At 45.7% G+C, this 576,716-nt stretch overlaps 10 protein-coding genes, 1 long non-coding RNA gene, 1 other non-coding gene and 2 pseudogenes across 24 annotated transcripts; 6 read left to right on the top strand and 8 right to left on the bottom strand.

Annotated features, from left to right (window-relative positions):
• Positions 1–83,342: 83,342 nt before the first annotated feature.
• GSG1 (germ cell associated 1) lies at positions 83,343–88,735 on the top strand. Its single transcript, XM_062195503.1, has 5 exons — positions 83,343–83,664; positions 84,889–85,059; positions 85,608–85,760; positions 86,379–86,490; positions 88,393–88,735. Exons 1-5 carry the CDS (start codon positions 83,346–83,348, stop codon positions 88,733–88,735), a joined length of 1,098 nt encoding a protein of 365 aa, XP_062051487.1. The 5' UTR covers positions 83,343–83,345.
• Positions 88,736–89,573: 838 nt separating this feature from the next.
• Positions 89,574–131,049, bottom strand: FAM234B (family with sequence similarity 234 member B). The gene is made up of 13 exons (XM_062194855.1): positions 130,967–131,049; positions 119,981–120,379; positions 118,656–118,754; positions 113,907–114,095; positions 111,944–112,074; positions 106,677–106,824; positions 106,144–106,285; positions 104,659–104,802; positions 104,412–104,493; positions 100,785–100,940; positions 94,860–94,977; positions 92,930–93,150; positions 89,574–91,989 (listed from the first exon to the last, which is right to left on the bottom strand). Exons 1-13 carry the CDS (start codon positions 131,001–131,003, stop codon positions 91,984–91,986), a joined length of 1,872 nt encoding a protein of 623 aa, XP_062050839.1. The 5' UTR covers positions 131,004–131,049; the 3' UTR covers positions 89,574–91,983.
• A 66,475-nt stretch (positions 131,050–197,524) lies between these two features.
• Positions 197,525–225,852, top strand: HEBP1 (heme binding protein 1). Its single transcript, XM_062194854.1, has 4 exons — positions 197,525–197,707; positions 207,555–207,693; positions 209,880–210,060; positions 225,390–225,852. Exons 1-4 carry the CDS (start codon positions 197,630–197,632, stop codon positions 225,559–225,561), a joined length of 570 nt encoding a protein of 189 aa, XP_062050838.1. The 5' UTR covers positions 197,525–197,629; the 3' UTR covers positions 225,562–225,852.
• A 15,695-nt stretch (positions 225,853–241,547) lies between these two features.
• On the top strand, positions 241,548–259,316 carry GPRC5D (G protein-coupled receptor class C group 5 member D). 3 transcript variants are annotated; one of them, XM_062195501.1, is made up of 5 exons: positions 241,548–241,559; positions 247,044–247,187; positions 249,305–250,242; positions 257,790–257,857; positions 258,917–259,316. In XM_062195501.1, exons 3-5 carry the CDS (start codon positions 249,348–249,350, stop codon positions 258,986–258,988), a joined length of 1,035 nt encoding a protein of 344 aa, XP_062051485.1. In that variant the 5' UTR covers positions 241,548–241,559; positions 247,044–247,187; positions 249,305–249,347; the 3' UTR covers positions 258,989–259,316. The 3 variants fall into 3 exon arrangements, with proteins under 3 accessions (XP_062051485.1, XP_062051484.1, XP_062051486.1); XM_062195500.1 differs by lacking the exon at positions 241,548–241,559 and having other exon boundaries at positions 245,960–247,187; XM_062195502.1 differs by lacking the exons at positions 241,548–241,559; positions 257,790–257,857 and having other exon boundaries at positions 245,960–247,187; positions 258,917–259,000.
• Positions 259,317–281,749: 22,433 nt separating this feature from the next.
• GPRC5A (G protein-coupled receptor class C group 5 member A) lies at positions 281,750–347,265 on the bottom strand. 4 transcript variants are annotated; one of them, XM_062194849.1, is made up of 6 exons: positions 346,927–347,265; positions 346,427–346,618; positions 336,020–336,101; positions 285,234–286,162; positions 282,845–282,903; positions 281,750–282,658 (listed from the first exon to the last, which is right to left on the bottom strand). In XM_062194849.1, the coding sequence occupies exons 4-6, from the start codon at positions 286,153–286,155 to the stop codon at positions 282,566–282,568; spliced, it is 1,074 nt and encodes a 357-aa protein (XP_062050833.1). In that variant the 5' UTR covers positions 286,156–286,162; positions 336,020–336,101; positions 346,427–346,618; positions 346,927–347,265; the 3' UTR covers positions 281,750–282,565. The 4 variants fall into 4 exon arrangements, with proteins under 4 accessions (XP_062050833.1, XP_062050835.1, XP_062050832.1 ...); XM_062194851.1 differs by lacking the exon at positions 346,927–347,265 and having other exon boundaries at positions 346,427–346,651; XM_062194848.1 differs by lacking the exons at positions 336,020–336,101; positions 346,427–346,618; positions 346,927–347,265 and adding an exon at positions 296,386–296,469.
• On the bottom strand, positions 308,260–310,243 carry LOC133762498 (antizyme inhibitor 1-like; annotated as a pseudogene).
• A 2,209-nt stretch (positions 347,266–349,474) lies between the features above and the next one.
• Positions 349,475–449,940, bottom strand: DDX47 (DEAD-box helicase 47). Of its 3 annotated transcripts, none has more exons than XM_062194846.1 (14): positions 449,863–449,940; positions 378,576–378,838; positions 365,121–365,308; positions 364,441–364,534; positions 357,477–357,665; positions 357,166–357,237; positions 356,843–356,961; positions 355,245–355,316; positions 354,997–355,113; positions 354,330–354,476; positions 353,371–353,508; positions 352,369–352,439; positions 351,692–351,821; positions 349,475–350,045 (listed from the first exon to the last, which is right to left on the bottom strand). In XM_062194846.1, the coding sequence occupies exons 3-14, from the start codon at positions 365,205–365,207 to the stop codon at positions 349,914–349,916; spliced, it is 1,368 nt and encodes a 455-aa protein (XP_062050830.1). In that variant the 5' UTR covers positions 365,208–365,308; positions 378,576–378,838; positions 449,863–449,940; the 3' UTR covers positions 349,475–349,913. The 3 variants fall into 3 exon arrangements, with proteins under 3 accessions (XP_062050830.1, XP_062050829.1, XP_062050831.1); XM_062194845.1 differs by lacking the exon at positions 449,863–449,940 and adding an exon at positions 434,475–434,561; XM_062194847.1 differs by lacking the exons at positions 378,576–378,838; positions 449,863–449,940 and having other exon boundaries at positions 365,121–365,339.
• On the bottom strand, positions 383,577–387,702 carry APOLD1 (apolipoprotein L domain containing 1). Its single transcript, XM_062194853.1, has one exon. It carries the CDS (start codon positions 387,689–387,691, stop codon positions 386,951–386,953), a length of 741 nt encoding a protein of 246 aa, XP_062050837.1. The 5' UTR covers positions 387,692–387,702; the 3' UTR covers positions 383,577–386,950.
• Positions 387,785–406,496, top strand: LOC133761899 (uncharacterized). Its single transcript, XR_009866232.1, has 4 exons — positions 387,785–387,860; positions 388,389–388,486; positions 390,715–390,755; positions 406,226–406,496. It is a non-coding gene; the product is annotated as an uncharacterized LOC133761899 (long non-coding RNA).
• On the top strand, positions 442,698–442,799 carry LOC133762638 (U6 spliceosomal RNA). Its single transcript, XR_009866310.1, has one exon. It is a non-coding gene; the product is annotated as a U6 spliceosomal RNA (small nuclear RNA).
• A 3,521-nt stretch (positions 449,941–453,461) lies between the features above and the next one.
• Positions 453,462–458,644, bottom strand: CDKN1B (cyclin dependent kinase inhibitor 1B). Its single transcript, XM_062194844.1, has 3 exons — positions 457,584–458,644; positions 456,908–457,037; positions 453,462–454,813 (listed from the first exon to the last, which is right to left on the bottom strand). The coding sequence occupies exons 1-2, from the start codon at positions 458,056–458,058 to the stop codon at positions 456,916–456,918; spliced, it is 597 nt and encodes a 198-aa protein (XP_062050828.1). The 5' UTR covers positions 458,059–458,644; the 3' UTR covers positions 453,462–454,813; positions 456,908–456,915.
• A 29,340-nt stretch (positions 458,645–487,984) lies between these two features.
• On the top strand, positions 487,985–526,531 carry GPR19 (G protein-coupled receptor 19). 6 transcript variants are annotated; one of them, XM_062195496.1, is made up of 6 exons: positions 487,989–488,148; positions 488,885–488,937; positions 495,265–495,421; positions 496,408–496,514; positions 523,466–523,597; positions 525,198–526,531. In XM_062195496.1, exons 5-6 carry the CDS (start codon positions 523,530–523,532, stop codon positions 526,465–526,467), a joined length of 1,338 nt encoding a protein of 445 aa, XP_062051480.1. In that variant the 5' UTR covers positions 487,989–488,148; positions 488,885–488,937; positions 495,265–495,421; positions 496,408–496,514; positions 523,466–523,529; the 3' UTR covers positions 526,468–526,531. The 6 variants fall into 6 exon arrangements, 5 of the variants coding, with proteins under 5 accessions (XP_062051480.1, XP_062051478.1, XP_062051479.1 ...); XM_062195494.1 differs by having other exon boundaries at positions 487,989–488,385; XM_062195495.1 differs by lacking the exon at positions 496,408–496,514 and having other exon boundaries at positions 487,989–488,385.
• Positions 506,827–512,387, bottom strand: LOC133762191 (rRNA N6-adenosine-methyltransferase METTL5-like; annotated as a pseudogene).
• A 16,504-nt stretch (positions 526,532–543,035) lies between the features above and the next one.
• On the bottom strand, positions 543,036–570,711 carry CREBL2 (cAMP responsive element binding protein like 2). Its single transcript, XM_062194843.1, has 4 exons — positions 570,420–570,711; positions 550,876–551,073; positions 549,087–549,231; positions 543,036–546,060 (listed from the first exon to the last, which is right to left on the bottom strand). The coding sequence occupies exons 1-4, from the start codon at positions 570,432–570,434 to the stop codon at positions 546,056–546,058; spliced, it is 363 nt and encodes a 120-aa protein (XP_062050827.1). The 5' UTR covers positions 570,435–570,711; the 3' UTR covers positions 543,036–546,055.
• Between the last annotated feature and the right edge of the window lie 6,005 nt (positions 570,712–576,716).

Here is a 576,716-nt window from a genome sequence, read left to right as displayed (position 1 = left end):
AAAAGGATATAACAAAGGTCAGAGGTGCTGCATATTACCCACATTTTTATAATAGCAAAAAAAGAAAAATATGCAAGTATCAAGAAATTATGCTGTAAATTATAGACTAGAGTTCACAAATAAGAAAGATTGTTAGGTAGTCATTTCTTTAAGATGATGTCTGTAAAGAATTCTTAAGATGTTAAAAAAGTAGCTGTGGTATAGTGTTAAGTGGTAATACAGGGTGGAAACATGGAATACAGTGTTTCCCCAGGGTGCTTGAGTTCCAGCATGTATTCATTATCTGTGTCTCCATAGTTGCAAGATCTCAGGAAGCAGCAGGGGGAGCTTGAAGAGTCCCACACATCACATGCAAAGCCACCAGCAAATGGAGATCTGGAGAAGTCAGTTCAGTGTAAAAAAAAAAAAAAAAAAAAAAAAAAAAAAAAAAAAAAAAAAAAATGAAGCAAATATCAACAAGGATGATGGGAAAACAGACTATTCCAATGGAATGATCTATTAAAATATAGGAGGAACAGGCATTCAGTCTAATACTTTAGATGTCTGCATGCCTAATAGTCAAGAGCCAGGAGCTTCATCTGGTCTCCCAGGAGATGGAATTAAAAGATGAGTTCTAGGGGCCGGTGCAGTGGCGCAGAGGGTTAAAGCCCTGGCCTGAAGCGCCGACATCCCATATGGGCGCTGGTTCTAGTCCTGACTGCTCCACTTCTGATCCAGCTCTCTGCTGTGGCCTGGGAAAGCAGTAGAAGATGGCCCAAATCCTTGGGCCCCTGCACCCACGTGGGAGACCCAGAAGAAGCTCCTGGCTCCTGGCTTTGGATCTGCGCAGCTCTGGCTATTGCAGTCAATTGGGAGTGAACCAGCAGATGGAAGACCTCTCTCTCTCTGCCTCTCCTCTCTCTGTGTAACTCTGACTTTCAAGTAGGTAGATAAATCTTTTTAAAAAAATCCTCCCCAGGGGAGGCTTTAAGCAATTAGAATCCACTTGGTTGATGTTCATTCTTCTTCTCCTATAGGCCTCCTCCTTTCCATCATTCACAGTCACACATTTTATAGTTTGTACCTGAATGGTCACTTTTAACTAGTTTGCCACGATTAAATTCTCAAATCCTGGGGCTGGGTGTTGTGGCAAAGCAGGTAAAACTTCTGCCTGTGGTGCCGGCATCCTTTATGGGCACTAGTTCAAGTCCCTGCTGCTCCTCTTCAGATCCATCTCTCTGCTATGGCCTGGGAAAGCAGTGGAAGATGGCCCAAGTCCTTGGGCCCCTGCCCCCACTTGAGAGACTCAGAAGAAGCTCCTGGCTCCTGGCTTCAGATCGGCCTAGCTCCGGCCCTTGCAGCCATTTAGGGAGTGAACTACAAGATGGAAGACCTTTCTCTCTATCTCTCCACATCGCAAATATATAAATAAATAAATAAATCTTTAAAAATTCTCAAATCCTCACTCCCAGAACATGGGCATCACATTATGCATGTGTGGTCACTCTAGTGGTTTGACTTCTGTACCTCTATTCCTTCGAGGACTATGTCCCCTAAAAGGGCCTGGGAATTAATTTTGCATCACTTCAGTGCTGTCTCCTCCCAAAGCAGATAAAAGCAGAAATGCTTGGGATCTGCGGTTGCATTCTGTATTGGAGAACTTTGGGTCTATTGTTCAGAGCAAGGTAAGGACCATGGCGAAGAGAGTCTCTGTGTACTCCTCTCATTTCCTTGAGGCTGAGAATAGAATTCTCAGCATATAATATGACCTAATTAATTTTAAGAGATTTCTTGATTATTTATTTGAAAGGCAGAGTTACAGAGGACAGAGACAGACAGAGAGCGAGCATGAGATCTTCCATCTGCTGGTTCACTTGCCAAATGGCAGCAACCACTGGAGTTGGGCCGATCTGAAGCTAGGAGCCAGGAGTTTCTTCCATGTCTCCCACACAGGTGCAGGAGCCGATGCACTTGGTCCATCCTCCGCTGCTTTCCCAGCATCAGCAGTGGAGCACCTGGGTCTAGAACTGGCACTCATATGGGATGCTGGTGCCACAGGCAGCAGCTTTATGCTAAATCCCAGCACCAGCCCCATGATCTAATTAATTTAAAGTCTTCCCTGGAAGTTAGGCAACTGTTACTCAATGCTATATGAAACTATCTTCTCAGAAAGCAGGAGGTTCATTTAAATAACACAAAAGTACTTCAAAAAGCTTGTGGAAAAATGAAATGAAAAGATAAGTTTATTTTTGGTGCAAAAAAAAAGTTGTGAAATCCATGCATAGTGTTTCCATAATACGCATTTTCATGAATTTTTGAAGACCCTTTGTATGTATGCATTTTGCAATTGTTTTAAATCAAAATAAAATTATGTTTTAGGGCCGGCGCCGTGGCTCAATAGGCTAATCCTCTGCGTTGCAGCGCCAGCACACTGGGTTCTAGTCCTGGTCGGGGCACCAGATTCTGTCCCGGTTGCCCCTCTTCCAGGCCAGCTCTCTGCTATGGCCTGGAAGTGTAGTGGAGGATGGCCCAAGTGCTTGGGCCCTGCACCCGTATGGGAGACCAGGATAAGCATCTGGCTCCTGCCTTTGGATCAACGTGGCACGCCAGTGGCAGCGGCCATTGGAGAGTGAACCAACGGCAAAAGAAGACCTTTCTCTCTGTCTCTCTGTCTCTCTCTCTCACTATCCACTCTGCCTGTCAAAAAAAAAAAAATTATGTTTTAATTCTGTTGGATTGAAAGGAACAAGGAAGACAGGCAAGGGGAGGAGATTCTCAGTGAGCAACTACTTGAATGCTCACAGCTCACAGAAGTGGCCCAGCCACAACCTCAGGAGCTGAAAGCTAATTCCCTGAACATCTGCTTAGAAGCCCTCCCGGGCCACCCACAGAAACCCAGGGGCTGTGTTGCTTCCTCTCTCCTCTCCCCCTCCTTCTCCCAAGGGTGGGAGTGGAGCATGATGAACAATAGCTTTTTAATGCAGGAAGTGGAAAAACAAAATAGAGCAAACACTAGATCTGGGGTGGAACATATTAATTGGTCACTTATACTTGATAGGCATTTTGGGTTAAAGTGGCAAAACCTATAGATCTAATGAGATTATTTGGGAAAGGTGCATTATTTGTTTATATCCTACCCTTCCTTGCATATGGTTTGAGGAGCTAGGAAGGCATGCTGACCCTGAAAACAATAGCATTCTGTATAAACATTGCAGAGGCATAGAGAGAGGCAAGGAAGAAAAGCAGAGCAAAAGAGCTGGGAGGAAGGAGAGGAGAGGGAGGGATTTCAGCAAAGTGCATCTCATCTGGAGAAGTGGTTTCCTGGACGGGAGAAACAAAATACTGGCTACAATTCAATTACATTCAAGAAGTCATTTATTGTCTATTCTGTGATATTTTGTGCTAGGTGCTAAGGAGGGCCATGAACACAAGAGTGATTAGATCTCTACTGAAGGCATAACTGTATCCTCCCTCTGACCAGTACATGCCACAGAGGATGGTCCAGTCTTCACCTGTCAATCCACACCAGGATGGGGCCTAACCCAACCCAGGTGCCCTCTGGAGGAGCCTCAGAAAGTGGGAATGGTTTCAGACCTGACCTTAATTCTGAGTTGTCCCAAGGTCATCCTGCAGGGGTCTCTGGCTACTCCCAGGATTCATGCTGTCTTCCATTCACTTCTAAAGGGGCCAGATTGTAATTCCTGGGAATGACTCAAACCAGAAGAGAGTGCCCTGGGAGAAAGCCCTGCACCACGTGCACAAACATCTTCTGATTACCTGTACCAGGTCTCTTCCCCAAGAGAGAAAAGGGATCCTGCAGGTGAAGGGAAACCCCAGTGTCTGGGCTGAAAAAAAGGGACAGAGTCAAGAGGAAGCCCAGAGAGTCCCAGGTGGAGAGCCAGTTATGAGCTGTGTACCACTAGACAAATTGTTCAAGCTGTCACGTGCCCATTTCCTCAGTCTGAAATGCAATAGCCTGCATCAGCGCAGGCACTGTGGCCCGGAGGGTTAAGCCACCACTAGGGATGCCTGCATCCCGTATGGGAGTGCTGTAGGAGTCCAGCATCTCCTGCTCCCAATCCAGTTCCCTGCTAATGCACCTGGGAAAGCATCGGAAGATGACCCAAGTAGTTGGGCCCCTGCCACACGTGTGGGAGGCTAGATGGAGTTCCTGGATCTTGGCTTCAGCCTGGCCTAGCCCTGGATATTGTTGGCATTTGGAGAGTTAACTAGAGGATAGAAGATACCTCTCTGTACCCCTTCCACTCTGCCTTTCAAATAAATAAGCAAATAAATCTTTTGGAAAACCAGTTTATATCACAGGGACCCACTGATGATTAAATAACATCCCTGAACATTCTGAAAAAATCTAACACAGATGTTGATCAACCTTCATAAGTTTAAGAATGCCTGGGCATAGAAAGCTAAGAGAGGCTGGCACTGTGGAGTAGCAGCTAAAGCCATTGCCTGCAGTGCTGGCATCCCATATGGGCCCTGGTTCGAGTCCCAGCTGCTCCACTTCCAATCCAGCTCTCTGCTGTGGCCTGGGAAACCAGAAGATGGCCCAAGTCCTTGGGCCCCTGCACCCACATGAGAGACCCAAAAGAAGCTCCTGGCTCCTGGCTTTAGATTAGCCCAGCTCCAGGCATTGCAGCCATTTGGGAAGTGAACCTGCAGATGGAAGATCTCTCTCTCTCTCTCTCTCTCTCTCTCTCTCTCTGCCTCTGCCTCTGCCTCACTGTAACTCTGCCTTTCAAATAGATAAATAAATCTTAAAAAGAGAAAGCCAAAAAGTGTCCTACATGAAGGACCTCTGTGGGTTAAGCTGCAGTGGAAAGAAGTGGTCATCAAAGAAGAATATACTTTTCTCTGAAGGGAGGAAAGAACTTCCACTTTGCTTATGGCCTTGTCTAAATACTGAAGGAGTTGGTGAATTCAAAAGGCTCACAGGGGCCAGCACTGTGGTGTAGTGGGTAAAGCCACCACCTGCAGTGCCAGCATCCCATATGGGTGCCAGTTCGAGTCCTGGTTGCTCCACTTCCAATCCAGCTCTTTGCTATGGCCTGGGAAAGCAGTAGAAAATGACCCAAGCCCTTGGGCCCCTGCACCCACATGGGAGACCCAAAGGAAGCTCCTGGATCCTGGTTTGGATCAGCACAGCTCTGGCTGTTGCAGCCAATTGGGAGTGAACCAGGGGATGGAAGACCTCTCTCTCTCTCTCTCTGCCTCTCCTTCTTGACACGCAGCGCATGTCAAGAGCCTCAGGTGATCACTGACGTCATATATGAGTGCTAATCATAAAATTAGCAACAGGAGTCACTGTGCACTAACTCCCCATGCAGGACCTCTGTCCTCAGAGTTGTATTAGCAGAGGCAACAGTAAAACTTGTTCTCAAAGATTTACTTCATTTTAGTGTATTAAGTGGAGGATATTCTTATGTCTCATAAGTTTTAGACAAGCCTAAGTGCCCAACTCCATTGCTCGTCCCATTAGATGCTTCTTCAATTAATGATAAAACTTGTTCTCAAAAGAAAAAAAGTATATTATCGCAATAATTAAAAGAAAAATAAGAAAGGAAGCAGGAGGAAGGGTGGGAGCAAGTGAGGGAGGGAGGATGGAGTGGGAAGCATCATTGTGTTTTAAAACTGTATGTAAGGGGCTGGTGCTGTGGCGTAGCAGGTAGAGCCGCCACCTGCAGTGCCAGAATCCCATGTGGGTGCCAGTTCGAATCCCGGTTCCCTGCTCAAGTGCCTGGGAAAGCAGTGGGAATGGCCCAAGTCCTTGGGCCCCTGCGCCTGAGTGGGAGACCCAGAAGAAGCTCCTGGCTCCTGGCTTCGGATGGGTGCAGCTTTGGCCACTGCAGCCATCTGGGGACTGAACCAGCAGATGGAAAACCTCTCTCTCTGCCTCTGCCTCTCTGTAACTCTGCCTTTCAAATAAAGAAATACATCTTTTTCAAAAAAAACTGTATGTAAGAGATTCATGAAATTTGTTCCATTTTTATAAATTTTAAAATGTAATAAAAAATGCCTGGGTAGGTGAAAGAATATTTGTCTCAGACAGCTGAGGGAGTGAACTTGGAGTAAACGAGGGAGACACTAGATTTTTCTGAAGACAGCCCCTCACAGAGGAAAGGCAAGACTCAAAACATTGCAAGAAAGCATACAGGCTGATTAAAAAATCTGAGTGGCCAGACTCTGCCCTTAACTCGAGAAGCTGTGGTTCCGGTCTTATCATTGTTCTGAATGTAAATTACATGCACTGCCTTGAAAGACTCTTAAGCAAGGGACCCCAGGACACAGCCTGAAGTCCACAGCTGTCCTGGGCTCCGCGGGCTGGGAGTGTCATATTGCTGAAACCATAAACAAGGGTGGGAGGGGTGGCTGTCAGGGCAGGGCGCTGGCTACTCCTAGACATCTGGCTGCAGTCCTGCCACACCCTCAGCTCCATCCTGTCTGAGACCGCACCCCCGGGCTGGCCGGAAGCTGGGCCAGATCCCACACAAATTGGGGTGCAAAGTGCCTTTCTCTGGACAGTCCCTTAGGGAAATGCTGTGTTTCTTCTTGAGTCCCAGTCTCCAGCTTCTTTCCCTCCATCTTTGCTAATTTTGCCATACGCTTTGTTGCCTCTTTTCAGTTCTTGAGATAAAGCTGTGAGCAGATAGATAAGGTGCTGAGCTGTCAGCAGGGATGCAGAATTGAACAGAAGTGGTCCCTTGGGTCTTCTGGTAAGTCCTACCGCTGCCAGATTTTCCCTATGTGTGTTCCCTCCTGTCACCTAAATGCCAGTAAGGACATGGAGTCTCAAAAACAGACCTTGATTTTGGAGGTAGTTACAGAATTCGCACACTGTAATAATCCGGAGTTCCTATGCAGTAGACGTGAAAAAGCAAACTGCGGGTAGCCTTGGGCGACCAATCCAGGCTGTACTCACCAGTTTTCCATTACTATAACAGAATGCCTGTGGCTGGGTACTTTATAAAGAGATTTATTTAGCTCATGGTTTTGGAGACTGAAAGTCTTAGATCAGGTGGCCCCATGGATTTGGCCTCTAGTGAGGCCCCTACTGACCAATGGCAACGTGGCAGGAGTGTGTGCAAGATAGAGAGAGCCGTCACATGGCAAGACAGGAAGGGAGAAAGCTCAGGGAGGGGCTGGCCTTGCTCTTTTATGACCTCTGACAAGAACCGATCAGGATTCCAAAAGAACTTCCATGGGCAGTGTCCTCAGTGACCTAATGACCTTACGCGATGCCCCATCTGTTAAAGGTTCTACCCCTTTGCAGCGCAGCCACACTGGGCACCAAGCTTCCAACCCACAAACCTTGGAAGACTCAAACCCTATCCACACCACAGCCCAGGTTGATAATAAAATGACTAATATTTAACATTTATATAGCAGGTTAAAGTTTATAAAATGTTCTATACTCATCACCTCATTTGATAATGAAAGCTGCCTCATGAGGCAGGCATTGTGGTAGCCAGCACGCGAGTAGTTCTGAACAATTCTCACCTGTTGGAATTAGTAATATTCTGTAGCCACCCTCACATTTTTTAAAGATTTATTTACTTTATTATTTGAAAGGCCGAATGACAGAGAGAAACAGAAAGAGAGAGAGAGAGAGATGCATCTGCTGGTTCACTTCCCAAATGCCCCAATAGCTAGGACTGGACCAGGAGGAAGCGAGGGTCTAGAATTTCATCTGGATCTCCCACGTGGGTGGCAGAAGACCAAATACTAGGGCCATCTTCCACTGCCTTCCCAGGTGCATTAGCAGGGAGTTGGATGAGAAGTGAAGTAACTAGGACTCAAATGGTCACTCCAATATGGGGTGCTGGTGGGCTGGTCTGCTGCACCACAACACCCACCCCAGCCACTCCCGCATTGAATAGAGCTGATCTGTACAGCCGACACTATTGCAGAAATGCTGGAACAAGGCCTCCCAGGTTAGGTAATAACAGATATTTCAGCTTTTGCCTCTTACTCTCTTGGGTCACTCTCTTTGGAGCTGCTATCTTAAGAGAATGTCAGGACCCAGTGAAGAATTCCACATATGAGCAACCGAGGCTTCCCAAGGATAGGCAAGAGCACCCTTCAGTCCTGATCATGGCTTCAGATAACTGCGGGCACTCCCAACATCTATTCTTAGTAACAGCTTCTTGAAATATAATTCACATATAACACACCCACTTAAAAGGTACAACTCAGTGATGCTTAGTTTATTCAAGATATGTGCAACTGTCACCATGAATTCAGAATACTTTCTTCACCTCTAAAAGAAACCCTGGGGGCGAGTGTTTGGTGCAGTGGTTAAAACCCTCTTGGGACACCTGCATCCCACATCCTAGTGCCTGGGCTCAAGGCCAGGCTCTGCTTCTGATTCTGGTTTCCTACTAACACACACCCTGGGAGGCAGCAGGTAATGGCTTAAGTGCTTGGTTCCCTGACATCCATGTTCGTTCTGGGCTCTTGGCTTTGACCTGGTCCAGCCCCAACTGTTGTGGGCATTTGGGGAGTGAACCAGCAGATGGGAGAACTTTCTCTCTCTCTCTCTCTCTCTCTCTCTCTCTCTCTCTCTGCTGCCTCAGCCCTAAGTAACTACCAAAGTATTTTCTTTTTGTATAGATTTGCTTCTTGCAGACATTTCATAAAAATTGAATCTTAGAGTATGGGACACTTTGTGACTGATGTCTAACGTTTAGCATAATTTTTCCAATTCATCCATGTGCCAACATGTGCAAGAACTTCACTTCATGGATGAATGGCGATCCACTGTATATACACATTTTTGCTCATCCCTTCATCAGTTCATGAATATCTGGTTTGTTTCCAACTTTGAGCTATTATGAATAAAGGCTCTGTAAACATTTTATAAACTTTCTGTGTGAATATACGTTTTGACTTTCATTGGCTATATATCGGTAGAACTGTGGGATCTTAGGATAACTCCATGCTTAAACACTTAAGGAACTTCCATACTGTTTTCCAAAGTACCACTTTATATCCCTACCAGGACTATATGAGGGTTCCGACACTGTCACATACTCACCAACACTTGTTATATCTGACTTTTTGCTTCTAGCTACCAGTGTATGTGAAATAGCATCTCACTGTGATTTTTATTTGCTCCATCTGATAACTAACTATGTCAAATACCTTTTCCTGTATTATTGGTCATTTCTATATCTTTTTTGGAGAAATGTCTATTCAAATCCTTTGCCTATTTTTAATTGAATTATTTATTTTTAACTTTTTAATCATATTCTTTAAATTTTTGAGATACAAGTCTCATTAAATACATAATTTCCAATTTTCTTTCATTCCATAGATTGTATTTTCCCTTTTTAAATTCTATCCTTTGATGTACAAAACATTTTAGTTTTAATGAAGAAGTTTCTTTTGTCAATTTTTTTTTTCTTTTCTGTCTCATACTTTTTGGTGTCATATATAAATGAACCATTGCCAAATCCAGGGCCATGAAAATTTATCCCTATTTTCTTCTAATAATTTCAAACTTTTAACTCTTACATTTAGGTCTTTGATTCATTTTGAATTAATTTTTACATATAGTGTAAGGTAAGGGTCCAACTTTGTTCTATTTTTATAAGATTTATTTTATTCACTTGAAATGCAGAGTTACAGAGAAAGAGAGAATGAGAATCTTCCATCCTCTGTTTCACTCCCCAAATAGCCATAAGGGCTGAGGTGGGCCAGGCTGAAGACAGGAGCCAGGAACTCCTTCTGGTCTCCCATATGGGTAGCAGGGGCCCAAGTCCTTGGGTCATCTTCCACTGCTTTCCCAGGGAACTGGCTCAGAAGTGGAGCAGCTAGGATCCAAACCAGTGCTCCTATGCCACAGGCAGTGGCTTAACCTACTGCATCACAATGCCAGCCCCCAAACTTCACTCTTTTGCAGGTAGATATCCAGTTGTTCCAGCATCACTTGTTGAATGGACTCTTCTTCATTCAGTGTGTTGGCACCTTTGTTGAAAATTAATTGCTGGGGTTGGTGTTGTAGTGTAGCAGGTTAAGCTGCTGTCTGCGACATCGGCATCCCCTACGAGCACTTCGAGTCTCGGTGCTCCACTTCTGACCCAGCTCCCTGTTAATGTGCCTGGGAAAGCAGTGGAAGATGGCCCAATTGCTTGAATCCCTATATTTATGTGGAAGAAGTTCCTGGCTCCTGGCTTTGTCCCGGCCCCACCCTGGCTGTGTTGGCCATTTAGGGAGTGAACTAGCAGATAGAAGATCTCTCTCCTCTCTCACTTTTCCTCTTTCTCTCTGTAACACTGCCTTTCAAATAAATAAATAAATCTTTTTTAAAAATCACTTGATCATAGACACAAGGGTGTATTTCTGGATTCTGAATTATATTCCATTTATCTTTATGTCTACCACACTGTTTGGATTACTGTTGCTTTTCACTAAGTTTTGAACTCAAAAAATGAGTCTTCAAACTCAATTCTTTTTCCCAAGATTGTGTTGGATATTCTAGCCCTTTGAAATTCCATATGAATTTTAGAGTCAGCTTATCAATGTCTACAAAGAAGCCAACTGGGATTCTAATAGGAATATCATTGAATCTTTTGATCAGTTTAGAAAGTACTGTCGTCTTCACAACACTAAGTCTTTTGATCCTTGAATATAGGATGATTTTATTTTAGACTTCATTCTCTCAAAAATATTTTGTAGTTTTTAAAATATAAGTTTGGTAATTCTTTTGTGAATTTATATCTAAGTGTTTTTATTCTTTTTAGAATTAATTTCTTAATTTTATTTTTGGATTGTTCATTACAAGTATAGAGAAATACTTGTACAATGCATTTTTGTATATTAATTTTGTGCTCTACAACTCTTTTGAACTCATTTATTAATTCTAGTAGTTTTTTGGTGGATTCCTTGAGATTTTCTATATACAGGATCACATAACCTGTGATTAGAGATGATTTTATTTCTTCCTTTCTGATCTGAATGTCTGCCTTTCTCTTGCCTCATAACCCTGGCTAGATTTTCGAATATAATGCTGAATAAAAATGGCAATAGCAACATAATTTCTTTTTTCTGATATTCGGGAAAAAGTATCCAGTCTCTCACCATTAATATGATGGTGCTGTAGGCTTTTGTAAATACCCTTTGCCAGATTTGGAAGTACCCTTCCATCCCTGGTTTTTTGAGTTTTTAAATCATAAACATGTATTGGATTTCTCAAACACTTTTTCTGCATCTACTAAGTTGATGGAAAACATGTTGGTGTTTATTCTATTGATATCTCATATTACAATAATTGACCCACCAACAATCTTGGCCATGACCTCATGTGAGATTCTGAGCCAGAACCACGCAGCTAATCTGCTCTTACATTCCTGACCCACAGAAAACATAGGAAATCATGAATACTTAGTGTTTTTTAAGCTGCTGTGTTTTAGCATAACTTATTATGCAGCAATTGATAACTAATACAGTAAAGTTTTCATTGTTTCACAGATGAGATACTGAGGTTTGGAGTGCTTACCTGCCTCATAAGTCCACCCTAGGCTGGAGAGTCAATAGTGGAAGTGATTGGACCATGTCTTTGATATACTTAATGACTCAGCACATTTTTGTCTCTCCGGTTGGCAGGCCCACCTCCTATGGTGAGGCAAGTCGTTCACTGCACAGGTGCAAGTGTCAAGAGGGCAAATAGAGATTGATATCTGGCCTGTGATTTTCCGGCCAACCTGTGCTCCCTGGCTCAAGACTGCATCTGCTCAGAGGAAATGGCTCTTTTTCAAATGTCACCAAAGGCACAGTCTCAATGAAGAGTCAAATGCCCAGGGGCCGGCGCTGTGGCACAGCCGGTTAACACCCTGGCCTGAAGCGCCTGCATCCCATATGGGCGCCAGTTGGAGACCCAGCTGCTCCACTTCCTGTCCAGCTCTCTGCTATGGCCAGGGAAAGCAGTAGAAGATGGCCCAAGTCCTTGGGCCCCTGCACCCACGTGGGAGACCGGGAAGAAGCTCCTGGCTCCTGGCTTCGGATCGGCATAGCTCCGGCTGTTGCAGCCATCTGGGGAGTGAACCATCGGATGGAAGACCCCCCCCCCACCCCGCCTCTCCTCTCTGTATAACTCTTTCAAATAAATAAATAAATCTTTTTTATTTTTTGACAGGCAGAGTTAGACAGTGAGAGAGACAGAGAGAAAGGTCTTCTTTCTGTTGGTTCACCCCCCAGATGGCCACTACGGCCGGTGGGCTACACCGATCCCAAGCCGGAAGCCAGGTGCTTCTCCTGGTCTCCCATGCGGGTGCAGGGCCCAAGCACTTGGGCCATCCTTCACTGCCTTCCCAGGCCACAGCAGAGAGCTGCACTGGAAGAGGAGCAACTGAGACAGGATCCAGCGCCCCAACCGGGACTAGAACCCGGGGTGCCGGCACCGCAGGAGGAGGATTAGCCTAGTGAGCTGCGGCACTGGCGTAAATAAATCTTAAAAAAAAAAAAAAAAAAAGAGTCAAATGCCAGAAAACTGACATACCCCCCATGTCAGTACCTTTACAAGTGTGCACAAAGGCACTGCATAAAGCATGTTAGTTTGCTCTGATAAAATAATGTAAGTAGAGTGGTATGTGTTTATCCCAGCAGTTAGGATGCCTGTGTCCCACATTGGAGTATCTGGGTTTGATCCTGGCTCAAGCTCCTGACTCCAGTTTCCTGCAAATGCAGTCCCTAGAAGACAGCAGGTAATGCCTCAAGTTCCTGCTACCCATGTGGGAGACCTGGATTAAGCTCCCAGCTTCTGGCTTCAGCCTGGTCTTGCCCCAGCTGACAGGAGCTTTCCCTGTCTACCTGTCTCCATGTGTGTGTCTGCTTCTCAAATAAATAAATAAAAATATTTTTAAACAACAATTAAAGTTTCCTATGAGGGTACTTTAAACATTTTATGAAAAAATATAATTAAAAGACAAGTTTGGGGCAGGCATTTAGTGTAGTAGACAAGATACTGCTTGGGAAACTTGCATTGCATATTGGAATGGCTGGGTTTGAATCCTACCTCCACTTCTCATTCTAGATCCCCACTAATGCACACCCTGAGAGGCAGCAGGTGATTGTCCAAGTACTTGGGTCCCTGTCACCATGTGGGAGACCTGTATTGTGTTCCCAGCTCCTGGCTTCAAGTTGGCCCAGCTCTAGCTATTGCAGGCATTTGAGGAGTAAACCAGTGAATGAAAGATATCTCTGTGTATGTCCCTTTGACTTCCAAATGATTTAAAAAAAAAGTTTTTAAAAATAAAAGACCCCAGAGGCACAGGCAGTTAAAGCCAACATTAACAAATGGGATTACATCAAATTGAGAAGTTTCTGTACAGCAAAAGAAACAGTCAGGAAAGTGAAGAGGCAACCAACAGAATGGGAGAAATTAATTGCAAACTATGCAACTGATAAAGGATTAATAACCAGAATATACAAAAAGATCAAGAAATTCCACAAAAACAAAACAGACAACCAAGTTAAGAGATGGGCCAAGGACTTAAACAGGCATTTTTCGAAAAAGGAAATCCAAATGGCCAATAAACACATGAAAATTGTTCAGGATCACCAGCCGTCAGGGAAATGCAAATCAAAACCACTATGAGGTTTCACTTTACCCCAGTTAGAATGGCTTTCATACAGAAATCAACAAACAACAAATGCTGGCAAGGATGTGGGGGAAAAGGTATCCAAATCCACTGTTTGTAGGAATATAAATCGGTAAAGCCACTATGGAAGACAGTATGGAGATACCTCAAAGCTCTGAATATAGACCTACCATATGACCCAGCCATTGGGAATTTACCCAAGGGAAATAATATCAGCAAATCAAAGAATTATCTGCACCTCCATGTTTATTGCACCTCAATTCACAATAACTAAGACTTGGAATCAACCTAAATGCCCTTCAACTGAAGACTGGATAAAGAAATCATGGGATATGTATACAATGGAATACTACACAGTAGTATTTAAAATGAAATCTGGTCATTTACAGCAAAATGGATGAATCTGGAAAACATCATACTTAATGAAAAAAGCCAGTCCCAAAGGTTCTCCCTGATCTGTGAGAACTAATAGAGCACCTAAAACAAAATCTGTAGAAGTGAAATTGACACTTCAATAAGGGATGACTTGATCTGCCCTTGTCTTGATTGTTGAGGAACAGTTTCATTTTTTTTTGTTTTTTCATTTTTTTTCTTCATACTATTTGTTAAACTCTTTCCTTAACATAACATAGAGTTAACCATATGTGTATAAAGTCAATTGAAAATAGATCTCAGTAAAAAATAACAGTGGGAATAAGAGAGGGAGGAAGAAGCTTGTAACTGTAAAACTGTATATTTATGCATAATTCCTATGGACTTATTTCTAAGGGTACAGTTTAAAAACTTGTCATGGGACTCCCAATCCCATTAAGCTTGGTGGTAAAAATGCCATCTTAATTGTTAAAGTGATCATATTAAGTGTTAACGTGAACATATAGATAGGATTAAGTGTTCAAGTGATCATATAAATAGGATCAAGTGCTTGGTAATAATAATAGATAGAATTAAAAAGGAGAGAATGTTCCAACATGGGAAGCAGTCTACACAGTGTAAGTCTACACTTATAGAATGACAATCACTTTATATAACACTCTGACCTCAGAATCAGCCGTTAAGGCTTCCTGGTTTGGTTGAAAAGCCCGTGAGAACATTTCAGGCATGGAAAGCCAAGACACTGTAGCAAAAAAAAAATGTTCTACATGAATGATCTCTCTGAGTGAGACCCCAGTGGAAAGAAATGGCCATCAAACAATGTACTTTTCTCTAAAGGGAGGAGAAAACATCCACTTTGCTTATGGCCTTGTCCAAATACTGACAGAGTTTGTGGACTCAAAAGGCTTCCATAGCTTAGACAGCTCACGTAATGAACCTCAGGTGGTCACTGACATCGTACATAAGAATATTAATTGTTAAATTAACAACAGAAGTCACTGTGCACTAACACGACACATAGGACCTCTGTCTTCAATGAGCTGTTTTATGAGCATTAACTACAAAACTAGTTCTCAGTTTTTGCATGTGTGTGTGTGTGCAAATTGTTGAAATCTGTACTTAGTTTAGAGTAGGGCTTCTATGTACAAAGTTAATAGAAAATGAATCTTAATGGACATTAGGACTAGCAAGGGGAGAGGGAAGAGAAAGAGGGGTGGGAGTGTGGGTGGGACGGCAAGTGTGGTGGCAAGAATAACTATATTCCTAAAGTTGTACTTATTAAATTTGTATCCCTTGAAAAATAAATTGAAAATAAAAATAAAATAAAAAATAAAATATGTGAAACAAAGACTACATGCTCAGTTCTCTGCTCACTGCTGAGCTGCCCACCTGGCCAGCCAGCTGTATTCTCTCCATTCAACCATGTAACTTGCTTTCTACTAGTCCGAGTGACTGTGCACTCTCTATCTGTGCCTCCCATTCTGATGATGCTCTATCCCCAATAAAACTTTGTTACTTTGCTCTCTGTCTCATACCTGAATTATGAAGACAAGAACTCCACAACTTCTCTATGGTGACATATTTCTGGCAACCACGAAGGGATCCATGAAGAAATCCATGAAGGAATTAATGAAGGAATCAGGAAGGAATTAAAAGAAAACTCCATCCAGAAGAGAGGTTGACTGTTCTGCAGGACTCTCCACTATGATGTACGATGTGTTCCCCAGAGCTTACAAAGGGATGACTGACCTTTTCTGTAATAATGCCTAGCCACAGTATAGAGGACCAAATAGCATTTGCTATCCAGAAAATGAGAGCTTAAAATATGAAATGATTTTGCAGCTAGATTGATTTTCCTGTGTACATGGTAAATGGGCAGAACTCCCATTTTAAATCAAATTTCGGAGGACATAGGAGGTTGTACTGATGACCTCAAAATATAGAAACAAATCACCACATTTGATCTTACCTGAAAGGTCATAGTTTTAACTCACAGGGAAATACTCAGTGTCAGAATTTGCCCATGACCATAGCTTTCTAGCTCACCCTGATGATATTAAAAGAAATCTTCAAAAATTGGTGTTGGGTTTATTAGGTAGGAAGTCAGAAATTGAGCCTATGTGTGTATGAGAAAGGCCTGAAGACCAGCACCCACTACAGAAGCTCCAGAAGCCCAGCATCTGCACTTCAAAGTCCTGCCCAGACCCTGATAACCTCCCAGGTGGTCCCAGCCCTGCCCCCAAGGAAAGCTCCCAGGAAAACTCTCTCCTCAGGATCAAAGGGGTTACCCGACCTGATAACATGGGGCAATAAAACCTTATCAGACATGCCCTAAGGGGAGCCTCCTACTCTGCCTGGGTGCCAGCAAATCTGGGGAGGAATTTGCTAATTTTCACCCAACAAACTCTTCCACCAGGACTCTCCATCCTTTGTCCTGGAGGAGAGGAGTAGGTGGGTAAACAAACTCCCTTAAAAACCTAGGGAGTCCAGGCCTGCGCGTGGCTTAACAGGCTAATCCTCCGCCTTGCGGCGCCGGCACACCGGGTTCTAGTCCTTGGGCCCTGCACCCGCATGGAAGACCAGGAGAAGCACCTGGCTCCTGGCTTTGGATCAGCGAGATGCGCTGGCCGCAGCGGCCATTGGAGGGTGAACCAACGGCAAAAAGGAAGACCTTTCTCTCTGTCTCTCTCTCACTATCCACTCCGCCTGTCAAAAAAAAAAAAAAAAAAAAAAAAAAAAAAAAAAAACCTAGGGAGCCCAAACTGAGGGCTTGTTCAGCCCTCTGCCTCTCTGCTGAGCCGCCCGCCTGGCCTGCCCAGGTGTACTCTCTTCACTCAACCATGTAACCTCGCTCTCCCCCAGTCTGAGTGACTGGGTGTTCTCTCTCTGTCCCTTCCATCCTGACGGATGCTCTAGCCCCAATAAAGCCTTATCACTCCGCTCTCTGTCTCACGCCTGAATTCTTTCTTGCATGAAGACAAGAACCCCAGGGCTTCTACGGCCTTCCCTCCAGTAACAGGTTGAGCACCCCTGACTGACATCATAGAGGCTGCCTCCATGGTCTATTTTATTAGAGACCAGGACAAAGAAGAGCAAGCAGGCCAAAAGGAGCAATGTAAGGACAGGCAGCAGGCCACTTAATGGCTGCTTTACATGGTGATCTGCTGTCAAGAAGACCCAACAAGGCCAGTCCACCCCAAATGGCACTGATTTCCGTTATGAGGAGCCATGGCATTGCTCAAGAAGCTATCATGACAGAAACCAGCTTCTGTCAGCCCTGCCAAGAGCAAAGCCACTGGAGACTGAACTGCTATTGCTATTGAGGGGATGGCCTAGGGTCAGTGAAACATAAGTTGCCTATTTGTGCTAGCCTCCTATTCAGCTTTCCTCCTAGTCCAGCCATGTAATGGGAGCCAACAGGGTGCTTCCCTTAAAGAGATTCACAACTCTTATAATTCTCTTCCAGCACCCATGGATAGGTCTGGGCCTCACACATACCTGGCCAGGCCTTAAAGCCTGTCCAAATATGATTAAACGTAAAAAAAGCCTTTCCTGTAATTCCTAAAAACAGGGCTTAGAGTAACAGCTAATTTAGATAGTCCTGCACCTATTTGGACAGGTCTTCACTTGAGGCCTTAAAGAACTTATCTCTTGAGGGGGGTGTAAAATAATCCAAAATGTAGATGGTTAATGTAAATGGCTTATTAGTCTTTTTCCTTTCCCAGCCTGAGACTCTAGTCTTGTGCGTTAGCTTAACTTCCTAGCAAAGTGTAGCTACTAGGCATCCAAAGCGGAGGAAAAAAGCATAGCTAGTGCACTAGAAAGTTAATTATTTAACCCTTATCCTCACCCCTGGGGAGAGAAAGCCAGCCCCAAAGAACATATGGGCCATGCAGCAAATCCCTACTTCTGCAAATTTCAGGCAGTCAGAGCATTTCCCTAACAGGTTACAGATTCCTAGATACTGGGAAGTAACAAAGACCCTAAATCAGGCTCTCAACAAGGAGCCAAAGCAGAGCCTCCTCCTTTGGGAAAAAGAAACAAACAAAGCACAACTTTCATCCACTGAAAAGCTGCCATGACTAGGGCTCTCACAAAGGGACTTAGCAGTCCTTCAAAACAGGCAGGCCCTAGACCTGCTAACTGCTGCCCAAGAAAGTGCCATCCAGTCACAACCTATTGCCAGGCAGTTTCAAATCCATCCAATCACAGCCTGTTGCCAGGCAGTTTCCAAAGCCAGGTGGGTTTCAAAGCCATTCCTGAGTAACTGACACTCGCTTGCCAGTGGCCACCTTGGAATGGCCTTCTCATTCCACCACACTCCTGCAGGTGGTGCCTGGCAGGGATGCCATCTTCTTGGAGCGAGGGGGAGGAACCTGCAGCAGCCCCTGCTTCTGGTGATATTGCCTGAGGGAGAACCTCAAAGTCCCCACTGACTTTTGAGTCCAGCCTGAAGTACTCACGGTGGGCATAGTGCCCACCTAACCACATGAAGGGAGAATACATTGCTTTCCTCCACTCCCTCCACCGAGGCACCTCCCTGTGATTAGCAGGGAGGAAGTGCCATCTTGTTTGGTTGTTTGATAGCATCCCATAAATCCTGAACATTATTTTCAATCTTTATAACTGGAAGGCAAGTAGAGCCCAGTGTGGCCTGTATGTGACTGGGGGATTTTATAAATCCACAGTCCCCATATGACTTTGGGTCTGACCTGGAGGGTTAGCAGGTGGTGAGGTGCCCACTTAGGTCTGTGAAGCAAGGGCACATTGCTCCCCTGCCCTCAGTCTATAAAGGCTCCAGACTCAATATGCCAAGGCACAGCACCAACCGAAATCTGCTGGGCAGGGAGCTGGCTCCAGGAATGCCAGGCTCTCTCTGTACACAGGGAGGGTCATAGGGCCAAGAGTGTATCCCCAGCTCCCTGTGACTGAGGGAATCCTGTGACTGTGTGATAGGTCATGGGGTGTGGCTGGGTCTTTGGACAACCATTGGGTCTGTCTCCATAGACGGAGTTTCCTGAATGCTGGGGTGGGTCACCACAAAGGACTCCACACTCATAATGAAGAGTGCATAAATCCTTTGTGGAGTTCATGCACTTTCATGGGTAGGGTGTGTAGGCATGATGGGCTCACCCTGGGCAGTTAGTTCACCTTGGCAGAGAGGGGCTGAGGCTGCGAACACACCAGCTGACGAGATCATACCCTCCCCACTGCTGATGGTAGAGGAGCTCTACCACACCCAACCTGGGTGTCACTCTGGACTCTTGCCCCAACCTCAAGCGCTGGCCTGAGCTCCTGGCCTCACCCAGCACACACCTTTGATATCTGCTGCAGGAGCAGATATTCCACTAAGCCAGAGAGGCAGATTTTAAAGATAAAAGCCCTCAAAGGAGAAAACCAGCAAGTGTTTCCACAGATACCTAAAAATAAACATAGAAATAAAAGAAATATGAACAAGGAAGACAAAATGACTCCCCAAAAGGGACAGAGCAACAGTTCAATTAGAATTTGAACATGAAGACATTGATGAAATGCCTGAAAAGGAACTCAAAAGAATGATCATAAGATTACTCAAAAACACAGACAAGCAAATATATAAGTAAAGAAATCCATAGGGGCTGGTGCCATGGCTCACTTGGTTGGTCCTCTGCCTGTGGCACCAGCATCCCATATGAGCACCGGGTTCTAGTCCTGGTTGCTCCTCTTCTGGTCCAGCTCTCAGCTGTGGCCTGGGAAGGCAGTGGAGGATGGCCCAAATGCTTGGGCACCTGCACCCACGTGGGAGACCTGGAGGAAGCTCCTGGCTCCTGGCTTTGGATTGGCGCAGTGCACCAGCCATAGCAGCCATTTGGGGGGTGAACCAATGGAGGGAGGATCTTTCTTTCTGTCTCTCTCACTGTCTAACTCTAGCTGTCAAAAAAAATTTTTTTTTAAAAGAAATCCATAAATAACACAAATGAGGAATTCTGCTGGAACATGGAGATACTGAAAAATCAAACTGAAATATTACAGAATAATAATTTAATATGACAAGTAAAAATACAGTGGAAAGTCTTAACAGATTCAGTGAAGCAGAAAAAAAATGTACAAGCTAGAAGACAGATCTTCAGAAATGTTTCAGACAAAAAAAAGAAGAAAAAATCAGAAAGATTGAAAATAATGTTCAAGATTTATGGGATGCCATCAAACAACCAAACATACGTGTATTAGGAAAGAGAATGGATTAAAAGACTTATTCAATGAAATAACAGCAGAATACTTGCCTAATTTGTAGAAACATAAGGACATCCAAGTACAGGAAGTACATAGAACTCCTAATAGACATGACCAGAAAAGATCCTCACCACGACACATTCTGGCCATATTTTCAAAAGTAAAACATAAAGAAAATATTCTAAAATGTGCTCAAGAAAAACGCCAAATTACTTTCAAACTATCTCCAATTAGACAGCTGATTTCTAGAAACCCTATACGCTAGGAGAGAATGGAGAGACATTGTTCAAGTCCTAACAGAAAAAAAACTGTCAACTCAGAATACTGTACCCTACAATGCTCTCATCTATAAATAAAGGTGAAATAAAAACCTTTCAATTGAATTTGTCACCATTCATCCAAGCTTACAAACGACACTTAAGGATGTGCTACACACGGAAACAGAGAAAGATAATCAGCTTCATGAGAGAATGCAAAGGCAGAAAACCTCCTGGTAAAAGTACGAAGGACAGGCTGGCACTGTGGTGTAGTGGATAAGGCTGCTGCTGCAAGTGCCAGCTTTCTATATGGGCATCGGTTCAAATACCAGCTACTCTGCTCCCAATCCAGCTCCCTTGGATACAAATGGTCTAAAATCTCCAATTAAAAGACATAGACTGACTTAATGGATTTAAAAAAAAATCTATTGGCTGCCTATAAGAAACACACCTCAGGGCCAGTGATGTGGTAGAGTAGGTTAAGCCTCTACCTGCAGTGCTGGCATCCCATATGGGTACCAGTTCAAGTTCCAGCTGCTCCACTTCCAATCCAGATCCCAGCTAATGGCCTGGGAAAGCAGTGGAAGATAGGCCAAGTGCTTGGGCTTCTGCACCCATATGGGAGACCTGGAAAAAGTTCCTGGCTCCTCGCTTCGATTGGCCCAGCTCCGGCTGATTGCGAAGCAACGTGTTACAGACGCGTGGGGAGTGAATCAGTGGGTAGAAGACCTCTCTGTGTGTCTCTCCCTCTCTCTGTCTGTAACTATGCCTCTTAAATAATTTAATTAATTAAAAAAAAACACACCTCACCCACAAGATACACACAGACTGAAAGTGAAAAGATGAAAAAGCTATTCCAAGCTAATAGAAAGCAAAAATGAGCAGGAGTAGCCATCCTAATATCAGACAAAATATAAAAAGATGGCCAGCACCGTGGCTCACTATGCTAATCCTCCACATGAGGTGCCAGAACCCCGGTTCTAGTCCTAGTCAGGGCGCCGGATTCTGTCCCGGTAGCCCCTCTTCCAGTCCAGCTCTCAGCTGTGGCCCGGGAAGGCAATGGAGGATGGCTCAAGTGCTTGGGCCCTGCACCCGCATGAAAGACCAGGAGGAAGCACCTGGGTCCTGGCTTCGGATCAGCACAGCACGCTGGCCGTAGCAGCCATTGAGGGGGTGGACCAATAGAAGGAAGACTTTTTTCTCTGTCTCTCTCTCTCACTGTCTAACTCCGCTTGTCAAAAAAAAAAAATATATCTATATCTATCTATATATATATATATATATATATAAAGCTATTAAAAGATGCAAAGAATGGCATTATGCAACAATTAAGGGATTAATTCAACAGGAAGATGTGACTGTAGTATACGTATATGTATCCAACGCTAGAGCACCTGGCTATTTAAAACAAATGTAAATGGATCTAAAAGAAGACATAGACTCCAATACAATAATATTAGGGCACTTCAACAACCCACTTTCTTCAATGGAAAGAACAACTAGACAAAATAAATCAACAAAGAAACAACAGAGCTAATCTACACTACTGACCAAATGGATTTAATATGATATCTATACAAAATTTCATCTGACAGCTGCAGAATATATAGTCCTTTCATCAGCACATGGAGCTTTCTCTAGGATAGACATATGCTAGGCCATTAAACCAATCTCAATAAATTTAAAAAAAAAACTGAAACTGTACCATGTATTTTTTTAACACAATGGAATGAACCTGGAAATTAAAAACTTAAGAAACTCTAGAAAATATACAAATATATGGAGACTAAACAACATGAATGAACAGTGGTCACAGAAGAAATCAAAAGCTAAACCAAGAAATTCCTAGAAACAAATACAGGTAACAACACAACATATCAAAACTTATGGGATACAGTAGTGTTAAGAGGAAAGTTTATAGCAATTAGTGATTACATCAAGAAATTGGAAAGGAATCAAATAAAGGATCTAACAATGCATCTCAAGGATCCAGAAAAATAAGAACAAACCAAACCCAAAATTAATAGAAAAAATAATAAAAATTACAGAATAAACAAAATTGAAACAAAAAAAAATCAGTGAAATGAAGAGCTATTCTTTGAAAAAAAGCAAGCAAACTTGATACACTATTGGCCCAACTAACCAAAAAAGGGGGAGAAGACCAAAATTAATAAAATCAGAAAAGGTGGTAATACAACAGATACTACAGACATAAAAAAAATCATCAGGAATTACTACAAACAGTTACATGCCACCAAATGGGAAAATCTGGAAGAAACAGATAGATTTCTGACACATACAGTCCACCAAAATTGAATCATGAAGACATAGGAAGCCTAAATAGATGGATAACTAAGACAGAGATTGAATCAGTAATAAAGACCCTCCCAACAAAGAAAATCCCAGGACTGGGTGGCTTTACTGCTGAATTCTTTTTTTTTTTATTAAACTTTTATTTAATGAATATAAATTTCCAAAGTACAGCTTATGGATTACAATGGCTTCCCCCCTCCCATAACTTCCCTCCCACCCGCAACCCTCCCCTTTCCCGCTCCCTCTCCCCTTCCATTCACATCAAGATTTGTTTTCAATTCTCTTTATATACAGAAGATCAGTTTGGTATATCTTAAGTAAAGATTTCAACAGTTTGCCCCCACATAGCAACACAAAGTGAAAAAATACTGTTGGAGTACTAGTTATAGCATTAAATAACAGTGTACAGCACATTAAAGACAGAGATCCTACATGATATTTTTTAAAAATTAATTTTCTATGCCATTTCCAATTTAACACCAGGTTTTTTTTTCCATTTCCAATTATCTTTATATACAGATCGATTCTGTATATAATTAGTAAAGATTTCATCAGTTTGCACCCACGCAGAAACACAAAGTGTAAAAATACTGTTTCAGTACTAGTTATAGCATCACTTCACATTAGACAACACATTAAGGACAGATCCCACATGAGATGTAAGTACACAGTGACTCCTGTTGCTGACTTAACAATTTGACACTCTTGTTTATGGCGTCAGTAATCTCCCTAGGCTCTAGTCAAACTATACATTTGATAAAAGTTTAATATCCAGGCTATATAAGTAGCTCAAGAAATTCAACAACAACAAAACAAACCAGTTAAGAAATAGGCTAAGGGGTCCAGTGCTGTGGCATAGAGGATAAAGCCACCTCCTGCAGTGCCAGCATCCTGTATTGGTACCAGTTCAAGTCCCAGCCACACCACTTCCCATCCAGCTCCCTGCTAATGCACCTGGGAAAACAGCAGAGGATGGCTCAAGTGCTTGGGCCCCTGGACCCATGTGGGAGCCCGAAAGAAGCTCCTGGCTCCTGGTTTCAGATTGGCCCAGCTCTGGCCATTGCACCCATTTGGGGAATGAACCAGAAGATGAAAGCTATCTTTCTCTGTCTCTTCCTCTCTCTCTCTGTAACAACACCTTTCAAAATAAATAAATAAATAAATCTTTAAAAAAAAAGAAATTGGCTAAGCTTATGAACAGACATTTTTCAAAGGATGAAACACAAATGGCCAACAGACACATGAAAAGATGCTCAAGATCACTAGCCATCAGGGAAATGCAAATACAAACCACAATGGGGCTTCGCCTCACCCCACTTAAGATGACTATCATCCAGCAATCAAAAAATAACCAACGCTAGTGAGGATGTGAGGGGAAAGGTACCCTAAAACACAGTAGATGGGAATGTAAACTGGCATGGAAGATTCCTAAGAAATCTGAAAACAGATCTACCATATGATCTAGCCATTCCACTCCTAGGAATTTATTCAAAGGAAATGAAATCAGCATATGAAAGAGTCATCTGTACCCCTATGTTTATAGCAGCTCAACTCACAATAGCTAAAATATGGAATCAACCCAGATGTCCATCAACTGGTAACTGGATAAAGAAACTGTAGTATATATACAAGATGAAATACCACTCAGCTGTAAAAAAGAATGAAATCCTGTCTTTTACAACAAAATGGATACAACTAGAGACCACTATGCTTTGTGAAATAAGCCAGTCCCAAAAAGACAAATATTACGTTTTCCCTGATTTATAATAATATACAGAGTACAAACAAGTATATTGACATTTTCAGTTTTGATTATTATTTATAGCCCTTGTCTATACTCTTGAGGGACAGAGGTTTTTCTACTTACTACTTGTTGAATTCTTTATTTAGTATAGGGTTAAGCTTGTGATTATAAAGTAAATTGGAAATATATCATTGTAAAATTTTTAAAAATAAGAAAGGAATGAGGAGAGGGGGTAGGAGCAAGGGAAGGAGGGGAAGGTAGGATTGGAAGTATCATTATGTCCTTAAAACTGTATATATAAAATATATGAAATCTGTTCCCTTTATACAATTTTTAAATTTTTTTAAAAAGAAAATGCACACTATGAAAAGATTATGCATTAAAAAAATGACTGCATGGATGAACATCAAGAACCCCCAGTACCATTTAAAAACATTCTACTAAGTGACCTCCTGGACTGAAGGGCAGCCCTACGGACCAGTGTCCATGGATATAGCCAGACAATCCACTGAAGTCCACATCTTGGGTCTCACAGGCTGGTTCCATTTCTGACTCTGAGATGGAAGAAAAGATCTGATATAGTAAGGACCGTGCATGTGTATGTACACAGCTGCTTGATGTAGGAAAGAAACTGTACCCATGGCTCTCTTTATAGCCCCTGCATGGAAGGCCCAACAGACCAGGGCAGAGTCTCGTGAATTAAAAGTACAAGGTCAGGCATTTGGCTCACTTCTGATACATGCATCCCAAGTCATAGTGGCTGGGTTGAGTCTGGGCTCCACTTTCCATCTATCTTCCTACTAATGTGCACCCCTTGAAGGAGATGGGTCAAGTACTTGGGTTCCTGCCACCTACATGGGAGACTCAGTTGCTGACTTCAGTCTGACCCATTCCCTGCTGTTGTGGCCATTTGGAGAGGGGACCAGTGGATGGAACAACTCTTTCTGTCTCTTTTTCCATCTCTGTCCCTCTTCCTTTCAAATAAATAAAATAAGTAAATAAGTAAAAGTGTTAAAGGGAAAAACAAATAAGTAAGCTGTGGCTGAGAAAGCCAAGGCCATGCTTCCCAAGCCTTCTTTCCACATGCTCCCATGCGTGAAGAACGAGGGCACACACACAATGTCTCTGAGCAGCTGCCCAGGGGCTGGAGCAAGAGACTCAGACAACCTGCAGGTGAAGAGAAGTCCCCCACAACCTGCAGGTGAAGAGAAGTCCGTGTCTGGGAGAAAGAGCACTGAGGAGAAACAGCCTTTAGGGAAACTTGGCTTCAGCATCAGGAATGTTAGCTGCTTATTGCTATGGTTTGACCAGGTAATCTCAGAAGGTGGCAGAGTCTGAGTTCACATCAGAACAACATGGACAAAGAACTGACAGGCCACCCACAACCTGATCTGACAACCTGCAGGTGAAGAGAAGTCCGTGTCTGGGAGAAAGAGCACTGAGGAGAAACAGCCTTTAGGGAAACTTGGCTTCAGCATCAGGAATGTTAGCTGCTTATTGCTATGGTTTGACCAGGTAATCTCAGAAGGTGGCAGAGTCTGAGTTCACATCAGAACAACATGGACAAAGAACTGACAGGCCACCCACAACCTGATCTGAACCTAAAATGTCTGCAAAATTGAGCAACAAAGTTGAAAGAAACAGCCTTTTCCTTGCAGGCTTCCGGTGCCAAGACCCCTTCTGACCCAGTTGTAACTGAGTAAATACAGAAGCCAAGAATTTTTGGAACTCTACCCTGGGTGTGCTGCAAGCTGAGGTGAGAAATATGTGAGTTGACAAAAGTGGGGTGTGGGCCTACTTGCTTTAGGGACTTTCCTATCCTACAGAATGTTGGCTAGTGTTCAAAGTCAGGCCAGCTTCAGGATCCTCAGAAAGACCAAAACTTTTTCATTTGCCATGTATCATATGAAGAATATCGGTAGACAGCTCTCCTTTTAAGACAGAAAAGCTTCCAAAATTCCATGTACCAGAAATCTTGGATCCAAAGATGGAATTTGAAATCACGTCAAAGAAACAGATACACAGTACTGGTTCTGATGGTACTCTGGGTAGTCTCAAGGGATGCTTTGGAGGGCCAGGAAAGGCCAGTGTGCAGCAGCAAAATCCGACAGCCCCCTGCAGCCAAAGTAGTTCAGCTTTCCTTCCTCATAAACTGGGGGCTGGCGCAGATACAACTTACAGGGGAAAAACTCAGACAAGCTAAGGTCAATGAAATAGATGAGGGTATAGCAATAGGCAAGTAGGTAAATAGGTAGAGGACAGGTACAGGACTATATTAATATACTTCAAAAACTTCATAGGAAAATGGAATTATAAAGTAATACTGGCGGTGGTATTACAGCACAATGGGGTAAGCTGCTGCTGGGGATGCCTGCATCCCTTATAAGAGTGCCTGGCTGGAGTCCTAGCTACTCTGCTTCCAATCCAGCTCCCTGCTAATGCACCTGGTAAGCAGCAGATGGATGGCTTAAGTACTGGAGTCGCTGCCACCCATGTGGAAGCCTTGGATGGAGTTCCTGGCTCCTGGCTTCAGCCTGGCCCAGCCCTGGATGCTGCAAGTATTTGGGGAGTGAATCAGCAGATGGTAGATCTCATTATTTTTAAAAAAAGGAGCTTCAGAGAGAGAGAGAGAGTGAGTGAGCGAGCTTCCATCACTGGTTCACTCCCAAATGGCCACAACGGCCAGAGCTAAGCAATTCCTAAGCCAGAAGACAGGAGATTCTTCTCGGTCTCCACATGAGGAAAGGGGCCTAAGGACTTGGCCATCCTCTGCTCCTTTCCCAGGCACATTAACAGGGAGCCGGACCAGAAATAGAGCAGCTGGAACCCAAACCAGCACCCATATGGGATGCTGGTGCTGCAGGCTGAGGCCTTAACCCACTGCGCCACAGCACCAGTCTCAAAAATAATAAAGGATAATGTTGGGGCAGGCATTCTGTGTAGTGGATAAGACACTGCTTAGGATACTGCATCCCATGGGAGTGCTTGGTTTCTAATCCCTGGATCTGCTCCCAATTCCTGCTCCCTGATAATGTACAACCAATGGAGATAGTAGGTGGTGGCTCAAGTAGTTGGGGTCCCCATCACCTATGTGGGAGCCCCAGATTGAATTCTGAGCTCCTGACTTTGTCCTGGCTTAGACCTGCTGCTGTGGACATCTGGAGAGTAGACCAGCAGATAGGAGATTTCTCTCCACCCTCAACCCCCAGCCTCTCTCAAATAAATAATTTTTGCAAGACAAATTTATTTTAGTGCAAAAAAGTTTGAAATCTATGTATATTTTTTCATAATTTACACTTCTATGAACTTTTGAAGGCACACACCCCCCCCCCCATAAGACATGAAAAACCCCGGTGGGATAGAAAGAGTGCTGTGATGGGAGTTGGGACCAGCAGCTTCTAGTCTAGGCTTCCTGGGTCCTGGTGTGATTATAACATGTGCATCTCTTTGTTTTGCTTTTTCATATGATAAATGCACTAAATGCACTAAAGACATTCAACTCCAATGCTATTTGGTTCTCTGGCTGCAAAGAAGCTCTAGAAGAAACTTCCAGTGACCTTCAATGAGCCTGGGAACTTTTCCTGATCTCCTCCTCCTCAGAAAACAGGATTTTATGGAGAGACAAATCCTGGAGCTAAGCCATCTAATGCTAGGGAAGACTCCTGCATGAGCAGAGAGAGCCATTCAGAGGGGAAGTCTGCACGTGGTGCTCCAACGAGGACTAAACTGTGCACTGGGTCATCATACTAATGCCAACAGCAATAATCATACAAACATATTAGTACCGAGCACTCCCAGTGGGTCGGACAGAGACCCAGCACTTGATCATTTTTGACTCAGTTTCCCCAACAGTCCTCCAACAACACTGGAACTATAGTCATCTTCACTTGACAGACAAGGAAACTAAGACTCCAGGATCACTGCTGCTAATAGCAGAGGGAGACTTCAACACCAGGCAGTCTGTGGTCATGCTGTGAAAAATGGACAACGGGGGCTGACACTGATGCCGGCACCGGTTCGAGTCCCGGCAGCTCTGCTCTCTTCCAGATCTCTGCTAATGTGCCTGAGAAAGCAGAAGAAGATGGCCCCAAGTATCAGCCCCTGCCACCCACATGGTAGACTTGGATGGAGTTTTTAGCTCTTGGCTTCAGCCTGGACCAGTCCCGGATGTTGGGGCCATTTGGAAAGTGAAGCAGCCAGATGAAACGTGTGTGTGTGTGTGTGTGTGTGACTTGCCTCTCAGATAAATAAGTAAATCCTTTTTAAAAAATGGAGATGAAGTGGTAAACGTTTGGCCTACCCTGGTTAAGATAACAGTGTCACATATCAGAGGACCTGCATTCCATACCCGCCTCCAGCTCCTGTTTCCTGCTAATGAGGATCCTAGAAAGCAGCAAGTGATGACTCAAGTAAATGAGTTCCTGCCACCCACGTGTATGGAACTCAGGTGCTTTGGAGCCCTAGATTGAGTTCCCAGCTCTTGGCTTCAGTCCTGGCCCAGCCCCAGTTGTTGCTGGCATGTGGGGAGGGACCCAGCAGATGGGAGCTCTCCATCTGTCTGTCTGTCCATCTGCCTCTCATATAAAGATTTCTTTAATGGAGACCAAGAGGAAGACCCTGCTGGTATTTGAAAGCTCATGAGAACAGGGAGGAGAAGCTAGAAAACCAGTGAAAGGCATTATCCAGCCTACAGCAGCTCCTCCTTCCAAACAGGAATTTAAAAGAATGCCTCAGGGATATTCAGAGCAGGCTGGCCAGACACACTGAGTTATTAAGGAGCAGTGAGTGACTCCCAGGGACAGAGGAGGGACAGACTGAAAAATAGCTCTCCAAAGAAATGGTGAAATCAGACCACTGGGCGCTGGCAGGCGCAGGGGAAGACAAACAGGCAGGTCCCTGCAGACAGGGGGAGGGAGGCGTGTTGGCAAGGGGAACAGCCTGAAGCTCGTGCCAAGGGTCCAAGAGTCTGTCTGCATAGCTTAATGGTTCTGGGCCCATTTCAATGGATCTTGTGCACTGCCCAATTCCTGATGTAAATCTAGAAAGGTCAGTTCTAGGTCAAGTGAGCCGAGAGCAGGCTCTGCCACCACCTGTAGAGGTGGAGAAGGGAAGGGACATGTGCTAACCCTGAGATGTGCTTCTCCCAGAACATCTCACTCAATCTCTCACACTCCTCTTCCCCACTGCCCCACAGCCTCTCCTTCTAGTCCAGGATCTCCAGAACCCAAGCCTTCCCTTCCACCTCTGCCTCTGAAACACTTTCACTTCTTCCCTGCCTACGTAGTCATAGTCACCTGCCCAGGGTCTGCAAAGCCTGGGGGGACAGACAGAAAGGGTGATGCGGGGTCAGCGGAGGGCTGTGACTACCCAGGAGCAGATGGGTGGACGCATGCCAGGGACTACACTGATACATGGGACAGCGCAGGGTGGGGCAGGGTGAGGGGAACAGAGGAAGGAAGTAAGGGAAGAGGGAGAAGGGAGGGAAGGAAGAAAAAAGGGAGGGAGGGAAAGGAGCAAGGGGGAGGGAGGGAAGGAGGAAGGGAGCCAGGGTACTCTGACAGTTGTAGCTGATCCGAGACCACACTCAGGACCTGCAGAAACCACAGAACACTGCTTATAAAACAAGTCAGACACATTCTCTTGAAGACCCCCCGTGGCTGCCGTGTCACGTTTTGCGTTCCCAGTCTCGGGTGTTTCAAAAACCTCCACTAAGTGGTCCTAATAATTCTGCCACTTTATTTGCCTCGGCTCCCAAGGAGCATCCTCTATGAAGCTGTCTTCTCTGATCTCTCTCACTGCCTTTCGTTACAAGGATGTGTGTATCGGGCTCTCCCTGGAAGTCAAGCACGAACTTGTAAAGGCTGCTGCGCCAAACGGCCCATTCGCCTCTCCAGGTCCCTTGCCCCCTTCTTTCTGTGGTACCTCTGGCTTCCAGTGGGTATGGCCAGGGCAAGAATGCGGGTGGGAAGAGACAGAGTCCCTAAAGTTGTGACAATCCCCACCCCCTACTGTCTCCCCAGGGCTGGAGCAGCAGGCAGTGGTGGTGTTCTTCTACCAAATGCCATGGCTCCTGCCCAGGGGCCCCTCCCTGGCAGCCACAGCTGTCCCCATGTCTGGCGGCCCTCTGGCTTCTCAAGTGCTGCACAGCCCTGCCTGGTCCTCTCAGCCCTGGCCCCCGCTTTGTATACCTCCCAGCAGGTCCTCAGTCACTGTGCATTCGTCCACTCAGTGCCGAGCTGACAAGGTTCATAGTGGAATGAACCCCATGTCACCCCTCCCTCCTTCCTGCAGGGCCCTGGAACCCACACCCTGGCCCTGCACGGGCACCTCCTAGCCAGTCTTTTCTCTTCGCGTGGATTTTAATGACAGCAATGAATGTGTCTCTGTGTCTCAATCACTCTTACAAGGTAAATATGACTTCCAGGAGTAGCACTGTCTTATCTCACTCATTATGGAAGTGAATACGCTTATCAACCCACTGGGGACAGTGGGTAGATAGAACATTTTGAGGGACTACAACTTACTCGGTATTTTTTGAGCGTTATCTCTTATGTGACTCCCTAACGACAGCACTGCACAAGTTGCTTCAGTTTCGGATACAGCGTGGGCAACGTTGGTCATGGCAGCACTAAGGAAGGCCTGAACAGTGGTGACCAGCTGGGTGTGAGGACAGGAGAGCAAGGGAAGGGGACCGTATCCCGAGACAGGGACAGACAGTGAAAAGAAAGCAGAGTCAATTGCATATTTGTACAGGGCTGGCCTGTCCCCACCCTTTTCCTTCCTCCTCCTCTCTGCCTCCCATTGCTTCTCCATGGGACCTGCTACTTTCCCTTCCTCTTTTCCTGTTCCCCGGCTGTTTCCTCAGTCACCACTCCCACATGTACTGTCTCAGTTAGAGGAAATTCAGGCTCACTGTTGCAGAGAAAGATGCCAGATGCCTCCTAGGGTCTAGGAATAACAAGGGAATCTGAGAAAGTAATTCTGTGATAGCCCTGGCATTCCTGCCTGGAATAAGTGCGGGTTTTGTGGGTGAAGCTCCAACAGGCAGGGCGAGTTCATGTGCACATTCCCAGGAAATCTAGAGAGCTAGTATGGTAGGAAATTAAGAGGATCCGTGAACATTTCAATAAGAACTAGTGAGACTCCAGTCACAGGCCTTGTGGGAGTGGGGACAGATGACTCTGGAGGGGCCCCTACCATTATTCCGTGATTGTCTGAGGTGCAGGTCTCTTTGTTACCAGGGGTCTGGAAGACGCAAGGGTGGGTTGATTCTTAATCACAGCTACAGGACTCTTGCTCTTAGATTTGTTTGCTTGTTTTAAAGATTTATTTTTATTTATTTGCAAAGCAAAACTACAGAGAAGAAGAGACAGAAAGAGATCTTCCATCTGCTGGTTCACTCCCCAAATGGCCACAACAACCACAGCTGGACCAGGCTGAAGCCAGGAGCCAGGAGCATCTCCTGGCTCTCCCACATGGGTACAGGGGCCCAAGCACTTGGGCCATCTTTTGCTGCTTTCCCAGGCCATTGGCAGGGAGCTGGATCAGAAATGGAGCAGCTGGGACTTGAACCAGTACCCGAATGGGATGCTGGTGCTCCAGGCCGGGGCTTACCCACCACACCACAGTGCTGGTTCCCGCTCTTAGGATTTATAGCAAAGGCTGCTGACTGTCTATTGCTTTATCTATTTTGATTCTGCCATCCAAAGAAATATTTCCCAACCCCCACTAAGTTCTGGCCAATGTACTATAATCAGAAGTGATATATGGCAGCTTCCAGGAAATGTGAGTACAAGACACTTCTTGGAGGCCATTTTCTCCCCACTCTATTGTCTCTTTCTTCTTTCAGCTGCTGAGAATACAGATGTGATGGCTGGACCTTGAGCTATGAGATGAAAGCCACATGAAGAGTATAACTAAGTATAGAGTCTGGCTCTCTGACCATCTGCCTGATTGCACTAGCCCTAGACTGTCTTCCTCTAGAAGTCTGAAATGTAAAAGGAAAATAAATTTCTCTTTTGCTTCAAACAAATATTTTTATGTCTTTGTTACATGCACCCTGATTTGATTTTCTATCTAGTCTTTAGGCATAATAGATCAAGTTATCTTGAAAAAATTCTGGCCAGAAATTCTATTTACTTCCTTCATTTCTCCAGAGGTGTTTAAAAATGGAACCCACTTTCCCTTTCTCCATAGGGAAGTGAAGGCAGTATTTCCATGGTCCCTGACTGACAAAGCATAGTGGAAATCACCTGGGTTCTCATCCAGGCTAAATCCTGGTCTGTGGGTTCCCTGAGAACAGCTATGCCAAGGTCTAACTCTTAGAGGGAAATATAAGACCCGCCTACATTTAGAGCCAACTTAGAGATTAGTAGGGATTCAATGTCTTCAAGATGACTTGGTGATCCTTAGATGAAAAGAGGCTTAGGAAGAAGAAACACATCCTTGTCCTCAGCTAGAAAACAACCCTCTGAGTCAGCGCCAGCCCAACCTGATGGAGACAGAATGGTGTTGCCAGCCTGTTAGGGAGTAATGAGCAGGGGAAGGAAGTGGGACCAGGAAGAAGAGGGAGGGTAGGGTACGGGGGCTGCCAGGGAGTGGACACGGTGGCCCCCTGCCCCCTCTTTTCTCTACACACACCAGCCATGTGGTACATTTGGATCCCTTCTTTGTCTCCATTACTATCATCCCTGCCCTGAACATAAACCCTACACCCTTTCTTGACTAAGCCACATTCTTCCATAGCAACAGGCCTCTGTTAAAGCTGTTCCCTGTGTTTAGAACACTTTTACTTGCATAGGTTTGAATGACACCTCTTCAGTAGAGGCTTCCTAGAATTTAGAACAAATATTAGGACATTTCTCTTCTGTGCTTCCAAAGAATTGTATGTATTCAAACACACTTCCACGTTTAGGGATAGCCAAGCTGCATCCTGTGCTCAGGTAACATGCATGAACTGAACTGCAGGCACTCAGTAAACAGAAAGAGAGAGGAAAGAAAAAAAGAAATGACACCTTCTTTAAATTTCCTATCCCCTAACAAAAAAATGTATTATCCCTATTTTAAGAATGTTAAGGGAATTCCTAGCAGGAGGTGACTTGGAGTTGATTTACGAGATTTTTTTTTGAGGTGATTTTCTGGGCCATCTATCCTTTCAGGTTCCATACTGACACTGGTTCAGTCTCTGAATAAAACATGGCTGCTTTGCATAGTGTCCAGTGATGACTTCTCCAGTGGTCCCTTCTTCCAAGCTGTGAGATTCTGCAAGGCAGGAACTTACTGTGTTATTCATTTGGGGACCTTCTGAGCCTAGCACAGTGCCTGGGACACAGGTGGTACTCAACAAATATCTCTTGCAAGAAAAGTTGTGGGGCCGCACCATGGTGTAGCGAGTAAAGCCGCCTCCTGCAGTGCCGGCATCCCATATGGGAACCAGTTTGAGACCCGGCTGCTCCACTTCTGATCCAGCTCTCTCTGCTATGACCTAGGAAAGCGGTAGAAAATGGCCCAAGTCCTTGGGCCCCTGCACCCATGTGGGAGACCTGGAAGAAGCTCCTGGCTCCTGGCTTCAGATTGGCTCAGCTCTGGCTGCTGCATCCATTTGGGGAATGAACCAGTGGATGGAATACCTCTCTCTCTCTCTCTCTCTCTCTCTCTCTCTCTGTGTGTGTGTGTGTGTGTGTGTGTGAAACTCTGACTTTCAAATATATATAAAAAAAATCTTTAAAAAAAAAAAGTTGAGTGATTCTAGTGTTTCCCACAGGCCACCCTTTGGCTAGGAATTAGGGGACACTGTCTACCCAACTCAGCATTTCCAAGCTGTCACTCAGTCCCTTCTTTGGAAGTGCTGAAACATGAGTTATTCACCTTCCAAAGCAGCCTGGGCTGCTGGAATAGGTGCCACTATTAGAAAACAGGGAAGGTCCAGAGTCCCCTTTATGGCACCCACAGCAGCAAGGAGCTACTTCCGCTGCCACCACCAGTGGTGAATCATTAACGGAGCCAGAAGCCTTCACTGTGGTTAATCACACTGGCTTTCTGTAATCCAGCCTTGGGAAATGACTAGGTATTGAGGGCCCATGCCATCCTCAATCCCACACCTGAGAAGTCAATCTGCTCTTCAGCTTCAGTGATCTGGAAATCTGCCTCTCAATCCTCAGAATGGCTATGAACCTGGAAGTCACAACGGCATGAAAGAGGAAAGTACTTCTGGGTGGTGAACCAATGCTTGATCACCCATAACGGTGGACCCAGGAGTGATGAGGACCTGGAAGGGGTAAGCTGGTGGTGACTCAGCTATGCCCAGAAGAGATGGAACTCCAGAGGCTCGAGACACGCAGGATGTGTGTGTGTGTGTGTGTGTGTGAGAGAGAGAGAGAGGAGCAGCAAGGCCCCTTAGTGTTTGATTACCATTTCTTTCTCCTTCACATCCCCGCCTTCCACTCCATTTTATTAGGCAATTAAGCCTTCTTGCTTTTTATTCCTCCATAAGTCAAGGAGAGTTTCTCGTACATACACCCTGGGCCAGGCACTGCCCTGATCATTGTGGAAAAGCTCACAGTCTCAGAGGGAGACCTAAAAAGGATCATAACATATAGCACAGAAAAAGCATATATGGGAGACCCTTACCCTCAATCTGGAACTGAAATTGACAAAATAACAACCAAAGTATATGAGTGTTTACTGTGTGCCAGATACTGCTCCCCATACTTTACATACATTAACTTATTCAATTCTTATACAACGTTATTAGCTAGGTAAGCTTATCATCCTCACTTTATAAGAACAAAAAACAGTACCTGAGGCCCAGAGAGGGTCCACAACTTATCCAACGTCACACCTAGTACATGGCAAAGCCAGGGTTTGAACACAGGGTGACTTCAGAGCCTGAGCTCCTAACAACTATCCAGCTCTTCCCTCCAGAGATTGGGGGTGGGGGGGGACTGTGTGACACTGGGGCTGGGACCCAAAGGATGGCTATCACAGGCAGAAGAGAAGTAAGTTGGCAATGGTCTTGGGGAGTAGGGAGGGGTGATTCTGGGGAGGTAACCAGGAGCCAGGTCAGGAAAGGCTAAGAAATTTAGCCTTTAACCTGAAAAGATGAGAAGCCCTTGAAGGGTCAGGTCTGCATGTCAGAAAGGTCACTCTGGCTACACTGGGGACAAGGAGTTAGGGAGATTCAAACTGGACATGAGGAGATCAGAGAGAAGAGGACTTCCCTAGTCACTGACAGTCACTGAACTCTGCAATGGCACTGGGAAGGAAAGTAGCTGGTAAGGCTTATGATGATAGGACTGGAGGATGGGTCAGATGTGAGCAGGTGAGGGAGAGGAAGTCACCTAAGGGGACACCTGGATTTCCGGCTTGGGTGACAAATGGAAGGTAGAAGCAATCACCAACAAAAATCCCTGTGAAGGCCGGCGCCGCGGCTCACTAGGCTAATCCTCCGCCTTGCGGCGCCGGCACACCGGGTTCTAGTCCCGGTCGGGGCACCGGTCCTGTCCCGGATGCCCCTCTTCCAGGCCAGCTCTCTGCTGTGGCCAGGGAGTGCAGTGGAGGATGGCCCAAGTATTTGGGCCCTGCACCCCATGGGAGACCAGGAGAAGCACCTGGCTCCTGCCATCGGATCAGCGCGGTGCGCCGGCCGCAGCGCGCCAACCGCGGCGGCCATTGGAGGGTGAACCAACGGCAAAGGAAGACCTTTCTCTCTGTCTCTCTCTCACTGTCCACTTTGCCTGTCAAAAAATTATAAAAAAAAAAATCCCTGTGGAGGAGCGGGTGTCCCACACAGGCATCCCATCACTGGGATGAGAAAAGGAGAAGGTAGAACCTTCCACCCCCATCCCAACACAATCCTCCACCACAGTCGGGTGCACACGTTCTGCCCCTAGCCTCTCTGGAGATTCCTGTTGAGACTCACGAGTATCAAAGATCACTCTAAGAAGATGGGACAGATGTGGCAAAGGAGGGGCGACAGACGAAAACCTCAGCGTAGAGCCTAGCTGGCCTTCGCCGTACAAGGCCTCTGGGGCCTTACCCCTGCGTGTTCTACACTGTTGCCCAGTTACAAGAAATCATGGAGGGGAGGGCATTTGGTGCAGCAGTTGAGATGACACTTGAGGTGACAGCAGCCCATATTAGAGTGCCTGGCTTCAAGCCCCAGCTCTGCTTCCAATTTCAGCTTCCTGCCAATGTACACTCTAAGAGGCAATAGTGATGATGTGAGAATTTGGGTCCCTGCCCCCCACAATATGGGATCTCTCTCTCTCCCCCTACCCCCACCTCAAATAAATAAATAAAAGCAAAAAGAAATAGGGCTAGGGTGGATCTGTACCCTCCTCAGCCTAAGGAATTTATAAAATACATTCCAGGGATCAGTTAGACCCTAAGGGTTCAAGGTTAAAAAAAAATAAAAAAGCCTCTGTCGACCCAGTAATAGAGGTTGGCTCCTGCAAAAACTACGGTGCAATGCATTAATTATAAGAATACAAACCAATAGGAAGGCTCAACATCAAAGGGCCTAAATGGAGCAAGAAGGCGACAAGAAGGGTCAATTGTGTAACTTCTCATACAGGGGAAATCCATGTTTCTTATAGCAATCTACAGAGAAGTTCATGTGGTCAGGGGAGCATTGTGGGAAATGGAGAGGTGAACTAGATAGAAATGGCAAGAACCATTCAGCAAGAAAAGCATGGCATGGAAACTTACTCTTGGAGTTGGGGTCTTAGAAGAGAAAAAGGCAGGGGAGTCTTTAAGATCCAAAGACCCGGGGTCAGCGCTGTGGCACAGTGGTTAAAGCCCCAGCCTGCAACACTGGCATACCATACAGTTACCAATTCAAGTCCCGACTGCTCCACTTTTGATCCAGCTCCCTGCTAATGCACGTGGGAAAGCAGAAGATGATGGCCCAAGTGCTTGTGCCCCTGCACCCACGTGCAGACCTGGGAGAAGCTCCTGGCTCCTGGCTTCAGCCTAGCCCAGCCCCTGTCATTATGGACATTTGGGGAGTGAACCAGCAGATGGAAGCCCTCTCTCCCTGTCTCTACCCCTCTCTGTAACTCTGCCCTTCAAATAAATAAAATGAATCTTTAAAAAAAGCTCCAGGACCCTGGGGAGTAAGAGGTGGAAGATCTAAATAACACAAAACTTTACAGAGGGTCCGGACACATAAACAGAAGGATGAAAAAACACCTGGCCCTGGGCGTCTTGTAACTACAGGTGGGAAAAGGAACATTGGCCTTAGGTGATATGAAAAGAAGTGGCATTGTGGGTGGCAGAAAGAGGAAGCAGAGGTCACTGGCCAAAAACTAGGTTAACCAGAACAGAGAACTAGAAGTGAGAAGAGGCAAGGAGGTGGGTAGTCATAGAAAGGAGGACTGAGCAGAAGACAGGTAAAGAGGAGGTGGGCATTTACCACCTGAAGTCACGCAGTTGACAGTGACAATGAAGTCATGAAGGAAAAGGCAGTAGGAGGTGGGGGGGTGGAGGGGAGATGCTTGCTCTTGCAGTATATCCAGAGAAAAGCGGCATGCTTCTACGTAACATCTGCATGGGTGGTCTCTCCAGTGACAGATGGGTGGGCCCGGAAACCCTGCCAGGCACTGCCCTTCACGGGTCATCTAGTCCCATGGGATTCAGGGGGCTGACTGTCATGAGAAGGAGCCCGCACCAGAAAGTAATCAGAAAACAGCTTCCTTCATCGAGAATAGAAGTCAGCAAATTCCTATCCTCGCTCCCCCTGCCACCATCTTCCCACCTGTGCCATTTCTTATAAAAATAACAACAATAAGTTGCATGGGAACACAGCCACACCCACTGGTTTACATTGGTGCCTGTGGCTGTGGTGGCGCTACTCACCAGCAGTGAGGTTGTGACAGACAATGCCTGTCCTGCAAAGCCTAAAATACTTGATTCCAGCATTTTACATAAACCATTGGCCAGTCTCTGATCTAGAAGGCCCCATTCTAAAAAGCCCAACAGAACCTAAAAGTGTGCTTGGTGACATCATTGGTTTACATTCTGCTGCAAGCACCTGACATGCTCACAGACTGGGCACAGTTGGCGGCCTGCTCTCCATGGCCAACTTTGAGTAGCCCTGTCCACACACAGTGCAGGGGGCAAGGACAGCTGCGTCCACCCGTGGGCGCACAGGTCGGGTCTCTCAGGAGGCAGAGCTACCATTCTCCCCGCCCAGAATAGAGTCTCACAGCCCTACAGGTGCCCAGAACAGACTGGTATCCTGGAAGCCATGTTTGAAAAATATTCAGAAGCCAGGAACAGAGGCCCTGCCTGGAGGTTATTTCCATGAGAAAAGCACTTATGTTTGTCTTCATTATAATTAGATTGCAAACTCCTCCAGGTGAAACTTGTCTAACCATAAACCTCTGAGTGCATACTTCATCAGTAAGGGTAAATAAAGTAATAACAGGAAACCATCAGATATTTTGCTAGTAAAATAAGTCAATATTTATTTTCATTCTTTGGGACTTTTGGGGAAGTGGTGGATAATAATTATATGGGGGTAACTGGCAGTTTCTCCAGATCTTACCACTGGATTAATTTCCTTGCATCTGACTGTATGAGATGTTCAAGGTAAGTGGGTGTGTGAGTAATTTCTTGGGAATGGTGTATGTGTGTGTTTGTGGATTTTTATTAGCTTTTTTAAAAAAATGTTTTTATTTATGTATTTGACAGGCAGAGAAATAAGAGTGGGGAAGAGTGGGGGTGGTTAGAAATCCCCTGTGGTGATTCACTCCCCAAATGCCTGCAACAGCCCTTGAATGGGGCCAGGCTGGGAATGGGTGGCAAGAACCCAATTATTTGAGCCATCACTGCTATTTCCCAGGGTCTATACTAGCAGGAAGTTGGAGTCAGGAGCTGGAGCCAGACATTGAGCCCAAGTACTCCAGCATGGGATTCAGGAATCCTAACCAGCATCTTAACTGTTAGGCCAAGCCACCTCTGCAAGTTTGTTTTAAATCAGGAATAGTAAGAAGTCTCAGAAACATACCGTACATTGTAAGAGAATAGCAAAGAACTTCCCTTGGTCCATCCAACCATCCATCCATCCATACAACATTGCTGAGCTCCTGCCTCTGCCAGGAGCTGTGCTAGACAGCAAGGGCACAGTGATGAGCAAATTACACTGCAAGGGCTGCGGTCAGAGGCAGTGGAGAGGAGGTCCCCATGGATTGGCTCTGCTCCTGATTCTGGCTCCACACCAGCTAGCCGTTCAACCCAACCACCTTTGGCCTGTGGGCACCCAGTGTTCCGTGACATGGAGATGACCCTGCCAGAGTGTGGTCACATTCCAAGCAGATCCCTCAGCTGGGTCACACTCATCTCACCATCCTGACATCTCTGCTGTCCTTGACTCACTCCCCAGCCAGTCCGCAGCAGGGTGTGGTCCCCTAGGGGAGCGCTCCCACAGCCACACCTCCCCCTGCCTTTCCAGAAAGGCCCCTCTTCCAGCAGCCAGCCCTTCCAGTCGGGCAGAAATTTCCTGTTCTGGTAATCAACAGGCACTTTGTTTTTGTTTTATTTTAAATGCACAATACATCCTCAGGCAGCTCCACCCTCTGTTCTAATTCCATTAAATCTATTCCTTTTGGACATTTTTTTTTCATGCAGCAGAGAGGAGGACTGGGAGGGTGGAGAGAGAAGCTGATAAAACCAGGGCCGTCCACAAAAAGGTGAAAAGAAAACTGAGGGTTCCCAGCACCCATGTTCTGAGTCTTCGCTTTCCCCTCCCTGAAATGTGTCGCCTCCAATCATCAAACATTCTTGAGCCTGCGCCCAGGCTCCTCCCAAGGAGAACTCTGCAGTAATTGAGCTGAAATATATCATGTCACAGGAGTTGGCAATAATTAAAGGATAAGGCAGACATCTGTGTCTTCAGACAATAACACATATGCATACCGCTCTTAATTTAAAACTAATAACAATGTCATGCTAATATAATTAATGCCTCATTCAAGATGTCTTCTGGGGAATGAGCTGTTCTACATAATTGATTCTCCCAGATTCCTGGAGCTTACAATTTTAAGAATCGAGTCATTTAACATTTTTGTTATGGAAATCTTTCTGCATATATTGTATCATTCTCTATTCTTCTAAGTGGAATGCACCCAATACAACTGATTGTACTTCATAAAGCTGGGACTATCTCTGTCATTGTATAGCCAGTGTCTGATGGAGTATTCAGGCTCCAATGTATGTTTATAGAACAATAATTATGACCTTTAATATTGACCTGTGATGAAGAAAAATAATAAACTCTTCAGCTTTGAAATTATGGACAGTTGTTTGCCTTTACATAAATTGCTATGGTTTTTGCATTCTTTCTTTTAATACACAAATCCTAATTTCTTTTTGTTTGCTTGTTTTCTTAATTTATTTGAAAGGTAGACAGAGACAAAGAGATCTTGCATCCCCTGGTTCACTCCCCCAAATGTCCACAACAGCCAGGAATTCAATCCTTGCCTCCCATGTGGGTGGCAGGGACCCAACTGCCTTCCAGGGTCTGCATTAGCAGGAAGCTGGATCAAAAGCAGAAGAGCTGGGAATCAAGCCAGGTTCTTTGATATGGGATGTGAGCATCCCAAGTGGCATCTTAACCACTGCACCAAACAACAACCCCAGTTTTTGCATTCTTATTTGTGCTGTTTTAATTCTCCTGTCTCTTCCACCATCTTAACACTGTGAGCTTCTTGCTTCTGTTTCTAAAAGCTCCCCTGACCCATAAACACACTGATTCTAATTTGCTGGAGATCAGAATTAAACTTAGATCATGCCTGAAATAAAAGCAAATAGTGTCTAAGAGAGGCAGAATACTTCCGTGAATTTTTGAAGCTCATGTTGGCCACCCGAAAGCCTTTTTTGCTTTCTTCTGGTTTCTCAGCTGTGGCTCAGATGGCTATGCCTGCTATATGAATAACCCCCAGATGAGTCAAGTATTGCCATGAAAGCTACAATAAAAAATCATAATAAGTGCATTTCCATTGGTTAGAACATCCCACCACACGTCATCAAGGAAAAGATCACACCTGCTAATAGAGCTTCACTACCCGGTTCATTGGGCTCCTCCACACTGTGAGCCCGAGGTAACAAGGAGTCCCACTCCAGACAAAAGGGAGACCCTGATACATCTGATGGCCACAACATTCCTCAAAACCTAGGGGTAAGTCTTTCATGGGAGAGGCCAAACCTTCCATTCACTGTAGTGCCTGGGGTCTAACAGTCTTTCCCTCTTTGAGTCCACGCATCTCCAAACCTGTCACACAATCAATCCTGCAGGACTGAGCTTCCCAGAGTTCCCATGGAGGAGTGAGAATCTCTCCTTTATGCCAAAAGGCTCTCTAAAAACAGGAAAAGTCAGTGGATGAAAGTCCTGATTTTGATTTACCAAGAAATAATTTAACCTTCCGTAGTATCTTCTGTCAGTCACAAAGAGTCCAATGAAGACAGCAATGAATGAGTCCCAACAGGGAGGGAGGAAACAGGAAATGAGGTGGGTTTAGCATGTGAGCCGCTCGCTCCCACCCTTGGTGTGGCCTCCAGTGCCATCAAAGTTCCAAAGCAAACCGGTTATACCATGAGGTTCCTTCCCCTGCTAGGTCTGGTTGAGGGCCAGAGAGCTCTCTGTTGGCTGGAGTAAGTCAGGGCAGGGCCAGGAGACAGGATTCTCAAGCCTTGCCTGTGAGTCAGCAGCTGCCTCGCCAGGTGACCTCCAGCAGGCTGTCTGGGCCCCATCTGTAAAACGACAGATCATAAACCTCTGCCCAGGGCACAGCGTGAGATGTTGGTAATTAGTCTTTGGAAAAGCTTGTGTCTTCAGATGAAAGCATTTATAAGTTCTGAGCTCTGTTCTTAGATGAGGTCTTTGTGCAGTTGGATTTGATTGACATGGCAATGGGGCTTCTATAATTTCCTTTAGGAGAACTAATTCTATAATCCCAAGAGTGTTGTGGCAAATAGCTGCACTTATAAACCTCTGACATTTCTCTAGAAGCTTACATCTCATAGATGATTAAGCTCGACTCCTTCAATTCCAAGAAAAATTCTTTGAAAACTTTTGACTCTGAAAATATTTGATATAACAGATTTTTCTAAATCAAAATGTGAATTGAATATAGTCATAAATATCACTAGATTTAACTTTGAATATTTTAGAAAGCATCATATTTTTCAAAGTGAATGCTACCTTCTTTTTTTTATAAATTTTATAAATTTTATTTATTTATTTATTTGAAAGGCAGAGTTATAGAGAGAGAGAGACAGAGGCAGAGAAAGAGAGAGAGAGGTTTTCCATCCACTGGTTCACTTCCCAAATGGCCACAATGGCCAGAGCTGCACCAATCCAAAGCCAGGAGCCAGGGGGTTCCTCCAGGTCTCTCAGTGGGTGCAGGGGCCCAAGGACTTGGACCATCTTCTACTGACTTCCCAGGCCATAGTAGAGAGCTGGATTGGAAGTGGAGCAGCTGGGACTAAAACTAGCGCCCATATAGGATGTTGGCACTACAGGCGGCAGCTTTACCTGCCATGCCACAGCGCAGGCCCCAATGAATGTTACATTCTAACATTACCATTTTAATAGCTTTATTGGGGATATAATTGATAAATAATAAAACAAAGTTTAAGTTGTACAATTTCAGAATTTCTGATGTGTATAGCCATCCATGCAACAACCATCATCAGAATCAAGGCACAAGCAGATCCATCACCTCCCCAAAAGGGCTTTAGACCTCATTGTCTCCCCTTGTTCTACAGTTTACATTTTCTAGAACTTCATATTAACAGAATTACGAAGCTCAGGCTCTTTTTGTCTGGTGTCCTTCACTCAGCATAATTATTTCAAGATTCACAACATTATTGGGTACATGATAGTTTATCACTTTTGAGAGGCAGAAAGACATGGAGAGAGAGAGAAAGAGAGAGAATGCAAGACCGCTCCCATTACTGGTTCGCTCCTTAAATTGCCATAACAGCTGGGGGTAGGCTTGAGGCTGGCCCAAGCCATAAACCCAGAACCTGATCCAGGTTTTCCTTGTGGGTGACAGAAACCCAATTACTTGAGCCATCAAAGGTCTTCATTAGCAGGAGATAGAATCTGGAACCAGAGCCAGGCACTCCAATACTGAACATGGGTATTTTTAATTAGCACTTTAGCACCTAGGTCAAATGCTCATCCATAGTTCATTACTTTTTATTGCTGAAGAGTAGTATTCCATTGTGTAGATTGACCACAGTGGTTTATTTATTTATTGATGGGCATATAGATTCTTTCCACTTTGGTGCTATTACAAATAAAGCCACTGTAAGCCACAGTGTACAAGTCTTGCATGGATATATCTTTTCACTTATCTTGGGTAAGTACCCAAATGAATACATACTGTGTTGTAGAAAGGCATGGCACATGCAAATTCCTACATACATTTCTTTTCATGTCTGTGTGTGTTCCTCATGGAACCAAAACACATTTTCTTCTTTCCTTCTATTTTGACAATAATGGGAAGAATTTGCTTTTGTGTTGCACAATACAACTTGCAAAATTATTTTGCATATATTATCTTAAAATATCTTTACAAGTAATCTCTTCTCTCCTTTCTTTGATTTACCCCAATTGTCTCCCTAAACAATACTAACATTTCTCGGCCGGCGCCGTGGCTCAACAGGCTAATCCTCCGCCTTGCGGCGCCGGCACACCGGGTTCTAGTCCCGGTCGGGGCACCGATCCTGTCCCGGTTGCCCCTCTTCCAGGCCAGCTCTCTGCTGCGGCCAGGGAGTGCAGTGGAGGATAGCCCAAGTGTTTGGGCTCTGCACCCCATGGGAGACCAGGAGAAGCACCTGGCTCCTGCCATCGGAACAGCGCGGTGCGCCGGCCGCAGCGCGCTACCGCGGCGGCCATTGGAGGGTGAACCAACGGCAAAAGGAAGACCTTTCTCTCTGTCTCTCTCTCACTGTCCACTCTGCCTGTCAAAAAAAAAAAAAAAAACTAACATTTCTGAATCTCAATGAGGCATTCCAGATGTGTTCTCAGAAAAACATACATATCCAAGTTTCTCTGCTCCCTTGTTTCTCAAAGGGCAACAGGTACCCCAGGATATATCCTTTACCAAAGGCCACACTGCCCCAACCTAGAAGTGAATTAGCAAAGTGTAAACCAGATCCTCCATTTGCCTGCTCCTAGCTTCTCTCTCTCTCTCTCTCTCTCTCTCCTCCCCTTCTTTTGCCCTCTCCCTTTCCCTCTTTCTCTCATTTCACACAAATTTCATACCTTGACTATAACTGTCTCACAGATAAGTCTCCACTTATTTTAAGACAGAAACTAGGGGTGGTTTTTGTGTTTGGCTCAGCAATCAAGACACCTGCATCCCATGTGGGAGTGCCTAGATTCAAGTCCCAACTCTACTTCCCACCCAGCTTCCTGCTCATGCACACCCTGGGAGGCAGCAGATGATGGTTCAAGTACTTGGGTCCCTGCCACCCACGAAGGAGACCCAGATGGAGCTCTGGCCTCCCACATGGGAGACACTGATTGAGTTCCCAGCTCTTGGTTTTAGCTTGGCACAACCCTGGTTGTTGTGGGTATTTGGGGAGTGAACCATCACATAGAAGATATTCATTCTCTCTCTCTCTCTCTCTCTCTCTCTCTCTCTCTCTCTCTCTTTCTCTCCCCCTTTCAAATAAAAGAAATTTTTTAAAAATACAGACACTGGGGCCGACTCCATGGCACAGCAGGTCAAAGCCCCGGCCTGCAGCGCCAGCATCCCATATGGGCGCCAGTTCAAGTCCCAGTTGCTCCACTTCCAAGCTCCCTGCTAATGCACCTGGGAAAGCAATGGAAGATAGCCCAAGTCCTTGGGCTCCTTGCACCCATGAGGGAGACACAGAAGAAGCTCCTGGCTCCTGGCTTCAGATCGGCTCTGCTCCAGCCATTGCAGCCCCTGGGGAGTGAACTGGCAGATGGAAGACCTCTCTTTCTCTACCTCTCTTTGTAACTTTGTCTTTCAAATAAATAAAATAAATTTTAAAAAAATACAGAAACTGCTTCTTATATAATTCCTCAGCTCTGAATCATTTTACCATGCTATTTAAGTTAAAAAATAATATCAGGTGGGCAGGACACTGCTAAAGATAAAACATGCATTTTTTACTGTTTCCTGTCAGAAATAATCTCATTCAATTATTGTGAAAAAATTTTAGTGGTGCCTTTAGAATCTTCACTCTAAAAGTCTGCTTCTTTCCATCCTTCCTCCTGCTTTCTCCCTGTTTTTTTTTTTTTCTTTACTTTTCTCCAATTGCCTGTGAGTTCGAGAGAAATCTGTCAGTCTACCACAGATAATTCCAAAAAAGAGAGTTTTAGGCTTTGGAACAACTGACTTCCCACTGAAAAAGTTAGGTTTTATCACTTCCTACACAAAAATATAATTCCATATGGATTTTTAAAATTAAAAATAGAGAGGCGGGCACTGTGGTACAGCAGGGTAAGCTGTGCGTGGGACACCCACATCTACAGGGGAGTACCTGTTCAAGTCTCGGTTACCCCGCTTCTGATTCAGCTTCCTGCTGATGCATACTGGAAGGCAGCAGATGGTAGCTCAAGGACTTGGAGCCCTGCCACTCATGTGGGAGATCCAGATGGAGGCTGGCCCAAACCCCGCTGTTGTAGGCATTTAGGGAGTAAACCAGAGGATGGGAGATCAATTGCTCCCTCTTTCTTGCTCTCTCTCCCTCTTGCTTGCTCTCTCATTCTCTCTCTGTCACTCTTTCAAACAGATGATAATAAACATAAATATTTGAAAAAAATTAAAACTAGAACTATCAAAGCACTGAAAAAATGAACTTTAAAATAGTATTGCGGTTAAGAGAAAACTCCCTAAGGAAGATGTAAACCCTAAAATCTATTAAAAATTATTTCTAAAACAAAGATTATTAACAGATTAGCTATATATATTGTTCAATTTTGCATGTGAAAGATATCAAACAAATTTAGAAGGTAATTTTAAATCTTTTTTAATTCATTTATTTGACAGGCAGAGTTACAGAGAGGGAGTGACAGAGAGAAAGAGACAGAGAGAGAGAGATCTTCTATCTGCTGGTTGCTCCCCAAATGGCCACAACAGCCAGGGCTGAGCCATGATGAAGCCAGGATGCTAGACTCCACCCAGATCTCCCATGTAAGTGTCAGTAGACCAAGTGCTTGGACCATCTTCCTCTGCTTTCCCAGGAGCATTAATAGGGAGCTGGACTGGAAGCAGAGCAACTAGAACTCAAACTGGTGTTCATATGTTATCACTGCATGTGCAGTTTTATCTGCTGTGCCATAATACCAGCCCCAATTTATCTCTTTAATTTGGAGAAAATACTATATATATATATATATATATATATATATATATATACACATATACACATATACACATATATAGTATTATATATGATTAGATTACTTCTCCATCTATAAAAAGCTCCCTACATTGAATTGTACCTTAATATTTGTGCACTTTACCAAATGTAAATCTTACCTCAAAAATTCAAGGACTGTAAACAAATGCTGAATTGTTCTTGATAAGCATCATACATTTTTAATGTTTAGTACTAGTATCTGCCACTTACTTTGAAATGCATAAAAATAAGGTAAATAGATAAATAAAGGGATGGGCAGGTAAAAAGATATGTAATAAAGCCAATACAGCAAAAGGTTAATTCTAGATTCTGGATGGTATATTCATGAATGTCTACTATAAAATTCTTTCAACTTTTCTATCATGCTTGAGAATATTCATAACAAAACTATGGGGAAAGATTCCCCCTAAAATTAATAAGATAGTAAGTACAACTTCAAAGAACAGTAAACAAAGAATGTTAACAGACAACGTGGAATAAAGAAAAATAGCAGAGGCCAGCGCCATGGCTCACTTGGTTAATCCTCTGCCTGCAGCGCCGGCATCCCATATGGGCACTGGTTCTAGTCCCGGTTCCTCCTCTTCCAGTCCAGCTCTCTGTTGTGGCCTGGGAAGGCAGTGGAGGATGGCCCAAGTGCTTGCACTCCTGCACCCGCATGGGAGACCAGGAAGAAGCACCTGGCTCCTGGCTTCAAGTCGGCACAGTTCCGGCCGTTGTGGCCATCTGGGGAGTGAACCAGTGGATGGAAGACCTCTCTCTGTCTCTGTCCCTCACTGTCTATAACTCTACCTGTCAAATAAATAAAAAAAAAGAAAGAAAAAAGAAAAATAGCAGATCAAAAGGAAAGAATGATGCTGGGGACAGTGCTAAGGCACAGCAGGTTAAAGCCCTGGCCTGAAGAGCCAGCATCCCATATGGGTGCCGGTTCTAGTCCCGACTGCTCCCTTCTGATCCAGCTCTCTGCTATGGCCTGGGAAAGCAGTACAAGATGGCCCAAGTCCTTGGGCCCCTGCACCCATGTGGGAGACCTAGAAGAAGCTCCTGGCTCCTAGCTTCGGGTCGGCACAGCTCCGGCGTTGCAGCCATCTGGGGAGTGAACCAGTGGATGGAAGACCTCTCTCTGTCTCTACCTCTCTGTAGCTCTTTCAAATAAATAAAATAAATCTTTAAAAAGAAAGAAAGAGGCCGGCGCCGTGGCTCAACAGGCTAATCCTCCGCCTTGCGGCGCCGGCACACCGGGTTCTAGTCCCGGTCGGGGCACCGATCCTGTCCCGGTTGCCCCTCTTCCAGGCCAGCTCTCTGCTGTGGCCAGGGAGTGCAGTGGAGGATAGCCCAAGTGTTTGGGCTCTGCACCCCATGGGAGACCAGGAGAAGCACCTGGCTCCTGCCATCGGAACAGCGCGGTGCGCCGGCCGCAGCGCGCTACCGCGGCGGCCATTGGAGGGTGAACCAACGGCAAAAAGGAAGACCTTTCTCTCTGTCTCTCTCTCTCTCACTGTCCACTCTGCCTGTCAAAAAATAAAAAAAAATAAAAAATAAAAAAAAAATAAAAAAAATAAAAAAAAAGAAAGAAAGAATGGTGCTTAACTTTACTTAGACTCAGCAAAATTACAGAAAGCTTAGATCATTCACAAATACAAGATGGAAAAAATAAAATGTGTTGGACACATTTGGGTTATAAATCAGCAGACAAGAGATCTCTATATGTCTATCTCTCTCCTCTTGGCTTCTCAAACAAATAAATAATGATTGTCACAGGATGTGGGCATTGTGGCATAGCAGTGAAACTGCCATTTGTCACTCTTGATCCCATATCAGAGTTAGGTTTCAGTCCCAGTTACTCTGCCTCCAATCCAGTGTCCTACTCACACACCCTGAAAGACAGCAGGTGATGGCTCAGGTACTTGAGTGCCTGCCACATGGGAGATGTGGATGGAGTCCCAGGCTCCTGGCTTTGGCCTGGCCCAGTCCTAGCTGTTGTGTGCATTTGAGGGGGGCAGCAGGCAGAAGAAACAGCTTTCCTTCTCTGTCACTCTGCCATCCAAATAAATAATAAACATCTGTAAAAGAACATTACAGAATGAAATATATAAAAGAATCATTTACAGAAAAATAAGATTATAAGTGCTGGCAAATGTAGAGGAAAAAAATGTCCCAAACCACACATCCTTAAATTCATCTAAGGAGAGAATGATACTGAGAAGAGAAAGAGAGGAGGCTGAAGGAAGTTTTACATCGCTACTCTGGTAGTGGGTGTTTGGCCAGTGATTAAGAGTCCCCACTTGGGACACCTGTGTCAGATATTGGATTGCCTTATTTGACTCCTGGGTCAATTTTAGGTCTCAGCTTCCTGTTAATGTGCACCCTGGGAGGCAACAGGCGGTGGCTTCCAGTAGTTGTGTCCCTGCCACCCACATGGGAAACCCTGATTGTATCCCAAGCTCCTAGCTTTGGTCTAGCACGGTACCAGCTAGACTCCACCAGCAGATGAGAATCTCTGTGTGTGTGTGTGTGTCTCTCTCTCTTTCTGTATTTCTGCTCTACAAATAAAATGAAAATAAACAAGACAAATAAAATTCCCTTATATATAGACTTCTATATTATTTGGATATCTTACCACAAGCATGCAATACCTTGCTCATTTTCTAAATTACCTTACTAACCCCAAGATGTAATAATGACTATTATCTAGCTATCCCTAAAACATCCCGTGCAAACTTCAAAATTCAGTCAATAGTTCACATATTTTTCCTGCCTAACATCAAAAGCCTGAAGTCTTACAGACAAAACATCTGGTGATCTTTTGTGGGATTTTCTTTACTTTTCATCTGAATGTCTCCACATTCATGTCTACAAGTCAAACAGTCACAAGCCCACAAATCATGTGAAAGTCCTTTCTTCTCCCAACTTCATTCCCCTAGGGCTTAGCCAACTCTGGATGCAGTGTCTGGTCTCAATAGAAGCCCTATTGAGCAAGAAGTGTCCTTAAATATAATGAAACATATTCTGAGCTAAATGCCAGAGAGTAGACGGGGTTAGGGAGGAGCGAATTCTACAAAAACACTGCAAGCCTATGGAAAAAGAGCTGAAGATAAGAAGAAGGGGGGAAAAAAAAAAAAAAAAAAAAAACAGAAAGAAGGTCGAGGTGGAGGAGGAGAGAGCAACGGGAAGTTTCGGCTTCATTTTGCAATTCTGACCCATGAAAGAATTCGGGAGGAATTTTGCCATCGAGGCACACACGTGTCAGTTCACTTACAGCTCCAGTCAGTAAACAAGAGTCTTTGTGGAGGTAGACAGAATGGTAAATCGTTCCTTCAGAGTGAATATTCTAGGTAAATGGCATGCAGAAAGGGGAAGAGGAGCAGGAAGAGTAGAGACAGGACACACTCTAGAAGATGATACGCAGGCAATGAAAATGACTCTGGCCACAAGACCCTCAGAGCATTTTATGAATATTCTTGCCCCGCCTACGGTGCCACTCAGCCTCTTTCTCACTTGTTGCTTCTCCAGTGGGGATAGATAGCTTGCATCTGGGATATGCCCAAAATACCCGCGTCCAAGCAAGGGTCGATAAGACCAGAATGTAAGTAAATACCTGTGTCCAAGTAAGGGTGGATAAGACCAAGTTATGTACCCAAGTGGGGGTCTGGGTCTGGTAGGAGAACAGTTCCAGTTTACACAAAGGAGAAGGGGCTGGACTGGTGACGGTCCAGTGATGAGTACAGTGTGTTTCCCACTACCTCTGATGAAGGAAAACCTCATTCGGTGCTTCTGAGGGAAGCAGGGGTGTCCTACTCAAGTATGTCCTTCTTCTACACCTTCAGTTCACTCAACACTCAGATTCCAGGTACCCAACTAATGCCTAATTAATACCTAATTAATTAATGCTTCACCCTGAAAATGCAAAAATGAATGGCATTCCCCTCCCAAAAATCCCATAGTCTAGTGGGTAAATTTAAAATATATGAGTGGGGGCTGGCACTTTTCTCTCCCTCCAGAGAAAAGCACAAAGGATATATTTTTAAAGATCATAATTAGGCTGGCGCCGCGGCTCACTAGGCTAATCCTCCGCCTAGCGGTGCCGGCACACCGGGTTCTAGTCCCGGTCGGGGCACCAGATTCTGTCCCGGTTGCCCCTCTTCCAGGCCAGCTCTCTGCTGTGGCCAGGGAGTGCAGTGGAGGATGGCCCAAGTGCTTGGGCCCTGCACCCCATGGGAGACCAGGAGAAGCACCTGGCTCCTGCCTTCGGATCAGCGTGGTGCGCCGGCCACGGCGGCCATTGGAGGGTGAACCAATGGCAAAGGAAGACCTTTCTCTCTCTCTCTCACTGTCCACTCTGCCTATCCAAAAAAAAAAAAAATCATAATTATACTGCATGAGTTGACGAGGTGACCAAGATCGGGGAAAGACAGATGATGAGCTTAAGCCCTGAGCCCGGATGCTGCTCTACTGACCATTCCTGTGGTGACCCTCATGTCCCTGTGTGGCAGCGATGTCCAAGGCACAGAGGTGGAAACCCCACCACACCGTTAAGAGTTCAGAGAGTGACCTGTTGCTGGAACACGGGTATTGAGGCAGGAGCAAGGAGATAGCCAGGTCGAGCAGAAGCACAATTACTCCCAAAGAAATTTGGGCTTTATCTTGTAGATAAACAGGGTACGGTTGGATAGTCTTAAGGAAGGCAATACAGGAGATCAGATCTACATTTCTGAGGAATTAGGGTTAGAGACAGCATGGAGGTTGCAGCTGTTCTCCAAGAGAGGAATGAGGCTGATCTGGACCAAGATGAAGGGATAAGATGGGTGGGAAGGAGGTTGAGCTGGGAAAATTCAGTGACTTCAATGAATGTTTAGGATTCAGGGGTGAGGAACCCCCAGCCTCCAGGCTTATAAGGCACCAAAATCATTTAGTCTGCCCCTGCCAAGGCAACCATAGGCATGACTGACTTGAAATTCAATAAATCTATGGTGGGCTAATTTTTAAGCTGATAATTTTGTATGGTGGGTGAATGACGTTATAAATATCCAAACGTCCCTTGGCAGAAAAAGGTTTTCTGGTTGGATGATAGAGGGAAGGGAGGAGAGAGGGAAGTCTAGGGTGGAGTTTGGGTTTCTGGCTTTAGTAAATAAGAATGCTGGAGACTGAAAGGAAGGCACCAGGCAGTGAGATAAGAAGGAGGATAGTGTGAAAAGCAGGTGAGCTCTGTGTCCATAATTGCTGGAAGGCCATGGGTTTCACGGACCATTGATAGTCAACATAGGCAACATCCAGGAAGCCTTGCCATTCTGCTGAGCCTTCTGCCTGTATTATCTCCATTATCTCATCGAAGCCTTTTAACAGCCTTAGGAACTGGTTACTATTGTTGTGGTTAGCTTTGTTTTACAGGTGAAGAAACTGAAGCTTCCAAACTTGCCCAAGTCACACAGATATGAGGAGAGATCGAAACCTTTGCTTCACTGCCTGCAAAGCCCACAGCCACTGAATCAACACACTGCACTCATCACTGGACCGTCACCAGTCCAGCCCCTTCTCCTTTGTGTAAACTGGAAACCCATGCCCTTGTTCTCCTAGCAGACCCAGACCCCCACATGGGTACATAACTTGGTGAGACAGTCCACTCACCCCTCAGCTGGGGATGCTTGGCCGGGGGAAGCCTGCACAGCTGCTCCCAAGCCTCATTTCATAAGCATGGGTATGCACAGTTGTCACTCTGAAGCAGCACTGGGCAGATCTAAAGTCACCCCTAGTCCAGGAAGGGATTCAGCTGCTGCAGGGGGTCATGTTCCACATTGCTTAAATGATACTTCCCAAAGGGATGCTCCTTATCCACAGGCTGTTGCCTCCCTTCCCTCAATGGTGAGCCCTTCCCTGGAACTAAACAAGCCACCAAGGCAAGGTGGGGTTTTCATTAGGACAACAAAATAGGATAAGACTAGCATAAAAACCGAGCCAAGAGGAAATAAAAGATGGATGTATGTTTGGCACATTTGTCACAAAGACCTTTGGGGCTCTGAAATTTGCTTTCGTCAGCATTGTGGATCAGTGGCAATTGCTACGGTTAATTAATGACTGTGACTTTTAAGATAGCATCTTCCAAATGCCAGTCCTTGGACCAGGTAGGTCCCTGATGAAGTGTCACTGTAAGATAAAATGAGGAAAATATGGGCAATGCTTGTGTGTAGGTAGTTATCATAGATATTACATAAATATGTACCTTCAGAATAATTTTTCTAATGGCCTTTCTTAAGAGCTCGTCTGTTCCCTGAGATCGTTATCTTCCCATCTTGGGAGTATTTTGTTTTCCAACCCAATGAGCAACTCCAAAATTGTAGAACAACTATCATAGTTAGTAAACTGTATTCAGTTATTTAACCAACATTCGATCTCTTTGCCAGACTTTGGAGGTGCCCCAGTGAATAAGACCAACCCAGTGAACTGTGAACTGCTACTCCTCCAGAGGTTACCTAACACGAAAAACGGGCAATGATGATGTTATCAGGAGCACAAGGAATTTGGTGAGGGAGAAACGCTGGGCGTGATGGGAACTCATCTCAGGCAATCTCTCCTTGCTAGAAGCATCTGGGAAGGCTGCCCTGAGAAAATGACACGGTGGGACCTAAAGAATGAGCAGGAACCAGCTCTAAGTCACAACAAAGAATGAGGCACCTTGGAGGGACTGAAGGAGGTGCTGAGGCTGCTGGTAGGCTGGCCACATGCTAGGAACACTTGACTGGTTTACATGGAAGTAGGCCATGGCTAAGACAGAAAAGTGTCCTCACCATGGGGTACATCAGAATCAAACTGTGTCTGGGGCTCCAGAGCACGTGGTTGACTGTTGGCAGCCATCACCTACTAATAAATGTCTCAACATACGAGTGAGCGCTGCTTGGTAAGGCACAAGTGCTTCACGGCTAGCAGTCTGTCACTTGTGGCCAGGGTGGACAAACAGGTCACTTTGCTGTCCACCCTGTGCATCCTTGCTTATCATGTCTAAAATAGGTTAGGTGAAATGTGCTCTATGTTCTTTTCTGGGGTTAGCATCCCATAAAGATAAATATTTAAGAGCTATCCTTCACTGAGCTTTTAAAGTGAGAAGTTGCTGTCCTAAGAGGTTGTATCTGCATTATCAATAATCCCCGTAACAGCCCCAGGAGATAGGTATTACACAACTTTCTAGATGAGAAAATCGGGGACAGAGAGGAAAGCTTCAAGGTCACACACCTCATATGTAGCACATTGAGCATTCAAATCCAGTTCTATGTGATTCCAAAGCTGATGTACTGGGGCCATTTCTGTGGCATAGTAGTTTAAGCCTCTGCCTGCAGTGCCAGCATCCCACATGGGTGGCAGTTCATGTCCCAGCTGCTCCTCTTCTGATCCAGCTCCCTGCTGATGGCCTGGGAAAGCAGTGGAAGATGGCCCAGGGGCTTGGGCCCCCTGAACCCTCATGGAAGACCTGGGGGAGTGAACCAGTAGATGGAAGACCTCTGTCTCTCTTTTTGCCTCTGCTTCTCTCTGTGTGTGTAACTCTGACTTTTAAATAAATAAATAAATATTTTAAAAAAGAAAGAAAGTTCTGTTGTTTATAAACCACACAGTCTCTGGTATTTTGCTATAGCTGCCTGAATGCACCAAGATAATGACCGAGTAACAGAACACATTGCACAGGTGAGACAAGCAGAGGGGAGGAGACATTATACCCCAAGAAACTGAGATTCAACTGAGCCTCCTCATATGGGGCATCCCTATAAAGTGATCATACTCTTTTCTCTTTGGGACCAACATCCAATCTCGGACCCCATTCTTGTGATGTTTCCTATCTCATTCCTTCAGGAAGAAGTGCTTGCTTTGGTCCTGGACCCAGTACCATAGTTCTAAGAATTCAGCTACCTTACCACAAGTTGTTCTTGGCCAGCATTATACCTGTATTTTATGTATTTGATGCCAGATGTACCACTGTACTTGGTCCACTGGTCACACTTGCAGGAGCTCCTGGATGCTGCCCTGCCCATCCAGACCTTTATCCTATCACTCCCTTTACTGTTCCGTAGGCTCAGTTGCTAACGTGCCTGGGAAAGCAGCAGAAGATAACCTAAGTGCTTGGGCCCCTGTACCCACGTGGGCGACCTGGATGGAGTTCCTGATTCCTGGCTTCAGCCTGGTCCAGCCCTGGCCATTGTGGCCATTTGGATAGTGAACCAGTAAATGTACACTCTCTGTAGCTCTGCCACTCAAATAAAATAAGTAAACCTAAAAAAGAAAAAGAAACAGGAGTTTTGCAGGCTTACTGCCCAGTCCAGAAGGCATACTATCCATTATAAAAGAGTTGCTTTCCCTAAGTTAAAGCTTCCTCTCCGGTAATGAGAGGTATACAGGTGTCATCTGGACCACTTTCGCTATTCGCTTACTAAATTCCACTGCTTCTTTCTATCATTTATCTCAGGGGAGTTACAAAAAGAGCTCACTGGGGTTGGGTGTTATGGTGCAATGGGTCCAGCCACTTTTGGAAAGTCCACATCCCATACTGGAGTGCCTGATCCAAGTCCCTGCTGTTCCACACTTCTGATACAACCTCTTGCTAATGTAACTGGGAGGCAGTGGATGATGGCCCAAGTATCTGAGTGTCTTTACCAATGTGGGAGATCCAGGTGCAGTTCCTCACTCCCAGCTTTAGCTTGGCGTAGCCTCGGCTGTTGCAGGCCTTTGGGGAGTAAACCAGCAGGTGGAAGGTTTCTGTATGTCTCTCCCTCTCTCTCAGTCACTCTGCCTTTCAAATAAATAAATCTTTTCAAAAAATTTGTCCCCACTCCTTCTAAAAAACTAAAAAGATCATACTATAAATGCTAATGTACTATATTATAAATAATTATTATTACTAACACAAACCTTCATGATCTAGGAGGCCCAGTTCATCATTTTATCTCTGTGATGACCAGAGAATGGTCCCATATCTATACAAATGGCCAAAATTGTGTAAGTTTACTTCTTTGTTATTTTAGCTCCATGACTTGATTATCTGCATATAAGGAAGAGCAGGGATCACATTTTCCACCTCTTCTAGACCAGGCATCTATTCTGAGCTTTACGGTAGAAGCAAGTCAACACTAGTAAACTCACCGAGTCTCACGAGCCACCATGCTATCTATTTCCAGGGGAAGCTTAAGAAAAGTTAATAGGAAGAGTGTTAATAGTTTTTCATCAGCTTTACTGTCTGCAATAGAGGTTTTTAAGCCTGGAGAGAGGATAGGTTGATAAAAACTGTTTGTGGAATGGAAAGCCAACTGAACTTATCTGACGCTGAACAGATAATTAGCAGCTAATGTGTTCATAGGATATTTGCATCAAGTGTATTATTAAGCACAAACTTAAGTACTTAGATATGCAAAGTAAATTGCAATAATTCATATTAGTTCTTTCTAGCGACCCATCATGTGGAACAGGCCATCTGCTCACCCACAGGAAACAGTCAGGGTCAAACCTCGGAAGCCACATCATCACTCTGTTCCTGGGATCCCTAAGCCACAAAGCGTGTCATCTATTCCAAAAAGACGTTAATGGAATTAAGGTCTAAGCTATTATGGTTAGTAAGCAATAATTCTTATGAGCAAAAGCAAAACTAAAGCAACAGGAACCAAAATTAAGGGGATACTACAAATGGTTACGGTATTGCCCACCTTATACATATTTGGAGTAGATAGGCAGTATATTTCCTCCAAGATACTTGTCCTGCAAGGTGGGAAGAGGTGCCTCAGGCATGGCCTCCAGTTCTAACTGTAGCTATAATGAATACATCTTCCTATTCCTTTTGACATCCTAACCATACATCTGCAAAGGTGAAGAGAATACATCTTCCATTCCTTTTCACATTCTAATGAACAAAAGCTAAATGCTGACCCTGGGACTAATCAGAACGTCTGCTCAAGTAAACAGATGAATGATGCTTGTTTAGAAATCCAGGGACTGAGTGCTACAAAGGCAGATCTCAGATCAGGAAGGAATTGGCTACCACCAAGTCTAGTTTTAATTGACACCACTGCCTGGTCAAGAATTTAGTCACCGGCTGCAAACAGTGAAGCCTTACACCAAAGGAACTCCCAGCTAATCAAGATGATTATTGGAAATGACCCTGGGAACTTGCCTGGCAATCAATCAACTGAACCCATTATCTTCCCTAACCACCACCACCACCACCCCACCCCCCACCCCCCCCCCACCCCCCACCCCCACCCCCCACCCCCCCCACCCCCCGCCACCTTCCCTTTCTCCTTTTAAGTCTTCTTGCTAACTTGCAAATTGGGAAAAGCCCTTTTGAGGCTCAAAAGATCTGCTTTTCCCCCAACAATGCTAGCCTCTTGAATAAACCTGTTTCCTGGCATCAATTCTTGTCTGGTGATTTGGCTGTCCAGCAGTGAGTAGCCCATGCCTAGTTTTAGCTGCAACCTAAGAGCTATGATCCTCAGACACATAGTTAACTAAGAACTGAAAATGTTTTCTCAGGGGGTTATGTGAAAGACACTAAATTATTTCCACAGAGTCACCACTATAGATCTAAAGTGCTATCGTCATTAAAAGAGACAGCTTACAAAGTGCCCAAATGCAGACGTATATCAACATGAGAGCCTGAACATTTTGGCATTGCTATCAACTGTGAGCAGAAAGAATAGAGGAGGTCCTCCAGAGAGTACCCCCGTCCTTTTGTTACGGCTAAAATGGCAGCAAAGGCAACCTCAATTCTCATCTCGCATAAAAGACGACTTTCCATGCAGACAAGGCAGTGAGCAAAACAAGATTTATTTAAGTCAGAAATCTCCTGAAGCAGCAGCCAAAAGTGGGGCTCCAAGAGAGGCAGCCCCAAGAAACTGTGATGGTCAAGTTTGGTTTTTTTTTAAGATTTATTTACTTATTTGAAAGTCAGAGTTACATAGGGAGAGAAGGAGGCAGAGAGAGAGAGAAAGAGGTCTTCCATCTGATGGTTCACTCCCCAGTTGGCCGCATTGGCCGGAACTGCACCAATCCAAAGCCAGGAGCCAGGAGCTTCTTCCCAGTCTCCCACATGGGTACAGGAATCCAAAGACTTGGATTTTCTTTTTTATTTATTTATTTATTTATTTTTTTTTTTGACAGGCAGAGTGGACAGTGAGAGAGAGAGAGACAGAGAGAAAGGTCTTCCTTTTTCCATTGGTTCACCCTCCAGAGACCGCTGCGGCCAGCGCGCTGCAGCCGGCACACGGTGCTGATCCGAAGCCTGGAGCCAGGTGCTTCTCCTGGTCTCCCATGGGGTGCAGGGCCCAAGGACTTGGGCCATCCTCCACTGCACTCCCGGGCCACAGCAGAGAGCTGGCCTGGAAGAGGAGCAACCGGGACAGAATCTGGCGCAGACCTGGGGTATCTTGTACTGCTTTCCAGGCCATAGCAGAGAGCTAGATCAGAAGTGGAGCAGCCAGGTCTCGAACCGGTGCCCATATGGGATGCTGGCGCTTCAGGCCAGGGTGTTAACCTGCTGCACCACAGCACCGGGCCCCCCTCTCCCGTGGTCAAGTTTTTAAGTACAATATTTTTTTAGGGAAAAAAAAAAAAACAGAACAGAAGCTAACAATTCATCAGAGGGTGGGGCCAGATTTGTAATCCTGTCTATCTTGCTCAGGATAAAATAAAAAGCCATTATTAAAATGTGATTGGTAACTTCTCCTTTGCAATGAAAAACCAAAACTCAGAAGAGCAGAGTCACTACTTCCTTGCTATTATTATAAAACTGGAAACACGGAGGAATGGGATTTGGCACTTTTATCTTGCTAACTGTAGCTTTTGGGGAGAAGCAAACATTTTGCACCCTTTTAAAAAGACTTCCCCATTCCTGGCCGGCGCCGTGGCTCAACAGGCTAATCCTCCGCCTTGCGGCGCCGGCACACCGGGTTCTAGTCCTGGTCGGGGCACCGATCCTGTCCCGGTTGCCCCTCTTCCAGGCCAGCTCTCTGCTGTGGCCAGGGAGTGCAGTGGAGGATGGTCCAAGTGCTTGGGCCCTGCACCCCCCATGGGAGACCAGGAGAAGCACCTGGCTCCTGCCATCGGAACAGCGCGGTGCACCGGCCGCAGCGCGCTACCGCGGCGGCCATTAGAGGGTGAACCAACGGCAAAGGAAGACCTTTCTCTCTGTCTCTCTCTCTCTCTCACTGTCCACTCTGCCTGTCAAAAAAAAAAAAAAAAAAAAAAAAAAAGACTTCCCCATTCCTTGTTCTGAAACCTAACTGCCTTTTAGTCCATCTATCTCCCAACACCTTTATCTATGATGTGATCTAAACTATATGTTTTGTCCATTGTGATTGGTATCCATTTATATTTTTCAAAAGAACTAGGGATCTCAGGAACATTGTGAAATGGATAGGATTAATGTGTCTAACTCATTATAAGCATCTGCTGAGTGTTAACACCCTTCTCTCTTCCATTTACTTAAAAAAAAGCAGAAATTAGGGTTAAGACTATGCAACCAAACCCAAGACAGTAGTTCCAGTGAGAGACCGTGGTCAGTTTCAATGATCACTAACTCCATCCCTAACGGCCTAGTGTAGAGAAGGCGAGAGTAATATCCACTTGGGCAGAAGCCAAGGGGAAACTCCCATGGCATCTGTTGCCACGGGAGATGCAAACAGACTTCTTTAAAAATGCCAGTACTGTGAAAAGATCTGCCTGGATTAGTAGACCCTAGTCATTCTGATAAATTCAGTTTATCTCTAGGCAGATGCATGCCCTATTGACACTGATCAATAATGCATAATAGGAAAATGAAATACTGCCACTACTTTTTCTCACCAGAGCATGAGGGACCTGCAGCGCAATGGAGTGCTAGTGAATGAGACTCAGATTTAGCCTTCACTCATTCAAGTTTGTGCCAGTGACAGCCCCCAAATGACGCTCTATTAGGTCACTCCAATGCAAGCAGCAAGGCCAACTGCGCTGCCCAGAACTGGGTCTAGAACAGATCTTTTGCGCATTCCTGTTTGATGAATATTGCAGAGTTAATGAAAAATCAGAAACAATGGACTGATCCTTTCACAAGCCAACACTGTACTGTTGCGCCATTTACACATGAGAAGTGAAACTAATATTGGCCAAGTCAAAAGTCTCACTATAAATTAAGTGCAATTATACCTGACATCAGATATCAGAAACATCAAATATAAATAGCTTTGAGATCATAAAATGAGAGGCCTAGTTCCCTCTGCTGTTTGTAATGATAATTTGCAGGCAGTCAGCATCACCATCCTTTTCTTGGGTGCTGTGCTTTCTTTTAGCTTTGCACATCCAAAGAGACAGAGATGGAGGCACTCAGGCCAAGCTTTTGCCACTTGTTTGCCAGGGGGAAGGAAAATAGAAAGGTAGCTCTGGGTTAAGCTCTTCAGATCACTGATATTTAAAGATTACCTGGAATAAGCTCACCTCTTAAATCCACTTGAATGTTTCCGATAACAAGCCTGTTCTGTAACTGGGCTGTATCAGGGCGACCTGCCATACCTGCCATACAAATGCTAATACTTTAATGAATGTTTTCACTTCTTTTATTTAAGGACCTTGGAATCCTTCAAGATGAAAGGCCCCAGGAGGCTGAAAGGGATTAATGACCAGCCCAGGTGTTATTATCCTCCCACAGGGACACCTGCAACCTATAGGGCAGCAGGTGAGTTTTCAGCCAGAAACACTCGGGTGATGTGCAGTTTTGCTGCTCCAGAAAATCTCATGAGGGGTGACCAATGGCGCCAAGAGAAAAGGAGACCTTAATAAACAGTAACAATCACAATAGTGACCGCCTGGGCGAGGCTGACCATCTTGCCTGCTCTCAGTACTTTCCGTTTCAATCCTGACAACAGCATTTTGCACTTCCCAAATGAGGAAACAGAGACACCCAGAGATTAAGTAACTTGCTCAGATTTAAACATTTTATACAAGAGGACTTAAGGAAGTTTGTGGAGGAAGCAGGCGTTTGATCTAACAGGATGCCTACATCGCGTATCAGCGTGCATGGATTCAATCCCAACTTCTGATTCCAGCTTCCTGTCAATACAGACCCAGGGAGCAGCAATGATGGCTCAGATCTGAGTCTGCCACATGCACAAGAGACCTAAATTGATTTTTCGGCTCCGGGCTTCCACCCCTTGGGCCACTGGAGATATTTGGAGTAAACTAGCAGATGGGAGCAAGAGAGCTCTCTCGTTCTCTCTCTCTCTTTCTCTGCCACTCCAATAAACAAAAACATTTTTAAACTCCAGAAAATGGAATTAAAGATGTTTATTTTGCATAAAAAATTTGAAATCCATGGATACAAGAAGTTTTGTGTTTACATGAAAAAATTCATGGAAAATGTGTGCCAAGAAAAACTATGCATGAATTTCAACTGTTTTTGAACCACTAAAATAAAATTATTTTTAAATTTCATTTTTCTAAGAACTTTCCAAAGTATCCTCATAAAATCTAATAGACAGGATTTGAATATACCTAATCTGATTCTGTAAATTAAGTACTCGATATAGAAAAAGAGACAAAGGGGCCGGCGCCGTGGCTTAATAGGCTAATCCTCCGCCTTGCAGCGCCGGCACACCAGGTTCTAGTCCCGGTTGGGGCGCCGGATTCTATCCCGGTTGCCCCTCTTCCAGGCCAGCTCTCTGCTATGGCCCGGGAAGGCAGTGGAGGATGGCCCAAGTGCTTGGGCCCTGCACCCGCATGGGAGACCAGGAGAAGCACCTGGCTCCTGGCTTCGGATCAGTGCAGTGCACTGGCCGCAGCATGCCGGCTGCAGCAGCCATTGTGGGGTGAACCAAAGGTAAAGGAAGACCTTTCTCTCTGTCTCTCTCTCTTTCTCACTGTCCACTCTGCCTGTCAAAAAAAAAAAAAAAAAAAAAGAAGAAGAAGAAGAAGAGAGACAAAGGGATGGGGCACTGGTGTAGACATAAAGACCCTGCTTGGGACACCCACATTCCATGTCAGAATGCCTGGGTTTGAGTCCTACCTCTGCTCCCCGTTGCAGCTTCCTGCTATGCACAGCCTGGGAGGGAGCTGGTGACGGCTCAGCTAGTTGGGTCCCTACCACCCATGTGGGAGACACAGAATAAGTTCTGAGCGCCAGGCTTCAGTCCAGCCCAGCCCCAGTTGTGGCAGTCCTTTGGGGAATGAACCAACAGATGAGACAGATGAGAGAGATCTCTCTGTCTCTCTGCCTTTCAGGTAATATAAATAAATAAATATTTTTAAAAAGAGACAAAGATTTCATCCTGTTTCATTTCATGAAGGATTTGACCAACTCAGGTATGAACACAGCCCCCCCCCCCCCCCCCAATCTGGCTGCCCTTGCTTCCTCTCCTCCCTGTGTAGCTCAGGTCCTGTCACTGATGAACTCCAAGTGCATCACTGTGCCCAAGAAAGCATGCGAAAGAAGCTCCAGAAAATAAGGGGAGGGTCTACGGAGCATCCCTGGCCCTTGAGTCTGTCCAAGCTGCTGCTGTGTCAGATCAGGTGGAGTCACACACACACACACACACACAGGGCTCATTCAGAACAATGGCCAGGTCAGTGAGAGTCCAGGAAACTGCACTAACAAGGCTTACAGAGGAGAAGCAGACTTATAAGACAAGAGACCATCCTCCATCACCTGATCTGTTCTCTTGGGAAAAAGGACTGAGGCTCTCCTTGCCTGGTCATTCCAAGGGGGAAAGCTCACACCAAGGCAAAGAAGCTAACCTCAGTGAATGCACAGAGCTGCACAAACACAGTGGACTCTCATCTCCACAAACGTACACAAGCTAGAAAGCAAGCCAGAAACAATCTTCCAAGAGTCCTGGTGGAGCCTACAAGATCACTCAGGATAGGGAACACAGCTCCTAGCTCCTGTGTAGGCCTTAGCTCTTTGTGTAGGCCTCAAAATAGTTCTGAACATGTAATTTTTAACTGTGCATATACGAGAATTTTTGAGCTATCAATCCTTTTAATGATTTGTAACCACATGCTGCAGACTTTCTATCTACGGTTCCATCTTTCCCATTGTGGTAACTGAACACAGTCCTTCAAAGCTTTGCTCCATTTCCCTCTCCATGGGAGCTCTGTGCCAGCAGCGGAAGCCAGCCCAGTGATGTTGGGCTGAATGAGAAAGGCAGGAAAACACAGCTGGGCTAGGAAGTCCATGGCCTGCAGCAGGCTGAGCTTTCTGAACAGTGTGTTCTTTGAGGCCTAGGGAACTTGAGAAAGGGATCTGAGTTCAAAACAAATGGGAAGCAAGGGTAGGTGTCCCCAGGTAGGAAACAGCGTCCATCCGGGGACGCGGCTTCTTTCACTTTGTAGCGCTGCTCTGTTTTGCTTTGTTGTTGTTTTTAAGAAAATGCAACACATGCCTAGTGGCTAAAATAGTTGCTTTTAATTGCAGTTTATAGGGAGGAGGGAATTAACAGAAGATACTAAGTTGATCTTCTGTATATGAAGGTAATTGAAAATGAAACTCAATGAAGGGCGGGATGGGAGAGGGATTGGGAGAGGGGAGGGCTGCGGGAGGGAGGGAGGTTGTGGGGGGAAAGCCACAACAATACAAAAGTTGCACTTTGTAAATTCACACTTATTAAAGAATTTTTAAAAAGCGGGGGGCAGGGGGAATTGGGAAGAGACTGCAGTAAAACAAAGTCATGTGAGAGAGGTCAATAGAGACCCCACCTTCTGGGTGCCAGGCCTGTGCTACCTCATCTACAGGAGAGGAGCAAGGTTCTTGCAAGTTTTCTCCAGTTCATGCTTCTTTGATTACTGCAAAGAGGAATTTCAGTCCAGTGCCATGTGAGAGGTCAGGGAGCACTTGGTTGGGAGTCCCTTCGTCTACTCAGCCAAGGGACTTGAACTACAGCTCCCCTCCAAGCTTCAGGGTCACACTCCCATGAAGCCTTTCAGAGAGCTGCTCCAAGGCCCTCCAAACTTGGAGTGCATCAAGTCTGTGATTTAAACTCAAAGGAGCTTGGATCACCCTGGAAACACTGTCCTCCGGGTGAAGTAATGAAAAGGAGAGAACAGCAGAAGGGGAGTTTGTCCAGGAGCTTCTTGAAGTGGTTGTAAAAGGAAAAGAGTCAATGAGTAAAGCACCAAGACTGTTCCAAGGGATCAGCTTCCTCTGTCCTCCTCTGTCTGGAGACTGCCAATGGGAGGGGCAAAAGGAAGCTGGATGGCCCACTCTCATCAGCAGATCACTAAACAGAGAGGAGCTGGGTGGGAATGTGACAGCTGATGGCCTCCCTTTCTCCAGGGACCTGATGAGGCATGAACAGGAGACCAAACTGGCATCAGCAACTGCCTTTGTCACTAACAAGCTCAGGGCTAAAGCTCCGTGGGCCAACGTACAAGTGGATCACCCAATACCTTAAGTTAAAGAATCTGGAAGGAGAAATCTGGCAAAATGTGCAATGTACAGGGGAGATATCAGGTTAGAAATATTTATAGAAGATCCAGAAAGCACCAGGGAGCAGAATAGTTGGGGGCTGGACATGGCAATTCTGTTCTGGGGTCCTCAGCACCCCTCTACTCACAGCTAGCTGCTGCTGACACACTGCTCAGAGACCCTAGGTGGCCCTGAGTGAAACAGGGGCCAGTAGTGCAAATAAACGAGCGTCAGAAGAGAGAACATATCAATGCACATCTCTTTTTGATTAAAAAGAGCTAGTAAGTTTGGTCTGTGCTGCTTGGGAGCACTCTACCGAGAGGGCTCATTCCCAAGGGGACTCTGTACAGCCATCCCTCCTGGATGCAATGATTTGAATGTAGCTGACACACAAGGCAACTAATAGAGACCCAGGCCTCAGCTGGGTGACATCATAATAGTACCTGACACAGCTATGAGGCTTAGCTTTTAGGTATGCCAGCTCATCGGAGGCTCATGGCAATGGTGTGCAGTAATAGAACTGATTGTCTATCCCCGTTCTAAATATAATAAAACGGAAGCCCCAAGTGACCTGATGACATATACAAGCTGTGATCCCATAGCCAGGCAGTGTCCGAGAGTGAACCTTGGTGTCTCAGTTAATGAAAGACAGTGTTTCAAAAGAGAACAAAAGGAGGCAGAACCAATCCTCTTTTTACTTGCCAGAATTCACTTTCATTTTAGCCTCTATGAATGAAAGCACCAGGGAGACAGCTGTGAGCATGCTCCTCTGTAAGAGGCTCCAAATTCCTGGTAAAATCCGCCTCTCCCGCAAGCTCCCCATATATGCAACACACCACTCCCCAGAAGCAGGTTGGTGGAACCCTGAGGGGCTTTTATGGCCATGGAGAAACTGTTGTCTTTATTCTCCCTCAAGGAATTTACATTCTTCAAAGGAAGTAGGAGATGTATATCAAGATACACAGAGCATAACATCCTTCACGGAATGCCAGGACATGAGTCTAAATATAGGTGGACGATATCTCAACCAAGGGAAAAGCATTAGGGATTGGTTCTACTTCTTTGGCTGAAACTAATTGCTAGAACAAGCCTATTTGCCTTGCTTGCTGCCATTATTAAATCAAACCATACTTGCACATTTTCACCTGCATGTTTTAATTTCAGAAGCCTAGCATGCACTATTACAGCTAAAATTCCGTACAACTGCTTTTTAACTTTTAAATCCCTTTTATGTAAATTAGCATCATTGATAATAATGACTTCCATTAACTGCTTATTCTGTGCACGGTACTTCTAGAATTGCTATGTTTATTAACTTACCTTACTTCATAAAGTAGCTTTTATTATCTCCACTCTTCAGGTATGGAAACTGAGGACTACATAGATTTTGAATAAACTTGCCCGAAGTCATTTAGCTTATAAGTGTGAAAAAAAGAGGACTTAAACCAAGACCTGTCTAAACCCAAAACTCTTAGAAATTCATGTTTCTTCTTTCTAACTTTATGACATCCTTATGAAATAAATAGGAAAGATTTTATCAGCCCCATCTGAAAAGATGGATTATCTCCCAAAGGTTCAATGACTTACTTAAGAGTTTTGGCACTAGCCCTCCACTCTGCTTTACTTACAACCCATCCCATCATCTTTCTATGACACCAGCAACTAGTTGCATTAAAAGGGAAAACCAGAATATCATACTTAGCCTTGGGCCTGCAGTATGAACAGGAGAGCAATCTATGCATGTTTAATTGCTCTTTGCTATATGGGTAGTGGCATACCCAAATGTTAACAATTCTGCCCTTTACCCAGTAGAGAATGAGATGGTTTGGAATCTTCACAGCCAAGCTGGAAATCGCCTACCTTTGAGAAAAGTCTGACCCTGGTATCTTCTCTAAGCCACATGATGCCAGAAGTAGTCAGATCCTTGTGTCCCTGGAGCACTGATCCGTTTTTAAACAGCAGTTACCTCTGGATGGTATAGCAGATTCTCAACTCCATTGGAGTTCTCAGAATGCATGTCCTATCCACTCTCAGGGTTCCTGACGTGGTGATTCACTTCTCTGGAACCCTGCCATATCTGGATGTGCATATGGAAGCAGAGCAACACATACCTAGGGAGAAAGGAAAGGCTGGCATGAACAAGTTGTATCTTTCAAACCTTTGTTGCTTTATATACAATATCCCTATATGTTTAATTTTTCTATGTTACAAATTAAAAGCAGTAAGACTTGGAGAGCACATGCCTTCCTGAAGGTATATGTATAGAACTACAGCTCTCTGGGGACTCAGGAGCGACTCCTTCATTGTTCGTTCCAATTTCTGGTGGCTGCCAGCATCCCTTGGCCTAAGGCTGCATCACTCCCTGGGCTCCACCACCGCAGTCACCATGCCTTCTCTTCTCCTCTGTGTGCATCAAATCTCCCTCTGCCTCCCTCTTAAATGGATATACATGGCTACATTTAGGGCCCACTCCAATGACCCAGGATAATCACCATCTCAATATCCTTAACCACACCTACAAAAGTTCTTTTTTAGCACATAATGTAACCTTCACAGGTTCCAGGGATTTGGATCTGGTTTGTTGTTTTGTTTTGTTTTGGTGGTGGTGGTGGTAGAGAGATAGTTTCAGCCTAATGCAACCACTTTTTCTGCTAAAGTCTATCTAGCTCTATTGACATTGCCTCCTCCATAACCCAATGGGGAGATCTTGGATATGCTACTGATGAGACTACGCTCCTTGACTTTCAAGAGCTTCACAGAAGCTTCAGGCAGGGCAGGCATGTGGCACAGCAGCTAAGTGTCTGCACGGGATGCTTAGATCATATATTGGAGTGCTTGATTCACATGCCAGCTTCTCAGCTTCCAATCCAGTGTCCTGCCCTAGGAGGAGACACGTAATGGCTCCAGTACTTGGGTCCCTGCCACCCACGTGGTAGAGCCCAACCCCGGCCATTGGGGCTATTTGGGGAATGAACCAGCATATAGAAGACTTTCTCTCTCTCAAATAAATCTTTTTGAGAGAGAGAGAGAGAGAGAGAGAGAAAGTTCATCCTGGTACAAAAAACTGTTTGAAATCCCTGCACAGCTTTTTCAGAAAAAGCACTTTCCATTAACTTTTTAAAGACCCTTGTATATGAAGTCATGAGTTCACATGGATGTTTTTAATTCAAATCTACCCCATATGGCTATTTCTTGCCTTTCTTCATTCCATATTTTGACACTGTTTTCCAAAACGAGAACGCTGACTCACAACAACACTAATACATTTCCTCATTTGCCCGGTCCCACAGCACACCTGAAATAGTTTCCAAACTGCTTCACACATATACCCCAAGATGGAGAAGGTATCTACACTACAGAGTTCAGGAGTGTTCAATTCTCCCACACTCAGCCGCACCCAAGACTGACCATGGATGGTCAAACACTGCATTCCTGCCTCCTTGCATTTATTCTTTCCTTTGCTTTCCCCCTTTAATGCGGTTACAGTACTTGTTCAAATACAATTGAGGTCACTTGTTTCAGTTTGCTTTCAGTTTTAGGTTTTTCTTTCCCTTCCCATCTTGTTTTAATTTTTAAAAAATTTCTGTTTTTGTTGTTGCTGAGGGACAGAGAAATGGAGAGAGTTCCGGTCTGCTGGTCCACACCCCCAAATGCCCCATCAGCTGGGTCTGAGCCAGGGCCAGAGCTAGAAGCCAGGAACTCCCAGGTGGTAGATGAGAACCTAATTACTTGAGCCATCACCACTGCCTCCCAGGGTCTTAATGGACAGGAAGCAGATGGAAATTGATTCCAGGAATTCCAATGACAGATGTAGAAGTCTTTTTAAGATTTATTTATTTATTTGAAAGTCAGAGTTACACAGAGAGAGAAGGAGAGGCAGAGAGAGAGAGAGAGAGAGAAAGAGAGAGTGAGAGAGGGAGAGAGAGAGAGAGGTCTTCCACCCACTGGTTCACTCCCCAAATGGCTGCAATAGCCGGAGCTGTGCCCATCCAAAGTAAGGAGCTTTTTCCAGGTCTCCCACATGGGTGCAGGGGCCCAGGGACTTGGGCCATCTTCTGCTTTCCCAGGCCATAGCAGAGAGCTGGATTAGAAGTGGAGCAGCCGGCACCGCGGCTCACTAGGCTAATCCTCCACCTTGCAGCGCTGGCACACCGGGTTCTAGTCCCGGTTGGGGCACCGGATTCTGTCCCGGTTGCCCCTCTTCCAGTCCAGCTCTCTGCTGTGGCCCGGGAGTGCAGTGGAGGAAGCCCCAAGTGCTTGGGCCCTGCACCAGCATGGGAGACCAGGAGAAGCACCTGGCTCCTGGCTTCAGATCAGAGCGGTGCGCAGGCCGCAGCATGCTGGCCGCAGCGGCCATTGGAGGGTGAACCAATGGTAAAGGAAGACCTTTCTCTCTATCTCTCTCTCTCACTGTCCACTCTGCCTGTCAAAAAAAAAAAGAGAGAGAGAGAGAGAGAGAGAAGTGGAGCAGCCAGAACTTGAACCAGCACCCATATGGGATGCCTGCACTGCAGGCGATGGCTTTACCTGCTACTTCACAGCACCAAACCCTAGGAGTCTTAACTGTTAGTTAAATGTCTGTTCCCTTTAACTTTATATTTGAATATGTAGAACATGCTTCTACAAGTTGAAATGGGAAACTATACTAAAAAAGAAGTCCTTGGAGCAGTCCTACTTCCTTGGAATCACTTCCATTCCCTCCTTCCAATAATTGTTTTCTGGATGATTCTTCCTGTGTTTCTTTTGGCAATGATAAGCATACATCCAGTAAGACACTCACATGACTTGTACATGTGGCATTTCCCCCTCCTTCTTTCACAAAAGTTAAGGTACTCTAAATCCTCTTCTGTACTTTGAATTTTTCAAAGTTAATTTTTTCAGTTAATATTTCCTGGATATCATTCCATTTTAGTTCATAGAAATCGCCCTCATTTGGTTTTGCTTTGTTTTTCATAGCTGCACAGTACCCCACCATGTGTATGTAATGTATTTAATTCAACCTGTCCCCTATGCTTGGACATTTAGGTAGTTTCCATTGTTTTATGACCACAAATATTGTTGTAATGAATAACTCTGTGCAATGTATTTTCATATGGTTGGAGGTGTATCTTCCAAGTAAATTATTTTAAGTAGGTTTCTGGGTCAGAGGGTGAGTACACATGTGGTTGTGCCAGATGTCACCGAATTCTCCTCCCTAGGGATGCACCATGTAGAATTGCCACCAGCAATGTATGAGAGGCCTGCTTCCCCATAGCCTCATTAACAATCAAACTTTTTAATTTTGCCAGTCTGGTGCATGAAAAGTGACAGCTCACCTCAGTTTTAATTTGCCTTACATTTATTATAAGTGAATTTGAATGTCTTTTTCATATATTTAGGACCATTTGTATGTCTATTTTTGTGAATTGTCCATTCTCAAATTTGACCCGTGTATCTACAGAATTTTGACCTTTTTTTCCCACTCTTTTTAACAGTTCTTTATATGAAAGTACTTTAAAATATTTGTGGAAAATAGAATTCAAAGATAAATTTATTTTTTGCTACAAAAATTTTTTGAAGTCCATGTACTTTTCTCATAATAGGCATTTTCCACAAACCTTTTGAAATGTCCTCTTATAGTGGAGATACTAGATTTTTACCTGTGATGTGTATTACAAACATTCTCTTACAATATACAATTTGTTCTTGGTCTTGTTTATGGTGACTTTGTTTTTTCCATACAGAATTATGGGGTGTGTTTTTCTAATGTATCAAATTAATCCATCTTTTCTTATCAAGTATCTGGATTTTTAGTCATCATTAGAAAGTCTTTCTGTACAGCCAGGTTGTAGAGGAATTTGTCCATATTTTCTTCTGGTATTTGCATAATTTTATTTTTTATTTGAAACTTACTCTTTTACAGGACATGGGAAAATACGCACAGTGTATGTTTTTCTAAACTACTATTCAGTTTGTAACAACAACATTTGTTAAAAAACTCATCTTGGCTCTAAGGATTAGATACTACCTCTGTCATAAACAGGAGGCCTGAATGGAGCTGCATTTATTTCTGAACTTTCTGTTCTATTCTGTTAATCTGTTTGTCTAGCCATGCACCATACAGGTTTAGGAGAATGCTTCAATGTCTAATAGGGCTAAGCCCACCTTGGAGCTCTTCCTTTGCCATGTTTTCCTAGTTACTCTTGTGTATTTTATCCCCAAATGAAAAATTTTAGAGCTTTTTATACTTGGAGACAGTGATCTTTATGTATTAACTTATCTGAAAGGCATAGACACAGAGACACAAACATATGGAAAAAACATCCATCCACTAGTGCACTATCCAAGTGCCCACAACCAAGGGAGTACCAAGCTCAAGCCAGCAGCTGTGAACTCAATCTGGATCCCCTGGGTGTAGGTGACAGGAATCCAACTACTCAAACCATCACTGCTGCCTCCCAGAGTCTGCATTGGCATGAAAGCTGAAGTCGGGAGCCAGAGCCAGGCATCAAATCCACAAATGCCATTTGGGACACAGGCGTGCATCTTAACTGGTGTCTTAACCACTAGGCTAAATGCCTATCCCCATTTGAACTTTAATATCAATTCATCTTGGTTTTTTAAAATGTTCATTAGTATTTGAATCAGAGTTATGTTAAATTTTAAATGAGCTTAGGGAGAACCAACATCTTGATCAAGTGGAGTCATGCCAAGAACAAGGCGTGTTATCTTTCTGTTCAAGTTACTGACATTTCCACAGTGGACAATCTCTCCTGGACATTTATTTGGGCATCCTAGGTCATTCAATAAAATAATAAGTATTTATTGAGCAAGTATTATGCCCTTAGCATTACAATAGGCACTGTAGAGTGAAGAAGTAGGCTCTGTCCTCAAGCAGCCTAGAATTCCATGAGAGAAACACTCTAACACAAAGCAAAGCAAACGCAGCACAGCCAGACCAGACATGCAGCTCAGAGGAAAGAGCAAAGAAGCTGTGAGGGCGAGGGTGGGAATAACAAGGTACTGAGACTGGAGTCACGTGCCCTGAAGGATATGTAGGATGTAGATGGAGCAGGCAAGAGGAAAAAGGAACCCCACAAAGCAAAAGCTCAGAGGTGGACTGAGACAGACACAAGTCACAGGGCAGAAGGCCCAAGCTCACCCAGCTGGAGGGCTAGGGAAACCAACAGCCCCCTTCCCTCAAGCCTCAGAGATGTGGGCTTCAGAGTAGGTAGTTCCCAAATCCCAACTGTGTGTCCCTTAAAATTACCTTAAAGAATGTCTACTAAATTCCTAGACATTAGTCCTCAAGAACGGCATGTTCTCTACCTTTTCTGATGTGCTAGTCAATGTGGTAGTTCCTAGCCATTAGGCCATTATGATGTGCATGGTGCAACTGGGGGAATGATTTTATTTAAACCTTTGTAAATGAACTTTTTTTTTTTTAAGCCAGAGAGAAGGGGAGAGGGAGAGAGACAGAGACACCCCATCTGCTGGTTCACTCAGGTCCCCCCTGTGGATGGCAGGAACCTAAATACTTGAGCCAACTCCTGCTGGCTCCAGGGTACACATTAGCAGGGTGCTAGTTGGACAGCACTGCTGGGACTTGAACCCAGGCACTTCAATATGGAAAGTAGGCATCCCAAGTGGTGGCTTAACCACTGTGCCGAGTGCCCAGCCCTCTTTAATTCTTGAGTTTGAATTTTAAAATGGAAGTAGTGTCATGTGTTTTTCCATGGAACCCAGTTCTGCTTGGGAAGGACTACATGATACTTTAGGCATACCGTTGTGTCAGATGACATCATACTGCAGCGCGTGTGTGAGGGCTACTTGGTAAAATGCGGCTACTAGGAGACTATAAACTACAAATGTGGCTAACACTGAGTTTTCCTATCATAGCACTGGTCCAGAGTCTTATAACTCACTGTGGCCTGATCTGCAGCATGCAGCAGCTACCCTAGACCTTCAGAATTTACACTTAACTCCCCAAGCAATTCTCACACACAGCAAGAGAAGCACTGAGTTGGAGGGCCTGGGAAGATACCAGGCCTTAGATGGATACCCAGCCTGCCCCAGGGTGGGTGTGGAGGTGAGAGAGGAGGCGGGGCCATAGCAGGGAGATCCTTGCCTGCCATTGTGACATCACAGAGTGGGCCCCTGGGTCACCCAGGCACACCCAAGCAGGTATCCTGCCTGAGGGACATCCTTTCCATCCTCTCCAGCCCACCACCCACACCACCGCATCCCTCTGCTGGCAAGAGGGGACTTGGCTCATCCTTACATCAACACTTACACCCAGCTGATCAAGACCCAGCAAGAACACAACAGAACCTTGTTTGCCTCAGATCAACAGTGGATGACCAGTCCCTCTCAACTAACTCAAAATGTTTATCTCACCCAGGAGGTAGGTACAGATTCTGAGATCTTTTATGTGTGATACAGGTGATACTAATCCTTCAATGTCATATATTTCACAGACCCACACAACAGGACACTTGGGACCACACAACAGGATTATGCAAAATAGAATGAAAATTTGTTACTCAAGCAGGGCACTTGGGACCACACAACAGGATTATGCAAAATAGAATGAAAATTTGTTACTCAAGCCCGATTTTTAATTGATAAATCTGGCATGCCCATACCTTGGCCTCTTGCTCTTTTGTCTCCCATTAAAACTTCTATTCCTTCTTCCTTTTTCTCTTCCTTCCTAAGGCTGCTGAAAATCCTACAGTTCTTCTTTTTGCCTTTCACCTGTCTGGTTCCAGTGGCCAAAATTCAGTGCTAGGACAAGGACAGAGACGGGGATCAGCCTAGGGAACTGAAAGGGCAAACACTGAGCTCTGTGCCAGAGAATGGGAAGGTCCTTCTGGAAGCCAGCTCAGCTCTATAACTTAGAGAGGACTTCACAACCTCGGACCCAGAGACCCTTCCAGACACACGAAGACGCTCACGGCCAGCAGAGATGGCTCGGCTTGAGCTTGTGTTGGGCCCACATTCAGAAAGGACCAGCCTCCCTTTACACAGGGTGTTCCCAGCTTCCGCCTCGGAGAGCTACTTAACGGTGTTCGTTCTCAGAGCTCCTGCCCTTCTCAGGAGAGCATAAATGAAGTTTACAATTCAGGGAAGCCAGGAAACCCAAACACACAGACAGGAAGGAGAGGGGCAAGGCTGTGTGCTGTGGCGCAGTGGGGAGTTAGAGCAGCCAGGCCAGTCAGGACCTGAGCAAGAGGCACTTCGGGCAACACGGGTGGGCTCTGAAGAGCAGCATCCCCCAGACCCCGCCAGAAGTATAGACCATAACTAAGGCTGCCCTCAGAAGTTGTGCTGCTACAGAAAAAGCCGGTGGTGGCCTAGAGTACATTTTATTGTTTTTATCATCGGTGTTCTGAGTGAGGCAGGGAATATGGGAGAGTCTGTTTGCTGATAGGCACCTGAGAAGTATAAAGTACAGGTACACATAATCCCTTCTCATGGCCTGGCCTGTAACCTGTGACTTTTGTTAAAGGTGACCGGGGCCTTCCCCGTGCTGGGTGGCAGGCTGGGACAGGGTCAGGTGCACAGCCCTGGGAGAGTTCTGAGTGCTGACGCCTGCCCGGCATTGCTAGGTTTGCAGCCTGGGGCAGGTCGAAGGCCCCGGACCTGAACTGTCCCCTGTGGAGTGGCGTGGAGCCGGCGTCTCTCCTTCCGGAGCTGTGTGTGAAGTCTGGCTCCCATTAAGACCACAACCCTTTCCCTCACTGACTCCTGAGGGCACACTGAACCCCTGGGAGGGTCGTGGGTGGAGAAGTGACCACAACTCAGAGGCGCTGAGGGCCCCGGGGGCCTGCAGCCCCACAAAGGAGGCAGCGGCGCGCCCTTCCTTCGTGAGAGGAGCCAGAGGAGAGGAAGGGCATGCCTTGGATTCCACAGCAACCGCCGGCCTGCTCCCGCGCGCCGCCCTCCCCCCTGAGAAGGCCCCGGGTCCCGGTTCTCAGCGGACACGAAGAGGCCCACGGGAGGAGACGCGCCGCCGCCCCGCCACACCCGTTCCGAGGTCCAGAGCGCAGGCGCCGCTGGGGCGGGGCCTGACGCACAATGTAAACCACGCCCCTGCGCGGCGCCCTAGCAACGCGCGCCCGCTGCTAGGCAACCGGGGCGCGTAGTAAACCGAGGGTGGAGAGGGCGGTTGCTCACCGCCGGGACAGGGCGGGGCGCAGACACCGCGAGAGCGCGGCGAGGGCGCGAGCAGGAAAAGGACGACGGAGGGGGCGCTCGCGGAAATGGGGATGGGAAGACCAGACCGCGCCCACCGGCGGCCGCGCCCTCCCGCGGTCCCCGAGAGCCCGCAAGCCCGAGCGCCCCGAGGGTGTCGTTCCCGGCGTGAGCGATTGCCCCACAGGATGTGCGAATGTGGCGGGCCCGGTGATTCAGTGCAGCTGCTGGGGCACGGACGACGGACGGCTTCCCCTCCTGGAAGTGACTGCATTCGCAGAAGCGCTCCAACAATGCAGCAGCAGCGGAAAGGGAAAGGCGCGCGAGAGGCCCCGGGCTGACGCGAGTGCCAGTGTGCCAGCACCCGCACCCACCTTAGAGAGACTGGGGTCGTCTTCCCCGAGCGTCTGGAGTTCTGTGGACCCTTGACACTGATTACAGCTGAGAATAATTCATTATCTCAGAGCTGTGTCCTGTGGCCGTTGTAGACATGGTGGCCACCCAGCAAGAGTATTTTGGTGGCAAACACTCTGCCCTTCCCTCCCGTGTGCTTACCTTCACCCACAGGTGAAGGACTCCAGCGTCTGGCACTGGAGTGATATTTCAGACACATCTAGTGGGGCTCTGATGAGTAGGGAATCACCCAGTCAGAGAAACGACGAAACAGAACGTTTCCAGTCTGGCCTTTGAGTGATCTGTTTGTTCCCTGGTCTCTGTGAACTAAAGAGAATGCTTGCTCATTAAATCATTGCTGTTTTCTGGGATTTGCTCATTGAAAAGCAGGAATGTTTCCACAGGTGGGAGGACATCTATTGGCAGGGAATCGAGTGAAACTCGGGGCATCTGTGTAGAAAGGCGTAGGGTGTGTCTGGATCTACGGACACTGGTAGCTGCTCTGCTCTTGTGCATGTGAGTCGGGAGGAATCCTCTGGTCGCTGTTTGGACACGCTACTTCATTCACATCTTTACCTGGAGGCTCCCTAAGTGAACCCCTGAGGCTTATTTGTGTTGCGAACCTCTTTCATTCATTGGTGAGTATTAAAACAGTGCTAGGTTCTGAGGCTCAACCATGAGGAAAACACAGCTGCTACTCTATCCAGCAACTTAAAGTCACATGAACATCCTAATACACAAGCAAGCCGTGTGATGATTCCCATGAGAGAGGTGCATGCTGGAACAGGAGCAGAGAACTCCCTGACAGAACAGTTACACTGGACTCCAGTCTTTCCTCTAACAGAAAGGAGTTAATAAACATGGATCAGAAATCTGTTTCCAGGGTGAACAGAGGCATCATTGCCAGGGAAGGTCAATGAAACTTAAAGGAAGTGCCAGTGTGGATGATATGGAAAAAAAAAAAAAAAATCTGGGGCTGCTGCTGTGGCGTAGCAAGTAAAGCCACTGCCTGCAGTGCCGTCCGTCATCTCCTGTGGGTGCCTGTTCGAGTCCTAGCTGCTCCACTTCCTGTCCAGCTCTCTGCTATGGCCTGGGAAAGCAGTAGAAGATGGCCCAAGTCCTTGGGCCCTGCACCCACGTGGGAGACTGGAAGAAGCTCCTAGCTCCTGGCTTCAGATTGGGCCAGTTCCTGCCGTTGCGGCCATCTGGGGCATGAACCAGCAGATGGAAGACCTCTCTCTCTGCCTCTGCCTCTGCCTCCCTGTAACTCTGCCTTTCAAGTAATAAATAAACTCAACCAAACACTGGGATCCTTACCCCCAGGCTGTGGCACGGAAGGAATGATGTTGTGCACAACCTGCTGACGCTCAGCATTACCGATCACTCGATCACTCGGATCCCCTCTAATCCACAGCGGACTCACAAAGCAATGCACTGAATTCCCATTTACAAAGGACGGCTGGGCGCCCAAGACCATTGTTTCACTTTGCAACTACCTAATAAATGTGGATTTTTTTCAAACACTCCCAGGAATAGTGACTGAGAACCTCAGTAAATCAGCTCAGTCCCACCTCTAGGCTTCATGATGTCACAAATGGTGAGATGCATACATATCCTTGTGGAAGGCACCCTGAAATGGGAACGCACAAAAGTTAAATAGTGTGTTGAGATGTGGAATCTTTGTGTCTGTACTGAGTCATGAGCTTCGGAGCCTAGCCTAATTATATTTATGTTGCATTGACTAGCAATTACTTTTTCTGAGAGAGGAAAGGGAAGAAAAAAAAAATATTAACATGCCCAAATTACAATGAAAGGAAGTGAGTGGGATGCTGGGCTCTGATTTTTGCGGCCAGGCAGAGAAACCCATGTTTTGTCACAAAGAGGAAATTGGACATTGTGGCACAGAGTCCTTGGAGAGGGGGTAGCACAAGACTAGTCGTGTGTAACAGCCAGGCCAGCACGCACGTAAAACACACACTGCTTCCTTGGGAGGATCCAGGCTTTGTGGAGTCCTAAAATCATATCTTTTTTTAAGAAAAATAAAATTACAAGTAGAAATTAGGTAGCAGGGTCTTGGAAGGGGCCCAACCAAGCGGGCAGCCACAAAGCTGAGGTTTCATCCCACTCGCTCTAAATCTACCTCTGGGCTTCCTCGTGCAACACACGTATGACTCCACCACTCCTATCCCCTTTTCCCTGGAGAAGGCAAACTTCAGGCTATTAAGGCACAAGGGGTGCGGTTTATGAGCACAGGCAATAAAAACCGAAGACACAAGGCTGCCAAACCAGTGACTCAAGCGGGATATGAGAAGTGTTTGCAAGTATTTGAAGGGTGTAAGCACAGAGAAGGAAAAAGGAGTGTTCATGGTTCTGGGGTGGAGAGGGAATGAGGACACCATTCAGGACAGAAATATGCGCGTACAGCTCATCAGGAAGCCTTGGCTGCCTGTATTTTCTGATAGTGTGCTGTTGGATTTCCCATGGGAAGTATTTGAGGATCTCTGGAGTTGCTGCAAAGTGGAACTGGCCACACAAAAATGTGCTACAGGAAGCAATCCTACAAGACGTGCCCCAGGGAGTGGCTGGGTGCCCCCAGAGTTCACTGTGAGCCGTGAATTCCATCGGGCTGACACATGGGTTCCTGCAGGGTGTGCAGGGAGCAGGCCCGAGGAGGAAAAAGAGCAGTCCTACAGGGAGGAGGGGCCACCTCCACCCACATCTCCCTGATGTGGAAGGAAGCAGGAAGAGGCAAGAAGTGTGAGGGGATAGCACCACCCAGCGTTGTCCTGGCACTGTGGAGCCAGGAAGCCCAGAGCCAATTCAACTGTAAAAGTGACCACAGAACTCCTGCTTGTTCTGTCACACCGGACAAAGGGTCATTTGGGTGAGACAGAAAACGTGCCTGGACATCCGTCCATGTTATCCACTTAGCTCATTCACATCAATCTGAGACTATATTGGGTGATAAAAGCAGGATCCAAAGAGACTCAGTTGGCTAGACAGGGACAAACATTGAAGTTAAAGGGAACCTGACTTTGATCCCTTAAACTAACTGCACAAATACAGTAAGGGAGAAACATGACTTTGTGGCTTACCTGGGAGAGATGGGAAAAGGCGGAGCAGGATTTAGAGGGTTTCATTAAAACTAAACCCCAAATCAGTCAAACAGGTGTCATTTTCCATTAATTTCCTGGATGGATATTAAGAGTTTTTTAAAATGACCAATTCCTGGGACTCACCCCAGGACTACTATGGAATCTTAGGGTGGGGCCCAAGAAATGGCATATTCTCCCAACTTCCAGACATCTTTCTGCTGCTTGGTCCTATTTGAGAGTGTCACTTTAAAATGAAGGAGGGGACTTTGGGGGAATTCACAGTTATGACAAATAATCAGAATGGAATTTAGAAAGTGTTAAGAGACAAGTACAGAGTGACAAGGACAAAGAGGAAGGAGCTATCTGTCTCAGAAAAATAGAAACATCCTCAAAGAATGAGTCACATTTCACTCCAGTCTTGATGAGAGGCAAGCAGCTCCCCAGGTAGGAGGAATGCAAGGCACTGGAGACAGAAGGAAAAGCTTCGACCAAGGTGTGGCGGATGAAGTCCACAGAGTGTTTAGGGAATCCCAAGCACTTGCAGAATGCCTCCCAAACTTGTCCTCCAATGGCTGTGTGCAATTTTGAAGACAGAAAGAACAACTTGTTCTTCTAACTGGCGGCAAGATGCTAATCAACTCGTTGACTTGCAGGATTACTTTTTAAAGTAAAAAAAATTCTTTCCTTGCCTAACAGTTGGAAAAGAAATGATATATGGCCATAGCAGTACTGACCCTGGCTGGTATTTATTTATCTCCAACCCTACTCCATCCAAGTCCTCATGCCCATCCCCAACATTCCACTGCTCTCTCGCCTTCAGCATTTGGTGTGGAGGGTGGTACTTTCCATAATCCTTACTAACAACACTAGCCAGAAGGCAGAGACCACCCATGGCCCAAGGAAGTTGTTTCTTATCACTGTGTTCCTGAGGACATTGCAGAGAACAGAGTGCCTTCAAAAGAGAGGTAAAACCCTATTCGACAGCACTTTTATAGAATTGGTGACCCCATAATAATTTCCATGTCTGCCCACAAAATCAAGCCCAATGCATTCCCACCAGTTACCTAGGGAATGGCAGTTAGATAGAAACTAAACCATCAGATAACTTTTGAAAGTCATGTCCCTCTGCAAAGGCAGGTCCCCATTTTTTTCGTGCTTAATTCCAGATCCCCATTGGCAAGCTCTCTGTGTAATCTCCCAGAACAGCTGGCCTGTGATTGCATTGTCAATTATTAAATGCCCATGTCTCCTGCAAGGCAGCATTTAATCATGAGGCAATCTAAAATATATGAGATAGAAGGGGAGGGCTGGGAAGGAGAGGGGGGAGGTGGGCAGGCAGCTTTCATTCTCGCCACATTTAACCAAAGGGACTGGGAGCACAGATGGCATCCTTTGGTCCCTCCAGACAAACCGCAAGACGCTGACCATGGCCAAGGTAACCAACCTCTTCTTCTTCTTGCTCAGCAGATACTTCCCACAGCTATTTTGCATGTGGTTCTTTTAAGAGGTGTGCCTATCCCACCCATTTGTTGTCCTTACTAACATTTATTGATGCTGAATTTTTCTGTTAAAATATGTTAGTGGAAGGATTCCGGATATATTGACACCTATGTACTCCCTGGTGACCTAAGTCCCTTGGGTGTTGGAGAAGCCACTTGGTTCTTTTCCTAGCGAGGCAAGAGTCACCTTTGCATGGTATGTGTCACCTATGCAAAGATGAAGCTTTTCTGATGACTGCTAATTCTTCAGGATCTTTAAGGAAACCATCACAAAGTGAGATTTGTTCTTCCGACTCAAGAGATACGTGGATCCTAGAGAGAAAGGGCATGTTTTGGGGAAAGGAATGAAATATGTAATAATGGGCATGGTACTCTAGGAGTTTAAGATAATTCTTGACAGGGTTTTTAGTGAGATTAGCATCAGTTACCAAGATGGTGATTCTTGAATATGGGTTCCTTTATGCCTGTCCTGGGTGGACACTTATTCTAGAAAGTGCTTCTGTGAGCTTCAGTTTGTGCTCTGTTCCATCTCCCGTTATTTCTCAAGTCTCCACTTCCTTCAGGGAGGTGTCATGGTGGTGCCAAGAAGTGGGACGTACTTTGGTGTGAACTTCATTATTGCTTATTCTGAATAACCCAGAGGATAACTTCTCACTGTGTGTAACCTGAGATTGTGAACAGAGTTCCAGTTTGATGAGATGTGATAGTAAACTGATTTCTAAACCAAAGAAGATTGAAAATTGTTTCTGACAGTGAACCCTATCAGAACATTCAGGATTGCCTAAATCCTTAATTCAGCTGTTCTACAGAATGATTAGAGAGGATGCATTACCTGGAAGTCCATTTCCTATTTGTACAATGGATACAAGAATAATTAGAAAGACTAGCATAGTAACAGATGATGACTATAATAAATATGGTTTTCATAAATAAAACATGAAAAACACACTCTTTTTGAAAGACAGGGCAATACATAACTCCATATCAAGCAATATAACATCTTTCCTTCTCCCAGGTGCTGTGGGTTTTTTTCATCCTTAGCCAAGGTCAGTCTAAGCCTTGCAAGGACTGACTGACAATTCTTGGTGGAGTTAATTTGTTGAGTGCTTTTTAAAAAATCAAATTAGTAGATTGTATAACAAAAGCTATTTTATCGAATGTTTTGTCTGTTGACATATACATATGTATTTATATATATATATATGTGAACCTTATGTATTTCTGATCACCACAAGTAATACATATTTTGTCTGTTGAATGTACTGAGTCCCTGTACATTCCGAAGCACAAACTTACATCTCTAAGATAATATTCTCTGTTAAATGTAAAAGCTGCTAAGCTGAGGGTAATGACAGAGGCAGATTTACAGGCCTGTCCACTTAGCAATGGTTTTATTTACATCTCTTAAGCTAAGCAGATTTAGGGCTGATTAATTCTGAATCGAGGGATCCCCCAGAAATCTCTAGACAATTTACTTTAGAAGCATCAGTCATTATCTAAGCGTGGGCTTCTCTGTGCAGGAAGTATGCTCCCAAACACCAAGTGTGAGGCCTGTCAGATTGCTTTATTATTCCAAATCAAATTCAATTGCTCCAGGCCACCACTAAACAAGCTGATCCACAGATGATCTTCCTCTTCTCTTAGGCTGAAGTTATAAAGAAAACAGGGGTTCTTTCTGTGGCCACACTATGTGTCCCCACTCTGAGTCAGGCACAGTTGCTGCCTTGAGAGCTCGACTCTGGAGACCTCCCTATGTCTCTGTGGTCACAACCAGGCAGCCACTTCCCATCTGAGAGTCTGTAGTGTCAGTGGCAGTTGATGGAAGATGGCCCAGATCTCACCCCCTTTCGAGCCCAAAAGTGCCATCTCCTCTCCAGAGATACAGATACAGACAGAGGGATCTCCTCTCTGCTGGTTCACTCCCCCAGTGGCCACAGCAGATAGGGATAGGCCAGGTCAAGGCTGGGAGTCTGGAACTCCATCCAAGTCTCCCATGTGGATGGCAGGGGCCCAAGTACTTGAGCCATCACCTGCTACTTCCCTGGATGTCCATTAGCAGGAAACGGGTATTGGAACTGGAAGTGGAGGCAGACGTGACAAGTAGTTCTTCACCATTGCACCAAGCACATGCCCACCCCATCTCCAGGGGTTTCAATGGCCCCGCATGCCAGCTGGTTCACCGCCCCCTTAATCCTCCACGTCCTATAGCTTCCATCTGCTCCCCAGGGCATGAGCACTGCCGAACATTTTTTCCTCCTCTGAGGCAGAGAAGAGTTCATGCGGCAACTCACTTTGTTACAGTAACACAGACCTCAGCAAGTTAGTGCTACTGACTTTCAATGAAAACAAAGCCAAAAACAACAACCACAAAGAGCACTTGGAGCACTCCCAATTCTTTTTCTAAGCTCTCTCTGTAACAGCCTCAGTGGCCTACTCACACTGAGCTTATTGTTATCTGATGCTCCCTCAGACCATCCCGAGTTTAATAATCAGTTTAGTATTGAGTGTCCAGTGTGCAAAAAACTGTGCCAGCCACTGTGGAGAAGAAAAAATGAAAAAAACAATGACACATCTGCCTGATGGCACTTGTAAGTCTTAGAAGGGGGGGCTAGGATGTAAGCACAAATAAGTGGGAAGACACCACCATCAAGGAGACAACAACCAAGCCTCAAAGTCCTTCCAAAGCCCACTTCCAGTGCAAGGTGCCGTTTGAGGGATTTTTCCTGAAGCAGGGGGGACTTGAGGTACAATTCAGAGAGCAGGACTGCCATAGATGGAGGCTGGCCACGGCAGCATTGGAGCTGGCCACCAGCACCCCCTTCCTGCTCAGGCCCCGAGGCCCAAGCGCACCAGTTAGGGCTGCAGGCAAATCTGTCACTCTTTCTCAGAATAGGAGCTGTCCCTGGGGTGGTTGTAGCTCTTCCACAAAGGTACACAGGCACATCCTCCTAGGGTTTGCCAGCTGGCGGCCCCATACACACGATTTTCAGTGCTTAAAGCAGCACTAGAAGACTCAGATACATATCCAGTTCTGACTTTGCATGCCTCATTCTAAGAGCGGACTTCAAAAGGTTTGTGGAAAACGGAATGAGAAGGCATGTGTCGGGTGGCACCTGGCACAGTCATTAGGATGCCACTTGGGGTGTCTATATCTCACTTCACAGTGCCTGGCTTCAAGTCCCAGCTCTGCTTCGGATTCCAGCTTCTTGCTAATGTGCACCCTGAGAGGCAGCAGGTGATGGCTCAGGTAGCTGGGTAGAGACCTGGATTGAGTTCTTGAATCCCTGCTTAAGCCCCAGCAGAGGGCCATTGTGGGTATTTGGGGAGTAAATCAGCAATGGGAGTGCTCTCTCTTTTTCTATCTCTGGCTCTCTTTGGCTAACTATCTGTCTTAAATAAATAAGCAAACAAATCAATAGTGCCAAAAACCATTGAAACCCATGCAGAGTTTTCTCATGAACTTTTTTGAAGACCCCCTCATATGCATGGATTTTAATTTTTTTGGACCAAAATAAATTCATGTTTTCATTCCATTTCCACGAACTTTTTAAAGTATTCTCATAAGTTGTCCTATCTGGTGGATCCGTTTCCCCCTACTTCTGTGTCTTGCTGTATATCTTGGCCAGAGTCCAGTCCCCGCCATTATCAGATCTATGCACATCACTGCTCCTTTTCTGTAGAAACCATACAAGGTACAGATCATCTGATGGGGCTGGCTCCAGGCCACTCCCAGAGCAGAGTGCCTGGGAAGCTCTCAGAGGCTGACTGTGCCTGTGGGTGTGGGGATATGGCTCAGGCTGAGGGAGCCACGGGAAGGGGCCCACGTGTGTCTGAGGAGGCTCTGTCTTCAGGCACTCATCTCCCCTCCCCTCCTCTTGTGTCTGTGTTGCAGATGGAACTCCCGCAGGGCTCCTCTGGCCAACGGACACGCCTATCTGCCGTCCTCAGCCTGCTATCACTCAGCCTCTCCACAACATCCCTGCTCAGCAGCTACTGGTTTGTGGGCACACAGAAGGTGCCCAAGCCCGTGTGCGGGAAAGGTCTGGCAACCGAGTGCTTTGACGTGCCGGTGCCCGTGGATGGCGGCGTCCCCAACGCATCATCCCAGGAGGTGGTGCAATACAGCTGGGAGGCTGGGGATGACCGGTTCACCTTCCTTACCTTCCGCAGTGGCATGTGGCTATCCTGTGAGGAAATCATGGAAGAACCAGGTAGCCCCGTCTTCCCAGCTGCCCGGGTATTTTTTAGGGGGGACAAAGGATCTTCCTTTGCAGGCAAGCAAATCAGTTAAGACAGTTTAAGGCTGAGGCAGCAGTGGGAGTATAGTGGCCCCCAACCTAGCACCCGAGTAAGTCCCTTCTCCTTGGGTTTTCCCTTTTAATAAGGTCAAAAGTCCTGTTGTTCACCTCCTCTCTCTTTAGGAGCCTCGCTGGTTTAAAAATAGCACGTTTGTAATAGCATTAACCTTGGGCGTTGCTTCCAGACCTTTCACATTACGAGAATTTCTGTCCTCGTAAGCTGGAATTGCTGTCTAAAACAAAACAGAAAGGGAGGAGTATTGCAGGGGAAGCTCCAGCTCTGTGACCTTCTGTGGATAACTTCATTTTTATGGGCCTTGGTTTTCTCAGTTGGTAGCAGAAAGGATCGCCAGAGATCATCTTTTAAAGTCTCTTCCTCCCCCTCACCTCCAAAAAGGATCTTCTCATTTTAAAAATTATTGTTAGAATTTTAAAAATCTAAAAGTCTGGAGTCCCCCAGAGGGTAACTGAGGGGGCACCCTTGGGAAAGCTGATGACTAACCTTCCCAGGCCCCTTGCCGCCTGGTGGGATCCAGCGCGCAGGCACCGCGGCCAAGTGCATGTGTGTTATCAAGATGCAGTCCTCAGGAGGGCAGATGGGGCTGGGGACACCGTCTGTCTGCTCAGAGCAAAGGCCATCCTGTGGCCTGCAAGAGAGCACCTGGTGGTGAATTTTTCCTAATCCAGAGTCACCTGCAATTTGAGATCTGCTACTTCTGATTTACACTGAGGGAAACAGAGATGGACAGGGAATTAAAACGTACGTGCACTTGCATTTATATTCTTTATTGAGCCACCTAAGCCTGCTCCACCCCAATCCTGGAAACACTTTACTACCCTTTGGTGTGGTGAGCCCTTTCAAACGTGAGCAATACGGACATTCACCCATGGAGGCGCTCGCCAGGTAACATCTTCATAATCAGAAATGGAGGAGAAATTGATCTTGGATGCCTATAGCCTGTGCCTGTCAGCTCTCCATATGTCCCTCCCTGCTTCCAGAAAGAGACATTTATTGTGTACCTGCTCTGTAGGCAGGAGGTGTTTTTCTGGAGACTGCCCTCGATGTGGGGTGAGGAAGGCTTTGGTTCCACCCACCCAAGGCAGCACCTCCACAAAGTTGTACCTTGTATGTTTCAGGGGAGAGGTGCCGAAGTTTCCTTGAACTCACACCACCAACCGAGAGAGGTGAGAAAGGACTACTGGAATTTGCCGCGTTGCAAGGCCCATGTCACTCCGCTCTCCGATTTGGAGGGAAGCGGTTGATGGAGAAGCCCTTCCTCCCCCACCTCCCCCTGGGGCTCGTGGCAAGTATGTGTTTGTTCATTTACCATTGAGTGGGGCCTCTCTGGATCTTACCTGCGCTGTGACCTCCTGCTCTTCTCTTCTTCTGAGTCCCCTGGGGGTGACACCCATGCATCCTCCAGCCGGCTTTCATGCATGTTGCAGGCAAGCAACGCAGGAGTGCAGGGAGAAGTAAAGTTCACATTAAGAATCGCCAACCCCTCCAACCTCTCTTGTTGCCAAGTAACCATGGAAGCAGCTTAGACTTTTCCTTTTCTTTTCCTGTAAAATAAAGGGAGGGAAGTTGAAAAAAGTCAACATGATTGCCCCCAAATGAAATAGGGAACAAGAGAGACAAAGATGGTGACTTAGCAGTTATGTCCCTGAAGGATTTGTGGCACTTCTGCAGTTTCTGCTCTGACCTCCCTAGCCATGTCTACAACCCATCACCACCCCGTTCACCCTCCCTTTGGCAGACACTATCGGGCTCTTGGTTTCTGTGGGACTCCTATGCTCACATTTGTCCAGTATTTCCCGTCAAGGTGAGGTATCCTTCTTTCTCTCGTTTCTTACAGAGATCCTCTGGTTATCACTGGGAGCCCAGATCACCTACATCGGACTTCAATTCATCAGCTTCCTCTTGCTACTAACAGACTTGCTCCTCACTGGGAACCCTGGCCGTGGGCTCAAGCTGAGCGCCTTTGCTGCCATTTCGTCTGTTTTGTCAGGTGAGTGGCTGTCCAGCCATCTCTGAAGTACTGGCTGGAGGGCTTGAGTCTCCATGCATCCTGGAGGAGAGGAAGGAAAAGCCCAAAGTGGTACAGAAACTGCCAGTAGGAGACACATTACAGACATCTTTAGTTTTCAACTGAAATAACAAGTGAAACTGTATATTGGATCATTCCAGGCTATAGTGACTCGCCTCAGAGTTCCTTTATTGGCAGGCTTTCTCAGTATGTAAAATCTGCCATTTGGTTCATTTTCCAGTTGTGTTACATACACAGCTTTTCAAGCCTGTCTCTGCTGGATGAAGTGAGAGGTGTATGTAAGAGGAAGACGAAAGGGTAGGAAGAAGTCAAAGGGAGCCACAGTTCTGGGTGCAGCATTGACTTAAATGCTGTCGCATAGCTCTCAGCCTGAAGTCTGGGGTAAGCTACCGTAGAGATGTGCATTCAAGGAGAAGCCGCCATGGCAGCTCAATCTCCCAGGAAATGCGGTGGTGGGAGAGGAATGGGTGCCCCAACACAGGCTGAATAAAACTGAGGCCCTCACTCCAAAATCAGGCTCACGGGAGATGGCGGTGGCAGCCTTTCTCTAAGGGCTCTGCTTGCCTCTTCCCTCTGTAGGCCTTCTAGGGATGGTAGCCCATATGATGTACTCACAAGTCTTCCAAGCAACTGCCAACCTGGGGCCAGAAGACTGGAGACCACATACTTGGAATTATGGCTGGGCCTTCTAGTAAGTGTTTCTCATTCATTTCCCAAACCTCTTCAGCCCCCGCCCTAGCTGCCCTTCATTAGAGTTCCTCACCCCAGCTAGATGCTTGCTCCTATGTCCTCCTGTCTTTTCTTCATCCCAGAAGCCTATCAACCAGACCGAGGCTTGGATCTCTGGGACATGGCCCTCCCTTTCCTGCATGCTCAGAGGTACAGAGAAGATTCCTCTGGTTGGTTTCATGAGGCTGCTTTGTCCAGTGTTTCTGCTTGCCAGCTGTGGCAACTGTCTGTGAATAATGAGTCTGATTTTGTACTGTTTATGGAAATGGTGTTCTGTACTTTTTTATGATTCAAGGTATTGGAGGGCAGAGAATGGAGAATTAGCTTTGAGATTTGTATTGAGTTCTGTCAATGCCATTGAATTGATCATCAGTTGAATTCTCAGCTATCCATTATAAACTCCCTGAAGCCAAGAGCAACTTCTTGCTCCTATCTCCATTCTTGTTCTACCAAACTGTGATAGAAATAAAACTCCCAGACCGTAGTCATTCTCTAACCCGTCAAAACGAAGAGGCAGTTATTACAGATTTCTCTTAGAGAGGATCAGCAAGCATGACAAAACAAGCACTCAAGCCAAAGAATTCCTTTATTAAAAGCTTCCTGCTTTCTCCCTTGGGGAGCACGCACTGCAAAGCTGCCAGTTTGGACTTGCATTAGCTATCTGGTGTGAATCCTGCGGACAGTAATAGCCCTGAAAAAACACAGTGCAGGGCAGGATGAAAGCCTCAATATGGCCATTGTGAGATCCTAGCCCCTTCCTCCTTCCTCCATGGTATAGAATGTTAATTGATTCAAGAGTCTTTAGCCTACTCTACCAACAATCACATTAGTTTCTTTTTCCAGGCCCACCGTGTCTCACCTTTGTTCATCTTCAAACCATTCTTGGCATTAAAACTGTAGGGCTCAGAAGCATCCCAGCCTGCATTTACTTTGTTTAACAAATACGAACACACAGTCCCCACATGTAGCCTGGCTTTGACCATCACTTGGTCTCATGGAATCCCTCCCTAACCTCACAAAATTTCCTGTTTCCTAAGCTTCCCAGAATCATGGGGCAATTTAGGGCTTTCACTTTCCAAGTTTGCAGGAATGTGTTTGATATAGTTCCCTGGTGTCTTTTTTCCTTTCTTGAATCCACCCAATTTCTCTTAATCTCCAGTTTCTCTTCTATCCATCATGAATTTCCTTAAGCCAAGAACCACATTGTTCTCATAATAAGCAAATTCCATTTGTGCAACCAAAATACCGCCCATTTGTAGTAAATACTTTCCTCAGTGACTCTCAGAGGCCCCAGTTTGGGGAACCTAAGACTTGCTAAGTTCAAAACAAAGGAAGACGCAAGAGAGGAATGGTTCTGACTGGCCATCTGAGGAACCAAAGGGAAATCTTTGGCAGTAGGCATTGGGATGATAGAGGAAGGGAGGAAAAGGGATAAAGAGGGAGGGAGGAGTACATTAGGCTATGTCCCCTAAATATGGCTGAGCTGTAGCCCTGTAGAATCTTAGAGATTTTTACACAAGTAACTGTAGCTTGGGAAATACACACACACACACACACACACAAAATAGGCACACCAGGTATAAAATAGCATGATGCTGACAAGTTACTAATTCAGTGGAAACAAACCCATTTAATTCTCCTTGTCTGGTTTTAGTTCTACATCAGTTGTTGTCTTTCAGAACATTGAGAAATGCCCAAAGATGGGCCCAATTAAGTGCTCTTGCTCACAGCTTACCTGAAACGTGGGAGAAGGCAGAACATGCAGATCCCTAAATCGCTTCAAGGCTCAGCCTAGTCCACCGTAGGAGGCGATCATGGCATCTTTGTTTCTTACTGTCCAATTTTTTTCTTCATTTGTCCCTAGCACGGCCTGGGTCTCCTTCACCTGCTGCATGGCATCAGCTGTCACCACGTTCAACACCTACACCAGGATGGTGCTGGAGTTCAAGTGCCGGCACAGTAAGAGCTTCAAAGAAAACCCGGGGTGCCTACCGCATCACCACCAGTGTTTCCTTCAGCAGCTGTCGTGTGCAGCCCACCCGGGAGGGCCTTTGCCCAGCTACCACCAGTACCCCAATCAGCCCCCCCACTCGGTCTCTGAAGGAGTTGACTTCTATTCAGCGCTACAAAACAAGGGGTTTCAACAAGGGACCAGCCAGGAGCTAAAAGAAGCGACTGGGGCCGCTGTAGAGGAAGAACAGTGTTAGGTATTAAGTGGGTTTGGAGAGCTGGCTGAGCCCTACCTTCCACGTTGTTTCTCATCAACATCTGCTTAAGCCAAAGTTTGTCTCTTGAGCATCATTTTTAGAGGCTAAGAATACCAGGGGCTCTTCAGGTCTAAGGCCAAGGGGGTGCCTGGGTGCCATTGCTCCCATTCCTTCCATAGCTCTGTCTAGGTCTACCCATTTCCAATATCTCATGCACCCCAAATTCCTTTCTTCCCTTTAATGACTGCTTGTGTGCCAGGCTCTGGTCTCTGCAATGGATACAAAGAGGAGTAAAATACAGCTCCTGTCCTTAAGGGTCTTATCAATCCAGCTATTGGTCTGGGAACCAGAGAAATGGAGGTGAGTGAAGCAATAGTCGTTTGTGGCTCCATTTTCCATGATGAACTTGAATTTTTCTGGAAGTCACACACTGGCAATATGAGGTACTGCTGAGTGCTTTGGTGTGTGAGACAGATGTCCTCCATCTGCCTGTCACAGTGTCCTGTGTCCAAAGCGGTACCAATAACTGTTATTAAATAGGATCCTGGAAATCATCTGAAGAGTAGTGTAACGTGAGGTTCTTCCAGCCTTGTCACAGGGTCAGGTTCATTTCCAGAAATGGCTCACGGGGGTTACTCAGATGGGACTGTGGAGGATCACACAGTGGCTTCTCCAGTGAACAAGGCTATGGCCTTGGCTCCTCTCTGGATTCCCTTCCAAGAAACTTATCCTATTATTTCCCCCATTTAGAATGCCAACCACCCACTTGCCCTTTCTCTTTTCCATAAGAAACATGAGCCACCTTTGATGGCTAAGAATGAGAACAGCACCAGGCATATTCTGGAACACGGTTTTTATTTGTTCTGTAACAGTTCACATTTTCAATAGTGCTTCCTGACAATATACCAGCTGGCTCTTCTTTCGTGTGCACAATGAGGGGAGCTCACATTCACATTCACAGGGCTGAGAGGATCCCCATGCCACACATTTCGGGAGTGGTGAGGGGGTTGTCTAGGGCAGAGTGGGGAGGTTTGGGAGGAGAGGAAAGAGGAGAGGCCAGGAGGAGGGGCAGACCCTTGCATCTGCAGAAGTCATCACTATGTCTAAGTCATGCTCACACTGCCTTGGCTGGCACCCCCGCCCACAGCAGGAGAGGGGGAGGGAAGGAGCTCCTGCTAGCCCAGACATCGTCTGGGTAGTGGCTGCCTGTAAGGAGAAGGAAGTTTGGGGACATACTTGACAAGAGACCAGCACCCCCGTGGGTCAGATGAAGCTTCCTCAATCTCCAGCCACCACTCACCCGCTTCCGTGCCAGCTGCAGGAGGAAGAAATCTGAAGCTGGAACCGTGTTTAACAGCAAGGGAGGAGGCAACCTTACCACAGTCAGAATCTATGTTAAGTCTGCAAATTCATGCACCATAAGGAATTCAGTGACATTGCGTTTTTCTAGGTTCTTCTGGGACCACCCTTGCCCAAAACAGTGGCCCCCAACAGGTCCCCAGTAAGCAACCTTGTATTTCACTCCCTTCCAGTACGGCTAGCTTCCCAGCCAGCGGCAACTTGGTCAGGAACCCGGTTAGGCCTAGCTGGCTCAGTCAGGCCACAGGAGTCAACTATGAATTAGTCTTTAGAATTCTACACTAAACCACACTAGATCCTAGGCCCTTAGTATCAAGTAGACTCAAACCCTAAAAAAGATCTGGGAACCATCTCCATACTTGGGTCTCCTTTTAACTGTGCCACAAAATTCAAGCTGGACCTGCACACAACTCCCAAAGCATTGAAGCCAAATTTGCTAATGTGGGTCTGAGGCAGAGATGGCCAGTAACCTTGTTAAGGACCATCTGCAGGCCAGAACAACGTGCCAGCTTGGACCCATCACTACTGACCTCCTGGGATGTCATAATGCCTATTAATCGGCAATTAATAGATATCCCTTTCAATCTGCAGTCCGTCATTTTCTGGAATCCGTTTATTAGCATAAGCTAAAAAGAGAACTCTAAGTAATGAGAGAGCCTGATTTACATTCATGGATGTCTGGTCAGAATGCTTCAAGAAGAAAAGCAGTTCTCCACCAGCCACTGTGGAGTCTTCTGCCATGCGAGCAGTGGCCTACAAGTACAGAGAAGGACCTAATAGAACAAATTTCTATAGAAGAAGGGGGAATAAGCCCTGGAGCTAATTCTAAAGAACCTAACCATTTACAAAGTTATTTACCTATAAATTTCTTCAAAATATAATGCTTCAAAGGGTCTATCAGAAGGGAGGGGAGCATAGAGGAAAATGGTTGCATACTGGACTCAGAAGGAAAAGTCCAGAAACATATCCCTGAATAAAAGAGGAAGCAAAAGCAAGAGGAGGCAAGGAGGACGCCTTCTAGAAAAAGACACTGAGAGAGCAGCAGCAATTCACGGGCCTGCGTGGTTCCTGATGCTGGCCGCCTCTACGCTGAAGACAGCAGGCACACACTCTCTCCTGAGGTTACGGCAGGAAAATGGTCATGACTGGCAGGACCATCAAAGCCACGTGGAACACAGCACGGGGACTTGGTCGGAGAGGGTCACTGAAACTACTTCTCTTGCTCCCTCTGTGGTAGGGAAAAGGTTATTCTTATGGTCACTTCCTAGATAGAGGTGGAAAGCACAAGGAAACAGGATGCACAAGACAAGGAAGAGGTGAAAATGCTGGGGTGGCTAACTCAGTGTTTTGCACCTGCTATCTACAATTGGGAAATAACCAACAGGAAAGTGGGGAGAGGAGAGAACTCATGAGTGACCTTCACAATCAGGCCACTTGCAAGTCTCAAGACAACAGACTACAAATATTTCACAGAGAACAAGGAACTGGATCCCTGAAGTTGAGGACATACCTGGAAAACAATTTTACCATACTCCAAAACAAAACACACACACACACACACACACGCTCCATGCACACAGCATAATGCAGGCTAGTCATAGCCTTCACTGGTTTCCCAGCAAGAATTTATAAATTAAGACATACAAAAAAAAAAAAAAAACTTATAACCCATTTGCAAACTCTGCACAAGGAGTTCCTAGAGGGGCGGGAGGTGGGGGAGGCGCACGGGCGGCAGAGCTCAGGCCCACTGCGATAGGCGCCTCCCCAAGTGCCGCGCGCCAGTCACACAGAGGTGGTGGAGGCGGCTGACGTCTTCTCTCCAGGGCGAGGACGGATTCCACCCTGGCATCCGCTGTGTTCCCCCTTCTGAAACTGCAGACTCCGTCAGACTAGATCTGTGGGGGGAAATGGGGTGTCAGGGACCCTCTGTCTCTCAGGAGAGAGAAAAGTGTCAGCGTGACGGAGGAAACTTGGAAAGGGCAAATGTGCTGCTGTTCTCCCGGGCTTCTGCTTAGCCCAGTGCTTGGTATCTCTCCTCCCTCTAGAAAGGCCCAAAGACATCGTCCTCCGTGATGAGCTCTTAAACTCTGACCTCCCGGGGCAGCGAGGGTCCTGGTGTTTCCATAATCCAGAGATAACTCTTCAATATGTAACTGCTCCCTCATGCTGGGAGTGTCACTGGCTCCAGCCAGACAATTCTAGTTGTGTAGACCCCTCTCAGTCATCGGGACCATAAACACCATGACCCTGTACTTCCAAGTGGTCCCTTACGGGAATGGTATCATTTCTGGCTGAAAACGAGAACCATTTCTTCACTGTCATGGACCACACTCAGCAAAGAATCCTGATGCAAACAAACTGGGAACTGATACCTACATACTCAGGAAAGCAGCCAGGCTGGGCGTTGTGGCACAGCAGTTAAGATGCCACTTGGGACACCTACATTCCCTATCCAAGTGCCTGAGTTAGAGTTCTACCTCTGCTTCTGACCCAGCTTCCTGTTAGCATGTAGCCTGGGAGGCGGGAGATGATGGCTCTAGGACCTGGGTCCCTGACATCAACACGGGAGACCTGGATTGAGTTCCTGGTTCCTGCCTTCAGCCTGGCCTGGTCCAGCTCCAGCTGTTGCAGGCATCTGAGAGTGAACCAGTGGATAGGAGATACTGCGCTCTCTGTGTGTCTGTCTGTCACTGTCTGTTGCTCTGCCTTCCAAATAATTATTTTTCTTTTTTTAAAGAAAGCTCCTCTTTCTCCACTTTCTCAAGAGCAAAGCTGGAGTTAGTAGCGGGTATCCTAAACTCTCAGGAGGGACCAATTATTTTAGTAGATGCTCACCTGGTAGGGAGAATCAACAAACTTTATCCTGGAGAGGAACCTTCGCAGCTCACCACGACCAATTTTGGGAGTAGTCTCCTTTAGCTGGACCACTTGGCCCTCCATCAGTGCCCACCGCAGGCTAAGCTTGCTGACCACCAGGGGCGCTGGGTGCCCTTCAGAGTTCAGCCCTGTCATCCTGGTAACGTAGAAGGCATCCTTCCAGAGGTCGTTAATTCCAACTGGGGAAGGACAAAAATGAGTAGTCAGCAAGGACGGCTAGCTTCTACAGGGCAGAGGTTTGGTTCAGGAACCCATTCGTTCATTTACTCAACACACAATAAATTTATTGAGCACCTAACAAATGCCAGGTCGTGAACCAGATGGTGCAAAGAGAGGCGATGCTAGAAGCCAGCAAAGCAGCAAGTTTTCATTGGCCTTGGCATCTTGGCTTCTCTGAAGCTATTTCCAAGAAAGCTTCAACACAGGAAATGAGAGGATATGCTCACGGTGGCAAGTATCTGCTAAAAAAGTCAGCCCAGCAAGCCTGAGAAATCCTAGATTGTCAGTACTCCCTGGCCATGTAAGCTGCTTACTTACTTAGTACTATTTTGTCTCATCTTTAAAAATAAAATTGCAATAAAAATGGTTTTAAGAGTCTTAATTATCACTATGTAATAATATTCACTAATACTATTTTATACTAGCATTGAAAAGCAAGGGCATTTGGCCTAGCAGTTAAGATGCCCATGTTGCACATCAACGCATCTGGGTTTAATTCCTGGCTCCAACCCTGGAAGGCTCAAGGTCATGGCCCAAGTGACTGGGTTCTTGTCACCAATGTGAAGACCTGCATTGAGTTCCTGGCTCCTAACTTCAGCTCTAGCAGGAGGCCCACTATGGGCATTCAGTGAGTAGAAGTGAACTAGTGGATGAGATCTCTCTCCTTCCTCTCTCTCTCTCCCCCTCCCCACTACTAAAAAAAAAAAAAAGGAAAACTACTCATTCAGATCCAATCACAGGTGTCTGACAACTCCCCATGGGCAGCCCCCAGCACACACACAGCACCCGCATGGTGAACCTGCAAGTTCCAAACCAGCTCTCACTCCTAGGGCACCTCAATACATCGAGAGCTACAGGTGCCAGCTTCCACTCAAGGCAAGTGAGTTCACATGCAGACAGCAAGGCTGCAAGTAGCAAGAGGATGTGGAAAGAAAGAAAGGCAACACAGCCAGTCTGGTCCTCCCCTTTCCTTGTTCCCCAGCGGGAAGAACCAATTCCATGAGGCCTGGACTCTGTGAGACCAGAGGACCCCCGACGAGCTCACGTCCAGGGCTCTGCTTCCTGAAGTGAGAGTCTCCACCATGTGATCCCAATATTGCTTTACAGCATTATTTAGATAATAGAAAGCAGAACTTTTCTAAATGTTAAAGTGGTTTAGTAGCGGCCAGACTATGGGCAATTTTTTTTCCTTTGATTTTTCTCTTGGCTCCAATTTCTATGCAGTGTGTCTGCTCACTATTCAAAAACAAAAATGTCTCCACTAAATCAATGCCCAGATAAAACATATTCTACCTCCAAATCCCTTTTGGAAAATTCCAAATCCCAAGCCTCAGGGATTGGTACTGCCAGCCCCTAGCGCTGAGCCTGGCTCACAGCTGGCGCTCAACAAGTGTGGCATGAGCGGCCACATCATCTCAAAGCCTTTGAAATGTAGATGCCCTTTGCGGGCAGGTTTGGGCAAATTCAGAGCAGAAGGGGCTCATCCTGGAAGCCCGGTGCCACTGTCCACCCTGGCAATGCCCCTGGCATTAGGGACACCAGAGAAATGCTTCTGCTGTCCTTGGACACACCCACGTCCTTCCTGGGGCGGGGCAGCAACATTCTCATATACAACCACACACTTTCTCCTCCCCCGGGGACCCAGACTCCCATCGACACCGGGCCTCACCTTCTGAAGCTGTCACGGTGCCCGTGGCATTGGCCAGATCCAGAAGAATGGAGGGGAAGGCTGGGTGCAGGAGGTAAAGGTGGTAAACGCGGGGTGGCTCAGTTCCTGGCACGATATCCTGGCAACAGGCAGCAAAAATGAAGAGGTCACTGGACATCCCCACAGATAAAAAGAAGAGGGAAGAGGGTGGTAGCTCATTCCTCTTAGAGGCAAAACCAGATCCCAGCAACAAAGATGTGTTTGTTGGAGCTGGCATAGTACCACAGAGCATTAACCTGCCACATGCAATGCCGACATCCCATATGGCCGCTCCACTTCTGATCCAGTTCCCTGTTAATGCACCCAGGAAAGCACAAGAAGATGACCCAACTCCTTGGGCCCCTACTATCCACATGGGAGACCAGGGTGGAGATTCAGCTCCTGGCTTTGGCCTGGTCCAGTTTTAGCCATTGTGGCTATTTGAACCTCTCTCTGTCTCTCCCTCTCTCACTCTCTAACTCTGCCTTTCAAATAAATAAATCAATCTTTTTCTTTTTAAAGAAGGTTGTATTTGAAACTCTTATAAGAGATTTCAAAGCTATTTCAAGAGCTATTTCAAAGAGCTCAAAACACTACTAATTACTAACTTCTTCACACCACCACCTATGGCTAGAAACTGCTTTCTCACAAGACAAAGAGGGGAATCTGATGTAGAGACTGGAACCCTGCCACCTGGCGCCCCAGCCTTCTGCCTGTGGGAGTAGTGGAATACAGGGTCAACTCTTGACAGCAGGTGGGGCTCATGGAGACAAAATCCACTTATTAAACATAGTGAGCCAGGCCGGTGCCGTGGTACAAAGGGTTAAGCTGCTGCCTGCAATCCGGCATCCCATATGAGCACCAGTTCAAGTCTTGGCTGCTCCATTTCTGATCCAGCTCCCTGCTAATCCTCCTGGGAAAGCAGCAGAAAATGTCCTAAGTGCTTCAGCCCCTGCCGCCTACATGGGAGACCAGGACAGAGTCCCAAGCTCCCCAGTGGGGCCACTGGGAAGCAAACAACTGAATGAAAGATTTATTTCTCTTTCTCTGTAATTCTGCCTTCTAAATCAATCTTTAAAAAAAATAAAATAAAATAGTGAGCCAAAAGCATTTTTTTCCATTGGATAGCAAAGCTAATTGCAAGCATTAGGTGCAAAACTACAAACATCTTATTTTGGGACATTCTCAATCCGACTTGCCCCAAATTGTAGAGTTAGAAACGTGCCAAGGGATTCCAATTCAATCCCATCAAGGTGGCATGTACCAATGCCATCTCACTAGTCCAAGTGATCAATTTCTGTTCACAATTGATCATAATGATAGGACTAAGAGTCAAAGGGATCACATAAACAAGACTAGTGGCTGCAAATACTGATAGAATAAAAAAGGGAGAGAAGGATCCAACATGGGAAGCGGGATACACAGCAGACTCATAGAAGGACAGATGTCCTAAACAGCACCCTGGCCTCAGAATCAGCCCTTAAGGCATTTGGATCTAGCTGAAGAGCCCATGAGAGTATTTTAGGCATGGAAAGCCAAGACACTCTGGCAAAAAAAAAAAAACCTATATGAAAGATCTCTGTGAGTGAGATCCCACTGGAAAGAACAGGTCATCGAAGAAGGAGGTACCTTTCTCTGAAGGGAGGAGAGTACTTCCACTCTGACTATGACCTTGTCTAAATAAGATCGGAGTCGGCGAACTCAAAAGGCCTCCGTAGCCTTGGCAACTCATCACAAGAGCCTAGGGAGATTACTGACGCCATAAACAAGAGTGTCAATTTGTTAAGTCAACAACAGGAGTCACTGTGCACTTACTCCTCATGTAGGATCTCTGTCCTAAATGTGCTGTACATTGTGATTTAATACTATAACTAGTACTCAAATAGTACTTTACACTTTGTGTTTCTGTGTGGGTGCAAACTGGGGACTACCTTTGTCAGCGTGACGTCTGTGCAGGCGCACGCACAAGCAGCCACACAGCGGTTAGTGCACACCAATACCTCTGTGCACGTCAGTAAACAGCTACTCCACTGAGCACCTAGGGGCCACCTTGGGCCTTCCCTCATGGAGGAAATGGAAGCTCTGGGGTGAGTGTCACCTCCACTTCCAAATTCTCAACCCCAGAAGAGGAAGTTCGCAACGGGAAGAGAAACGTGGGCAGGAAGCTTGCAATCCTGCTCCTGCCCAAGCCCACACAGAAGGCACCTTTTCTAAGGGACACCCTTAGGATCCCAGGATCTCTGGCTCAGCTAAGATGGCTAACAATAGCCAAACTCCTTCCTGGCTGCCTAACAGATGAGCCTGAAGTTCCCAAGTATGCAAACCACAGCCCGACACCATTTAACCAAAGTCTGCCTTCTCTAGATCTCCATGGCCGTTATGTACCTACTCATCCCACACTTGCAGCATCTCTGATTATCACCCTGAACACACGCCTTTCCGGCTCTATCCAACTGCTGCCAGTCTTATCATGTTCCTCCTGGACTGCCCAACCGTGCTGCCCACCCATGGACATCAACACGCTTCCCTTCCGTAGGGCCCCACTTGAATGCCATCTCTCTCGTGACAATCTCTCTGACTGCCCCGGGCAAAATGAGTAACTGGCTCCTTTGGAGCCTCCTTCTACATTTCTCATCTGCTCTTTGTGGCGTGCCTTTCCTCCGCAGGTACTTACAGAAGCTTACTGGGACAGTCACCTGGTCCAGCCCCCTCCCTGCTATCACACAAGGAAACCAGGAAGTTACAATGTCAGGTAAACTGCCCATGGCCACATGGTAGGCCCGTGGCAGGGTTAGAATTATATCTAGATTTTGGTTCCATCTGATCTTAAAAATGATAGAACAGGGCCCGCGCCGCAGCTCATTAGGCTAATCCTCCGCCTACGGCGCCAGCACCCCAGGTTCTAGTCCCGGTTGGGGCGCCGGATTCTGTTCCGGTTACTCCTCTTCCAGTCCAGCTCTCTGCTGTGGCCCGGGAGTGCAGTGGAGGATGGCCCAAGTGCGTGGGCCCTGCACCCACATGGGAGACCAGGAGGAAGCACCTGGCTCCTGGCTTCGGATCAGCGCAGTGCACCAGCCATAGCGGCCATTTCGGGGATGAACCAACAGAAGGAAGACCTTTCTCTCTGTCTCTCTATCACTGTCTAATTCTGCCGGTACAAAAAAAAAAAAAAAAAAAAGATAGAACAGAACCTTCATGAATGGAAAAAGAACAAGCAGCTCAAAAGGTGAGGGGCCAGCATGTGGTGCAATGGATTAGGTCACTGCCTGAGAAGCCAGGATCCTATGAACACTGATTCAAGTCCTGGCTGCTCCTCTTCCCATCCAGCTCCCTGCTAATGCACCATTTGGAAAGTGAACCAGTGAAAGCAAGCGTGCTCTCCCTCTCTTCCTCTGTAACTCCGCTTTTCCTTTCAAAATTAAAAAAAAAAACCTTAAATCACTTGTTGAGCGTGTGTGTGGTTGATGAATTCAGGGCTCTGCCTTTGGGGCCTGCGCTGTGGCACAGTGAGTAAAGCCACTGCCTGCAACGCTGACATCCCATATATACGCAGGTTCAAGTCCTAGCTGCTCCACTTCTGATCCAGCTCCCTGCTAATGCACCTTCGAAAGCAACAGAAGACGGCCCAAGTCCTTGGGTCCCTGTACCCGCATCGGAGACCCAGAAGAAGCTCTTGGCTCCTGGCTTCAGCCTGGCCCACCCCAGCTGTTGTGGCCATTTGGTGAGTGAACTGGTGGATGGAAGATTTCTCTGTCCCTCTCTGTAACTCTACTTTTCAAATAAATAAAATAAATCTTTGAAAAAGAAAAAAGACTCTGCCTCCATCAGGCTCCCCGCATCATGCGTGGACCATGTGTCTTCTCCAGGGGCCAGGACAGTTTCTCTTGTCCTTAGAGCCCCACAGGGATCACAGGGCCTGGCACACAGAGAGAGCTGAGTGAAGACACTTCTTGCGGAACGAGGGCAGGGTGGGCCTTGCTAAAGCCTCCAGGTACCTGTCCTGGGAGGCCGCCGCCTCACAAGCCCCACTCAAGTATCGCAGCACACCGATGACTCTGGGTTCTGCCTGCTCGGTGTCAGGTCTGCTCTCCCTGGCTTCCTTGCTGACCTCCTAGCTGTAGTCCAGTCAATGTCCCCCTCTACTGCTTTGTCCCCACTCCTGCGCATGCGTCTGCAGTCTGCTTACTCACCCCAAAGCCATGCCTACCCCTCCACAAAACGCCCTCCGGCCACTCCTGGTCGGTCATAATGATTTCTTCTCCTCAACAACCGCAGCACGTAGGAACTGTCTTCCGGGGGCAGGCATTTGGCCCTCTGGTTAAGATGCTGCTTGGGGGACCGGCACCGGGGCTCACTTGGCTAATCCTCCGCCTGCGGCACTGGCATCCCATATGGGCATCGGGTTCTAGTCCCGGCTGCTCCTCTTCCAGTCCAGCTCTCTGCTGTGGCCCGGGAGTGCAGTGGAGGATGGCCCAAGTGCTTGGGCGCCTGCACCCGCATGGGAGACCAGGAGGAAGCACCTGGCTCCTGGCTTTGGATCGGCACAGCACCAGCCGTAGCGGCCGTTTGAGGGGTGAACCAATGGAAGGAAGACCTTTCTCTCTGTCTCTCTCTCTCAGTGTCTAACTCTGCCTGTCAAATAAAAACTAAAAAATTAAATTAAATTAAATTAAAAAAAAAAAAAAAGATGCTACTTTGGATGCCTGCATCCCATGATGGAATGCCTGGGTTCGAGTCCCAGCTCCACTCCCGATTTCGGCTTCCTGCCTAAGTGCACCATAGGGGCAGCAGATGCTGGCTTGAAGATGGGTCCTTGCCCCAACACGGATAAACTGGATTGAGCTTCTGCCTCTCAGCTTCAGTCTGGTCCAGCCTCGGCTGACATAGGCATTTGGGGAGTGAAGCAAAGGATGGGAGATCTCTCTCTGTGTGTCCATCTGTCTCTCTTTTTTTCTCTGCCTCTCAAATAAATATTTTTTTTAAAAAAAGAGGAATTAACTGTAAATTTGGATCTAGTATCTATACAGGATTTTTTTTTAAAGATTTTATTTATTTATTTGAGAGGTAGAGTTACAGATAATGAGAGAGAGAGACAGAGAGAGAGGTATTCCACCCATCTGTTGGTTCAGTCTCCAAATGGCTGCAAAGGCCAGAACCTCGCCAATCCAAAGCCAGGAGCCAGGTGCTTCTTCCAGGTCTCCCACGCGGGTGCGAGGGCCCAAGGACTTGGGCTATCTTCTACTGCCTTCCCAGGCCATAGCAGAGAGCTGGATTGGAAGAGAAGCAGTCGGGACTAGAACCAACGCCCATATGGGATGCTGGCGCCACAGGTGGAGGATTAACCTACTGTGCCATGGCGCCAGCCCCGAGGATCTTTTTTAAAGTCTAATTTATTAATTTGAAGGGCAGAAAGAGAGAGAGATAATCCATCACTGATTCACTCCCCCAATGGCCACAACAGCCAGGGCTGAGACAGGATGAAGCCAGGAACTCAGAACTCCATTCTGGTCTCCTACATGGATGGCGGGGGCCCAGGCACTTGGGCCATCTTGTACATGCTGCTTTCCCAGGCATATTAGCAGACAGCTGGATCAGAAGAGGAGTAGCCAGACTCAAACCAGCGCTCCCATATGAGATGCCAGTGTCAACAAGTGGCAGCTTAACCCACTGGCCCCTGGAGAGGATTTTTTTTTATTCTTCATCCAGCCTCCCACTGCTACAGCCTGTAGTTAGGAGCTGTTGTCAGCATTCACACTTTGGGCCATCAGGCAAAAGTGGCAAGTGTAGCTAGGGAGGAAACGAGACTCCTGCTTTTCTCAAGTGCACGTTGGCCTGTTTTACCCCAACTCTCTGAAGGTCACTGAGCCCCAGTCAGCCCTGCAGACAGGGACCCTCCCAGGGACTCACCGAATTCGGAGCTGCAGCGGACAGCCCTTCTGCCCAGAAGAGGAAGACGGACTTCTGGTCTGCGGTAAGCGCTGAGGTGGCTGGCGTGTCCTTCACGTGGCACGGGGCACTGTAACTCCATGCGATGGAGCTGGAGTTGCCATCCACCACCATCATCTGCCAAACAGGGGGCGAGGAGTGAATACGGCCAGCCCCCAAGAAGCAGCAGGCCAGGGCGCAGTAAACAGGAAGCACACAGACGGTCGCTCACACACATGCTAACAGGTTGAACAGAATGGGTGTCACGGCAGGAACCAGGACCCAAACCTCGGCAGCCCTTGCTGCTGCTGAGAGATGACAGGACTGTATGATGCTCTTGTGGGAGGGGGACGTTACAAATCACCGAGGCCCCCTCTTCTCACAGATGAGGGATGAAGGATCAAGGAGAGGGAGTGAACTGGCTAGCACGTGTGTGACAAGTCTCAGGCAGAGACAGCAGCCATCTGCTCCCATGGGAAACTCAAGGCCAACAGCAGCGCCTCATTCCTGCCCTTCCCCTCCCACAGCTGCAGCAACCTCTTAGGAACAACCGTCCACGATTGTCTTCTGTCCCATGCACTGTTACAAGCTCTGTGGGTCTGCTTTGATGGATACCAGGGCACAGGTAGCTCTGTCCTAGGGGGCACTCAGATCGAAGGGAGATAGATTAAACAAGCAGAGAGGGACTTCACTGCCTGGTGGCATCTTCCACAGGATGACTAAGGGGGTCAAAGTCAACCCCTGGCAGCATTTGCACATGCATCTGCTCTTCCCCCAGTACCTCAGACCCCACAGATCTGGAGCCCCTCACTATGCAAATAGCCAAGCAATTCCCCCCAATCTCCAGCCCAAGGGTCTCGCTCCCTGTCTTCTCTGTGTCCCAGGTCTGCAGGAAGTGAAAGGCTCAGGCCCCTGTGGACAATCACCTAGCCTGGCTTCCAGTGTCCTGAGTCCTGCCCGTCTCAGCTCAAACTCGGACTGCATCACGAAAGGTCTTGGGGCCAACCTGGCTGAGACAAGCTCTTCTGAGCCAGCAGAGGGCAAAGACAGACCAGCAGCAGGTTGAGTGGGGAAAGAAGTCTAGAGACACTGCACTGAGGAAGCCCATCTACCCGCATCCATGAGTTCTTTCATTTTCTGGCACAATAACCCAGGAAGACAGCATTGCTCTCACTTCTGTTTCACAGACACGAAGACAGCAGCTGGGCAAAATTATACACGTTGTCTAAGGTCAACAACAAGTAATGAAGCCAGGATTAAAACCCAGCACTAAAACCCTTAGTGTCTCAGCTCCTAACCAATCTGTGATAAACCCTTCTCCCCTAAATCCCCCTTGGAACACCAGCGAAAATGCTGATCTCTATCCTTTGAATTACAGTCAGACACTGCTAGGAGACTCCCTGGAGAGATGCTTCCATCTCTAGATCTGAACTCTGCCCGTGACCAAATCATCCCATGGCCTCCCATATCTCATCCAAATTTGCAGCCTTGCTTTTAGGGCCCTCGAAAAGCTGGCCTCACTCTTAGCTTTCCGGCAGGAACGCACTCACTCAGGCCCTCCTTAGCTCTCCATCCAGCAAAGCTTTTCTCTTCACCAACATGAAGCAGCTCTTGACACCCTGGCCTGGCTCTCCTGCACTCCACCTGCTCCCATGGTCCCAGCAACAACAAGTGCAAACCTCAGCAGCTTCACCTTCCATGATGCAGTAGAGCCACGTGCTCCAGGTACCACAGGGGACTGTGAACCACACAAGACCAGGGGCCCTCTCTTCATTTATTTGTGTTTCCAGCATCTAGCATAGCACTTGGCACACATTAGAGGGGATGACTGTCTGTTGGGTTTCATTATCTCTCTGAAAGAACAGTGGGCAATGTACATCTATCTATCCACATATACTTACCCTTTTTACAGAGAAGATAAATTAGATCGATTACACAAGAAAAAGGCAAGTTTAAGACACTGTAATCTGGGGCAGGTGTTGTGGTGTACAGATTAAACTACCACTTGGGATGCCTACATTTCATATTGGAGTGCCCTGGGATAGAGTCCCATTCCCATTTTCCATCTAGCTTCCTGTCAATGCACCTGGGAGACAGCAGATAATGGCCTAAGTAGTTAAGTTCCTGCCACCAATATAGGAGACTTGGATAGAGTTCCTCGCTCCAGGCTTTGCCCTGGCCAGCCCTGGCTATTACAGGCATTTGGGCAGTGAATCAGCAGATATATCTCTGTGTGTTTGTGTGTGTGTGTGTTTATGTCTCTTCTCTTTGTCGCTCTGCCTTTCAAATAAACTTTAAGGAAAGAAAAACCTCTTGTATTCTGCTTATAATGTTGAAGGAATGGAAACTGTGTCCAACCCTGATATCCTCACAATATGCAACCTCACATCAAACCAGAAAGATCCATATTCAGTGCCCTAATACAGGCTCTATCATTTCTGCCCCTGAGCCTCGGTCTCTGGGTTCCTTAGCTGGTAAGCTTCTATTCCACACAAATACAATGCAATTTTTTCAAAGATTCATTTATCAGAGAAAGATGGAGAAAGTGAGCTTTTCCATCTGCTGGCTTATTCCCAAAGGGCTACAACAGCCAGGGCTGAACCAGGCTGAAGCCAGGAATTCCATCTGAGTCTCCTATATGGGTGGCAAGCATGTGAGCCATTATCTGTCACTTCCCAGGTGCATTTGCTGGGAGCTCGATGGGAAGCAGAGTAGCCGGGACTCAAACCTACACTCTGATACAGGATAGCAGGGTCACAAGTGGAGGTTTAAGTCACTGCACCACAACACCAGTCCCTCACAATTCAATTTTAAAGGCCTTGCTCATATTTACCTCCTTTTGACAGTCTCCCACAAAAACCCAGTCACCAAGGTAGGGCATTTGGCCTAGCAGTTAAGTCATCCAGGTTCCAGGGTAAGTCATCCAGTTAAGTCATCCAGGTTGGAGAGCCTGGGTTTGACCCCTGGCTCTAAGTCCTGACTCCAGCTTCCTGCTAATGCAGACCCTGGGAGTCAGCAGTGATGGCTCATGTAGTTGGAGTCCTGCCTTCCTATGTGGGAGACCTGGATTGCACTCCAGGCTCCTGGCCTTGGCCTAGCCCAGCCCCAGCCATTATAGGCATTTGGGGAGCTCTGTCTGCTTCATTCATAAATAGACAAATAAAGAAATAAATGACAAATAGAGAAACAGGCAAATAAATAAACAAGTAGGTAGTTAAGCAGCTAAATCAATCAATCAATGGATAAATAAATAGAGTATTTAAAAACCAGCCACCACCGGAAGCCTGCCTCTGAGATCCGAAGTAGTGCATTTACCTGTTTCTGACCCTCCCCACCAAGAGAACCCAGAAGGCTCCTACTATGGCCTCAGTGTGAGCAAGGGACCCAGAAGTAACTCCTGCACGGGAAGGAGGTGTGCCTAAGAAGCTCCACGATTACCTACCTTGGCACTTGACTGTGAGTTTGCATTTTATCTGTTCAGCTAGAGCGGCTGAGTTCTCTGAAGCAAGAGACCATATTTTAAGTTCTTTTTATTTCTCATGTGCATAGGACATGGTTGGAGAAAAAGCATTTACTTCTCGTATGTGTGGATTAAGTCCAGCATTTTACCTTTTTCATCCCAATTCCATCTTGGATCTGCAGAAGGAAGTCTAGCGTCTGATCATCGGTGAAATATCCAGGAGTAGGCTGGCTGCAGGCAAAGGACAAGGAAGCCATCAATAGTGAGCGACACACAGGAAAACAAGGACTCCCCTGCCCCCACCCCCGCCCTTCTCTTGCATAAGCCACATATATCAAGCAAGTGCTGTAGTTCATTTTTCAAAACAGCAGATGTGAGAAGGGACAGCCTGCAAACCTGCGCAGGCCTGGAAGGCTCAGTGTCCAATAGGGCGTCAGGTTTTGGCCACGAAGCAGGACCAGGCCTTGTCTGGTTGTAATCAGGAGGTTGCTGCAGTTGGAGTCCGGTGCCTTCACTAACTGGAGCAGCTCCACGCCATCACTGCACCAAACAGACCCCAGACGTTAGTCTGTGGCTTGCAGAAGACGCCTGAAGCCATTTATTTTGCCTTTTTCTCTAGGCAGACTCATGCTCTGGTGTTCATGTCTCACCATTACCTTAGCAAGACAGATGCCCTGTCATTCCTACTGAATCCTAAGCCCTTAGGAATCAAGGATCCCTGGAAAATTACATGCAAGTTCAATAGGAATTCACATGAGTACTACAGGGTGACATCTCTCACATGGAGGCAGACAGTAACAGAGCAAAGATAATGGCAGGGAAGGCAGATGGACGTGAGGACAGGAGACTTGAAAATTTTTCAGTAAACTTGGGCAGCAGTCCATGACATTACCTTCACTAAATTCTTTCTTTCCCTGTACCACTGGGACCATTCAATTTAATACCTGTCATATTCACTAAGATAAAATTACACTGCCAAAGAAGACATTAGAAAATTATTTGAAACTCCTGATAGAAAAGAACAAAATAATTACTACCCATGCCTGGAATTAAATGGGTAAAATCTACTGCCTAGAACAAATACATGCTTTCAGTTAAGAAATAAATAAAATAAAAAATAAGTTTTCATGCCTGCTATGCTTGCTTGTGTCAAAATAATTCTTCACCTAAGAGAAAAATACAGGGCAGAAGTAGGTCAGGTACTTCAGCATTGCTGAATAAATAAACCACCTACCTAGAGGGTCTCCAGCCTCATCATCCTGCTCCTCTGTGATTCAGAGGCCTCAACAAATATCCCACCTCTAACCTATGTGTGAAGGGACCACTCATCCTGGTCAGCGACACACACTCAGAGATATCAACACACTGTACTACCAAGAGAAAAAATGTCTCTGGGGCAGGCAACTGGCACAGTGGTGCTTAAGATGCCACTTGGGACACCTGTGTCCTACACTGGAGTGCCCAGGTTCAATTCTCAGCTCCAGCTTTCTGCGAAGGTACATCCTGAGAGGCAGCAGGTGATGGCTCAAGTACTTGGGTCCCTTGCACCCTTATGGGTGACCTGGACTGAACTGCAGGTTCCCGACTTTGGCTTGACCCAACCTCAACTGTCATGGGCATTTGAGTAGTGAATTGGTGGATGGGAGAATTCATTCATTTTCTCTCTCTCTCTCTTTCCCTTTCAAATACACAAGAGAGAAATAACAACTGAAATAAAAAGGCATTTCATGCATGTTAACAGGATCAGAGGATGGTACAGGAAAGCCAGCACTGTTTGTCCCAAACCTCTGCCCACATATTCACCAGCCCAACCAAACTGAGAGACTCCAAGGCGTGTGGGTTCACAGATGTCACCTGACCCAGGCAGGGCACCTGCCCTACCTGTAAATGTTGATGAGCTCAGACAGATTGACAGATCTTCGCTTCTCCCACTCTGGCTCTTCTATCTGCAGAGAAGGTGGTGAGCTGTCTCGATTTTGGGCCTGAACAAAAATGTCCCGCAGAGCCACAGCTTGTATATTTCCTAGCACCACAGGAAGAACCAACACTGAGAAGCTGAATTCAACAGAACTACCCCAGGGTGAGGATCTGAGCAAAAGACACTGAGCCTGACACAAGGGTCTAGTAGAGCCCACCCAGGCTGGCCCAGGGCATGGGGCTGGGAAAGTGCCTTGGGAAAGAGGCAAAGTGATTAGGCCAATGCTGGACACAGTCTTCTCTGTAGAGAAGGCAGCGAGGGAAAGCAGAATTAGTAACGGGCAGTGGAGTCGGGAAGAGCAAGAGACCCCGTGCTGGGTGGCAACAAAGGGGCTGGCGTCAGGTGTCAGCAAGTCCTAAGCTGCCCTGTCTCCCAAGGGAGGCCCAACCACACCAGCCAGCAGGGAACAGTAACGAATGTGAGCACTGCTTCTTACCAAAGCCAAACAGGATGTAGACAGCCCCGTTTGCGGTGACGTAAACCTGAGGACCAATCAGATTCCCCACTCCCACGATGTTGTACTTGACTGGCCGGCCCAGTGGACTCCCTGTCCGGCCAGACACCAGCAGGAAGCACAGATCTGGCTGGAGAAGAGAGGGGGGTGGTCCAGTGAGCAGAAGCCATATGATTTCATAACTAAACTTCCCCCAGACAGTGCCATCTCATTAGCTGTTCAGAAATGCCTCCCAGAGCTGAAATGCACAGAGCCGAACCTGCTTCACTTTGCTTACCTGGAAGTCAGAAAGGAAAGCAAAGATCCATTCCCCTCTCAGATGCATACAAAGGGCACCTGGACTGCAACTCAGGTAAGTTCTCTCCAGCACAACTGGTACTCAGGGAACACCTGAGACATGAGCTCGCTTCAGGACGGCTGAACCCCAAGTCCTTCCTCTCACACCCAGAAATCCCCAGCTCAAATCAACGCTGCACAGCTCTCTCATCCTACCAGTAGAAGCCTGCCCTGGCCACTGTCAGCTTCATTCACACACAGAGATCAGCAGACTCTGTGAGCTGCCAAACAGTGAATATTTCAGTCTCTGCCAGCCAGATGGTCTCTGTCATAAACACTGCTCTGCCGTGCTAGGGTAAAGGCAGTCACATACAACACAGAGACAAAGGGCGTGACTGTGTCCAAATAAAACTTTATTTACAAGAACAAGCAAGGGGCCCACTGTGGCCTGCAGGCCATCATTTCCCAACTCCAGCTCTGGAGGATTTTCTTTCGGGGGCAGAATCACCAGTTGGGAAATACGGGACGGTTTCCTTATCTGCAGTGAAGCTTTTTGACAGGGTGTATTATTTTATGCACCCTTATGGACAAGAGAGCAGTGTGGTTTGCAGCGTATGCAGAAAAAAGGTACTTACAGGGTCAATACTAGGCTTACAGGGAGGGTTTTAATGCAATATCATGGCACTCTGCCATCCTCTCTCTTACCAAGACGTGAATGAATAGAATTCAAGTTTGCCATGATGCTGAGAGGCACAGCGAGTATATTGTATGACAAACTCAAAATTGAAAAAGGCCTTAGACTGGAAGATAAGTCACAATCTGTAAAAAGAAACTGGTTTAATTAATTAAAAATCATTTAAAACTGACTGAAAGATGTGGGTGCTTTCTGGAGCTGACACTGTGGCACAGTGGGCTAAGCTGTCACCTGCAATGCCAGAATCCCATATCAGAGCAGCAGTTTGAGTCCTAGCTGCTCTGCTTCCCATCCAGTACCCTGCTAATGCACCTGAGAAACAGCTGATGATGGTCCAAGTGCTTGAGTTCCTGCCACCCTTGTGGGAGACCTGGATGAAGGTTCTGGCTCCTGGCTTTGGAATGTACCAGTCCTGGCCATTGGGGCCATTTGGGCAGTATACCAGCGGGAGGAAGATCTCTTTCTCTCTGTCTCTTCCTCCCTCCCTGTAACTTATGCCATGCAAATAAATAAATCTTTAAAAAACAAGAAAGAGTTGGGTGCTTTAACTGATTATAAACAAAAATTGATTATTAGCCTACTATAATCTTTGGCTGCAAACACAGAAATATAAGGACTCTTCAAAAAGTTCATGGAAAAATGTGTATTATCTTTTAATTCCATTTGTCTGTGAGCTTTATGAAATGGTCTCATATAGAGTCTGCATCAAAAGAAGTAATAGAGCAGATGTTTTGTGCAGCAGTCAAGTTGCATCACAGATTGAGACCTGGATTGAGCTCCTGGTTCCCAGGCATTTAGGGAGCAAACCTGTTTAGGAGGTCTCAGTCAGTGTCAGCCTCAGTGTCTCTCTGTCTCTCTCTGTCTCTCTCTCTCAACACAACAAAATAAACTAAATTTTTGAAGTAACAATTTCCTTAGGTTGATATAACTGGCTAAACCACAAATAAAATATGGTTTTTGATATGGAAATCAGGGCTATTTAGAGAGAAGCAGGCTGAGAGGGACCAGGCCAATGGCACAAGGGCTTTCATAGAGAAAGGGGATTAGTCTCATTCAGAGCAGCTCCATGGGACAGAAGCGGGAACAATGAACAGAACCTCTGAGAAGGCAGCTTTCTCATCAACAGGGCAGGGTTTTCCAGAGCTGGCCCCAGATGAAACGGCCTGCCTCACCAACGAGTGATGTTCCACCAGCCTGGGCACCCAAGGAGAGCATGGGAGCCAATGCATCGGGAAGACCGAGTCACAGGGCACAGCGCAGTGACAGGGATGACCTCATGGCTCTTAGTCCCTTCCTGCTCACGGACTAGACCAGGCCTCCTCATCCCAAACCAGGTGCAGCTCTCCCCAGGCCGCCAGGCTCTACAGCAGACCCAAGAATGCAATGACCCTTGCCATGGACCTAATAGGTTTCCTTCCCTGTAAACAGACAGCCTTCCAAAACTGCAGTTTAAGGAGCTCCCTCTGCTTCTTGGTTCTTGGCATAGAGGTCAGAACAAAGATGAAGCTACCACTTTAAAATTATTGACTTCTTAAGAGTTTTCTATTTTTTTCCTCTCTTTTCTTAAAAACTTTATTTATTTGAAAGGCAGAGTTACAGAGAGAGAGCGAGCAAGCGAGCGAGTGAGTGCACTCTTTCATCCACTGGTTCACTCTCTAAACAACCACAACAGCTGGTGCTGGGCCAGGCCGAAGGCAGGAGGCCCTAGCACTTGTGCCACCTTTCACTGCTTTCCCAAGTGCATTAGCAGAGAGCTGAATGGGAAGAGGAATACCCGGGACAGGAACCAGTGCCCATATGGGATGCTGACATTGCAGGCAGTGGCTTAACCCATTATGCCACAATACCAGTGCCAAGATTTTTCTAGAACTATTACTTTTTGAACAGAAGAGAGACTATTCTACACCTGCACACCACTGTACAAATGGGTAAATTCTATGAGGTAAGCCAGCAATACACTGGGTACAGACAAGAAAAAATAAAGAAAACGAAAGAGGTACCAAGCAGCTGAGAGACCAGAGGCCGATTCCTCTGACAGCAGCCCCCTTATTATGTAGGGTCTGAAGGCCCCACCTTCTCATCAATCACCGCTAGCAAAGAAGCCAGATGGGGTAATGGGACCAAGACTGTCAGAGGTGTTCAGGGCCTATAAGCTTGCTCAATGTCTTGCTATGCCTGTACTGACTACGATTCCACTAAAAGAAAACCCTCCCCCTCAGACACACTTTCCCCTTGGGGACCTTCAGAAAATCAGTTCCTGCTGGGAGGAATCACGGAAATTGGCCCTAAATTCCAATATCTTGATTCACAATGACTGGGATAAAAAAAGTTATGTAACTCCTGAATGCTTGATTTGGGTTCACTTCGAGCTGAAGACAACTAACAGAAAGCTCCCCTAAAATCCAGAGAGTTAGCACATTATCTTTCCTTTCCTCTCATGTCACAAACGTAAGGCATCATCTGGCACTCTCCGGCGATGCCCATCAAAACTGGTGACTGGCAGAGCAGTTTGAGTTTGTGGTGCTTTTGGCAGAAAGCTATAAAATGTGGATAGATTTAATTCTATTCTAAACAACCGTACTTGCAGAATTTATTTATTTAAATATTTATTTATTTGTTTATTTTAAAGATTAAATTTATTTATTTGAAAATCAGGGCAAAGGGGATGGGAGGAGGCAGCAGGAAGAGAGACCTTCCAATCTCTAGTTTACTACCCAACAGCAGCAACAACCAGGTCTGGGTCAAGCTGAAGCCAGGAGTCAGGAACTCCATCAGGCCTCCCGCATGGGTTACAGGGGCCCAAGCACTTGATCCATCATCTGCTGGTCCAGAACCAGAGCAGCTGGGACTTGAACAGGTACTCCAACATGGGATGGTGTCTCAAGCAGCAGCTTAACCTGCTGTGCCACCACACTGGGCCCTGCTTGCAGAATTTGTAACTATTCCATATATGCAGAATGAGAAAACACAACAGTAAACACACGCTCTGCTAAAATTAAGAAACGCTATCAAATGAGACAAAATTATCTGCATCCGTAATCTTCCACAAAGATGAGTCCTCTTTGCCAGGTGTCCAGTTCTTTTGCCCCCAACATTTCTCTGGCAGATTCACACTAAGAAGTCTGCAGAAAAGTCCTAGAGAAACTGACAAAAGCTCTAAAAAAAAAAGCTCCAGGAATAAAAACTTAAAATTGATGTAATTCTGTTTGTAATGTATTACTTCCTGCAATTTGGAGAAAGACACCAATTATCGTTATCTATGCACAGAATAACTGACTCCAGGGCAAGGAAGTTCTAGCAAAGCATGATTCCACACTGTAATCCCACAGCCACTGGACTAGCAGCAAAGCATCTTGCCACTGCCCAGACAAGTGCCACAACCTCCTTTCTTTGATCACTGTTTCATCACTTGACTTAGATTTTTGTTCTCTATCAACTGCCTATCAGTCTGTCCTATAAAATTTCAATATATGTAACACAGTAAAACTAACAATATTTATAACTGGCAAAAAAAAAAAAAAAACAACAGGCACTACACCAGGTCATTTAATATGCTAACACTAATTAACACAACAATCCTACAAGGAGAAAAGATATTCCCATTCTACAGATGGAGAAACAGGAGGTTGGATAGTTCCATGACTTGTCCAAGGCCACAAGGCTTTGAGGTGGTGAAGGGGAGTTTGATGCAATCTGAGATGGCTCCAAAGATCCACTACCCAACAGTCCATGGAATCACAATGAGAATGCTGGGAGAGATGGGTTTATAGAGGTTATTTATGCACTCAATCTCCCACAAAGATGTATTTAAACCTAATCCCTTGGCCAGCGCCATGGTTTAACAGGCTAATCCTCCACCTTGCGGCACCAGCACACAGGGTTCTAGCCCCAGTTTGGGTGCTGGATTCTATCCTGGTTGCCCCTCTTCCAGGCCAGCTCTCTGCTATGGCCCAGGAAGGCAGTAGAGGATGGCCCAAGTGCTTGGGCCCTGCACCCGCATGGGAGACCAGGAGAAGCACCTGGCTCCTGGCTTCGGATCAGCGCGATGATCAGCTGCAGCGGCCATTGGAGGGTGAACCAACGATAAAGGAAGACCTTTCTCTCTGTCTCTCTCACTATCCACTCTGCCTGTCCAAAAAATAAATAAATAAATAAATAAATAAACCTAACCCCTTGAAAAAAGGAAGTTTCAAACAGCATTTACAACAACACTAGGAACAGAGAGAACTAAAATGCAAGCATTCCCTGTAAGAAACACTAGCCACATCCCAGAGTGTACCTGCACTTCCCCGATGGCCAGGACCACAAGATCCCTGACGCCGTCTTCATCCAAGTCCGGCAGCACTGCAACTGGGGCGGCCAAGGTGCCATTAGACAAGGAGCTGGGGTTTAAAGTCCAAATGGCTTTCCCTAGAGAAAGACAAACAGGCTGGTCACCATTACTGCTTCCTGCCTCTGGGAAAGACGGGCCAACACACGCAGGACAGAAAAGAGAAGCCCACAGCCTCCTACTTTCTTTTCCTTTAGTTTTCATCTTACAGAGGAGTAAGGGAGCAGGGATTGTGATCAGAAATCCTTAAGGATTCAGCTAACAAATCCATGTAATAACTTCACATCTGGATCTGTTACACAAGAGGGAGGTGCTGCAGTGGCCCCAAGAGAGAACGGCCACTTTCCGGGGAGAAGGAATTGACCTGACGGAGGTTTTTACAATTATTAAGGGACCGTGCAGGGGCAACCATCAGAGAAATCACAGGAGGTGTTCAAGATGCTCTCAGTTCTAGAGTTCACTGTATTTCCATTTTTTTCACTCAAAAATATCGCACTACCAATTTCCCACTGCTAAGACTGAGAAGAATGTCATAATTTATGCAGCTTCTTGCATGTATGGTCCAAGGTGTTACAAGCATATTATCCTGTGTTTAAGATTCTGTAAAGAGGCTTCATTACATTTCTTTTTTCATTCTTTTTGTCATATAAGAGGGTATTTTAAGTTTAGAGGAAAATGGTTAAAAGCCAAGTTGGGGCATACTTTTGGCATAGTGGTTAACACCTCACCTAGGGGACCCACATGCCTAGTTCAAGTTCTGGCTCCGCTTCCAATTCCAGCTTCCTGCTAATGCACACCCTGGGAGGCAGCAGGTGATGCTCACATAACTGAGCTCCTGGTACCCATGTGGGGGACTCTTGATTTCAGCCTTACCAGCCCTAGCTGATGTAAGCATTTGGGAAGTGAACCAGTAGATAGAAAATCAAGTGTTCAGACTCGTTCTCTCTTTCAAATAAAACAAAAATAACTTTTAAAGTTTATTTTACTGCAAAACACTTTTCAACCCATGCATACATTTTTCATAATACTCATTTTTCCATGATCCTTTTTAAGACTCCTCATGTGCATGGATTTCAAAATTTTTTGCACCAAAATAAATTTGCTTTTTTATTCCATTTTCCAAACTTTCATTGTTGTTGTTAAAGATTTATTTATTTGTAAGGCAGAGTTACAGAGAGACAGAGGGAAAGACAGAGAGATCTTCCATCCACCATTTCACTCCTCAAATGGCTCCAATAGCTGAAGATGGGCTGATCTGAAGCCAGGAACCAGGAGCTTCTTCCGAGTCTCCCACATGGGTGCAGAACCTCAAGCACCTGGGCCATCTTCTGCTGCATTCCCAGGTGCATTAGCAGGGAGCTTGATCATAAGTGGAGCAGCCAGGACTTGAACTGGTGCCTTATGGGATGCTGACGTCACAGGCAATGGCTTTACCCATCATGCCACAGCACTGGTCCTTCCACAAACTTTTTGAAGTACATTCACATCTAAGTGCAACAAGATGCTAAAATGCCAAGTCCATATGCCTCTGCACACCTTGCTTTCTTCACTGACAGATTTTAAGTGGCTGCTGTCCAAGTTTATGCACAAAACTAACCTGCATCAAGTATGAAGAGACAAAGCTCAGTTGTCTTCTGTGAGAGAACAGAGGGGGGGGGCTATTCATAAACCAGAGGCCTCAGGGTAGTTTCTGGTAGGGTAACTCAGGTCAGCCCCGTCTTATCACCAAACAGGTTGAACCGTGGCTCTGTTTACTCAATCTGTCCAACCTTTTCCCTGATTCCCTTAATATCTACCTTCCCAAGCAGTAAATCAGATTTCCTGCCATGTTAGCATGGAAATGTCCCCTCCCCACTGAGCTGTTCTAATCCAAAGTTACGGTTCAGGGTTTTGTGCGGCAAACGCTCCTTACCTGAGGTTGCATTGAATGCACTCAGCATCTTGTGTGTCCCTGTCACAAGGCAGGTGGTCTCAGCCAGGCTTCCAGGCATCAGGTCCAAACACGTGATCTCTCGAGCCTCCTCGGGAAGGGGACTGGACCACAGTGCACTGCCATTCATGCCGGAGAGGCACACCAGATTAGCAGCTGGCCTGGAGACACCTGAGAGGCAAGAAGGAAACAGAGGCAGAGACGGGAGAGGCAGAGATGAGCAGGGGGCCAGGAAGTTGAAAGCGGAAGGCAGAAGGACAGCCCCTCACACAGAATGCTCGCCGCCCTCCTATAAGTCCAGCAACAGTGAGGACCTGCCACCTCTGCCCAACACACTTCTCAGGAAAACAAGATGCTGAGGCCCCCTCGGCACTGCCTCATCCACTTCTGCACTTCGCACCTCTCCTGACACATCTGTGCACCTGTCTGCCCCCCCACACACACCACTCCCACTAAACAGTGACATCCTCAAGGAGAAAGTGTCTCCTTCACTTCTGTATCCTCAGCCCCTTGCAAAGTGCCTAGCTCATGTAACAATCCATCATTTGCTCAATAAAAGAAAGGAGCAAAATCAACAATACGGCAAAGCAGCTATGGGGAACAAATAACCAAGGAGGAAATGTATGCTCAGAAACATGAGACTGATCTAGCACATCAAAAGGTATTGCTGTCTAGAGGTCCATGGAATCCACTGAATTGGCCCCAGTCAGGAAACCTAACCCGCAGGTCCCAGGGTAGCCCCCAGGGACGAGACACTCACCTTTGTGGTCAGTAAGCCTGCATGTCCCTTGGTAAGATATCAGAATAGTATCTTTCCTTCTGCCAGTTTTACTTTCACTTTTAGAACAGGGGCTCCTTGAATCATCTCATACACCTCCCACTTGGAGCAACAACTGATACCAATAAGGAAACATATGCTTTAGAGCTTTATTCTCTTTCTTCCTGGTATCACTAATTAAATCTGGGACCTAAGAACAAGTGACAAACTGTGGCTCACTGTCTGAAGCAGACAGATGTGACAACAGTGGTCACATGTGTTAGCCTCCAGACACCTCAACAAGGCTAAGATTAATAACCTGGGCTGCTCTTCCTTCTTAAGGGTCCTGCTGATTCCATGTCAATTCCTTTCCTAGGTGCTGATGGTGGTCCCTTCCCCATGGGACCACAGCTGGTTGAGGCAGAGACCAGGCTCCACTTGTTTAGCACTCTGTAACACCAGCAAACCCCCAGACAAGGCACATAGCACCTGTCATACCACAGGTATTCAAAATGTGAATGAATCAATAAACAGGTGAACAAATTAAAAACTCAGCCCCTTGGGCTAGCGCTGTGGCACAGTAGGTTAATCCTCCGCCTATGGCGCCAGCATCCTACGTGGGTGCTGGTTCTAGTCCCATCTGCTCCTCTTCCAGTCCAGCTCCCTGCTATGGCCTGGGAAAGCAGTAGAAGATGGCCCCAATGCTTGGGCCCCTGCACCCACATGGGAGACCAGGAAGACGCACCTGGCTCCGGGCTTTGGATTGGTGCAGCTCTGGTGGCAAATTTGGGGAGTGAATCAATGGAAGGAAGACCTTTCTCTCTGTCTCTCCCTCTCACTGTCTGTAACTCTACCTCTCAAATAAGTAAATAAAATCTTAAAAAAAAAAAAATACTCAGTCCCTCTGTGCAGTGACACAGAGCTTAGTAGGTTAAGGGCAGAGCAGTTTGACTTGAGAGTTAAGGTCATGAACTCTGGAGTCAGACTCCTGGATCTGAATCCCAGCTCTACCATTTACCAGCTGTGAGCCTTGGGACAAGTTCCCTGGCCTTGCCATGGTCTACAGAAGGGGATCATAATGTCACTCTACCTCCTAGGAGTGTACTGAGGGATAAATTGATCCACAGATGTCACATGCTTAAAATTGCGCATAGCATACAGACAGCACCACAAGCCAGCTATCATTGTTATGATCTGTGGGCAAATCAGGCTGGTCCACACTGTATCCATCCCATGGCCCTGCCATCATCAGTCTTGATATGCAGTACACCACATAAAATACCAACTGACTACAAAAATCTCTGAGAAACCTGATAGGGGAAATTTTTTTTTGAAAAATTTATTTATTTATTTGAAAGGCAGAGTTACAGAAAAAGCAGAGACAAAGAGAAAGAGAGAGATCTTCCATCCAGTGGTTCACTCCCCAGCTGGCCAAAACAACAAGGGTTGGGCCAGGCCAAAGCTGGTAGTCAGGATTTTCATCCAGATCTCCCACATGGATGCAAGGACTCAAGTACTTGGGCCATCTTCCACTGCTTTCTCGGGCACATTAGCAGGGAGCTGGATCGGAAGTGGAGCACAGACTCAAACCAGCACCAGCCCGCAAGCATCACAGGCAGCGACTTAAACTGCTATGCCACAAAGCTGGCCCTGAAGGAGGAAATTTTATGGCAAAGGTTCACAAGTAGAAAAAATGGAATCAGGGTTCTATAATCTGAAAATCCACCTCTAGGTTGCAGGTTGTCTCTGTGATAGATCCCTGCCCAGGGTGCGTCAATATATCACATCTCCAAAACTTACCTGGATGTTTCTTCCAGGGCCTGACTCAGGGATGGGGAATGTCCAGCCCTTGGGCTCTATAGGCCCATGAAATTACATGGTCTGACCCTACCAAAGCAACTGCAAACAGGGCTCGAAGTTTAATACATTTATAGCAGGGTAATTTTTCAGTTGATAATTTTGCATGGCTGGCAAATGATGTTATAAATATCCAAAAAGCCCTTGGCAGGAAAAAAGTTCCCCACTCTGGCCTTAATGATTAAAGAGTAGTGACTTGGCATCCTTGGCCTCCAGCTAGAGTTCCTGCATCAGCTTACAGAATGCAGCTCCGCTCTGCTTTAGTGGGGCTTCAGGACAAACAGAAAGCCCTGCGTACCCACACTAGAAATGCAACCCTTTGTTCAGTGCATGCATGTAGCAGCTGGGGTCTCCCAAACAGCAGTGGAAGGCTTAATAAGGAGATTCTGTACTAAGATCTGAGCAGCGTGTTGGGGCACCCAAATGACAGAACAGTGCCTGAGAACTGTTACTGCTTGCAGGCCCATAGGGACAAGGAGAGGAAATAACTCTTGCAATACAGAAGAAAATCCTGTAAGCAGACCACCCTGAGATGAGCTACGTGCCGCAGTCACAGATGTTGCCACCCTGCAGGGAGCCCAGCAGGGTCCCCACAATTTCTTGCCCATGCGCCCTACTGGCCTAGATCAGGTGGAAGCCACAGGTCGGTGTCCATGTCCCAAAATACAGAGCAGAGTTAGAAGAGTAAACTGGCCGGCGCCGCGGCTCACTAGGCTAATCCTCCGCCTAGCGGCGCCGGCACACTGGGTTCTAGTCCCGGTCAGGGCACCGATCCTGTCCCGGTTGCCCCTCTTCCAGGCCAGCTCTCTGCTGTGGCCAGGGAGTACAGTGGAGGATGGCCCAAGTCCTTGGGCCCTGCACCCCATGGGAGACTAGGAGAAGCACCTGGCTCCTGCCATCGGATCAGCGCGGTGTGCTGGCCGCAGCGCGCCTACCGCGGCGGCCATTGGAGGGTGAACCAACGGCAAAAGGAAGACCTTTCTCTCTGTCTCTCTCTCTCACTATCCACTCTGCCTGTAAAAAAAAAAAAAAAAGAAGAAGAAGAGTAAACTGAGTAGGAAAAGGAAAACATCCAGCCACGATGTATGTGTGCAAAGCTGTGTGATCCAAGAGCAAGAGGAAGTACAGAGGTAGTGTGCTTTATACTCTAAGAAGTGATGTAAACAGAACTGGGAGAGGACTTGAGAACCCTAAGTTACTGAGGTATGTGGATAAGTCACTCCTCTCTGGCTTTTTCTTCATTGGCCTGGGTGACCACTAATAGTCCCCTCCAGCTGTACCTCTCTCAGATGTCTTGCACTGAACTTTTAAATGCAGGGTTCCCATGCATGGCAGCTGGGTGACTTTCTACTCACAGCAGACTCTCTTTTGCAGTGCTCCTAGGGACAAAACTCCGATGGCTTTCTCTTAGCTCACCGTCCCCTATAGCAGCCTCAAAGACACCTCTGGGCTGGGCCCTGTGGCACAGCAGGTTAAGCCACTGTATGGGATCCCATACTGGAGTGCTGGTTCAAGTCCTGACTACTCAGCTTCCAGGCCAGCTCCCCTGCTACTGCTCTTGGGAAGCAGAAGATGTTGGCTAAAACACTTGAGTCCTTGCTACCCGCTTGGGAGACTCAACTTGAGTTCCTGATTCCTGGCATTGGCTCAGCCTGGCCCCAGCTACTGTGGGCATTTGAGGTGTGAACCAATGGATGAAAGATATCTGTCACTCTACCTTTCCAATAAATAAATCGTTAAAAAAACAACAGGGGCCTGTGCTGTGGCATAGCAGGTAAAGTCGCCATCTGCAGCACTGGCATCCCATATGGGCAACAGTTCAAGTTCTGGCTGCTCCACTTCCAATCCAGCTCCCTGCTATCCCTGCTAATGGCCTAGGAAAGTAGTGGAAGATGGCCCAAGTGTTTGGTCCCCTGCACCCATGTGTGAGACACAGATGAAGCTCCTGGCTCCTGGCTTCAGCCTGGTCCAGCCCTGGCCATTGCAGCCATTTGGGGAGTGAACCAGAGGACAGAAGATCTCTCTCTCTCTCTCTTTCTATAACTCTTTCAAATGAATAAGTAAATCTTTATATAAAAAAAAAACAATAACAACAACCAAAAGAAGATGTCTCTTACCAACTGCACTCCCATTCCTTGATGTCACAAAGGAGAGGAGAACATCACGCAGGCCATCTCCGTTCACATCAGCCAATTCCAAGGGAGACAGGTCCCCACCTGAAACACACAGAATCAAGAAAAAGGTCCTGGGCATGTGCTGCCAGCCAGTTCTCTGCTGCCAAGCTAGAAAGCAGGTGGTGCCTGCAGAGAAATCGGGCAGACTTCCTGGTCCTCACAAGACACATTTGCTTCTCCCTATTCTTCCCACTGAGTATACTGAAAAACCCTGCACATTATACAGAAACCGAACGTAAGAAAGGTGCAGAGAAGACAGACCAGCTAGAGACTTTAAGACCCAAGGCATGACAATTTAATTAGTGCCCCGGGTTTGCTTTTGGCTTTATATATCCCAGGCAGGGGGTTGGAGAAGCCAGCAATGCAGAAATGCCATAAATGCAAATAAAACATTCCCAGGAAAAGCTGGCCTCACTCTTATTATCGGTGTGGTAAAACGTTAAAGAAAAGGAGCAACCCACACCAAATGCAGGATAGCAGAACCCTCTGCTAGGCAGAGTAGGATGTGGTCAGGAGGAACCACAAAGGTCTCAAGAATGTTCTAGAACTTAAGCTGGGTGGGGGATATACCCATACCTTGTTATGAATCTTCACCCAGCATATAAATATTACACACGTAAGTTATGATAGCCTTAGGAGAAACGAAAGACGAAGACAACATCTTTTCCAGAAGTGAACTCAACTGTGATCAGAGATAAAATATTTCCAAATCAAGACCATGCAAGGAGCCTGGGGACAGCCCTCTACAGCAGACAAGTGACAGGGCTGCTCAGCAGGGCTCCCATACAATCCCCAGTCCAGAGCAAGAAGTGTTAACTAAAGCTGTCCAAAGAGAGACAAAAATCATAGAAAAGACGACAACTCGCTTTTACATGAGATGATTTTCAAACCTAAATGAGGTCAGCAGAGGCCCCGGGGACTGGAGACGGGCAGCAGCCCTCAGCCGGGCTGGCCTTGGGCTTTACTCCTCTGTAAATGGCCCTCCTGCAGCTTTGCATTCCAGGAACCAGCAACCCAGTGCCAACCTGATGCAATTCAGTGAAGACAACACAAAAGAGCGATTCCCAAGAGTCTACAGGTGTAAACTCCATTTGGTGGTTTTATTTCCAGTCTTCACCTCCTTCCCACCACTACCCGCCTCCCCGACACACACACCAAGCAGAATGCTGTAGGACACACGTCAGTTTGTAAGACTTGGAGGGAAATTTTTGGCAATCAGACAGACCATGAAGTTTTACAGAACTAGGGTGGAAGATCCTGCAGCTCACCTGCCTGGGAGCCCAAGCGGCGGCTCCAAGTGCTATGCAGATCTCGGGGGGGACAGGGGATCAGGAAAGCACACAGGAGAACCAGGATCATGGAGACCCCCAACGCTAGCAGAAAGACAGACGTGCGCACGTAGGACACAAGCGAGGACGTCGTCTTCTGCTCCAGGCCCCCAAGGGGCTCGGAGGGGAACCCCTCCGCAGTGACTTCTGAAAGGTGTGGTTTTGCGGCCCCTGCAGCCTCCACGTCTGAGTCAGGCTCGGGGGCTTCCCCCAGTGCACTCTTGCCATTTTTGACTCCTCCGTTCTTCTGCTGCAAGTTAAGCACAAGATCGTCCTCGCTCTCGTCGCTGTCCGCCTGTGTGAGGGGATCGTACTCCCCTAGGTCTGGGCTCTTCTTCCCTGAAAGACACCAGGACAGGGGGGTCAGGGAGGCCTAGGAAGAAGTTCTCACCAAGCATGAGGACAGGGCTTGAGTGTGGCCCCCACGGTTCACTGTGGAGAGCTTGGTCTTCACGGTGGAGATGTTGAGAGATTGTAAGGATCCTGGGAAGGGATTAATGTAGGTCTCACGAGACCCTGAGTTAGCTCCCACAAGGGGGTTGCTACACAACAAGGGTGGCGAACCTTTTGTCTGCCAAGAGCCATTTACACATTTATAATACCCTTCACAGTCCACAGAAAATCATCAATCCAAAAATCAGCCTGCTGTGGATGTACTGAATTTTGAGTCCTGCCTGCAGTTGCCTTGGCAGGGTCAAACTAAATGATTTTGCAGGCCATATACAGTTGATGGGCTGGACATTCCTCACCTCTGCACAAAAGAACAAGTCAGGCCCCTCCCCTTTCTGCCTCTGGTCTCACCATGGGATCTTCCCTCTCCCAAGATGTCATGTGCTGTGATGGGATGCAGCCAGGGGGCCTGTACCAGAGGCCAAGTCGATGGGGCCACCCAGTCCTAGGCTTTTAGCCTCCAGAACCATGAGCTAAATAAATCTCTTCTTTTGATCAAGCATCAGCCTTGGCTATTTCATTATAGTATCAAAAAACTAATATAAGGATACATCAAACAATTAGCAGGAAATGAAATGACAAGGGTTTTTTTTTCTTTTTTTGCGGCAAAAACATTTGAAATCCATGCATAACTTTTTCATCATAGGCATTTTCCATGAACTTTTTGAATACCCCTCATACATATGGCAACTGCAAACACCTAGGAGGACACATGGAAAAAAATCAGGCCTGGGCTTGGGTGGCTCTCGTAAAACATACACCAGCAATGGGGTGAGGGAGAGGGCTGGAGGGACAAAGAAAAGCATAGTGCTCCAGAATGACTGCCTCCCTGAGGTTAAGACAGAGAAATCAGCAGACTTCCAGTGGGATCAGCACTGTGGCACAGCAGGTTAACCCCCTACCACAGGAAGTGCCAATCTGAGTCCCAACTAGTCTACTTCCCATCTAGCTCCCTGCTAAAACTCCTGGGAAAGCAATGGCAATGGTCCCTACCACCAAAGTAGGAGACTCAAACGGAGTTCCAGGCTCCTGGCTTCAAACTGGCCCAATCCCAGCTATCTGGGGATGAAAAGATGAAAGATCTCTCTCTCTCTCTCTCAGTGTCCTTTCCTCTCTCTCTCTCTCCTTTTCTCTCTGTTGTTCTTTCAAATAAATAAAAAAGAAAGAAATCTTCAAGAATACTCTCACTTGCTGGCATCTCAGTAATAAACAACACCATGGCCCCTGAATCAACTTCCCATACACCCACCGTGCAGGCTGCCAGACTTCCTTAGGGCTGTGATATGCTAATCCTTCCTGGGAGACTTTCGAGAACAATTCTGCTCTGTGCGCTGCTCCTCGCAGTCCAGTATTTCTGGCTTCCCAAGTGTTTCTATGGAAACAGCTTAGTTAATGCTGCACGTCAGCTGGAGGTGCCTCACGGAAACCTCGCCTCTGCTCCCGCTGTGATGCCAGTGCCCTGCCCCCATAGTGCTGGGGGGAGGGTGGGCAGCGGAGCAGGAGTGCAGCTTGGAGGACCTGTCCTGAGGCTGGTGTGCAAAGCAAGCTCCGCGCTTTACTTTGACTGTACGTTGGTTTGGGGTGGCTGAGAGAGAGAAATCACAGGGAACTTGAGTGCACCCCTCCACCCATTGGCCCTCACTGAATGATTTTACAGCCTTGCTTCATGCTAGAACCAAGAAAGTTTCTGTTTTCTGGAAATTAACTGTACTAACAAACTTTTTTGTATAATCTTTTGCTCAGAAATTGAAAAACAAATAAATAAAACATAACCCAGTTGATTAAAAAAGCAGGGAGAGGGGGAGGGAGGAAGGGGGAGATGGAAAGGGGAGGGAGAAGAGGAGAAAGGGGAGAGAGAAGAGGAGAGAGGAGGGAAGGGAAGAGGGGAGGGGAGAGGGGAGATGGAAAGGGGAGGGGAGAGAGGAGAAAGGGAAGGGAGGAGGAGGGAAGAGAGAGAGAGAAAGAGAAAGAGAGAGAGAGGAAAGGAGGGAGAAAGGAAGCATTTCTAACCCCTGGTTCACTCCCTAATCTAAATGACCATAACAAACCAAGGCTGCAGTCAGGACAAGGTGGAAACAGAATTCACTGTGGAGTCACCACGGTGGGTGGGAGGGACTCAGTTACCTGAGCCATCACCTGCTGCTTCCCGGGATGTGTATTTGCAGAAGCTGGAATCAGGAGCGGAGCTGGGAGCCAAGCCCAGCACTCAGATCTGGGATGCAGGCATCCCAAGCGGTGTCTTAAGTGCTAATATAAACACCGATGCCAAGAAGAATTCCTGGTACGAATCTCTGTCTCTGGGTCACTGCGATGATGTCATTTCATAGATTATATCTGTTTGCTCAACACAGGGAATGAAGTAATAAAACACTGCATGGAGGCCAGAGGTGGGCAAACTCCAGTGTGAAGTTTAGTATTTGGTACATACTAAATCAATTAATGACTGTTTTTTAAAAATGAATATCCAAAGAAGTACTTTTGCAACATTTACTACTTTCCATAAAAAGGAAGATATTTATTTCATTATCAAAGCTAATCATTTTATCTAATAAATATTAAATTTAATTTTTAAAGGAACAAATTATAAGAAAATAAACCTATTATTAGGAACATAATTCAAAACAGTACTTCCAGGGTATGCCATAAGGTCATCAGGTTCAGGACAGTTCCTACAACTCACATTGCTGCTCTACAAATCAAATTATTTTATTACAAATCAATTATTTTATTAATTAGTGCACACCATTCCCTAACCATCCCAGATATTTGTAATAATTTGCAAACATAGCCACAAGTTATTAAAATAACTCCAATATGTTCTAAAGAGGTTGCTTTATTTTCTAAGATTTATTTATTCATTTGAAAGGCAGGGTTATAGAGAGGCAGGGAGAGAGAGAGAGAGAGAGAGAGAGAGAGGAGAGAGAGAGGTTTTCCATTTGCTGGTTCAGTCTCCAGAGAACAGGAGGGAAGGACAATTCTCCCTATTCCAGAAAATACGCTACCAAGCAATTACTGTAATCTCAGTTCTGTTGGCAGTCACAGCACATCACCAATTCAAGCAAAACTCCCAGACATTTAAACACACACTCAGACCATTCTATAATTGTGCAATTGGATTTTTAGTATCAAGTGAAAAATTCAGTATCAACATCTACTTAATTCAATCTCACTAATCAGTTTCCATATTTGCAACAATCACACCAGCCTAAAACAGCATCTTTACCAAGTGGTAGCATTAATAAAATACCCGCTAACAAAAGAATTGAAAGGAAACTCATTTTTATCACATTATATTAGTCAATGATAGTTCACAGGCAAGAAGGAATTGGTTCTATACGCTACAAAAATGTAAAATCTTTTAAAAATCCTTAATAATACTTCATAAACAACCCTTGAGAGGGATGGCAGCTGCTACTGAATTAGTCTTTGTGGAAAAATTACAGGTTTCTAATTGATGATGGCAAAGGAAGGCATTTCTGACATACTCTCTTCCTTCAAATAAAATGGGGGAAAGAAAGAAAACAGCTTCATTTCCAAACAACTACTTATGAACAACTACTCCTGAATGGAACCAGAGGTGCACATTTGGGGCAGTGGTTGAGACAGCAATTAGGATGCTCACATCCCGCACTGGAGTACCTGGACTTGAGTCTCAGATCTGCCCGCAATTCCAGGTTCCTGCTAACGCAAACCCTGGGAGAGAGCAGTGATAGCCTAAATAGTTGGGTCCCTGCCACCCATAGGTGAGACCTGGATTGAACTCCTGAATCCTGGCTTCAACTTGGCCCAACCCCAACCATTACAGGCATTTAGGGAGTGGACCAGCAGACAGGAGCTCCCTTGTTCTCTTTCTCTGTGCCTTTCGAGAAAAAAAAAAAAAAAAAAAAAAAAAACCTACAAAAAAAAAAAAAAAAGATTCCTAAGAATTGAGGAAGCACAGTAAGAGTTGGCAAATATTTCTGCAGATCTTAAGCAATGAGCAGGGTTCAAAGAATTAATGATGATGGACCAGCGCCGCAGCTCAATAGGCTAATCCTCTGCCTACGGCGCCGGCGCACCCGGTTCTAGTCCCGGTTGGGGCGCCGGATTCTGTCCTGGCTGCCCCTCTTCCAGGCCAGCTCTCCCGGGAAGGCAGTGGAGGATGGCCCGAGTGCTTGGGCCCTGTACCCACATGGGAGACCAGGAGAAGCACCTGGCTCCTGGCTTTGGATCAGCGCGGTGCACCAGCTGCAATGCGCCGGTTGCAACGGCCATTGAGGGGTGAACCAACGGAAAAGGAAGACCTTTCTTTCTGTCTCTCTCTCTCACTGTCCACTCTGCCTGTCAAAAAAAAAAAAAAAAGAATTAATGATAATGATGATAACTGAAAACTCACTGAGTGCCTACTATCCTGGGTACTGGTCTAATTATTTCACATGTATTCCTTCATTTAATCCTCACAACCCTACATGGTGGGTATTATCCTCATTTTATCAAGAAGAAATCTAAAAAACAGAGGTAAACTGCTATCTAAGATCACAGCACTAACAAGAAGAAAAGCCAGGATTCAAACCAGGTATTTCACTGCAGAATCCACTTGCTCTCACCAACAAGTTACACTACCTCCCTTGTGACACAGAGCCCAACCAGTCATCTCCCGCTTGGAAAGACAAGGACGGGGGTCCCCGAAGCACCAATAACCCCCTTCAACACCCTGTAGTCAAAAGCGAGGTAAGACTGATTGGGAAACACTGCAAGCTGACATCTTTACAAGAAGGAAAGTTGACAGGACACCAGGTCAGGAAAGTAACTGGGGGCACAATCAGTTCTGAAGAGGCTCTTAAAAAAACACAGAAAGAAAGAGAGAAACAAGCATACTAGACCCATCAAGAAACACAGGTCAGTAACAAACTCAAAGAGGGTTAAGTTTCACATTATAAAATTATTAAGCAACGACAGGCGAGCCAATATAAAGAAGGGAGCAAACAGACAATAACCAAAGAAAGACAAAGTTGACATTGAAAAGGGCCCAGATTCCCTTTCAGAGATCAAGAAACAAAGGTGAATTTGGAGTTCAGGGCAATACATGGATAACTGGCACAACAAACAGAAGCAAACACTCCATCAGCACTCCAAGACCTGTGACAAGGAGGTAGCCTCCGGCTAGCCAGGACAAGGAAGAGCAGTGGGAAAAGGATCTGTTAGCCTAGATTCAGTTCCTGCTCCCTTCTGCCCAGGCATCAGCCAATTGCTAGCTGGAAAACAACAAATTCAAGCATTAATCAGCAAGGAACCGCTACCATTAGTACTCATTCCAGAGATTCTTCAGAGTTCTGCAAATATTCAAGGAAGAAATTATAGTGAAATAAAGCAAACAAAATCAGCCGAAGAACAAATGCTGGGCAATGATACCAAGATGGAAGAAACAGTGAACACTCTACAGAGTTCAAGAAATTAAAAATGGTTTCCGCTGAAATAAGCATTCATGGGATGATATCATCTTTCTAAGAAGAAATGACAATTCAATTGAAAAGGCAAAAAGTAAACAAGCAGGGCAAGGTGAAACAGCAGGAGAAAATAATACAATGAGTTTAGAAAAGAAAGCATGATGGGCCGGCGCTTGGCTCACTTCACTAATCCTCCGCCTGCGGCGCCGGCATCCCATATGGGCACCAGTTCTAGTCCCAGTTGCTCCTCTTCCAGTCCAGCTCTCTGTGCTTGGGCCCTGCACCTGCATGGGAGGCCAGGAGGAAGCACCTGGCTCCTGGCTTCAGATCAGCACAGCGCACCAGCCATGGCGGCCACTTGGGGAGTGAACCAACGGAAGGAAGACCTTTCTCTCTGTCTCTCTCCCTCACTGTCTAACTCTGTCAAATAAATTTTAAAAAAATTTTTTTTAATTTAAAAAAAAAGAAAAAAAAGCATTGTGGGAATCAACAAAAAGAATTAGACATTGCCAAAACACAGAGTCTGAGACACAAAGGATAACCACGTGAAAATTAAGGCAAAAGGAAAACAAAATGGAAGTAACATCAATGAGCACTTAATATCCACTCTTCCAGCCCCTTCCATGTCTTCTCTCAGTAAATCCAAATAACTCTTCAAGATGGACGCACAACCTCCATTTTGGAGATGTGGAAACTGAAGTTTGGAAGTTGAAGCAAGTGAGCCATGGTTAAACAGCAAGTAAGTTCAAACCCTGGCAGTCTGGCTTTATAGTCTATACTGGCTACCTGTGTGGCTCCCATAGAAAAGATCAAGGCTTTAAAAAGACCAGAAAGTGACAGATACTGAGAAAACAGTAAGCCAATATGGGTATAACTGAAGAACAGAAAAGAAAATGAAACCAAAAGCAATATTTCAAAGAGATGTTTTTATAAGTTCCTGCAATAAAGCCCTAAAGCTGCAGAGTAAAGGGTTCACAGAGTCCCCAAACAAATGCACACAAAATTGTCACTTTCGAGACACATCCTGGAATTCAAGGACAAAAAGGAATCCTACAGGGCAGCCAGGCCAAAGGAAACAGTGAAGTCACCAAGGATGGAAACAAAGCACAGGCAAGTTCTCCCCAGGAACACACAATGCTGAAAGACGGGGCAATACCTAACACATCCTCAGAGAAAGAACACATGGCAAAAGTTCCAGAACTCTGACCTGGCCATGTTGGCTTTGAAGCACAAAGGCCAGCGTGAGAGACCTCAGAGCTACCCGTCTCCTGTGTCTTCCTCTGGAAGACCACAGGTGATTCAGGGCCAGTTCTTCACCAAACTTTCAAGAAGGCTAACCACTTATTTTGACACTAACATGTTATATATAATTCAGATCATGTAAAAACAAGCCTCAGCCTGTTATTACAGACTGCCAGTTCTTTTTTTTTTTTTTTTTTTTTTTTTTGAGAGGCATAGAGACAGAGAGAGACAGACGACTGAAAGAAGATCCACTCTCCAAATGCCCACAACAGAGAGGGCTGGGCTAGGGATAAAGCCAGAAGCTGGAACACAACCTAAGTCTCCCTTATGAGTGGCAGGGACCCATCACTGCTGCCTCCCAAGGTCTGCACTGGCAGAAAGCTCCAGTCAGGAACCAGAGCCAGAGGCGGGAATCCAACCCAGGCACTCTCGTGTGGGATGCGGGTATCTCAACTACTACGCTAACCTGCTCCAGGACTGCAGGTTTTGATTAGAGAAACCCTAACTAAACATTTTCTCCCTCTGTATACGCACATAAAGACAACAGGAGAGAAGAAAGCACGAAGAAGCCCTTTGAGTTTCCTTCAGTCCTACTCACGCTGAGGAGCCTGATACCAACTCCACCCTTCAAGCTTAGGACACTCAGCCCTTACTCTTGTTGCTTTCTGCCACGGCCCAGATTTTTTTTTTTAAGATTTATCTATTTATTTGAAAGTTATACTTGGGAGAAGGGAGAGGGAGAGGGAGAGGGGAAAGGGGAGAGGGGAGAGGGGAGGAGGGGAGAGGGGAGAGGCATATGTTATGCCATAGCACCTGCCCCACAACCCAGATTTTTAATGAATGCAAAAGTTTTCAAGAATAAGGGGGAGGGCACTCCCACAATACATCAATATAAATGAGATTTCTACCACCACTGGTTTTCCTCTTGAGTAGACTAGGGGTGTTGGTTAACAGCATTTACAAAGCGATGCAGAGGCAAACATAAATGAGAAAGTGATGCAATTATACCATCCCCAAATGTTTTTCATGGCACGCTACCAAAGGCTATTAATTCTATAATATATGATTTTCTATACATTTATTATACCATACACTTTAGTGCAACTAAAGGTAAGTAATTCATATCATGGCACAGTTTATCTAAGGGCACATAATCACTCTAGGTTACACATAATAAAACAAACCTTAACAATAATATTATGCTTTCATAGCCCCTTCAGTGTTTGACCTTCAAACTTTAAAGCAGGATAACTGTGCCACAGGCTTTACGCATGTCAACACTATGCGCCTGTTACTAATTAACCTCACCTGATGCATGAGAGCCAGCTTTCCATCCTGCACTTGGTGAAAGGATGGGAGCCGCTGAAATACATTCCTAGAAACTGCTCCTTCCTCCTGAGGTTGCCATCATTAGCTCACTCATGACTGCTTCGGGCCTTCTTCAGGTATCACACTCATCAGTGAGCATGGCGCTAATAACAATAGCTAACATTTACTGAGTCATCAACCGTATCAAAGGCTAATAATAAGCCTCTTGCCAGCTCTGTGCTGTGGCCCGGGAGTGCAGTGGAGGATGGCCCAAGTCCTTGGGCCCTGCACCCTATGGGAGACCAGGAGAAGCACCTGGCTCCTGCCTTCGGATCAGCATGGTGCGCCGGCCGCAGTGCGCCAGCCGCGGCGGCCATTGGAGGATGAACCAAAGGCAAAGGAAGACCTTTCTCTCTGTCTCTCTCTCACTGTCCACTCTGCCTGTCAAAAATTAAAAAAAAAAAATTTTAAAAAAAATAAGCCTCTTAAGTACATTCATCCCTTTTACTATTCCGAACAGGTAAATATGTAGATTAGCATGTGCAGAAAGTGACTGTTCCATAGCGACTCTATTATTGCAGATCAGAAAACTAAAGCTTGCTGGGATTAAGGAATTAATTAGCTGAAGGCTGGATCTGAACCTGAGCCCGTCTTCTCTTAGCTGCCATTCTGCTCTGTTTTCCCTTACACACACACACAAATAGTCAGGCTGTTAATCAAGGTAATATGACACAGCAGCCCAAACAGCAGTTCCACAGCCCCAATTATAGGGTACCCAGAGAGAACTGTAAGAAAGCAACTCCTATCTAATATAAAAGCTAAAACTTGTATTTTGAGTAGAAGGGAGAAGGTACAGGAGGGAGACAAAAGTACAATTGAAAAGAAAGCTCAGTTCACATAAAAGGCTACACATACAGCCACAGCATGACATCCCTTCACACCCAGGTCCAAGGGCAAGGCTACAGGAATCCTTTTACCTAGCCCTAGTTACCGACAGTAACAATGCCACAACTCAAGAGTTTCTAAAGCAAGACTTTCTTGTATTCTCATTATCAAAGAATAACAATTGCCTATGCTGAAAAAAAAATTTTTTTAATGATAAAGGATAAGAAGAAAGAAAACTAAGCACATCTAACATTTCATTGCCCCTACACTAAGGCTATCCTCTTCAAAGCAAACCAATCCTGCAAGTATAGGGACATGTCTTCCATTTCATGTCAATGTTACGCACACATTCCAAGATAGATATTATCAACGTTCCTTCCAATGTCCCTGGGAGCCCTTGTGAACAACGAATCTGTCCCAGGTCGTGAAGTCTGGGAACAGGCACTTATGCTCATCATACGCTCACTCAATGTGTCATCATCCCAGGCACCAGGCCTGTTCCAATGCTGCAGACTGTTAGGCCCTAGCACACCGGCACTGTGTAAGGCCCCGGTAACCTCACACTGGATACTGCAACACCCAGCCAGCCCTTTCTAACCATGCCAGCGAAAGCAACTGTTTTTCCCTCTAACAACTTAAGCTACCTGCAAACACGGGGTTATCTCCAATGGTCAACATTTATTGAGGCAGAACAGCAAGTTTTTCGAAAGCCTTCATGTTTACAATTTACACAGGCAGAATGCATACACTTCTATCAAAATAGCAGGTTTCTAACTGTACAGTCCTATTCTGACGGCTCGAGAGAGAAATGAAAGGAAAAATAAATAAATAAAAGCGTGGAGCTGCTGCCCAAAGTACTGAAGCAGCTCTGGAAGTTGTTACCGGCACTAGTGTTTCCTTAAAGAACATTGCACACATTCGTTGCAGCTTACAGGTGCCAAACCATTCCCCATGCTCGGCCTGGACAGCCAGGGGCTGACCAAGTGGTGTCAAAAGCTCGGGATCTACAGACAAAAGACCCCTGAGGTTCAAGGTTTCCAGTACTGCCTGGGTGACCCCGGACAACCTAATTAGCCATTTTCCTAATTTTCCCATTTTCCCCTTCTGTAAACTGGGAAGGGACATACCTGTCCCACCTAGCTCGGGGCTGCGTCACTGCTGTCCCTACGGGGAGAGGCCGTCCCACGGAGGGTCACTAGCTGTCCGGTCGCCCCCTGCTCCCGCCCAGATCCGGGACAGGGCAGAAGCTGCCGCAGTCCTCCGCGGTACCTCGTCCTCGGCGCTCGGGGGAAGGATGCTCCCTTCCCCAACCCTTCGCAGGAGACGCCGGCGACGCGCGCTCTGACGGTCACCGCCGGAGCAGCTGCCGTCGGCTCCCGGTCACCCGCCCCGCGCGCCCCCGGCCGCCCTTCCCCGGGGTCTCCTAGCATTGCCGCGCGCCTGCAACCCCCGATCCGCCGGGGACCCCCCAGCCCGCGGGGACTGCGCCCGCGTCGCCTCCGGGCGCCAGCAGCCGCGCCCAAGCCTCGCACGGCCTTGCCCCGACAGCCTCGCCTCCCCGTCTTCCCAAGCCCGGCGTGGGCAGGGGGGTCGAGGGGCTGCGACGCCTTCTTACCCGGGAGCTTGAGCGCCCTGGACAGCACGGTCGCCATGGTGGAGGCCCCGGTGCGCGTGCGCGCGCCCGCGTCTCGCCGGGAAGTGTAGTTCGCCGCGGGGCTGGGACCTGGAAAGGTGGGAGCCGCCGGGGGCGCCGCGCCTGGGGGAGGCGCCTCGGCCGCCACGCCCGCGCGCACGCCCACGGCCCTCCGCCGCGCCGAGCCCCGCGCGCCTCGTCGGGTCACTGGGACAGGCGACAGCTACGACGTGGGCTTAGCAGTAAGACTGGAACGAGACGGACGTATAAGGCGGCGTGGGCTGTGAAATGCGCGTGGGGTTTGGTATCGGACAGACTGGATCTGAGTCCTCCCTGCATCCTTACTGCCTGGGCCATCTTGGGCCAGGCGCTTGGTGCGTGTAAGCTTCGGCTTCGTTTTAAAAATGGAGACAGTACTGCCTACCTCACAAGCTTGCCGCGCGAGTGTACCGTCTGTTTGCAGCGCGCCGCACACAGTAGGCACCTGGCGAGGGTGTTTGGGTTTCTCAGGCACAGGTTAAAGTTTCCCGGGGCTCCAGTCTCATTTCTCGCCCCAAGCTCTCTCCAGGTCTGCTCAGCACCCCACCCCGCAGCTTCTAGCTTAAAAGGTCCGAGAAGCCAGCACCCTGAGGTTGGCCATTTAATGCAGCTGTGTAGGGCTGTGTTACCGAAGAACCGGCAGGGTCTTAGAGGCCGGGTAGTCTCACCCTCCTTGCTTTTTGGAGGAGAAAACAGATTTAGAAAGCTGGATGACTTCGGGGTCAGACTAGAAGCTCCGGGATACCTTTTCCTTGGAGGTCGCCGCATTCCCTTGGGAAGTTTCAGTTGAGTCTGTGCCTTGGGAGTGCGTGAGACTCAGCAACCTTCGTCACCTCCCTTTTCACCATGGAAAAACATACGCCACCGGCTCTGTTAGAGCAGGGACCCTAAAGCCAGCCCTCCTGAGTTCAGATCCCTATTCCAGTGCTTTCCGGCTGCTAGACCTAGAGCGTATTGCTTGATCGCTCCATGCCTCAATTTCCTCATTTGCAAATGGAAATGATTGCTATACCATAGAGTGGCCCTTGGAACTAAATGTATACATGGAAGGCACTTAGATCAGTGCCTGGCACCTGGAGTTTTATTAGTGCTAGCTCTTCTTTCTATTAATAATGTGTCAATGTTTTAATAATCTAAATGGGGGGAGGGGGCCGGTGCCATGGCGCATTAGGTTAATCCTGCGGCGCCGGCATCCCATGTGGGCACCAGCTACTAGTCCCAGTTGCTCTCTTCCAGTCCAGCTCTCTGCTGTGGCCCGGGAGTGCAGTGGAGGATGGCCCAAGTGCTTGGGCCCTGCACCTGCATGGGAGACCAGGAGGAAACACCTGGCTCCTGGCTTCAGATCGGCGCAGCTCCGGCCGTTGTGGCCATTTGGGGAGTGAACCAGCGGATGGAAGACCTTTCTCTTCTCTCTCTCTCTCTCACTGTCTGTAACTCTACCTGTCAAATAAGTAAATAAAAATCTTTTTAAAAAAAAAAACTAATTTTGGGGGGTTTGTTGTTGTTGTTGTTTGTTTACTATTTAAAAGTCAGAGAGAGGGAGAGACAGAGAGGTCTTCTCCACTAGTTCACTCCCCAAATGGCCACAACAGCCAGCCTTTCCCAGGCTAAAGACAGGAGCAAGGAGCTTCTTCCAGATTGGTCTCCCACATGGGTGACAGGGGCCCAAGCACTTGTGCCATCTTCTGCTGCTTTCCCAGGCCATGAGCAGGGAGCTGGATGGGAAGCAGAGCAGCCAGGACTCCTGTTGGCACCCACATGGGACACCAGCTCTGCAGACAGGGGCTTAACCTGCTTTGCCACAACACCAGTCCCAAAATTTAAATATTTACTTAACAACAAATACTAAATTTAATGATAATGTAATGATTTACTCATTATTTAAGCGTTCCACAATACATCAAATTTCTTCTGTTTGCCTCTTCTCTGCAAGCAAGATGAAACATCTATGTAGGTCACCTAAGAGGAGCAATGTCGCAAGTCACAATGAACCGGTTGTTGCTCGTCTGGTATCAGATTAGTTCATCAGAAGCATTCTTGAGATATCAAGACTGGAAAAAATAACCTTTAAAAGTGAACAGGATGTAGGAAACGCCATTTTCATGGCAGAAGAACAAGAACTTGAGTTTCTCAGAGAAGGTGCAGGTGGACTGGAACAACCAGGTTCACAGGATGGGAGGAAAGGGAAAAATCTGTCCATTTCTCTTAGTGACAAAGTGTATTCCAGGAGAGTCCCTTCTTGTGTCATTCAAGTAAAACAAAAGTGTGTCATTTAAGGTTTGATTAAAAACTGCTTCAACATATATTTTCCCCAAGCAGCTGTGTGCACACTGTGTATGTATACACAGCCAACAGACATGGCACCTCCAGCCCTCAGATTCCTACACCTAATCTATCTGGCATTCCAGTTCTCCCCAGAATCACTCCAACTTTTCTCAAGTGATTTTTTTAAAAACATTTTATTTATTGGGGCTGGCACTGTGGTGTAGTAAGTTAAGCATCCCATATAGGCACTGGTTCAAGTCCCAGCTGCTCCACTTCCAATCCAGCTCCCTGCTAATGGCCTGGGAAAGCAGAAGATGACCCAAGTGCTCGGGCCTCTGCACCTGAGTGGGAGACCCAGAAGAAGCTTCTCTTCTGGCTTTGGATCAGCTCAGCTCTGGCTGTTGTGGCCATTTGGGGAGTGAACCAGTAGATGGAAGACCTCACTCTGTCCCTACCTTTCTCTATCTATAACTATGCCTCCTAAGTAAATAAATCTTTTTTTAAAAAAAGTATAAATGTGAGTTATTACATTTTTTAAATATTTTATTTATTTCTTTGAGAAGCAGAGTTACAGACAGAGGGAGAGACAGAGAGAAAGGTCTTCCATCTGCTGATTCACTCCCTAAATGGCCACAACTGCAGGAGCTGCACCAATCTGAAGCCAGGAGCCAGGAGCTTCTTCCTGGTTTCCCATGCTGTTGCAGGAGCCCACACACTTGGGCCATCTTCTGCTTTCCCAGGCCACAAGCAGAGAGCTGGATCAGAAGAGGAGCAGCAGGGACTAGAACCGTCACCCATAAGGGATGCTGGTGCTGCAAACAGATGCTTAGCCAGAGTGTTGGCCCCTCCCAAAATTTTCAAGGGGAAGTAAATGCCAAGGAATTCCTCCCTCCCTTTCTCCCTGGTCCTTCCTCCATTTTATCTTCCTTGACCCCTCTAGAAATCACTCCCATCCTTCCACATTGCTTTTCCATTTTAAAGTAGGAACTGGAGCTTCAAAACAGTGTTTCTCAAATTTAATGTGTGGGAAGGGCATTGTGGCACAGTGGATTAAGCCAACACTTGGGATGCTCACATCCCAGATAAAAGCATCCATTCAAGTCCAAGCTGTTCCTCCAATCTAGCTTGCTGCTTATCCAACCCGGGAGGATGCAGTTCAACTGCCTGGGTCCCTGCCACCCACATGGTAGACTTGGATAGAGTTTCAGCCTCCTGACTTTGGCCTGGCCCAGCCTTGGCTGTTAGCATTTGGGAAGTAAGCCAACAGATGGAAGATTCTGTCTGTCTCTCTGTCACTCTGGCTTTAAAGTGGATGAAAATAATAAAAATAAATAAATAAACATTTAAAGATGGAAATATAAGCTTACGTGGTGGGTGTTTGGCCTGGTGGTTAAAATGCTGGTGAGGATGCTTGTATCCTACATCAGAGTGCCTGGGTTCAATTCCCACCTCCTACTCGTGACTCCAGTTTCGTGCTGATGCAGACTCTGACAGATGATCTTTCAAGTGCTTGGCCCCTGCCATCAACATGGGAGACCTGGATGGATTTCTGGGCTCCTGGCCCTGATCTGGCTCAGCTCTGACTGTTGTGGGCATTTGGGGGAATAAGCCAGTGGATAGAAGATCAATATTTCTCCCTCTCTCATTTTCCAGTAGATACAAATACTTTAAAAATTAATGTACAGTCATCCCTCATATTCAACCAACTGTGCGTCAAAAAAATTTTTTTAATTCCATCTGTGCATGTACCCATCTTTTCTTGCCATTATTTCCTACACATTACAGTATAACAACTACTTACAATGCATTTACATGGTTTTAGGTCTTACAAGTAATCTGGAGAAGATTTAAAGCTTGTGAGAGGACTGTGCAGGTTATATGCAAGTACTGCACCATTTTATATAAGGGATTTGAGTGCTCTCGGATTTGGATATCTGGTGGTGGGGGGGGGAAGGCAGTCCTGAAACCATTCTCCCATGGATACTGAGGAGCAACTGAATTTTTCTTTCAGTTAGAGAAAAAAATTCAAGTGGCCACCACATGAGTCAGGATCCTTGACTTTCCTATAGTGAACATCTGCGGGCTCCTCTCCAGTGGCCTGGCAGGGTGCGAATGCCTTTGCCTCCCCTCCCCACTCTGAGACCACAGACCATACAAACAGAAGAACCTCCCTAACTTCTGAACCCAGCTGCCACTCTGAACAGTAAAACAAAGGTGGCTGGGGAGGGACAGCGTGCCTATTAAGGCAAAATCACCTCGGAAGCCGAAAGAGCACCTTCTCTTCTCCCTACATGAATCAGTAGTGGGAGTTTTCTTCCCCAACCCGCTCAGGTTCCAATGACTTACACAGAGAACCCAGACCTGCTGGCTCTTGTTACCCCTGTGATTCTCCACATCAGAGAATCAACTCAAAGCTCCAAATCTCTGAGTGTCCTGCACTTGACTAAGGGATGATCCAAACTGGTTATCTAATACCTGCCATTGCCTGAACACCATGTGCACATCTGCTGGTCCCGACCATCCCGGATTTCACCACGCAGCCACATTAGCATGCCAGACCCACCATCCCGGATTTCACCACGCAGCCACATTAGCACGCCAGACCCATACTCCTCTCTGCCTCCTTTCAAAAACTGTTACTGCGCCGGCGCCGCAGCTCACTAGGCTAATCCTCCGCCTGCGGCGCCGGCACACCGGGTTCTAGTCCTGGTCAGGGCTCCGGATTCTGTCCCGGTTGCCCCTCTTCCAGGCCAGCTCTCTGCTGTGGCCAGGGAGTTCAGTGGAGGATGGCCCAAGTGCTTGGGCCCTGCACCCCATGGGAGACCAGGAGAAGCACCTGGCTCCTGCCTTCGAATCAGAGCTGTGCGCCGGCCGCAGCGGCCATTGGAGGGTGAACCAAAGGCAAAGGAAGACCTTTCTCTCTGTCTCTCTCTCTCACTGTCCACTCTGCCTGTAAAAAAAAACAAAAAACAAAAACAAAAACAAAACTGTTACTGCTTCCTCTGCCTCTCATCAGTCAACCCCATGCAGGTCTGTCACACAGCCATGTAGTGTTGTCATGTCGTGAAACATAAAAGCAGTGCAGTGCAGTGGAAACCGGGGAAGGCCTCCTCTCTTCTCTCTCTAGCTTACACTGTGTTAGAAAATGACCAATGCTATGCTGCCTACCCCTCGAGGGCAAATGCAGTCTTTGTTATTAGATAGAGCTTTCCATTTTTACTTAGTGAGTCAATCAGGGCTAGGTAATTGCTGTAACAAACATCTTTGAAATTTTGGTGGTTTTAGAAAATACAAGTTCATGTCTGCTATGACACAGTCAAAGCAGGGATGGGGCAGGCAATGCTAATCCTCCCAGTGTCCTTCCAACCAGCACTGCTGCAACCCCAGAGCCTTGGAGTCCTCCACTGAGCAATTTGAATCACAAATCATTAGAGGCCAGGGCTGCAGTGGGTGTACAATATCTCTGCCGGTGTTTATTTGGTCAGCACTCCAACACAGTATATGTGTGCCAGGAAGGTGTGAGGCCAGAAAGAAAAGGAAATGAGTTAGGGGAACACACAGCCAGTCTCTGCCACACCAGGAGACTGACTCCATAGATGGATTTCTGGAGGCTGTTTTCACATCCAAGAGCAAAGCCCGGACAAGTCTCAACTGGTTGTTGCTGTGGATTCATTCTGAGAGGAGGAGCATGGTGGGGGCAAGAGGCATGGAGTCACCACACAGATCCCAGGAGTCAGGTGAAAGCAGGCCAGAGGCAAGCAGCTCGCAGACTCGTTATTTCAGTTGGTACAGCAGCTTAAATAGTCGAGGCAACCAATCCAGTCAAGGGGCAGTTTATGCCCTAACCAATCACAGCCTGTTGCCAGGCAGGCTCCTTTGCCAGGTGGGTTCCAAAGCCATTCCTTAGTAACTGACGCTCACTTGCCAGCGGCCATCTTGGCATGGCCTTCTCATTCCACCACAACTGGTGGACCCTTCTCAAGCTCAGAGTGGTACCCCCTGCTATGGTGATGTCCAAGAAAGAAGCAGGAAGCAGTAATAACAGTGGGATACAGCAATGCAAAGGAGGGGCCCAGCAAAGAACATTATAGGGTTCAATGCAAATGTCAAGGAGCTGCTAAAATCAATCTTGTACGTGGATTAGAAAGTTTAAGAGGACATGTGGCAGAGAACTTGACTGGCCAAGAGCTGTTTGGCTTGTCATGAAGACAAACAGCTTTATGTTCCCAGAACATCCTTTAATAAACACAAGGGCTCATCCAGCTCAGAGTCATGCAGAATCCCAGTGGACAGAACTTTCTAGAGCCTAGGCTGTAAGTATTTCAGAGCTCTGATATTTCAACAAAAGCTCTTCTTAGCAAATCTCTAGCTGGAACAAATGTTTAAGGATAGTGTAATTAAGGCCAGGCACACCCAGGCTAGTGAACTCTATACTCTTCTGCCCTATCACAGCTCATTCGTTTGTCTACTGAAGCACCTGCTATAATAAAGCAGATGGCAGCAGCCACCGTTTTCAGCACTTACCACCAGAAGGAGAAGACCCTGTTTTGGTCCCGTGATGATCCTGATCCAAAATTTAGCCCTTTCACCAGCTTTCAGCAAAGTCCAACTAGGGGCCAGCATTGTGGTGCAGCAGGTTAAGCCACTGCCTGCAACGCCAGCATCCCATTTGAGTTCAAGTGCAGGCTACTCCACTTCTGACCCCACTCCCTGCTCAATGTGCCTGAGAAAACATCAGGAGATGGCCCAAGTACTCAGGCTCCTGCCACCCATGTGGAAGACACAGATGGAGTTCCAAACTTCTGGTTTTGGCCTGGCCCAGCCCTGGCTATTACAGTCATTTGGGGAACAAACTTGAAGATGGAAACACTTTGTGTGTGTGTGTGGGGGGGTATCTGCTCCTCAAATCAATAGCAATTTTTAAAATAATAATAATCCAGCACACCAAGTATATAGTATGACTTGGGTAACTTTCCTACAAGTCACAGAGCATTTCACCAAAAATACATTTCTGTTCAACACGTGCCTTCCCCATCTCTGCTCCTGGCCTCATCACTATGGCTTCAGATAGGATCCTCTTGGGTCTGTCCTGCTCTTGGGCTTTCTGCTCCTCTTTTCTTTACCACCAGCCCTGTCATGAGGCTGGACTCTCACCTCCATCCTAGCCACCAGAATCTTTTCATGGAGCCTAATGTCTTAATTTCTCTATGTTCTCCACATTATTCCTCCAGGCTTATCCTGCTTAATCCTATGAGGTGAGTAGTAGTACTACAATCTTTTTTTTTTTTTTTTTTCTTTGAAAGGCGGAGAGATAGACAGACTGAGATGGATCTTGCATCTGCTGATTCACTCCCCAAATGCCTGCAATAGATAGGACTGGGCCAGGCTGAAGCCAGGAGCTAGGAATGCAATGCAGGTCTCCTACTTCGGGGGCAGGGGCCTGACTACTTCAGCCATCACCTGCTCTCTCCCAGGGTGCTCAGCAGCAGGAAACTGAAATCAAGAGCAGAGCTGAGCCATGAACCCAGGAACTCTGACATGAGATGTGGGTATCCCAAGAAGCATCTTTTTTTTTTTTTTTTAAGATTTATTTATTTATTTAAAAGTCAGAGTTACAACAGAGACAGAAGTCTTCCATCCACTGGTTAACTCCCCAATTGGCTGCAATGGCCGGAGCTGCGCAGATCCAAAGCCAGGAGCCAGGAGCCTCCTCTGGGTGCCCCCCATAGGTGCAGGGGCCATCTTCCACTGCTTTCTGGGGACATAGCAGAGAGCTGGATTGGAATTGGAGCAGCTGGGACTCGAACTGGCGCCCATATGGGATGCCGGCACTGCAGGCAGTGCTTTACCCTGCTATGCCACAGCACCGGCCCCCCCAAGTGACATCTTAACTGCTCTGCCAGACGCCTGCACCTACTACCCCAAACTTTCAGTGGAAGAAAAAGCAAAATCATTTCAAAGAGTTTGTGGAAAAACAAAATTAAAAGATAAGTTTGGGTACAAAACTATTTTTAAATACATGCATACGTTGTTCTTAATACACAATTTTCTTGAACTTTTTGAAGTCCCCTTGTATAAACTCAAATAGGTAAAGCTATGTGGCAAAAGTTGCGTAGTTCCTAGGTACTTGAAGGAGGATTTGAGTGCAGGTTGCTCTTTCAATCACAAGCAAGGATAGCAAATACACAGCACGTGTTCTGTGTTTTGTTCTTTCTTCATCTGTGGCACATGTCAATCAATACACTTTCTTTCTTTCTTTCTTTCTTTCTTTCTTTCTTTCTTTCTTTTTTTTTTTTTTTGACAGAGTGGACAGTAAGAGAGAGAGACAGAGAGAAAGGTCTTCCTTTTTGCCGTTGGTTCACCCTCCAATGGCCATTGCGCTGCGGCCGGCGCACTGCACTGATCCGAAGCCAGGAGCCAGGTGCTTCTCCTGGTCTCCCATGGGGTGCAGGGCCCAAGGACATGGGCCATCCTCCACTGCACTCCCAGGCCATAGCAGAGAGCTGGCCTAGGAAGAGGGGCAACCAGGACAGAATCCGGCGCCCCAACCAGGACTAGAACCTGGTGTGCCGCTGCCACAGGCAGAGGATTAGCCTATTGAGCCGCGGCACCGGCCAATCAATACACTTTCACAGTGAGCCTAGCTAGGCACACTTCAGAATCTTCAACTCAGCTCTGCAGGGAGCTGGTATCTGTGAATTTGATTCAGTTTTAGAATTGAAAACTGGAGTCCTTGCTTCCCTTGTGCATTGTAACCATATTGAAAATCCCTTTAAGACAGTACCTGGGGGCAGGCATTGGCCCAGCAGTTAAGATGCTGCTTGGAATGCCCCATCCCATACTGCAGTGCCATTGCTGATTCCAGCTTCCTGCCAATGCGCAACCTGGGAGGCAGCAGTGATGGTTTAAGTACTTGGGTCTCTACTGTCCACATCGGAGCCCTGGATTGAGTTCTGGTCTCCTGGCTTTGACCTCACCCAGCCCTGGCTGTTATGAGCATTTGGAAAATGAACCATCATTGTGTTTTCCTGTCTCTATCACTCTCTCTGTCTTTCAAATAAAAGAAGAAGAAGAAAAGAAATTTTTAAAAAAGATATTTCTGGCCGGCGCCAGATATATAATATATATCCTATATTTTGATATAATATATCAAATTTATATATTTGAGTAAATGTCTAGCAGTATCTAAGTATATCATGGCAAATCCTGGCCCTCACTGTGAGGGAAAAGAAACTGGCCTCAAAAGAGGGAATTACTGGGAGAACATAGATGAGGCTGGGGAGCGAGGCAATGGTTCTCTGAAGAAATGGTGGAAGTCGGCCTTGTAAAAGGTGAAGAGCAGCACCTGGGATGGCCCAAGTCAGAAAAGAACTTGAGTCTATGAGGAAACCAGGAGACTGGCTAGCAGCAAAGAGCAGGTGGTGAGAAGCAAGAGGGAGACAGGCACCTTGAAGGCCTTGACATTGAAGGACTTTAACCTGAAAAGTGATCTGCTACAATGGGCTGCTATGCAGAGAATAAACTGGAAGAAAACAAGACTGGAGACAGGAAGAGCAGTTTCAAAAGGAGGTCGTGGTGGATTAAGTTACTCAGGCTTTGTCTCGGATGCAACATATGCACAGATTCTGACTTGTCACCTGCTTTCTCAATCTGACAAGAAAGAAAATACAGCTGCTGTTTACTTTGCTCTTATTGTACAAATGACCAAAGCTTACAGAACTCCGATTTCTTCTCTTGTGAGCCTGGTGGTGGTAAATGAGACAATTACAGACATACCCAGCCTGACGCATTTGGACCACATCAGCGCCAGGCCCCTTGCAGCCTCCACCAGCCCTCATTCTAGGAACTGGACCAAATCACATAGACACTGAGCTCCCTGGATGTCTCCTGCCCTGAGTGATGCCGTGGGCTACGTGGAACCATTACATCACATGGCAGCAGCATATATCATACAGAAAACCATCTCTTTCCCTCAGTATTAGATCTATCATGAGGGGAATGTAAACAGCCATCATCTGAGATATGCTGTATAAAAGTAAATTCTCCCTAAGACACAGTCACATTAAATCCTATCCATTTTTGAAGCACATTGTTATAAGGTGATTTTGTGAATGACCCAAGAATTATTTCTTAAGTATTTTTCATTATTATACTGCCTCTAAGATAATCTAATAAAACCTGATCATCATAGATTCTGTCAGCTTTCTGAGTTTGGCAGCAAGTTTGATCTGCCAGGGTAGGGTTTGATGGGATTAATGCTTGCTATGATGCTTAATGTGTCTCCAGAATGTTATCTGTGGTTGTAAGTGGAGGAATCACAGCAGCAGGGCTCAGAGGATGTATATCTAGAGCCGCAAGCCATGAAGAGGCTGTGAGCCAGATAAATCTACTCTATCTTGACCACCACAAATGTTTTCATTCTTTTTTATTTGCTTCCAAGACCTTGTCCTTAAAGAACAAAAAGCACTGGGAAATTTTTCAAGAAACCTTGTATACAAAGCTACATTTCATTTGTCCGTCCATAAAATCTCAGTCATTTATTTTTCCCCCTTTCTTACCATAAATTTCCTGCTTTTATGTTAGTCTTTGAGATGTGGAATTTCAGTCTTGCATTGGACTAATTGTTTTTCTTTATTTACCCTAGTTGTTATGACTAAAAGTGGACTGCTTAAAAATGAGATTTTGCTTAAATGTATTTCCTAACACAGATCATCTCATTTTGTTTCTTTTTCTGACTTAATCTGAAAAACCTCAGGCAATTTTGCATGGAGCTAATCTTTCCTCTATTTACACAATCTTAAAGACCAGCACTGGCCTTTTTTGTAGAAATGTTTTGTTACATCTTTTTGCATTTTCCCCCTTCATGTTTGTGGGGAAACACTTATTCCTCAATATTCAGATTTCCATGTGGAGAGATTTCCACTGGAGTATCTTGGAGGAAAGGAGTTTTTAACTAGTGAGTTCATAAGAAGGAAGGAGGGCATGGTTAGCATAGCTGCTTTCCCTTTGGAACTTATTCACCCATTCATATTTTCAATTTTTACTCAAAAAGTACTTGAGTGATCTCTACTTTACAAGCCTGAATTTGGAAGCAAGGTAAGAAGATAAATAAACAAAATATTTGTTGTGTCAAATAATGTTATGGTTTGAATAAGACTTGACTGCTCAACTTCATGCAGATGTTTAAACCTGAAAGTCTTATGTTAATGGTTAATGGATTAATTCTAATGGTTGATGGATATTAAGAATGAATACTTGATTTAATTTTGGCTTCTGGAGATAAGAGGTAGTTAGATCACTGGGGGCTTACCCTTGGAAGATAGTACTTGGGCAAAGGTTGATCCTATAGGCAGAATGTGCTCCCTGGGGCTCCCTGCTTCGTGGCTCACCATGCAATTGTTGCTTTACACATGCTTCACCATTGCCAGCCTCCACCAGGTGCCTAACTCATGGGGTTGCTCAGTCCTGGACTGTGAACTTCCAAACTGTGGGCCAAAAGAAACCTCCTTCCTTCCTCAGAAGCTCCTCTCAGATATTTTAGTTGTCACTATAAGAATCCAATACAGTGGCCAGCACTGTGGCATAGCAGGTAAAGCCGCCACCTGCAGTGCCAGTATCCCATATGGGCACCTGTTCAAGTCCTCATTGCTCCACTTCCAATCCAGCTCTCTGCTGTGGCCTGGGAAAGCAGTAGAAGATGGTCCAAATGCTTGGGCCCCTGTACCCACGTGGGAGACCTGGAAGAGGCTCCTGGCTCCTGGCTCCTGGCTTTGGATCAGCCCAGGTCCGGCTGTTGTGGCCAAATGGGGAGGGAACCAGTGGGTGGAAGACCTTTTTCTTTCTGCTTCTGCCTCTCTGTAACTCTGCTTTTCAAATAAATAAATAAATAAATAAATCTTTTTTTTTAAAGAAGTCAATACAAATGCTGATGGAAAAAAATAGAATAAAGAAGGGGAACTGAAGTGTGCAAGTTGTAAGAGGAAGGCAGGATATCCAATTCTAAATAGCTTGGTTTGGAAAACCTAAATAAGTAGCTGACATTTGTAAGCCTGGTGACATTTGCAACCATTGAGATGGTTTCTGGGAAAGATGGTTTGAGGGAGAGAATACTAGAAGATAAGATCAGATATGGCTAGACCATAAACATTATGTAGACTTTGAAGGTGTAAGTAAAGTCCCTGATAGTTTGTTTTACTTTGTGTTAAACAGGAAGCTTTGGAAGTTTCTGAGCAGAGTTGTGTAGATTTGACCCAAATTTTAAATGGATCCCTTGGAATTTTGCTGTTCAATGAACATGTCATGAGGATGGCGATTAGCTCTAGGCTACTGCAATGATCCAGGTGAGAAATGATGACAGCTTAGACTAGGCTGGTGGCCGTGGAAGTGGGGAGGAGGGATAAGGTTCCTAATTTATTTTGAAGGTAAAACCCATGGGATTGGTTGATGAGTGAATGTGGGATGTGAGAGAAAGAGCAATCAAGGATGACCCTGGGGCTTTTCTCCAAGCAGCTAGAAGACTTAAGAACAGGACACTAAGAGAGGAGCAGGATGGGACGAGAAGGTCAGGGGTTTGGCTTTGGATGTGTTTAATCTGAGCTCCCAGTGGGCTTGCAAGAGGAAATGTGGAGTCTCTGTTGGCTCCAAGGATCTGGAGTTCAAGAAGTCGCACGTGGAGATGTGAATTTGGGAGCCATTAGCATATGCTATTTAAAGTCAGGAAACTGGATGAGAGCACTAACATTGTGAGTGTGATGGAAAAGGGGAGAGAAAGAGGAGATGAGGGGAAAGTGAGCCCTGTGACATTTTAACTCACACCTCAAGAAAAAGCAGAAGAACTAGTCAAGGAAATGAGCAGGAGTAACCAGTCCGGTCAGAGGATAACGAGCAGAACTTGTGTCCTAGAAGCCATGGGAAAAAAGTGTTTTAAATATATCAAGAGATCAAGGGAGAAAATCTTAAGGCCAATGCTCCTATCTTCAGAGAACCCACATTTTGTTCCACCCTCTGTTGTGACTGAAGGGGCCTGCATGTCCCAGCTATGCTAGACTAGGTACAGCCTCTCTAACTCAAGAAGTAGCAAGCCCTTTATTGCTACAGATCTGCTGTGGTTTGGTTGTGAATTTTGGTGTCTCCTGAAGGCCTATGTGTGATAGGCTTGGTCCTCAAATTCTTATGTTAATGATACTAAAAGGCTATAAAATTAATCCAGTGTGGTATCTGGAGCTGGGGCCTTAGGAAAATGATCAGATTGCACTGGGGCATTAGGGTAAAGGCTTCATGATGAAAGCCTTGTGGCATTATGTGACACCACATAGAAATACATGCACATGCATGCACTGTTACCATGTGATGCTCTGTACCACTCCAGACTCCACCAGCAAGAGTTCCCTCACCAAATGCCAAATCAGTGGTGCCTGCCCAATCTTGGACTGTGAACCTCCAAAACTGTGAGCTCAATAAAATTTTCCTATTTATACAGTGATTTCATTGTGCTGATGAAAAGCTGACTGTTGCAAGCCTAAGTCATGTCATTCAGCCCAGCTTTCTTTCAGTTGTGAAGCTGCTATCTTATCTCCATCGCCCCATTTCTTTGTTCTGTACCAGTTAACCAAGGCTATGAAGGGAAGATGAGTATTACTGCACTGGGCCCTAAGTCTCCAACAATTACAAATACCCGTTTTGTGCATCTCTGCTTCATAGGTGTGAACATTCATATATGGTAGATTTTCTCAGTGATATTATTTTCTGCACTTCTTGCCCTATCTTAGAGAAATTCTCCCCAAAGCTACTTTCTTCTTCTCTAGTCAGGCTTTACACACCTACCTTGGGAATCTCTGCAGATATCACATTGTGGAACCAGAGAGACCCTAACCAGCCTTGCAGGGATTCTTTCCACTCATGGGAAGCAGATGGGATTAACAGGCATTTCCAATTATAGTTCTTAAGTAAAGCACTGCAAAATTCATATGAGAGCACTTCAGAATGTTGGTGGAAAATAAAATTAAGTCTATTTTGGTGCAAAAAATTCTTGAGATCTATGTGTAGTTTTTCATAATAAAATTTTTGAGGAACCTTTTGAAGATGCACACATAAGGCTCTTCCCAGAAGACAGACCACATATTTGACATAAGGAGCAAAGATTTTTGTACAACCTAGATATTAAAAGCCTCTCTTTGAGGCTGGCATTGTGGCACACCAGGTTAAGCCACCATCTGCCACTCTGGCTTCCCATACGAGGTCAGTTCGAGTCCTGGCTGCCTCACTCCTGACCCAGCTCCCTGCTAATGCACCTGGGAAAGCAGCACAAGATGGCCCATGTACTTGGGCCCCTGTCACTCATACAGGAGACCCAGATGGAGTTCCTGGCTCCTGGCTTCAGAACTGATTGTTCCAGACATTTGGGGAATAAACCAGCAGAAAATTCTCTCTCTCTCTCTCTCTCTCTTTGTGTGTGTGTGTCTGTGTGTGTGTCTGTCTGTCTCTCCTCTCTCTGTAACACTGTCTTTCAAATAAATAATTTTTTAAAAGCCTCACTTTATTGAGAAATTTGTGCTTTATGTGCTTTTGTGTTTCCAATGAGATGGTAATGAACTTGCTCCTCAGTGAAAACAGAAAGCGTGATGGGAGATCTCCAATACTCCATGTATATGCACTGAGCAAAGCAGTAAATGGAGTGAAAAGCAATTTTCCCACACCCAGTTGCAAGGACATGGGTAACCTTTTTCCTCCACATCATGAGCCACAAACTCCAAGCCTGGGCCAAGGACCACCAGGAGCTTTGAGAAACATATCTTCAGGCAGAGGACAGCAGCCACAGGGGCCATTCCTGGGAGTGCATTAATGTGGACAAAGTCATGGGAGATCATCCAATGGCCTTTGTCCTTGGTGTCTGAAACTTCAATCTCAAGAGAAAAAGCATCAAGGTAAAGTCTAGCTGAGAAATGCCTCTTTGCCTGAATTTCAGAAGAGCCTGAAAACAAAACCAAGGAAGATTTCTTAGATGATATCACATGGGATTACTTTTCCATGCAATTAGACATCTCTATTTTTCATTCTCTCTTGTACCTAGGAGTTAAAGACCTCAGATTATTATTTTGTGTTTTGGCCTTGTCAATAGGTTTAGATTTTTAAACAGGATTTTACAGAGGTTTACCTAAAGCTTTTTCCTTATTGCCATTATACTTTATTTTCATGCTAACCCTGCCACTCCAGCCTCAAAAATTTAATATTCTATTATTTTATTCAGGATATTGTGCATGAAGCTACTTTCTCATTCTTGTGGCAAAAAAATTTATTTTAAAATTTTCTTTTCTACTTTAAAGTCATTAACCTCTGTTGTCATTTTTTATTTACATAAAACTACTTTCTCCTTTACTAATAAGGGCTGTAAGACAAGTAGTTCTCTGATAGAGGATTTTCATATAATGTTAACTTGCCCTTTAAAAGCAGAAATTTCTTTATCATTCTTAAATATTTATGATGGCATTCTATTGTTGAGGAAAAATCTGCATGAGTCTTTCCTCTTTTACCTTGAGAAACAAGGACTAGAAATAGTAGATACTGAAAAATTTCATTACCCTTTAAATTTATAGGGAGGGAGAAAGGAGCCCTCCCATACTTCTCCCTCATAAGGGTCAAGGCCAACATTCCCATCAAAAAAAGACTGCTAGGGGAGAGGGATTCTGATCTCTATGACTCACTTTGGGAGAGAATGAGGGGTGAGAGACTGGAGGGCAGGCAAAGGTCGGAAATTCCACAGCTGACTCTGAGGCCTGCAAAGTCCTTTAGTTCAAACAGTGCCATACTTCGGGGTATCATTTTCTGAGCCCCAACAGCTTTATATTACATAATCCTTTCCAAATAAAGTAATTACTTACTTCCAATCTATCTTCACCTACACTAGTACCTGGTATTATAAAACACTAAACTCTAGGTTACAGTTCATCTCTACCAGTTCCTGGTACCGAAAAAAAAAAAAAAAAAAAAAAAAAAAAAAACCTACCTGTTCTGGCAGTGGGTGTTGTGGCATAGTGGGTTAAGTCGCAGCTTGGAGTGCCTGCATCTCCTGTGGGAGTGCCTGGGATCAAGCCCCACCTCTACTTCCTACTCCAGCTTCCTATTAATGTGCCAGGGAGGCAGCAGGTGATGGCTTAAGTACTTGGGTGCCTGCCAATCACATAGGAGACCTAGATGTAGTTCCTAGCTCACTACTTTGGCCTGGTTCAGTCCCAGCTGCTGTGGGCATTTGGGGAGTGAACCAGGAATGGAAGATTTCTCTTTCTCTTTCTCTCTGTCTCTCAAATAAATAAACAACAACAACAACAACAAAAACAACTAACTTTTCAATTTTCATTTAAAAAAGAAGGAAAGAAGGAAAACAGTAGGCAAAGACAGTGTTTAAAATGAATCATAAGGCCGGCGCCGCGGCTCACTAGGCTAATCCTCCGCCTTGCGGCGCCGGCACACCGGGTTCTAGTCCCGGTCGGGGCACTGGATTCTGTCCCGGTTGCCCCTCTTCCAGGCCAGCTCTCTGCTGTGGCCCGGGTGTGCAGTGGAGGATGGCCCAAGTGCTTGGGCCCTGCACCCCATGGGAGACCAGGAGAAGCACCTAGCTCCTGGCTTCAGATCAGCATGGTGCGCCGGCCGCAGCGCACCAGCCGCGGCGGCCATTGGAGGGTGAACCAAAGGCAAAGGAAGACCTTTCTCTCTGTTTCTCTCTCTCACTGTCCACTCTGCCTGTCAAAAAAAAAAAAAAATGAATCATAAAAAGCTTCTCTCACCTTAAACACAATGTCACTTGCTAAGATATTGCTCACCTATCAACTTCAATTTCACTTCTTCTGAGTAAATCCAGAAACATTTCATTCTGATGGGCAGGACAGCCCTCACACCAGGGCTGACAGGGATCCTAGTTCAGGTCTTATGCTTCAGGGCACACCATACTTTGCGGTGTCTTCCTTAAAATTTTCAAAGTTCCCTCTGATACCCGGAGCTTGGTGCAATGCCCTTCGAGTGAAACATGCTCCTTCTGGCTCCCATCTCCCACACACTTGCCCATGAATTTGGCATTTGAAATCAAACAGCTGCAATTGCTGAGGTACTGCTAGACATACTTCCTGGGGTCTCTCCCAGCCCCCATCTCATGCCATCCCAGTCCAGTGGCAGCATTGCTGAAGGGGATTTGTGCATGTGTGGCTGCTTCTTTTAATAACACTGGGTCTTACTGTTGGAGGAGATCGCAGAGGCCTGCAACTCTAATCCCCAGTGAGAAGCAATTGCTTCTGCAATCCCCGGGCCCTTCATCTCTGCTTGGACGTTTATCAGCTCCTGGGAGCTCATGACATGTGGCAGATGTCCACTGTTGTGTAACCTTGCACCTGCCTCCAGTGACCACTCCCCTAATTCTCCTTCTGAAAGCCTAATCCCTGTTCCATATGTCAATGTCAATCCTCAAAACGCCCGAGATACTGATGCAGGGGTCTTAGCAAATTTTGCTTCAAATTATTTTCTCCTGACAATCAAAAATATTTTCCCTTTTCTTTATGCCCCAAGCATATGAAATATTGTCTTCTGATGCAAGAGATTTTCCTTTGAGGCTAATTTCTCTCTCAGCAATCAAACCTCACATACTCTCAAGAGTTGGCTGTGAATTTAATTCCTCCTTCCATTCACAAATATTTTCTCTCACTGATTTTCAGTTTTTAAAGTCCTCAGATGTGTATTCCAACAGCTGAGAACATTTCCATTTCCCCTAGCAGAGCCTAAAAGACCAATACTGGCTGCTTTTAGAGAGGAGACTATACCCAGGGCTAATCTAACCCACCCAGTCACTGGCTCTACTTGTTTCTTTTTCTATGTGGCAAAAAAAATCTGAGGTTTTGTTCTCACGAATGAGGCTCCTTTCTTCTTTACTAGGGTTGATTTTAAATAAGAGTAAGTACCTTTGAGAAAGGATTTTTACATTTTTTTCCTGTCTGTCCTGTATAATCAACTTTTAATTCTTTTTTAACCTTAATGTAAACCCTACATCTCTGGCTGGAACAGCGGCTCACTTGGCTAATCCTCCGCCTGCGGCACCAGCACCCTGGGTTCTGGCGCAGGATTCTGTCCTGGTTGCCCCTCTTCCAGTCCAGCTCTCTGCTGTGACCCGGGAGGGCAGTGGAGGATGGCCCAAGTGCTTGGGCCCTGCACCCACATGGGAGACCAGGAGGAAGCACCTGGCTCCTGGCTTCAGATTGGTGCTGTGCGCCGGTGCAGCAGCCTTTTGCGGGTTGAACCAACAGAAGGAAGACTTTTCTCTCTGTCTCTCTCTCTCACTGTCTATCTCTGCCTGTCAAAAAAATAAATAAAAAACCTACATCTCTGTTCCCTTATCTCTTATTTGAGAAATCATTGAATATACTTTTCTCCAATTCCAATCAGGCAAGAAGTTTATTTGTTTCTGTTCCAAATGTACTCCTATTTACACCTTAGCTTACTGATCTAAGGACAAAATTATACAAACTTGAAAATACAGAAGAGCTACTACTGAGGCCCATGACCAGATACTATTTACTTATTCAGGCATTTTAAATAATGTTTTCATTTTAAAATGAATGAAGAAAGTATGCTTTATTTCAACTTGACCTTTTTATGTGCACTTTTCAATGAGATAACATATCATTTAGTAATAAATGTACCAAATGAACTTCAACTATTTAAACTATGACATAGTATAAAAGTATAGGGACACACCCATTGTAAGTTTCAGAAATATATGAGATATATGTAATGATATCATCTGTGCATATATGTGGGCATGTAAAATGTTACTTTATTTATACGTCTGGAAAGATATATATTAAACAGGTAAGAGTGATTATCTTTAGGAAGTATGTTTTCTTTTATCTCTGAAGGAAGGGTACTGCTATTACAGGGAAACTCAATATTCATTTGTATTGCTGTATTATAGAAAATTATTTTACTTTATTTATATAAAGGGAACAAACCAACAGTATTATGTATATATATATATGTATATATACATATATAGAGAAAATTGAAACTATTTAAAATGTATTTCTTTTCATTGAAAAGTTTGTCTAGTATCTATTTAAATTTTACTAACCTCAAATTATGTCATCTGATTTAATTTTATGATCTAGTGTTCCTGTTTATTTTAGTGTTCATTGTATTTAACAATGATTGCTGAGGGCCAGCATTGTGGCATAGCATGAAGAGCCATCGCCTGCAGTGCTGGCTTCTCATATGGACACTGGTTCATGCCCAGCTGCTCTGCTATGGCAGCAGAGGAAGGCCCAAGTGCTTAGGCCCTTGCATCAGCATGAGAGACCTGGAAGAAGCTCCTGGCTCCTGACTTTGGTCTGGCCCAGCCCTGGACATTGTGGCCATTTGGGGAGTGAACCAGTGGGTGGAAAATCTCTCTCTTTCTCTCTGTCTTCATGTAACTCTGCCTTGCAAATAAATACAATAAATCCTTAACAAAAAAAAGATTGTTAATTTTTGTGCTTAACCTCATTATATTGAAACATCCTCTCTCTACAACCCTGGTGAATCCTGGTGAACCCTTAAAATTAGAACAAAATTATCTGATGAACTTTGATGTTTTTCCCTTCATATACTGTAGGCCTGGGAAATGTAGCTCTTAAGGAAATATTATACATGTTTACCCAAGATAGAGTTTCAGAAGGTTTCAGATTATGGCATTTATCCACATAGAATATTTTTATATTTTCCTGGCAAGTAGTTAGTCCTTTATTTTCCCACCTCGTATGCAGGTCTCAGCATCACTGAATCCCTGTTTCTCTCAACTTGAGACTAACCCGCTTCAAACCCCCTGGGATATTTTCATAGGATATTTGAAAAGTGATGATAACCCAGAGATTCCCCATCCTTTATATATTAAAAATAAATATTCCTTTCCCTTGTTTAATTTTAAAAATACAATAGAACTTCTGGCTCCTTAAACATGAAACTGGCACAGACTGCTGGCTCCTTTCCTAGATTCAAACAAGGAGAAGTCTAGAGGGAAACATGGATTCTGGGAACTGATTACACTAACAGTGAGACAACTCTGTAAGACGCAAACAGTGCATCTGCAGGGGGTGGAGGAAGATGAGTTGGCCACAGCCTCGAGTGGAAGATTGGCCAAATTACATTTTCCTGTTGCCTCTTCCCTACTATGCTTGGAGACAATGACTGCCTTCCTGTGCACCAGGAAAATGGGTGTGATAGTAGTCCAAGGGGTCAGATCAGGTAACCAAAATCTCAGCTACACTTGGAAGTTAATAAAAACAGGGACAAGGGCCAGTGCTGCGATGTAGTAGGCTAAACCTCCCCCCGGCAGTGCTGGAATCCTATATGGGTGCTGGTTTGGGTCCTGGCTGCTCCTCTTCTGAACCAGCTCTCTGCTGATGGCCTGGGAAAGCTATGAAAGATGACTCAAGTGTTTGGACCCCTGCACCCACGTGGGACACCCAGAGGAAGCTCCTGGCTCTTGGCTTTGAATCAGCCCAGCTCCAGCCGTTGTAACCATCTGGGGAGTAAGCCAGTGCATAGAAGACTTCTCTCTCTGCCTTTGCCTCCCTCTGTAACTCGATCTCTCAAATAAATAAATTAATTAAAAAAAATAAAGGCCAGCGCCGCGGCTCACTAGGCTAATCCTCTGCCTTGCGGCGCCGGCACACGGGGTTCTAGTCCTGGTCGGGGCACCGGATTCTGTCCCGGTTGCTCCTCTTCTAGGCCAGCTCTCTGCTGTGGCCAGGGAGTGCAGTGGAGGATGGCCCAAGTGCTTGGGCCCTGCACCCCATGGGAGACCAGGAGAAGCACCTGGCTCCAGCAATTGGATCAGTGGTGCGCCGGCCGCAAGCGCGCCAACCGCGGCGGCCATTGGAGGGTGAACCAACGGCAAAGGAAGACGTTTCTCTCTGTCTCTCTCTCTCACTGTCCACTCTGCCTGTCAAAAAAAAAAACAAAAAACAAAAAACAAACAAACAAAAAAAAGGGATCTTTAAAAAAAATTAAAATAAAAAAAATAAATAAAAACAGGGACAAAGTGGCTAGTAGAGAGCTTTTATTCCTCCACTTTCACCTTTCTCCCCGGCCGTTAACTTTCAAGTTACATGTTCAACATGGACCTTGCCCTTGAGCTCCACACTTGTATATCTGAATTCATAATCCTCCTTGGATGTCTGATAGACGTTTTAAGCAAAACATGTCCAACACTAGACTCCTGATGTTCCCTCCCAAAACTTGTGACTTTTGTGATCTTCTCCCATTGTATTAAATAATTCTGTACTTCTAGTTTCTGACCCAGAGATAATTTTCAAAACTGCTAGTGATGGGGCTGGCACTATGGCACAACACCTTAAGGGACTGAAGGTTAAGTCACTGCTTGCATCACCAGCATCCCATATCAGAGTGCTGGTTTGAGTCATAGCTCCTCCACTTCTGATTCAATTTCCTGCCAATATGTCTGAGAAAGCAGAAGATGATGGCTCAAGTAGTTGGGTCCCTGCCACCCACATGGGAGATACGGATGGAGTTCCTCATTCCTGTTTTCAGCCTGTTCCATCCTTGGTTATTGCCACCACATAGGGAGAGAATCAGTGAATGGAAGATCTCTCTCTCTCTCTTTCTGTCACTCTGCTTGGCCGGCGCCACGGCTCACTAGGCTAATCCTCCGCCTTGCGGCGCCGGCACACCGGGTTCTAGTCCCGGTTGGGGCACCGATCCTGTCCCGGTTGCCCCTCTTCCAGGCCAGCTCTCTGCTGTGGCCAGGGAGTGCAGTGGAGGATGGCCCAAGTTCTTGGGCCCTGCACCCCATGGGAGACCAGGATAAGCACCTGGCTCCTGCCATCGGATCAGCGCGGTGCGCTGGCCGCAGCACGCTACCGCGGCGGCCATTGGAGGGTGAACCAACGGCAAAAGGAAGACCTTTCTCTCTGTCTCTCTCTCTCACTGTCCACTCTGCCTGTCAAAACTAAAAAAATAAAAAAATAAAAAATCTAAAAAAAAAAAAATCTAAAAATAAATATTTTTTAAAAAATGCTGACATTATCTTTGATTGATATCTGGATAAATTAACATAAAGGAGAATTATGACGCTGTAGAAAGATCTCTATGTATTCTATGGAATAAATTCCATGAAGAAAGGTCAACTGAAAAAAGCAAGGTGTAAATCAAAGAATATAGAAAGGGGAGAAATGTGGGAAGAAAGGGAAGGAATGTGGGAAAATATAGATATACATATATGAAAGAATTAAAGTATCATGAAAAATGATCATCTTTAGGAGTGATGGGGCTCAGAAAATGATACCCAAATAAAGGCCTCAGAAGCAAAGTTTCTCTGAACTTCTGTCTTCCTCCTTTTCTTACCCCCATTCTCCTCTGAGGCAGTCATAGAACTAACATTCCCCTTCCCCATTTGGGTAATAGAAACCAGAATGCCCTTTCCTCCAAACCATCCCAAAAACATAAAATATTACTTCAACTTTCCCCTGCCTTTCTATTTAAAAACTGGCCCTACAAACACTCACTAACCTGGGTCATTTGATAGGAGGTCAGAAGCCCCACAAATTCCAATGCCCCTCTACCAAGGAGGAAGAACAGCCGTAACTGAGGGACCAAGAGGAGTCTGAAGAGACAGACCCGCTAGATTTCCCCCTTCAGTCTACTGCATTAGCTCATGTTTTTGTCCAATCCTTGTTCTACACAGCTGTCACCACTTCACTAAACCTAAGCATAAAAAATGAATAGTTCACACTGGGGGCTGGTGCTGTGGTGTAGCGGGTAAAGCCACCTCCTGCAGTGCTGGCATCCCATGTGGGTGCCAGCTTGAGTCCCAGCTACTCCACTTCCAATCCAGCTCTCTGCTATGGCCTGGGAAAGTGGTGGAGGATGGCCCAAGTCCTTGGGCACCTGAACCCACATGGGAGAGCTAGAAGAGGCTCCTGGCTTTGGATGGATACAGCTCCAGCATTGCAGCCTTCTGGGGAGTGAACCAGCAGATGGAAGACACCTCTCTCTCTCTCTCTTCCCCTCCCCCCTGCCTCTGCCTCTCTGTAACTCCGCCTTTCAAATAAATAAATAAATCTTTTAAAAAATAGTTCATATTGAATCTTTGAGTCTTCATGCAGAAGACTCTCATGTCACCAAAAAAAAAAAACTATGATCAAATACATTTGTTATGGATTTCCTACTGCTAATCTGTCTATTGCCAGTTTATATCAGTTAGCTCAAATATCAAACCTTCAGCAGGAAAGCTTGAACTTACAAATGGTTGACATATTTATAAAATAAAAGTAAATTAAGGTGAGAAAATATCAGCCCTAAAAATTGAAGATGGGAGGGTCCCACAGGACCTGTGAAAAGGATGCACAAGCTCCAGGTGCAGCAAGGTCCCGCCTTCCACAAAGCAACCTGAGCAGACGAGGGGGCTGAAGGGTGGGCAGAGCCAGGGGCAACAGTTAGAGCCTCTTTCCTTGAGGCCTATTTAGCAGGGCCCCCTTAGATGATTGTTTCCTTAGAACACGGTGTTCAAGGGATTCCAAGATGGCAGAATAGGGAGGGAGTTTACTTCTGTATTCTAGGGGAGGATAGTTGAAAAAAAAAAAAAGTGGAGAGAGTGTCATCTCAGGGAAGAGATAGGGAGAAAATTGCATAGGAAATTCCATGCAAATTAGAGGGACACTGTTGACCTACGTGTAGAGGGTGGACATGCACAACTCATGACCCCAGCAGCTAAGAGTCTCAGCACCAGCTTTGGAGAGCGAGGTGAGACCAGATTGCAGCAGCCCAAGCTACTGGTGATAAAGCTGCAAAAAGGGCCTGGTATGAGTCCAGCTTGGAGCCCTGTGGGGGACAGTGTACCTGCCAACCTAGAGGGAAAAATGGGGACACATTTCTTTCTCCCCACCACCCAGCACCAGCATCCTATAACTAGCCAAGAAAGGGCAGGCATTTTGGGCATATGTCACAGCTGTGCCAGCTTGTGTCTGTGGGCCCAGCAACCAGCCAAGAGGAGAACCCTGAGTCTGGCTGGGAGAATTGACAGGGGGCTGAGTGCTCATGACTGTGGGAGCCTTATGTGCCAAGACTGTGAAAACACTGTGGCTGCGTGGGAAGGTGCAGGGTGTGGCTGGGTCTTTGGGCAGTAACTGTGGGTGGCTCCACACGCTAGGGGCTTCCTGATTCCCTGGGAGATGAGGGCCATTGCTGCAGGATCCATGTTCATACCGAGGACTGCACAGATCCTTTGTGTGGTTCTTTTGGCAGCACAGATAAATATGGGGCTAGCACCCAGGCATTGGTCTCCTTGGAGGAGAGGATGTGAGCATGAAACCATACCAACAGAGCTGATCAAACATCCCCTCTGATAGAAAAAAAGAGAGAGAGAGAGAGAGAGAGAGAGAGAGATAGATTCATCACACCCAACTTGGGTGTCACCTTGAACACTCCCCTCACCCTGGAGCACTGAGCAGAGCTCCCTGGCCAGACCAAGAACACACCTCTGGGTATTCACTGAAAAGAATAGACACTCCACTAAGCCACAGATGAATAGTTCAAAGATAAAGGCCATCACAGGGGGGAAACAACAATAACAAGTATCTCTAAAAATGCCTAAAAATAAACATAGCAATTCAAGAAACAAGAAAAAGGAAAACAACATGATGCCCCCAAAGGAACACAACAACACTTCAGTACTAGAATGTAAACATGAAAAAAAAGAATGTAAACATGAAGAGATTGAAGAAATGCTAGAAATAGAATTCAAAATATTGATTGTAGAAGTAATCAGAAGTAAATCCACAAATTAAAAAAATCCATTCATGGCATGAAAGAAAATTTTTTCCATGAAATTGAGATTTTTAAAGAGAAATCAAAATGAAATATTGGAAATGAAGAATTCAATAGATCAAATAAAAATACAGTGGAAAGCCTTAAGAACAGACTTGATGAGGCAGAAGAAATAATATCAGAGTTAGAAGACAAATCTCTGGAAATTTTAGTGAGACCAAAAAAAAAGAAGAAATCATAAAACTTAAAAACAGTGTTAGAGATTTATGGGATACTATCAAATGACCCAACATACAGGTATTAGGAGTTCCTGAAGGTGTGGAAACAGAGAATAGATTAGAAGGCCTTTGTAGTGAAATAATTACAGAAAACATGCCTAATTTGGAGAAAGAAAGGGACGTCCAAGTACAGGAAGTACATAGAACTCCTAATAGATATGACCAGAAGAGATCTTCACCACGACACATTGTTGTCAAACTTCCCACAGTAAAACATAAAGAAAAGATTCTAAAATGTGCAGGGGAGAAATGCCAGGTTACTTTCAGAGATCTCCAATTAGACTCACAGCTGACTGTTCATCAGAAACCCTATAGGCTAGGAGAGAATGGTGAGTTTATTCAAAGTCTTTAAAAAAAAAAAAAAAGTCCACCCAGAATACTGAACTCCACAAAGCTCTCATTTAAGAGTGATAGTGAAATAAAGACTTTCCATAACAAACAGAAATTGAAAGAATTTGTCACCACTCATCCAGGCTTACAAAAGATGCTTAAGTATGTGCTGAACACAGAAACACAGAAACATGGTCATCCCTGTGAAAGAAGGTGAAAGCAGAAAATCTCGCAGTAAAAGTACAAAGGAAATCCACAGGAAACAACAGGGATATTCATGGGAAAATGGCAGGGAAAAGTCTTCACTTATCAATAGTCACCTTGAATGTAAATGGCCTCAACTCTCCAGTTAAAAGATACAGACTGGCTGAATGGACTGAAAACCAAAACCCATTTATTTGCAGCCTACAAAAAACACATCTCACCAAAAAGATACACACAGACTGAAATTGAAAACAAAGCCAGAGGCATCACAATACCAAATTTCAAGACATACAACAGGGCAGTTATAATCAAAACAGTCTGATACTGGTACAAAAACAGATGGATAGACAAATGGAACAGAATAGAAATGTCAGAAATCAACCCAAGCATCTACAACCAGCTTTCTTTAACAAAGGTGCTAAATCAATCCCTGGAGCACAGACAGTCCCTTCAACAAACGGAGCTGGGAAAACTGGACCTCCACATGCAGAAGCATGAAGCAAGACCCCTACCTTACACCTTACACAAAAATCCACTCAACATGGATTAAAGATCTAAATCTATGACCCAATACCATCAAATTATTAGAGAACATTGGGGAAACTCTGCAAGTTGGCATAAGCAAGGAGTTATTGGAAAAGACCCCAGAAGCACAGGCGATCAAAGCCAAAATTGATGAATGGGATTATATCAAATTGAGAAGCTTTGAACTGCAAACGAAACACAAAAAAGTGAAGAGGTAACCAACAGAAAGGGAGAAATTATTTGCAAACTATACAATTGATAAAAGATTAAAAACCAGAATATATAAAGAGATCAAGAAACTCAACAATAACAAAACAAACAACCCAGTTAAGAAATGGGCAAAGGACTTAAGTAGGCATTTTCTAAAAGAGGAAATCCAAATGGCCAACAGACACATGAAAAAATGCTCAGAATCACTAGCCATCAGGGAAACACAATCAAAACCACAATGTTTCACCTCACCCCCTGTTAGAATGACTTTCATACAGAAATCAACAAACAACAAATTTTTGTAAGGCTGTGAGGAAAAAGGTACCCTAATCCATTGTTGGTGAGAATGTAAACTGGTACAGCTACTGTGGAAGACAATACAGAGATACCCCAGAAATCTGAATATAGATCTACCATATGACCCAGCCATCCTATTCCTGGGAATTTACCCAAAGGAAATGAAATTATCATATGAAAGAGTTATCTGTACCCCCATGTTTATTACAGCTCAATTCACAATAGCTAAGATATGGAATTAACACAAATGTCCATCAACTGAAGACTGGATAAATAAATTATGTACACCATGGAATACTGTGCAGCGGTTAAAAAAAAAAAGAAAAAAAAATCCTGTGCTTTGTAATGAAATGCATGAACCTGGAAAACATTATACTTAGTGAAATAAGCCAGTCCCAAAATGATAAATACCATATATTTTCCCTGATCTGTAGTAGAGCTCCTAAAAGGTAATCTATAAAAGTGAAAGTGACACTTTAAGATTCGATGACTTTAAACAGCTCCTGTCTCAACTTCTGAGGAAAATTTTTTCCATACTATCTGTTAAACTCTTTACTTAGTATAGAGTTAATCTTCTGTTTATAAAGTTAATTGAAAATAGATCTTAGCAAAAAAATAAGAATGGTAATAGGAGGGAGAGGAGGCAGAAGGATGGGAGAGCGGGTACAGTGGGAAGAATCACTATGTTCCTGAAGTTGTATTTATGGAATGCATGAATTTTGTATACTTTATATAAAAGGTTTCTGGGGTGGGAAAAAAAAAACAAAACACGGTGTTCAGGCTGTGAGTCCTGGCTCAGGCAACCCTCTCTGGTGCATCTCCAGCTGCTTATTTAATAATGTACAGCCAATCGACCATTTACTGCAGATTTAAAAAAAAAATTGAAGACAAAAATATCAAATATATCAAATTGATTACTTAACCAAATAAAATATAACTAATTTGATGACTTCAAAACACAGTGATTTGACTATGCCTTCCTAACAGGATATAATTTAAGGAAAAAAAATAGACTTGGAAAGAAATCTGAATTTGAGATGTAGAGGAGAAAGCAACTCAAAGTCAGACTGTTTTTCCTACTGTACACTGTCAACATAGATCACTTTTGCTGGGTTTCAAGCAATCAGTTCCACTGTGGACACTAGCTGAGCACCCTGTAGTTCAATTCTAGTCAGATACTGCCTACCTGGAGATGGTATTAGAGTCTACATGTTGAGGACTCAATCCTCCAGACTGCACACCCACCCCTTCAGGTGCCAGTTGCAAGCCTGTGCTCCTGATCGATCCTCTGTAAATTGGGGTTCCCACAACCCACTCCTCAGGTTTGATTCATTTGCTCATGCAGCTCTCAAAACTCAGGAAAACACTGATCTTGGTTTACTGATTTATCATAAAGGATGTTACAAAGGATACAGGAGAAGAGGGGATAGGGTGGTGAGAGAAGGGACATGGAACTGCCATGCCCTCTCTGGGTATGACATCCTCCAGGAGCTGCCACGTGTTCAGCTGCCTGGAAGCTCCCCAGAGACTCCATTAAATAGGTGTGATGTCTAACAGACGAGGTACAGAAACCCAGCAAGGCCTGTCTTGGCTGCTTGTTGGCCCCCTTTGGGTAGCATTTCTTCCTCTAGGAAGGGGACAAGACTCCTGCTGAATTGAGGAGGGTCTCATCACCCACCAGGCAAGGTAGGTCAGAGGGAGGTGGGGAAGATTAGAGTTTCTGTCACCCTCCCCAGGGAAGAGACATTCTAATTTCTATGGCCTGTATTTGTATGTGTGTGTATGGCAAGGGAGAGTTATAAAACAGAAACAGTGGATATGAATCAAATGTATACATCACAATACACAGGGGTCATATTGTTAATAATGATATTGTTAGTATGAAACCATTATATATAAAGGATATAGTAAATAAGTAATTTGATGATGATGCTTGAAGCTATTATATATATCTATAAATAATTTTTAAAAAGTAATTATGTTAATGAGTAAAAGTAAGGAAATATAAAATCAAAGTTAGGTAAAGGAAAACTCTAAGATTTTTACTGGAATTAGAAATATGAGTACTAATTTACAGAATGATTCTCTTTTTCCAAAGCAAAAAAATATGTCTAGCTTTGTCCTAGGGAAAGAGCCACAGCAATGACCAACTCAGTAGCAAAGAAGATGCCTGTTGCCAGATTGTGATCTCTAAATGCCATTCCCAACTAAAAGGAAACAGCTCCTCAGCAGAATGGATGATTGTACATGGACAGTAGAAATGAACCTAGAACACCTAGTAATACTAGAAAACAAACATCCTGGGGTCATGTCAAAAGGTGACAACAACAAATGGGAATCCCAGTAGCCAATGATGGGACATTTTCAATTAGAATAATGCTTACAATAGAATGAGACACAAAAAATGTGTTAAAATACACATATTCATAGTGGTACTTATGAAAATGGATCAGTTCTGGAGGTGACAAAAGAATTAAATATTTTTTTATAAAAAATGGAAATGTGAGAGTTTATATCCCATGGGCTATTCTTCGACTAATGTATACAGACGTCAGTGATAAATTCTCTTCTTCCCTTTCAAGCAGACAATTATTATGTGCCCTTTTCAGGACTAGAGGGTCCTGACGAGGATTTCTCTCCAGTTCTCCACAAGGGGATGAACTCAGTGAGGTGCTCTTAGATTATCTTTTCCTCTTTTCTTGCTTCATTCTAGTGTCATTCTTTCTTAAAGGCTCATTTGCTAAAATAACAACCATAATGCAAGCCTTGTCTCAGGCTCAGCATTTTTGAAGAACTTAGGCTAAGGCAACTGATAATAAAAATAATTCTAGCTGGCGCCACAGCTCAATAGGCTAATTCTCCGCCTGCAGCACCAGCATACCAGGTTCTAGTCCCGGTCGGGACACTGGATTCTGTCCAGGTCGCCCTTCTTCCAGGCCAGCTCTCTGCTGTGGCCCGGGAGTGCAGTGGAGGATGGCCCAAGTCCTTAGGCCCTGCACCCGCATGGGAAACCGGGAGAAGCACCTGGCTCCTGGCTTTGGATCAGCACGATGCGCCGGCCACAGCGCACCGGCCGTGGCGGCCATTGGAGGGTGAACCAACGGTAAAGGAAGACCTTTCTGTCTCTCTCTCTCTCTCTCTCACTGTCCACTCTGCCTGTCCAAAAAATAATAATAATTCTATACATTGGAATACTATTAGGCCTTTAAAAAGAACATCTTGTCATTTGTAACAACATATATGCATCAGAAGGTCATTATGTAAAATTAAGAAATCTATTATAGACTATAGTTATTAACAATGTATTGGGGGCCAGCGTGGTGGCACAGGAGATTGATCCTCCACCTGCAGCGCTGGCATCCCATATGGGTGCTGGTTTGAGTCCTGGCTGCTCCTCTTCCCATCCAGCTCTCTGCTATGGCCTGGGATAGCAGTAGAGGGGGGCCCAGGTCCCCCTGGGAGACCAGGAGGAAGCTTCTGGCTCCTGGCTTTGGATTGGCACAGCTCTGGCTATTGTGGCCATTTGGGGAGTGAACCAATGGAAGGAAGACCTTTCTCTATGTTTCTCTCTCTCTCACTGTCTATAACTCTACCTGTCAAATAAATAAATAAAATCTTTAAAAAAAATGTATTGGATACTTGAAAATTGCCAAGAGAGTATAGGCTAAAGGTTCTCACCACAAAAAAAAATGATAAAAATGTGAAGTAATGAACATTTTATTTGGTTCAATTTAGCCATTTCAAAATACATAAATATTTCAAAACATCTTGTTGTACATCATAAGTATATACAATTTTTGCCAATTAAAATTAAATTTAAAAGAATCTCAGAATGAGATTCTGGAACTGGGTCAGATACTGGGCAGACATTACTAAGGACTCCATTATTGGTGTTAAGTAGGAAAGAGATAATTAAAAAAACTATGACAATGCTGACTTTTATTCATGGTTTTAGAAGTATTGAAACAAAAAAATAGATAAATAGATGAGCTGGGTTAAACAGACAACTAAAGAGACATTATGAAAGTAAAAAAGTTTCCAGGGCTATGTTTAAATAGGTTCTTTGTAAAAAAAAAAAATTATTTAGGGGCCCTAGGGGTCATTGTGCCAAAGAGAGCTCAGTTGCCACTTGGAACATACAAATTCCATAGTGGGGTGCTGGTTTAAGTCCCAGTTGCTCTGTTTCCAATCCTGCTTCCTTGCTAATAAAACTGGGAAGCAGAAGATGATTCAAGTACTTGAGTTTCTGCCACCCACGTGGGAGACGCTGATGGAATTCCCGGATCCTGGTTTCAGCCTAACCCAGCCTATGTTGCTGTGGCCATTTGGGGAGTGAACCAGCAGATGCAAGATCTCTCTGTCTCTTTCTCTTCATCACTCTACCTTTCAAATAAGTAAATAAATAAATCTCTAAAATAATTTTTATTGGACATATTTATTGGGTACTGTGCAAGAATTCTTATATGTACTCAATGAGTAAAGTACAAATCAGGTTAGCCAACATGTCCATCTCTTTAAATTTTTTTAAAAATTGTTATTAATTGGCCGGCGCCGTGGCTTAACAAGCTAATCCTCCACCTTGTGGCGCCAGCACACTGGGTTCTAGTCCCAGTTGGGGCATCGGATTCTATCCCGGTTGCCCCTCTTCCAGGCCAGCTCTCTGCTATGGCCCGGGAGTGCAGTGGAGGATGGCCCAAGTCCTTGGGCCCTGCACCCCATGGGAGACCAGGAAAAGTACCTGGCTCCTGGCTTCGGATCAGCGCATTGCGCCAGCCACAGCGGCCATTGGAGGGTGAACCAATGGCAAAAAGGAAGACCTTTCTCTCTGTCTCTCTCTCTCTCACTATCCACTCTGCCTGTCAAAAAAAAAAAATTGTTATTCATATTTAACAATTGCACATATTTATGAGGCACAGGGTGATATCTTAATAAATGTACACAATGTGTACTCATCAAATGAGGGCAGTCGATACCTCTGTCTCTTCATCACTACAGCCCTTGATCTCCCGCCTTCTTCTTGCCCAGACAGCATTTAACAGGATATTATGAAGTGCAGTCACCCCGCTGTGTTGCGGAACACATGTTCTCCCTCGTACGTGTTGATCTAAACATAAAACAGTGATTGCTAGAGGCTGGAAAGAATGGGGAGGAGGGAAAGAAGAAGGCTGGACACCAGGTACCAAATCACAATTAGATAAATAGATTCTTATCGTTTGTAGTCACAGGATAGACCATGCTGAAAAGCAAACCCAGGATGTAGTTACCAGGCCAGCAGCACAAGAATACTAGATGAAGTCAGGGAGTGATCTTTTATTCCAGACCAAGGACCTGATATATAATAGTGGGAATCAGAGACCTAAGAAGATATCTGGGTACATGAGCATGACAACCTTGAATCACTAGACCCTTAATTTAATCCTCCAGGTTGGCAAAAAGCAGTAGACTCCTCCTTGCTAAAAGAGAACCTCCTTTGCTCAATTGAAGATCTAGAAAAGACCTCTTCTGCAGCAGGTGCCCCACAGCATGGTGCTTGTCTTCCCCAAGATCCAGCTCCATCTTCCCTAACTGCCTCCAAATGAATGCCTAGGAACAAGTCACAGTGCAACCCAAGTGGGACATTCCTCCTCTAGAAGCATATTGTACACATGTCCAACAAGTTTAAAGCTGTGGCCTACAGGTGTCAAAAGGAATTGGAAAATGTGTGGGGAGAACCTGAGGGTGTAAGGCTTCAAAGAGCAGAATACAGTTAGGATAGAGAGCAGTTATTGGCATGGGAGCACTCTTTCATGATCTGGGACTTAATGTCTCAATAGTGACACCTGAAGTCAGTCCTAAAATGCTGTTGGGATGGTTCCTTAAGAGTTGGATACGGCCAGCGCCGTGGCTCAACAGGCTAATCCTCCACCTAGCGGCGCCGGCACACCGGGTTCTAGTCCTGGTCAGGGCACCGGATCCTGTCCCGGTTGCCCCTCTTCCAAGCCAGCTCTCTGCTGTGACCCGGGTGTGCAGTGGAGGATGGCCCAAGTCCTTGGGCCCTGCACCCCATGGGAGACCAGGAGAAGCACCTGGCTCCTGCCTTTGGATCAGCACAGTGCGCCGGCCGCAGCGTGCCAGCCGTGGCGGCCATTGGAGGGTGAACCAACGGTAAAGGAAGACCTTTCTCTCTCTCTCTCTCTCTCTGTTCACTCTGCCTGTCCAAAAAATAAATAAATAAATAAATAAAAAAGAGTTGGATACAATGTCAATCTGTCACAAGATAGAGATGCTGGAATTGTCTTAGCATTGTTCAGAAAGGTGCTGGTAGATTCAGGAAAGTATAAACGTCAGAGTCACTTGTGATGTGAGTCAGGGAACCTGCCACCTGATCAGGTTCCCCAGGATGACCCAAGGGCACTCTCATCACAACAGCGAGAAATAACAATGGATAGGCACCAGCATCTTTAAAAGAAGTTCAGCTGTAACTCTCTTCTGTACATCATAGTTAAGAGCAGGAGATTCCACCATGGAATTGGGCTCTCTGTTATCAATGAGAGTGATAAGATCCCAGAATAGCAGAGGCCAGTTGGGATCATGTAATGTAAGAGTCAAGGTACAGACCACGGCCAGAGTGACAGTCAAAGTTCACCTCCTAGGACCTTTGGAATAGCTAATAGGCCGTGGTGTCACCAGAAGCAATGCAGACAGACAACAGATATGAATGTTACTTGCTTTACACAATCACACAAATTGAAAGCTAGTGAACAAAAAGGCAACTGAAAGCAACAATAATACGTAATTATAATCAGATTTAGGCCAGTTCTCAGACCTGCAGCCTACTGACTGAAAAATTCTAACTCCCTTGATGAATAATCTTGCACTGTCATTGTAAATATATACAATAAGCACTCCTTTACGCCTTTGCAAAGGGACCTGCAGTCCTTTTCCAGATACACTAGACAATGAGAATTCCCAGACCTTTTGAAAGCTACTGGACACACAGTCTGAGCTAATACTGGTGTCAAGGCATTTGAAAGTGCCATCATAGTCCCCACGTTAGAGTGGAAGCTTCTGAAATCTAGAAGCTCTATGGAGTCCTGGCCCAAGTCTACCTCACAGTGAGCAAACGTACATCAACTACATAAAGTACCCATGGTTGTCAGGTCCCTGACTGTATACTTGGGATGACTCAACTTAAAAGCTGGAAAAAACCCTCGGATTTGTTCCTTGACCTATTGAGTAAGAAAATCATGGTAGAAATGGCCAAATGAAAGCCTCTATGATCACCTGCTCTCTCAGCTCTAACTGTATATCAGAAGGAAATCAGTATTCTCCCTTATCTGTGGTTTCACTTTCCAAGACATCCGTAACTTGCAGTCAACCGTAGCCCAAAAATACGAAATGGAAAATTCCAGAAATAAATAATTCGTAAGTTGTAAATCGCATGCTGTTCTAAGTAGCATGATGAAATCATGTAAATCACATCCTGCTCCTTCCAGCCTGGGACATGAATCATCCCTTTGTCCAGCAAATCCACACTGTGCGTGGCACTTACCCTTCAGTCATGTAATAGCTGACTCGTTTATCAGATCCTCTTACATGGAACCCAGTATCTGTTCAAGCCCCCTTTGTTTTCTCAATAATGGCCCCAATGCACAGGAGCAGTGATGGTGGCAAATTTAATACGCCAAAGAGAAGCCATAAAGTCCTTTCTGTACGAGAAAAGCTGAAAGTTCTCAATTTAATAAGAAAAAAATCATATGCAGGAATTACAAAGACTCACAGTTATTGTCATTAATCTCTTGCTGTGTCTAATTTATAGATTAAAGTTTATCACAGGTACACACATATGAGAAAACACATCCAAGAGGATTTGGTACTATCTACATTTCAGGCATCCACTGAAGGTCTTGAAACTTATAGAGAGAAATGGGAGGAGGGAGAACCATTCCCCAAATTCAGAAAAGGATCACAGAAATTAGTGTCATCTTCAAAGAATCAGAAGAGACAGAAACATCATATTCCATCATATCCCAGTTTATCTTTCCAGCCCTGAAGATAAAGGACAAAGGAAAAGGATGAACTCTGGCTGCTGGGCTACAACTATAAACTTATAAAAAGTGGTCGTCCCAGTCACAGCTGGGACACTGGATGTGGTCCCCTCACTGCAACAAACACTGCCTCTGTCGCTTTGCACACACTGCTGAACGGGCAAGGGTGTCCTTTTCAATTCCCAGCAATAAAGATGCCCGAAAGTTGTTTGCCTGTTATTGTGAGATGGACAGTAGTGCTCATTCACTGTTTTGCCTTAGGGCTGTGTTAACTATTCTCGCCTCAGGCGTATTTCATCATAAGGCTGTACTTTTCACCTGGCCCAGGACTTTAAAGAAGCCAAAAAAAATATTTCCATCAGAACGGAAGGAGCTACAGGCTTTGATTTCATGCCAACAAGGTAAATCAGCAGATCGGCGATAACATACCTAAATTGTGATAGCAACTGATGCCCTGCCCTGACCTTCAGGGCACTAAAAGTGAGTTCTTCATGTCCAGTCTTCAAGTCTTGCAATTTCTTTTGTGGCCAACCCCACCTGGGAACCACACAAGGAAGGGAATATGGGACAATATGCTAGCTTGGTAAGCTAAAACAGCACAAAATACCATAGCAACTCTCTTGAGTACACTAGAAATGATCCCAGAAAATACTTCTCAAATTTTATTGTGGAAAAGACTCGTCAGTCATTCTGATCGTCTGTTACCATATATTAAATCTCCTCCAAATTAGTGGCATAAAACAAAAATCTTTTATTATATTTAGGACTTCAGTGTGTTAAGAACTCAGGCAGAGTACAGCTCAGGCAGCTTGTCTCTGCTCCACAGTGTCTGGGGAACTCCACTGGAAAGATTAGAACTGATAGCCCAAATGTCTAGAGAAACAGAGTCCTCTTAGCTTGGGCTAATACAACTCAAAGGCTGAACTCAACTGGAATTATCAACCAGGCTTTGTCATGTAGCCTCTCTGTGTGACTTAGGCTCACTCACAACATGGTAGCCTCAAGCGGCAGCCTTTTTACATAACTCAGGGTTGGAAATTCAAGTGTTCCAGCAAACAAGAGAGTAGCTACTTGGCCTCTCCCTCTCTTCCCTAATTCAGAAGTCATGCTGTGTCATTTCTGCCACATTCCATTAGTTTTAAGTGAACAACTAAAGTGAGTTTAGAGTCAAGGTGGAATTAAACTCTACCTCTCAGTTGAAAGAACATCAAAAAATTTGAAACCATTTTTAACACTATCACTGAAGAAGCCTTCAAAATACAGATTTCAGTTTTTGGATCTATATTCCTAGTTTTGAAGTAGATTTGGAGGTACCAAAGTATAATGGATCCATTGTCACCTAAAACATTACTCAAAAATAGCAAGAAGGAAAAATAGAATACAAACATAGTACTCAACAAATTTAGGCAATATGAAAACTTTGAACCCCGAAATAGGCAAAAGGATGCCAATAGCAGGGAAGATTTGGCAGAGATTTGGGAACATTCAGAGAAGGACAAATCACCTGGGGATGTAGATCTCAGAGTTGGCAAAGCCATTTCACCAAGGTTAAGGGCATGAACTAAAGTAAAAAAAAAAAAAAAAAAATCAATAGCACTTGTTTGCATCAGTGGAGAATGGGAGACAAGGGTTGATTTTAAAAAATTAGAAGTAGGTTTAAAAGAAGAATCTCTTGAGCATATCCTCATCTTCCTCCTCCTCATCATAATCTGTCTGTAGGGTAGTACCAAAAGAGAGAATTTGTGAACAGATTTTATCTGGTGGGAGAGGAGGGAACAAAAGCCAAATGAATTACCACATATACTTCACAAATGTTGTTTAAAATTTCCATTGTTTGAAACATGTTCCTGGCCCCTCATTGCCCTCCCATGAATGACTGATCCAATAAAAACTTCATTCAAAACTGAGTAATCACAATTAAGCCAACATAGGCGCTGTACAGAAATGCAGAGAAAAGAACATGAAGAAAAGCAATGAGGGGAGAAAAGGAGAGCCAAAAAAAACAATGATCAGAAAATACTTCTATAGGAAAGATAAAAATTTATACTATTTTGTCATAGATTATAAAAATTTAGGGGGAGATCTGGCTGAGGAGCCCATGAGAGTATTTTAGGCGTAGAAAGCCAAGACACTGTGGCAAAAACAAAACAAACCAAAAAAACAACCTAAATGAAAGATCTCTGCGAGTGAGATCCCAGTAGAAAGAATGGGCCATCAAAGAAGGAGGTACCTTTCTCTGAAGGGAGGAGAGAACTTCCACTTTGACTATGACCTTGTCTAAATAAGATTGGAGTCAGAGAACTCAAAAGGCTTCCATAGCCTTGGCAACTCATGACAAGAGCCTAGGGAGATTACTGACGCCATAAACAAGAGTGTCAATTTGTTAAGTCAACAACAGGAGTCACTGTGCACTTACTCCTCATGTAGGATCTCTGTCCTTAATGTGTTGCACATTGTGATTTAATGCTATAACTAGTACTCAAACAGTATTTTACACTTTGTGTTTCTTTGTGGGTGCAAACTGTTGAAATCTTTACTTAATATATACTAATTGATCTCCTGTATATAAAGAGAATTGAAAATGAATCTTGATATGAATGGAATGGGAGAGGGAACAGGAGATGAAGGGTTGCAGGTGGGAGGGATGTTACGGGAGGGGGGGGAGCCATTGTAATCCATAAACTGTACTTTGGAAATTTATATTTACTAAATAAAAGTGAAAAAAATTAGGGGGAAATTTTCATTATAAAGCAAAAGTAGAAAAGAGATAACGAATGCTCAAGAGAGGAGCAGTCATTGGGCCTAGCAGTTAAGACACCAGTTGGCGTACTCACATCCCATAGCAGAATACCTGAGCTTCAGTTTGGCTCCACTCCCAACTCCAGGTTCCTGCTAATGCACAACCTGGGAGGCAGCAGCTGAAGTGGTTGAGTTCCTGCCACCCACATGAGAGACCTGGATTGTGGTCCCAGCTCCCAGGTCCAGCCTGGCCCCAGCCTGGCCATTGCAGGCATTTACGTGTATGTGTGTCTCAGACTGTCTTGCTGCCTCTCATTACCTCTTAAATAAATAAAAATAACAAATACATTTTAAAAGTATCATTCTCTTTTTAAAAACTCAAAGGAGCAGGGCCAATGTTGTGGCATAGTGGGTAAAGCTGCCTGCGATGCTAACATCCCATAATAGGTACCAGTTCATGCCCCGCTGCTTCTCTTCCAGTCCACTTCCCTGCTAATGGCCCAGGAAAGTAGCAGAAGATGTCTCAAGTGTTTGGGCCCCTCCTAACCTTGTGGAAGACCCAGATGAAGCTCCTAGCTCCTGGCTTCAGCCTGGCCCAGCAATGACTGTTGCTGCCATCTGGGGAATGAGCCAGCAGATGGAAGATCTCTGTTTCTCCCTCTCTATCTCTGTAACTCTGCCTTTCAAAATAAATAAGTAAATCTTTTAAAAAAATTTCAAGAGAGCTCAGAAAGTAGCAAAAATAAACTATCACAGAAATGAAGGCATAAATCATGAGCTACAATTTGGGCACTGGGTGAAGAGGAGCCTGATACCCGTGAATAGAACCCTGGCCTCTAATACCATCAAATGTACCCTCATCTGTCACAAATAAATTGGGAAATTTCTCTGACTCAGATTGTGTATGTATGGATGCATCTCTGCATAAGAATGTTACAAAAGATTCAGGGTACGTGGGAGAACATCCAAGCAGAGGTTGGATTCTTTGTCCACAGTTCAAACACATGTACTCAAAAATTCAGAAAAGTTAGGAATACAAAGATAACAAACATATATGAGAAAATCAAACGAAGAAAACTCTGGTCTTAATATCAGGGTGGAGTTATAAGCAAAAAATACTAACAATATTTTTTAAAAGCACTATGTAATGATAAAGAGTGCAACTCACAGTAAAGATACAACAGTTATGGGTATCTTTGCACCAAAGTGTCAATAACCAAACATGTAGGTGACACAGAGAAGGATGGAAAGTATGAGAACCTTTAAGCTTTTTCCCATCAATGAAAGAGAAAGTCGGCCATTCGTTCCACTACACCTTTACCTCTAAAAGTACCCAGGATGTCTTTAGACTACAACCTAAAGAGAGGACCTGCACTATACTGACACACTATAATGCTGTTGAAGGTTTACTTAGACTAGGCAAAAATGTATATTGGAAACTACTAAAAACTTCTTAAAACAAGTATAATTAACAAAGTAAGCGACTAATCATGGAGAGGGTGAGTGCTTGGTGCAGCAAGTAAGATTTCCTTGGTGGGACCAACACTGTGGTGCAGCGGGTAAAGCCACCACCTGCAATGGGCGCCATCCCATATGGGCGCCAGTTAGAGTCTTGGCTGCTCCAATTCCGATCCAGCACTCTGCTATGGACTGAAAAAGCAGTGGAAGATGGCCCAAGTCCTTGGGCCCCAGCAGCCACATGGGAGACCTGGAGGGAGACCTGGCTCCTGGCTTTGGATCAGCCCAGCTCTGACAGTTGCAGCCATTTGGGGAGTAAGCCAGTGGAAAGAAGACCTGTCTCTCTCTCTGCCTCTGTCTCTCTGTAACTCTACCTTTCAAAAAAAAAAAAAAAAGACTTTCTTGGTGGGGCCAGTACTATGGCATAGCGTGTAAAGCTTCCACCTGCAGTGCCAGCATCCCATTTGGGCACCGGTTCAAGTCCCGGCAGCTCCACTTCCCATCCAGCTCCCTGCTATTGCACCTGGGAAAGCAGCGGAAGTTGGTCCAAGTCTTTGGGTTCCTACACCTGCATGGGAGACCTGGAGAAAGCTCCTGGCTCCTGGCTTCAGATCAGCCCAGTTTCTATTTTGTTGTGGCCATTTGGGAAGTGAACAAGTGGATGGAAGATTCTCTCTCTCTCTTTCTGTGTGTGTGTGCGCACGTGCACGTGCACACTCTGCCTCTCTGTAACTCTGCCTTCAAACAGATAAATCTTAAATAAAAAGAAGAAGAAGAAGAAGAAGTTGGGGGTGACACTGTGGCGTAACAGGTAAAGCCAATGCCTACAGTGCCGGCATCCCATATGGGTGCTCATTTGAGTCCCGGCAGCTCCACTTCTGATCCAGCTCTCTGCTATGGCATGGGAAAGCAGTGGAAGATGGCCCAAGTCCTTGGGCCTCTGCACCCACATGGGAGACCCAGAAGAAGCTCCTGGCTCCTGGCTTACAATCGGCCCAGCTCTGGCCATTGTGGCCATCTTGGGGGTGAACCAGCGGATGGAAAATCTCTCTCTCTCTCTCTCTCTCTCTCTTTCTCTCTCTGCCTCTCTGTAATTCTGTTTTTCAAATAAATAAATAAATATTTTTAAAAAACCTTAAAAAAAGACTTCCTTGGAACGTCCACATCTCATACCAGAGTGCCTGGGTTCAAGTCCTGGCTCCTCCCCTTCCATTCCATCTTCCTGCTAATGCACACCATGGGAGGCAGCAGGTGAAGGCTCAAGTAGTTGGATCAATACCTCCCATAGAGGAGACCTGGTTTGTGTTTCCAGACCTTAGCTTTGGTCTGGGCAGTATCTGCTGTTGAAGGCATTTGAGAAGTAAACCAAAAGATGGCAGATCCCTCTCTATCTGTTTCCAACTCTTTTGTCTCTCTGCCTTTCAAATAATAAATAAGCAAATGTAATCATATCGAGTGCTATGAAAATAAAACCCGAGAAGGCATAAGAAGAAACCTCTGCCAACAAATAGGAAACAATTACAAAAATAGTTGATACTCATCCAAATATCTCAATAAATATGTCAAATAAAAGACAGATTGACATAGTGGATAAGAAAATCAACAATCAATGGTCTATAAGAAACCCACTTTGATTATGAAGGCAACTAGGTTAAAAATAAAAGTATAAAGAAAATTAGAAAAATATAGAACAACGTGCTAAAAATAATCAGAATAACTATTGAGAAGCTACATTAACTTTAGACAACAGATATTACAACTAAGAAAATTTTCAGGGATAGAGGCATACTACATAGTGACAAAAGAGTCAATTCTCCCAGAAGATGTAAGAATCGTAAATGTGCCAAATCCAGGCTGGATGGAGAAACAGACAAATATGCTATTATAATCGGCGACTTTAACAACTTTCTGTTAGTAATCAATAAGGCTATAGTTGACTATCAATCATTGATGTAGCCAACATATAGATTATGCCATCCAATAACTGCAGAATATACATTCTTCTGAAGCTCACACAAGACATTCACAAAGATAAACCACATTCTAGGCCAAATGACACTCTTATAAACTTGAAAAGAAAGGAAAGTATACCAAGAGATTTCTCAGGCTACAGTGGAATTAAACTAGAAATCAATATTACAAAGATAGCTGAAAAATCCCCCAAATTGTTGGAAATTAAGCAGCATACTTCTAAATAACACATGGATCAAATAATTGGTCTCAAGAGAAGTTTTAAAACATTTTTAACTAAATGAAAATGAAACTGTAACTTAACAAAATTTTCAAAATGTAGCAAAACTATAGGGAAATCTATTCATATACTAGAAAAAGAGAGAGCCCTAAGGTCAATAACCTAAGCATCCACTATAGAAAACTAGAGAGAAGGGACTGGCGCTGTGGCACAGTGGAGTAAGCCTCTGTCTACAACGCTGGTCTCCCATATGGGTGCTGGCTCCACTTCCAATGTGAATCCTTGATAATGGCCTGGGAAAAGCCATGGAAGATGTCTGAAGTACTTAAGCCCCTGCACCCATGTCAGGGACCCAGATGAAACCCCTGCTTCCTGGCTTCAGTCAAGAAAATCTATGTCTCTCCCTCTCTCTCTGTAATTCTGACTTTCAAATAAATTGATAAATCTTTTTTTAAAAAAATAAAGTTAGAAGGAAAAAAAGATGATTTAATCCTAAAAGAACAAGACTAAAAGAATAACAATTAGAATAGAAATCGGTGAAGTTGAACATAGGAAAACAATAGGAGGAGTAAAAACAAAACAAAACAAAATGAGTTCTTTGTAAAAATCAGTAAAATTGATAAACCTCTAGCCAAGTTAAGGAAAAAAGAGAAGGCACAAGTTACCAATGTCAGAAATGAAATTGGGATCATCACTACTGATCCCATAGACATTAAAAGGATAACTAAGGAATACTGTGAACAATTCTATACCCACAAAATTGATCATTTAGATGAAACAGATAAATTCCTAAGAAACACAAACTAACTAAACCCACTCTATTAAAGAAATGAACCAATAATTCATAGCCTTCCAAAAAAAGAAATTACAAGGTCCCAATAATTTCACTAGCGAATTTACTAACCTATATTGAAGATAGGTTGTCCTTTATTTTGGAAAGGATATTTTTAACAATACCTATCGGCCGGCGCCGCAGCTCAATAGGCTAATCCTCCGCCTGCAGCACTGGCACCCCAAGTTCTAGTCCCAGTTGGGGTGCCAGATTCTGTCCTGGTTACCCCTCTTCCAGTCCAGCTCTCTGTTGTGGCCTGGGAGTGCAGTGGAGGGTGGCCCAGGTCTTTGGGCCCTGCACCCGCATGGGAGACCAGGAGGAAGCACCTGGCTCCTGGCTTCAGATCAGCACAACACACCGGCCGTAGCAGCCACTTGTGGGGGTGAAGCAGCAGAAAAAGGAAGACCTTTCTCTCTGCCTCTCTCTCTCTCTCTCTCACTAACTCTGCCTTTAAAAAACAAACAAACAAACAAACAAAAACCTATCAATATTTAAAATGTACAACAGGTGGGGAATGATATATCATTACAACATTACTCTTATTATCAGAAGATTGAAAATAATGTGAATACCCATTGATAGGCTGTGTTAAGTAATTATGGCACGTCCATACTTGGGAATCTATAAAGCTGTTCCTTATGTATCAAAATGGCATATTTCCAAAATAAATCACACACGAAGAAGAAAAGCAACATGTGGAAACCATGAGTAGTCAGTTTACTACTTTTGGTGTGGGGAAAAGACTATATGCATGTATTGGCATGTCTGTGCACAGAAATTATCTGAAAAAACATACATGAAATTGATATATAGGCCGGCGCCGTGGCTCATAGGCTAATCTTCCACCTGCAGCACCGGCACCCCGGGCTCTAGTCCTGGTTGGGGCGCTGGATTCTGTCCCAGTTGCTCCTCTTCCAGGCCAGCTCTCTGCTATGGCCTGGGAGGGCAGTGGAGGATGGCCCAAGTGCTTGGGCCCTGCACCCCATGGGAGACCAGGAGAAGCACCTGGCTCCTGGCTTCGGATTGGTGCAGTGCGTCAGCCATGGCAGCCATTTGGGGGGTGAACCAATGGCAGGAAGACCTTTCACTCTCTCTCTCTCTCACTGTCTAACTCTGCCTGTCAAAAAAAAGAAAGAAAAGAAAGAAGGAAAGAAAGAGAGAGAGAGAGAGAAAGAGAGAGAGAGAAACTGATTAACAATGCATACTTCTGAGAATAGGCAGTAAGTGCTGGGAAACAGAGGCTAAAGGAAAAATTTATTTCATATCTGCTATGAACATGATTTGGCTCCCAAACTCATGCAAGATTTAAATCCAGAAATCAATAAACTAATGCTTTAAGAATGTAGATATTTAATCCACTTATGGCGTTTAGGACTTGGGCCCAGTGAGGAGTCCTTAGGTCATTGTTAGCATGCCTTGGACATTAGTCTTTTTTTTTTTTTTTAAAGATTTATTTATTTTACTTGAAAGTCAGATTTTACAGAGAAGGAGAGGCAGAGAGAGAGAGAGAGAGAGGGAGAGAGAGAGAGAGAGAGAGAGGTCTTCCATCCATTGGTTCACTCCCCAATTGGCCGCAACAGCCGGAGCAGTGCCGATTCAAAGCCAGGAACCAGGAGCTTCTTCCAGGTCTGCCACGCGGGTGCAGGGGCCTAAGGGCTTGGGCCATCCTCTACTGCCCTCCCAGGCCAGAGCAGAGAGCTGGATAGGAAGTGGAGCAGCCAGGACCTGAACCGGCGCCCACATGGGATGCCAGCACTGCAGGCGGCAGCTTTACCCACTATGCCACAGTGCCGCACACAGACATTAGTCTTTGTGAGAGGGTTGGTTGCAAAAGCAGAGCTGGGCCCAGCCACTCTCTCTGCTTCCTGGTTTACCATGTGGTCCTTCCTGTGCACAGACTGTACACTGCTGTCCACCGCCCTCACCAGATGCCCAACCAATGGAGCTGCCTGATCTTGGACTTAAACCTCCAAAGCTATGAGCTAAGTAAGTCTTTTATTTTTATAAAGTCAGCTTCTCTCAGATATTTCACTGCAACAAAAAAGGTAACTAACACAATATCCTTCAGTGTGTTTTGAATTTAGCATATGTCATTAAGACTCCCAAAAAATACATCATTTGGATTTGGGGCTAAGGAACCTACATTATTGACAGGCTCTCCAAGTAATAAAGGAGATGCAAGCAGCATAGTGAGAAACACTGATCCACATCACAGGTATACACAAAGCAGGACTGTGAGAGAACTGTCACAAAGAAATGAAGATGAAGAGAGCCAAAGATGGTATCCAGGTTCTTATTCCCATGGAGTAGGAAAATTATAACAATGTCCTAAATAAGATGGGAGGAAAATTTTCCAAAAGAAAAGACAATATGCCCATGTAGGTATAATCAGGGACTAGATCCTCTTATCATTCTAGCTGTAATTTTAAAATAGACTACGTCATCAAAGAATAGATTGCTGACATTACAACTGGATTACGAACATGTCCATAAAGTTCCTCTCTTTTGATTCCTCTTTTTCTCCAAAATTGCTGACTATGATTAATGTCTAAGATTCAGATAAACATATTTTATACAAGTTCCTTCTCTGTACTTTTTCTCATCTCTCACCCCCTTTAAATATACCATCCCTTCTAAAAACTGCACTTGGAGTAGGATGGAATGCAAGACACAAATACACACAGTCACTCCAACAACCTTCCTCCTACAGACTATCCCATCCCATCCCACCCCATCCCCCTTCTTTCAATCAGCAGATACATATTGAGAGCTTATGCTTCTGGCATTATTCCAGGTACTCGGGACAGAGTTGTGATCAAGGTCCCTGCTCTTATGACATGTGTGTTCTAGTGGGAAGAGACAGAGAAAAGACGGGAGGAGGCATAGAAATAAACTGAATAAGTGCTTACAGGTCATGATAAGTGGTCTGGGAGAGAGGGAACACTAAGTTAAGTAGTCAAGGAAGTGCTCTCTGAAAAAGTGATCTGAAACCTGAATGACAAGAGTTACCCAAGTGAATTCCCAGCAGAACAAGGGGTGCCAAAGCTGTGATTCTTAAGAAATGCGAAAACTAGTATGGCTAGAGTATCCTAAAAAAATGAGAGGACACTAACATATCAGGTTACAGAAGTCAGCTTTGTGTGTTAGTGCATCAAAATTTGTCTGTACAACACAGGAAGATAGTAGGTTGCACACACAGGAACTTCATAAAGTTAATGGAAAAATAGAATTAAAACTATGTCCCGGTTGCCCCTCTTCCAGGCCAGCTCTCTGCTGTGGCCAGGGAGTGCAGTGGAGGATGGCCCAAGTGCTTGGGCCCTGCACCCCATGGGAGACCAGGAGAAGCACCTGGCTCCTGCCATCAGAACAGCGCGGTGCGCCGGCCGCAGCGCGCCAGCTGCGGCGCCATTGGAGGGTGAACCAACGGCAAAAGGAAGACCTTTCTCTCTGTCTCTCTCTCTCACTGTCCACTCTGCCTGTCAAAAAAAAAAAAAAAAAAGTATGAGTTTATTTTGGTGCTAAAAATTTGAAATCCATAGTTTTTTCACAACCATATTTCCTGAACCTTTTGAACACCCTTTGTATATCATGTCCCTTTATCCTTTTAATACTTCAGTGTGTATTTCTTAAGAATAAGGATGTCTTACATGACTGTAATTATCAACTTCAGGAAATCTAATATTGACACAATATTTTAATCTACTGCCCCTATTTCAATCTAAACAATTTTCCACTAATGTTATTCATAGTATATTTTTTCTTAGCACTGGATCATCCATTACAATGAACATTTAGTTGTCGTATTTCTTTAGACTCCTTCAACCTGCACTAATTCCTCTGTCTTTTCTTGTCTTCTAAGATATTAATATTTTTTAAAAATACAGATCAGTCATTTTATAGAATTTTCTTTAAGTGTTCCTAATCTGTTTATGGTTAGATTCCAGCTATCTATTTTTTGGCTGGAATGTTTTCTGTCCTTATTGTATCGATCCAGAGGTACATCACTCCTGGTTAGTGATGCTAATTTTGGTCACTTTAATCATTTGGGAAACGTATTGTTTATTTTCTACATGTATTATTACTCTCTAAGGGGAAGTACTTTTGAGAGAGTGTAAATATCTTGCTCCTCACCAAAAAAGTCTTTTAAACACAAACAGATTAATGTAAACCCAGAAAAATAGACAATAACTTCTGTTCTCAGTTTTCTATGTATTTAGATTTTTTAAACCTTTATTTTATTTAAATCAAGATCCAAAAAAGGTTCATAGAACACATTAGGTTGCTCTCTCTCTTAAGTCTCTTTCAAAATTATTTTTTTTAAAGATTTATTTATTTATTTGAAAGTCAGAGTTACACAGAGAGAGAAGGAGAGGCAGAGAGAGACAGAGAGAGAGAGAGAGGGGTCTTCCAACTGCTAGTTCACTCCCAAATTGGCCGCAACGGCTGGAGCTGTGCTGATCCAAAGCTAGGAGCCAGGAGCTTCTTCCAGGTCTCCCATGTGGGTGCAGAGGCCCAAGGACTTGGGCCATCTTCTACTACTTTCCCAGGCCATAGCAGAGCACGGGATTGGAAGTGGAGCAGCCAGGACTTGAACCGGTGCCCATATGGGATGCCGGCACTGCAGGCGGCAGCTTACTCACCACGCCACAGCACTGGCCCTGACCATAAATTCTTAAAACTCTTCCAAGTGTGAAATTGCAGGATCGAGAAGCATCTGGGCTCATTTCACAAGGCCACTCTTTTGTTTCCAGCACCTACAACTTGGAGCTCACAAGTTTTTGTTGAAGTGGATATTATAATGTATTTCACTTTCCTCACCTGGGCACACATGGTCTCCTTATGCGGCAGGGAGTGGCTATGCTGGGATCTCACCACATTTTATGGTCTGGGGGAGGGCAAGAGCCTGGACAGGGCTGCAAAATGGTAGCAAAGCCCTAGCTCCAGCAAGCCCCTGTGGAGCTGCCAGCTGAAGAGGCAAAGGTGACGAGTGGGGACAGTAGACCTTCTAAGTCACACCTGAGGGCTGAGCTCCATAAGACCAAGCGCGAAAGAAACTCACTCTGCAACAACTACTGGGGTGGAGACGAGCTTAAATCCTGGCTGTAAGTTAACTGTCAACTATTTAAACACCACTATCGGGCAGGAACGCTGGAAGAGCACTCACTTCCATGTGCAAACTTTGTGTTGTGTTTTATATTTCTGACTTGGAAGAGGTAGAGTTTTGGGGGTGTTTTTGGTGCACTCATGTTTGGGAAAATTGCTCCTATGGACAAACAAGTTATGAGGATGTGGAGTACAACCCCTGTGGGAAGCTATGGCTGCTGGAAACTAAGGACTCTGGACACCGGCTAAGGGCTCATCTGTGTGTGAGCCAAGTTTGCCTCTGCAGCCCACTTGCTTTAGAAAAACATGGGCCGGCGCGTGGCTTAACAGGCTAATCCTCCGCCTTGCGGCGCCGGCACACCGGGTTCTAGTCCCGGTTGGGGCACCAGATTCTATCCCGGTTGCCCCTCTTCCAGGCCAGCTCTCTGCTATGGCCCGGGAAGGCAGTGGAGGATGGCCCAAGTCCTTGGGCCCTGCACCCACATGGGAGACCAGGAGAAGCACCTGGCTCCTGGCTTTGGATCAGCGAGATGCGCAGTGGCCATTGGAGGGTGAACCAACGGCAAAAAGGAAGACCTTTCTCTCTGTTTCTCCCTCTCTCACTATCCACTCTGTCAAAAAAAAAAAAAAAAAGAAAGAAAGAAAAACATGTTCACATTCTAAGTGTGAATTTAGACCATGCTGTTGTGAAAAAGCTATGGGTTCTTACGTGAGCAGTGGCAACCAATGGCTGGGGACTGAGTCCAAGTGCAGGAGAGACGCACCCTCATCTGACCACCCCCCACTCCGAGGAAGGACCATGAAGATAACTCAAGGATGCTGACCTGTGTATCACACTTTCAAGCTTTCCTCGTGCTTCTGGTTGCTCAGGCCAAACACTGTGGAGCCATCCTTAAGGCTTCACACTCCGGTTCACTAGAAAAATCCCGTTAGTTGTACTTTCAAGTATGTCCAGAGCCCAAACACCACTCACCAACTCCTGCCCTGGTCTGCATTACCCACAGGTCTCACCTGCATTCCCACAGGAACCTGCCAACAGCTCTCCCTGCTTCCGCCCTTACCACCTGCAGTCTGTGCTCAGAAACACAGCAGCAACAGGGGCCCTTTCAACCCTCCAGTGGCTCCCAATCCTACTCAGAAACAACCCAAAGCCCTAATCATGAACAGCCTACTAGGTCCTGAATGGCCCACCTGACACCCATTACAAGTCAGTTTTCTTCCTTCTTAATTTAAGGTTCACTTTCAGGGGTTGGCTTGTGGCATGGTACAGTAAGTTGCAGCTGGCAAGGGTGGCAACCCAGCATCCCATATTGGAATACTAGTTGAAGGTTTGAGTCCTGGCTACTCTGCTTCCAATTGAGCACCCTGTGAATGCATCTGGGAAGGTAGCAGATGATCCAACTACGACGGACCTTGCCACCCATATGGGAGAACAGAATGGAATTCCTGGCTTCTGGTTTTGGCCTGGCTCAACCTTGACTATTGTGGTCATTTGGGAAGTGAACCAACGGATGGAAGATCTTTCTTTCTCTGTTCCTTCTTCTCTCTCTGTCACTGCCTTTCAAATAAATAAATAATATCCGTAAATATTCACTTCTAGTAGTGGATGTTCAGCCTTGCAATTAAGATGCCAGTTAGGATGCCCAGATCCCATATTGGATTGCTAGGATTCAAGTCCCATCTCTGGCTCCTGATTCCAGCTTCCTGTTAATGCGGACCCTGGGAAGCAGCAGATAATGGCCCACGTAATTAGGTTCCTTCCACCCATGTGGCAGACTTGGATTGAGTTGCCACCTCCCGGGTCCAGCCAACCCAGCCCTGGCTGTTGCAGGCATTTGAGTAATGAACCAGTACATGGAAGAGCTAGCTCTCTCTCTCTCTCTCATAAATAAAAATAAATAAATAAATAAATAAGTATTCACTTCTAGAGCATTCACTGCATGCCCGGCGCTGTTCAGAGTGCTTGACAGTTTTCCTCCTCATATGAAGCCTATGAGGCAGATATTATCATTACCCCATTTTACAGCTGAGGACTCTGAGGCACAGAGAGTAAATAAATTGCCCAAGGTCACCCAGTTTGCAAGCAGCGGAACTGGGGTGTGAGCCCAGCAACCTGGCTCTAGAGTTCATGTCTTCGCCGCCTCCTGTCTCAGTCACTTCCAGCCACACTGGCTTCCTTGCCTTCCTCCACATGCCAGGCACTCTGCCATCCCAGGACCTTGACACATGCTCTTCCTGCTGACTTGAAAATTTCTCTCCCAGCAGTCAATCACCTTGATTATGCCCTTATTTTCCCAGGCATCTGCTCAAACAGCTCTGCCCATCTAAAGGGGCACATTTCCACCCCAAAACACACCACCCGACCAGTTACATATTCATTAATGTGTTATGTCCTGCCTTCTCCCCCACAGAAAGGTAAACTCCAGAGAAACAGGGATTTTTGCCCATTTTGTCTCTGCAACAGTTTAGAATCCCAGAGACTACCTTGGAGCAGGGTAAGTAATAAGTGTGTATCAGCTAAGTTTGAGATGAAACAAATCAGGGACCAGTATTACGGCACAACCAGTTAAGCCAACGCCTGCGAAGCCAGTATACCATATAGGTACCAGTTCAAGTCCTGGCTGTTCCACTTCCCATCCAGCTCCCAGCTGGTGTGCCTGGGAAGGCTTCAAAAGATGGCCCAAGTACTTAGGTCATTCCACTCACAGGGGAGACCCAGATAGAGTTCCTGGCTCCTGGCTTTGGCCTGGCCCAGCCCTGGATGTTGCAGGCATTTGAGGGGTGAACCAGCAGATGGCAGATCTCTTTCTCTCTATCCCTCCTTCTCTTTTTCTCTGTCACTCTGATGTTCAGATAAATAAAATCAATATACTTTTAAAATACTAAATAAATCAGACTTTAAGAAATATGGAAATTACACAGTAAAGGAAACAATGAACAGAGAGAAGAGGAATCCTACAGAATGAAAGAAAATATTCACAGACTCTACATCTAAAAAGGGGTTAGTTTTCAGAATATATAAGGAATCCAAATAATGCAAAAGCAAGAAAGCAAATAGCATGATTTGAAAATAGGCAACCTCATCAGAGAAATGCAAACCGCAACCACGACAAGGTATCAGCTCACTCCAGTTGGAAGAGCCGTCACCAAAAAGACAAAATACAGCAAATGCTGGTGAGGAAGTGGAGAAAAGGAAACCCTTATACACTGTCAGTGGGATGCAACACAGTACAACCATGATGGAGAACAGGATGTATGATGCTCCCCACAATGCTAAAAATACATCTACCACGTGGGCCACCTATCCCACTTCTGGGTACATGTCCAGAGAAACTATAATCAGCCTGCAAAAGAGATACCTGTATTCCCACATTCATTGCAGCACTATTCACAACAGCAAAGATATGGATTCAACTTAGGTTTCATCAGTGGATGAATGGATAAAGAAAATGTTATTTATATATGTGTATATATATATGTATATATATATATGGCAGAATATTATCCAAATATTCATTAAAAATGAGTGAAATATTCTAATTTGCAGCAAAATGGATGGAAATGGAGGTCATTATGGTAAATGAAATAAGCCAGGCACAGGAAGACAAATGCTGCCTGTTTCCTCTCACATGTGGAAGTTTAAGGTCAAGAACTTAGAACAGTGATTACTAAAGAGTCAGAAGGGTGAGGGGAAGCTAAAAGGAGGTAGATAACAGGCACCAAAACACAGAGAGAGATAACAAGTTCTAGGGGCAGGGGCTGGCATAGCAGTTGGGCCACCTCTTGGGAGGCCCACATTCCATATCGAAGTGCCTGGGTTCAAGTCCCAGGTCCACTTGTGATTCCAGCTTCCTGTAAATATATACCCTAAGAAGCAGGAGGTGACTGTTAAAGTAGCTGGGTCCTTGTCACCCAAGTTGGAGACCTAAATGGAGTTCCTGGTTGCTGGCTCCTGACTTTGACCTGGCCCAGCCTTGGCTATTGCAGGCATTTGGGAAATGAACCAGTAGATGAAAGATATTCATACTCTCTCTCACTTTCTCTCTCTCTCTCTCTCCCCTTTCTCTCCCCGCATTTTAAATAAAAAAAGTTAACAACTTCCAGTGAGCTACAGCAGAAGGGGGTGACTATGGTTCACAATAATGAATTATTATAAACTGTGTTAAGAACTGGAAGAGAGGAACCAGTGGACTCCACAAAAAGATATGGAAATAGAAATGCTAATTGCCTAATTTGATCTGTTTTCTCTGTGTACATGTGGTGAAATATTATACAGTACCCCACAAAAACGTGCAAGTATTACATGTTAATAAAAAAAAAACCCTTTTTTTAATGGCAGACATTCTGGCCCTGTGGCCCTGTCATAGGGAAGCAGTTCTTTCCCCTGACACCACGGTGCATGGCAGGAGGCTGCCCACCAGGGGGCTCTGCTTCCTCAACCCCAGGCAGCTGCAGAACTGGATGAGTCAGCTCCAGCTCCTGGCTTCCCCGGAGTGGAGGAAGCCTTCTCTACCTTGAGCCCAGACTCCCTGCCTCAGCCCTGGGAGGGGAGACAGAAGTCGTGGAAAATGGGCAGTAGAATGGAAGGCTTGGGTGTAGGTTATTTCTCATCTCCCCATCTCATTGATGATTGTAGAACTTCTGGAGTGAATGTGAAGGACAAGCTCCTGTGCGAGGAAGGCTGGAGAATGAGGCTGCTTTGGTGATCTTTCTTTTAAAAAATTTTTATTTTTAAAGGCAAAGTGACAGAGAGAGAGACACACACAGAGAGATCTTCTTCTTCTTCTTCTTTTTTTTTTTTTTTTTTTTTTTTGACAGGCAGAGTTAGACAGTGAGAGAGAGAGAGAGAGAGAGACAGAGAGAAAGGTTTTCCTTTTCCATTGGTCCACCCCCAAAATGGCCGCTATGGCCAGCGCACTGCGCCGATCCGAAGCCAGGAGCCAAGTGCTTCCTCCTGGTCTCCCATGCAGGTGCAGGGCCCAAGCACTTGGGCCATCCTCCACTGCCTTCCCGGGCCACAGCAGAGAGCTGGACTGGAAGAGGAGCAACCGGGATAGAATCCGGCGCCCCAACCGGGCCTAAACCCGGGGTGCTGGCGCCTCAGGCAGAGGATTAGCCAAGTGAGCCAGGGTGCCGCCAACACAGGAAAATCTTCTATCAGCTGCTTCACTCCCCAAATGGAAACAACAGATAGGTCAGGGCCAGGCTGAAGCCAGGAACTCCAAATGGGTCTCCCACATGGGTGGCAGGGGCTCAGGCACTTGGGCTATCTTCCTCCGGGAGCTGGATCAGAAGCAGAGCAGCCAGTTCTCAAACCAGTGCTCCCATGTGGGATATCAGCATTGCAAGCCCCAGCTTAACCTGCTGTGTCACGACACTGGCTCTGCTTTGGTGAAAGCATTTGGCTCCATGGTTAAGATGCTGCTTGGGAGGCTGGTGCTGTGGCTTAGTGGGTAAAGCCACTGCCTGCAGTGCCAACATCCCATATGGGCGCCAGTTTGAGTCCCAGCTGCACCATTTCCGATCTAGCTCTCTGCTATGGCCTGCGAAAGCAGCGAAAGATGGCAAAAGTCCTTGGGCCCCTGCACCTGCCTGGGAGACCTGGAACAAGCTCCAAGCTCCTGGCTTTGGATCTGCCCAGCTCTGGCCGTTGCAGCCATTTGGGGAGTGAACCAGTGGATGGAAGACCTCTCTCTCTGTCTTTGTCTCTGCTTCTCTGTCACTCTGTCTTTCAAATAAATAAACAAATAAATCTTTATAAAAAGAAAATATGCTGCTTGGAATATCCTGCACCCTCTATCAAAGTACCTGATTCAAGCCCCAGGTCCTCTACTTCCTGTCTACTTCCTACTAATTCACACCTTGGGGCAACAGATGATGGCTCAAGCATGTGGAGCCCTGCTGTCCATGTGGTACACCAGGATATAGTTCCTGGCTCCTGGCTTCAGCCTGGCTATTGTAGGCATTCCAGTGGATGGAAGGTCTCTCTGTCTTTCAAATAAAATGAAAATTAATTAATTTTTATTAGAGTAATTTATTTTCAAATACCACATGATCTTACCTATGTATGGAATCTAAAAAGGTCAAACACACAGAAGCTGAGAGTAGAAAAGGGGTTACCAGAGGCACGGGGTAGAGGAGGAAGATGCTGTGCAAAGGGTGCAGAGCTTCAGCTGGACAGAAGGAAGGTACCTTGAAGAGCTGCTGCACAGTGTGGTGACTCTAGTTAGTACAATATATCGCATATTTTAAAGTTTCTAAGAGAGTAACTTTCAAATGCCTCACCCCCAAAAATGATAAGTAAGGCAAGTGATGGCTATGTTAATTAGCTTGACTTAATTATTCATGTTGTATACTGTATTTGTCTGTATTTTTATCAGCAGAAAAGTTTTATTCCATTTAAGGACAAACAATTCAACCTCATCCAAGGCCTGAACTTTACAGACACAGCCAGCCATGTAAAGCATTAGATATTAAGGAACAAGACATCCGGTGGGGAGGGAGGGATGCTTCGCCACCTGAAGCTTACACCAAACTCAGCCACGTCCACAGCCGAGCTCCGCTAGCGCCTGGTGTGTTGAGGGGAGGAGCAGGACCCAGGGAGGAGAGCCGTGTCTCCCAGATGCCTAAGCATCTGGACCATGTGGGCAGGGGTGGGCTTTCACGCTGATGGGCAGGGGCAACAGCTCAGGCCTCCCAGGGCATTAGGCCGCCTTGCACAGGGCCACGGCGGAGAAGCATACCTCTCCTTGCTCACGCTCAGTGAATTCCCTGCACATCTTGGCAGCATCCTGCAGCAGGGAGTCCTCTGAGCTGGCGCCGTGGTTCACCAGGAAAGGCATTCGCCCATTAAGTTCATAGAGGTGGCCGTCCACGTTGTTAAACAGGATGATAAATTGCTATAACAACACATCTGAGACTAGTTACTTTATAAAGAAAAGAGGTCAATTTTAGCTCAGTTTTGAAAGCTGCAGTTTTTCCCTTTTCTTATTCTGCCTATATTTCAAGTGCAATATCATCGCCTCCAAGGTGCTGATGACAGGTGAAAGATGCCAATGCTTTAAAAAAAAAAAGATTTATTTTATTTATTTGAAAGACAGAGTTACAGAGAGAGGTAGAGACAGAGAGAGAGGTCTTCCATCTGCTGGCTCACTCCCCAGATGGCCGCAACAGCCGGAGCTGAGCTAATCTGAAGCCAGGAGCCAGGAGCCAGGAGCTTCCTCCAGGTTTCCCACGCAGGTGCAGGGGCCCAAGGACTTGGGCCATCCTCCACTGCTATCCCAGGCCATAGCAGAGAGCTGGGTTGGAAGAGGAGCAGCCAGGACTACAACTGGCGCCCCTATAGGATGCTGGCACTTCAGGCCAGGGCTTTCACCCACTGTACCACAGCACCAGCCCTGCCAATGGCTTTCTTAAACTAACCAATTAATTAATTTGAGAGAGAGTGAGCTAGCTCCTATTCACTGGCTCACTTTCCAAATGACTGCAATATCCAGGACCAAAGCCAGAAATGGGCACACAGTCCAGATCCCCCACAAAGGTGGCAGGAACCAAATCACTTGAGTGTGGGATCTACATTAGCAGGAAGCTAGAGTCAGGAGCCTGAGTTGGGAGTTAAGTCCAGCCACTCCGATGTGGAATGCAGACTAAACCCTTGCTCCCCTGATGACTTCTGCATCTATTTCCCCAACTGAAATATCTTCCCTGAGCCCAGTTCTCAGCTTCAGCTTCTAGGGTTCAGAAACTTCACTTAGCAGCACCCAAAGAGGGCCTTTTTCTCTCAAGAAAAACTGTTTAAATTGTTACATATTGAAGTCTCAAAAGATGCGAGGAGCTATTTTCCTTGCACTGATGTTAATGGTGTTTTGTTAGTATAGTCACCAAAGCAGATATATTAAATAAATGACAATTTCTAAAATATGTAAGCAACTTTTTAAAATAATGTATTAAAGCCCACCCTGCAGGGGGGAGACCAAAAGAGAAATGGTTCATCCTGCCTGTGTCAAATATTCTCTTGTTGACTACACTCTACTCAGGCTGTCTGGACTCTTCACCTCTGGGGCTCCCGTGTTCACCTCTGTATTGTCCAATTGTAGCAGAACCCTGCTAAGTCAATGGAGCCAGAATCCCTACCCTCAAGATTTGATCATCTTCTGTAGCTAATTAGTTTCCTCATCATCCGCCATCCCACAGGAAATGTCCTGTCACCCTGGCCTGTCTGCAGCAAGAATCCCATTAAAGCCAGTTTGGTCAGAATCCACCCCCCTTACTCCTTATGCTTCCTCATAGTCATTTTCTACCCAGTGATCCTACCCTGACACTTGGCCTTTAATTCCCACTTTTGGGGGCTGGTGTTGTGGTGTAGTGGGTTAAGCCACTGCTTATGATGCTGGCATCCCATCTCAGAGCATCTGTTCAAGCGGTGACTGATCAATTTCTGATCCAGCTCCCTGCTAACATGCCTGGGAAAGCAGAGGATGATGGCCCAAGTACCTGGGCTCTTGCCACCCATGTGGGAGACCCAGATGGAGTTCTACACTCCTTGTGGCCATTTAGGGGAGTGAGCCAGCAGAGAGAAGATCTCTGTCTCTCCATCTCTCTGTGTCACTCTGCCTTATAAATAAAATAAATAAACATCTTTTTTTAAAAATTCCCATTTTTCCTTCTTGCATTCAGAGTTGAGCCCAGCTCTCTCCCCCACTGATAGAGCTCATTCTGATGATCCTTAAACCTATAATAATAACCCCCCTTGAATAAACCTTCCTTCTTTCCTTGCTAACATCTTTAGTAAACCATCAATGGGGGCCGGCACTGTGGCGTAGCAGGTAAAGCCACCACCTTCAGTGCTGTCATCTCATATGGGCGCCGGTTCAAGTCCCGGCTGCTCCACTTCCTATCCAGTTCTCAGCTATGGCCTGGGAAAGCAGTAGAAGATGAACCAAGCCCTTGGGCCCCTGCACCTGCGTGGAAGACCCAGAGGAAGCTCCTGGTTCCTGGCTTCAGATTGCACATCTCCAGCCATTGCAGCCAACTGAGGAGTGAACCATCAGATGGAAGACCTCTTTCCCTCTCTGCCTCTCCTTGTCTCTCTGCCAAACTCTGGCTTTCAAATAAATAAATAAAATAAATCTTTATAAAAAAAGAGTCATCAATGGCTTTTTTCTTTAATACCTGGCTACTATAAAGTGCAACAATAGAACAACAAGGCTCCATGATTCAATTCTATCTGGGAATAAAGATTGTGTAAAATGGCACATCCTCAGTGTAAGGTGCATCCTGCAGCTTCAACTCAAGGAAATAATAAAAGTAAAAGACAGGGTCAACCAAATGTAACTCTGAAGTTTAATCTGAACCTTTGTTGCTCATCTTACCTCCTCAGAAGGCCAGTCTCAACTCCAAATTCCCATAAAACCCTGCTGATTGAGAGCCTCCACAGATTTAGAGATGGAAGAAGGAATCAGCTCCTAGGTCAGAAGGGAAAATGTCCCTTTCAAGTCCCTTTTCCCACAACCATCTTCCTTCCTTCTCTCAACACTCACCTCAGCAGCTTCTCTTCCCATGCCTACAACTTTGTTGATTGAATTCTACTCTGTCCTACTTTACAGGTAAATATTCCTACACCCAAAACTACACTCTCAGGCTAAATTCTATCTCTGAATGATCCTCCCACAAAGCTCCCTATTCTGAGCTGGTTCTTCTGCTGTGGATATTGTAGGGGTGGAAACCTCTACGCTGAAGGAGTCATGAACAACACCTCTAACAAAAAGACAGGATAACAGAAGATAACAAGCATTTTCTTCATAGTTTTATATGACATAGGAGTCTTCAGAGTGAAGATCCAAAGATACAAGGGAAGCTGTCCAATGTTGTCTATATGTTATATGTTTTGATGAAACAGGACAGTCATCAAGAAATGGGAATGGACACAAAGGGCATGAGTTAATAGAACCAGACTGAGTGGGGAACACCCAGCAAGGTCTGTCTGTCCAGATTCTTCTCAGCCCCTCTCATATAACATTTTTTTTTCCCTTGTGGGTATGGGACAGGGTCTCTGGAATGAAGATCTTAATTTCTTTATTGTTATGTCTTTTTATTAAAAAATACTTATTTATTTATTTGAAGGCAAAGTTACAGAGAGGCAGAGGCAGAGAGAGAGAGGGAGAGGTCTTCCATCCACTCCCCAGATGGCCACAACAGTTGGAGCTGCGCATATCTGAAGCCAGGAGCTTCTTCTGGGTCTCCCACTAGGGTGCAGTGGCCCAAAGAATTGGGCATCTTCCACTGCTTTCCCAGGCCACAGCAGAGAGCTGGATTGGAAGTGGAGCAGCTGGGACTCAAACAGGTACCCATATGGGATGTTAACACTGCAGGCTGTGGCTTTACCCGCTATGCCACAGTGCCAGCCCCTATTGTTAGGTCTTACAGAGTAGTTTTTTGTTTTTTTGTTTTTTGGTTTTTGGTTTTTTTTGACAGGCAGAGTGGACAGTGAGAGAGAGAGAGACAGAGAGAAAGGTCTTCCTTTTGCCGTTGGTTCACCCTCCAATGGCCGCCGCGGCTGGCGCGCTGCGGCCAGCGCACCACGCTGATCCGAAGCCAGGAACCAGGTGCTTCTCCTGGTCTCCCATGGGGTGCAGGGCCCAAGCACTTGGGCCATCCTCCACTGCACTCCCTGGCCACAGCAGAGAGCTGGCCTGGAAGAGGGGCAACCGGGACAGAATCTGGTGCCCCGACCGGGACTAGAACCTGGTGTGCCGGCGCCGCAAGGCGGAGGATTAGCCTAGTGAGCCGCGGCGCAGGCCTACAGAGTAGTATTTTTAATTTTATGGCTGGCTTACAGCAAAGGGGTTCTGGTTTCTATGAACTGTCTCAGAGAAGAGGAATTCCAGTTTCTACTGCTTGACTTGGGAGAAAATGAGGGGTGAAAAACAGGTCAGGAGAAGATCAGGGAGAAACTTAAGACCTTCACTTTGGAGTGTCTTTTTTTTTTTTTTTTTTTTTTTTTTTTTTTGACAGGCAGAGTGGACAGTGAGAGAGAGACAGAGAGAAAGGTTTTCCTTTTGCCGTTGGTTCACCCTCCAATGGCCGCCGCGGCTGGCGCGCTGCGGCCGGCGCACCGCGCTGATCCGATGGCAGGAGCCAGGTGCTTCTCCTGGTCTCCCATGGGGTGCAGGGCCCAAGCACTTGGGCCATCCTCCACTGCACTCCCTGGCCACAGCAGAGAGCTGGCCTGGAAGAGGGGCAACCGGGACAGGATTGGTGCCCCGACCGGGACTAGAACCCGGTGTGCCAGCGCCGCAAGGTGGAGGATTAGCCTACTGAGCCGCGGCGCCGGCCTGGAGTGTCATTTTCTGAGCCCCAGCAATATCAGACTCTCCCTGTCCCCTCATCTCTTGAATTTATCTCTTTCCCTGGGTATCATTCTTGGGAAAACAATGCCAAGTAGTTGCAAGTTCTTTTAACTGTAAAACCCCTACCCTGCCTCCCAGGGAGCTTAGATTAGCTCTGGCTTTACAGTATCTTCATCTGAATTCCACCTCACCATTACTAGTTGCCTGTTCCTAGGTTCTCTATGCCCCAATCTCCTAATCTGAAACTATGGGGAAATAATAATACCTTCTGTCCAAGTTTATTGGGAAGGTTCAATGAGATAAACCAAACAGCATATATGATGCTTGCTGGTTCATATACAGCTCTCAAGAGAGTGAGGGGCCAGTGCTGTGGTGCAGCGGGCTAATGCCCTGGCCTGAAGCGCCAGCATCCCATATGGGCATCGGTTCTAGTCCCGGCTGCTCCACTTCCAATCCATCTCTCTGCTATGGCCTGGGAAAGCAGTAGAAGATGGCCCAAGTCCTTGGGCCCCTGCACCCATGCGGGAGACCCGGAAGAAGCTCCTGGCTCCTGGCTTTGGATCAGCGCAGCTCAGGCCATTGTGGCCATCTGGGGAGTGAACCAGCGGATAGAAGACCTCTCTCTCTCTCTCTCTCTCTCTCTCTCTCTCTCTCTGCCTCTCCTTTCTCTGTGTAACTCTGATTTTCAAGTAAATAAATAAATCTTTAAAAAATAAAATAAAATATACAAGAAATTATATTTTAAAAAAAGAGTGAGATATTATCTCTCATCCACCAAATTCTGCTTAATCATAAGATTATATTCTTAGAAAAAAGTATGAATAATGCATACAATATCTTTTATCTATAGATTATACACATACACACACACATGCATATTATTCCATCTTAATACAGGTTGAATATCCCTTATCCAAATGCTTGGGATCAGAAATATTTTGGATACTGGATTTTTTTTTTATTCTAGAATACTTGCATGTCATAATATTATATCTTAGAGATGGAACCCAAGCATAAACACAAAATTCACTTATATTTCATACATACTTTGTACACATAGCCTATTTTTAGTGAGCTCTTTCTTGTTTTGACTACAACCCATTACATGAGGTCAGGTGGGAGATTTTCCACTTGTAGCATGCCACTGGTGCTCAAAAAATCTCCAGTTTCAGAATATTTCAGATTTGCGATTTTCAGATTAGGGATGTACAATCTACCTAATAAAGTGCAAAGGAAACTTGTCTCACAACATATCAAAATTTTCAGATACAGAAAAATACCTAGCATTTTCCGTTTCAAAATGTTCTTGAAATAGCTGTGTTTAGTTCTCGATGACAGAACAAATTTGACCATTGGGGTGGGGAAAGTCCAGCCCTGAGCAGTGTACACAGTGCTTTTAGGCACCTGAGCTGCTGTAATCCTCACAAGAGCGCTGAGAATCAGCATCGTCCTTAGCATTGCAGATGGAGAAACTGAGTCTTGCAGAGATGCAGAAAAGATATCAGTGGCATAGGACAGAGCCAGACTAGAATCCAGATCTTCTGACCCTACATCTTCTGATTCCCAAAGGCTTCTGCTACTTCACCATGTTAAGGAATGGCCCTCATTTCACAGTAGCTAGTTTAGTCAACAAAATAGATGATTAGATCTAATGTCAACAATAGTTTTGTTACTCATTCAACACTCATTGATTAACTCCTGGATGTGGCTAGTGAGCAAAAGCTAAAGAAAAATAGATCTTTGACCTTGAAGAAATCAAAACAGGCCACCCTGAAATAGGCTTCGTTAGCATAGGTCAAGTTACTCATTCAGAGGAAGTGTGAACATCTGCTGACAGAGGAATGGTCTCAAAAACTGTCCTTCCATAAGCAGGTGGTATCTCTCTACATTGATAAAGTAAACAGCAGGTACAGACAGAACTTTCCCCAGTATTCCCCCTCCTTTTTCGCATTGGAAAGATCTTTTCACAAGACAAAGAGATTGGAGGTCTGATACCTGGCCCAGAGGGAGGACCACAATTGGTCTGATGATGCTACCAGTGAGACTTTATCTGCACAATGAACTTCATTGGCTACCTTTTCTTTCTCTTTTCCAATTTGTGTCACCACCTCCCCCCAGCAACCCCATTCCCCTATTTCTTTCTGTAGCCAAAAATGGTACTTAATAGGGCAAGGGTAGTGGGGCAACAGGTTAAGCCACCACTTGGGATGCCCATATCCTATATGTGTCTAAAATCAAGTCTCACCTCTACTTCTGATACAGCTTCCTGGTAAAGTAGCTGGAAGTGGATGACAGCTCAGGTTCTTGGGTTATTGCCACCCACGTGAGAGACCCTGATGGAGTTTCCGTTTATTGGTTTCTGCCTACCCTAGTCCTGACTATTGCAGCTATCTGGGAAGTAAACCAGTAGATGGAAGCTCGCTCTCTATGTACATCTAACTCTGTCACTTTGTCTTTCAAACAAATTAATGAATGAAACTTTGAAAACAGAAATGCTACTTAAGCTTCAACTATATGGCCCTTTCTTTTGAGTCTTGCATTTTGTGTCTGATTCCTTTGCTTATGTTCATTAATAGATTTATATCCATTATCTTTTTTCTCTGTTAATATGCCTCATGTCTTTTTATTTCACAAACTAAAATTATCAAACCTTCAGAAAGAAAAGAGAAAATTCAAGAATTTTTTGGAAACTCAGTGAGATTCTAAAGGAGACAGATCTTGAGAAAAGGAAGCAATGGGATTCAGGAATGGGCCCAGCTCAGTGTGAGGGTCTGGTCAGGGATCCACTCGGAGTGGGGCTCAGAGTAGGCCTCAGAGTTGGGGCATACATGGTGGTTTCAGAAGAGGCAGCATCCCTCTCAATGGGGCAATGAAAAAAAAAATATGTTCTAGAGCAGGTGTCTGTGGGTGGGGAGAGGCCAAGTTAGAAACTGTGGGATAGGTTCTATTAGTGGTGAGAGGGAATGCCCCTGACCATAGTTGGGCATTGAGGTGGGCTGGGAAGAGCTGAGTGATGTGGTTTGAAGGATGGGGGTTCCACAGAGAAGCAGACCCTATACCTCTCCCCAGCCCATAGTGAGACAGGTAAGTAATCAGGGACAGAGCCAATAGGTCTGGGTGGCAGCTTTACCAATTATGCCACAACACCAGCCCCAAGATTGGCCATTTTAAAGTTACCTTCTTTGTGAGACAGGCACAGGGAGATGGAACAATAGAAGAAAAACTTATTCACTAACTTCAGGTTACTTTAAGTTACCTTTTTTGTGAAAGGATTAAGACCAAGGGAACTTCATTACTTTGCCAATTGACAGTGGCTTGCTTGGGAATTTGGGGTGTTATCTCTCTAATCTTAACTTCTCAGAAGTTTAGATAAACAGCCTAGTTTCACCTGGTGACATGGAACTTAAGCATGAGTTTTGACCTTTAGCATGTTCTGTTCGGACCCAGTGCAGGAGCTTGGTTCAAAACAATGATTTCCTGTAACTTTTATTTAATATGCCTGAAACAAGACTAAGAGGGAATTTTAAACATCCCGATACCCTCTAGGAGAGAAATCTATAAGAAAGGACTCATGTCTGTAAACAGGAAAGATGCTCAGACTTTGAAAAAGCAGCATGACAGGGGCCAGAACTGTGGCTCAGTGGATTAAAGCTGTGACCTGCAGTGCTGGCATCCCATATGGCCACCAGTTCGAGTCCTGGGTAAGCCATTTCCAATCCAGCTCCCTGCTAGTTCACCTGTGAAAGCAGCAGAAGGTGCCCCTGTACCCACGTAGCAGACCTGGGAGAAGTTCTTGGCTCCTGCCTTCAACCTGGCCCAGTTCTGGCACTTGTGGCCACTTGGGGAGTGAACCAGCAGATGGAAGATCTCTCTCTGTTCCTCTACCTCTCTGTAACTCTGCCTTTCAAACAAAATAAATAAATCTTTTTAAAAAATGACAATCTCTCATGAAGGTAGACATTTGGCCTAGTGGTTAAGATGCCACATCAGAGTATCTGGTTCGATTCCTGGCTCTGGTTCCTAAGTAGACCTGGGATGGAAGCAGCAATTGCTCAGGTAGTTGGGCTCCAGCCACCATCTGCATGGAAGGCCTGCATTGAGTTCCTGGCTCCCAGCTTCACCCTCCTCTGCCTCCCTTGCAGGCATCTGAGGAGTTAACCAGCAAATGGGAGCTCTCTGGCTCCCTGGCTTCTCTCTCTCTCTCTCTCTCTCTCTCTCTCTCTCTCTCTCTCTCTCTCCAGTCTTTTATAAATTGTAAGCTAAATTCCATTTCATATTTTAATGTCTCTGGATGCATTTAAAATCAGTTGAAAATCACAGTTTACTTGGTAGCATTTGTTTCCTTTCTTATTAGAACACAGTATGAGTGCCTCCAACAATCAATGGCATATCCATGGCAATGGCAGAGCCCTGAAATAATTAACTGGCAGTTTAATTCACCATAAAAAATATTTGTCAAAAAGCAAATCATGGGGCTGGCGCCGTGGCTCACTAGGCTAATCCTCCGCCTGCGGCACCAGCATCCCATATGGGCGCCAGGTTCTAGTCCCGGTTGCTCCTCTTCCAGTCCAGCTCTCTGCTGTGGCCCAGGAAGGCAGTGGAGGATGGCCCAAATGCTTGGGCCCTGTACCTGCATGGGAGACCAGGAGGAAGCACCTGGCTCCTGGCTTCAGATCGGCGTAACTCCGGCCATAGCGGCCATTTTGGGGGGGTGAACTAACAGAAGGAAGACCTTTCTCTCTGTCTCTCTCACTGTCTAACTCTATCTGTCAAATAAACTAAAAAAAAAAAAGGAAAAAAAAAAAGTAAATATTTTTCATACGGTTAATAAAGTTAGAGTTTGTCACTACAAAACTAAGGTCATCACTGTTATTGATCGCCACTGCCTGGCTCAGGCTCAACTTTCTCTCGAGAGACAGGCAGAGGGGCCAGCATTATACTGTAGCAGGTAAAGCCGCAGCTTGAGACACTGGCATCCCAGGTGGGCACCAGCTTCAGCTCTCTGCTAATGCACCAGGAGAGGCAGCAGAAGATGGTCCAAGTGCTTGGGCCGCTGCACCCATGTGGGAGACCCAGAAGAAGCTCCTGGCTCTTGGCTATGGCTTGGCCCAGCCCTAACCATTGCAGCCATCTGGAGAGTGAACCAGCAGATGGGAGATCTCTATCTCTCTCCCTCTCTCTGTAATTATGCCTTTCAAGTAAATAAAATAGATCTCTAAAAAAAAAAAAAAGATTTTTTAAAGGCACAGCAGGAAGGCCTTGGTGCAGAGCAGCCCCACAAATCAGACTAACAGGTTAACAATGTCAAATGACAGCCAGTTTATTAAACCAATGGATTAAAAGTGCATAAAGAACCACCATACAGGAAAAAACAGTACAGAGGTTCCTCAAAAGACTGAAAGTAGAAGTGCCATATGAGCCATCAATCCCACTACTGGGTATACATCCAAAGGAAGTGAAATCATTATAAGAAAGAAATACCTGCAGTCCCATGTTTATTGCAGCACTACTCACAGGAGCCAAGACATGGAATCAAGCTAGGTGTCCACCAATGCATGAACAAAAAAAGAAAACATGAAATAGAGACAATGGAATATTATTCAGCCATTAAAAAGAAGAATGAAATCCTGTCACTTGCAGAAACATGGATGGAACTAAAGGATATTATGTTTAGTGGAATAAGGCAGTCACAGGAGGACAAATATCGTATGTTTTCACTATATGTAGAAGCTAAAAAAAGCTGATCTCACAGAAGTACAAAGTAAAATAGCGATCACTAGAGACTAGGAAGTGCAGGGGAGAGGGAATTAAGTAGAGGTTAGATAAGGGGTACCAAACTACAGCAAGACAGGAGGAAGAAGATCGCGTGTTCTTCGGCACAATGGGTGACCATAGTTTACAACAATGTATTACATCCTTGATAAAGATCTAGAAGACTGTGAAGGTTCCCAACACTGAGAAATGATAAATGTTTGAAGAGACAGAAATGCTAATTTGATTTGATCATTACACATTATATACCTGTATTGAATTATCCTACTCTTACCCTCTGTGTATAATTATCTATGCATCAACTAAATTTTTAAAATATTTATTTATTTATTTGAAAGGTAGAGTTAGAGAGAGAGAGAGAGAAATTAGAGAGAGACAGATCTTCCATCCACTGGCTCACTCCAAATGGCCACAACAGTCAGGGCTGGGCCAGGCTGAAGAAGCCAGGAGCCTGGCACTTCATCCAGGTCTGCCTCATGGGGGCAGGGGTCCAGGCACTTGGCCCATCTATTGCTGTTTCCCCAGGCACGTTGGATCAGAAGTGGAGCAGCTGGGACTCAGTGGAGCACCCATATGGGGTGCCGGCACTGCAGTATACGGCTTAATCTGCTAAGCACAGCACCAGCCCCCAATTAAAAACATTTGAAAAAAAAATCCACATGGGGGGCAGCATTTGGTGCAGTAGTTAAGACACAGTTTGGGATGCCTACATCCATATTAGGATGTCTGGGTTCAAGCCCCCACTCTGCTTCGGATTCCAACTTTATGCTAATGCACACCCTGGGCAGTAGCAGATGATGGTTCAAGTACTTGTGTCCCTGCCACCCGTGTGGGAGCCCTGATGGAGTTCTGGGCTCCTGGCTTTGGAGTGGCCTGGCTTTGGCTGTTTCAAGCATTTGAAGAGTGAACCAGCAGATGGAAGATGTCTCTCTCTCTATGTATGTCTCTCTCTATCCCTCTACTTTCAAATAAATAAAATCCACCAAAGAATTTTGAAAAGCCATATAGTCAGAACGTAAGAATAAATGAAAAGGACACACAGCGTTCATGGAGAGTGTCTGCAGTGCCTTTTCAGAGAAGTCAAATAAAAAGGGGTGAGTCCAAGGGGCAAGCTGCCCTGGTGCAGGGGTCCACGGTGCACAGAGGTGGAACACACGGAGTTTTTGGGAAGCAGTGCCACATGTAGACGTGGCTTGGATGACAGGGTGCCAAGAATCGGGACACTGACCTCACAGGAAGACACTCTAATCCTGATTCAGTTGCCCCCCACCCCCACCCCTGGCCAAAGTCAATTATTTTGAGGATCAGGTTCCTCCTCTGTAAAGTGGCTATAAAATACCACTTTTTGGTTGCATGAAGAGTACAGACAATATTTGTAAAACATTTGGCAGGGAGCACTCAACTCAACAAATAGGAATACAATTGTTAGGAGGCTATGAATAGGAGTGAATGCCCAAAGCTGCTGCCTGGTGGAACAGTAGGATCTCAGTAAAACGGACTGTAGCAGGCGGGCCTTTGGGCCAGTGTGTGCCAGTGCACACCCTGGGAGGCAACAGGGATGGCTCAAGTGGTCAGGCCCCTGCCACCCACGTGGGAGACCCGGAGAGTCCCAGGCTTGGCCCAGGCCATCCCCCCCTCACACCCGACCCCACTGCTGGCATTTGGGGAGTGAAGCAGCAGACAGGAGATCCCTCACATATATTTAAAACGACCGTAGGAAAGAAAGTGTTCTGCAGGAAACGCGGTTAGAGGACCCTTCCTCGTCTACAGATGAGGTAACCAGGCAGGGTGGGGGCGGTAAAAGACCATACCTCCCTGAGGGACTCCGCGGCCAGCAGCCTCCTCCCTTCGCCCCGCCCACCTGGCGCGGCCCGCTCAGGCCCGCCTCCCCGGGCGTCGACCCCCGCCGCGGCACCGTCCCGCCCTCCCGGTTCGCCAGCGCCCTAGCCGTCCTCCTCGTCCCGCCCACTCGGCTGGGCGAGCCTGTCAGGATCGCCCCGCCCACCGGATTCGCTCCGCCCACCAGGCGCCCCCGCCAGTCAGGCTCTCGCTTGGCGCCCTGCTCACCCCGCCCACCCCACTCGCTCCGCCCTCCCGACGCTCCCCGTTCGCTCCGCCCTCCGGAATCGCCCCGCTGGCCCCAGCCGTGCGCCTCGCTGCTCAGACTGCGCCTTCCCGCCGCCCCCGCGCCCCGCAGCAGCCGGTGCGTCCGGAGCGCCAGGGCGACAGCATGTTGGGCATGATCAGGAACTCCCTGTTCGGGAGCGTAGAGACATGGCCTTGGCAGGTGCTGAGCAAAGGGGACAAGGTAGGCCCGCAGGGCTGCTGGAGCCTGGAGGAGGGTCCGGCCGGAGAGGGCTCTGAGGGACCGCTGTGTGTGTGCTGGTTTTTTCCTGGGCGCGGCCCTTTGCGGCCCAGCTCTTGGAAGGAGGGAAGTTCAAGGTCCGGTGCAGGGGGTTACAGGGCATTGCGGGGAGGAGGGAAGTCAGAGAGAGGAGGTTGATGGGGGGAGGACCCCAGCGTGGCGAGTTGGACACCGCCTGTTGAATGCATGCGTTGGTCCTAACAATCCAGATGTCCTCAACAGTTTCTGTTTGTTGAGAGACTCTTGACTGCAGAAATGACTGACACAGGCCTTGTGGGCCAGAAAGTGCCCCGCTACTGGAGAGCTGAGGACAAGAGCGTAGGTTCAGTACTGCCTGTGGGCGGGGTCGCAGGGCCTGGGGCAGTGACGGGTCTCCAGCTGGGCGTTGGAACAAGAAAGAGCTAGCAGAAAGGCCAGCAAGCGCTGCAGGAGTTGGGTGCCTGGAATCCATGACTGTGTGTCCCCCAGATTTACACCGGTGCCAACATGGCCCCATGGGACTGCCTCCCTGAAAACAACGAGGCTGCCACCAAACTATCCTCTTCTGGCGGGCAGGCCGCGTCCTGCATCAGAGTGTCTGATTTCAGCTTCTGCCTCCTCGTTTCCGCTTACTAATGCAGACCCTGGAAGGCAGCGGGGACGACTCTGCCACCCGCGTGAGTCCCTGATGCTTGGCTTTGGCCGGCATTTGGAGAGTGAACCAGCAGATGGGAGTTCACTCTCCCTTTCTGTCCTCTGCCTCTTAAATAATAATAAAAAATAATAATAATTAATTAAGTTTCCTTTGGTGCAAAACCACTTGAAACCCATGTATATGAGAAGACCTTCAAAATGCTCATGAAATTGTGTATTATGGAAAAACTATGCATGGGTTTCAAACATTTTTCACACCGATACAAACTTACAGTTCCGTTTTCCCATCAACTTTTTGAGGCACTGTGTGTGGAACTCCCAGCACAGCGCCTGATTTATTAACAGACTAGCTGAGGAGTAGGTTCCAGTACCTGGTGCAGTGGTTGTCACACCGAGTCCCCAATGAGACTTGAGACTGCACTCATCAAGCAACCAGAGACCTGTCGCTTCACCTGTCCCTGTCTCCGTGTCCCCCTCTGTATGTGGAATGAGCAGATTACCCCTAATCAAGGGTCCCATGGTCAGGTGCCTACAGTACCCAGGCAATGATGGATATGAGCGAGGCTGAGTGTTTAGGACTCTATGGCATGGTGGGGACTGAGGCAAATCACGGAGAGATTGCCCCATCTTCAAAAGGGCAATTCTGTCAGTTGTTGCCATACAGTGATGTGAGCCAGGGTTGCCAGATTTTTAAGGAAAACTAAAATCTTGTTTATTTGAGAAGCATAAAGAGAAAGAAAGAGTTCCCATCTGCTGGTTCACTTTCTAAATCCCTGCCATGCCTGGGGCTGGGCCAGGGCCGGAGCCAAGACTGGGAATGTCATCCAGGTCTCCCAGATGGTTGGCGGGAACCCCACTGCATGAACTATCACCACTGCCTCCCAGGCTCCGCATCAGCAGGAAGTCAGGAGCTGGATCCAGGAAACAAGCCCAAACGCTCCAGTGTGGGACATGGGGATCTTAACTGGTGGGCCAAACGGCCACTGTTATAAACAAACTGCTTTTTGGGTGCCAGTTATGTGCTGGGCACTCTTCTAAGGCAATGAGGATAAAGAAAGGACAAAACCAACACAAATCCTTGCACTCCTGGAGCTTATGTCTTAATGGCTAATGATCAAGTCAATAGGGAAATTGTGTCCTGTGTCAGACGGTGATCAGTGCTGTGAAGAAAAGCAAACAGGGAAGTGGAGGTTAGGGCTGAGCTTATGGTTCTGGGTAGGGCGACTGTATCAGTTTTAACTGGCTAAAAATGTTTGTAAACACTGATTATGCCTTGGTATGAGCCTGTCTACGGATCTGGCCTGATGAGAGTTCCTGTTGGCGCTAGCATTTCTGAGAATCCACATGCTGGGGCTGACATTATTGCACAGCGGGTGAAGCCACCACCTCCAATGCCAGCATTCCGTAGAGAGTGCTGGTTCAGCTGCTGGCTGCTCTGCTTCTGCTCCAGCTCCCTGCAAATGTGCCTGGGGAAGCAGCGGAAAATGGCCAAGTACATGAGACCCTGCCACCCACATGGGAGACCTAGATGGAGTTTCTGGCTTAGGTCTTTGGCCTGGCCCAGACCGAGCCATTGCAGCCATTTGGGGAATGAATCAGCAGCTGGAAGATCTCTCTCTCTCTCTCTCTCTCTCTCTCTCTCTCTCCCCCTCTCTGTCTCTCTCTGCCTTTCTAATAAATAAAATACATCTTAAACAAAACAAAGACTCCGTGCTGACGTGCTCAGGAAGGGTTCGATCCTGTACTGGCTGGGACTTACCTTGTCTTTGGGGTTGGTGATAGAGGGGCTGGGCTGCTCTGTGGCCTGTGTCCTCAGTTCTTCCTCAGCATTCCTTGCTCTGCTGTCGTGCCCACACGGAGTGAGACAGACCCCTGTCGGCTCTGGTTCCCAGGCTCAGGTGTCAGGCAGTAATGGGAGACAGGAACAAGAGAGAAAACAGTCATTCTCTCTCCTTAATCCACATCAAGTCTCTAACACCAGGAGCTTCTCCTCTGATTTCTGCAATACAGGCTGCCCTAGTCTGGCTTCTGCCAGGTGATCCAGGTGTCTGAGCTCAGGTAACAGGTCATCCTTCCTTTCTCCATCTCTCCTAGGGCGCTAACACCTTAGGTTGCCTCCTTTGGCCCTGTTGGACATCTCATCTCTTCTGTTATCTGTGTACCGATTCCTTGAGTCATGGTGCCTCTGCTCTAAATATGTTCATGATTTCTTATTTTGTGTTAGGCCCTTACTGATAGGGTGTTGCCTGCCTCTGGGATAAATGTAGCTCCTTTACAAGTATCTTCCCTCTTCATTTACTGGGAATATGGGGCTGCATGTGATATTATTAGCAGGCTAAAGCAAACCATTTATCCCAGTTGAAACTCAATTTCTGACACTGTAGAATGGGTATAAAAATCTTTTCCACTTACTTTCAGGATTACTATAAATATTAAATTTTTAAAATATGAAAATGTTTTATAAACTGAGCACTCTACAAATGCGTTAATATCATTATGTGAGAACTCAGCTCCAGTCTTAGTCACTGTAGTCCAGTGTAGTCACTGGCAGCCTCTCTGAAGCTAATCACAAGTGATGATAATAGTTCCTATCTTTGTAGATTGTTTTGAAGTTTTACTGAGATCACCTGTTACAAATGGTTCAACAGAATACCTAACACTTGGTTGGGCACAGTACATGGTAGAATCCCCTTAGTTTTAAAGGAAATTTTGGGTAGGTTACTTAATATCCCAATCACTATGAATCCACAGATTTTTCAACTCTGTGACAAGAATGGCAAAGCCAATGTGACAACTAAATACTTGAAGATATTTGTAAATTTTTTTTAATATACAAAGTCATGTGTTATTTTGAAGAGAGCTTCTTCTTGAAACTATTTCTCCTTCCCTAGAAAGAGTCTGGGCCAGTGGATAGCACACTCTGTGGCCCAGGCAACAGGGATGTTCAAGACTGATTATAGGTGCTGGGCGGGAGGCGCACACAGCCGCAGGCCTTATCAGGTACCTTCTTCACAGCTCAGAGAGGGAGGATAGATGGCTTTCTGTGTCGGATTGGGTGTTCCTGTGGCTGCTCAGAGTAGGACTGGTGTTCGGACTTCCTTATTAGATTTGTGTCCAACCTTGTACACATTGATTAGGACATGATAGCTTAGGTTTGAATCCTGGCTCCACAGCTTGTCCACTGTATCATAGGTGTGTTACTTAAATTTGTTCTCCATTTTCATTTGAAAATGACAATCCAAGCACCAGTTACTTTACAGGGCTATTGGAGAGATTAAATGAGTAAATTCATGTAAAACATTTAAAATAAAACTGGACACAGAGAAAGTACCCTGTTAGGCTAATTGTTATGATTAATATTTTCATAAAATGAGAAGGCAGGCTTCCAGGACAACTATGTATATACACAACATCAGAGGTCAGGAGGAAAACAGACCTTGCAGTGGGCTTGCAAACTGCACAGTCAGAGGCATCCTTGTGAGGCAAGGTAGGTGAAAGCTATGTGGGACTTGGATTATCTAGGGCAGGTTAAAAACTCTCAAATCTGTATCTCTGTGCTTGTTTCCCATTCTACACCTGTGTGTGCAACTACTTCATGGACAGGACAGTTTGGTCATCTCCCAGGAAGCACACAGCCGACAGACTGTCAGTGACCCATGTAATGCCCCCTGAACTGAGAAGGAAGAAGGAACTCCATACAAGAGTAAGAGGGTTTATTAGGGTAGTTTACATATGGGATTCCAGACCAGGTGGACAGCCTGAAGCTGAAGTAAGATTTCTTCCATAAAGGGCACCAGATGAGGCAAGATTTTATACATTTAAAAATAGGGAGCTGGGGTAGAACTTGTGTTACAACAATTCTCAACTGTTCCTTAAGATATAGCCCCTCAGGCTCCTGCCTGGTTTTTCTGACCTCAACAGAAAAGCTTGTGATACCATTTAAACATCATAGCTGGAGAGTGGCACCAGTTAGCCTAGCAGGTAGTCAGCTTCCTAAGAGAGAGAGAGAGCAAGAGCAAGCAAGCATGATGGAGGGGCAAGATGCAAGATGGTATTAGTGTGGTTTGTCATCACACACACAAACACACACCCCTGAGGGCTCCAGAGTTAGCTGACTTTCAGAGTTCATAGAAAGGGGTAATCACTCGGGAGGAAGAGGTGAAAATGACTAGGCTAAGGGATGGTAGACTTTATGACGAGGGCTCTCAGAACCAAGCTGCATTCCTTTCTGAACAGCCTTTCTTTCCTTGCTGTGCACTTTGCCTGGGAGTAGGCTGAGAACTTAGGTCACTTGTCCTATTTCCAAGAGCTCCTTCCTGCTCCAGAGACCCTCCACTCAAGCCTCAGACATACTTGCATATCTTTATTTTTATTAGCTTTTTAGAAATTTATTAACCTATTTATTTTCATTTGTTGGTAAAGCATCAAGACAGAGTTCACTCCCAAACTGCCTACAAATTGTCAGAGCCAAGCCAAACAGGAGCCCAGACCTCAATCCAGGTCTCCCATTGGGTGGCAGGGACCCAGGTATTTGAGAGGTCACCTTCTGCCTCCCAGGATGAACATTAGCAGGAAACTGGAATCAGAATCAGACCTGAGATTCGAACCCAGGCACTTTGATATGTGGTGCACGCATCACAAGTTGCATATTAACACTGTGCTAAATGCCCACCCCATAATAATATGTGTAAATCCCAAACGTAAGTTAAACTAATTTAAAGTGGATGAAACTGGTTTGCTGTGAAGTCACCATCATTGGGCTAATGGCTATAAAATCCAGCTCTCCACCACAGCCTCTGAGTTCTGAGATCTGGCCTTCTCCCTTGCCATGGCCTGCCTGCCTCGCTCTGCTCCAAGTCATATTGTCATGGACTTCTCTTTTACGTTTGGGGAACCCAACAGCTGGAATCCCCTTTCCCAGATCATCAGAGGAATTACTATATCATATCAGTCCGGTGATGTGGTAGGCATCCCTCTGTGTTCCCACACGCCCTGGCAGTCCTCATCCCTTAAACAGTCATCAGATAATAACCTCCTGTTTTCCCGGCTTCTTCCCCACTAGACCGTGCCTTCCTTGATGTCAGAAACCAGAAATCACCTCTTTAACAGAGTATCTGGCACAATGCTCAGCACATAGTAGGTGCTCCGTAGTTGATGCTTGAATAAATAGAAGGAAAGAAGGACCAAAATAAATAGCCAACTGGCCCTTTCTCCAGTAAGATCTTGTCACTGGTTCTCCATATGTGAAAGAAGTGACGGCATAAAATGACATCTAATACCCTTGTTCTGAGTTCGACATGGGCATGCAAATGTCTGCCCCAAATAACTAACACCGTGGCTAAAGAAAAGAGGTTAAAATGCTTGCTTCACCCCAAAAGAGGTAGAAAGTCTTGCAGCAGGCATGAGACTGGAGTTTGGGGGCTGAAGGTCTCCTTCCAGTTTCACCAGTTAGTAGCTGTGACATCTTGGGCAACTCAGTCTCTATTTCTGCATTTCCTCTCTGGTGAAATTAGTTAGATGAGGTGAGCTCCAAGACCTCTTTCAGTTCTGAATTCTGTGATTCCCAGAGTAGTATTTTTCGCATTTAAAACATTACAACTGGAATCCCATATGGGAACTGATTCAAGTCCCACCTGCTCCACTTCTGATCCAGCTCCCTGCTAATGTACCTGGGAAAGCAGCAGAAGATGGCCTAAGTCTTTGGGCCACTTCACCACGTGGGAGACCTGAATGGAGTTCCTGACTCCTGACTTGCAGCCATTTGGTCTGAACCAGTAGATGGAAGATCTCTCTGTCTCTCCCACTCTCTCTGCCTTTCAAATAAATAAATAAATCTAAAAAAAAAAATTACAAGTGGGCCAGGCATTGTGATTTAACAGACTAAGCCACTGCTTGAGGTATCTACAACCCATAACAGAGTGCCTGGGATTGAGTCAACCTCTACAATTTTTTTTTTTTTTTTTGACAGGCAGAGTTAAAGAGAGAGACAGAGGGAAAGGTCTTCCTTCCATTGGTTAACCCCCCAAATGGCCACCATGGCTGCACCGATCTGAAGCCAGGAGCCAGGTGCTTCCTCCTGGTCTCCCATGGGGTGCAGGGCCCAAGCACTTGGGCCATCCTCCACTGCCTTCCCGGGTCACAGCAGAGAGCTGGACTGGAAGAGGAGCAACTGGGACAGAATCCAGCGCCCCAACCGGGACTAGAACCCAGGGTGCCGGTGCCACAGGCAGAGGATTAGCCAAGTGAGCTGCGGCGCCGGCCAACCTCTACTTCTAATCCACCTTCCTACTAGTGTGCCTAGGAGGCAGCATGTGATAGCCCAGGTGCTTGGATTCCTGGGGTACCTGAGTAGAGTTCCAGACTCCTGGCTTTGACCTGGTGCAGCCCCAGCTGTGTGGACATTTGGAAGTGAACCAGTGGATGGAAGATGTCTCTCTTTCTCCCCTCTCCTTTCAAATTAATAATTACATGTATATTTTAAAAAATAAAACATTACAAGTAGCAAAAATCAAATGAAGGGGAAATCCTGGAATTTTCTGCTGTGACAAGGAGAGCCAGAAATAGCAAAATACCTTAAGTTCACATAATAGTTTGCTACACAGATGTTAAGACACCACTTGAGATGCACACACTCTATATAGGAGTACCTGGGTTTGGGTTCCAGCTTCAGTTCTGATTCCTGGGAAGTAGCCAGTGATGGCTCAGATAGTTGGATCTCTGCTACTCACACCGAAAATCTGCATGGAGTTCTAGACTCCTAGCTTTGGCCTGGTCCAGGCTCAGCTGTTGTAAGAATTTGGGAAAGTGAGCCAGCAGGTAGAGAATCTCTGCCTGTCTGTCTCTCTGCCTTTCAAAGAAGTACATAAATAGAAGTAGTCTGCTATTGAAGGCGCTTTGGAAGTTAGACATACCAAGTAGGGGACCTCACAGCTATCCTCAGAATTAATAGGCCCAGAACCCCAGAGTCAAGGCCGATTAGCTGCCCCTGGAATGTTGGGCTGGTGCAGTTCCCTCCATCCCGCCTGAAGGGAAGCCTCAGCTTGAAATTGGTGTTTAGAATTTCCTTTCGGACTTCCCCGACATCTTTCTCTTTTCTCTCCTTTTATTTTACATTACAAATCCAATAGGCATTTTTACATTCAGATATAAAATTAAATATAATATTAAATATACCTGTGCAGACAGTACAGACCACTCACAACCCCTACCATCCTTGTCTTCCCCAGAGATTCATTATGTCCGCCTTAGAGTCACGCCCCTATCACTAGTTGAGAATCTTCAGTTTAGGATCTTAGGAAAGCCTGCCTGCCCAGCCTAGAGCAGCCAAGTCCTCTGCCACATGTCTATTTTTCGTCATCATGAGTAGCAGAGACAGATCCTTAACCAAATAAATATCTACTAACAGGTTAAGTTCTGTGACACAGTTCCTGTTCAGATAAATTTCATTGCAGATGTTTTAAACTACAATAATGCTTCATTCCCAGATAGTAAAATCTATATAGCCCGACTTTTCTTCTTTTAATGGAATAGAATATAATCCATTCCAATAGACTAGGAGAAAACAGGATAAAAAGCAAAAGTATCAGAATATATCCAAGGGCCAGTGCTGTGGCATAGTAGGCTAAGCCTCCGCCTGCAGTGCCAGTATACCACATAGGCACCAGTTTGTGTCCTGGCTGCTCCTCTCCAGTCTAGCTCTCTGCTTATGGCCTAGGAAAGGAGTGAAATCTGGCCCGAGTCCTTGGGTCCCTGCACCCATGTGGGAGACCCAGAAGAAGCTCCTGGCTCCTGGCTTTGGATCAGCTCAGCTCTGGGCATTGCAGCCATTTGGGGAGTGAACCAGCAGATGGAAGACCTCTCTCTCTCTCTGTGTCTCCCTCTCTCTGTAACTATGCCTCTGAAGTAAATAAATAACAATCTTTAAAAAAAAAAAAAAAAAGACTATATCCCATCCAGAAGCGTAAAGTACTATTTTGTGAAATTTTGTTTCAACCATATTTGTTTTCATGATAAGGCATGATGTAAAAATGTTTTTTTTTGTGTGTGTGTGAACTAAGATTTTATAAAAGTTTGAAAAATACTGTTTTACAGTAAATCCAAAGTTATAGCACATGAGATCATATAGCAAGGTGAAGGGGGGGTGGGTGGTTAATGCAAAGGGATGCCTAGGTTTTTAACAAATCTAAACACCAGAGGGAAAATAACAACCAAGCATTGTGATCCTAAGACACAGACTCCATGAAGAGAATGGTGATGAGGAGAGGTAGGAAGGATTTGTGTGGGAAGAGACAGAGGAGTTTTGGAAGGCTCTGATTTAGTGAGACAAGAGTTTAGGAAAGGACTCCGTGTCTGAGTGTGCGATGGGTACAGAGCTGTGCTGATCCTTCTTGAATCGCAGCCATGCTACAAATATGGAGCTTATTTTTGGGCCTTTGAGTTTTGTGAAATTATTGTTATTAATGTTTCTTTGTTTCCTGCCTCCCAAGTTTTTCTTCCTTATTTTCTGAATCTCCTATTATTCAGATGTTGGATCTCCTGGCTTGATCCTCTATTTTCTTTTCTAATTTTTACTTCTTTTAGTTGGCTTTCTGAAATATTTCCTTCATCTTCATCTTTTAGTCTTTCTACCGAGTTTTTAATTTCTGTTACCAGATTTTTTTTTTATTTCTAAGAACTCTTGTATTCTCTGATGTTCAATTTTTATAGCGTTTTGGTATTATGGAGATGCAGTGTCTTATCTCCCATAGAATATCAATTATAAGTAGTTTCCTTCTGCTCTAATGTCTCCACTTTTTTAAGAATCCCAGAATCTATTTATTATAGCCCTCCAAATCCAGTCCTGTGTCTTATGCTCTGTCACCATACCCATGATGGAAAGGTCCTTAGCAGCTAACACCTCTTGTAGCTAGACTCTTTTTTTAAAAAAATTACTTATTTGAGACAGAGAACATGCTACCATCTTCTGATTTGCTCCCCCCAAATGCCCACAGTGGCCTGGGCTGGGCCAAGTAGAAGCCAGAAACTGGGAACTAAAAGTAGGTCTCCCAGGTGAGTGGCATGAATTCGAGTACTCCTTTACAGCCTGATTCTTGCTGGCTCTAGAAGCATCACAGCTTGCTACTCTGTCTCATAAGCACAGCATCTTCTGTGTCTCCAGGAAGAAGTCTCCTATGAAGAAAGAGCCTGTGAAGGAGGGAAGTTTGCCACAGTGGAAGTGACAGATAAGCCTGTGGATGAGGCTCTCCGGGAAGCAATGCCCAAAGTCATGAAGTATGTGGGAGGCACCAATGACAAAGGTGAGTGCCCCTGCGGACTCAGAGGCGAGCTGTGTGTGTCTCACTTCATCAGCAGAAAACACAAGGGAGGAGCTACAAGGCACCAGTAATACCTGCTTCATTGGCACATGGACCTCCTGTACTACCTGAACCCATTGTGGGAAGCTCTGGGGAGGCCACTCTGACATCAGCCCAGCCCACCCCTCTCCTAGGATGTCCCTGCTCAGTATCCCTGATTTCATGCTTTTCTTCCAGGAATGGAGCCATATGCTCTTTTTGCTCTGTTGTTTGTTTGACCCTATCATGTTTATTGTATCTTTGAACTGGTTCATTGGGTGAGAAGTACCCACAATACTCCAAGTCACAACACAAGGCAAAGCCAGCATCTGATATGAGATCTCTACCCCTAAACTGAACACTCCTGACAGCTGATTCTGCTGGGTACAGGGGCTGAGCTGCACTGAGTATAACAGATGCCAGCCTCCATTCTGGCAAATGAGCAGGCTAAGAATTCTTGGACTGTCTCACTCTTAAAGACTTGGTCATCTGTGGTGGCTGCCCCCTATTTAAAATGATAGGCCCGACCGGTGCCGTGGCTCAATAGGCTAATCCTCTGCCTGCGGCGCCGGCACACCGGGTTCGAGTCCCGATGGAGGTGCCAGATTCTGTCCCGGTTGCCCCTCTTCCAGGCCAGCTCTCTGCTATGGCCCAGGAAGGCAGTGGAGGATGGCCCAAGTGCTTGAGCCCTGCACCCGCATGGGAGACCAGGAGAAGCACCTGGCTCCCGGCTTCAGATCAGCGCGGTGCGCCGCCCGCAGCGGCCATTGGAGGGTGAACCAATGGCAAAGGAAGACCTTTCTCTCTGTCTCTCTCTCTCTCACTGTCCACTCTGCCTGTCAAAAATAAAAAAATAAAAATAAAATGATAGGCCTGAAATTTTGCCTAAGATGTACCTATTACATGTAAACCATGTTTAAATAGAAGTTTGACTCCTTAGGAAGCTTTTGGAGTCAGCATTTAGCCTAGCAGTGAAGTTGCTTGCATCCCACATGGGAGTGCCTGGTTCTATTCCCAGCTCTGGCTTCCTGCTCAGGCACACCCTGGGAGGCAGCAGTGATGGCTCTCCTGCTACCCAAATGGATTGAGTTCTCAACTCCTAATTTCAGCCCAAGTCCTACCCTGACCATTGTAGGCATTTGGAGAGTGAACCAGCAGATGAGAGCATTCTCTGACACTCAAATAAATAAATCGTTTTTATCTATTTTCATTTTATTTGAAGGGCAGAGAGAGAGAGAGAGAATCTTCCATCTGCTGGTTCATCCCCCCAAATGCCCACAACAGCTAGGGCTGGACCAGGCCAAAGCCATGAGCCTGAAACTCAGTTCAGGTCTCCCACATGGGCTGCAGAGACCCAAGTATTTGAGCTGTCACCTGCTGCTTCCCAGGGTGCACTCAGCAGGAAGTTGGAATTGGAATCAGAGCCAAGACTCTAACCCAGGCAGTCTGATATAGAACACAGTCATCCCAAGCAGCATCTCACACACTTGATCTTAGCCAAAAGGCCAAGAAGCGATAGCATCTCAACCACTATACCAAACATTTCCCTCTAATTTTATTCTAATTTGGGTAGTACTTTGGACTCACTGTAATCCAAAAGGATCAGAAAGCAAGGTAGAAAAAGAAGTGTGTAATTTTTAGGATGTTTCTTAAGCTGATAATTTAGAAAGTTAGAAATTTGTATTAGCCTTACTAATAGTTATTAGGACCAAAGTAATCAGGCTTGAGCTCCCACTTGCTTGTTCTCTCCCCAGATGCCCACAATGGCTGGTTACTAGGCTGGGGTTGGAGCTGGACTGGGGCTGAAACTGAGAGCCAAGAACTCAATCTAATTCTACCATGTGTGCACCAGTAGCCCAATTGCATGAACCATCACCCACTGCCTCTCAGAGTGCACATTAGCAGGAAGCTGGATTCAGGAGCTGAAGCCAGGACTTGAACCCAGGCAATCCTGTGTGAGATACAGATGTCCTAACCGCTAGGCTAAATGCCCAACCCTGACTGTTCGTTTTAATTCCTGAAATGTTCATTGTCAATATTAAGAACAAAAAATACTGCCATGGAAGAAGAATGAGAGGAGTATGTCTTCCACAGCCTTGAGCATACCCTGTGTCTGATGCCTACCTTGCCTATGTGCTTTGTGTTTTCAGGAATTGGGATGGGGATGACAGTCCCTATTTCTTTTGCTGTGTTCCCCAGCGAAGATGGTTCCCTACAGAAGAAATTGAAAGTCTGGTTCCGGATTCCAAACCAATTTCAAAGCAACCCGCCCACCCCCAGTGATGAAAGCATCAAGATCGAGGAGAGGGAAGGCATCACCGTCTATTCCACGTAAGCAGATGGTGCTCTGGGCATCCAAGGGAACACTTGAATTTTTATTGTTGCTGAAGTAAGAAATACTGAATCTTGACAGTTTCTCACTTTAGCTTCTTCAAACTACAGCACACAAACTCTTGCATTTTCTCTGAATAAATACCTTGGCCAGCAGCCAAACTGATGAGTCAAGAGACTGTCCCCTGAGCTTATGCTTAAAATGGACACCCACGTCAGCCATTAGCAGAGTGCTCGGGTCCATACAGGATGGAGGAGTAACTGGTTTTCACACACTCCCACTCCCTTTGCATGCCAGAAAGGCAGGGAGTGTTTGCCAGAGCTGAGCTGTCACGCCCGCCCCACTTGTTTGACCTGTGGTCCTTTGGGTGGAGCATACACCCCTCCTGTTGTCTTTCTGGTGCTCTTTCACGGATCTGATCTAGGGCCATGTTCCCCTGACAGTAGAAAATAGCAGGTGCAAATGATTGGGCCCCCCCACCCCCACTTCAAAAGCCAAATATCTTCTAGATAATGGTGAGTCCCCATTTGTGGCAATACTACTGTGTGACAGGCACCAAACTAGGGAGAGGAGAAGCCTGGGATGTTCACCAGTAGCAACCATAGGCAGGGGTTTAATTCTGCTCTAGAGCAACCTCATGAAAAAGAACTGTACAAATAATATTGCAGCACTAGGCAAGATTTAGGTCCAATCTCAGGGACCTCCAGACTTAGTTATTTCGCTGTCCTACTCCAGCTCTGCACCTGAGCGTGGGACAGATTTTCCTGGAGCTAACGCCAATGCCAAGACTCTGAGATTACCTGCTGTGGGCAGTCCTAGGCCAGGTGACACGAGGCCCCCTAGAGGACAGTGAGTGTAATGCAGCTGTGCAACTGGCCGGCTTCTGGTGCTTCTGCAGAGTTATAGGGAAAGCAACTCTTTCCAACAGTGAGGAAGCAGGGCACCTGTGGAACAGAGTTTAAGGAAGCACTCATTCTAGCAGCATCCAAGTGCAGGGCGGGTCCTGAGAGTGAGCGCCTCCTTAAATTTGACTCCCTTCACAGCTGCCCATCTCATTTTTCCTCTCTGTCTTTCCCATTCTCTTTTTGTGCTTTGAGAGGTAGCCTAGTGAAGTATAACACTGCATTTTATGGTCTGTTAAGTGCTGATAATATAACATCAAGCAGGTTAAGCATCCCTGATTCAAAACAGCCTGAAACTTTTTGAGCATGTTACTTCCCAAAATCCTAAGTCCATGTTGTTTGGGGTTTCAGAGTTTTGGATCAATAAAATCTCAACCAATAAAGTCTATATAGATACTCCAAAATAAAAAAAAAAAAAAGTGAAGAAATCTGAAATGCTTCTGGTCCCAAGCATTTCAGTTAAAGAAAACTCAACATGTATGTGTGTGTATAAGAGTATCTTTGGGTATCCACTAGGACACTGTTAATAAATTACTTACTGCTGTGACTTAGTAGACATCGATAATCTTACTCTCTTTGTCCCTTCTTACTGCATAAGGAGTGAGATTGGCATGAGACTTGCATCAGGTAGGAGCTGGTTTCCAGTCATTTGCTTTACCAGACCCAGTGTGATGAGTGGGTACAATGTATTTCTTTTGTCTTTAACTTTTTAGTATGGAAATTTTGGGATTTATAAATTGGTAGAGAGGCTAAGATAATGGACCCATATACATTCATCACTTACCTTCAACAGTGATTCACTCAAGGCCAATTTTCTATCCTGTGCACCTTCACAGCTTCCATCTAGTCCCCACCCTGTTATTTTCAGGCAAATTCCAGGTATTATACTATTTCATTCATAAATATTTCAGTGTGACTGCTGAAGATTTTTTTAAATAATCACAGTATCTTATTTCTCCTAAAGTTTTAGCAATAATGCATTAATGTTATACTTATGTAAAATATCTAGAGTCCCAATTTCCCCCATTATCTTATGATTTGTTTATATATTTTCTTTTAAAAATTTTTTATTTATTTATCTTCATTTTATTTAAAAGGCGGAGAGACAGACTGAGATCTTCCATCCACTTAGCATCTCCCCAAATGCCTGCAACAGTCAGGGCTTGGCCATGCTGAAGCCAGGAACCTGGAACTCCATTCATGTCTCCCCCATGAGTGACAGGGACACAAATACTTGAGCCATCATCTGCTGCCTTGAAAGATACACAGAAACAGGATGGTGGATTGGAATCAGAAGAGCTAGGAATCAAACCAGGCATTCCAAAATGGGATACGGGAATCCTATGCAGCATTGTAACTTCTGCACCAAACACCAACCGCTCTACTTTTTGTTTTAATCTGAGTCCAAGTAAGGCCCATTCATTGTAATTGGTTGATACTTCTCTTTTGAAAAGACAGAAAAACAGAAAAAGAGAGAGATATCTTATCCTCTGGCTAACTCCACAAATGCCCACAAGAGCCAGAACTGACACAGGCCTAAGCCACGATCCTGGAACTCAGTCTAGGACTCCTACATGGGTGGCAGGAACTCAAGTACTTGAACTATCATCTGCTGCCTCCCAGGGTATGCATTAACAGGAAGCTGGGTCAAAAGCAGATGAGCCAGCGCCGCGGCTCAATAGGCTAATCATCCGCCTTGCGGCACCAGCACACCGGGTTCTAGTCCCGGTTGGGGCACCGGATTCTGTCCTGGTTGCCTCTCTTCCAGTCCAGCTCTCTGCTGTGGCCCGGGAGTGCAGTGGAGGATGGCCCAAGTGCTTGGGCCCTGCACCCGCATGGGAGACCAGGAGAAGCACCTGGCTCCCGGCTTCAGATCAGCGTGGTGTGCCAGCCACAGCGCGCCGGCCACAGTGGCCATTGGAGGGTGAACCAACGGTAAAGGAAGACCTTTCTCACTGTCTCTCTCTCTCTCACTGTCCACTCTGCCTGTCAAAAAAAAAAAAAAAAAAGCAGATGAACCAGGACTCAAACCAAGTACTCTGATATGGGATACAGGCATTGCAAGTAATATCTTAACCAATGTGTGAAATACCCATTCCTGGTTGGTACACATTTAAGCTTTTATTAATCTATAAATTTCTTCACCAACAGACTTTTTCTTTTTCCTTGTAGCCTGTGGATTGTTTGTCCTATTATTTCCTACCATCTGGGTCTTGTTGGTTGCGTTTCCATGGCATTTTTATGTGCTCTGCCCACCATGTTGCCTGTAGATTTTAGTTGGAACCAGAAGCATGATCAAATTCAGGTTTTGCAGTTTAGGGCACAAATATCTCCTAGGTGGTGCTGTGTACCTCCACTGCGGCCTCGTCCTGTCTTGTTGTCCGTTTTTGTGATCCTTGTGGCCTAGCTGCCGTATTCCATTGGAGCTTCTAAAATGATAATGGCCTCTAATTCTGTTTCCTTATTTTTTTAACTGGCATATGTCAACACAGAGAAATTTCCTTTCATCTACTGTTTGTTTTCTGTGAGTCATGTAGAAAAAGCAAGATATGTGTTTGATGCCTTCTGTTTAATAGTTTTCAGAATAGTGATGTCATTCCTTAAGATCCTCCAAACATGAGGCAGTCTGCGTCCTTATTTTGTTGATTTATACACACATGAATTCGGTATGTTATAGAGTATTGTAATTATTGCTGCTCAAATTATACCACCTTTGGCCAGTGGGGGCTCATCAAGTTAGCTTCTTAGTCCTTTGGACAAGACTCGTAAGAGTCTTCAGCAGCTTCCTTGCTTGCTGACATTAGATGTTTCAAGCATATCTTAACATTTCTTACTCTAGAACTGGAATCAGTCATCTCTCCAAGGAACCCTCATTCTTTATGATGCAAAAAGACATCTATTTAAAAGATACTGTTAAACCCAAGTCTGTGGAAGTTTCCTTTAAATTCTCTGAAATCTAAACAGTTGAAAGTAGCAAGGATAGTGTTTAGCTGTGAACTTATTTCTAACATGTACTTCTAATTTAGTGTATAAACATTCCTCAATTAGCCACTTGGTGTCGCTGCACTGTCAAATGTGCATTTAAAAATAATCATCTACCCCACCCCACCCACATTGTGTTATTTCTGTTTCTATTGAAAAAAATGAAAAAAGGCAAAAGGACTATTTCAAATACAAGTGTACAATTCCAAGTAACACAATGAGTGCGTTCAGTGACAACTTTGATTCTAAAATGAAAGTCTTACAGCCTTGATTCCGTCTTTGCTTTTTATAACCGTGTGAAGGGATGTCTGCAAAGGGATTATATACGTATTTGCAGCATTAATTACCAGTGCTTTTTAGATGAATAGAATGCTAAGAAAAAATAACACTCTCACAACATCTTAGTCCTCACAGGAGACAATGAGATTATCCTCATTAGACCAGTGGTGACATTCCAGGCCACTGTCCCCCTGCCATTACATAAAGGCCACCTAGGTTAGAGCTCAATTTCAGCATGGGTTTCTCAACAGCAGGAGAGATTGGATGGCTTTAATGAAACTTGCACGGTTTTCAGGAAATGTCTGCATATGAAGGAAAGAGTTGAAAACTAGGAGATCCGTGCTATAATCCCAGCTCACCACCTACTGGCCATAGGGCTTTTGACATCGTCCTGAGCCTTGCTGTGCTCAGTTTCCTTATCTTTGAGATGAGCGTAAGAGTTCATTACTCATAAGTTTGCTGTGAGGATGAAATATGATAAGATCTGTAAATGCCTACACAATGCTAGACACAATATAGATGCTCCATAAATCTTAGCTTAGTCTCCCCTTCTTGATTTCATCTCCCTCTGAATTTCAGAAACTTATTAGAATTAACAACAAAAAAGTCAAAACTACAACAGATACACTTGGTTTGAACCTCAATTCAAATGATAAATGAGTTTTCTAACTTTTGGCAATTTGTCTAATCTTTCTGAGCCATAGTTTTCTCGTCTATAAAATAAGACTTAAAAGGCATTGTTCTAAGGGTCATTGAAGCTGTGCATGTGGCCAGCTCTCGGCGTCTGGGGATGTTGGTGTTATTTCTCCCTGTAAATGCCCAGGCCCCAGGGGAGGCCAGTAGCACTTGGGAAGCTCTTTCTAGACTGGAAGAGAAGTTTGGAAGAAAGAGCCCGTGCCCTAAGCTCTTGGGTGGTCCCCATAGTACCACTAAGGAGCTCTACAGAGCAGGGTTGGCTCAGGCTCCTGGACAATTCTAACACTCAATGGTAACCACAAGGAACGGGCCCAAGACTGGGTCTGACTCAGCAACTCTTTGTTTTGCTCAATCACTTCAATTTAAAAGGGCCTTGCTTGGCCATTCTATCAAAAATAATACTCTGTCTGCTCCCTCATCCTGCTTTGTTTTCTTTGCATCACTCATTTTCAGCTGTATTGTTTATCTGCTTGTCTACTTATTTGTTTCCCTCTCCTCCGCTGGAATTCATGCTTCCCGAGGGCAGGACCTTTGGCTAGAGTCTAGTAGATACTCAGTAAGAAGTGAAAGAAGGCTCAGGTACGTTGTGCCTCCTGCCCTTCTCTCTCCCTGTAAGAACCTGGTACCTTTTCATAGCTTCCACTGTCCCTCACCTCTTGGTCACACCCTACCTTGACCGCTGTCTGGCTCCCTTGAATGACTGATATCATCAAACTCAATGTAAACACAAAGGCAATGTCATTTGCTCATTCCTTCCTCCATTCATTCAAAAAACAATGAATTCAGTGCTCATTTACTCTTTCCCAAGGAATTGTGCAGGTGCTGAAGATACAACAGAGAACAAAGTCTCTGTCTGCTGAAATGGGTGACACATTCTGGAGGCAAACAGGCAAAAAGTAAATGTCCCAAGATACTTAGATCCCAAGATACTTACACAAGATACTGTGTTTTTCAAGATAAGAACTGGTATCCATGGATTGAAGGAATAGGGAAGAATGCTTCTTTCTTTCTTACTTTTTAAAGATTCATTTATTTATTTGAACATTTGAAAGGCAGCATTACACAGAGAGAGACAGAGAAAGAGTTGATCTTCCATCCTCTGGTTTACTCCCCAAATGACCGCAACAACCAGGACCAGGCCAGGCCAAAGCCAGGAGCCAGGAATTACATCCAGGTTCCTGCATGGGTGGTAGGGACCCAGGTACTTGGGCCATCTTCCGCTGCTTTCCCAGGTGCATTAGCAAAGAACTGGATTCAAAGTGGAGTAGCCAGGACTTGAGTTGGTTCTCATACAGATGCTGGTATCACAAACAGTGGCTTAACTCGCTGCACTGCAACACCAGCTCCAGGGAAGAGTATATCTACTGAAAAATAAAAGCATTCTGACAGAAGGTATCTGACACAACTGGACACATGACCAGGCAATGAAGTCCTTGCCCTAAAGGAATTCCAACCCCACCTGGAGAGACATGTGACAGTTCTGCTGAGGTGGAATGTCTGGTTCTGTTTGGCAAATATTGATTGAGTGCTTCTAATCAATCTTTAAGCCACCTCAAAAAGCTTTGCCAATGGAAGGGTTGTGTATTTTAAACCTAATCAATCACCATTTCATTTCATTTCCCCCACTTTTGCAAACTCATCCTTGCAACGGGCTTCAATCACCACGTCAGCATGGGTGATGCCCAAGTCAGCACACTGAGGGCTGCCTTTTCTCCAAGCAGCAGCCTCACTTTGCCGGCTCCCCAGGGGGCAGCACCAGAGAAGGATCCTCAAGCATCTTCTGCATCAATGTGTCCAAGCAGAACTCAGATCCTCCCAAACCTGGAGCCTGTCTGTGTTCTCTGATTTTCCAGAGGTCCCACTCAGCTCCCACATGGTTCTGACTTCTTCAACTTCTACACCTAATTCTTGGCCTGGTCCTATCATCTCCCCATTGTCCCTTCCTTCCTGTCAACTCTGCCACAGGTCTTCATCACCACTTACCTAGCAACTGCTGTGACCAACTGGTTGGTTTCCAGTGCTCCCATCTCTGCTCCCTCCAAATCATTATTTTATCTCCACTAGCCTTAAAGCACAGCACGAATTATGTCACCTCCCCTCTTCTCAAACTGAGCCTTCTGCTGGGCACTTGGCACCTCAGTTAAGACACATGCACACAATATCAGAAAGCCTGGGTTGGAGTTCTTGCTTTTCTTCCAATCCAGCTTTCTGCTAATGGGCACCCTGGTAGACAACAGGTGGTGGCTCAAGTGCTTGGGTTCCTATCACTTGTGTGGGAGACCAGATTGAGTTCCTGGTTCCTGGCTTCAGCCCAACTTGGCTTTGGCTATTGACGATATTTGGGGAATGAACCAGTGGTTTGAAGATTTTTCCTCTGTCTCTCTTTCAAATAAAATGAAAATAAATAAGTAAAAAAAAAAATTTTTTTTTAAAGGAAAAAAAAAAACAAACAACTGAACCTCTCCAGAAGCTGATCAGCCCTGGTTGTAGGCCTCAGGGCTGCCCCAACCTCAGTACACTTTGGGTTTGTACCAACACCCAAGATAGTAATGAAGCATTCCATTCCCACAAGGAGGGCGATGAGCGGACTTTGGGTCCCTGATAGCAGGGACTGTCTGGCTTTACCAGACAGTAAAGCCTAGTAAAGCCTAGTAAAAATGCCATGTCTTGGTACTTACTTCCCCCGCAACACAGCCCCCTCTGACTGTCCATCTGATCTCAGAGCATCCCACCCACCAGCTCCCACCACCTCTCAACAGGTCCCCTCCCCGCCTGCGTCCCCTTCCAGACCCTTGCTCGTCCTCATCCAACTCCTCTCAGCACCGCATCCCCTGCCTCCCCCAGTCTCTGCTTGTTGGGAGCTCTGGGAGGCCAGGAATTTTGTCACGTTGTTCATTGCCAGCATCTGGAAAGATGCTTAAAAAACAATGGCTGCGGCTGGGGCAGTTCCTACTCTGATATTCCCTTTACCTTGCACACAGCTGCATGCCCAGCCAATTCTCTGCCACCGTGCATTGACCTGTTGAGTGTTAAAGTTTTAGACAAGCCCAGAGGCACTCTATTTCTCTTTCTTCTTCACAGCTTGCCTGCACCAGACACTCCCTACAAGATGACACATTATGATTTTTGGCCTCCTTGGACAAGAGCCTCCCTCCTTGGTTAGCCAAGTCTTACTAATGCAGCGTCATCTTCCTCCCACCCTAACTCGTCCAGCCCTTTTCAATCAGCTCCCTTTGTGTTTCCGGAATCCAGGGCACACTTATGTTTGATTCCTTTGTTCCCATGGTAACCTGATTCTTCGTTTTGGCACTGGCTGAGATAAAATATAATGCCCTGGAGGACAGCTTCTTTGAAGAGAGGGAGTTAGAGACGTATTAACAGACTTACAAAAGTAATGTCTATACTTTGTGTTTATCTCCTTTCAGGAGCTCAAAGCACTTTATGAGCATTCCTGAACTCACACTCAGACATGCTTGTGCACTGGGAGAGCTGGGGCACTGTGTCATTCTCCCTGTGCAGACAGGAAGCCAGGGCAGGGGGGAGGGAAGCCACTTGTCCAGGATCACGGCTGAGCACCCCTAGAGCTGGGCTCCCTTCATACTCCGGGGCTGAGTTCCTGGTAGGCATTTTTGTGCAGTTCAGTAATTGGAATTAGCGTGAACTGGGCTAAATGAGCAGAGAGAAGTCGTGGGGTTCTTGTCTTCACCCAAGAATGTAGGCCTGAGATAGAGAGCAAAGTAACAAGGTTTTATTGGGACAGGGCATCCGTCAGAATGGAAGGGGCAGAGATGGAGTGCCGAGGTTACATGGTTAAATGGAGAGAATACCCCTGACAGGCCAGGCTGGCGCCTCAGTGGAGAGTGCAGTCTTTGTTAATACTCCTAGTTTTTAAGGGGGTCTCTTTACGCCCTCCCCCTTCTCCAGGACAGAGGGTTTGTTGGGTGTAAATTAGGAAGTTCCTTCCCAGGTTTGTTATCAGCCAGAGGGAGTCTTGCTGCACCAGGCCAAGGGGCTTTCCCCTAGGGTGCCTGCCTAGGAGGAAGGGTGTTTATCATGCCAGGTAACCCATCTGGTGCTGAGGAGAGAGAACTTGGGGGAAGGGCTGGGATCACCTGCAAGGTTACCGGGGTCTGGGCGGGACTTTGAAGTGCAGTGCAGATGCAGGACTGCTGTGGATATCAATTTCCTCAGGCCCCTCTCACACACACACATAGGCTAATTTCTAACTTCTAACTAACATTTCCATCGCCCACCCAGCTTTGTTCGTTTTCTAATAAAATCCTTCCGTGATGGGCTGGACCTTTAGCCTGGTGATGCAGACTTGCCAAGTCTCACTTTAGAATGCCTGGGTTTGATTCTCAGCTCGCACTCCTAACTCCAGCTTCCTGCTAATGCAGACCTTAGGAGGCAGTGGTGATGGTTCCAGTAGTTAAGTTCCTGCCACTCATATGGGAGACTTGGCTTGAGTTTCCAGCTCTGGGCTTCTGCCTGGCACAGCCCTAGCTGTTGTAACTGTCTGGGGAGTGAACCAGAGGATAGGCGCTCTCTTGAATTCTCTCTCTCTCTCTCTCTGATTTTTTTTTTTTTTAAATAAAATGCTTCCTCGATGAAACAACAGGGACGTTCCTACCTTAATTGCAAATATTTCAGTCTGCCTGGAAATAAATACAAAGAATGAGGATGATGCAGGAATTTGGCACAGTGATTAAGACACCTCTGGTGACGCTCACATCCCATATCAAAGTGCATGCGTTTGAGTCTTTGAGTCCCAGCTCTGCTTCCAAGTCAAGCTTCTGATAATGTGCACCCTGGGAGGCAGCAGGTGAGGGCTCAAATGCTTGGATCCCTGCCACCCACGTAGGAGACCTGGATGGGATTCCAGGCTCCTGGCTTCAAACCCAGCCTAGCCCTGGCTAGCATGGGTATTTGAGGAACCAGCTGGTAGAAGATATTTCTCTCTCTCTCTCTCTCTCTCTCTCTCTCTCTCCCTCTTTACCTTTCAGATAAAATGAAAATAAATAAAAATTTATGAAAAAAACACAAGCTATTAAAAAATTTTAAAAGGTTAGGGGGTTTTCCAGTAGTGAATTATGACACTCACCCTGTCACTCTCTGCTGGGTCTCCTTTTACTTCTCCGATAGGTCCTTCTAGGAGTCCCTTGCTTAGTCCTCTCTCTCCACCCACCAGTTGGGCATTAAAGTTCCCAGGAGCATAATAACATCTGACCCTATTTGCACAACAGCTGTGCCTCATGTCATTCCTTACCATGTGTCAGGGTTACAGGAGATGGCTGGAACAGAAATTCTTGTCTTCCCCTAGGAAAAGAATTTCAGACTTGGGCGGAGAGTAGTGGTAAACAAGGTAGCATCCCTCAGAAAGGCTGGGACAGTTCTGAGACAGTGTCCAGTCCACATTTATACTGGCATTTTTAAGGATGTGGGGTCCAGGTCTTCCCTCCATTTCTTATTCCCTGCCACCCACTTTTCCTGGACAAAGGATATATTGAGTATGAAATAGGTAAAATTCCTCCTAGTTTTATTACCCAATGTTATCAGACTGGGTAGCCCTCTTGGCACCTGGCAGAGAGGATTCTCCTGGTGCGCCTTCCTTGGGGAGAAGGCTGGGACCTCTTATAAAGTTACTGGGGTATGGAGGACTTCATAGTATAAAATACTGGCTTGCTTCCAATGTGAAGGCTGTTGGAACCTGCTACATTCCTTTCCATGGGTGCTTTGTTTTCCTTAGGCACCCTTCACACACATAGGCTAATTTCTATCTTCCTACCTAACAGCAGAACCTACTCTCTGGGGACTCCCAAGTTTCTGCCACTAGATCCATCTCTCCCAAATCAATGTCTCTCTGACTCTAGTTCCTTCCCAAGTCTAAGGCTATTTTCACAGTGTCAGAAATACATTTGATGCTCAGCTAATAATTGTGTGAAGGGCAGGCATTGTGATGCGGTGGGTGAAGCACCACTTGCAAAGCCTGCATTCATGCTTGTTCAAATCCTGGCTTCTCCACTTCCCATCTAGCTTCCCGCTGATGCATCCTGGAAGGCAGCAGATGGCCCTCTGCCTTTCAAGCAGATGAAAAATAAATAATAACTTTAAAAATGGTTAAGATGGGAAATTTCCAAAAATGTTGTTATACACAGATGCACCTTAATATTGACACATCCACAGACCACATCAGTAACACCCCACCTGCACCCTTGCTGTGATCCCTACTCTAGCTGGAGCATACGCTGTGACCCAGAGGCTTGACAAGAGGCCTTGAGGAGTCCTCTGCTCTTCATTTCCCTTCACATCTGGTCACTTCTCAAATCTGCCCTGTCCAAGCCTTCACCAGCACTAATTTGGCTTTTCCTGGCTTCTAGTGACTCTGTGTCTCAATCCTCTGCCATTTCCCCTGTCCTTCCACTGCCACTGGTAGGATTTCTCTAAAACACAATCTGATTGCATCAGTCCCCTACTTAACAATCCTTTTGTAAGTTCAGCTTTGTGTCCAGGGTCAGGTTCCAACTCCTTTGCCTGGCAAGTCCCTTCCCAGTTTGGCTCCTGTTAATTCGTTTTAGTCCCAGCACTGCTGCCATAGTATATGCTTAGATGTTTGTGATGTGAGTGAGTGAGTGAGTGAAGGTGGGGGCAAACAGACCTAAACATAAGCCCTCACTTCATTAGTAGGATTTAGCACTATTGCCTTTCAGTTCATTAGCCAGAAGGCAGAAACTTTGCCTACCCTAGAATTGTCTCTTTCACCCAGGTGTCGGATATGTGTCAGGTACTGAGACAGATGCTCTGGGTGCATCAGTGGACAAAACCTGACAGAACCCTGCCATCATGGAGCAGAAAGAAGAAAGCAGAACAAAAGGTAGATTGGTATAGGGGTGAGGAGCTGTGTTATAAGATGCAGCAGGGTTTGAGAGCAGTCCTCATTGGGAAAGAGAATTGTTCATTGAGTGGGATCATGATATTTTTAATTTCCTTCATGCTCCTCACCTCTGGAGTCCAAGAATCAAAAGGCTATATTGAAAGAATAAAGAAACTAAAGTCAGTTCTTCTGCATTCATAGTCAACCAACCACAAATCAAATATACTTTTTTAAAAAAATTACGTCTGTACTGAGCATATACTGACTTTTTTCTTGCCTTTATTCCCTAAACAACTATTGGCATAGCATTTACATTGTGTTAGGTGTTATAGATAACCTAGAAAGGAATTAAAGTAGACGGGAAGGTGTGTATAGGATTCAGGTGAACACTATGCAATTTGTATAAGAGGGGGAGCACTGAGGGCTTGGATATCAGCAAGGGGCCTGGAATCAAGGCCCCATGTATGTTCTGGGAAACTGGAACAGGCATAGCTTTTCTTTCCTTATTTCTTCCTTCCTTTCTTTTTCTTTCAGATTTATCTATTTATTTGAAAGGCAGAGTTACAGAGAATGGTTTTATTACAAGGTTCTTATCTCTGAAGGAGAGAAGAATTCAAAGCAGAGACATAGATAAAGTGAAAGGATGGGAACAGGATCTAAGAAAGGGAAAGAGAACACACTCAGAGGTGAGGGTGGGCAGCCCCATGAAGAGAAGAATGCACCCCCACCCCTAGTTCAGTGCTCCCCTTTATTGGGCAGGGGGTATTGCCCTAATGGAATGCACAAATGAAGTGGAGTTCGGACTGGGTTCAGTGTACATGATGGTCTCTGGGGAGATTTTCATGGAGTTCCATGTGAGGAGGTTCTCATAGCTCAGTGTACACATGTTCATCCTGGCATCATTCATGCTGTAGAAGACTCAGGAGGATCATGGGAATGTGGCTGTGCAGAATAGCAACCTCCTCAGTGAAGCTAGAGCGCAGCTTTCTTCACCTGCCTTATCTTCCTCCAGCGTAGTTAAAGAATCCACTTCTATTCAAATTGGTCTCAGCCTCATCTAGGTTCCTCTGTTGCTGTCTAGACATTGGAATAACCAGTCCCTCACAGATCCAGTCCTGGGTGTTTTCCCATCGCTCACTCTGTAATGAACGTGCTGAGTGCTTGGCTAGCGTGACTAACCACTTACAAAAGGGCAAGTGTGATTCAGAGAACTCCACCAGAAATAATGCACTATTTGGCCTGATCTGATGCAAATGCAGGCGTTTGAGTCATGAAGCTCATCAGGAAAAGCGATGTATCAGACTCCAATAAAGATTTTAGCGCAACCCAGATTTACAGTGGTATATTTAGGGTAGGCAACAGGGTGAATTTAGAAACAGGGGCAGAAGACACAGGAAAGAGGTTAATAATCTTGAACAAAAAGACTTTTTTGCTTCTCTGTACCCAACTTCTGCCAGGAAAATACCTGATTAGGAAACACCTCTCTGCTTTACTGAGAAAAGATGGCTTCTGTGACCTGAGCAGGAGGCTCATTAGGGGTGATCCCCTGCTTTGGAATCTGGGTCAAGCTTGCATTGGGCCCCCCTTGCCTACGTCCTTGAGCCCTGAGCTTTGCTGGTTCTATTTTTTCTGTTTTTATCTTGTTGTTGTTCAAAAATATTTAGTAATATGAAACCAGTCTTATGTGAAAAATCAGGATATAAAATGATTTTACAATATAATCTCAACTGGATGAAGTTTTTTTTTATTTTTAGAAATTTAAAAAAAAAAACAACAACTAGGAGCTGGCACTGTGGCATAGTAAGCTAAGCCTCTACCTGTGGCACCAGCATCCCATATGGATGTTGGTTCTAGTCTCAGTTGCTCCTCTTCCAATCCAGCTCCTTGCTGATGGCCTGGGAAAGCAAGGAAAGATGGCCCAAGTGCTTGGGCCCCTGCACCCATATGGGAGACCTTGGAAGAAGCTCCTGGATCCAGGCTTTGGATCAGCCCAGTTCCGGCCATTGCAGCAATTTGGGGAGTGAACCAGCAGATGGAAGGCCTTTCTCTCTGTATCTCCCTCTCTCTGTAACTCTCCCTCTCAAATAAACAAATAAAATCTTTAAAAAAAATACAAAAAAGTACAAGGAAGTAGATATCATTAATAGTGAGTTTATCTGAGTATCTAAAATTTTCTTCATTTTAATTTTTGGATTTTTCTAAATTTTCTGCATGAATACATACTACTTCCATAACCTGAAAAAATATTATTTAAGATACATAAATTTGCATGCCATACAAAAAAGGAGGCATCCCACAATGATAAGAAAGAGTATTTTTGTGTGGTAGATAATAAAGTATTTTGTTTCTCCTTTATAGGGTTCACTGTTTTCTAAATTTTATAATGAGCAATATTATCTTTAGAATAACATTTTGAAAAACAATCTTTGTAGGCTAAGTAACATTCTAATTACCTTTTTCAGTGATTATTTTAAATTAAATGTTAAGTACATATGCTAACTAGCATATTATGCATATTATCTCACAATTTCCCTTAATATGAATATTTATGTTGTTAGATATTCATCTGAAATATTTTTAATTGCTGAGTAATATTTTCTTGAGGCTTTTGTTACATACAGATGGTTTCTCTTCAGATCATATAAATCTTTTGCCTTTTACATGCAGATTATTTTCTTTATATTTTTCAAGTTCAAACTCTCTTCAAGGACCATTCTTACTCATGAATCTTCCAGAGAGTCCTCTCGTTCTCTACAGTCTTCCGAGTGAAGGCAGGACAACCTTGGAGCGCTGGTGTTTGCTTTGCTTTTGTTTTTTATTTTATATATTTTTGTGCTTGAGAGACAGAGGAACCAGCAGATCTTCCATCCACTGGTTCACTCCCCAAATTCCTGCAGCGGCTGAGAGGACCAAAACTGGCAGCTGGGCATTCAACCCAGGTCTCCCACAGGGCTGGCAGGAAGCCAGTCACTCGAGCTGTCACCTGCTCCTGGGGTCTGTGTTAGCAGGAGGAGGGAAACAGGAACCAGAACCAGGAGTTGAGCCCAGGAAACCCAATGTGGGATGCGGGCATCTTAGACACTAGGCACAGTCTGCTTCAGGAGCTTCTGTCTGCGTGAAGCTGCTCACGTGACTGCTGAGATGTGCTGAGTCACTAGAGCCGCTGCTGTGGAAGGGCCTTGAGCTCCAGCCCCACCCTGGCTGCAACTTGTTCTTCCTCCTTCTTCAGCTGGTAACAGAAGCACTGGGGCAGCAGAGGGAGCTACAGAAGGGGGAAAAGGCGTGGCCTTGGGGAAAAGTCAGCCTATCATCTCTTCAGGAAATTGCAAGAAGGAACCAGAAGCTCATTTGGCAGGTGACTACTGTGTTTCAGACCTTGCATTAGCATTTTTCACATCCACTATTGCATTCTAACAATCATCACAACTTTAGAGGGAAGAGAAACCATATCCCATTTTCACGGATGAAGAGACTGCGGTTCAGAGAGGTCTGATCCACCCACACTTGAGGATGCTTGTAGTGGGCATGGTGAGCAGCCTTTTGTCTCTTAAAGATCCCCTCTTTCTTCAACGTCATGTCCTTTGCCTTGTATCCTCAGGCAGTTTGGTGGTTATGCCAAGGAAGCAGATTATGTGGCTCACGCCACCCAGCTGCGTGCTGCCCTGGAGGGCACTGCCACCTACCGGAGTGACATCTACTTCTGCACCGGATATGACCCTCCCATGAAGCCCTACGGACGTCGTAATGAGGTCTGGCTCGTGAAGACATAAGTGACTCGGAGCTGGGAACTTGCTGGAAGCTTCTGTGTCTCTCACTGGGGGCAGGAGCGGGAGATGCTTCTCGGGTTCCAGCCACACTTAACCCACTTCCCTTCAACGCCTGGGACTGCAGTTTTCTGAAATCAGCTTGTCCCATAGACTGAGGCTTGTTTTCTCATGGTTGGAAATAATACAGTCAAGATAGGAAACTTCATTCTCATTGATTAAAAAACTCTATGGCTGACTAGAAAAACCTGGGCAGCATTTTCTCAGTCATCTGGGTCATTTAAAAGCTGATTTTTTTTTTAAATATATTGAATTTGTACTTTTGGTATTAAAGGGAAAATATGATTTGTGCATGATCTTTCATGTGATTCTTACAAGAGATTTGTCTAAAAAAGGAACCAAAAATAAAAATCATTGACTTAAACAGCTGAGACAAATCCTGAGTGTAGTTATTTCCAGAGTCTGCAGTCTTGTAGATAATATGAGAATACTTCAAAAAGTTCATGAAAAATGGAAGGAAGTGATGAGATGATTTTGGTGCAGAAAGCCTTTAAATCCATGCATAGTTTTCTCATCATATAGGTGTTTTATGAACTTTCATTTGTTTAATTTTTGAGACACAGAGAGAGAAAAAGAGAGATCTTCCATCAGCTGGCTTGTACCCCAAATGCCTGTCATGCCCAGGACTGGGCTAAGCCAAAGCCAGGAACTTGGAACTCAGTCCCAGTCTCCTATGTAGGTTGCAGGAACCAAATCATTCGAACCATCACTGCTGCCTCCACATTAGCAGGAAGCTGGAGTCAAGAGTTTGAGCAGGAACTCCCTCCCTCCCTCCCTTCCTCCTCCTGTAACTCTGCCTTTCAAATAAATAAATGAATCTTTTTTAAAAAATAAAATCTTGCCTCAAAAAAAAAAAGAAATAAAAAATTAACCAAAGGGAGACAGGAATGTACATGTGGAAACCAGTTAAGAGGCTGCTGCTCGGGCTGGTGCCGTGGCTCACTTGGTTAATCCTCTGCCTGCAGCGCTGGCATCCCATACGGGCACCGGGTTCTAGTCCAGGCTATTCCTCTTCCAACCCAGCTCTCTGCTGTGGCCCGGGAGGCCAGTGGAGGATGACCCAAGTGCTTGGGCCCTGCACCTGTGTGGGAGACCAAGAGAAAGCACCCGGCTCCTGGCTTCAGATTGGCACAGCACCAGCCATAGCGGCCATTTGTGGGGCGAACCAACGGAAGGAAGACCTTTCTCTCTCTCTCTCTCTCTCTCTCTCTCTCTCTCTCACTGTCTACAACTCTACCTGTCAAATAAATAAATTTAAAAAAATAAAAATTAAAAAAAAAAGGCTGCTGCTGGAGTTCAGGTAAGATTGATACTGCTGTGTCTTGGGATGGTACCAGCAGAGGATGGCACTTCCTATACTTTTTCTCCTGTGAATCTGTTTTATGTCAATTCAGTATACAGACCCCAGCATAAAATTTAAGAAGGTAGAAGAAAAGTATTTTCCCTGCTACAGGGTCAAGTACAGTGCCTGAATTTTGGCATGGGCCTGTAGTTTGATAGGGCTGTCACTCACTCAGGTAGGGAGCACAGACAAGAAGCAGGTTACCTGGACAACAATGTCTAGAAAGGCATAGTTAAGTCTGCAGAGCATCCAAGAGAAACTGTCTCGTGAACAATTTGAAGTATGGGACCTACACTAGAAAAAGAAAGGAGGGGGAGGAGGGAGGGAAGGTAGAAGGGAAGGGAGAAACCTGTGGGGTGGGCATTGTGGCACAGCAGGTTCAGCTGCTGTTGTGGATGAACACATCCCATATCAGAGTGCCTGAGAGTCTTGCCCCCACTACTGACCCAACTCCCTGCTAACACACCTGGGAGACAGAAGATGATGGTCTAAGTACTGGGCTCCTTGCCACCACATGGTAGACTCAGGTGGATTTCCTGTCTCCTGGCTCCTACCCGGCCCAGTCGGGCTGTTGTGAGCATTTAGGGAGTGACCCAGCATATGAAAAGATCTCTCTCCCTCTCTCTCTCTCTCTCTCCCTCTGTCTCATTCTTTCTGATACTCTCCCTTTCAAATAAATAAAATAATTATTTAAAAAAACCTCTAACTTGCAGCTGTATGTTAGAACACATAAATAAAGAGATGGAGTGGATGAATTATGAACTCTCCTAAGAAAGGCCAGAAGGAAAAAAAGAACCTAAGTAAAAACTCAGAAGAATCCAAATATTTAGAGACAAGTGGAGGAAAAGAGCTTGACAGTGTTGGGAAAAAAAAATAGCCAGTGTTACAGGAGAAATGTCAGAAAATCCAAAAAGAAGAGGAGATCAACCAGTGTTAATGTGATGCAGACACCATCCTGAGTAGTCCGGAGGCCCTTTCTGCGGCCCCATCCTAAGACAGTCACCATCACTCTTGGCTCAGCAGCGGCCTCCTAACTGGCCACATGTCCACTCCTGCCTTCCTTTGCCCCATTTTCCACACAACATCCAGAAGGCTCTCTGCTTTAAAAAGTCTCATTTTGTGCTTAGATCAAACTCTAGACTCCACTTCATTACATGCAAGGCCTTATGCAATTTACTCCTGACTGCTTCAACAATCTCCCTTATTGTCCTCCTGCCACAATGGACATCTGGTTCATTGGAAACACTAAAGCGTTCTGCCCCAGGGTCTTTGCACCACTAGCTATTATGTCTCTTGAATCCCTTTTCACCTCATTTTCGAATGGCTGGGCTTTCTCATCCTACAAGTCCTCACTTCATGCCCTCCCTCCCCCAAAGAAACTTTCAGTGGCTCCTCTGTCAAAAGCTGGGGCCCTCCTATACTTCTGTCGCATAGAGTGATGTATTTGTTCTTCCTCCTAACACAAGCCACCAGTTGTGTTTCTGGACTTCCTCATTTCGTTGGTTTCTGTCTCTCAGGCTAGATTGTAAATTGAATAAAAGGTGGCCCATACCACCTTTGCTCTTCATTGCATGCCCAGCACCTCGCTCGGGGATGCATTGTTTAGGATGCATTAAGCTGTAAAATGACAGAAAACTCAGCCAACTGTTAAAAACCGTAAGATTTTCTTTTCTCACATAGCAAGACATGCAGAGGGAGATCCAGTGACTTGGGGCCAGCACCTCTGCCCTTGGTCTTGTTCCTTTCCTCAAGGCCGCAAGATGATTGGTGCAGCTCCTACCATTTGCATCTACATTCAAGATAGGAAAAGGAGGAGACCAGAAAGGCTTATATCATTGCATCTATCCCAGTTAATGAGGATATCAGCTTTTCCAGAAGTCCCCTAGCAGAGTGACTGTTGCGTATCATGGGCCAGAACTGACCCCCAGGACCACCCATAACTGCAAGGAAGATGGGGAAGGTGTGTGTTTGGTTTTCCAGCCTTACAGTGAGGGACAGCAAGGGAGAATGATATTCTGGGTGGTTTCAGGGTAGCTCATCAACAGCATTTGCTGCAAAGATGCACTGAATAGAAGGGTATACCTGGAGTCAGGGGTGTGGGAAGGTGGAAGGTGGGAGATGACTGGAAACGGGTTGAGGTCAAATGCAGAGGCTCTTAAAGGATTTAATTCCTCATCCTTCGGATGGGTGTTGTGGTTTAGCAGTTAATATGTCCCTTGGGTCACCTGCATCCCATATCAGAGTTCCAGGGTTTGAGACTTACCTCCCCTTCCCATCCAGCTTCCTGCTAATGCACACACTGGGAAGTAGCAGGTGATGGCTCAGGTACTCGGGTCCCTGCCACCGATGTGGGAGATCTGGGTTGAGTTTCAGGCTCCTGGCTCCTGGCTTCAGCCTGTCCCAGCCCTAGCTGTTGAGGACATTTGTGGAATGAATCAGAGAATGGAATATTTCTCTCTCTCTCCTAGCTTTGATTTGGCCAAGCCCTAGCTATTGCAGGCTTTTGGGGGAGTGAACCACCAAATGGAAGATACCTCTCTCTCTTTCTCGCTCTCTCTTGCTCTCGCTCTTACTCTGCCTTTCAAATAAATAAGTAATAACTTACAGTATTTTCAGAAGGGACATTATGTCACAGCAGTTAAGCCACTGCTTGGGGTGCACATATCCCATATTGGAGTGCCTGGGTTCAAGTCCTGGCTCCACTGCTGATTCCAGCTTCCTGCTGAGGCACATCCTGGAAGGCAGCACATGTTGGCAGAAGTAGTTAGGTTCCTGCCACTCATGGGACACCCAGATAGAGTTTGTGGTTCCTGGCTTTAGCATGGCCCAATCCTGACTTTTGTAAGCATTTGGGGAGAGAACCAGCAGATTGAAAAATAGGTGTGTGTGTGTGTGTGTGTGTGTGAGACACTCCACCTTTCAAATAAATAAAACTGAAGAGGTTTTTTTTTTAATTTAAGTACCCAAGTCAGGGTTTGCTTTAATAAATAAATAAATAAATAACATACTCTTGGTTTAATGCTCAGGCTCACAGCCTTAAGGCTGCTGCTTCTACAGAACCGTGCATGAATTTGTGGTAATTAATATACAGAACACAAAAAATATAATGTATATGGAGCCAAATTGACATTTTGAGATTTGATTATTGTTTATAGCCCTTGTCTATAGTCCTAAACAGTGGTTGTTCTACTTACTGCTTGCTGACTTATTTATTTAGTTGAGGGTTAAGCTTGTGATTATAAAGTGAATTGAAAATATGTCATTGTGAAAATTACAAGAAAAATAAGAAAAGAAGGAGGAGGGTCAGAGTGAGTGGGGGAGAGAGGGTAAGGTGGGAAGTATCATTATGCATTTAAAACTGTGCATATGAAATACATGTAGTTTGTTCCTTTTGTATAAATTTTTTAAAAATAAAAGAACTGTGCAAAAAAGGGTGCTTTGCTTTCCCCCAGAGGCCATCTCTCTATGGCATTAATATTCTTTGCATTTTTGTAAGTACCACCCGGTAAAATATGTTCTGATATACCACAACACAACACCACACTCTCACACTCGGGTGAGTGTTTAAAGGTCATAGGGTGATTGTGTATATAAATACTGTGGACACTTGACTAACCCAGTGAAGCAAGTTGTCATCCCTTGTTTAAGGACAACCTCCTTAATTTACATCTGGCTTCTCCACTCTTGAGTCATGTGACTTTGATCTTGGGCACAGCAATTAAAGTTTCGTAGCATGCCACGAGCATTTATTTGGTCGGATGCCCTGGATTTTGCCTTTTAATTTATATTCTTGACTAGCTCCAGGCTTTTTCTTTAGATATATTTTTGTTTCCATAGCAACATTATTTTATAGGGATTTGGGGACAGTCAAACAATACCCACAACTGCAGAATCCAGAATCAGCCATGTAAGGTAGAAATGTCAGAGCAGACTGAACATGTGGCAAGAATTGACATGGCCTGTGTAGATTGTCTCATAATCAAACTTCAGATAAAATTACCTCATTTCTTCCTTGACAATGAATTAATTAGACCCTCATCAAAAACTCATTTTGGAGCTAGATCAAACCCCAGCCTCCTCCTGTTTCCTGGCTGGGTTCCTTATCCTTCAGCAAAACTAAGTAATGGCTGGTTCCCCTGAGATGTTCCCATCTGTCTCTTCGGTATGCTTTGCTCCCACCCCTGGGACCTCCCATCCCTCTGTATCCATCTCCTACCATTCCTCCAGCCCAATCTGAAACTCATTGACTTCTTCCCTGATGCTTCCAGTAATGCCCGACTTCCTCTTTGATTTATAATCTCTACTCCTAGCGTAAGGGTGTGTGCACAGTAGACACTAGGTTTTGTTCATGGACATTGATTGGAATTTGTTAAAGTAAGAGCTGTTGATATCAAACATTTATTGAGCATTCATTATGTCCCAGGCACTGGACAAACTCATTCCATGAATCATCTCATTGATTGAACACAACCACCCTATGAGGTAGTCACTAGCACTGCCATCTCTCCCCCATTTACAGATGAAGTGGGGCAGCTCAAGGAGGTTCATTGACGTGCTCCGGGCTCTACAGAACATGTGACAGAGCCAGAACTTGGACTTTGGCAGTTTAATGGAAGATCCCAAGCTCTTGCCTACTCTGCAAAGCAACACTTAGCCCTCAGTTTAGTGTCTGGTTTCCCTGGCTGGCAAGAAAGGAAATATGGCAGGGTGTGAACCTGCAAGTGATACTCCCTCCTCCCTGTGTAATTTACTGTGTGGCTCAGCCAAAGTGATGATGATATAATCCCTATGTCCCCAGGGTATATGCCGCTGCATGGAATTCAGATGAAGAAATGCTGTGAGCTGGAAACTCCAGGAAGAGTGTAGATTCCCAGCAGCAACCTATTTGTCACTTGTCAAATCTGTGGCCCTGATTTTTTTTCTCATATATTAAAATTAAGCTAAAAATATATTCTTATGCCACCAGCATAAACATGGGGCTATTTTTTGTCCTTAAATGATTTCCATGACACATTTTTAAATAAACAAAGGTGCTTCATAAGTTCATGGAAAATGGAATTCCAAGTCATGTTGTTCTTTGCCAGGTTGGACAGCTCCTCCAAACCGATTGATGATGAGAACTCCTCATCTCCCTTGATACCTTCCTTACCCATGAACTGCCATTCACCAGGTGCACCTACCTCAGACTCTTGCCTCCTTTCTTTATAGGCTTCTCTCTCCTGCCCAGCATATGTTGGTGTTCTTGGAGTGGGGGGTTGTGGTGGAGAGAGGATCACTCTCTGCTAATTGCCACCCCCTCCCAAGGTAGGCCCATCCTTGACCATGCAGATCACACATGGGGACCATGACCATCCATATCTTGTTGACCCCCAAGTATTCATTTCTAGCCCATTGTTCCTCTTGACATAACTTTTTGCATCATCCCATCTCCTTTCAACAAGTGATTCTTAGGCATATTGGAGTAAGAAATGGGTTTTGTTTTGTTTTGTTTGTTTTGTTTTGTTTTGTTTTGTTTTGACAGGCAGAGTGGACAGTGAGAGAGAGAGAAACAGAGAGAAAGGTCTTCCTTCCATTGATTAACCCCCCAAATGGCCACTGTGGCTGGCGCACTGTGCTGATCCGAAGCCAGGAGCCAGGTGCTTCCTCCTGGTCTCCCATGCAGGTGCAGGGCCCAAGCACTTGGGCCATCCTCCACTGCCTTCCTGGGCCACAGCAGAGAGCTGGACTGGAAGAGGAGCAACCGGGACAGAATCCGGCACCCCAACCAGGACTAGAACCCGGGGTGCCGGATCCGCAGCCAGAGGATTAGCCTAGTGAGCAGTGGCGCCGGCCCAGAAATGGGTTCTTTCTAACACATACTGACAGTCTCTCTCTTGATGACACAGACATATAGCAAACATTTCAAAAGAATCACTTGTAAGAGTTTATAAGAAACTGGTGTGATCTAGCCTCTTTTTGGAGGGTCTCTTTCTAGCAGGAAGGGAGTTAGGGGAGGGAAATATTAATTTATTCTTCAGGTTACACATACCTCACAGTGAATAGATCTCAACCACTTACTAAAATATATCCCCAATTAAATGAAAGTTTCTTGAGTGCAAATGTTGTTTTTCATTTAGTAATATTCAGTGTTTTTCATAGTGGTACTTGTACTCTGAGTACCCAGGAGAAGAGACCAGTAATGAGAGTACTTCAAAAAGTACATGGAAAGAGGAATTAAAAGATATGAGTTTATTTAGGTGCCAAAAAAAAAAAAACTGAAATCAATGGGCTGTTCAAAAAGTTAATGAAAAATGTGTTCTAAAAAAACTATGCATGAGTTTCCAAAAATATTTTCGCCAAAATAAAACCCACTGACTCCCATTTCTCTATGATCTTTTTGAGTTACCTTCATATGTCAAAAACTCAATGTCTTGTTGTAGGATAAATAAGTAAATGAATGTGTTTCCCAACTCATGAAACTACCAAAATATAGCTAGGAAATGAGGATGGAGAGGGGTCACCTCTCTGACTGTGATACCCAGCCTGTGATATCCATGCCCATGATGCCAGCAGAAACTTGTTGGCACATGAATAAAATGTAAAAGTGAGGAAATAAAACTGTACACTCCAGGCTGGCGCCACGGCTCACTTGGCTAATCCTCCAGCTGCGGTGCCAGCACCCCGGGTTCTAGTCCCAGTTGGGGCGCCGGATTCTGTCCCGGTTGCTCCTCTTCCAGCCCAGCTCTGCTGTGGCCTGGGAAGGCAGTGGAGGATGGCCCAAGTGCTTGGGCCCTGCACCTGCATGGGAGACCAGGAGGAGGCACCTGGCTCCTGGCTTCGGATTGGCACAGTGCGCCGGCTGTAGCAGCCATTTGAGGGGTGAACCAACGGAAAAGGAAGACCTTTCTTTCTTTCTCTCTCTCTCTCTAACTCTGCCTGTCAAAAAAATTATAAAAAAAAATTTTTAAATCTATACACTCCAGAGGCATACATCCCGTGACCCACTCCAAGTAACTCACAGATATCTCAGACTCAGCATGTACAAAACTAAACTCTCCATGCACACTTTCCATGCTCCAAAACCTTTTCATGCCTCTGTCTTCCTCTTCTGTCTACATAGCACCACCATTCACCTAATTGCTCAAATCTACAGCCTGGAAATCAGCCTGAGAAGAGACAAATGATCCTGTGGCTGGATGCTCTTAGGCAGCACCCTCCTCGACTGTAATCAGAGATCAGAATGTTCTGGTCAAAACAAGGCCCTCCCCTCCCCCTTTGGACAGTCCCTACTTTTATGTGACCAGCTCGCTGGTTGTTTCTTGGCTCCTCCCAACTTCCCTTAGGTATGATGGAGGAATGAAGGAGAAGAGTGGGAACCCTTTCCTGGAAAAACACCCCACAATGCCTCTAGATATGCCTGGCTACAAATGAGAACTTGGGAGCCTACATGCATTTTGTTAACCCTCTGCCTATAAATCTCACCTATTAACCATGCCTTAGCCTGTACTTTGTATTGCTAGATTCCACCCCCTGATTTTATGTATTTTTCTTTCTTTCTTTCTTTCTTTCTTTTTTTTATTCTTTTTTTTTTTTTTTTTTTTTTTGGACAGGCAGAGTGGACAGTGAGAGAGATAGACAGAGAGAAAGGTCTTCCTTTTCCGTTGGTTCACCCCCCAATGGCCGCTACAGCCGGCACGCTGTGTCCGGCACACCATGCTGATCCGAAGCCAGGAGCCAGGTGCTTCTCCTGGTCTCCCGTGCGGGTGCAAGGCCCAAGCACTTGGGCCATCCTCCACTGCACTCCCAGGCCACAGCAGAGAGCTGGACTGGAAGAGGGGCAACCAGGACAGAATCCGGCGCCCCAACTGGGACTAGAACCCGGTGTGCCGGCGCCGCAGGCGGAGGATTAGCCTAGTGAGCCACGGCGCCGACCATTATGTATTTTTCATACCGTCTCATCACTCATTCTTTTCCCAAACCTTTACCAAGCTCCTCTTACAGACCAAACTGTGTTCTAGACCATTAGACTTACCAGTGAGTGAAGCTAAGGTCCCTGGCCTTGTAGAGTAGGAGATGTAACAACATATAAATATTATATTTTAGAAAGTAATAAGTGCTGTGGCAAAATTAAGAAGTAGAACAAGATAAAGAGAATGAGTAGCATTGTGAAGCACAGTGTGGAAAGGATGAGATGCAAGTTCTACTAGTGTGGCCAGGGAAGCCCTTTTGGAGAACAAGGACTTGAAGGTACTGAGGGAGTTAGCCACATGAATAGTTGGGGGAAGCACATTCGAGGCAGATTAAGCAGCCAGTGTGGAGGTCCCAAGACAGAGTAAGCCTGTGTAGCTGAGGAAGAGCCGAAAGAGTGAGCCAAGGGGAGTGTAGAGAAGGTGAGGTCAGAGAGGCAATGAGCAGGCAGATCACTTAAGGCTTTAGAGGTCATTAGAAGGCCTTGACTTTTCTTCTCCATAAAATGGAGAAGCCCATTGTAGAATTTAAGTAGAATATTGACATAATCAAACTTCATAGGTTTTTTTTTTAAGATTTATTTATTTGAATGGCAGCATGACAGAGAGAGAGAGGGACAGACAGAAAGAGATCTTCCATTTGCTGGTTCACTCATCAAATGGTGCAGGTCAGGAGCTCCATCTGGGATTCCCACTTGAGTGCAGGGGCCCATGGACTTGGGCCATCTTCCACTGCTTTCCCAAGAACATTAACAAGGAACTGTATCAAAAATAGAAATCTGGGATGCAAACCAGTGCTCATATGGGATGCTGGCATTGTAGGTGGCAGCGTAATGTGCTGTGCCACTGTGCTGGCCCCAAAACTCAACTTTTAAAAGACTGCCTCTGGCTGCCATATTGATGATGCACTGTAAGAGGCACAGTGTTGGAGCTGAGGCTGGGTTTCAAGGACAAGGGCAGAAGCACACCACCTGTTAGGAGGCTACTGCAATAAAGCCCACAAGAGATGATGGTCACTTGGGCCCTGACGATGATGCTGGAGTGGTAAGAAGTGGTCAATGTCTGTAAATATTTTGAAGGCATAACTAACAGAATTTCTGTACATGGGTTGTGAAAGGAAAGAGACAATCAAGATGACTCCAAGTCTTCTGGTTTGAGCAATGAGAAGGATGCATTTGCTATCAACTGAAATATAGGAAGCTGCTGGTCAATAGGTTTGGAGGTATCAGCAAGTGTTTTACTTCACTGTCTCCTACCATCAACAAAACAGAGAAGCCAACTCTAGGATATGTCTTGAACCTCAGTGGCTCTCTCCATCACCCTCACTTCACCTTGGGGAACTAGTACCCTCCATCATGTCTCTCCTGGACTCTCAAGATGGTCTCCTGCCTCATGTCCTGGTCCTTTCTAATACTTCCAAATGCCTGATGTTCCTTAGGACTTCAGGTAGTCTGCAGCTAAGTTGGTTCTCTTCCAACATCAGCTAGATCATGCCACTTCCCTGTTAATGCCTGTAGTAGTTTCCTGATGCACCAGACTCCATTCCCTAGGCCTCCAGTCTCTGTACCTCCTAATACCCACTTCCTACTTCACTCTCAGCCTTTGCTGTTCCTCTCCATGCTGCAGACAGTGGTCTTCCTTCAATTTCCCAAGCACACCCTGCTCTATTGCATCTTCATGCTCCGCCTGTCTTTTTTTTTTTAATTAAAAAGATTTATTGGGGGGCCGGCACCGTGGCTCACTTGGTTAATCCTCCACCTTGCGGTGCCGGCATCCCATATGGGCACCAGGTTCTAGTCCCGGTTGCTCCTCTTCCAGTCCAGCTCTCTGCTGTGGCCCAGGAAGGCAGTGGAGGATGGCCCAAGTGCTTGGGCCCCTGCACTCCCATGGGAGACCAGGAGGAAGCACCTGGCTCCTGGCTTCGGGTCGGCACAGTGCCGGCCCTAGTGGCCATCTGGGGGGTGAACCAATGGAAGGAAGACCTTTCTCTCTGTCTCTCTCTCTCATCTATAACTCTACCTGTCAAATAAAAAAAAATTTTTTTTAAGATTTATTTATTTGAGAGCCAGAGTTGCAGAGAGAGAGGGACACACACACACACACACAGAAAGAGAAAAAGGGAGAGAGAGGGAGAAAGAGAGAGAGAGAGAGAGGTCTTCCATCCACAGATTCAATACCCAAATGGCCACAGTGGCTGGAGCTGAGCAGATCCAAAGCCAGGAGCTAGGAGCTTCTTCCAGGACACCCATGTGGGTACAGGGGCCCAAGCACCTGGGCCATCTTCCACTGCTTTCCCAGGCCATTAGCAGGGAGCTGGATCAGAAGTGGAGCAGCCAGGATTCTAACCAGCACCCATATGGGATGCTAGTGCCACAGGCAGAGGCTTAATCTACTACAACACAGCGCCAGCCCCGCTCCTGCCTGTCTTGACTTTGCCACCTGGAGTACTCTTCCTCCCCCACTACATGGGTATTTCTGGATCTTTCCTATCCCTTTGAATCTCTGCTTCAATGGCACCTCTCAGAGAGGCCATCCTAACCTACCCTAATAAAGGAAGCCCACCCTATTATTATGTCACAGCATCTTTTTCAGAACTTCCCACCATCAATAATTATTTATACATTTTGCTTGCTGTTCTATCAGCCACTCTCCCACCCAACTGTAAGTTCACTGAGAGCAAGAGCCAGGTCTGTTGGGGCCAGCATTGTGGCATAGCAGGTAAAGCCACTACCTGCAGTGACAGTGTCCTGTGTGGGTGCCGGTTCAAGTCCTAGCTGCTCCACTTCCCATCCAGCTCTCTGCTGATGGCCTGGGAAAGCAGTCTGCACTCATGTGGGAGACCTGGAAGAAGCTCCTGGCTCTGGCTTTGGATCAGCACAGCTCTGGCTATTGCAGCTATCTGGGGGACTGAACAAGCAGATGGAGGACCTCTCCCTCTCTATCTTTCTGCCTCTCTGTAACTCTTTCAAATAAATAAACAAATCTTAAAAAAGAGAGAGAGAGAGAGAGAGCCAGGTCTGCTTTGTTCATCACTGTATTCCTAGCATTTAGCACAGTGATTTGGTCTGGATGCCCCATTACAATGTATTGAGTAAGTCAACGAGTGGATATTAAATATCATGTGATTTTTTTTTTTTGACAGGCAGAGTGGACAGTGAGAGAGAGAGACAGAGAGAAAGGTCTTCCTTTTGCCGTTGGTTCACCCTCCAATGGCCGCCGCGGTAGCGCGCTGCGGCCGGCGCACCGCGCTGTTCCGATGGCAGGAGCCAGGTGCTTCTCCTGGTCTCCCATGGGGTGCAGGACCCAAGGACTTGGGCCATCCTCCACTGCACTCCCTAGCCACAGCAGAGAGCTGGCCTGGAAGAGGGGCAACCGGGACAGGATCGGTGCCCCGACCGGGACTAGAACCCGGTGTGCCGGCGCCGCAAGGTGGAGGATTAGCCTAGTGAGCCGCGGCGCCGGCCAATATCATGTGATTTTTAGCTTAAATGTAATAAATAAAATTACTCTCAGAATAACATACTGACCTCTCAATACAACATATGAAGCCTTGAGTGATTGGGGTATGGGTCCCTCCTCCTCTTCTCTCATCTATTCCTGCTCCCAGTGCACTCATCTACCTGCCATTTGGAGAAGAGGCTGTGGTCTCACTCTGGCCATTGTGCAAGCTCAGGTGTCTGGTGGGTAGGAAGACATACCCAGTGCAGTTTCCACAAACAATTTATTCCCTAGTACACAGGTTCCTCCCCTAGTTTCTCATTGGCTGAGTACTATAGGGTTACAATCTTCCTTGCTTTTGATTCAACTGTTTTGGCCACTCCTAACATCATGTTTGCCTAAGAACTTTTCAGATGCATGTAACCTAGCTGTTATGCTAGCTAGCAACTAGTCACTTCCCACACATCTCCAAGCTATGTTAGTTAGTTGTCTACTCACAGCTAAACACCTGACTTTGAAAATGAACCAAATGTCTTTACTTCTCACACGTCACATTGCTTAGACATCTCCTCCTCTGAAAGGTCTTCTCTGAACCTTTTCCCTCTGTGTACCCACAGAACATTTGCTGAATATCTATGATGGTTTTCTTGCTTACCTTGCATCCCACCCCAGCTGGTAAACAACTTGTATATGCACCACATAATGCTTCAGTCAACAGCAGATCACACATAGGATAGTGGTCCCAGAAGAGTATCGCCCAGTGATGTTGTAGCCATCTCAGTTTGTGTGCATGTACTCTGTGATGTTCACACAGCAACAGAATCACCTAACAGTGCATTTCTCAGAACATAGCCCCACTGTTAGGTGATGCATGACTAACAGAAACAGAAATCTTGACATGCTGCTTATTTAGTGACCAGATAGGCTAACAAGTTATAAATTCATTCCAGTGGTATAGCTGAGGACAGGACAATATGTACATCTGGCACTTTGTTCAACCTTCTTTTCTTTTTAAAATCCAAAGTTGAAAATGTAAAAATTCATACAATAGGCTTTTGTGGTTCTTAACAATGGTAATATGTAGGCGCACTGGAAATTTTTCTTATTTTTTATTGAAATAATACTCGTAATGTCTTTTAATCTCTCGCCTTTATAAGAATTAAGTGCTATCACTTATGCTCTTGTTCATCAACTTTGATCAATTATTATTTCAGAGTTTTGAAAAGGAAATAGGTTTTTTTTAATTAAATGTTTTTATTTCAGGAGTCAGGTTTTTTTCTCAAAAGAAGTAATTCAAAGTTAAAATTACTTCTTTTGAGAAAAAAACCTGACTCAGAAAGAAGTAATTGTAACTTTGAAAGAAAATGACATGCAATGATCTCTAATTTTATTTCACTCAAACTGATTTTATAATGTTCTCTTCTGTGTATTGCACCTATATTGGGGAATATGCAATAGCTATAATCACTACATTTATAGGCAAAGTTTTAAGACTTTGGAATGTACCTTTTCAGTGGAATGCTGGTGCTTCTGGGACTATCTGATCCTATAGGGATATGTACCCTTGGATTTGACTAAGCTATTTTAGAACTCTTTGGAAATAATAAAAGTCAACATGTAGAAAACTGATAAAACTGCTAATAATCCTTGCATATAGCCATGTACATTAATTTTCTTCAGTGGAGAGTCAACTGAACAGATGAGATAAGATGAGATAAGATGGCTTCTCCATTCACATACCTGATGCATTGGCAAGGAGAACTGGGAGGCAGGGGTCTGCAGGTGCTGTTGACCAGAGAACCTGCACGTGGTCGCTTCTGTGGCTTGGGATTTCCAGAGCATGACAGCTGTGTCCCAGGAGAGCACATCTGGAGACCACATATTCTAAGAAATCAAAGCAGAAGCTGCAAGGCTAGTTTTAACCTATCCTCAGAATTCATATGTCTTCACTCCCACTGCATTTTATTAGCTGCAAGAGAGTCACCAAAGCCAACCTAAATTCAAGGGGAGGGAAATTAGATTCCACCTCTTGGCAGGAGAGATGTCAGATAATTACAGCCATGTCTTTTGGAATCCTTACATGTGTTTGACATATTAAAATATGTCATAGGCTTGCCCAACTTTTAAATTTTAGTTAAGAATGTCCCCCAAATCAGCCAGATTTGCAATTTCATTGTCTAAATACCATGTCAAAGAAAATATACCACCTGTAATAGTTTTTCAGTTCAAAAAATCTGAATTTTATTTTGAACTTACTGGGCTTAGCTTAATATTTTTCCTACTGACAACCAAGAATTTGACTGGGTGTGATAATGAGTATTGTCAGCTCCAATGTCTGAATAAAGTATTTCTGTGGGTTTTGTTTCTTGACATTTCATTTGATTTCAACAAATCCATGAACTTCAGTAAAATTTCTTTAGGTGCTGAAATCTCATGGTTATTGATGATTTTCTTTTATTTTTAATAATGACCATATTTTTAATCATATTTGTTGTCCCCCTTTGTAATTCCAAGGTTTCAATTTCAATGTTGAATCAACATACTTTTCAAATTAGGATAATATATAATCTAGTTTGGGGAGGGAATTGAATTTAAACAATGCAACAAATTCTCTATAAAAATTGCCAAGTCACTCCTATGTGACTTAATTGAAAGTTCTGGGAATTTTTAACATCAGTGCTTTTACCAAGTTGAATCACAAAATCTATGTCAGACTATAACTGAATCAAAATCATTGAAAAGTTGCTTCTTTGTTCTGCAGTAGTACAGATTTGATGAGCTATTATGGAATAGTAACAGGTATGATTTTTAATTTGTCAGTTGATTTCTCATTTTATCATCAAAAATCATATGCATCATTCCATACATCCTGGAAGAATAATTTTTGGCAGCCATGTGACCCACTTTCTTTTTTACTGCTTTATATATGAAGGTATTTCAAAAAATTCATAGAAATGGAATTTTTAGAATATTCATATAAGTGCAAGAAATTTTGAAATCCATGTATAACTTTTTAATCATATGCATTTTCCATGAACTTTTTGATGACCCTCCTCCCCATGCAACTAAATAGGTAGTTGAAAGACTCTTTCATTAATAGTAGTTGACAACTTAGAAATTATTGTGACTTTATGTATTTTTCCTTTGGAAACCTGTGAAAGATTTACTTACAGATTTTCATATTTCCCCAGGTATGCTTTTCAGTGTGAAGGTTTATTGTAAGTAATATGTTGGGTCTATTATTTTTTATTAAGACTTGTATATGTTATAAAATCACATTTAAAGAATCTTCACTATAAGGCCTTGCATCTGCTTTTCCCTTTTTATAATACAATTCTAATAAAATTAAATATGTTACTAGAATCAACATTTTTCTCAATAGTATTAGATCTGTGGCCAGCGCTGTGGCAGCATAGCAGGTTAAGCTGCCACCTGGGTTCAAGACCCAGCTGCCCCACCTCTGATTCAGCTCCCTGCTAATGTATCTGGGAAAGCAAAGAAGGTGGCTCAAGTCCTTGGGCCCCCCACACCCAAGTGGGAGACCCAGAAGAAACTCCTGGCTCCTGGCTTCAGACCAGCCCAGCTCCAGCCCTTGCAGCAATTTGGGTAATGAACCAAAGGATGGAAGATCTCTCTGTCTTTGCCTCTCTCTCTCTCTCTCTCTGTAACTCTGCCTTTCAAATAAATAAATAAATCTTTTTTTAAAAAGTGTTAGCTCTGTACTTCTAGATGCAGCAGTTGAACTAGAACATACAAGAGTACTTCAAAATGTGTGGAAAATGAGATTGAAGATGTTTATTTTGATACAATAAAAGCTTTGAAATCCACATTTATTTTCCATGAATCTTTGGAAGACCACTCATAAGCATGGATTACAATTTTTACATCAAAATAAATTTACCTTTTTAAAATAGTTATTGTATTTATTTGAAAGGCAGAGTAACAGAGAAAGAGGGAGAGGCAGACAGATCTTCCATCTGCTGGTTTAGTCCCCAAAATGGCTGCAACAGCCATGGCTGAGCCAAGCTGAACTCCATCGAAGTCTCCTAGGTAAGTGGCAGAGGTACTGTTCTCCCAGGCACACTAGCAGCAAGCTGGATTGAAAATAGAGCAGCCCGGACTCAAACTGGCACCTATATGGGATGCTAGTGTCAAAGGCAGCTGCTTAACCCACTGCACCACAAGGCTGGCCCCAAATTTATCTTTTAATTCTATTTTCCATGAATTCTTTGAAGTAACCTCATAGCTCTGTATTCTTCATGTCCTCTCTTTTCTTCCAAACAATCCAATATAAGGAAATGTATACCAGTTCAATCAAAATGTCTTAATAGTCACAATCTAAGTGAAAATGCACAGTAATATCCTTTGTGATAAATCCCCTACCACTCATAAAAGTCACTCTGCTGAGAATCTTTTTTTTTTCTAATTTTTTAAATTAATTTATTTATTTTTGACAGGCAGAGTGGACAGTGAGAGAGAGAGACAGAGAGAAAGGTCTTCCTTTTTGCTGTTGGTTCACCCTCCAATGGCCACCGCGGCGTGCTGATCCGATGGCAGGAGCCAGGTGCTTCTCCTGGTCTCCCATGGGGTGCAGGGCCCAAGCACTTGGGCCATCCTCCACTGCACTCCTGGGCCATAGCAGAGAGCTGGCCTGGAAGAGGGGCAACCAGGACAGAATCTGGTGCCCCGACCGGGACTCGAACCCAGTGTGCCGGTGCCGCAAGGCGGAGGATTAGCCTGTTGAGCCACGGCGCCAGCCCTGCTGAGAATCTTAACAATTTGCTTTGCCAGGCCAACTATTGTGGTACTTCTCAACTAACTTCAATTTCTGTTTAGCATACAATTAAACTGTATAGTGTTTACATCTGATATCAAATTGATCAAATTATCTGTCATCTACCAGAAAATTAAATGAGATGCCCAAGGCCAGGCACATAATTTCTGGGGCCCAATACAAAATGAACATGTGGGACTCCTCGCTTTCCAAGGATCTATTGTCCCAACCCATAGCAGACGGGTGAGCCCAGATTGGGGGCCGTAGCAGTCATGGGGCAGGGACTGGATGGGGACCCAGGGCACCAAGGGGCAGTATAGAGTAGGAGGTCAAGAAACTGTCTTAGGGAACCAAGAGGCTGTGGAGGCAGGATGGAGTGTGAGTTAAGCTCCAAGCCCCCACTGGACACTCCCTTGTCCCATCCCACTTCACTTACCAAAAATAAAATTTATGAGAATAGTAACACAGTGACCACTGAGCATCAAACTCCAAGTCTGAGTGGGGAGCCCTGTGCCACTGCCCTGGTTGTACCCCTGCAAAGCCAGCCCTGGAGATGCCAGTGAGCAAAAGAACAAATCACCCATTCCTGGCCAATGCATCCTTTCTCCCAGGCTGTTCCCACCTGGGCAATCCTAATAGCTGCGGGATGAAGAGTATGGCAGACATCCCCATGCTCTAGGCCTCCTCTCTCTCTCTCTCTCTCTCTCTCTCTCTCTCTCTCTCTCTCTCTCTCGTCAGGATTTATAAGTGATGACCAAGGGCTCATGTCTGCCTAAGGGCCTGTCCTTGTGATGTGGGAGTCTCAGGAAAGGCAGTCGGGGCAGGTGCAAGAATGCGATCAAGGGACAGCCAGCCCGGCTCTAACATTCCACACCTTGAGCACACCTCTCCAAGCTCTGCTTGCTTAGCACTAAATTCCTCAAGTTATAATATGGGCTTCCTTATTGCTGATGAAAGGGTTAGGCCAGGTTAGATGACCTCTAGCATCCCCTGCAGCTCTGTTTCTGTGAGACAGAAACAACACAAATAGGTGTTGGGCAAAAGGCGTCTTGCCTCTTGTCTGTGTCATCCCATTTTTAATGAACCCATCGTAATCAATCTATTTCGGTTCATCAAAGCCCTATCTGAGCTGTTTGTTCTGATGTTGTTGCCGCATAGAAGCCAAAAGAAATGAGGGGTGACTAACCTGGATATGTGTGGGCAAAATGGGCCATCATATCCTTAAAGCTAGCAGCAAATGGGTTAATTCTACCACATTAGATTTAAAATAACAATAATTAATACCTGGGACAGATCCTTTTATCTAAGGTGCTCAAAGGACTTTGCAGTCATTAAACCATTAATTCACCTGCCTCAAGCTATGGGAGGTCAAGAGGAAACTGTTTAGAAGCCAGGCACTCCAGAAACATTGCAACAAAGAGGAATGACCATGACTAACTAGCAGGACAGGGAGGCGGGAGGGGAGTGAGGGAGTTAATTTAATGGAAAATCCTTCTGCTATTGTAGCGACAGCAGTTTAACCACTCACCATGCTCTTTGAGTGAATGCTCATGGTCGTCCCATCTCATGGACTGAGAAATCTCTTTATCCTTAATGTTAACTCCAGCCTTTCCAGCTGCAGACAACAATTATGCCCAAAGCAAAGAGAGGGGAACAGTTGACCCTAGCATTTTCTTTTGTCCAAGGAGAAAATGGCTTTTAAAGTTAAGGAATCTCACCAGCGCCGCTGCTCACTAGGCTAATCCTCCACCTCGCGGCACCGGCACACAGGGTTCTAGTCCCGGTTGGGGCGCCGGATTCTGTCCCGGTTGCCCCTCTTCCAGACCAGCTCTCTGCTGTGGCCTGGGAGTGCAGTGGAGGATAGCCCAAGTGCTTGGGCCCTGCACCCCATGGGAGACCAGGAGAAGCACCTGGCTTCTGCCATCGGATCAGCGCGTTGCACAGGCCACAGTGCGCTAGCCGCGGCGGCCATTGGAGGGTGAACCAACGGCAAGGGAGGACCTTTCTCTCTGTCTCTCTCTCTCACTGTCCACTCTGCCTGTCAAAAAAATAAAAATAAAAAAACAAAGTTAAGGAGTCTCTAAAGACAGAGTTCCAGTGCAGGATGAATCCCTGGAGTTTCTGACTTTTTGGCAGGTGGTTCCCATTTAAAAGCATCTATTGAAAAACCACACCTTCTGAAAGGACTGGAATTTATCATGAAAATAATTTAATTAATCCAACCATTCATCATCCAAGAGGCACTCTGCAAATGGCCAGGTGCTCTGGGAATAGAAAAGGTAGAAACCACCTCCCCAGATCACTACAAATCTAATAAAAAATATGAGATTAATGAACATAATATAAATTGATACATTTCTTATTTGTTATTATTCATATATTTCTATTTATTGTTAATATATTTACTTTTGAATATCAACTTTGTCTTTTTAAAGATTAATTTATTTTCTTACTTATTTGAAAGCTCATTATAGATAGAATGAGAGCAAGAGAGCAAGAGAGAGAGTAGGGGAGAGAATCTTCCATCTACTGTTTCACTCTCTAAATGGCTCCAACAGCTGGGGCTGGGCCAAGCCAAAGCCAGGAGCCAGGAACTCCATCCAGGTCTCCCACATGGGTGGCAGGGGCCCAAATTCTTGGGCCATCCTCCACTGCCCCCCAGGCACATTGGCAAGGAGCTGGATTGGAAGCAGAACCACCCGGGCCTCGAATTGGAGCTCTGCAATATGGGATGCCAGTGTCACAGGCAGTGGGTTAACCCACTGTGCCACAATGTAAGCCCAGTTAATATATTTATTAATAAATTAACTAATAAAATTACAGAAAACAGAATTCTGTACTTTTCAATTGTATAGACCCTACGTCTTATGGAGTTCGTGGTGGGAGGTATTGGAAGAGGACTAGAATAAGCAGGGAAGGCAAGAGTCATGCATAGAAGAGATAAGAGGAACCAGATCTCAGAAGTGAGAAAGGGTTTGGATTAACAATCGAATCAATGGGAGTCGCACCAAAGACAGTTCTCAACAGGGACAACACCTAAGGAAGGGGACCAGGTGAGAAGTTATTCTCGAGGCAGTAGAAAAACCAACCCGGCTAAACTGTGGTGCTCAGAGACCGGGAAGATGCATGGTTGAATGGGAAAGGAGAGCCAGATCACAGAGCACCTGGAAACCAGATGCAATAGGCACTGATCTGGGGGTCCTGAGATCTCTGTCTGAAGGAAATTTCTGAAGGAAATTGGGGATGGGAGGCATTCACCATAGGCTGCATGCTGTACCGTGTGCTTTATTAAATGTCACTGTAGCACACATTCCAATCTCAGCTGGTGACCACTAGTGTAAGTTCTTTTGTTTCAGAACCCAAAAATAGTGCAATGGAAGTACATTCTGGGGGGAGTGAGGAGAAAAGGATAGAGGGACATTTTAGCCAAAGTCTTGGACATGCCAGGAATAGCTGGTCCAGGTAGGTCCAGGTAGGGGCCCACCCATGATAAATAACCAGGGCCTGAGGAAGGCTATTCCAGAAGAGAGGAAAAGAAATTAGTAGAGTTGAGAAGATAAATTTCACCCAATTCGCAGTTTTGCCTACCGTTGGCCATTTTCATATCAGTATAGGTGGAATCACTGTTTCTTATCACCTATTAATTCGTTGAATGGATGTTCCTTTATTCTTACAATTAAAATCAAGAGCTGGGGAAGTCTCTGCATTCCTTGTGTATGGCCAGCTGAGGGTTTGTGTAGCTTCCAAAGTACACTAGAAGACACAGTCTTTCCTCAATTCATATCCCATGCAGGCCCACCCTAAGGCCAGGATACCTCCGGTCAGCAATAGGATGGAAAAAGAATTGTTCTCACCAAAGGAATCTACAGAAAAGTTGCTGTGAAACTGGAATAGGTGTGTCTTTCTGTCCTTCCGGTTCTTTTTATAGGCACTGAGGAACCTGAGTGAGGGCCTGCAGTTCTTCCGCCCATTTGGGGAGAGATTAAAGAAGCTGAGGTCGTCTCCTTCTTACTCATTTGCAGTTACAACCTTGCCACCTCCAGCCTCAGCTCCCAGAGTGGACACGGAGAAGGTGAGTCGGAATGAAGAGGCCATGGCCTCAGCTAGGAACCTGAATCTTTCCAGATGGCTGGAGTCTAGCTTGGGAATAACTGAGGGGAGTAGGGTTAGGGTTATTCAATTGCAAGGTTTTTGTTTTATTTTGTTTTTCAAAATGAATTTGTAGGATTTTTTTTTTCCTTAGGCCACATCTATCAAGACCTGGACTTCAGGTCTAAATAGTCCAAAAAACTGTTTGAAGGAAATAGTTATTTTGTATAAATCTTTTTGTTTTAAGATTTATTTATTTATTTGAACAACAGAGTTACAGGGAGAGAGGGAGGAACAGAGAGAGAGAGAGACAGAGAGATCTTCCATTTGCTGGTTCACTCCTCAGATGGCTGCAACAGCTGGAGCTGGGCCTATCTAAAGTCAAGAGCTTCTTCCAGGTCTCCTATGTGGGTACAGGGGTCCAAGGACTTGGGCCATATTCTGCTGCTTTCCAAGGCGTATTAGCAGAGAGCTGGATCAGAAATGGAGCAACCAGGACTCGAGCCTATTCCCAAATGAGATGCCAGTGCCACAGGTGGCAACTTTACCCACTGTGCCACAGTGCCAGCACCTTGTCTAATTTTTTGATGAACAAATAGGTGTTTATTAATAACCTTTTACATTTGGATTAATTTGAATTGATTTGGAAAGAAAAACAGTCATTAAAATTACTGGGAAAAACTATTTGCCCATCTCCTTCAAGCAATGCATCATTATCTAGAATAATCAAATGATCCACTAATGTTGGCAGTCTTTGTTCTATAACCTGCTATAACTGGTATTCTATTCATAATGCAAATATTGTTATATACCCATTTTATAAAAAAGATTCTGCCTTCAAAACCCATGAGACTGTGATACGCAAATTGCTGAATTTTTAAGAGCCGCTGAGTAAAATCTATTCTGCTTTTCCTAGCAGAAAGATAGAACTAAGATAGTTTTGGTGGTTTTAGGTTGATTGTTTCATTTCCTTTCCCAACATCCTATATGCAAAGAGTATTCAATACTGTTCCTGGAAAATGTGTACTATGAAAAAAGTGTGTATAGATTTCCTTTTTTTTTAAAGATTTGTTTATTTATATGAAAGTCAGAGTTACACAGAGAGAAAAGAGGCAGATAGAGAGGGAGAGAGAGTCTTCCATCCGCTGGTTTACTCCCCAGATGGCCGCAATGGCTGGAGTTGCACCGATCCAAAGCCAGGAGCCAGAAGCTTCTTCTGGGTCTCCCACATGGCCGCAGGGGCTCAAGGACTTAGGCCATCTTCTACTGCTATGCCAGGCCATAGCAGAGAGCTAGATCATAAGAGGAGCAGCCAGGACTAGAACTGGCGCCCTTATGGGATGTCAGTACTTCAGGCCAGGGCATTAACCCACTGCACCACAGCGCCGGTCCCATAAGCTTATTTTTTAATTCCACTGTCTATGAACTTTCTGAAGTACCGGTGCATGTGATAGCATTTCCCATCCCCTTAGACTGTTTTTGTGTGTATCTATGATTTTTTTACACCATGAGGGATATTAGCATTTAGATAAGTATCAGAAGTCAGGGTAACTTGGATTCTCTCCAGTCAATGTCAAAGCTAACTTGAGTCTCTCTGGTGTCCTAGTGACAATTTTGGTAAAGCTGTTTGTTTTTTTTTTAAAGATTTATTTATTTATTTGAAAGTAAGAGTTACATAGAGATAGGAGAGGCAGAGAGAGAGAGAGAGAGAGAGAGATCTTCCATCCGCTGTTTCATTCCCCAATTGGCCGCAACAGCCAGAGCTGCACCAATCCGAAGCCAGGAGCCAGGGTCTCCTACATGGGTGCAGGGGCCCAAGGACTTGGGCCATCTTCTGCTGCTTTTCCAGGCTATAGCACAGAGCTGGATTGGAAGTGGAGCAGCTGGGTCTCGAACCAGCACCCATATAGGATGCCGGCACTTAAGGCCAGGGCATTAACCCGCTGCACCACAGTGCCGGCCCCTAAAGCTATTTGTTTTATATGCCCAAATATCTTTATTTGGGAGTGACACTATTAAGCCCTACATAGGATTACCCATCAGGCGTTCTCGTGGGTTGATGTAAAGTCTTAAGCTTGTTTCTTCTTTTTCTTTCTGCAGGGCATCAGAAAACCATTCTCGTGAGGTCCACTTAGAAGTCACCATGTATGAGGACTGCATTGAGTCCACTGGAGACTACTATCTCCTCTGTGACACTGAGGGGGCCTGGGGCATTGTTCTGGAGTCCCTGGCTGCAATTGGCATAGTGGTTACAATTTTGCTCCTCTTGGCATTTCTCTTCCTCATGCGAAAGGTCCAGGACTGCAGCCAGTGGAATGTCCTCCCCACCCAGTTCCTCTTCCTCCTTGGGGTGCTGGGGCTCTTTGGACTCGCTTTTGCCTTCATCATCCAGTTCAATCAACAAACTGCCCCAGTGCGCTACTTTCTCTTTGGGGTTCTCTTTGCTCTCTGTTTCTCATGCCTCCTGGCTCATGCCTCCAACCTAGTGAAGCTGGTCCGGGGTAGAGTCTCTTTCTCTTGGACAACAATTCTGTGCATTGCTATTGGTGTCAGCCTGTTGCAGACGATTATTGCCATTGAGTATGTGACACTCATCATGACCAGAGGTATGATGTTTGTGCACATGACACCCTACCAGCTGAACGTGGACTTTGTTGTACTCCTGGTCTACGTCCTCCTCCTGATGGCCCTCACGTTCTTCGTCTCCAAAGCCACCCTCTGTGGCCCATGTGAGAACTGGAAGCAGCATGGAAGGCTCATCTTCGCCACTGTGCTCATCTCCATCATTATCTGGGTGGTGTGGATCTCCATGCTCATGAGAGGCAACCCACAGCTCCAGCGACAGCCACAGTGGGACGATGCGGTCGTCTGCATTGGCCTGGTCACCAACGCTTGGGTTTTCCTGCTGGTGTACATCATCCCTGAGCTCTGCATTCTCTACAGATCTTGTAAGCAAGATTGCCCTTTGCAAAGCAATGCCTGCGCAGTGCCAGTCTACCAACGCGCCTTCCGAGCGGAGAACCAGGAGCTCTCCAGAGGTAATTTCCTGGGGAATTTGGGGTGCAGAAAGGTGTTCATTTAGGAGAAATAGAGCAATGGAATGAACCATGATGGAACAAGAAGGGAATGGTCACACTTTGAGTGAGTGACTTCATAGTTCCAACACGGAAATGAAGACTCCCATAACCAAGGTTAAATTTTAAAGAAAAACCAGTTCTTCCAAAACCTAGAACTTTATGGGGATAGACCAAGACAGAAATGAATCAGAAACCATTTTTTTTAAAAAAGTGACTGTCTCTGAATACTCATGTGAAGAAAGGCACCAATGAAAAGTTAACTAGACCCAACTAAGGTCTGGACCAATGCAACTGCTAAGTCCAGATGCATTGACTTTCGAGTACAAAAGTCAATCCCAGCAACAGTAATTGACATTTAAAAATTTTAAATCTCAAAAGTAATTCATACAAAATCTTAAACTGATTCATGAAATTCATAAGACTCACCACTCACAAAATTCACAGTCTAATAGCTTCTGAATTTCTGCTTTTTCAAGCCATTCATAGTTTTAAATTCTTTAATGTTTACAAAAAGAAACAGGAAAAACATTACATTAGCATCCTGAGTATTCTCTGATGTGTGACCATTGGGAAAATAAAGCAATGCATCACATTTTCATAAGAATTTCTGCATCATATTTTTAGCCTTATGTAAGCCCAAGCCATTCAACTATACTTTGTTAAGGAATAAAATATATTTTCCATGATAACAAGGATGTTCAGACTCCCATCAACCTGGGGGAAATGGTGGTTAATTTCAGTTATCTGGAAATATGTCAGAACTCATTCATTCCTTTTCTGAAACATCTGGTCTATTATTCATAACCCAATATTATAGTTTTATATCAATTGTTTTGTCTTCAAAGGCATCTGATTTTTCACATTTTATTTCTAATATGTAACTATGATGCTATTTTATATATTATATAGTACATATAATAGTCACCAGGCTCAAAAAAATTAATATAAGCTTTCCTTTTAAGTACATACACGTCTTAGAGCTGTAATCTGTGGTTAATTACACATTCAAATTAAATCCTTTTTAGATAAATACACCAATTTATTCTTTTCAGTTCAGTTGACTGAAAGTCAGAAATTGACACTATACATCCTTCCTATAAAAGTTTTTCATTGCTTGTTGATGATGTATAGTCAGATCACTGAGGTTTGTAGTAGAATTGCAGTGAACTTTTCTCAAAAATACTTCTCATAGTTCTTACCAGAAGATAGGATAAGACTTCTTGTGCTTGTTTTTGTTGTTATTGCATGTATCCAAGAAATAAAAGTCATAGAGAAAGTAGTTCTTGGAGTTTCACAACAATCAAAACATAGCAAGCCTTGTAGTAATCAATATTCCATACCCCAACATATTAGTCAAATGTTTCAAGTGTTCTAAGGAGTCTCTTAATTAAAGAGCATAGACTTGCTAAAGTATGTTTCCTAGTTTGGCCAGGACTATCCTAGTTCTCAAGCAGAGTTAGAAAATCCATCTCCAGGTCAGAAAGTCTGCCAGTGATAGTCATTGCCAACATAGTTGTGAGAAAAAAAAATCAATAATGTAGTAAACAACATATAGATTGCTCTCTAAGACTGAGAAGAGTGGCCAGAAACTCAAGATCAGACAACAGAATCAGAATTTAGGTCACCTGGAAGAAACACAAATACCAAAGGTTAGAAGAATGATTAAAACTCAATGTAACGTGCAGGGTTACACCTAGCTAGGAAAAACATACAAATTGATACAAAATAGCTAAAAGCCCAAAATATATGAACAGTCTCTTGAAAAGAACCGCAAGAGTTATTGTAGGTCCTGAGTCAACAGTGAAAAGCTGCTTACCACTCTGTTTTTGTTCAAGAAATAATCATGATTCTATAGCAACAAATGTGTGGTTGGCAAGAACCATCGTACTCAGCAAGAATGCTCACTCCAGGTTGGGCATCCACTAGGAGAAAGAAGTATGGGGGACTTGAGGAGGCTCAATGGAAAACCTAAAAGATGATTAAAGGGTTAAATATCAGACCTACGTGCAAAGATTGACAATGAAACTGATCTGGTCATTCATAAGCTGGATGTGCCTTTGACATAGGGTATTCAAGTTCTCTCTCTAAATTCTGGGCCAAAACACAATGTTTTTATTTGATTCCATGAGGCATGCATTTGTCATGTGATTCTTCTGACTAACACTGCTTCTATGAACTCCTGTTGCATAATTATTTTACTTACCACTCAGTTATGAAACCAGAATCATTCAGCTGAAAGAAGAGTTGAAACGAGGAGTGATCAGCAAAGACCTTAGAAATGTGAAGGCCTCTTCCCGAGAGGCCATGGCCTTGCTGTCTTCCTTCTCCAATAAAGATAACAGATGGAAATGGACCCAAACTGAGGCATGAGGGATGTAGATTAAACATGACATAAGAGTTGGTAAACACTTTGCTGAAACAGATCAGTGAAGGGGATTAAGGACTCCATTTCTCTGGAAGTCTTTCAAAAGATTAAGCTTTATCTCTCTGAAGTGGCTTATGGACTTAATGTCAACATATAAACACATGTGGATGGAGAATGAAAATGCAATCAGGCATGTCCTTCCAGGACAGCAAATATCTATATCTATATATCTATATATTCATTCCATGCCCTGGGTTATAAAAGTCTCCCTAAAAAGCTGTATATTGATTGAACTTTTCTTTTTTTAAAAAAAGATTTATTTGTTTATTTGAAAAGCAGAGTTATAGAGAGAGAAGGAGAGACAGAGAAAGAGAGATTCCATCTGCTGGTTCACTTTTTAAGTGGCCACAATGCCCAAGGCTGGGCTAGGCCAAAGCCAAGGGCCCAGAACTCCATATGGATTTCCAATGTGAGTGACAGAGGCCCAAGCACTGAGGCCATCTTCCACTGCTTCCCTGGGTGCATTAGCAAAGAGCTGGATCAGAAACAGAGCAGCTGGGACTCACACTGGCTCTCATATGGGGTGCCTGCAATCACAGGTGGCAGTTTAACCCACTGTGCCACAACACTGGCCCCTATTGATTGAACTTTTAAAGTCAGTTGCTCTTAACCAGAATCTCAAGCCAAAAACATAAATATATGCTCTCATAGCATTTAATTAAAGTTGTACAAAATCAACACATTGATAGGCACACAAAACTTTAACACAAAAACATACAACAGTAGGATAAAGAATTTATCCTCACAATATTTGAGGGTTGGTGTTGTGGCATAGCAGATAAAGCCACCACCTACACCACCAGCATTCCATATGAGCTGTTCCATATCCCGGCTGTTCCACTTCCCATCCAGCTCCCTACTAATGGCCTGGGAAAAGCAGTGGAAGATTGCCCAAGTGTTTGGGCCCCTGCCACTCACATGGGAGACCCAGATGAAACTCCTGGCTCCTGGCTTCAGCTTAGCCCAGCCGTAGCTTTTGTGGCCATTTGAGAAATGAACCAGCAGATGGGTTATCTCTCTCTCTCTCTCTGTCTCCCTCCCTCTCTGTAACTCTGACATTCAAATAAATAAATAGATTTTTGAAAAAAAAATAATTTGTGCAACATATAAATGAACTAATTAAAATACAAAATAAAAAGGAAGAAGCAATTCTGAAATTATTTTAATGTTTAATTATTCATTTGCATGCAACTAGGATTATGTTATTTTTAACATATCCTTCATTAATTAAGTTAGTTGATGGATATGTTACTTGTTTAATGTTTAGAATTAGTAAATTTGGAATGTTTTTCAAGAGAACATAGCTACACATCAATCAATAAATAAAATCAATTGCTCTTTTTTAAAAAAAAATGTACATATTTATTTGAAAGGCAGAGTTACAGAGAGACAGAGGCAGAGAGAGAGAGAAAGAAGTCTTCCTTCCACTGGTTCATTCCTCCAAGTGGCTGCAATGGCCAGATCTGGGCTGGTCTAAAGCCAGGAGTCAGGAGTTTCTTCTGGGTCTGCCGTGCAGGTGCAGGGACACAAGGACTTGGGCCATCTTCTACTGTTTTCTTGGCCATAGCAGAAAGCTGGATCAGAAGTGGAGCATCCAGGACTTGATGGGTGCCCATATGAGATGTGGACACTGCAAGTAGTGGCTTTACCCGTTACACCACAGTGCTGACCCCTCAATTGTGCTTTTAACTGAGAATTTTAAATGTGATACAATTTGCAAAGATTTTTTAAAAAGATTTATTTATTTATTTATTTATTTGAGAAACAGACTTAAGGAAACAGAGAGAGGGAAAGACAGAGAGATAGGTCTTCCATCCACATGTTCACTCCCCAGACTGCCACAACAGCTGGAGCTGGGCCAATCAGGAGCCAGGAGCTTCTAGGTTTCCCACGCAGGTGCCATACCACTGGCCCCTGCAAAGATATTAAATATAGTAGAATATCAACTGTGGATCTGGCTTGTGAGTAAAAGTTCCCCTTCATCATTGCCTGCTTAATCTGTTTTAGATTAATTAGAATATTGTTATATCAAGTTTGCTGAAAGCAAGACCCATATTTATTAAAAATATCATATTTTTGTCAAAAAATCACATTTTTAAAGATTTAGTTATTTATTTGAAATACAGAGTTACAGAGAGGGAGATACACAGAGAAAGAGAGAGGTCTTGCATCTTCTGGTTCAGTCCCCAAATGGCCACAACAGCCAGGGCTGGGCCAGGCCAAAGCCAGGAACCAGGAGCTTCTTGTTCTCCCAAGTGAGTTCAGGGGCCCCAGGACTTGGGCCATTATCCACTGCTTTCCCAAGCCATTAGCAGGGAACTTGATTGGAAGTGGAGCAGCTGGGACTTGAACCAGCACCCATATGGGATTCCAGCACTGCAGGCAGTGGCATTACCCACTATGACCCAGAACCAGCCCCCCAAAATATCACATTACTGTTGGACCTTTTCCATCCAGTGTGCAACTGTGTGCAGACAAACCTAGTGTGATTCTTTTTGAAGGTATTAGGACAAAGAGAATCAATGAGTCTATATAATACAAAAATGGGCGAACAAATATAAAATGAAGTCAACCAAGTGAAAGCTGTTCCCTAGCAAACACCTGCTTTTGCTGAATATAGTCCTCCTTAACAGTCCTCAATATGCTTTTCTCCAAGGCATGCCCGCCTTCCCAGGGGAAACACCATTGGAATGATCTGAACTGGGGTCATTTCTGTTTGTCCTTTCATGGGAAGGGCTTTTTTTGTCATCTACAAGAATAGCAGGTCACAGAAGGAGTGCTGGCAAAAAGCAAAAAAGTGGGTAGGATTTGTTTAGTCTGAGGCCCGATAAAACACAGATAGTGATGTGTATAAAGACTCAAGGAGCAGGAGCGTAACTGGGAAGCAGAAAGAGAACAGAGTAAAACCTCACATGCCCAGACTTTGGGGCTTTGCTCTATCTTTTACCAATCTTGAGCTCAAAACAAGGTCTTCAGCCTCCAGGAGCCTGAGGTCCCTATTGCTACATGATGACGATAGTGGCCCTCCCACCTCCTCTCCATGTAAATGAATGTCAGGGCTCACTCAACTCAGATTTCCCACCATGAAGTGGTTGCCAATTGGATACAGAAAAACTTTCAGCCTTTTGGCAAATTCATGGATAATAATTAGAGCTGGAAGAATTGACTTTTGTCATTGATGATCTGGTCCAATGAGAACGCCAGATGAAGTTGGTTACCAAGGGGCTGAGTGTGAAAGAGCCTTATTATGTTAAGAATGACAGCTAATCCCAACTTGCAGTTCATTCTGCCATGAAGGAAAAACAGGGGCTTCCTATCATAGCATCCAAGCTCTCCAAAAGATGCCAGTAGAGGGAGGATGCCAGGCCATTGATTGTCACTGCACCACCAGCATCACTACCCATAATATACACAGGATAGCACACATGATGTTTTCCATATGTATGCCTTGTTCCAGTATTGTTCAAGCAATCAGTCTCTCTCTCTCTCTCTCTCTCTCTCTCTCTCTCTGTATATATATATATATATATATATATATATATATATATAATTTCTTTCTTTTTCTTTTCTTTTTGGACAGGCAGAGTGGATAGTGAGAGAGAGAGACAGAGAGAAAGGTCTTCCTTTTTGCCGTTGGTTCACCCTCCAATGGCCGATGCAGCCGGCTGATCTGAAGCCAGGAGCCAGGTGCTTCTCCTGGTCTCCCATGCAGGTGCAGGGCCCAAGGACTTGGGCCATCCTCCACTGCCTTCCCGGGCCATAGCAGAGAGCTGGCCTGGAAGAGGGGCAACCGGGATAGAATCTGGCGCCCCAACCGGGACTAGAACCCGGTGTGCCGGCGCCGCAAGGCGGAGGATTAGCCTGTTAAGCCACAGCGCCGGCCACATATATATAATTTCATCTTCAAAACAACTCTCTGAAATAGATTTATTATTTTGGTGATCATTATTCCTCTTTTTTTAAAAAAGATTTATTTATTTATTTGAAAGGCACAGTTACAGAGAGGCAGAGGCAGAGAGAGAGAGAGAGAGAGGGAGAGGGCAAGAGAGAGAGGGAGAGAGATAAGTCTTCCATCCGATGGTTCACTCCCTAATTGGCTGCAATGGCTGGAGCTGCGCCGATCCAAAGCCAGGAGCTAGGAGCTTCTTCCGGGTCTCCCACGTGGGTACAGGGGCTCAAGGACTTGGGCCATCTTCTACTGCTTTCCCAGGCCATAGCAGAGAGCTGGATCAAAAGTGGAGCATTATTCCTCTTTCTAGCCCATCAGGAAGCAAAGGCAACAAAATATTAGGGAATTTGGGTCCTTGGCAATAGAGGTGGGAGAGCCAGTGGTCTTTTTTCAAGGTCCCTCCCCTCAACACCGGCACTTCCAAGTGTGGACACCAGTGATATAGTCACGGCTGTGATCAGCAAAAAACAAGTACACATCCAGCCAGTACTTTAGAGACACAGTCCCTATCTTCATAGATCTTATAGTCTGGTTGAGGATACAGATGTTAAACAAACCACTGTGTGTATAATTTATGATTGGTCTGATGAGATTATTGCATAAAGTTGGTTACCAAAAGGTTGAATGTGAAGGAGTCTTGTTATGCCAAGGAGAAAAGTTAAACCAAAAATTCAGTTCATGATTATTCTATGGCAGTATAGAATTCTCTCTAGGGATCTTTTTTTATTGTGTCCACTTTTAAAGTTGAATCCAAACTTGCAGAAAATCAAGCTTAAAGGGACTGTGGAACAGAGTGAGATGCCCCAGGTCATGTAGGTAATACTGTGAGAACAAGCACCTTGACCCAAGGCTAATGCTCTCTCTCCAGAAAGTGATGAATCTTCAGCCTGTTCAATTACTGAACACGGATGTGCTTCTCCTGAACACACATATGCTGTCCTTATACAACCTTCCCCATCAAGTTTAAAAATACCCCTTCAAGTCATCAATCTTTCCAGTGACAGGCTCAACTGAGAATTCCATTTAAAGGAGCAGGAGGCTCTTTGCAAGCCATTGAGTTTTCTCATAGTCCTCACGTGCTTCTCCACTGTGATCTCTGACACTAACCCAGCCCTTCCCTCCTTTGGCTTTCAGCCCGAGACAGTGATGGAGCTGAGGAGGATGTAGCATTAACTTCATATGGTACTCCCATTCAGCTGCAGGTAAATGTGCTCGTCTACCTTCACCCAGCAGGGACCCAGCAAGCCCGCCTCCCTTGGGAGTGCCTTCAGGCTTCATTTCCAAAGGTTTTACTGACCTGAGAGAGGACAAGCTGGGCAGGATCTTCCCAAAGGCCTTTGGAGCTTGAACCATTTCTGATTTAAGCCAGAGCAGGGCGGTGCAAGAGAATCAAGTGCACTTTTTGCCTCCCAGTCTCCACCAGCACCATCAACAAGCAATAAATCCTCATGCAGGTGAAGGTCCCTGGGAAGACAGGGTAACTCGGAGAGTCTGTGTGAGGATGAAGAGGCTCAGGCTCACAGAGCTTTCCCTTGCCAGCAGTAGAGGATTATAAACCTGTGTTGAGTGCCCAGCCCCTGAGCCCCCAACAACGCCTATCGGATGGCCTGTCTAGCTCCAGCAGCCCAGGCTGCCCCAGAACTGGGCCGGGTCTCTCAGCACCATCTGAATGCCCAGATGCATGAATCGATTGCAATGCTTTCAGGACAAAACAGAGGGGGAACTGCTGAGTACATTGGAGATGACTCGTATTTGTATTGTGATGGTTTGAAGACATACAATCTAGACAGTCAAAAATACCACATGGGGACACAATTCTTTTTATTGTGGTGATCAAAAGTAACTAAAATCCAAGACTGAAAGTAATGCCCAGACCTTTTCCTCAGTAAATTTTACTAGGTATCGAAGGAAGTTAATCCCCTGGGTGTGTTATCTGCGACTTTGTGCTTTCCTAAAATGACACGTGGACCAGGACATTTGCTGTAATAAACACTCAAAAGGGAATTTACATAATGAGAAAAATCTTCACTCTTGCCTCAAGATTTTCCTAGATTAGTCTCAATTTCCAGTGATGAGCTATACAAGAACCCTGCAAAAATATTCTTGTTAACGGCTCAGAGGGTAGCCTTTTTTCCTTGCTCTTTTTTGAATTAACCAAGGATGAAATGATGGTGAGATGGTAACATTTCAAACATAGCCCTGGAAAGTTTGATCTCCTGTGCTGGCTCAGAAAGTTGATGGTGGTATTTCTTTCTTTCCAGACTGTTGATCCTGCACAAGAGTATTGCATCCCTCGGGTGACAGTAAGCTCCCAGCAAGATGCAGAATCCTAAAATCTACAGGAAACATGAATAGTCAAGACCCAGAAGACAAGCCTGGTAAAGGGGGCCCCAACAGGCCTCCGGGAAGCTCCCAGAGTCAGGCTGCACAGGAAACCTCAGCTCAGCCTGCCTCCTCTGTTTGCTGGCCTTGTCCATCCATCTGGATCTGTTATGGAAGACTGCCCATTCGAGCATAATTACAATCTTGCTGGCCACCCTATGTGTCTCTTTCTTCATTTGTGTAACTGAAAAATTCCCTTTCTTAGACATGCTGGAACGAATTGGTGCCTCTTACTAACAACTGAAAGACTCTGGTCTGCAGGAATTAGGATCATTCTAATATGACAAAGCAAAGAGGTTAGTAGCAATTTACTACTACTGGATTACTCCCCTGGTTAACTGTACACTGTGGTAAAACACCATACCATAGGATTTTATCTCTTAACCACATTTCTGCAGCCAGTTCAGTAGTATTAACTAGATTCACATTGTTGCACAAAAGATCTCTACAAGTTTTTCATCTTGGAAAACTGAAATTCTGTTCTAATTGAACACAACCTTCCCCAGCCAGCGCCTGGCAACACCATTCTACTTTCTGTTTCCAATCCTGTTTGTTTACTTTAGATACCTTATATTACACACTTAAACAGTGTTCTCTTTTTGTTACCGACTTAGCCTAATGTCCTCAAGGTCCATCCATATGACAGGATTGTCTTCTTTTCAGACTTAATAATATTGCATATTATATACAAGGGCAATTTTAAAAGAACATGGAAATTGGCCGGCGCCATGGCTTAACAGGCTAATCCTCCGCCTTGCGGCGCCGGCACACCGGGTTCTAGTCCCGGTTGGGGCGCCGGATTCTATCCCAGTTGCCCCCCTTCCAGGCCAGCTCTCTGCTATGGCCTGGGAAGGCAGTGGAGGATGGCCCAAGTCCTTGGGCCCTGCACCCGCATGGGAGACCAGGAGAAGCACCTGGCTCCTGGCTTCGGATCAGAGCGATGCGCCGGGCCGCAGCAGCCATTGGAGGGTGAACCAACAGCAAAAAGGAAGACCCTTCTCTCTGTCTCTCTCTCTCTCTCACTATCCACTCTGCCTGTCAAAAAAAAAAAAAAAAAGAACATGGAAATTGCATATTATGAAAAACCTATGCATGAATTTCAAAAAATTTTTACACCAAAATAAACTTCTTTAAATTCCACTTTCCACAAATTTTTCTTACATATTTATTTATTTGAGAAGCAGAAAAAAAAGAGGTAGACAGTCAGAAAGAGCTCCTATCTGCTGCTTCTCTCCCCCAAAAGCCTGCTACGAGCCAGGAACCAGGAGCTAGGAATTCAATCCAAGTCTTCCATGTGCATAGCAGGAACTCAATCACTTGAGCCATTACCACTGCCTTCAGGTTCTAAATTTGCAGAAGCTAGAGACAGTAACAGAATCAGGTGTCAGAGATACTCTGGTATGGGAAGTAGGCATCTTCATCAGCATCTTAACCACTGTGCCAGATGCCTGTCCCTCCTTGAACTTCGTGCAGTACCCTCTTGTATACCGTTTTCTCTATTTATCTGTTGACAAATTTGGGTTGTGTCCACCTCTTGGCTATTATGAATAATGCAGCAAAGAACAGGGGTGTATATGTATCTCTTTGAAATCCTACTTTCAATTCTTTGTCTTGTATGTCCAGAAGTCAGGTTGCTGGATGATAAGGTAATTCTGTTTTTAATTTTTCCCTCGTGGCTGCACCAAATTACATTTCCAATCACAGTTCACAGAGACTTCCAATTTCTCTACAATCTCACTAACTCTTGTTATTTCCTGGGTTTTTTAAATTTTGTTTTCATTTTGCTTTGTTTTTGTTTTTGTAGTGGCTATCCTAATAGGTTAGGGTGTCTTGTCATTTTTCACAAAGGAGCCCAAAACATGATGGACCCTGCAATTGCTATAAAAGTTATAAGATGATCCTCAGGATCTCCACAACTGAGCGATTTAAATACCATGGACATTCCCGTGGACTTACAAATGGAAAGGCCTGCTCGCCTGGTGACCAGCCCACGACAGCCAGTGTGGCAGCAGACATGGCTAAAGTCAGTGACCTGCCTCCATAAACCAGTAACAGCAAAGGAAGAGTCACTCCTGTAGATGCTCATAAAGGGTTTTAAGTGGCGAACATGAAAAGCAAAGTCTGCCTATCTTGATGCTTCTGATGAGCTGGGGCCTCCGCACTCCTTGTTTTGCCTTCATTCCTCTTGCAGCCCCGCATTTGTCCCAAGGGTTTCATCTGTCCTTAACATGCGTTTGTTATATAGGACAGGTATCACAGGACCAGAGTCGAGGACATGCTCCAGATGGGTCCCCAGGGCCCCATTCAGCCCTCTGACCTTGCAGAAGAGGAAAACAGAGCCTTGAAGAAACAATGACCTACCCAGCTCCAACGGTAGGCAGTGCGGAGCCAGGTTTCCCAACCGCTGGCCCAGTCTTCTCCCCCATCTCTAAGGCTTCTGTATTAGCAAGTCAAGACATTTCAGGCCAGTGAGTGTTGAGTGCCTGCTATGTGAAAGCACTTTGAGAAATAACTAAGCCTCCATACAAGGGTAGTTCAAAAACTTCATGGAAAAATGGGATTGAAAGTTGGATTTAGTTTGGTAGAGAAAAATTTTGAAACGCATACATAGTTTTTTCATAAACTGAATTTTTCATGAACTTTGTGAAGCCACTTTTTATGCACAGATTTCCCAGAAAAGTTACACCTAAATAAACACATCTGTTTATTCTATTTCCCTCCAACTTTAAAATGATTTTTAATTATTTATTTTATTTATTTGAAAGGCAGAGAGACAGAGATCTCCCATCCACTGGTACTTTCCCCAGATGCCCACAGCAGTCGGGGCTGAGCCAGTCAGAACCTGGGAGCATGGCCGGCGCCATGGCTTAACAGGCTAATCCTCTGCCTTGCGGCGCCAGCACACCAGGTTCTAGTCCCAGTTTGGGCGCCGGATTCTGTCCCGGTTGCCCCTCTTCCAGGCCAGCTCTCTGCTGTGGCCTGGGAAAGCAGTGGAGGATGGCCCAAGTGCTTGGGCCCCTGCACCTGCATGGGAGACCAGGAGGAAGCACCTGGCTCCTGGCTTCGGATCGGCGTAGCTCCGGCCATAGTGGCCATTTGGTGAGTGAACCAACAGAAGGAAGATCTTTCTCTCTCTCTCTCTCTCTCTCTCTCTCTCTCTCTCTCTCTCACTGTCTAACTCTATCTGTCAAATAAATAAAAAATTAACTGCTTTTTAAAAAAAATCTGTGCCCTAAGCAGTATTATCAGCACAACCCTGTACCTAAATAAGTAACCAAGGCTTTGGCCCTTCTGCCCTCACTAACAATGAGCACTGAGAGAAAAGGCTCAGACATCAAGACACTCACCTACAGACCAGCTGGCACCCAGGTAAAGAACCAAATGCTAAGCCAAGTCATGGTTTCTTGCTTTGCCAGAAAACCATTATCACTGATCCTCCTGGTTATTACCCCAATAACCATGACAATGGTACCTTCAACCTAATTTTGCTTTGGTTTGCCAGCAAGAGATTTCTGTAGAATTGGCTGACAACCCATTGAAGCCATTTTCAAGGGTCTAAGACTGTTTCCCAAAATCTTTTTCCTAAAATTGGTGCAGGTAGGGCTAGTGTTGTAAAGCATCAGCTTAAGCCACCCCCTGCCACCAGCATCCCCTAGGAGCACCGGTTTGAGTCCCAGCTGCTCTGTTCCAGCTCCCTGCTAATAAGCCTTGGAAGGGAAATGACCCAAGGGCTCGGGCTCTTCCACCCACACTGGGGAGTCCAGGCTCCTGGCTTCAGCCTGGCCTAGACCTAGTCATTGTGGCCGTTTGGGGAGTGAACTAGTGGATGAAGGAGGTCTCTCTCCTCTCTCTCTTTCTGTATGTCTGCCTTTCAAATAAATAAATTTAATAAAAATAAGTGCAGGTAAAATTAAACTTCTTTGTACCAAATTGCCTCTAAAGTCAAAGGCATAATTTTACCACTTTTTAGACTGTGTTAGATTTGGGGGTTGTGGGTTGCAAATGTCTCAAACTCTTTCAGGAATGGAGTTTTATTGTAAGGCTTACATACAATAAGGAGACAAAAACCTCTCCCAAGGAACCCACTACAGCCATTTAACTGGCCTAGTGGAGATCATATAGGGCCAAACACCGCGGGATCTTGCCCCACTCCCTGCCCCACACTCCCCCTCAGCCACTCCTTGTCTTGGTGTGGGTTTATCTAGCAATTCACATAAAGCTACAAACCCGGAGATATCAAAGTAGAAATCCATGAGAAGAAACCTGTTTTAAAAATAGATGACTTTATGATTATCATATTATATTCAATTACTCACTTCAACAAATATTATTTGGAGATCTAAACTCATTTACTGGGATGAGCATTTGGTGCAGTTTTAAGACGCTGCTTGGGAAGGAACAGGCCGTCAAGGAGAGAGGCACCTTTCTCTGAAGGGAGGAAGGAATCTCCACTGTGACACGGCCTTGACTAAACAAGTTCAAAGTCGGTGAACTCAAGGGACTTCCATAGCCTAGACAGCTCATAGCAAGAGTCTCGGGTGATTGCTGACGCCATAAATAAGAGTGCCAATTGTTAACTCAACAACGGGAGTCACTGGGTACATGCTCCCCACGTAGGATCTCTGTCCTTAATGTGTTTTCCTATGAAACTTAAAAACACTACTAGTCGAACAATACCCTATACCTTGTGCGGTTGTGTGAGTGCAGCCTGTTGAAATCCTTGCTTAGTACATACTAAGTTGATCTTCAGTATATGAAGGTAATTGAAAATGAAACTCGATAAAGGGCGGGATGGGAGAGGGAGAGGGGAGGGCCACGGGAGGGAAGGAGGTTGGGGGGGGGGGCCACAACAGTACAAAAGTTACACTTTGTAAATTCACATTTATGAAATAAAAAATTAAAAAAAAAAAAAGACGCTGCTTGGGATACTCACATTCCATATGTGAGTGCCTGGGTTCAAGTCCTGGCTCCGCTACCACTTCCAGGCAGTTTTCCTTGAAAACTCAAGGAGGCAGCAATTACTTGGGTTCCTGCCACTAATATGGGAGACTCAGATTTGAGTTCTAAGTTCCTGGCTTCAGTCTGTCCCAGCCCTAGTTGTTGTGGGTATTTGTAGAGTGAGCCAATGAATGGAAGATTTCTTTTTCTATCTGTCTCTGTTTCTCTCTCTCTTTTTCAAATAAATAAAAGTAAGTAGATAAATTTTTTTAAATAAACTCATTCCTTAAATATTTTAGAAGTCCCCTTCTGAGTTTATTTTATCTAAAAGAAAAATATCAATGAAAAATTCATTTTCAAATACCTGACTGGTATAATATGACCAGTAAGTTCAGCGGGTTAGAGCATGGTGCCAAAAAAATTCCTGCCCAAGTAGGGTTTATGTATGCCCCCATTTGGATATTTTTCTAATTCAAAGAACATCAATGATTTGTTTTTCCCCACATTAAATTGTATGATCTTCCCATAAGCTTAAAGGGGTTTCTACTTACATTTTATTTCAACCTGTGGTTGGTTCAAGTTCAACTTTTCTCATTCTATTAGTTTTTCTTCTTCTTCTTTTTTTTTTTTTGTTAAATTTGCCCTTTTCCTAGAGTAGTATAATTTTCTATTGACCAAATTCATGTTTCTTTTTCTTTACATCTTTTTCCCACAATTTAAATATGTACATTTTCCTACAAACTTTCTCTGTTGTTGTAGGGAAACAGGGTTGTCACACATCAAACCTATCCTAAGTTATGGTAGAATGAGGTAAACAAGATACTTCTGTGGTATTTGCCTCAGAATAACCTAGTCATCTACTCTATAAGAACACGATTACTGAGAACTAAACTAGAAAACCCCTTTTTGCTTTCTTGTTACACATGCCTCTATCGTTTGCACTTGGGGGAGCTACTTCTCAATTTACACTACACGGTGATGATCATGAAAATCTGGAATTCTGACCAGATACACCTGACATCTAAATAAAGAAAGACTTTCAGGATGGGAATTTGACACAGCGGTTGTCACCACTTGGGACACACACACAGCCCCAAGCTGCTCTGCTCCCCACCCAGCTTCCTGCTAATGCATACCCAGGAAGGCAGCAAGCAATAGCTCAAAGATCTGGGCTCCTGCCGCACCTGTGGGAAGCCTGGATCCAGTTCCTGGCTTCTGCTTTGGTCTGGCTCAGCCCTGCTATTGGGGCCATTTAGGGAGTGAATCAGTGAAAAGAAAATCTGTGTCTCCCTGCCTTTCAAATAAAATGAAAATAAAGAAAATAAAAATTTTTAAAAAAGAGACTTCCTCTTGGAACTTAAATTTGTCTTAATGGCTCAGACCAATTTTTGTAAGATTTTTTATTTATTTATTTGAGAAGTAGAGTTATAGTCAGAGAAAAGAAGAGACTGAAAGGTCTTCCATGTGCTAGTTCACTCCCTCAATGGCCACAATCGCCAGAGCTGTGCCGATCCTAAGCCAGGAGCTTCTTCCAGGTTTCCCACATGGGTGCAGAGGCCGAAGCACTTGGGCCATCTGCGGCTGCTTTCCTAGGCCATTGCAGAGAGCTGGATCGGAAGAGGAGCAGCTGGGACAGGAACCAGTGCCCATATGGATGCTGGCAACACGTGCAGAGGCTTAGCCCACTTCGCCACAGTGCCATTCCCAGCTCAGACCAATTTTAAGTAGTTGATCTCTTGGGAGAGATCTTGTTCGCCATCCTTGAAAGAGGTTATGTAAAATCTCTGCAGTGAGATGAGGTTTGTGTTTTAACATGTATCAGGACGCATTTATTCAAAGGACTTCAGAGTGATGACTTCTGGAGGCACAAGATGCTGCCATTGCTTAAAGCATTATTAGAATGCCTTGCCTGGAGCTCCCTGCAGGAACATCTCGGGAAAAATGGCTGCGATTGGATGACTGTGGTAATCAAGCTGCCGAATGGAGGAGGTGAGCACAATAGGAATTTCTGACATTGATCTGTGTCATCACTCACTCACTGTGCTTTCAAGTGCACTTTAAAAATTCCACTGGGTATCTTTCTGGATTTTTCTAAAAACAGGGGAAGGAACTATTAGAACTTGAACCATATTTGGTTCCTGGTTAAATCAATTCTTGGATTAATAGGTATGGTTCTTGAGGTAACTGTGATTATAGGACTCAAGATAAATTAAACTAGTAGAAATTTCAATTGATCTGTTACTGTCCACTAATTGTAGAACAATGACATTATTGCTGCAGAATAAATACGGAGGAAGCTAGCCACAAAAACATATTAAACAGAGGTAAAGAAAAACACAAATTATATTGTTGCATCTATGTGTGTGTGTATATATATATATATAGTTCAATTTGTGTAACTGACATTTTTAACTCACTAACATGTTCTTTATGTAATGTTAGTATTCTAAGGGAACATGCTGTGCTTTTAAAATTCCTTTTTAATATGAAATTCACCCCATAATTATAATACTCAAGAATGTGAGGATCTCACATCTTCCTCAAACAGGACTCTCCTGCATTGATTAAAGGGGCCAGGGTGCCACAAAGGAAACATTGTGTTACAGATCCCATCTGCACTTTATTTATATGTAGAAGAAACTTACGTAGACTTCATCTGCAATTAATTTTCAAATTCCCCAATGTTCAAGGCAGTGGCAGTATTCCCTTCCCAGAGCAATTTATTCCTGGAAAAACTGATCTTTTCAATGTTTGTTTTGTGTATCTAGCTTATTCAGACTAGTGTTTGTTGTACCTCTGTTGTTACTATTAGGGGGTTTTTTTTAGAGCAAATGAAGAGAAATGAGGATATACCTATAGCAGAATAAGCCTTTGTACTAAGGATCTTCAAGATACCCCATCCTTTAGGCTAACAAGAATTTTAATAACACTTTACACTACATAGTACTTTATAATTTATGAATGATTTTCACATGCACCATCTCAATTGATCCATTGGATGGATTAGCCAGTGGTTTTCAGTTATGGAATCTACACATTCATCTATCTTACTAATATATGAAGAATCTTACCCAATACTCATAAGCTAAATTTGGATATGTTCTTTCTGCTGCTTTTTACAGCACAATCTGAAATTCCTCTGTAAAATAGACACATAGCCCTTGAGAATCCTTACTGATGAGTGGAGACGTCACTCCAAGACTTCCAAGAAAGACACCGCTTTTGATTTTTAGCTACAGTTGTTATTGCCAAGTCTTACTCAATTTTCTAAACACCAAAAATACTCACAGGGCCATCTAAGATCTCACTTGGGGCACCACATTTCATGTTGGAGTGCTTGGGTTTGAGTCCTGACTCCACTCCCACTTCCAGCTTCCTGCTAATGCAGATCCTGGAGGCTCAAGAGGTTGAGTCCCTGCCATCCCTGGGGAACACCTGGATTGAGTTCCCAGCTCCTGACTTTGACCCCAGCCAAGAGTCACTGGAAACATTTAGAGTGAACCAGCTATCAGGAATTCTCTCTCTCTCCCCTCCCTCTTCCCCTCCTCCCCTCTCAAATAAATAAATGAAGCAAAGCAACTGGTAGAGGTGATTATTGAGGAAATTTTTATGGAAAGTGTCACTGTAGCAATCAGAACTGCTGTTTACCAACTGCCCTCAAACTCTCTTGCTTTCCAGGCACATGGTAAGAGTGTGCTTCTTGTCCCTTCTAAGCTTGAATGGGACCATGACACTAATTCTGGCCAATAAGTTGCAAGCAGAAATGATGCCACTTCTGAATCTCTTATAGGCCAATTAATTGTTAATGCAAGACCTCCAAGGGCTTTTGTTCCTTCTGCAGTATCCCAAATAATGACTGTTCCATGCATCTAGGTTCTGTGATGAACATGCATGTGAGGAGGAAATAGACCTTGGTTGCTTTAGCCACCAAGACTTGGGGAAGCTTGTTACCTCAGCTAGTCAGTCCATCCTGACCTAGCCACTGAACCAGCTGTTTGTGTTCTGAAGTAAAACAAGGAGTTACTTGTCTGAATCTTTTACTGTTCTACCTGTTAATCTAGTGCTCTTCAAAGACGGCCTTAGATTAAAGCAGAACCACCCTGAACTTGACTGCTGTGCGCCAGACTGATCTGCCAGTCACGTGGCTCCACATAATTACCACTCACAGAGACGGATGCCATCATAAAAGCTTGCCCAATGTGAAGTGGTAACTTTGAACCAAGAGTAACTCTGGGAGCTGAGGTCAGGAAGGAGCTCTGGCTTCCATGGAGTGGAGAAATTCGCAGAGCAGATGATGTGGGGACTGATATTCAGAGCTGCCTCTACCAATACTCTGTGTGAGTTAGGAAAACATGGCCCCAATGAGTGGATGCACTTGAAAATGTGCCCCCATGCCAGTGGATGCCAGTGCTTGGGTCCCTGTAACAGAGTAACCTGCTAGAGTTCCTAGCTTTTGGCTTCAGCCTGGGTCAGCCCTGGCTATTTTAGGCATTTGGGCAGTGAACCAACAGATGGAAGATCTCTCTCTCCTCTCCCTCCCTCTGTCTCCCTCCCCCCCAACCATTTCCCCATCTCTCTGCCTTTGAATGACATAAAAATGAATGAATATTTTTGAAAGCTCATAAAAATAGAATCAAAAGATAAGTTTCTTGAGTCTAGGTCATAGCATATTGGGTTAAGGGGCCGCCTGAGGCACCAGCAACCCGTATCAGAGTGCCTGTTTGAGTCCTGGCTGCTCTGCTCTGAATAGCTCCCCACTAAGGCATCTGGGAAAGCAGCAGAAGACGGCCCAAGTACTTGGGTCTCTGATACCCATGTGGGAGACCCAGATGGATTTCCTGGATACTGGCTTTGGCCTGACCCAACCCCAAACATACACACACACACAGGCATGCACACACACATATGCCTCTGCCACACTGCATTGACCCTAGACTCCACCAGTTTCCGTAAGAGAAAACATTGCCAGAAGCAGCTGATGCCTGGACCACTCGGGAAGATAAATCTTGCCTGAGCCTATTTGCTGGCGCTCTCATCTGTTTCCAGTTTGGTTTATATAATCTGAAGGCCCATGTTCATCCATTTTGGCTCAAGTCAGTTTAGAAAAGTAACGCGCTTGAAAAAACAACACAATTGATCTTTGAGGGAATCAATCTAAAACGCTTCTCTGAGTTTTTGCTGTGGGGGATGCTTTTCTATATTTGAAGTATGTTCTTGCGTCGCTCTCCCAGGAAACACAGCTTTCCCAAGCTTGACAAAGAAAAGCCTCGGGGAAAAAAAAGTGGGACGTGATGACACACACTCAGTCCAAGACGTGGAAAATGTCCCTTCGTTCCTCCCAGCTGCAGGCTTGTGAGTTGCTTTTATCGCATTGGATATAAGTGTTCTTGTGCGGAAACCAACAAAAAGCTGATGGTTGATCAGCTGAAATCCATCAGAATTATTTGAGGACAAATTGGCATTCAGGATGCCAACACTAGCAAGAGAGACATCCGAGAAGGATGTTCTCTGAGAAGCCATAATTCCAGTTAGCCTGGGACAAAACAAACTACCCTTCTCCCCAAAAGGGCACTCCTTCATTCCACCTGTGTGTGTAGGCACTGTGCACGGCTCAGGGAAATGCAGGGGAAGCAAGCGATTACTCTCTTCTTGCCACCTACAAGATAGCAATGGAAAAATGGGTCCACCAGCAAATGCAAGGGTACTTCAGAAAGCTTTTGGAAAACAGAATTAAAATATATGCTTATTTTGATGCAAAAACATTTTTAAATCCATACATAGCTCCTTAATAGTACATATTTTCCATACTTTTTCCAAATATGTGTCTGTTCATTTTCCTTATTTGAAAGGCAAGAGAGACAGAGACAGAGATCTTCCATCCTTTGGTTCATGCCCCCAAAGGCCTGTAACAGCTAGGGCTGGGCTAAGCCAAAATCAGGAGCCAGGAACTCCACCTGGATCTCCCACATGGGTGACAGGGATTCAAATACTTGAGCCATCACCACTTCCCTGCAAGGTGTGCATTAGCAGGAAGCTGGAATTGAGATCAAACCAGGCATTCCAATATGGGACGTAGGCATCCCAAGTGGCAGCTGAACCGACTCATCAACCACCCCAGCCCTCCACAACTTCTGGAAGTAGCCTCGTATAAAGTAACCTCACCTTTCCAGTCCTCTGAAAACCAGTGTTAAATTGAGTAACAATGGATCTTGGGAAGGAGAATTTGGGTGAAGATTCCAGTGGGACCCTAAAGTTCATCACTGGAAGAGTGTGCCATTGAGAAATCTAACTCGGAGGACTGGAACGAAGCAAGGCTGGTGAAGCTGATCAGAGAGGTGATGAGTTCCTCAAGTGGGCTGCAAGCTGGAGTGGGATGTTGGTCCCCCTGGGCTTAGGGCAGCCAGGCATGGTCTAAGGTGGCCGCAGCCCACGACACCAGGTCTGGCCACCAGCAGCGCTATCCATACACCCTCATGTGCCTTGAAATAGCTGTACTGCCTTGTGAGTGCCCCATGGAGTAAAAATTATTAGGAGAAAGTGTCAGGCCTGGGCCTGAGTGTTGAGAGATTAATTTGGGATTAACCTGAACTATGCAAACAAGCTATGTCATCAAATTTCCTCACTACGTACAGGAAGACTTTTCAGACTGGAGTGCGTTCTGGACTAAAGAAAAAGCTTGAGAAAATGGAGGGACCTTAGGGGGCAGGTATTTGATGCAGCAGTTAAAACACTGCTTGGGACATCTCGGGGTGCCTGTGTTCAAGTCCTGGCTCCACTCCCCCATTGCAGCTTCCTGCCAATGCACACCCTGGCTGGCAGCAGGCAATAGCTCAAGCCCTGGGGCCCCTGCCACCCAGCTGAGAGACCCAGATGGGGTTTCCGGTTCCTAACTATTCTGCCTAGTCCAGCCCTGTCTGTTGGAGGCATTCGGGGAGTGAACCAATGGATGAAAGATTTCTCTGTCTCTCTCTCTCTCCCTGTCTCTCTGTCTTTAAAATACAAAAAGAGATATCTTGGCAGGTATAAAAAGTTAAGCCAGCACCGTGGCTCAACAGGCTAATCCTCCGCCTTGCGGCGCCAGCACACCTGGTTCTAGTCCCGGTTGGGGCGCCGGATTCTGTCCCAGTTGCCCCTCTTCCAGGCCATCTCTCTGCTATGGCCCGGGAGTGCAGTGGAGGATGGCCTAAGTGCTTGGGCCCTGCACCCCATGGGAAACCAGGAGAAGCACCTGGCTCCTGCCTTCGGATCAGCGCGGTGCGCCGGCCGCAGCGTGCCAACTGCGGCGGCCATTGGAGGGTGAACCAACCACAAAGGAAGACCTTTCTCTCTGTCTCTCTCTCACTGTCCACTCTGCCTGTCAAAAAAAAAAAAAAAAAGTGGGACAATGGGATTTGATGGTGATAAGTGCTAAGGGTATGTGAGAAAGACCAAGGAAGCCAAGGTCGCAATGGTCACTCACCCTAAGTCAGGGACAGTTGGTGCCACACACTCCTTTTTGGCCACACAAGGGACAGCCTTGTGTTGCTTTGATTAGAAATATTTTATTTGTCATGCTAATACATTTGTATACATACAGTAACAGGATGGCAGGGAACTGGATTCACCTAACTTGTATAAATGGCTCTCTGTACCTTAATGCTGTCTCTGATGTATGTACATGTGGGTAGATGTGTGTGTGTGTGAAGGAGGTGCAGGTGCACACACAGCCACCGCTCACAGCCCACACACACACCAGGAGTTTCCAGGAGCCACTGGAAAGGACATCCAAAGAGCATGAAAACAGAACTGATACTCAACCATTTAGCTTTCCATCCTCTAGTTTTCTCTTTAAATGAACTCTCTGTCTCCCTATTCCTCTCCCTCTCCCTCCCCCTCCCCCCCTTCCCTCTCTGAAGCACCAGCCCTGGAGGCCAGGGAAAGGTACCCAGTGCCACCATGGCATGTCTGGCACCACGAAGCAGGTGTGTTGGGAACAGAGAAGAGAAGGAACAGGGCACCCAGCCAGCACCTTTGTGGAAAGGACTCAGCATAACCTCGCAGCAGGCCAGGTCTGCTTTCTGCAGGCTGTGCCTCCTCACTGTGTCCCCCTGCTCCAGGAAACGGGGGGGGCTTTCTGGGAACTCTGAGGAAAGTCCAGCCAGACTGGAAGTAGGGTCCGCGCTGAGGTCCACTCCTGCCCAGCTTCGCAGACAGGTCATGGCATTCTGGGAACTATAACAATGTTTTCTGAAGCCTTTTACTTTAATTTCATCTTAACATACTTTTGCTCCATTGTGGTAGTTGCCACTCCCTTAGCTGTGGGAGATGCATTCCAAGACACATAGAAGATGCCAGAAACCACAGAGAGTAGTAAACCCTGTAGTCACTGTCTTCTCCTACAGGTACATACCTGAGATACAGTTTAGTGTATAAGTTAGGCACAATAATAACTAGTAACAAAATAATTATAACAATATGCTGTGATAAAGTTATGTGAATGTGGTCTCTCTCAAAATATTTTCTTTTACTGTACAGCAACCAGAATACATTTTTTTCTTTTCTTATTTTTTAAATGTTTATTTATTTTCATTCACTTGAAAAGGGGTGGGGGGGGTCCCATTGGCTGGCTCATTCCCCAAATGCTCACAACAACCACGCCTACGCCAAGCCAAAACTAGGAGCCATGAACTCCACCCAAGCTTCCCATGTGGGTGGTAGGGACTCAAGTACCTGACATCACCTGCTGCCTCCCAGGATGTGCATTAGCAGGAAGCCGGATGGGAAGTGGAGCAGCCACGATTAGAACCCAGGATCTCTGATATGAAATGAGGGCTGGGGCCGGCACTGTGGCTCACTTGGTTAATCCTCCACCTGTGGCACTGGCATCCCATATGGGCGCCGGTTCTAGTCTCAGTTGCTCCTCTTCCAGTCCAGCTCTCTGCTGTGGCCTGGGAGGGCAGTGGAGGATGGCCCAAGTGCTTGGGCCCCTGCACCCACATGGGAGACCAGGAAGGGGCACCTGGCTCCTGGCTTCGGATTGGCGCAGCACTGGCCGTGGCAACCATTTGGGGAGTGAATCAACAGAAGGAAGACCTTTCTATCAGTATCCCTCTCTCTCACTCACTGTCTATAACTCTACCTGTAAAAAAAAAGAAAGAAAGAAAGAAAGAAATGAGGGCTTCCCAAGTTGCAGCTCAACCCACTGGGACATGATTCTCATCCGTTCTTTTCTTATCATGCTGAGGATGTTCACGTTTTCACTTAAAGCAAGCACTTTCTGGCTTCCTGTTAGCATATCCAAACTGTCAGTCCTACCACTCTTGTGCTTTGGGGCCTCTGTCAAATAAAATATGGGTTGATCTGATAACGGAGACAGCAACTACATGACTTACAGTTGGATGGTGTACACAGCTAACAGCTTAAAACTTAGGAACCCTTCATTTCTGGAATTTTCCACGTAATGTTTTTTGCACTGTGGTTGATCAAGGGTAACAGAAACAGTGGAAACCAAAACAGCAGGAAAAGTGTGCTCCTGCATTTTGCCAGGTCGCTGGTTAAAGTGCTCCTCCACGTGTTAGCTTTCTCTTCTCATCCCTTCATACCCCAGCCTGTCTCCCAGTGAAACCTGGACCCCTCCCCTTGTGTGTGTGTGTGTGTGTGTGTGTCTGATGTCTCTCTCTCTATATCTCTAGGTTAAGTACGGTTGAGTGCTCCCTCTGGCCCTCCTCCTGGTTCCCAAGCGTGCCTAGAGTTCAAGGGCTCATGACTCAGATGAATAAATTTGCCCAACACAGGTTCAACCCACAGACCTTTTTGATTTTGCTGAGTAATACAAATCCTGGAGTTTGTTCTTATGCAGTTAATCCCCTTCAAGGGACAGCATGGACTGGTTTTTTCATACTTCACAGTGAATGGTAGCTGTGTGCTACAAGACTGCTTCAGGCATACTTCAGGCACTGACTGCGTGGCCTGAGGGACAGCACACTGGACTTGTAACGTTCAAGTCCCTTTGTGAAAGATTCTACATTATCATAGGGTCCATCGCAATGCAATGTTCAACAGAGGGTTCCAGGATTCAAATCTGAAGATCAACAATTTGGCAAGGAAAAGTCCAGAACTCTAGGAGTCATGAGACTTTCTAAGCTTATCTAATCCAGCCTTGCTCCAAACACAGAGTTCCCCAGGGAATCCCCCACAGAGCCCCAGCTTGGACACCTTTAGCTACAGAAACCCCCCTACTTTGCAGGGAGCTTGTCATGGATCTGCCTTCCTAAACTGTCTAACCGTTGAGTCACTTGTGACGCTGCTGTTATTGAAGGCAGCGTGGAGTCATGGGTAAGAGGCGTGGCAGCAGACCGACCACCTGCATTTGGTGCCTCTCCCTCGGCAGCTCTGTCAGTCCCAGGCACTACTAAGCCTCTCCTCCCCCAGAGTCTGCAGGTGTTAAATGAAAGGGGGATGCGACCATGACAACCCGTGAGATTTCTGCCCATATAGAACTACATTCTACCGCTAAAGCACTTACAGCGGAGCCAGGCACGGGACAGGCAGACAGCAAATGTTAGTCCTACTGATGGTGATGATGATGACATAGCCAGAAACATCTCCTCTCCAGACTTGCCATCTCCAGTCCCATCAGCCCTGCTGCATGTCACACATAAAACAGCTCCTGTATCAGCTCCTCCATGAAGGTGACACGCGCAGAGGTAGATTTAGCATCCTGGGGTTGGGTAATGGGCCCCCAGGCCAGTGGGAACGGCACACGTCTCGCCCTGCACTTCCCAGTGAGGTCAGTGCTGCCTGTGCCTGCTTTGACTTTTGGGCTGCTGAGCCTCGCCACTCGTTCTTGTAGGTCTGAACCTAAAACTACCAGGTCCTTCCCAGAAAAGCTACCATCAAAGCAAGCCTTTCCAACCTGTATTCATGTAATTTGTTTGGGAGGTGTGAATATATTTGCATTTATTAAACTTAATTATTGGCTTGAGATCTTCATCCCAGCCCAGTGCAATGCATTGGCATTCTGGTTTTATTATTCACTCTTTCCTATATTTGTGTCATGTTCAAAATTTGTTAAATGTGCTCTTTTCTACATCCAAGTGATTGACAAAATGTTATCCAGATATAAATATAGAGCCTTATGGCACACCACTAGAGATCTCCATCTAAAAAATGCTCTTTACTCGAATATTTAACCGAAGTCTCCACCTAACTCTACTATCATTGTCCCTGTCTTTTTCCATCTTGTTTATAAAGATATCATTCTAAAATCCATATATAAAGGGTAGGTATTTGGCCCAGCAATTACGATGCCAGTTAAAACAACTTCATCTCATACCAGTGTGTCTGGGTTCAATACCTGGCTCTGGATCCTGACCCCAGGTTCCTGCTAACGCAGACCCTGGGAAGCAGCAATGATGGCTCAATTGATTGGGTTCCAGTCATCCATCTGGGGAACCCAGATTGAGTTCCTGGTTCCTGGCTTCAGCCTAGTCCAGGTGTTGTGGGCATTTGGGGAGTGAATCAGCAGATAGGGGTGTACACTCTGTGTGTCTCATGAATAAATAAATAAATTTTAAATTAAAATCAGTACATGCACAGCCATTGTGGAAGAAGACAGTAGGGAGATACCTCAGAAAGCTGAAAATAGATCTACCATATGACCCAGCCATCCCACTCCTGGGAATTTACCCAAGGGAGATGGTATCAGCATATGAAAGAGTTATCTGTGCCCTCATGTTCACTGCAGCTCCATTCACAATAGCTAAGATATGGAATCAACCCAGATGTCCATCAATTAATGACTGGCTATAGATATTATGGTGTGTATAGATAGATAGATAGGCAAGTATAGATATAGATAATATGGAATACTACTCATTCTAAAAAAGAATGAAATCTTCTCTTTTGCAACAAAATGTATGCAACTGGAAACCATTATACTTAATGAAATTAGCCAGTCCCCAAAAGACAAATACCATGTTTTCCCTGATCTCTGGTAACTAATAGAGTACCAAAAAATGTAGTATAAAGGAGTGAAATGGACATTTTGAGATTTGATGATTGCTTATAGCCATTGTCTCTACCATTGAGGAACAGTGTTTTTTTCTTCTTACTGTTTGTTTAACTCTTTACTCAAAATATGGTTAAGCCGGCGCCGCGGCTCACTAGGCTAATCCTCCGCCTTGCGGCGCCGGCACACCGGGTTCTAGTCCCGGGCGGGGCACCGGATTCTGTCCCGGTTGCCCCTCTTCCAGGCCAGCTCTCTGCTGTGGCCAGGGAGTGCAGTGGAGGATGGCCCAAGTGCTTGGGCCCTGCACCCCATGGGAGACCAGGAGAAGCACCTGGCTCCTGCCTTCGGATCAGCACGGTGCGCCGGCCACAGCGTGCCAACCGCGGCGGCCATTGGAGGGTGAACCAACGGCAAAGGAAGACCTTTCTCTCTGTCTCTCTCTCACTGTCCACTCTGCCTGTCAAAAATAAAAATAAAAAAAAAGATATGGTTAATTTTATGGTATAAAGTAAACTGAAAGTAGCTCATTGTAAACAGCGAGGGAATAGGAGAGGAAAAAGGAGGAAAGGTGGGAGCCTGGGGTGAGAAATATCACTGTGTTCCTAAATCTGTATATACAAAGTACATGAAATTGGTTTACCTTAAATAATTGTTTAAAACAAATTCAACAGGCAAAAGAATCAGTACATGTTTTTCTATTTCAATTCTTCTAGTGAAGAACAGCCGATCCATAACTATTCCTTCTTAGAGAAAGAGCAGCTTTCTGTAACCACAGGACAGGTGCTAGCACCTCCTGCCTGGTCTTAAAGCTCAGGGTGCGGCTCCTTGGGCTCCACAGAGGAGGTTTTGGAAGGGAGTTGAGACAAATCCAGTGAGATTGATAGGTCATTACGGGGAAGAAGAAGGAGAAGCAGCTGGGACCACACAGTTCCGTGCATATGGGTGAACCAAACTCCGCTCAGGTTTCATCTTCCTTCCTGTTGAAGATCATGGTTGAACTTGTTGATTGAGACTCATGGCTCCAGTTAGGTTGTTAGAAACAAGACAGTTACTTCCAAAAACTTTCCAAGGGCTCCCTCCTCCTGTGCTCTCCCACACACCACAGGGAGTGAGGGATTGTCCAGGGATGTGGCCCCTGCTCCCTCCACACAAAGAAGAGACAAGAGTGTGGAGTTCTGACTCAAAATTGGTCTCAAGGAAGTTGAAGGATTACTCCACTGGCTGGGGAAAATGAAGACGAACTCTTCGCCTCGTTTGCGATTCCTCCTTTGACAACCTACATTCCCAAGAAGCAAAGGACCTGTAGTTATCCAGAAAACATCCGTTCTCACCCACTCCCTCTCCCCATGGCTTACGTAGAGGGGAGAAGACGACCAGAGGAGAAATCGGGGAAAGAAAAGGCAACTGGGCAGACAAAGGAAAATGAGAGAAATGCTTAAAATATATGTCATTTCATTTTATTTCATCTGATTTTTTACTCAATACTCCCTTGGGGAAAGGGTCTAGAACTGACCACATATCTACAGTAGAAAGAGCAGAGAACCAGAAATCTGGTCCTGGTGGTCTTAACTCCACCAGCCCTGAGTTTCCTCTTCTGTAAAAGGAGGACCCAAACTCTCAAATCTTAGGTGCTGGAGTGTTCCAGGAAGATCAAGAATGTTCTAGAAATCGGAAGGTTGCAGCACTCAGGGTCAAGCACCCACACATTTGCCACAAGGATGCAGCCGTGCCCTTAGGAACCCCTAGAGCCAAGAAGGGCAAAGCTTTGGTCTGCCCGAACAGAAGGAATTCCAGAAAACAACCAAAGGCCGGTGCCGTGGCTTAACAGGCTAATCCTCCACCTGTGGCGCCGGCACACCAGGGTCTAGTCCTGGTTGGGGCGCCGGATTCTATCCCTGTTGCCCCTCTTCCAGGCCAGCTCTCTGCCGTGGCCCGGGAAGGCAGTGGAAGATGGCCCAAGTCCTTGGGCCCTGCACCCGCATGGGAGACCAGGAGAAGCACCTGGCTCCTGGCTTCAGATCAGCGAGATGCACCAGACGCAGCGGCCATTGGAGGGTGAATCAACGGCAAAAAGGAAGACCTTTCTCTCTGTCTCTCTCTCACTATCCACTCTGCCTGTCCAAAAAAGGCCAGGCCACAGAACTTCTAAGGGTAGCAGTCTACAAACCAAGGAGTCTCAGCGCTCCACACTTGAGAAAAAGATTTTTCTGCCGCTGTCACCTCCCAGTCTGAAGTAATCCCGTGTTTTATAGGGGACTGTGTCGTGGGTAAACCTGCAAACAGCGGTAGCAACAGAAGGAGGCGGGCAAGGAAAGCAAAGGCCAGCTGGGTGCGGGTCAGCTCCTGGCAAAAAAAACGTTACATCTGGAAATAAAGAAAGGAAACTCAGGATGCACGGGGCGGGGGCGGGTGTGGAGCGGAATGGGGCTGACGCTTGCATTTCCAGGGTCAGGCTGAGCTCTCCGTTTTGGCACACTTTTCCAAACATGAAGCCAAGGTTCTCACCCTGTAAATATGACTTAACATTAATAACAGCAGCCTATGAGACGATTATCTGTAAAGATGCCAGACTGCATGCAAATAGGCCGGATACGCCTCGCAGAGTTTCACGAAAAGAAGACAAAGGGCACAGAAATTCCGCCAAAGGACTGAGCACACACACGCAAGTAAAGCCTTTTAAACGCCCGCCACCCCCACCCCTTTGCCTTTAGCTGCCGCTGGCTTCACAGAAAAGCAACTTTGCAGGTCTGTGGCTGACCGGGCTGAGTCCCTGAGGGCTCAAACCTGGGGTTTTACCGCCATCCAGTGGATGCAGCGGGTATGGCAGCACTGCCCGGTGAATCAGAGGCACAGGTTCTTTCTCCTCTGACAATGAAAAATGAGAAAGATCATCAAGTTTTATTTCATTATCCCCATTTAGTTCCAAGGAGACAGCACTTTGTTTTCCTGCTATCAATCACCTGGCATCCCCCAGGCACCAGGCTGGGCTACACTTTCAGCACGATCTCATCCAGCTCAGCTGGAGATGGGGGCAGCTGGAAGAGCTTCGGACTCTTCTCCAAGGCGATGAGCCCCGGAACATCCTCTCAATAACAGAGGAGTTTTAGACATGTGCAGAAGACGTGAGACCTGGAGATGAGCTGACAGCCAAGGGTGGTGACAGGTGCTGCTCCAGCAGTGACAGGTGCTTCTGAAGAATTCACTGAGGCCACGGCCCACTTGCTCAGTCTCACTGACCACTTTTTTTTTTTTTTTTTTTTTTTTTTTTTTTTTACAGGCAGAGTGGATAGTGAGAAAGAGAGACAGAGAGAAAGGTCTTCTTTTTTGCCGTTGGTTCACCCTCCAATGGCCGCTACGGCCGGTGCATCTTGCTGATCCGAAGCCAGGAGCCAGGTGCTTCTCCTGGACTGACCACTTTTTTTCTTAGAAAGAAAATATATTTCCAGGGATGGCTGCCATTCCCAGATCCTATTAAGTTTGGGGATTTAAAAAAATTTTTTTTATTTATTAGAGAGAGAGGTAGACAGACAAAGATCTCCCATCCACTAGTTAACTCCCCAAATGCTCGCAACAGCCATGGCTGGGCTGAGTCAAAGGCAGGATCTGGGAAATCAATCCAGGTCTCCCAGGCAGGTTTCAGGGATCGAACTATTTGAGCCATCACCTGCTCCCTTCCAGAATGCACTGTATCAAGGAACTGGAAGTGGAGGCAGAGCCAGGACTCAAACCAAGCACTCTGATATGCACACAGGCATCCCGAGCAGCATCTTAACCACTGGACCAAAGGCCCACCCTGCTCTCCATTTTGTAAAAGGTTGATTTCAGAGGGGCAGCCAGACTTTCCTGCCTGTTAAGACCCTGTGGCCGGTGTTGCGGACGGTGGGTTAAGCTGCTCCCATGGTGCCGGCATCCCGTATCGGAGCACAGGTTTAGTCTGACCTTGCTGTTTCCGATCCGGCTTCTTGCTCACGTACCTGGGAAGGCAGCGAAAGGTGGCCTGGGTACTTGGGTCCCTGACACCATCTGGGAGACCCAAATGGGGTTCCTGGTTCCTGGCTTTGACATGGCCCGAAACTGGCTATTGGGGCCATCTGGGGGGTGAACCAGCAAACAGACAATACATCTCTCTCTGTCACTCCCTCTCTATTTCTCTCTCTTTTCCTTTCTATTGTCCCGCCTTTCAAATAGATAAAAACTTTTTTAAAAAGAAAGATCCAGAACATTTTGCAGTTTCATCTTTTGCTCATACACACACCCACCACCACCACCACCCTCTTGGCTTGGTTGCTAAGATGAAGGCCAGAGAAGGACAGAGAAGGAAATGTGCATTTCTAGGGCATAGTGTGTTCCCTGCACTCTGACAGATATAAGATAAGCCAGATGTTTGCTCCTCAAAACAAACCTCACGGGGTCATGGCCTCTTGTAAAAGACTAAAACAGTTGAGAAGGATCCATGTCATTGTTTGTCACTCCTTTTCAATACAAAACTAGTGTTAGTACAAAGTCCATCAGCCAAACCTGTGTGGCATGTGAACGCCTGTAGTTTGTTAACGCACCTCCACCCTCAGCTCATCTCAGCCACTCGTGGGTTTTTTCCTTACTTGGATAAAGTTCAGGCTCTTAGGAAGTAACTCCCCAACTTAGTTAGCCGCTTATAAATGTCATTCATGGGGCCGGCGCTGTAGCGTAGCAGGTAAAGCTGGTGCCTACAGTCCCAGCATCCCATATGGGCACCGGTTCGAGTCCCGGCTGCTCCACTTCCAATCCAGCTCTCTGCTATGGCCTGGGAAAGCAGTAGAAGATGGCCCAACTCTGGGCCGCTGCACCCATGTGGGAGACCCGGAAGAAACTCCTGGCTTTGGATCGGCGCAGCTCCATGTGTTGTGGTCATCTGAGGAGTGAACCAGCGGATGGAAGACCTCTCTATAACTCGGCCTTTCAAATAAATAAATCTTTAAAAAATGTTGTTCACTCTGTGTGGGGATTTCCTTTTCCCTTCACCAGAGAGCCCTGTGCTGTGCCCCACAGAGCTGTCTCTTGGACTGCCACTTACCACGTCCTTACTGGGATATTGTGAGCCAGTTCTGTCAAAGAAGCGATCTGGATTTGTCCACTCCCAGCACTAAACCTCGGTGAAACACGCTCCCGGCTTTGCAGTCTCCTCCCTCTTTCTTGGGTTTCCAAACCCCATTCCAAAGTTGCCACTCCTCTGCCGTCTGGCACCAGAACCCCAGGATGCCTGCCCCTCCTGGCTGTCTCGCTCTCTCACCTTGGGTGGCCTCCAGACTTGGGGCAAAGGAGCATCTTAGATTTAAGGAGGAGAAAGAGAGACACATGGGAGAGGTCAAGTACAAACTCGGGGAATCGAACCTTGAACTTCGGCTCCACTGTGAAGCCCAACGGGGGCGTCTTGGGGTCCACCGCCTGTACCTCTGCTGCAGCGGTCAGAGCAGCCACCAAAGGGAAAGGCACTGGGTCTAGTGGTTCAGCCGCTGCTTGGGACCCCCACATCCCACATCAGAGTGCCTGGATGAGAACCCCAGCTCCTCTTCCTATCCCAACTTCCTGCTAACGTGCACCTTGGGGGACAGCAGGTGGCAGTTCAGGTGTGGGGGTCCCTGCTTCCCAGTTAGGACACCTGGACTCCGGGTGTCGGCCTGGCCCAGCCCTGGCTGTTGCAGGCACTTGGGAAATGAACCAGAAGATGCAAGATCTGTCTCTGTCTCTCTGCCTTTCAAATAAAATGAAAATAAAAAATAAACGTTTTAAAAAAGAGTCACCACTGCACCTTTATTGGATATGCAGATGAATAACTTATTATACAACAAACACTGCCCCCTGTCGACAATGCCCACTTACAGCACACAGGCGGTGAGTACAGTGTGATCTATTTACAGAGGCTGGGGCAGGGGAGTGGAGCGGCATCAGTGCCTGGAACTGCCAGCAACAGCAGCGTGCAGATGTTCCTGCAGGAGAAACTGCTTGTCCGAGCTGGTGGGGTCCAGGAAACCAAGCACAGGGGGTGTGGAGGTCCCGGGGCTGACACCACGCGCGGGGATGGTGCCAGAATGTGCCCCGCGGATTGGTCGGGGAGCTGTCAAGGCCTCTGAGAGGCAGCGTCACGGAGGTGAGTACGCTCAGGGTGGCCTCAGCCCCTGCTCCTAGGCAAGGAGTCGGGGGAGAAGCAGGCCAAGGCGGCGGCTGCCAGGGGAGAGCCAGGCGGGCCTTTGCTGGTTCTGCTGACGCCAGTTCTGCTCTGGGCCGAACGGTTCCCACAGAAGCCGCTCCCGCAGCTGGACAGGCCAGTCCTGGGGGCCGAGGACCACGCCTCCAGTCACAGGGAGGGGACAGGACCAGCAGGCACCTAAGCCTGGGCAGCCTGAGACTCGTGCTTGGAAAAAGAATCCCAAGTGTGGGAGGAAGGCTGCTGAGGCCTGGAGCTCCAGCGTGCAGGCAGAGTGGTTGAGGCGGGAGCCAGGCCGGCGGCTCCTGTTACGTCCTGTGCAGGTTTCCCGGGAGACTCCGCGCGGAGCCCGCGTCGCGGCGAATTCCCAGTGGGGTTGGCGGCCTAGCTGTGTTCACCCCGCTCTAGACAAGCGGGTTAGCTGCCCTCTTTCCTTCCTTCATAGCCGTTGTAAGGGCTGGCCCGGGCCTGGGCGCGAGGGATGGAGAAATCCTTCTGGGGAGGCCGATTCTGCAAAGGAGGCAAGAACATCAGGAAAGCCTCGCCTGTCCCGGCCTCTCGGACGTCCTGCCCCCTTCTCCACAGGCCTCCCCAGGTCCTCCCTAACCCCGGGAGGCCACCTGGGGGCGTCGGAATCCTGGCCAGTTCCTCAAGCACAGCTGGGCCCCCCACCCCGCCTCCCACCCCAGCAATTACCTGGAGCTGGAAGTGGGTGGCGTAGGGGGCATAGAGAGTATCCCCTATCTCTCCAAGACCTGCAACAGAGTGAGGGGAGAAATTGAAGCATTGGGGCCCCCGCCTCCAGGCAGCCCGCCGCGGAACTTCTCAGAGTGTGCCCTCACGTATGTTTTGGTGCAGACTGCCCAGTCCTTGTAGGGAGACACGCCATGTGCTTGAGCCCCGGGCCAGGCACAGAATAAGCTCAGAACTGGTTGAATGAATGAAAAACTAACAGGAAGGGCTTTGGAAACCACTTTCCAAAGCTTACAGCAGGGGCCCCACCTCATCTCCGGAGCACTTCAAAAACACATTTGGAAAAGTCATTTAAAAGACAGAGTATGTGGCACAGGCACGCGGGACACTGGTATCCCATTAGCAGACGGCCTGCGTTCGAGTCCTGGCTTCGCTTCCCAGTTCCGGCTGCCTGCAAATTCGCACCCTGGGAGGCAGCAGTGGTGGCTCAAGTACGTGAGGCCCTGCCTCCCACGTGGGAGACCTGGATTGAGATTCCCAGCGGCTGGCTTTGGCCTCGCCCAGCCCTCTTCTGTTGCACGCATTTAGGGAGAGAACCAGTGGATGGAAGCACTGTCTGTCTCTCTCTCTCTTTCTCTGTCCCTCTGCCTTTCAAATAAGTCAAATAAATAAATAAAATGTTTAAAATGTCTTTTCAGGTATAGCTCTGGTGAGAGATGTGCTAGACAGGATCTCAGGGGGTATTTACCCACCTCCTTAACTGTCTGACAAGGAAAAACTACATTTTATATAAATAAATCTATGTGCTCATTATATATGTACCATTTTTTTTTTAGAAAGGACAGAATTTACAAGAATTGGTTTCTGTGTCTTTGGAAGAATGGGAAGTTTTACAGTTGGGAAGGATAAACACGTGATCATCACAAACACAATTTAAAGCAATTCCTTTGTCTCCCCCGCCCCCCACAATCACCTGCCCCATTCACTCGGACAATACTTCCATGTGTAAGGCATTATGAGGAATGTAAGGACGAACCAGAACAATCGATCGCTGACCTCGGAGAATAAGGAAGCCATGACGGGGACACAGAGCACTACCGGTGACGGACTCGGGTGGGAACATTTCAGAGTTCTACAGGTGCACAGAGCAGAGCGATCCCCAAGCCCGCAGAATGCGTGACTCTGGACAAGGGCAGGCAGAAGGCAGGAGCAGGGGGACCTCCGAGGCGGAGGCAGGCGAGTGCAGGGACTTGCAAGCACTGAGAGGAGGCTCCTGCAGTGTGGAAGGCTCTGGGCTGCTGTGCGGGGTGGTGAGCATGGCGAGGGAGCAGCAAAGCCCCTCAGGAAGAGGAAGCTCCTGAAGTGAGTGGCAGGAAGGACGGAATCGCCAGGGAACCGTGGGGAGTCCAGGAGGGAGGGGACAGAGTGCAGCCCTGGGAGTGGGGAGGAGGGGCTGGGCGTCGAAGCCACCCTCCCACCCCCACCCAACCCCCCCAGGCTCCCAGGCACACAGGAGAGGCCACAGCCGCAGCGAGAAGCCCCAGACGGCTCTGCATCCCAGGCTGGCCTCCGAGGGAAGACTTCTTTATCGTGGGAGCCAAGACCTGGCCTTGGAGATCCCTCACTCCTGTTCAGAAACCATTTCCCCACCGATTAGACTCAAAGACGCAAAGACCCAGGTAAACACTGGGGCTCCATGAATAGACCCCATGAGCAAAGGAAGTCACTGGGTGTCACTTTAGCCCCTTTCTCACAAGACCACCCGCAGGCTAAGCTGCCACCCGCAATGCTAGCATCCCATATGAGCACCCATTGCAGTCCTGGCTGCTCCACTTCTGATCCAGCTCCCTGCTAATGTGCCTGAGAGAGCAGGAGAAGATGGTCCAAGTCCTTGGACCCCTGCACCTGGCCCCAGCCATTGCAGTCATGTGGGGAGTGAACCAGAGGATCAAAGCTCTCTCTCTCATCCTCTCTCTCTCTCTCTCTGTAACTCTGCCTTTCAAACAAATAACACTGGCCCCTCCCCTATCTTTTTTTAAATAAATTTTTATCTACTTTAGAGGCAGACAGAATAAGAGAGACAGAGAGAGAGTGTGTGTGTGTGTGTGTTCCCATTTGTGGTTCACCCCCCAAATGCCCACAATAGCTAAGTCTGAGACAAGACTGAAGCCAGGAGCCAGAACTCCACCCGGGTCTCCCACGTGGGTGACAGACCATGGGAACTGCCTTTCTGGGTTGGCAATTAGCAGAAAGCTGGAGCCAGAGCCGGGCACCAAACCCACGTGCCCCAACATGGGAGGTGGGTATCCTAACCGGTGTCTTCACAGCTACACTGATTGCCCACTCCCTCCCCAACCTTCCCAGAGGCTTCTCCCCACACCAGACCATGTACCTTGAGTCATTTCGTCTTGAGAGAAGGCTCTGTTCTCCATCCCGTAGCTCTGCTTCAAGTGTTGAGGCTTACAAAAGGCGTCCTCGATTGGATAATCCGTGGGGTTGCGCTGATTGGTGAGCAGCCGAAACTCAGGACCCACATACACAAACAGGAAAACCCAGCCATTGGCCACCAAGGCTGTGCTGAGGATGGTGTCATCCCACTCAGGGCCCGGGGTGGGAATCAAGAGCAGGGTGATCCACGCCACCCAGATGGCAATGGACACGAGCGTGGTGAGGTAGATGTGGGCCCCGTGTATCTTCCAGCCGGCGAAGGGCCCGCAGAAGGTGCAGGAGGAAGTGAGGAAGGTCAGCGCCATCAGCAGGAGGACATAGATGAGCAGCAGGACAAAGTCTTCATTGCGACGAGGAGCAGGGAGCTCGGAGAAGACATTGACATCGGTCCTGTTCATGGTGAGGACGACGTACTCAATGGCGATGACGTCCTGCACCAGGCTGAAGCCCACAGCCAGGCCCAGGGTCACCAGCAGGGAGAGGGACTTCCTCCCGCGGACAAGCTGCGTCAGGTTGAATGCGTGAACCAGGAGGCAAGAGAAGCAGACAGAGAAGAGGATGCCAAAGAGGAAGAAGCGCGTGGGCCCCGTGGCCCCGTCCAGCCTGATGATGAAGGCGAAGGTCAGGCCGAAGAGCCCCAGCACGCCGATGAGGAAGAGGAGCTGGGTCGGGAGCATCTTCCGCCTGTTGGAATCTTGCACCTTGCAGATGAGGACCAGGAGAGCAAACATGAAGACCACGGAGACCACAGCCCCAATGGCAGCCAGCGCCTCCAGGATGATGCCCCAGGCTGCGTTGATGTCACAGAGTAGGTAGTACCTGGGGTCCAGGTCTGAGCGGCAACCCTTAGGGGCCCTGGTCGACATTCTGGTCCTGAATAAAAGCAAAGTTAGGAAGGGTGGTGAGTCTCTCAACACACTCAGACACATACGGGACTAAAAGAAAGATTAGGGGGAAAATGTCATGTGTTCAGCTAGGATGTTGTTGCCCTTGGACATGCTACATGAGATGCAGCTAACTTTTCCCTGCCTCTCTGGCCAATCCTAAAGACTGATGAAGGGAAGGGACGGACCTCAATGCTTCCCTGCCCAGTGTAACCATCTTCATCTTGACCTTGAAGCCAGAGGACCCAGCTCTCTAAAGAGATTTCTTTTTCCCCAAAAATCTTGAAACACAGATTACAAACAGCCTTCCAGGTTACTTTTTCCTAACTTTCCTTGTGTTGTCTCAGGACTCAGCGAGCAGGGAGGTAGTCAGACTTGGAGTTAACACGTAGATCATAGTTTATCAGTCTCAAAGATTTTCTACCTTTGGCTGTGTTTCAGATATTGTTTATAAGCATCCCATTCTCTCATGGATGAGGAGTTACCTAAACTGCAGATTTTTCTACAGAAGAACAAACATTGGGAGCAGGTGTTTGCCTGCATATCAGAGTCCTTGGGTTCACTACCTGCCTCCAGCTCCCTGCATGAGCAGACCCCCTAGGAGGAGTGATGGCCCAAGAAATTGGGTTCCTGCCACTCACATGGGAGACATGGATTGAGGTTCTAGCTCCCAGCTCCAGCCTCAGCCCAATCCTGACCATTGCAAGCATTTGGGGAGTAAACCAAATGAAATCTCTCTCTCTCTCTCTCTCTCTCTCTCTCTCTCTCTCTCTCTCTCTCTCACCCTTCCCTCACAAATGACCCTTTATGGCTCTAATTGCACTCCCAGGAACGCTAGGAGCTCCCAGGTGATAGATACTCCACTCGTCCATTCAGAAGAATCAGGAATCTACAGGATGCACAACAGCGTACTTCCCGTATAAGTGTTCGTAATTGCTCAGGCAAAGGGTTTCTAGCTCCACTTCCACAACCTCCATGTGAGTTTTACACCCAGCTGTCTGCCTAACTCCCACGAAATCTAAATCCTAAGGATTTGGGGCACAAGTGGGAAGACAAGTTGGGAAACGAAAAGAGAAAGGAGCTTCTACGTTTTCTCAAAACAGATAGCTCTGAAATTCCAAAGCTAATGTCAGGTAAGATCTGAAGTTCAATATAGCTAAACACAACTCAGTCCTAACAGTTTCTCAATAAACCATAAATGTTACTGCTTATAACTGCTTCTGCTGCTTATGGCACTACTCCTTTTGTTTGGTCATATGCTCTGTATGCATGGATTCTTTTTTTCTTTTCTCTCTCTCTCTTTTCTTTTAAGCTTTTCTTTTCCCAAGAATGTTGATCATCAAGGGTGGAAAGTTCTGAATGGACTTGAAAGGAGACCCTTGTGGGAAGGAGCCAGCATTCCGGCAAGGGGAGGTCTGCCAAGGCCACCTCCAGCAGAAACCACAGCGTGGGGCTCTCGGTCTCCACTGGTCCAAATATGGAGACAGAACGTGCTGCAAGGAATCTGAACGAGGGCTGGGGCCGGGAAGCAGGAAAAGGTATGAGGCACCAGCTGACTCCTGCCTGTTCTCTTACAGCTAAATAAACCACGCAGAGTTTCGTCACCATAAACCCATAAATGCTAACAAATGAGATACCTTCAGCCACTCCTGAAAAGTATCAACCACTGCAGGGTCCTGTGATTACCCAAAGGAAAAAAGAATTCTCTCCCTTTTCCTTCCATCCTGTCTCTTCAAATTACAAGGCAGGCAGGGGCTGGCGCTGGGGCATAGCAGGTAAGGCCACCGCCTGCAGTGCCGGCATCCCATATGGGTGCCAGTTTGGGTCCTGGCCGCTCCTCTTCTGACCCAGCTCTCTGCTATGCCTTGAGAAAGTAGTGGAAGATGGCCCAAGTTCTTGGGCTACTGCATCTGCATGGGAGACCCAGAAGAAGCTCCTGGCTCCTGGCTTCAGATCAGCGCAGCTCTGGCATTTGCGGTCATCTGGGGAGTGAACCAGTGGATGAAAGATCTTTCTCTCTCTCTTTTTCTCTCCCCCCCCCCACCTTTCAACTAAATAAATAAAAATTATTTTAAAGGATAATTTTAAAAGTATAGTTTATATCTATCTTCCTGATGTTGGTGAAAGTTGGCTGTCCACACTTCACTGCATAGGTTATAGTCACTCACGCAACAAATATTTACCGAGCATGGCTGTACGCCAATCATGCGCCTAGGTACTGGATGGTACAGCAGGAAGCTGCCAGCACCGCCACAGCCTCCCTACACCCTCCCTCACTGTGGATCTGATGCCTGCATACGCTGCACTGCTGGACAGCACGCCACAGCACTTTTCCCTACCACAAGCAAAGAGAGGGTCACCTCCCCCGTCTGCAGGGTGGGGACAGAACAAAAAACAGGAGGAAAAAGGCAGGCAGAGGACGTTCAGAGAAAGCAGCTCCCGAACTGCAAGTACCCACAGCCGATCAGCCGTGGTGACAACTGTCCACTCTCCGGTGGGGGACCGTGAGAAGGGGAGGTGGGGACGGCCCTGCCTCGGCTGTGCCGCTGAGTGTGCAGGAGGAAGAACCTGTCCCGTTCTAAGGCGGCAAGGAGGAGGAAAGGCACGCAGGCCCTGTGCACTGCCCGTCACCGCACCGGTTATTTCATTTCTCCACGCCCTCTGAGATTAGTCATCCGGGCGGTATCTGGCAGGAAATCTTGTACTCTCTCTCGCCCTCCCTGCCTCTCCCTGAAAATGGCTACTTCCACCGCTGTGGCTGGCTGGTCAAGTTCTTGCTATAGAAAATTTTATAATGGAGGCCCATATAACCATCACTTGGTTTCAAAAATGTTACTATATGACCAATTTTGCTTCATCTAATTCCCCACTCCACTCACTAGGTTATTTTCAAGCAAATCTCAGACATCGCATACTTTTGTCCATAAATAGTTTAGTTTGTCTCCTTTTTTAAAAATCAAAACTCAGGGCTGGCATCACGGCATAGCGTGCTAACCTGTCACCTGCGACATCGGCATCTCAGATGAGTGCCGGTGTGAGTCCTGGCTGCTCCACTTCTAATCCAGTGCCCTGCTAATGTGCCTGGGAAAGCAGCAGAAGATGGTCCAAGTGCTTGGCTGCTCCAACTCACATAGGAGATCTGGATGGAGTTCCAGGCTCCTAACTTAGGCCTGGCCCACCACCGGTTGTTGCGACCATTTGGGGAGTGAACCAGTGGATGAAGATCTCAATCTCTCCCTCTTACTATTCCTTTCAGATAAATAAATCTTAAAAAAAAAAAAAAAATCAAAACTCTTAACCACTCTTGAAAATTAACAATAATCCTTAAGAATCAAATATGTAGCTAAGATATTTCCCAATTCTCTCCCAAGTGTCCTTTAAAAGACCTTCTTAGTAAATGTTTTTTTATCTAGGTGACTCTCAGAATCATCATTCTAATTCAACTCCAATAATCTCTACTCTTCCTCCTCTTCCCCAGTCTGATAAGAATTGCTCAACACCAAGTAAAAAGTTACAAATTCTTTGAATTTACTCATAGAAAAATCAGTTCACCATAGTCATTAACAGGCAAGTCTGTATGGAAAAATGGTCCAGGAAGATGCCTGGAGGAGGGTGGGGTTCTGAGAAACCGAAATCACTTGAAGTTGCCTTAAACGTTTTTAAGATAAGCCAGGCATTAAAAAAAAAAAAAAAAAAAAAAAAGATAAAATAAGAAAAGAGAGAGAGAATGAATGTGAATGAATGAATTGAGGAGAAGGTGAGGGGAAGGAAGAAAACGAGGTAAAGGAGAAAGGAAGGTAGGGAAGGAAGGAGTCACGTATTGTGTTCAATTCCAAACCACCTGTTACTCCTCCCCTGTAGGACAAAGAGGTTTCCCAAGCCGCCATGCATGAGGTCAAGTCCCGTCATCTCTCAAACCTCTGTTGTCTCCTCCAGAAAATGAGGGGCTGGGCAACGTGGTGGTCTGAGCCCACGCCCAGCTCTGCCATTCATCCCTCTGGGAGTCCGTGCACACAACGTCCAGATCTCTCTCCCTCGCCTTCCTGTCCCATCTCTTACCATTAAAAGACTATGTGCCACTACCCCCTGAGCAGACCCCAGAGCAGAGCTGGAGGACAGGCTGAGGGGGCTGAGCACAGGTCAAGAGATGGGAAACCAGGGGAGCTCACTTGAGGGGCAGAGCTGCAGGTTACTGGGGCAGGACTGACCCTGGATGTGGCCTTGACTGACAGTCAGTGCTGACTGGCACACAAAGACACCCGCCAACCTGTGGTCCGTCTCCTGGCTTCTGGTTTCCAACCTGAGACTCTTCCTTACCCCCAGAATGGTGCAGAAAATGTCCAAGGGCTTACACCCGGCCTGGAAGGCTGCCCATACTGGCTCTGTATGGCCCTTCCCAGAGGGTCTGAGAATGCGCTACCCGGGGCCAGGACCTTGCTAGAACTGGGTCTGGTCTTCCTCTGAATGAGAGTTACCTTATTCTAGCATCTAAAAACAACAACGGGACCTGAATCCTCAGACTGACCTGGGAATGACACCGAACAAGTGACACATTTACTGAAGCTGAGCCTTCACAACATGTCAGCCCTGCGAAATCATGGTTTTCCAACATTTTAACTGTTTAGTCTCCAATGGCTACATTCAATCAGCAGTAACAAAATAGTCATGACTATGAATAAAAATGACAACTATTACCACACACTAAGGCAAGCCCTCTGGTGGGGGGGGTGGTTTAAAGAGCTTTATTTGCATTCTCTCACCTACATGTTTTATGTATATCATCTCATTTAATATTCCCACAGTCCATGTATAAGTGAAAAGACTCTCAGAGAGGTGACAGTGACATATCTGATGTCACACAGGAAGAATAGTCCTTTTCGAGGAATCATGATCAGAACGCAGTCCTTCATTTCTAAGTCACTGTCGTGAGCTCCCAAGCTTTTCTCCCTTCCTCAGCCTCTGTCCACTGAATCCATCCCATCACTAAGCCTGGCTCACTGAGTGGTCTCCAAACCACCTCCAGTCAACCTTCCTGTCACTCAGCAAACATGGCAGTGCTGTCAGGTACCACACTCAGTGTACAAACCACATAGACCAAAACGTGTGCTGGTGCTCTTGGGAGGCCTAGCACAGTCGCCCTGACACGCAACAGGGGAGTCACAGAGTGTGCAGGAAACATGGAAGATACATGGAACACAGTGCCCCTCTACACGGCTTTGCTGCCAGACATGCAGGACCCAAGCACTGAGCCCTCCCGGAAGTTGATCTGAGCTTTATACTGTTTCATTTAATCCTCACAGCATCCCATGATTATACCCTTTTTACAGTTAAGGAAACTGAGGCACAGGGAAATGAAATGTCTTGCCTGAAATTATGTAGCTCTTAACAGCCAGACTCAGGGGCAGGCATTCTGCACAGCGGTTAAGACACCACACCGCGTGGAATGCCCACATCCCATATGGGAATGCCCTGGGTTCAAGCCCTGTTTTAAAAGGCCAGACCTCCAGCCTTGGCTGTGCAGTTGCAACTCCCTCTGCAGGTGGGCCCCCCAGGGCCAGTGCTCAGAAGGCTTCCCCGTAGGCACAGAACAGCCTAGAGCTGGTAGCTGAAGCCTTCAGAGGGAATGAGATTGCACAGGAAGCCAAAGACAGAAGCACGGGAACACAGCCCCATCGCAGTAGGAGGCAGCAAAAGACGCTCAGAAGAAATCGTCAGGGTTTGTAAAAGAAATAAGCCTGGGTGGTTCCCCAGAGCAGCTTCTAAGGACAATGGACAAGGGAGCCCAGCGCTGCACAGGAGCAGGCGGAGGAGCCTGGAAAGGGATCTTCCGATTGAGCCGTCAAAACAGCACATTGGGGCAGAAATTTCCCATAGCAGAGTATCTGGGCTCCGGCTCCTGACTCTGGTTTCCAGTTAATGCAGACGCTGGGAAGCACCAGGTGTGGCTCATATAATTAGGTTCCTGGCACCCACGTGGGAGACCCCTATTGAGTTCCAGGGTCCTCCAGCCTGGCTCAGTCTTGGCTATTGTAGGTATTAGGGGGGTAAACCAGGAATAAGAGCTTTCTCTCAATTTTTAAAAACACAAAAATAGATTTTTGCTTACAAAGTGTATTAGTTACTCTTGTCTGTAACCACAGATGCAGCTTCAATTGGAGCACCAAGACTTTTCTCCAGCTGCTCCCCCCATTGCTCCCACCCTCCTCCCTCACTCCCTCTCCACCTTGACAAGGCAAATCTTCCTGGCGCATTTTCTACCTGGGAGAGAACAGGGTTCACTCAGGCTCTTCTCACACACAGCCATGGTCTTTGGCTCAGCACAACCAGAAAGATCTTGCCCCTCCTACTCACTGTCTACTTAACCCACTTCAAAATGCGGCTCAAAACCTAACCTTTGTCATGAGTTTCTAAAATTAATCCTAAAGGGAAGGTTTTGGCGAAGTGGTTGAGATGCCACTTAGGGTGCCTACATCCTGTACCAGAGTATCCGGTTTGAGCCCTGGCTCCAGTTGCCATCCGGCTTCTCCCCACTGCTCACCCTGGGGGGCAGCAGATGATGGTTCAAGTGCTTAGGTCCCTGCCACCCATGTGAGAGACATGGATTGAGTTCTGGGCTCGTTGCTTCAGCCTGGCTACTGCAGGCACTTGAGGAGTGAGCCGATGGATGGAAGATCTCCCTGTCTCTCTCTCTCTCTGCCTTTCAAATAAAAATTGTTAAACTTAATTTTAAAATATTATTAATATCAATTTCATCTTGTTCTAAACTTAAAGGTCTTTCAATAGCTTTCACAGTTAAGTATTTCTTGACCTCCAAGTGTTTCCTGGACGTACGGCATGCATCGCCCATTAATAACAGAGCAAGCCTTCTGTTTACTGGCCTTCTGCTCACGAGGTGCTCTGCCCCGTGGCTGCTGAGCAGATTTTTCAGACTTAGACTAACTGCTGGATAATTAGCCAAAGCTAGTTATTTATTAGCAAGTGTGAGTAATGGGGAGAGAAAAACATTTTAAGATGAATACTGTTGATGCTAATCCTCGTAATTTTTGTCCAGGCTGGGTTCTTGTAAGGGAGGAGGCCCACAAGCATTCCTTGGCCCTCAGGATTCGCTGTAACTGGAAGTGTGCGCAGGGAATCTCTGACCCGTTCCTGCCACTGCCACCCTGGTTCTGATGATGTAAAAATGACACATCACAGCAGCACCTTATGAATAACATCTCAACAACATCACTAAATGGAGTTTTCATGCAGTGACTGAGAGAAAAGAAATCTTCGCAGCAGCTCAGGCAGACCAACCCAAGTGCCACAGCAAGGTTCCCAAGTGGGCACTTTCTAAGTAGTTCTCCAGGAGTTCTCCATCTTTCTTTTTTCATAAATAAACTATGTAGACTTTAGATTAACATGAATATAGGATGACACGCTGGAAATCACTTTTTAAAATGAGCTAAAGTTTAAAATGAGTTAAAGTTTCCCAGTTCATTAGACCCAGAATTCTAAGAATTGGAAGTTTTATAAAACAAGAGAATACAGGCCGGCGCCGCAGCTCAATAGGCTAATCCTCCGCCTATGGCAGTGGCACACCAGGTTCTAGTCCCAGTCGGGGCGCCGGATTCTGTCCCGGTTGCTCCCCTTCCAGGCCAGCTCTCTGCTGTGGCCCAGGAGTGCAGTGGAGGATGGCCCAAGTCCTTGGGCCCTGCACCTGCATGGGAGACCAGGAGGAAGCACCTGGCTCCTGCCTTCGGATCAGCGCAACGTGCCGGCCGTGGCAGCCATTGGAGGGTGAACCAATGGCAAAGGAAGACCTTTCTCTCTGTCTCCGTCTCTCTCACTATCCACTCTGCCTGTAAAAAAAAAAAAAAAAAAAAAAAAAAAAAAAAAAAAGAGAATACAGTGAAGTCCTCTATGGATATATCTCAAAGCTCTCCGTTTTGTAAAGGTAACATATCATGTGGGATACACCAAGTCCAGAGCCAGCCTTCTCATCTCTCCTTACAGGCTGATGTTTCTAAGCCATGAGAAGGGCACCACCACCTCCTCAGTGAACCAGCTGACCTGAAAACACAACCTATACTGCACAATGGGGTAGAGGAAGAGTAGACTGTATGACCCACAGTTAGAGGACAACAGCAAGTGACTAGTGTCACAACATATGTAAATCATAACTCTTACTTTGAAAAGACTAAAAACTAGTATACCTGTAAGAACCTCACTGAAAACAAAGGGATTGGAAAGGTTAAAAGGCAAAAGGAAGGAAAAAATGAAAATAAATACAAAAGAAGGAATGCTAATAAACAATGTTTATATAACAAGTGTGCCCAGGTGCAAAGTTAAATAACTTGCTCAAGTAAAAGAAGCAAGCAGGAGTTGAGATTTAATCACAAAGTTGTGATTAAGGCAAAAAAAAAAAAGCCTGCTTTACAATAATTAGGGATACTCCACATTGAAGATTAAAAATCATAAACTTCAATCCACCAACAATACAGCAACTAAAACATAAAACAAAAACTACCACAGTTCAAGGAGAAATTAAAAGAAATGCAATGGTTATGGAAGACTTTAATACTTCCTTATCAATTCTTGGCAGGTGAAATACACACAATGAACAATATGATAAATTTCCCAAATGTTCTATGGAAACTTTGATGGGAATATTCTTCATATCTCATTAGATCTCCATGATTAATCATATAATTTACATCTTCTACATCAGCGATCATGAGATATTTTCTATAAAGGGTCACCACATAGTTTAGACTTTGTGAGCCCATGGAACATTTACCAAAACTGAGCATATTTTAGAGTATAGAGAGAAATCTGAAGTTCAAAAAAAAAAAAGGCACAAGAGTACATATTCTAATAGAAAAGTCATATAAACGGAGAAAAATAGAAACACAGTGCACCGCTCAGAAGGTCAAACACCCCTCAAGCAAAAATACTGCTTAGTTTACTGTTGACTATACCACTTGCTTTCCTCAGGTCAATCTGTGCATTTTTAAACAGCAATGGGCCCGGAATGAAAAGAATAAAATCAAAGTCGAAACTCTTCATCAACCCTGCTGTCCTTATATTACCACTCAGGCACGGAATATGAAAAAAGCAGTTTCTGTAGAGGACTCCCAAGGGAACAGGAGCGGGTATAGACAGAGGGATTAGCATCCTATCACAGGAAAGGAGCTCCCGGCTCCCTTAGCTTCTAACTCACGGCACACGCCCTTGCCTGACCGGGGCTGCGTGGTCCTGCTAAGCTGGGAGGAGAAAACAAGGCGCCGGGACTTAGGGCTGAGAACCCTTTCCAGGAAACCACAGGGCCGTGCTCCTTCCACTCTGCGCACTCTGTCTCCCAGGTAGCGCCTCGCCCCACCCTGCCTCTCCGGCCAGCCTTCCCCGTCCCCAGCGGCAACCGGCACACAAACACTCACGGGTCTCCAGCCCCGAGGTACCCGAAGCGGCTAAACAATGCCCCAGAGCCCCTGGCAGAGGCTGAGTCAGCCCAGCCCCGCGACAGGTGTGGTCTTCGCTGGAGGCTCCGCGGCGCAAAGCAGCCGAGAACGGGAAGTCCTCAAACTCTCGGGCCACCTGCTCGCCCTTCCCGGGGGGCGTCTAAGAGACCATGGCAAGCACAGTTTACGGAGCTCCCAAGCGCGGTCTGGTTGCTGGCGGAAGCGCTGAGCTGCTACCATGGGAGCAACTCAGGGGCCACCGGAGGAGGGGCCGCTGCCGAGCGGACCCCCACCCACAGCCGGAAGAGGGGTTGGAGGCCAGGTGCACTTTTAGTTCCCGGTATTCAGCAGGGCACCCTGAGGGTGCCAGGACAAAATACTGGGAGCTTTCCAGCGTCTGGGTGACGTAGCAGCTGTCACCATCTCCCTCCTCCGGCCGCTCACTTCTTCCAAGACCTTCCTCCCGCTTTTTCTCTTCCCATTTACAATGACCCCCAACCCGCTCACCCCCTGCCTGGGTAGGATTCCACCTGCCCTCCTCCACGTCCGAGCAGAAACTGTTACCTTGACGGTCTTTTTTCTCTCTGACTTTATTTTAGCCTGGGGAGCCCAGAAAGGGCGCCGGGGGAATCTGGGAATCTGAGTTGTCTTAAAGTAGAGGAATTCCTTTCTCGGACCGTTCCGCCCCTCGCCAGCCGCGTTCGGTCCTTCGGGGCCTCTCTGCTCCCCCACCCGCCCCGCTCGCCGCGCTCCGGACTCCTGGTGCCGAACTCACCCCGGCGCCGGGCTTTGGCCGTGAACTTGGCGAGGCTTGCGAGCGCTCGGGTGGCGCACGCTGGAGCGGTGTGCGGAGCAGCGATGCCGCCCTTCCCGCGCCCGGTGGTTATAAAGGCTGCAGCGGCCGGGGCGGGAGCGCGCGCCAGGGGGCTGAGCCGACTGGCCCGGGGCGGGGGAGGGTCCCGGGCAGGGGACACGCCCACTCCGGCTCCGCCGCGCTTCGCGCTGTTGTGGAAATAAAGTCCCAGGACCTCCTGACGTCAGAAGCGGGGTCATGCCCGACTCGGGGTGCGGGGAGCACCCTGCTCGTGCGCTCCTGCGTGGCCTGGGGCGGCCCAGCCAGACATCGGGGCTCGACAGAGGGGTCGCGAGGACGCGCGCTCCGCGTCGGCCCCGCAGGCTGTCCCCTCGGGGTGGAAGCCATCCCCGCCCGCCCTCTCCACCGCTCTCGGGTCCCCCCAGGGCCAGCGCCAGCGCCGGCCAGCGAGAGGGGCCCCAGCTCCCCCGTGAGTTCCCAGGGCCCGAGCCGGCCTTTCTCCAGCCTCCCGCCTCGCGGAGGTTTTCTCCTCATCACTCTCACCCCGCCTTGCGGGAGGGGAAGCCGGGCTGGAGAAAGAGGTGGCCGCCCTCTCCGGCCTCCCCAAGTGCCACCGGGTCCGCAGTCAGCCCAGCGAGTGCCCTGGAGAGAACTGCGGCCAGACCCGCCCTAGCGCTGCCCTGGGCTGGAGAGATCCCTGTCTCCGCTTTCCTCACAGCCTCCCCCTGAAGCCCTGACGCGGCCGGCCGCGGGGAACCGGGGTGCTGGATAAAATCTCGAACCCAAGGAATTCGCCCCGCCCGCCGCTGCCCACCCTTCTGCGTTAGCAAGCCGATCCCACCGAAACTTGGCTTTGTTAACTTGTTAAACAATCCTGGAGAGGCTGCCCCGAACTGTCAGGGCTCTCTGCCCCGGGGCTCCGCGGAAGGGAGAGGCTCGGCGTTCTGGGTGGCTGTGGGTAGCGCACCTGCCACTAACCTGAGGGTAAGGCCCAGGACTCCCAGCTCCCCTCACTTCTCCCCCACCTCAAGGCTCCTGTGCTTTTTCTGATGTGACTCTCAGGCCCCCTCCTCTGGCCCAGTGGTTAACATGCTGATTGAGACACCTGCCTGGGAGGACCTGGGTTCCAATCCTGACTCCATTTCGACTCCTATCTTCCTGGTGATGCACACCTGAGAGACAGCACATGATAGCCCAGGTGCTTGGATCCCTGCCACCTGCCACCCACGTGGGAGACCTGAATGGAGTTGGAGGCTCCCGGTTCCTGGCTGTTGCAGGCATCTGGAAAGTGACCCAGAGGTTAAGACACACTCTCTCCCCCCCCCCCCCCAGCTTTCAGATAAATTCTTAAATTGTTAAATGTTACAGATAAGATGTTACTTTGGAGACCATGTCTCTGCCTTTGTTAAGTTCTTGTCTTACTCCCAAGAAACCACAGCCAATACCCTGAGTCTTGAAACACTTCCTCTGAGACCTACAGCCCAGGGGTCTGCAAGCCCACCCACTCCACTCGCAGGCTCCCGTGGCTGTGTGTGCCAGAGGGGCGGACTGAGTGACTGGGGGAGGTGCTTTCTAAAGTGTTCCATCCGCTCAGTGAGGGCTTCTCCCTGGCCCTCAGTGTCGTCCTCATCTGTTGAGGGAGGAAAATGAGCTAGTTCCCTGTCGGACAACAGAACTCTGCCTCAAGTCACAGATGCGAGGCCCCTATGTAAGGTGACATTTCCTAGCGGCCATATTAAAAGAAGTAAAAAAAAAAAAAACAGGGATATTCATCTTAATTATATATTGTACTTAACCCAATAGATGACAGATATAATCATTTCAACACATAATCCATAGTTTTCAAAAAACTATCATGTTGTCAATCTTTGTCCTCAAAAATGCAGCATAGGGTGAGCATTTATCACAACAATTAAGACAATGCTAGGGATGCCCACATCTCAGAGTACCTAGGTTTGAGTCCCGTTCACTTTTTTTTTTTTTTTTATGGTTTGGGTGTGGTTGATGTTCCCACTAAAGGGTCTTTTATTTTTCCCCAAGATGTTATTTATTTATTTGAGAGGTAGAGTTACAGAGAGAGGGAGAGAGAGGAAGAGGTCTTCCATCCACTGGTTTACTCCCCAGATGGCCACAACAGCCAGAGCTGAGCCAATACAAAGCCACAAGCCAGGAGCTTCCTCTAGGTCTCCCACACCTGCAGGGGCCCAAGCATTTTGGCCATATTCCATTGCTTTTCCAGGCTACAGCAGAGAGCTAGATAGGAAGAGGAGCAGCCGGGACTTGAACCCGTGCCCATATGGGATTCCAGCTTCGCAGGAGGAGGTTTAATTCAGTACGCCACAGTGCCAGGCCCTCCCCACTTCAGGTTTCAGCTTCCTGCCAACGTGCATCCTAGGAGGCAGCAGGTGATGGCTGTAATATTTAGGTCCTTGACACCCAACTTGGGACACCCAGATTAAGCTCCGAGCTCATGGCTTCAGTCTTGGATATCGCGGGTATTTGGGAAGCGAGTTAGCAGACGGGCCACTTTTCTCTGTCTCTCTGCCTTTCAAACAAATAAAAGTCAATAAATAGATTATTTTTTAATCCAGCATGTATCTTATACCTGCAGCAGCAGCCACATTACAAATGTTCACAAGCAACGTGCGGCTAGTGGCTCCCTTGCTGGACAGATCAGGGCTACTCACGTCTGAGGGTTGAGTGCTGGCATGTTAAGGTGCTGAGTCACCACGTCTGGGGCGAGGCTCATGACATCAAGCAAAGGATGTCAAGTCTGAGGTCTGAGGTCACAGCTGAGAAGGTCACACCCACCCTTCCAGGACAGGGAGCTTGGGAAAACCAAATAGGACTGTGGTGTCTTTGCAGTGGCTCCCTGCTCTCTCATGGTGCGTCCGACACATCCAGAGAGGCATGTGAGAGAGCAGCTGGGTACAGAAGCTTGTTCTGGCCGGCGCCGCGGCTCACTAGGCTAATCCTCCGCCTTACGGCGCCGGCACACCGGGTTCTAGTCCCGGTCGGGGCACTGATCCTGTCCCGGTTGCCCCTCTTCCAGGCCAGCTCTCTGCTGTGGCCCGGGAGTGCAGTGGAGGATGGCCCAAGTGCTTGGGCCCTGCACCCCATGGGAGACCAGGAGAAGCACCTGGCTCCTGCCATCGGATCAGCGCGGTGAGCTGGCCGCAGCGCGCTACCGCGGCGGCCATTGGAGGGTGAACCAACGGCAAAAAGGAAGACCTTTCTCTCTGTCTCTCTCTCTCACTGTCCACTCTGCCTGTCAAAAATAAAAAAAAAAAATTAAAAAAAAAAAAAGGAAGCTTGTTCTGAGTGCTGTCTTTGATCCCTTTGCCATTGACTATGGATGTCCACCTGTCTCTTATACCCTCCTTTAGACCTTGCTTTCTCCTTCCATCCCAGGCCAGCACAAATATGGGACCAAGGAGGCACCTGAAACATAAAATCCCAGGAGGCACCACACAGCCGTGAGCTCTGGGCCCTGGAGCACCTCTTCTGGTCCCAGCCAGCACCTGAGTCCACAAAGAGCCCAGGCAGGGGAGGGACTTGAGGGTGGACAGCCCAGTGATTTTGAAATGCCCCTGAGAGAGACAGTGAGAGGGGTGGGGTGGAGTCATTTGTTTCCTGGTCTCCAGTCCTGCTACAGTGGGTTAGAGAGCAAGGTGGAGGGCCCTTGGAAATCAATGGGAGAAACAGCAGGGAGCGAGTCTGAGACCCAAGTCTCACCCCTTTGAGGGTTCCCTGGCTTATGTTTAAAATGTTAAATTTATTTTTTATTTCTTTGAATGATGAGAGAGAGAGAATGAATCTTCTATCTCTGCCAGTTCACTCCTCAAATATCTGCAACAGCCAGGGATGGACCAGGTCAAAGCGAGGAGTTGAAACTCAACCCTCGTCTTCTATGTGAGTGGCAAAGACCCCAAATATTTGAGCTGTCACCTGCTGCCTCCCAGAGTGTGCACCAGCAGGAAGCTGGAATCGGAAGCCGAACTGGGACTCAAACCCAGACACTTAGAATGCTTCATTACTGCCCATCTCTCTGCCAGACGCTGCTCCTTAGAGGCAGCTTCGATTCCCCAGCATAATGACCTAGGATAAAGATCATCCCCAGCTGCTAATGACTGAACAAAGAGGAAAATTCCCAGCAGAGGATGGAGACCGACCAGGATATTTCTCCTGCTCTTATTACAGTCCCCACAACGCTTGATGCACAGGGCGGCTCTGTCTCCTCAGATCATGACTCTGTTGGAACTGCAAGTATCTTGCCAGGTTCCTAACAGCGGCTCTTCTAGTCGGTCCCTAAATACTACAGGAAGCATTCGAGAGCCAACTATGCATCAGGCTTGCAGGGACTGTAACGGAAGCAATACACAGATCCTGCTTGGTCTCTATCCCCTGATGGGAATTTCCCTGTTTGTTCAGTCATCAGCAGCTGTGGAGAATCTCCTAAGGAAGCCAAGCTGCCTCTAAGGAGCAGGGTCTGGCAGACAGCTGGGCAGCAATGAAGCAAAAGCGATGCATTGTGCTCGAGGTCACACCAGAGGATCACACAGGATGATGGTCCCACAAGAAAGGCCACCGGCAGCACCCAGTGCAAAATTCAGGGTGGATCCCACCAAGGAGGAGGTGGAGAGCTTTTCAGATGAAGAAGGGGAGTGGGATGAGGCATAGGGAAGGCAGAGAGGGCAGAACCTGCAAAAGCGCTGAGGCATGGCCCCTCGTGAAGCCCTGCCCACTCAGAAAGTGCGAGCACAAAGTGTGGGCAGTGAGAAACAGAGCTGGACGAGCAGACAGCGGCCAGCCTGAGTCTGCAGTCCCCAACAGCATGAAGCAGGGGACCACCCCGATGAGATGCAGGGGATGAAAGAGCCACTCTGGTGGCCCTAAAACCAGTAGCTGATATCTTGATACGAAGAGGATACAGACATATACAAACACAGCAAAGACAGACAGAAAGAAGAGAGCCACAGGGAATCAGAAGCAAGGATCGGACGCACAGACCAAGGACCACCAAGGACTGATGCAGCCCCCAGAGGTGGGGACATAGGCAGGGGGTGGTTCCCTTCTGTGAGAGAATGATTTCTGTTGTTTCAATCCAGTTTACTGTACTTTGTTAGGCAGTCTTCCCAAACCCCTGAAATGTGGACTGTGTTTGCTTGCAGGTCACAAGTGTAAGAGAGCCCTCTGAACACAGTAGGAGTCCCCAGCACTTCACCTGCAGGTGGCCCCCACTGCAGCACCAGGTGGAAGGGAGAGGAGAGGCAAGGCGTGGAAGGCGTCAAGTGAGAGCGACACTTGAAGCTGGGGAATGCAGCCTGCAGGGCACCTGTGCCTGAGATCAGCACACTGGCCAGCCACCAGCTCTGCCCCTCTCATGCCACTCCTTATAGGACTATTTTAGAAATGCCACAGTCACAGCTCACTTCCCCCCTGCACTGGGGCTGACTCTAAGATTGCATTCACAGCCGGGGTCTGCAAGGTGAGGCAAGTTACGAAGGAGAGCCTCCGTGCCAAAACCAAAGTTACCCTCCCTGTGACCCAGGGCTGGGTTGCAGCACCCACCAAGTGCCCAGACTGGTTCCGTGACATGAAACCCAATGCACCTGCTAGATTCTCCTCTTCCCGCTCCTCAGGACAAAACAAGGCACCAGTGGCTCTGCCTGGACTTCTCCCTCCCTCTGAAGCTGTACTCAGCTCAGGGAGGGAAGCCAGAAGCCAGAGAGGCTACAGGGAGCCAGGACCCTTGTCATCCCAGATCCATTCTTGGGCAGGCCCTATAAGACAGTCTGTTCTCCTTTCCTGCTGCTTAAAGTCTTGTTGCCTGCTGCGGGCTAAAATGACCACATCCTACACTGGAGTGCCTGAGTTTCATAGCCAGCAACTGATTCCTGCTTCCTGCTTCCTGCCAACGTGGACCCTGGGACGCAACAGTGACGGCTCAAGAGATTGGATCCCTGCCACTCATGTGAGAAACCTGAATTGAGTTCCAGGCTCCAGCCTTCAGCCCCAGTCATTACAGAAAATTGCAGAGTCTCTCCATCTGTCTGTCTGTCTGTCTGTCTCTCTCTCTCTCTGCCTCTCAATTAAAGATAAGAGCCTTTTGCCTGACATTGAGGCAGTATATTGGAACGACCTTGAGCCTCAGAATTATGAAAAACTGGCCTGAGTCCTACTCAACAGCTCCAGGGTCTACTTCCTCTTCTACAAAGCGGGACTTCACAACACTCAGTTCACAGGGCTGTGGGGAGCATCAAGTGCAAATACGTCTAGCACGGAGGACTCGGCAATGATGTTCACTGGCTCACTCCCAAGTGTGTGGCCCTAGAGGCAGGAAGCAGCCTCTTGAGCCTGCACATAAAGGACAAGCTGTGCAGCTGACAAAATCATCTTCCAGCATCTCACCTTCGTCAGCCTCTCCCTCACTCCTGTTACCCAAACACCCCTGTGTTTAAATATGTCGTTCAGGGGCACAGAGCGGTTCAAGCCGCTGCCTGCAATGCCGGCATCCCATATGGACGCTGGTTCAAGTCCCGGCTGCTCCACTTCCAGCTCCTTGCTAATGACCTGGGAAAGCAGCAAAGATGGCCCAGGTGCTTGGGCCCCTGCCACCCACATGGGAGTCCCAGATGAAGCTCCTGGCTCCTGGCTTCTGGCTCCTGGGTTTGGCCTAGCCCATTTGGGAAGTGAACCAGTAGGATGGAAGATCTTTCTCTCTCTGTAACTCTACCTTTCAGAGGAATAAATAAATATTTATTAAAAAATTAATCATTAAGGCTGGCGCCACGGCTCAACAGGCTAATCCTCCGCCTTGTGGCGCCGGCACACCGGGTTCTAGTCCCGGTCGGGGCAGCGATCCTGTCCTGGTTGCCCCTCTTCCAGGCCAGCTCTCTGCTGTGGCCAGGGAGTGCAGTGGAGGATGGCCCAAGTGCTTGGGCCCTGCACCCCATGGGAGACCAGGAGAAGCACCTGGCTCCTGCCATCGGATCAGCGCGGTGTGCCGGCCGCAGCGCGCTACCGCAGCGGCCATTGGAGGATGAACCAACCGCAAAAGGAAGACCTTTCTCTCTGTCTCTCTCTCTCTCACTGTCCACTCTGCCTGTCAAAAAAAAATTAATCATTAAGAGTAGAAAATTCTGCAGGATGGCAGAGTCAATCAGTGAAGGGCCTTTCAGAACAAGATTTTATCTTTAAATAACGTCACAGGAAGCTCTTTTAGAAACGTGGCTTACACACCTGAGTATTTAGGACTCAGTGGTTCTTCACACTGCTATCTGTTTGTATCTCATTCCCTAGTTTGAGACCAGGGTATTTGTTCATTCAGTGAATACAAGTTGAAATGCTTGTGCCAGGCCTCCTTCCAAGGGTGAAGATTCTCCAGAAGACAAAACACTGTCCTCAGGCAGCTTCCTTGTTAGTGGGGGGAAGAAACGATCAGGCAGCCCGAGTGTCACAGGAAGCAGAGTGAGGGAGATAGGGTGAAAAGGGACAGGTGTTGTTCTATACAGGGTGTCCTGGGCAGCCATCCAGGGGCGGGCACCTGTGGCAGAGACCCGGAGGCCATCAAGGAGTGAGCCTTGTGGATATGGAGGGTGAAACATCCCAGGCACAGCAGTGGCAGGGCAGGGCCCTGTGCCAGGCAGGTCACGGAGCAGCTAGGAGGCTCCCATGACTGGAGGGCAGGGTGAAAGGAGAGGGCAGGAGAGGAGGTCAGAGAAGCCGGGGGAAGCGGAGGCTGCAGATTAATTCAGGACTTGGAAATCTCCGGGAGGTCTTTGGTGTTTGCCCTCTGTGGGCTGGGAGGATCGGAGGATGGGGGAAATGTGGCCAACTAACATTTTATGAGGGCCACATGCCACTGATTTGGGGAGGCCAGGTGTGCTGGAAGCCACTGGCCAGCAGATGAGGAAGCCAACGCTAGAGATGAAGATTGGCGAAGGTGAAAGCTGGAGGTAATGAAAAGTAGCTGGATTCTTTTTTCTCCTTCTTCCTAAATTTTAATTTATTTATTTTGATTTTATTTGAAAGGCAAAGAAACAGACAGGGACAAGATCTTTCATCCATTGGCCCACTCTCCAAATGCCCCTAACAGCGGGGACTGGGCTAGACAGAAGCCAGGTACCTAGAACCCAATCCAGGTCTCCCACGGGAATGGCAGGGATCCAAGTACTGCTCACTCTTAGCATGCACATTAACAGGAAGCTGAATTGAAAGCAAAGGAGCAAGGACTCAATCCAGGCACATAAAGGATACAGGATGCAGGCATCCCAAGCAGCGACTTAACCACTGTGCCAAACACCCTTCCTTCTTTTTATTTTTTGTTTGAAGAGGAAAGAGAGAGATCTTCTATCTGCTGGTTCACACCCTAAATGCTCACAACAGCTGAATTTGAGCCAAGTCAAACATAGGAGTCTGGAACTCGATCCGGGTCTCCAACATGGGTGGCAGGGACCCAACCGCTTGAGCCATCACCTGCTGCCTCCCACCATGCACATTAGCAAGAAGCTGGAATTTGAAGTGGAGCCAGACCTGGATTCAGGCACTCCAATATGGGATGTGGGCATCCTAAGCAGCACCTTAACCACTGCCCCAAATGCCCACCCCAAAAAGTGGCCAGATTCTGAATTCACGTTGAACAGAAAGCCAACAGAATTTGTTAAGAGACTGAATGTGGAAAGTGAAACAGAGAAAAGAATCAAGGATAATCCTAAAGTCTGAGGGTTTTGAATAAAATTGAAAAAAAATATCTTTTTTTTTATGTTTGCCACCTAGAAAAATCTAGGGTTCTTATCAAAATAAAAGATGAGATGATGTAGACAACCCAACAGTTAATGCTATGCAAAGTACAAGAGGCAGTTCAGAGAGACCAAAGCATCAAATTTCTGGGACATTTTAAAGGCTTACAGGATCAGATATGCAGTAAGTTTTGATAATGGGATTACTCCATAAAATATTATAACCTCCTATTTTTCCCAATAGAACTAGAAAGGTACTTCCCTGTTGGATTTTTGCTTTTTTCGCCAGTGTGGTCGAATTGGATAGGCCGGAATGCAATTGGCTCTCTACATCCATCAGTTCTGCACCTGTGGATTCCACCAACCACGGACGGAAAATATCCCCTGAAAGTGTATCTGTGCTAAACAAGTACAGACTTTTTTTTCCTTCTAATTATATCCTAAACAATACAGCATAACAACTGCTTACACAGCATTACACTGCATGAGGCCTTTTTTTTTTTTTTAACATTTTATCTGTGGTATTCAGAATCACATACAAGTTAGCTTTACAGTTCATTTTACTATATAAAAGTCATTTGGGGCCGGCGCCACGGCTCACTTGGCTAATCCTCTGCCTGCGGCACCAGCACCCTGGGTTCTAGTCCCGGTTGGGGCGTCAGGGTTCTCTCCCGATTGCTCCTCTTCTGGTCCAGCTCTCTGCTGTGGCCTGGGATAGCAGTGAAGGATGGCCCAAGTGCTTGGTCCCCTGCACCCACATGGGAGACCAGGCAAAGACTGCTGGCTCCTGGCTACTGGCTTCAGATAGGTGCATCTCCAGCCATTGCGGCCATTTGGAGAGTGAACCAATGGAAGGAAGACGTTTCTCTCTCTATCTCTCACTGTCTGTAAACTCTCCCTGTCAAATAAATAAATAATCTGGAAAGGCAGAGTTACAGAGAGGCAGAGAGAGAGAGAGAGAGAGAGAGAAAGAGAGAGAGATCTTCCATCCACTGGTTCATTCCCCAGATGGCCACAATGCCCAGAGCTAAGCTGATCCAAAGCCAGGAGCAGGAGCTTCTTCTGGGTCTCCCACATGGGTGCAGGGGCCCAAAGACTTGGGCCATCTTCTACTGCTTTCCCAGGCCATAGCAGAGAGCTGGATCAGAAGTGGAGCAGCCAGGACTTGAACCGGCATCCATATGGGATGCTGGCACTGCAGGCAGCAGCTTTACCAGCTAAACCACAGCACTGGCCCCAAGCTGTACCATCTTTTAAAAGGTTTGACATTTCTGTACCACACCAATGTATATGTAAAGAAGGCAGGAAATAATTCCTCCTCCTTTGTTATGATTAAAAATATATATATACTGTAATGCAGCTTGGAATTTTGTATAAAATCCCATAAATACTGCACATTGGAAAAGTCCAAGGCAATTAAACGCCAAGGACTTTGGGGTCCTAATTTTCTTTTCTAATAGAATCCATGACATTCAAATAGGCACAATCAAATCAAAAACAGTAAACACTGACTGGTTTGAGATTGAAATTTATTAGAGATTCATGATTAATTTCTTTCCACTTGAAATCAAGGTGCAAAAACCAGCTATAAGTGCATTCCAAACTTCTCCTATGTAGCATAGGTAGAATTTTCTGTCTGTTGGCACCAAAGTGAAGTCACATTTCCTCTTGGGAGGCAGAAATTTCACATCTGAACATAGAGTAAGTTAGGGGGAAAAAAATGACCCTTGTTGTTTATTACTATTGTGATTCTGAGATCTAGGATTAAACTGTATTAGCACTGAACAAAGCAAATTCCCACAACAACTGTCAGGTTAATGAAGCTAACTCCTTCCCCTAACCACCATAAAATTTTAGTATAAAAAGAATTAAAAGTAATTACTAAGCTGAACAAATGGGAAATAAGAAATTAAGAGAATAGTTCAAACCAAAACCAAAAAAGCCCTAAACTTGAAAGGACTGAAAGTAAGTGTGCTTTACCCCACCACCCACTATGAATTTAAATATCCCTGCAAAACAGCATCAGGTTTCTGGGTAGAGATGTAGCCCTTCTTTAAGTTCTAGTGCTCTGCAGTTTTCTTTTCTTTTTTTAAAAAAAGATTTATTTATTATTTATTTGAAAGTCAGAGTTATACAGAGAGAGGAGAGGCAGAGAGAGAGAGAGAAGTCTTCCATCCAATGGTTCACTCCCCAATTGGCCACAGTGGCTGGAGCTGCGCTGATCCGAAGCCAGGAGCCAGGAGCTTTTTCCAGGTCTCCCACGTGGTGCAGGGGCCCAAGGACTTGGCCATCTTCTACTGCTTTCCCAGGCCACAGCAGAGAGCTGGATGGGAAGTGGAGCAGCCAGGACTAGAACTGGTGCCCATATGGGATGCTGGCGCTTCAGGCCAGGGCGTTAACCCGCTGCACCACAGTGCCGGCCCCCATGCAGTTTTCTACAATTTTATTTCCTTTCCTCAATAATTATCCAAAGTATTTAATAGAATCTTCCACTTCAGCCAAAAGATTCGTGATTCAAAGAATTTACTAAGATACTCTATGCATCCTTTCTATACAGAAATACCTATTGATTACAATTGGCTTATGCAAGATAAACATTTTTGGTGTCAAAACTGTTAAACATCACGCCTACTACTGCACATCAACTCTCTATAATGAATCTGAGCTTCACAATGATTTACCACTTTAAATTGCTAATTAAATAGCTGAAAAGTTCTGAGCCAAACTAAACTTAGAATGGGCTATAAAGAAAAATAACCTTCGACAAAGTCCATATACACATCTATTCCAAGACTACCTTTGCTAGCTAGCCCTTTCCCCAAAGTTTTTGTCTGAAAAAACAGTAAAATCTACACAAAATTGTATTGCAATCACACAAGGGTTATATTAGGTCAAATACAACAAGCACTATGATGTAATTTTACATTTATTAAACTACAGTTCAAAGCACAAATTTACACATCCTAAATACATCAGATGTATCTAATGAAGTCATACTGGTCATCTTCCACTGACATTTGATATCTGGGTGAAAGATTTCAACTTTACAAGACTTTTAAACTTGAATACTTAGTATAAAAACTGTGTACTTGCATGTAAATGGTTAATGGGGAACCCAGTTAATGGGCTTCCATCTTTGCTAAGTCATCCATTTTGTTGCATTATTTTATTTTAAATGCTTAAGGGGTAGGACAAACTGGTAAGTTTAAATCTGGATACATTATCTAAACCTCCCATTACCCCCAATGAATTATAGATGAAAACTGATTTCATCTACTCCCAACTGGCTATTACTAATCATTTTTGTTTCCAAGATAATTACCAAATAAGATTGTCTGAATTTCTCCCCCAACACTGGAATGTAAACCAGACAAGATTAATCTTCAACTTCACGTCTAAAGAAGCGTTAGTGCCTGTTTACCTTTCAGTGGGAAAACTGTCTTCTTGGCTCAGCTGAATGCAAGAAGGCACAAAGAAGAAGTTCTTCATCATTGTGTCTGAAGTAACTCCAGAATCTTGCATCTCATACCAATCACTGAATGACATCATATAATAAATAGCTAGCCTCTGAAAATTATTAGAAGCAGATGGTTCATGGGAAGAATCTGCTCCCATGTTACCAAAGATAAGCCAATCTCCCACATTCAGCTCAGGAAGAAGACAGTTTTCCACAATTTGATCCAGCTCATCACAGGATGGACCCCAAAGGCTGCTTGTAAACAGAGGCTCATCTTCCTTGCATTCCTTGTGAACCTCTGGAATGGCTTTTAAGTTCTCAGATGGTTTGGTTGCAAAAGAACCATAAACACCATCATTCATATAATACAGGAAGGCCACTTCATCACTTCTGGTTTTTTCTACTCGAGAGGAAAGCTTACCATTTTCAACAACTTTCTTTGCAGTGATATTAACTGCAAGTGTGAATGCAGAAGACACAGTAGCTTGTAGGTTCTGAAGTGATCTTAACACCAGATCCTTCAGGAAACCAGACATCCAACAGAGGGCTGATAACATGATTAACTTCTTCCAATTGAAACTCGGTTCCTGGGAAGCGTCCACCCATGTCTAACGTGTTCACTGAACAGCCAAATTCTCCAGCCATGTCAAAAACATATCATGCATCAGCTAGGGAATGGCCATATACTTGAGATTCTTTGCAAGCACTTGAACATGAAATTTAACCCCAATTTTGCACATCTAGTTCCTTAGCACATTCCAAGAGATGCCTACAGTTCTTCAGTGAGGTGCCAAACTTCATGTTACCCTCTTCAGCTCCAATATTATCTTCTGCTGCAACATGTAGTAAGCCCTTAGCATTTGATCATTATGGACAATCTTCTTCAATTCAATTTCATTGTCACACGTCATGATATTCACTCCAACTTTTGCAGCAAATTTTATCTGAGGTGCCTGCTTGTGAGGATTTACGTAAATAATGTTTTCTGGTGGCATACCCAATTCTTGCACTAAAGTCATTTCATTTTTACTGGAACAAGCAAATCCAGTCCAAGAGCTAGAGTACAGCTGGAGCAGAGCTGCTGCATTTCACTGTACAGAACAGCTTTATCTGAGCCACCACCTTCTGCCATTCATTGTGTTTCTCCACTATCTTTCCAAGATCTTGTGCAACAAAAAATGCACTTTTCCCTGTCAGAGTATGTTCATATACATAATTATCAATAACATTTCCAAGGTTTGTTCCTTCATCCAACAGGCCAACGGAGTAGTCTGCATAGTCAATAAATCCTTTCATCTCAGCCGTATTCAACAAAGCTGAAAGTCATAAGCAAGGAAAAACAAGAGATGGGCCATGTCTGGGTCTTTAAAATATGCAACAAAATGGACCAGTTAGGAGATGGAAGCCCCCCCGCCCCCAACATCAGCTAGGTTCCCAAGGTGGCTCAGCATTGAAGTTGAACTCTCTATACAACAATTCTCCTTGGCCCTCTGGGTAGCTGTATACTTGGTCAGAAAGTTCACTGTGAGATAATGGCAGAATTCTTGGCAGAATTTTTAAAGAGGTATGTGGTTTGGGCCTGCACTGTGGCTTAGGGGTTAAAGCTGCCGCCTGCAGTGTGGCATCCTATATGGGTGCTGGTTCGAGTTCCGGCTGCTCCACTTCCAATCCAATTCTCTGGGAAAGCAGTAGAAGACTGCCCAAGTCCTTGGGCCCCTGCACCCATGTGGAAGACCCAGAGGAAGCTCCTGGCTCCTGGCTTCAGACCAGCACAGCTCCAGCCATTGCAACCATCTGGATAGTGAACCAGCGGATGGAAGACCTCTCTCTAAGCCTCTGCCTCTGTGTAACTCTGCCTTTCAAATAAATAGATAAATCTTAAAAATAAAAAAAAAAAGAGGGACGTGGTTAACTTGAGCAGAAATACCCAAGGCAGCCTGGGCCACAGGCTGTGGGAACGACGTAGGGGGACGTTGGTGCAGCAGTGGTGGCGGCGGCTGGAGAGAAATGGAGCAGCGCAGGCAGACGATGGAAGGCGCGGACTGGAGAGGATTCGGCCGCAGAGCAGCACAGCAAGAAAGATGGGAAGAGGCAGAGAAGGAGACGACCGGAGAGAAAACAAAGAGGAACGCTACGGCCAGGAGAAGAGGCAGAGTCTGCATGAGGTCTTATAAGTAATCTAGACATGGCTTAACCACCACAAGAGGACTGCATAGTTACAGGCAAATAGTATGCACCCTTCAGTTTTCTGTCCAGGGGGTCCCGGAGCCAATCCCCCTAGAATACTGAGGAACAAACTATGCTTTCATGTTGAAGCAGGAGTTTGGAGTCACATCAAATAGTAAGAGACAGAGATGGGGCCAGCACTATGGCGCAGCAGGTTAAAGCCCTGGCCTGAAGTGCCGGCATCCCATATGGACGCCAGTTCTAGTCCAGGTGGCTCCTCTTCTGATCCAGCGCTCTGCTATGGCCTGAGATAGCAGTAGAAGATGGCCCAAGTCCTTGGGCCCCTGCACCCATGTGGGAGACCCAGAAGAAGCCCCTGGCTCCTGGCGTCGGATCAGCACAGCTCCAGCTGTTGCAGCCATCTGGGGAGTGAACCAGTGGATGGAAGACCTCTCTCTCTGTCTATACCTCTCTCTGTAACTCTGTCCTTCAAATAAAAAAAAAAAAAAAAGAGTCAGAGATTAACATGGAAATTTGCCAATGCCTAGAGTAGTTTGGAATAAATCAGTTATCATGTACCCAAACAGAGAAAATTTCACAAGAGCATAAATGATGACTTCTCCCCTATTTTTCCAAATTTTTATTTATTTACTTTCATTTTACTTAAAGGCAAAGAAACAAAGAGCAAGCGAGCGCGAGAGAGAATCTTCCATCTGCTAGTTCACTTCCCAAAATTCCACAACAGCTGGGGCTGGGCAAGACAGAAGCCAGGGGCCTGGACCTCCATCTGAGTCTCCCATGACAGGTATTCCAACACCTGAGCCATCATGTGCTGCCTCCCAGTGTGTGCATTAGCAGGAAGCTGGTTGAGAAGTAGAGTAGCCAGGACTCTAACCAGGCACTCCAATATGGGATGCAGATGTTTCAAGTAGGCAACTTAAGCCACTGCACCAAACACCGACCCTCAACTTTTCCCATCTTGCTTTTATCGTCTGTGGTAGTATCCTCCACAAGTTTGAAGTCACAGGTTTTTGTCACAACTATTCACAGGTAATGAGTGATTCATTTAGATTCCCACTATAGAAACATAAATGCCTTCCTCTACCTTCAAGCCACAGAATTTATCCTCCAGCAAATAAAATATGGTGAGAGCATTGTATTGATGGGGTGCTACAGAGTTTCAACTTAGGGAGGCAAGGAACCTTTTCACTTCTGAAATTGTTTTCAAATGAATTTGCTTCCCAGACACCTAGATCTCCCTGTTCCTAGGGGCTGGGCTGGGCTAAGACTCATAGAGGGAAAAAAGTGACTTGCCTAAATTGTACTCAGTGAGACAGTAAAACCAAGAAAAAATATTCCTACCAAGATAAGAGGGTCACTAAATAAAGTCCATTCTCCCCTGGCATGCAGTGGAAATATTTGGCTTTCCAATACAGACTAGACAGAGGGTGTTCTTTTTTTTTTTTTTTCAAATATGAGTGCAGTATGTTTTTTAATATAGCCTCCAACAAGATTCCCTGAACTACATCAGGAGAAATAACAAGGAAGGAAGAGGTAAGAACCAAACACTGATTCAAGGCCTTACTGTGTGCCAGCTCCCCCTTTAGAGCAAAGGAACTAAGAACTATTAATGTGTGGTGGAATGAGAAGGCCATGCCAAGATGGCCGCTGGCAAGTGAGCGTCAGTTACTCAGGAATGGCTTCGAAACCCACCTGGCAACGGAGCCTGCCTGGCAACAGACTGTGATTGGATGGCTTCAGATACTGCCTGGCAACAGGCTGATTGGTTAGTGCATAAACTGCCCCTGGACCAGATTGGCTGCCTTGGCTATTTAAGCTGCTGTACCAACTGAAATAAACGAGTCTGCAGGCTGCTCGCCTCTGGCCCTGGCCCACTTTCACCCGCCTCCTGGGGTCTGTGTGGTGACTCTGCGCCTCTTGCCCCCACCACACTCCTCCTTTCAGAACGAATCCACAGCAACATTCATGCATTTTCTTTACAAACTTGTATAACTTGATGTGAGTAGTGCTTTGGATAAAACTAAATCAATGAATAACAGCATCACATCCAAGGATTTAAGTCTAGTGGTTAATATACCCACATCCCACATGAGAGTATCTGAGTCTGATTCCCAGCTCTGGCTCTGGACTCCGATTTCCTGCCAGTGCAGACCATGGGAGGCAGCAGGTGATAGCTCTAGTAACTAGGTCCCTAGCATTCACATGGGAGACCTGGACTGCATTCCTATCTCCCCACTTCAGCCTTAGCCTCTGCCATTGTGGACATTTGGGCATTGAACCAGTGAACAGAAGCTCTTTAACTATCTCTCTGTCTGCCTCTCTCTCTCTTTCTGCCTCATAAATAAATACATAACCAGCAGGCCTCATCCAGACCAACAAATTGCCTCTGCATCAAAGTGTCCTTGGTCTCCTCTCCTGGGTTGGAAGCTCCACAGATAGCCACCTTGTACTTCCTGTTCCTTTGGGTGCTCAGTCTATTCAGTGTGTTGGGGGAATCCCAAGGAGCACAGCCAAAAGGGCTAGGGCCAGAGTCCCACACGGGTGGAATGGGAGGGGTCCCTGGGCTGCTTTCCACTCCCTAGGCCATATCTGAGTCTGGGTCTGTCCTTATCCCAGAGATGGCCCAATGGCACCAGCAGACACTGGCTGCCATCTGATAAACCAGCTAACTCCGAGGACAACACAAACCCAAGCTCAGAGTGAAACTCCTGTGGGGAGACCGGGTTGGTGCTTAGGAATCTCGCCAGGACCCTACCATCAGGGACACCCTGTGGTGGCCGCTCCTCAGCCACCCTAGCCGGCAGCAGTGGGCAGCAGAACAAGGGTGTTAGTGTGCCTCACCTGCTGGCCATTTCCTCATTTCCCTGGTACTACCCCCAACCACGGCTGCTCGAAACATCTTCATACGAAGCCAGTGGGTGCGGCCTTGGGAGGGAACAATGTAAACAGGCTTTGACAAAGGTGAGTATTGAGAAAAGAAGACTGTGGGCAAAGGGGGAGAGAACCAAGCCACCTTCCTCCTTTTGAGGATGAAGGCCTAGAGATTTCTGAGTGTGACTACTTGGTTACCCACATCCAAAGTATGTCCTAGATCCCCTGAGAAACATTTTTCAAATTGAGGCCTATGAGAATATTTCTCTTCCCTTGTGGAGAAGCATAGCTCTCGTGTGTGTGTGTGTGTGTGTATCTATACAAAAAGAGAGAGAATGCATCACGGTTTTCAAAAGCCCAGCTACACTTTGTCCTGTATAATTCTCATAGCACAACCATAATGTCAAGTCAACTGTGTACAACAAAATTCCAGAGTAGGAGAAGTGAATGCCAGTCGCAGCTCATTCTTTAGCTATGTGGCTGCTGATCAGTTATTTAACCTTTTTATGACTCAGTTTCCTTATCTGTACAATGTAAATAACAATACTTGATTTGCAGTCATATTAAATAGATTGTTGAATTTGGGAGGAGGGGAGAAAACACACCACAGTATCTGACCCATGACATGGGGTCAATAGGAGATAACTGAGGTTCTGGGAGACCAAGGGACAAGTCATAGGCCCCAGTGCTGGTCCACTGGTGAGCCAGGACTAGAACCCAGTCTCTAGATTCCTTCTCCAGCCACCACCCTCATCCTCACATCATTTACTATCTAAGAATATCATTTTAGATAGCAAATTCTTAGCCATCCTCCATTTTTTTTAATCCTACAATTTTTTTCTTATTCCCAGTCACAACCACCATCAAAAAGGAAGAAACTTTGTAGATGCCTCAGAGATCAGCAAGGTCTCTACCTTCTGTATTATGGGGGTTGTAACCTGGTGCAATTGACCCCCCACCAAATTCACATGTTGAAGCCCCAACCCTGATGTTATGATGTCATGAGTAGGAGCTTTTGGGAGGTGATTATGTTAGATGAGGTCTTTCTCTCTCTCTCTCTCTCTCTCTCTCTCTCTCTCTCTCCCTCTCTCTCTCTCCCCCTCTCCTCTTACATAGAGAAGAGGCTCTGGGAGTCCTCAGAAAGATCACTGCTGCCTATAAACAGGAAAGGAAGCCCTCACCAGAGGCCACTCCCTGGCCATGGGCTCCCAACCTCCAGAACTAGGAGAAAATAAGTCTCAGTTGTTAAGCCACCAAGTCTGTGATATTATGCTATTATGGCCCCAGCTAACTAAGACACCAGGAGTCACAGACCACACACACACACACACACACAGGGATCCAAAGACAGTTGAGAATCCCTCTGCATCACTGCCAGAAAGGTGTGAGCATTTTCCTTGGGAAAACATCCTGAGCTGTCATCATTTGTCAGAGGAATCCATAGGGGGAAGGCGGGTTACAGCACCGCCGACCAGTCTGCCCTCACATTTGCACTTGCCCAGGCAGTTCAGGTCTTCCTTCAGGGGAACACACAGCTCTCAGAGTCCCTGAGCCACTACCAGGGACATAAAGGGTGCAGAGGGACATTCCACAAAAGGACCGACAAGGGCCCAGGCAGCCCCAGGGAACAAATATTTCCCCACCTCAGCATTTTGCTTGAAGCTTCCTGCAAAAATTATTCTACATCTATAGATGGAGGATTTTTTTTCTCTCTCTTTCTCACTAAAATACATCATGGAATACTGATCAGAAGGAACATCTATTCACATATTGATTGATTTACTTATTTGACAGGCAGAGAAAGAGAGAACCTCTTTCTGTTGATTCATTCCTCAAATGCCTGCAATGGCCAGGACTGGGCCAGGCTAAAAGCTAGAAGCTACATATTCAATCCAGGTTTTTCCCACGTGGGTGGCAGGAACCCAGCTGTCTTGGGCCCTGACCCACTGCCTTCCAGAGTCTGGATTGGGAAGGTGGAGTCAGGAACCAGAGCCAGGAACTGATCCCAGGCACCCTGAAATGGGACATGGGTGTCTTAACCGGAAGGGCCAAATACTCGCCTCTGAAATAGTTTCTTTCTAACTGGCTTACTTTCTTTTTCATGATAATGACATGTGACATCTGAAATCCTGAGTTTTTACAGGTTTACACTTACGCTTGTTTTGCCTCGTTGTTTATCTCTGCAGGAATTCTTCAAAGTCGATGTGATCTTCATTTTTACAGCTGAAGAAGCTGAGGGTTTCAGAGCAGCAGCGCCAGCCCAGCCCCTAACTCCGAGACAAGAGATGTTCCGCTGCCTCCCTCTGCCGCAGGGGCTCTTAGAGCCCAGCATGGGCCTGACCTTGGGGGGCTGTGCCCCCTGGCAGCTTTTCCCCAGAGAACTCTGCCCGGGCCTCCCTGCAGGCCACACCCAGCTGAGCTCACTGCAGCTGGTGTTGCCCCACGGCCGTCCTGAGCTAAACGGTCTGCTTTTTAGACTGTTGGGTTTGGCAAGGGCTAAACCTCCTCCCTTAACATCCCTTTCCCAAGTGAAAATAGCTGCCCGACTGACTTCCCTGAGGCCAGGCAGGCTTCTCTGGGCAAATGTCTCCATTCAGCTTGTTTTCCACAATCCATGTTCGGTGCCATGATGGTATCTGTACACATTTGAACCTGCAGAACAAAACTGTCAAAGGGTATGCCTTATTGGGTATCAGTCAGAGTGCCGGCTCACTTGTGATCTTAAGGGCTTCTAGTAGGCCAGCTCACTCTAGGCCAGAATGGGCTGGAAGGAGAAGCTGTCAGTCCTGGGCCTCCTGCCACTTCTCCCTGCTCCCACCCCACCAATCCCCAGCCTTTCCCATCTCTCTGTCCTCTGAACACCTTCCCAACCCCAACCTGCTCCTCTTTTTTCTTTTCACCCTAACAACATCTGAAGAGCACCTTCTTTATCTCAGTTACCTGCTATGGACTCATTGTCTGAACCAACTGTCCCCTGGCAGGAAGGAGCTGACAGACACACTCAGAGCAAGGCTTATAGGACTGACAGGTTTTAATGGACCAACTCCCCAGGGCGTGTTAGCAGAACCCAGAGACCAATGCTGTGGTAAATATAAAAACACTCATAAACCAGGTAAGGAAGAAAATACGTAGTTTAGCTTAGTTTTGGTCAACAGGAAGAGCCTGAATTGTGTTATCAGACATTGACTTTGTTAAACTCTTGAGACTAAGGAATCTCTGCAGAAAGGATTTGTTGAGCCACTATGGATGCTAGCCAGAAAAGGACCAGGTCGGCACACAAACTCCCATAGCAAAGCTGGGTAACATTTGGAAATCTGGCCCCTGGACACAGAGCTAGAAGTCTTTATAACAAAAAGGAGGGAAGAAAAGTGTAATTTTTTTTACACTGCACCTAAGGGGATGGGGTGGCATGAGGCAGGGACAGCTCTGGGAAAGGAGGACCGTCCAGAGCAGGAGGCAGTTGGTTGGGGTCATAAGCAGGATGTGCTGGAGGTGGGGGTGTCAGCCGCCTCGGATCTCTGAGTCAAGGTTTTAACACAGGTTCAGGGATGTAGAATTGCTGTCCTTTGATTTGATGGGCCCCTGTTAACTGATTAACTTTCCTCCTCTCTCTTCCCCTCTGATCCCTGGTCCTTGTAATTAAATTTAAGACATGGTGGAATTTTTCTCTTCCACTTTTACAAGACTGTCTCTGTTTGGCAAGCATCGTTACTCAGCGCAGTTGGGAGCAGCGACTGATACTCAGCACTTAGCATGAGCAGGGCACTGTGCTAAGCTGGCAACTCAGGGTCTCTAGAGAGGAGGCTCCCGAACTCCCACGACCACGGAAAGCTTCTATCTCTTGACAGTTTCAGGGGCGAAGTTTCACATCTTCTTGAGATTTTCAAGGGGTTCACAACTGCTTCTCAGGTTTAAGTTGTAAGATAAGCCCGTGGATGTTAAAATACTTGGAAACAGAACAAATGGAACTAATTTGTAGTCACAAAAAGAAATGAAGTTCCTTTTCTGTTGCCATGTGCAGGTGGCAGTGAAGGGGAGGGCCCTCTGCCCATCTTGGCTTTCGCCTCTGGGCTGCTCTGGTGGCTCACGTGGGAGTCATTGTGTAAGCTACCCCAGGGCATTTAGCTAAGCAGGAAAGCCTAGGATGGGACCAATGCTTGTTTAGTCTTGTCCCTTTGGTGTTCACTCACTGTTTCTTCATGGCTGGATTTGCTTGGAGTGAGGACAGCCATGAAGATAGAACAGTTTTAAGTGGATATGCACATACACACACATACATAGATAGCATAAGTAGACATACATTAGTAATTTAAGGCAGTAGTAATCGGGCTTAATCAGATGCTCACTCATGAACCCAAGCAACATTGCTTGGCCTATCAGGAACCACACTCTGGAGAAAAGGATGTAAATTAAGTGTTCCCTGTCCTTAAGGCCTTCACAGTCTAACGGGAGACACACATGTATAAGGACATGATTACAGCACAGTGACTTACGTGCAAAGCAGTAAATAACCTGGGAATTCAAAAAAAGGGCAATTTCTCCTGGAAGGATAAGGGAGTAGAAAAGCTTTTCACAGACTTGCTTGTGAGAGCAAGTCTATAACCCAGTGGTTACAATGCTCATTGGGACACCCAGGTCTCATATCCAGAGTTTATGGGTTCTATGCCTGGCTCCCGCCCCTGACTCCAGCTTCCTGCTAATGCAGATCCTGGGAAGCAGCAGGGGGTGGCTCAAGTACCTGGGTCCCTACCCTTCATGTGGGAGACCTGGATGGGGCAGGGAGCTGTGGTGGGCAACGTGCAGGGCACTGCCCCTTCTCCAGAGTGAGAAACACAATTTGCAATGGCAAACACCCTGGTGGGAAGTGACCCCTGGGGGTCACTTGAAGAGCAGCAGATGGCTGAGCACAGAGGTTTGATATGGAAAGTTTGTTCCCTCTCACCTCTAGCTCAGTGGAAGGCAGCCTTTGACATGAGCTCCAGCGGGAAGGCCCATCCAACCTCTCTATCTCTTGCCAGAAGCCTGATGTCTGTCTTAGGGTTTACAACCATTCTTGTTTTAAAATGTGAATGCTATAGTAAGTATTCAGCCAGAGAGTTAAGACCAGTTTTTGGGACATCTGCATCCTATACTGGAGTGCCTGGGTTTGAGTCCTGACTGCTAGTGACTCCAGCTTCCCACTGATATGAACGAACCCTGGGAGACAGCGGTTGATGGCTCAAGCAACTGTGTCTCTGCCACCCACATGAGATTCCTGGCTCAATGCAGGCATCTGGAGTGAGCCACTGCATGTGAGGGCTCTCCCTGCACCGTCTCACCCTGCCTCTCAAATAAATATATAAATATTTAAGTGACAAATAAAGTACTAATAATGCCCGAGTTGCCAACACATTACTCTGGTCATGAGGTCACTAGTTCTTCCCATTGTGTGCATAAATTATAATCCAACATTCCTCTTTTAATAGCTCATACGAAATCTTCCTCCCCTAGAGCCCCGTTTGCCTGCATCTCTGAAAAACCAGCAACAGCCAGAATTTAGGGCCCTCCATGGCACTTGAACAAAAGACTGGCTGACCACTGGCCCATGCAAGTACAGGCGTGGGAGTACCAGAGCTGCAAGCTTAGGCCAGTTTTGTGTCCCCTGCCTCCATTCCCAGGGGATCAGGTGGAGGCTGCCCCATGCATGCCTACACCTGAGAACACACCCTTGCTTGGCTTTCTCCCTTCTCAGGTGCAGATGTCCTGTGAGCACTTCCTGAGGGAGCCCGAGTTCCCACAGTTGCCAGTGAAAAGGAGAAGGCACTAGAAAATCAACTCCAACTGTTTGACAGTCTTGCTTTGAGAAGCACAAAGAGGGACTGGCAGAGCACCCAACAGTGCCTGATATTATTACTCTTTGGCTTTCACATCCCAATCTCGGACTTTCAAAAAGCCAGTGATGGAAGCTGCCATTCACAGCACCCTGAGATGAAGGCTATGCACACATTTTCTCATTCATTCCTCAGAACCGCTGGATGGAGAGGACATTACTTGTATGTCCACTTTACAGGAAAGACCTAGAGGCTGACCAAGGTTGACTAACTGGCCAAGGTCACAGACCTGGCCAGAGAGAGAGAGAGAGAGAGAGAGAGAGAGAGTCAGGATCAAACCCTAATCTCTCTGGCCAGAGCCTAGGCTTGTCATCCCACCTTAGGTAGACAGGTTGACAGTGACGGCTTCCAAGGGTTTCTGTGGATTCAGATGGGGTCGACCTGGATCAAACGAGGAGAGCCAGAAGACAGGCACTGGCCCTGCTGGGCTAAGGAGGCTCCACAGAGGAGCTGTCTGCTCAGGACACACCGCCTCCTACTGTGGGCTTCCAAGGGGAGCAGGAAAGGCAGACTGTTCTCTCACCTGGTGCCTGATGGCGTCACTTGGAGGCGAGAGGAGACTCCCATGAGATCCTGCTCTGAAGGGGGGGGGGGGGGAGGAGCAGTCTAGTCTTTCCAGAGAGGCAGTGCTGCTGCCCTGGAAGAAGCTCTTCATTCACTTGACATTTAGTTACTGTCACTCATCCATTACCAACTGTGCCTCAGGTTCTGTGCTAGGCCATGATTAAAATACACATAAAACATAGAAAAGATAACAGAGGGGCGGGCACGTGGCACAACTGCTAGGACCCCACTTGGGACTCTCCCTATCCACATCAGAGAACCTGGTTCAAGTCCTAGCTCCTCCACTTCTGACCTGGCTTCCTTCTAATGCACACCTTAGAAGACAGCAGGTGATGGCTCGAGTACTTTGGTCCCTGCCACCCACATGGGAGACTCAGATTGATTCCAGGCTCCTGGCTCTGGGGTGACCCAACCCTAGCTGTTGCTGGCATTTGGGAAGTGAACCACCAGATGGGAAATCAATCTCCATCTTTCATATAAAATAAGAAAAAGAAACCTAATAGTCTAATTTGTAAAGGAACCAGGTAGGGAAACGTAACACACTATAGAAAGTACTAAAATCAAGAAGTTTAACTATGTTAGGGTGAGACAAGCTGGGTTTTCCTTCTGTGTTTGGCACCTAATTGTGGTGGATTCATTCACATGGCAAACTTCAGTTTCTTCATCTCTAAAATGGAAATAACAGGACCTACCCCGGAGTTTGCTGAGAGGAGGAAACTGCAGATGTTTGTGAAATGTTTAACCCCAGCTGGTTCGCTCCTGAACAAATGCCAAGCTTTACAGTCCTGGCAGATGGCTTCACCCTTCCTCCTCCTCTGCCCCAGCTATGAAGTGGCAAGTCTTCCATTTCTGGATCTGCCAACCAGCAGGGGTTGCCTGAGAGGGATCATGGGGACACATAAGGAATGGAAAACCCTCAGGGGCTTTAGCAAAGCTGTGAGGTGTTGAGGGCAGCACCACATTGGACAACATGGCACCATGTGGGAGTGGGCACTGAGGTATGTGGCAACTGCTCTTCCTCTGTGTCTCTTCAAAGGCCACAGAAAATGAGTGTTGGCGGGGGGGGGGGGGTGCCCCACAAGGCCCAGAATGGTGAGGGAAGTCTTCCCACAGAGCTGGAACCTGAGCTGTGCTTTGAAGAACACATATAACTCTAGCCATCAAATCCCTCTAGGGAAGCAGGAACAATCCCGGATGTCTGCGGACAGGCAAAGAGATCCCAGGAGACTTTCCGTGTCGCCTCAAGTAGCGGATGAGAACACCACAGCCTCACTCTTCTTTTTTTTTTTTTTTTTTTTTTAATGCTTTGAATTCATCCTATTTGAGAAGCAGAGACAGAGAGCCCCCATCCACTGGTTCACTCTCCAAATGCCTCCCAGCAGCTGAGGCTGGGCCAGGCCAAAGCCAGGAACCAGGAACTCAATCCAGGTCTCTCCCACATGGATGACAGGCACCCAACTACTTGAGTTATCATCTACCTTTCAGGGTACACATTAGCAGGGAACTATTATCCTGGGTAAAGCCAGAACTCAAACACAGGCACTCCCTATGGGATGCAGGCATCCCATGTGGTGAATTAGCTGCTAAGCCAAATGCCGACCCCACCTCCATGCTCATTCTTTGCCCAAGGTGCTGGCAGACGCCCTGGCCATTTCGGACGTCTTTCCTTAGAAGCCCACTCCCCCATGGGGCTCCTCTCCACTCACCTCTACACAGCAACCTGAATCCAGGCCTGGACCTTCTAGGAAGGTGAACCCCGTGACCAATCTGTGTTGGTCCACAGAGAATGTTTGAGAGAAACAATGTGAAAGGCCAACAACACTGCAACGAAGCAGCCAATCACCTCTTACCGGTGTTTATAACCCAATTAAGGCAGAAAAAGCAAATAAACACTCCCAGTCAAGCCACAGGAGAACAAATGAAGAAGTTATGAGAAGATGGGATGGGACCCCATAAATATAAACCAGTGGCGGGGGGATAACCCTCCCCTCTGAAAAGGATGACTCTGCCCATTTCTCTTGGAGCAGTGATTCTCAGGACCCATGAGTTATTATTAGCAACTGCAGGCCCAAGCAATGGAAACGAAAACCAGACCTCCCAGAAAAATCATCTCTGCCCAGGCACTTGTAGCCACTTCTCTACCTATCAAATCACACATATGAAACTCATGCCTAAATCAACAAGTACAAAAGGTTAATTTCCTGGCAGGAAATTCCTGTGTACCTAGTCAGCAGCTCCAGTGCCCGCTCTGTCACTAACTAGCACTGTGACCTTTACCAAGTGCACCTCTCTCCATCACATACATACCCTTGGGCCAGGCCACCATGTCCCTTGCTGACCACGATAGCTGCTAACTGACCTCTCTGTCTCAGGTTTCTCCTCCCTCATGCGTCCCCTCTGCAGAGACCATTAGTAGAGAGGGCTTTCCAAAACCTCAAGTCTGGTCAACTCCCCCCTGCTTAACCTGTCTTCATTTACTCTAGGGCGCAATTCAAACACCTATGTGTGACTTACAACATCGTTCATGACCTGGCTCCTGTGGACCATTCCAGACTCATATCTCACCATTCCCCAACTGGAATTCTATGTTCCAGCCATATTTACATTCCCACGGTTCCCTCTACAGTGCTGATCATCGCAACAAAGGCCACTTACTGAGTCTTTTCTGTACGTTAGGTGTTGTGCTAAACAACTCTTCATGGATCAAGGAAGTTAATCTTTACAACTCTGCTCAGTAATGACTGTGGATTATCTCCATTTCACAGATGAGGAAACTGAGACACCAAAAGGTTAAATCAGTGTCCAAAGTCTCCCGCCCCCGACCCCTGCAAGTAAGTGGGAGAACTTGAAGAGTCCATGCTCGTCATCCCTCCCCTCTTCCCTCTGAGTTTTTATACAAGTCTTCTGCCTGGAAAACTCTTCCTTCCCTCCTGTTTTCCCCACCTATATTTCCTTGGCTAACTCCTAATCATTGTCTTGGAATCCTCATGTATATATCCTCTCCTCTAAGAGGCTTTCCCTTCCCAGACTACCGTCTCCCCTCTGTAGCATGTAATCTCCAAAGATGGTCCCCATTGCATGAAGCCTGCTGATATTCAGGCTCTTATATAATGACCTCACATACTGAAATTCAGTTGACCTGTGACTCACGATGGAATATGGTAGAAGTGATACTGAGTAACTTCTAGGGTTCGGTCATAAAATGTCTCACAGCCTCCACCCAAGTCTCCTGGAACAGTCACTCTGGGGAAAACTGACAGTATTTTTATCACAAGTATTTCATGCTATGAGAAAACTGTGCTGGCTACATGGAAACATTCTATGGAGTTGGAAAGATGCCTGACCAGTCCTCAGCTGTAATAGGCCATGCACTAGACATATGATTAAGAAGCCATCTTGGCTGGCCGGCGCCACAGCTCAATAGGCTAATCCTCTGCCTTGCAGCGCCGGCACACCAGGTTCTAGTCCCAGTCGGGGCGCCAGATTCTGTCCCGGTTGCTCCTCTTCCAGGCCAGCTCTCTGCTGTGGCCCGGGAGTGCAGTGGAGGATGGCCCAAGTGTTTGGGCCCTGCACCCACATGGGAGACTAGGAGAAGCACCTGGCTCCTGGCTTCGGAACAGCGCAGTGCGCTGGCCGCAGCGGCCATTGCGGGGTGAACCAACAGTAAAGGAAGACCTTTCTCTCTGTCTCTCTCTCTCACTGTCCACTCTGCCTGTCAAAAAAAAAAAAAGCCATCTTGGAAGCACATCCAGCTCATTTGAACCTTCGGCAATCAACCAAGAGGCAACCCAAGAAAGAACCACAATGGCAACTAAGTCCAGTCAACACACAGGACTATGAGATTTTTTTTTTTTTTTTTTTTTTTTTTTTTTTTTTTTTTTTTTTACAGACAGAGTGGATAGTGAGAGAGAGAGAGAGACAGAGAGAAAGGTCTTCCTTTGCCGTTGGTTCACCCTCCAATGGCCGCTGCGGCCGGCGCATCTCGCTGATCCGAAGCCAGGAGCCAGGTGCTTCTCCTGGTCTCCCATGGGGTGCAGGGCCCAAGCACTTGGGCCATCCTCCACTGCCTTCCCGGGCCATCGCAGAGAGCTGGCCTGGAAGAGGGGCAACCGGGACAGAATCCAGCGCCCCAACCGGGACTAGAACCCGGTGTGCCAGTGCCTCAAGGCGGAGGATTAGCCTGTTAAGCCACGGCGCCGGCCAGGACTATGAGATTTAATAACAAATTGTTCCTATAAGGCACTAGTCTTTAGGGTGGCTTCATCATGCAGTAATAGATAACCACGACAACTGGGGACACACTGGTGAACAGCAGATGTGTCTACCCTCAAGTAGCCTTGGTCTAGAGAAGAGAAGGTCAAGTACAACACTGAGGAATTAGTTTGGGTGGTGGGAGAAGGATGAAGAAATAACAGTCTGGTCCTTAGCACAAGTGAACTGTAAATCAACAAAAGAAAGTAGTTTGGTGTGGCTGATAAAAGCGTGAGCTTTTAGGGTGGGTATCTGGCACAGCAATTAAGATGCCACTTGGAAAACCATGTTGCATCTCAGAGTTCCTGGTTTTGAGTCCTAGCTCCACTTTCAGCTCCAGCTTCCTGTTAATACACACCCTGTGGAGACAGAAGGTGAAGGTCCAAGTACTGGGGTCCCTGTCACTCAGATGGAGACCTACATTGAGTTCTGGGCACCTGGTTTCCATCTGGCCAAGCCTGGCTGTTGCAGCCATTTGGGGCATGAACAAGCATATGGATGATCGATTGATCTATTTATCTATCTATCTACCTCTGTCTCTAGAATCTTTTTGTGTCTCTCTGGTTTTCAATTAAAAATTTTTTAAAAAAATTTTAGAGTATGAACTTTTGAGTTATATGGAGTTGTATTTGACTCCTGATCCTCAATTTGCTTGTCAAGTGACTAAAGAAAATTTTCTCAATCTCTCTTAATAATCTATAAAATAGAGACAATAATGCTTAGTTTAGAATACAGCTTTAAGGATTAAATTACGTATTGATTTGTAATATTTATCATAGAGCCTACTATGTGGTGATACATATCATATGTGACTAAATAGACTCACAACTAATTATAAAATATACTCATAACTAATTATAGAAAAGGTATCTATATCAATAACAACAATAACCTGGGCTTTTCAAAGCTCACACCAAAATTAACACACTGGAAAACATGTGATTATCTCAATGTTACAAATTTTACTACTAAATCATTACTTATACTCCATTTACTTTAAAGTCTGTATCTCTGGAAAGAACCCAGAGGGAGACTGCCTCTCACACTTTGACTACTAACCAGGGGACTGACCAGGTTTCCTTCCTTCTTTGAGAGCAAGAAATGAGTCTTGTGCATCCTCACACCCTGTGCCAGTAATAGCACCTTGTATATGGTAGCTGATTAATGAGTTTGAGATAGATAAACGAATGAGTAAGTAGAAAACCCACAATGACTGAGCACACACAGTGTCTCACAGTTGAGCATTTTATCTATAGTATCTCATTTACTTCTCATAAATAGCAAACAAGCTGATTAAAACTACCCTCCCATTTGCTACACCTTATGTTACCTGTAACACACACACACAGATGATCTTTCTTAGGATTAGCATGTCTTAACTTACCAATCACAGAGAAGACTCTCACTGCCATAAAAAATGTGTCTTTCAACGGCTACATGAGTACATGCATAACCTTTGAGCGTTCAGATAAGCTGCACAGGAAAGACAGCTGAGACAACTGCAGCATCCAGGGCAGGGTGAGGGCCTCTCAGGCAGATCCCAAGACCATTACTGAACACTTGCACTTCATGGGTTTCAATCAGGGAAATTAAAACAGACGTCAAAGGCTTGTTCAAAGACCCTGTCTCGTAAGAAAAGAAGTCCCTGCATTTTTGCCTCTTGTCAAAGAGTAACTACAGCTGCATTAGTCCAGGTAAAATAAAAAAGCAGTATTCTAGGCGCTGGATGTCTGGTACAAAATCTTATGAAGCTCTGATAGGAACAAAACACTAAAAATGTTAAAAATAACTCTAAAGGCTAAGGGAGAATAATCAAGGAAAGGCAAACTTGGAGGGAGGCCCCCTCTCTGAGCCTGGTATCAGCTCTCACTGGAGACGTGGTTGCAGCATACTGGATGGCAGAGAAGCGGGCTGCCCAGGCCAGACACAGTCCACAATCTCTGGGCCACCAAGAAACAGTCCTCCAAGGTGTAGATGACCAGAGTGTAGGTCAGGCAGGTGTGCAGAAGGAATTTAGGGCACCACTATGGATGCAAGGCTTAGAGCTTCCAGCATCTCTATAAGGAAAACCATAGGAAGCTGGTCACTGGGAATGAGGGGGTTGGGTCATTAAAAGACTGACTATCTGGTGCACATGCTGGGGTCACACTACCATTAGATGTCCTCATAGGCCTGTACTCCTGACCACTCATGAAGAAAGAGCAAGAAAAACCAAAGAACACCTGGGCTTTTCATTACTTTAACTAAAATAGGTGAGAGGACCTTCCCGAAAAGGAAAAGGCTTATCTGGGCACCTTACAGCTTGGAGGTTCACAGTTTAGGACTAGGCAGCCCCATTAGGCTGGTGTCTAGTGGAGGCTGGCCGTGGCAGAGCAGGTATGGAAGAACCATCAGATGGTGAGCCAGGAAGCCGAGAAAAAAATCTAGGCTGAGCGCAGCTGAAATACTAACCGACTCTTTCATGAGAACCGCTTTCTGAGGGGAAGGCCCCCGTGACCTAAAGGCCTCCCACCAGACCCACCTCCAGACACCGTAATTAGACCAAGTCTCCACGCTTAACCTGTCAACCTTTCACATTAACTTCAGAGTTTAAACACCTGCATGAGTTTGGGAGCCAAGTTCTGTTCAGTGCACAACACATGGGAATCAGGAAGCAATGCCTGAAACATTCCTCCTTTGCCCACTAGAGCCATCATTTAACACCACGGTCACCAAAGTCAGTGCTTTATCATGGAGCAAGTACGAAAGGGTGAATTTGGAGTGGACGGGTCACAAATTGATAATTAGCAGAGCTATATGAAAGAAAAATAAATTAATAGGCCGGCGCCTCGGCTCACTAGGCTAATCCTCCGCCTAGCGGCGCCGGCACACCAGGTTCTAGTCCCGGTCGGGGTACCGATCCTGTCCCGGTTGCCCCTCTTCCAGGCCAGCTCTCTGCTGTGGCCAGGGAGTGCAGTGGAGGATGGCCCAAGCCCTTGGGCCCTGCACCCCATGGGAGACCAGGATAAACACCTGGCTCCTGCCATCGGATCAGCGCGGTGCGCCGGCCGCAGCGCGCTACCGCGGCGGCCATTGGAGGGTGAACCAACGGCAAAAGGAAGACCTTTCTCTCTGTCTCTCTCTCACTGTCCACTCTGCCTGTCAAAAATAAAAATAAAAAAAAAAAGAAAAAGAAAAATAAATTAAGAATGTCCTATATAGACACAAGAACAAGCATGTACTCTTTTCCCTGCTACTCTAAAAAATAAAATGAAAATTATTCTCTTTATCAGAGTTCTGTCGCTCACCATGGTATAAAGAAGTGGGCACGGGTTTAGCTGCCCCAATTTGCCCTGAGAACAACATTGAAGTCCAAAGACAGTTCCCAAATGTCCTAGTTCTCCTTGGTGATTTCATGTGATTTTGTCATCACTTATGCTACCTATGTGCTTTATCGAATGAGAGAAAAATCTCAACCTACTTCTCCCTGAGTAATTATTAGTTAATTTCTTTTTTTGAACAGACAGAGTGAATATTGAGAGAGAGAGACAGAGAGAAAGGTCTTCCTTTGCCGTTGGTTCACCCTCCAATGGCCGCTGCGGCCGGCGCATCTCGCTGATCCAAAGCCAGGAGCCAGGTGCTTCTCCTGGTCTCCCATGGGGTGCAGGGCCCAAGCACTTGGGCCATCCTCCACTGCACTCCCGGGCCACAGCAGAGAGCTGGACTGGAAGAGGGGCAACCGGGACAGAATCCGGTGCCCCAACCGGGACTAGAACCCAGTGTGCCGGCACCGCAAGGTGGAGGATTAGCCTGTTAAGCCACGGCACCGGCCTATTAGTTAATTTTTAAAACAATATTTATTTATTAACTTTGGTCTACATAAAAAGCTAAGTAAGAGAGAGAGAGATCTTCCATCCACTGGTATATTCCCCACATGCCCACAACTGCCAGTGCTGTGCCAGGCTAAAACCAGGTGCTCAGAATTCCACCTGTGCCTCCCATGGTGGTGGCAGGGGCCCAAGCACTTGATGCATCATCTGCTGCCTCCCAGGATGGATTAGCAGGAAGCTGGATGGGAAACAGAGGAGCCAGGACTCAAACTGGTACTTCCATACAGGATGCCAGCATCCCAAGCAGTGGCTTAACCTACTGTACCACCATGCCTGCCCCTTATTGTGATGCAGCTCACAACAGCTGTAGACTCAAGGGTATCTGCTACTTAAGCTATTTAAGCAATTTAAGCTTTTTTTTTTTTTTTTTTTTTTTTTTTTTTTTGTATTTTTGACAGGCAGAGTGGACAGTGAGAGAGAGAGACAGAGAGAAAGGTCTTCCTTTGCCGTTGGTTCACCCTCCAATGGCCGCCACGGCTGGCGTGCTGCGGCCGGCGCACCGCGCCGATCCGATGGCAGGAGCCAGGTGCTTATCCTGGTCTCCCATGGGGTGCAGGGCCCAAGTACTTGGGCCATCCTCCACTGCACTCCCTGGCCACAGCAGAGAGCTGGCCTGGAAGAGGGGCAACCGGGACAGGATCGGTACCCCGACCGGGACTAGAACCTGGTGTGCCGGCGCCGCGAGGCGGAGGATTAGCCTATTGAGCCGCGGCGCCGGCACAATTTAAGCTATTTAAGCAAACTTAAGTTTCAGTTTGCTCTATTCCATAGAACCTTGGTGAAATGAGTTTGAGTCTCCTTGTTTGTATCATAACTGGCTTTTCATATCTAAGATCTGGGGATGGTTTTGCCATCAGGGAATGTGGATTAACTTCCTGGATTAGCTTGATTTATCAAATTACTGAAAACAGGATGACTTAAAATAACAGAGATTTCTTCTCTCCAAATCTGGAGGTTAGAAGCCAGAAATCAAGGAGTCGGCAGGTCTCTGCTCTCTGAAGGCTCTGGGGAGCATCTCCCCAGCTTCTTCCTAGTTCCAGGTGATCACCAGCAAGTCTCGCAGGTGGTCAGCTTGTAGGTGCACTACACTAGTCTCTACCTCAATCATTGCATGGCTTTCTCCTTGTGTGTCTTAGTCTATGGCCAAATTTCTCTCTTAAGAGGATACCAGGCCAGCGCTGCGGCTCAATAGACTAATCCTCCGCCTGCGGTGCTGGCATCCTGGGTTCTAGTCCCGGTCGGGGCGCCAGGTTCTAGTCCCGGTTGCTTCTCTTCCAGTCCAGCTCTCTGCTTTGACCCGGGAGTGCAGTGGAGGATGGCCCAAGTGCTTGGGCCCTGCACCGGCATGGGAGACCAGGAGAAGCACCTGGCTCCTGCCTTCGGATCAGCGTGGTGCACTGGCTGCAGTGCGCTGGCCGCAGCAGCCATTGCGGGGTGAACCAACGGAAAAGGAAGACCTTTCTCTGTCTCTCTCTCTCACTGTCCACTCTGCCTGTCAAAAAAAAAAAAAAAAGGATACCAGTCAGGGGCCAGCATTGTGGCATAGTGAGTAAAGTCACATCCTTCGATGCTGGTATCCCACATGGGCACCAGTTTGAGTCCTAGTTACCAGCCCAGCTCTGGCAGTTAAGGAAATTTGGGAAGTAAATCCACAGATGGAAGTCCTCTCTCTCTGTATGTGTGTGTATGTGTCTCTCCTTCTCTGTCTCTAATTCTGCCTCTCAAATAAATAAGTATATCTAAAAAAAAAAAAAAAATCTGGTGCCCTGTTGTGGCTAGAATGATTGCACCTCTCCAAAAGTGTTCTCATCTCAACTCCCAGTGCATTTGAGTGGGACTTTATTTGGGAATTCATTAGCCCTTCCATGTCTGTGGAAGGTGGGTTCCAGTACTCCCTATGGATACAAAACCTGAGGATGTTCAAGCCTTTATACAAAATGGCGTAGTATTCGCATATGACTTACACAAATCCTCTCGTGTACTTCTCTAGACTATGTGTGTTACCTAACTGTAAATGTAGTGTAAATTTAATTGCCATGCTGGATTGCTTAGGGAATAATGATAAGAAAACAAAGTGTGCACATGTTTAGTACAGATGGAATTTTTTTTCCAGTATTTCCATCCCCCAGTGGGTTAAATCCACAAATGTAGACTCTGCAGATAAAGGCCAACTATCAGTCTTTGCAGATGTAATCAAGATGTGATTAAGTCATCCTGGACTAGGTGGGCCTTTGCTCAATACTGGTGTTCTCTTTTTTTTTTTTTTTTTTTTCAAGATTTTTATTTTATTTATTTGAAAGGCAGAGTTACAGAGAGAAGAGAGGGAGAAATAAGGAGAGATCTATTCATGAGGCTAAAGCCAGGAGCTTAGAACTTCATCCTGGTTTCCCATGTGGGTGCAGAAACCCTGGTTTCCCATGAGTTTCCCATGTTGGGCCATATTCCATTGCTTTCCCAGACACATTAGCAGGGAGCTGGATCAAAAGTGGAGTAGCTGGGACTTGGAACTCGTACCAGCACCCATAGAGGATGCTGGCGCCATAGGCAGAGACTTAACCTACTACGCCACAATGCCAGCCCCAGATTCTTCTTCCATTTCCTCTTAGCATGAATAAGCCACATGTAACACTCACCACCCAGCTAAGGATCCACTGAGCAACGGGAAAACTGCAGCACTACAACACTGTAGAGGCTGAAACCATCTTCCACATCTGGGTTGAGGAGTATCTATGCTTCTCAGAAGTGGTAAGAGGAGAAGGTATAATTTAGGGAGGAGTCTTCTGTATTTGGAGACACTCTTGGCAATGAGAGTAATTCCAAAAGTGTAAGGTAAGTGAGCCAGTCCAGCAGGCACAGGTACTACTTCTGTGGGTCTGGGAACTGCCACGCTGGGGTTTTGTTTGCTCGTTTTCAGCTCACTTCTACAGAAAGAGCACTTATGCTTTGCCTTATTTGTCTCCCTCCCTCAAATGCTTCTTCTCACCTCCCCAACCTTTCCTGACTTTTGGGCTCTCCATGTCCTAGACCCTCTGTGGGGTCTTCTTTACTAATTCTCCAATTCATTCCATAAATATTCACTGAGTGTACATTTGGTGGTTGACACTTTGCTTGGTGCCCCAAATACAGTGACACATAAAAACAGATTCGCAGTCCTCATGGAGCTTATAATCTAGAGAGAAAGTGATAGCAAACAAATACCTAGACAGATACAATACTGTGATAAGTGTGAGAGTAGGGAGAGTGTGTGTGATAACCTCTGATAGGCGGATTGGACCTAGGCAGAGACCTCAGGCAAGGTTTTGCTGAGGGGGTATGCTTGAGCAGGGGTCTGAGGGATGGGTAGAGGTGCTCTGGGTGAAGGGCGCAGAATTGCAGAGGAAGGAAGCAAAGTATGATGTGCAAAACCCTGCGGCAGTCAGAGGTCAGGCCAGTGAGACAGGAGCTGCAGAGGTCAGTGGTACCACGCAGAGCCTTATGGGCCACGCCAAGCTCTATCTTTATCCAAGGGGAAGACACAGATGAGTACATGGTGAATTGGTTGGTGGTTTGGTGGTTTGTCTTTGAGGGGAGATAACATGACAAGTTTTGTTTTACCTGGTGGGGAGCTCTGGAATAAAAACAAGAATTTGTGGCTAACCTCTCCTTAGGCTGATGTGATCTGCCTCCTCTTAGCTTATTTGCTCTTATGGTCTGTGTCCCTTCTTTCACAATTTACCAACTGTGTGACCTTGAGAAAGCTACTGGTCTAGGCTTTAGCTTTTGCTTCTGGAAAGGAAAATGCTTATCATAGCTACTTAGAGAATTTCTGTGCCAATTAAATAAATCACGAAAAAAAAAAAACAGCACTCTGAAAGCATTTGACACACAGCACAGGCTCAGAAATACTGTATTAGCTGTTATTATTTTATAATTACATCTTAACCATTATTTTCTCTCTTGATTTAGTCTTTAATTACTTATGTCAAATAATCAGCACTCCATTTTAATTTTCTTGAATTATCCCTTAACTGTGTACTTAATTGGAGCTCTCCTATTAGGTCTGAAGGCTTCTTGAAGGGAAACTCTATGAGATCGCTCACTGTTTAACATATGTTACCTGATTGGCTTGTTCTGTATGCACATACATGTATTTTGCAGCAGCATCAGAAGCTGAGAGGATGATGTGAGCACATGAAAAGAGGTCAGAGAAGGGATGTAAGTTCGGACCATGAACATTGAACCTCCAGATTGAGTGCTCCAAAGGAAAGCAGCACATGCGCACTTAGACACTTCTCGGGATGTGAAACAGAACTCATCACTGCCACCATGGTCGTCATCACCACCCCCACCATTTACTGAGTATCTGTTAGCACAAGAGTTACACTTCCAGTCCTCGCAGTAACACTGGGGAAAGTGGTATAACTATGAGCGTACTTCAAAAGGTTCATGAGAAATGGAATTAAAAGATCAGTTTCGGGGTGGGCATTTGGCAGAGTGGGCAGACCCTGCTCTCCACACGCACATCCCAGTTCAGGGCGCCGAGGTCCACGTCTTAGCTCCACTTTTGCTTGCAGTGTCCTGCTAACGTGCACCCTGGCAGGCAGCAGCTGGTGGCTGATGCACTTGGATCTCTGCCACTCACGGGAAACCTGGGCTGAATTCTGGCTCCCAGCTTCCACCGGGCCCAGCTCCAGCCACTGCAGGCATTTGGGGAGTGAACCAGTAAATGGGAACTCTGTCTCTCTGCCTTCCAGATACATGAAAATAAATAAATAGAATTTTAAACATGAGTTCATTTGGGAGTTAAAGTTTTTGAAATCCAGGCATGTGAAGGATCGCCAAAAAGTTTAGGAAAATGCATATTATGAAAAAACGATGGATTTACAAACTTATCTTTTAATTCCATTTCCTTGAAATTTCTTGAGCAGCCTCATATTACCCTCACTGTGCAGTCAGAAGAGGAACAGCAGTACATAGAGCTGCCGGCCCCTTGGGCCCCCATGTAGCTTCCTGTCATTGAAACCACTGAGAGTACCCTGGATTCCGCCATCACCCTTGGGTTTGAGTGGTATATCCTTGGCCTCGTTCCTGTTCTTTCAAGGTCCCCCCTATATCAGGCCTGTGCCCCAGGAAGCACTGCCTGCCCACATCACACTGTGTTCCACTCCACCTAGCTGAGGTTTAAAGTCAAATCACCTGAATTGTCCATCTGCTGTCTCCTAATCTGAAAAACAAGAAGTGTGAAAGAGGGCCCTCATCAGCAGTCTACACCTGCCTGGCACAGAGCAGCACACACAACCGTCTCCATCAACCCCCTCACAGCCGTGGGGATGAGGCCAGCAGGGTTCTGTGCCAGGCATTTCCCTGGGCTTCCCAGACCTCTTCCCAAAGCTCTCCCTGTCACTAGTGACTGCATTTCACGCTGGGCTTTGTACAATAGTTGTGGCATTTGGGCATCTGATACACGTTGAGTTAGAAAGACTTATCATAGCATCGCTGCATGGATATTGCTTCTCCCTTCTCCCAAGGAGGATCTAGTCTCATTTATGGCTTGTCCTACAGGTCTTAGTATTTTTCAAAATCAAAGGATGAAAAGGAAACAGAGTCAAGCCTCCCCAGATTAATTTGGCAGAGAGCTGGAGGAGAAGATAAAAGAATATTGTTAACACTGACTTAAGTCTCCCAAAGGGAGGCGAGAGAGTCATGCGCCATTTAACCTGGTGGCAAATCCCAGGCTCCCCTTCAATACCAACCAAACCTGTCTCAGATTTACAAGGTGTGGTGAAAGGGGATGTCATGTACCAGAAGACCTGAGTTGAAAATCTCATACAAGAAAAGGCAAAACAATTAGGACAGGAAGCTGAGGAAATGTTCTGACGGCAGGGTTCTAAAAGTGGGTTATGGTGATGGTTGCACAAATGTGTTAAAAGTCATTGAACTGGGCCAGCGCCACGGCTCAATAGGCTAATCCTCTGCCTTGCAGCGCTGGCACACTGGGTTCTAGTCCCAGTCGGGGCGCCGGTTCTGTCCCGCTTGCCCCTCTTCCAGGCCAGCTCTCTGCTATGGCCCAGGAAGGCAGTGGAGGATGGCCCAAGTGCTTGGGCCCTTCACCCCATGGGAGACCAGGAGAAGCACTTGGCTCCTGGCTTCGGATCAGCGCGGTGCGCCGGCCGCAGCGACCACTGGAGGGTGAACCAACGGCAAAAAGGAAGACCTTTCTCCCTGTCTCTCTCTCTCTCACTGTCCACTCTGCCTATCAAAACAAAAAACAAGCCGGCGCCCCGGCTCAGTAGGCTAATCCTCCGCCTTGCAGCGCCGGCACACCGGGTTCTAGTCCCGGTCGGGGCACCGGATTCTGTCCCGGTTGCCCCTCTTCCAGGCCAGCTCTCTGCTGTGGCCAGGGAGTGCAGTGGAGGATGGCCCAAGTCCTTGGGCCCTGCACCCCATGGGAGACCAGGATAAGCACCTGGCTCCTGCCATCGGAACAGCGCGGTGCGCCGGCCGCAGCGCGCCTACCGCAGCGGCCATTGGAAGGTGAACCAACGGCAAAAAAGGAAGACCTTTCTCTCTGTCTCTCTCTCTCACTGTCCACTCTGCCTGTCAAAAATTTAAAAAAAAAAAAATTAAAACAAAAAACAAAAAACAAAAGTCATTGAACTGAACAATTACAATGGACGGATTTTATGCTACATAAGTAATATTTCAGTAAGCTGTTCGTTTAAATATACATACAGATATACAATGAAAGAAGAAACAAAAACATCTCAACTCCAAAACAATTCCCAGATCAAAAAGGGTGAAGCAGAGATAGGATGGATGGCAGGACAAAGGGAAGGAGGTGTCTGGAATAGGGCCAAGGTCACCTCGGATCCTAAATCTGCCAATCAACAAATGTGTGTATGTCCCAAACCATTAGGAAATGGGCCATATCACTATATAATGAGGTATACGTGAGACAATGGTGTCCATCATTTTTCATCCCTCTTCCATATAGCAATTATCATTGCATCAATTACGTTATAGTCATTTGCATGTGTATCTTTCACTCCCACTAGGCTGTAATCCCCTTATGGGTAGACACTGTGATTAGCGACTTGTTTATATACCCCCACCAGTCCCCAGCTCAGGGTCAAGTTAGGAAATCCACTCAATAAACTCTTTATACACTTTATTTATATTTATTTGTTTGGAGTTATTTTGGGGATGGTAGGTAGGTAAATGTATTTGCATTGTTCAAAACTCAAAAGTTCATTAAAGGTATAGATGGTGAGTGGTTTTCATCTCTTAGTTCCCTCAAACACCATTTTTCCATCCCTGGAGGTTATTGATGTCGGCTGCTATTTCTTGTGTAGTCTTTGGGAGTTATTTCATGAATGTTAAAATCAGCATATATGAAGCAAGCAATGCCACATGGCATACTAGGATTAATCCTAATGGTCTCTGAGGAGAAAATGGTTAATCACTTCTAATTACAGCCTCCTTGCCAAAAGAGGTCTCTAGGGAGACTCAAGACTTTTGAAGCAGATAGAATTATGGCTTTGCAGTGAAGGGTGATAATCTTGCTAGAAATACAGATCTGGGTGACTTCTCTTACATCTTGATGTCATAGCTAGGGGACAGGTAGCAAGAGCAAGGCTATGCCTGTCTTGCAACCAATCCTAACTAAATTTAGCAGGTGGCAACCAACAGATTTTGATAACCTCAATGGTTAGTAGAGCTCCTGGCACACAGTAGGCATGTGGTCTTATTTTGGGTAAACAGAAGATTTCTATTAGGCTCTAGAAAAAGATAAAACAGCTGACCCACCTCCAATGAACACAAGGGTCTGGAGAATAATCCCTGGTTTGAATCCCCTCTATCTGTGGAGGCCCCACTCATTTCCAATAACCTGTAATTTTAAAAATAGAAGAGTGAATTGGCATTTTATTTGCAAATTAATTTCAGAATGAAACATAAATAATGCTTTCAAAGAATTTTTCAGAACAGTTCACTAGGGCTGTAGTCCAAACTTTCTTGATAATACACCTCTACTCAACGTAATATTTTTTAAATTTCTATAAAGGGAACAAATTTCATATAGGTTTAAGAACATAAGGATACTTCCCATCCAACCTTCTTCCTTCCTTAATTAGCACTCTCCCTCCTCCTTCCTTTCTTATTTTTCCTTTAATTCTTGCAATGACATACTTTTAATTTATAATCGCAAATGTAATCCTCCACTAAATCAAGACTTCAACAAGTAGAAAAACCACTTCAACATAATATTTTTAACGTGCCTTCGTATTTGTATATAATTGGTGTCTGCAGGTTCAGCATCCATGAACACAACCAACCAAAGAAGGAAAATATTTGGGGAAAAACACTGCATCTGTACTGAATACATATAGACTTTTTTTTAATTATTATTTCCTAAACAATACAGTATGACAACCATTTAGATAGCATTAAATTGTATTGGGTGTAAGTAACCTCGAGATGATTTAAAGTATCAGATGGGGCAGGTATTCGGCCTAGCAGCTAATACTTCTGTGCACCACACCAGAGCACCTGAGTTCATTACCCACCTTCAGCTCCTAACTTCAGCTTCCTGCTAATGAAGACCCTGGAAGGTGGTGATCATGGCTGAAGAAGCTGGGTAGCTGCCACCCATATGATAGAGCTGGACTGAGTTCCCAGCTGCCGGCTTTGACCTCAGGCCAGCCCCAGCCACTACAGGCACTGGGGAGAGTTCTCCCCTGCTCTCTCCTCGCCTCCTAAATAAACAAAAATTTAGCCCCCAAAACTGGATTTCCACATGCAGAGACCCCTACCTTACACCTTACACAAAAATCCATTCAAAATGGATTAAGGACCTAAATCTACAACCCAATACCATCAAATTACTAGAGAGCTCTGGGGAAACCCTGCAAGACATCAGCCTAAGCATAGAGTTCCTGGAAAAAACCCCAGAGGCACAGGCAATAAAAACCAAGATTATCAAGTGGGATTACATCAAATTGAGAAGCTTCTGTACAGCAAAACAAATAGTCAGGAAAGTAAAGAAGCAACCAACAGAAGCAGGGACATTATTTGCAAACCATGCAACTGATAAAGGATTAATAACCAGAATATATAAGGCAATCAAAAAACCCAAAAATAGCAAACAACCCAGTCAAGAAGTAGGCAAAGGACTTAAATAGACATTTCTCAAAAAAGGAAATCCAAATGGCCTACAGACACAAGAAAAAATGCTCAGGATCAGTAGCTATCAGGGAGATGCAAATCACAACCACAATGAGGTTTCACCTCCCCCTAGTTAGAATTGCTCTCATACAGAAATCAACAAACAACAAACACTGGCAAGGATGTTGGGGAAAAGGACACTGTTGGTGGGAATGCAAACTGGTGGAAGATAGTTTGCAGATACCTCCTACCATATGACCCAGCCATCCCATTCCTTGGAATTTACCCAAAGGAAATGAAATCAGCAAATAAAAAAGCTGTCTGCACCTCCATGTTTATTGCAGCTCAATTCACAATAGCCAAGACATGGAATCAACCTAAATGCCCATCAACAGAAGACTGGATAAAGAAACTACGGGATATGCACTCTATGGAATATTACACAGCAGTTAAAAAAATGAAATCCAGTCATTTACAGCTAAATGGATGAATATGGAAAATATCATACTTAGTGAAATAAACCAAAGAGACAAATATCATATGTTCTCCCTGATCTGTGACAACTAACAGAGCACCTAAAAGGAAACCTGTATAAGTGGAACTGACACTATGAGAAGCAAATATTTGAACAGCCCTTGTCTTGACTATTGAGGAACAGTTTATTTTTCTTTTTCTTTCTTTCTTTCTTTCTTTCTTTTTTTTTTTTTTTTTTTTTTTTGGACAGGCAGAGTGGACAGTGAGAGAGAGAGACAGAGAGAAAAGTCTTCCTTTTTGCCGTTGGTTTACCCTCCAATGGCCGCTGCGGCCGGCTCATCACACTGATCCGAAGCCAGGAGCCAGGTGCTTCTCCTGGTCTCCCATGGGGTGCATGACCCAAGGACCTGGGCCATCCTCCACTGCCTTCCCGGGCCATAGCAGAGAGCTGGCCTGGAAGAGGGGCAACCAGGATAGAATCCGGCACCTCAACCAGGACTAGAACCTGGTGTCCCGGCGCCGCAAGGCGGAGGATTAGCCTGTTAAGCCACGGCGCTGGCCTTATTTTTCATTTTTTTATTCTTTTTTCCTCTCTACTTAATACCATTGGTTGAACTCCTTACTTAACATAAAATTAATCATAGATGTATTAAGGCAATCGAAAATAGATCCCAGTTAAAAATAAGAGTGGGAATGAGCGAGGGAGGAGCTGTACAGATCAGCACACATTCCCACAGACTTACTCCTAAGGGTGAAGCTAAAAACTTGCCATGGGATTTCAAATCCCATTTAGCTGGGTGGCACTAATCCCATCTTATGTGATAAAGTGATTGTATTAAGTATGGAATTGATCATATAGATAGGACCATAAGTCAAAGGGATCACATAAATGAGACCAAGTGCCTATAGAAACACTATATCCCTAAAAGCTGTACATATGAAAATTTGTATTCATTAAATAAAAACCTTCAAAAAAGATTTAAAAAGAGGCATATAAAAATTCCTCTTTTCACATTTACCCAGAAAAAAAAAATTAGCCCCCGTCGATTTTGATGTCTGTAGAGGTCCTGAAAGCACTTTCCCACAGATCTAGAGGGATAACATATATGCATTATAAATTGTTGTTACTTTGTGTGCTTAGTGAAATATAAAAACACAGAGATGAATGTTAAAAACTGAAAGTTTTAGGGCCTTCCCTACATACCCCAGCAGATTGTCATACAACCTCTTGTCCCTGGATGCCTGTGCCCCACTTGGAAACGGCTCCTCTGGGTCACAGGGCAGGAAGACGAGCCCTGGCCACAAGCCACTGGCCAGTGAGTAACTCAGGGAATTTGCAGAGCGTTGGGACCAGGCAGGAAATGACTACCCCGTGGCTGGGCACCATAATCTCCAAAGTTGACGTCCAGGCTGTAAATCTCACCGGAGCACCGCTCCCCTTTCCTCTCTCCCTGACCCCGCCCAGCTGGGCAGCTCTGCTTCCGTTCCCACACAGCCCTCTTGGCCAGGACCTTGTCTTTGTGGAGTCTTCTGTCTCCCTCAGGGCTGCCCTTGGTGACCTAGGCACTAACTTGAGTACCCCAAGACAAAGTCATGGAAGGGCTGAGGTAAGAAGTGTCTTACTCACGTTCCTCCTGCGGTAACTTCTAGAACTTGGTTAGGGGCAGCACCAGCATGTATTAAGAAAATTAGGCTAACCTGGGTGAGCTAAAGCATATTTTTGTCTTTAAAAGTCTCCCACCTGTCTTCTCAAAAATAGATTTCAGTCTCAAGATGCTAGCTCTGGGGGGCCGGTGTTGTGGAACTCAGGTTCAACAACTACCTGCAACACTGGCATCCTGTATGACCACCGGTTTGAGTCCCAGCTGCTCTGCTTCTGGTCTAGCTCCCTGATCCAGCTAATGGGCCTGGAGACCAGTGGAATGGGCCCAAACGCTTGGACTCCTGCCACCCATGTGAGAGACCGGGATGGAACTCCTGGCTCCAGGCTTCAGCCTGACCCAGACCTGGCCGTTACAGACATCTGGGAAATGAATGAGAGGATGGAAGGCATCTCTCTCTCTCTCTCTCTCTCTCTGTTATTCTGCCTTCCAAAAACAAGTAGTCCTGAAGATCAGGCATTTTTTCCCCCTAAAATACAAATTATGAACAAAACCCCACTACAGGGACTGGCGCCGTGGCTCACTTAGTTAATCCTCCCCCTGCAGGGCCGGCATCCAATATGGGTGCCAGGTTCTAGTCCCAGCTGCTGCTCTTCCAGGCCAGCTCTCTGCTATGGCCTGGGAGGGCAGTGGAGGATGGCCCAAGTGCTTGGGCCCTGCACCCGCGTGGGAGACCAGGAAGAAGGACCTGGCTCCTGGCTTCGGATCAGCACAGCGCCGGCTATAGCGGCCATTTGGGGAGTGAACCAGCGGAAGGAAGACCTCTCTCTCTCTCTCTCTCTCTGTCTATTAACTCTACCTGTCAAATTAAAAAAAAAAAAAACTACAACATTTTTTAATAAGAAGAATCTGCTTTAGTGTCTCTCTTCTTTTTTTTTCCCCTTGGGTTTTTCATTTGTTCTACTTGAGACACAGATAGACATTTCCTATCCACTGATTCACTCTCCAAATGCCCAGGTCTACCACATGGGTGGCAGGGACCCAAGTACTTGAGCTATCATCCATTGAGCATGGACAGGAAGCTGGAGTTAGATGCTTGAGCCAGAGCCCAGGCATTCACGCCAACGTGTGACACAGGTGTCTTAACCACTCTCCTAAATTCCCACCCCTAGTGTCTCTCCTTAAGTAGTTATGAGCCTGTGGGCACATTATAACACTTAGAGAGATTTATACACACAGGAATATTTCCTTTAAGTTTCCAAAGGAGAAATAAACAGATTTGGGCTGATCAAAAGATTCTCTCAATCCAAAAATTCTGACTTTGTGTGAGGCAGTGTCCACGTGTCAACTTTATTTATTTCTACAGACTTGGTCCCAACACAAAACCATGAAGGGGAGGAAATTTACTCCACTTCCTTCTTGACCCCAGTCCCTCGAAATCCACAACCAAATAGAAACAGAGCCACATTTTTACTTCACTTTGTCAACATAAGCTCACCCTACAAACTCCACCCTGGTGAATTTAGAAGTCATGGAAGACACCAAATAACGAATGACCAGGTTGTGGTTTTTAAATATCACAAACAAGTTTTCCGTTGCCTCCAGTCCATGTGCGAGGCAGCGAAAGCCAATGCCGTGCACACAGCAGGCTCACCCCAGCCTTCTTGTAAAGACTCACTCTTTAAAAGCAAATAAGCAGTCACTACAATACACAAAAAGAAGTACATCAAATAAGAAACCAAGGACAGTTCCCACTCTCCTGACCCATCAGGAAACACAACAGGCTATTGGTCTGAGGTTGGCACTGCACTGAATAGCCTGGGTTAGAGAATGCTAAAGACATGGAGTATTAGGCATGAGTCAGCAATGGACTCTTGTCCCCACGGGAATGCTTAGGGGGACGAAGAGCCAGCCTCCAAGTCAGTAAGCCCAGTATTTCCAACCACCATGCCTGATTACTACTACTACTCCTTTGGACACAGAAGGACGATTCTCCATCAATCTGACCTGAAGGATATGTCTTTAGAACAAAAGGGGCCGGCGCTGTGGCTTAACAGGCTAATCCTCCGCCTTGCGGCGCCGGCACACCGGGTTCTAGTCCCGGCTGGGGCGCCGGATTCTATCCCGGTTGCCCCTCTTCCAGGCCAGCTCTCTGCTATGGCCCGGGAAGGCAGTGGAGGATGGCCCAAGTGCTTGGGCCCTGCACCCGCATGGGAGACCAGGAGAAGCGCCTGGCTCCTGCCTTCGGATCAGCACAATGCGCCTGCCGCAGTGGCCATTGGAGGGTGAACCAACGGCAAAAAGGAAGACCTTTCTCTCTGTCTCTCTCTCACTATCCACTCTGCCTGTCAAAAAAAAAAAAAAAAAAAGTAAAAGAAAATAGAACAAAAGGAATGAACAAGTGGCTCATCAGCTACCCAGCACCAAGCTTATTTGATGAAGGGGTGAGGGCTTTGGAACAAGCCTAAGGGACCAATGACTCCGCGCAATTTACATTAATAAATACAAATCCTTAGTGTGGTAGGCATGGGGAATACCAATATTCCTAAGTCACAGGCTGGGGTAGGGGCAGAGGGCAAGTGACCAAATATCCCAGGAGGGAAGGGCAGGCTTTAGAAAAGAATAGAGGGGCTCGTCACCTGGGAAGCCGGGAACACAGGCTGGGACATGGAAGTGGATACAACAGTGCCATGCAGCTTTTTCTTCTTACCAGGTCTGGACTTCGGTTTACTTTGGTTCACCCAGTTCCCATCTTCTGAGTCAACCCACTTATTCTTCTTGAAGGCAGGCACTCTTCAAACACCTGCAGGTGCTTCTCATAGCCACCTGCCCATGAGCCCTTGTTCACCATGGGCCACACACCACACAAGAGCCCCACACCCTGCCTCTGTGCCCCAGTCACGCTCACTACTCATCCTGCTGCCCAGAATGAACTCTTCCATTTGGGGGTGATCGTTTTTTCCTCCTGCCATCTACTGGTGAAAGTGAAAATGTCAGATTCTATTACCTGGCTGCTGGCAATTTGAAAATAGGTTGGCATCTGAAAGCTCAAATGTACTTATTTATTAAAAAGAACATTTTCTTTTCCAAAGAGGTAAAAAAAAAAAAACAATAAATGATGGTTCAGCCATTTACTCAATAAGCACTGACTGAATGAATAATATAACATGGAATTATACATACACACACACTAACAGCGCATTTAGTGTAAAGAACAGGGACTTGGAATCAGCTTTGGCTTCAAAGTCTTACTTAGCCCTTACCGGTTCTTCAACCTAAGCTGGCTGCTTAACCACTGTTCACCCGCACTAACGGTAAGAAGGATTATAGTGGCTGACATTTACAGATCATCATGATGAGCCACAGTGTGACAGCACTGCAAAAAGTTCATGGAAAATGGAATGCAAAGACGGGTTTACTTTGAATCAAAATACATGTTGAAATCCATGCATAGTTTTTATATAATACACATTTTCCATGAACTTTCTGAAGATCCCTTCTATGTTTGCTTAACCCTCACAAGCCAAGGAGGCAGGTACTATGATGATGATGATGATGGTAAGCAGATTGAAACAAAAACAGGTTAGGTAATGTGTCCAAGGCCTCATTGCCATAAGGGGCCATCAGGCAGTCTGACTTTGTGGCTCATAATGGAAATGACCATATCCGCCTTTCAGGACTAAAGCATGTGGTACTACCGACATTTACTAAGTTACTGAGCACTTTGTGTGTCAGACCCTGTAGATGTCAGTGGCATCACTGAATTAGCCATGGTCCGCAGTGTAAGCAGTCAGGAGCAAGGCCAAGGCTGACTTTGACATTTGTCTTCGCAGAGCCCAGCACTGTGGCCAGGACATCACAGACGCAGGAAGGCAGAGAGAGGGAGAACCGGATTTCTAAAACTAGGTTCCAGACTCTGTGAGGCAGAGAGGAGGGATGGTCATATTTCCATACTAGCAAATGGGAAAGGTTCCCAGAGGTCAGGTAACTCGAATAAGGTCACACAGCAAGGGCCAACGGGTCCCGTGACACTTCCCACACTCGACTGTGCTCCTCCTGCTCCTTCCAGCCCCTTGAGGACATGGGCAGGTTACTAAAGAGTGACAGTAACAGGGGACATCCTTCCTGTTTGGAAGGTATCTGGTAAACGGATGACTGAGCAGGCAAAAGTGCGCAGGACATCAACAACCACCTGCCCCCACCTGAGCCCATTTTCTTCCCGACTCCTTCCTCCTTGGCACACATCAGCTCTCTACGCTAGTTGCGCTGTTCAGTGCTGTTCCAGACTTCAAGTTTCGGCAGTTATTTTTAGCTACCGTTTTAGTGCATACCTGGCACAGGTGAGGCATGAAAAGGAATGTAGGTGTGGGTCACTCTTCAATCTCTAGGGCCCTGTTCTGGATCTCTTGTCATTCCAGCTAGAGAGAAGTGACTCACACCTTGATTTATTATCTGCCCTGAGGCCAGATTTCACCTTAAGCATTAAGCAGAGTAGAACTTCTGGTATTCTCATTTTAGTTTCAAGGACCAACTCTCTTGATGGTGTTTTGTTACCTGCTTTTAGTAACGTGGGACCTCTCATTTACTGTAACCCACACCATAACCTGCAGTTCTCTCTGATCCTATTTCCCAGGGTCCGAGGGACCTATCTGTGGCTATCCCTGTAGGTGGGACTCCAAATGGAAAGCAGTCTCTGGATTAGGTCTGTGAATACCTGTGCAGGTGGGATCCTACCTGGAAAGCGCTGTGGCTGTAAACTTGTTGTCTTTCAAGAGCCAGTCACGTCCCAGGGTATTCATCTACTTTTGTGACTGAGAATCTTCTTGGTTGAGTCTAGACTGCTTTAAGCTACAACTACAATCCACTCAAGAGTGCTTTAAGCCAATTTCACCTGATTGAAAGCCCATGACTGGGATCCTCAGACGCCCTGCTAAGGGGTTTTCCTCATTCTCATTGTCAACTCTGTACAGAGGAAGTAAAACCAGTAGTATCATGAAGCCAATTCTGTATCACCTGGATACAATGAATACTTTATAAATTGGTTTTATGATTCAGGTGAGGAATGAAGGAGAAATTTACTCTGGGCTGGCCTACCATGACTATGGCCTTTACCAAGTCATAAAAGTTAGGTGTGTTTGTTCACAATTGGGGTGGAGGGAGGTTGTTCAGGAGCCCACAGAGTAACACCAAGGAAGCAGGAGAAGAAAGGTCAGAGGCCTCCTTCCCTGCTTCTACATCTAGAGTCTGGTATTTTGACTGCAAAGGAAACTTACACTTCATGTAAGAGAATGTCATTTTAAACTTCTCTATACTTCTACCTAGCTCACTTCTGAAGACCTATCTGCTGTCTTCCTCCTTCTTTGCAACCAATTCTACCCATCATTTCTATCCCACAGTGTGATCCGAGACCCCAAAGAATGCAGCAGGATCTACACTTTTTGTTTGTTTGTTTGTTTGTTTTGACAGGCAGAGTAGATAGTGAGAGAGAGAGACAGAGAGAAGGGTCTTCCTTTTTTTTGCCGTTGGTTCACCCTCCAATGGCCGCCGCAGCCAGTGCATCGCGCTGATCCGAAGCCAGGAGCCAGGTGCTTGTCCTGGTCTCCCATGCGGGTGCAGGGCCCAAGCACTTGGGCCATCCTCCACTGCCTTCCCGGGCCATAGCAGAGAGCTGGCCTGGAAGAGGAGCAACCAGGAGAGAATCCGGCACCCAACAGGGACTAGAACCTGGTGTGCCGGCGCTGCAAGGCGGAGGATTAGCCTGTTAAGCCATGGCGCCAGCCCTACAGACACTTTGAAGTACACTGATAGTGCCCCCCCCCCCCCCAATTCATGTCTACCCAGGATTCTGGGTGATCTTATTTGGAAATAATGCTTTTGTGGAGGTAATTAAATATGCAATCACACTGGATTAGGCTACACCCTCAATCCCATGACAAGGAGGCTTATGAGGAAGCCACGTGAAGACACGAAGGCACACAGGGCAGCAGGCCACGTGAAGGTGGAGCACAGGAACACCAACGATCACCAGTAACCATCAGAGGCTAGGAAGGATTCTTCTCCAGGCGTCAGAAGGTGCATGACTCTGTCACACCTGGATTTTAGATTTCTAGAATCTAGAACGCTGAGATGAGTTTTTGTTGTTTCGTGCCATTTGCTTGGTAATATTTTGACTCAGCGGCCCTCAGAAATTAATCACAACTCATACAGGTTTCAGCAGAAGACCCGACAAGTTGGCCATAGCAAACAAGAGTGCACAGGGCATGCTCTGAGCAACAGGCAAACCCACGGGCCTGCTGGCCTTTACTCACGGATCATAGGCATTTGCTTCTGTGCAAGAGCATCTTTGCTTTCTGTCTGGGACTTGGGCTCTGGCCCTCTTACTAAGCCTGATGCCACGCCACCCACATTCTCTTCGTGTCCCACCTTCCCATCCCAGCAAAGCGTCCTTACATACACAGAGGCAAGGGTGATGCTGTGGAGTGGTGGCTTTTAACCTTCTAGCCTCCCTGGAAATATGCACACACCTCAGGGGCCCACAGACAGGGTAAGGCTCTTTCAGGAGAATTCCAGTCTGTTCCTTTCCCCCACGGGTACCCCAATTCAATTTCAACTTGCTTAAGTCCTCCCTGAGTTGAAACAGGCTTACCCACTGGCTCAGAGGCAGGACTTGTTACCCAAAACCTACCCCCACCCAGGAAAATATGCTAATAGAGAATTAGCCCCAAATGGTAGCCCCAGCACATAACAACTAGTCACAGGTGTGGCTCCACCCAACTATTTGCCTCTCCTTTTCTTCTATCCATTTCCCACTTTCCTTTTACTTACTGTATTTTGGCTCCTCTAATCTATCCTTCATTCAAATATACCATAATGAACAGTATACAGTAAAATAAGCCATGTGCTAGATCTCAATTCATTACAAATACCTTCACCAGAGACTCCCTTTAGGATAAATCTGTGGTTGAAAATACCCTACCTCTACATTTAAAAAGATCTTCCTGGAGTGGATGTTTGGTGCAGCAGTTAAGACATTGCTTGGAAATCCTGCTCCATGTTGGAGTTAGTTTTTTGAATTCCAGCTCCTTCACTCCCAATTCCAGCTTCCAGCTAACGTATTCCCTGGGAGGCAGCAGGTGATGGCTCAAGTATTTGGGTCCCTGACATCTACCTGGAAGACATGGATTGAATTCTCAGCTCTCAGCTTTGGCCTCAGTCTAGGCCCAGCTGTTGAGGGCATTTGAGGAGTAAAATGAAAGAAAAGATCTCTTTCTGTGTCTCTGTTTTATTCCACTGCCTTTCAAATAAAAATAAAATAAAAATTTTAAAGACCTCCTTAAATAAATAAAAAGATTTTCCTGGAGCAAGTATTTGGCCTAGCAACTAAGACACTAGTTAACACACCTGCAACATGTATCAGAGTACTTGGCTTCAATTCCCAGGTCTGGCTCCTACCTTCAGCTTCCCACTAATGCATACCCTGGGAGACAGCAGCAATGACTCCCACCCATGTGGGAGATATGGATTGTGTTCCTGGCTCCAGGCTTTGGTCCAACCCAGTCCTGGTTATTGTGAGCATCTGGGGAAAGAAAACAGCAGATGGGAGCTCTGCCTCTCAAATGAAAAACTGGAATTTAAGGTGGGGTGTGGGAGAGGCAGCATCATGGCAGGACACCCACATCCCATATTGTAGTCCATGGGATCCAGTCCTGCCTCTCATTCTAATCTGGTGCCTGGGAGGTAACAGATGATGGCCCAAATACTTAGGTTCCTGTCATCTACCTGGGAGACCCAGATGGAGTTCCTGGTTCCAACCTGGCCAAGTCTCAGCTGTGGTGAGCATTTGAGGAATGAGCCAGCAGATGGAAGATCTGTCTCTTCCTCCCTGTCATTCTAACTTAACATAGGCGGCGCCACAGCTCACTAGGCTAATCCTCCACCTGCAGCACTGCACCTCAGGTTCTAGTCCCAGTTGCTCCTCTTCCAGTCCAGCTCTCTGTTGTGCCCCAGGGAAGGCAGTGGAGGATGGCCCAAGTGCTTGGGCCCTGCACCGGCATGGGAGACCAGGAGGAAACACCTGGCTCATGGCTTCGGATCGGCACAGCACACCGGCTGTAGCAGCCATCTGGGGGGTGAACCAACAGAAGGAAGACCTTTCTATCTCTCCCTCTCACTAACTCTGCCTGTCAATTAATTAATTAATTAATGTAAATCAATAAATATCTTCCTGCAATGAACAGTCTACCTCTGAACTACTACAGAGAATTTTACACCTTGTATCTTTCACTTCTCACCAGATACCTAAGAAACACAACCTTTGAAACTGTGCTTTTCGGGGCTGGTACTGTGGGATAGCAGGAAAGGCCACTGCCTGCAGTGCCGGCATCCCATATGGGCACCAGTTCATGTCCCAACTGACCCACTTCCGATCCAGCTCCTTGCTGATGTTCCTGGGAAAGCAGTGGAACATGGCCCAAGTGCCTCAGCCCCTGCACCCACGTGGGAAACCTGAAGAAGCTCCTGGCTCATAGCTTCAGTTTGGCCCAGCTCTAGCCATTGAGGCCATTTGGGGAGTGAACCAGCAGATGGAAGTTCTCACTCTCTCTCTGTGATTTTGCCTTTTGAATAAATAAACCTTTAAAAAAAAAAAAAAAAGAAAGAAAAACTCCACTTTCCACACCAAGGCACAGAGTTACTATTCTGCCAAACTTCATTCCCAAAATTAATCCAGCACAGTGACTATTTGGAATTTCTTTACCTTGGTTCTGTCTCTGTGGATACACTCTAATAATAAAACTGTTGTCATTAACAAAATGAGGTATTTTCTACATGCAAAGCCCCAGGACAGAGGACTGCTCATGACTGGGAAGCTCAAAGTTGTTTCTGGTTTCCAGCAAACCTCCCCTCCCTCCCCTGGTCCCTACAGGGCCAATAGCTTCTTCCTCCCTCCTGAATTCCATCACCCAATAGATGGGGGCCAAAGAAAGAAGATAACTAGCCAGTGGGCACCAATGACAAGTGAATGAAATGGGTCTTAGAATGACTCTACCTTTCTGATGAATTCCGATTTTAACCCTCATCACCTAGGGATAAAGGTCTACATAGGAACCCAGTCTTTCCAAGCACCTGCTTCACCCAAGGAACAGGGAACCAGGGAAATGAATCTGTTTAAGGAACTGAAGACACTTGCAGTGGGGCAGCCATTTGGTGTTGTAGTTAAGATGCCCCTTGGGATGCCCACATCCTGTATCAGAGTGCCTGGGTTCAAGTCCCACCTCTGCTCCAGCTCTCTGCACAATCTGGGAGACAGCTCATGGCAGCTTATGTTGGATATCTGCCATCAACATAGGAGAACTCAGTCAAGTTCCAGCTCCTGGCTTTGGTCTGGTCCAGGCTCAGCTGCCACGGGTACTCGGGGAATGAACCAGCAGACAGGAGATCTCATCTCTCTGCCTTTCCAATAAATAAATAACATTTTTTGAAAAAGACCTTTACAGGACCAGTGCTGTGGCACAACAGGTTAAAGCCCCATCCTGCAGCGCCAATATCTCATACAGGTGCCGGTTCAAATCCCAGCTGCTCCATTTTCCATCCAGCTCCCTGCTAATGTGCCTGGGAAAGCAGTGGAGGACTGTCCAAGTGCTTGGGCCCCTGCACCCATATGGGAGACCCGGAGGAAGCTCCCGGCTTCAGATCAGCTCAGCTCTGGCCGTTGTGGCCACTTAGGGAATGAACCAGCAGATGGATAACCTCTCTCTCTCTGTAACACTTTCAAATAAATAAAATAAATCTAAAAAAGAAAAGAAAAGAAAAAGACCTTGGCGCTCTGATTGACTGTGCTCCAACCCCCCAAAAAACACAACCTCCTTTTAAGCAGGATTTCCCTCCCAAAACCATCATCTTGTTGCTTTGAAGAGTATTTAAAAGTCATAAATAATGTTTAGAACCACCAACGAATCTGACATGTATCTGCCACTGTCAAGTTCTCACCTGTTAGGAAAATCTGACTTAAATCTGTAAAGCTCTTTAACTCCAAGGTTTTCAAGGAGTTCACGTCTTTTAAGAACAGTACTTAAATTTATTGTCTCACATAAGGTCTAATGATGGAAGCTAAGAGCTTAGGTCTCATTTACAAATATAGAAACTTCTTTCCTTTACACCTTGCAGTCCTGGACTGGCAGCTGAGAAAGGCAAAGGGCCACTGGGAAGTGGTTGGGGCACATCCTCCTCGGGGAGGAGCAGGGAAGCCAAGCTGAAGATCAGCGACAGTCTTGGCACCAGCAGGCCCACATTACTGTGCAGTCATGAACTCCAACACAGAGGGCAGTGAGCACTGAATGAGCTGAGCAGATTCTGGACATAATCGTGACAGACTTCAGTCCGAGGAACTCTGCTGGGAGGTTTCATTCGTTCCTGCGATCCCCTTTCACAGATGGGCAGTGGAACGCTAGTCTTTGCAGAACTGACTAACGGCCTTTCCGTTTCTTCATTTTTCCTCCAGCCACCTTATTCCTGACACCCATGGCACCCTCTGTGTCATCATTATCCCCAACATCCTCTCGTGCACGCTTCTTCTTTTCTCCGTGCTCCCTTAACTCCTATAAGAAACCAGAAAGGAGGACACTGAATTTGAGTGACTGTCACTGAGGGAAACCCAGGAGCAAACACAAGTAAGCCCTGATACCTGCCATTAGCAAAGGACTACGACCCCACTCCAAACACATAAAACTGCTCACCTTATAAGAGATCACAGCATGATAATTAAAATCATAAGGTACTATCATCACATGGCAAATTGGGAAAGATATAAGAGAATGGTCATACCCAGGACTGACCAAGGAGTTAGGAAATTCACATACACTATCACTGATAATATAATCTACTATTGTATTTCTGGGGAAGGAGGCAATGTGACATTTTAACTGTGTATATTCCTCAGCTCAACACTTCCAGGAATTTATTCTAAGGAAATAAGCTAAGGATGTGAAGTTGTACATACTAGAATGTTCAACACAGTGCTAAATAGAAAAAAAATTACAAAAAAGCATAAACATTTATCAATGAAATCATGCTACATATCCATGAGGGAATTCTTTAAAAAATGATCACATAGATCTATATTTTTGAAACAAAAAATGTTCATCATTTATAATTAGGTAAAGTCTAATTATGGCTAAAGAAAGAAAAACAGACAAATATCATCAATGGTTCTCCATGGGGACTACTTTACCTCTTCACATACTACCTTTTTTTTTTTTTTTTTTTTGACAGGCAGAGTGGATAGTGAGAGAGAGAGACAGGGAGAAAGGTCTTCCTTTTTGCCGTTGGTTCACCCTCCAATGGCCGCTGCGGCCAGCGCACCACGCCGATCCGAAGCCAGGAGCCAGGTGCTTCTCCTGGTCTCCCATGCGGGTGCGGGGCCCAAGCACTTGGGCCATCCTCCACTGCCTTCCCGGGCCACAGCAGAGAGCTGGCCTGGAAGAGGAGCAATTGGGACAGAATCTGGCTCCCCAACCGGGACTAGAACCCGGTGTGCCGGCGCCGCAAGGCGGAGGATTAGCCTGTTAAGCCACGGCGCCGGCCCCACTTTAATACTTTCTATATTTTCTGAATTTTTCCCCAATGCACATTGTTTACCAAAGTTAACACTTTTAAAAACACCAAACAGAAACTTTCATGTGGGCAGAAAAATAAAAACAAGGCTCAGAAAGCAACCCATGGGCGAAGTTCTTCCAACTCTCAGAGGAGACCTCAGGAAGCGGCAGCCCTTCCCAGGGTGTGCCTCTAGAATCTTCTCATCCCCACCTCCACTGCTGCCGCCACTACCAGTAGCTCTGTAGGTTCTATTAGCTTATCTGGTGATCATAAAAACCTTTGGAGGTTCAGGTAATTAAGTCCAACTTATAGGACAGGAATGGACTGTGGGAGATTAGGCAAAATGCCCAAGTTCACGGTTCACAGCTGGGTCTTCTGAGTGGAGTTTTTGGAGTCATGTGATCCATACCCAGCAGCTGAGAATGTGGTCACTCTAGTAGCTCAAGTCCAAGCTTTGATTCAGGCACTCAGTTGGATGACTTAAGGCAAATTACCTATCATTTCTGTGCTTTAATTTGCTCATCTTAAATCTGTAATAAAATATACCGAGCACTTGCAGTTTCTTACGAGGATTCACATAACCACATGTCTGACACTCGGTTAACATCATCTACATGAAAGCTGGTGAAAAAGAAAGTGGGGTGCATACCATGCGGGCAAATCTTTGGGCTTCAGCCACTCGTTCCGTCAGCATCATAACCTCATCATCCTGCGTTGGAAAGACAGGCAGTTTCTTCCCAATTAAGTGTTCTATGCGCTGGAAGAGTTCCACGTCATACCTGAGGAAGGAAAACGGGCATGGCTTTGGCTGTCCGACAATGCAAATGTGTATCCATTCCCCAATTCCAGGGTTCTCATGAGCTAGGACGCAGTGTGAGCCACTGTTTTAAGGAATCTGGGGCATATGACTCCTCTAAATGCTGGCTAAGGGCAGTCTTTGTGCACCATCCATATGAAAATCACCCACAGCATTCTCTACACACAGAAGAGCCTTGGATACCTAAACATTTGCTCCTTTTTTTAAAAAAAGATCATAAACAGTTATTTTAATCCTTTCAGCATGAGGAGAAGGTCACTGCTCTGACTTCAGCAGCTGAAAGAAACAAGGACCACTGTGCTTCTAATGTGTCAAATACCATACTACATCTTTTACATACATCCTCTCCAGTTCTCACCAAAACCCTGGTAGGTGTTATTATTTCCATTTTTTCAAACAGGAAAACCAAGATGCAGGAGTGTAGGTGATCAGAACAGCACAGGGCAGAACCTGCCAATCACTCTGGCTTCAAAGTCCTGCTCTACGTTGCTCTGCCAATTTTTACTTACTGAGTGACAAAGGTAATAGCCTTTCCAGAGCGCCCAGCTCTAGCTGTTCGGCCTACTCGATGGATGTAATCCTAAAACAAAAAGAGTTTATGAATTCAAGCTATATAAACTATAAGTGAAAAAACAACAGATGCAAAGTCTTACTGCAAACCTTTGAAAGAAAAGAGATTCATGTTGAAACGTGGAGAAAATAGCCAGGACTGCCTCTTGAGACTAATCCATTTCATCTTTTTTATTCTTCTTGAAGTATAAAATTGTTCTAAAGGTTTCTTTCCTTTCTTTTATAGAAAGACAAATCTACAAAGCATTATCTAAACAGTTATAGGTAACATGCAATAAAGAAAAGCCCTGGATCTAGAGGTTTTACCAACTGCCAGCTACACAATTACGTGCAAACCACATAACCTCTCTCAGCCTTGGTTTCTAGCTATAAAACAGTGACAAATACATACCCAAACTTACAGCGCTATTTGCGAAAATCACATGACACAGCACTGTGCCTAGTCAAAATACAAAGCCAAGTGACACACTTGTTCTCAACCAAGGGTGATTCTGTCATCCCCAGTGGACATCTGGTTACACCTGGAAACATTTCTGGTGTCTCAACCAGAAGAGTGATATTGCCTCCACAAATGCTGCTAGCATTCCACAATGCAAAGAACAACACCCACAACAAAAAATTCACTGGCCTAAGATGTTACTGGTGTCAAGGCAGAGAAACCCTGAGATACACCAAGAACCACGAAGGAAAGGAGCCTGCCATGGGTCAGCACCTGCTGCTTCTGCCACTTCTGACTACTAGATCCAAAATTTGCCCTGGTAACCTGCACTCACATTCATTAATGTTCTACACATGACAGAATGAAGAAATCAAAAGGTTTCTTGGTTCTGATACTTAACTAACTAAGCACAAAAAAAGTTTTATGTTGTAACTAAGGAAAGACAGAAAACATACCATTGCACACTCTAGGACTAGAAAGTCAAGTCAGAAATAAGACTCACCTTGGAATGAGTAGGAATGTCGAAGTTGACAACGACATCTACATGAGGTATGTCCAAACCTCGGCTTGCAACATCAGTTGCTAGAAGAATAGAACGAGCCTTTGCCTTAAATTTATTAAGGGATCCCAGGCGCTTGCTCTGAGATAATGAAAGAGAAATGGAAATTTTAATCTTGGAAAATTAAAGAGTCTTAGGATATAAGACATACAACCTAAACACACTGAACATAATAACCAAGGTTAAAAATTTTTATGTTTGTTTCCTCCTAAGTAGAGAATGGGGTTTCACAGGTCAAAATGGAAATATTGCACATTAGGCCTAGCAGTACAAACTCTCATGTCCCATACTGAAAAATGCTCATGTCCTGGATGGGAGTACCTGGCTCAATACTAGCTCCTGATTCTAGCTTCCTGCCATGGCAAACTGTGGGGAGTAGGCAAGGGCTCAAGTAACTGGGTCCCAGCCGCCCAAGTGAGAGAACTGGATTTAGTTCCTAGCCCCTGACTCTGGCCCCTGGGGCTGTTGTGGGTATCTGAAGAGTGAACCAGCAGATGGGAGCTCTGTTTGTCTCCATCTTTCTCTGTCTCTCTGCCTCACGAATAAATGCTTTTAAAAATTAAAGACTTAGGCTAGGAAATAGCCTAAGGGACTGTGTAACATGATAGATAATTAGGAAACAACTTATTAAAATCTTCAGAGACCAGAGAATTACAACTACTATGAAGGCTACTCAACAGTTCGGAAGCCAGACAACTAACTATGTGATGATCTAAGCTGGGCCTCTTGCTATCCTGAAAGGAGAAAGTAAGCATGCAGAGTGATATTGTGAAGACCATAAAGTCAGAATAATTACAGGAACAGGCATTAATGTCATGTGCTCCTATAGTGCAAAACTACTGTTACAAGGTTTACCTCACTTAAACTCCAGTTCATGGCTAAAGATGCCTAAGAATCCTTACCTGACTCATCTGTCCATGGAGGGGGATGGCAGTGAATCCGAGATTTCGGAGTAGCAAAGCTGTTCTCTGAGTGTTGTTACAGGTACTGCAGAATATCATAAAGGAGTTTCCAGCCAATTCATTTAGAATATAAACCAGGTAGGTGTCCTAAGTCACAAACAAACCCAAAAAAATACATGTAATCAAATCTTAAGAAAGGGTAGGAGACCTAGCATATACACTAAGATCAAGCCTACAGATGCTTCTCAATCTTCCAGACCACCAGCTGCCAGCTTTTCCTGTCTTCACTGGCACCGCCATCCCATGAAGTAGGCATCAACAATCTAGGCTGAAGCCACACATAAGATATGCCCTCAGCAACCAACAAAAGTCCTTATGTCACACCACAAACCAGGCTTCCCTTCCTACAAAAAAAGTCAAATAAGCAGACAAAGGGAAAACTACCACAAGCATGGGGTAAAGAAGGAATTCTCGGGGATTAATATGCTGTAAATTCCGGGCAAGTCTGACTTATCAGTGATGATGTAAGCACAACATGCTCTCCAGGGCAGACAGAACAGACGCCCATCTGAACCACAGCTCTCGGCTAATCAAATGTTGACACATTTTCAGACGCTTTGGTGAGAAGGAGAGGGAGAGGCAGGAATGATCAAAGTAAACACTTCACCTTGAATTTAGAGGGAATGAAAAGATAATACTGCTGCAATTTCTCAACCGTTTGGTATTTAGAAGAAACAGCACATTTCACAGGATTCTTCAAAGCAGCTCGCTGAAGTTTTTGCACCTGAAGAAAGAAAACACTAATTCCTATATGCTCTATTCTTATTTTTACTTATTTTCACTATTTTTTGTTATTATTGTTTTCAATGTATCAATTCTTATAAAGAAGAAAACAAAAGCTCCAGAAAAGTTCACCTTCTTGGTCATGGTAGCAGAGAAGAGAAATGTTTTCCGATCTCGGGGAATCACTTTGAGGATCTTGTCAACCTAAGGTACAAAGGAAAACACACCAACATAACACTGAGAGTGGACTCCCGCGAATCCTCTGGCTAGGAGAGGGGGCAGAGAACAACATGAAACACATCACCGTGGGCTCTGCAGACTCAAACATTCGATTTAATCCAACAAAAATTTACTGAATTCTTACTATTTGGTACTCTACCAGATTCCATAAAAAAAAAAAAAAAATGCCATTCAAAGAATAGAGCAGTTTAAGTTAGTAGATTAGAGCTAATCTAAGAGAAAGGTTATCAATGAGTATTTTTTTAAAGATTTATTTATTTATTTGAAAGACAGTTACAGAGAGGTCAGAGGCAGAGCGAGAGAGAGAGCAGTGTTCCATCTGTTCACTCCCCAGATGGCTGAAATGATTGGAGCTGGGAAGATCTGAAGCCAGGACCTAGGAGCTTCTTCTGGGTCTCCCACACGGGTGCAGGGTCCCAAGGACTCGGGCCTTCTTCTACTGCTTTCCCGGGCCATAGCAGAGAGCTGGATCGGAAGTGGAGAAGCCAGGATTCAAACCGGTGCCCATATGGGATGCTGGCACTGCAGGTGGTAACCTTACCTGCTATGCCACAGCGCCAGCCCCCATCAGTGAGTATCAATTACCTAAATAAGCTATGATGAGTGGGTCATCAAAGAAAATAAAAACATTTCAAGGTGTATAAAAAGGTATAAATTAAAATGAAGTGGAACAGAAAATCTGGTTCTGACATTACTTATCTCTGAAGTCAGAGGACATTCCAAAGCACGGGTGGGGAAGTTTCTGTCTGCCAAGGGCCATCTGGATATTTATAACATCATTCTTGGGCTGTACAAAATTACCAACTTAAAAAATACCATGCTATAGATTTACTGAATTTTGAGTCCTGCCTGTAGTTGCCTTGGCAGGGCCAGACCAAAGGATTCTGGGAGCCAAGGGCTGAATGTTCTCCACCCCTGCAGAGAATGCTGAGACACTGACAACGGAAGAGCATCAAGAATGAAAATGGGCAGCTGGGATGTTAAAATTAACTGAAACTAGGGCCAGCACCGTGGCATAGTGGGTAAAGCTGCCACCTGCAATGCCAACATCCATATGGGAGCCAGTTCAAGTCCTGGTTCCTCAACTTCTGATCCAGCTCCCTGCTGATGGCCTGGGAAAAGGAACAGAAGATGGCCCAAGTGTTTGGGCACCTGCCACCCACATGGGAGACCCAGAGGAAGCTCCTGTCTCCAGCCTGGCCCAGCCGTGGCTGTTGTAGCCATCTGGGGAGTAAACCCATAGATGGAAGGTGTTTCTATCTCTGTCTGTCTCTCTGTAACTCTTTTAAATAAATCTTTAAAAAAAAAAAAAAAATAGAAACTAAAAGAAAAAAACGAAAAAATAAATAAATAAATAAATAAAAACAGAGAGAAAAAGATAGAAACTGAGACTGACGCAGTACTCACATAACACAGGTATACAATGAAACAAGTCTGAAACAGGGAATTTGAGAGATGCCTTAAGAGGAAGAAAGAAATTGAAAACTCACCTCCGTCTCAAAATCCATATTCAATATTCGGTCTGCTTCATCCATAACCAAGTATTTGAGAGCTCTTAAGTTGAAACCTTTTGTATTTTCCAAGTGGTCAATCAATCTGCCAGGGGTTGCTACCAAGAAAGGTTGAAGAGAAAGGTCAATGTCCCAGCAAGGACAAAAAGAAATAAGATAATCCCTTCCTCCCACCACCAAAAACAATTAAGAAATTAACCAACATTACAAAAATTTGTTCCTCAAAGTTTTCCTAGCCAACACCGGTAGATCTGTCTCTAATTCAAGATGGCCAGTGTCTTGTACCCATGTCAGCTACTCACCTATTACTATATGTGGCTTCTTCGCCAGGGCCAGAGATTGGGACATTGAATCAATTCCCCCTACAATCACAGCTACAGAAATAAAAAGAGAACACAGAAAAGAGAGCCTTCATTGTTTCCATAGTCCACTGAACATCTTTTAAATCCAATGTTGGATTTCTACTTAAATTTGTTTTCCTCTTAAAATTCATACTTTTCCCAAAGCCGAGACATTAGTTCCTAGGTCAATAACTTCTGTTAACAAAACTTCCTTCTAGTCTCCTTGAACACCCATTCTCCACTCTAGGCTCCCTTTCCCCTTGGACACTAACCACAGTGCACTCCGATAGAGGACCCCAGGGCTTCAAACTGCTCTGAGATCTGAAAGGCCAGCTCTCGGGTTGGGGTGAGAACCAGGGCAAACAATCGCTGCGGCGTCTCCAGCAGTGCATTCAGGATGGGCAAAGCAAAGGCCCCTGTCTTTCCAGAGCCAGTTTCTGCCAATCCAATGATATCACGACCTGCAAGAGAAAGAAAAGACCTAAATCAAAGAAACGCTCTCTGCATTCTTTGCATTTTCTGCAACGGCCCAGTGCCAGGTACGAAGTAGACACTGGATGTTTGATAAAGAGGAGAAAAGAAAGCTAAGTAACAGAGAAGACAAGGCCTCTGTTCTAGAAAAGCCCCAAACCCACTGGTGAGACAAATACCCAAATGTGTTAGAACATGGCTAGGGCTTCGACAGAGGCACCTACAAAACCCAGTGCAGGCAGGCGCAGCAGCTCACTAAGCTAATCCTCCACCCGCGGCGCCGGTACCCCAGGTTCTAGTCCGGGTTGGGGCGCCGGATTCTGTCCCGGTTGCTCCTCTTCCAGGCCAGCTCTCTGCTGTGGCCTGGGAAGGCAGTGGAGGATGGCCCAAGTGCTTGGGCCCTGCACCCGCATGGGAGACCAGGAGGAAGCACCTGGCTCCTGGCTTCAGATCGGCGCAGCACGCTGGCCGTGGCGGCCATTTGGGGGGTGAACCAACGGGAAAAGGAAGACCTTTTTCTCTGCCTCTCTCTCTCTCACTGTCTAACTCTGCCTGTCCAAAAAAAAAAAAAAACAGTGCAAACACAAAGGAAGGAGTAACTTACTACGCCCAGAAGGTCAGGGAAGGCTAACCGTGATGAGTGAGCTAAACCAGAAGCCAAGAAAGGAAGGGAGGATATTCCTGTACGAGGAAAGAGGAAGGGCTTTACAGAAAAGAGCACGCATGGAAGAGTGAGAAGAGGAACTGTAGCAGAGCACAGAAGTGTTACGGGATGAAAGGAAGAACGAGCCACAAAGGAAACTCAGAAGCCAGCTAAGGAGTTTGGATAAGCAGGGAATTTCAGGACTGTGGGTTTTGTTAGGAAGATACACTGCTGGCTTGATGGCATAAGGAGAGACCAGAGAGCTAAACTCCTTAAGAACAGGTCACCATGGTTCAGTGTCGCTACTCAAGCAATACTTGGGAAATCAGCTGCAAAGCCAAGACCGCAATCTCCACGCTGGCTGCAGCCCACAGGCAGCCGTGCACTAAAACCTGCCCAGTGGGATTGCCTCCCACTGTGGAGTGACGCCCCCCACCTCTGCTGAGTTGCTGCTCATGCTGTCCAGTGACCATGCAGCTGCATGTTCTCCACAAGATAATCCGACAACAAAGCCCTTCGCTCCGAGGCAACCTGAACAGGGCTTCTGTCCTTACAGTCTACAAGGATTTAGGAGCAGGCCTTTGGTACAGCAGTTAAGACACTCCATCCCATATCTGAATTCTTGGGTTCAATTTCCAGCTCTGCTTCCAATTCCAGCTACCTGCTAACATGCACCTCTGGGAGGCCAAAGGCAAGGGCTCAAGTACTTGTATTCCTGCCATCCGAGTGGACAACCTGGATTGAATTCCTGACTCCTAGCTTCAGCCTGGCCAGCCCTGGCATTAGGCATTTGGGGAGAGAACAAAAGGATGGGACCTTGTCTCCCTCTCTCTCTTTCCCTCTGTCTAAGGATGAAGACAAAGGTAAATTCCTTTTACTCTTTAAAATTAATTTTTTTTTAAAAACTTTCTTTTCAAAAATAAACAAATAAAAGGACATAAACAACAAGACTAAGGAAAACAAGAACTCAAGGAAGATACTACACTTAATTCAGGGAGATGAGATGGGAGCCTGACCTAAGGCAAGTCAGCAAAGATAGGAACAAGTGACAACTCAAAAGAAACTAGAGGTAATATAGGTGATATGCACACAATTTCTTTAGTATGGGAAACAGAAATCCTAAGATAGATGCTAGAGACCGGTACTGTGGCACAACAGGTTAGCCCACCTCCTGCAACACTGGCATCCCATATGAGCACTGGTTCCAGTCCACGTTGCTCCACTTTTGATCTAGCTCCCTGTTAATGTGCATGGGAAAGCAGTAGCAGATGGTCCCTGACACCCATGTGGGAGACTTGGATGGAGTTTCAGGCTCCTGGCTTCAGCCTGGTCCAGCCCCAGCTGCTGCAGCAATTTAGGGAATAAACCAGCAAATGGAAGATCTTTCCCTCCCTCTCTCTGTTACTCTGTCTTTCAGATAAATAAAAACAAATCTTTAAAAAAAAAATCAAGGGGCCTGTACTGTGGTACAGCAGGCTAAAGCCCCAGCCCACAGCGCTGGCATCTCATAGGGTGCCAGTTCAAGTCCCAGCTGTTCCACTTCTGATCCAGCTCCCTGTTAATGCACCTGGAAAGGCAGCGGAGGATGGTCCAAGTCCTTGGGCCCCTGGACTCCCATGGGCGACCCGGAAGAAGCTCCTGGCTCCTGGCCTGGATCAGCCCAGCTCTGGCCATTATAGCCATTTGGGGAATGAACCAGCAGCTGGAAGACCTCTTTCTCTGTCTCTACCTATCTCTGTAATTCTGTCTTTCAAATAAATCTTTAAAAAAAGAAATACATAGTTTAAAAACAAAATTCAAGCTACAAAAAATTAGTTCTGGTGAGAAAGATAATGACTGGTTTAGACACTGGCAACTTAAAGTTCCAGCAGTAAATTTATAAAGAAAAATCTAAAATGCATACAAGGTCTTCAAAACACTTATAGAAAATGTGTTATAAACAAAAAAATCTGCCGGCGCCGCGGCTCACTAGGCTAATCCTCCGCCTTGCGGTGCCGGCACACCGGGTTCTAGTCCCGGTCGGGGCGCCAGATTCTGTCCCGGTTGCCCCTCTTCCAGGCCAGCTCTCTGCTGTGGCCAGGGAGTGCAGTGGAGGATGGCCCAAGTCCATGGGCCCTGCACCCCATGGGAGACCAGGAGAAGCACCTGGCTCCTGCCATCGGATCAGCGCGGTGCGCCGGCCGCAGTGCACCAGCCGCGGCAGCCATTGGAGGGTGAACCAACGGCAAAGGAAGACCTTTCTCTCTGTCTCTCTCTCTCACTGTCCACTCTGCCTGTCAAAATAAACAAATAAATAAATAAATCTATGTATGAACTTCAAAGTTTTGTGCATCAAAATAAACTTCACTTTTACACCTTTTCCATGAACTTTCTAAAAATATTATTTATTTAAAAGGCAGAGAGACAGGCAGACAGCTCATTTCCCAAATGTCCGCAACAGTGGGGGCTGGACCAGGCCAAAGCTGGGAGCTGGGAACTTATTCCAGGTCTCCCACACGGGTGGCAGGGACCCAAGTACTTGAGCCATCACCTGCTACCTCCCAAGATGCACATTAGCAGGGAGCTAGAATAGAGAGGTAGAGACAGAAATCAAGCCCAGGCACTCTGATATGGGACGCAGGCATCTTAACTACTAGGCCAATGGCCATCTGCCCTGATAAGTTTATTTTGAAATCCAAGCATAGTTTTTCCATAACGTACATTTTCCATGCACTTTGTAAAGTTCCCTCATGCACAAACATGCCTAGGTGCTACATCTAGAAATTCTGACTCAGTAGGACTAGGTTGGAGCCCAGAAATCCCTTGTGTTTTAAAGAGCAAGAAAAAAGGTTAAGGCCAGAATATCATAAGGCAGAATGAAAGGAATCAAGAGAAAAAAAAACAGAACTAGGAAGACCACAGAAGAAAACAGTGTCTTGAAACTAAGGAGGAAAAGAGCTTCCAGAAAGGATAGTATAGGGCCAGCGCTGTGCAGCAGGTTGAAGCCACAACCTCCGACACCAGCATCCCATATTGGAGCACTGGGCCAAGTTCCAGCGGCTCTGCTCTCAATCCAGTGCCCTGTTAATGTGCCTGGGGAAGAAGCAGAAGACGGCCCACGTATTTGGAGCCCTGCATCCACATAGGAGACCTGGATGGAATTCCAGGCTCTTGACTTTGGCCTGGCCCAGCCCCGGTTGTTGCAGTTATTTGAGGAAGTGAATCAGCAGATAGAAGAGCTCTCTTTCACTCTGCCTCTCCCTTTTTCAAATGAACAAATTTTAAAATAATAATAATAAATCAACTCCCAAAGGTGCTCCAGTGCCTTAGAACAAAGGCAAATTCCCAAGTCCTTTACAGTCTGGCTCAATCACCTTACTAAACCTTTACCATTCAGTGTTAAGTAACTGCAAATCTCCATACCTGCCCATTCTTTCCAGCTTCCTTGGCTTTTTTTCATGCTGTTCCATAGGCCTAAGAAGTCCTCCTGGGGCTGGTGCTGTGGAATAGCAGGCATCCCACATAGGCGCCAGTTCAACTCCCGGCTGCTCCAATTCTGATCCCGCTCCCTGCTAATGTGCCTGGGAAAGCAGCCCAGTGCTTGAGCCTCTGCCACCCACATGGGAAAACCAGAAGCAGCTCCTGGCTCCTGGCTTTGGCCCAGCCCTGGCCATTGTGGCCATTTGGCGAGTGAGCCAGTGGATGGAAGATTTTTCTGTCTCTGACTCTGTCTCTCTAACTCTGCCTTTCAAATAAAAATAAACCTTAAAAAAAATTTTTTTTTAAGAAAGAAAGTCCAGGGGCCCCGGTGCTGTTGAAGTGCTGGCATCCCATATGTCAAGTCCCGGCTGCTCCACTTCCGATCCAGCTCTCTGCTATGCCCTGGGAAAGCAGTAGAAGATGGCCCAAGTCCTTGGGCCCCTTCCCCCATGTGGGAGACCCGGATGAAGCTCTGGCTTCAGATCGGCGCAGCTCCAGCTGTTGCAGCCAATTATGTCCCTGTTCACCCTGTTACAAATCTGTAATTACATTATCAGACTATAGTCTTGCAGAGGACAGACTCTTACCACCCAGCACCTCAAATACATCAAATACTTAGTAACTACTTATGGAAGGAGCAGATGGAATTAGAGTAAGCCTGATCCATTCTCCATATGACAGCTCTTCACATCATTAAAGCCAGTCATTATCATCTCTTCTCCAGGCCAAATGCATTCAGCTCATCTATTTTGTGACTATCCTTTTCTTATTTTTCATTTTATTTGAAAAGTAGAGAGAGGAAGAGAGGGAGAGAGGGAGGGAGGGAGGGAGGGAGGAGAGGGAGAGGGGGAGAAAGAGAGAGAGATCTTCCATCTGCTAGTTCACATTCCAAATGTCTGCCGCAGCCAAAAGCTAGGAACTTAATCCAGGTCTTCCAAGCAGGTGACAAGGACTTAAGTACTTGAACCATCACTTGCTGCCTCCCAGGATGGACGTTATTAGGAAGCTGGAATAGGGAACAGATTAGCAGGAAGCCTGATTGGAACCCAGGAACTCTAATAAGGGATGGGAGCATCCCAAGAAGCCATTTATGTGCTATACCAAATGCCCATCCCTATTTGTGATTAATCTTGACACTATATCATAGGCATTGCCCCTCAGCCTGTCCCAGGAAACTGTGATCTCCAAATCTAAGAAATATGGTATTCCAGGTATTTTCTAACAGACACAATGCACTACTGTCTCTCTACACTCTAGGAGCTGTTCATCTGAGACACATGTGAGAGGAATTTGGGGTGAGGAGGGTCTTGAGCTCTATGAAAGAATGCATAAAATTTTATGTGTAGATATTTTTGGGATGAGGGGACTCCAAAAACATAATCCTCTTCTTATAGCAATGTAGCTAAGATTACATTCACTTCTCTGGGGTTTATTTTTTAAATATTTATTTATTTATTCGAAGGGCAGAGCTACAAGGAGGCAGAGGCAGAGAGAGAGAGAGAGCGAGAGAGAGCGAGCAACCGAGCAGTCTTCCATCTTCTGGTTCACTACCCAAATGGCCGCAACAGCCAGAGCTGGGCCAGGCCAAAGCCAGGAGCCAGGAGCTTCTTCCAGGTCTCCCACGTGAGTGCAGGGGCGCAAGCACTTGGGCCATCTTCTACTGCTTTCCCAGGCCATAGCTGAGAGCTGGATGGGAAGTGGAGCAGCCAGGACTTGAATCGGCACCCAGATGAGATGCCAGCACTGCAGGCAGCCACTTTACCCATTACGCCCCTCTCTGGGATCTTAATGCACTCCAGTTGACGAACACCTCTGGGTCTCTTACAGCCCACCCTAATCCTGTAAAGTTAGTACTTTAAGTATCAAGAGCAGAGATTTATTTCTATTCCTATTAAAGTTCAGCTTGTTAGTTTCAGCCTGGTAGCTATCAACCAGCAGTTTAACCATTCTTCTGCAGAGCTAATAAAGAAGCCTCACAGCAATGGCTCTCAACTCCTCTGGACACAAATACATGCCTGAAGCACTGACGCCCTATTCCCAGCAAGGTTCTCACTAATACACTTTCATCCAATGCTTCCTTACAGGCCCTACCTGCGTTGGAGAACAAATCTCTTCAGCCACTAAGACAAAGTAAGCTCAATAAACCAAGAAATCATTGACTTTTTCAAAAGCCAGTAAATCCACACATGTTATCTTTGGAGATCCTATCTTTATTTCACTTTACGCATGTAAGTAATTGCTCTCAAAAGTGGCATTTAATTGAGTTTAACTTCACGTTAAATATGTGCCAGGCTGGGCCGTCGCCATGGCTCATTTGGTTAATCCTCCGCCTGCGGCACCAGCATCCCATATGGGTGCTGGGTTCTAGTCCCGGTTGTTCTTCTTCCACTCCAGCTCTCTGCTGTGGCCCGGGAAGGCAGTGGAGGATGGCCCAAGTCCTTGGGCCCTGCACCCTCATGGGAGACCAGGAGAAGCACCTGGCTCCTGGCTTCAGATCGGCGCAGCACCAGCCATGGCGGCCATTTGGGGGGTGAACCAATGGAAGGAAGACCTTTCTCTCTGTCTCTCTATCTATAACTCTACCTGTCAAATAAATTTTATATATATATATAATATATATATATATATATATATATATATATATATATGCCAAGCCAACATACCTTGTAAGGCCAAAGGAATAGCTTCAATCTGGATCTTGGTGGGCTTTGTCCATCCCAACTGGTCGCAGGCTTCACACAACACATCTGTCACACCCTTAGAATTCAGAAAAACACACCTTAGCCACCTACACAGCTCATGTCCGGGCACTTAACAGACCCTGTCAGAGGCATCCTGCTGGTGACATGTACAGCCTTTATGACAGATTTAAAAGATATTTATTGTGCGCCTCAGAACTTGTTTTTCTTATCTAATTACCAAGGCTCCGCGAGGTTAGTGCTTAACTATTAGCCCCAATTTACTGATGTGCAAAGCGAGGCGGAGAGCTGCAACAAACTTGCCTCTAGCAAGTGACTGGGTAAGAATTCAGGCCTGATTGGTTTATCTGACTCCAAAGCTCCTACCAGAGAAACACTGGCTAAATTACAATCTCCTGGACAGGTAACAAACATGGCCATAATGAGGAGGAGAAAGAAGCAAACTGGGCCCCTGAGGGTCCGGCAGCTGTCCCACCACCCACACTCAGGCCGGGAGAGCACCTCCGAGACACGAGCTTCCGAAATTCTGGGCAAAACCAGAGGCAGGCCCGAGACGTTTCTGTACGATACTGGCCGGGATCTACGGCAACCGAGCCCTCCCTGAGCAAGAGCATTAGAAGACGCCGGCACCCCCCAACTCTCACCAGATCTTTAAACGTTTTAGTTTCCTCCTCCTCCACTGCCGCCTCGGAAACTTCGGACGGAGAATCGTGCTCCACGGACGCCGCCATCTTGTTCACCGGTTCCCGGAAGTAGGTCGGCGACGCGCGGGAAGCTGGGAAATGTAGTTTTAGCTCTGCCCAGAGGGCGTGTCCTGAGCGCCCCCTGCGGGCTGCCCGGGATTTGCAGCAGCCAGACAGGAAAAGTGGTAAGTTAGAGATGGGTATAAACTTGCTACCCAGTGGAATTGAACAGAGTGCAGGAAGAGACTGGTGACCAGAGCCCCCAGCTTCCCATTAGATCTCCTTTTAATTATATTAATTTGTTTTCTGGAAAGGCAAAGAGAGAAACAGAGATCTTCCATTCACTGGTTGGTTGACTCCAGAGGCTTCCCTACCTGTCTTGCCTGTTACCCACTTTTCTAACCATAGCATTTGGAACAGACTGGCAGCACAGCACTTTGTTGGATATTTCATTCATTTGTCTAGGAATGTTCGTTGAGAGGCTGACATATTCTAGGACTGTGCTAGCTGCCTGGTGAATGGGACCATGTCCCCCGCACTGCTGAAGAACAGACAGACAGTAAGCAGTCACAGATCATTTCAAATCATGAAAAGTGCTACAATGTAACAACCTCCTTTTTTTTTTTTTTTGACAACCTAAAATGACAGAGTAACCTGGGGAGGGTGAGTTGTGGGGATAATTCTGTGGTTAGGAAGTCCTCTCTGGGGCAGTAGCATTTGAGCTGAGATCTTACTGATGGACAAGAGAAAGCCCTTTAAGAATCCATTAAAAATTATTCCAGGCTGCAAAGAACTGCAAGTGCAAAGGCCCTGAGGCCAGTGAGACTGCTCTAGAAAGCAATCTAGGGCAAACTGAGTACATTGCATGACTTTGTGCCAGCAAATGCCCTCCTGTATCCTATCATGCTGGTTCTGGAAGTTCATTGCAACAATATTCTTGGAGGTGGGCAGGTGGAGGCAACCTGATGTTCACCTGGGAAAGTGGATGGTTGGACTGTGTATGTAGTGTGTACAAACATACCATTGGCAGTGTGGTCTAAACCTCAGATTCCTAGTGGTAAGAAAGGTATCAGAGCTGACATTGTGGCATAGCAGGTAAAGTCACTGCCATGATGCCAGCATCCCATAGGAGCACTGGTTCATGTCTGGCTGCACTACTTTCAACCCAGCTTCTTGCTAATGGCCTGGAAAAAGCAGCAGAAGTTGGCCCAAGTGTTTGGGCCCAAGAAACCCACATGGAAGACACAGATGCAGCTCTTGGCTCTGGCTTCTGGCTTCAGCCTGGACCAGCCCTGGCCATTGCAGCCATCTAGGGAATGAACCATTGGATGGATTTTCTCTCTCTCTCTCTCTCTCTCTTTCTCTTTCTCTTTCTTTCTCTTTCTTTAACTTTGACTTTCAAAATAAATAAATAAATCTTAAAAGAAAGGTGTCAAATATATCATGTATATTCAAAATACATGTGCACAAGATATTGCATTCTGGTAGAACACATACAAACATGGCCACCCTCTCATTTTTCTTAGAACTCAGAATTAGGCCCCGGAGATCATCACTAAGTGGACAAAACACCTTGAGATAAGAAGAAATTGACTCACCCCAGAGACAGTCTCCCTCTGCCTCCTCCCACCCAGCTCTGGCTCACCCTCTTCAGTTTCTCTGTTCCATAGACCTGCTGGGGAATCTGTACTCTTTATTTGACAAATGAGGAACTCAAGTCCCAGAGGTCCCAGGTCACACAGCAAGGTCACAAGAGACAAGACTAGAACCCAAGCCCCTGGAGGTGCAGAGGAACCCTCTGCAGAAGGGAACGTGGTCTTACGTAAGCAACAGCAGCCTTCTCCTGCTTGGTCACACAGAGTTTGCTTCCCTTGGAGTTAGTCCCCGGTTTCATTTGGGAGAATGGAAGAGGAGCTGAGATGGGGTCAGAGAGAGTGAATGGTAGGACTAGCGGGGGGCAGGAGGGCCAAGATTAGAGACTTGAAAGGGGTGCCCAGATGTGAAGGATCATGAGGGCCATCAACTTGTACGTGAAATAACATCCCACATCACCCAAGCTTTGCCCAAACGCGTTACACAAAGAACGAAGGATTGCTTGTAGGATTCCTGGAGGCCAGCTGCTGCTTTAAATGGAAACTGACTTAAACCAGCCCACTGCTGTTACATCAGTAAATCCTCTCCGGACAGCAAAGCAGAAGTCTTTTCTGTTTGTTCTTGGATAATTCAGACTTGGGCTATTTTTAAAACTTCCTCCGGTGCCAGTGTCCCCAAGGCACTGAGGGCCGCGGAGAGGATGTGGCTGTCATGGTGGCCGCACCAGCCTCGTTCCGTTGCTTGGTCCAGAGCCTGCTGGTGAGGCCTGCGCCTTCCTTCACCTAGCACCCAGCCCCGAGACAGGACCCAAGTCAGCCCCACCGAGAGAGTGCAGCAGGCTCCTAAGAAGACAACCTGCATCACTCGAGGACATTATGGGCTTTGGCCTCTTCCTACCAGGCTTGGAGTGCTTGGATATTTATATTGTAGTCTTGGAAGTCACAGAGGTCCATGTTAGCAATGGAGCCAGGTCACGTCCTGTGCTTTCAGAACAATGAGGAAGGGTAGGGAGGAAATCTAAATAAACACTCCAAACGATCAAGGGGGAAACAAGCCTGAAACAATATACAGACTCCAGCAGGACAGCTCCCAGTCGCTGACTCCAGCTCACCGGGCAAGCCTGCTACGGGCCCTGGGCACTTTTGCTTGTGGGAACCCCTTCCTTCCCAAAATAAAATTTACAAGTGCATTTACACAAAGACAAACGTGCTGATAAGCTGTATTAAAATATTTCCTTTGACTTAAAAGTTCACATTGTTCTTGTGATTTTAGAAGGAATTGAAACCTAGAAGTACAGTGGGCGGGGCCAGCGTTGTGGTGCAGTGGGTTAAACCGCCATCTGCGACACAGCTTCAAGTCCCAGCTGCTCTGCTTCTAATCCAGCCCCAGGTTAATGCGTCTAAGAAGCAGCAGCAGATCACCCAAGTGCTTGGGCCACTGCTACCCATGTGGGAGACCCAGACAGAGTTCCACGCTCTTGTCTTCAGCCTCATCCATCCTAGGCCATTTGTGGCCATTTGGGGAGTGAAACAGCAGATAGGAAATCCCTGTTTTACTCTTTCTCTCTGCCACTCTGCCCTTCAAATAAACAAACCTTTAAATAAATAAACAAGGGGCTGGAGTTGTGGTATAGCAGGTAAAACCACTGCCTGTGGAGTTGGTATGTCATATGCATGCCGATTCAAGTCCCTGCTGCTCCACTTCCCATCCAGCTCCCTGCTGATGCACCTGGGGAAGCAGTGGAGGATGGCCTAAGTCCTTGGGCCCCTGCACCCACATGGGAGACCCAGAAGAGGCTCCTGGCTCCTGGCTTCGGATTGACTTGGCTCCAGCCATTACGGCCATTCAGGGAGTGAACAGCAAATGGAAGACTCTCTCTCTCTATCTCGACTTCTCTCTATAGTTCTTTCAAATAAATAAAATTTTTAAAGAAAAGAAAGTTTAGGGGCTGGTGCTGTGGCATAGCAGGTAAAATCGCTGCCTGCAGTGCCAGCATCCCTTATGGGCACCGGTTTGAGTCCCAGCTCCTCCACTTCCGATCCAGCTCTCTGCTATGGCCTGGGAAAGCAGTGGAAGATGGCCCAAATCCCTGGGCCTCTGCACCCATATGGGAGACCCAGAAGAAGCTCCTGGTTCCTGCATTCAGATTGGTGTAGCTTTGGCCATTGCGACCAACTGGGGAGTGAAGAATGAACCAACGGGTGAAAGACTTCTCTCTCTCTCTGCTTCTCCTTCTCTCTGTGTGTAACTCTGACTTTCAAATAAATAAATCTTTAAAAAAAGAAAGTTTATGAAATATGAGTATTTTGAAAAAACTATCCATGGATTTCAAAATTATTTTCACCAATATATACTTATTTTTTCATTCCATTTTCCTTCAGGCTTTAGAAGTGCCCTCGCATGCAGGCTCCTAGACCACAAATGAAATCAGCTGGCATCTGAGACACACAAGCTCTGTGGAGGACTCAGAGAAGAATCAGTGTTGAGCATCTGCACAAAATCCTCCCAGAATTGTGTCCACATGGTCTACTTTTTAAAAATTTTTTTTATTCATTTGAAAGACAGAATTACAGGGAGAGGTAGATACAAAGAGAGAGAGAGAGAGAGAAAGAGAGAGAGAGTCTTCCATCTGCTGATTCACTCCCCAAATGGCTGCAATGGCCGGTGATGTGCTGATCAGAAGCCAGGAGCTTCTTCCAGGTCTCCCATGTGGGTACAGGGGCCCAAGAACTTAGGCTATCTTCCTCTGCTGGATTGGAAGTGGAGCAGCTGGGACTCCAACTAGTACCTATATGGGATGCCAGCACTGCAGGCCAGGGCATTAACCTGCTGCGCCAGAGCGCCAGCCCCAGAATGGTCTATTTTGGAGAAAGCTCACTTATTAGAAAGTGTTCTTTACACATCAAGAAGGAACCAATGCAAACTTTAATCAGTCAGAGAATTATCTTTAGACTTCTGAGTTGTCACCATTATGAATATGGATGTTCAAATGAAGAAGACACCCATGACATGATAACGAAGGGAGAACAGGCTAAAGTACAAATGCTTAGTTATCTAACTGATTTCTGTTTAGAAGACATTATGTGATGGTTTCTTCTCATTTTTTGTTGTTTGCCTTTCATTTTAAATTTTTTTAAAAAAAAATACAAAAAGCCTATCTGTTTAAATCTTTATTCATGTGAAAGTTAGAGAGACAAACAGAAAGAAAGAGATCTCCCATCCACTGGTTCACTCCCTAAATGCCCACAATCGCCAGAGTAGGCCAGCCAGAAGCCAGGAGCCCTAAACCCAATCCAGGTCTCTCACATAGACAGCAGGGAGCCAAGTAGTTGAGCTGTTACCTGCTGCCCCACCACCACCACCACCCAGGGTATGCATTCGTTGGAAGCTGGAATCAGAAGCAGAGTCACGTCTCCAATCCATAAACTCTGAAATGGGATGTTGGTGTTCCAAGCAATGTCTTAACCCCTGTGCCATGCCCACTCCAGGAAACATGTATTTATTTCTTTGTTTATTCAACAAATATTCACAAGCCCTATGCCGGGCCCTATGCCAGGCATTAGCGATCCAGCAGCAGGCGTGAGACCCATGTTTCAGTGGGCGAGAGAGCCTTCTAAAAAATAATAAGAAAGAAAGAAGTCCTCATAGTCAAATGGGGCAGACAGATGTGTGCAAGTAACAGCAAGTGAGCTGAATGCTACGGAGCAGAAAAGCAGGTACTGATGCCGTATGTAATGGCCTGACCGAAGCTTTCTCTGGGATTCGTGGACATTTTCTCTCTGTCTTCCAAACTGAGACCTGAGAGTGGAGCAGCACTTGTGATGAGGCCAGCAGTGCAGGTAGGCAACGGGCTATCTAGGACCCTAAAGACCAGGTTAAGGATCTGCGAGTCGGGGACTTTATTCTGAGGGCAATGGGAAACAAAGATGCATTTGAAATGATGACTCAGCTGCACTGGAGGAGGGGCCTGGGCATGGGATCTGGATGCAGGAAGATGACTTAGGAGCTGTCCCAGCAAAAGATGATGGTGTTTGGGAGTAGAATATGGGCAGTAGGACTGGAGAGAAGTGGACAGGTAAGGGTGTGTACTGGTTGACTAAATCCTCATGATAGACAACATGGAAGATGAAGGTCAGGGATTCTTAGGTTTGTGGCTGGAGTAGAAAGGTGGCAGAGCCATTAACATAGCTGGAGGAGGGACACATGTGTTGTGGGTAAGGGCAGCAAGGCCATGTTCAGGAGACAATGGCCACACATGGACCAGGACTTGAACTTGGGCCATCTGGCTCCAAAGTCCATGCTCTTACCACCACCCTACGCTATCCCTGGCATAGTGACATTCCCACTGTTATCCTTAGTGTGGTGAAGGAGAATGGAAATATCAGTAATATGCCCTTGAACTTTTTAATTAGCTCAAGCCAACTTATTTTGTCTTCTGCATGGTCCACGTCCTCCAAAGTGTATTTATTCTGTGGATTATTTGAGTCTCCACTTGGAGTTATCTCTTAATAAAGGTTAAAACTTCTGGGGCCACTGTTTGGCCTAGCAGTTAAGTTGTCAGCATCCCTTATCAGAGCACCAACTTCTTGCTAATGCAGACACTGGAAGGCAGCAGTGATGCCTCAAGTGAGTGGGCTTCTGTCAACCATTTGGGAGACCTGGATTGAGTTCTCAGCTCTGCCCACTGCTGCTGTCAGCATTTGGGGAGTGAATCAGAAGATGGGAGTGCTCTGTGTGTGTGTATGTTCCTCTTTTTCTCAAATAAATGATCTTTTTAAAATAATTTTTTTAATGTTAGCATTTAGATTTCTCCCCAGCACTTCTCGCTCCACCTTTGCTTGAGCCACACCAGCAAGTCAGAATCTGAGTTCTCTACTTCTCCCTCTCCCTCACCATCACCATGGATCAAAATGAACTGGTATGGTCTGCTCTCCCACCTGACTGTTAAAACAATAGGTGCAGGGACTACACCTATGCAGTACTGCAATCCCAGGGGCCCAGCACAGAAGAGGCATTCAGTAAATACTTGTCCAATGAATGAATCAAACAGGTTTGCAGATTATTCTCCCGTGAGTGTGTTTTGTATGAATCAATCCCAGGGCCTGTTTATTGACTAATTACATGGTTTACAGGGAGTTTCTGAATCTGACCAGAAGATGGAGAAATCAGTCTGGAACAGTGGTAATTTAGCAAAGCTGGGGCCATTTCCGTGGTAGGGGGTGTGGCTGGGGTGGCAGTGAGCCAGTAAAACTATCTTCTCTACCACACCTGTTGTTTGGTCCTTGGAAGCCTTTGGTCCCCCTTCCCCCGATCCATGGATCTTTAGAATATGAGATTGTTGTACTGGTATCCCCCTTCCAAAATCTGGCCTCTGAGGGCCAGCAATGTGACACAGTGGGTTAAGAAGTCACTTGTGACACTGGCATCCAATATGAGTGCTGGTTCGTGTCTCAGCTGCTCCACTTCTGATCCACATCCCTGCTAATGCACCTAGAAAAGCAACAGAGGATGGTCCATGTGCTTGGGCCCCTGCCACCCACATAGAGACCCAGATGGAGTTCTTGGCTTCTGACTTCAGTCTGGCCCAGCCCTGGCCATTGCAACCATTTTGGGAGTGAATCAGTGGATAAAAGCCCATCTTTCCCTCCCTGCCTCTCTCTTTCTGCCTTTTAAATAAACAAATAAATTCTTTTTTAAAAATCTGGTAGGTCCTAGATTGTGATGTGGTGTGCCTGCTACACCAGCTTCCCATATGAGCACTGGTTCAAGTCCTGGCTGTTCCACTTCCAATCCACCTCCCTGCTAACACATCAGGGAAAGTAGAAGAAAATGGTCCAAGTGCTTGGGCCCCTGACTCCCATGTGGAAACCCAGATGAAGTTCCAGACTCCTGGCTTTGGTCCAGCCTGGCCATCTGTAGCCATTTGGGAAATGAATGAGCAGATGGAAAAATTCTCTCTCCTCGCCTCCCTCTCTCCCTCTCTCTTACTCTGCCTTTCAAATACATAAATCTTTAAAAAAATCTGGCATGTCAGGTGAGAATTACAGTCAAGAGTACAAATGATGTACTAAGATGTAAATAAAAGATCTAAGGAATTGGTTTAGCCTATGTCAACAATTAGCAGGAAATTCAAATGTTATGTACTAATCCTTACATAGAAAGCCGCAAGAGATAGATTTCAAGGTCAGTTCATACTACATTCTGTAATAAAAGAAATATTTTGATTTGCTTCCTGGTTTCCTGGTTGTTTCTTATTCCTTTCATACAAGTGTTTTTCTGTTTTTTTTTTTTTTTTTAAAAACATGCCAAATATTTTAAAATAAATTACTAGAAATGAAGGTGTTTATAAAATCCCTTGACAACCCAGATACCCTTTTCACAGTGATACAATAATTGTAATACACAGAAGCTTTAATTAACTTTAAAGTTGGAGCTTCTGGGGACAGGCACTTAGCCTGCATATACGAGTTCCTAGGCTTGAGTCCCAGCTCCAGCACCCGACTTTATCTTCCTATCAGTGCAGCCCCTGGGGGCAGTGGTGCTGGCTCAAGTTACTGGATTCCTAGCACTCACACAGGAGGCCTGGATTGAGTTCCCTGCTGCCGGCTTTAAGCTGGCTCAGTCCTGGCCACTGTGGGCATTTGGAGAGTGAACCAATAGAGGGGAGTTTTTTCTCTCTCTCTTTCTCTGTCTCTCTCCTCTGTGTGTGTGCATGTCTGTCTGCCTTTTGAATAATTAAAAAAAAAAAAAGGAGCATGTGGATTTCAGTATAATGAGCTTAAATGAAATGTTTGAAGCAAATAAAGAAAATAAAACATTAACTCCACTCCTTGCTGTACTGAACATTTCTCATGCTTGGTGAGGGCCCAACATCTTTTTTAGAACTGTTTTCCACTGTTCGGCAAATCTCTTCAAATATAAGTTCATCTCCTTAAAGTGGAAACCACCCTTCTTTGACTATAGGTCACAGACACATGACCTGGTCTCTACCAAGACACACCCAAGCCAGAGCTTAATTCAGAAGAAAGCAAATTAAGGGCATGGACACTGGCATGGGGTGGTAATGGAGGCAGTGCTGGCAAAGGTTCTGGTGCCCAAAGGATGTGCAGGATGTGCAGTGTAGGGTATCTCAGCTTAGCAACAGCAGCGCTGGGGTTTCTGGAGTGGTCATCTCACACACAGGTTGGGTGTTGTTCCTGGTAGTCATCTCACACACAGGTTGGGTGTCCTTCCTGGCGGTCATCTCACACACAGGTTGGGTGTCCTTCCTGGTGGTCATCTCACACACAGGTTGGTGTTGTTCCTGGCAGTCATCTCACACACAGGTTGGGTGTCCTTCCTGGCTGCATCGCCCCCAAGCCTGACTCTTCCCTTCTTGAAGATTCTATGAGCCTTCTAATAGGCTTCAATGATGTCCTTTTCTACTCAGCGAGCTAGAAGAAGATCAGGTGTTTGCTTCTAAGAACATTAACAGAGCTGCTTTCCCAGTTATCTGTTATTAAAATCCAACTTCCCATCTGTAAGTGGTTCTTCATGCTGCCTGGTGAATCTGTCCACTTCTTCTGTCTGTTCTCTCTCCCATGCTGGTAAGCAACCCTTCTCAATGGTCCAGTAACACTCTCCTATTGTCACTTTCAGCTTCCTGTTTCAATGAATATTCAGAATAATTTCCCTAAGTTCCTACACCAACCTTCTTGCTTACATACCTACCTATTATTCATTTTTTTTCTTTATTCATTTGAGAGACAGAGAGCCCACCATATCTACTGGTTCACCCCTCAAATGCCTGCAACAACCACTCCTGGGCCAGGTCATATCCAGGAGCCCAGAACTCCATCCATATCCCCCACCTGGATAGCAACGATCCAACTTCTTAAGACTTCACCACTGTTTTCCAGGATGTACATTAGCAAGAATTCACAATCTTTAGTGGAGCCAGGACTGCAACCCAGGTATTATATTATGGGATGCAGGTGTCCCAAGTGTTGTGCCAAACACCTGCCCCTACCACTAGTTGAAGGTGTGCTGTCAATGCTGCCATCTAAGCAAGGTCAGGCCTTCCACTTATGCACCTGGGCTCAGTCTCACCCCCTCTTCCTTTCTCAAGGACCCTCCTGCACAGCCTCCATTTCCTGTCCTGCACTGTCAGGTTTCCCCTCTGCCACCTCATTCCTGCAGCACATATGCTGTTATTTCTTCCCATCTTGAATAGCATTTCCCGTAATTCCACACCCCCTAGAGCTACTGCTTGCTTCTCTGTTCCTCTTGGCAGAAAAACCTTTTGAAAGAGTCATCTAAATGTGCTGCCTCCCAGCCCTGACTCTTAAACCCACTTCCACAGGCCTTTTGTCCCGCACTTTATTTCTGCTAACGCTTTTCTCCTCAAGGTCATGAGGAGTCCATGTGGCTCATCCCAAGTCGAATCACATCCTTCATCCCATTTGACTTTGTAGTAGCATTTGACCACCTCTTCTTCACTTCACTTCCATCTGCCACAGACTCCTGGTTTTCCTCCTGCCTTGCTGGCCACTCCCTGTCAGTCTTCATGGCCAGTTCTTCCTCCTCCCCACCCACTGTGACATACTCAGGGCTGAGTCTTTGAACAATTTGTATTCGTCCCTTAGTGATCAGAACCAGGCTCATGAATTTAAATACCACCTATTTGCTAGTAATCCTCAAATGTATAGCCCTTTTTTCTGTTTTTAAGATTTGTTTATTTGTTTGAGCTACAGGGGGAGAGAGAGATCCAATCTTCCATCAGCTGGTCTCCTCCCCAAATGGCTGCAGCGGCCAGGGCTGGGTCATGATGAAGCCAGTACCCTTGCCACGTGGGTGGCAGGGGCCCAAGCACCTGGGCAGTCCTCCACTGCCTTCCCAGGTGCATCAGTGGGGAACTGGGTTAGAAGTGGAGCAGCCGGAACTTGAACTGTTGCCCATATAGGATGCTGGTGTCATAAGTGGTGGCTTAACTCACACCACAACACCAGCCCCGCAGATAGCCCTTTACAAATCTAGGATTCCTTCTTTGAATTCCACACTCACACATATTCAGCTGCCTCCTTGTCTCGTCCTTGGATGCTATCAGGTATGTCAATTCTGAGACTGAATTCCCGATTCCACTCTTCCCCAACTTAGTTCTCCCCGAGTCCTCCTATGCAGGATCATCCAAGTCAAAATCCCTCTGTTTCTCTTGCCTCCCACATCCAATCTTCCAACAAATCCTGTTAGCCCACTTTCACAGTCTGTCTGGAATCTGCCACCAACATATCTCACCTGGATTGTTAATTCACCTACTAATTAGTTTTCTTGTCTCTATTCTTACCCCTCAACAGGGAATTCTCAACATAGGCTTAAAGGGATTCCTTTTACAACATGAGTCTAGGTGTGGGTACTTGGCCTGGCTTGGGCCACCTGCATCCGATATCGAGGTGCCTGAGTTCAAGTCCTAGCTCCCATCCTGATTCCAGCTTCCTGCTAATGCACACCCTGGGAGGGAGCAGTGATGGCTCAAATACCTGGATTCCTGCCACCCACATGAGAGACCTGGATTGAGTTCCTGGCTCTGGGCTTCTGATGTTGGAGGAGAATGAACCAGTGGAAAGAAGCTGGTTCTCGGCTGGCACCGCGGCTCAATAGACTAATCCTCCTCCTGCGGCGCCTGCACACCGGGTTCTAGTCCCGGTCGGGGCACCGGATTCTGTCCCGGTTGCTCCTCTTCCAGTCCAGCTCTGCTGTGGCCCGGGAGTGCAGTGGAGGATGGCTCAAGTCCTTGGGCCCTGCACCCGCATGGGAGACCAGGAGAAGCACCTGGCTCCTGGCTTCGGATCAGTGCGGTACGCCGGCCACAGTGGCCATTGGAGGGTGAACCAACGGAAAAAGAAGACCTTTCTCTCTGTCTCTCTCTCACTGAAAAAAAAAAAGCTGGTTCTCTCTGTGACTCATAAATAAAATTTTTAAAAAAAGAAAGTCTGATCACATCATTCCTCTGCTCAAAATCTTCCAAAGACTTTCCATCTCATTTGGAGTCAAAGTCAGAATCCTTACAATAGTCTAGAGAGCCCTGCACAGCCTGGCCCCAGCACCTCTCAGAACTCATCTCTCACCTGCTCCCTCTCACCCACTCCGCTCAGGCACACTGAGCTCCCCACCGTTCCATGCCTCTGCCTCAGACTTCGCACGTTCTGTTCCCTCTATGTGGAGTACTCTTTCCTCATGGACTGTCATAGCTCTCTCCCACACCAACCTCAGTTCTCTTCACTCAAATGTCACATTTATGTTCTGCAAACCTGCTAAGTTTGCCGTGATTTCCAACAGAAGCAATGGGAATCAAATTTGCACCATCTCCCTAACTAGACATTTACTGCTTTGTTTACGTCTTCCTTCTCTGCTGATCCTAGAATGAAAACTCCATGATAGCACAGATATTGGCTGTTTTGTTCATTACTCTATGCTCTGTGCCAAAAAAAATGCCTGGCATGGAGTAGGCACACAATAAATCTTTTGTTGAATGAAAAGCATCTGTGCATCTATGGCTGTGTAGTGTGCACGGGGGAGGGATGAAGAAGAGGAGAGATGAGACAGAAGTGATGATGTAGAAAGATCATATGCTGTGTGTAAAAGAAGTAGGACCTCAGTTGAGCTTCTGAGGTCAGATTATTACATTATTACACTTCTGAGGTCAGATTACTGGGGCTGGTGCTGTAGCACAGTGGATTAGGCTGCCACCTGCAACACCAGCATCCTGGATGAGCACAGGTTCCAGTCCTGGCTGCTCCAATCCAGCCCCCTGCTAACGCACCTGGGAAGGCAGCAGAAGATGGTCCAAGTACTTGGGACTCTGCCACCCATGTGGGAGACCTGGATAAGGTTCCCGGCTCCTAGATTTGGCCTGGCCCACCCCTGGCTGTCAGAGCCATTTGAGGAGTGAACCAGCAGATGGAAGATCTCTATCTCTCCATCTCTCTGTTACTCTGCCTTTCAAATAAATAAGTAAATCTTTTTTTAAAAAAAAAATAGTCATCTTGGGGAAAGAGAGAAGCTCAACAGCTTTCCACACATAAAGCAGGAGTGTGGGGAATAGGTCCTACTTGAGTGTGAATCGCCAAAGGAAAAAATCTGTCTCTTAATATCTCTTAACACCAAGGAAAATAGTGCCCTGGGGTCCTCTTCTGAGAGACAAATGTGGGTTACCAACCTGGCGAGGAAGCTGGAGAGTTGGAAAGTGGTGCCATAGAACTCTGAAATCTCCTCTTTAGATAACATTCCTCAAAAGGAAGCCCACACTTGGGGTCGGTGCTGTGACATAGTGGACAAAGCCACCACCTGCAGTGCCAGCATCCCATATGGGCGCCAGTTTGAGTCCCGGCTGCTCCACTTCTGATCCAGCTCTCTGCTATGGCCTGGGAAAGCAGTGGAAGATGGCCCAAGTTCTTGGGCCCCTGCACCCGCATGGGAGGCCCAGTGGAGGCTCCTGGCTCCTGGCTTCAGATCGGTGCAGCTCTGGCCTTTGCAGCCAGTTGGGGAGTGAACCAGCAGATAGAAGACCTCTCTCTGTCTCTCCTTCTCTCTCTGTGTTACTCTGAGTTTCATATAAATAAACAAATAAATCTTAAAAAAAAAAAAAAAAAAGAAGCCCACTCTGGGCAGAAAGCTGTCGGAGGACAGGAAGTTCATTCTCAGCACCGTAACTTTATGATTAAGCTACAAAACTGGATAGCTTTAGCAAGGGATTAGTGCTGGCCTAGGCCTGGGCTTGGTTTTTATGCCAGCTCCACGTGTTCAAGAGCCTATGGGGATGAGACATCAGGTTCAACATGTAGTTACCTTCCTCTGCTTTTGTCTTGCATCACTGAAGTCCTGCAGTTTGCTTTGCTGGTGCATGGTGGTCTGACTCTTTTCTCCAGGTCAATCAAAACCCCTAGGCTGGGGTGGATGCTTAGCCTCGCAGTTAAGATCCCAGGTAGCACACTTGAGTCCCACATCGGAGTGCTTGTGTTCGATGCCTGGCTCCAGCTCCAATTCCAGCATTCTGCTGATTCAGACCCAATAAATAGTGGTGATGGCTCAAGTAGTTGAGTTCCTGCCACCTGTAAAACAAGGCCAGTTTTTAAAATTTTATTTATTTGAGAGACAGAGACACAGAAGCAGAGACACAGAGAGAGTTCCCATCTGCTGCTTCCCAAATGCCCAGGACCCGCCAGAGTCAAAGCTAGGAACCAGGAAGTTAAGCCATTTATCCCACAGGGTGGCAGGAACCAATCACTGCCTCCTAGAATCTGCATTAGCAGGAGGTTGAAGTTGGGAGGCAGAGCTGGGTATTGAACCAAGGTACTCCCATATGGGACGTGGATGTCCCAATAGGCACCTTTACTATTCCAGACACCTGCCCCAGGCCAGATTGACAGAGGAGAAAAAGGATAGGCGTAACTATCAATGTGCGAGGCAGCAATGCCAGCATTTCCATGAGGACTGTGGGTGAGTAGATCAGTGTGTGTAGGACTAAGACTGTGGGCTACTTTGTTTATTCAGCAAGTGCTTGTGGAACATCTCCTGTGGCAAGAGCTAGAGAAATGCTGTGGGGAAGTGTTATGACATCTGTGACAGGCTTCTGCCCTTTAGGGCCTTGCAGTAGGCACAAATGCCCTTCATAAAAGGTACCAAGTGATAAGCCCATGTTGCAAAACACACAAACACGTTGTCCTTAGATGTTCGGAGGAGAGCAACACACCTAGTAGGAGAAACACACCTGGGACTCTTTTACACATTATCCCTGAAACCTCCTCCGCTCAATGATTTCATTTGTTTTCATCTCACCTAATACCCAACTCAAATTGGCCCAGGAGAATCCTTTACAACTGGTGCCATCCACACCAACAGCCAATCCGGCATGAGGGCATCATGGGAAGAGGACTTGCTCAGGAAGGGCTGGACAACGCAGGTGAGGGGGATAGAAGCTTAGGTCTGTGTGAGGCTCAGGGAACATGGACATGGAGAAGAAACACAAGCTAGCAACGAAGCTAAACAATCAGCAACACAAAAAAGAAAGGCTGGTGTCACAGAACTCAAGAGGAGTGTTTTGAGTAGTTAGCAACGTCAGAGGCTACGAGGAAGTTATAGAGAATGAAAGGTAAACAGCTAGCACTGTTTGCCGTGCAAAACCTCAGAGGAGAATGTCAAAAACAGAACACCCTCAGCAAAAGCTCTAGGATTTTGAATAGTTTTATGGCAGCCAAATATCTTATTCCTAACCAATCGACTCACCCACAGCAGTTTTAATCCCTAACTACTAGACTAAAACTGAGTACACACCCTTAAACCAGAAGAAAATTGACAATCAGAGTCAGAGGTAGTTTCAACAGAATGACCCCATGAAATGTCATTTTCAAGGTTTTTAAAATAAGCTCAGGAAAGGCCTGTTGAACCAGTAATTCCTTTACTCATGTCTGCATTGCTTCTGTCGGTACCTTTAGTTCCAGCAGGTTAGTAATTAGCAAAAAGTTCTCATTAATCATGTTCTTCCATTCCAACTGGGCTTTTTTCTCTAATGTATTCATTTACTTATTGGAAAGGCAGAGCGACACACAAAGAGAGGGAGAGACAGAGACACAGAGAGAGAGAGAGAGATCTTCCATTCACTGGTTCACTCCCCAAATGCTGGCAACTGCCAGGGCTGGGCCAGGCTGAAGTCAGGAGTTTGGAGCTCCTCTGGGTCTCCTGCAAGGGAGAACCCAAGTACTTCAGCCATCATCTACTCCCTGCCCAAGCACATTAGCAGGAAGCTGCATCAGAAGCAGAGCAGCCAGGAGTCAAACTCCCACTTCTATGGGCATCCCGAGAGGGGGCATCCACAATGCCTGCCCCATTCCGGGTTGTTTTTTTGTTTTTCACAAGAATCTTGCCATATTTGGGAGATCTTCAGCAGCATCACAAAATATCTGTCTGTGCATAATCTTTCTTTTTTTATAAAGATTTATTTATAAGGGAGAGTTACAGAGAGAGAGAGAGAGAGGGAGAGAGAGGTGTCTCCATTTGCTGGTTCACTCCCCAAATGGCCACCACAGCCCGAGCTGGGCCGATCTGAAGCCAGGAGCCAGGATCTTCTTTCTGGTCTCCCATGGGAGTGCAGGGGCCCAAGAACTTGGGCCATCTTCTGCTTTCTCATGCCATAGCAGAGAGCTGGATTGAAAGAGGAGCAGCTGGGACTCAAACCAGTGCCTATATGGGATACTGGCACTGCAGGCCACAGCTTTACCCACTACACCACTGTGCTGGCCCCTGTATATAAGTTTTTATGATCAAAGCTGAAGTTCGATAACTTTCAAGGCCCAACCACATCATTTATTGCAAATACTAGCCATGTGCAAACTACATTTTCATGACATATTGATTAACCTGCCAGCATAAGCTTACCCTGTTTAAACAATTAGGTTGTTAATGCCATGAGATCTAGAAATTTGTCTTGCTCACAAATTATAGCACATGGTATAAATGTTTTCAAGATGAACAGATGGATCTGTCAGCTTTTGGTTATTAATATAATCCCCATCAGAGCTACTACTTCATATGAGGCATATACCTGCTATCAGAATAGCTAAGAGCATTGCTCTGGAGGGAGATTTCCAGAACTCAAATTCTTAGGCTGTGTGACCTCTCAAGTCCCCTACTTTATCCAGTAATGAGAGATTATTATAGTGTCCATCTCACAAGATTTTTGTAAGGTAAATGAGATAGTACAGGTCAAATTGTACATAGAACTGGATCTAGTGAGGCCTCAATAAGTACTTGCTACTCTTATCATGAAATGCCCTACACGGATTTTCTCTCTTATGGAAATGTCATTTTATTTAAGCACTGAGAAAAGTACTGTCCTTAAATGACATTTTGAAATTGCAACTTCAATAATAAGGTAAGAGCAGGAACAAATGTTTCCATGACAACCAGGCAGCCTAGAAAAAGAAGTTTTTAGCTTTAATGAAAGATTTTAGACATCATTCCCTTCCCAATGCAATCTACAAAAACAAAAAACCAAAAACTTCTTCCCATTACAGCTGTTGTGGTAAACTGGGTAACCACAGTCACACACAGTAGTAAGCCAGGATCCAGCTGCTCCTGTGTGTGAGGCCTCGACTGAGACTAACTGAGGCAAATGGAAGACCCTCCAGTACTGCCACCCCTAGTGTCCCTTGGGATTCAACATCATTTTCTGCAAATATAGCCTCATATAGTCCATCTGCATGTGCACAGGTAAGATGCATTGCAGGACCTTCTCTTACCAGGCCAGGCAGGTGCAGAGGTACATTCCTGGCCCCTCCAGGGGTCACACTTCATCAGCACAACACCCCATCTCCTAAGAACTTTCTGGTTGCTAAGACATTGTGTCCACATCTTAGGACTCACTCTTCATTCTATTCCCAACCACAGCAGAGTTGACTTTCCCTCTTATGAGTGTGCCAGGAGCAAATAGTAACATTCCAACCTCCTGTCCTTCTACATTTAGGGATTTAGTACAAATAGCTACCAGGACACTCGTGACCACAGGAATACTGAATGCTTCAGCCAAGGTAAGATCCCAGCTGTGGCTGCTCTTGGCCAACAGTCAGGATCTTGCTAACAAAGCCTTTTTGGGGGCTTGTGCAGTCATCAACTGTGTGACATGCAGCCCAGGAATGTGTTGAAGGTGCAGACTCATAGGCTGGCAGTGACAGGTGAGGTCTCGCCCAGAGTAGTCATTCCAGCAGACCACAGCAATCACAAGCGGTTTTCTGTTTGGATTGCTGGACTCACATCCCACAGCCACCCTCTGTTTCTTCATTACCAACAGAATCCATGGTGTATGGGCTCAGCACTAAAAATACCACTTTTCCCAGCCTTCCTTATAAGGAAAAGATCAAGGGATTTCCCTTCCCGCTACAGATGCTGCTCCCTTCCTCATCCTGTCTGCCTCTCTCTAGTACCTGGGTTTGATGAACATTAATTGGGCTGATTTTGGGTTTCCTTTCCTTGTACATCACACTTCTCTTTCTCTTCTTTCAGTAAGTACTTTTGACTCGGACATTGTCTGTATTAGAAATGGCAGGTGGAGTGGGATCTTAGCCTAGTAGGTAAGATGCCAGCTGGGTTGGAATGCCGGGTGCATTCAATATCAGAATTTCTAGGTTCAATTCACAGCTTCAGCTCCTGATTCCAGTTTCCTGCTGATGCAACTCTGGGAAGCTACAGTGAGTTCCTGCCATCTACTTGAGTTCCTGGTTCCCAGCTTTGGCCTGGCCCAACCTGGCCATCGCAGGCATTTTGGCGTGCGCTCGATTGCTCGCTCGCTCTCTCCTTCTCCCTATTTCTCTGCCAAAGAATGGAAGGAAGGAAGGGAGGGAGGAAGGAAAGAAGGACGGGTGTCTGAGAACAAGTGCATACAGACAGATCAGAGGGGCTGGAGTGGTGGCGTAGCAGGTTAAGGCCCCGCCTGCAGTGCCGGCATCCCATATGAGCACCTCTTCGCCTCCTGGCTGCTCTACTTCCTATCCAGCTTCCTGTTAATGGCCTGGGAGAGCAGTGGAGGGTGATCCAAGTCCTTGGGCCCCTGCACCCTTATAGGAGACCCAGGAGAAGCTCCTGGCTCCTGGCTTCGGCTTGGTCCAGCCCTGGACATTGCAGCCATTTGGGGAGTGAACCAGCAGATGGAAGATCTCTCTCTGTATCTCTCCTCTCTCTTTCTCTCTCTCTCTCTGTAACTCTGATTTTCAAATAAATAAAAAATAAAATTAATAAATAAAAAATAAAATTAAAAATCTTTTAAAAAAACAGATCAGAATGTTTACTGTGGACTTTTTTAATGGAACAGTCTGTAGTTCTAGTGAATCTTTGAAATGCAAAACCAAATGAATCTCCTTTACTGTGAAACAAAACCATTCAAATGATTACCAACCCAAAGAAAACTGAGAAACATTTAAATAGTTAATAAAAACACATTTGTATTGTGAAGCCCTGACATTTTTATGAAGTACACTTATAATCTAAATACTTCTCTCCCTTCTTCCCTTGACAACATACCATTTCAACCTGTTTACTCATAGAATGAAGACATTAAGGAAAAGGTTTACTGACATTCCCATAAAAGAAATAAGTAAGAATTTGTCTCCCATGACCAACACAACTGAACTTGACCAAATCCTGGCAGAGGCTCCAATTTTCATAAGAGAAACACAAGGAAGGGTGGTGTCTTTTTATTACCAAATTCTTGTTAACATAGCTAAGTGGTTAATTACTCAAATGCATTTATTGAGTTCTCCTTATGGGCAAAGTGTTGTTCTCAAGTAGACAATCTTCTGTAGAAATAAAGTGGGCTACTGTAATTATAAATTTCAAAAAATTATAAATTATAACATCAGGAGTTCAGGACTTCAGTATACTCAAATACCCTAATGACAGGAAAAGCTCCCCCCTGCTCCTGTTTCTGGAAGTGGCCAGTTTATTTATAGGGAACAGATCAGGTATCAGAAAAATATAATCCAAACTTAAGCATTCATAAAAGATGGAGTTAGGGAATGATTGTACCTTTATGATATAATACAAACAACAACACAAAGTATATTCTGAGTCTAAAATGCTAACATCCATGCAAGCCAATCAAGAAAATGACACAGTTCAATACAAACCAATATCAACTTCAAAATAAACCAACTTACAGACCAATTACAGTTTATGGGAAAAATAAAAATATAAAACACCAATCCTTCCCCCTGGTGCTGAAATGATAGCTCCTTAGACACATGGTCTCACTGTGAGGCAATGGGTTAGGCTGGGTAAATACATGGCACACAGTAATCAAACAACACAACCAAGTTGACTGTGTGTGGTCGCAATGACTTTTCAACATATTTTTCAACATTGCAGTTGTAGGAATGGAAATTGAAGAACTAAATATTTTCTTATACATAGCTGACAAGTTTCTTACTGCCCCAAAGTGAAAGCATGGCACATCCCCACCTCAACACAAGCTATTTTGTCCATCATAAGTAAGATGTGATTTCATAGGACATCAGGTTCCCAAGGTCTAAGTGCTTCCTTCATATGTTCTCATTTTTTTTTCCCCCTGAACTAAATAGGCTCCCTTTCCAGTCAAGTGCTATCTTCTGGCAAAGTACCTTCAGGATAAACACGTGTTATCATGTATCTATACCACACTTCCAGACTCCACTGACAAACTCAACACTCAACTCCTGCTCTTTCTTTTCACAATTCCCTGTGATTTGCTTTAAACTATCATTTAAAACTAGAACAACAACAACAACAACAACAAAACACAATTCCCTCTGAAGAAGAGACGTCTTCAAAGAGCACAATGTTGTTTCCAGCTCTTGCCCTGCCCTTCAAAGTCAAACTCAACCTCATGGAAGTGAAATTCTCTTGAAAAGAGTAGTCTCCCATTCATAACTTGCTAATAATTTTCTAAATGTAGTGATTAAATAAAATTAAAAGCAAATAATAATTAAATAACAAACTTAAAATAAATTTTAAAAAATATGTGGTCTGGTGACTTTCAGAGAAAGTAATAGAGATAGGTCAGTTTTCAACAAATTCACATTCCTTTCTGTACCAGTTTCCACAATGAGTGGGCAACACTGCCCCCTAAAGGATTTCTGGTGTTAATGTCCCTCAGCTCCTAGAGTGAGAAACTCCCGGGTGCACTACCCAGTAGCCACCACACATTCTTTTGTTTCTGGGACGCAGTCTGCTCTGGACCACCTGCAAAAGACCTGAAGACTTGGTGTTTCCAGAAAGGCCATGAGACCTCTGGAAGAATATCAGAAATCAGCGTTTGTTACAGTGGTTTCAAAACCTTAGCCTGCAGAATCGCCCGGAGGGCTTCTATTACCTCAGGTTGCTGGGTCCCATATCCAGAGATTCTGATTTGTCTATCAGGGTTGAATCCAGGAATTTGCCTTTCTAACAAGATGTCAGGCGATGCTCATTTGCCAGTCCAAGGACCATATTTGGTGAGCCAGGCACTGAACTCAATCCTCACAACTGGCTGAGAGGTTGTATGCACTGTTTTCCAGGACAGGAAGCCAGCCTGGGAGAGATCAGGTGGCCCAGGCCATGCCATTGTTCACAAAGCCTGTAATAAACTCACAGTGTCTGACTCACAGCCCACCACTCTCTTCCCTGAACTCCATGGCAGGGACTGAAGGGGTCAGTCACCTCCCCGCTTTCTGGCCTCAGCTTCTTCATACAATAGGCAGGACTTCATGACTGCTCAGCTGGACTCCCCTCTAGAAGCACCTGCAGGTCTGGCTTGAAGCCAACCAGGAAAAGTCAGCTCCATTCCCAGGCTACTCAAGGGAAGAGCAGGGCAAGCCAGTTCCAGGTCCCTCTCTGGGTCCTGAATGGTCCTATGAAGCTTAAAGAGGCGCAGGTTTGCTCTGGATTCTGCAATTCCTTGTTACCACAAACTCTGGAAGAGAGGCTTAAAAACAGGTGTCTCCTCTTAGGGGCACTTTGAGGATATCAAAGCCTAGTGGAATTTGGAGGGGACCCGGAGTGGGGGTACCTCTCCAGTCTCAGCTCAAACCACCAGGGCAGGGCAGGCATATGGTGCAGGGGCCTCATCCCATGTCAGAGTGCCTGGATTCCAGGCCCAGCTCTGCTTCCAATGCAGCATCCTGCTGATGCACACCCTAGGAGGCAGCAGGGGATGTTCCAAGAACTTGAGTCCCTGCCACCAACGTGGGAAATCCAGATTGATTTCTGGGCTACTTGCTTCTGCCTGACCTGCCCTGGCTGTAGCAGGCACCTGGAGAGTGAACCGGTAGACAGAAGATCGCTATCTGTCTCTGTCTCTCTGCCTTTCAAATAAATAAGAAATAAAGAAATAAAAATTTAAAAATAAAAGCCACCATGGTAGTGAGCCCTTGCCTCCTCTGTCCCACCCCAAATGATTTTGAAACAGGAGTGTCTCCCCACTGTGGAAGACAGAAAAAGGGAAAAGGCTTCAGTTCACATAGTCCCTCAGGAACACGCAAAAGTCCGCAGCCCCCAAGCCCAGGCAGGAGGTGAGGGTAAAGGGCCTTGGAGACCCTCCCGCTTGCCACAGTTTTTCTCAGTCTTTGCACTCAGCTCAGGGTTTTCCTGCGGGAGTTACAGATTTGGAGCATCCCATGGGGATGGCGTCTGGCCTCGGTCATGGGCGGGAAAGGATGTTCTCAGAAAAACAGCCCCGCGGGCGGGTCAGCTGAGATCCTGAGGTCGTGGCCGAGGCTGGACTTGGTGCAGAGCCGGACCCGGGCCTCCAGCTGCTCGCTGAGTTCGTCCAGGGCCCCCGTGCAGGACTCCAGGCTCTCGGCCAGCTTCTGAATCTTGGCCTTCAGCACGGCCTGGCTCACCCTGGTGGCCCCCTCTGCCCGCCTGGGGACGAGGAAGCCGCGTGAGCCGAAGAAGACGATGAAGTAGACGGAGTTGTACAGGGCCATGGAGGCGTTCCTGCCGCTCTGCAGCAGCTGGCGGTCCCCGCGCCCGTGGCAGCGGCAGAAGAACTCCAGGCAGCTCAGGAGCTCCCGCATCTGGTCCTGGCACGTGGCCGCGATCTCCTGCACCTTCCGTAGCTCCCGGGCGTTGCAGAAGATCAGGGAGAGGTCGGACGTGATGGTGACGGCCCCTCCGGCCGTGGCTACCCCCAACCCCACGGCGGACGCCAGCAGCGAGGCCCCTAGCGTGACCGGGCTGAGGGAGAGCCCCACGACGGCAGCCACGGCGCCCGCCGCGCTCAGCGAGCTGCCCGCCATGTTGGCCGCCAGGGAGCGCCGGCGGAGGCGCTTGAGGCGCCGCGCCACCTCGCGCAGGCGCAGTAGCTCGCCGTGCAGCCGGCCGCGCCGGTCCAGCAGCAGCCCCTGGAAGCGCCGCAGCGCGTCGGCGTCGCGCCGCTCCCAGGCCGCCGGGCCTTGCATGGCTGGCGCGGACTCGGACGCGCCGTCAGCCAGGGGCCTCGCCGCCGTCCTCAAGCTGGGGGTCGTCGAAGTGCCGCGGAGCCGCTGCTGCCACCTTGCGGGGAGCGGGTCAAGTCCGCGGGAGCCGGCGCTGGGGTCTGAGAGCAATCACGGGTGCTCGGGTCCTCGGGTCCGCATCTGCGAATAGGAATAGTGCTCTTTGAGCGTCTCCCCCGGGGAACCCTGGTGATGGACCGGGTCCACTATATGTTGAGCAAGAGCTGGGCTTGGTGTGGTGTGAGAGGGCATTAGACGGCTGCGCCAATCCTGAAGCCGTAGCTCTGTTTGAAAGAGCGTTGCAGGTGGTGGGTTGCACGGCTTGGGAAGCTCTTTCGTCATAGTTTTGGGAAAGGGAGATTTGGAACACAATTTCTCTCTCTCTTCCTCCCTCCCCCGCCGCCCCCACCCTTCTCTCTCCTCCCTGTCCCACCTCTCCCCCTTTGTCTGTCATAGGTGAAAAAAGTCATATTGTCCATAAGAAACCAAGCCTGGTGCTCACATGAAGCAATTCTTGGCTAAATATTCATCCAGCCTAAGGTGTGGTTGGGGTCACTGATTCCAGCTAGGGCACATCTGGTCTTCAGATAGCTCCATATTTGGCAAAAGTTTAATTAAAACTATTAAATTAATACCATTGTGGTTCTCTTTGTTTTGAAAGTGGCTGACAGCAAAATTAAGTGGCCAACATGTGTTTGCTCTACCAGTCACTGAGAGCCACCTGGTACCGTGATGGATTGAAACCAGTGGAAGAAAATGGTATGTCCTAGGGTGAAAAGCCCATCTTTTCTGCTCGCCAGGGGTTCTCGCCTTGGTATCCACTGCCCTGCTCTTTCTTAGGAACTTCTAGTGGCAGATAAGTCATAGACATAGAGCATTTCAAAACCATGAGATATCAGGGCAGAACTCATTCTCACCTGGATAAAGAGGAAGTTGAAACAGAGACACACTCTAGAGACAGCTGACTCCTCACAGAGCCTAGAAGCCAGGTCTCCTGACACACAGCTGTTGATCTCACACGCCCATTTCCATATTCCAACCCACCAGAGATTAAGTTTCCAGGGAAAATGAGGAAAAATCATCCCCCGATACCTAATGGACCATGAATACAACCCAGCATCACAAGGCCTATGGCTACTTTTCAGACGGTCTCCCTCTGGGCTCCCCACTTACCATCTACTTCAGGCTGCCTCTGGGAAGGAGAAGTCCCAGGCTGTTTCTGGATGGGTGAGCTTTATAGTTCCCGAGAACCAATAGCAGCCCTGGGAAAGCCTTGTCTCATCCTGAGAATTCACTGTTTCCTGTGCTGGCCCCTGCTGCCTTCATCCAGAAGGAAGTGACACAGTGGAAAATGACCTGCTAGCACAGCACATCCCGCAGTTAGGAAGTGGACATTGTGTGTTCGCTTTCCCCCACGCGCAGGAAGAGAACCACAGGCTCTTCCCCGACTTGAAACACGTGTTGTCATTCTCCCAGGGGGGATACCCTGCCTTTCCTCTCCTGAGAATAGCTAATGACGCCATCTGGGAGGCCTTCGAACACACCCCAGGCTGACCGGTTATAGTGTTTCTTGGAAGGTCACCGTTACAAAACTGAAAAAAGTGAAGGGCGGGGGTGGCCAGCCCTCTTCTAGCTGATGTAGCCACTCAGACTCCACGCCTGTGTTTGAAAAAGCATTGCAAGTCTGTGAGTGGTGGAAACACGTGCGGCCCCATGCAGCTTTAAGAATGCAAGGCCGAGCCCCGCGGGATGTGCTGCGTGCTGGGCTGGGCGTCTCCATCTGTGGAGAAGAGATTGGAGGTCTCAGGGCACACGGCAGGCCGAGTGGGTCGGAAACGCCAGCAGGGTCAGGCTGCACCAGGAGCTAATTATACACTTTGAACAGCAGCAGGGACATTGCGTCCCTGGTTTTCATCTGGGTTCCATCTACAGATTAGTGAAGTAGGGACTGAAGGACAAGTATCTGCATAAATCAGGACTTGCCTCAGCCCCCAGTACGTGGAAGAAAGTTGTCAGTGGGCCGTTCTCAGGAGTTGGAGTCCAGCTTGGGAACTCAGTCCTGCCACAGGGCCCCAGATACGTCACCCTTCTAACATTCTCGCCTTCAGAGAAGGAAGACCAAATTGGTATATAACTTAAATGGTATTCTCTGGTTCATTTGGAAATCTTGTTTTTATTTATTTATTTAAACTGAAAGTACTTTCCTTTTTTTTTTTTTTAAAGATTTATCTATTTTACTTGAAAGTCAGAGTTACGCAGAGAGAAGAGAGGCAGAGAGAGAGAGGTCTTCCATCTGCTGGTTTACTCCCCAACTGGCTGCAACAGCTGGAGCTGCTCTGATCCAAAGCCAGGATCCAGGAGCCTCCTCTGGGTCTCCCACACAGGTGCAGGGGCCCAAGGGCTTGGGCCATCCTCCATCACTCTCCCAGGCCACAGCAGAGAGCCGGATTGGAAGTGGAGTAGCCGGGACCCAAACCGGCACCCATATGGGATTCTGGCATTGCAGGCGGCAGCTTCACCTGCTGCACCACAGCGCTGGCCCCTATTTATTTTTTATTTATTTGATAGGCAGAGACACAGAGACAGACAGACAGCAATCTCCCATCTACTGGTTTCCTCTCTAAATATCCACAGCAGGCAAGGCTGGTTCAGACTGAAACCAGGAGCCAGGAATTCAATCTAGATCTGCCACATGGGTGTCAGGGACCCAAGTATGTGGACTGTCACCACTACCTCCAAGGGTGCACATTAACACAAAAGCTGGAATTGGAAGTGGAGCCTGGACTCGAACTCAGACATTGATATGTGATACGGGCATTTTCACTGCTACTCCAGACACCCACCCCCATTTGAAAAGCCTTAACAGCCATTTGATGCTAGAGCATGATTAAATCCCCATTTCATAGCTATACTTTGTGTTTAGCAACAAAACCATAGACCTTTTGATGACTCTGAATTTGATTCCTCTTCAAATACTCTGTTTACAGCTCCTTGAAAGAGAAATATCACTTCAATCAAGATGCCTCTGGTATGTACCTGCACTTTTGCAGTAAGATGTGGAAGAAAATTTTACTCTGTCCCCACAAACCTGAGAGATGAGCCAGGAGCAATGGCAGGGTGGGGGTGGGGAGGCAGGGTGGACAAGGAGGGAGCATACCCTCTTTTTTCTTTTCTTAAAGATTTATTTATTTGAAAGACAGAGTTCGAGACAGAAGGAGAGAGAGAGGGATGTCCCATCTGCTGGTTCACTCCCCGAAATGACCCCAATAGCCAGGGCTGGGCCAGGCCAGAACCCGGAAGGCAGGAACTCCATCTGGGTCTCCCACATGGATGGCAATGGCCCAAGTACTTGGATCATGTTCTGCTGCTTTCCCAGGTGCATTAGCAGGGAGCTGGTTTGCAAGTGGAGCAGCCAGGACTCAAAATGGCATCCAATGGGGTGCCAGCCACAATGCCAGCCCCTCCCTCCCTTTTTTAAAAGAACCCTGACTCGCCGGCGCTGTGGCTTAACAGGCTAATCCTCCGCCTTGCGGCGCCGGCACACCGGGTTCTAGTCCCGGTTGGGGTGCCGGATTCTATCCTGGTTGCCCCTCTTCCAGGCCAGCTCTCTGCTATGGCCCGGGAAGGCAGTGGAGGATGGCCCAAGTCTTTGGGCCCTGCACCCGCATGGGAGACCAGGAGAAGCGCCTGGCTCCTGGCTTCAGATCAGCACAATGCGCCGGCCGCAGCTGCCATTGGAGGGTGAACCAGCGGCAAAAAGGAAGACCTTTCTCTCTGTCTCTCTCTCTCACTATCCACTCTGCCTGTCAAAAAAAAAAAAAAAAAGAACCCTGACTCTACAGTTCTGTTCTGCTCCCCAAATTCCCTGGACATTGTGTTTATTTTGTGGCTGAGGAATTTTCCTGGGGTCTTCTTTAGAGAGTCAGGAATGACAGGACACAAGGAAGATGGAGAAACTGAAGGTGTAGGAGAGTAGACCACATGTATACTGAGATCAGCCTCTATCCTGCACTGTTTCTCACTTTGCTCAGCACCAGTTTTTCCCATATTTCCTTTATTATGGAAGAAGGGAGAAACCCGATCATCTGACCGTTTGGGCTAGTTGCAGTTTTTCTGGCTGCAGAAGCTTGACCTTGACATTATTTACAAGAACTGAGACCAGAACGTTGTTGACTTGACACTTGTCTACTTTCATACAGCAAAGCATGGTAAGAAATTTGAGAAACAATTGAAGGCATTTTGATCAGAAATTCTATGTGAGAATTGCTTCCACTCCAAAAATTTGTGGACTGGGGGCAGGCATTTGGCCTGGCAGCTAAGTGGCAGGTTAGGGCACCTGCTTCTCACATCAGAGTGCCTGGGTTCTATACCCAGTTCCAGTTCTTGATTCGCCGTGCCTGTTGCAGTGCACCCTGGGAGTCCATGGTGGTGCCTCAAGTAGTTGAGTTCCTGACATCCACGTGAAAGACCCGGGTTGAGTTCCTGGCTTCATGCTTCAGCTCCCACCCCAACCATTGTGGACTTTTGGAGAGTGAAGCAGCAGAAAAGAGATTCTCTCTTTCCCCATTCCCCCTCTCTTTCTCTCTTCCCCTCTCCCTCCTCCCCCTCCTCCTCCTCCTCCCCTCCTCCCTCTCTCTTCTCTCCCTTGTAACATATCACTCCAGGGTGACTTCACTACAGAGAGTGGTTGACCCTCATTATAGCCAGCTTGAATTCCAAGACCTAGAGCCGTAAGGGCATTCAGTGCAGGAAACAAGAGGTCAAGAGCTTTGTAAGCATGGGAATCTCCCCAGCCTTGCAGAGTTTAATTCTGGACGTCTGGAGTAGGGCCTGGGAAAATGCAGGTGAGTCCGACTTGCAGCTGCTGTTGAGAACCTCTGTTTTAGAAACTTCTGATGTTCTGACCACTTGTACATGGAAGGAGAAACCATAAGGTTGGTGGACAGTAGTTTGCCAGGTGTTTATCCTGTATAATTATTAATAGCCTGTTAGTATTAGGCACCTATTTAAAGCTATCGCTTTTTTAAAAAGGTTATTTGAAAGAAAGACGTGGTGGAAGGCAAACAAAGTACTTTCATTTACTAGTTCACTCCTCAGATGCCTGGAACAGCTGTGGCTGGGCGAGGCCAAAACCAGGAGTTGGGAACTCAATCCAGATCTCCCATGCAGGTGGCAGGAACCCAAATACTTGAGCTATTTCCTGCTGCCTCCCAGGGTATACATTAACAGGAAACTGGAATCAGGAGCAAGGTTGGGCCTTGAACCCAGGCACTCCAGTATGGGATGTGGGTGTCCTAAACAGCATCTTTTTTTTTTTTTTTAAGATTTATTTTATTTATTTGAAGGACAGAGTTACAGAGAAAGGTAGAGACAGAGAGTTCTTCCATCCACTGGTTCATTCCCCAGATGGCCGCAACGGCCAGAGCGGTGCTGATCTGAAGCCAGGAGCTTCCTCCGGGTCTCCCACGCAGGTGCAGGGGTCCAAGGACTTGGGCCATCTTCTACTGCTATCCCAGGCCATAGCAAAGAGCTGGATCAGAAAAGGAGCAGCCAGGACTAGAACTGGCACCCATATGGGATGCTGGCACTTCAGGCCAGGGCTTTAACCCACTGCACCACAGCGCCAGCCCCCTAAACAGCATCTTAATCAATTCATCAAATACATGCCCCAAAACTATTGCATTTTAAAGAGACTGATAATTATTCTCAGAATCCCCCTGATGCCCAGGCCACCTCCAGGCTGTTGGTGAATTTAAAAAATGAAGAAATTCTAAAACAGGATATAAAAATTATGTTTATTTTAAAATGTAACCACAGGATTTAAGGATATTAATTCATAGTGCACTGCAGTAGTAAGATAGCACAAGTTTCAAGTTATACAACAATCACTTTTCCCTTTTACTCCTCATCCATGTATCTCAGTGACTGTTTACAGAACCTCTTTTGGAGACATCAAAAGTATGAAATTGAAACAATCTGTGAATGTGAAGTTTAGGCCACAGGTCTTCCAGACTTCTCTTTGTAATCTGTTCTAATATGGATATTCACTCACATGAAGAAAAGCGAATTACAATAACAACAGATACTCACTTGAGGATTTTTGGCTGTGATTTTTGTGAATTTCATGAGAATGTAAGCACTCTAGCATATAAACTCTCAAAGTTGCTTGCTGAATTTAACTCATGAAAAGTATTCAGTTCACTAGGAGAAATGTCCTTGTTTTAATAGCAGTTTTACGAGAATTTAACATTAAGTAATCTCTTGGAATATACAACCTAGTAGATAACTTAGAGTACTTTTTCTGCCGATGATGTTGAGGATATCTAGCTCACATGGGATCTCATTAATATTGTCAAACATTCTTGGAAGCCAGGAAAAAACCAACACAGTGAACACTGAAATCTGGTCATTTTTTATTTCTCCAAATTGGCCTCCGATCTTTGTTAATGTACACAAACATTCTTCAACACGAGTGTTTAAACACGAGTCTGAGTTCGTTTTTCCACCTAACGTTCCTGCAGTTACACACTTCTCTATGTTGACATAGTCCTCACCTCTGTCATTTTTAATAGTTATGTAATAATCCTGTTGTTTGCTTAGTCATTTCCCTGTTAGACACTTGGATTGATTCCAATTTTTTCCACTGTTACCGTTAGCGTTGCTAGGACATCTGTGTACACTCTCTCCCTTAGGAGTATTTCTTTGGGGAATATTCATAATAAGAAGAAATCAAATGAAGGGGAATGAACATCTTTCTAGAAGGGCCAATTCATAGTGCCATCAATTTTGTAAGAATAGCACCAGAAGGCCTTGAGACAACTCAGTTTTAAGATTTATTGTGTTTACTAGAAAGGCAGAATGACAGGGCGATTAAGATCTTTCATCCACCGGTTCATTCCCCAGATGGCTACATTAGCTAGGGCTGGGCCGGGCCAAAGTCAGGAACCTGGAACTCCATCCAGGTCTCCCACATGGGTGGCAGGGGCCCAGGGACTTGGTCCATCTCCTGCTGCTTTCCCAGGTGCATTAGCAGAGAGCTGGATTGCAAGCGGAGCAGCTAGGACTGGAACTGGTTCTCCCATATGGAATGCTGGCATCACAAGTGGCAGCTTAATCCACCGCACCACAATGCCAGCTCCAGAGTTTTCTTAAATTAATGCTTAGTTTGGTTTATTTCAACTCCACAAATGTGCATTGATTCCCTACCATGTGCCAGAAAATCAGGCTAGTTTGAGGCTAAAAAGTTGAACAAGATAGTGTCTACTCCAGGAGATGGCTGAGCATTGGAAGAGAAAGATACAGAACCAAACATTTCCATTTGGTGTGGGAAATGTAAGAAGTATGTGCCAGGAACAAGTAAGCACAGAGAAAGTGCCTGCCTGGGAAGTACTAGGGAAGATTTTCTGGAAGCACTGGTATTTAGCTGACCCTTGAGATTTGAACAGAAGTTGTTTGGACGAAGATTCGGAGAGAAAGGAGGTGCAGGATGAGAGAACATAATAGACAAAGGCACAGAGGATTGTTCAGGATGTTTCAGGAAGTTTGGCATTGCTAAGAATAGAGTGGGAAGCTGGGAATGCCCAGAGATGAGGTTGAAGGGTTGTAGAGCAACCAAGCCACAATGGCTCTCAAACACCATGTTAGGGGAAAACTGTATTAGCCTCCTTTTCATCAATGTTATGAAATACCAGATGCGGGCTAAGTTTATAAAGGAGAGTTGGGACAGCTCTGTGGCGCAGCTGATAAAGCCGCCACTTGCAGCACGGGCATCCCACATGGGTGTCCTTTTGAGTCCTGGCTACTCCATTTCTGATCTTGCTCTTTTCTAATGTGCCTGGGAAAGCATCAGAGAATGGACCAAGTGCTTGAGGCCTTGTACCATGTGGGAGACCAAGAGGAAGCTCCTGGTTCCTGGCTTTGGCTTAGCCCAACCTTAGCTATTGTGGCCATCTGGGGGGTGAACCAGCAGATGGAAGACTTCTCTCTCTCTCTCTCTCTCTCTCTCTTTCTCTCTCTCTCTGTAACTCTGCCTTTCAAATAAATAAAATAAATCTTTAAAAAAATAAAAGGAAAAAGGCTTGTGTAGCTCACAGTTCTGGACATTCAAAGGTAAAACCAGGCAGCCCTGTCGGTTGGGCCTCTGACCAGGGCCTGATGGCAGATGGTGTCACAATGGTAGAAACATGTGTGGGAGGAAGAGATCACATCTTTAAAAAAAATATTTATTTGTTTATTTGAAAGGCAGAGTTAAAAAGAGTATAGGAGAGAAAGAGAGAGATTTCCATCTACTGGTTCATTCACCAAATGGCTGCAATGGCCAGGGCTGGACTGGGCCAAAGCTAGGAGCTCCAGGTCTCTCATATGGGTTTAGGGCCTAAGTACTTGGGCCATCCTCCACTGCTTTTCCAGGCGCATTAGCAAGGAACTGGATCGGAAGTAGAGCAGCTGGGACATGAACTGATGCTTATATGGGATGCCAGTGTTGCAGGCAACGGATTAACAAGCTATGCCACAATGCCAGCCCCCAAGATTGCATCCAAAAAAGGAAGCCAAAGCATCATTCAGGGGTTTAGCTTGCTATTTTAACAATTCACTCTTGGCAACAGTTCAGGGATCCACACAAGGGCTACTTTAATCCCTTCCAAGGACACAACTCCAACTGATCCAAGGACCTCCCACTAGGCCCCACTTCTTAAAGGTTTTATTGCCTGGCTGGTGCTGTAGCGTAGCAGGAAAAGCCACCACCTGCAGTGCCAGCATCCCATATGGGCACTGGTTTGAGTCCTGGCTGTTTCGTTTCTGATCAAGGTCTCTGCTATGACCTGAGAAAGCAGTAGAAAATGGCCCCAGTTCTTGGGTCCCTGCACCCACGTGGGAAACCTGGAAGAAACTCCTGGCTCCTGGCTTCAGATCGGCCCAGCCTGGGCTGTTGCAGTCATGTGGGGAGTGAACCAGTGGTTGGAAGACTTTCTCTCTCTCTCTCTCTCTCTCTCTCTCTTTCTTTCTGTCCTGCCTCTCTCTAACTCTGACTTTCAAATAAATAAATAGATTTTTTTAAAAAAGTTTCATTGTCTCCCACATTACCTCAATCCTACAACACATGAACTTTCAATGGGACAAATCACATCCATACCATAGCAGGGGAACACTAAAGATTTTTCAGCTGTAGCTTTGCAGGGTTGGTATCATTGACAGTTGTGGGAAGGGTGGTTTTTAGAGCCACTAAAGCCAGGGGATAAATTAGAAGGTTACTGAGTTGTTGAGAGAGAGAGAGAGAGAGAATCAGGGGTGTGACTAGTGTTGGTAGGATGGAATGGAACAGATAAAGTACAAAATATGGTGGAGACAAAGTTGGCTAATGATACTCAGAGCTTCTACTCAGGTCAGTTAAATCCATCAAGCCACATGGCCACCTCAACATCAAAGGAATAGAAGGTAAACCCCTGCCATGAGGGGAGGCAAGAGAAAAAAATGGAAGCCATCAGACCACCTCCAGGTGCTTTGCTTGTAGAGCAGCTAATCCAAGGTGAAAACAACCACCAACCATCTCATGGTCCCTCTTCCTTCTCAGTATTTCTTTGGAAGTGCAGTCTTCATGTGGTCATAAGAAGACTCTCACTGTGGCTGACTGTTGCTATGACTCTGAGGATGATTGATGGTGGGAAAGGGGCTCTAGAGAACCAAGAAACTGGAATGACAATAGCTGTTTTGTGGTTAACAAAGACTTTAGGTGCCATTGACCAACTACGACTCTTTCTTGTCTTTGCATTTACCTAGAAATCAAAGTTGGGGCTGGCCTGGTGGCACAGCCAGTTAAGCCACCACCTGCAATGCCAGCATTCCATGTCAGAACACTAGTTCAAATCTGGCTGCTCTGCTTTTGATCCAGCTCACTGCTAATGTGCTTGAGAAACAATGGAAGATGGCCCAAGTACTATGACACCTACCACCCATGTGGGAGACTTGGATGAAATTTGAGGCTTCTGGCTTCAGCCTGGTCCAGACCCAGCTGTTGGAGCCATTTGGGGAATGAATGGAAGATCTCTTTCTTTAACTTTCCCTTTCCTTCTCTATCACTCCGATTTTCAAACAAATAAAATAACTCTCTAAGGAACAAAAAAGAAATCAGAGTTCTGGTGGGACAGGAAGTATGGAGCAGCAGGTTAAGCCACTGCTTGGGACATTTGCATGTCATAGTGCCTGGGTCAAGTCCTGGATACTCCACTTATAATCCAGCTTCCTGCTAATGCATGGCCTGGGAAATAGCAGATGATGGTTTAGGTACTTGAGCTCTGTCACCCTTGAGGGAGACATAGATGGAGTCCCTGGCTCCTGGCTTCAGATTGGCCCAGCCCTGTATTTTACAGGCATTTGGGGAATAAACCACAAATGGAAGATCTGCCCCTCTCTATCTCTTCCTACTCATCCAACCCATCACTTGTTCAAGCAGGAGAAAATCAACATTTTAAAGAAATCAGAGTTGTGAGGTAGGTGTTTGGTGTAGTGATAAAGGTGCTGCTTGGGATGCCTACATCCTATATCCAAATATGTGGGTTGGAGTCCCAGCTCTGCTCCCTATTTCAGCTTCTTGCTAATGTGTCCTCTGGGAAGCAGCAAATGATGGCTCAAGTACTTGTGTCCCTGCCGCCCGTGTGTGGAGACCTAGACTAACTTCCCAGCTTCTGGCTTTGAACTGGTCCAGCCCCAGCTGTTGCATTTGAGGAGTTAACCTGCAGATTGCCTTCCAAATACATTTTTAAATCTTTTTTTTTAAAAATCCAAGTTCTAGTAGTTGATCACTGGGTTTGCCGAGCTTAGGTCAAGTGCCTGTTCACTGGCTGCACTGTATAGAGAAATGAAACAAGCAGAAATGGGTAACGGGACTTCACCCTTCCACCAATATTACCTGTAATCACAGAGAAGAATTCTCAGGCCAGGAAATCACAGTGAAAGTGGTATAATATGGGAAGGGAAACTGATGCTTAGAAAAAGCTAAAAAGAAAATATCCACAATACACATTTTAACCTAAATGACCCAAGTGGAGTTTATTTTAGTTCAAGGTGAATGTAAATTCTTCTCCTGTTATAATGTTGATCACTTTTTGTTTAAAAAAATGCTTTTCTGTAAATGTGTTATTGCTTGTCTCATATTGATTTATTGCCACTGTTTACATATACTTCTTTTAAAAAAAAAAAAGATGTATTTATTTATTTGAAAGACAGAGTTACAGAGAGAGATATAGGCAGAGAGAGAGGTCTTCCAACTGCTGGTTCACTCCCCAAATGGCTGCAATGGCCTGAGCTGGGCCCATCCAAAGCGAGGAGTCAGGAGCTTCTTCTGAGTCTCGCATGTGAGGGCAGGGGCCCAAGCACTTGGGCTGTTCTCCACTGCTTTCCCAGACATGTTAGCAGGGAGCTGGATTGGAAGTGGAGCAGCCGGGACTCGAACCAAAGCTCATATGGGATGCTGCCGCTGTAAGCCGAGGCTTTAACCCACTGCCTCACAGCACTGGCCCCCATTATTTACATATAGTTCTATAAAATCTGTTGTATTTCATTGATTAACTTACCTGCCTTTAATTCAATAAAATATAATTTTGAAAAGCGCTGCTTTGTAGCAGCATTTTTCCTTTTCTATTTAAGTTTCATTTTTTATTCATTTATTTGAGAGTCAGAATGAGACAGAAAATGAGCTTTCATCTGCTGGCTCACTCCCCAAATGCCCGCGACAGCCAAAGCTGTGCCAAGCTGAAACCAGGAGCCTGTAACTCAAACCAGGTCTCCCATGTGGGTGGCATGGACTCAAGTACTTGAGCCATGACCTCTGCTTCCCAAAGTCTGCATTAGCAAGACACTGGAGTCTGGAACTGCACGTGAGATTCAAACTCAGGAACCCAGATGGGAGATGTGAGCATCTTAACCCCTGAACCAAACACCAACTCCCAGGGGTTTTATTTGTAAAGAAGGACTCCACCATCCTTGCCTATTGCTTTCAAAATGGATGTGTTTGGTGCTCACTTCGGCAGCACATATGCAAAATGAATGTGTTTGGTAATTTTACTTGATTATTTGTTTGGATAAATCTAACACTGGGAATTCCTCAATTGCCCCAGGCTTCCTAATGTGATCAACTGCAGGCAATTTAAGTTGATTCCACTTCCTTCTCCACAGGTGTGCACACCTGCACAGAACACCTGGGAACCTGTGGGTTAAACACACTCTATATCATTAATATAGAAGTGTTTGCTCCACAGTCCCTATTAGTCATATCTAATTGACCACAAGTCTTTTCCTCTGATGCCAGGAAAACTGCAGCTGAGTCCACACTCCTCCTGAAGCTATAAAGACTCTCTTATCTCCCAGACCACTGGGAGACAATCACCTTTGTCTCTCCCTTTGTTGGGCTTAGTCATTATCTTCCAAGTTCTCAGACACACACACAGCAGTCCTTGCAACCTGGATTGTAACACCTGCTTTTTTTTTCTTTTTTTTTTTTGTATCTACAGAGGCATAATAAATCTTAAACTTTCCTTCAACTTTAAGACTCCTTGGAATAGTTTAATTTTTACCATGTTTCTTAGAGGCAAGAGAATGCTGGATATTGGTTTTCTTTTTTTAACTCTTCTTAAAGTCTATTTTTGATAGAAGACTTACATCAGTTCACACTAAACAACAGAAGGAAGCAAAGTGTGTATTTCCTAGAACCCTGAAAGTTGATCATTTTTGTTCTAATTACTTTTAAAATATAGTGAGTTTTCAATTTTAGTTGCTTTTGAATTCAATGAGAAAATTATGTAATTCATCTTTCTACAATCTTTTTTGTTTCCATTAATTTTTAGAGCAGTGTTTGGCTCATGGAGGGTCACAGCAAAGTTGAGTGGGGGAACAGAGATATCTCATACTACCCCTGCCTCCAGGCATGCATAACCTCCCCTGGTATCATCATCCTCATAGAGTGGTACATATGTTATGTGTAATGAACCTACCTTGACCCTAAGCCCACAGCTTGTATTAGGGTTCCCTCTTGGTGATGGACATTCTATGGATTTACTCTTCACTATAATATCATAAAGAGCAGTTTCACCACCCTAAAAAATAAAACCCTTTGTCCTCCACCTGTTCATCACTCACTCCCCCCGAGCCCCTGTCAACCACTGATCTTTTTACTGTCTCAATCACTTCTTCCTTTTCAGAATGTCATATAGTTGGGAACATATATATCCTTTTTCAGATTGGCTTTTTTCACTTAGTGATATGCATTGAAGTTTTCTCCATGTCTTTATATGGTATGTTAACTCACTTCTTTTTAGCTCTGGATAGTAGTCCATTACCTGGATGTATCATTACATATCCATTTACCCACCGAGAGAGACATCTTGGTTGCTTCCAAGTTTTGGTAATTACAGATAAAAATGATATAAATATCTTCATGTAGAGTTTTGTGTGAATATAAGCTCTCAACTCCTTTTGGTCAACACCAAGGAGTATGACTCTTGGATCTTATGGTGAAAGTATGTTCAGTTTTGCAGCAAAGTACCAAACCGTTTTCTAATGTGGCTGTGCCATTTTGCATTCCTACCAGCCAGGGATGAGAATTTCCGTTACTCTATATCCTCACCACCAACATCCTATATTGTCAGTGTTCTAGATTTTGGCCATGCTGACAGACGGGCAGTGGTATCTCACTGCCATTTCATTTTGTATTTCTCTGATGGGACCTACGATTTGGACATCTTTTCATATATGTCTTTTCCTTCTACGTCTCTTCTTTGGTGAGATGTTTGTTAAGGTCTTTGGCAGTTTTTAAGTCAACTTTTTTGTTTACTTATTGTTGGATTTTAAGGGTTCTTTGTATATTTTGGGTAATAGTTCTTTATCATATATATCTTTTGCAAATATTTCCTCCCAGAGGCCAGTGTCATGGCACAGTAGGTTAAGCCACCACTTGCTATGCCAGCATCCCATCTAGGAGTGCTGGTTTAAATATCAGCTGCTCCACTTCCAACCCAGCTCCCTTCTTTTTTTTTTTTTTTTTTTTTTTTTGACAGGCAGAGTGGATAGTGAGAGAGAGAGAGACAGAGAGAAAGGTCTTCCTTTTTGCCGCTGATTCACCCTCCAATGGCCGCTGTGGCCGGCGCATCTCGCTGATCTGAAGCCAGGAGCCAGGTGCTTCTCCTGGTCTCCCATGCGGGTACAGGGCCCAAGCACTTGGGCCATCCTCCACTGCCTTCCTGGGCCATAGCAGAGAGCTGGCCTGGAAGAGGGGCAACCGGGATAGAATCCGGCGCCCCAACCTGGACTAGAACCCAGTGTGCCGACACCGCAAGGCGGAGGATTAGCCTGTTAAGCCACGGCGCCGGCCAACCCAGCTCCCTTCTAATGCACCTGGGAAGTTTCACATTTTAAATTTGTGCCTGTGACCCACTTTGAGATAAGGTTTGTGAAGAGTGTAAGGCCTGCTTCTAGATTCCTTGTGTGTGTGTGTGTGTGTGTGTGTGAATGTGGATAACCAGTTTCCATGACCATTTGTTAAAAAACTGTCTTTGCTTCATTGCATTGTTTGCTCTTTTGTCAAAGCTCAATTGACTATTTATGTGGGTTTTGGGGGGGCTTTCTATTTTGTTCCATTGTTCTATTATTTGACCATTACCACACTGTCTTTGTAGCTGTAGAGTTAAAGTCATGTAATGTCAGTTGTTCAGATTTATTCTTCTCTTTCAATAATGTGTTGTCTATTCTGGGTCTTTGTCTCAGACTTTTTTTTTTTTTTTTTTTTTTGATTATTTGAGAAGCAGAGAGAGAGAGAGAGAGAGAGAGAGAGAGAGAATGCTCCATCTGCTGGCTCATTCCCCAAATGCCTGCAATGGCTGGGGCTGAGCTGGGGCTGAAGCCAAGAGCCAGAAACACAATCTAGGACTCTCAGGTGGATGGCAAGCCATCATCCCTATTTCTCAGGGTCTGTGTTAGCAGGAAGCTAGAGTTAGGAGCCAGAGCTTGAAACTGAACCCAGGGCTGGTACCGTGGCTTAACAGGCTAATCCTCCACCTTGCGGTGCTGGCACACTGGGTTCTAGTCCCGGTTGGGGCGCCAGATTCTATCCCGGTTGCCCCTCTTCCAGGCCAGCTCTCCGCTATGGTCCGGGAAGGCAGTGGAGGATGGCCCAAGTGCTTGGGCCCTGCACCCGCATGGGAGACCAGGAGAAGCACCTGGCTCCTGGCTTCGGATCAGCGAGATGTGCCGGCCGCAGCGGCCATTGGAGGGTGAACCAACAGCAAAAAGGAAGACCTTTCTCTCTGTCTCTCTCTCTCACTATCCACTCTGCCTGTCAAAAAAAAAAAAAAAAAAGAAAAGAAAAGAAAGAAAGAAAGAAAGAAAGAAACTGAACCCAGGCCCTCCAGTGTGACATGTGGGCATCTTAACTACTAGGCTAAACACTGATCTTTTGTAAAACCTTTGGAGTTGATTTGCCAGTATCTACAAGATAACTTTCTGGGATATTGATTAGGATTGCATTGCTAAGGTACATTTTATGGCTCAGGAATTCAATCAAGGTCACCCATGTGGGTGACAAGGACCCAAGTACTTGAGCCATCAGCTTCTGCCTCCGAATGTCTGCATTAGCAGGAAGCTGGAATTAGAATTCAGAGCCAAGGCTCAAATCCAGACACTCCGATGTGGCATGTGGGCATCTTAACTGCTAGGTCAAATATCCACCCAGATGGTGTTATTAAATCAACTATGTCCTTACCCATATTCTGCCTGCTAGATATATCCATTTCTGATCGAAGGGTGTTAAATTCTCCAGTTTTAACTGTGGATTGGTTTATTTCCTCATCCTGTTCTGTCATCCTTGGGCTCACATACTCTGACACTGTTTGTAAGTACATATGTTAGACAAAGGATTGTTAAGTTTTCTTGAAGAATTGACCCCTTTATCATTATGTCATGCCCCTATTTATTCTCAATATCTTTCCTTGCTCTGAAGTCTGTCCTGCTTGAAATTGGTATAGCAACTCTCACTTTCTTCTGACTCATTGTTAGAAAGCCATGTCTTTCTCCATACATTTACTCTTTTTTTAAAAAAGATGTATTTATTTGAAAGTCAGAGTTACACAGAGAGAAGGAGAGGCAGAGAGAGAGAGAGGTCTTCCATCTGCTGGTTCACTCCCCAAATGGCCGCAACTGCTGGAGCTGTGCCGATCTGAAGCCAGGAGCCAGGAGCTTCTTCCAGTCTCCCATGCAGGTGCAGGGGCCCAAAGACTTGGGCCATCTTCTACTGCTTTCCCAGGCCATAGCAGAGAGCTGGATTGGAAGTGGAGCAGCGGGTCTTGAACCAGCACCCATATGGAATGCCGGCACTGCAGGTGGCAGCTTTACCTGCTACACCACAGTGCTGGCCCCCATGCATTTACTCTTAATGTATGTGTGCCTTTACATTCAAAGTGGGTTTCTTGTATACACACATACGTACTTGGTTCTTGCTTTTTGATTTACTCGATCAATTTTTTTAAACTGATATATTTCGACCACTGACATTTAAACTGATTATTGATACAGTTGGATTAGTATCTGTCATATTTCCTACTGTTTCCTTGTTCTTTATTCCTATTTTTATGTTTCAGGTTTTGGGTTTTTTTTTTTTTTTCCCTTTTTATTTTAATTGATCACTTTTGTGATAGTTTTCTCTCCTTTCTTAGTATATCAGTATATACTTTTCATATTTTTTACCTTTTTTGTGGTTGCCCTGGATTACAATACATACTTACAACTAGTCCAAATCCACTTTCAAATAACAGCATATCACCTCTCAGGTAGTGTGGGTACCTTATAATAAAAACTCATCCAGCCGGCGCCGTGGCTTAACAGGCTAATCCTCCGCCTTGCGGCGCCGGCACACTGGGTTCTAGTCCCGGTTGGGGCGCCAGATTCTATCCCGGTTGCCCCTCTTCCAGGCCAGCTCTCTGCTATGGCCCGGGAAGGCAGTGGAGGATGGCCCAAGTGCTTGGGCCCTGCACCCGCATGGGAGACCAGGAGAAGCACCTGGCTCCTGGCTTCGGATCAGCGAGATGTGCCGGCCGCAGCGGCCATTGGAGGGTGAACCAGCGGCAAAAAGGAAGACCTTTCTCTCTGTCTCTCTCTCACTATCCACTCTGCCTGTTAAAAAAAAAAAACAAAAAAACAAACAAAAAAAAACCCTCATCCTAATTTCTCCCTCTCCTTGTATTTTTTTTTTTGCTGTCATTCATTTCACCTACACATAAACATACATAAGCTTAGGTATTCCTACATTAGCAAAGATATTGTTCTTATTGTGTCTAGCAAACTGCTAGCTGTTAGATCAATTATGAATAAGAAAAAGAAAAGGTTTTATTGTATCTTCACTTCTTCTTCAAGGTTCTTCTTTCCTTAATTTAGATCTAAGTTTCTGACTATATGATTTTCCTTTTTTTCTAAATAAGGTTTTTTTTAACATTTCTTGGGAGATAAGTCTACCAGCAATAAATTCCCTCCATTTTTGTTTATTTGAGGAAGTCTCTATTTCTCTTTCACTTTTAAATGTTAATTTCATGGGAAAAGAATTCTAGGTTGGTGGGTCTTTTGTCTTAACACATTAAAATTTCCCTGGACTCTATTCTTGTTTGCATGATCTCTGGGGTGTTTGATGGAATTCTAATCTTTGCTTCTCTATAAGTCAAGTGTTTTTGTCTCTGAGTTCTAGCAGAATTTTTTCCTTCATCTTTAATTTTCTGTAGTTTGAATACACTGTGCTTACCTGTAGGGGGTCTTGTTTATTTGTTTCTGACATTTATCTTTATTAGTGTTATCTGAGTTCCCTCTCTGTGATTTGGTGTCTGACATTCGTTTGGGGACATTCTCAGTAATTGTTTCAAATATTTGTTTTTTCTTATTCTAGTATATTCATCTCAAAATATTATACTTTTTATAGTTTTCTACAATTCTTTATATTCCTTTTCCTAAGATTTATTCATTTATTTGAAAGGCAGGGTGACTGAGCTGGAGCGGGGGGGGGGGGGGGGGTAGGAGGCGGGGGAGAGAGAGAGATCATCCACCTGCTGGTTCAGGTTCACTCCCTTAATGGCTGTAACAGCTGGGACTGGGCCAGGCAGAAGACAGCAATCAGGACCTCCATCCAGGTCTCCCACATGGGTGGCAGGAACTCAGGTACTCCAGCCATCACCTGCCACTTCTCAAGCACATTAGCCACAAACTGGATTAGAAATAGAGTACAAGGACTCAAACTGGCACTCCAGGATGAGATATGGGCACCCCAAGCAGCAGTCCAACCTGTTCCGCCACAGCACTGGCCCCAGTTCTTGATATTCTGGTGTGGATCTTCTCTTCAGTCTTTTTTCCCCCTCTCCTTTTTGGATTTGGAGGTGCCTGCTGAGATACCCCCAAGTTCAGAGTCTTCCCTCAGCCATGTCCAGACTTCATTTCTGTTATAATATTTTTGGTCTCTAACATTTCTTGGCGCAGAGGGTTAAAGCCCTGGCCTGAAGCGCCAGCATCCCATGTGGGCACCTGTTCGGGACCCAGCTGCTCCACTTCCGATCCAGCTCTCTGCTGTGGCCTGGGAAGGCAGTGGAAGATGGTCCAGGTCCTTGGGCCCCTGCACCTGCGTGGGAGACCTGAAGGAGGCTCCTGGCTCCTGGCTTCAGATCGGCGCAGCTCCAGCCATTGCGGCCATCTTGGGAGTGAACAACTGGATGGAAGACTCTCTCTCTCTCTGCCTCTGCCTTTCTGTAAAATTGCCTTTCAAATAAATAAATAAATACATCTTTAAAAAAAAAAAAGAATTTTCTTCTCTCTGATTATATTACCCATCAGTTCTCCTGTGCTGTCTACTTTATCCTTTGGATCTCTTAGTATATTAATCATGATTGTTCTAAATTCCCAATCTGATAGATAATTCCAATATCCCTGCCAGACCTGAGTCTAGTTCTGATGCTTCCAGGGTCTCTTCAAACTGTTCTCTGCCCTTTGTAAAATGCCTTTTAATTTTTTCTGGAGAGCCAGTCATGGTGTGCTGGCCAAAAGGAAGTGCAGCAACCAGAGCTTTAGTGATGCAGAACTAAGATTTACGGGGGAGAAGATACATGCTATATTGCCATGGTTAGGTCTCAGTCTTTTGGTAAGCCTCTGGCTCTGGACTGTGAACTTCACAAATGCTTTCCAGATCCCTCCTCCCTTAGCTGGGACAGAATAGTTAAGAGTAGGCCGGCGTTGGTCTTTCCCCTCCCTCAGGTCAGTTGCACTGTTATACAACTTCAGCAGGGGAAGCTCTGCCTAAATCATTTGTCCTCAGGGCAGACTTTATTAATAAGAATAGAATGCTCTGGCCTATTCCAAGATGGTTTCTATTTCCTCTCCCTGCTTGAAGCATGAGAGGATTTTCTTCTGCTATTCACTTTGAGAACCTGGTAGAGTTCCTAAAGGTAAAAACCAACAAAAAGATGGGAACCTCCCAGTGACTCTTGAGCCCATGGAGTTTTTAGCCTGCAGACTGGTCCACACCAAGCTCCCAAAAATTCATGTTACTGTTCAGGTTTTGCTACCCCATCACTGTACGTTGTGATTTTCTGCATTCAAAAGTTTCTACAATTCTGGGGACAGTGGTTTTCTCTGTTACTTCATCACTATTATGGATCTAATCAGAGTGGATTTTTCAGTTTGTTCAGCTTTTAATAAGTTAGAATGGAGTGTGACTTCTCCTTACGATAAGAAAAGAAACTAAAGTGCCTAATCCACTTTTTTTTTTTTGAAAGTTTTAGCACTTTAAAAATTATTTCTGAGACAAGCATTTGGCCTTGTAGTCAAGACACCCAATCTCATATCAGAGTACCCAGGAACAATTTTCAGCTCCAGCTCCCTCCAGTGCTCAAATTGTTGGGTCCCTGCCACCCATGTGGAGAGCTGAATTGAATTCCTGGCACCCAGCAGCAACATGCTCCAGTCCTGACTGTGGCAGTCATTTGGGAGTGAAACAGATGCAAACTCTGCCTGTCTCTTCATTTCTCTGTCCTTTGAATACATTTTCAACCATAAAAAAGCTATTTTTGCTTATATTTAGCACTGGTTCATGTCCAGTCTGTTCCACTTCCAATCCAGCTCCCTGCTAATGCACACAGGAAAGCAGTGGAAGATGGCCCAAGTGCTTGGGCCCCTGGACCCATGTAGGAGACCTGGATGAAGTTCCTGGCTCCTGGCTTCAAACTGGCCCAGCTGCAGCTGTTGTGGCCATTTAGGGAGCAAAGCAGTGGGTGGGAGATCTCTCTCTCTTTCTCTCTCTCTCTCTCTCTCTCCCTCTGTAACTCTGCCTTTCAAATAAATAAATAAATCCACTGGTTCACTCCCCAAATGGCCGCAACAACCCACCTGGGCCTATCCGAGCCACGAACCAGGAGCTTCTTACATGTCTCCCATGTGGGTGCAGGGGCCCAAGAACTTAGGCCATCCTCTGCTGCCTTCCCAGGCCATTAGCAGAGTGCTGGATCGGAAGTGGAGCTTCCTACTGGTGCCCATATGGGATACCGGTGCCACAGGCAGAGGCTTAACCTACTACACCACAGCACTGGTCCTATAAATAAATAAATCTTTGTTAAAAAAGAATTAATATCAATTTTGGAATGTTTATACCTTATTCTTAAGTGTATTCACCGTGAAATAAACATTTGGGTGTTTCTGTTATGGTTGCCTTCTCCTTAAGTGTAACAGTGCTTTCTTTTCGATGAAAATATAGGTTACATTTATTCTAATCAGAAAATAAAGCATGCTTCTTATGAAAAATATGCAATATAAAAATGTGGGAAGTGATGTATGAAAGTTTTCTCTTGCCATCAGTTCTCACCCTCTAGAAGTAATCCTGAACTTGATCGTTTGCTAGTGTTCCTACATAATGTTTTTGGTTACACAAATAAGTATATTTCAAATGCATGGTTGAGATTTTCTTTTACAAAAATAACATTATATATTGCTATGCAACTTTTTTTTAAAGACTTATTTATTTATTTGAAAGCAGAGTTAGAGAGAGAGGAGAGAGAGGGAGAGAGAGAGAGAGAGATCTTCCATTTGTGCTGACTCACTCCCCAAATGGCCTGTCTTCAGCCCTGTCCTTTGCAGTAGCTATAACTTTCTCTGGCTGTGGTTCCAAATGTCACTGGGTCCTGTTGTACCACATATACTTCTCGCATCGTAGGCCCTCCCTCAGACATAGCTTTCCACTGTCGCCGGTCTTGAGCTGTTTCATCTTCCTTTGTTTGCTTAGTCCCACTGAAGTTAACCCTTCCTTAAAATCTTTTTTGAACCAGTGGAAATGAATTCTCTTTTCACAGATATTTTTCCAAGGTGGTACTGTCACTCATTATAATGACAGGCCATGATTTGTTTGTCTGTTCCTTTACTGATTGGCATTTATCATATTTTCACCTGAATAATTACAGATACTACAAACATCCTTGTGTGGATGGGATGAGGTGTTGTTTATGTGTGCACACTTTTGCAAGTGTCTCTGTAGGAGAGATTTCTAAAATTGGGATTTCCTGAACAAAAGACACATATATTTAATTTTTAAATTTTTTTTAAAGATTTATTTATTTATTTGAAACTCAGAGTTACACAGAGAAGGAGAGACAGAGAGAGAGCGTGTTCCATCTGCTGGTTTACTCCCCAATTGGCTGCAATGGCCGGAGTTGTGCTGATCTGAAGCTAGGAGCCAGGAGCTTCTTCTGGGTCTCCCACGCGGGTACAGGGGCCCAAGGACTTTGGCCATCTTCTACTGCTTTCCCAGGCCACAGCAGAGAGCTCAGAAGTGGAGTAGCCAGGACTTGAACCGGCGCCCATATGGGATGCCAGCGCTGCTGGCAATGGCTTTACCCGCTATCCCATTGCACTGGCCCTGAAACATATATTTTAAATTTGGTAACTATTTTATTTCCCTACTGAGTGTAGATCCACAATATCTTCTCCCTAGAATATATTTACAACTAATGAACAACAAACAAGCTATAACTGTGATGGATGAAAAAATAAGACACTGGTCAAATATGCATGTTTAGGCTATTAATCCGAAAGAAATTATGAATATTTTTAAACTTACAAATAAAGTAAGTCTTTATAAAAGAGTTTTTGAATCCTACAGTTATTCAGACAATGTAATCCTTCAATCAGCTTTATTTCAAGGAGACAGAACAATTTCCGACTGTTTGAACTAATCTGACCAGAAAGTTTCAGTGGCCCCTAAGTGTATTAAATTAAGCACATGATGAAAAATAAAAGTCAAAGAACATTCTGATGGGAAGTTTTAGTTTTATCCACATAACACACAACCTCTATTCAGGACCTAGATAGCAAGATGTTTGCTATTACATTCCAAGTTTAAGTTTACAAGTTTTAATATTTCAAATACATTGTTCCCAAAGAAATAGAGCAGAGATGTTCCTTGGGCATTATATGTAAGAATAAACTTAAAATTATCTAAGTTTCCAACAGTAGGGAAGTAGATGGACTTGGGTACATCATACTGTAGAATACTGTGCTGATTATTAGTACGCCTGAACTCCTATGCTTGGGGCTCTTTTACCCTTTCTGTATCTTCATATGTGGATGATCTGATTGTACCCTTTGCCCATTTTTCTACCGGGTTGTCTTTTCTTATTCACATGTAGAAGGTTGACTATGGGGCTGGCATGGTGGTGCTGGGAGTTAATCTACCTCTTACAACACTGCCATCACATATCCCATTGCTAGAATCCTGGCTCCTCCGCTTTTTTTTTTTTTTTTTTTTTTTTTTTTTTTTTAAGATTTATTTATTTATTTGAAAGTCAGAGTTACAGAGAGAAAAGGAGAGATAGGGAGAGAGAGATTTTCCATCTCCTGGTTCACTCCCCAAATGGCTACAACAGTCAGCTATGAGCCAGGCCCAAGCCAGGAGCCAGGAGCTCCACCCTGGTCTACCCCATTGGTGTCAGGGACCCGAGTCACTGGGCAATATTTTGCTGCCTTCCTGGTGCATCAGTAGGAAGCTGGATTGGAGATGGAGTAGCCAGGACTTGAACCAACACTCTGATGTGGGACACTGTCATCACAAGCAGGGTTTAAGCCACAGTGCCCCAGTGCCAACTCTATAATGTGATTTTTTTTTTAAGGCAAGAGAGTAGTTACTTAGGGAAAGGAAGAGGGTTGAGGTGAGATGGGTCACACTGAGGTGACTGATAGGGCTCTCTCTTTTGGCTTGGGTGGTAGTTAAAAATATTTTTCTCTTCCCAGTAATTTGCTTCATACAGTTTCCTGAATCTGTTTTCTTTTTCTTTAAAAAGTTACATAGAGGGGGCAGCTGTTTGGCCCAGCAGTAAAAATGTTGCTTAAGACACCCTTATCCTATATCAGGGTGCCTAGGTTTGAGTCCTGGCACCACTTCTGATTCCAGCCTACCATGACGGCTCAAGGAGTTGGGCTCTTGCCATTTGTGTGTGAGACTTGGATTGAGTTCCTGGCTCCCAAGTTCAGCTCCAGCCTTTGTGGGCATTTGTGGAGTAAAGCAGTGGTTAGGAGGTCTCTCTTTCTGTCTCTCTCTCTCTCTCAAATAAAAAATGTTAAAGCAGTTGTAGAAAGGATAAATACTGCATGAAATTACTAATATGAAACCCCTGGATGTGAAAATTCATAGAGAAGGAAAGAAGATGGGGCAGCAGGAATAATTAATGTTTAATGGGCACAGAGCTTCTGTTTGGGATGATGAAAAACTTCTGGAAACGGAAGTGGTGATGGTTCCACAATGTGAAAGTGCTTAATGCCACCGAACTGTACACTTAAAAATGATTGAAGTGGGGGCACGCGTTGGGCATAGTGGTTAAGGTACCCTCAGTCCACATTGGAGTGCATGGTTTCAAGTCGAAGCTCTGCTTCTGCTTCTGGCTTCCTGCTGATGCACACTCTGGGAGGCAGCAGGTGATGGCTCAAGTACTTGGGTCCCTGCCACACCTGTGGGAGTCATGGATTGAGTTCTGAGCTCCAGCCTTAGCCATTGCAGGCATTTGGGGAAAAAACCAGTAGAAGGTTCTCTCTCTCTCTCTCTCTCTCTCTCTCTCACTCATCTCCCTGTGTCTCTTTCATATGAATAAAAATAATTAAAAATAGAATTGTAAATTTTATGTTGTATATATTTTACTGCAATAAAAAATAAATCCCCAAACATTGCAGAGGCAGAGGAGCTCACTACACAGCTTTGCACAGTAACTGAAGGAAACTGTAAAATTCCTGAAAAGATTAGCCATATTAAAAGAGATTAAGATGGCCTAGAATTATCGCTAAAAGGTGCCAGCCTTCATCAAGAGACATGGGGAGCAGCGAGGCTGGAAGTTCCTGAGGACAGGCCACAGAATACAGGCCCCAACCTGTATCATGCAGTGAAGCAGATGTTATGGAAAAAGAACTCAAGAAGAGAAATTAGGAAACTTGAGTGCTGGCATGACCATAAGGATAAAAACACAACAAGACATATCAAAATCCATGCAATCTGGGTTTTCCCCCCTTGCACTCCTTCTTCAAAGGGCCACAGCCCATTTCTACTCCTCTCCATCAGGAGTCTCTCTTTTTTCCGTGGCTTCTCTCCATGCCTTGTACTAGGGTTGGAGAGAGACAGAACCAGTAGGATAGAGAGAAGGAGAAGGTTTATTTTAGGAATTGGCTCATATGATTGTATGGACTGATATATTTGAAATTTTTAGAGCAGGCCCTCAGGCTGAAAATCCAGGGAAGAGTAGAGGTGGCAGTTTTTTTATTTGTTTCTTTGGCAAAACAATTTTTTTTCATTATTTGAAAGAGAAAGACAGATAGAGAGACATCATCCATCTGCTGCTTCACTCCCCAGATGCCCACAATGACTGGGGCTGGGGCAGGCTGAGGCCAGGAGCTGGAAAGTCCATCCAGGTGTCCCATGTGAGTGGCAGGAACACAATTACTTGAGCCACCACCTGCTGCCTTCCAGGGTGCGCATTAGCAAGAAGCTGGAAATAGGAGTAGAGTTGAAACTAAAACCCATGCACTCTGATATGGGATGCAGGCATCCCAAACCCTGTCTCAACCACTGTGACAAACTCCCACTAGTGAGTCCAAAGTCTACAGGCTGGAAATCCAAGTAGGAGGACACACTGAGTCCTGAGGCAGAATTCCTTCTATTTCAGAAACCCTATCTTTGCTCTTAAGTTCTTCAACTGATTCAATGAGGCCCACCTCCATTATGGAGGATAATTTGGTTTATTGAAAGTTTACTGATTAAAATGTAAACCGCTGACTGCCTGGTTCAAGTTCTGGCCGCTCCACTTGCAATTCAGCTTTATGCTAATACAGCCTAGGAGGCAGCAGGTATAACTGGATCTCTGCCACCCAAGTGGGAGACACAGATGGAGTTCTGGGCTTCTGACTTCAGCCTGACCCAGCCCTGGCTGTTGTGGGCATTTGGGAGTAGACCAGAGACGGAAGATCTGTGTGTGTGAGTGTGTGTGTGTGCATTTGTTTATCATTCTGCCTTTGCCTTTCAAACAGATGAAAATAAATACACTGTTTATAAAAGTAAAAGACATCTAAATAATACATTTACAGCAGTATCTGGACTGAGTTTGACCAAACAACTGGGCACCTTGGCCCCGCTAAGTTGATACACACAATCAACCATCACACACCTCACTCCCAGTTCATGGCTCTTTGCTGCCAATGAATCGAGGCAAAACTTCTTCCTCCTGCTTCCCCAGAAAGCATGAATGGACCAACCCTGCCGCCTTCCCACCCAACGACTTTTCAGCAGCAATGAGAAATACCTGTCTACCAAAGTGTTCCCCTTTTTTTCTTCGCCAGCGCTATATCCTGCAGTGGCTTCTTTTCAGGCTTGGGTCGGCTTTCAATCAAATCTGTGTTTGAACCAGAAACTTCTTTTTGTCACTTTCCCAAATGAAGCTTGAATTATTGTTCACTTTCAGTTTAGGAAATGGCTGTTACTTAACTTATATTTTTACTCAAATGGAAAATTTGTAGTACGATTATTACAGATGAACTGTGAGTTTTTAATTTTTGTTAATTTATGTGATTGAGAGACAGAAGCACAAAACTCCCATCTGTTGGTTCACTCCCCAGATGCCTGAAACAGCTCAAGCTGGGGGCCTGGAACTCGCCTAGGTCTCCCACATGGGTACCTGGAGTCTGATGACTTGAGCCATCACCAGCTCCACACAGGGTCTGCATTAGCAAGACACTGGAGTCAGGAGTAGAACTGCGTGTGTGGCACCGCAGTACTCCCAGCATCCTCATTGGTGTCTTAACCACTAGGCTAAACATGCGTCCCCTTTTGCCATTTTAAACCTTGTACAAGCGGACTGGGCATTTGGCACAACAATTAAGATGTCACTTGGGATGCCTACATTCCTTGTCAGAGTGCCAGGGTTCAGGTACTATTTCCATCCCCAATTCCTGCTAGTGCATACCCTGAGAGGTAGCAGGTGATGGCTCAAGTACTCGGGTACCTGCCACCCACATGGGAGACCTATACTGAGTTCCTGGCTCTGGCTGGCCTGCCCCAACTGCTGCAGGCATTTAGGGAATGATCCAGAGGGTGGGCACCCTCTCTCTTCTGTGTCTGTTTCTGTGTGTGTGCGTGTCTGCCTTTCAAAGAAATGAAGTTTTAAAAACTAGATATTAAGCCATTCTTTAAAAAATAATAAATTATATAAAGTGATTCCTACTGGATGTATTTTTGGGCAATTTTTTTCCATTCCACACTGTATTTCTGAAAATAAGCCCTATTCTAGATGTGCAGCTCAAGTTGCTCATCGTCCAATCATATGCTCTTTCATGTAGCCTTTTTTTAATGAATAGAATTCAGTCTGGGACCTGTGTTATGGTATAGCAGGTTAGGCATCCGCCTACAGTACCGGCATCCCATTTGGTTCAAGTCCTGGCTGCTCCACTTTTGATGCAGCTCCTTACTAATGTGCTGGGAAAGCAGCAGAGGATGGCCCAAGTACTTGGGACCCTGAACCCATGTTGGAGACCCATAAGAAGCTCCTGGTTCCTGGCTTCTGCCTCACCCAGCCCCAGCTGTTTTGGCCATTTGAGGAGTGAACCAGCAGATGGAAGTTCCCTCTCTCTTTCTTTATAACTCTACCTTTCAAATAAATAAAACAAATCTTAAAAAGAAAAAATTCAATTTAGCATCCGAGTTTCTATTTCTAATGTACATTTTGAATTTTTCCACCTTGTACAATTTTTTTTTGACAGGCAGAGTTAGACAGTGTGAGAGAGAGAGACAGAAAGGTCTTCCTTTTTCCGTTGGTTCCCCCCAAAATGGCCGCTGCACCGATCCAAAGCCAGGAGCCAGGTGCTTCCTCCTGGTCTCCCATGCGGGTGCAGGGCCCAAGCACTTGGGCCATCCTCCACTGCCTTCCCGGGCCACAGCAGAGAGCTGGACTGGGAGAGGAGCAACCGGGACAGAATCTGGCGCCTCAACAGGGACTAGAACCCGGGGTGCTGGCGCTGCAAGCAGAGGATTAGCCAAGTGAGCCACGGCACTAGCCCACTTTGTACAATGTTGCTCTGAACATTCTTCTCCAGGTCTTGTTGCCTCTCTTTGGTGAGTTTCTCTAGAGTCAATGCCTGAGTGGAATTCTAGGTCTCAGGGCTTATGCATCCATAACTCTTCTGCACTTGACCAAATCATTCTCCAAAGCAGATAAACCGGTTTACCTTCCTCTCAGCGGTGTAGACTAGGTGCTTTGCCCCTACACCCCACGATGATTGGTGTCATCACACCTTTATTTTTGCCAAACAGATGGCTGAAAAATTGAATAGGAACCAGGATTGTGACACAACAGGTTAAACCACCATTTGTGTTGCTGGCATCCTATACAGGAGCACCAGGATTCAAGTCCTAGGTGCTCCACTTCCGATCCAGCTTCCTGCTCATGCACTTGGGAAAGCATGGCTCAATTACCTGGGTCCCTGCCAACCACATGGCAGCTTCACATGGAGTTCTCGGCTTCTAGTTTTGGCCTGACCCAGTCCTGGACATTTTGGCCTTTTGAGGAGTGAACCAGAGGATGGAAGATCTTTCTCTCTCTTTGTCTCTCTGATTTCAAATAAATAAATCTTGGGGGAAAAATTGAACTATATTTCTTAATTTGCATTTTTATTATTACTAACAAGGTTGACCATCTTATTGTCATTTGGTTTTCCTTTTCCATGAATTTCTTGTTTATATTTTTGTCTTAGCTAGTATGTTTTTTCATTTGCAGGAGTTCTTAATGTAATCTGAAGGTTAATCCTTTGGGTAAAATAAGGGGTCTTCAAAAAGTTTGTGGGAGACATAGGCATTTCACCTAGCAATTAAGATGTGAGCGTCGCACATCAGTACCTGAATTCAATGCCTGGTTCCAACTCCTGACTCCAGCTTCCTGCTAATGTACACCCTGGGAGGCAGCAGGTAATGGCTCAAGTACTTGTGTCTCTGCCATCTACATGGGAGCCCCAAGATTGAGTACCAAGCTCCTGGTTTCACCCTGGCCTAGCCCTGGCTATTGTAGGCATTTAGGAAGTGAATGAGCAGATGGAAATCTCCCTCTCTCTCTCTCTCTTCCTCTCTCTGCCTTTCAAATAAAGTTAAAATTAACAACAACTACAAAGTCACTGTTTCCCGAAACTACAAAGCTATCATGGCACTGATTTTTTTTCTTTTTTTAGAAAATATTCTTTTAGGGGGCCGCTGCTGTGGTATAGTGGGTAAAGTCTCCACCTGCAGTGCCAGCATCCCATATGGGCACCGGTTTGAGACCCTGCTACTCCACCTCCAATCCAGCTCTCTGTTATGGCCTAAAAAAGCAATAGAAGATGGACCAAGTGTTTGGGCCCCTATATCCATGAGAGAAACCCAGAAAAAGCTCCTGGCTCCTACACCATTCAGAGGAAGGCAAACTGGTTATAGACACACACACACACAGAGAGAGAGAGAGAGAGAGAGAGAGAGAGAGAGAAATCTTCTATTGGCGGGTTCACTCCCCAATGGCTTCAATGGCTGGAGCTGAGCCAATCCGAAGCCAGGAGCCAGGAGCTTCTTCCGAGTCTCCATGTGGGTGCAGGGGGCCAAACACTTGGGACATCCTCTGCTGTTTTCCCAGACCATCAGCAGGGAGTTGGATAGGAAGTGGAGTAGCCAGGACTCAACCTGGCACCCATATGGGATGCCAGTGCCACAGGGGAAGGCTTAACCTACTATACAACAGAGTCCCAATATGAGTGCCAGTTCAAGTCCTGGTTGTTCCACTTCTAATCCAGCTCCTTGCTAATGCTCCTGGGAAAGCAGCAGAAGATGGTCCAAATATTTGGGTCCCTTCCACCCACCTGGGAGACCCAGATGGAGTTCCAGGCTTCAGCCTGGTCCAGTCCTGGCTGCTGTTGTGGCCATTTGGGGAATGGAACAGCAGATGAAAGATATTCTCTCTCTCTCTCTCTCTCTTGCTGCTCCGCCTTTCAAATAAACATATAAGTCTCAAAGAAAAGAGAGAGAGATCTTTTGGCAACTGCAGCTTAACCTGTATCTCATTGGAAGAGGGCAATTCCTTTAGAGCCTCCAATTAGTCAGGTTTGGGTTGCAGCTTTTCTTCCAAAAGATTTTGTGGATTCAGTAAAACATGTACAATGATAATAACACCGACTCTAAACCCACCGTATTCAGAAAACAAGCCAGTTCCTAGCAACTCCCAAGCTAAAGTGCATATCCAGAATCAATACTTTGGATTGCCAAAGACCCTTACAGAGATTACATCCTCACCAAGATGCCAGCTGATCAATGCCAACTATTCAGAACCTGGGGCCTGCAAATTTAAACCCCATTAGTGGGGGTGGGCATTTGGCCTAGTGGTTAAAACACTTGTATCCCACACTGGAATACGTGGGTTTGATACCTGGCTCCAATACCCAGGTCTGGCTCCAGACTTTAGGTTTCTACAAATGTACACCCTGGGAGGCAGCAGTAATGGCTCAAGTAGTTGGGTCCCTGCCACCCAAATGAGAGACTCGGATTGAGTTCCTGGGTCTCAGCTTCTGCTCAGCCTGGCTGTAGCCATTGCAGGCATTTGGGGAGTGAACCAGCACACGGGAGCTCTGTCTCCCCTTCCCTTTCCACCTCTCATGTAAATAAATAAATAAACAAACAAACCCAGTCAGTGGCAGTCTCCTAGCCAGGTGTTGACATCAGTATTGCCGCACCTGGCACTTAACATATCTCAGTGCCATCCTCGCTCTCTGACACACAGCATTTGGGAGAATGCTGCCTCTCACAAAGCTGAGACACAGACAGCGGCCCCACTGTCAGTCATCACAACTTCTTTGGGGAGCTGCTCTTTCCCACCCAGCTGTAAGTCTCCATGTCCCTTTGAACTCCAAGTGCCCGCATGACAGTGCTTGCCATGAAGATGAGCTCCGTGGAGCAGCAGCCGCAGTGCAAACCAGTGAATTCTTCTGTCCCTGTGCCACAGCGGCTTTTTTCCCATTGCCTCTTTCCGTGGGAGTCCTCAGACCTAAAAACCCTATCACCTGGGGAGGGTTTCTTCATCGCATCGGAGCACCCAGCTTGCAGCTACCTTGAGAACAAGCAGAGGGAGTGACTCTTGAGCCACCTGGGTTCAGACTTAGGCCATTCCCCCTGCCCTCTTTTGCCCTTGAGCGTGGTTCAAAACAACATCAAACAGGAATTAAAATTAGGACTGTTTGTTTACATTACCCACCTAGCCCTAACACATTGCAAACTAATCTCTCGCTAAAGCTCTCTGGTCCGTAGAGAACCCAGCTGTTGCAGTTTTCAAAACAAAAAATATTTTTCCTCTCCCTTCATATCGATAAGGGCAGTATACGAAAAGACTGTTTTTCTCCCCTTATAATTGACTCCTCGCCTCAGCTGTGCCTGCTCATTAAGCCCTCCTCAGCCCACTGGCCCCTGCTGAGGCCCTCTCCCAGTCCTTGTGCCCCTGCCAAGGCCCTCTTCCAGCCCCCGAGTGGCTTCTCCAACACAAGCACAGCTGTTCGGAGCCAACCGCACCACCCGAAAACCCTACCTGGCTCCCTGTAAACCTAGGCAAGCCGCCAAGGTCAGGACTGTCCCGAGCACCCGCTGAAGAACAAGGCCCCAAGGCCAATCCCTCCTCATGCAGAAGCCTCCACGGCTCCATGTGGATTCCCTCGCCTCTCCCTAACCGGGCTCCCTCTTTCTTTCATTCCAATTTTCTGGCCAGTGCACCCGATATTGCAACGCGACAGGAGTGCCCAATAAATAACACTCCTCCTTCTTTTCAGAGTTCAAAACAAACGAAGAAGTAAGATAAAGAAATGAAAGGGGAAGGCCACATGACTGTTTTATTCCCCAGAGAGTTGCAGGAGCAGTTGAAGATGAAAGTTATAAGAGCTGCCTGACACCCTGCTGGAGCACAAGATGCAGCAGTTCTAGGGGAACAGGGTCAGCCTGGCCCCAGTACAGACTTCGCCCTGGCAGGACTCCCAAGAGGAAAGCGGACAGGCATGAGAGCTCAGCGTGCCCACTTTATTTTCCCCAGGTTTGCCAATTAAATCACCAGCAGAGTTAGGAAAAAGGTAGAGAAAGGCCAGTAGTTAAACAAACTCAACTTCCCCTCATCTACAAGGACAGTTTTTGTTTTAATTTTTTTTTTTTTTCCGAGTAAAAGATATGTTTGTGTTACTTGGGTGATTCAATACCTTGATTGTTTTTTTTTTTAAGCCAAGATGGTAAAAAGCTGCTTGCTGGTGCCATGGTTATAATCTGCGGTGCCGTGGTTATAATCTAGCAGTCTAAAGATAAGCTTATCTTAACATTAGAGAATGTTTTCCCATGTTCTCAATTTTTCCTGTCTTTATGAAGACACTCAAGTTCATATATTTATTAACCAGGCAGATGATGCACCATTTCAAGCAGGACTTAGATAAAGCTTCCCTTTGCTTTGGCCACTGCCAGCTTTCAGACTTAGATGACATGGTCACATGGCAAGGTGTAAAGGGTGCACTGAGTGCCAGGCAATACCTCCTGGGAGCCCAGGGGCTTTTGTTCCACGGACGGTGCACCTTGGCCCAGGCAAATGGAGACAAGTAACAGGTGGCAGATGGCAGATCAATGCCATCCCTGTCTCAGGCTACGCCGGGGTGCAGTTTCTTCTTGGAACCATTCTGGAGAATTCCTGACTCCCTAGCCAGTGTGCCTGCTGAGACTTGCTGTGGCGAAGTCTTGCTTCCCCTGTTCTCCACCCCTGCCACCTGCAGCCTCAGTGGCTATTTTGGCTCAACCTGCCCTTGCCTCAAGGCCAACTTCAGCAGTTAATGCACTCCCACCTCCCACAAATCCAGGACTTACTGAATGTTTCTTAGGGAGGCACAGAGAACGTGACATTACAGCACAACACATATAGGAAACTTGCTTTAAAATATGATTCCAGTTTCTCTTTCTTTAAAAGTCGTCCGGCTCACCCGTCATGGCTTCCTCCTCTCTATTCCTTTCTTCTTCCTTTTCTCTTCAATCTTATAAAATTGTCTTCCAAGTTGTCTTCCTTGTTTTGGTCTCCTCTTAGCATTTTAATTCTCTTCCTTGCAAATTACCCTGCTTAACTCAACAAAGACCCTCTGTGTACTGCATACCCGAAGAATTCACTCTTCCTTGGAGACAAGAAGGGAGGTTTTGGCAATACATCATTTTAATATCTTTTCCCTCTGTCACACGGGCATAAAACACAGCAGGCAAATGGAAGGGAGAAAAAGTTCTGACAGCGTAAATCGAGGGTGGGGTCTGCGTAGGCACATGTTTGCCGTAATATTTGGTGGAGTAAAAGATGAGGAACAGGGGCAGACTCGACATAAGACTGGGTTCCAAATGAAACCCAGTCACCTGTGCAAGAGGAGATCAGGCACTGCAAAAATAATTTCAGTCATACCAGGCGCTGGCAGCAGGAGTACAGTTTAATAGGCAATAAACCTAGTGATAAAGCAGAACACGCCATAAATGTAGAGACAGGGTCACAAGTGATCCCAGTGGCAATGAGACTGTCCACTTACTGTTATCATAATGAAATTACCAGAGTCAGGCTACTTAAGAAGAAAGAGACATTTATTTAGTTCACAGTTTTGGAGGCTGAAAGTCCAAACAGCATAATGTAGGCTCTGGGGACGGCCTCTGGCAGAGGGTGCGAGCATGTGTAGGAGGAAGAAATCACATCTCAAATGATAACTCAGAGTGGGTGGAGCCAAGCACAGGCTTTTTATTGTTATTTATTTATTATTGGAGAGACAGAGAGGGAGAGAGCTCCCATCCACTGGAACACTCTCCAAGTGCACAAAATGACCAGGGCTTGGCTGGGCAGAAGAAAAGAGCTGGCCACTCAATCAAGGTCTCCCACATGGGTAGAAGAAACCCAACTACTTGAACCATCACCAGTACCTCCTAGGATCTGCATTACCTGGAGTCAGGAGCAGAGGCACTCCAATAGGAGACATGGGCATCTTAACCAGTGTCCCCACGGCTAGACCAAATGTCCAGCTCTGGGCTCAAGCTTTTTTAAGGTCGCTCCCAGAAGAGCCACCTCAAACCCTTCTGAGAACAGTGCCCCCAGCAGGTCGTAACCCCTCTTGCTAGGTCCCCTGCTCTTAAAGGTCCTGCCACTCTGATATCACCACCAAGCCTCCAAGAGATGGACCCAGGAGGAGCAAACCACATCCAAACCATGGCAGAGACTGCTTATGAAAGTGGACAATAGATCGCCTGCCTAGAGTTGAGAGCTCAGGAAGCCAAGTAAGTGGTTCCTTACTCTTCATATTCTCCCCTCACACTTAAGAAAAATACGTTCTCCCTATGGATCAGTTTCCTATTGGTGCTGCAACAAATTACACCAGCTGAGCGGCTTGATGCACAACACAAATGTACTGTCTTGTAGTACTGTGGGCTAGAAGTCCAACTGGGTTCTTTGAGCTAAAATCAAGGTGTCCTTCCCAAAGGCTCTGGGAAAGAATCTTTCCCTTGCCTTTTCCAGCTTCTAGAGGCTACGACCTTCTGAACTCCTGGTCCCTTTCTCCATCTCCAAAAGCAGCAACAGCAGGTTGAATCCTTACATCACATGACACCCCTCTGACCTCTCTTCTGCCTTCCTCTTCCACATTTCAAGACCTTGTGATTCAACCGAGTCCACCCAGATAAGCCAAGCTACCCTCCCTATCAGGAGGCCAGCAAATCAGCAAACTTAATTCTATCTGCAATTGTAATTCCCCCTTGCCAGCTAACACAACCAATTCAGGGGCTCTGAGGATTAGGAGGTGCACCTCTTTGGAAGGGGGCCTTCTTCTGCCTTTCACAAGGTGGGGAAAAACAAAGCTGGGTGCAGGGGAGGGGAGGGAGTGGCCATTCTTCCCTAGTGGCTCCCTTGCCCAGGGCTGGAAAGGTTCTCAGCTTTTGCTTTCAAAGATTCCACTGGGCCCACCTGGATAACCCAAGTTACCCTCCCTATCTCAAGGTTCTTCAAATTCATCATGTCAAAAAGACCCTTTTGCCATCTAAGGGAACATTGGCAAGTTCTGGAGAGGAGTGTGTGGACATATTTGGGGGCTATTATTCTGCCTGCCACATTGTATATGCACTGGAATTTTCTGGCCTCTAGACTTGTCATTGACTGTAAAATTTCTAACTGGTGCTCTGCCAAAGCCCTTGCAGAGAATTCAGCTGTTGGATATGATTATTTCCATTTATATTGCAGAAGTCAAGATATCTCACTATTAGCTCCACAGACAGGAAAAGTGTATGCATCTTTCCTCTTCTCTTAACTTGGAAATGAAGCAGGAATGTGACCCTGCTCCTGCTTGGAAGACAGAAGAGTTCAGTGTTAGCCCAGCTTGATCCCCAGCACTGCCTCTTTGCCATCAACACTTCTCCTCACCCCAGACCCCTGACAACTGTTCGTGTTGTTTCTATTCCTTTGTTTTTTTGCCCTTTTAAGAATCCCATGTTGGGGGGAGGGGGTCAGTGCATGGTACAACAAGCTAAGCTATTGCCTACAATGCTGGCAGTCTATATCAGAGCACTGGTTTGAGTCCCAACTGCTCGGATTCCAATCCAGCTGCCTGCTAATGTGCCTGGGAAAGCAGTGGAGGATGGCCCAAGTTGGGTCCCTGCTACCCACATGGGAGACCCAGATGGAGTTCCAGGCTCCTGGCTACAGCCTGGCTAGCCTCAGCAGTTACAGCCCTTTGGGGAGTGAACCACCAGATGGAAGATTCAATCTCTCTCTCTTAAAATAAATAAATAAATCGTAAAAGAAAAGAGAAAAGCAAAGAATGCCATGTAAATATAATCATAGGGTATCCTCTCTTTTTCTCTGGTTTGTTCTCATCTAGAAAACACATGTGAAATCACCCATGTTGTTGTATCTATCAACAGTTCTTCCTGGGGTAGGAATTTGGCACAACGGTTAAGACACCACTTGGGATCCCATATCAAGGTCCCTGAGTTCAAGTTCCAACTCTGCTCCCAGCTCCAGCTTCCTGCTAATGCAGCAGGTGATGGCCCTGGTGCTTGGGTCCCGATCACCAATGAGGGAGGCTCAGATCGAGTTCTCAGCTCCTAGCTTTGGTTTAGCCCAATCCTAACTGTTGCAGGCTTTGGGGAAGTGAATTAGCGGATAGAAGACCTCTCTCTCTATCTCGTAATGTCCTCCCCAATCCCTTTTTCTCTCTCTGCCTTTCAAATGGGTGAAAATTAACACATTAGAAAATTTTAAAGAACAATGGCTCCATTATTTTTAAATTTTTATTTATTTTTTAAAGATTTTATTTATTTGATTATTTATTTGAGAGGTAGAGTCACAGACAGTGAGAGGGAGAGACACAGAGAGGTCTTCCATCCACTGGTTCACTCCCCAAATGGCCGCAACAGCCAGAGCAAGTCAATCCGAAGCCAGGAGCCAGGAGCTTCTTCTGGGTCTCCCATGTGGGTACAGTGGCCCAAGGACTTGAGCCATCTTCTACTGCTTTCCCAGGCCACAGCAGAGAGATGGATTGGAAGAGGAGCAGCCAGGACTCAAACCAGCGCCCATATGGGATGCCTGTATTCCTGCACCACAATGCCAGTCCTCAACCACTTTTTAATTGGACTGTTTTCTTATTGTTATTTTGAAAGATCTTATATATTTATCAGGTGGATGATTTGCAAATATTTTCTCCCAGTCCGCAATTTGTCTTTTCATTTTCTTAATCATGTCTTTCACAAAACGTTTTTAATTTGATGAATTCCAATTTATGAATTTTTACTTTTATGGATAATGCTTTTGGTGTTGTATATACAAACTTTTCCGTCATTTAAGGTCAAAGGACTTTCTCCTATGTTTTCTTCCAGAATTTTTCTAGTTTTGCATTTTACACTTAAGTCTATGACCCATTTGAGATGATTTTTGCAAAATGTTCAAAGTAACAGATGAGGTTCTTTCTTTTCTTTTTCATTTTCTGGCATAGGACTGTCATCTGTATCAACATCATTTATTGAAAAGCCTTTCCTCCGGGGCCGGTGCCTTGGCTCACTTGGTTAATCCTCTGCCTGCGGCGCCGGCACCCCATATGGGTGCCAGGTTCTAGTTCTGGTTGCTCCTCTTCCAGTCCATTTCTCTGCTGTGGCCTGGGAAGGCAGTGGAGGATGGCCCAGGTCCTTGGGCCCCTGCACCCGCATGGGAGACCAGGAAGAAGCACCTGGCTCCTGGCTTCGAATCAGCGTAGCTCCAGCCGTAAGCAGCCATTTGGGGGGTGAACCAACAGAAGGAACACCTTTCTCTCTGTCTCTCTCTCTCTCTCTCACTGTCTGTAATTCTAACTGTCAAATAAACAAATAAAAATCTAAAAAAAGAAAGAAAGAAAAAGAAACTTTGGGAGTAATGTAGTGGTGATTGCCCACCAAAGTCTGCTCTCCCTTAAAAAAAAAAAAAAGAAAAAGAAAAGCCTTTCCTCCATCCATTGGATTCTATTTCTTTTTTATTTTTATTTTTTTTAAGATTTATTTATTTATTTGAAAAGCAGAGTTACACAGAGAGAGAAGCAGAGGCAGAGAGAGAGAGGTAGGTCTTCCATCTGCTGGTTCACTTCCCAATTGGCCGCAACAGTTGGAGTTGGATCCGAAGCCAGGAGCCAGGAGCTTTCTTCGGGTCTCCCACATGGGTGCAGGGGCCCAAGGACTTGGACCATCTTTGACTGCCTTCCCAGGCCATAGCAGAGAGCTGGATCAGAAGTGGAGCAGCCGGGACTCAAACTGGCGCCCATATGGGATGCCGGTACTGCAGGCGACAGCCGACAGCTTTACCTGCTACACCACAGCATTGGCCCCAAATCCAACTATTTGAGCCATCACTGCTGTTTTCCAGGGGTCTGCACTAGCAGCAAGCTGGAATTAGGAACCACAGCCAAGAACGAATCCAGGCATTCCAATTGTGGGATGTGGGTGTCTTAACTGGTAGGCCGAATGCCCACTCCTGATAATTCTGCTCTTTAACCCAAAAACCTCCATCACTCAGGATGTGCCATCTTGAGCAAGTTCTATAACTGCTCTTAACATCAGTATCCTCAGCCGTACAAAGAGGACATCAGTGGAAGATTCACTGTGGAACTGCTGAGACAAGGCACGTCAGGCATTGACGTGAGCACTGCTCATTGGGTTTGTCCAGAGCTCCTCTTTCTTCCAGGATCAGCATCTCCTTCGTTTGGGAGCAGTGTGTCTTAATCACTTGAAGTGTGTGGCTGCATTACAATTGTCAGTCATACCATCGTGTCCCACCTGGGACCCCAGGGAATGGACAAGAGCAAACGCGGGCCAAGCACAGCCAGTTAGAGACCTCTCACTCGGGAGCTGGGGAAGCTTGGAGGACTGGTCCTCAGTTTTGCTCTCCCCTCTGTTCCCTTCCCTCTCCTCTGCATACCTTTCCAGGAAGGAGTAAGCACATTTCCTTAACTTCAGCCTGAGGACTGGCCTTGGGATTTGCTTTGGAACAGAGGTAACCGAGGAACAGCTCTGCCTAGGACTTAAAAAACCATAGGATTGTTCTCATCCCTGCTGCTAGGGAAGGAGAAGGGAAAATTTCCACTTGAGTAAAGACTGAGCATTGATTAAACATCAACTCGACAATTTTAATTTCTGAATAGACAATGACATAGAGTTTTTATTATAGAAGAATGGGCCAGTAAGGTAAAGGAGAAAAGCCCAAGATTGAGATTCAACACAGAACAAGCAAGCAGACCCCTCCCACTACACAGACTTTAAGGACGTAATGTGGGATCATGTAGAATTGCATTTTTATTAGACTCTTAGTATCATGTTTATTCCAAAGGACACAGTAAAATTGTTTTATCTGGAGCAGGCATTTGGTGCAGTGGTTAAGATGCCGTTTGCAATGCAGCACCAAAGTGCATATCACAGTGCCTGGGTTCCAGTCCTGGCTTTGCTTCTGCCTCCAGCTTCTGGCTATGCACACCCTGGGAAGTAGCAGGTAAAGCTCCTGGCTTCAGCCTGACCCAGCCAAGGCTGCTGTGAACATCTGGGAACTGAACCAGGAGAAGGAAGACCTGTGTCTGCCTGGCTTGCTTGATCGCTCATGCTCTCTCTCTCTCTGCATTTCAAATAAATAGTTTTTTTTAAATTATTTGATCTTCAGAGACTCCTCAGGCTCTTCTTTCCACTTGGCCTTTTCCCATCTTAGACCCCTTTGATTTCTGGCACTGCTCTTGGGTGCATCCTTTCAACCCCAGAGTCAGATGCTCCAGGGGCTGCTTTGATATATGGAGAGGATTTAAGGAGTCAACAGGAAACCACTTGAAGAACAGGAGAAAAGAGACAGAAGAAACCCATGCAGGCCTGACCCTAGTTTAGGCAAAATGAGTTGGTGTGACTCTTGAAAGCCAGCATTGTCTACTAAGACCGGAAATTCATATCATACAGAGTGCTTTCGCCTGGTGTGTACTCTCTGCGCATCGCCCAGTTGATGGCAGTAGGCAACCAGTAGAGGAGTCAGCATTTCAGAGTTTCACTCATGTCTGTCTCCAGGTGTAGACGTGACTCAAAAGAGCTCTGCTGATAAGCAGAGGACAAACAATTTGGGTCTAGGAAAAGCAGATTTGAGCAAATAAGTCTCATAGCCATAGAGAAACCTCAGGAGCACACCCAAACCCTTGCAGGAGCAACACCAGACCACAGCATCACAGTTCCCGGGGAATGGTAACAACACACCATCTTCCATGTTTCCCAAACAATTCCTCCATGCCCCCAAGCCTAAGTACTCTGTTCAGCCACATGAATGGCCTTCTTCCACTTTCTGTTTGGTTTTGTCCTAGTACAGTCCTGTCTTTCTTAGTCCTTTGGGGGCTGCTATCACAAAATAGCACAGACTGATTAGCTTATAAACAACAGATATTTTCTTTCTCACAGTTCTGGAGGCCGGGAAGTCCAAGTTCAACACCTGTGGCAGATTCAGAATCTGCTGACAGCCTACTTTGTGGTTCATAGGTGTCACCTTCTAGCTGTGTCCTTGCATAGTGGAAGGGGCTGCAGGTGCACCTTGGGTGTCTTTTGTAAGGGCACAAACCTTCATGACCTAATCACCCCAAAGGCCACATCTCTCACTCCCATCACATTGGTGATGAGAATTCAACCTATGAATTTTGTTGGGACACAAGTTTTCAGGACAGAGCACCTTGAATATTTAAAAATCTCATCTCAGCAAAGTTTCTCCAGAGTTTCCTCTCACAAGAGGTTGTTCAAACCTATTTCACTGTACTGTGATTTCACACAAATACCTCTGAGTTCACAGAGGGCTTGAGATCAGGATAATGTTTTATACACCTAATGCCTTATACAGTAGGTACTTAATATTTGCTGAAAGGAAGAAGGGAAGGAAAGAAGAAAACTGTTTGATATGGAAATCCTTTCAAGATATTTATTCACCTGAATTTTGTGCAAATGTTTATCCTCAAAATTATGTTAGGTAACACACCAAGTATGAGAGTCATAGTTTATACGGCTATTTTGCATATCTTAATGACCCGGCCAGATGACTACGGAATAAACTACACGGAGCACTGATGTAGTTACATCACACTAACATGACTTGATTCTCATCTGATTAATTGAGGTATGTTTACACTTAGGAAGGAGGGACTGGTCTAGGAAGAAAACATACCTGTTATCCAAGACATGGGCCATGTTATGTTACATCAGATTATTAAGTAGTGTTACAACATGCCCTTGGCTTTGGATTGTTCTGGATGTTCCCAAAGCAAAGAACAATATGTAGTCAATGTTCACTTCACTCAGAACAACCAAGGAAAACAAATGCAATACTCTAGCTACTAGAAACTGACCAGAAGAACATATTTTTATGAAGAAATGATGCAGACTGAGAGACAGCAAGGAGTAACGGGAGTGGCTATTTTGAAAAGTCACCACATGTGCCTGTAAACCAGCTTCCTCCAGTTAGGCATATTATTAGTTTGCACTCCTGTGAATAATATTTCCATTACCATTTTCACATAGCATGATAACAAAGTTGAAACGCACTTCCCCTTCAGTTGGTCATGACAACAACATTGTAAGTCAATCATTAGTTTTGTTTACAACCTTAAAGAGGTTAGGCACCAAAATAATGATCCAGGCCCAACTCTTGGACATGTCTCCCGAGGCAGACTGCCTTAGATTTCAGCAACTCAGATCCACCTTCCATGTACCTCTCCCCTCTGCCACCCCAGCCCCGGGCCCTAAGTAACAGGCTCAAAAGACCCAGATCTTAATTGTTCTTTGTGGGATTGCCTCCAAAACACTACTGAAAAAACAGGTAAATGAGAAAGCTGCCCTAGGAGTTCTTTAACAGCACAAAAGAAATGATCTTGTCAACAACATCCCTCACTAACTAAATAAATTGGCCAACAACACTTGACTCATGTTTCTACACCTACCCCAAAAGTAAGGCAAGTCCCCTCGCAGGCTAATGAGTGGGAAACCAGTGCACCCAAGCTTAGCAAATACAAAGCTTTTGATGGGAGCCTTCTCACCTACTTTGGAAGCAGGTGGTGTTTGAGGACACCTGAATCTATATGGAGATAAAAAGCAAACGGAGATTCAGAGGCAAATGCATAAGCAAACTTCCTAGGGCCCTCTGTGCTTCTCTCATTGTAAAAATGGGTGAAAATGGTCTTCATCCTTTGAAGAAGGGTTTCTCAACTCAAAATACCTTACGGTGGTTGTAGTTTTCACTAAAAAGTGGTCAGCAAACACCATGAAGTGGCATGAAGTGGCACCTGGTATGTCTCTTTTTCCCAAACCAGCACATAAAGTGGCAATTGTTCTGTCCTTTTTGTCTCAGGAGACACTGAGGAGCAGAGACGTGAAGAGATGTTTCTAGAGTCATTCTGAATATAGCTGGAGCCCTATTTTGTTGTGATTTGTAAGTTCTGCTTTTTTATTTTCATTTGAAAGGCAGAGAGAAACACAAAGACAGACAGAGAGATCTTCTTCCATCTGCTGATCATTTTCCAAATGCCCACAACAGCCAGAGCTGGGCCAGGTCCAAGCCAGGAGTGCAGAACGCCATACAAGACTCCCGTACATGTGGCAGGGACCCAACTCTGCAACTATCAAACAGCCACCTCCCAGTGCGTGCATTACTAGGAAGCCGGAATCAGGAACAGAGCTGGGATTCAAAGCCAGGGACTCCAATATAGGAGGTGAGTGTCCCAAGAGGTGTCTTAACTGCTATGCCAAACACTCACCCTGTTTGGTTTTTAATGAAACAATTATTAAAGATATTGGAGTATCACTTTTCAACAAATGGCTAGTCATTGATGGCCAGAAATATGTAATCCCCATAAGGTCTTCCAGTCTGGCAGACAGTGAAAAGGAATAAGGCAGGATTGAGTGTCACACTGAAGCCATGGACCTTGTTATTGAGATTATTTATAAGAATAATAGGACAACCTCACAACGCAGGCTGAGAGTCAGCAAAGCCTGAATTTGAGCCCTTGCTCAGTTGCCTGCTGTGACCTTGAATAACAATCCAAGCTCAGTTTCCTGGTTGATAAAGCTACTTCTCGGAATTTTCGTCAGGATTAAAAGAATAATGTAGATAAGCAGTTTTGCGCACACCAATACTCCATAGATGTTGACTATGTTATTAACTGAGAGAGAGAGAGAGAGAGAAAGGAGAACATCTGCTTATCCAACTGCATTTTTTGGGTTTGGTTTTTGTGCAGACTGTAGCAAAGCACAACCCAGGAACTTCAGGGAGACAGAATTTAAAAACTAATTGTTATCATTTTTGATATTTCTTCTCATTTGAAACAGGGGATAATCCATATGCTACTGTGAAAACTGAGCTGTAGCAAAAATACAGAAGTTTGCAACAAGTAATCCAGGTAACAGCCTAATGTAAGTCATTTGCCTTCTGGTGTAAATTTTCCAAGTTGGGGGGGTGGGACAGGACAAATGAGATGTAATTGTGAACAAGAATTTTTCAAGTAATACTGGGTACATCTGCAATTCTTTGTGCAGAGGGAGAAGGGCTGAAGGCCACTGCCTCAAGAGACCTTGAATTGGTAGCTAGGACAAGGTTTCTAGTAACCTGTCCAAGCCAGGCTTGCAAAGAACTTTAGAACTGCCAGCCCATGTTTAAGGAAACAAAGCAATTGGGATATTAAGTCTGCAGGCTAGTTCAGAGGAGAGCTCTCCTGGAAGCTAAGGTTTCCCCTTTGGACAACATAGAACAGGAAGGTAGAATTGCAAAACAGGCAGATGGTTCCTCGTGGCTGGAGCAAGGTAGATATCCATAGACCATGGGTTCTGAGAAGTACATGCATGAAGAAACAGTGAGAGTTAAAGCACTCAAGTTTGTAACATCCAAGCATAACTACATCATCATATTTTTATAACCTACATAAATAATAATTAAATTTCTTCTCATCTAAAAGGTATGACATTACCTACCCAGCTGCAAAATGAAAAGTTCACTGTGCAAAGCCAGTCACTCCTGAATGTGATTACATGAACCTTAGAGTAATTTAATAACTTAGATTTTTTTCCTCCTTTAGAAACTTTCATTGTTGGAAATTATCTTTCCTTGGCAAGTTACTCCAAGGTATATTTTTAATGTTATTTACAGTTGCTATCCAGTAAAGGATACATTTCAAATGTATCTTGATTAGACAATCACAGGTAACAAAAGTTCCTTTCCTTGGAAATGCCCGCAGCTCAGAAAATAGAATGGCTTCACTTTACTGTAACACTGATCCACCTTTCCTGTTCCAGCTTTCCCCTGCTTTTTAAGGCACAAAGAGCGCCCATCATCTCAATCTCCTTAGCTTTCAGGCCAGTTGACAATAGTAGAATGCAAATTACTCAATAACTACAAATTTAAAGAACCGCTGCACAATGGAGTTTAGCCGAGGTGTCCTGGGAAAAAAAAACAAAATCAGTGACCCTGTGCAAGATGTGTCATCTCCTCATTCAGGCTCCCCTCACTCTGTCCCCACCTGCCAAGCCAACACTATCTCTTAGAACCCCTTCCCAACGGCCCCCTCCCGGAATCTGTCCTTGCAGAGCCACCAATTGTACAGAGTCAGCCCCTCGCTCAAAAATCCTCAAGGACTTCAGTATCAGTTAAGATTTGCATTTGGCAGCTAGAAACAGAGCCCAGAAATAATAGTGGCTCCAACAAGATAAACGTTTATTTTTCTTTTCTGTAAAGGAATTCGGGAGATAAGCGGTACAGAGCTGGCATCGCCTATAGTTGCTGTATCTTTCTGCTGCACAATGCGCCTTCTATCCTCAGCAACAAAGAATGCATCTCAAGTTACATCCATCGTACCCACCTTGTGGGCAGCTGGAAGGGGACAGACAGGCAGGTGTCAAACTTCTTTTCAAATGCCTTGGGGCCTAACACAGCCCAATCTACTTCATAAGAGCTCCTTCAATCATTGCAGGTACAAGATGAATTCATTCTGTAGCAGTACCCAAATAAGACAATTTCTCACTCGCAAAACTTCGGTTAATGTCAGCATCTTAGAAGCTACAGCATATCATGTGAAACTGTTAACACTCTGCTCTAAACCGTCTATACAACTGACTTGCCACAGTGCCGGAAATTCCCAGAGGGAGAGAGATGTGTTCTGTAAGAGTTAAAGCAGGGGCCGGCGCTGTGGTGTAGCCGGTAAAAGCCACAGCCTGCAGTGCCAGCATCCCATCTGGGTGCAGGTTCAAGTTCCGGCTGTTCCACTTCTGATCCAGCTCTCCTTGCACCCATGTGGGAAACCTGGAAGACGCTCCTGGCTCCTGGCTTGGGATTGGCACAGCTCTGGCCATTGCGGTCATCTGTGGAGTGAACCAGCAGATTGAAAACCTTTCTCTCTCTCTCTCTCTCTACCTCTCTCTCTCTCTCTCACTACCTCTGCCTCTCTGTAACTCTGCCTTTAAAATAAATAAATCTTTAAAAAAAAAAAAAAAAAGAATAAAGGCTGCTGGGGCTGTTACTGTGGTGTAGCAGGTTAAGCTGCCATCTGCAGCACCAGCGTCCCATATCGGAGCAGGTTCAATTCCCTGCTGCTCCACTTCCAACCCAGCTCCCTGCTAATGTCCCTGGGAAAGCAGCGGAGTTTGGCCCAAGTGTTTGGGCCCTGCACCCATGTGGAAATGTCCTGGCTCCTAGCTTTAGTCTGCCCCAGCTCTGGCCGTTGCAGCCATTTGGGGAGCGAACCAGTGGATGGAGTATCTCTTTTTGTATCTCCCTCTCTCTGTAACTCTTCTTTTCACATAAAACAAATATTTTAAAAATACAAAATAAAAGAGTAAAAGGCTGTATCTCCAGGAAAAGGCATTGTATTTTGCTGTGGAAGAGAGAAGATTTACAATAAGTACAAGGGTACTTCCAAAAGATTCTCAAAGATGGGATTAAAAGATGAGTTCTAGGGACCGGTGCAGTGGCACAGCGGGTTAAAGCCCTGGCCTGAAGCGCCGGCATCCCATATAGGCGCCAGTTCTAGTCCTGGCTGCTCCTCTTCCGATCCAGCTCTCTGCTGTGGCCTGGGATAGCAGTAGAAGATGGCCCAAGTCCTTGGGCACCTGTACCCGCATGGGAGACCAGAAAGAAGCTCCTAGCTCCTGGCTTCAGATTGGCACAGCTCTGGCCGTTGCGGCCATCTGGGGAGTGAACCAGTGGATGGAAGACCTCTCTCTCTGTCTCTACCTCTCTCTGTAACTCTTTAAAATAAGTAAATCTTTAAAAAAAAAAAAAAAAAGAGTTATATTGTGGTGTGAAAAAAAGGTTGAAATTCATGCATTTTTTCATTTTTTTCATAAAATGCATTTTCTGTCAACTTTTAGAAGACACCACATAGGTATGGGTTCCAAAGTTTTTGCATCAAAATAAATTTGTCCTTTTAAAAATTGTTTTATTAATTTAAAAGATAGCGAGATCTTCTATCCACTGGTTGACATCTCAAATGCCCCCAACAGCCAGGGCTGGGAACACTGAAGCCAGGAGCCAAGAACTCGACCCAGGTCTCCCACACAGATGTGGAGGGGACTCAACTACTTGAGCCACTCCTGCTGCCTCCCAGGGTGCGAATTAGCAGGAAGCTGGAATCAGAAACGAAGCCAGAGTTTGAACCAAGGTACTCCAATGGGCAATGCAGGCATCCCCAGCAGCATGTTAACCCCTACACCAACCTTTTAGTTCCATTTTCCATGAACTTGTTTACATATCCTCATATAAGGCAACTTTTAACATACACACAAAAAAATAGTTAATACTATCGAGTAACACAGAAATACCAAGATTAATAAGCACTTCAGAGAAAGATAAAGGGTTTATTGACAGTTTTTGGAAGATTTTTGAGTCTAGCCATTTGTTAATGCCCTAAGAAGGCCCAAACAGAAAAAGGAAGTTTAGCAAGAGAGGAAAAGCCACCCATGGCTGGTCAGAACAACAGCACAGAGAGGCCCAGGCTGGGGAGGGATGAAGACCTTGGAGACGAACATGACTGACATGCAGCAAGAGGAGCAGAAAGTACAAGTGAAAGAAATCCTCTCCTACACAGCGCAAGGACAGTGACAGTGTGATGCCCATATGGGCGCCTGTACAAGTCTTGGCTCCTCCACTTCCCATCCAGCTCCCTGCTAATGCGCCTGGAATAGCAGTAGAAGATGGTCCAAGTGCTGGGCCCCTATACCTATGTAGGAGACCCAGATGGAGTTCTAGATTCCTGGCTTCGGTCTGGCCCATCCCCAGCAACTGCACCCACTGGGGAGTGAAACAGTGGACGGAAGATCTCTCTCTCTCTCTCTCTCCCCCTCCCCCCTTCCCTCCTCCCTCTCTCTCTATAACTCTGCCTTTCAAATATATAAATAAATCTGAAAAAAAAAAAAAAAGAAAGAAAGAAAGAAAGAAAAAAGCATGTGGGAGTTCTGGCTTCCTGTCCTTTCTCAGTCACTCCCTAGGCTGGTGACCTTGGACAACTGTCAGCCTCTGGGCCCAGTTTTCTCAAAACAGAGGTTCAGACATTAACAGCTCCAAGACAGTCACTACTTGATACAAACAGCTGGTGCTTTGGATCCAACATGGGAAGACAGAAAATGAGTACCACAAATAAAATAAATCTTAAAAAAAAAAAGGCTGGCGCCGTGGCTCACCTGGTTAATCCTCTGCCTGCAGCGCTGGCATCCCATATGGGCGCCGGGTTCTAGTCCCAGTTGCTCCTCTTCCAGTCCAGCTCTCTGCTATGGCCCGGGAGGACAGTGGAAGATGGCCCAGGTGCTTGGGCGCCTGCACCCATGTGGGAGACCAGGAAGAAGTACCTGGCTCCTGGCTTCAGATTGGCGTAGCTCCGGCCGTAGCGGCCATTTGGAGGGTGAACCAACGGGAAGAACGCCTTTCTCTCTGTCTCTCTCTCTCTCTCACTAACTCTGTCAAAAAAAAAAAAAAAAAAAGTGCCACTGCGGGGGAGGGGAGAAGACCAAATAGTCTACAGTAAAAATATAATTATAAAATCGCACACATACACACACACAGCTGTTACCTTAAGCAAGCCTTGTTCTAAGTTTTTCACGAATACTAATTCCCCACCCCCCAGGGAAAGGTGTTTTTTAGGATTGTGAAGAGAGGAGAAACAGGGGGTAGAATTAAGGTGTGTAGGGTGCCTGGTCCAGGGCTGGCACATGCAGGCACGTAGGAGGCACTCATTATCACTGCTGTTGTGGCAAAGGCACGGGCTCCAGGACACAGAGTGCTTCCCCTTCCTAAATCAGGGCTTCCTTCTCCTGCTCCGCTATTGTGCACCCACATTCCCACGGTTGAACAAACCCATCCGCGACATCCCTAGGGACGAGAGCTCTTCTCAGGTGATCACAGCCACCCAGGGCCCCAGCCTGGATGTGCCGCTGAGAGTGTGCCACAGATAAGCCGTTAGGTCCCCCTTCTCACTTTCTCTCAGCGGCACTCTCTTTGGAGTGAAGAGCGGTTTTATTTTGCTTTGCTGGAGGGGGGGATGGAGGAGAGGTGAACGGCAGGAAAGGGAAAAGGAAAGAAAGAAGATAAAATAGATGCGGGAGTTATTTCAGGTCAGGGTTTTGGCTGGGGCTGAGATTTAGAGCTATTACTTTTTTTTTTTTTTTTTTTTTGTTTTGACAGGCAGAGTGGATAGTGAGAGAGAGAGAGAGAGAGAGACAGAGAGAAAGGTCTGCCTTTACCATTGGTTCACCCTCCAATGGCCGCTGCGGCCGGCGCACCGCACTGATCCGAAGCCAGGAGCCAGGTGCTTCTCCTGGTCTCCCATGGGGTGCAGGGCCCAAGCACTTGGGCCATCCTCCACTGCACTCCCGGACCACAGCAGAGAGCTGGCCTGGAAGAGGGGCAACCGGGACAGAATCCGGCGCCCCAACCAGGACTAGAACCCGGTGTGCCAGCGCTGCAAGGCGGAGGATTAGCCTATTGAGCCGCGGCGCTGGCCTAGAGCTATTACTTTCAAGAAATATGAAGGCCTAACACTTTTCCCAAGGATTCAAACAGGCAGTGGGTGTTTGGCATAGCAGGCACTTCTTGGGAGCACATATCAGGGTGCCTGGGTGTGAGTCCCAACTCTGCAGCCCACATGGAAGACCTAGACTTCTGGCTTTGATCTGACCCTGCCCCAAGATACCTCTCTTACCTCTCTCTCTCTTGCTGTCTCGCTGTCTCACTCTCACTTTCACTATCCCTCACTCTCACTCTCTATCCCTCCCTAACTCTGCCTTTCAAATAAATCTTAAAAGACAAAAAAAGATTGAACAGCAACTACTGTGCGTGGGCTGGGGATTATAGGTCTCTTAGATTAGCTCCAAAGAAGCCTGAATTAATAGCTAAAGACATAAACAATTGCTAAGAACTATAAAAGCTTGAGAGGCAGTTCACGCACCCGTTCCAGCATCTAGTCCCGCCACCAGCCAACTCTAGGCCATTATACCAAGCCAGCCAGCAGAGGTCTCTCTTTTACTAATCTTCAATCTTCAAAACACCAATGAACACCCCTCCTGATTATTTGCTCTCATTATCCCTCTTTTGAAGTCTCCTTGCAAAGCCAAATAAATAGCGAAACATTTGGCCACAGTACCTGAGAACACGGAAACCAGTTACTCAGGGAAAATGAAAGGAAACAGCGCGGCACTATTTCAAGGCTGTGATTCAGGATCCGCCTCTGAGTTTTCCTTTGCTTAGACCTTCACAGCGATTTCACAGGCAACGAGCAAAACGTGGGCCAGACTCTAAAATGGCACAAGCCACCGGCCCATCGTGACCGTGAAAAGGAAGCTCCAGCTAAAACCAGTAGCTGGGTGGAGGAGAAGTGTTGGAGTTTACTGCTTCAGACCTGGGATTCGGCAGACTGACAGCAGGCATCGCTCTTGCTTGCACGTCCTCCTTCAAAGACATGACATAGAAGCGACTGTCTGACCTAATGGCTACCCGCCAGTCAGGATACCCACGTCCCAAATTAGAGAATGCCTGGGTGCAGACCCTGGCAAGAAGCAACGATGGTTCAAATAACTGGGTTTCTGCCACCCGCGTGAGAGACCTGGATTAGGTTCCTGGCTCCTAACGCTGGTCCAAGAATTTGGGGAGTGAATCAGCAGGTCAGAGTTTTCTGTCTCCCCTCTCCCCATGCCCCAGCTTTAAATTAAAAAAAAAAAAAAAAAAAAAAACTTGAATCATACCACTTGGGGTCAACCTCTGTCCTCATGGTTCAAGCACTTCATATTACATCCTCCTTACCTAATGCAGATAGTAAGTTTCTTTAAAAATTGTATGCGTTTCACAGTGTCATAGCAAAATAATGTACATCAAAGTAGAAAACAGAATGAAGAGATGCTCATTTTCATGCAAAACTTCTGAATTCCATGCATAGCTTTTCCAGAATATGCATGCTCCACAAACTTCTTTACATGAATTTCAAGAGATTTTTTGTGCTCAAATAAAATTATCTTTTAATTCCATTTTCCACAAACTATTTTAAAGTTTACTTTTTTATTTGTTTGAAAAGCAGCAAGGGATGGGGGAGAGAGAGAGAGAATCTTCCATCTGCTGGCTCACTCCACAAATGCCCGCAACAGCTGGGGCTGGGCCGGGCCAAAGCCAGGAGCCAGGACTACACCCAGATATCTCAAGGGGGTGGCAGGAACCTACACCACTTGAGCCACCACTGCTGCACATGAGCAGCTGGCTCAGAAACGGAGACGGAACACCATCCCAGGCCCTCCCATGTGCGATGTGGTGTCCAAAGTGGCAGCTTAACCGACTGCCACACGACACCTGTCACTTCCACAAACTTTATGAAGTGCCCTGTATAAAAATGAAAGCCTGAACTTTCCTTCCCACAGCCTATTGAAATGATCCTTCCACAAGACTGAGGCTTTTAACTAGAATTAGTTAAAGTGAAGAAGGAACCAGATGTAATTGGCGCTGTTCAAGTTATTATCTTAAACGATCCAATGGCTTCCCATTGCTCTTAGAGTAAAGCCCAGAATTCCGTCCTGTGGCTTCTAAAGTCCATCACCCCAACCACGGCACACATTCCTTCTTCTGCTGTTGGTTCACTGTATTGCAGGCACACTTTTTTTTTTTTTTTTTAATTTTGAAACCAGAGAAACAGATTTTTCCATCTGCTAATTCACCGTCTACAACAGCCAAGACTGGACCAGGCCAGGTCCAAGAGCCAAGAACGCAATCCAGGTCTCCTATGTGAGTGGAAGGGACTCAACTCCTTGAACCATCACCTGCTGTTTCCCAGGGTGCACAATAGCAAGAAGCTAGACTCAGAAGGGGAGCCATCAGGGGAACCCAGGCACTGCAAGATGGGCTGCAGTCGCCCCAAGCAATGCCACTGTGCTAATTGCCCAACACCCCCAAGCACTTTCTTTCAAATTCTTCCCTGGCTTGCTGCCTTGGACCAGCTCTGCCCAGAATACTCTCCTTCCCCTTTCCAGCTACTTAACTCCTGCTCAGCCTCCAGTCCCCAGCTTGAAGTCCAGTTGCTTGGGAGAGATTTCTTCACCCTCACCACCAGGTTAGACTTCCTGTTTCCCACTCGCCCAGCATCCTACAAGCAGCTACCAGAACATGAAGGAAGGCATTACTGCTGGGCAGATGGATTCTTAAAGGCCCTTTTCTTTTTGGTGAGCAAAAGCTGACCTGGGGACAGAGCTTGGGTTTCAGGCCCTGCTTACTCCCCAGCTGGGCAACTCTGTATGTGGCTCAAGGTGCCAGAGCCCGAAGCCAAGCTCTGAGGTCCTTTCACAGCACCTGTCCTTCAGCACTGCTGTCTGGATTTCAACAGCTCTGCCTCCTCCAACAGACTGTGGCTCCACCATTTGTCCTGTTGAGGACAACAGCTTGGCCCTTAGGGCTCCCTGAGTGTGCCTGCAAACAAGAAGCAGTGTTTGGCACCACTAAGCAAACATTCAGTTACAAAGTCACATGCTGTTTTCTAGTAAGATAATAAATGTTCACAGTTCATCCGACATGACTGTAGTAGTATCGTCTTCCTCTGGCTTCAGTGAACGTGTAGTTTGCGGCCAAATATTAGGAATCTAGTCCCTTGGAAAATCCCTTGATCCTCGGGGGTGGAATGCATGATCTTGATGAGGTAGCAGGAATCACCGTGTTGGAAGCCGTAAGAAACCCGTACATCATCTTGTGGAACCTCTTCCACCCCACAGGAAATTAAGAATAGGAATTTTCTCATTTGTAAATGGAAAGACCGGATGAAGCAATAACCCACACCCAGTAGCCGAGTTTCTAAGGTTTGTTTCAGGACCCCCCCTTGAAACTAACTTGAAATTGAAATTGAAACTGACCTCCCCCCCCCCCAGTCTTGTGTCCCAAGTAACCAAGTTAGGGCAGGCTTGCTGAATTCCCACACGGCTTCCCTGCATGTGCCAGGGGCAAAGAAGAGGGAATGTTAGTTTGGGGTAGTTACCAGTGAAAGATGGGAAAGCTTCGATTTTCCATGGTTGGTTAAGATATCCCTGGGTTAAGTCGGGTGATACTTATATCTCACTTACGTGTCCTGGATGCCTAACTATATACATAAGCACGCACACACACTCCTCATAACTCATCTGTGGATTTAATGGTTCTAAAAATGGCCTTGCACCATGCTGAGAAGAGACAACGTCTTAGACGTGGGGACCAGCACTGTGTCGTAGCAGGTGAAGCTGCCACCTGCAGTGTCGGCATCCCATATGGGTGCTGGTTCAAGTCTGGCTCAGATCCAGCTCTCTGTTATGGTCTGGGAAAGCAATGAAAGATAGCCCAAGTGCTTGGGCCCTGCACCTGAGTGGGAGACCCAGAAGAAGATCCTGGCTTTGGATTGGCCCAGCTCCAGCTGTTGTGGCCATTTGAGAAGTGAACCAGCAAATGGAAGACCTCTCTTTCTCTCTCTCTCTGCCTCTCTGCCTTTCAAATAAATAAATCTTTAAAAAAAAAAAAAAAAAAAAAAACACGTTAAAGGTGAAAAGAAAATTCTGGCTCTGATTACAGATGTGTTAAAATTCGCTGCAGGAGTAGGCATTTGGCCTAGCAATTAGGACACTTGCACCCTACATCAGAGGGCCTGGGTTCAACTCCCGGCTTCACTCCTGATTCCAGCTTCCTGCAGACTCTGAAGCAGCAGGTGATGGTTTAAGGAGTTTGTCCCCGCCACCCGTGTGAGAGGCCCGGATGGAGTTCCCAGCTCCTGGCTTCAGGCTGGCCTAGTGCTGGCTGTTACAGGCATTTCGGGAAGGAACCAGGAGGTGGGAGCTCTGCCTGTGTCCCCTTCTGTCTCTCTTCCTCTCTGCCTCTTGAGTAAATCTTCTAAAAATCAATTGTAAAAAAATGCAATCAATACATAAATGTTTGAGAGAAAGTGTCTTTGCAATCAGAAATAGGAAACTTTAACATGAAAGATAACCTTCCAGCAAAATATTATGTGTACGGGCATATTTTTATTTTTCACAAAAAATGTTTTTTTATTTTAGGCTTATTTTATTATATGCTTTTGTATTATTTTATATTTAATTTTTCACAAAAATGCTTTCACACCATAAATATTGTCTGTGTGTGCTTTTTGCCTTAAAATCTTATAGTTAATTTTTCCTATTAATTAATTTTTCCTATTAATGCCTGGGGAGTTTTAATGGTGGCAATCTGTGGAGTTCCTGAATATTATAAACAGAGTTCAATAAAATTATTCATTCTAGAATCCTTTGTCTCAGGGGCTTTTATTTGGTTGTTTGCTTCCTTTAAAAGCTAATGTGTAACATTATAATGATTATTCTGATAACAAATCTCTGGTCATGAATCTGATTATTTCCCAAAAGTAAATTTGTAGACAGGAATTGCGCAATCCTAGACTATACACATTTTAAACCCCAGTATATAAAATACAAAATGCTTGTGTGTGTGCATGTGTGTGTGTATGTGTTAGAGGGATTTAACACTTTTTCCAAATATTTAACCATGCCCTAACACCATTCATTGCATAGTATAGTCTCTACTGATTAGACGTTTCACACTTGCCATGTAATGTAATAATTACGTTTAAACCTTTTCAAAGGCAATGGAGGAATGGCTACTGCCGTGATTAAAACGCCATTTGAGACACCTGTAACCCATACGGCAGTGCCTGGGTTTGTGCCCTGGCTCCCCTTCCAGTCCAGCTTCCTGCTAATGCACACCCTGGGAGGTGGCAGGTGATAAGTTCAGGTAGAGGAATCCCTGCCACCCATGTAGGAGACCTGGATGGAGTTCCTAGCTCTGAGCTTTGGCCTGGCCTAGCCCTGGCTGACGTAGGGCATTTGGGAAGTGAATCATTGGATGCGTGATCTCAAAAAGAAATAATAATGGTTATCTATGTGTCTTGTGATGCTCACTATATTTCTATTTAACTAAACTTACAACTTCTCTATATAGTTTATATCCCAATAGTCAAACTACAATTGAGCATATTTTTGTATTTTAAGGGCCTTTATTATTATTTCATTTTCAAATTTTTTTTTTATTTTTTGACAGGCAGAGTTAGACAGTGAGAGAGAGAGAGAGAGAGAGAGAGAGAAAGGTCTTCCTTCCGTTGGTTCACCCCCCAAATGGCTGCTACGGCTGGCGCGCTGCGCCGATCTGAAGCCAGGAGCCAGGTGCTTCCTCCTGGTCTCCCATGCGGGTGCAGGGCCCAAGCACTTGGGCCATCCTCCACTGCCTTCCCGGGCCACAGCAGAGAGCTGGACTGGAAGAGGAGCAACCGGGACAGAATCCGGCGCCCCAACCGGGACTAGAACCTGGGCTGCCAGCACCACAGGCAGAGGATTAGCCTATTGAGTCACAGCGCCGGCCTGTTCATTTTCTGAAGACTGTGTTCATAGCCTTTGCTTATTTTTCTGTTGACTTGCTAGCTTTTTTCACTGATTTGTGTAAACTCTTTCTTTATTAGGAAAATTAAGCATTTGATGGATGGGATGCAAACACCTTTCCCAGTTTGCCACTGTCTGTAAGCAGGTCTGTTACTGATTTATTGTCACAAATACATCTATACCAGGTCCTTTCAGAAATCATCAGAAATGGCCCTTAACTCAACAAATGCCTTATTTTTAAAATTGTGATAAAATATATATAACATTAAATTTATGATTTTAACTGTGCATTTTTTGCGGTGTATTAATTCTGTTTATGAAATGTCAATTTAAAACATTGATTTTCTTAAGGATAATAGCAGCGGTAATTAAAAATGATGAAACAGGTGGGTATTTGGCCCAGCAGTTGGGCCACCGGTGTCCCCCATCAGCGTGCCTGGGTTCCAGTGCCATTCCTGGACAGTAGTGGTAGCTCAAGTGATTGGGTTCCTGTCACCCACGTGGGGGACCTGGATTCAGTTTGGAGTTCCCAGCTTCCCCGCAGTTGGGGTCATTGCAGGCATTTAGCAGTGGGAATCTCTCTTTCTCTGCATCTCTAACATAAATAAATTTATGGAACTTTAAAAAAAAAATAAGATTTCATGTGACTGTCATATGAGTGTCTTGTTTAAAAAAAAATATATATATATATACACATTTGGAGAAAAACTGCATCTGCACTGAACATATACAGACTTTTTTTCTTGTCATTATTTCCTAAACAGTACAGTGTTAACAACTACTTACAAAGCCTTTACTTTGTATGAGGCACTACCCAGAGATGCTTTAAAGTATACAGGAGGATGCATGTAGATTATACGCAAATACCATGCCAATTTATAGAAGGGACTTGAGCACCCAAGGGTTCTCTCATCTGAGGGCCCTGAACTCAATCCCCCGCAGACACCAACTGTGTGGGTTGTGGTCACTGTGAAAAGGCCAGCTAAGACCCGGATGCAGTGCTGACTTTGCCAGCACAACACTGAAATCAGAAGGATACAGAGATCAGCAAGGCCCCTGTGCAAGGGTGACATGCAAATTCCTGAAGCACTCCATGTTTCATTTCTAATACAGTTCTTGATAAAATACTGTAATGCAATGTTGTTTTTGTTCATTGCTGCTAATTTTTCTGCCAAAAATATTCTAGCTTTTATCATATGTTAAAAGCTTTTTTTTTTTTTATTTTTGACAGGCAGAGTGGACAGTGAGAGAGAGAGAGACAGAGAAAGGTCTTCCTTTGCTGTTGGTTCACCCTCCAATGGCCGCCGCGGTTGGCGCGCTGCGACTGGCGCACCGCGCTGATCCGATGGCAGGAGCTTCTCCTGGTCTCCCATGTGGTGCAGGGCCCAAGCACTTGGGCCATCCTCCACTGCACTCCCGGGCCATAGCAGAGAGATGGCCTGGAAGAGGGGCAACCGGGACAGAATCTGGCACCCCGACCAGGACTAGAACCTGGTGTGCCAGCGCTGCTAGGCGGAGGATTAGCCTATTGAGCCACGGCGCCGGCTAAAAGCTTTTTTAAAAGCTGTTTAGCAAAATTTTTTAGTCAGGTAATTTTAGTCAGTTTCTTGCTTTGTTCTACCTAATGGTCTCTTTAACTAGATGCACCAAGATAGAGCTATTAAAATTAAACCTAAAGTTAAGTTATAGACTTAAAAGCATTATGGTGTTAAGCATTAAACTTGGAAATTAAGATGTAAAGAACAGGTTTTTCTTTAAAAAGCTTACAGCATGATTTTCCTAGCAGTTAAATTTATTTGTACTTAGAACTCTTTATAATGTTAAAATTACAAAAAAAAAAAGAAAAGAGAACTGGATGTTTCCATTAATTGCATTGTTTATTTATTTATAAACATAATGGCTATTATTTATTATATACTAGATGTCATACCACATGCATTAATAACTCTACAGGAGCTATAAACATGCTTATTCCACTTTTTAAAATTTTAATTAATTTATTTTTATTTGGAAGGTGGAGAGAGAGAAACATCTCTCTCCATTGGTTCACTCCCCAAACGCCTGCAGTAGCCAAGGCTGGGGCAGAACAAAGCCAGGAGCTCTGAACCCAAACAGGAAAATTACACATTTATCATATGGTTTGCAAACATTTTTCCTAGTTTGCCATTGTCTTTGCACATGGGTGTGCAAGTTATTCATTTATTGCCACAATAAATTTATACTAGGTCCTTTCAGAAATCATTAGAAATGACACTTAACAAATGTTTTATTTTTAAAAAAAACTTTCTTTTATTGTGGTAAAATATGGTAGGTGGTAGGGACCCAACCACTTGAGCCATCACCTGCTGCCTCCCAGGGTCTGCATTAGTGGAAAGCTGGAATCAGGAGTAGAGCCAGGACTGGAACCAGGGTACTCCCATGCAGAATGCAGGAATCTCAACTGATATCTCCACTGCTAGGCCAAATGCTTGCCCAAGTTCCTCTTTTTTACAAACAAAGAAGTAAACACTTTAAATAAAAGGTGAAATAGTGTGCAAAAGGCAGTAGTTAAGTATCTGGAACACAAACTCAAGCAATCTGATTCCAGAGCCTGAAGTCAATCACTAAGCCAGGGGCAGGTGTTGTGTTGCAGCTGGTTCAGCCGCCACTGGCAACACCAGCATCCCACGTAAGCAGCAGTTGGAGTCCCAGCTGCTCCACTTCTGACCCAGCACCCTGCTAAGGCACCTGGGAAAGCAGCAGGTGATGGTCTGAGCTCCTGTCACCACGTGGGATACCCAGATGGAGTTCCAGGCTCAGCCCTGAGTGTTGTGGCCACTTGGGGAATGAACCAGCAGAAGGAAGATGTCCTCTCTCTCTCCCTCTGCTTCTCTTTTTTTCCTTGTAATTCTGCCTTTCAAATAAAGAATAAATCTTTTTTAAAAAGAAAAAAAAAAAAAAAACACTATGCCAGGGTCTGACACAAGATGAGACCCAGGGCACCAAGTGAGGTTCTTTTAGATAGAACTTGGACAAACTGTAAACACTGTTCAATCACTGTGTATTTATTTAGTTTTAAATTGTGGTTAAAAGGGCCAGCACTGTGGCATAGTGGGTAAAGCCACTGCCTGCAGTGCCAGCACATCCCATATGGGTGCCAGCTCAAGTCCCAGCTGCTAAATTTCTGACCCAGCTCTCTGCTATTGCCTGGGAAGGCAGTAGAAGATGGCTCAAATGCTTGGGTCCCTGCACCCATGTGGGAGACCTAGAAGAAGCTCCTGGCTCCTGGCTTTGGATCGGCCTAGCTCTAGCCATTGCAGCTATTTGGGGACTGAACCAACAGATGGAAGATCTCTCTTTGTCTCTGCCTCTGCCTTTCAAATAAAGAAATAATTCTTTTTTAAAAATTGTGGTTAAAGACATAAAATTTACCTTTTAAATATTTATTTATTTGAAACACATTTACAGGGAGAAAGGGAGAGAGAGAGAGAGAATGAATCTTCCAGCTATTGTTCATTCCCCAGATGGCTGCAACAGCCGGGACTGGGCCAGATAGAAGCCAGGATCCAGGAGCTCCATCCAGATACAGGGGCACAAGCACTTGAGCGATCTTCTGAAGCTTTCCCAGGAGCATTAGCAGGGAGCTGGATGAGAAGTAGAGAAGCCAGGACTTGAACCAGCGCCCAGATGGGATGCTAGCATCCCAGGCGATGGCTTAACATGCTATGCCACAATGTCTGCAAAATTTACCATTCTGAGCATGTTTAAATGTCTAGCTCGATGACACGAAGAGCTTTCACATTACTGTGCAGCTATTGCCACCGTGTCATTTTCTTTTGACTTTGCTTATAGCAGGTTTGGCCATGCAGAACACTTTCAACTTATCAAATTTATCAACATACTACATCTTATGAATTGAGTATTTTGTATTATACCTAGAAAGACCTTCCGTACCCTGAGATTTTGTTTTTCACATCTTCTGATGTTTCTCTGGTGTCTACAGTTTCATTTTTATCTACTTCACTGTCTTTAACTCTTTAGGAATGTACTGTGGTGTAGAATGCAAGATAAAGCTGCCACTTTATTATTAATTCCAACAGGAATTATATCTTAAAATTCTTTATAAGTTTATTTGAAAGGCAAAGAGGGAGATGGGGGAGGAGAGAGAGAGAGGAATGTTCCCGTATACTTGTTCACTCCACAAATGTCCACAATAGTGAAAAACCAGTCCAAGTCACCCACCTGCTGCCTCCCAGGATCTACTTCTGCAGGAAGCTGAAATTGGGAAGGGAGCCAGGACACATATCCAGGTACTCCAATATGGAATGCCAGCATCTTAACCCAGGGCCTACCTGCCCCAGGAATTATGGTTAGAACAAGACAAATTTATTTTAAGTATACATGGGTGGAAAAAGCAAAGCAGAAAAAGCCAAGGAAAATTCTGAAAACAAGAAAAGCAAAGGGACCCCCTGAGGTATGGAAGACTAGTCCTATCCAAAATTACAACAAATCCTGAATGCACAGTGTTTAAAATAATATGGTCCTGAGTGCAAGCTTGGTAGAACATCAAAACGAAACGGGATGACCAGACCCCATTGTGGGGCAGGCCAACTGGCCAAGCAGTCATGACGTGCACATCCGACAGCAGAGTGCCTAGGTTCAACGACCGGCTCCAGCTTCTGACTCTAGCTCCCTGACAATGCACACCCTGGGAGGCGGCAGTGATGGCTCAAGTACCAGGGTCCCCACCCTGATATAGTTCTGGACTCCTGGCTTTAGCCTGAACCAGCCCCAGCTATGGTGCCCATTTGGGGTGCGAACCAGAGGATGCGAAGACCTGTGTCTTTCCTGTCCCTGTCACTCTGCCTTTCAAATAAATAAGTTAAAAAAAAAAAAAGAAACTGAAAAGAAAAAAAAAAAGTTCATGGAAAACAAAATTAAAAGATAAATTTATTTTGAAGCAAAATAATTTAAATCCATGTATATGAGGGACCTTCAAAAAGTTCATGGGAAACGCATAGTATAAAAAGGTTTTTCAAATTTTTTAAAAAAACCTTGCTCCAAAGCAAGCTTTTCATTTCATTCTGCACATATTTTTTGAAATGCCCACATATGGTAGTACAGCCTATTCTTCTGAGGCCACACACCTGCGTAGCATGTTCCTGTGTTGAATGCTGTGGGCGACTGTGACACACAATGGTGTTTGTGTCTCTAAACATAGAAAACGTACAGGAAAAATATGGCATAAAAGAAGACAAATGCTGCACCTGGAGGGGCACTTCCCATGAATGGAGCTTGTAGGACTGGAAGCTGCTCTGGGTGAGTGAGAGGTGGGGGAATAGGGAGGCCCAGCACACTCTTGCTACAAACACTGTGCACTCAGGCTAAGCTAAATTCACCTAAAATACATTTTTTCTTTCTTTAACATTAACCTAAATTTACCGTCACTTCTTTATCTTATAAAGTTTTTAGTCTTTTTAAACATTTTGACTCTTTTGTAATAACTCCTTTTTTTTTTTTTTTTTTTACAGGCAAAGTTAGACAGTGAGACAGGGAGAAAGGTCTTCCTTCCGTTGGTTCACCCCCCAAATGGCCACTGCGGCTGGCGCGCTGCGCCAATCCGAAGCCAGGAGCCAGGTGCTTCTCTTGGTCTCCTATGCGGGTGCATGGCCCAAGCACTTGGGCCATCCTCCACTGCCTTCCCGGGCCACAGCAGAGAGCTGGACTGGAAGAGGGGCAACCGGGACAGAATCTGGCGCCCCAACAGGGACTAGAACCAGGGGTGCTGGCGCCGCAGGCAGAGGATTAGCCAAGTGAGCCGCGGCGCCGGCCTGTAATAACTCTTAGCTTAAAACACAAACCTAATAGCTTTACAAAAATTCTCTATATATCAAGTTTTTTATTTTTAATTTTCTTTTACTTTTTTTTCTTTGGTCAAACACTGAGAGAAAAACACATAACAGCCTAGACCTACAAAGGGTCAGGATCATCAATGTCATCGTCTTCAACCTTCACAGCTTGTCCTACTGGGCGGTCTTGGGGCAACGACAAGCAGGGAGCTGTCTCCTCTGATGAGAACAATGCCTTCATGCAGAGTGTGTGCTGAAGGAGCTGCCTGAGGCTAACCTATATATACATACACATGGAGTAAACTCTAATTATATGTGTGTGTGTGTGTGTATGGGGTGGGTGCTTGGCCTGCAGGTTGTCTACATCTCCCATCAGGATGCCTAGGACAGACACCCAGCTCCTGACTCCTGCTTTCTGCTAATGTTGATCCTGGGCTCAAATGATGGGGTTCCTGTCATTAACAGAGGAGACCTGGACTAAGTTCCAGTTCCTAGCTTTGGCTTCCTCTTGCGCATTTGAAGAGTAAACCAACAGATGAGAGTTCTTTCTTGTGTGACTCCACCTCTCAAACAAATTTTTAAAAATTTAAATAATATGACAAATATGTAAGCTAGTAACTAGTCACTTATTATCAAGTATTATGTACTGGACCAAATTGCATGTGGTATACATCTGGCAGTGCTGTAGATCTGTTTTTAACAGTCTCACCACAAACACGTGGGTAAAGCCCTGAGCCACACTATGACAACAGAAATTTTTCAGTTCCATTAAAATCTATGGAACCACCGTCCTACATGTGGTATCATTGACAACGTTGACCAAAATGTCACTGAGTGGTACTTGGCTGTTATCTGTACCACATTCCCATGATTTGGGCTCAGATCCAACATGATGTGTTCAAGATTAGATGCTGGCAGAACTGTATTTAACGATTCCTGAGGCTGAGTTTGGGCAGTGAGATGACTGCTGGAAGTTACCCTCTATGGATCACCATGTTTCAGGAAGGGGCCTCAAGTCACCACAGGTGCTGGCTGACAACAGCAGTTTCCAACAGAGACAACTTGAGCCACATCTGAAAGTTAAACTGTCTAGTAACTATACTAAGAACAGTAAAAAGGAACAAATAAAATTCATTTTAATAACATTTTATTTAACCCAATGTATCAAAAACATGTTAACATGCAATAAATATAAAAATCACTACCGAGCTATTTAACATTCTTAATTCATGCTCTTCTGGAAAACCTGGTGTGCCTGTCACAAACAGCACAGCTCAGTGTGGACCTGCCACACTCAGGTGCCTGGTTACCACACTCGGCCACTGGCTATGGACAGCACAACTCTGCAGGATGTTAAAAACCAAGGAACATGGTTTGCCTTAGCAGAAATTCAGAACTTCCAAGGTCGGAAAGACAGCATCTCAATGATCTAGAACAGACTTTGAAAGTCATCAGTCCAAACACTCATTTGATACTGGAATCTTTTTTTGCAGTGTTGCTATGGAGGGGCCAGCAGACCTGTGCTTGACTCACACTTGGAAGGCTGGTGGGCAGTTCACTGCTTCCTGAGGCCAGCCAGTGCTTAACTCCAAACAGTCCTCTTCCTAGGGAGGCAGACGTGTTTCATTAGTGTCCACCCCCATTAGGTGGGTCCACGGAGGTCCAGAGGGGACTACCGGAGCCTAATGACATGGTGCTGGAGACAATAAATGAGCACGGGCTTGCTACGGATCCGGGCAGGCTGGTTTATGATGGCCGGTGGTGCTTAGCTGGGTTGGATAATTAAGAGTCCGGTTAGGCTAGGGCGGATTGCAGGAGTTCAGTGAAAAACGCCTCGTCTGGGTTAGGAACTGTTGAAGGCTAGAGCTGGATACCTAGTTAGAACCCTTGGCAACACTGCAGGCAGAGATGTATACTGGCTAACGTGGGCACAGAATGACTTGGAGAGTAATTCGAATTCTTAACTTTAAAAGCGTTTCATTGGAAACCAGAACTGGGTGATGTCACATCTATGACAACTAACCTTATCCCAAATCTCAGTGAACTTTCTCGAACCCAGAAAGCGAACGCACGTCAAAACGCATTCCCCATCTTTTTTTTTTTTTTTTTTTTTTTTGCCTCATTCCAAAACACTCCGGAAATCAAACAGAACGAAAAACGGGGGTTTCTTTCATTCAGAAAAAAATAATAATAATAATAATAATGACACCGACTGCGTGAATGACGACGGTTCTGAGGGGCGCTTCAAAGCACACACTTTTGCTCATTTCCGTTTCTTCGGTTCTGGGTGTTCGCCCTCGAGCCTCCCTCCACCCTCTCGCCCTCGCCGCCTCTACCTGTCCAAGGCTGGGGACGGTGTACCTCTGGCCGGCAGCCGGTGGAAGGCTACACCTCGCAGCTCGCGACGCTCCCCAGCCCCCGGGTCCCCGCGCACCGCGCTCGGGGGGCGACCCGGGGAACAGAAGCCCCCGCCCGGCCCTGCCTGCCGCCGGCGCACGGGGCCGGGCCCACGCAGCCCACCTCGGGTCGCCGAAGGAAGTCCCAAATCACAGAAGCTGGGAAACTGTAGTTTTCAGAAGAAAACAAGCTCTTCAAAAAAAAAAAAAAAAAAATTCAAACTGCACGCGCCGGCCAATGGCGGAGCAGCGGGAGAGGGGCGGGGGCGGCGCGGCGGCCGGGGTGGGCGGGGCGCGGCGGGCGCGGGGCTGGTACCGCGCGGGATTCTTAGGACGCGGCGGGCGCACGGTTTGGGGCTTTTTTTTTTTTTTTTTAATTCCACCCCCCCACCCCTGCAAAAACAGCTCCAGCGCGAGACTCCGCCTGCAGCTGCAGCCTCCGCTCGGATCCACCTTAAATCTTCAGTGGACTCGGCGCAGGGGTCAGTGGGCGCAGCCAATGCCAATCAAGTTTACAACCACCAGCACGGGGTGGGGGGAGTGCAGGGGGGGGAAAGAGAGGGAAAAAATAATCTTCAAGTTCTCTGCGGCACACACGCACACGCACGGGGAGGGAGGGAGCGAAGGGAGGCGGGCAATGCGCTCCCGGGAGGGGCGACGTTTGCAAAGCGCTGGTGCGCGGCTGGGCGGCTGCGGCCCGGGCGCCCCGGGCACTGCGCGCTGGAGACGGCGGCCCGGCCCCGGCCCGAGCGCCATGATGGTGGCCGCGCTGTGCAGCCCGGCCCGGGGCGGGGGCGGCGCCACGGTGATGCAATCCCCGGCCTCGCGCGGCGCTCCCCGCCGTTCCCCCGTGTCCCTTGTGCGGCGCGTCGAGGTTTCGCGCCCAAAGCCCTGGCTGCTTTCTGGATCTCCCCACCACCACCCCTTACCTCGTCCCTGCCCCTCCGTGGTGGCCCCCACGCGCGAGAGGCCGGGCACGCGCGCAGTGGCCGCCCGGGAACAGGAGTTGACGGGCAAAGCAGGCACTTTCGGTTCGGCCGCGGCCCGACCCCGCCCTAGCCAGCCCCTGCGCGCGCGAGGTCCCGGAGGTGCCCCCCGAGGTTTCCCAGCGCGGTCGTGGGCGCCTTCCCCGCGCGTTCGCTTGCCGGATTTTTTTTTTTGGGGGGGGGGGCCTTTCAGCCTGGAGGAAGGAGGTGCGCTTAGGGTGTGGCTCAGGTGAAAGAGATGACAATTAAAAAAAACAAGCAAAGTATACTTTGGAAAAACAGATCGGAGACTGTAGAGCTTAGAAAACACCTCCTAAATCCAAAGCGCTTAGAAGGGCAAGTGTGCAACCCCAACAAGCACGGCGATGAAATGGCGAGGGCGGTGGGCGCACCCAGGCCCGAAGGGCCGCCTGCCCCGCTGCCCCTCGCTCGCCTAGGAAGCCCCCGGCCTCCGATCTCGCCCCCAAGCCTACACTTGTCCAGTTCCTCCCACCCAAGTGCCCCGTGCCAGGCAGCTGGGGATGCGGCCGGGGAGCTTCGCGAGGCGGGGCGCGGGCCGAGGCGACCCCCATCGCCGGCGCGGCGCTCGACGCGTCCTGCGCGCGGCTGCGGCCCTCCCCGGCCGCCGGCGAGCCGCGAAGGCTTTCGAAAAGCGCGGGGCTGCGGATCATTGGAGCCCGGGGCAGGGGTGGGCGCGGGAGCGGGCTGCTGCCCCGGAGGGTCCGCGCGCTCAGACCCGCTCTACCCGGCGCCCCAGTGCTCCCCCGCTGCTCTGTGCCCCAGCAAAGAGTGCGGGGACCGGAGTGAGGGTGCCCGCGTCTCTCTTATCCCGGAGGAAAGTTGCGGAGAAACTACCCAGCCCGGCTGCGCAGGCTGAGACGCGGCCGCCCTCCGCGGCCTGCGGGCGCTCGGGGCGCGGGAACTGCGCGCGGGCTGCCGGGGGCAGACGACGAGCGAGACTCGATGGCCTTTTCGTTCCGCGGCCGCAGCCAGCCAGACCCCCCGCAACTGCCGCGGCGGGCGAGCGCGGGGTTGCGGGCGATCTGGGGAGACGGCGGCGGCGCACGGGGCCGGGGCAGTGGGGCAGGGGGTGGCCGGCGGCCGCGGCTCCTTCGAGGGACCGTCCCCACGGGCTCCACGGTCCGGGGCGGGGGAGAGGCCGGGGCGAGCCGCGGGGTCGCCTGGCACGCTGGACACAGACGTGCAAGGGCGAGGACCGGTGACTTGGAGCTACCAGCATCCACTCGCCCTGGCGCAGCGCTGCTGAAACGGCGTGGCGACGACCTCTGTAAGAAAGGAAAATGGGTTACAGGCAGCAATTCGGAGGATGTTTTTCCCCGTTAGACACTTTCTTGAAGTGCCTTTTTTTTTTTTTTTAATCAGAAGAATTTTTATTTCATCAGTTTCTGACCCTCCACTCCTTCCTCCCCATTTGAATTGTTTTTCTTGTTCTCACAAGTCTCTTCCTGAAAAACACAGTGAATGCGAGTTTTAAACAAAATCGCAGAAAACACCTTTAGTCTTTGGTTATAATAATAGCTACTTAAAAGACGTGGCCTTGCCACCCAAAGACCCATTTTTCCCTTCCACGCAGAGGGAGAGTTTCAATCCTGCTTTGAAAAAAAAAAAAAAAAAAAAAAAAAAAAGGTCAGGTCAAGAAATGCTGAAATCATCTTGTTTACAGTCTCTTTTGGGGGTGCCATGGCCGTAAATGTAAGTGTTCTGAGTGAAACAATGTAACCCCAAGCCAGATTTCAACGATTTACCCATTTGGAGATCCCTAGACAAATAATTTACTTTTACACCTTAACCACATTTTTAAAGAAAGTATAGAATTACAGGAATCATTTTAGTAAATCTGACTTTAATATGCCTTGTCTTAATTTTTTGTCCTTAAATAAAAATATGTATCCCTGCTGGGTGACTATGGGGACCCCAAACCCCCCGATTTGGCATTTAGATCAACCAGTTTGGGGATGTGTAGTTTACAGGCAGTAGTGTACTTAGGAATTTGTGCTTGTCCACCAGTGAGTATGAAGAATCCCTCCAAAATTAGTGTGTAGGATGCTCACCAATTTCTCAAGGACCCACTCACATATTTGAATATTTTGGAAAAGATTTGTAGGTTAGATGATCTGACCAACTGCTTCAGTTCCTCCCAACACTTCACTTGGGTAAACAGCAGAACTCAGGAGTCACCATGTTACTTTCATTTTCAATCCTGCAAATGTGTGATCAGTCCACACTTATGTAAGATTTTTGGTTCAGATACATCCATATCCCAGAAGATGTATTTTAACTAATTTTACCTACTTTGACAGTATTATTTCTTCGAAAACAAGGCTTTTCTCCTTTCCTGTTCTAAAGCTTGGTGACTCCACACAAGACTGCATGGAACATACTAAGTGCATTCGTAGCCACATGAAACATCCTTCAGTTGTGGGCCTGAGTTATCCAGCTATTTGCCACCTCACATTCTGTTTGTGTCAATATGACTGGAATGCCAGGTCAGACAACCTCCAGCTTCATAAACCACACTACAGTTCGACTCGGTGAATAGCTATGGAAGTTTTCTTTATTGATTGCATGATGTGTAACAATAATTGGCATCTTTTTCACACATTACAAAAAATTATACTTGGCTCAGTATGCAACTTTTTAAGCACAGCCATATTATTTAACAGAAGAAGGGAAAAAACCTAGTCTACCCAATACAGCATTTACAAATGCACAAAACATGCCACTTTGGCTTGTATATTGTCTAGATTAAAAAAAAATCTCTTTTTAACATAAATAAGTTAGTATAATTTTTTCAGTGTCTTTACAGAGTTATGTACACAGGTACACTTCAAATGGTTTTGTTTCATACACATACACAGGCAATGAAAAAATACTGTTTAAAGATGTAGTATCCATTTCACTTACTCCCCAAGTATGCTTTTTTCCATACATGGGCCTTTCTTTAGAAACACCATGTTTCTTTTGGGCAGATTAAGAAATAGGAGGAGAAGCTTTAAATTAAAAATTATTTCATTATTTTTCGGTGTGAAGTTACAGATCTTTAAAAATATCCAGGGATTTAAAATTATTTTGACTGTCTACACAGCCCAAAGTGAAACGAAAATTTAAGAAATGTTCTCAGCCAGTGTGACAAATATAGATGGGTCAATTTTGGGCATTAAGAATCCCCCCATCTGTACCAGGTTTTTTGTCTAGAATTTCCTCAAGTTATTACCAAACTGTTGAATAATTAACTGGTAAATTCCAACTTTAAAGGAGACTTGGGGGAAGCACTGGGATATTTTGTTGCTTTAAAAAAAAAAAAAAAAAAACGCCATTTGCTGCTACTTAACAAAATCAGAGGTCCCAAATAAGAGGAAGCTTCATGTAAAAATAAATAGCAACTATTTGTAGCCAGTGTTCAAATTTTGATGATTCTAAAAACGAAGTATCACTTTTCACTGAAAGGGACATTACATCTTTAAAGAAAACAATTCAACCCTTTCCACCAAATTGCTTCTCTTCTTGCAAGTCAAATATTTTTCTCCTTGCTATAAATTGAAGCAAGCTCTTCATACCCACCCATGCCAATTCTGCAACCCCACCCAACCCTCCCCTTCCCCAATGTTTATGTGCTACATAAAAGGTAAAAACTATATACACAGGTAGTACAATGAAGCAAATAAGGAAAAACCTAATTGCACAATGCTACATCCAATGCTTTTAGAGGCAGATCATTTAAGAGTGCCTAAAATTTTAGTGTTATTGTGTTGTTGCTTTTCAGTGCTTGTACAGGATGTCCATTCCATGGAGTCAGCGATATGTATTTAAATTTTTCATGGATAGCTTCCTTGCTTCATCAAGCTGTGGTGTATCTGATAAACAAGGAAACATATTCATTACGTCTGCAAAAGAAAGAAAAGAGAAGAATTAGAGGAAAGCACTAGGGCAATGATATCAACAAGGTACAAGGATTCTTTTATCACTCTCTTGGTGTGATGCAGGCAAAGTATGCACTGAAAACCTGGTGAGTATAGTCCGCTCCACCTAGTTCCCTGCTCTGGGTTTGTCCTGTGTTGAATCCTTTTGTCTAGAGCAGCAGTTCTTAACAGAGGGCTACCTTGCCCCACACCCGCCCACCCGAGGGCCATTTGGCAATGTCTGGAGACATGTTCAGTTGTCGCCACTGGGGGAGGGGGAATGCTACTGGCATCTGGTGGGCAGAGGCCAGGGATGCTGCCAGGCATTCTACAACGCCCAGGACAGCCTCCCTCAACAAAGCAGTACTCAGCCCAAAATGTCCACAGTGCCGAGGCTGAGAAACCCTGTAGGATCTGGGTCAAAGACGGGGAGAAAAAAAAGAAATAGGAGAATTAAGAGACAGTAACACTGCAGAGCAGCAAAGTTTCCTACATTTGAAAAACAAGTGGAAATAACAGCTCTCCAAAGGAAAATCCTATTAACATCATTCTCCCAAAATATTCTCATTTCTTATTCCTACATGGAATATATACATGAAGGCTAATGCCTTTGCACAAGCCCTTACTACTATTTCTAGCATTCTTTAAGATGGAAGTATTATTAACAAACGCCTCTGTGTGGTAGAACTGGGGTCAAATCAAAAGCCCGTAATTCCGAGGCTCATCTGATGGGCGAGGCCACAAGTCACAAAGCAGCAAGAGCCCCAGGTGTTACTTTTGCTTCAGGAAAATATGTCACCCAATTTTCCCATCTCACACAGAGGTAGACTGAAGAGGTTCCACTGTGTTGTTCTAGATAAATTCTGAGAATTTTTTCAGATATATGTAAAGAAGTCGTATTTACAACATATGATTTAAACACACAACAAATTTGAATCCCACCCGAATCCCTATGGTCTTTAATTTACTTTAACATTTTTACAAATGAAGATTTCAAAACACAACATCAACATTAAGATCTCTATAGGCTACACTATCAGGGTACTGGGTCGGGGAGGGGGGCGGAGGAGATAGAGACAAGAAAGATCACACTCCTTGTGTATAGGAAGCCACCAAACTATTAATGTAAGTAGTCTAATCAGGAGGGACAGCCAATCCAGGTAAAGTTAGAAGCTGAATTAGTCAAATGAGCCATCCACCGTGATCAAATTTTAGTATATGGAAAACACTTCACTTTTCCTGTACTGGTAAACCTACCCTCACCAGTCCTGACATCTCCCCTACAAATATCCAAATCATGCTGTTAACAGTGTGATTAGCATACGCGCTGACGTGTTCCTGGACTGCTTACTGTGCCACAGTGAACTGAACTTCTGCTTTGCAGCTTCTGTGTTATCAGAAATTCCGTAGGAACCTGAGTATATTCGAGCTTTCCACTTTTGGCTTTTTTTTTTTTTTTTTAATACACAGGTTCCTCTTCTCCGGCCAAAACATATTCAGTAAAAAGGGAAAGTGACAGTTTACGAAAATAATAAAGATAAAAGAACACAATCTCTCACCTCCCTGGTCACATTTCTAACCCCTCGCATAAACCAACTCTTCTCTCCACGTTTAAATTTTGACTGCGTGTTGGCCAATTTTCCATGTATGGCTCAAAACCTGTTACTGTCTCCACTTGAATGGCTAGGAAGTGAGCTCTGGAGCAGGGGGACTGAGGGGGCACCCCAGTTCTTACTCAGATGGAAGGAGGAATCTATTGTTCCCAACCCATGTGGGTGTGACTCACGGGAAAATGACAAGTACTTGCTCTAGGCGGTTAGTGTTTCAAGGGAAAATGATCCCCGGAGAGAGTAACCTTGAAGGATTACAGTATCCCACGGCTGGTGACTTCCAGCCAGCCCCATGGCTACTTTTTTGCCTTTTCAAAATATAAACAAAACCAAACCCTGCAAGCACCCAGCAGCCCAGCAGCTGGCTATGGGCATGGGGGGAGGGGAGGGCGGTCCTGCAGCCCAGCTAGGGTGTCAGAGCTGGGCTTGTTTTTCTGGGGTGCGGGGTGTCCGTTTTTGATGAACCCACCGAGTTGTTTACGTCTGACGTCTTCGGAGGCCCGGCTTCTTGGGCGTCTGCTCCACAGAGCCGGCGTTCGGGGAACCGTCGGAACCGTTTTCTTCTGTTCTGTTGGCTCTTTTGTTTTGAGGGTTAGAATCTAAAGGCAAGAGGAGACTGTTTAAAGGACATACACACACACAATCTTTAGTAGAAGAAACAATGGCCGGCACAAGTTGGCACAGTGGCCAGGGGGATGAAAACCCACCGCCTCCGCACGGTCCCGGACGGGGCGGCCCCCAGGTGGTCTGCACCGCACAAAAATGGGGCCCCACACCTCCCTCTACCCCTGGCCCGGTGTGTGTGTTGGGGGAGGGGGGAAGTGTTGGAGGCCGCTGATCAACATCCCAACCTTGTCACCTACCCAGGGGAAGGAAGGAACGGCGCCGTTTTCAACCGGGACAAAACGATCAGATCCTACAATCTCCCGGCTTCTGCCTTTATAAACAGACCAGCAGCCTCCCGGAAACATTCAAAAACCCGAGATCAATAAAAAAAGTTCGTTCCCTCCACCCCCCCACCCGCGCCCGAGCTCTCCCATCAGAATAGGCTGGAGTTAAAGAGCCGCAAGCAGGCAGAGCGGGAGTGCGCACCGACGGACGGACGGACAGACAGAGGCGCCTTTCGGCTCCGGGAGGGTCTTTACCGTCTGTGGCAGGTCGCTTCCTCATCCCCGCGCACTGCTCGGCCAAGGCCGTGGGACCGTCGGACTGCTCAGTCTTTGGGTCCCCCAGGTGCGAGTCCTCGGAGCTGGCCTGGGACGCGGCCACCGGCGCCGCGGGGCGGACCCCGCCGGTGTCCTGGCTCTCCTGCGCCGGCACCTTGCAGGCGCCCTTGGGCGGCCGCGGGGGTCGGTAATAGAACTCGGGCAAGCTGCCCTTCTCCACCTCCTGCCACTCGTACTTGCCCTCCAGGGGCTTGTGATTCTGGAAGTCGAAATTCCACTTGCGCTGGCTCGCCTCCTCCATGTCTCTGCAGTGCTTCTCCAGGTCCCGGGTCAGCTCTTCGTGATTCACCGGGCCGAAGAGGTTTCTGCAGGCGGAGGGCTTGGGGTGCTCCGCCTGCCTGGCGTCCGTGCGCTCCAGGCTTGGGCTCCCGTTGGACACGCGCACGTTGGACATCTCGCCCCGTACCGGGTCTGGACCCCGCCGCCGCCTCTTCTCTAGCGCGCGCTCTCCGCAAAACAAAACCGAACGCAGCCCAACGCTCCGACGCTGCGGAGCCCCGCGAATGCGCTCAGAGCCCGGGGAGATGGACCCAGACCAGTCGCCGCCCGCGCTCCTGGGGGCGCGCAGGGTGCGGGAGCCGAGCGGGGACGCCCCGGCCGCGCAGCCCAGGCCGCCGCCGCCGCTGCCGATCAGGAGTGCGGGCGCGCAGGAGGGCGGGGAGGGGAGGGGAGGAGCGGGGAGGGGTGACCCGGCCGGTCCAAGTCCAGGCCGGAGCGAGTCCGCGGGTCTCCGCAAGCAGCCGCTCTCCAAACCTTGCGCCGTCGGAGCCGCGCCGCGGAGAGAGAGAGTGGAGAGAAGGGAGGGGGCGTAAAACACCCCGAAAAGACGAGCCCCCTTTTTTTAGTGGCCCAATATGGCGGTGGAAGGGAGGCTGACGAAGAAGAAGATGATTGACACGGCGAGTCTATTTAAACAGAGGAGGAGATCCATTGGTCGCGGCGCCGGGAGCCGCCCCGCCGAGGCTGGCGAGCGCGGCCTTAAGGTGGCCCCGGCGCGGGGGCCGGCGCCCGCCCGCGTCCCCGAGCGCCGCCTGCAGACGGGGGCTGCGCGCGCGAGCGCCGGGGCTGCGCGGCTGCCAGCAAACCTGCTGCGCCGGCCGCGGAGAAATTAAAAAGGCGACGGGCCCCGAAGAGCCAAACGGCCGGCCGCGGCGCTAGGGAGGGGCCTGGGCGGCGGGCCGGGCGGGGCCGCCCGGGTCTAGGACGCGCAGCCGCCCCCAAGCGCCGACCCCCCGGCTCCTCGCCAGGGCAACCACGGGCCCGGAGCCCAGGGGCCCCGAGGGTCGCCCCCGCGCCTCGTTCTGAGGCCCGCTGCCCAGCTGGTTCTGCCGGCGCCCGCCAAGCCGGGGGTGGGGGTAGGAGCCAGAGCCCTGCCCTTCCCCATCCCCCACCTCACCCCGGCCCAGCTCGGCTCTGCCCCGCAGCCCCCACTTGGTGGGCAGGCCCCCTGCCCGGGTGCCTTCGCTGGGGCTGTAGAGGGTGAGACCGGTGGTGAGGTCACCCCTCACCACTAAGTTCTTGATGTCCCAGAGCAGGCAGGGAGGGGGCTCGGGGAAGCGAGCCAGGGCAGACGACTTTGTCTAAAGTAGCCGGAAGTGGACGCAGCGTTTAGAACGCGCTTGGAACCCAAGTTCTCCCTCAATAGAAAGGAGAAAGGACCTCGGGATGGACAACCCCCGTCTGGCCTCGCCAGCCCCTGCGTGCACTTTGTAGCTGTCTTCAACCCGGCTTTTAAAAACCGAGGTTGCAGCCCCCCAGTGAGGGAGGGACGGGTGTGGAGAACTCTTCCTATTTCTTCCACCTGGGCCCAGCCCTTTGCTTCTCCCGCGGGATTCGATGCGGCACCCGACTCGGAGCTGTATTTGGATGAAGGCTGAACTCTGAACGACGTTCAGCTGCGTGCTTTTAGATGCCTGGGTGAAAACACTCCAAGTCCACGTGATAAAGTGAGTTCACACAGCCCTGTCCTAACACCCGATGTTATTCGGCATTTCTCTCGGCTCTCCTTTGCAACTGTCAGGTTAGTCTTCTGCAGGTGGTGGAAGTTAGGACAGGAGGGGGGCAGGGCCGTCCCGTTAGAGACAGCTCAGTCTGCGCATCACCCATTCGCAACATGTGGCATCTTACTTTGGGATCAGAGTTAGTTAAGTCTTATTGGACACTGGCCTGGTGCTCCAGTTTCCACATCAGCACTGTTTTCTTATGCACCTGTGCTTTCTAAGAGTCTGATTTTTCAACTTGTATTACTAGCCACGTCTTGTTTTGTCCACTTCGCCCGCCTGCCTGCCTGCCTGCCTCACCTCCTGCAGGCCAGGATGTTGCATGGGGAGGTGCCTCTGGGACGCTGTGCTTTAACCCTCCCTGTTTACCGGGAGGAGCCTGTGGCCTCCTGCACCATCCTGCTCCTTCCCTTCCTGCGGGTTTCAGCTGCCTCAGTTTTGGTCAGGGTTTGATTGTGTTGCAGTCTGCAGGGCCTCTTGGTAAGTGATTCAAAATGGCTCCTTCCCAGGCCCCGGGGCTGTCCGCAGATGCTTTCTTGACGGTCCCTGTGGTCACTGGCAGTTCAATGCAGCTGTCAATGGCCTGTGATAGCACTGTCCACCACTTAGCTGAAATCCAGATTCCGAAAGGACAGGGATGGTGTGTAGAGAGCTCAAAACTGGTCAGGACTTCTACCTACCTGTCAGAAGAGTTTTAGCTAGGGGTCAGGACAAGTGACCCACCCAGTGTATTTTTTTTTTTCCTACATTTAATGCCACTGCTTAGTTTCTTGGATTTGGACCTGGAGGAAAAGCAGCAGGAAAAACCTCACTTCCACGGTCTATACCCTACCCCTGACGTTAGATCACTGTCTACATTTTAAGATAAATGCTAGGGGCCAGCATTGGGCCTAGCAGTTAAGACACCACTTGGGATGGCCACACTCCCTATCAGGGGGCCTGGGTTGGAGTCAGGGCTCTGTTCCTGACCCCAGCTTCCTGTTGATGCACACTCTGGGAGGTGACGGGCTCAAGTAGTTCCGTCCCTGGCACCCATGTGGGAGACCTGGACTGAGCTTCCGGCTCCCAGCTTCTGCCTCAGCTGTTGCAGGCATTTGGGGAGTGACAGAGCAAATAGATCTCTCTCTGCCTTTGAAATAAAATAAATTTAAAAAAATTAAACAAAATAGGTTGCTACCCCTACACACACACAAACCGGCTGGAGTACCTAGGGGCTTATTTTATATATGTGTGTACACACACACACAAATACAAAAACTAGGGCAGAGATGCGTATGTAAATGAAGAAATTCTAGAGTTTTTCACCTTGCCACAGATATCTGATTTTATTCAAGGAATGACAGTCTACGAAAGTAAAAACCAAAGCTTGTCTCCCCTGCGCTCTGTGGATCTTTCCACGAATGAGTAGCAGCACCATTTTGTTGCTTTGTTAATTTTCAAGAGCGTAGTCCGGGCCACGCCACCTTAAGAGAGCTGGCTGCCGGCAGAAGGGCTGTGCCCACGCCGACCTCGCTGCGGTCTAAAAGTGTTTTGTTGACAGTCGAGGCACCCAGCTCTGCAGGGCAAACACAGAGAAGGTGAGCGACGTCCGTCCGCTGGCGCGTAGTAGCGACGGAGCGTGGAAAATAGGCTCCGGAGTGCGCCCGGGAGAGGGAAGGCGGCGAGCGGAGCGCCCTCCTCCTGCAGTGAGGACGCGGCTGCCCGCGAGGACGCCGCTCCACAGCGGGCTGGCGGCCCTGAGCGCTGTTCCTGTTGTCACGTTCACTCCTGCTGGGCTCCTCAACTTAACAGCTGAGAGGTGTCCCGGACGCCTCGCCCCCAACTCGACCTTGGTCTCGGTGCCGCCCGAGCTGGGCAAAGAGGCGAAGACCAAAATAACTGAAAACACCTGCGTGGCAGACACGCGTCCGAAAGCGGTGGCTGGGCGAGCACCTGTGCCGGCCGGGCCCCCTACACGCGGGCCTGTCCTGGGGGAGGCGCGCAGCCCGCGGGGGTTCTGCGAAGGTGCACGTTTCCTGTACCACGTGCCCCTCCCCCGGGCGCTCGGCTTTGATCTTTTCTCGAGGATGTTTACAATGAGACAGCTTTCGCTCAGCTTCGCCATCCCCCTAAACTGAGATTAGACTTTGGAAATTTCGGTCATCCGCTTCAGACACTTTCAATTTAAAAAATACTTACTGAGCACCTTCTAGTGATTCATTTTTTTTAAAGATTTCTATTAAAAAAAAAAAAAAACATTTATTTATTTGAAAGTGAGGGAGAGACAAAGAAAGGGTTATCTTCGATCCCCCAGTTCACTCCCCAGATGGCTGCAGCAGCAGAGCTGGGCCAGGCTGAAGCCAGGTACCAGGAGCTCCATCCTGGTTTCCCACATGGGTGCTGGGGCCTAAGCACTTGGGCCATCTTCCTGTTTTTTCCCATGCACATTATCAGGGAGCTAGATCAGAAGTGGAGCAGCCAGGACTCCATGGAACCAGTGTCCGAATGGGATGACGGATCCAAGGTGGTGACCTGACCCACTGAGTCACAAAGCAGGCCCCCAGAGGTAAACAAATTTGAAGTAGCATAAAGGGGCCCTCCTGGTTTTGGCAGAGCAGTTTAAGCTACTGCAAGCCACACGGGCATGCCATATAGACTGTCAATCAAGCCCTAGCTGTTGCACTTCCAGTCCACCACCCTTCAAAAAAGCCTGGGAAAGCAGGGGAGACAGCCCGAGTCAACATGTCCACATCATCCAACAGTCAAGATGCTCTTATCCCACAATGGAGTGCTCAGCTCCTAACTTCAACTCGCTGCTAGTGCAGACCCTGGGAGGCAGCAAGTGATGGTTCAAGTAGTTGCAACTTATGTGAGAAATCTGGATTGAATTCCTGGCTCCTAGCTTTGGCCTCATCTCGGGACATTTGGGGAATAAACTAGAGCTTGGGATTCTCTCTCTCTCTCTCTCTCTCTCTCTCTCTCTCTCTGTGTGTGTGTGTGTCTCAAATATATATGTTTCAGAAAAAAGAGCCACGAGACCAGAGTGAGACAGTCTGGAAGACAGAACAGGAGGCAATCTGCCATAATCTTCTAAAATGCAAAGGCATAGCTGAAGATGCTTTTTACATGGTGCCTACAGCCGTGGCCATGAGAGGGGAGGTGACTATGAAGGGGCCCAAGCTGTCTTGTACAATCAGATCTTTGTGTTCGGAAGTGGTGTCTGACAGCGTAGTGAAGGATGGGTGTGATGAGCCTGGAGAGGCTGGCACAGGGAGATAATTCTGGAGACCACTGCAGCTGCTCAAGCAACAGATTAAACAGCCATAAGCAGTGTTGGGACAGATAGAATGGAAAAGCAAGGAACAGAAACGGATACTGGATTGCTTGTGTAGTTGAAACAGATAAGGGAACTAGGATCAATGGAGAAATTAAGACTTGGGTCTTAATTTACCAAAGGCTGCCAGTGATCCAGAATCCATTCTCAACTCCTTTCTTAGCATCAGAACGATAGCTGAGCACACAGCTGCCCAATTACATGAAATTTTCTAGCCTCCTTTGCAGCTCAGTGTGGCCAACAGAATACAAGCAAAGGTGATATGTGTCTTCCATGCACAGCACATAAAACCTGCCCCACAACTCCTCCAGTTATCCCACTGTCTTGCCCCCTTCCCATAGGCTAGAAAGGTTAATATGAATGCAACCTCAGAAGTCATGTGTTAAAGATAACAGAGTCACCATCAACCTGGGTCCCTGATCTCACCTGGGGGGGGGGCACATTTCTATCTTGTTGAGCTATTACATGTGGGATCCGCTTGTTATGGTATTTGACAGTCAATCCTAACTAATCCAGAGGGAAAAGTTTGGGACGTAGGGGATTGGCAAGGTTAAGAATCTGGTGTGGGGGCAGGTATTTGGCCTAGTAGTTAACATACAAGTTAAAACATCCACATCCCATACCAGAATACCTAGGTTCAATATCCAGATCTGACCCTGACTCCACATTCCTGCCAATGCATACTCTGGGAGACAGTAGTGAAGGCTCAAGAAGTTTGGTCCCTGCCACCCATGTGAGAAACCTGGATTGAGTTCCTGGCTTGTGGTTTCAGCCCAGCCCCATTTATGGCCATTGTGGACTTTAGGGGAATGAACCAGCAGAAGGGTGCTCTCTCCCTCTCTTTCTGTCTCTCAAATACATTTTTTTTTAGTTCGATTTGTTACTGTCACAATCAGAATGTACATTGAACTAGCTGGATCCCCAGAGGAGGGAAAAAAAAAAAAAAAAAGAATGAAAGCGTGTGTCTATTAAGAGGGCAGAAGAAACAATCCCGGAACATGAATCTGACACAAAATGCAAAGGGATGCATGGTGGCTGGAGCTCTCTGAGACCCATCGTATCTACAAATGTGCCACTGATCAGAAGGGAAGGTCATATCCTGAGTGGACGATAAGACCAGAAAGCATGGGAACAGGAATCATGTGGTATTCTCAGTTCTCTGATGTCACACGTGAAGTGTGTAATACTCGTTGCTTCTCCACTCTCCCATGCTCCCTTCTCAGAGTCTGGTCCTTTGCCTCTGCAGAGGGACAGCAGATTCTGTGACTCTGTTCCCTTTCCCTTTCTGCAACTGACCAGACAAGAGGAGAAGAGGTAACTATTTGATCTCAACTTGGCCACCCAAATTCTCCCTCCTGAAAATTTGGAATCGGGTCTCAGAAATTTCAATTAGTAAACTGCAAGTTAGAGACAGATAAGGTAATGTACACTTGTAATTGAAAATGCCCTTTAAAAGTACTATCGTCAGGGCTGGTGCTGTGGTGCAGTGGGTTTAAACCCTGGTCTGCAGCGCCAGCATCCCATATGGGTGCTGGTTCAAGTCCCGGCTGCTAAACTTCCGATCCAGCCCTCTGCTGTGGCCTGGGAAAGCAACATAAGATGGCCCAAGTGCTTGGGCCCCTGCGGCCACATGGGAGACCCAGAAGCAGCTCCTAGCTCATGGCTTTGGATTGGTTCAGCCCCAGCTGTTGTGGCTATTTGTGGAATGAACCAGCCGATGGAAGACTTCTCTCTTTTCTCTCTCTCTGCCTCTGCCTCTCTGTAACTCTGCCTTTCAAATAAATAAATAAATCTTTTTTTAAAAAAAAAGTACTATCTTCAGCCCATGTGTGATGGAGATGCAGATAATATCTGTCTGCAGATATCTGTCTGTCAGAAGAAAGATAAATAGCCCCTAGCAACCAGAGCTTCCCCAATCCTGTTTCTGGATTCTGAGCATCAGGAGGTCCCACACACCTGAGTTTGATCCGACAGCCCTGTTTTCCTCTTTTGCTTTGAATGAGTTTATTATGGGTTTCTAAGAGTTGAACCCAAAGCAACCCTGATCAACACAATCTGCATTTGGAAGCACCTTCTCCAGCATCATCACATTGATCCTCGTAAGACCATGGGGAGGTAGATGCTATTATCTTCTCTTGTAGATGAAGTCTTGAGATACGGGAGTGATTCTAAGCCATCCAAGAAAGCAGAGAAAGCACTAGGACTATTGCGCTGTGAGCTGAGCTTCCAGAGGCCTTGTAGAAGATGAAACTCCTTGGTGGGTTTGTAAATTACATGACTGTGGCTTCATTGACTTAATTTTACTTAAAATGTACTATTCATACTCTCTGGAGAGGGGCGGCTGTTTGGCTCACGCTTAAGACACCCATGTCCCATATCAAAGAGCCTGGGAAGTGCCTGGGCTTGAGTCCTGGCACCACTTCTCATTTCAGTTCCCACTAATGCACACCCTGGGAGGCAGCAGTCATGGCTCAAGTACTTGGATCCCTACACTCATCTGGGAGATCTGGATTGAATTCCTGGCTCCTCACTTCCCCAGCCTCAGCTTTTGCAGGTGTTTGGGGAGTCAACCAATGAGCAGAGGTTCTTTCTCTCTGTGTCTGTTTCAAATAAATAAAAGGAAAAAAGAAGGTTCTGGGGAAAATAGGATTCAAATCTATGGAAAGACAAAAAAGGAATCTTTAAAAAAAAAAAAAAAAACAAACCCAGGATTTAAGACTAGTGGTAAAATAATCTATTAAAATCAGAATTTAAAGAAAAAATGCATCAGGCATTTTTACTTAAAGAAAAAGTCTCATTTTAAGTAGTGAACAAATACAAGTATACTAGTATTGCCAGTGTCATAGGAATAGGAAATAAATATCAAAACCTGGGTTTATGACCAGTAACATGAGAGGAACGTAAGTGGACAACTTCTGCATCTAACATGTGGAATTTGGAACAGTGAACAGATTTGCCACCAATCTACCATCTTTACATCCTGTTCTTCACATTGAAAAATAAGAATGAGAAAACTCTTCTTGGATTCAGATCTCAGTCTTCAGTTTATGCAAACATACACCCAGGGGGAAAAAAATTGGAAACTGCTCATTTTCTGCTCCTGACTACTCTGAATAATCACTTATGTAAGTGTTCATTTCTTCCTTCATTAAATTTTTAATGAGTCCTTCCCAGGCGCCAAGCTCTCCAGCGACACAGCAGAGGACAAAGATAGCTGAAGTCCCACTGTCACAGAGTGGAAGGCGGACAAAACACAAATGAGCAGAAGATGTCATGTTGCTTCAGTGTGAAGAAACAAACAAGTTTAGGGTACAGGGAGGAATGAAGGGAAAGCCTGTTCGATAAAGTGACATCTGAGAAGCAACCCGCTGGAAATGAGGGCATGGCCCATGGTATTTTCTGTGCTCCAGGAAGAGGAAATGGCAAATCTAAAGGCTCCGAGGTAGGAATGTGCTGAGGATAATTTGGAGACACCAAGGCAACTAGTAAGCCAGAAACACAGTAAGTGGGGGCTTGGAGGCGGGAGGTGAAATCCAAGAGGAAATAGGGCCCAGATACGTAACTTTTCTGTCACAGTAAACACTAGCTTTCACTCCATTTGGGGTAAGTCCTCTATGAGCAGAGTTTCATCCTGACTTTGGCTAACTTTGATCACTTTGCTGAGTGGGAAGAACTTCAAAGAAGCAAAAGGAGCACAGGACTGGCCATTGCACTTGGCCACTGAGGTCATTTTGAGAAGGGTAGTTTTGGTAGAGTGGAAGATGTGATATTTGACTGGTGTGGGCTAAAAAAAGACAGACTCATGTATATGCATGCTGTATATTCACATGAATAAAATATGCACATACACACCTCAGCTAGGCAGAGAACAGATGATTTCTATTATCAGGAAACCAGTCTGGAAGTAGGCCAGGCAGGGGCCAAGGGTGAGGTCTGACTGTGGAGGACCACGCATACTAAAAAGGTGCCAGAGAGGCAGGTGTTTGGCATAGCAGTGAAGACATCACTTGGGGGGCTGGCACTGGGGCGTAGTAGTTTAAGCATCCAGCTGCTCTGCTTCTCATCCAGCTCCCTGCTGATGTGCCTGGGAAAACAACAGAAGACAGCCTGAGTGCTTGGGCCCCTGCACCTGTGCAGGAGACTCGGCTAAAGCTCCTGGCTCCTGGCTTCGGATAGACCCAACTCTGGCCATTGCAGCCATTTGGGGAATGAACCAGCAGATGGAAGACCTCTCCCTCTCTCTGTAACTGCCTCTCAAATAAATCATCAAAAAAAAAAAAAAAAAAGATACCACTTGGGATGCTCACATCTGATATCAGAATGCCTGGGTTCAAGTTCCATTTTTACTCCCAATTCTAGCTTCCCATTATTGTGTATCCTGGAAGGCAACAGGTGATGGCTCAAGTACTTGGTTTCTGGCCACCCACATGGGAGGCCCGGATTGAATTCCCGGCTTCTGGCTTCAGCCTGGCCCAGCCCCAGCAGTTGCAAACATTTAGGGGAATGACCCAGTAGATGGAAAATGTCAGTCTACCTTTCAAATAAAAATAAATTGTTTACTTGTTTTTTTGTAAAGATAATTTATTTGAAAGTCAAAGTTACACAGAGAGAGGAGAGGCAGAGAGAGAGAAAGAGAGAGAGAGGTCTTCCATCCACTGGTTCACTCCCCAATTGGCCACAACAGCCAGAGCTGTGCCAATCCAAATCCAGGAGCTAGGTGCTTCTTCCTGGTCTCCCATGAGGGTGCAGGGGCCCAAGCACTTGGGCCATCCTGCACTGCCCTCCTGGGCCACAGCAGAGAGCTGGACTGGAAGAGGAGCAACTGGGACTAGAACCTGGCACCCATATGGGATGCCGGTGCTACAGGCAGAGGATTAATCTAGTGAGCCATAGCACCGGCCCCTTGGGCCCTCTTCTACTGCTTTCCCAGGCCATAGCAGAGAGCTGGATCAGAAGTGGAGCAGCCAGGACTCGAACCGGCGCCCATATGGGATACTGGCACTGCAGGTGGCAGCTTTACCTGCTACGACACAGCGCTGGCCCCTTGTTTGTTTTAAAGATGCCACATATGACTGCCCTTACCACTCTTTTCATTCTCTGGTTTTACACTACCTCCTTCAAAATCTTTTCTCAATTTTCACAATTATCAGTCTGACAAATGACCTTAAACCTCTTTGAAAGTGACTTCTATAGGGCAAGCATTGTGGCTCAGCAGGTTAAACTGATGTCTGCAATGTCAGCATCTCATATGAGTGCCAGTTTTGAGTCCTGGCTGCTTCACCTGTGATCCTTCTCCCTGCTAATGCGGCTGGGAAAGCAGAGGAAAATGGCCCAATATTTGGGCTTCTGCCACCCACGTGGGAGACACAGATGGAGTTCCAGACTCCTGGCTTTGGCTGGCCCAGCCCTGGCTGTTGTGGCCAATTGGGGAGTGAACTAGGAGATGGAAGTTCTGGTTCTTTTTCTTTGTCACTATGCCTTTCACATAAATAAATAAAAATATCTTTCAGAAAAAAAGAGAGTAACCGCTACTGGATAATGTGCTCGGAAAATCAGCACATAATTAGCTTTGCTTTTGAGTCTCTCATTTCAACTAATATTTTGCTTAGAAAATCATTGTAGAGACAACATGTTCTGTTCTCACCAAACAGATTCTCTTATTTACCAAATAAACATAATTATAAGACTTCATTACAAATGCATAGTGTAGGGAACCAGACCGGAGGAACCGTGCCCCTAAGATGGCGCCGACTCCCTGCTTCCGGGTTCTTCCTCATCTCAGGGAGTTCCCGCTCTTGCTCGCTCCTTCCCGCCTTAGATTTCCCGCTCTAGCTCGCTCCTTCCCGCCTTGCCACGAGATTGTCCTATCCCCGCGCTTCTAGCCTATCACCTGATTTGTGACGTGTATTGTGCATATAAACCCTTGCTACGCGGGTGTAAGGGAAGTTCCTGCCCAGAAGAGATCGAAGCTGGATCTCCTGCTTGCCGAGCAATAAAGGAACCCCGTGCAAAGTGTTCGGTCTCTGTCTCTTGCTGGACGAGGACGGCGCCGAGCAGCTGGTGGCCCGTACGGGGAGCTTCCTCTACGTTGCCCGGTAAGTAGAAGGTAAGCGAGGTCAGTCTTACCGTCTGGGCCCCGCGAGTGAGGTATATCTCGTGGTTGGAGGGTGGACGCACCCTAAGATAGCGGACGTGTTTCCCCGCTTTAAACTGAAAGAATAGCAGACTTGTTTCCCCGCTTTAAACTGAAAGAATAGCAGACTTGTTCCCCCGCTTTAAACTGAAAATAAGATAGCGGACGTATCTTCCCGCTTTAAACTGAAAATGGGAAATTCATCTAGCCATTCAATGTTGCTTAATCCGTTAAAAGCATTATTGCGTAGCAAAGGGATTAAGGTTTCTAAGACCACACTTGTCAGGTTCCTTGGAAGTGTTGATTTCTTTGCGCCGTGGCTCACCCACGAGGGCCAAATAACTCTTGAGTCTTGGGAGAAATTAGGAAAGGATCTCCGGCGCACAGTTAACGATCCCCAGGAACCCGATATCGACCCCGTTGTTCTCCCCTTATGGGAACTACTGCGGGCGTGCCTCCAAGAGGAGAGGTCGGTGGGAGCGGACCGCCCGACTCTTACGGCGGTTCGCGAGGCTCTCGAGGAAGTTCGTTCTCAGAGCTCGGACGGCGCCCGGGACCTCATACAATTTAAGGACACGGGATGCCAGACTTCCTCACTGGCCTCAGGCTCCGAATGTGGCTCCGCCTCCTCTGAGTCTGAGGGGGAAGGGGACGGCGATCCTAAATCCCCGCCTCCTACGTATGCGCAGCTGCGGCAAAAGTTAAAAGATGCCTGTTTACGCCCTCTAGTGCCTACGGCTCCTCCTATCGATGTCGTGCCCGCCCATCAGATTAAAGACGCAGCGCCTCCTACTGGCGGTCATGTAGGCGTGCCTCAGCCCCATCTAACACCCGTGCCGCCATGGCCATTAAACGTCCCAAATGTGCCACCTTTTTCAGGCAGACAGTTTCATCAACAAGCCTGGAAACAGTTGCGAACTGGCGCTCCCGCTGCCCCCGCTCAGGCTTACCCTGTTTTGGCTTTGGGCACGCGAGAGGCCCGGCACGAACCATTGGACATGACAGTATTAAAACAACTTAAGGCTGCGGTCCATGACTATGGACCCACAGCCCCATTCACATTGTCACTCCTTGAATCAGTCGGCCAGTCCATTTTAACACCTAGCGACTGGACCCAATTGGCTCGGGCCTGTTTAAGTCCAGGCGGCTTTCTTTTGTGGCAATCTATGAATACAGAGTGCTGTCATGACCAGGCAGATGAAAATGCTGAGGACGGCCACCCTACGTGGAATGCTGATATGCTTTTAGGGCGTGGACCTTATCAGGCTGACCAGACCCAATTCCCTAGACAAGTATACAGGCAAATTTCCAACTGTGCCCAACGTGCGTGGAGGCAGGCGTCCAATCCAAGTGACTCAGCTAGCCACCTCACCAAGATCGTTCAGGGCACGGCCGAACCCTTCGCTGATTTTGTCGCTCGCATACTTGAGGCTGCGTCGCGTATTTTCCCTTCCGAGGTTGACGTTCAGCCACTGGTCAAACAAATTATTTTTGAGCAGGCTAATAAAGAGTGCAAAAACATTCTTCGACAATATAGACATAAATCTCTGGACTCCTGGTTAAAATACTGCAGAGATACCGGTGGGCCACTTACTAATGCGGGCCTAGCTGCGATGCTGGCAAAAGTCAAAGAAAACAGTCCAAAATCTAAATCGACCCGACCCCCCATATCTTCAGGACTTTGCTTCCAATGTCATCAACCGGGTCACAGAAAACGCGATTGCCCCAATCTCAGCCATGGGTATTCCACGGCACAGCCTTCAGGCATAGAGCCTTGTCGCCGTTGCCGCAAGGGCCCTCATAGGGCAGAGGTATGCCGTTCTGCTTTCGATATCGATGGCAACCCACTTACAGGTAGCGCCCAGGGGCCAAAAAACGGCCAGAGGGGGCTCCCCAACCCAGCGAGGAGCCCCCAAAATCAAATCTACTCTCAGGTTCCACCTCCCGTGTCTGCGCTACACCCAGTGCACCCTCAGCCCGTGCCACTCACGGGTCCGCAGGCCTGGACCTCCGCGCCACCTCCCCTCTCCTCTTAACTCCGGAGATGGGGGTACAATTAGTGGAGAGCGACTGCTCCGGTCCTCTGCCCCCGGATTCGGTTGGATTAGTGTTGGGTCGGTCCTCCGCCGCCCTCCGAGGGCTAGCTGTGATCCCCGGGGTAGTTGACTCTGATTTCACTGGTAAAGTAAAGATCATGGTTCAGGCCCCTCAGGGACCTTTAGTAATCAATCCTGGAGACCGTATCGCACAAATGTTATTACTGCCCAGTCTTCACTCTTTAATCCCAGCTAAAAACCACGTTCGCGGCGCTGGTAACTTTGGGTCCTCTGGCATTAATTTTACCGGCTTACATATGCTTTTAAATGAACGTCCCACTTTAGTGTTGCAGATTAATGGCAAGGACATTAAGGGACTTTTAGACACAGGAGCCGACAAATCCATTATAGCAACAAAGGACTGGCCTAGTACATGGCCTACAAATGTGGCGGAACAAACCTTGCAAGGACTTGGTTTTGCTCATTTCCCAAAAATCAGTGCAGCCTTGTTGTCATGGCAGGATAGCGAGGGTCATAGAGGACAGTTTTCTCCATTCATTTTACCTCTACCCATTTCCCTTTGGGGGAGAGACGTCCTGGCCGAAATGGATGTTGCTTTGGTCACCACTTCCCCTGCAGTACGATCTATGCTACAAAATATGGGTTACGTCCCAGGCAAGGGACTCGGTGTCCAGCTCCAGGGCCACCCTTCCCCCATTGAACCAAAACAAAGACCAAGTAAAGTTGGCCTGGGTTTTTCCTAGGGGTCACTGTTTCGCCTCCTAAACCAGTGGAGCCTTTACCCATCTCGTGGCTAACGGACGTACCCGTCTGGGTTCCACAGTGGCCCCTATCTCAGGAGAAACTGGAGGCAGTCAACACTCTGGTCTTGGAGCAGGTCAACGCTGGCCATTTGATCCCATCCACCTCTCCATGGAATACGCCTATTTTTGCCATCCGCAAAAAATTAGGTCAATGGAGACTCTTACATGATCTTAGGGCAGTCAACGCACAGATGCAGCCTATGGGCCCTGTGCAACGTGGTCTTCCTCTGCTTTCGGCACTTCCCAACCAATGGCCTGTTATTGTAATAGATCTTAAGGATTGTTTCTTTTCCATTCCATTGGACAAAAAGGATACCCCACGTTTTGCTTTTACTGTCCCCACCCAGAACCAGGAACAACCGGACAAGCGTTGGGAGTGGACAGTCTTGCCTCAGGGTATGACTAATAGCCCCACCATGTGTCAAGTCTATGTAGCCCAAGTACTAAAACCTCTTAGAGACCGATATTCCGACTGCAGGTGCCTACATTATATGGACGACCTACTGTGTGCAGCCCCCACAGCAGAGAGGCTCCTGGCCTTATACAGTACACTCCAACAAGTGCTGGAAGGGGCAGGGCTGCATATTGCACCTAATAAGGTGCAATTGTCGTCTGTAGTTTCTTATCTTGGGGCTATAGTCGCCCCTACTCAAATTAGACCTCAAAAAATTCAAATAAAAATCAATGCTATCTCCACTCTAAATGACTTACAAAAACTTTTAGGGGATATCAATTGGATTAGGCACTACCTTAACATTCCTAATGCTGCATTGCAGCCCCTCTTTAATATACTTAAAGGAGACCCGGATCTTGCTTCCCCCCGAACCTTCACCTCTGAGGCCAAACAAGCACTGTCAATTGTCAACGATGCCCTTAGTAAAGCTGCCCTAAAACGTTGGGACCCTGCGGGAGACCTTACTCTTTGGGTCCTCGACACCCTTAAACAGCCCACCGCGGTCCTATGGCAGGATGGGCCTCTCCTCTGGATCCATCCCTCAATGTCATCTACTAGATCTATTAGTTACTATCCCGTGGCAGTGGCGGAGATAACTCTCCTAGCCATTCAGAGGGCTATCCAACATTTTGGACGCGAACCATCCACCATTGTTGTCCCCTATTCCATGGAACAGGTACGTGTGCTAATCGCTTGTACTGATGCTTGGGCGGTTTTAGTCTGCTCCACTTCCGCAACTATTACAAACAGAACACCCTCTGATCCTTTGCTAACCTTTGTTCAGTCTCACCCAGTTATTTTTCCAAAGTCCACATCCCAAAAGCCCTTACAGGGAGCCCCAGTAGTGTATACCGACGGTTCTAAAACAGGAGTCGGTGCATATGTTGTTTCAGGATCTGTGCCAAAAACATTCCAATTCGCTACTAACTCCCCCCAGGTAACTGAACTTCTTATAGTTAACCAAGTCTTCTCTGATTTCCCCGGACCTGTCAATATTGTGTCTGATTCACGCTATGTGGTTAATTCTGTGTCTATCCTTGAGGCCGCAGGACTAGTCAATTCTTCATCCTCCGTAGCGACAGTTTTCCTCACCCTGCAAAAATCTATTTGGAATCGGTCTGCTCCTTTCTTTATTACTCATATTAGAGCTCATTCTTCCTTACCTGGACCCATGACCACAGGCAATGCTATAGCTGATCAAGCCACACGCCCCATTTGGATACTCCAATTTTCTTCCCCAGAAGAGCAGGCTATCCAGTTTCATTCAGAGTTCCATGTAAACGCAAAAACCCTTGCCGCCAAATTCGGTCTTTCTCGTGCTGCCGCTCGCGATATTGTTCGCCATTGTGCCGCATGCCCTACTTTAACCCCTGTGCCTTCGGTGGGGGTTAATCCCCGAGGATTACTACCAGGACATATCTGGCAGATGGATGTCACCCACATATCCGAGTTTGGGACCTTAAAGTATGTTCATGTGTCAGTTGACACCTGTTCCCAAGTAATTTTTGCTTCTCTGGAGACGGGTGAGCGTACCACCCATGTCATTAATCACTGCCTTGCTGCATGGGCAGCCTGGGGCAAACCAAAAACTTTAAAAACAGATAATGGTCCTGCATACACAAGTAAATCATTCCAAGATTTCTGCACCCGTATGCAGGTACAACATAAAACTGGAATCCCTTATAACCCTCAGGGACAGGCCATAATTGAAAGGGCTCATCGAACCCTCAAGGCTTTTCTCTTAAAACAAAAGGAGGGAATTGCCACGGGCAAAACCCCTCGAATGCGCCTCTCCCTTGCACTGTTTACTATAAACTTTTTGAATTTGACAGATCATTCTATGTCCCCCGCTGAGAGACACATGTTAAAGGAGCCATCTTCACGAGGCTATGTCCGTTGGAAAGATGTCCTCACGGGAAAGTGGTACGGCCCGGATCCGGTATTATGCTGGAACCGAGGCGCGGTCTGTGTCTTCCCACAGGAATCTGGAAGAGAACCTCTCTGGATACCGGAAAGATTGGTCAGAAAAACAGCCCCGCCGCCACAAGATACACCTCTATCACCTACGGACGACATCTCCCCCGAGATAACCGAGATTACCACGCTCTCACAGGACGACAAATTGCAACAAAACAACGAGACGTGAGATGCACCCCTTCCGCTTCTTCATACTGGCAGCGGCTTTGCTCCCTGGCTCTTATGCGGGCTTTAACTCCAACCCCACTGCTTTACTGCAGAACGTAGGCAACCCTTGCGACTGCAAGGGGGGGACCAGCAACACCGTACTGCAGCGTACTCACATCGCCACAGCTGATTGTGGGGACAAAACTGCATATCTGCCCCTCCAGGGGATCCCCGGCCTACCACGCGGCTACATATGTGTGCCCAAACCCCGCGTTTCTGATCCCCATAGCAAAAACCACTCCTGTCCTTGCTCGACCTTTCAAGAATCCATGCACAGCTCTTGCGATTCCTCATACTTCCAATGCACTTCTGGCGGTCAGTCGTACTATGCCACCCAGTTACAAAGTACTCGCAGGTCCTCTAGTCCTGACCATTTGCCACAGGTAGTCCATTCATCCCCCTACCTCTCAGCCCCCTGTGTTGGTACGCCTGGACAGTGGGCGTGCTGGCGCACTACGGCACCCGTGCATATCTCTGATGGCGGAGGCCCACAGGACCAGCTCCGCCACCAACAGCTAACAAAGCGATTAAAACCCTCGTCCCCCCATCCCTACTCACGCCTCACATATGGACAATGCCTCCATCAGGCACACACCTTCCTCGAGTTGTCTTGTTCCCCCTCTCATTCATTGGGCTGTATCACCCATCCCTGACGGGGAGCGAAAACTGGGTATGCGAGACCAAAGGTACTGCAGCAGGAGTCCACCCGGGGGTTCCGGGGGTCCTGGGAGAGCATATGCATATGCATGCAGGTTCAATTCCCAGCCTGCCCCAGCAAAAGGGAATAAAAACTGATCCCTAACGGAGACATCAGGGGTTGTGGCCAGGCCCTTGAAGTTCCGTAACTAACGGATCACAAGCACGCTGGGTATGCACCTCTACTCTCTGCCTAGTAAATATTCTCCCGGCCCTCATGAGCCAGGGCCGTCGGGGATGTGATTTGTGCAAAAACAAAAGGAGGGAGATGTAGGGAACCAGACCGGAGGAACCGTGCCCCTAAGATGGCGCCGACTCCCTGCTTCCGGGTTCTTCCTCATCTCAGGGAGTTCCCGCTCTTGCTCGCTCCTTCCCGCCTTAGATTTCCCGCTCTAGCTCGCTCCTTCCCGCCTTGCCACGAGATTGTCCTATCCCCGCGCTTCTAGCCTATCACCTGATTTGTGACGTGTATTGTGCATATAAACCCTTGCTACGCGGGTGTAAGGGAAGTTCCTGCCCAGAAGAGATCGAAGCTGGATCTCCTGCTTGCCGAGCAATAAAGGAACCCCGTGCAAAGTGTTCGGTCTCTGTCTCTTGCTGGACGAGGACGGCGCCGAGCACATAGTATATTGGGGCCGGCGCTGTGGCGCAGTGGGTAAAGCCGCTGCCTGCAGTGCTGACATCCCATATGGGCACCAGTTTGAGTCCTTGTTGCTCCACTTCTGATCCAACTCTCTGCTATGGCCTGGAAAAGCAGTAGAAAATGGCCCAAGTCCTTGGGTACCTGCACCCACATGGGAGACATGGAAGAATTTCCTGGCTCTTGACTTCAGCAGATCTCTCTCTCTCTCTCTCTCTCTCTCTCTCTCTCTCTCTGCCTCTCCTTCTCTCTCTGTGTAACTCTTTCAAATAAATAATAAATAAATAAATAAATCTTTTAAAACAAACAAAAAAATGCATAGTACATTAAAAGGGCAATGCATTGCACTTCTATTATTCGTGACAAAAAACCTTTCCCAATGCAGTCATGACAGTGTTCTCCACACCTCATCAGCTTGCTCAGGGTCTCCTGTATCAGTGGATCAATTATAACTCCAGGGTCAAATGACATTTGTTGCCTGTTTCCTTAACTAGAGATTAGATTTTCGGACCTAAGCTGTTTCAGAATAGTTTTCCTGCTCTTCCTTTACTGAAGAGATCCAAAAATTACGATCCAACTTTCCAAAATAGTTAGGCCCTCTGTGGCCACAGGAGGACAGAAGAGAGTTGGTAATAAGATAGAATTCCGTCTACAGAACAGTCACAAAACAGTTCTGCGTTTAAACAGCATAGAAGGATAGCACAAAGCCAGGACTGTCAGTTCTAATCCTGCAAAGTTTCAAACCATAGTTATAGTTCTAATTTACTTTTCTACATGCATACACAAGAACTCTAATCACCAACAAACTGAACTGAACTCTAAATTTGCATAGCTTACCTATTAAACATTTTGATCATTTTCATACTACCCACATAATAGTCTGATTTTAACATTATTTTTATTATAGAGTGTTTCAACAACTGTTTATGCGGTCCAGGTAGGTATTGTAACCATTAACAAGTAAAGAAATAGAACTAAAGGTAAAAGATGAACCAATTATGGTCACACACAATTACTTGCAAAGTCAAGATAATAATTTAAATCTAATCTTGTCCCACAAAAACTAGCACTTTCAGAAAAGGTCCCCAGAAACACATAAGGACACATGCACTGCCTCTGTGACATAGTCACCTTGACATCAACTATACATCCATAATCTTAAATTTTTGTATCCTCCAATGAGGCCAATTCCATGGCTCTAAACAAAATAAGTGCAAAGTAAGATTAAGGGTTGCCTTAACAGTTAATATGCTTGTATCCCATATCAAGCTGCCTTGGGTTCAAGTCCTGGCTCTGCTTCCAATTCCAGCTTCCTGCTAATGAACATTCTGGCAAGCAGCAAGTAATGGCTCAAATAGTTGGGTCACTGCCACCTACTTGGGACACAGATTAAGTTCCTAGCTCGTGGCTTTGGCCTGACCCAGTCCCAGCTGCTGCATACATTTAGGCAGTGAACCAGTAGATGGGAGTTCTATCTCTGTCCGTATCTCTCTTTCTTTCTACCTTTCAAATAAAATTAAACAATTAAATAAATGCAAAGTAGGTATTCAACAAATAAGTACACATGGTGGTGATAACCTGAGAGACAGCTCCTATTGTCTTCTACTGAGGGTCCTAACACATTTGACACAACAACCTATGAATCTACAGCCCCTTCTAGGAGAAAGTGTCCACCCTTGGGCCATGATGTGGGCTTCTGCTTGGAGTCCAAAAGAAGGAAGATGGTTTTCAGCCAAGCCAATCTTACACTTTCACTCAGAGACTAGAACTGGGAAGCACAGTTAGAACCAAAGGATCGCTGTGAGTAGAGAACAGACAATACAGAGAGAAGACGTTGGGGGACCAGCAGGCATTCTGTGCTGGAGCGATGGGCCGTGGGCTCCTATGGCAAAGATATGCAAACATCCAAGATTCAAAATGGATCCCTAATTTCTGTTTACCCGGGACCCTTTCAACGTCCCATAGTTTAGTTTTTAATGTCTAAAGGACTTGGCAGAACAGCTAAGATCCCTGTTACACCCATGAACACACATGCACACATATTCCACACATGACTTGCAGTAACAAGTGGGACTGTTCTTTACAACCAAAAGTCTTTACCCAGCCACCGCCCACAGATGGCCTGGGGGCAGCTTCAAATTATGTAAGAGATACTCTCCATATCCAATGTAAGGGCAAATTTGACCTCAACCAAGCTCACATGAAACACATGGTAGTTTGATTAAAGGTGTACTTAATTCACTCAGTATGAATCTATTGATTATCCACAATGTATCAGGCATTATGGTGGATGCTGGAGTCACAGACACAAATCAGCGGTGGAGACAAATAAAATGGGGTTTCTGCATTTGAGGGGCTCCCAGTTTAACCTGGCTGCCTTAATGGTCAAGTCTCTTTTGCATATAGGTCATTCTAAAAGAACACATATTCTCATGATGAGATTAGGGTCAGAATACTGTATGATCAAGTCAGGGGCCAACACTCACATAGCACGTAAAGTCGCTGCTTATGATGCCAGCATCCCCTATGTGCGCCAGTTCAAGTCCCTGCTGCTCCACTTCTGATCTATTTCCCTGTTAATGTGTCTGCAAAAGCAGTGGAAGATGATCTAAGTCCTTGACCCCTTGCTACCCATGTGGAAGATCAGGATGAAGCTCTTGGCTTCGGCCAAACTCAGCCCTGGGCATTGTGGCCATTTAGGGAGTGAACCAGCAGACAGAAGATTTCTCTCTCTTTCCCTTTCTCTGTAACTCTATTTTAAAGTAAATAAGATAAACCTTAAAATATTTTCAAATAAACCTTTCAAATAAATAAATAAGTCTTTTTTTTTTTTTGGACAGGCAGAGTGGACAGTGAGAGAGAGAGACAGAGAGAAAGGTCTTCCTTTGCCATTGGTTCACCCTCCAATGGCCACCGCGGCCGGTGCATCGCGCTGATCCGAAGGCAGAGCCAGGTGCTTCTCCTGGTCTCCTATGGAGTGCAGGGCCCAAGCACTTGGGCCATCCTCCACTGCACTCCCAAGCCACAGCAGAGAGCTGGCCTGGAAGAGGGGCAACCAGGACAGAATCCGGTGCCCCGACCGGGACTAGAACCCGGTGTGCTGGCGCCACAAGGCGGAGGATTAGCCTAGTGCGCCATGGCACCGGCAATAAATAAGTCTTTTTAAAAAATAGTAACAAGAGGCTGGCACCGTGGCGCACTAGGTTAATCCTCTGCCTGAAGCGCCCCATATGGGTGCCGGGTTCAAGTCCCAGTTGCTCCTCTTCCTGTCCAGCTCTCTGCTGTGGCCTGGGAAAGCAGCAGAAGATGGCCCAAGCACTTGAGCCCCTGTACCCGCATGGGAAACCAGGAAGAAGCACCTCGCTCCTGACTTTGGATCAGCGCAGCTCCAGCCATTGCGGCCATTTGGGGGAGTGAACTAGCGGACGGAAGACCTTTCTCTTTGTCTCTCACACTGTCTGTAATTCTACCTGTCAAATAAATAAATAAAATCTTAAAAAAATAGTAACAAATTATTGTTCTCCAGTGCCTTGATCACTGGGGTATGGAATGGTGTCCTTAGCTAGCCAGGGTTGATGACTATTAAGTTCATTGGGACCATTATTTAACATAAATGGTTGTGATGCTTTAAAAGTTAGACATCCCTTACTGATTGCTTGTTTTCAGCAATTCTCAGGACAGAGAAATAAAGAAAATATGAGTTTACCTTTTTAATGTTTATTTTCATCTACATGAAAAGCAGAGTGACACAAAGACTTCATCCAGGCCTCACACACAAGTGGCAGATGCCCAAGTATTTAGGGCATCTTAGCAAGAAGGTCGGTCTGAAGCAGAGGAGCCAGGATGCAGAATCAGCACTCCAGTACAGGATGTGAGCTTCGCAAGTGGCAATTTAACCACCTGCATCACAATCTCCGCCCCAGAAAATGTAAGTTAAATTAGAAGAGGTAAGGGAGAAGGCATGGGTAAAGGGAGAAGGAAGACCTAGAGAAACAGGAGTCGTCATTGTATGGATGCGTATTTACCACAGGTCTATATTTACCATGAATTTAGTTATAATGAAAAAAATTTTTTTAATTTTAAAGATTTACTTTTTTTGAAAGGCAGAGTTACAGAGAGAGGGAGAAGGAGGGGTGGAGAGAGAGGGAGAGAAAGAGAAAGAATCTCTTCTGTCCACTGGTCTACTACCCCAAATGGCTCCAATGGCTGGGGCTGGGCCAGGCCAAAGCTAAGAGCCTGCAACTCCATTTCCCACATGGGTGGCAGAGGTCAACTGCTACTGCTTTCCCAGGCACATTAGCAGGGAGCTGGATTGTAAGTGGAGCAGCCAGGACTAGAACCAGCACTCTGATATGGGATGCTGGCATCTCAGGTTGCAGTTTAACCATCTGGCCACAACACCAGCCCCAATAAAATAAAAGGTTAAAAAACTCACCAGTACCTACTCTAACATGTTATCTTGACTTTCTAATATTATTCAATACAGAGTTTTATCAATTTTTTCTTTGAAAGGAGAGAGAGAGAGAGAGAGAGATATCTTTCATCTGCTTGTTCATTTCCCAAATGCCTGAAACAACTGAGGCTGAGCCAGGCTGAAGCTGGGAGCTAGGAACTCAATCTGGGTTTCCAGTATAGAGACCATCACCTGCTGCCTCCCTGAGGGTGCACTTGCAGGAAGCTGAAACTCAAACCCAGGCACACAGTTGAGTGATGCTGTGTCCCAAGGCTGCTATGATTGTCCTTAAGTGCCTGTCCCCTGTTGTACTTTTTTAAGCACTAGAGATGTGAGTCAAATATCAACTTTTATTTTTTATTTATTTTTTAAAAGATTTATTTATTTATTTGAAAGGCAGAGTTACAGAGAGGCAGAGGCAGAGAGAGAGGTCTTCCATCCGCTGGTTCACTCCCCAGACGGCCACAACAGCCAGAGCTGCACTGATCCAAAGTCAGGAGCCAGAAGCTTCTTCCAGGTCTCCCATGTGGGTACAGCGGTCCAAGCACGTGGGCCACTTCCTCTGCTTTCCCAGGCCATAGCAGAGAGCTGGATCGGAAGTGGAGCAGCTGGGACTCGAACCAGTGCCCATATGGGATGCCGGCACTGCAGGCAGCAGCTTTACCCGCTAAGCCACAGCGCTGGCCCCTCAACTAATATTTTAAATTTTAGAAATATTCTATCACTAAAATAATTTTGGGATGCAGCATAATTAAAATTTTGACAAGAACTTAAGTGCACCTAATTTGTATGAACAGTAAGGCTAGTCACTAACAACATTTTGGAAAGTGAACAAAATAGTCACTCTCTTTAATGAGAAGGAGATTTAGTTCTCCACATAAAAACTAAAAATAAGGACCAGTGCTGTGGCACAGTAGGTTAATCCTCCGCCTGTGGCACTGGCACCCCATATGGGCGCCAGTTTGAGTCCCAGCTGCTAAACTTCTGATCCAGCTTTCTGTTGTGGCCTGGGAAACAGTAGAAGATGGCCTAAGCACTTGGGCCCCTGCACCTGCATGGGAGACCAGGAAGAAGCATCTGGCTCCTGGCTTCGGATCGGCACAGTGCTGGCTGTTGCGGCCATTTGGGGAGTGAATCAGTGGATGGGAGACCTTTCTCTCTCTCTTTCTCACTGGCTGTAACTCTACCTCTCAAGTAAATGAATTAAAAAAAAAAATTCCTGGGGTAGGTATTGTGGCACATCAGGTTAAGCCGCTTCTTGGGATACCTACATTCTATACTGAAGTGCCAGTTTGAGTATTAGGTTCTCTTTTCCAATTCAACTTCCTGCTAGTGTGCCTGGGAGGCAGCAGGTCATGGCCCAAGTTCTTGGGTTCCTGTTACCCACATGGGAGATTCAAATGAAGTTTGGCTCCTGGTTTCAGCCTGGCCTAGTCTAGCTGTTCCAAGTATTTGGGAAATGAACCAGTAGATGGAAGATATTTTTCTCTGTCTCTGTCTCTGTAGCTCTCTCTCTCTCTGCCATTCTGCTCTTCAATTGATTAATTATTTTAAAAATGCAATTCTAATATAACGAGAAAAAATAAAGAAAAACACTATTCTATACAGAAAAACTACAGAGTAGTAGCGCAAGTACAAGGTCAAATATGGCACACAAAATGCTATAAATGTTCTAGAGAGAACAGGGAAGACTTCACTGAAAAGGTGAAGTTTAGCTGGGAGAAGAGGCTAACTGAGTACATGATGTACTAAATGTTACATTGGGGACTAGAAGAATTATCTTATTTCCCTGTTATTGCTCGCTCCCACTTTGCAAAATCACTATAATCATATACCAACTCTTTGAAAATATAGGATTAGAATTCTCTCTTCCTTTTGCTTTCTGAGAGTCCTGTCTCTCACAATAAAAGCTTTATATGCCACACATAGTCATTATTTAGCTCATAAGCCTTTGGTATATAGGGAAATAAAGTCAACATAATTATAACATCAATATAATATCTTGGTTCTTTAATTTTCCCAGCACACAAACATTCTGAAGCAATCATGGGCAAGCCTTTCTACAAATAAATAGAACAACCTAGGAATATATAGGGAAAAGGCAGAAATTCTGCAGGAATGCCTTCCTTTAGTGAAAATAGAGGTCTTTATAGGGACTGGCAGTGTGGCACAGCAGGCAAAGGCGCTGCTTGCACTGCTGGCATCCTATATCACAGTGTTGGTTCCAGTTCCAGCTGCTATACTCTTGGCCTGGGAAAAGCAGCAGAAGATGGCTCAAGTGTTTGGGGGCCCCTACAACCCACATGGGAGACCCGTATAAAGCTCCTAGCTTTGGCCTGGCACAGGCCTGGCCCAGCCCTGGCCGTTGCGGCCACTTAGGGAGTGAATCATTGGATGGAGGAAGATCTGTTCTTCTCTCTGTAACTGTGCCTTTCAAATAAGTAAATACATCTTTAAAAAATAAAATAGAGACCTGTTTAGAGGCCTCAGGCTTTTCACCCCACTGCGCTGCCAAGAGTATACCCTCGAGGGCACACACGAGCTTGTCCAGTGCAGAAGAACACACTCTAGGAATAAAGGTTCTAAGGCAGCACCATCCAACAGAAATAGGAGCTACGTCGTGCAACGCTTTAAAAGCAGCCACATTTTAAAAGAATAAAAGTAAAAGCAAACAGGTGAAATGACATTCCAACATGTAAGCAGTATGAAAATCAATATAAAATACATTTCTATACTTCTTTTATACTAATTTCTTGAAATCTGCTATATATTTTACACTAACTGTATATCTCAATTTGGATTAGGACATTTAAGTGCTCAATAACTGCACTATTACGTTAAACAGCACAGGCCTAAAGGACGACTGTGATGTTAAGTACAAATGCCAGCAGAGATTTAATTTGGTAGTATTTTTTACTAACATAGCAATTTAAAAAAAAGATTTATTTTTATTTGAAAAGTAGAGTTACAAAGAGAGAGAGGGAGAGAGAAACCTTCCATCCATAGGTTCACTCCCTAAATGACCACAATGGCCCAGTCTGGTCCAGGCTGAAGCCAGGAGCTTAGAACTCCATCTAGGTCTCCCACAAGGGTGGCAGAGGCCCAAGCACTCAGGCCATCTTCTGCTGCTCATCAGCAGGCAGCTGGCTCTGGAGTGGAGCAGCTAGGACTCAAATCAGCACTCACTCGGGATGCCAGCTTTGCAAGTGGCAGCTTAACCTGCTGCACCACAACACAAACCTCCATAGCAATTGTTTTTTCATTTGACATACAGACACACTCAGAGAAAGAGAGAGAGAGAAGACACACAGAGAAAAAGAGAGCTTTCATCCACCTTCACTGCCCAGATGTCCGCAACAGCCAGGGCTGGGCTGGGCTGGGCTGGGCTGGAACTGGAGCCAGGAGCTGGGAATTCAATCCAGAATTTCCATATGGGTGGCAGGAACCCAAGCCATTATTGCTGTCTCCCAGGGTCTGCCTTATCAGGAAGCTGAAGTCAGGAGCTAGAGCTGGAAATTGACCTAGGCACTCTAATTTGAGATGCGGGTATCCTGTTGGGATAAATGTCGACTTTGGCACAGCAATTTTTGCGGTCCTCAGATTAGTTTTTGAGTGGTCATCTCCTGTATTTCCCATAAGTCCTACTATATTAAATGCAGCAGTTTAAAGAGCATACTTGTTTTCCCTGGACATATGAAGAATCTTCAAAAATTAATGAAAAGTGCTTATTATGAAAAAAACTGCATCGATTTCAAAGTTTTTGTGCTAAAATAAATTTATCTTTTACTTTTGAAGTACCCTAGTACTTTCCTAGTCACTTTTTTAAAAAAAGATATATTTATTTACTTGAAAGGTAGAGTTAAAGAGATCTTCCATTCGCTGTTTCATTCCCTAAATGGCTGCAACATCTGGGGTTGGACCAGGCTGAAGCCAAGAGTCAGGGGCTTCATCTAGGCCTCCCACATGGATGGCAGGGGTTCAAGTACTTGGGCCATCATCTGCTGTTTTCCCAGGTGCATTAGCAGACAGCTGGATTGCAAGTGGAGCAGCTGAGATTTGAACTGGCACTCATATGGAATACTAGCAACTCAGGCAGTGGCTTTATCTACTGTGTCACACTTCCTGGTCAATCTTTCAGCTAGAAGTAGTCATATGGTAAAATCTTGGGTAATAATATGAAAGGGAAGTCTGTCAAATCATATGGGAAAGTTTTTTTGGCTTTGTTAAGAAGACAGAAGTTTCAAGAATTTTTTGTTTGTTTGTTTGTTTGTTTGCCCATACCCTTGCATATGAGAACATGATGTTTAGGGCTAGGGCAGCCACCTTGTGATGATGATAAAAGACTCTTTAATACATTGAAGATAACAGAACAGTAAGGATTGTTTCCTTACCAGAGACATAAAGGAAATGAAAAATTCAGCCATGCAAAAATACAGGGGTGGAGGGACGCAGGGGTGGAGCTCCCCAGCAGAAGAGTGAATCAGCACAGATGTCCTCAGTGGACATCGCTGAGCAGTCACAAGCTAAGTTTGCCCTTCTCTGTCTCGTCCATCCCTCTCTTGCTCTTCCCTTTGACTGAAACAGTGATAGAGAAGAATACTGAGTACTGCCAATACTTAACAGAACAGAAATCTGGAAGCAAAAGCAAAATTGTTCCACAAAATCTCTTATTTGCCTTGGTGTCATAATAAATCAAGAGCCCACATTCACTAATGTACAGGAGTACAGTTTTTCCACTAATTTACAGTGTCAGGGTAATTACAAGGGAGGATGCCAAAAATACTGGCTAAGGAAACTACATGGTTGGGGTGGGCATTTGGTACATGGTTAAGACACACTTAGGATGGCCAGTGCCATGGTTCACTAGGCTAATCCTGCGCCTGCAGCGCTGGCACTCCGGGTTCTAGTCCCGGTTGGGGCGCCGGTTCTGTCCTGGTTGCTCCTCTTCCACTCCAGCTCTCTGCTGTGGCCCAGGAAGGCAGTGGAGGATGGCCCAGGTCCTTGGGCCCTGCACCTGCATGGGAGACCAGGAGGAAGCACCTGGCTCCTGGCTTCGGATTGGCGCAGCGCGCTGGCTATAACAGCCATTTGGGGAGTGAACCAACGGAAGGAAGACCTTTCTCTCTGTCTCTCTCACTGTCTAACTCTGCCTGTCCAAAAAAAAAAAAAAAAAAAAGACACACTTAGGATGCCCACATCCCATATCTGAGTGAATCCCAGTTTCCTGCTAATGTGCAGCCTAGGAAGCACCAGATGATGGCTCAAGAACTTGTGTCCCTGTCACACATAGGAGACATAGATTGATTTTCAGATTCCTGACTTCAGCCTGGCCCAGTCCCAGCTATTGTAGGCATTTGGGGAGTAAAGTAGCAGATGGGTGACCCCTGTCTCTGTCTCTCAGCCTTTCATATAAAATGAAAATAAAATAATTTTTAAAAATAAATGGTTAACATTTCAACTACTGATTGTATAAATTTGGGAAGTATATTTCCTGAATCATGTAGTGATTGATACACTAGTCAGTTTCTTTTATACATCAATGGATTTGTTTTCAGCAAAGAAAAAGTTTTATACCTTACCAGTCTAAAACTACAATTTTCATCCCATAAAAATGCACCAGGAGTATCAAAGGATTCAAATTTCTTAATCAACTCTTCTTATTCTCATACTTAACTTTCATTAGAGCCATCTTCTCACGTGCAATAAAAGATTCCTGTTTGTTTTACATGAGTTGTCTCAACAAAATCAGCCATCTTTCTGAGTCACTCTTAATTATTAAGATGAATCAGAAGCTCTTTCACCTTATCCACACTTTTCTTCCTCCATGAAGAAAGTGTCATTGAATACAGGCTCAGAAAACTGGTCAGCATCCTCTCACAACTGCGGCACTGTACCTCTAGATATGGAGCAGGATTTTAAAGTCACTCCTCACTTTGGTACAAACTTGTTTAAAAGCAAGAAGCCAAACTACAAGCTTTAATAAATTTTACTAGCATATTGAATACATTAAGAAAATCTAAAGGCTAGCTTTTTGAAGTGATGCCTTCTCGGATACTGGAAGCATTTACAACCTTCAAAATTTGGCCTCATCTGCCCATTTATCCACACATTTCCTCTACTTAATTTCATGTTACTGAAAGAAATCTCACCTTGTAGAAAATTCTTATTACAAATTAAAGTCTTCAAATTCATCGTTCAGCACCAAACTGCTCCAGGGGCAGTTTGGCCTAATGGTTAAGTGTTAAGATGCCTGTGGATGCCTAGAATGTGAGGGTCTTGATTCCATGGGTAGCTGTCTCTAGTTCCAGATTCCAGCTTCCTGCTTTAAGCAGAGCCTGGGAGGCGGCAGTGATGGCTCAAAAATTGGGTTCCTGCCACATCTGTGGAGAAACCTGGGTTGAGTTCCCATCTCCAGCCTCAGCCTAGCCCCAGCCATCACAGAAATTTGGGGTGTGAACCAAAGGATGGAAATTACACTTCTCAAATAAAAAAAACCTACAGCCCAACAAAATTACCAGTTAATACATATGCTTTTTATCCAGTTCTAAAGATCCAGATGAAAATGTATCATCAGAAACCCTTCCACGAAGACTATTTTAAAAATCTGCTTTCCTGCCTGTTTTTCAAGTGGATCCAGTGCTACCTAAAACACGAAGCTTCCTCAGATCTCATTTTATATGCACCACTGTCTTCTAAGCCACCTGAAACTTTGAAAAGAACTTCAAACCATCTTTCAGATTTGCTTATTGGCTTGTGCTTTTCCAGAGTCACCTCTTTTCAGTTTCAAAATCTGCATGGCTGCCTTTCTGATTCAGCTTCAAGAGTTCGTCCTCATCATGCCGGCACGTGGTTCAGGCTTAGTCGCATTTTTACCGTAGGGCTCCCTAAACATCTACCTGGCGTTTGGCTTACTCTTGCCGCTCACCGCGTCTTGGTAAGGGGCCTGCGGGGCTCTCACACCGTGCGTGACGGCGCTGCAACCTCGCCGACTTCTAGGGCTCCGACTCCCGTCACCGTTAGTTTCACTGGCTTCAAGTCTGCGACCTGTCCTCCCCAAAGAAAACCTGATTTTCCTGACGAGCCGCACGCCAGCGCAGCCGGCGAGGGCGCCCAGGGCGGCCGGGAGCGCGGCCTACGCGGCGGCCCGCTTCGTAAACAGATCGCCGCGCAAGCGCAGTGGCAGCTGCGGGGACCCGGGCTGCTCGGTAGCCAATGGGATTTTTCATGTAGTGAAAAGAGGAAAATAAAGCAAACACCGGCTCCTAACGAGACCATCTGGTTGGGTTTTTAATATTTTTATTTCCGTTTTTCTCATGTTTCTGAAGAACTAGTTGTGCGGCCTCCGGGGCCTTGCAGATGGAAGCCCTTCATAGAATTACGTTAACCTAATTTATTCTTGCCACGGAGTCTTGATTTGTCTTTTTTTTTTTTGACTGCAGCACTAATGTATTGGGGCCAGGAAAAAAAAAAAAAAAGTGGAGGGGCGGGCACGACAACGCCACAAAAAACATTTCTGGTCTTCGGCCTTTTCCGAACATCGCGAGATTTGGCTGCGGAGACGCGAGACTCCCGCCCAGGGACTTTCGCGCATGCGCTTGGCCTTTAGCGCGCAAAAATTTCAAACATCTTCTGCCGGGTTTTAAGAGGCAGCCAAGTTTGGTGTTCAGGAAACGTGCGTCACGTTGACCCGATGATTTCAAGTGCACAGCCCCACAGCCTTCGAGATTTTGCAGTCAAAACTCCACATACTTGTATGTCTTCCTTTCTTTCCGTTTCTATACTGGCTCTGAACGCTGAGGGGTTTCAGCGAATCAAGTGAACAGACAGGAGTGGGACAGCCCGTCACGGTTTTAAAAATGAGTGATGAAGTTTTCGTTGTTTGAAAAGATGACTCTGGGAGCGACACAAAAAGAGATAAACGTGAGGGGCCAAAGAATTTTTTTTTTTTCCTTCAGCAGACCAGGAGAGGACTGTGAATGTGAACTAAGGTAATGATGGGAAGATGTGAGGTAAACGAAGCGTCTTCCAAAAGCTCGTGGGGAATGGAATTAAGAATAGGTTTATTGTGGGGGAAAAATTGTGAAATCCATACCTATGGGGGCCCTTCAAAAAATTCATGGAAAATATATACTAAAAACTTATGCGTGGTTTTCAGATTTTCTTTTTGCACAATAAACTTATCTTTTAATTCCATTTTCTATGAATATTTCGAGGTACTCTGGTAGCATACGTGAGAGGTAAAACTATTGACAGTAGAGGGAGTTTTTTTCTTCTTTTTAAGTAGCTGTACATGTTTATGAACTGGAAGCCAGAAATGCCACACATTTAGTCCATGATATATGGCATACAGGTAGGAATTGGGAAATGAATGGAACAAGGAAGATTTTAAAAGCCATAGTCCTGAGCAAGGGCCACTGTGGGGATAGGAATCAGGAATTTGAGAGCATTCTTGAGGGATCTGACTAATCTGACTCCTTTTTCTCCCAGGACCCATGGGACAGCTGCACAAGCATTGGATTTTGCTCTGCAGCATCTTCAAGGTATCATCCAACTGCTGAAGTGTCCTCTTTCCGATGGAGTCTCTCTGGCCCCTGCTACCTCCCACCAACCCACCTCTCAGCCAGAATGAAATGTGGATTTCACGGAATGAGACGTGGAGTGTAGCCGCTAGTTACTCAGATGTATCCCTGGCACATTACAAACATTCCTACTTTTAGGGGTGGCAGTTGTGGAGCAGCAGGTGAAGCCACTGCTTGGGGTGCCCGTTTGCTATAATGGGTTGCTGGTTCAAGTTCTGGCTACTCCACTTCCAGTCCAGCTCCCTGCTAATGCATAGGCAAGCAGGGATGATGGCTCAGGTACTTGAGTTCCTGCGCCCATGTTGGAGATCTGGATGGAATTCCTGGCTCCTGGCTTTAGCCCTGCCTAGCCCTAGCTGTTGTGGCATTTGGAGAGCGATTCAGGGGATGGAAGTGCTCTTTTTCTCTCTCTGTCTTTCCTCTGTCACTCTGCCTTTCAAATATATATATATATATATATATATATATTATATACACACACACATATTTAAGTACTTAATTCTAAACTCTAGCTTCCTATTTCACTAGGTGTTAGAGTCCATCTTGACATTGGCAGAATCCTATGCAAATTAGGCTATATTTTTTTTTCTCTAAAGATTATTTATTTATATACTTATTTGAAAGGCAGAGTTACAGAGAGAGGTCTTCCATTTGCTGGCTCACTCTCCAAACAGCCACAAGGACCAGGGCTGGGCCAGGCTGAAGCTAGGCTGTAAGAGCTTTTGCTGGGTCTCTTATTTGGGTCACCCTCCACTGCTTTCCCAGGTGCATTAACAGAAAGCTGGATTGGAAGTGGAGCAGCCGGAACTTGAACCAAGGCCATTGAGATGCTGACACTGCAGGTGGTGACTTAACCTGCTACACTTTAGTGTCAGCACCTACTCAGTATATTTTGATTCTGTGTGTACTTTCTGGAGTATAAAGCAGAGGAATGCTCATGGAGTACATAATTCTAAGCCCCAAAAGGAATGGCTGTTGGTAAGCAATATAGCTTTATCTGTAGTAAAAACTAAATATGGATTGGCATTAGCAATGATGGAGAAGAATCCAGGTATTAGTGTATAGACTTGGTAAGTATCCTGTCAAGCAGTTCTCCCTATGCAACTAGACTTCATTTTGGCAGCCTAGAGTGTATCCTGTCAGCTGGACTGTATGTGTGGAATTCAAGAGAAAATGCTGCAAGGAAAATCCATAGATGCAGTAAAATAGGATTTCTGGGTTGAAGCCTGGATGTCTTCTTGTAGAGAGAGATTATCCAGCTTTAAGAGGCTTGACATCTCAAAATGAGGCCATTGAAAGTGTGCAGAATTGGGAATCAGACCCGGGGTTTGACTTTTGGGTCTGCCAATCAGTCTGTTGGGAACTTTCTGAACCCCAGTTTCCCAAGTGTGAATAAAGGTAACAGTGTCTGTTTCATAGGATTATTGTAATGATAGCGTGATGTACTGTTGAAAGGACTACATAAGTTGTCAGCATAGAACTTAGGGTACAGTATATGATCAGTATATGAGTTTTTTTGCTTGAGCCTCCCACCACATTTATGCATGTCACCTAGCCACTGAATTGTGGATGCTTTATAGAACAGAGGTCCATAGGTATATACAGAGCTTTAAGACAGGATCTCTATCTTAGAGTCATCTGGGAAGCTTTTAAAAAATCCTAATGCCCAAACTTGACCCTAGACCCATTAAATCAGAATTTCTGGAATTAAGACCCAAACCTCAGTAGTTTTTAAAGCTCCCCATTGTGCAACTAAGGTGGAGAACCACTGCTTTACAAGTTCCCTCTAGGTGAAAGTAAATTAATTTTTTATTTAAGCCCTCCTAATCTGGATAGTTATGTATTTGAAAAATTTCTGAAGGACTAAAGGCTAGAGTTTGACATAGCGGATGGACAGGGCATAATGAGCTTTATTCAGGAGGGAGGCCACTGTGATATGAATGGGGTAAGCACCCTGGTTTGGGAAAGGTCAGTGTAAAGTCACTAAAAAGAAAAGAAAAAATAAAAACAAAAACCAAGAAGAAAAAAAAGATAAAGAAAGAAAGAAAAACAAACAAAAAGAAACAAAATAAAACAAAACAAAAGAAAAAAATGTAAAGTCACTAACACGGATGCCAGGAATAGACAAGATTTGCTAGAGATGGAAGATTCTTAGCCTGTCAGGCAGGTCCTTTGATGTAGCTCAGGCAAGACAGATGATAATGTCTTTATTGGATTACCATTTGGTGAAACTTGGGCCATCAACAGGGATGATGGTGGTAATGGGATGGGATGAACTTTTACCACTGCTGTGTTGCATTTGTTGGGGAAAAGCATCAAGACATGACTTTGACGTGTATGCATGTGGGTGTTTTCCTCCAATGGGTTGGTATACCTTTTCCCATAGCCTGTCAGGGTTGATGTGGCTGCTTTGACCACCTGTGTGTGGTTTTGTTGGTGCTGACAGATGAAAAAGGTCAGGCTCAAGCCTGTCATTGTAGCTTTTCAGTGAATAGCCAATTCCTTAAAATAGGAGAGTTGGCACATCTGGGTCAGGAATTTATACTTCTAAGAGACAAGGTACTTTCTAGTAGGACAGCTGTGGTTTTTAGGAATATCAATAGTTCAGAAGTTGAAACCACCGTGGCTTTAGTCAAATCTAGGGAGTATTGGCTACCTCTTCTTGCAGACTCAGTTTTCCCTTCACCCCTGCTGTGGAATCACCTGGCTTTGTACCAAGCCCTCTGACTGTTAGTTCAACATCCATGCTCCAAGGGAACTGGAAAGCTTTGGAATAATTGCCCTGCCTCTGACCATGCTGTTGTAGGCTTGCTGTTGGCCCAAACAGCCACAGAAGATGCAAAGCCTCAGTTTCCTCATCCGTAAAACAGAAATGGTAATAGTAATACCAGTCTCCTTGGGTTGATTGTTGGGTTAAATGACAGTATTGCAAAACAGTTCTCCCAAACTAGTTGAAGGTATTGCTATAGAACCCTCAAACCTGAGTCCACTTGCCTATCATACAGAAACCAATCACTGACATTGAGGTGGCGGTAAAAAGTAGATAATCACAAAGTGCAGAGCAAGGAATGAAGCAGCTAATGCTTAATTCCCAGGCTCCCAGAGGAATTAAAGACAAAGGTTCTTATAGAGTGAAATTGGGCTTAAGAGGTGCATGTTCTTCAGTTTGTACCCAAGTTCCTGGTTGATCAGTGGTGCTTGTGACCTTCCTTTGATTGGTAGTGATACTGTGCTCTTTAGGGAATTTTTATGGTGGCCAGATGGTGGTGACCTTCTGCCCCAGACCTGGAATTTCCCTGTCTGAACCTGGAATTCCCAAACAAACCCCTCAGGACAATATTGGCCAACAAATTTTATCTATTGGAGAAGCAAATTACTTCTTGAGTCTGGTGGTTAGAACATTTTTTTTTTAAAAAAGATTTATTTATTTATTTGAAAGAGCCAGAGAGAGAGAGAGAGGTCTTCCATCTGCTGGTTCACTCCCCAGCTGGCCGCAATGGCTGGAGCTGTGCCGGTGCCCACATGGGATGCCGGTACTGCAGGCGGCTTTACCCGCTACACCACAGCGCCGGCCTGATGGTTAGAACATTGTAGGGCCAGCTGTGTCACTCTGTCAATTCAGTGAGTTCCTTTTGATTCTAAAGGACACCTAGGGCTAAAAGTGGGAGGCTGGGTCCTGGTGATATCTTGCCTGTGCTTTTAAGGACATTTGAATAGGGGTTCATTTTCAACATCATGTATGTAAATACCTGATACATGCTTAAATATTACTTGTTCTTGGTAGTAGTAGTAATATTGACCTAGAGGAGAGATCATATCCAAGTCACCACCTGTTGATTCTCTAAGAATATCTCCAAACACGTATCCAACTTTTTTGATAATTCAATTTCCTGAAGGTGGCAAGTGTTAGAATTAAGAATTGAATTTCTCTGTATCTCATAGAAAAGCTGAATGAATCTGACTCTTCTGCTAGAGCCCTAGGATGAAATGGATCTTAAGCTGTGACTGTTGAGCCAGGAAGGAGCGTTACTTTTGGAAATTACACTCCTGCGTCTCTGTGCCACCTCTTCTTTTACAAAGTTGGCCTTTCTGCACCTTGAAAGTCAGGATTTCTTCTAGAAAAAGTACATATTCAAAATTGCCTTGGGGCTTGCATTTTGGTGCAATGCTAGCATCCCATATGGGTTGCTCCACTTCCAATCCAGCTCCCTGCTAATGTACTTGGGAAAGCAATGGAATGAAATCGGCCTGTATCTGGGAAGCCTAGAGCACATGGCCCGAAGGCCATGTGCCCTGGAGGTGCGGGGCTACAGCAAGTCCCCCCTCTTGACAAGAGGCCAGGGAAGAAGAGCCGGGCTGGACACACTGTGCCCCAGGCTTTTAACCCACTTCCAAAGGGGAGTGGTTAATTAACCTGATTGGCTGGTGGGCACCCAGGTGTGGCCAAGTAAGGGAATGAGGCCACACAGGGGCGTGGTGAAGGCATCAGGTAGGGGCATGAGGTCACACGGGGGTGTGGCAAAGGCATGGTCTTCCAGTTCACAAATATGATCAGCCTGCCTACTTCAGGAAGATGGCCCAGGTGCTTGGGCCCCTGCCATCCGTGTGGGAAATCCAGATAGAATTCCAGGCTCCTGCCTTTGGCCTGGCCCAGCCCTGGCCATTGCAGCTATTTGGGGAGTGAATCAGCAGATGGAAAATCTGTCCCTTTCTCTGTCTTCCCTTCTCTCTCTGTAACTCTGCCTTTCAAACAATTTTTTTTTTTTTAAGAATTGCCTTGGTTAGGATTCTCAGAAACAATTACATGTTAGTGTTATGAGACAAGTATATAGTTAGTCTAAATTCCCAATTTAAAGTAATCCAAGTGCTATCCAAATATGTAAAATCATTTAGCAATTCATATTCAAAAATATTTATCTTTTATCCCATAAAGTTGCAAAGCATTCACAAACTGTTCCCTAGTGTTAACCCTCCGGTTCTAATGTACGCCCTGGTTAGGACTTAGTCCTAAAAGTCCTGAAAGTCGGAAGTCCCACCCCAAGGGGAGGTGGTATCTTCTTGTGTTCCCCCCAGCCCTCTGTGAAGGTGAGGGTGAAGGGAGATACAATAACAGATCTATCCTAATTCCTAGAATCCTTTCAACATTGAAGATCAGCCACAATTCTGGAAAGAAAGGACCCATTAGGTAAATTTGGCACTGAAAATGCTAATTGAAAACTGTCCTCAGCAATTCAGACCTTTCTCCCCTTCCTTTCTTTAGTCAGCAGGGTCCCATGGTGACTGATTTTGAAAGAAATCATCCCCTTCAGCAGTTACCTAGCACCATGGCAACCAGGACGTCAGAAAGCAGGATAGACCCGCACAAAACAGCTCCTACCGGGCATTCAACCCTGCCTGAGGCCTACTTTTGGGGCTGAAGACCTCCAGACTGGTTTTCCCAAGAATTCCTGTGCATTCCTGTGGTTTTCCTCATGGGTATAGATATGGGCAAACAGTAAACTATGTTATGAAGACCTTATCCCACCACCCCCAAAACATAGAGTATATTTAAAGCATGGGGATGGGTGATTAGGTGGGGACAGGGAGATAGATATCAGATAGTCTTTAGGATTTAATCAAAATCAAAATTGATTTATGTTTAAAAGGTAACAATAAATTTGTAGTACAGTAAGTCGAAGCCCTAAATATATGCTGTTATTTCTAGTTAGATATGAGACCTTAGGAAAATATTTTTAAAATATTTTATTTACCTGAGAGTGAAATAGACAAATGGCTCTAAGGAGCCCTGAAGGGGGTGTAATGCTGTCCGTGGTGCTGAACATGCAATTGTCCAGATGCCCTAAGGGGGCTTCGCAGAGAGACTCAGAAACACCGTGCCAGGTCAGGATACTGATGGTAAGAAAGCAAGAGGAGGTTTGGCAAGAAAGCATAATTTTATTCCCTTTTTGAGCAACTCTGAACGCTCAGGATAAAATCTTCAGATTAAAAAAAAAGAAGAAAGTGGAGAAAGCTGGAGGTTGGGTGGTTGAATCTTCCCCTTTTCATATGGAGATTTTTAGTCAGAGCCAATCAGATCAGAGATTTCTGCTGCCTTGCTCCTGAAAGAGAAAGTGGGGGGAGGGAGAGAGAACATGGCCACATTCTCCCCTTGAGCCACATGATCCATTTCCCATGTGACACATTCCAGAGCCTTGAAAAGGAGAAGGGAGGGGCACCAAGAGTGGGGCTGGGGGCGGGAAGATGGTTTAACAGTCAACCCTGCACAGCGTCATCTTGTCTCCCTACCAGGAAGCCTGCTGTAAGCCAAGGGGAAGACAGAAGACAGCTATGAATATGTTCCCAAGCTTTCCTGGTGGTTTATGGCATTCTCCAAACTCCTATGTAAGGACTGCACCTCAACAAGAAGACCCAAGGAGATCGTCCATGAGATTAAGTCCAGATGAAGGTATGTGATGGAGATCCCCGGGTACTGCTGCTGGATTTTGGCTCAGGTGACAAAATACCTTCTTTTTTTCCCAGGCAGTTTGAAAATTTTGTCCTGGCTTAAATGCTTTAGATTTGTTCCAGGTCCAGAAAAGATGCCTAGGTAGTTCTGTAAAATGAATAATTGGCCAGAGTAAGTGCTTGTTGAAGAGAAATTAGATGGAAATTGTGTATAATGAGAAGACAAAGCACTATTGATAAAAAGGTTTTTTTTTTTCCTTTGAATCCTAGAAAGAAAGGGAAAATTACCAAAACCAACTAGGTTTCTTTGTCACTGCCATAAAATCTGTCTTCCCCCCTTTTCAGCTGCTTATTCTCTGCCCGTGTTCCCAGAGGTTATTGGCAGTGGCTTAGGGAGCCTGAGTAGGCAGGCAGGCTGTTCCTTTGTGCTTTGTGATCCTCTGCCTTCTGATGTTCCTGGAACCAGGAGTGCTTGTGATTGCCCCCTGCTCTGGTTTAAGACAGCAGACTGCCACAGGATTCCACATCTTAGAGAACTGCTACCAGGAAGGTGCCAGGGAAGTGCTCAAAAGAATATACCAAAGTTATAGCCTGGAACAGTCTGCCATGGATTCAGATGTTGATATCTCTCACTGTTTCTACCCAGCAAAAAATAGGAGTTAGAAAATTTAAATTTTATTATCTCTTTCTTTAACAAGTACTTTCTTCCTATGTGTGAGGCACTGTTCTAAGCACAAATAATCATTTAATCCCTACCACAACCCTTTGAGGGGAGTATTATTACTCATGCTTTAGACATGAAGAAACTGAGGCACAGAGAAGTTAGGAAACTTTATAGGTTAGACAGCTAGTAAATAGTAGAACCAGAATTTGGACCAAGAAACTTGACCCCAAAGCCAATGTTCTTAACCACTGAGATATGCTGCTTGCCTGCTTCTGTTATTCCAAATGATGTCAACAGCTGATGTGGCTACAAATTTTGTTCAGCTGACTAGAGATTGAATCATCTTGCCTGGCTAAAACGGATCCTCACTGAAATCCGTATTAATCCTGAATCACCTCAGTAGTCACATTCTGTACTTCCAGATAACCCAGTAAGTAATTGCTTATTCTTTTTCTCTCCGCTGTACAGATCTGGTAGTAAAACACTGTGTTACTATGGTGACCAAATGATGTCTAAAGGAAATCTAGAATTACATCATGGTTGGTTGTTTTTTTTTTTTTTTAAATTCAACCTAGAAACACTCTTCTATTCTGGTATTAAGAGCAGCCTAAATGTATTATCTTTAAAATCTCTTACCTGGTCCTCAAAATAAATAAATAAAAATCTCCAAAATTATTCACACTAACTATATTAGCAAACCAACTAGTGTGTTATTTTAAAATAATATTATCATACCTTAAAATAAGGAACTAGATCTCCCTTTGCAAGTTATTTTAGATTTTTAAGGGTAAAAGAGGAAACTTGCTCATTTTTTTTAACTGCTAGAAATTTCTGAGATACACAGATTTTCTCCCTTTTGTTTGTGTACATTTCCTCTGACTCTTGACAATAAAAGAAGACTGATCATATTCTTTTTTTTTTTTTTTTAGAGATTTGTTTATTTGAAAGTCAGAGTTACACAGAGAGAGGAGAGGCAGAGAGAGAAAGAAAGAGAGAGGGAGGGAGGGAGGGAGAGAAGGAGGGAGGAAGGGAGAGATAATCCATCCGATGGTTCACTCCCCAATTGGCCGCAGCAACCAGAGCTGCGCCGATCTGAAGCCAGAAACCAGGAGCTTCCTCCGGGTCTCCTACTCACGTGCAGGGGCCCAAGGACTTGGGCCATCTTCCACTGCTATCCCAGACTATAGCAGAGAGCTGGATAGGAAGTGGAGCAGCCGGGTCTCAAACCGGCACCCATATGGGATGCCGGCGCTTCAGGCCAGGGCATTAACCTGCTGTACCACAGCACCAGCCCCAACTGATCACATTCTGACAAAATGTGAATAAATCAAGAGAAGTTGCCAAGTCCAAGATACAAAGAGAAAGAAAAGGGACAGGAATCTCAAATTTGTGAAATTCTTCACAAAACAAGGCATTTCCTTTCAGGGTTTCATTGCACATTGAAGTCATTGTACCCCTTATAATATTGAATTTTAGTGTTTCAGCTTAAGCCTTTGATACCTGCTGAAATCTGCATTTCCCTGGGAGGAGTAATATTTTGTGTGCTATGACAGTCACCTGAAGAGAGCTGCTTGTGAGAAAGGGCAGTAACCTTCCATCTTTGGATTTCTAGTGTTTAGCACCAGGCTTGATGTGTGGTGAGCGCTCCATATTGCACTCGTGAGTGCAGAATGGGAAGACTCAGGACTCTGACAACATTATCCTGGTGCCAGTTTAGGGGCCCCGTGCCTATTTTGTTTCCCATTTGTTTATAGGGAGGACAATGAAAAGGCTAATGTGTGGTAAGAGCAGATTTGTTTGACATCAGTTAAAATTATTCTTTTTTCTTTTTTTTTTTAAGATTTATTTATTTATTTGAAAGTCTGAGTTTCCAAAGAGAGGAGAGGCAGAGAGAGAGGTCTTCCATCCAATGGTTCACTCCCCAGATGGCTGCAACGGCTGGAGCTGTGCTGATCTGAAGCCAGGAGCCAGGAGCTTCCTCCGGGTCTCCCATGCGGGTGCAGGGGCCCAAGGACTTGGGCCATCTTCTGCTTTCCCAGGCCATAGCAGAGAGCTGGATTGGAAGTGGAGCAGCCAGGACTCAAACTGACGCCCATATGGGATGCCGGCGCTTCAGGCCAGGGCTTTAACCTGCTGTGCCACAGCACCGGCCCCAAAATTATTCTTAAAGTTTATAAATGTTAGTTAGTCTGGCCTTGAAGCAGCAGCAAACTGGAGTTTAGGAAGTTTCCGTAAATTCTTTCCCGGGGATCACTAATCCCCCTGACATTTGTATTTAGAATTTGTATTTAGAAGTTCCCCTGATATTTTTTATTTCTGTCTAGATAGAGGTATCCCTAACAACCTCAGCTGCCAAATATGTCTTGCCTGGCACCATTTTCCAACACTGAAACAGTTCACCTTGGGTTGAGAGAATGTTTTGAGAAGACCGCCTGCTGCCACAAGCAGTCTTCTATCCATTCTGGCTCCTAGTTCCCAGAACTTTGCACAGAGAGCTCACTACACCACAGGACTCCTCCCTAGGGAATTCTAGAGACAATTAATTTGAAAGCGAGCACACACGAGAGAGAAAGAGACAATGAGTGCTCCCACCTGCTTGTTCATTCCCCCAAATGCCCCATAGCAGCCAGGTCTGGGCCAGGCTGAACCTAGGAGCCAGGAACTCAACCTAGGTCTTTGTGACAGGAACCCAACAGCTTGAGGCATCACCACTGCCTCTTAGGGTTTTCATTAGCAGGAAGCTGGAATTGGGAGTAGAACTGGGTATTGATCCCAGGTAATCAGACATGGGACACAGGCATCTTAACCACTAGGCCAAGGCCGGTGCCGTGGCTCACTGAGCTAATCCTCTGCCTTGCGGCGCCGGCACACCAGGTTCTAGTCCCGGTCACCCCTCTTCCAGGCCAGCTCTCTGCTATGGCCAGGGAGTGCAGTGGAGGATGACCCAAGTGCTTGGGCCCTGCACCCCATGGGAGACCAGGAGAAGCACCTGGCTCCTGCCATCGGATCAGCGTGGTGCGCCGGCCGTAGCACGCCAGCCGCGGCGGCCATTGGAGGGTGAACCAAAGGCAAAGGAAGACCTTTCTCTCTGTCTCTCTCTCTCACTGTCCACTCTGCCTGTCAAAAAAAACAAAACAACAACAACAACAACAAAAAAAACCACGAGGCCAAATGCCTGCCCCAAACCTGGGATCATATCAGACTGCTTTACCGAAACCATAGCAGTTAGGACCTAAATGCAAAAGATTCTCTCAGGGCATTTTGACAGCTTGCTTAGGATTTGAATTGAAATCAGCAAGCTGACTAGGCGTATATACAAACATAATCCATGCTATTATTTTTTAATCTAAGTCATTAAGTAGAGGAAGATTGGTGGTTGTAGATAAGGTGTGGGTCCTTGGATCCTACCACCCATCCTCCTTTCCCCAATGTTATCTGTTAGTGGAGCTGAATGGGAGAAATAAAAGCTGTACTGTAAGTGCACACTGGCCAGCCAAGTGCTGCACACCTACCATGCACTCAGGGCTTCTTGGGCAGGCGGGACCAGTGTACAGGGGAGATCTGGAAGCCTACTTGGGCTTCCTACTCAACCCTCTCCAATCTGAAAAAGGACAATGTACTCAGCTATTCCATTTCTGAGCTAGCTCCCTGCTAATGTGACTGGGAAAGCAGCAGAAGATGGCCCAAGTAATTAGACCCCTGCACCCAAGTGGGAGACCTAGATGAAGCACCTGGCTCACGGCTTCAGCCTGGCCCAGCTCTTGCCATCACAGCCATTTGGGGAGTGAATCAGCGGATGGAAGATCTCTGTGTGTTGTGTGTGTCTTCCTCTGTGTCTCTCCTTCTCTGTAACTCTGCCTTTCAAATAATAAATAAAGCTTTAATAAAAAAAAGGGATAATATATTCAACCAGCTAAACAGGAGACAATAAAACAATAGAGAGAGAAAAAGTGGAGAGGCTTCCTCTTGAGGAGAGAGTGCTTGCCTAGTATATTTTCAACTTGGGTGCTAGGATAGAGGACACAAGGACATAAGAAGGGGTACAGTGAGCACAGGGGAAAAGATATGAGAAAGTGATGGCTGAGTGCTGCCTTTCACACACAGTAACTGGCCTGCTGGTGCACCCTGCCCAATGAGTCAGGCTCTGCCAGTAGAATGTTCAAATCCCTTCCGAGAGTGTATATGTAGGAGTAGGAGGCAATAGAGAAAGGAACCAGATTTGGGATGCAGTTTCTCCTGCATGAGCCAAGGCAAAAAGTGGAAGGAAATGGGAGTTGTCCTCTCCAAGAGAATGTTTAAAAAGCATAATGAATATGTGTTGCCTGTTTTAGAGTCGTTTTCTCTTGTCTTATCCTTTAAAGCAGTCATCTCCTGAAGCCTTTCATCCTGCCAACTCTGCTGGGCACAGGTATCTGTCATGTTTAATCCTCATAGCAACCTTGTGTGATCTGCACTGTTAGCCCTGGTTTCTGCTTCGGAAACTGAAGCTCAGACACATTAACCTGCTTGAATTCACAAACAGCAAGTAAAGCCTGTGTCTGAGTCTAGTTCTTTCTAATTCTGTGCTCTTTCCACTATATCACAAGCAAAATTCTTTCCTCTGCATTCTTTAAAACACATGTGTTTTTGTATATTATATTAATATAAACAGAGTTCTCAAAAATTTGGAAACTACAGAGCAGTTTAAAGGTTTAATAAATAAAAATGGCATCATCCTACCACCTGGAGACAACCACAGTTAAAATTTTGCTGTATTTCTTCTCAGTCTTTTTCAACACATATAATGGTAACAAAAGTTAACATTTGTGGAGTACTTGCTTCATTCAAGATATTGTTCTTATTAGTTCCTTTATTGTTCAACTTATTTTATGCTAACAACAAATCCAATCCATAGGGTGGATATTGTAATTTTACTGGTGAAGACACTCAGTAAACACAAACATGGTAAGGAACTTGGGAAAGGCTACATAGATTGTAACTGATTTGAAACCCAGGCAAGCTGGCTGTAGAGCCCGATTTCTCAGTCTTGTCATAATTGGCATTTTGTAGATAATTCTTTGTTGTAGGGGGCTGTCTCGTTCAATGTAGAATGTCTGAGCAGTTTTCCTGACCTCCACCTACTATTTGTCAGGAACATCCCCCTTTAACTTTAGTGACAACTAAAGATGTCTCCAGACATTGCTGGTATCTCCCAGGAAGCAAAATTATCTCCAGCTGAGAACTAGTGTTCTGGAACCTATGCTCTCACTCAACCATGTACTGGATAGCCTCTTTATTTTTCTTTTTAAATTTTTCTTTTTTGCTTATTTGAAAGGCAAAGAGAGAGGCAGAGGCAGAGAGAGATCTTCCATCTTCTTCTATCACTCTCCTATGCCTGCAACAGCTGGGTTTGGATGAGCCCAGAGAACTCAGTCTGAGTCTCCCATGTGTGTGGCAGAGATGCATCTGCTTGAGTCATTACCAGCTGGCTCATTAGCAGGAAGCTGGATTGGAAGCAGAGGCAAAACTTAACCCAAGCATTACCATATGGAACAGGAGTGTCCCGGGTGACCTCTTAATCACTTTACCAAATGCTCTCCCCTATTTTTAAAATTTTTATCTACTTTATTCTGTTTCTGTAGGCTGCAGAGAGATAGATAAATAGCTAGAACTCCAATCCATTGGTTCAGTTCCCAAATGCCCACAATGACCAGACTTGACCATGCTGAAATCTAGAAACAGAAACTCAATCTGGGCCTCCCATGTGTGGCAGGAACCCAACTACTTGAACCATCACCTGCTGGCTCCGAGGGTAGACATTTGCAGAATGGTGGAATCAGGAGTGGAGATGAGATTTGAACCCAAGTACTCTGGCATGGAATGCAGGCACCTTAATCTCTAGGACAAATGCTTGCCTCAGCCTGTTCATATTTAAAATACTTGTAGAGTTATTTTTCTTTAAGAAGGGAACTAAATCTTCAAATTTGGGTGCAGAGTATGAAACATTGCTAGAATGTCAGTGGCTTTACGGATCATAGTAGATTAGTTACCTCCAAAAAGAATACTTGTTAGTAGACTCATAATAGAGAGCTGGTTTATATTACCCCACAGTTGTCTGGAGGGAGAATAGTTGGAGGCCTCTCTCTTATCATTGTTTCCTGGTTCTCTGCTCTGAGCACTTTAGCCTCAAGAGGGTTGCTTATCAGCCAACCTGTCAGAATACATTACTGTATCCCAAAACAGAGGATGACTATTGCAAATAATTGCTTGCTAATAAATAGGATACCAGGGCTGGCGCTGTGGAGTAGCAGGTAATGCCGCCGCCTGAGTGCTGGCATCCCATATGGGCGCCAGTTCGAGTCCCAGCTGCTCCACTTCTGATCCAGCTTCTGCTATGGCCTGAGAAAGCAGTAAAAGATGGCCCAAGTTCTTGGGCCCCTGCACCTGCGTGGAAGACCCGGAAGAAGCTCCTGGCCCCTGGCTTTGAATCGCAGCCAACTGGGGAGTGAACCAGTGGATGGAAGACCGCTCTCTGTCTCTCTGCCTCTCCTTCTCTCTCTGTGTAACTCTGACTTTCAAATAAATAAATAAATAAATCTTTTTTAAAACAATAGAATACCAGGGGCAAGCATTTGACACAGTGGTTAGGGTACTACTTGCCATACCTGCATGCCATATTGGTGTACTAAAGTTTGAGTCCCAACTCTACTCTCAACTTCAGCTTCCTGCTAACGCATACCTTGTGATGCAGCAGGTGGTGGCTCAAGTAGCTGGGTTCCTGCCACCCATGTAAGTGACCCAGATTGAGTTCCAGGCTCTTGGATTGAGTTCCAGGCTCCTGGCTTCAGCCTCACCTTTGCCTAGCTGTTGCAGTCATTTGGGGAGTAAACCAGAAGGTGGAAGATCTTTCTCTCTCTCTCTCTCTCTCTCTCTCTCTCTGCCTTTCAAATAATAAAATAAAGAAATTTTTAAAGAGTCAGAGTCGAGCTCCTAGAGTTGCAGACAACTCTAGATATACAAAGGTACTTGAAAAAGTTTGTGGAACTAGGCTAATCCTCCACCTGCGGCGTTGGCACCCCGGGTTCTAGTCCCGGTTGGGGCGCTGGATTCTGTCCTGGTTGCTCCTCTTGCAGTCCAGCTCTCTGCTGTGGCCCAGGAGTGCAGTGGAGGATGGCTCAAGTGCTTGGGCCCAGCACCCCATGGGAGACCAGGAGGAAGCACCTGCCTCCTGGCTTCAGATCGGCGCAGCACACTGGCCGTAGCAGCCATTTGGGGGGTGAACCAATGGAAAAGGAAGACCTTTCTCTCTGTTTCTCTCTCTCTCACTGTCTAACTCTGCCTGTCCAAAAAAAAAAAAAAAAAAGTTTGTGGAAAATAGAATTAAAAGATGATGTACATTTAAAAAAAATATTTTATTTATTTATTTTAGAGGCAGAGTTACAGACAGAGGAAAGGAGAGACAGAGAAGTCTTCCATACTCTGGTTCACTCTCCAAATGGCCACAACAGAGATTTGGAGCAAGGATTCCGGAGCTTTTTCCAGGTCTCCCTTGCTGGTGCAGGGGCCCAAGCACTTGGGCCATCCTCCACTGCTTTCCCAGGCCATTAGTAGAAAGCTGGATCAGAAGAGCAGCTGGGTCACAAACCAGCGCCCAAATGGGATGCTGGCACCACAGGCAAAGGCTTAGCCTACTACATCACAGCGCTGGCCCCTCCACAAACTTTTTAAAGTACCCTGTGGTCACATTTGTCACGTGTGTCTCTGAAGAAGGAAGGTTGAAAATTGCTGATGTAGGTGATTTGGTCAACTATTGCTGGTATGCCGAGAGGATTAAAATAAGAAATGATAACAGTAACATATTAACTTATCAAACACCTGCAAATGAATGGCACTAAAATATATAGTAACCTGGTAAAATAAGTAAACACCTGTCCAACCATATTTTCTTTCTCTCTTTCTAATCACTTATTTGTTTGTTATTTGAGAAGCAGGGACATGTAGAGAGTTCCAATCTTCTGGTTCACTGTGCTGGCGCTGTGGCATAGGAGATAAAGCCGCCGCCTGCAGTGCCAATATCCCATATGGTCATCAGTTCAAGTCCTGGCTACTCCACTTCTGATCCAGCTCTCTGCTATGGCCTGGAAAAGCACTGGAAGATGGCTCTAGTCCTTGGGTCTTTGAACCCACTTGGGAGACCTAGAGGAAGCTCCTGGCTCCTGGCTTTGGATCAGCGCGGCTCCAGCCATTGTGGCCATCTGGGGAGTGAACCATCAGATGGAAGACCTCTCTTTACCTTTGCCTCTCTGTATCTCTACCTTTCAAATAAATAAATCTTAAAAAAAAAAAAAAAAAAGATGAGTTTAAAAAAATATTCTGGTTCACTCTCCAAATGCACACAACAGCTGGGAACTAGAAATACAGCTTAGGTCCCCCATGTGGGTGGCAGGGACCCACATCATTTGAGCCATCATCTGCTGCCTCTGGAGGTGTGCATTAGCTGGAAGCTAGAATTAGCAGAGGACCTGGAACTCGATCCCAAGTACTCCAACGTAAGATGTGGATGTCCCAAGAGCATCTTAATTACCATTGCAAATACCCACCCTCCACCATATTTTCAGTGATACCTGAATATATAATTGCGTAATTTGTCTAAGAAGAACACATGTTAGTACAAAATCAGATCTAACTTGTGCTTCATCCTTTGGGACCTAAAGTACTGAACCTGGATACCAGACTTCCAGTACTGGGTCCTGCAGTCCTAGACAACTTCAGAGTATACTCTCAGGATGAGCTCTCTGATAAATCAAAGTGCTGGGTGACCAACTAAGTAAATGTATGTTGCTCATTCCATATAACAAGGTCTACCTTTCAGTTTCAATTCATGGAATTGTAACAGGCTCAGAAATCTTGGCTGACTCATGCATATTGCAGACATGGGAACATTCAGAAAGACTGATTTATTTAGGGTCCTTATGCGGATATAAAAATAAGACCAGAATCTTGACTTGGTCAGTGCTTATCTTGAGAATTGAAATCTAGGTTTCTTAGCCCAAGTCTAGCATATAAGATGAAGTTGAAAGCACTGTATTCTTTTTTTGTTTGTTTTTTAAGGTTTATTTATTTATTTGAAAGGCAGAGTTACACAGAAAGAGAAGGAGAGGCAGAGAGAGAGAGGTCTTCCATCCACTGGTTCACTCCCCAATTGGCTGCAACAGCTGGAGCTGTGCCAGTCTGAAGCCAGGAGCCAAGAGCTTTTTCCAGGTCTCCCACGAGGGTGCAGGGGCCCAAGGACTTCGGCCATCTTCTACCACTTCTACCAGGCCATTCCAGAGAACTGGATTGCAAGTGGAGCAGCCAGGACTTGAACTGGTGCCCATATGGGATGCCGGCACTTTATCCACTACACTGCAGTGCTGGTATATTCTTTATTAAACCTTCCAGGACTTCTAATACTATCCTAGATGCTGGTGGGAGAGTGGTAGAATGGCTGTTACGAATTTTAGTCCTCACAGTCAACTGTATAAAAAGTGCTGCATTGAATTCATTTTTGTTTTCTGCTGTAATGAATTAAACACACAAGTAGTGGCTTAAGATAACACTGATCTCACAGTTCTGTAGGCAGAAGTCTGGGTGGGCTTGGCTGGATTCTCTGCTGAATGTGTCACAGTACTGAAATCAAGATGTTGACAGTATTGTGACCCTTTTTAGAGGCTCTGGGGATGATTTCCCCTTCCAAGCACATTCGGGTTGTTGGCAGAACCCCTGCCTTGTGGTTTTAAGACAGTCCTATTTCCTTGATGATGATTAGTTGGGGGCCACCCATCACTCTTGGAGGCCTCTCCCCTCTCCTCATACACAGGCTGCAACATCTCAGAGCCAGCACAGCTTGTCAACTCCTCCTTGTGCTTGGACCCTCAGACTTCTTTTGCTGCACCCCTCTGCCACTAGCCAGACAAAGTCCTCTGCATTTAGAGTTCATGTGATGAAATTGGGCCCACCTGGGCCGGCACCGCCGTAGCTCAATAGGCTAATCCTCCGCCTTGCGGCGCTGGCACACCGGGTTCTAGTCCCGGTCGGGGCACTGGATTCTGTCCCTGTTGCCCCTCTTCCAGGCCAGCTCTCTGCTGTGGCCCGGGAGGGCAGTGGAGGATGGCCCAAGTGCTTGGGCCCTGCACCCGATGGGAGACCAGGAGAAGCACCCGGCTCCTGCCTTCGGATCAGCGCAGGATCATCTTCCCATTTTTAGGTTCATATCCTTAATTATATATGCAGAATCCCTTTTGCTATGTGGTGTATCAGATTCATAGGTCCAGGGATTTGAATGTGGATCTTTTGAGGGGGGCCATTCTACCCACTACTCAGAATACTTCCTTTAAATAAGGGCAAGTGTCCTACCCAGCTCATGGTACAATCAGTGGCAAACATTCCTGGGACTCCCTTCCTCTTCCTTGGTCCTGGGATTCTTCACACAGAACAAAACATACCGGGCAGTCTCTTGGATCCCTTCTGATTATAGTGGAGAAGTAACTGTGATCTGAGCTGGGGCGAGTCCTTGTAAACGGTGGATCTGCAGCTATGACTTCTCTTGGGGAGGTGTCTCAGCTGGGAAACTGCGTAGGATCAGCCTCCGAGCTGCTGTGCTTTCTCCATTACCTCCTGTCACTAACCTGGAGCACAGCAAGTTAGTGAGGCCAGGGTCCCAGGCCTCCTTTTTTACAGTTTTAAATTGAGGTGTTATTTATATGCCATAAAATTCACTCACTCTAAGTGTACCCTTCCAGTGATTTTTGTGAAGTATACAGGATTACATCACCAACACCATCATCCAGTTCCAGAACATTTTCATCATCCCCAAAAGATTCTTGGTGTTTGTCCAGGCGTCCCTTTTGCATGGGGCCAAGGGCACACTCACTTTCCTGGTTTAGAAGTCCTTTGTTCACCCTCTTCCTTTCTAGGAAGCCCCTCAGAGAATTCAGCTTCCAGAAAACAAGAGCAAAGAAAAGAAAACAGGTTTGTCTCAGGCTCAGTCAGGCAACTCTCCTCTAAGGCAAGGCAGCACCTAGGTCTTGGTTTAGTCTCAGAATGGAACAGGAAAAAACCCAGTAAGGAGTAGAGCACCTGTCAATATCATGGTGAGCTCTCCAGTCTCTGCAGGAGGGAGTGGAGTTTTCAGATTGCATCTGGTTGGCACCCCTAACTCCATCAAGCAGGGACCTGTAGGTGAGAGAATCAGACTTTTCTCCTTTCCTTTGTGGCTTACTTCCCCTAAGCAGAAACTAAGGTATGCTTTCCTCCCACTAAAATGGCCTAAGAGGACATAATATGGCATGCGGAGAAGGTAGGGGGTACTAGCTGTGGTGCAGAATTAGAGTCCCTTCTATCCCTACCTACCCCTCATTCTCTCTCCCTGCTTCCCATGTGATATTAGGTTCTTTTTAAAAAATTTTATTTATTTATTGGAGAGGCAGAGTTGCTGACAGAAAGAAATATAGACAAAGAGAAAGGTCTTTCATCCACTGATTCACTCCCCAAATGGCTGTGACAGCTGGAGCTGAGCCAATCAGGATCTAGGAGCTTCTTCTGGGTCTCCCATGTGGGTACAGGAACCTAAGCACCTGGATCATCTTCCACTACTTTCCAAGGCCATAGCAGAGAGCTGGATCAGAAGAGGAGCAGCTGGGACTTGAACCAGTGCCCATCTGGGATGCTGGCACTGCAGGTGGTGACTTTACCCACTATGCCCCAGCACCGGTCCTGATATTAGGTTCTTTTGGCTGCATATAATTCTGAGTTGTCTCAAGGACAACAGATTCTAAGTCCAGGCCTCAAGGAGCTTGAAATAGTGTTCAGGTCCTAGAAGGTGGATGGGGATTCACTGCAACTTGGCAGCTAGACTCTTTAGTCATCTGTCAGCCACAGGAGTCCTAAAAATCTACCAGAGATGAGCATGCTCCCCTTTTCTCTGCTTCTGCTGCTTCCCCTGCTTCTTTGACCACCCAACCCAGTGAGGGGTCTCCTATCATGCTTTCTTATAATAGCCCACTGTATTTTCATAGAACTTATTACAACTTACTGTATCTGTGTGTTATTAGCTTATTACTTTTCTCTCCACCCCCCCACAACTGATTAGTTTTATTTGCCATTGTATACTGATTATTATTATTATTATTTTTTTTTTTTTTGACAGGCAGAGTTAGACAGTGAGAGAGAGAGACAGAGGGAAAGTCTTCCTTTTTCCATTGGTTCACCCCCCAAGTGACCACTACAGCCGTTGTGTTGCGGCCAGCGCACTGCACCAATCCGAAGCCAGGAGGCAGGTGCCTCCTCCTGGTCTCTCATGCCGGTGCAGGGCCCAAGGACCTGGGCCATCCTCCACTGCACTCCTGAGCCACAGCAGAGAGCTGGACTGGAAGAGGAGCAACCGGGACAGAACCGGCACCCCGACCGGGACTAGAACCTGGTGTGCCGGCGCCGCAGGTGGAGGATTAGCCTAGTGAGCCGTGGCGCCAGCCTGTATACTGATTCTTAACACAGAACATTCTGACCCACAATACAACCTTAGTGTGTGTTTATGGAATGATGAAAGTAGGCAAAGGATCTGAGTTGACATTTCCCCAAACTTATAAATTCAGTAGTCAACTCGTGTGTTTGCTTGGGTGTCTTAAGAATTTAACTTGGCCAAGATAGAGTTACTTATATCCAGCTTTTCAAACTTTTTCTTTCCTGCTCTTAGACTCTTAGACCTAGGAATCATCTCATTGTCTAACCCCATCAGACATCATCAGTCTTTTTGGCTCAATCTCCAAAATATTTTTCAATGTCCATCTGCTTTTCTCCTTCTACACATTATTACTGTTCTGGTCTAAGCCACCACTAATGCTTAATTTAGATTTTTGTAGTAGCCTCTTTTTTATTTTTTTCAAAAATTTATTAATTTATTTGAAAGGTAGAGTTACAGAAATGTAGAGGCAGAGAGAGAGAGAGTCTTCCATCCGCTGATCCACTCCCCAGATGGCCACAGAGGCCGAGCTGAGCCAATCCGTAGCCAGGAGCTAGGAGCTTCTTTGTGTCTCCCACATGAGTGCAGGGGCCCAAGGACTTGCACCATCTTCCACTGCTTTCCCAGGCCATAGCAGAGAGCTGGATCAGAAGTGAAGCAGCCAGGACTCGAACCAGCACCCATATGGGATGCTGGCATTATAGGCTGGAGTTTAAACCCACAGCATCCTGTTTCCACAGAGCTTCACTGAGTGGCAGTTGGGATGAGAAGTATTGGATAGTGTCCTTTATACATCCTGGGGGGTCATCACTTCCAAAGAGGTGCAAATATGACCTAAAAACATTCTGGAAGGACTGCAGCTCATGGTCAACATAAACCTTCAGTGGGGTAAAAGTGCAGGCTCCTTCCCACTGTATCCTTCTGGGTAGGAATTTATTCCAGTGGGTTGCTATTTCCTGCTCCAGACTCAAGGTGGTGAAGTGTATCTTCTTCAACTGCAATCTTTCATCATTCACCCTCCCCTTCCTATAATTATACCCCATCTTCATTCTCGCAGATACTGACCTCATTATCTTTGGGTTTTGGCATTTTTTTTTTTTTAAGATTTATTTGTTTATTTGAAAGTCAGAGTTACACAGAGAGAGGAGAGGCAGAGAGAGAGAGAGAGATCTTCCATCGATGGTTCACTCCCCAATTGGACACAATGGCCGGAGCTGTGCCAATCTGAAGCCAGGAGCCAGGAGCTTCCTCCAGGTCTCCCACGCGGGTGCAGGGGCCCAAGGACTTGGGCCATCTTCTACTGCTTTCCCAGGCCACAGCGGAGAGCTGGATCGGAAGTGGAGCAGCCGGGTGTCAAACTGGCACCCATATGGGATGCCGGCACTTCAGGCCAGGGTGTTAACCCGCTATGCCACAGCGCCAGCCCCCAGGTTTTGGCATCTTTTTATTCTTGTTTTCATTAAGATTATAGATTATGGATATTACTACTGATAAAAATATCAAAATGTTTGCTCTTTAAGATTTATTTACATTTTAAAATATTTATTTGAAAGGCAGAAAAATAGGGAGAAAGAGGTGTGAGTGTGTGTGTGTGTGTGAGAGAGAGAGAGAGAGAGAGAGGCAGAAAGAGAGATTGTATTTTCTATCCTCTGGTTCACTCTCCAAATACTACAACAGCTAGAGCTGGGGCCAGGCCCAAGTTTTTTTTTAAAGATTTATTTATTTATCTGTAAGAGTTACAGAGAGAGAGAGGACAAAGATCTTCCATCCACTGGTTCACTCCCCAAATGGCAACAATGGCTAGAGCTGGGCCAATTCAAAACCAGGAGCTTCTTCCAGGTCTCCTATGTGTGTACAGGGTTCCAAGTCCTTGGACCATCTTCCATTACTTCCCCTGGCCATTAGCAGGGAGCTGGATCAGATGTGGAGCAGCCAGGACTTGAACCGACACCCCTATGGGATGCCAGCACTGCAGGCAGTGGCTTTACTCACTATGCGACAATGCCAGTCCCTGAGGTCCTAGAATTTAGTCCTGGTCTCCCACATGGTTGGCAGGAATCCATGTACTTACACTGTCATCTGCTGCCTCCCGGGTACTTTAATAGGAAACTGATTCAGAAGCAGAGGTGGGGCATTCGTGTGGATGCAGGCTTGACCTGTGGCACCACAGGCCAAGACTTGTTTACATTTTAGTGGGGATCTCAAATTTCAAAGAGTAACACTGTCGTTTTGAGGAAAGTTGGAGGGATAGGAGCCTTCCTGGCTATCTGAAATCATGCCAAGGATGCTGGCCCTGTTTATTTCTGATATTTTATTTCTGATATTTTAAATATTTCTGATATTTATTTGTATAAATGAAGGTCAAAGCAGTAAAGATGATAGAAGAACAAGTTATTTCTTAAATCTGCATACCCAGAATTTCTCATTGACTATTATAGTCTATTTTGTGAAGTTATAAGAGACTATTTTGAAAACCCTTTTCTGTTAAAAAAAAAAAAAAATCATGATCTGATTGGTAGCATAACCAAGCAAAAAGAAAATGCAAGAAAGTACTGAACCCAGTTGAGAAACAGATCAAAAAGCCCAGAGATGGAAATCCTATGGAGGAAGATTTACACGTATTTTATAAGAGAGGGGGAAAGGGAATAGAACATTAGGGAAGATTCCAGACCTGTGTGCCTGTGACACCAGAAGTCTTAATTGGAAGGAAGCTTTAAGGTTCCTTTGCAATTATTCAAAATTATCTAATGGAAATAATTTAAGCAGAATGGATTCTGTATGGTTTTTTTAAAAATAACATTTTTTATTATCTTGATTAGGTTTTAAATTGCTATGTCTTTGGAGACTTTTAAAAAGAAAATCAAATTAGGGCCCCATCAGTGTCCGCTGGTTGCTTTTTTTTTTTTTTTTTTTTGACAGGCAGAGTGGACAGTGAGAGAGACAGAGAGAAAGGTCTTCCTTTGCTGTTGGTTCACCCTCCAATGGCTGCCGCAGCCGGTGCGCTGCGGCTGGTGTACCGCGCTGATCCGAAGGCAGGAGCCAGGTGCTTCTCCTGGTCTCCCATCAGGTGCAGGGCCCAAGCACTTGGGCCATCCTCAACTGCACTCCCTGGCCACAGCAGAGAGCTGGCCCGGAGGAGGGGCAACTGGGACAGAATCTGGCGCCCCAACCAGGACTAGAACCTGGTGTGCCAGCGCTGCTAGGCGGAGGATTAGCCTGTTGAGCCACGGCGCCGGCCCACTGGTTGCTTTTTGTAAAAGTTTGTAGGATGCTGACAGGTCATATGAAAGCTCTGTAATTATATCTATACTGATTTTCCATTTTTAAGCTTTCTTTCTAACATGTTCTGTAGCTGAGGTTTGGTTTAAGGAGTATATTGCTATTCTTGCCTTTTCCAAAGCAGTCTTCAGAAAAGCCATATCTGACCCTTTATTCTTTTTGGTGCCAAAGGGAGGATTCGTAATTGCTGTATCAAATGACTTAGATATTTTGTTAGATAAATTGTACATATCACATATCACATTGAACTGCATCAACATTTGTTAATTCAAGCTTTTTCATTTCATTTCCAATGCATTGTCATTTATGTTAAATCCAACACAAAGTCCTGCTCCTAAAATTGCAGTTCTGATGCTAAGCACACTCTACAACCACTTCCTCCATCTGTAGCCACTTTGTTTTCAGTGTCATCAAATGTGTTATGGACTGCACAGAGCATACATGCTGCAATGTGTGTCTAGTTGAATACTGTAGTAGCTTGGGGCTTTTGACTCCATCCACTTATTGAAGGCAAGTTTCTAGTTCCTTAAGCCTTCATTTTTTCATTTTTTTAAAGCCCTGTGCTTGCAGGGTTTAACAGCTCAGACTTATGGAGAAATCTGTTTAACCAGGTTCTTGTTTCCTCCCCGCCCCCAACCCTACCACAGCCTCTTTTTCAACACCACTGGCCAGGGGATGCCAGGCACTCAGGCTAGCCTCCTGCCTGCCTCCTGGTTATCCCATGCTGCTTTTCAGCTCCTGGAGATGGTGGTGGCACATGCTTGGAGCTCAGATTCTGTATGCTTTTGAAGAAAATATATTCAATCCAGTTGTATTGCAGATTTTGGTAGAAAAGGTAGAAAAAGTTTAATCTGGCTAACATGTCATTATAAAATCTCCAACTTTTTTTTTTTTTTTTTTTTAGAATAATTTATTTTATTTGAAAGCCAGAGTTACATGGAGAGAGAAGGAGAGGCAGAGAGAGAGAGGTCTTCCATCCGCTGGTTCATTCCCCAATGGGCCACAACAGCTGAAACTGTGGCAATCCAAAGCCAGGAGCTTCTTCCAGGTCACCCATGTGGGTGCAAGGGTCTAAGGACTTGGGCCATCTTCTACTGCTTTCCTAGGCCATAGCAGAGAGCTGTATCGGAAGTAGAGCAGCCAGGACTCGAATTGGCGCCCATACGGGATGCTGCCACTGCAGGTGGCAGCTTTACCCGCTATGCCGCAGTGCCGGCTCCTAAATCTTCTCTAGTTTGGAGAAAGTTGTGCTCATTTATTTGGGCCTCAATAATTTTTCCCTTAAAAATGTTGTTTAAGTGATGATTAGGTACCTAGGCTCCTTCATAAAAGCTATTTACCCTTAACAAACCTAAATTATGTGACTAATGTTAGTATCATACCTATAGTGTGTGGTATTTGATTTGATATGGTTATACTAAGTTTTTGTGTTTTGTTTTGTTTTGTTTTGTTTTGACAGGCAGAGTGGATAGTGAGAGAGACAGAGACAGAGAGAAAGGTCTTCCTTTTTGCCGTTGGTTCACCCTCCAATGGCTGCTGCGGCCGGCACATCGTGCTGATCCGAAGCCAGGAGCCAGGTGCTTCTCCTGGTCTCCCATGCGGGTGCAGGGCCCAAGGACTTGGGCCATCCTCCACTGCACTCCTGGGCCATAGCAGAGAGCTGGCCTGGAAGAGGGGCAACCGGGATAGAATCCAGCGCCCCAACCGGGACTAGAACCCGGTGTGCCGGCGCCGCAAGGCGGAGGATTAGCCTGTTAAGCCACGGCGCCGGCCAAGATTTTTTAAAATTTTTATTTATTTATTTGAAATTTAGAAAGACAGACACAGTTCCCATGTACTGATTGACTCCCCAAATGCCCACAGCAGCCAGGGAGGCTGGACCAAAACCAGGAGTTGAGGAACTCAATCCAGATCTTCCACCTGGGCAGCAAGAACTCAACTGTTTGAACCATCACCTGCTGCCTCTTAGATTTTTACACTAGCAGGAAGCTAGAATTGGAAGTGGATCTAGAATTTGAACTCAAGTGTGCCAATGTGGGATGTAGGTACACTAGCTTCGTTTTAACCACTAGACCAAATACCTACACCTGGTTACTGAAATTTGTCTGTCATATGATTTTAAAAACTATTCTGAGCCAACAGTAGTAAGAATGGTAATTTTTGAAGCACTTGCTATATGCCAGACACAGAGGAAGGATTTTATAGGAGTATAAACTACACAAAAATACAAGTCACTATTTTCCTTGTACCAAGCAGATTTAAATGTCTTAGCTCATTTACTCCTATATATGTTCTCTCATTCAGTTCTCATAATCAGATGAAATAAGAACTAATTATGCTTACCTTACTGATAAAAGAACTGAAGTACAATAGGGCTAGGTAACTTGCTCAAGGTCATACAAGTTAGTGACAAAAATAGGATTTGTACTTCAGGTATCTGATTTCAAAGCCTGTGGTTCCCACACTTTGCAATATGCTTGTACTGTGAGATGGAAAATATATGTATTTTTTTCAGTAGATTATGTTCTAGTATAGATTTGCCAGATGTACCAAATAAAAATACTGGACATCAATTAAGTATTAATAGGATATTACATGTGACATACAAGCAGAATTCAAAAAGTCCCTGGAAAAATAGAATAAAAAGATAGTCTATTTGGATACAGAAATTTTTAAATCCATTCATATTTCCATGGGCTTTTTGAGGGCGCTCATGCTTATGGTAAAAATATATTTATGGGCATCCTGTATTTTATCTGGCTGACACATTATAAGAACATGTCTTATACTCTCCAGTTTTCTTCCTTCCTTCCTTTCTTCCTTCGTTCCTTCGTTCCTTCCTTCCTTCATTCCTTATTTATTTATTTATTTATTTATTTGAAAGGCAGAGTTACAGAGAGGCAGAGAGACTGAGATCTTCCATCTACTGGTTCACTCCCCAGATGGCCACAACAACCAGCGCTATGCTGATCCAAAGCCAGGAGCCAGGAGCTTTTTCCAGGTCCCCAACACGGTGCAGGGGCCCAAGGACTTGGGCCATTTTCCACTGCTTTCCCAGGCCATAGCAGAGAGCTGGATTGGAAGAGGAGCAGTCAGGACTCGAACCGGCGCCCATATGGGATGCTGGCACTGCAGGCAGCAGCTTTACTGGCTATGCCACAGCGCCGGCCCCTCTGGTTTTCTTGTTTCCCCACTGGAATCATACTGATGGATGCCTGGGTCACCTTGAATTGTTCTAAAAGGCACTTAGTTAAGTCTTCCCAGCACAATAGCCATAAAGCAAGATAGCAAGTCAGGAAGCCTCAAAAGAGCCTGGGTGGCCTCCTGAGCCATTCAAGTTCAAGGATGTAAATTCAGGACCTTGGAATAAGTTGCCCCATAAACCCTGCTCTACTGGAAGTGGTATGATGGTAAATGTTTAACACCTGTTCTGCAGAGAGGAAAAAACCCTGATTTGTGGTGCTTGTTGATTTGTGTGGTGTGAATATTCCTATCATAGTTGATCATGATACCAGCATGGTGTCATTGAACCTGGAGTTGGGAACTGGTATGTATAATTGGTTGGAGGGAGCCCATGGAAGGAAGCCACTGTTAGAGGCATTTCTTTTTTCATATACAGGTAAATTAAGCCTACATAACAGTGAAAGGTTGAAGAGAAATATCTGCCACCATGGTGTTTTTCTGATATAAAACAGTTAAGTGGTAGGCATTTGGCACAGCCATTAAGATGCCCTTGATAGCCCTACATCCCATATAGGAGGGTTTGAATTCTGGCACCACTTTCAATTTTGACTTATAGCTAATGTGTGCCCTGGGAGGCAGCAGATGATGGCTCAAGTGCTAAGGTCCCCGAATCTCATGTGGAAGATCTGGGTTGAGTTCCTAGCTTCTTCTGGTTTTGGCCTAGGCCAGCCCTAGCTGTTGAAAGCTCATGCGTAGTGAACCAGCAGATTGAAGATCCTTCTTTGACTCTCTCTGTCTCTCTCTGTCTCTGTCTCTGTCCTCTCTCTCTCTCTCTCTCTCTATATATATATATATATACATATAAAAATCACACATAAAAGTAAAAATGAAAATAAGTAAAAATGTAAAATAAAACAATTAAAATTTAAAAAGATAATTTCCTCCTTGGGGTAAAACATTGACCAAACTTTTTCCTCACTTCAGTTCACACTGCTTCTATTCTGCATTTAAAAGGCAACAGTTAATCATCAGTCATCATGAATGTCTAACACTCACATTCTTTGTTCTGAAGAAAGGCTCTGCCTCCTGCCCAGCAAGTCTGCTGCACTTCTTATGCTGAGCCTCCATGCAGAACATGGTGGGAGTGATTGTGTTGTTTTTTAAATGCTCACTGTGTCACATATTTGTGAGCTGGCATATTGAACAGATGTGTCTGTGGGAAGGCAGGAGCCTCTGGGGAGTAACTGTGTCTTCCTGTGTTTAGAGGAGTCAAAAGGACCTGCCTAGAAACAGCCAGTCTGACCCTCTAAGTCCAGAGCAGACCCTCTGTGGCCTCCCTGGGGAATGAAGCCCTGAGTATAATCAGGAGCAAGAAGTGGGCAATCTTCAGATGACCCCTGGAGAAGGACTTCAGTTTTTCTCAGTTGTAAAACAGAGCCAATAATGCCCAATTGGAAGGGTTATATATATAAAATGCCTGACATACATAGAGCACAAAATAAGGACTACTTCATGAACTATTGATTCTATAACCACTGTCTTTGTTGTAATTATTCTTATTACTCATTTGCAAATGGCCTTATGTATCTGCTTAGCTCCAACAGATAATTTCCATTCTGCAGAAGATGTTTCCGTTGTTGCTTTTTAACCAATTCATATAAAAAGTCTTTGACATTAAGTTTTTAAACAAATTTCAGAAATAAAAATGGCCTTCCTATATAGTGAGAATATCAGGCTTTATAATTTTTGGAGGGAAAGCAAATTGGTGGTTAGAATTTTTTTTTAAAGATTTTATTTATTTATTTGAAAGGCAGAATTACAGACAGAGGGAGAGACAGACAGAAAAGTCTTGCGTCTGCTGGTTCACTCTCCAAATGGCCACAACAGCCGGAGCTGAGCTGATCTGAAGCCAGGAGCTTCATTTGGATCTCCCACGTGGGTGCAGGGGCCCAAGCACTTGGGCTGTCTTCCACTGCTTTCCCAGGCCATAGCAGAGAACTGGATCAGAAGAGGAGCAGCCAGGACATGAACCTGCGCCCATCTGGGATGCCGGCGCTGCAGGCAAGGCTTAGCCCACTATGCCACAGTGCTAGCCCCTTGTGTTTTTATTTTGTTTGTTTGTTTTTAAAGATTTTATTTATTTAAAAGGCAGAGTTACAGAAAGAAAGGGGGTTAGGAAGAAAGATAGAGATCTTCCACCCATTGGTTCACTCCCCAAATGGCTACAATGGCTGGGGCTATGCCAGACGGAAACCAGGAATTTCTTCTTGTTCTCTCACATGGGTGCAGAGGCCCAAGGACTTGGGCCATCCGCTGCTGCTTTCCCAGGCATGATAGTAGGGTGCCAGACTGGAAGTAGAGCGCTAAGACTTGAACCTGTGCCCATATGGGATGCTGGCATTGCAGGTGGCAGCTTAACCCATTATACCACAGTGCCGGCCCCATGTAGAGTTTTTTGAGTCTAGAAGAAACCAGGTGCTTTGCTTGCCTGGGACTGGACCTTGGTAGGAGACTGAGGAACACAAAGTTCAGCTATGTCCCCCATTTGTCTTTTTTTCTTTTTAATGTTTATTTATTTATTTATTTATTTGAAAGGCAATGTTACAAAAAGGGAGAGGCAGAGTCAGAGAGAGAAAAGTCTTCCATCCACTGGTTCATTCCCTAAATGGCTACAGTAGCCAGGCTGGGCCAGACAGAAGCCAGGAGCCAGGAACTTTGTCCAGGTCTCCTACATGGGTCCAGAGGCCCAAGGACTTAGGCCAACTTCTGCTGCTTTCCCAGGCATATTAGGAGGGAGCTGGATTGGAAGTGGAGCAGCCCATATGGGATGTTGGTGCTGCAGGCAGCAACTTAATCTGCACTAGCCCCCTTGTTCGTCTTGGTGGTTCTCTTTCCCTCTCATTGGTTTCCAGTCATTTGTTATCCAAGAATGATTTTTTAGAAAGCTTAAATCAAGACATATACAAATACAGAATGAATACATGTCAAGGATTGATTAACTTATTTTGGAAGCAACTGATGAGATAATAAGATGAGTTTCAACAACATTTGGAGAAATCAGTATGTATAGGCACTTTTCAATAAGAATGTCAGCATAAGATTGCTAGGGAGACACAGAATGGGTTAATGTACCACAGAGCACTAAGTCCTGTAACATTAATTTTCCTGCTAGACAGAAATTTACAAGTTAACATGTAACTTCACAGTGTCTTGGCACTTGTCAAATAGTAAATAGCAAAATGAAGCGTAAGTACATTTTCCCAGAGATTTAAATAATCCTTGGAGAGGCCCATTTACGACTATCCAAGGGGAGTGGACATTTATCTTAGTGGTTAACATGCCTGCATCCCACATTGGAGTTTCCTGGGTACAACTGCTGGATCCAGTTTCTGACTCCGGCTTCTTGTTAATGTGCACTGGGAGGCAGCAGTGATGGCTCAAGTAATTGGACTCCTGCCATCCACATGGGAGACTTGGATTTTGTTCCTGACTCCTAGTTCTGGCCCCAGATCAGCCCTGGCATGCGTTTGGGGAGTGAAACAACAGATGGGAGCTCTTTCTGTCTCTTTGCTGCTCAGTTTTTAAAATCAGGATAGGACATGTCTCCTTGTTGTTAAAAAATTACTGTATTATATTTATTTGAAAGGCAGAGAAATAGAGGAGAGGAAGAGACAGAGCTAGAGATCTTTCATCCACTGGTTCACTCCCCAAATGCCCCCAGCAGCCAGGATCTCCATGTGGTTGTCAGTGACCCAAGTACTTGAGCTATCATCTGCTGCCTCCCAGGATGTACATTAGCAGTGAGCTGGTATCAGAAGACCTGGGACTCAAACTCAGTGACACCAATATGGGATGTGGTTCAAGTCCTAGCTGCTCCACTTCCGATTCAGCTCCCTGCCAATGTGCCTAGGAAAGCAGCAACAGATGACCAAATACTTGAGGCCCAGGGGGAGAGAGAGAGAAAGAGATCTTCCATCTGCTGGTTCACTCTCCAATTGCCCACAGCAGCAAGCTTTGGACAAGACCAAAGCAGGAACCAGGACTCCATCCAGTTCTCCCACTTGAGTGGCAGGGGCCCACATACTTGGGCTGCCTTCCACTGCCTTTGCAGACACATTAACAGGAAGCTAGATTGGAAGCTGAGTAGCCAGGAGTCAAACTGGTACTCCAACTCAGGATGCTAGCATCACAAGTGGTGTTTTAACCCACTGCACCACAATACTAGTCCTGATAAGTACATAATTTAATAGATGAATTATTTCTTTTTTAGATAATATATAGAAAGAGACAAAGGCCTCTAATAACTTAACCCAGTGGAGTATTTCAAAATTGATGGGGAAGAGAAAGATTAAGAAAATGATGAAAAAAATTTTTTTTCCTTTTTTTTTTTTTTTTGACAGGCAGAGTTAGTGAAAGAGACAGAGAAAAAGAACTTCCTTCCATTGGTTCACCCCCCAGATGGCCACTGTGGCTGGCGCAATGCGCCAATCTGAAGCCAGGAGCCAGGTGCTTCCAAGCACTTGGGTCATCCTCCACTGCCTTCCCGGGCCACAGCAGAGAGCTGGACTGGAAGAGGAGCAACCGGGACAGAACCGGCGCCCCAACTGGGACTAGAACCCAGAGTACTGGCACCACAGGCAGAGGATTAGCCTAGTGAGCTGCGGCGCCGGCCAAAAAATTTTTAAAAAGATTTATTTATTTGAAAGAGTTACAGAGAGAGGTAGACAGAGAGAGGTGTTCCATCTGCTGGTTCACTCCCCAGATGGCTGCAACAGCTGTAGCTGAGCCGATCCAAAGTCAGGAGCCAGGAGCTTCTTTCAGGTCTCCTACATGGGTGCAGGGGCCCAAGCACTTGGGCAATCTTCTGCTTTCCCAGGCCATACCAGAGAGCTGGATCCAGTGCTACAGCACTGGCCCCTGAAATCTTTCTTACCATTCCAAAAATGACCACATATGGATGACTCTGAACATAATTATTAATTAATTGGCCCCATGTTTCAGAAATAATCCTTTGAAGATATTTATTTCCAAATTAATGGAGCAGGGGGAGACCTTTGTGAAATTTTACTTTTAGGCCCTTACGGTATGGCAGGTTTGAGGGCACCTAAATGACCTTCACTCACCCTTAGATGAGACTTGTATTTCATGTAATTGTTGACCTGGGTGACTTCAGTTTCATCTGTGCTGCTCTTATCAGGAGTCATATTTTATCCTGTCACCATGATCACAAATGTTTTAGCTCCCTGAGAGTACACATTGACTTTCTACATCTTCATTTGATTCTCCTAGCAGAGGCACATAGAGTAATTTATTTCAGCTCTCTGTCTTTATGGATCTGATTCACTATATATTTAATAAGCAGTTATTAATGTAAAGAACTTGAGCAGAAGCCATGGAGCATGGAGAAAAGCACAATGCCTTCCCTGCAGGAGCCTATCGTGGAGTAGGGAACACAGAAATGTGGATGCTTTCTGAAGCAGTGATTCTTAATCTTGGCTGCACATTAGGTTCGCCTGGGGAACTGAAACATGCCAATGACTGGGCTGCACTCCAGACCAATTAAATTAGAATCCCAGCGGGTAGGACCCAGGCATCAGTATTTTTAAAAGCTCCCTGTGAAATTGCAATATATTGCTATGCTAGAGCAAAACAAACTTGGAAAATGGTGTAGTAACAGACTGACAAATGTGCTGTATGAACAAAAGTACCATCCCACCATTCTGGGTGCGCTAATATTCTCTGTCCAACCACATCTCCACCCATGAATGTGCAAGATACACAACACATGATAACCATAGGAAACCTTTTGGTCAGTTATATTGGAAGGCATTTAGAAAGTATATATTAATGCTTTTTTATTTATTTGGAAAGTAGAGAGAGAGGGAAAGGTCTTCCATCTGCAAGATCCCTAAATGCCTGTAGCAACCAGGGCTAGGCCAGGCTGAAGCCAGGAGCCTGGAAACTCAGTCCAGGTCTTCCACATGCCTTCAGGAACCCAACTACTTGAGCCATCACCTGCTGCCTCCCAGGGTGTGCATTAGCGGAAAGCTGGAAGCAGAAGAGGAGCTGGGACTGAGAGCCAGTGACTCCAACATAGGATGTGAGCATCCCAAGTGGTGACTTCACTGCTCTGCCAAATACTTGTCCTATTAACTATTCTGGAAAGTATAGCCTGAAGGAGACCTTGTCTCTAAGGGGAAAAGGTCCCTAAAACATCAGTCCAAGAGGATGACCCCCAGATTCATTCCACATGCTTGTTCTCTTCCCTGGAATTGTTTGCTCGTGTCTTTCTGAAGTAAAAAAATTGGCCTCTAAGCACCCAGCCCTAACCTCACCTTTATCGTGAAATCTCTCTCTCTCCACCTAGTCCAGGAAAAATTGGGTTACTCTTTTTCTCTGCTACTTAGCTGCTTGTATGTATGTATGTATGTATATATATATGTGTATGTATGTATGTATATGTGTGTGTGTTTGTTTAGTAGTTAATTACAATTATTGCCAAATTTAGTCAGAGTATGGCAGACTGCATAGTTTATAGATCTTACTCATTTACATTTCCCAGGTCCCCAAGCACAGCTTCTTGGTTTATTAAATGAATAGACAGAGCTGCAGCAGTTTTAGGTGGAGTGAGAGAAGTTGTACCACCAACAGGGGGAACCTAGTCTCATGAACTTGGGCTCTGTTCTGTCTCCGAACACCAGGATCCTCTGCTTCCAAGAAGTCAGAGACACACTCACTGGTGTAGCAATGAGCTATGAGAGGAAGAGAGAAACAGAAAAGACATTCGCAGGATTTAAAGTATAGGTATTGACCAAGCACAAGTGCCTGTGCCACCAACTGCTATTTTATTTAGGCCATAGGCCTACCCAAAAATGTTTAGAATAGCTTCCTCCCTGGGAAAATTGCTTGTCTGGGAGCAGGTATTTGGCACAGTAGTTATCATATCGTGTCATACCATATTGGAGTGCCTGGTTTGAGTCTCAGCTTTGCCCCCAATTCCAGCTTCCTGCTTATGTGCACCCTGGGAGGCAGTGATGATGGCTCAGGTACTTGGGTCCCAGTCACCCATGTGGGAGACCAGAATTGTATTCCTGGCTCTTGGCTTTGACCTGGCCCAGCTCCAGCTATTGGGGGTGATAAGAGAGTAAACCAGCATCTGTTGATCTCTCTCTGCCTTTCAAATAAAAATTTTTTTTCTTCTCTCTCACTATCCACTCTGCCTGTCAAAAAAAAAAAAATTTTTTTTTCTTTTTTTTCTTTTTTTTTGCCAGGCAGAGTTAGACGGTGAGAGAGGGAGACAGGAGAGAGTTATAGGCAGTGAGAGAGAGAGAGAGAGAAAGGTCTTCCTTCCGTTGGTTCACCCCTAATGGCCGCCACGGCCGGCATTGCACCGATCCGAAGCCAGGAGCTGGGTACTTCCTCCCGGTCTCCCATGCAGGTGCAGGGACCCAAGCACTTGGGCCATCCTCCACTGCCCTCTTGGGCCACAGCAGCGAGCTGGACCAGAAGAGGAGCAACTGGGACTAGTACCCGGCGCCCCAGCTGGGACTAGAACCCGGGGTTCCAGCACCACAGGCGGAGGATTAGCCAAGTGAGCCATGGCGCCGGCCTCAAGTAAGTTTTTAAAAAGAAAGAAAATTACTTGTATTTTTTATTTTTAAAATTTTAAATCTTAGTTTTTAAAAAAATTTGTACACAAATAAATGGTGAAACATCTATTTCAATTTTATAAGTATGAGGGTCATGAAGTATGGAGTTTTCTAGGACAGTGATAATTTTAGATCTGATGTCCTGTTTTCAGACTATGCATCCTGATTTTTTTTAATGGAAAGTTTGGTTGCTGTTATTACAATTGGCTATTATTTGGCCAGCATGCTTAAGGGCCTTTTAGTAATCCAAATATCTAATTATCTTACAGTTCTTTTTGAGAGCTTAAGTAGGGCTGCTTCATGTTTGTTTGTTTGTTTGTTTTTTTTTTTCAGAAGTTAAATAGGGCTGCTTTGTGTTTGTTTGTTTGTTTGTTTTTCAGTGCCTAAAGATATTAGGCTGTTCAGTACATTGCCTTGAGCGCCATATGTTTGTTGAAGATGGTTTATTGATGAAGACAATATATAGTAACAATCCTCTTCCTACCATACATTAGTGTAAATACCCTTAAAGGAAAAAATGGATCATTAAGAATTGTTCTGTATTGAGAACTGTTCTTTAATCCTGCCTCTGCAGAAATGTTTCTCTGTGAGTATGGTCACAGGAGCCTGCCAAGAGGAAAACCAGTCTCTACCAAAGCCTGTTGCTGGAACAATTTCCTCTTGTGCCCCAGGCCAGATGGACAGTCAGCAGTATGGTGGCTGCAGTGCCACATGAGCTTCTTCCTTTAGACTTTTGATTTATTTTTACTTATTTTTTTTTGAAAGATTTTATTTATTTTACTTGAAATTCAGGGTTACACAGAGCAAGAAGGAGAAGCAGAGAGAGAGGTCTTCCATCCAATGGTTTACTCCCCAAATGGCCACAAAGGCAAGAGCTACGCCGATCCGAAGACAGGAGCCAGGAGCTTCTTCCAGGTCTTCCATGTGGGTGCAGGGGCCCAGGGATTTGGGCCATCTTCTACTGCTTTCCCAGGTCATAGCAGAGAGCTGGATTGGAAGTGGAACATCTGGGTCTTGAACCGGCGCCCATATGGGATGCTGGCGCTTCAGGCCAGGGTGTTAACCCGCTGTGCCACAGCGCCGGCCCCTATTTTTACGTATTTGATAGAGAAAGAAAGTTAGAGATCTTCCATATACTGGTTCACCCCCCCAAATGCTGTCAACAGCCATTGATAGGCCAGCCAGTTAAGAACCAGGAACTTAATCCGGGTCTTCCAGGTGGGTGGCAAGGACCTGAGTGCCTTTTTTTTTTTTTTTTAGGACCTGAGTTCTTGAGTCAATGGCTGCTATCTCCCAGTGTACACATTAGCAGGAAGATGGAATGGGAAGAAAAGCCAGGGCTTGAACACAGGCACTCAATATAGTATGCAGGTGCCCCAAGTAGTATGTTAACCTCTAGGCTGACACCACCCTGTTTCTTTAGTGCACAAAATTTTGAAAATATTCATGTTTATCCTATTTCTTTTACTATGATTATAATGGATTCACTTGCTGTGCTTTCTGTTTAATGAATTCAGACCAGATAAAGCCTTTATCATATACCTTTAACCAAAATCACCTGATTTTTAATTGAATGACCTGCAGTTATACAATATTTTACCTATTAAAAAAGTGTACTTTTTTCCTCACTGAATAATACCGAAAAAAGCATGAAGTAGAGGCTAAAATTCATAATATTCTTTGATAGTTAAGGATCATAAGCCTTTAAAAAGTTGCTGAGTGATAGTAATAGTAATATTTTGTTGTTTTTAATCAATCATCTGAAAACCCTGGGGTCTCTGTTATAATCTGCATACATTCCTGAGTGAATATCTGTTAATGTTCTTCAGTCACTATGTTATTTTATGAAACAATATCAACAGGATAGCATCAAAATATATGTCACTGAGAGGTAACAAATCATTAGTACACAAGCTACATCATCTTTTAGAAAAAGCAAGCTCTTTTTAGACTGTGTCACACTGTTGATTGCTCCACATGTTATCACAAGGAAATAGAAAAAATAATAGAAAATCTGCTGTATGTAAGGGCAGGGTCTTCCCCAATAGCCCGTCTGTATCCACAGACTCCTGTTATTTACATTGCTGACATTTGTGTGTTTCCATCTACCCAGGCTTCTTCTCCTGTAGCCTCAGTACCTTAGTTTTTGGACATTTAGGAACTTCTCACATACCTGCCCAGAGTACCAACAGCTTATCAGCTGGTGGCACCCTTACCAAGAGCAGATTTGCACTCTGTGATCCTCAGTGAATGAAAATCAAGGGTATGGAAAGGAGTGGGTGTGGAAGGACTAAGGTTGGAGAGAGTGATGCAAGAATGACCCTGATCTCATTCTAAAATGAAAAAAGCATAAAAAAAGATCAGAATTTTTTCTGGATAGTAGGTTATGTTTCCTTGCTAGTGTACAAATCCTACTTGTTAACAGATGACAACCAACCTAAGAGTTGAGTAAATTGTTAGCGTTAGTAATCAGTCTGTATGACACCATTTTAACAGGAAGCCTCATTCTTCTTTTTTTATCCAGAACTAAGAGGGAAAAAATGAATATGGTTTTTGCTCACAGAATGGACAACAGCAAGCCAGCTTTGGTTACCCCTACCCTTCTGGTGCCCCTCCACAATCACAGCTGCACCGAAACAGCCGCACCTCTGCCAAGCCACAGCCTGACCGAATTACACGAGGAGCACAATGGGATGAGCAACAGAACAGACCTTCAATACGGACTGAAACCTGGGGAAGTGGCCACAGCCAGCATTTTCTTTGGGACTCTGTGGTTGTTTTCTATCTTTGGCAATTCCCTGGTTTGTTTGGTAATCCATAGGAGTAGAAGGACTCAGTCTACCACGAACTACTTTGTGGTCTCCCTGGCATGCGCTGATCTTCTCATCAGCATCGCCAGCACACCATTCATCGTGCTCCAGCTCGCCGCTGGCCGGTGGACACTTGGCAGTGCTATGTGCAAAGCTGTGCGGTATTTCCAGTATCTCACTCCAGGCGTCCAGATCTATGTGCTCCTCTCTATCTGCATAGACCGGTTCTACACCATTGTCTATCCTCTGAGCTTCAAGGTGACCAGAGAAAAAGCCAAGAAAATGATTGCAGCATCTTGGATCTTTGATGCAGCCTTTGTGACCCCCGTGTTCTTCCTCTACGGCTCTAACTGGGACAGTCATTGTAACTATTTCCTCCCTTCCTCTTGGGAAGGAACCGCCTATACTGTCATCCACTTCTTAGTAGGCTTTGTGATTCCATCTGTCCTCATAATCTTATTTTACCAAAAGGTCATAAAGTATATTTGGAGAATAGGCACTGATGGCCGAACAGTGAGGAGGACAATGAATATTGTCCCAAGGACAAAAGTGAAAACTATCAAAATGTTCCTCATTTTAAATCTATTGTTTTTACTCTCCTGGCTGCCTTTTCATGTAGCTCAGCTGTGGCACCCCCACGAACAGGACTATAAGAAAAGTTCCCTTGTTTTCACAGCTGTCACATGGATCTCCTTTAGTTCTTCAGCCTCCAAGCCTACTCTGTATTCAATTTATAATGCCAATTTTAGGCGAGGGATGAAAGAGACTTTTTGCATGTCCTCGATGAAATGTTACCGAAGCAATGCCTATACGATCACAACAAGTTCAAGGATAGCAAAAAAAAACTATGTAGGCATTTCAGAAATCCCTCCCATGGCTAAAACTATAACCAAAGACTCAATCTATGATTCATTTGACAGAGAAGCCAAGGAAAAAAAGCTTGCTTGGCCCATTAACTCAAACCCACCAAATACTTTTGTTTAATTTCTCAGAATTCTTTCAATTATTGTTATGCACCAGAGATTAAAAAGCTTTAACTATAAAAACAGAAGCTATTTACATATTTTTTCACTCAGCTTGCTGAGGGAAATTTCTTTGTAAAAATGCTTTCTTTTATTGATTATAGTTTTTGTGGTTTTTTATTCTGGTTGTTTTGTTTTTATTCTGGTTGTTTTTTAAGAAAACATTCACTTTGATCTCTAGTCAACAGTCCTTCTACTATCTTAGTTAACATGCATTTAAAACAAAATGCTTTCCTACTTTCCATTTATCTTTAGGTCTGAAAGCCATAAACTATACATATAATCTTTGGTTAACGATCCTGCCTAGTTTTATTTTTCTTCTCCTTGCTGAATTTTTATAACCATGGGCATCTGTTCCAGTGAAATTCCCTGTGTCACACATTCACACTTTTTTTTTTTTTGCTTCTACTAAGCAACATTTAGGAAAAGTTCATTTGGTGTGTTTCTACATTAACTTCTTTCAAGTAACCACTGGTCAGGTCTGCTTTGGAGAGTACTCCATATGCTAGAATGTATTGGGACTTGCTGGTGAGTCTTCAGTGGTTGCATTTTAGCAGGGAGCTGGATCCAAAGCTTAGCAGCCAGAACTCGAACTGGCATATGATATGGGATGCCAGCATTGCAGGCAGCTGCTTAGCTCACTGCACCACATGCTGGTCCCCATTGGTTTCATTTTAATGAGGATTCTTAGGAAAAGAATGCTTATACAGAGTAACCTAAATCGCTGTCTCTCTTTTGAAATTATTCTTTTTAAAATTTTTAACTGATACATAAAAATTGAACATATTTAAGGGGTACAATGTGATAATTTTCAGTACACATAAACATTGTATGATGTCCAAAGTAAACCTAGCTATCTCCTCATACATTTATTTATTTATTTTATAAGTTCTTTTATAAATACATCATTTTTATATAAAGATTTATTTATTTGAAAGGCAGAGTTACAAAGAGGCAGAGAGAGAGAGAGAGGTCTTCTATCCACTGGTTCACTCCCCAGATGGCCACAATGGCTAGAGTGGTGCCAGTTCAGAGCCAGGAGCTTCCTCCGGGTCTCCCACATGGGTACAGGGGCTCAAGGACTTGGGCAATCCTCTACTGCTTTCCCAGGCCATACCAGAGAGCTGGGTCAGAAATGGAGCAGCTGGGGAGGGAGAGGGAGCTGGCACCGTAGCGCAGTAGGTTAATCTTCCCCCTGCGGCACCAGCATCCCATAAGGGCGCTGGTTCTAGTCCCAGCTGCTCCTCTTCCAATCCAGCTCTTTGCTGTGGCCTGGGAAAGCAGTAGAAGATGGCCCAAGTGCTTGGGCGCCTGCACCCATGTGGGAGACCAGGAAGAAGCATCTGGCTCCTGGCTTCAGATCCGTTCAGCTCCAGCCATTGCGGCCATCTGGAGAGTGAACCAGCGGAGAGAAGACCTTTCTCTGTCTCTCCCTCTGTCTGTAACTCTCCCTCTCTTTAAGAAAAAAAAAAAACTGCTTTAGAAGTGGCTTAACAGGCTAATCCTCCGCCTTGAGGCGCCGGCACACCGGGTTCTAGTCCCGGTCGGGGCACCGATCCTGTCCCGGTTGCCCCTCTTCCAGGCCAGCTCTCTGCTGTGGCCAGGGAGTGCAGTGGAGGATGGCCCCAGTGCTTGGGCCCTGCACCCCATGGGAGACCAGGAGAAGCACCTGGCTCCTGCCATCGGAACAGTGCGGTGCGCCGGCTGCAGCGCGCCTACCGCGGCGGCCATTGGAGGGTGAACCAGCGGCAAAAAGGAAGACCTTTCTCTCTATCTCCCTCTACTGTCCACTCTGCCTGTCAAAAAAAAAAAAAAAAAAAAAGTGGAGCAGCCAGGACTAGAACTGGCACCCACATGGGATGCTGGCAGTGCAGGCGGTGGCTTTACCTGCTACACCACTCCCTCTCCCCATACATTTAACATTTCTTTATGGTGAGAACATTCAAAATGCTTTCTTTTTCCAGAAAAATTATATTCATTTATTTACTTTTATTTTTTATTTGAAAGAAATTCACACAGAGAGAGATGTTCCATCCCCTGGTTCATTCCCCAGATGCTTATAACATCCAGGACTCGGACAGACTGAAGCCAAGTACCTAGAATACCATCTGGGTCTCCCACATGGGAGGCAGGGACCCAAGTACTTGTGCCATCATCTGCTGCCTCCCAGAGTGTTCATTAGCAATAAGCTGGTTCAAAAGTCTAGGAGAGGGGCTGGCACTGTGACGTAGTAGGTAAAGCTGCCACCTGCAGTGCCGGCATCCCATATGGGTGCCGGTCAAATCCCAGCTGCTCCTCTTCTGATCCAGCTCTCTGCTGTGGCCTGGGAAAGCAGTGGAAGATGGCCCCCAAGTCATTGGGCCCCTGCACCCACGGGGGAAGACCCAGCGGAAGCTCCTGGCTCCTGGCTTTAGATCAGCACTGCTCTGGACATTATGGCCATCTGGGGAGTGACCAGTGGATGGAAAACTTCTCTCTCTGCAACTCTGACTTTCAAATAAATAAATATATCTTTTTTTTAAAAAAAAAAAGGTCTAAGAGACAAAACTTGAACCAGGGCCACCAATATGGAATGTTGACATCCCAAGTGGCATCTTAACTGCTGGACCAAACAGCTGTCCCTCAAATCCTTTCTTTGGTTTTGTTTTTGAAGGGACACATATGGTACGTTATTATTATCTGTAGTATCCATACTTAAGAATTTTTTTATGCCTAATTCTAATTTAGTACTCATTAAGCAACCTTTTTCTTGTTCTTATCTTTCCTTAATCTAAGAGGTGATGAGACTAGAAATTTGGAAGTCAATATATGACATTTCACATCTGTATCCCATCTAGGCCTTGTCTAGAGTGTTTACCTCCCTTTGAATTACATAGAAGCAAATGAGCAGGTGTCTTTGCTAGGCAGGCCTGGGAAATGCTAAAGGGAGAAGTGACAGCTGGCACTCCCCTGTGCTCTGTCATTTGAACAGAGAACTGCTGCCTGGTCCTGTCTCATGCCCCAAGATAGCAAGAGCACAGACAACCTTTTTCCTTATCCTAGAAACCCTGATGTGAGGCCATCTCTCCAGTCAGCACCTACCCTCAACCCTCTCCCAGTCATAGGACCACACCTGGCCATCCCCACTCTTTGCCTGTGATAATTTGGGATCTTTTTCTTTGGGTCCAAAGTCTTCATTATTTCAAATCTAGAACCAGCACATTTATAAATAAATTATAAATTTATTAGACAGAGATCTTCCAATCACCTGTTTGCTCTCTAAATGCAACAGCCAGGGCTGGGCCAGGCTGATGCTAGGAGCCCAAAACTCAAATTCTGGGTCTCCTGTGTGGGTGGCCATCACTTGGCTGCCTTCCAAAGTGCACAGAATCAGAAGCACAGCCAGGACTCAAACCCATGCCCTCAGATAGGAGATGCTGGCAACCAAGGTGGCATCTTTACCACTGCACGAAACACCTGCACAAGGACCAGCACATTGAAGATTTTTTTTTTTTTTTTTTTAATTTGTAAGGCAGGGTTACAGAGATCTTCCATCTGCTGGGCTGCTACTCAAATGGCTGCAACAGCCTGAGTTGGGCCAGGCCAAAGCCAGGAGCCAGGAGCTTTATCCGGGTCTCCCATATGGGTGCAGGGGTCCAAAAACTTGGGCCATCTTCTACTGCTTTACCAGGTGCATCAGCAGGGAACTGAATTGGAGATGTAGCAGCTGGGACTCAAACCAGTGCTCATATGGGATGCCAGCATTGTAGGTGGCGGCTTTGCCCACTGTGTCACAACGCCAGCCCCAAGACATGTCTTAAACAATAAAGGGCTTATAGATGAAGATTAGTATGCATTTCATACCCTAGTTGACAAGAACGGCAAATAGTAACTCCAGTTCAGTGACTACATTATATTATCTCATTTTGTCCTCTCAACAGTTCTATGATATATTTATTATTTTGGTTCCATAGATGAGGAAACAGGAACTCAAAAGTTAGGTGCTTTTCCCTAGTTGCAGTGTGACACAGCTGGTATTCATACTTGGATCTTCTAGCTGCAAGTCTGCAGATTTCAGATGTCACCCCAGAGAACATGAGTGATCAAACCCAGCAAGGCCTCCATAGGCCTCCTGACCGCTGCCTTGGTAGAGGTCTAAGGTCTAAAACAACCTGGCCATTCCTAAAGGGAGCGCAGATGGTATTTAGTGAGTTAGTTGGCCCCTTTTCCTGGGCTGTACATGGGTTCTGATACCTGAGATGCTACATGTTTGTGATAGTGGATGGAAGCCTGTCCATTCCTACTGCACAGACACAGGAAAGCCGCCAAGAATGAGTCTGAGACTTGGGGCAAAGAACAACAAAACATTCAATGACAAAACATCTATGGAAAACTTTGCTTCCGTATTCACTTGCAAAAAAAACCCTATGATGCTAATTTTTTGAGATGCTTCCTTCAATCAACAGATTCCTTTACCACCTCCTCACATTCTTATCAGCCCAAGACACTCTAAAACAACAAAATGAGCCAGATGTTGATTTCCCTTGGCCCTTGAATATTTTAATTTATCTTCATTTCATTTGAAAGGCAGAGGCACACACAAGATCTTCCATCCTCTGGTTTATTCCCCAAATGTTCACCACAGTCGAGACTGGGCCAGGCCAAAGCCAGGAGCTTGAACTTCACCCAGGTGTCCTACACGAGTGGTGGGACCCCAAGTACTTGAACCATCCATCACCTGCTTCCTCCCAAGCACACTGGCCAGAATCTGGTTCAAAAATGAAATGGAATGCCAGACGCCCACCCTGGTCTTTGACTTTTTTTTCAGACTTGTTTAAAAAAGTAGAAAAGATCCTAGCAGTAGCTTTATTTTTTGACTTTTTAAAAGAGAATCTTTTTTGAAGATAGAACATAGAAAGTTCAATTTGTTTCAGTTTTTTGATAAAATTTAGGTCCCAGTTTAAACTAAAACTTTCAGTTTACAGCATGTGATTTCTAAGCCCAATTCTGTCTTTAATCTTCTGTGAGTTTATCCCAGTAAGTGGTAAGAATGAGAATTAAAATAGGAAGGCTCCAGTCTCCTTACCAGGTACACAGTGAGGTGTGCCAAGGGCCAAGATTCATGTAACCCCTAAATAGGAGTCATTAAGAAGGGTGGCAGTGGGGAGCAGGATTAGGAGTGGAGGCACTCTACCTAGCTCCTGGCTCCCAGAAGCCATCCAGGGAAGGGTAACACAGAGAGAGGTCTTCCATCTACTGCTTCACTCCCTAGATGGCCGCAACGGCCGGAGCTGCACCAATCTGAAGCCAGGATCCAGGAGCTTCTTCCGGGTCTCCCACGTGGGTGCAGGGGCCCAAGAACTTGGGCCATCTTTGTCTGCTTTCCCCAGGCCATAGCAGAGAGCTGGTTCAGAAGAGGAACAGCCGGGACTAGAACTGGTACCCATATAGGATGCCGGCACTTCAGGCCAGGGCTTTAACCGCTGTGCCACAGCACCAGCCCCAGGAATGCATCCTTTGAGATGGGATTTGAATTTGTCCCTTCCTACAGATCTTCAATGAACACATCAATCCCACCAGCCTGCTGTACATTCTGCCCCAAAGGCGTTTCCCTCTGAGCCTTCTGTCCCAAGTTTACTCTGGATGCTCAAGGCTGATCCTCACCCAAGGACAGTTTTGCCCAAGACCATCTCCACCAACCACATGGGCAGCAGAATCATTTGCCAGACGAGGTTGGGAAATTCTCCTCTCCCAATTGCACGATCTTCACCTCACCCCTCCCTCTGTCCTTGCTGCCATTTGCTCAGATTCACTTGGAAGCAACAATAAAGTTTAGTTGGAGTTTCTTGACCAAGATCAGCTTTGGGATAAGGCTTCTCTACAAGAATTGTATGTTGGCCGGCGCCGTGGCTTAACAGGCTAATCCTCCGCCTTGCGGCGCCAGCACACCGGGTTCTAGTCCCAGTTGGGGCGCCGGATTCTATCCCGGTTGCCCCTCTTCCAGGCCAGCTCTCTGCTGTGGCCCGGGAGGGCAGTGGAGGATGGCCCAAGTCCTTGGGCCCTGCACCCGCATGGGAGACCAGGAGAAGCACCTGGCTCCTGGCTTCGGATCAGCACGATGCGCCGGCCGCGGCGGCCATTGGAGGGTGAACCAGCGGCAAAAAGGAAGACCTTTCTCTCTGTCTCTCTCACTATCCACTCTGCCTGTCAAAAAAAAAAAAAAAAAAAGAATTGGATGTACAAGATGCCCAGGATTTGAGTCTGTTAGAGCAGAAGTGGTCTCGTCCCTTGCAATTAAGAGCAAGAGAGGAGGAGCTGGCATTGTGGCTGAATAAGTTAAGCTGCTGCTTGCAACACCAGGGTTCCATATGGGCACCAGTTGGAGTCCTGGTTGCTCTACTTCTGATCCAGCTCCCTGATGTGCTTGGGCCCCTGCAGCCACGTGGGAGAACTGGAGATCCAGATGAAGTTTCTGGCTCCAGCCCTGACCATTGTGGCCATTTGAAGAGTGAACCAGCACATGGAAGACCTCTTTCTCTACCCATCTCCCTCTGTAATTCTGTTCTTCAAAATAAATAAACAAACAAACAAAAACAAAGACCTAGGAGAAACGAAAATGTGTTCTGCCAACTAGGTCAACATGCTTTCAACTTTATCATTCTACTTGCTGCAGCATTAGTCATTTATTGGAGGAGGAAAACCCTCCAATAATGTAATGTGTAGAAGAGTGTGACAAAAATCCAGTTCCCCATTGTCCTTTTAACCTGCTAATTCATGTGGAAAAGAAATGAAGCTATGGGAGGTAGAAAGACTTTCTCCAGCATTTTTGCAAGATGACCGCTTGGTGGCACTGTGGCTAGTGGAGAGGTCCTACCCTCTCTTCAGGATGCCTGTCACATTGCTAATTTGGAGAAGTCGTCTCTTAGCAACAAGTCAGTGACAATTGCTGTGCACTCAGGAGCAGCCCTAGCTAGATTAATCAGTCAGTGTGTTCAAAACACAAAACATCTAAACATTGGGGGAGATTCCAAAATAATGAATGGCCTTTATAGACGTGAAATCACTAATCAAAATATTATTTTCAACCCATTTTACAAATGTGATCTTTTTTTGAAGAAATTCCCTCGGCCTACCAAATACATTTGTGCCACCCTATACTTATCAGGGCTTCTCTCTCCCTTTATAATTTAAATTCAAGATTTTATGCACTCTTTCATAATAATGTCATCTAGAGTTTCCCTACCATGTCCTGCGGGTAAGAAAGCAGTTGCATTTATTTTAGGTTGATTTCATTTTAGGCGCATCTCATTTATCTCTGGCCCTGCTTAATTTCTGAGCCCCTCCTGTCTGGGCTCTTCTGGACTTTCCACACAGCTGAACACTTGAAGAACTCTATTTCTCAGAAGAAGCCTCCTTCAAAGTGTTGCTTTATCAACTCTCCATTGACCCTAACTGAGTTAAGTAGGGTGATAAAATTTGGATTCGGCTGTCATTTGAAGAATGTGTGATTTTAGCTCTGTAGAATAATGACGCCCAACAAGAGCTGGGCTCTGCCGTGCCACTGCATACGTGTCAGGTTTCAGGGTGACAAAGCAGGTCTGGGGGATTTCAGAATGTAAATCTATTTTCAGCAGTCGATCAGTAAAGCACTTCGCTGTTTTCTCCCACAACAGGAAGATATAAAACATTAAAATTTTGTCAAACTTTGAAGTAAGATGCCATTGAAGGTTTCCTACTGTCATTGTTTTAATTTGGTCATTGTTTACCCAGCATATTTTGAGTTACTTAGCACCTTGACTTGTGCTGTTCTAGTAGAAACAGGTGTTTAGCATCAGTCCCTAATCATAGCATCGGTTTCCTTCAACTTCTCGTTTAATTCTCCTGAGATTCTGAAGACTCAAGGCAGAAGGAAAAGCTGGGAGCAGGAACTTGAACGGAAAGGAGGTAAGTGATAGAGCTGTTTCTGTTTGCTAATACCTCAAAGAAAGAAGGAATGATCTAAACTCCGGGTGCACAAAAGACTTAAGAATATAGACTTGCGTCAGCATTTCACGTACACAAAAGACAGTACTAATGGGGAAAAAACTGTTTTGACTGATAATTCATCAATTCATTCTCATCAAATATGAAGAACCAGTGAAATCAGGCTCAGTCTCTCTTGGACATTATTAATTGTATAGGTCAAAGTGTAATTATATTTGGATAGATGTTATTCAAGTTACTCTCCAAAATATGCCAAAAACATGTAGCAAATCTGTATTTTCAGTTCAACTATAAGTGAATTAAGCTGTAACTGGAAACTTGAGTGAAATTGAGGTTAAGGTGGCAAGAAAGGACATTTGGTAACTGGAGTAGAAGGAGAAAGAAACAATGAGAATGTCAAACCAAGGCTTAAACTTAGGAAAACAAATGTTGGAAGAACTATCGAGTTTATTTTGATGAACAGTTTGAAACTAGCAGAATAGTTTGTGGCTTTTTTCTTCTAAAAGAAATATGAGCCTGTTGTTTGGGAGATACAGGGGGAAATACTACTGACATATAAGATTATTGGTGGTGTGCTTTAAAGAAACACTCAACTAAAAAAGCCCACACGTGAAAACTCAATTGAACTGAACACAATTGGTGGAGCTCTGCAGTAGCACCTGTTCCAGGGTGTTTCTTGTTTGTTGCTGTTTTGCTTTAAATAAGCTCTTACAGCTCGCAGATGGTGTAAAGGAGGCAACTGGACATGCCAGTAAGACGGATGGACTGGCGTTCATCATCAGCCCTCAGGCTGTTGCTCATGATCCTAATGGGCTTGTCCCAAACCAGCTTCACCTGTCCCAGACAAGGTCCTCCTTACCAAGACTGACTCCCCTTCCCCTAGTTATCCTGATAGGAGACGCAAGGATATTAGCCCAGAGGACTAATGCACTGACTTATAATGAGAGTGTCTCCATGGCTCTTCGAGACACATTTCTACAAGTTTCGAAATAATTGGTATCCTAGAAATATAATCTGGAGGCTTCTTGGTGAATATGGAATCTGGAAGAAAGGAAGGCGGGTCATTAATGCCTTTGTTGTCATTTTGGAGAGTATTTTAAACTATTGTTTAATTAGTATGCATTTTTAAGGAGAAATGAAACTAATTTTATTTGTTGTTGCATAACAAATTTGGCAGCTTAAGAACTACACACATTTATTTATTTTTAAAGATGTATTTATTTGAAAGGCAGAGTTACACAGAGATCTTGCATCTGCTGGTTCACTTCCCACAAACATGCAACGGCCAGGACTGGGCCAGGCTGAAGCCGGGAGCCAGGTTCTTCCATGTGGGTGGCAGGGGTCTAAGCACCTGGGCCATCTTCCACTGCTTTCCCAGACACATTAGCAGGGAGCTGGATCAGAAGTGGAGCAGCCAAGACAATACACATTTATTATCTCACTTTCTGTGCATCAAGAATGTGAACACAACTGTATCTGCTCTTTCACAAGGCTGCAGGAAGTTATCAACCAGGGTAGGAGTTTCACCTGAAGGCTCAGCTGGGGTATAATCTGCTCTCAAGCTCATGTGGTTGCTTCTAGAACCCAGTTTGCCAAGGGCTGCTAGACTGAGGGTCTCAGCTCAGCTCCCTGCATATAGATCTCTCCACCATGGTAGCTGGATCCACGCTCCCACCCGTAGCATAATGAGCATGACCATCCCCCCAAAACCTCCCAATTGAAACTTTATTAATTTGATTTTCACCAAATAGGTATAAGGCACTTTATTGTCTTAATATACATTTCTATGAGTGAGGTTGAATTATTTTTGTTTTTTTTTTAAAGATTTATTTATTTATTTGAAAGTCAGAGCTACAGAGAGAGAAGGAGAGGCAGAGAGAGAGAGAGAGGTCTTCCATCCGCTGCTTGACTCCCCAGATGGCTGCAACGGCCGGAGCTGTGCCGATCCGAAGCCAGGAGCTTCTTCCAGGTCTCCCACATGGGTGCAGCGGCCCAAGGAGTTGAGCCATCTTCCACTGCTTTCCCAGACCACAGAAGAGAGCTGGATAAGAAGTGGAGCAGCTGTGACTAGAACCGGTGCCCATGTGGGATGCCGGCGCTTCAGGCAGGGCTTTAACCTGCTGCGCCACAGCGCTGGCCCCTATGGTTTGTCTTTTAAAGCTTTGTTATATGTCTTTTTTCAAGCAGACATTGTTACCTCAGTAGTTGAATTTATCAGTCTTGTGGGTCTTGCTAAAAAAAAGCCCTTCCCACTCTGAGTTTTTTTTTTTTTTTTTTAACTTCACATATTTTAGTATTTTTACAGAATTTTTTTTTTTTTTTTGATGGAGTGTTTAAATCTTTGGTCATCTAGAATCTATTTTGTCAAAGGAGAGAAGTATTTTATTTAAAATTTTATTTATATTTATTTTATTTAAATTTTATCTGTAAGGCTAGCCAGTTGTCCCAAAATCAGTTTTCAAAAGTAATATAGGGGCCTGTGCTGTGGTGTAGTGGGTAAAGCCATCATCTGCAGTGCCAGCACCCCATATGGGCCCTGGTTCGAGACCCAGATGCTCCACTTCCAATCCAGCTCTCTGCTATGGTCTGGGAAAGCAGTAGAAGATGGCCCAAGTCCTTGGGCCCCTGCACCCACGTGGGGAGACCCAGAAGAAACTCTGGCTTCGGATGAGCACAGCTGTGGCCCTGGCAGCCATTTCAGAAGTGAGCCAGCGGTTGGAAGATCTCTCTCTCTTTCTGCCTCCTCTTCTCTGTAATTTCACCTTTCAAATGAATAATAGAATATATTTATTTATTTATTTTTATTTTTGACAGAGTGGACAGTGAGAGAGAGAGACAGAGAGAAAGGTCTTCCTTTGCCATTGGTTCACCCTCCAATGGCTGCCGCGGCCGGCGCACAGCGCTGATCCGAAGCCAGGAGCCAGGTGCTTCTCCTGGTCTCCCATCGGGTGCAGGGCCCAAGCACTTGGGCCATCCTCCACTGCACTCCTGGGCCACAGCAGAGAGCTGGCCTGGAAGAGGGGCAACCAGGACAGAATCTGGCGCCCTAACCGGGACTAGAACCTGGTGTGCCGGCGCCGCAAGGCAGAGGATTAGCCTGTTGAGCCACGGTGCTGGCCAAATAGAATCTTTTTCTCCACTGGTTTAAATACTATTGAACTTAATACTACTGAACTTCTGAGAGTTTTTACAACAACTTGTGGATTCTATTTTGGTTCATTGATCTGCCTAATCATTGACCAGTTCTCATTTCCTTTCATTACTACAGTTATATAATGGTTTCATATTTGGTATAAAGTTAGTGCTGCCTCCTTATTTTTCTTTTGTAGAGTTTGGTTATTCTTGCTAGTTTATATTTTCATAGAAACTGTAGCATAACCTCTGTAGTACCAAAGTACTTTGAAATATTCAAGCTGTGGAAGGCCCTAATGAACCATCCCTGCTTAGTGTTTGCCTATACCCCCCAACAACTAGACTTCTGTACACCACTCTCATACTCTCTTTCTGAAGAATGCTGCATCAATTATGCCACATTCTGACCTTTGGGTTTTCATTTTCTATGCTCTGATGATCATTGTGCTCAACAAATTCCATCACATTCAGATTTGCTTTCTTGAGAATCTTATCAAAGTCACCTTGATTGGAATCTAAGTAATTCTTACAAAGCTTAGTCATGTATTTGGTGATGATCTCTGGATTTATTCATAGTTGGTTAACTGACATTGTTGGTCGGTCTGCTATTAGCCACAACCCTCCTTCCTTGCTAGCAGCACACTGATGGTCCCTCCATAGTTGTAGGGATAAACCATGTTTATCTGAGCCAATCATGGTAATTCTATTCCCTCTGCCAGTGATTGGTTCAGTGATGTGCCTTTAGCCCAGCATTCTGGCAAGAAAGTTAAAGATAAATCTGTTGAGGGGCTTCTGGGAAGGGTTTTTCTTGCTGATGAAATGTGCATGGAACTCCTTTCCCCCTTAGATCACCCTAGTGAGAGAGTGATGCCCAAAGCTGTACCCACCATTCTGTACCCATGGGAGGATAAGCTGAGGGTGAAGGTCAATCTGCTAAGGGTGGTGGAGTAGGAGGCAGGGAAGACCGTGGGCCCTTAATGACATTGTTGAGTCCCTGTGCCTTCAGATCCATTATGCGAGATACTATAGGTCTTTATTTATGTGAATCTATCTGTCTGTCTCTATTTGAGTTTTAGTTGGGTATTCTTTACTTGAAATACAAAGCCTCTTACACCGTCCGTTATCCAGTGATGTGAAATTGGCTCATACATATTTGCAAGATCTAATTCCTGTATTTTCAAACATTTTAGGGCCTGATTGACAGTATGGTACCTTGAACTCAACCATGGTGTTTCCACTCTGGAAATTGGCAAACACGACAATAAATCAGGCCTCCCCCAACCAAGAGTCAAGTGTTAAACATCTACCTGTATATAACTGACTAACTCATTTTCACTCAAAAGAAGTTCATAAAAATCCATGCTTACTCAAAATGACAAGGGCATTTACCTGAGAAGTGGGTCCCACAATTCAATTTAATGTTTTTTTCTCATCCCCAGGCATATTACTTTCACTAAGGAGTGATAATTTAAGGCAACTCCATGTTGAATCCTTTATATTTGAGATGAGCTTCTTCTGTCTGGCTGGGTGACCCTATATCATTTCAGCAGGTCATTTTCTGAGCCCAGATTTGTGGTAGCTTCATTCATTCACTCATTTTACAGCTCTTCCCATCCACAGATTCACTCCTCAACTTCTCACAATAGCTGGAGCTGGGCTGGAGCCGGGCTGGAGCCAGGGCCAGGAACTCAATCCATGAGTTCCTCAATCCATGTCAGTGGCAGGGACTCAGCTACTGGAGCTATCACCACTGCCTCCCAGTTTCTGTATTAACAGGAAACTTGAGTCTGGAGCTGGAGCCTGGAATTGAACCCAAGCACTCCAACAGGGGATGCAGGTGTCTTAACCATTAGGCAAAATACCCACCTCTGCGGTTTGCTTCTTACTCTAGTTTGAGTGCTTCTGATTTGTCCTCAAGGCCCTTCTGTCTCTCTCTCTCTCTCTTTTTTCTTAGTGTTTTTAAGGCATTTTATTTATTTATTTATTTAACTGAAGGAGAGGCAAAGGAGGGGGAGAGAAAGAGGTCTTCCATCCGCTGGTTCACTCCCCAATTGGCTGTAACTGCCGGAGCTGCGCCAATCCGAAGCCAGGAGTCAGGAGCTTCTTCCAGGTCTCCCACGCAGGTGCAGGGGCACAAGGACTTGGGCCGTTTTGTCTGCTTTCCCAGGCCATAGCAGAGAGCTGGATCAGAAGTGGAGCAGCCGGGACTCGAACCAGCACCTATATGGGAGGCAGGCACTGCAGGCGGCAGCTTTACCCACTATGCCACAGTGCTGGCCCCTAAAGCATTAAAAAAAAAAATTTGTTTGTTTGAAAGGGAAAGAGAGAGAGAGAAAGATAAGAGTATGAATGAGACTCTTCCAACTACTGATATACTCTCCAAATGCCCACAACAGCCAGGGCTAGGCCAGGCCAGTCAGGAGTCCAAAACTCCATTTGGGTCTCCCACATAGGTGGCAAGGGTCCAAATACTTGAGCCATCATCTGTCTCCCAGAGTGTGCATTAGCAGGAAGTTGTATTGGCAGCTGAGCAGCCGGGACTCAAACCTGCACTATGATAGGGGATGCACATCTCCCACACAGCAGCTTAACCCACTGTGCCACAATGCTAGCCCCATCAAGGCTCCCATCTCCCAGCTACTCCTGGGCCCCTCACACAGCCCCACTCCAGGAAGAGGAGGTGCTATTGCAGTTTGGCCTTAAGGAGTTTATTGGCTGTTGCTAGGTAGTGTTCGTACTCTGCCTGGCTGAAAAGGCTCACGGGCATGCAGGTTTTGATATTTTTGTCTCGAGGGAAGAGGCATTGCCAGCTTTCATTTTCTGTGTGGTTCCTTTGTTACCTGTCTTCCTCTTTCTAGAAGAGGCTGGGCCATTTTTTATGTTTTTGGTTTTCTTTCCTCCTTTTTCTATGTTCTCATTCCTCTCTCTCTCTTTCTCTCTCTGTCTCTCTCCCCCTCCCCCCTTACGTGGGAAGCAGCAGGTTGAGAGAGGTTTTGTTTATTGCTATACATCTTGCACCTTTTCCTGTGGTGCTGAGAGGCATGGTCTTCATCCCATTGAAGTGGTTAAGACTCGAAACTCAGTGTGGGCTTAGGATGGCTTTTGGCCTAGCTGGTGTTGGGCTATCCAAGCCTACCTCACTGAGGCCAGGAGCTGTCGTGCCCAGCTTGCCGAAGCATTTCCACAGCTCGGGGCTGTAAAGTGCTTGCCAGATACTGCTTTCCTTCCCAGGAAGGGGGTGCTGTGGCCTGGCGAGACTAGGCTGGGTTCTGGGGGTATAGATGTCTCCTGCTCCAGTGCTTCTCCTGATGCAGGCAAGATGGCCCATAAACCAGAACTTACTGTTCACATGCAGCCCACTCCAGCCTGGGAGTGTTTGGGACACTGTCACAACACCTAAGTGAATTCGTTGTGCCTATTTTGACCCTAGAGCTTGCTTTAGGAATTCAGCTGATTTACCTCCCTAGTGTTTCTAAACACAGACAAGATGTTTCTCTGTGACCCGTAACAATTTGCATCACAACCATCATGTCTTGTGAACCAATCTGAGTTGGGTATAGACAGCTCCAAGCTGCCTACAGCTCTATCTGACCCTCAGTGATACACTTTGCTCACATGTGCATGTTCTGGTTGGGCCATGATAGTCTACATTGGGACTTGTCACACAGTGTGTTGGAAACTGACTGTGGGCAGAAGAAATGCATGATTTGTAGTGGTTACTGATGGCTATGGTGTAAATACTCCCACCATTGCTTGGTAAATGCTATTAACCTCAAGTTACTGGACATGAAGTCAGGAAGAGATGTACCCAATTGGCTACCATCTGGGGAGCCAGCAAAAACCAGATACAACACACTCTTGTTCTGCACATTTTTACTTACTTATTTGAAGTGTATCTTCTTTGAATATTTGAAGTGATTTACTCGTGAGATGGGCTTTATCTGTAGCTTTTGAGAAGGGATTTTTTTTTTTAAAGATTTTATTTATTGGAAAGGTAGTTATGGGAGAAGGGGGAGAAAGAGAGAGAGAGAGATCTTCCATTTGCTGGTTCACTCCCCAGATGGCTGCAACAACCAGGGCTGGATCAGGCCAAAGCCAGGAGCTTCTTCCAGGTCTGCCACGGGGGTACAGGGGCCCAAGGATTTGGACCATCTTCCACTGCTTTCCAGGCCATAGCAGAGAGCTGGATAGGAAGTAGAGCAGCCAGGGCTCACACTGGCACCCATACGGGTTGCCAGCATTGCAAGTGTCAGCTTAACCCATTATGCCACAGCGCCAGCCCCTTGCACGTTTTTATAAGAGGTACTTCTTGGGTGGAGGGATGAGGAAGGCACCCACTTTGGGGCAAATTAATAAAAACCACCTGTCTGGGCAGAATGGAACCATACTTAGGCCTTGGTGTGCAGGTGGCAGGTGCCCTTTCCTTCACACATGGCTTGTTGAGCGGAATGTGAACTCGATTTTTAGACCCAATTGCTTCCTTAACTGGTGCCTTTGTGCACTGCACAATCAACACAACTTTACATGGCAGTCCTGACTCTTATTCATGACCACCTTAGAGTTAAGTAAAACGGATAGACTATGGAAAGGGGGGAACTCAGTTGCCTAGCAGCCTGAAAACCTGCTTTATACAGATAATTATTGGATGATATTTCCAGTTGGAATATTGTTCTTAAAATTAGCCTAATTACTAGAAATCTATTACTTCTAAAAAGGGCTTCCAACTATACTATTCCAATGATACACATAATGATATAGCTAGAAAGACTTGGGAAATGTGATGCCAACAACAGTATGTATTTAGATTCTGGCTCTTTAAGTATATTTTTAGTGTTTGAAATCCTAACAACAAACATAGGTATAATGTGAATATTTAAACTTAATGTAGTAAGCCATTTCTCATAGCTCCTATTTAGCCTGAGAATTACTCTGTGAACATTATCCTCCCTGTTTTATTTATTTTTTTATTTATTTGAAAGACAGAGTTACAGAGAGAGGTAGAGATAGAGAGAGAGGTCTTCCATCTGCTGGCTCACTCCCCAGATGGCCGCAATGGCCGGAGCTGTGCTGATCCAAAGCCAGGAGCCAGGTGCTTCCTCCCTGTCTCCCACGTGGGTGCAGGAGCCCAAGGACTTGGGCCATCTTCTCCTGCTTTCCCAGGCCACAGCAGAGAGCTGGATCGGAAGTGGAGCCGCCAGGACTCAAACTGGTGCCCACATGGGATGCTGGTGCTTCAGACCAGGACATTAACCAACTGTGCCACAGCACTGGCCCCAATCCTCCCTGTTTAATACAGATGGGGAAACAGGAAGGAGATGAAATAACTCAAAGTGACTGGGAAATGAATCCAAGACCACTCCTCTGCCTAAATCTCACACTTTTACACTCTCCTAATGCAGACATACTTCAGTACTATAAAACAGACAATCTGAGATGTCTCTGGTGAAGATATTTTATTTTTCATAAAAATATAATAATACAATGCTCTTCAGAGAAAGAAAAGTTCCTTCAATGCCCCCAAATACCATATGGTTTAATAATCTCCCTCCTTTTAAAACCAAAATTATAATATGCAACTGATTATTTTGTGAAACGTAACATTTATGCTTTTTCTTGAAATATAGTTCAACATTTGTTTTTAAATTTTGTCTTTATTTATATTTAAAGTGAGTCCAGTTTAATTAAACCTGTAGATTTTATAATTATCCATAATTCAAGGATGATAAAATGCTAACTGGTGATGCTGATAAATACTGCTGATTAGCTGATAAACAGTGATATGAATTTGCTATAGTAAGATAGTTCTGATTTACATATAATAGAAAGATTTCAGATAAAATAGAAACATTTCTTAAGAACTTCAACTACATTTTAAAACTTGAACTGGTCAAACTTACTCCATGTTATAAACAGTCGCTCTAATATAGGTCAGGCTGATGCTAAAATAATGACAATATGACTGGACACAAATATACTTCTTCTTTATCTTTCTTTCTTTGGGGAAACAAGAAAAAGAACACAGCTCTCTGTTTACTCAGAGCAAGGAGAACAGTGCCTTCTCCCGACCTCATTCGTCCTCTCGGACCCTCTGTTCTCACTCGGTGGCAGCGTTCCTGGTGTCATCGCAGGTATGCGAGAGATGCCAGGACTTCCAAATGCTGCTCCCAACTGGAAGCGGGAAGGAAATGCTCCAGCTGTTTTCGTCAGTGGCGTTTATTAATATGCTTCAAAGTGGCACAGTGCGCAGCCAGCACAATAACCCAAAGCAGCCAAAGCATTCCTTTTTAAGACCAAGGACCTTTCTCTTGGTTTGATCTACTCCAGAATACCCAATAGTTAGGTTTAGGAATAAACTCAAATAAACAGTAATTTACTTTCACCCAAAATTACATAGATCCTTTACCTGAGGACAAAGTCACTGCTCTTGTATAGATACTCAGGGGGAGGGGAGGAAGCTTAAATGATGCTGTAATTTAGAATTACAACCAGAGAAGAAATACTTCAAGCACAATGGAGACATTCCATTGAAAAGCCACATTCATTTTGGAATGTTTGCTTTGAAAACAACTTTCAAGGAACTCAGAAGGTACTGAACAAAGCAATATAAAGTAAGTCTTGGGTTGTTTTACAGAATAGAAATATACAATTGAGTAGACCAGATGACAAAAACATACCCATTACAATCTGAATGCCTGAACATCAACAATCCTTTATCTGTATTTATTTTTATCTAAAAAGACATTAAATACTCTTTAAAAGCCCTATCTCCCAAAACACAGAGACCCAACAAGCTGGGCTAGTGGTATATCAGTAGTCACGCTTGACTAGCCTGGTGATCCATGTCTGCAACCTAAGAACAACAAGTCTTCAGGAACTCCGGCCAAGGGGAGGCGCCTTGTTCAAACTCATGGCCTGAGAAGGGAAGGAGTACCTTGTCATCTTAAACCGTGTGGTCCATCCCATCTTTTTCCTCAATGACAATCTAGCCTAAGAAGTCTCCTTTGAAACTGCCAGTTTATAACAAAACCCATCTTGTTTGGAAGCCAAAGACTTGCTTCGTTAGACTGAGGAACAAGTGCAACTTAGCAGTGACAGCGCAAGTCCTGATGAGAAAGAGAAGAGAGACAGTGCTAAAGTGTCTCCTGGAGAAAGTCTGTCTGAGTGTATCATGGGACGAGCCTGAGTCTCCTACCATCACCCCACCTGCTAGCCAGGTACGAAGTACACAGAGCTCTGATGGGACTGGAAATAGCTCCTCGGTCCTTCCACACCTCCTGCCAGGTCGAAGCACAACTGTGGCCCCAGTGTGTCACTCCACAGTGGGCACAGCCGGGGCTCAGCCTGACCCCTGCCCAGTGTGTTTCTTTCTGGCTCAGAATATGTTCCTAAGGGAAGACACTCAGTGTTCTGGTTGTGGCTATCACCATTACGTCTACCAGCAATTTGTCCCTTGTTTTGTTCCAGATTGCAAGGCAGACACTCAGTCTCAGCAGCTAGTTTCATCCTATTTTCTTCAGGAAAAAAAAAAAAAATCTAATTCAGTTGAGTATACAAGAAACCATGTGAACATTCACTCCTGTCCTCCCCACGTACACATGTAGACAACAGAAATATACATCCACACACACGTATTCTAGAGTGTCAAGAAAATATATGCTGCTGAAATGCCTGAAAGGTTATTTCTTGCTTAAAAATAGAATTGTGACTAGTTCATCTCCAAGTGTGGATTTGGCCCTAACAAACATTTATAAATATAGTTTGAGAAGACAGCAACAAAGGTTTTAAATAGAAGCTGTCTTGAGGATTTTCCTGATGGGTTTTAACATGTATGTTATTTAAAACAGGCATGTCATTGTGGATTATAAAAATAGAAATGTCTCTATATATGTTAATACATATTCACAGCTTATGCTGGAATGGCTCACAGGAGAAATCATGGTTCATGCAGGAAATAAACATTACTCAAGTAAATATAAAGAAGTAAGATTAGGTCCATAAAAGCTGAGGACTTACAGTCAGTAACCAGCCCACTGGGTTTCTCTTTTCAGGGCAATCAAAAACATGAAAGATGGTGACAACTGAACACATACACACATACAAGTACATGGAAAGAATATAAATTAACCAACAAAGCGATGTGGAGTTAAGGTGCAAAAATACAATCTTCACCCATTTTTCTCTACTGTGATCTCAAGCATTACAACATGTTAAATGTCATGGGTGACAATACCAACCAGAACACGTCTGAATGCTTATAAATTTTCTAAGTGTTGCCAAGTCGAAGCAAGCTCCTTTGAGATCTAGGATCACATATTTTGGTGGAAACTGCAGATTTACAGAGATGACTACTGAGCGGTAGGTAGTAAATAGAGCCGAGAAGTACAATCTCGTCCATTCCTCCTCCACAGGAGTCAGAATGTTGGCTTCAGTCGCTGATTCATCGTTTCATCTGATCTTCACCCTGAAAAATAAATCAAATTCAACAATGGAAGAATGTCTTTAAAGCCAATGAATTTAGTTATCTGATTTAAAATGTGTGATTTTTTTTTTTAGTATAGTATTTACAGAAAGGTTATTTTTTAAAAATACAAAGAAAAAATGAGCTTAGTTTTTTTCATTAATTCAACTTAAATTAAGGTTAGGGGTCAGCACTGTGGCATAGCGGGTAAAGCTGCCACCTGCAGTGCCAGCATCTCACATGGGCGTCGGTTTGAGTCCCGGCTGCTCCACTTCTGATCAAGCTCTCTGCTATGGCCCTGGAAAGCAGACAAAGATGTCCCAAGTCCTTGGGCCCCTGCACCCGCGTGGAAGACTGGAAAAAGCTCCTGGCTCCTGACTCCTGGCTTCAGATTGGCACAGTTCCAGCCGTTGCAGCCAACTGGGGAGTGAACCAATGGATGGAAGACCTTTCTTTCTCTCACTCTCTCTGCCTCTCCTTCTCTCTGTGTGTAACTCTTTCAAGTAAATAAATATTTAAAAAAAATTAAGGTCAAGTGTTAATTAAGCTAATTAAAATTATCAAAAAAAAAAAAAAAAGAAAGAAAAAAAAAAAGGCCGGCGCTGTGGCTCAACAGGCTAATCCTCCGCCTTGCGGCGCCGGCACACCGAGTTCTAGTCCCTGTCGCGGCTCTGGATTCTGTCCCGGTTTCCCCTCTTCCAGGCCAGCTCTCTGCTGTGGCCAGGGAGTGCAGTGGAGGATGGCCCAAGTCCTTGGGCCCTGCACCCCATGGGAGACCAGGAGAAGCACCTGGCTCCTGCCATCGGATCAGTGCGGTGCGCTGGCCGCAGCGCGCCTACTGCGGCAGCCATTGGAGGGTGAACCAACGGCAAAAGGAAGACCTTTCTCTCTGTCTCTCTCTCTCACTGTCCACTCTGCCTGTCAAAAAAAATAAAAATAAAAATAAAAAAAACAAAATTCCTTCAATTCTATTGTTTTTTAAAGTTGTTTGTAATATTTCTGTTTAATTATTTCAACTGCTCCCAGAGAAATCACAATAATCAAGAAATCAACACATATCAACTTCATTCTAAAATCTTTAGCCTCTTCAACGAATGGTACTAAGACAACGAATGGTACTAAGACAACTGTATACCCACATGCAACACATAGACCCTACCCCACATTACAGAGAAAGCATAACTCAAAATGGGTCAACATCTCAAATAAAAGAGCTAAAGCCAGAAAATAAAAATTCTTAGATGAAAACATAGAGATAAATATTGACAACTTTGGATTTGGTGATGGAATCAGTTGTGACACCAAAAGCAGGAACAAAGAAAAACTAGTTATCTATATTGGATTTTACCAAAATTAAAATCTTTTGTGCCTCAGAGGACACTAACAAGAAAATTAAAAGACGGGCTAAAGAATGTGAGAAAATTTCTACAAATCATGTATCTGATAAAGGTCTAGTATGCAGAATAAGTAAAGAACTCTTACAACTCCACAACAAATGAAAACTCAATTAAAACATGGGCAAGGGGGCCAAGCACTGTGGTATAGTAGGTTAAGCCTGTGGTACCATCATCCCATATGGGTGCCAGTTCGAGTTCCAGCTGCTCCACTTCTGATCCAGCTCCCTGCTGATGGCCTGGGAAAGCAGAAGATGGCCCAAGTGCTTGGGCCCCCAGCACCTATGTGGGAGATCTGGAAGAAGCTCCTGGCTTTGGATTGGCCCAGCTTCAGCTGTTATGGTCATTTGGAGAGTGAACCTGCGGACAGAAGACCTCTCTGTCTCTCCCTCTCTCTGTCTGTAACTCTGCCTTTCAAATGAATAAATCTTTTAAAAAACAAAAACAAAAAAATGGGGAAGAAACTCGGACATTTCTCCAAAGAAGATACACAAACAGCCAACAAGCACATGAAATGATGCTCAACATTATTATCATTAGGGAAATGCAAGTCAAAGTCATGAGACACTACATCACACCCACTAGGATGGCTATAGTTTGTAAAAATGGACAAGAAACAGGTGTAGGGGGAGATGTGGAGAAATTGGAACAGCCAATCATTGCTGGTGGGAATGAAAAACGTTTCAGCTGCTATGAAATACAGTTTGGAAGTTCCTTTAAATTGTTAAACATGGAATTACTAAATGACCCAGCAATTTGACTCGCAGGTATATTCTCAAAAGAATTGAAAACAGGAACACAAAGACTTGTACACGCATGTTTATAGCAGCACTATTCACAAACAGATAAACAACTGTGGTACATATACACATAAGAATATTATCTGGCAACCAAAAGGAATGAACCTTAAAAACGTGCTGAGTGAAAGAAGTCAGACACAAAAGGTCATATACTGTATGATCCCATTTATACAAAATGTCCAGAACAGACAGATCCCACAGAGCCAGGAAGCAAAAGCATGGTGGTTAGATGCTTGGGGGAGGGGTAACAGAGAATACCTATCAGGTTTAGGGTTTTCTGGGAGGTAATTCATTATTTTGTAACTAGATAGAGGTGGTTGTACAACATTGTGATGGACCAAAAGCCTCTGAATTGTTCCTTTAAAATGTTTAATTTTATGTTATTGGAATCTTACCTAAAAAAATAAAATAACCTTTAGTTCTGGGCTACTGTACTAGAGAGGGTGGCCTAGGTGAGGACAGGCCCCATCATTACAGTGTGACCCTGGGTACCTCATCTGGCTCCTCTACTATTTCTTTATAAACTAAGAAGTATGATTTCTTTAACACAACATCAGAAGAAACATTTAAGATAAATATGAAAGTACTTTCAAGCTGGACATCAAAATACAAGTTAAAGGTAGTATTATTAACAATAACTAGATTAGTGCCTCTCCATTTATGGACTAAGTCTACTTAATTTTTTTAAAAAAGTCCATATATTTATCAGTTGCTATTTACAAACTCTGTATAAAATGCCTTTCAGTATTTAGAACGTAATACCCTTTCACTTACTAGTGTATTACACCTGAGACACTTTGGAACTAGCACCCCTTCTCCCATGGGTTGTACTCACAGGAGCTGCTGTTAGCATCTGCCTTCCCAGCCTTGCTGTGCCTGCTTGAGCTCTGCTGAGATTTGCTCTGCTCTTCTCCAGTGAGCAGGGCCTTGATTTCAGAAGGGATCTTTCCTTGGTCCATTGCCATGCACCACTGCTTGTACTGAAATAACAAAATATGTTTAAGTAAAATTTTACTAGTCAGAATTCTGTCTAGCCAGCAGCCATTGGTAGAAATCCCAGACATACGAACTACCATGGCTGGAGGCCAGGTTGTCTACTGGCAGTCCCACAATTCCCTGGTATTACCTTTTGATAACATAGGAAAATGGAATTAAGAGATTGGCCATCTTTCAGAATAGGGTGGGAAGATGCTGCTAATCTTCTTGTGATTTACTGTTCACTTTGAAAGGCTCCTCGGGCTCGAAGAATAGCTCCCCCAGTGTGCCATTATATATAATTCATCTCCTTTTTATAATCATCACCGTGTGACTCCCACTCCCAAATTAAACATAGTAGTTGCCTTCCTGTCTTTCATAAACATTCAGTAAACCTCTACAGTCTACTAGAGTGTATGAGGGTACTTCAGGAAACTCGCAGAAGGGGCAGGCATTGGGCATAGCAGTTAAGATGCTCCTTGGGCATCCCGTATCAGAGTGCCTGGGTTCAACTCCTGGCTCTACTCAGGGAGGCAACAGGTGAAAGCTCAAGAAGTTGGCTCCCTGCCACCCACAAGGGAGACTCAGGATTCAGTTGCTGGCTCCTGGCTTCAGCCTGGCCCAGCCCTGGCTGTTGTGGGCATCTGAAGAGTCAACCAGCAGAAATAAGATCTCTGCTTTCAAATATTTTTAAAAGAATTTAGTGGAAAAAATGAGTAATATTTTAAAAGTTCACAGAAAAGTGGAATTAAAAGGTAGTGGAAATTTGTGTGGAAAATTTGATTTTTTTCCATATTATTTGCCATGAACTTTTTGAAGACACTTATATACTACAGATTTTGGAGGTATACAAAGATGAAGCAGACCAAAGATTCTGCTCTAGAGTGCCTTACACACTGAAGAAGGTAAAAAATAATTCATAGCACAGGTCTTATTGAAGATACTAAGAAAAACTCAATCTACTGAATAGCACCTATCTAGACAATACACACATGTCCCTCTCTTTGGGTCCCAACTCATTTTCTTACTTTCGAAAAATCTTTCTATAAGGTCAGTTTGGTGGTACTTGTCTCCTATTACTTGCTCCCTGAGCTCACAAGAATAGAGGGTGTCAATTCTGTTTTATCTATTCTCTTTTGCATTTCTGGAGCCACTACCCAGAGTCTGAATGAACGAATGAATGAACAAATGAATGGAGAAAACATGTCAAATAAGTAAATTCAACACAAATGGTATCACGCTATGCAGAATGACATACTGTTACTGTTTTTTCCACTTGGCAATATGTTATGAACACCTTTCCACATCAGTAAAAAGATGTGCATTGTGATTTTTTTTCCTGGCTACAAAGCAGTCCAATATACAAATGTAGTATAACTTATTTAAGCAACCCCCTACTGTTGCACATTTAGGTTATTTTCCATTTTTTCCTACCATAATCCTTCAATGAAATTGTCCTGTACAGTCTGCCATCACCAGCACTGTATGAAAATGCAAATTTGTGTACATCCTGGCTAACAGGTTAATGTTCTTTCCAATGTTTGCTAACAGGATAGGCAAAGGCTGGGATCTGCATGTTTTAATGTGTATTTCTTTGCTGAGTTGAGAATGCTTTTTTTTTTTTTCAGATGTTTATTCACAGACTTTACCATTTCCAGTTCCTCTCTGAGGGCACATATAGCTCTTTCTCGACTGGACACCAACTCTTCCAAATACTGGTATCTCAACTTTTTCCTGGCCCGGCATTCTCTCGCACTCTGCCGGCTCCTCTCAAGTTTTGCTTTCAAGTCAATTTTGGCTGGTTTCCGACCACGTTTACCAGGCTTCTTTACTTTGCCTCCAACCACCTTTGGCAAAAGAGAGAAGACATCATTTTTCTCTTAGTTGCTTTCCTATACAGAGAGGTATGGCTTCATAGTAACAACAACAACAACAAAATTACAGATCCTAAGTAAGTGAAGACCATGGAACTAAGCATATACCCATCAGAGGTCTTCAGGATCTCTCCCTCAGTTTCTTCCTGAGACTTCATACCATGAATATGAGAAGAAATAATGTCCATTTTTATTATTTCTTCAATAACAAAGTTTGAATAGTTCAGTGGTAAACTATAAACCATATGGAGATGGGTAATAAAAACTAGAAGATCTCCATTAAATACTTTGTTCATGAAGAATTTTTATTGCCTTAAGAAAAGAATTCCTGTTAAAAACTCCAAAATTATAAGTTCATTATGATGTTAATATTATAAAACAGTATCTAGAAAAAGGAAGTTAACAAAGTTAATGAGGATTTTTTTCTGATAGGTGTGATTATAAAGAACTTTCCTCATATTTTTTATGATTTTTTCAATATATACAATCAGAAAAAACAAAGTATGTATATATACTCATACATATTTGTGAGTATCTGACTATAAATATAAAAGTGTATAAAATATAAATATAAAATAAAATAAATATAAAAGTGTATCTGACTATAAATACCCTCTTTGACTTTGTTGAGCCCCAAGAAAGACACAGGAAGTCCTTGCAATCTTCAGGATAATTCTCTCCTGCCTGGAGAAGCCTGTAATTATACCCTGGACTGTCTCGGTAGATTACCTGCTCCCACTGGAGTCATAAAACATCCTCCAACATCCCTATTACTCACTTACCTGCTTTGGCAAAATTACTAGGTGACTGGCAAAGTAATCTAATCTTCCTCATGTTTAGCTTTGAAACCTTCCCAAGTTCTTATACAAGAGCTAACTAACAGGTAAAAATGCATTTCTAAACACCCAAACCTACTTTCAAATAAATGTTCTTTAAAGCAGTCATCTTGAAAGGGGATACATTTATTCCAATAATGCCACTATTCAAAACTTTCTGGAAAGTACTACCGGAGCCTGTTTTCTTTTTTTAAGATTGACTTATTTACTTGAAAGTCTTAGAGAGAGATCTTTCATTTGTTGGTTCACTCTCCAAATGCAACAACAGCCAGGGCTGGGTTAGGCTAAAGACGGGAGCCTGGAACTCCACTGGGTCTCCTATGTGGGTAGCAAAGGCCCAACTACTTGGACCATCATCTGCTACCTCCCAGTCATATTAGCAGGAAGCCATATTGGAAGTGGAGCAGCAGGGACTCAAACAGGCACACCAATATGGGATGCTGGCACTGAGCCAGTTTTTACAGGCCATAGAACACAGTATGTCTCCTTACTTTAGAGCTACAGGTTATTCTGTAAGTTCCCAAACAAAATGATTTTCCACTTTATCTGACAAGGTTTTTTGTGATGATTTGGTCTTTCTGAGAATTGCCCTCAGAGAATAAAAATTTCGTATCTACAGTATACTAACAGGAATAAGGGTAGGGCTTCAAAGGTAATTCTAAGAGAAGATGCAAAACCCAACGCTGCAAATCACTAGAATAAATGCAGAAACCTTCCCAGGTAACAAGACTCAAAGGATTCAGATTTGTTGCGATGTAAAAACTCACTATGTGTACCATATACCAACAATAACAAGTATCTTAAAGAGATCAAACAGATCAGACTGTTACTAGGTCAAAGAAACTAAACTTCAAAGTAAATCAGCCGCATTTACCAAACCCATGTCACATCATGATGGCTGACCACTATACCTAGCACTTTATAGAGTGGCTCAGAAACGAAACAAATAACTACAAACCTCTGGGGGGAAATCCTTCCTTTCTTTTTTTTTTTTTTTTTTTTTTTTTTTCTTTTTTTTTTTTGAGAGGTAGAGTTACAGTGAGAGGGAGAAACAGAGAGAAAGGTCCTCCGTCCATTGGTTCACCCCCCAGTTGCCTCAACGATAGGAGCTGTGCCAATGCGAAGCCAGGAGCCAGGTGCCTCCTCTGGTCCCCCATGCGGGTGCAAGGGCCCAAGGACTTGGGCCATCCTCCACTGCCCTCCCAGGCCACACAGAGAGCTGGATTGGAAGAGGAGCAGCCAGGACTAGAAGCAGCGCCCACATGGAATGCCGGAGCCACAGGCAAAGGATTAACTTACTGCACCACAGTGCTGGCCCCGAAAAATCCTTTCCATTACCATCTTAAGTGCTTATTTCAGTATTATTCCCAAGTTTAGTTCCAACTTTTATTCTGCATCATTATATGTTTATTTTAATGTAACAACATAAACCTCAGGAAACTTTTCTTCAGAATCAAATATTTGACAGTAATTGCATTCATCCAAATATTGCTAATGTTTAAATGTTAAATTATGCTTACAGCTCATCAATTACACAATTTTAATAACATTTTAAAATCACCCTGCATCAAGATAAAGTATACAAGGAGTCTTTAAAAAGTTCATGGAGAATACATATTATGAAAAATATCTGCAGGGATTTCAAAGAACCAATACACTCTTAATTTAATTTTTCCATGAACTTTCTGATGTACCCTGATATTTGCTATTGCTAATTTTTTAAAAGCAATATATTACAGCAAAAACTCATGTCTACAGTGCAATAAATGGATAATGACACATATTCTTTATGTAATACAATGAGTCATCAATCATACAACACTATAATCCCATCCCTCATATACTGCTGTTTTTAATTAGTGGTAGAGGAAGCCAGTAAGAAGACAGAGTGTACTTAAGGGATTTCTTTGATTTTCTGAAAACAAACCTAGCACAGTCATAAAATTCAAACAAAAGTTATAACCCTTTGTTCAATTTACATGGCAGTAAAATATTTAAATTGGAAATTTTTTTAATCATAAAGGCACAGTAAATTAAATCTAGGGTTCTTGTATTTTATGTCATCTCCTATAAAATTACATTTAAAACCATGTAACCGGCTATTGTGGCTATCTGGAGAGTGAACCAGCGGATGGAAGACCTTTCTGTCTGTCTCTCCCTCTCACTGTCTGTAACTCTATCTGTCAAATAAATAAATCTTTTTAAAAAAAATGTAACTGCCACTTCTCTAGCATAAATTTTTCTCACTGACAGACTGAAAATTTCTACTTTTGATACTAGCTAAAGTCTGGTAAATTTTCAATAGACTAAAGTACATCACAGAATTATTGTGAATCTCAAGTATGGCACTGTGTATGCGGGCACTTTATAAGGAAAAACATACTAACACATGTGGATTGGTATGCCAGCTGCCTAACAACTGAAATTTATGTATTTCATAAGCCATTTAATTAAGGAATGGACAGGGGAAGTTAATTAGGAACCCAAGAACCAGAAGCTAAAATTGAAATCAACTCCAAAGATTCCACTAAGTATCTCTGGGCCAAAAAAACATTCCTACCAATTCATAAAATCTTCACAAACTTAATGATAACCACATTGTGTTCTCTCCTCATATTTCTTCTGTGAGGAGGCATTTTAATATGGCTAAATAAAAGTACTGATGTACTAACAGACTAAAAAAAAAACTGAAAATTTTCTTTTTCCCCTGTTCTAATTTTATTTCTATTGACATAGAGCCACATGAAAATTTAAATACCTGGCTTTAAAACAGTGTACCTCTTTAGCCACTATCCATTTCACCTCTTTTTCCACTGAGAACACATTTGTGAGCTGGGGATACCGGGCCCTAAGAGGCCCACTGAGCCAGGTTCAGGATCTCTCTCTATGCTAATGCTAAACCAAGAAATTTGTTGGCCATTGATACTTTTTCCTTAACCTCCACAGAAAACTTCTTTCACAAAGGTAGGATATTAAAGATGTTAGGTTTTAGTAGGGTCTCTGCAGTACTATGCCTGTCATCATTATATGTCAAAAATGTTAAAGTATATTGATTATAAGCAAGGAAAAATAAAGGTGCTGCTTTTCTGTTAATTACCGGATCTGAAACTTTCTCTTTTGAGACAAGCTAAAACTAAATGTCATGACTTTTAGAAACTAAGTACCAGGACTGTGTCAATGCTTCTCTTAGCCCATGGTAATAGTTATTTAAAAAGTATGGCAGATAAAAAACAAAATCCATTCCTAAATAACCAATGAGTCAAAGAAGATTGTGATTTCAAGGGAAATTAGAAAATTATTTTGAGATTAATGAAAAGGAAAACAAAACTTACATGATATCTCTAAAGCATTGCTCACAGGGAACTATACACAGCAATATTTTAAAAAGAAGAGAGGTTTGAAATCAATAACCTAAACTACCATCTAAGAAACTAGAAAAACAAGAGCAAACTAAACCCAAAACAAACAGATAAAAGGCAGAAATAAATAAAACAGAGAATGGAAAACAAACGAGAAAATCAATAAAACCAAAAGTTGGTTCTTCAAAAAGGTCAACAAAATTGACCCAGACTTTAGCCAGATTGACTAAGAGAAAGAGAAAACTCAAAAATACATTAAAATTAAGACTAAAAGAGGACACTGCTACCAACCTTACAGAAATAAAAAGGGTTATAAGGTAACACTATGAAAAACTACACACCAAAAAAACTAGAATCTATATGAAAAAGGGTAGATTTCTAGAAAAATGCAAAGTAGCAGAAGAAATAGAAAAATCTGAATAGACTTGTAATTAAGAGACTGGAGGAGAGCATTTGGCCTAGTGGTCAAGATATCAGTTAGGCTGCCAACATTCCGTACCAAGTATCTGGTTCAAGTACTGAGTCTGATGGCGATTCCAGCTTCCTGTCAATGTGCACCTTGGGGGGCAGTGGTGATGGCTCCAGTAGTTGGTTCCCAGCCACCCATACAGGAGACCAGGACTGAGTTCCAGGCTTCAAGCTTTGGCTTAGCCCAGGCCCAACTGTTGCATTCATTTGGGAGTGAGCCAGCAGAGAAGGGCTTTCTCTCTTTCACTCATGTTCACTTTCTCACTCTCACATACGCACACTCTCTCTCAAGTAAATATATAAAAAATAATAAAAGTTTTCCAAAGGAAAAGCCCAGGTTCGCATGACTTCATTGGTGAGTTCTACCAAACTGTGTTAAAATTAATATTTATTTAACCAAACCAGACAGGTAAACATGTTATAGTGATGAGTCCTTTGTCTATATTTCTATTATACTACATGTATTCTAACAGAGATAACTTAAGTGGCAAGAAAGGTGCAAATAAATTAGAAGTGTGAATGGGTAAAAAGATTTATTAATTAATTATTTATTTCAAAGGCAGAGTGACAGAGAGAAAGATCTTCCATCCACTGGTTCACTCTCCAAATGGCCATAACAGCTTGGCAGAGAACCTGGAATTCCATCTGGGTCTCTCACATGGGTGGTAGGGGCCCAGGTATTTGGGCCATCTTCTGCTGCTTTGCCAGGCATATTAGAGGGGAGCTAGATTGGAAGCAGAGCAGCTGAGACTTGAACTGGTGCTCCAGTATGGGATACCAGTGTCACAAGCAGATGGTTAACCTGCTGCACTATAATGCCAACCCCAGTTCTACCAAACAGTGAATGAATTAACACTAATTCTTAAGCTCTTCCACAAAATGGAAGGAGAACATTTTCCAACTCATTCTTTTCATATGAGGTCAGTATCTGCCTGATACTAGAACCAAAGACATTAAAAAAAAAAAAATCCATATATCTTGTGAATCCACATCCCAAAAGCCTCATAAAATACCAGAAGACTAAATGCAGCAACATATAAAAGGAAAATATTCCATGACTAAGAGGGGATTTTTAAAAAATGCATTTCAAAGGCAGAGTAACAGAGGGAAAAGGACAGTTGGAGAAAGATCTTCTATATGATATTTTACTCCCCAAAGGGCAACAACAGTAGGACTAGGCTATGCCAAAGTCAGGAGCCTGCACCTTGATCCAGATCTCCCAGCTGGGTGCAGGGGCCCAAGACCTTGAGCCATCTCCTGCTGCTTTCCCAGGTTCATTATCAGGAAGCTGGATCAGGAGTGGGACAGCCAGGACATGAACTAGGCTCATATGGGAATTCCAGCATTGTAATGGGTAGCTTAACCTGATGTGCCACAACTCTGGTCCCTAAGAGGGATTTATACAGGGAATAAAGGCTGTTTTAACATCCCAAACTCAATTACTCCAATAAATAAGGAAAAAGGCACAAAAACTGCAAATTCATCTCAACAGTTTTTTTTTTTAAAGCACTTAACAAACTCCAACACCCTTACCTGATAAAAACACTCAACAAATTGGACATAGAAGGGAGCTTTGTCAATCTGATAAAGGGCATCTAAGAAAAACCCACAGCTAACATCATACTTAATGGTGAAAGATGAACCATCTTCCCCCAGAGATGAGGAACAAGACAAGGTTCCTGTCTTTTCTCATCTCTTGTATTCAACACTGTATTGGCAAGAAAAAGAAAAAGAAGGCATTCAAACTGGAAGAACTGGAAGAAGAAACGTAAAACTATCACTACTTGAAGATGAAATGTTGAAAACCTGAAAGAATTCAGTGAAAAAAACACTATTAAAGCTAATAAATGAGTGGAGCAAGGCTGTGGGATACAAGATCATTATATGAAAATCAGTTGTGTTTTTAGATTATATCAATGAATAATATGAAAATGAAATTTAAATAACAATTCAATTTACAATAGTATAAAAAAGGATGGGGGCCAGCATCCCATATGGGTGCCAGTTCTTGTCCCAGTTGCTCCTCTTCCAACCCAGCTCTCTGCTGTGGCCTGGGAAAGCAGTAGAAGATGGCCCAAGTCCTTGGGCCTCTGCACCTGCTTGGGAGACCCAGAAGAAGCTCCTGGCTCCTGGCTCTGGATTGGCCCAGCTCCAGCCATTGTGGCCATTTGGGGAGTGAACCAGTGGATGGAAGACCTTTCTCTCTGTTTCTTCCTCTCACTGTCTGTAACTCTACCTCTCAAATAAATTAATAAAATCTTTTTTAAAAAAAGGTAAAATATTTAGGAATAAATTTAACACAAGGATAAGATATATGCACTGAAAACAACAAAAATTATTGAAAGAAATTAAAGATCTAAAATGTGACTTTCATGTTAATCGATTGGAAGACTTAACTATTATCCAGATGGCAGTACTCCCCAGATTGATCTATCCTGATCCCAGCTGTCTTTTTTGCAGAAACTGGCAAACCAGTCCTGGAATTCATATGGGAATATAAGAGACCTGGATGAGCTAAAATGACATTAAAAAAGAGCAAAGTGGGAGGGCTCACAGTTTCTGATTTCAACACTTGCTAGAACGCTACAATAATCAAGACTGTAGTGCTGGCATAAGGATAGACATATAGATCAACAGAAAATTAGGAACACAGAAATAAATGTCCACATTTTGATCTGTTAATTTTCAAAAAGATGCCCAAAAAATCTAACAAGGGAGAAGAAAGAATACATCTTCTCAATTAAAGGCACTGGAACTGCACGATATCTGCATACAAAAGAATTAGGTTGTACTCCTATCTCATGCCATAACTAAAAATTTAACTAAAAGGCCTAAACGTGAGAGCTAAACCTACAAAACTCTTAGAGGAAAATAAGACTTAATCTTCATGACTCTAGATTGGGCAGTGTCATATTGGGTAATGTTTTTTCTTGATATAACACTACAAGCACAACTGATCAAAACATACAAACAAAAAAAAGACATTGGCCTTAATCAAAATTAAAATGAATCAAATTTGAAAACTGAAGTGGGTGCTTGGTGCAGTGCTCCAGATGCCACTTGGGATACCTGCATCCCGTATCTGAGTTTATTCTGTATTAGTTCAGGTCTAGCTCTGCTTCATAGCCAGCTCTCTGCTAATGTGCACCCTGGGAGGCAGGAGATAATGACTCAAGTACTTGGGGTCCCCCATGGGAGACCCAGAACGAGTTCTAGGCTCTGGCTTCAACCGGGTCCAGTGCCAGCTGTTCAGGTGTTTGGGGAATGAGCCAGCAGATGAAAGCACTCTCTCCTTCTCTCTCTCCCTCCCTCCCTCCCTCCTTCCCCATCTTCCACTTCCTCTTCCTCTCCCTGTCACTATCTGTATGCATTTCAAATAAATAAATAATAAAAATTTTTTAAAAACTTTACTGCAAAGATATTATTAAGGCAAAAAGACAACTCACAGAGAACAAATATATATTAATCATATATATGGAGCATGTAATCCAGAATATATGAGTATAAAGAACCTTAGAACTCCATAATAAAAAGACAATTAAAATAAAACGGGGGCAAAGAATTTGAATAGACATTTCTCTAAAGAAGATATACAAATGGCCAATAAGCAAAGGAAAAAAATGTTCAACATCATTAATCACTAACACAAGATATCATTAATCAAAAACACAAAAATACTACTTTATGCCCACTAGGATGGCTCCATAATAAAACAAGACAGCTAATAACAAGTGTTGGTGCAGAGATGGAGAAATTGGAGCTGACACATTGCTGGTGGGAATGTAAAATGGTGAAGCCACTTCGAAGAGTAGTCTGGCAGGTCCTCAAAAACCTAAACATCAAGTTATTATGTGGCCCAGCAATTCCGTCCCTAGGTATAGTCCAAAAAGAAATGACAACAATGTCCACAGTAAAACTTGTACACAAATGTTCACAGCACCATTCTTTGTGATACCTAAAATGTGTAAACAACCCCTAAGTCTACCAAGGGAGGAAGAGATAACAAAAGGTTGTGTATTCATACAATGAAACATTATTCAGCCATGTGATACATGAGACAACATAGATGAGACAACTCTGAACATATGCTAAGAAGCCAAACACAAAGGCCACACATTGTGTGATTCCATTTACATGAAATATCCAGATTAGGCAAATCTATGCAGACTCAAAGTGGGCTGGCAGTGGCTTAGGACTGGAAAAGGAAGGACAGAATGGGGAATGCCTGTTGATGGGTTCAGGGTCTCTTTTTTCTTTTCTTTTTTTAGATGAATAGGTTTTGTTCTTTTAGAGCTGTTCTAGGTTTACATGAAAATTAAGCATTAATTTTTAAAATTAATCACAGTCGGGGCCAGCGCCATGGCTCACTTGGTTAATCCTCCACCTGCAGCACCAGCATCCCATATGGGCGCCGGGTTCTGTCCTGGTTGCTTCTCTTCCAGTCCAGTTCTCTGCTGTGGCCTGGGAGGGTAGTGGAGGATGGCCCAAGTGCTTGGGCCCCTGCACCCGCATGGGAGACCAGGAAGAAGCACCTGGCTCCTGGTTTCAGATCGGCACAGCACTGGCCGTGGCGGCCATTTTGGGGGGTGAACCAACAGAAAGAAGACCTTTCTCTCTGTCTCTCTCTCTCACTAACTCTATCTGTCAAATAAATAAATAAAAATAAATAAATAAAATTAACTACAGTCATGCACATAAAAGTAAATTTTATATGTGAATTAACCTTTCAGTAATGCTGCCATAAAAAAAAAGACATGGCATAATAAAAGGGAAGCAAGGTGGCACAGAGACCCAGATGCTTATGAGAAGAAAAAATATTATGGAGAGGTGGAGTCAAGTCTAATATTAAGTTTAAAAGGCTGAGAATTAAGATAAAACTATAGGACTTAGCCAGTGAGCATAGAGGAAGTCCTGAGGATTCGTAACTATCAGAATGAAAGACAGAAGAGGAGCCAGTCTGCAAAACCTGAGGACACTGCAGGTGGTGCAGGCTTCACAGGCAACAGGTTTAACTCCCTCAGAAAGAGAAGGCGGGATTGTGCTCACATGCTCCTTCTAAGTTAACTGGGCTCCTTAAAATGAGGAAACTTCCAGCATCCAGATCAGATACTATTCCAGAGATTCTTGGGCCATTTCACTTCTAGATTTTTGGGGCCAGAACAAAAACTAAAATTTGGGGCTAAATCAAGGTTTGCAGAGGGAAAGCCCTCACACCACCTCTGATGAAGTCAGTAAGCATTACTATTCTCATCTTTTTCAAGTAAAGAAATAAAACCTCTATTATTCAATAAATAATTGTTATACAGTGTTTAGGACAAAGTGAGGTATTCAATGAATGCTGTAAAGCTCTAGGAATATAAACACAAGAACATAGGATCCTTACTCTCAATGCATTTAAACCAGTGCAAAGAAGCAGACATGAAATAAACAATCACAAAAATAATCAGAGGAGGCCGGCGCTGCGGCTCAATAGGCTAATCCTCCGCCTTGCGGCGCTGGCACACCGGGTTCTAGTCCCGGTTGGGGCACTGGATTCTGTCCCGGTTGCCCCTCTTCCAGGCCAGCTCTCTGCTATGGCCCGGGAAGGCAGTGGAGGATGGCCCAAGTGCTTGGGCCCTGCACCCCATGGGAGACCAGGAGAAGCACCTGGCTCCTGCCTTCGGATCAGCGCAGTGCGCCGGCCATGGCGCACCGGCCATGGTGGCCATTGGAGGGTGAACCAACGGCAAAAGGAAGACCTTTCTCTCTGTCTCTCTCTCTCTCTCTCACTGTCCACTCTGACTGTCAAAAAATAATAATAATAATAATAATCAGAGGGCAGGATACCAGGATATCAAGCAGCCCTGATGGTGCGTGACACACACAGATCTCTTCATTTTATAGATGACAAAATTTTAGTCCAGGGACTTGCAGTGTCAAAACAGGGACTAGAAGTCCTCAGACTGGCATCAAAGCAACCTATCAGAAGGTCACTCATGACATCCAGCAAGTCCTTTCCCCTCCACATTTTCAGGTAGGACTCAATAACCTGAGCACAGAATTCTCTGAAAAGGCTCTGAGACAAACAGGTGCTTCATTAATGTATTAATTGCTATGTTAATATTACACCTTCATTCATTTACTCCCACTCACTTTGGCATTAGGCACTTGCATAAGGGGTGTGATGATGAGGCTAACAGACATTTTCCTCTAGGACTCTTTGAGATTTCCCTCTATGAAGGGACTCCAACAAATTCATGGAAATGCATTTTATGCAAAAACTATGCAGATTTCAAAAGACATTTGCACCAAGATAAATTAATTCCATTTTCCTTGACCTTTCTGGAGTGCCCACCTGCTGAAGTGATGCCAATAGATTCCCTTAGAGAAATCTCCAATTGCTCTCCATCTCTCCATCTCATTGCCTTTCAGGGCCCACTCAGATTATTACAACAGGTTCCCAGAGGGGTTCCCTGCCATTGCTCCCTTTGCACCCCCACTTCGCTACTCCAACCCGTCCTCCTTACAAAGAGCTATCAGATTAACCTTTTTTTCAGCTTACTAAAAGACCTGTAGTGTGCTTTTCTTCTCTGTAGAATAGCAATGCCTGATCATGTAGAAATAATGAACTTTCTATAACAGTCCTTGGCTGGGTAACCCTCAGGTCCAAGAAAAGGCCTCTGGCTCGGCACTGCTGACAGTCACCATCCCAGCACATTAGTTTCTTGTGGATGCTGTAGCAGATTTCCACAAACACGAAGGATTGAAGCAATGGAAACCTATTCTCTGAGTTCGGGAGGACGCAAGTGTGGCAGGGCTACACTCCCTCTGGAGGCCCCAGGGGAGAATCCATTCTTTGCCTAGTGGCTCTTAGTATTACTCCTCGACTTGTGGCCACACCACTCTCCATTCTGCCTCTGTGGTCTCACAGCCTTCTTCGCATCTGTCAAATCTCTCTCTGCCTCTCATGGAGGCGGACGCTTGCCATTGGACTCAGGGACCACATGGATAATCAAGGATGAATACTCCCTCTCCAAACCTTCAATCACAGCTTTTGCCATATATGGTAATATTCACCCTTTTCCTTATAAGTGATAGCCACAGCTTCCAGCAAGTAGGATATTATCTTTTGGTGGATCACCATTCAGCCCACTACACCCACACTCCCCCTCACTGAGCCAGGCTTTTCCTTCATTATTCCCGCAGGGTACCCTCCTTATCGGGTCATGCCAGGCTCCTCAGAGACCTTCTGCCTGAACCCTTTAGCTGCATTTCTACCTACACCCACTACTTCTCTGAATGTCTCCTCTCATCCATCACTACCCAAAAAAAGAGAAAATGCTATATTTCCTTTTGTTAGGATCAGCGCTAGCCCTATTTCTCTAAAGCACTCTTCTGCCCATACATCATTTTCTTCTCCAAATTTCTGGACTATCTGTAGTTGACATCACAATGAAATTATGTTGCTATATATTTTTTTAACGCCTTGTGTGTTTACTTTCTATCTTCCCCAAGTATGCTTTTCAAGTGGGTAACTTGTGCTTGCTACCTTTTCTGCACCCTTCATAGTATCCAGCACAAAGGCAGGAGTTTGTTAAAAGACTGATAACTGGGGCAGGCATTTGGCAGCAGGGTAAGCCACTGCTTGGGACACCAGCACCCCACATCAGACTTCCAGCTGAGTCCTGGCTCCTTTACTTCGGATCCAGCCTCCTGCTGACGTACCTGGGGAAGGCAGGGAACAGTGACCCAAGTGCTTGGGGGCTTGCCACACACATGGGAGACTGAGATGGAATTCCTCAGCTCCTGGTTTCAGCCTGGCTGTGCAGGCATGTGGGGAGGGGACCAGTGGATGGAAATGCTCGCTCTCGCTCTCTCTCTCTCTCTCCCTCTCCCTCTCCCTTTCTCTGTGTCTCTCTGCCTTTCAAATACGTATATATTAAAAAAAAAAAAGACTGATAATTGAATAAATGAAAAGAAACATTAGCAACATTTTGAAATTGATGTAAATTCATGTCACTACCACCAACTTACAGAAGCTGTAAAAAAAAAAAAATGCTCCCTCAGAAGGGCTATAAAATCTGCAATAACAATGAAGAACTCTATTTTTCCACGCTTTTTGCGCTGACTTACATCCTGATGCTTGGATTCTCAGGGCCACTTACCGAAGCCTCTCACTGGTACACCCGAGAGAACGACACTAATTACAGGAAGCCTCACCTAAATCGGGCAGCAGCAGAGGGTGTGCTGCATCTGTCGCTCTTTAAAAACGTTAAAGAAACCATCTCCTAGTGCTTACAGAAAAGAGCAGGCTGCCTCACCGCTGCTCTTGACCACTTTAAAGAAAAACCAAAACAAGCAGGGACATTTTCATTCGGTGTTAAGGTTCCCATAACTTCCTTCCCAGCTGTGGGGCTGGCTTTTACCCTCATTTACCAGATCTTCTGAAAGTAGAGCGAGAAAGTCTAATCACATCCTCCCGCTGCCGACCTTTCAGCCCGTCTTCCTAGTCAGAGAAGGAAGAAGATAAAGCTGGCATCTCTGAACTGCGTGTTGACTCCTGGCTCTTCCCTCCCCGCAGCAGCTAGCATTTTTTGAAGACAGAGCTAGATCCGACTTCATCCAGACAGAACACGACATGGAGTCCAGCAAAGCCTGAAACTGTCACAGACCATTCAGTACGATGGTCTGGACTTACGTACTGTGCTTGCTTCTTCCACACTCACCTCTAACTCAACTGCTGCTTTCCAGCTTCTGCCCTGTCACGCCACTGACACTGTCCCTGGCAGATTTCTATAGAATCTCCTATTTTGCAAGTCCTCTGGATACCTTTTCACTGTCTATTTTACTTGACCTTTTATGTAGCATCTCACGCCCTTCGAGTTAACAGCTCTTTCTTCCGGGTCTGCTATATCACCACCCTCTCCTGTGCAGTCTATCTGGCGGAGCCCTATTCCCCAGCCGCCTCTGGGTATTTTCATTTCTGCCACTCTGTCTTTTTGCCACAATCTCGATCCTTGAGGGATCTGATGCACTCTGTATCAGCTGCAGCCTACATTGTAATAGCCTCTAATAAGGTCTTTTGTCTTGGCCTTTCTTCTGAACAATCTAACCAACCCTGTGAGGGGTCAGAAAGACTAGCAATTATTAAGAATTTATTATGTATTAAGTTCTTCCGATAAGGGCTCATACCCACACACACATTATTTAAATTCTCACAATAACTCAGCATGGTCCTTAATAACACACCCAATTTATATAATTAAATTCTGAAGAGATTAATTAACCCATTCAAAACCATAATGTAACAGTTTGAAAGGGTAGGAGAGTTGAATTCAGGTCACATGCCAAAATTCATATTCTTTCATAACTGGACCACCTGCCTTGGGTCTTGTTCTAATTCCTTCATATTCACTTGAGTCCATTTTCCATACAGACATTAACATTTTTCTTCAAAAATACAAATCTGATTTTGTCACTTCTGCTTTAAAATCTTTCAGTGGCTCCTAACACCTACAGCCTTGGTTTTAAGACTTTATTATTACTTTTTAAAGATTTATTTGAAAGGCAGAGCTAGAGAGACAGAGGGAGAGAGATCTTCCACATGCTGGTTCACTCCCCAAATGGCCACAATGGCTGGAGCTAGGCTAGACGGAAGCCAGGAGCCAAGACCTTCTTTCTAGTCTCCTACATATGTGCAGGGGGCCCAAATATTTGTGCCATCTCCCGCTGCTTTCCCAGGCGCATCAGCAGGGAGATGGATCAGAGCTGGAGCAGCCAGGATCGAACCAGCACCCATGTGGGATGCTGGTGCCTTTATGCCACAGCACAGGCCTCGGTTTTCAAACTTTCTAAGTATGTGGGCCACTCTACTGGGAAGCCTATCAAAATTGAAATTCCCAGGCCCCATTCTCAAACATTCTGATTTAGCAGCTGTCTTCCATACTTGAAAACTATTGGCCCAAAATTCTTAGCCTAGCTTACTGGCATTCATAATTTGGCCCTCAGCATCTTCCAGGTTCCATCTCTGACCACTTTGGCTCTAAATCATCTTTCAGTCTCTCTCTCTCTCTCTCTCTCTCTCTCTCTCTCTCTCTCTCTCTCTCTCTCTCTCCATATGTCTATTTGTGCCTTATGCTATAAATTAGGGATCAGTAAACTACTGCCCTACTAGCAAGCCAAGTCACTGCCTGCTGCCTTTGTAAATAAAGTTTTATTGGAACACAACCACGCCCTTTTATTACCTTCTGCCTACAGCTGCTTTTGTCATACAAGGAGTTAAAAAACTGCAACAGAGACCATATGGCTTGCAAACTTTTACTATCTGGATCTTTACAGAAAGTTTTTCAATTCTTGCTCTAACTGTACCAAAATACCTACTTTCTTGTGCAATATACTATAATACAAGGTATTCCGTCTTTCCTGTTTCAGGCAGTAGGGAGAGGGGTGGGGCTCCATTCTTCCTTACAGAGTCACTCCTACTCTGAACCTGCATCTGACATATCTGACAGTTGGGCACCTATCCTTCTTGCCCCCCAAACACCTTACCTCGGTTTCCCTCCTCTCTTACCTCACTATATTGCAGTTTCATTGGTGGTTACCTGCCCTGCCCACTGAAATGTACAATCTGCCAGAACAGTCACAAATTCTTATCATCTTTACTATCTGCATTGCCTAGTACAATGCCTGGTACATAGCAGATGGCCAACAAAGGCTTAACAAATTATTGAATAAAGAAGCAAACTTTTCTGAAAACTTTACAGTGCAAAAAATTCTAACTAAAGTTACTGCAACCAGTGTCTGTAGTTTTCAAATTACTCTTAGTTTTTTAAACTATCTGCAGAGTTATCAAATTTAAAATGTGCAAGTAACCTAGACAGGAAAGGAGGCACATTAATATTTATTGTTGGAGATTAGTTTATTAGAAGGGCTGGCCCCTCTGTCTTGGTCTTGTGTTGATGGAGTGGAAGAACAGAAAAAGCAGAAACTGTCTGGGCTACACAGCATTGCCCAAGGAGGTAGCTCCAGCTGTGTAAAGGATGGCTAACAAGCCAAAATGAGGGATTTCAGGGGCCAAAGAACAGGTCTGGGAATGCCAACAAGTGTTTTGTTTGTTTGGCCAAGTTAAAATCTTTGCAGGATACAGAATATCTTAGAATAACTGAATAGAATGGAAGACCTTGGGGGTCAGTATAGGAGAAAGAAAACATAAGAAACCTCATTTCCTGACAGATAATTGTGTGTAGCACAAAATGGCAAAGAAGTATGAAGGGAAACAATGGCCCATATCAGCAGCTTGTGGCCAGGGGCTGACCCCCTCCCCGATCAGTCAGCTACCTGGAACTTGGTGACCTGTCAGGCTGGGCATTATAGTGTGGTGATCTTTTTACCAGCTTATCACCTATGGCAGAATCACATTTGGTTGAAAATATTTCAATGTACTGATGCAATGAATATGAAGTAGTCAAACATAAAATAGAAAATAAGAACCTCTATGATCAAAGCCCCAGGGAACAATACATTTTTATTTTCTTTGTAAGTAGACACAGCAAAGTCAGGGAGAAGAGGCCTTCATAAAAACAAGCACCTTGCCCCAGTGGTGGGCAACACGCAGGTGGGCTTAGGAGACCACCTTCCTCACACAGTCTAACAGTGAGGGACAGAGCTGAAGTTCAGTTTATGTCCCATCCCACTGCCCCTGTCCCATTTGGGGTGTAGGTAAGAGCAAAGGGTAGCACAGGTGTGAACATGGCTGCACATGTCAGACAACAGCATACACATGAAGAATGACGACAACGGGCACCTCAGGCATCTACCGCACTGTACTAAGGGCCACAGAAGTCACTCCTAGGTAATATAACAACATTTTTTCTGTACGTGTATCTGCTTTGTGTTAGACTCTGTACTAGATTTATATGCATTATCTCTAATCCTCACCTAAGACTGCAAAGAAGGTATTAGCCTCCTGCAACAGATAAGAAAATGGAAGCTCAGAAAGGTTCAACAATTTAGTCAAGACTTTTTTCCTTCTCAACTAGCCTAAGAGATCCATCCAGTCAGTATTTGAGCTCTGCTACTTCATACTCTCCCAGGCCTCCGCTTTTAAGTGCCTGGTCTATCTCTTCATTTATTTTTCCCATGTGCTACTGCAAGTATGCCTGCTGCCCTGCTCAACTAAAAACACTGATTATTAAAACCCAAGTGCATCAGCACGATCTCCTTACCACCACTCTGCTCCGGTCTGATTTAATCACTACCAACTAGTACTTTATGCTAGATTAGGCACACCCTGAGACGCCTGAGGGGAGGGGTGGGGTCAAAGCTTTCAAACCTGTCCTGCTCTTACGGCAGGAGACTGCATGGCAGCGTGGAGAACTCTTGGCACACTCATTCACAGCCACTGGTGAAAACAACTCAGAATATAACATCTGTATAAATGGTGTCCTCCCATCATCATCACATTTCCTGACCTGAATATGCAAACGCTACCTCTCTGTAACTGCTGCCCCTGCCTACTTGGTTCTTCCTGTTGACCTGGACCTGCTGTCAGCCTTTATGCTCTTATAGGCACAGCTCTCACACTTTGGAGCCCCACTCCTCACCTTCCCAATGGAAACAGACTCTGTGATCCATACACAACGGAGCAGACAGCATCTGCTGTATGAATACGTCTGTATACACTAGGAGGAGCATTAACAACAAGGGCACAGGGAGAGGCAGGGCTGGGACCTGGCCATGCCTTACTAAATGGCTGTTTCACACTGCCCGTGAAGGAGAGGCCCAGTCTTGCTCTTCAAGGCACTTAAGTAAGACTCACTCACACCTACAACACGCATTCAAAGTGAAAGCCACTTTCCATCCAGCCACATTTGAAATGAGCTTTCTTTTTGGTGATTATTAAGACCTAAAAAACTTCTAGTTTCTAAATACTCTCATAAAACAATGAATTAATAAAGAATGAGAAGTGTATCCATCTTGCTTACCTGTGCACCCTATAGGAAGTAAGTTAAGCATAGTCTATACTCAAATGTTACTTTCACTCTTTTAGGCAAAAAGATGAAATTGTATATCCACCTCCCACCGCTGGACCCATCCACCAGTTTGCTAGTTTTAGAAATAACATATGTGATCTTATAGGTAAATAAAATAATCCAAAATCCTATGTAGTTCTTAGACATATTTGAGAATACTGAAGCCTTTGAAAGAGTTGTGAACTGTTTCAAAGGTCTGAAAAAAGATATACTTGAAAATTAAGATAGAATATACAAGACTCATATACTATGAGTCTCAAATTGAGGTAATTCAAGAACAGTATGTTCTTTTAGCATCCTTAAACATATGTGACAGTATTTTCTGGGAAACATAATGGGTACAGTATTCAGGATTTAATTTCAAAATTAACACTGGAAGATCAAGCTGCAAAGGCTTGCATGGAAAATTATTTTCTGTTTGTGGAAAACTCTCAGAACTCCTCCCTTCTGTCTTGGAAACACCTCTTCCTACTAGGGGATGCTGTCTGTTTCTCTAGGTGGGTCCCAGTTCCAGGGGACCGCACTGGACTTTCTCTCCTGCATGTCACTTTTTTCAGAGCTCCCTGCATGAAAGGGAAGCAGAGATGTAGAATAAAACAAGCAGCACCTAGATGCCGGACACTTTTTGGATCTCCCTGAGGATGTGTGAAACAAAATCTTGGCAGCAGTTTTTTACTGGTTGGGGGGGAGAGGGGGGAGGAAGGGCACCCAAAGGAAAGATCTATCCTGAGGAGTTTGCCAGAGATTGTGGAAAGTAAGACTCAAGAGAGCACAGGGAAAGACTGGTTTTTACTTTAAAAACTGGCAAATTTTTCAAGCTTGATTCCTTAAAATAAAAGAGCAACTAAGCATCCTAAGGCATCCGTAAGAGAAACGCTGACTGTCCCTATCTTTGAGAAATAAAACTAAACATTCCTAATGTGGGCAGATGCAAGACAGTCAAGAACAGGGCAGCCCTAGATAAATTATATAAATTAACCAATAATGAACATCATCTAACGAACATAAAGTGATTTGGGTAAGGAAAGCGGGATGGTAATGGGATATTAATCTAGATGAACAAAAAAGACTTCTCTACTTAGAGAAGTCTTTCTAAAGGAGTTTAGATTCCAAACTCTGGCCAAAGAGCAACAGGAGCTTAGCAGAGTGTTCCAACCAACCACGGGAAAACAGCTCAGAAGGGGAGTGAACTGATTATATGAATGGGGCATTGAGTATGGGAGCCTGAGAGAAGGAAAGGGAACAGGGCTGGTTCAGGGTACACTAGCAAAGGTCTCCCAACTGGAGACAGGGGCGCGGGGGCGTGGGAGGGGGCGCAAGGCAAGCACTGTAGTTTCTTCACTTATCTCGATGGGCAAGTCAGCCTAAGGTTTGCACTCCCTGGAAAAGCTGGCAAACAGGACTGCCCCGAGAGTGACACATTGCCCAAGGAGAGGGCCCGTCCCGTACAAACGCAGCCCCAGTGTTCCTGAATTCCCAGGTGGGTACCATCGGGCAGCAGCGACTGGAGAGGCGCAGGATGTCTAAGACAGGTGTTTCTCGGCTGTTGGCATGGACTACTGAGCTGAGGCTCCGCGGCAGGACTAGCACTTAGCGACAAGCAGGCGGCGGCGGCGGCAGCTGCGCGTGCAAACCACAGGACTTACCTTACTGTCATCCATCTCGGCAGACAGGCCGGCCCGGCCAGGCGCGCCCTCCCCCGGCCCTCCCCCGGCTCAGCCGGCTCGGCCCGGCCCCCGCCCCGGGGAAGAAGGGGATATGGTTCTGACTGCCTCCTCCTCTCGCCTAACAGTTCGTTTCCCTGATGCCACAGTCACGGGGACGAGGGACCAGATCAGGAATGGCAGAGCGGACCCTGGAGGCGGCCCAAAACGCCTCCCCTCGCCGCCGCCGCCTCCTCCTCCCCCTCCATGACAGTCTCTGGGTGTGTTTACAGACGCCTTGGAGTGCGGCCCAGACCCGAGGGTGGGCGGGAGGGCTGCACGCGGACTGGCCCTGCGGCCGCCGTAGCACCGCGGAATTATGGGGACTGTAGTTTTTAAGGCCGCAGAATCCGCTTGGTTGATTGGAAAGAGAACTACAATATCCACATGGCCTCAGCAAGGGGCGTCTGTTTTCCTTTGGCCTACACGCGCTGAGGAGGCGGGACCAGGCGGGAGGCCCAACTACGTTTCCCACATCGTGGTGGGTCTGATATTTTGGCCCCTGGGTCCCTGGCAGGCAGGGGAAGGGACCGATTTTCAGCCCTGAGGGCGGAGCCCTGTAAGGCGGCCCTCCCCTGGGACACTGAAGAAATTCAAAAGGTTCTTTACCTGAAATTAAAAAAAAAATTAAGACTGTTAAATGGTGCGACTGCTTTGGGAAGCAATTGGCAGGTCCTCAGGGTATTAAACATAGTTACCATATGGCCACTTCTAGGTACACGGCCAAGGGAAGTGAAAACGACTAAAAACTGGTATACAAAAACTTGTTTTCTCTTAGAAGCATTATTCATAATAGTTACAAACTGGAAACAATCCAGATGTCCATCAGTAGATGGCTTAACAATTGTAGACTATGTGAGTATAGAGGAATATTATTTGATCATAAAAATAAAGTGCAGATACACATTATAATGTGTTTAAATCTTGAAAACATTATACTAAGTGAAAGAAGCCGACGTACAAAGCCACACATTGTATGACTCTGCTTACTGGGAAATGCTCAGAATAGGCACATCTAGAACGACCTGGGGCAGCATTGTGGCACAGCAGGTTAAGCTGCATCCTATGCTAGCACGGCTTCAAGTCCCTGCTGCCCACTGCCCCGCTCCTCCACTTCCAAGCCAGCTCCCTGCTAAAGGAGTGGAAGAAGGTTGGGTGGTTGGGTGGGGTCCCTGCCACCCACGTGGGAGACCTGGATGGAGTTCCAGGCTCCTGGCTTCGGTTGACCGCCATTTGGGGCATGAACCAGCAGAGGGAGGAAGATCTCTCTCTCTCTCTCTCTCTCTCTCTTCTCTACCTGTCTCTTCCTCCTCGCTCTCCTCCCTTTCTGTCAAATAAATATATCTTTTAAATAAATAAATAAATAGGCAGTTGGAGGAGCACTTGGCCTAGCAGTGAGGCTGTTAGGACCCTGGGGCCTTACATCTGAGTGTCTGGGTTTGATTCCTGGCTGGCTCTTGACTCCAGCTTCCTGCTGGTGAAGGTCCAGGAAGGCAGCTGGTAATGGTATCAGTAGTTGGGTCCTTCCACTGGGAGCCCTGGAACAGTGCCTACCCCAACTCTTGCCCGCATATGAGGAATGAACCAGCAGATGGGCTTTCTTCCTCTGTATGTCAGATAAGCTAATTTAAAATTTGAAAAGAATTTTTGTTTTTTAAATGAAGAGAAAGTCCATTAATAGTTGCCAAGGGCTAGCTAGGGTTGAGGAATGGCAGGGAGGGAGAGTGATTGCCTGTTACTGGTCACTGCGTTTCTTTTAGAGGTGATGAAGATCGATTTGGGAAGTGATTACACAACTCTGAGAACATACTAAAAACCACTGAATTGTGCACTTTAAATGAGTGAATTATCTCAAATTATTTAAAAAGACCTGGATGATTTAATAAAGAATTCTGTACTCCACTTTTTGCCAGATAAAATGGAAGAAACCGGTTACATTTGATTTTCAGATAAACAATGAAGAGGATTTTTTTTTTTTTTTTGCAAAAGTATGCCTCACATATTGAATGGAGACATACATTAAAAGGATATATATGTTTGTCTGGAATTCAAATGTAACTGGATGCCTTGAATATTCACTGCTAAATCCAGGACTTCTACCGCAGTTGAATTTTGGAAGGGTTAGCAAAACACCTGAGGGGTCTTTGAAAAGATGTGAGCCAGAGGGCTCTTTAAGAGTAACCTTAACACACACACAATCTTTGTCAAGTTCTCAAAGATCTAAAATAGGCTAAAACAATAACAAGAAGCTTAGCAACTCACTCCATGGTTCTTCTCTTTCTATAGGGTCTTCTCAAAAGAAGTCCCCAAAGTGTGCAATTCCTTTACCAAAAAAAAAAAATAAATAAAAAGCAGCATCTATTTTTCTTCTCTCCCTCCCTAGCATACACAAATGAATTTCACATACTCTCAGACACCCCACACAGAGGCACTGTTGGCCCATGAAGCATCAGTCAGGCCTTTGCTGCTATGGTAGAGTTTCCTAAAGTGCCTTCCTAAGCCCGGTGCTACTACCCACTCCCACTAGATCTGCATGCCCTCCATGTTCTCTCTCTCCTATTCATCCTTCTCTCCTCTGTTCCCACTGGGCTGAAAAGAGCACAGGTGTCTAAACAGAGCCAAGACGATCATATTACTCTCAGGCCACATGGGTCAGCTTGGGCCTGTATCCCCTGAGGCACATCAGGGAGCAAGGGAGTTCATTAAAATAGCTTGTTAGACTCCAGCTGACTTTCCATTAAGTTTGACACACATAACTCTAAAAATCTAACCATTGTCCAGCCCTTTCCAAACTTCCTTTGGAAATCAAAATTGATACAATTCTGGCATGGAAAATTTTGCTAAACCCATCTTCTGTACAATCTAGAAATTGCAATAATATTTTTAAAAAGGCCTGCCAAGAAAGACACAAAGATGATCATGAACTCTACCACGCTAACTTCTGACCCACCTTACCACACACTGTAAACTTGGGGAAGAAAATATCCTAGAAGTGACCACTGATTACCTCTTTGTCCTTGACTTGTCTTTACAAAGCGTCATCTGTGGCTGTGTGGTACAGATTTTAAAATGCAGCATGGATGTACAGTGAATTTGCAATCATGACACAGAGGACTGAGAAAGGAAAGGAGGAAAGCTATTCAAAGCCAAAAACAAACCGCTGATTGAAGAGAGGTAGGGGGTGGCATGAGATTAAGTGAGAAGGGTAAGGGAACAAGAATTAACCTTATAATAGAAACCACAAAGGAGGCGAGCAGTACAATATTCTACATTCAGGAATGCCATGGCTCCGTCGATATGTAAATCTGGCACTTGAACAACAGAGTACTATTGCTGCTGATATGGTAATCTTCAGAGGTACAGAGAAAAAGTGGGTGGGTCATGTGAAATTCATGAAATGCTTGAGGTGAGCTCACTGTTGAAGTATTAGTCATGTTTTGTTTTGTGTGTGGTTTTTTTCCAATCTGTTTTATAGATAAGTATTCCTCTGTACTTTTTGTTTTCTAGAAGTTCAGCTTATTTTCATGACGCTATAAAATATTCCATCTCAAAAGTTTGTTTTTGTTCTAAAGGCATTTGCAACATGCCTCCCTTCCCTTGGCCTACACGGACAAATATGCCTGCATTTGCAAGCAGCACAGTACCTATTTACTCTCCATATCAGCCAGAGAGTTCAGACGCAAGAGTCGAAAGCCACATACTCAGAGCACATAACTCAGCCTCCAGCTTGTCAGCAGGAGCAAAATACATAATGCCGAGGAGTATTGAAACAATTTGTTGACACGGAAGGATGAAAAGACCCAATCAGCATAATAATGAGGAAGAGAAAATGAAGCTCAAGGAACTAAAACCTCCCATGTCCAAACTTTCCCTCACCTCTTCCCCTTCACCAGCCTACCCAGCTTCTCCCTAACCCCAGCTGAGTGCTGGCCTAACTACCCTTTTTAACCTGAAATACTGTTCCGTGCCTAAGCCATATGCGTACATACCCCTTTGGGAAAGAACAAAGTATGCCCATATTTTTAGGAAATAACAAGAAACTTACATATTTGGCTAATAAGCAATTGTTTAAAACTGAACTACACTCTGTAAGGGATGTCAAGCATCGCTATTAGTGGTCTACATTTTAGTAAGAATGTGCTACTCTTTTCTCTTACCTGTATCCTAAAGATCAATTTAACGTGAGGCTTAGGTGGGGGTAGAAATGAGGAATATATGGTTTTACAGGATAGGTGTTCTAAGAGGGGGAAGATCTGGATAGATCTGATTGCCATGGTAGGGCTTTAAGTTTTTAAAGACACTGAATACTTTTGGGGATTAGGGTAGGGGAGATAGGAGAGAACTGAAGAAAGAACAAATGCCAGGTATCTTCTTTCACAATACTCTGAGGGTTTACCCAACAGATGCACACGGGCCAGGCACATTTTATTCTACTGACTCTGACTCAGATTGAAGATGTCTAAACCTACTGCAGCATGTTAGAGGGCAAGTTTAAAAACTCAGCCTGTGTTTTAGCTTGAAGATCTTTTCAAAAAAGTAACTTCTTTCCATCAAAGTCCATTTTTGAGGTGGTTGTTTCCAGTGGGAGATTTGAGGAATCCAGAGTTCAGAAATCTGACAGGGCTCCTCTTCTGGATCTTGCCTTTTAAAAACATTATTTATTGGAGGGGTGGGGGAGAGAGCTATCTCCCATCTTCTGGTTCGCTTTCTAAATGCCTGTAGGAGCCAGCCTTGACCAAAACCTGGAGTCAGAACTCAATCCAGGTGTCCCCCATGAGTAGCTAGAACCTAGTTACTTGAACCATCACCTGCTGTCTCCCAGGGTCTGTATTAGGAACCAGAGCTGGGAATTGAATCCAGGTGTTTTGCTATGGGACACGGGTGTCCTAACAGGTATCTTAACCATGAGGCTGAACACCTGCTTCCTAATCACTTTTCTTTAAATTACATTTTTAGAAAGCCATCCTGTTTTCTGAATAAGATAGTATGATGAGAACTGAGAATTTATACAATTAGCTATTCTGTTCAAGACTTCATTTAATAATGTAGCATAGGAATTTTAAAGTCTTAAGAATTGCCAACACTCCTGCTGCCTGCACAACGATGAGATTCAAAACACAGAGGTAGCAACATCTCCTTTCACATTGTGCCAGGAGTCCACACAGAACTTTGTGACTTTCAGAAATGCACTCTACATTCATGATCTGGATCCTATGTATTTTTATAAGCTAGAAGAGAAAGCCCTTTTGGCTAAATCATGCTGCTTTCCTCCAAGGAGCTTCTTGAATTGTGTTGTTGCCAGTTCAAGATGGCCTTGTGCGGGCTGACGCACTTGCAGTTAGGGATTGTGCAAGAAATGTTGATCTTTTCCTGCAGGGCTTGGCACTCGGGTGGCAGCCTGGCCTCTCTTACCCTCTCCTCCACAGTGTCACCCTTTCCCTTTCTCCTGTAGTTCTGTGTTGTGTTCTGTTATTTTTGTTGTTCTTTTTTTTTTTTTTTAAAGACAGCAGGTTGAGAGAAGGTGGTTTTCTGTCCTTAATCCTTAAAGATTGTTCCTATTTTGTTTTGTTTTGGTTTGAGTTAACTTCAGGCCTTCTGGTGTGTTTTCCTTACATAATCCACTTTCCCATTTAGCACAGAATTACCTATGTATATATGTATTTATTTGTTCGAGAGACAGAGGGATAAAGAGAGACAGATATAGATACATAGGTAAATAAATAGGTAGGTAGCTCGGTAGGTAGGTAGAGTTCCCACCTGGTGGTTCACTCTCCAAATGTCTGCCATAGCCCTAGCTGGCTGTGGGCCAAAGCTGGGAGCCAGGATCTCAATCCAAATCTCCCATGTGGGTGGCAGGAACTCGGTTACTTGAGCCTTACCACTCGCTACCTCCCAGGTCTGCACTAGCAGGAAGCTGGATTCAGGAGCAGAGTTGGGTAAGGGACCCAGGCAGTCTGATATGGGACTCAAATGTCAACTGGTATCTTAACCATCTGTCCAAACATCTGATCCTTGGCATGGAATTTAAATCTGTTGGCCTGCTCCAATCTTGTGGCTTCACGTAAGGCCTGAATATAAGAGTACTTCAAAAAGTTCAGGGAGAAAACTGGAATTAAAAGATAAGTTTATTGAAATCCACACATAATTTTTCCATAACATGCAATTTCATAACATGTTTTCAAACAACTTTCTGAAGCCCTTGTGTGCATGCTGGTTACCTTCTTGCCCATCGAGAGCTTT

Source organism: Lepus europaeus, chromosome 6 (assembly GCF_033115175.1).
Source record: "Lepus europaeus isolate LE1 chromosome 6, mLepTim1.pri, whole genome shotgun sequence".
Taxonomy (NCBI): Eukaryota; Metazoa; Chordata; class Mammalia; order Lagomorpha; family Leporidae; genus Lepus; species Lepus europaeus.
Note: the sequence above shows the minus strand (reverse complement) of the source record. Positions and strands in the feature narration are given on the sequence as shown.

Excerpts from the sequence above, each read along its gene's own strand:
- APOLD1 (XM_062194853.1), bottom strand. The coding sequence starts at position 387,691 with ATGCAAGGCCCGGCGGCCTGGGAGCGGCGCGACGCCGACGCGCTGCGG.
- GPRC5A (XM_062194849.1), bottom strand. The coding sequence starts at position 286,155 with ATGTCGACCAGGGCCCCTAAGGGTTGCCGCTCAGACCTGGACCCCAGG. Across the intron at positions 282,904-285,233 it reads TCAAGACGAAATGACTCAAG|GTCTTGGAGAGATAGGGGAT; the intron begins GTACATGGTCTG and ends ACTCTGTTGCAG. Across the intron at positions 282,659-282,844 it reads CCACCCACTTCCAGCTCCAG|AATCGGCCTCCCCAGAAGGA; the intron begins GTAATTGCTGGG and ends CCTCCTTTGCAG.
- GSG1 (XM_062195503.1), top strand. The coding sequence starts at position 83,346 with ATGGAACTCCCGCAGGGCTCCTCTGGCCAACGGACACGCCTATCTGCC. Across the intron at positions 85,761-86,378 it reads CATTTCGTCTGTTTTGTCAG|GCCTTCTAGGGATGGTAGCC; the intron begins GTGAGTGGCTGT and ends TTCCCTCTGTAG. Across the intron at positions 86,491-88,392 it reads AATTATGGCTGGGCCTTCTA|CACGGCCTGGGTCTCCTTCA; the intron begins GTAAGTGTTTCT and ends ATTTGTCCCTAG.
- GPR19 (XM_062195496.1), top strand. The coding sequence starts at position 523,530 with ATGGCCACAAAGGCAAGAGCTACGCCGATCCGAAGACAGGAGCCAGGA. Across the intron at positions 523,598-525,197 it reads GCTTCTTCCAGGTCTTCCAT|AACTAAGAGGGAAAAAATGA; the intron begins GTGGGTGCAGGG and ends TTTTTTATCCAG.
- CDKN1B (XM_062194844.1), bottom strand. The coding sequence starts at position 458,058 with ATGTCCAACGTGCGCGTGTCCAACGGGAGCCCAAGCCTGGAGCGCACG. Across the intron at positions 457,038-457,583 it reads GAAGCGACCTGCCACAGACG|ATTCTAACCCTCAAAACAAA; the intron begins GTAAAGACCCTC and ends TCTTGCCTTTAG.
- GPRC5D (XM_062195501.1), top strand. The coding sequence starts at position 249,348 with ATGTATGAGGACTGCATTGAGTCCACTGGAGACTACTATCTCCTCTGT. Across the intron at positions 250,243-257,789 it reads GAACCAGGAGCTCTCCAGAG|CCCGAGACAGTGATGGAGCT; the intron begins GTAATTTCCTGG and ends TTTGGCTTTCAG. Across the intron at positions 257,858-258,916 it reads GTACTCCCATTCAGCTGCAG|ACTGTTGATCCTGCACAAGA; the intron begins GTAAATGTGCTC and ends CTTTCTTTCCAG.
- FAM234B (XM_062194855.1), bottom strand. The coding sequence starts at position 131,003 with ATGGCGACCGTGCTGTCCAGGGCGCTCAAGCTCCCGG. Across the intron at positions 114,096-118,655 it reads AAGGAATGGGAGTGCAGTTG|GTGTCTCCAGGCCAGCTGCT; the intron begins GTAAGAGACATC and ends CTTGCCTCTCAG. Across the intron at positions 104,803-106,143 it reads GAGCTCATCAACATTTACAG|TGATGGCGTGGAGCTGCTCC; the intron begins GTAGGGCAGGTG and ends TGTTTGGTGCAG.
- CREBL2 (XM_062194843.1), bottom strand. Across the intron at positions 549,232-550,875 it reads TCAGAGAGGAACTGGAAATG|TACAAGCAGTGGTGCATGGC; the intron begins GTAAAGTCTGTG and ends TTGTTATTTCAG.
- HEBP1 (XM_062194854.1), top strand. The coding sequence starts at position 197,630 with ATGTTGGGCATGATCAGGAACTCCCTGTTCGGGAGCGTAGAGACATGG. Across the intron at positions 207,694-209,879 it reads GGGAGGCACCAATGACAAAG|GAATTGGGATGGGGATGACA; the intron begins GTGAGTGCCCCT and ends TTGTGTTTTCAG. Across the intron at positions 210,061-225,389 it reads GGCATCACCGTCTATTCCAC|GCAGTTTGGTGGTTATGCCA; the intron begins GTAAGCAGATGG and ends TTGTATCCTCAG.
- DDX47 (XM_062194846.1), bottom strand. The coding sequence starts at position 365,207 with ATGGCGGCGTCCGTGGAGCACGATTCTCCGTCCGAAGTTTCCGAGGCG. Across the intron at positions 355,114-355,244 it reads CTGCTACCATGACCAAGAAG|GTGCAAAAACTTCAGCGAGC; the intron begins GTGAACTTTTCT and ends TTCTTTCTTCAG. Across the intron at positions 350,046-351,691 it reads CCCAAAGATTTGCCCGCATG|GAGTTAAGGGAGCACGGAGA; the intron begins GTATGCACCCCA and ends GGTTTCTTATAG.